The sequence below is a fragment of the Homo sapiens genome, chromosome 4 (assembly GCF_000001405.40).
Source record: "Homo sapiens chromosome 4, GRCh38.p14 Primary Assembly".
In the NCBI taxonomy this organism is placed as follows: domain Eukaryota; kingdom Metazoa; phylum Chordata; class Mammalia; order Primates; family Hominidae; genus Homo; species Homo sapiens.
This window is the reverse complement of record NC_000004.12, coordinates 127,037,770-127,614,485: the sequence shown is the minus strand read 5'-3', so window position 1 is coordinate 127,614,485 and position 576,716 is coordinate 127,037,770. Positions and strand designations below refer to the sequence as shown.

At 37.5% G+C, this 576,716-nt stretch overlaps 3 long non-coding RNA genes across 6 annotated transcripts in view, besides 12 other annotated features; all 3 read left to right on the top strand.

Annotated features, from left to right (window-relative positions):
* LOC105377412 (uncharacterized) overlaps positions 1-9,599 on the top strand; it is a 13,319-nt gene extending 3,720 nt beyond the window's left edge. For both annotated transcript variants that reach the window (XR_939185.3, XR_001741827.3), the window contains exons 2-3: positions 516-617; positions 9,240-9,599. This is a non-coding gene — a long non-coding RNA (uncharacterized LOC105377412). The remainder of the gene's footprint in view (positions 1-515; positions 618-9,239) is intronic.
* Positions 8,992-9,815: an enhancer, noted in NCBI's record as "OCT4-NANOG hESC enhancer chr4:128525826-128526649 (GRCh37/hg19 assembly coordinates)". NCBI's record gives its function as "activates a minimal SCP1, AML or CMV promoter by ChIP-STARR-seq in naive and primed H9 embryonic stem cells {active_cell/tissue: H9 hESC(naive and primed)}" and the evidence as "EXISTENCE:reporter gene assay evidence [ECO:0000049][PMID:30033119]".
* Positions 16,418-16,712: a silencer, noted in NCBI's record as "tiled region #5357; K562 Repressive DNase matched - State 9:DNaseU". NCBI's record gives its function as "represses a minimal TATA promoter and a strong SV40 promoter by Sharpr-MPRA in K562 cells {active_cell/tissue: K562}" and the evidence as "EXISTENCE:reporter gene assay evidence [ECO:0000049][PMID:27701403]".
* Positions 17,511-17,680: an enhancer, noted in NCBI's record as "experimental_73569 CRE fragment used in MPRA reporter constructs". NCBI's record gives its function as "activates a minimal promoter by MPRAs in K562 erythroleukemia cells, with activity observed for both the introgressed and non-introgressed 4:128518046 variant alleles {active_cell/tissue: K562}" and the evidence as "EXISTENCE:reporter gene assay evidence [ECO:0000049][PMID:34662402]".
* Positions 57,024-57,193: an enhancer, noted in NCBI's record as "experimental_73515 CRE fragment used in MPRA reporter constructs". NCBI's record gives its function as "activates a minimal promoter by MPRAs in K562 erythroleukemia cells, with activity observed for both the introgressed and non-introgressed 4:128478533 or rs72621866 variant alleles {active_cell/tissue: K562}" and the evidence as "EXISTENCE:reporter gene assay evidence [ECO:0000049][PMID:34662402]".
* Position 57,108: a transcriptional cis regulatory region, noted in NCBI's record as "Neanderthal adaptively introgressed variant 4:128478533 (GRCh37/hg19 assembly coordinates) or rs72621866 in the experimental_73515 CRE". NCBI's record gives its function as "modulates activity of the experimental_73515 enhancer by MPRAs in K562 erythroleukemia cells {active_cell/tissue: K562}" and the evidence as "EXISTENCE:reporter gene assay evidence [ECO:0000049][PMID:34662402]".
* On the top strand, positions 143,931-540,710 carry LOC102724210 (uncharacterized). Of its 3 annotated transcripts, XR_001741824.3 has the most exons (11): positions 143,931-144,051; positions 199,324-199,410; positions 203,052-203,179; positions 212,726-212,760; positions 419,993-420,107; positions 507,712-507,851; positions 517,227-518,154; positions 519,220-519,382; positions 520,010-520,075; positions 536,577-536,751; positions 540,596-540,710. It is a non-coding gene; the product is annotated as an uncharacterized LOC102724210 (long non-coding RNA). The 3 variants fall into 3 exon arrangements; XR_939184.4 differs by lacking the exons at positions 143,931-144,051; positions 199,324-199,410; positions 203,052-203,179; positions 212,726-212,760; positions 419,993-420,107 and adding an exon at positions 262,107-262,229; XR_001741825.2 differs by lacking the exons at positions 143,931-144,051; positions 199,324-199,410; positions 203,052-203,179; ... (1 more) ...; positions 536,577-536,751; positions 540,596-540,710 and adding exons at positions 262,107-262,229; positions 525,373-530,909.
* Positions 206,717-206,977: a silencer, noted in NCBI's record as "fragment chr4:128328664-128328924 (GRCh37/hg19 assembly coordinates)". NCBI's record gives its function as "represses an EF-1alpha promoter that drives an FKBP-Casp9 reporter gene in an ReSE screen in HepG2 liver carcinoma cells {active_cell/tissue: HepG2}" and the evidence as "EXISTENCE:reporter gene assay evidence [ECO:0000049][PMID:32094911]".
* Positions 261,958-262,252: a silencer, noted in NCBI's record as "tiled region #9584; K562 Repressive non-DNase unmatched - State 13:Ctcf". NCBI's record gives its function as "represses a minimal TATA promoter and a strong SV40 promoter by Sharpr-MPRA in K562 cells {active_cell/tissue: K562}" and the evidence as "EXISTENCE:reporter gene assay evidence [ECO:0000049][PMID:27701403]".
* LOC107986312 (uncharacterized) lies at positions 332,225-386,018 on the top strand. The gene is made up of 2 exons (XR_001741826.1): positions 332,225-332,503; positions 384,097-386,018. It is a non-coding gene; the product is annotated as an uncharacterized LOC107986312 (long non-coding RNA).
* Positions 377,365-377,534: an enhancer, noted in NCBI's record as "experimental_73387 CRE fragment used in MPRA reporter constructs". NCBI's record gives its function as "activates a minimal promoter by MPRAs in K562 erythroleukemia cells, with activity observed for both the introgressed and non-introgressed 4:128158192 variant alleles {active_cell/tissue: K562}" and the evidence as "EXISTENCE:reporter gene assay evidence [ECO:0000049][PMID:34662402]".
* Positions 420,555-420,724: an enhancer, noted in NCBI's record as "experimental_73373 CRE fragment used in MPRA reporter constructs". NCBI's record gives its function as "activates a minimal promoter by MPRAs in K562 erythroleukemia cells, with activity observed for both the introgressed and non-introgressed 4:128115002 variant alleles {active_cell/tissue: K562}" and the evidence as "EXISTENCE:reporter gene assay evidence [ECO:0000049][PMID:34662402]".
* Positions 431,560-431,729: an enhancer, noted in NCBI's record as "experimental_73368 CRE fragment used in MPRA reporter constructs". NCBI's record gives its function as "activates a minimal promoter by MPRAs in K562 erythroleukemia cells, with activity observed for both the introgressed and non-introgressed 4:128103997 variant alleles {active_cell/tissue: K562}" and the evidence as "EXISTENCE:reporter gene assay evidence [ECO:0000049][PMID:34662402]".
* Positions 464,823-464,992: an enhancer, noted in NCBI's record as "experimental_73347 CRE fragment used in MPRA reporter constructs". NCBI's record gives its function as "activates a minimal promoter by MPRAs in K562 erythroleukemia cells, with activity observed for both the introgressed and non-introgressed 4:128070734 variant alleles {active_cell/tissue: K562}" and the evidence as "EXISTENCE:reporter gene assay evidence [ECO:0000049][PMID:34662402]".
* Positions 546,147-546,711: an enhancer, noted in NCBI's record as "H3K27ac-H3K4me1 hESC enhancer chr4:127988930-127989494 (GRCh37/hg19 assembly coordinates)". NCBI's record gives its function as "activates a minimal SCP1, AML or CMV promoter by ChIP-STARR-seq in primed H9 embryonic stem cells {active_cell/tissue: H9 hESC(primed)}" and the evidence as "EXISTENCE:reporter gene assay evidence [ECO:0000049][PMID:30033119]".

Here is a 576,716-nt window from a genome sequence, read left to right as displayed (position 1 = left end):
TGCCTCAGCCTCCTGAGTAGCTGGGATTACAGGCATGTGCTACCACATCCAGCTAATTTTTGTATTTTTAGTAGAGATGGGATTTCGCCATGTTGGCCAGGCTGATCTCAAACTCCTGACCTCAGGTGATCTGCCCATCTCGGCCTCTCAAAGTGCTGGGATTACAGGCAGGAGCCACTGCACTCGACCTGCATGTACCTTCTTAACATGTGTGAGTGTTTTGTCTCACTGGACTCCCACAAGTAGTACAGGTGCAGCCCGGGATGCAGTGGGCTGAAATAATAACTAGTGCACAGTGAAACTGCTTTGCACATAGGAGGTCTAGATTTTTAAAATTATAGAAATATCTTAATCTAGTCATTACTCCTTTAGAAAGAGTAACTTTCTTCAGTTTTTATAGTTGGCAGAGCAGGCTTCTCTATTTCTATTTACACATCGTTATTTAGGAGGAGTCTTTTAGCTTAAAAATGGGTTAGAGCTATTATCAATTATCTATAAAGAGTTTTGTTTTTTAGTTAGGTTCAGCCTTCTGAAGAATTTGAGAATCCATCATTGCACTGGAAAATGGAACAAAAAGTCGACTTCAAAGGACCTTGCCCACAAAAGACACCAGAATGGTGGGTCATCTGGCAGGGCGAGGCTGGAATATGTGGGAGGTGAGGTAGGGGCTGAGAAGGAATACGGAAGACAGAGCTTCTGGGTACACACCAGCCTGTGTAACGTAGGCGGGAAAGAAATGTTTTTTACCTGCTGAACTCTGTGCTCATGATAGGATTCTGATAAGACTGTTCTTTTTGGTAATGTTCTATATGTGTATACTCTTCCAGACATTGAGAGGCATAACGGCAGGGTTATAACAATTTAGCATTTCTGACTTTTCCTCATGCATATTATTTATTTAACAAATATTTAATGAATATTATTAAATGCGAATCACTATATCATCCATTAAAAATGCTTTTAATGTCCTATATCACTTGGTTCTTGTTCTATCTTCCTAACCAGATGAGGCATCTTGTTAGATTTTTGGCATCCTCCAGGGTTAGGGATCCTGGCCACTTTCTCAGGAGTTAGTTTTCAGCTCTGATGTACCAAGCTCTACCCTGTCTCAGGCTGTCCCACTGCTGTCACTCTAGAACATAGCAGGAGCATTTATACCACCACCATCTGATACCCAATTGATAAACTCTTGCCATTTCCTGGACCCCTGAATGCATATTCAGGTGTTTTCATCATTGAATAATAATATGTGTGTGGAGTGACAGATAAATAGGATGATAGGCAGATATGTAGATAAACTTTTATTTGCTTGGGGCAGGGCGCGGTGGCTCATGCCTGTAATCCCAGCACTTTGGGAGGCCGAGGCAGGTGGATCACTTGAGATCAGGAATGAGACCAACCTCGTCAACATGGTGAAACCCCGTCTCTACTAAAAATACAAAAACTAGCCAGGCATGGTGGCATATACCTGTCATCCCAGCTACTCGGGAGGCTGAGGCGGGAGAATCCCTTGAACCTGGGAGGTGGAGGTTGCAGTGAGCAGAGATCGCGCCATTGCACTTCAGCCTGAGTGACAAGGCAAGACTGTGCCTCAAAAAAAAAAAGTTTTATTTGCTTGGATCCAAATGCTTTCTGTGTGCAAACCCTTACAACAAAATAGGTGGAAAGGGCTCTTTCCTTGCTCTATTCTCTCTGGGGCCTGGCATATGCCTCCCTCTTCAGGAGCTGGAAATTCGTTAAATGGCATAGAGCACCAGCGGTGAAACCTCTGACTTCTTCATTTGAAAGATACAACTCAGTCTTAGAGTACGGGAGTGTGTTTTGAACATTCAACTGGATGCTGTGTGTTTGTGTGAGCTGCTAACAGTAATGCTGTCTCATAATGCATGGTATCACCCTTCACTCTCCTTTTAATGGCATCACACGGATGAAAGGTAAGCATAAGAATGTGTAAGAACCTGTGTAGGAGGTAGGAATAGACAGTGAAATGCTACAAAGACGCGGTGCCTTTGTTAAGTGTCTTTTATTCTGTTGTGGTCCAGATATAATTAATGACACAGTGAAGTTGTAAAAATAAGGATGGTGTGTTCACATAACTGAGAATTAAGGAAGTGAGAGGAAACCTAAGAGGAGATAAGGCAGTGGTTGCACAAAAAATCAGTGTTCTGACCTTTAATGGACTAAAGGGAATTTGGTAACTTCAAGCAAATGCCTTCTGTAGGGGAAAGACAGCACAATTTATTCAAAGTTATCGTGTCTGGCTCATATATTAATTTTGGGGGCATATATGAATAAGGATGCACAGAAACAATAGACATAATTTGTTTTATCATTCAAAAAGCCTTTCACAAAATTTTCCATCAATGTTGCAATGGGAAAAGATGAAGCGGGTAGACAATTTAAAAGGTGTAAAAAGTCTTAGAGACATAAAATGAAAAGTCTCTGGGAATAGAATTGTCATCAATAGAGGCCTCCAAAAGGAAAGGTAGAACTGGATGGGTTTAACAACTTATAAATACTAGAAAGTCAGAATAGGCAGTGACATACTTGAAGATATTGCTTGTTGCTAAGCTATTTTGGGAATTTTAATGACTATGGAATAAACTGGTAACTACATGAATAGACAAAAAAGGCATATTAATTTCAGTGATTGAAAATATATGAAAAATTAATCCAAATTAGATTTATCTATGTGTTATCAGTTATGAACTAGGTGAAAGACCTGAAAATCAGTTAAGGTGTAATCTCAGTGTCGACAGCCTAGAAATTCAAGATTTTAAACAAAATGTTGATACAAAATAAAGGTTATCATCTACCCTAGGTCAAAGTCATGTGCTCTGATAGCAAAATTCCATGCATAGTTTTAATAGACTCCATAATAAGATAATAAGAAAATAGGAAAATGTTTCCAAAGAGGTAATTTAAATGATCCTAAAAATGGGTGGGCTGAACGTTTGTAAGAGATCAGGAATACAGGTTGGAAAGATGACCAGGGAATGTGATTTATTAATTTTTTCTCAACTTTTTTATTTTGAAAAATTGCCAACCCTCAAAGAAGTTGAAATGAACATCTATATGCTCTTCACCTAGAATTCATCAATGAGCATTTTTTACATTCATAATCTCCGTTTTTCCAAATTCTTTGAAAATAAGTTGCGGAGGTCACATTGTTTTTTTCCTAATACTTTAGCATCTGTTTCCAAAGAAAAAAGACATTCTGTTATGTAACCACAATATTATTATCACAATATGACTGACACATTAGTGTTATCTAATAAATGGTCCACATTTTCAGATTTCCAAATTTTTCAATAATATTTTAGTTATTTTTTTAAAAAAGCTAGAAGCCAATCAATAATTATTTGTGCATTAAGTTGTCATGTCTCTTTAATCTTTCATTTTAAACATACTACCAGTCCTTTTTTTTTCTGGTTTTGGTATTGACATCTATGAAAAGTCTAGGCCAGTTGTTTTGTAGAATAGGCCACAATTTGGATTTAAAAAATATATATATATATATACTGGGTCTCTGTCACCCAGGTTGGAGTGCAGTGACGCGATCTCGACTTGCTGCACCATTGCCTCCCAGGCTGAAGCAATCCTCTTACCTCAGCCTCCCCAGTAGCTGGGTCTACAGACATGTGCCACCACACCCAGCTAATTTATTTTGCATTTTTATTAGAGATGGGGTTTCGCCATGTTGCCAAGTCTGGTCTTGTACTGCTGGGCTCAAGCGATCTACCTTGCTTTCCACAGTGCTGGGATTACAGATGTGAGCCACCATGCCTGGCCCATGATGTGGATTTATCTTATAGTTTCCTTATGACTGTATCAGGTTAAACATGTTTTAATATGAATAATACGTAGGTGATACTGCTTTCAATGCATCCCTCCAGGTTGCATATAATGTCAACTTGCCTCATCATTGGTAATGATGAGTTTAAGCACTTGGTTAAGGTGGTGTCTGCTAGATTTCTCCACTGTAATAGTAACTTTTCCCATTTGTAATCAATAAACAATCTTTGGAGTGATGTTTGGAGTCTGTGTTCCTCAATAACTTTTTAACCAAGAGTTTTGGTGTCCATGGAAGATTCATACCTATTTTCTCATTCTCTCATTGCTTTTATATTATTAGCTGGCATTCTTTTAAGGATGAACTCCCTCTACCTTTTTAAAGGATCACTGTTGCCTTGCAGATTCTTTTTCTATTTTTAATGTGTTAAAATCCATTCCATAGTTATTCTTTTTGATGCTTAAATTGTTCTGACTCCAGTGGTCCTTTGAACATCTCCATCAATTTTTCAGAATTCTTTTGCTTTCCAGCACAATACAATATTTCAAATTCACCTTGAACTTTCCTTGCTCCAAATTTGTAATCAACTGTTTATCAAAGAAATTCATTAAAAATTATTTATGTATTTATTTAAAAGTAAGGAGTGGTATTTAGACACCAAGATCTGGGTGTTGGGAGAGAGACAATTCTGTGCAGATCTCTCACATTTCTGTGCACCTTGTGATGGAGGGAGTCCCAACTCTTTGTTCTGGACTCCTTTTTCCAGGGTGTTTGTGAAGTGAACAGCCTTGGAAGATAGAGATAATGTCTTTCTCCATAACAAAGGCCAGGTTTGTTTACTGTCCAGTGTAATCAAGATAATGTCTCTCTCTGGGGCAAATGTCAGACAGCCTTCCCATTCTACAAGATTCGGCTAAGTTCAGGGTTTTTTTCCTATAACAGAACCCATTGCGTGTGCAGACGTCACTTGGTTCTTTTCACGTTGCTCTGTGGGAATTGAGGTTGGAGAACAGGAGCAAATGCTGTACTCTGGGAACTCTATTTCCACGAATAATAAAGTCCTTTGTTGCTGACCCAGGAGTTTCTTGTGTTCTGCTGGCATTCATGAAACTGGCAGGCTAGCTTGTCAGGTTTCAAGTAGGATAAAATCTCAGACTCTGTATTCTTGACACTGGGGAATGGGTGTGTTTACTGCTACTGATGTATCATTGCTTCCATGCCTTTTCAATGGAGAAAACTAGGAATATATTTTTAAAAAATCACAAGTTGATACTAACAACTCCTATTTCAAAACAATGCCATTAAGTTCTTCCTCTCCTTCCCCTAATCCATATTTACATCTCCCTTCTCCAACAGAGAGAGCCCCAGTTCCTAAGAATATCAATATATTCACACAATTGCTCTTTCCTGCCTTTCATATAAATTGGGATTAGAATTATTATGCTAAAGTCATTATAAGTTCAGTAGTTGTTTGCAGTTTTTTTTGTCCTTACAGTATATCACACCCAAGATGCAGTCACATTACTGTACTATAAAGATACTTCAATTCTCTTTTTTTTCTGATTATGTTACCAATTTGGTATTGTTCTGACTCCAGTGTTCCTTTGAACATCTCCATCAATTTTTCAGGATTCTTTTGCTTTCCAACACAGTACAATATTTCAAATTCACCTTGAACTTTCCTTGCTCCAAATTTATAATCAACTGTTTATCAAAGAAATTCATTTTAAAAATTATTTGTGTATTTATTTAAAAGTAAGGGGTGGTATTTAGACACCAAGATCTGGGTGTTGGGAGAGAGACAGTTCTGTGCAGGTCTCTCACATTTCTGTGCACCTTGTGAGGGAGGGAGTCCCAGCTCTTTGTTCAATTTTAGACCTGCATAATACTGCATCTTGTTTATTCAACCAGGTTCCTATGCATGGGCATTTTGATCGTTCCTAATATTTTACTATTATCAGTAATGCCATATTGAATAACCTTTTGTTTTGGGTGAGGTATACCTTCAGGGTAAATTCCTAGAAGTAAAAATGCTGGAACAAAGAATAAATGCACATGCAATTTGCTAATACCCTCCTAATAGATTACATCATCTTGTAGTGCCATGTAAAAAGTTTGAGAGTGCCCTGTTCATTTCTCCTTAATGGTGTGTATGGAAAAGCTCCTGAATTTTTGCCTATCTAAAACGTGAAAAATTGTGTTAGTATTTGGCATTTCTAATTATATGTGAAATTATGCATCTTTTCATGTGGGGGGAAATCGGTGTGATTGTTATACATATGCATATGTCAAAGCTCATCAAGTTAAATATTTTAAATGTGTGCCACTTATTGTATGTCAATTATAGCTAAATAACACTTTTTTTAGTTTAAAAAATTAAGGAGTGAAAAGAGACTAAAACCCCAAAAGAAAAATGAAAAGACAGGAGCAGGCAGTTAAAAAAGAGACAGATAAATAAATACTCTTTAATGATATGCCTTAAAATTATGGCATAAATTTAAATTTTTAAAAAATTTCTTTCTGTGAAACTTAACAGGAAAATTACAGTGTATGCCGTCTCAACCCAAGATAACCAAACACTTTTCACAGATAGAAAAAAGATCATTTGAATAATATAAATATAAGTAATAAAAACAACTTGAAAGTAAATAAACAGGTCATACATAAAATGTAACATGATGAAGATTTATTATATTCTCCAAAGGAGGAAGAAATGGCTTCATAGTGGGTGGCGAAGGAGGATGTGGGGGGTTGGGGAGTCATTCTTTGAAAGGTGCATTCTTTTTTTCTGCATGATCTTCATCAATTTTTTTGACTTTAGGGAGATCACAATTATTTGCACTCAAATTACACTTAAAAATAAAGTTTATAGGCCGGGCGCGGTGGCTCACGCCTGTAATTCCAGCACTTTGGGAGGCCGAGGTGGGCGGATCACGAGGTCAGGAGATCCCAGACCATCCTGGCTAACATGGTGAAACCCCGTGCAGTTCCAGCTACTCGGGAGGCTGAGGCGGGACAATGGCGTGAACCCGCGAGGCGGAGCTTGCAGTGAGCCAAGATCGCGCCACTGCACTCCAGCCTGGGCGACGGTGCGAGACTCCGTCTCAAAATAAATAAATAAATAAATAAATAAATAAATAAATAAATAAAAAATAAAGTTTATAACAGTTAAGGCCGCCTTCAAAGAAAAATACAGGGTAGACATTACAGTGCTTTGAAACACACGGAAACAGCTAATGTGTAGCGCAAACTGCAGAGCATAGATCTGTTGGCATAGGTCCACACAGAAAAATATTTTTGGACCATCCAGACGTGGAACTCAATTCAAATTTGCTCCATTTTGAAATTTCCTGACTAGAAATGTATTGAGTAAAATGGTGACTTTTTCTAAAATTGTAATATTGAAATATCAGTTTTTACAGTAAATCTACTTAGCATGTTTTTTTGGGAAAGGTAATTATAACAAGAAAAAAAAAAACCCAGATAATGTGAAAGTCAGTATAACTTTTCAAGAGGTATGATGGTAAAAATGTCATTGAAATCAACAATCATTATATAAACTGAGCTTGTATTTCAATGCTACTATTCTAATGGATAAGAAAAGCTGAAATTATCATGTCTAAGTAAGTAGTTTACTTTGGTAGAGGTACTGATGATTCATCAAATATACTGCTCTTGTAGACACTAAACACTTCTAAATCTGGTTATCACATGCTTTCTTTCATGTTTTAACTCAGAACCTTGATTTATGCTTTCCATTGTTTTTGGATAAAATCCAAATTTCCTGATTCTGTTGAAAGAGCCTCCACAATTTGGTTCTCACAAATCTCTTCAGGTCTTCTATTTTCACCCTTCCTCTAGAGCTCTGTGTTTTAGCTATGTTGAAATGGTTTTACCTTCTAGAATTTGACCTACTTTATCTCACCCAAAGGCCTTTTAAAACCTGTTTGCTCACATTAAACACCCTACCTTTTATCCTGATTTGATGGTTACACAATATATACATGTATCTAAATATCGTGTGGTACCCTATTAACTATGTAAAATTATTATATGTCAATAAAAATAAAATAAGCATAAAAACCCCAACCCTGCCTTTTGTTCTTTGCCTCATTCTCTCCTACTGAGGAGTCTCAGCTTAAATTTCAATTCTTTGGAAGGTCTTCCGTGTCCCCAGATTAGGTTAGCCCTTAGGTTCCCTTGCTGGGTGCTTCCAGAGTACTGTGTATTTCCTTAATTACAATAGCTTTTATTATAATGCTTGCTTCATTGAATGCCTTCTGAACTTTCAAGGGCAGGTACTATGAATGTCTTATTTATTCCTGTCTCTTCAGCATATAGCAAGATCTCTGTAAGTATTTCTTGGATGGATGAATAAATAAAAATGTATACGAACTATGCCATTAAATATACACTTTTAATATACTGTTGTCAACTCTGTCAGTTAAAAATTGGGGGCTTTTAACCCTATCATTAACATTTTTATTACAAAAATATATTTATATTTATCTGTTTCTATTTCCCTGCAATGAGAAGGACAGAATTCTGAAGCATAGACACAGAATAAATAATGCCTCCTTGCTGTTACAATTTACTTGGAAAAAGCATGTCTACTTTATAAACATTGTTATTTTTATCCTATACTTTCTGATTGGCACAGGACAGATATTAAAAATATTATACTTTATAACCTGAAACGTGTTTTTTAAACTTAATTTTTTTTTGCTTTTTAAATATATATATTTTCAGAAACTCATTGCTTGCTAACTGAAACCTGTTTTAAAGCAATACATTTTCTATAGAGAAGGTATTTTGGATAAAAAGAATGATGACGTAGCAAGTTAGAGATTCGGGAGAGCATTTTAAGTAGTTCAATTTGTTTAAGTATTGAATATGAAATTTAAATCACATTTTACTCTTTCCTTTAAAAGTATACAAATGTTTAAAACAATATTATTAAAAACTTTATTTTAGATATTTAACAATATTGGAATTGGTTGCTTTATATTAACATTGCAGTTTTAGCTAGTCCATGGTATTTGGAAAAAAATCAGGTTTACAATGGTGATAAATATAATGCAAAAGTCTTAAAATGATTTAAAATGATGACTTAAGAGTTGTGAAATAATCAGCCTAAGCCTGTATTAAATTAAGAAGTTTCCTCTTTTAGTTTTGAAAAGCAAAAGGGCTCCACCTGGTGTTGAATGAAACTATAGACTTTTTAAAATGATTTGATGATTTTACATTTTCTAAAAATTGAAATTCAAAATGCTTTTCTCGATTTTCTGTTTATAGTAATGCTATTGATATTGTTCCAAAATTACAGGGACTTAGTTCTTTTATGAAGTAATTAATGTATGTCTGATAAAAAATGTTTCCTTTAACATTTTAAAAGATTTTAGAGAAACTTCTCTCATGCACCTTCCCTTCATCCTATCTTTGGCAGGCATGAAAATGCACCTCACAGACAGAGCACCCAGCTGCTGTGCTTTGAAGTCAGCCACACCTCCCATTCATTGCTGTTACCAATGGACTGACTGAATGCTGTGGCGATACTGAGGCCGTCTTAGTCCCGGAAGACAGGTGGGGCTCCTTTGTCCACCGCTTAGGCTGGAGTACTTCCCCATGGCTTTGACAAACAATCCTTAGACTGCAGAGTAGTGTAGGATTCTTCCATTCAACCTTCTCTCCCTCATCCTGGGGTCAGACTTGGATGCAGTCCGACAGCTGTCCCAGCCTTTCCTAGCTCCTTCTTTATTTCTTTTTACACAGGCATTTCCCACTATTAAAATCCTGACATATTTAATCCTGTCTTTGTATCTGTTTCTCTGAGGTCCTGGGCTAACACAATTTCCCTTCTGGAACTTTTATGAAAAATGAGCAAGTGGAGACATTGATCTTATTTTCTAATATCTGGGTGATCTACTATTTGGTTCTTATGCATTAAATTAGATTTTGAAATCTTAAACTCAGGTCCGGGTCTCTTTGAGCTTTGCTAATTAGTGCATGGTGTGGAAAAGCTCATGTGTCCTAGGGAACCACTTGACACTTTGATGCTCCATGGCATCAAAGCATGAAGAATGAAATAAAATGGTATAATTATTTTGTATTTTAACTATAAGATCTCAAAGGATGTTATAGTTAAAATTCAAAGTAATTATACTATTTACATGATATAACTATATACCATATAAGGTATAAAGGCTCTCTGTGATCCTTTAATTCTCCAGGATCTCAGAGAAACAGATGCAAAGACAGGATTAATAAATATAAATAAATTTATATAATAAAAATATTAAAGATAGGGTCAAAAGCCTCCAATTTTTAACTGATAGAGTTGACCAAAGTATATTAAAATAATATACTTAATTACTTAATTTAGTCAGCATGTTATTGTTTGCACTAGTCACAAGGGCTTTTGGACAAGAGTGATGATAAATCAATGCAAATCCAACATCGCTTCTAGAAAAATGCCTTCTCATGCCTGTAATTCCAGCACTTTGGGAAGCTGAGGTGGGTGGATAACCTGAGGTCGGGAGTTCGAGACCAGCCTGACCAACATGGAGAAACCTCATCTCTACTAAAATACAAAATTAGCCAGGTGTGGTGGTGCATGCCTGTAATCCCAGCTACTCGGGAGGCTGAGGCAGGAGAATCACTTGAACCTGGGAGGCGGAGGTTGTGGTGAGCCGAGATCGTGCCATTGCACTCCAGCCTGGGCAACAAGAGCAAAACTCCATCTCAAAAAAAAAAAAAATTTTTTTTTTACTGATGAAGAGAAGGACTTTAATGTCATTTTAACCCACACAACAAATCATATTTAGTGTTATTTTTCAATATTAAGTGCTGGTGATGATGCAAATGCATATTCAGATTTGTTGGCTCTCATTGAAATGGGATATACATTATTGGAGTATCCTAGAGAATAATCAACTATGTGAAGTGAAAGACACTTCAGTTCCTGATAGAAAGGCAATAAGCACCAGTAACTTGCGATTTCTGGAAACTGCCCAGGGATCTTGTGTCATTCCATGTGCTTGGTTTGCTTCTATCTCACTGATATTTACACTAAGAGGTTAATGCAACTCTAGGAAAATAAAACCTCAGATTACTTTGTAGTATAAGAGAATGGAAAGAAACCATAGCCTGGGAGGTAGAATATCTGCATCTGAGTCTTGGCTTCACTTACCTTGGGTAAGCCACTTACCTTCGTTAAACTTCCCTTTCCTTATCTGTAAGATGGGGCTATAACTCTCTGACTCCCATTCACATGGTCATAAGGCTTAAATGAAATAACCCACTTGAGAACACTCAGTAAACTAAAGCACATTGCATTTTTAAGGTTTATATAATCATAGTTTAATTGTATTTCTAATAAAATTATCTGCTAAAAATATAAGTAGGTATTCTGATCTTTCATAGGAATTTTGACATTTATAGTACATGTAAAGATATTTAAGTAAAAATTTTCTGAAACAACTATTTAAATAAACAAATATGTTTTAAAATAGATCTTATTTTGCTTTGCTTCTTTCATGTAAAATACATAGATTATTTACTAATAAAGACAAATATTATAACTTAGCTACCTTTTGGTAGGTTAAAAATGGAAACAAAACTAAGTGTAAATTTGAATTGCATGAAAGATCTGGAGAGACAGAGAGGTTAATTCTCTCCCTTCAATTTTTGAGGCAGTGGTGGAGGAAACACATTTTTATAGAACCTGACAATTAAAGCACAGAATGAAAGAAGACATCTTTGTTTATCTGTAGACCTGAGCAATGAATAATATTTTTGTTTTAATTTTTTTATTGTGCTCTTTTATAGGTTTTCATGAAAGTAAATTAATAATGTAACATCTCCACAAATCCTGTTTTAAAACTGTAGCTGATAATGTTCTTACATGATAAAATATTGTCCATAAATTATTCATTTGTAGTTAAAATACAAAATAATTATTCCACTTAATTTTGTTCTTCATGCTTTATGCAACCACTTAACTGTGATAAGTATAACACTGTTATTATGAAGTAGTTTAATTAGGCATCCTTATTCTGGTTAACTTAAGCAAAAAGAGGAAAAAATGAGCTACTGATATTTCACACAGACTCCAAGGAAAAGCTGAACATCTAGGCCTTGGGAAGTGCAGGAACAGGAGGCTCTGAGGTCTAGGGAGAAACTTTTCATCCCCTCTTTGCTCTGCCTAAGATACTCCTTAAGTTAAAGTCTGGGTAAGGTTGCACTCTGAGCCCATTCCTTGGTCCTGAAGAAAGTAAAATACCTTCCGTGAAATGCCAGTTTTGTGCAATACAAGAGGGGTGGTCCCCAAAAGAAAGTGAAGGGATGCTGGGCAAGAAAATAACAGATACTCACTACTTGATGTAGTCAACTCAAATATTTTCCAATGACTTTTTTCATTTGTGACAGTTATAATCACTTTCCTTAGTTTCTAAGATGACATGCACTATCTGTTAAGTCATGACAAGCTCAGATATTCACCAACATGGTTTTTGATGTTCGTTTCTTCTCTCTAAGCAAATGCTACACTAGATAGACCAGGCACTGGTGCTTATCACTGAGGTATTGGTATTTTTTTATTCTTGGGATTGTATATTCTTGAAATGATTGCTGCCGTGTAAAGTTAAGTCAAGGCACACTGGAAAATTGCAGGCTTGGCGAGTGTCCAGGTAAATGGTATTCTTTACTGCTTCCCTATGGCCATTATTAACAGGATGACTTGAGCAGAGGCAGCAGATGCCCGTGGGAATAGTGTTTTATCTTCTAGAGATAGAAGCTCTGTGTATGCATGCTCATGGACAGGGCACAGGTATGGCTTTTGGGACAAAATATGTGTATTTGCTGCTTTGAGAATGACTTCTTCTTTCAGAGGCCAATGTGGGAGGATTGCTTGATCCAGGAGTTCGACCCAGCCTGGGAAACATAGCAAGACTCTGTCTTTACAAAAAATAAAAAATGAGCTGGGCATGGTGATGTGCACCTGTAATTCCAGCTATCTGGGAAGCTGAGATGGGAGGATCCTTTGAACCCAGGAGTTCAAGCCTGCAGTGAGCCATGATCGCGCTGCTGCATTCTAGCCTGGATGACAGAGCAAGATCCTGTCTCAAAAAAAGACTTCTATAGGTACTTTAGTTTAGAGTTAGCTAGAAAATTAGTACTAGAAATGAGGCTTGATGTATGTTTCACATCTGAAAAACTCTCAGGAAATCTCTGATTTCTATCACCATTATGTATACATTACAATAATATCTGTTGTTTAGATTGGACAATATGTATTGCTACTCTTATTTTTTATTACATTTGAGACATTTTACATATTCAGATTCTGTTTTTTATAATTTACTTTTTAAATAGTTATAAAAATATCATTTAAATATATAATTTATCTTTCTGTTATTAAAACAGATATTCTAGCAAGAAACACTAGAGGGCATTCACTGCTTTGTTCAAAGACATTGGTCCACTTTATATGCAGCTGTTCATATGTGATGCAATTTGTTAATATGCTTGAGAAATTAAGTATGAAAATTTTCATTTTCTAAAATATCTCAGCATATTATTGAATACTGAAACAACAAAAACCAAAAAGTGGATAAGTAGGTCACAGGGCACAAGAATATCGAATTTTTCATATTGGAAACAAATCTTTAAATAATCTTTAATGTGACTTAATTTCCCTTAAAATAAGTCAACAAATAATACAAAATATCAAGTTTTTAGCATTTCTAGCGCACAAAAAATCTTGATATAATTTTAGACTTACCTTTATTTTAAACGCACCTGGAATTTAAAAACACAAATAAATTATGTAGAAGCATCAATGAGTTAAATCATTCATTTCCCAATTGTCATTTTATTATAAGATATCACTGAAATTATCCTGCTTCTATTTCCATTCTCAAGTTTTCTTATTACACCTACCTATCCTTTTGCTGTCTATTCAATTTAACTTATTTATGCATTCAATTCTCTTATTGGGCACATTCTCTATGCATTGCTTTGGGTTTGTAATTCTCAAAATACTGTGTATATGCTACAACAAAATATGCTCAAATAATTTGAGTAAGAACAAATCCTCATGAACTATAGAGATGACAGAAAGAAGAAGTAGTTTTTTTAGCCTCAGTTTCTTTTTTGATAGGTTTACTTTATTTTATATTTTATTTATTATTATTATTGTTTTTTTTGAGACAGGGTCTCACTCTGTTGCCCAAGCTGCAGTGCAGTGGCAGGATCTCGGCCTGCTGCAACCTCTGACTCCTGGGCTCAAGCAATCCTTCCACCTCAACCTCCTGAGTAGCTGGGGCTACAGGCATGCACCACCACACCTGGCTAATTGTATTTTTAGTAGAGACAGGGTGTTGTCATGTTATTCAGGCTGGTCTTGAACTCTTAGGCTCAAGCAATCTGCCTGCCTCGAACTGTCAAGGTGCTGGGACTACAGGAGTGAGCCACGGTGCCCTGCTGATAGGTTTATTTTAGACTGGACATCTGCCTAAATATTCTTATTGGCTTAAGTTTAGACCAAACTATGTAAAATAATCTGAACAATTTTATAGATAACTTTATAAAACCACATGGCTTAACGAAAACCTAAAAAAGCAAGTGTTTTCTTAACATTTTTACCCCTAATTTTTATATTTATATGTGGAATTTAAAAAAATGCAAGTATCACAAATATGAATCTTAGCATATCTCTCCCCTGCCTTCATGAACCCATTTTTAGATAAAATTATCTAATAAAAGTTAAGTAAATTTTGGCCCAGTGCAGTGGCTCACGCCTGTAATCCCAGCACTTTGGGAGGCTGAGGCAGGCGGATCACGAGGTCAGGAGTTTGAGACCAACCTGACCAACATGGTGAAATCCCGTCTCTACTAAAAATACAAAAATTAGCCGGGCGTGGTGGCATGCACCTATAATCCCAGCAACTTGGGAGGCTGAGGCAGGAGAATCGCTTGAACCTGGGAGGTGGAGCTTGCAGTGAGCCGAGATCACGCCACTGCACTCCAGCCTGGGCGACAGAGAGAGACTCCATCAAAAAAAAAAAAAAGTTAAGTAAATTTAAACTATATGTATGAAATCCTTTAAAAAGTATAAGTGGTGTATAAATGTAAGCAGCTGTCATTTTGGGGTTTAAATTTTGACTTTGGTATTTATCAGCTCAGTGTTTTCATCTGTAAAAATGAAAACGACAACTCATTTGATGACTTTCCTCCCTTTTTGCATCAGTACTTTCCTGAGAAATGACTATCTAGCTGATGGATCGTGTCTAGGTGCTGCAGAAGGTGGGGAACCATATGAGGAGCAAGAAAGAAAAAAGCAAGGAAAAAAACCACATGAAATTTAAAAAAATTATAGAACGATAGGAATGAATTTTTCAATTGTAATGTAACACTACCAACCTAAAAAGATGATGACAGAAAAAATTGTGAAGGACTATTTACAGGTCTTTTAAGTCACTGCCCTTACTGTATCTTGGTTCTCAAGATACTGTATGAGTTTTCTGTTTTACGGGTTTTTCCAACACATTTTGAAACTTTCACTGGCTTCTTCTAATCCGCACTGTTTGTGATCTGTCTCCTATGTTATGTCAGTGTGGGATTAGGAAATGCAATAATAAGTTACATTAAACATAATTAGAAAAGCAAATCTATTAGCATTCCAAAAAATATATGACTTTTGGAGTATTCTTTTTTTTTCTGTTTGTAGTTAGCTTCTTTAGTGTAAAGATAATTAGGAAGTTTCACTAATAAACTTGCCCTCTTTTGATTGTGCAATTAGCTCTGAGACAGCAAAGTTCAAATGGTGTATCTTTTTTTTTTTGCAAACAATGACTCTGTTTTAGAGTCAGTGCTTTTGTTCAAATATTGTAGAGGTCTTTTGGTGTGGGATAAGGGTGTATTCTGGGAGGTAGCTGGTGGTGACATCAGAATCAGTAGGAGCATATATTGTTTTAAGAAGCACATTTCAGCTTTGAACAATGAGAACACTTGGACACAGGTTGGGGAACATCACACACCAGGGCCTGTCATGGGGTGGGGGAAGGGAGGAGGGATAGCATTAGGAGATATACCTAATGTAAATGACGAGTTAATGGGTGCAACACACCAACATGGCACATGTAAACATATGTAACAAACCTGCACGTTGTGCACATGTACCCTAGAACTTAAAGTATAATAATAAAAAAAGCACATTTCATTGTATAATTACTTTGATGTGTTCTTAATCATTTTACATTGAAAGTTTGAATAACATTTAAAAAGGGCCTGAGATTTTTAGATTTATTAGAAAGAGGCAGTAGGTTTAAAAGAAGGTTGAAAGATAGAAATTATTGGGCAGCTACTTTTGGCACAAAATGATCCTTTGTTTTGCAAAAGGAAATCTTGTACTCCAAGATTCCTGGATATATAGCACATAATTTGATCTTTAAAAATTTTATTTACCCACATTTTGGAGGGACTATATTTACTTTGGAAATAGGGCACATCTAGAACTTTTTTCTTCCCCTTTAATTTTGCTAATATGCTGAGCAACTCCTAGTTCTGATAACTACCAGAGAAAGTGAGGAATTTAGGGTAACAGCATTCACTGACAGGGGAGCTTCTGTCACAGAATCCTGAGAGTCTCTGGGACCTTGAAAGAGTGAAAGAAACTTTCATGTCACCATACTCCTCGCAATCCTACAGTCCATATCTAATTGCTTCCACTGACATTTGACTGCTCCAATATTTTGTCTTCCCCTTAAGCTATTGACATTATCTGGAACCTGCCTCACCCTCAGCCTGCCTGCCTGACTCTTCACTGTCAAGAGGCCTTGCTACACACAGTTTCTTTAGCTTTCTCCTTTTTTCCCTCAAAACATTCTGTCTTGTAATCCCCTGATCAACATCTTCAGAGACCCACTTGCATATTTCAAACTGAGTATGTATCCTTCAGCCTGGTATTTAGGACCCTCTATAATTGGCTGTCTCTGTATAACCTCTCATGACTTATTTTATTCTCTACACTCAAGTCAAACTCATCAATTTGCTTTTTTTTTCTTGAAAATGTGCTACATTTTCTCAACTTTTCACATTTTCTCTTGCTGTTCTATTCACCAGGAATACTTTTTTTCATTTTCATCTGTAAAAATTCAAGCCATCTTCCAGATACATCTAGATGCCAAGTTCTTGGTTACGCCCTCCCTGTTCTCATTTGGATGTCACATCCCTTTCCCCCCCTGAATTATGCACTCAGCTTATGCCTTTACCAGGTCTTATATTAAGACCTACCTTATATTAAAGCTATTTTATATTTTTCTTGAATTCTGTTCTTGAGGACAGAAGAGTATCTTAATCCAAGTTTTGTCTTGTTTTTTTGAGACAATCTGGCTATGGTGCCCAGGCTGTACCACAACTCCTGGGCTCTAGTTATCCTCCCACCTCAGCCTCACGAGTAGCTGGGCCACAGAGGTGGTGTATAGTATTATTTTTTCATGCAATGTCTAAAACAAAGCTTGACCCACGGTAAGTGATCAACAAATATTTGTTCAGGCTGGCCTGGGCAAAGCAGTGAAACCCTGTCTCTATAAACAAACAAACAAACAAACAAACAAAAAACAAAACAAAAAAATTAGCCGGGCATGGTGGTGTACACCTGCAGTCCCAGCTACTCAAGAGATTGAGGTGGGAGAATCTCTTCAGCCTGGAAGGCAGAGGTTGCAGTGAGCCGTGATCGTGCCTCCGGCCTAGGCGACAGAGCGAGACCCTCTCTCAAAACAAAAACAAACACACACACACACAAAAAACAGAAATAAAATATTTTTTGAATTATTTTCTGATAATGTGGGGTGATTTTAAAGATTGATTTTCAACATAACACATTTCTGGAAACCATATTATAAAATAGATTGTTATAAAGTAGCTTATGTTTTGTATTGGAATGATATAATTCTCAGGGGCTTGGTATGTGCCTGATCATCAATTTTGGCATAATATTACCAACAATATGTTTTAAAAAGCGAGACTTGGCCAGGCATGGTGGCCCATGCCTGTAATCCCAGCACTTTGGGAGGCCGAGGCAGGCACATCACCTGAGCTCAGGAGTTTGAGACCAGCCTGGCCAACATGGCAAAACCCCTTCTCTACTAAAAATACAAAAATTAGCTGGGTATGGTGGCGTGCGCCTGTAATCCCAGCTACTAAGGTGGCTGAGGCAAGAGAATCGCTTGAACCTGAGAGGCGGAGGTTGCAGTGAGCCGAGATCACACCATTGCGTGATCACGCCCATCCAGTCTGGGTGACAAGAGCGAAACTCCGTCTCAAAAAAAAAAAAAAAAGGGCAAGCCTTTAAATTCAATAACTCTCAATAGTCATTTCCTCAGACTGTAAGTATAGTGTTGATTATATAGTGTTTTGAAACTGGGCAGAATCACACAGAATCACCTTTTCCAAACTTCCTCAGTTTATGAGATGACAAAGAGGTTGAATGACTGCTCAAGGTTTTACAGCAGGTTAGTGGCAGAACAGTGATTAAGACTCAAGTTTTCTGATCTCAGTTAAATAGCTTCTTCAGGACTTTATCATATCTCTTTAATAAAGTTCACAATACGAGTTTAAAGGTACTTTACCTATTTATTATACCAGGTTCTATGACAATTGCCTTCAAGTGTAAATATAGCTCATAAAATATTCCTATGGACCTATTCCTAGGGTCTCTGAATGTGTCTCCTCAGAATTCATATGTTGAAACCTAGTTACCAAAGTGCTGGTATTAGGAGGTGAAGCTTTTTAGAGGTGATTGGACGAGTGCCCTTGTAAAAGAGACCCCAGAAAGCTGCCTTGCCCCCTCCACCATATAACACAGTGAGAAATTGGAAGAGGGCACTTACCAGAACCCAGCCATGCTGGAACCATGATCTTGAACTTCCCAGCCTCCAGAACTATGAGAAATAAACCTCTGTTGTTTATGAGCCATCCAGTTGATGGTATTTGTTATAGCAGTATGAATGGACTAAGACACTTACGTTGTGTTTTTCTTATCTAAATGTTATTTTAGTTTAATATAGTTGTGTATTGCTTAACAATGGGAATGCATTCTGAGCAATGCTCTAAGTGAGTTTACCATTGCATGAACATCATGGAGTGTATGTTCACAAACCTAGATGGTATAGCCTACAACATACCTAGGCTATATGGTATAGTCTACAACATACCTAGGCTATATGGTATAGTCTATTGCTCTTTGGCTACATACCTGTATTGAATACTTTAGGCAATTACAACCACTGTGTATGTCAACATAAAAAAGGTACAGTAAAAATATGGTATAAAAGGTAAAAATGGTACACCTGTATAGGGCATTCACTATGAATGGAGCTTGTAGGACTGGGAGTTGTTCTGAGTGAGACAGTGAGAGAGTGGTGAGTGAATGTGAGGGCTGAGGACTTTATAAACACTGTACCCTTTGGCTACACTAGATGTATAAAAAATATTTTTCTTTCTTCAAAATGAATTAACCTTCACTTACTGTAACTTTTTTTTTACTTTATATGCTTTAAAATTTTTTTAAATTTATGATCTCTTTTGTAATAACACTTAGCTTAAAACACAAACGCATTGTACAGCTGTGAAAATATTTTCTTTCTTTATATTCTTGTTCCATATGTTTTTTTCTTTTTTTTTCAGCACTTTTATTTTTTTATTTATTTATTATTATTTTTTTTAAATGTTTTTTTTTTTTTATTATACTCTAAGTTTTAGGGTACATGTGCACATTGTGCAGGTTAGTTACATATGTATACATGTGCCATGCTGGTGTGCTGCACCCACTAACTCATCATCTAGCATTAGGTATATCTCCCAATGCTATCCCTCCCCACTCCCCCCACCCCACCACAGTCCCCAGAGTGTGATATTCCCCTTCCTGTGTCCATGTGATCTCATTGTTCAATTCCCACCTATGAGTGAGAATATGCAGTGTCTGGTTTTTTGTTCTTGTGATAGTTTACTGAGAATCATGATTTCCAATTTCACCCATGTCCCTACAAAGGACATGAACTCATCATTTTTTATGGCTGCATAGTATTCCATGGTGTATATGTGCCACATTTTCTTAATCCAGTCTATCATTGTTGGACATTTGGGTTGGTTCCAAGTCTTTGCTATTGTGAATAGTGCTGCAATAAACATACGTGTGCATGTGTCTTTATAGCAGCATGATTTATAGTCCTTTGGGTATATACCCAGTAATGGGAGGCTGGGTCAAATGGTATTTCTAGTTCTAGATCCCTGAGGAATCGCCACACTGACTTCCACAATGGTTGAACTAGTTTACAGTCCCACCAACAGTGTCAAAGTGTTCCTATTTCTCCACATCCTCTCCAGCACCTGTTGTTTCCTGACTTTTTAATGATTGCCATTCTAACTGGTGTGAGATGGTATCTCATTGAGGTTTTGATTTGCATTTCTCTGATGGCCAGTGATGATGAGCATTTTTTCATGTGTTTTTTGGCTGCATAAATGTCTTCTTTTGAGAAGTGTCTGTTCATGTCCTTCACCCACTTTTTGATGGGGTTGTTTGTTTTTTTCTTGTAAATTTGTTTGAGTTCATTGTAGATTCTGGATATTAGCCCTTTGTCAGATGAGTAGGTTGCGAAAATTTTCTCCCATTCTGTAGGTTGCCTGTTCACTCTGATGGTAGTTTCTTTTGCTGTGCAGAAGCTCTTTAGTTTAATTAGATCCCATTTGTCAATTTTGTCTTTTGTTGCCATTGCTTTTGGTGTTTTAGACATGAAGTCCTTGCCCACGCCTATGTGCTGAATGGTAATGCCTAGGTTTTCTTCTAGGGTTTTTATGGTTTTAGGTCTAACGTTTAAGTCTTTAATCCATCTTGAATTGATTTTTGTATAAGGTGTAAGGAAGGGATCCAGTTTCAGCTTTCTACATATGGCTAGCCAGTTTTCCCAGCACCATTTATTAAATAGGGAATCCTTTCCCCATTTCTTGTTTTTGTCAGGTTTGTCAAAGATCAGATAGTTGTAGATAGGTGGCGTTATTTCTGAGGGCTCTGTTCTGTTCCATTGATCTATATCTCTGTTTTGGTACCAGTACCATGCTGTTTTGGTTACTGTAGCCTTGTAGTATAGTTTGAAGTCAGGTAGTGTGATGCCTCCAGCTTTGTTCTTTTGGCTTAGGATTGACTTGGTGATGCGGGCTCTGTTTTGGTTCCATATGAACTTTAAAGTAGTTTTTTCCAATTCTGTGAAGAAAGTCATTGGTAGCTTGATGGGGATGGCATTGAATCTGTAAATTACCTTGGGCAGTATGGCCATTTTCACGATATTGATTCTTTCTACCCATGAGCATGGAATGTTCTTCCATCTGTTTGTATCCTCTTTTATTTCATTGAGCAGTGGTTTGTAGTTCTCCTTGAAGAGGTCCTTCACATCCCTTTTAAGTTGGATTCCTAGGTATTTTATTCTCTTTGAAGCAATTGTGAATGGGAGTTCACTCATGATTTGGCTCTCTGTCTGTCTGTTATTGGTGTATAAGAATGCTTGTGATTTTTGTACATTGATTTTGTATCCTGAGACTTCGCTGAAGTTGCTTATCAGCTTAAGGAGATTTTGTGCTGAGACAATGGGGTTTTCTAGATATACAATCATGTCGTCTGCAAACAGGGACAATTTGACTTCCTCTTTTCCTAATTGAATGCCCTTTATTTCCTTCTCCTGCCTAATTGCCCTGGCCAGAACTTCCAACACTATGTTGAATAGGAGTGGTGAGAGAGGGCATCCCTGTCTAGTGCCAGTTTTCAAAGGGAATGCTTCCAGTTTTTGCCCATTCAGTATGATATTGGCTGTGGGTTTGTCATAGATAGCTCTTATTATTTTGAGATACGTCCCATCAATACCTAATTTATTGAGAGTTTTTAGCATGAAGGGTTGTTGAATTTTGTCAAAGGCTTTTTCTGCATCTATTGAGATGATCATGTGGTTTTTGTCTTTGGCTCTGTTTATATGCTGGATTACATTTATTGATTTGCGTATATTGAACCAGCCTTGCATCCCAGGGATGAAGCCCACTTGATCATGGTGGATAAGCTTTTTGATGTGCTGCTGGATTCGGTTTGCCAGTATTTTATTGAGGATTTTTGCATCAACGTTCATCAAGGATATTGGTCTAAAATTCTCTTTTTTTGTTGTGTCTGCCTGGCTTTGGTATCAGAATGATGCTGGCCTCATAAAATGAGTCAGGGAGGATTCCCTCTTTTTCTATTGATTGGTATAGTTTCAGAAGGAATGGTACCAGTTCCTCCTTGTACCTCTGGTAGAATTCGGCTGTGAATCCATCTGGTCCTGGACTCTTTTTGGTTGGTAAGCTATTGATTATTGCCACAATTTCAGATCCTGTAATTGGTCTATTCAGAGATTCAACTTCTTCCTGGTTTAGTCTTGGGAGAGTGTAGGTGTCGAGGAATTTATCCATTTCTTCTAGATTTTCTAGTTTATTTGCATAGAGGTGTTTGTAGTATTCTCTGATGGTAGTTTGTATTTCTGTGGGATCGGTGGTGATATCCCCTTTATCATTTTTTATTGCGTCTATTTGATTCTTCTCTCTTTTTTTCTTTATTAGTCTTGCTAGTGGTCTATCAATTTTGTTGATCCTTTCAAAAAACCAGCTCCTGGATTCATTAATTTTTTGAAGGGTTTTTTGTGTCTCTATTTCCTTCAGTTCTGCTCTGATTTTAGTTATTTCTTGCCTTCTGCTAGCTTTTGAATGTGTTTGCTCTTGCTTTTCTAGTTCTTTTAATTGTGATGTTAGGGTGTCAATTTTGGATCTTTCCTGCTTTCTCTTGTGGGCATTTAGTGCTATAAATTTCCCTCTACACACTGCTTTGAATGCGTCCCAGAGATTCCAGTATGTTGTGTCTTTGTTCTCACTGGTGTCAAAGAACATCTTTATTTCTGCCTTCATTTTGTTATGTACCCAGTAGTCATTCAGGAGCAGGTTGTTCAGTTTCCATGTAGTTGAGCGGTTTTGAGTGAGATTCTTAATCCTGAGTTGTAGTTTGATTGCACTGTGGTCTGAGAGATAGTTTGTTGTAATTTCTGTTCTTTTACATTTGCTGAGGAGAGCTTTACCTCCAAGTATGTGGTCAATTTTGGAATAGGTGTGGTGTGGTGCTGAAAAAAATGTATATTCTGTTGATTTGAGTTAGCGAGTTCTGTAGATGTCTATTAGGTCCACTTGGTGCAGAGCTGAGTTCAATTCCTGGGTATCCTTGTTGACTTTCTCTCTCGTTGATCTGTCTAATGTTGACAGTGGGGTGTTAAAGTCTCCCATTATTAATGTGTGGGAGTCTAAGTCTCTTTGTAGGTCACTCAAGACTTGCTTTATGAATCTGGGTGCTCCTGTATTGGGTGCATATATATTTAGGATAGTTAGCTATTCTTGTTGAATTGATCCCTTTACCATTATGTAATGGCCTTCTTTGTCTCTTTTGATCTTTGTTGGTTTAAAGTCTGTTTTATCAGAGACTAGGATTGCAACCCCTGCCTTTTTTTTGTTTTCCATTTGCTTGGTAGATCTTCCTCCATCCTTTTATTTTGAGCCTATGTGTGTCTCTCCACGTGAGATGGGTTTCCTGAATACAGCACACTGATGGGTCTTGACTCTTTATCCAATTTGCCAGTCTGTGTCTTTTAATTGGAGCATTTAGTCCATTTACATTTAAAGTTAATATTGTTATGTGTGAATTTGATCCTGTCATTATGATGTTAGCTGGTTATTTTGCTCGTTAGTTGATGCAGTTTCTTCCTAGACTCAATGGTCTTTACATTTTGGCATGATTTTGCAGCGGCTGGTACCGGTTGTTCCTTTCCATATTTAGCGCTTCCTTCAGGAGCTCTTTTAGGGCAGGCCTGGTGGTGACAAAATCTCTCAGCATTTGCTTGTCTGTAAAGTATTTTATTTCTCCTTCGCTTATGAAGCTTAGTTTGGCTGGATATGAAATTCTGGGTTGAAAATTCTTTTCTTTAAGAATGTTGAATATTGGCCCCCACTCTCTTCTGGCTTGTAGGGTTTCTGCTGAGAGATCCGCTGTTAGTCTGATGGGCTTCCCTTTGAGGGTAACCCGACCTTTCTCTCTGGCTGCCCTTAACATTTTTTCCTTCATTTCAACTTTGGTGAATCTGACAATTATGTGTCTTGGAGTTGCTCTTCTCGAGGAGTATCTTTGTGGCGTTCTCTGTATTTCCTGAATCTGAACGTTGGCCTGCCTTGCTAGATTGGGGAAGTTCTCCTGGATAATATCCTGCAGAGTGTTTTCCAACTTGGGTCCATTCTCCCCATCACTTTCAGGTACACCAATCAGACGTAGATTTGGTCTTTTCACATAGTCCCATATTTCTTGTAGGCTTTGCTCATTTCTTTTTATTCTGTTTTCTCTAAACTTCCCTTCTTGCTTCATTTCATTCATTTCATCTTCCATTGCTGATACCCTTTCTTGCAGTTGATCGCATCGGCTCCTGAGGCTTCTGCATTCTTCACGTAGTTCTCGAGCCTTGGTTTTCAGCTCCATGAGCTCCTTTAAGCACTTCTCTGTATTGGTTATTCTAGTTATACATTCTTCTAAATTTTTTTCAAAGTTTTCAACTTCTTTTCCTTTGGTTTGAATGTCCTCCCGTAGCTCAGAGTAATTTGATCATCTGAAACCTTCTTCTCTCAGCTCGTCAAAGTCATTCTCCATCCAGCTTTGTTCCGTTGCTGGTGAGGAACTGCGTTCCTTTGGAGGAGGAGAGGCGCTCTCCTTTTTAGAGTTTCCAGTTTTTCTGTTCTGTTTTTTCTCCATCTTTGTGGTTTTATCTACTTTTGGTCTTTGATGATGGTGATGTACAGATGGGTTTTTTGTGTGGATGTCCTTTCTGTTTGTTAGTTTTCCTTCTAACAGACAGGACCCTCAGCTGCAGGTCTGTTGGAATACCCTGCCGTGTGAGGTGTCGGTGTGCCCCTGCTGGGGGGTGCCTCCCATTTAGGCTGCTCGGGGGTTCAGGGGTCAGGGACCCACTTGAGGAGGCAGTCTGCCCATTCTCAGATCTCCAGCTGCGTGCTGGGAGAACCACTGCTCTCTTCAAAGCTGTCAGACATGGACATTTAAGTCTGCAGAAGTTACTGCTGTCTTTTTGTTTGTCTATGCCCTGCCCCCAGAGGTGGAGCCTACAGAGGCAGGCAGGCCTCCTTGAGCTGTGGTGGGCTCCACCCAGTTCGAGCTTCCCGGCTGCTTTGTTTACCTAATCAAGCCTGGGCAATGGCGGGCGCCCCTCCCCCAGCCTCACTGCCACCTTGCAGTTTGATCTCAGACTGCTGTGCTAGCAATCAGCAAGACTCGGTGGGCATAGGACCCTCCGAGCCAGGTGAGGGATATAATCTTGTGGTGCGCCGTTTTTTAAGCCCGTCAGAAAAGTGCAGTATTCGGGTGGGAGTGACCCGATTTTCCAGGTGCTGTCCGTCACCCCTTTCTTTGACTTGGAAAGGGAACTCCCTGACCCCTTGCGCTTCCCAAGTGAGGCAATGCCTCGCCCTGCTTCGGCTCACGCACGGTGTGCACACCCACTGACCTGCACCCACTGTCTGGCACTCCGTAGTGAGATGAACCCGGTACCTCAGATGGAAATGCAGAAATCACCCGTCTTCTGCATCGCTCACGCTGGTAGCTGTAGACCGGAGCTGTTCCTATTCGGCCATCTTGGCTCCTCCCCCACAAGGATCTCTTGTAAGGCTGGTATAGTAGTAACAAATTTCCTTAGTTTTTCCTTCTCTAGGAAATATTTTATTTCTCCTTTGCTTAAGTAGTTTAGTTTGGTGAGATATAAAATTCTTGGTTGGAATTTCTTTTTTTTTTTTTTTTTGAGACAGAGTCTCGCTCTGTCGCCCAGGCTGGAGTGCAGTGGCGCGATCTTGGCTCACTGCAAGCTCCGCCTCCTGGGTTCACGCCATTCTGCTGCCTCCCGAGTAGCTGGAACTACAGGCGCCCGCCACCACGCCTGGCTAATTTTTTGTATTTTTAGTAGAGATGGGGTTTCACCATGTTAGCCAGGATGGTCTCGATCTCCTGACGTCGTGATCTGCCGGCCTTGGCCTCCCAAAGTGCTGAGATTACAGGCATGAGCCACTGTGCCCGGCCGGAATTTCTTTTATTATCTTATTGTTTTTTGAGACAGAGTCTCACTCTGTCGCCCAGGCTGGAGTGCAGTGGCACAATCTTGGCTCACTGCAACCTCTGCCTCCAGGGTTCAAGCAATTCTCCCACTTCAGCCTCCAGAGTAGCTGGGACTACAGGCACATGCCTCCACACCTGGCTAATTTTTGTGTTTTCGGTAGAGACGGGGTTTCACCATGTTGGCCAGGCTGGTCTCAACTCCTGACCTCAAGTGATCCGCCCCACCTCTGCCTCCTGAAGTTCTGCGATTACAGGGGTGAACCACCATGCCCAGCTGGAATATCTTTTCTTTAAGAATGCTAAAAATAGGCCCTCAATCTCTCCTGGCTTGTAAACTTTCCACTGAGAAGTTTGTTGTTAGCCTGATGGGGTTTCCTTTGTACCTGATCTGACCTTTTTTTCTAGCTGCCTGTAAGACTTTTTCTTTAGTACTGACTTTGGACAATTTGGTGAATGCATGCCTTGGTGATGTTCTTTTTGTAAAGTATCTTATGTGTATTCTCTGGATTGTTTATATCTGAACGTCTACCTCTCTAGCAAGGTTAAGGAAATTTTCTTGAATTTTTCCCCCCAAATGTGTTTTCCAGGTTGTTTCCTTTATTTCTCTCAGGAATGCCAATACTTTGTAGGTTTTGTCACTTTACATAATTCTATATTTCTTGAAGACTTTGTTCATTTTTTTTAAAGTTCTTTTTTTATTTATAGTTGTATGACTGGGTTAGTTAAAAAGACCAGTCTTCAAGCTCTGAAATTCTTTCTTCTGCTTGGTCTAGTCTATCAATAAAACTATCAATTGTATTTTGAAATTCCTTAAGTGAGTTTTGCAGCTCCAGAGCTCTGATTGATTTCTTTTGAAACTGTTTATTTCTTCCATCATTTCCTGTATTGCTTTAGAAGTTTATTTGTGTTGTTTTCAACCTTGTCTTCAATCTCATTGAGCTTCCTTACAATCCATGCTTTGAATTATTTATATGTCATTTCTGAGTTTCCATTTTGTTCAGGGACCATTGCTGGAGAGCTAGTGTGATTCTTTGGTGGTGTCACTGCATTCAGATTTTTAATGGTGCCAGAATTCTTGCATTGGTTCCTTCTCATCTGGATAAGCTGGCACTTCAAAATTTTGTAATTATTTTAGTGCAGGTAGAATTTTTTCTTCTTTCCCTATGATACTTTTTGTTCTTTCCTTTTCCCTTTCTCCTTCCTCCCTAAAGGGTGTGGCTGTAGAGAATGCAGGATAGGGTCTTTTGACCTTGCAGCCTCATGCACTTCTCTTGGCAGCTTTAATATTGGGCTGTGCAGTTCAACCTACAGGCCAGTAGATGGTGCTTATAGGTAAGAGCTGGCTGCAGCCAATGAAGCTGGGTATATACCTGGTCCTTTTTTACTGGGAGAAGCTCTCTGTTATCTCAGACAACGGGCTGGTTTGTGGAATGCACAGTAGACTAAGCTTCTTGCTCAGCCCTGGGAATGTGGGGGTCAAAGTAGTTTATTGAGATGGAATTTACTCCTGGTAAAGAGGCTGTGAACATTGTTGAAGTGCCAGCAAAGGATTTAGAATATTTCATAAACATAGTTCATAATGTGGCAACAGGGTTTAGGAGGATTGCCTACAATTTTGAAAGAAGTTCTATTGTGGGTAAAATGCTATCAAACATCATTACTGGTAATAGAAAAATCTTTCATGAAAGGCAGTGTCAATTCATACAGCAAACTTCATTGTTGTCTTTTTTTTTTAATTTAAAGGAATTTAATTTAGCAATGAATGATTCATGTATCAGGCAGCCTCTTGAGCAGAGTAGGTTCTGAGACTCCCCACTGTTGTCATTTTTTTTTCTTTTGAGACGGAGTTTCGCTTTTGTTGCCCAGGCTGGAATGCAATGGTGTGATCTTGGCTCACTGCAACCTCTGCCTCCTGGATTCAAGCGATTCTCCTGCCTCAGCCTCCCGAGTAGTTGGGATTACAGGTGCCCACCACCATGCCCAGCTAAGTTTTGTATTTTTAGTAGAGACGGCAGTTTCTACCATTTTTGGCCCGGGTGGTCTTGAACTCTTGACCACAGGCGATCCACCTGCCTCAGCCTCCCAAAGTGCTGGGATTACAGGTGTGAGCACCGCGCCCAGCCCCCATTGTTGTCTTATTTTAAGAAATTGCCACAGCCACCCCGACCTTCATCCACCACCACTTCGATCAGTCAGCAGTCCTCAACATCCAGGCAAGACCCTCCACTAGAAAGAAGATTATGATTTGCTAAAGTTCAGATGATTGTTAGCAATTTTTAGTAATAAAGTATTTTAAAATTAAGGAATGTGCATTGTTTTTCTAGACATAATTCTGTTGCTCACTTAATAGACTACAAAATAGTATAAAGGTAACTTATATGCACTAGGAAACAAAACAGTTGTGTGACTGACTTTATTGCAATATTTGCTTTATTATGGTGGTCTGGAACCAAACTGGCATATATCTTCAAGGTATGCCTATATATTTTTCTTTAGTTCTTTTTGTTTTTATCCAGAGGATTTTTATGCATAAAAAAAGATTCATTCATTCAGCACATTTACTGTTGTCTGCAGATCATGACTTTTGGCATATCAAACATTAAAACATGTCCACTTTACCTTGCGTGGACATGTTTTAAGTAATTATAGTTCTGTTGACCTCACTTTTGCATTTCAGGTCTAAATTTCTCACCCAGTTACATAGCTGTTCGTGGGCAACATGGGCATTTCCAATGTGGTGAGATACTTAGACTCCCTTAACTGTGTCTTCCTGTTGGCTACCTAAGTTGCGACTCTGGAAGAATCACATTTATAAAACATCTTGTGGCATGTCATTTAAAAATTTTTCTCATTATCTTATGTAGATGGAGAAACCTATTCATTTCATAATAATTTCGGATGCACAGAAGCATTAACCTTAGAAGAGAGAAGTCACCTTGTAATAGTTCAATTCTTTTGTTTGAGGTCAGTTTTATAGTTAGACTGTTGAAAACCTTGTCCTCAAATCTGTGGTTGTTCTTATGTAGTGTAGTAGAGATGCAGTAGCATATGTGACCTGAATATGTAGCCAATTGTGTACACTCTGTGGAAAGACAGTAAACTGATTAGGTCTTGCTCTGATGGTAGTATCCTGTTAAATTTTCTAGAATAAGAATGATACATGTGACATTTTAAATATCAGCTTACATATGCTTCATCAGTGTGCAATTGTTATTTAATTATTATAGCATTTTCTTGTCAATCTAAAGTCATTTAAATAATTCTTTATATATGAAATTAGAAAATATCTGAAGAGATTATAAAGAATAATCGATAAACCATAAGGGATCATATAAGACAAAATGAGTCTTATTTATTTAAAAGGAAGGAAGGAACATTTAAAAGGTTGTGTCTGTTGGCCGGGCGCAGTGGCTCATGCCTGTAATCCCAGCACTTTGGGAGGCCAAGGCAGGTGGATCATGAGGTCAGGAGATCAAGACCATCATGGCTAACACGGTGAAACCCCGTCTCTACTAAAAATATAAAAAATTAGCCAGGTGCAGTGGCGGGTGCCTGTAGTCCCAGCTACTCGGGAGGTTGAGGCAGGAGAATGGCATGAACCCAGGAAGCGGAGCTTGCAGTGAGCCAAGATCGCGCCACTGCACTCCAGCCTGGACGACAGAGCAAGACTCCGTCTAAAAAAAAAAAAGAAAGATTGTGTCTGTTGAGGGTGGTGTATATGTATATATGCACATAGGTGTGGGTGAAATTCTTTTCTCAAACATGTTTTATATTACATTATGAATGGAGCTGAGTCTTTTCAAAAAATCAATCCAAGAAGAGAATGGTATCATAGAAGTCTTTAGATTGCCTGGAAAATAAAGTGTTAGTTGAGACAATTTGCACAAATGCCAACACTTTTGGGGAAGGATTTGGACCAAGTCTTGGTATACTTTGTTTAGCATACAAATGGAACAAATGCCACCAATTTTGCTTCTTCTGAGTGTAATTTTTCTTAACTTAGCTGTAAAACAGGTCTTCAGTCAAACATGATTTTAGCAATTTGCTCAATTTTAGACTATGTGAAATCAGTTGGCAAGTAGGACATCATCTAAATATTTTAAACATCATGGAGAAAGTTATAACAAAAACCCAACAGTAATACTATTGTGGCCTTTTTAATAGGGTAAGCATTTTGACCTAGTGTGTATACTTCTGAAAATATAACTGTATCAGTCAGGGTTCAACCAAAGAAGCAGAACCAATGGGAGGTATGTATTAAGAGATTTACTGTAAGGAATTGGCTTATGGGTTGTGGAAACTGTCTATACGAGTCCAAAATCTGTAGGGCAGGCTGTCCACAGGTGAAATTTCCTCTCCAGGGAAGCCTCAACTCTGCCTTTTAAGGCCTTTCAACTGATTCAGTCAGGCCCACCAGATTATCTAGGATAGTTTTCCTTATCAAAGTCCATTGATTATGGACTTCACAGTCACAAATACAAAATGCTTTCCAGCAACACCTGGATTAGTGTTTGAATAACGGGACTGTAGCCTAGCCAGGTTGACATATCAAAAGACCATTACACTAACCTAAAGAAATAAGCATAAATATAGAAAAAGCTTTCTGTGCAAATCTGTTCACTTTTGCTAAAAACCTTGGAATTGTAAAATATTGAGTAATAGGCAAGTAGTTAAATTATGATACATTTATATGAGAGATATGTTATTAAAATAATGTTTTTAAATTACATAGAGGGTTTTTAAAGTTTCATAAGGTTAGCTAAAAATTCAGGAGACAAATGTGTGATTATTATTTTAAACATTTTAATAGAAAAATGAATATTCAGCAAAATGTCAGAAAAGGTATCTTTGGGTACCTTTGGTATCTTTGGAACAAAAATTACTGTTCCAAAAAGTAGTGTTTTCTACTTTTTAGAAAATTACTGTTCTAAATTCGTAGTGTTATGAATTTTCAAAATATCATGCTAAGGACATTTTAATTTCCATTAAGCCAGTTGATTTTTAAATTTTTTTTCAATAAACTTGTAAGGTTGTTATTAAAGATGTTTAAACTTCTATGCCATGTCACTATCATAAATTAGGGCAGGAATACACCACTTGCCTTGTGCCCTTTTAAGAAAGGAAGAGAAAATATAGGTCTCAAATTCATAGGAATTCTTTATTACGAGTAAAAAATTCTCTGGCTAACTTATTTGTAAAAAGGTTTTCTAGCTTTAACAAACTTTAATAAAAATAAAACTTTAATAAAAGTTCAAAGTTTGATGAATTGTTAAGTATATTCTTACTTATTAGAATTTACAAAGAACTTCTTGAAACAGATTATGTTATTGCAAAAGTGATCACATAGAAAGGTTGTGTATACTCCTTTGGGATAGTTGTGTTTCTTTTTTTTTTTTTTTTTTTTTTTTTGAGACAGGGTCTGGCTCTGTTGCTCAGGCTAGAGTGCAGTGGCATGATCGTGGCTTACTCCCAGGCTCAAGAGATCCTCCCACCTCAGCCTCCCAAGTAGCTGGGACTACAGGTGCACACCATCACACCCGGCTAATTTTTGTACTTTTTGTAGAGACAAGATTTTACCATGTTGCCCAGGCTGGTCTCAAACTCCTGAGCTCAAGCAATTCGTGCACCTTGGCCTCCCAAGCTGCTGGGATTACAGGTGTGAGCCACCATGTCCTGCCTGTGTTTCATTTTTAAGTAGAAATAGACAAAATAAAACCATATACTCTGTATTATCCCAACTATGTATCAACTGTATGTGTGTGTGTCTATGTATGTGTGTGTGTAATACAACAAATTGTTAACAGAGATTACGTATGTGTGGTGAAATTATTATTTTTTTCTGTATTTTCCAAACATTTTCTAATGTTACTGTTGTGATCATGCAAACAAACTTTAAAAGTAGTCTTTAAGTGGAATAAAGAGAGTGACTAGAGACATGTGGCATTTGCCACCACCCCCATCCCCCAGGAAAGGACCACAGCAATGAATAAACAGCTACGATTTGACAGGAGTCTGAAAGGGAGAGTGCTGGAGTGCAACAGGTAAGTGAACAGATGCCTGTGGTGATTAAAAAGCGCAGGAGGGCAGCATGGAGACACTCGATCTCTGCTGCTCCATCTTCCCAGGCTGGATTGGCCCAGAGGTAGGAGGGACTTCCCTTGTGGGAAGAAGGTAAGCAGAAGAACCTCATGAGCCCTCATTGTTGTTGCAAACACCTACAGTGCTTACTACAAGAGATCCCATAGTCTTCACAAGCACTGAGCCCAATTTAGGGAGCTGCTAGGAATTTATACAGCTACATTGCTCCAGATTAAGAGCACAAAGTGTGCACTCCCAACTCCCGCCTTCACTCTCAACCCTTGTGACCTAAGCTGCTGCAGTATGGTGCCATCTTGAGACCAGAGACACTTCTGGAGTGCACCTTGCTCTGGGAGCCAGTAGCCGCTGAACATCTCCAGCCATGAGGCTGTGTGTCTCTTCCACTAAGACCACATGGTGGTATAGAGCCACATGGGTGACTGCAACGACGTGACCCTGGCTGCATGGAGCCTGGGCCCAGGACAGGCTGTGGCTCTGGTCCTGCATGGCCAGGAAACCAACCTCTGTTGGATGTGGTGGCTTACGCTTGTAATCCCAGCACTTTGGGAGGTCGAGGTGGGCAAATTGCTTGAGCTCAGGGGTTTAAGACCAGCCTGGGCAACACGGTGAAACTCTGTCTCTACAAAAAATACAAAAATTAGCTGGGCATGGTGGTGTGCACCTGTAGTCCCAGCCAAAGAAACAGTCTGGTAGACCTGCCCATGGCAAACCCGCCCTTCAGCTGGCCAAACTGCCATGCACCCTCCCTCAAGCAGGAGTGGCCTCCAAGCTGTCTAGCAGCTAAAATGCCCCCCACTCCCGGCCAGTAGAGTGGCTATGTTTCTGTGCTCAAGACCTGAGAAACACTTCAGTTGGTCCGCCCCCAGCCGATACACTCCCAGGCCTGCATACAACCTATGCATACAATGGGTTGGCAAACTTGAGCTCTGGCTCACTGGAGTTGGGGTCACAGGGCTGTTACTCCGGCCTGTGGTTAGGGCACATGGCTGTTCAGCCAGCCTAGAGGTGTGTGTGCCAGGGATGGGCCCACAATGCTGTTTCTCAGGCTCTGGACACTGGCACATGACCACTCACTCACTTGTGGACATGGGCTGACCACTCCCTCACTGGTCAGCTGCCAGCTGACACACTCCTAGGACTGCCCAGCAGCCCTGCACCTGTGCCCAGGACCTGAGAAACATCCTGGAAGTCCATTCCTGATAGACCCACTCCCAGGCTGGCCAAGTAATCATGTGCCTGAGCCCAGAGCCTAAGAAACAGCCCAGTGGGCCTGCTACTGGTAGACAAACTGTACTACACTGCCTCCACAAATGCGCATAGTCACTGAAACACTTGCAAACATCACCAGTATGGTTTATAGCTGAAGAAACTGCACAGAGATACTATATTACTTTGCCTACCTAGAACCAAAGCCAGTGCACTCCACCCAGCTGACACATCAAGAGTCACCTATAGGAATACGTCTTTCTCCACAAAACCTGCTAAATAAAATTGGAAGAGGTGACTCCTTCACCAGATGCAAAAAAAAAAAAAAAAAAAAAAGGACATATCAAACATGAAAAAGGAAGAAACATGTCACCTTCATAGGAACACAATAATTCTGCAATAACAGACTCCAGCAATAAGAAAATATATTAAACACCAGAAAAAGAATTTGTGTTAGGTCATTCTTGCACTGCTATTAAGAACACCTAAGCCTGGGTAAGTTATAAAGAAAAGAGGTTTAACAGGCTTACAGTTCCACAGGCTGTACAGGAAGCATAGTGCCAGGATCTGCTTGGCTCCTGGAGAGGCATTAGCGAAGTTACAAGCATGGCAAAAGGCAAAGGGGAAGTTGATGTATCTATCACATGGCAAGAGTGGGAGCAAGAGAGAGAGTAGGGAGAAGTTGCCACACATTTTTAAACACAAAACTATTGCAACTGTTTTGTTTTGTTTCATTTTTGAGAAGGAGTCTTGCTCTGTTGCCCAGGCTGGAGTGCAATGGTGCAATCTCTGCTCGGTGCAATCTCTGCTCACTGCAACCTCAGCCTCCTGAGTTCAAGCGATTCTTGTGCCTCAGCCTCCCGAGTAGCTAGGATTACAGGCCTGCACCACCACACCTGGCTACTATTTTGTATTTTTAGTAGAGACGGGGTTTCGCCATGTTGGCCAGGCTGGTCTTGAACTCCTGACCTCAGGTGATCTGCCCGCCTTAGCCTCGAAGTGTTGGAATTACAGGCGTGAGCCACCGTGCCCGCTGCAACTGTTTTTATTTGCTCTTTGGGGCCTGCGGGACTCCCTTGGGCAGAGGTCTGGCCGAGAGATAGGCCACGCCCTTACAAGACCAGCCTGTGGAGGGAGGCACGCCTAGGTCCCAAACCAGCCCGCAAACCTGTGTGACTCAGCTCTCTCAGTTTTCTGAGAGTGTGGCCTCCTCCTCTCCAACTTCCAGCGCTGGGCATAGATCTCGGCTTGACACTGCCAAACCAAGGGTGGTAGACCTGGGGGAATAGGACCTACTCTTGGTCCCCTCCTTCAGACCTAGGGAGTTGAGTTCCAGGTGTGCTGGGGAATCCAAAGGGCTCCCAAGCTGCCAGAATGCACTCAGCTGGAGCAAAGCACCCATGCTGGGCAGCAGAGGCTGCACTGCGTACACACTCTTTTGGGGCAGCCAAGCAGGAGCCCTGGGAGGGGCTGGCGGGCAGGTGGGCTTGCAGGGCACACATGCCCTAGTCCAACAGGGAAGCCAGCACTGCTTTCTCCATGGTGGTTAGCTGGGGCCAGAACTTCTCAGAGGGAGACGGAGAGCCCCGGGGATGGACACTTACGGCCTGGCTCTGCTGGAGCTGTCCTGTGCACAAAGGTCCCTGGCTCCATGCCTGCTATATGTCTGTCTTCATTTAATCTCCAGGAAGATCCCCCTATACCAGCTCAAACATCTGTGAGGACTGTGGGGTCCCCTGCAGCTAGGATGCCAGAGGTCCATGGTGAGAGTAGGCATTCCCTCAGTTCCTTCACTGACTCATTTCCCAGGAGTCAAACCCAACCCTAGCATTCAGGCACTCCACATGCGGTTCCCAGCTTCCTCCTTCTTCAGCTTCAGCATCTGTATCTTTTCTTCGTCCACATTTGGCATTTTCTCTCCAAAGATCTGTTCAAATTATGTTGATTTGGTTGAAATACCGTTGTCTCTCCGTAGGAGCAGCACTTCCCGCCTGCATCTAGTCGGCCATCTTGCCCACCCTCCCGGAATTCTTGGAAAAGGAGTCTTTCTGCCAGATGCTGACCTTTCTTCATGCTAGTAGGGTATATAATAAGGTAGTTTTTCAATTTGAGAGGCATATCTGAAAAGAGTTCTCTCTCCAAATTTTCCTTGGAATTGAAATTAAATTTATAACACTTGCCTGAACTATTACAGCAATATAAACTTAATACTTCTTTGTCAACCTAAAAATTTAGGAAGAAAAGACATTTTCGTCATGTATGAAGACAAAAATGGTTGTATTCCTATGTTATGGGTTAGTCACTATCTTCATTTAGCTCAAGGTGAAGAAGACTGAGAAGAAACGTCAAAACCCATTCCCCCCCCCCCCGCCCCCCCGTTTTCCATTCAAAGGGGAGCAAGCTGTCCTTCTAAGGGAAGAAGCCAGCAGGACTCCCTCCAGGCAGGCTGAGAGGAGACAGGATTCTATTTCTTCTTAAAGACTCACAGCTCACATTTTTCTCTTTTTAGCTACATAGCTGGACACAGAATCTTTAGAGTTGAGAGTCTTTACAAAGCTGGCTGGGTAGATTTCTGGCCCAGCCTAATATCTTCTGTCCTCCTTCACTTTCCAGGATCAGTCAAACACATGCCTGAATTTAAAATGTTACCATCAGTTGAAGTAGCTAAGGCTCCTAATTAATGTGTTTATTAGACACATTTCTTAGAAAGGGATTAATAGATTTCCTTTTATTCCTTGATCCACTCTTCATGAATATTTCACTCTTTCATTCATTCATTCAAATGACAAATATTTACTGAGCTTCTACTGTGTGCCAGGCATACATCTAGACTCTGGGGATCCAGGTAGTAATAGCAACAACATCTTTCTCATCATGGAACATAATTTATAGTGAGGGCCATGGACAAGAACAGACATGCATGTAATACATGGGTGATATGATTTGGATATTTGTCCCCTCCAAATCTCAAATTGAGTTTATTTTGCTCTAATAGTTTAAGCAAGTGTTGTCATGGGGGTGGATCCCTCATGAATGACTTGGTGACCTCCCCAGGGTAATGAGTGAATTCTTGCTGTTAGCTCACATAAGTACCGGTTATTTAAAGGAGCCTGACATCCTTCTCTTGCTCCTACCATTGCCATGTGATACATCAGCTCCCCCTTTGCCTTCCACCATGATTGTAAGGTTCTTGAGTCCTCACCAGAGACTAAATGGATGCCGGTGCCATGTTTGTACAGCCTGCAGAACTGTGAGCCAAATATATCTCTTTTCTTTATAAATTACCCAGTCTCAGGTATTCCTTTATAGCAATGCAAAATGGATTAACACAATAAATATTAAAGGTATGGGGATAGAGAATGATATCATTGTGGTCAGGGAAAGCCTTTCTGATAGGAGATGTGAGTGAAGTGTCGGGGAAAGCTATGTAAATATGTATTGGAAAGGCATTCTAGGAAGAGAGAACAAGTGCAAAGACCTTGAGCTGAGATTGTGCGTGGCCTATGGAATATCAAGGACAGTATTGAGGCTGGAGAGGATTGAGGAGAGAGAGTACTGAAGAAAATGAGCTCACAGAGGTGGCGATATGAGATGAAATTTGCATGTGTATTTCTGTACCTCCCTGGGTTAAATGAAAATTGAGGGCTCAGTTTTTAGATATGGTGACATGCATTTAACTGTGATGATTGTATTGATCTGAGAATAGTTCACAAGTGAATAAAGTATATATTTTAATTTCAAGTGTTTTGATTAAATCTTTAATGTAGGTGCAAATTTTGTGCTTGCACAGTATTTTATATTTAATATACTTTAATTAGAATTGAATTAAAAGAAACTGTAGTAATCATCAAGTACCATCTTTTTATTTCATAGATGAGTCAATTGTGATCTAGAAAGGGTAAGTAATCTTATTAATAGCATAATCATAGCTATAGCATTCTGTGTCAAGCACTATGCTGAGTGCTTTACACACTTGATCCTCACAGCCGCCACATGGGGTGAGCATTATGGTCCCCATGGGGTGTGCCCTAATAAGTGGCAGAGATGTTCAAGGGCAGCTGCAACCTTCCTCTCTGCTGACAGTGTGACTGTTTTTAAGAGAGGCTCTCTGAATATTCATGGTTTATGTTTAGACATGAAAAAAATTCCAGTATCTAGGCTGCTTGAGTTTTGGGACAAAGCCTTCCGTATTTCCTTTGCTTGACTCCAAAGCCCAGGTTGTTGACTACTGTGCTGTATTGCTTCTAAGTGATAATGTTCTAAGTTGATAATTGGGATAGTTGGGTCTCAAGCCTCAAAACAAACCCTTTATATTCCCAGTTTGGTGGTGTCTTCAGGATACCTCCTCTCCCTAATTCTTTGAGCAAGCACTGGATCATACAGGGAGGTAAAGGGGTGTTAAAACCCCCCTGTTAGGTGTTCCTACTGCCATAGCCCTGTCTTCAAGTCCCCAGGTCCTCTGACCGATCCATCCCTCAGTGATTGCTTGAATTTTGGTCAAGGTCTACTTCACCGTTTTTACATGCCCTAAATTATTTTGCCATGTTGTTCTAGGAATATTTCCAAATTAAACTGCGCAGAGATTAAGGAGAATAATTCTATCAGCATTTTTTTTTTTTCTAAAGAGTTATGGACTAGGGGAGAAATGAGGAAGAAAGACAGAGCACATTTAATGGTGTAGACCATACTGTTCTGCCAGAAATTCTTCCTTGTTTTTAATTCTTTTCTTCTCTCCAGAGACAGTGTTTTAAAGAACATTCAGAAGGAAGACATAAAGGGCTAACATCTTTGGAGAAGATAAATATGTGTTATCTGAGAAGAATAACCTGAACCATCATTTGCAAATGACATAATAATCATCAAGAAATGCTGAAACCAAAGAATAGTGTGTTATTGAGTTCCACGGTTTTCTTTGAATTTTTGCCGTATCTTTGTTTTGTTTTCCTTGTGGGAGAAGACCATTATGCACATATCCCAAAGGATTCTGGAGAGTTGGCTTGTTCTGTTCTCTCTCCACACCTGGCTAAATACTCTTTGGCACTATACAGCTTGGGTAAGATGTGGATTTATTGACCAACAGCCTGGGGGTGACTGTGTCAAAGGAATACATTCAATCATTTTTCAGAAAGCTAAAGGAGCAGGAGGATTCCAAAGACTTAGGAATCTTAAAAATTTGAAAATTGACTTAGCAAAACCACATCCAAAAATTTATATCCAGGAAGTAGTGGAACAAGTAAACAAACTTGCAAATGCAAAGTTGTTCATTGAAGAGTTATTAAGAATAGTAAACATAGGAAGTACCTTAAACATATGGGGGAATTTTAAAAGTTTTAAAAATTAATTATGGGGCTGGGCATGGTGGCACATGCCTGTAATCTCAGCACTTTGGAAGGCTGAGGTGGGTGGATTGCTTGATGTCAGGAGTTTGAGACCGGCCTGGCCAACATAGCAGAATCCCGTCTCTACTAAAAATACAAAAATTAGCTGGGCATGGTGGTGCATGCCTGTTGTCCCAGTTATTTGGGAGACTGAGGCAGCAGAATCGCTTGAACCTGGGAGGTGGAGGTTGCAGTGAGCTGAGATCATGCTACTGCACTCCAGCCTGGGGGACAGTAGTGAAACCGTGTCTCAAAAAAGAGAAAATTAATACATAATTCATTTATTGAATGGAATATTATTTAACCATGAAAAACTAATGTAGATAGATATTTGCTTGGATGAAGAAATTTCATAGTATGTTGTTAAGGGACAAAGCAGATATTTTATGTATTATATATTTACAATATAATTCAATTGTGGTATTCTTTGGACAATTAGACATAATTTTTCTTTCTGATCATCTATGATTTTAACTTTTTCTACAGAAAAACTAGGACTATAAAAAGTTTAATCAACACGAAACACACATATTTAAAAGTGTCTCCCATAAGATGTTCTTATTTCCTTTCATCCAAATACGATGGCATTTGTATGTGCATGTATGTGTAGAAATGAAACGCTGTTTCTGAGAAAATTCTCTAGTATCTTAGTATTTAAATTAAGGGAGAGAACTTTAAAAATAAAAGTAGTTATGTCACTTCTCTGCTCAAAATTCCCCAAAAGCTCCACATGTTAAAGCTACAGATTTTTAAAACGACCAAGAAAGTCCCACCTGAGCTGACCCTTCATTGCTTGTCTGACTGCATCTAGTATTTTCCTTCAGCTCACTCTGCTCCAGCCACACCCCCTGCTGTCCCTAGAACTCTCTAGGCTTGTTTCTTTCCTACGGCTTTTGCACCTGTGGATCCCTTTGCCTGGAATGCTGTCCCCCCAGATTCTGCCTAACACTATCTCTTTCAAGTCTTTGCTCAAATGTCTTCTTAATGAGGCCTGAACCTTTACTGTACTTAAAATGGCAACTTGCCCATTTTTCTCAGTACTCCTGATCTTTCTTGTTCTGGCTTAGTTTTTTTCTACTGGACAATATAGTATTACTTCAGTAGGGAGTCTAATGATGATCATTGTATTAAAAACACTCCAAATTCCATGAATTGTTTGGTTGACAAGAAAGAGGTTGATTAACTTCAGATTTTGTTAATTACGTATGTTAAGTTTCTGGGAAGTCATAAGAAAATAGAAATAGATTATATATTTTTCAAGCTTTTAGAGGAGAATAAAGCAAAGAAGTGTCAAAAAATCAGTTAATCCAAAAGAAGTCAAGGAAAAAGAAATAAATGTAGAAAAAGCAGGATAAAATGAAAGCACAAAATACATAAATAAAAAATATGTTTTCAATAAATATAAATTAGTTAAATTCTCTATTTAAAAGCAAAACATTGTTATAGTGGATCACTCACACACACACACACACACACACACACACACACCACACACAGACACACACCCCTGTAACGATACCAAAAAGTTGAAAGTAAAAGGATAGGAAAAGATAGGTAAATATGTGTGAAATGAAAGCTGGTATAGCCATATTACTGTTGGACAAATAGACTTGAAGTTTAAACAGGGTGAAAGAAAACCAGTACATAGTTAACTTAAAAAGAATTAATTTATCCTTCCTAGAATAATAACATAACTTTGCATACAAAAAGCAAAAATTAATAGAACTGCAAATAAAAATTGTTATATTTACTATGTATCCACTGTTTATCAAATTGGTAAATATCACCTTGGAAAATTTTAATGGTCTTCTCAGCAATTTATAGATTAAGCCAACAAAAAAATTAGTAACAATATGGAAGACTTCAGCAACATAATTAGCATGAACTAATTACGTTAATCTAATGAACTTATATAGAAAGTAGAACCCTGCAATTGATGTAGATCCATTCTTTTCAAGTTCATGTGGATCATTTACAAAAACGGACTAAATTCCAGGCCATAGAGCAATAATTCAAATAATTAATATGCTATAGATCATATTTTTGTTTCTCTCAAGACAATTATGTTAGAGATCAATAAGATGATACAAGATAAAATAAATTCCCTATATTTGGAAATTAAAAAAACCCCAAGCCTCAAACACTTGTATTATAAAAGAAGAAATTTAAACATTATTGACTTAATTCAGTCTCTTTAGAAATTTGAACAAGCACAGTAGAATAAACATAATAAAGTAAAAAGAAGGAAATAATAAAGATAAGAAGGGGATTAATAAAATTAAAAATGAGATATAATAAAGAGAATAAAGAAGTAAAGAAGATATAATAAAGAGAATAAAGAAGTTCATTGATAAAAGAAGATATAGTAAAGAGAATAAAAATAAGATTATAATAAAGAGAATAAAAAATAAGATATAATAAAAAGAATAAAGAAGTTCATTAGTAAAAGGAGGAATCACCCTGAAAATGAGAAAGATTTGATATGGAATAAGAGAGAATTTGTGGTTAAGTATGTGAGGCGATAGATATGTTAATTAAGTTGATCTAATAATTCCACAACATATAATATATAAAACATCACACTGTACCCTACAAATATATGCAATTATTATTTGTTAATTGAAATGTTTTAAAAAAGAAAAAAAAAGAGAACCTGTGGGAAACTTATAGTCTTAAATACTTGTATTATAAAAGAAGAAATTTAAATATAATTGGCTTAATCCAGTCTTTTTAGAATTAGAATGAGCACAGTAGAAGAAACATAAATAAAGTAAAAGGAAGGAAATAATAAAGATAAGAGAGAAATAAATAAAATTAAAATAAAATACAATAAAGAAAATAAAGAAGTCAAAAGTTGACTCTTTGAAATACCAGTAAAATTACCAAATAGATGGCAAGATTTATAATAAAAAGAGAAAAGCCACAAATAAAATAAGGAATGAAAAAGAGGACATAAATACAGATGCAGCAGACATTAAAATAATGTATGCCAGTAAATTTAAAAACCAAGTGGAAAAACTCCTAGAAAAATGTTAACCCTAATTGACTTAAGAAGGATTTAAAAACCTGAATCCTATAACCACTAAAGAAATTGAATCAGTGGTTCTGTATCTTTTCACAAAGAAAACACCAGATCAGAGAGCTCTTCTGCTGAATTCTAGAAAGCATTCCAGGAAGACATAATATCAATAAGAAAATTATTTCAGATACTCTCTATTTTATGTTGTAAGAATGGTACAGTTTTAATATCAAAACCAGAGTAAGAAAAGGAAAATTGCAGATCAATCTCATTCATAAATATAGAAATAAAAATTCTAAACAGAATCAAATTCAGCAGTGCACAGAAAAGTAGATTGCATAGTTATCAAGTTGGGTTTATTCCAGGAGTGCAAAGATTATTTTGGGTTATTTTTAAGTATCTTTCACCACATCACAGATGAAAATATTAACCCAAAAATGAATGTATTGATAAATATGCTTATATTAAAATTAAGATCTGCTTATCAAAAGATACCTTAAACAAAGTAAAACACAGGATTCAACTTGAGAGAAGAAATTTGCAGCATATATAATTGACAAAGATTTTTACTTAATATGCAAATTATTTTAAAAAATCAATTAGAGGAAGTCAGGCAATCCAACAGAAAAATGGGCCAATGATATGACCAATCACTGCACAGAAAAGGACACAGAAATGAATACAAAATTGTGAAAGGACGCTCAACCCCATTTGTAATCAGGAAAATTCATATTAGAACTACAATGAGGTACTATGAGGTTTATACTTATAGTGGCAAAAATTAAAATGCATAATATCAGTGGTTGCTGAGGATGTAGATAAAGCAGAAACTCTTATACACTGATGATCAAAATATCAATTGGTACAAAACTTTGGAAAATTTGGAATTGTCTGGTATTGCTGAAGATGTGTAAATCTTACAACCTAGCAATTACACTTCTACTTTCATACTTAGGAAAAACTCTTGCTCTTGTGGATCAGAAGACACACATAAAAATATTCATGGTTGTGTTGCTTATGAGAGCCCCAATCTAGAAGCAACCCAAATGTTCAATGGCAGGAGACTAGACAAACACATTGGGGAATTCATACTGTGGAAGACCATGCTGAAGTTGAAAATGAATGAACTACAGCTACTCACATCAACATGGATGAAGCTCACAAACAAAACATGGAGTGAAAAAACAAGTCGTAAAAGAGTAGAAACAGAATGAAAAAATATAAAAAACAGGCAAAATTAAATAATATGTTTTAAGAGTAATAAAAATATGTGGTGAAGTATTAAGAAAAGCAAGGTAATGATAAACACAGTTTAGGATTGAGGGGAGAGAGGTGAGATGGGGCAGGACTACCAGAGGCACAACTCCAGGGCACTCTTAGCACTATACGATATACAAATGATGATCCTTGGAGTTAGGAAGCACAGTGGTCTTTTGGGAGGGGATCCAGGGACTTCAGCAAAAATGTCAATGTTCAGGTTTTTAAGCTGTGTGGTTGATTATAATATATGCCCTTTTGTAAGTAAAATAATAAAATAGAAATAGAAGTGTAAAAAACCTTCAGATAGTGAATGTGAGTTCTTGTTCCAGCTCCATCTCTAATATAAAAACTATGTCATCTTTGGCAAGCCAACTTAGCCTCACTGAGCCTCATTTTTCTTGTTTTAATAAGTGGTTATAACAAATCCAGCCTTACCTATTTTATAGGATTGTGTGAGGATCAAATGTACTTTAAAGCATTTTACGTGTTATTAATGAAATGACATATTCATGTGCAACACTTTTCCCACATGTGAATTCAAAGGTTTATCTCTCCAAACTTAAAGGTTCATCAAACTCCAAACTTAAAACCCACAAGATGAAAGGTGAGGGTGATTAATTTAATCGTACAGCTTTTCTTCTTCCAGTTATAGTGTTCTGTATCGTTATTAGCCAAAGACTGTCTAAAGCGGTTAGCAGCCATGATGTAGCTGGCCTTGGAAAGAGTATTGGCCTTGGAGTTAGAAAACTTAGTTTTGAATCTTGGCTTTGTCACTTACTAACTGAGACGTTGGCAGTTTGCTTCCTACCTATGCTCTTTGGTTGTTGTATCTGTAAAATGGTGGTTTTATTGCCATTGTTCTAAAGGGGGAATTGAAATATTTTCTTTTCTTTTCTTTTTTTTCTTCTCTTCTCTTTTCTTTTCTTTTTTTCTAGAGACAGGGTCTCGCTGTCACCCAGGCTAGAGTGCAGTGGCATGATCATAGCTCACTGCAGCCTTGAACTTGGGCTCAAGAGATCCTCCTGCCTCAGCCTCTCAAATAGCTAGGATTACAGATGTGTGCCACCGTGCTGGACTAATTTTCTTATATTTTGTAGAGATGGGGTCTTGCTATGTTACCCAGGCTGAAATATTTCCCTAAGAGATGGCAGGGCTCCCCTTCATTCTTTGCATCTACACAGGGTGCATGAGAAGCAGCAGCAGCCCAGTTTTCTTACCCGGGTCAGTCAGTCAAGGTAGCGGTAGGTTTTCATTACGGCGAGCACACCCAACCTGATTGTTTTCTTCTGTATTGTCTGTTCATTTGCAGACAATAACCTATTCTGCCTTTTTTTTTTTTTTTTTTTTTTTTTTTTTGAGATGGAGTCTCGCTCTGTCACCCAGGCTGGAGTGCAGTGGCACGATCTCGGCTCACTGCAAGCTCTGCCTCCCGGGTTCACGCCATTCTCCTGCCTCAGCCTCCCGAGTAGCTGGGACTACAGGCACCCGCCACCACGCCCGGCTAATTTTTTGTATTTTTAGTAGAGACGGGGTTTCACTGTGTTAGCCTGGATGGTCTCAATCTCCTGACCTCATGATCCGCCTGCCTCGGCCTCCCAAAGTGCTGGGATTACAGGCGTGAGCCACCGCGCCCGGTCACCTATTCTGCCTTTTAAGTTTTGACTTGCTTGTGGACCATTTGTGAGGCAGTGAACACATGCTTCTCTTAAGAGAAGCTGCTTCCTTCTTTTTTGTCCTTCTGCACCTCAAATTCCCTGCAAAGCAGCAAACAATACAAACACGGTGATTACTAGGGCTTTTGATTGTAACATGTATTGTCATGTTGCATAATGCAGCAACCTAGAGCCGGTAAAGTTAAAGAGGCTTGTTCCAATTTCATTAGGGCTTGTATGTGTTAAGGGCTAGTATTAGTAGATTGCATTATTTTGATGATTAAATCTAGAGGCATATAAAAACTTAAGCTTCTTATTTTGAGATAATTGTAGATGTACATGCATTTTAAGAAATAGTACCGAAAAGCCTTTGTAGCCTTTACTTAGTACAATGTCACAACCAATCCAGTCTGTCTTATGCAGATTTACTTGTACTTGTGTGTGTGTGCATATTTAGTTCTGTGCAATTTATTATCACATGTGTAGGTTTATATATTCATACCACAGTAAAGACAAAAAATAGTTCTATCTCTACAAGGATCCCTTGTGTTTCCCCGGTTTTTTTTTTTTTTTTTTTTTTTGAGATAGAGTCTCACTCTGTTGGCCAGGCTGGAGTGCAGTGGCACGATCTCGGCTCACTGCAACTTCCACCTTCCAGGTTCAAGCGATTCTTCTGCCTCAGCCTCCCAAGTAGCTGGGACTACAGGCATGCGCCAGCACGCCCGGCTAATTTTTGTATTTTTAGTAGAGATGGGGTTTCACCACATTGTCCAGTCTGCTCTCAAACTCCTGACCTCGTGATCCACCTGCCTCGGCCTCCTAAAGTGTGTTGCCCTTTTATAACACCCTTCTCCCTCATTCTAATCTTTGGCAACTACAGATCTATTTTCCATTTCTATAATTTTGTCATCTTAAGAATGTTATATAAATTGAATCATATACTTTGTAATCTTTGGAGATTGGCTTTTTTTTCTAAGCATAATTCCCTGGAGATACATCCATTGTTGGATGTAGCAATGGTTCATTCCTTTTTATTGCTGCAAAGTATTCTATGGTATGGATGTACCACTGTTGGTTTAAACATTTGTCCATTGAAAGACATCTGGGTGGCTTCCAGTTTTTGGCCATTATGAGCAAAGCATTTATAAACATGAATGTAAAAATTTTTCAGTGAACATAAGTTGTCATTTCTCTAAGATAAATGCCCAAGAGTACAATTGCTGGTTTGAATGTGGTTGCATGTTTAGTTTATGAGAAACTGCCAAACTGTCTTCCAGAATGGCTGTACCACTTTCATTCCCACCAGGAATGTAGGAGTGATCCAGTTTCTATTGTTCCTTGATAGTGTTTGGTGTTGTCACTATTTTATATTTTAGTGATTTTGGTGGGCATATAGAATTATCTTATTATAGTTTTAATTAGCATTTCACTACTAGCTAATGATGTTGAACATCTTATCATGTGCTTATTAGCCATCTGCATATCCCCTATGGTGAAATGTCTTTTACCTATTTCCTAACTGGATTTTTAAAAGTATTGAGTTTCAAGAGTTCCTTATGCATTATAGATACTAGTCTTTTCTCAGATATGTGGTTTGAGAATACTTCCTCCTAGTCTGTAATGTGTCTTTACACCTTCCTCAATGGTCTTTGGCAGAGCCAAAGTTTTTAGTTTTCGTAAAGCATCTAATTGATCAGTTTTTCCTTTCATGGATTGTGCTTTTGGTATCAAGTTAAAAACTCTTTGTCTAGTCCTAGATCACAAGGATTTTCTCTTATTTTTTATATGATTTTTCATAGTTTTAGGTCTTACATTTAAGTGTTTGATCCATTTTGAATTAACTTTTGTGTAAAGTATGAAGTTAGATCTAGGTTCACTTCCTTGCCTACACAGATGTCCTATTGTTCCAGCATCATTGAATTAATTTTGCACGTTTCTCAAAAATCTGCTGGGCATATTTGTGTTGGTCTATTTCCATTTTCTTCTATTCTGTTTCACTGATCTATGTGTCTATCTCTCTGCCAATACTGCATTGTCTTGATTACTATAGCTCTATAGTAAATCTTAATATTGGGTATTAATTTCCAATTAAATAGGTCATCTTTGATTTCTTAGAGGTATTTTTACTGATAATTCTAAGTTGATTCTAGTGCTCAGAGTACCTCACACTGATTGGAATTAGAATATAATAGTACCTCTTTTGGGCAATCCCATCACATTATGGGATAAAATGCAAGTCAAAACATCTATGACCTTATCAAGGTCTATGAAATTGATAAAAGCAGTTTGCAAACCATTTTCCATGTATGTGGCATATGGGTATATAGTAATGATTGTCAATAGCACTTATATTAGTAGAAGTATGATATAAAAGTTTTTAAAATTTAGTTTTTCATTCATTATTTTGTTGATTGATTTATATGGACCTTGGAGCCAAGAGTGAATGTCTGAAAGCATATGCTGTAGGCATCATGGCAGGAATCCTATGTTTCCTGCCCCAAGTGCTTTCCAGAGACAAAGCTCTTGTCCTGTGTTTGCCAGTTTGCTGCTATGTATTCCCAAAGAGACTAGAAACCACATCAAAGTACCAGTATATTTCCAGTCCTTGGCACATTGCTTGGCACATAAGTAGATGGTCATTACACTTTTTTAAGGTATCTAGCAAGTCACACTATTTTGAGATTCATTTTTGGTTCTTTTCCTCTTTTATATGCTGGATTAGACTTTGTTGAGTTCCCTGTGTTATTTAAAGCCATCTCTATCCCTCACTTCCTAAAATTTCATACCCTCCTGGTTTATCTTACTTTTTGACCTTTTCTTTTATTAGCCTTTTATTGTGAATATTCTTTTAACTCTATTCTTGGGCCTACTTTATTTTGCTCCCTTTCACACTGTAGGGTATATATTACATTACTTTGCCTATGAAGCACCTTTTCCTTTCAAAAATTGCCTCTCTCCCATGCCATAGGATTATGATGTGGCTCTCATTCCAAACCAGGCTGGCCAATTAAAAAAATTCCTATTTTGGGGTGGGCGCGGTGGCTCACGCCTGTAATCCCAGCACTTTGGGAGGCCGAGGTGGGTGGATCACCTGAGGTCAGGAGTTCTAGACCAGCCTGGCCAACATGGTGAAACCCCGTCTCAACTAAAAATACAAAAATTAGCTGGGCATGGTGGCAGGCACCTGTAATCCCAGCTACTCAGGGGGCCGAGGCAGGAGAATCACTTGAACCTGAGAGGCGGAGGTTGCAGTGAGCCAAGATTGTGCCATAGCACTCCAGCCTAGGGACAAGAGCAAGACTTCATCTCTAAAAAGAAAAAAAAAAGCAGAAAGAAAAATTCCTATTTTTTAACACGGTGTTCAGTCTAGGAATGGACACATTGTCAAAGCAGGGCTAATCAGAGTTCACTTGAAGTTTTTATATCAATGCTGGGGAAGACAGGGTCATCTTTTAGTCTGGGATGATAAACTGAGATTCAGCCATTCAACAAATGCTTATTGAGTGTCTGCTCTGTATCAAGCACTGTGGGGGACTCTGAATGACATGAATCAGGAGCTGTCCATGGCCATGTTTGCTGCCACAGGGAGAGGAGAGGGCCTACCTGAGAATGAAGCTAACACAGGGAAGAGTGGCTTCAAGGGATAAAAAAGCATAACAATCCTCAAGACCTTCTTTGAGCATCAGGATCCAGGTGTGCCTGAAGCATATACTGAACTTACAGTTAAGGAGAAGCCACATAATTACATTTTTTTTTGAGACGGAGTCTCGCTTTGTTGCACAGGCTGGAGTGCAATGGCGCAATCTAGCTTCACTGCAACCTCGGCCTCCCAGGTTCAAACAATTCTCCCACCTCAGCCTTTTGAGTAGCTGGGATTACAGGCATGCACCACCACACCCTGCTAATTTTTTTGGTATTTTTAGTAGAAACGGGGTTTCACCATGTTGATCAGGCTGGTCTCTAACTCCTGACCTCAAGTGATCCACCCACCTTAGCCTCCCGAAGTGCTGGGATTATAGGTGTGAACCACCACGCCCGGCCATTATTACAATTTTCACTCAGACTTTGTCATGGAGTAATACATGTGCCAAATCCTAATCATTTTAAAATCCGAATCTTCAGTTCTATTGGCTAGCACTTACTTTTTTCCTGGATATCTATTGTCCCCAGTCACTTGAATGTGCCAATAATCTCTAAAATGAAATGTACCCAGAAGTAAACTGATTATCATAATTTACCAGAATATAAGCTCCATAAGGTCAGGAACCCTGGCTTGCTCACTCTTACGTCACAGTGCCTACAACAGTGCCTGGCACATGGTAGGAGCTCAAAAATATTGGTGAACAACTAATTAAGAACTCTCAGAGGCCAGTCATGGTGGCTCACGACTATAATCCCAGCACTTTGGGAGGCTGAGGTGGTGAATTACTTGAGTCCAGGAGTTTGAGACCAGCCTTAGCAACGTGGTGGAACCCTGTCTCTACTAAAAATACAAAAAAATTATCTGAGTGTGGTGGTGTGTGCCTGTAGTCCCAGCTACTTGGGAGGCTGAGGCAGGAGGATCACTTGAGCTTGGGAGGTTGAGGTTGCAATGAACTGAGATTGCACCACTGGACTCCAGTCTGGGTGACAGGGCAAGACCCTGTCTCAAAAAAACCAAATCAAACCAAAACAAAAAAACCCTCTCAGACTATGATTACGTATTTCCAATTATCTTTAACAAGTGCTTTTCTTTATATTAGCAGTTCTCAAGAATGTTGGAATATGGTGGTTTGGGAATGAGTTTATCAGAATCACCCAAGAAACTTTGTTAGGTAAGAATGACTGCTTGTTAGAGTTATCTTAGACTTTAAAAAATATAACAAGTAAAAAAAAAAAACTTATGAAAAAACTCTCCAGTTTCACAAATCCATGTTAAATCATTTCACAAAGCAAAGGAAAAATATTATAAACCTCCTAGTTTTTCAGCTTTGTAAATATTTCAGTTCTCTTTTGCTGTAATCTTAAGCCTCCCCGAAGCTTAGTGGCTTAAAACAATGACTATTTTATTATATTTCATGACTTTTGGAATGCAGGCAGGGCCATGACTAGGTGGGTCTTCTTTTCCGCGTGGAATTAGTGTTGACCACTTGGTGGTATTTGGCTGGTGGATGAGCTGTGTATATGGTGTAAGAACAGATCACATTTTTTAACACCCTTTTCCTCTAGAAGATACAGTTATTTTCAGTAATAACATGAAATGAAATTAATAACAATAATGCCCACAGGAGAAATAGAAAAATTGAAAAATTCTTTTTTATTAAACTTTATATGCATAATCATACCTGTTTTACAAAAAGAAAAACACACTGCACTACACTGTAGCCTGGATGATAGAGTGAGACCCTGTCTGTTAGAAAAAGAAAAAGAAAAAGAAAGTAAAATAGTACAGTACCAAGAAAAGGAAAAATGCACAACTATGTATTAACTAGTTGTTCTATTTAATCTGCATAGTTTGAACTTTGATCCTTTTTGTTCCAGTCTAGTATAATAATATTTTAGATAATAATTGTACAGTAACTAGTTAGTTTTAGGAAAGCTGAAAAGTCTATAAAAGATTTAATTTAGGGGACTGTTAAATTGTACTACTCGTGTAATATTTCATTTTCTTGCTTTATTATTTAGATTTAAAATAATTAAAATAGAATACATTTTAACTTTTAAAAATATTATTTAAACTCAGCAAACTATTTAATGTATAAACTAAAATTTGCACTTACCAAACATCAATATTACACCTTGTAATTTACACCTTGTTTCACTGTTTTAGATGTTAAATACAAATTAAAACTCTAAGTGGTCAAGTAGAATGAGAGTTTTGAAGACACTCAAGGTCTGTTTCTTTGTTTTTGCAACTACTGTGCTATTATTGTTTGACTCTCACATAGCAATGCAGGAATATGTGCTTACAGGGGTAGGAGAATGAACTGTCCACAGCTGTCCACAATGTTCCCACAGAGAGCTTGAAATAAGCATGTTGCTGAGGCTGGAAGTGTTGGGGGTAAAACTAGGAGTTCTCCGAATTTACTTCCATGCAGAATATAATGTTTATTAAAGAATAGGTAACAAAAATGTGCTAATCTGAAGTGTACTTGCATATGATTAAAACTTAACAATGACCACAGCGGTTGTTTAGAAATTAGGCCAACAAAAGATTTTTTCCAGGTAATAATAGTTTACCACTGACATTGTTTAGAATTGCCAGCTCATGGTAATAACAAAAAGCAGACCAACTTTTCGTCCATTTTATTATTGTTTTAAAAGTCCCTACATACAGTGAACCCATTTATTGGCTGCTTCTGAAACAGATTGGTGCACTCTAGTTTTGGAAGATCCAAGCTTTTTGGGGCCTTTGCAGGGGTTGTTGGGAAGTTATGCCCAGTCAAGACCATCAGTTGGCACACCTGCTTGTGGCCTCTGTAGCATGGAAGGCTTCTCACATGGTAGTACAAGGTTCCCAGAGGTACCATCCTAAAAGATCTGGGCAGAAGCTGCAAGGTTTCTTTGACCTAGTCTTGGAAGTTAGACTATTACTTCCTGTGCACTCTGCTGGTGTGATGGTTAATACTGAGTGTCAACTTGATTGGATTGGGGGATGCAAAGTATTGTTCCTGAGTGTGTCTGTGAGGGTGTTGCCAAAGGAGATTAACGTTTGAGTCAGTTAAGGCAGACTCACCCTCAGTCTGAGTGTGCACAATCTAATCAACCGCCAGTGCGGCCAGAATAAAACCAGGCAGAAGAACGTGGAAAGACTAGGTTGGCTTAGCCTCCCAGCCTACATCTTTCTCCTGTGCTGGATGCTTCTTGCCCTCAAGTATCAGACTACCAGTTCTTCAGCTTTGGGACTTAGACTGGCTTCCTTGCTCCTCAGCTTGCTGATGGCCTATTGTGAGACCTCACCTTGTGATCGTGTGAGTCAATACTCCTTAATAAACTCCCCTTTATATATACATCTATCCTGTTAGTTCTGTCCCTCTAGAGAACCCTGACTAATATAACTGGTCAAACAAATCACTAAGATCAGTCCAGATTTAAATGTGAGGGAAATTACAGCCTCCACCTCTCAATAGGAGGAGTAACAAAACATTTGTAGCCATCTTTAACCTTCTAGAGGTAATGTAAATTTTTATTCAGGGATTATACCTCCTATCATCTTTGCATTTATGTTTGCTCCTCTCTCTCCTTTACCTCTTATCCAATAAGTATTCAAGTCTGCTGGTTCTTCCTCTGTCAGGCCCTTAGAATTTATGAATTGATTAGTGTGACTTCTGGATTTCTGATTTTATTCCTTTCCTGTTTTTATTTATTTATTTGTTCATGTCTCAAAGGCCCATTTGAGGCAGTAAGCAGCAGAGCTTAATATAGGTGCACAGGCTCTGGAGCCATCTGACTAGGTTCAAAAGATAGGTATTTAACCTCTCTGTACTGTGGTTCCCTCATCTGTGCACTGAGAATGATGATAGTATCTATCTTATCCACTGAGTGACATTTAAGTGGCTTAATAGGTATAAAGCTCTTACAACAATATCTGTCACATGGCATATACTTAACAAATGATAACTATTGTGATTAGTACATATCTTGATTTGAGATCATGCAGAAGCACCTTCCAAAACAAAGATTTGAGTGCAAGTAGTTTATTTGGGAGGTGATCCCAGAAAACTCTATAGGGAAGTGAGGATATAAAACAGAGAGGGGAAGGCAGCCAATAAAGGACAAGTTACCAGCATGGGAAACTAGAGCTTAATCCACCAGAAAACCTGGGAGCCAATGTAGAACACACATTTCACAGGGAGTTTGCCCAAGGGTCAGGGAAACTGGGTAATGTCACCCATCATTGGAGAAGGACTCTCTCCAGCATGTGTTAATTCCCTGATACTTCTTTTTTTGCTGTGTGAAAAAGTCTTTAGACAAGGAGATATAGAATCTAGCAGGTGGAGGTCAGGCCATGGGCACAGAAATGATAAGGCCCGAGGGCACCTAGCAAGGGCAGTGATGGATTCCACAGGCCCTATTATTTATCTTCCAGGGATTATGAACTGGGTTCTTCTTATGGGCTTGTCACTTGAAAACTGGCCAAATATAGTATAAGCTTGGAGGGAGAAAGAAGTAGCAGAGGAAGTAGAAGTAAGAAATGAGCATGTGGCAGAGCCAATGATAATTGACTCTTATGCCCAAATGGATCTTTTTTGCATTTTCAAGGCCTCTCATGACTTCAGCTTTCTATATTTATCTGCTTTCTTCCTAACATGTTCTTTTATTTTCCCTCCATTTAGCAAGGCTGAGCTACTTACCATAGCCTACATGAATTGTGATCATTTCCACTATAAATGCAGAATGACAATATCGTACATGCAGTGAGTAGAAGGAGAATTACTCCTTTACCGGCCTGGCACATATTTATGCCTACACTAATAGTCTGCAAACTGCACAAAGCACAGATTTACCTCAAACTGTATTCATAAATATTGAGGAAGTTGTTGTAATTACAAACTATAGTACTTTAAAATCTGATCTAAGTTTGCAAAAAGTCATTCAAGACTACTGATCAGTTACCCTGTGATTCGAACATGCCATTCAGTTTCTCTGGAGCCTTCTCTGAAAGCCACACAACAAAGGTAGGAAGCACACTCAGAAAAGTCTTGAGGGAAGGGCACGGCATTTGGCTTGTATTACTCTGGGTTGATCTTGGATCTGATCTGTTACTGAGGAACAGAAAAGGTTTAGCGTAGGGCTGGTTTTCATAAAAGGAGGCTTCCATCTCCTACTGGAGTTATTTGGGCTGAGCCACACTAGGAATGTTTTTGAAGTGGTATGCTCATTAAAAAATAAAAATCAGAAGAAATAATAAGAGTAAAGCATTGCAAATTACTTCTGTTTATTTAGGCAGTGTGTTACCACTGTGCTGGCAGAGGTTTTATTTTTTCAGTTTTGAACCAATCCTCTGAAACCAGAGCTAGCCTCATCAAATGTTCAGTCAGCAAGTACTTGATGAGCGTTCAAGGAATCTACCACAGAATGTGAGGAGCGTGTATGAAAAACCCAAAAACTCTGTCCTGGAGAAGTTTATAGTTTTATAGGTCAAACTAATGCATAATCAAAATAAATGTATAGTTGTAAATGCAGTAATTACTGATGTGTATTTAGGGAGAAGGATGGATAAGAACCAAGCTACTGGGTTGAAGAAACACTAGAGTGAAGTGGTGAAAACTGCAAAGACGTTTGTTCTTGACTTAACCTCTTTTACCCTGATTTTTTTCTCATTTAATTTCTAAGGAAGACTATCACTACAGGTTGATGGACAAGATATTTTGGAGGCTTTATGATTGAAAGATCCTTGGTGAAGTGCAGACCAGTGCTATTCAATGGGACTTTCTGTGATGATGGAAATGTTCTGTGTAGTCCAAAGCCATAGCTACTAGCTGTTATGGGATCACTGGGGTGTTGCTTTTCTGGCTGGAAACCTCTGTAGCCAGGGGCACCTTTGCCTGAGTTTTGCTCAGGCCTGCTGGGCTCATTTTCCATACTCGACCTGGCAGGCTGCGCTCAGCTCATGCTACTGGCCTGGATCCTACCACCTGCCAAGGGCGAGTCAGGCGTGGAGTGGTGAGCGGTGTGTGAACCAGTGTGGGATTTAGCCACTGCACAGTCATGCGGGCTGCTGCAGTGGGGTGGGCAGCTCCAGGTGCTGGCATGGGCACCGGCTTTCAGAGAGTCTGTGGCCAGACCAGGTGCACTGCAGGCAGCTTCCATGGCTGGCACTGGAGAACACAGTGGTGCCCAGAAGCTTGGAGATGCCAGAAACTGCAGGGCCCCAAAGAGGGAGTCACAGCCCTGGCTTGGGGAGCTCCCAGGTCTGGGCTTCCTAAAGGGCTGCAGCTCACCTCTTGTTCTTTTGGCCCACATGTGGCAAGCAAGGGGCGTGTTTCAGCCCTGTTTGTGTTGCAGGTTGTCTTTTAGACTTGCCATTTGGCAGGTCCTGAGTTCTTGTCTTGCAACTGGGAAGAATGAGGTATGCAGACAAGTAAAGGGTGAACAAGATGAAGAGGAGATTTATTGAGTGATATAACAGCTTAGAGGAGACTCACAGGGGGCAGCTGCTTTCTGCAGCCAGGGTGTCCTGTTGAATGTTCAACTCCCAGCTGAGAGGGTAGCTCCTCTCTGCAGGCAGGTTGTCCCAACAAGTGTTTAGCTTCCAGCAGAGAGGGTGGCTCCTCTCTGCAGCTGGTCACCCCATTGTCCGTCCAGCTCTGCCTGAGCATGGGGCTTTTATGTGCCTCAGAGGGAAAGAAATGCATGCTGATTGGTCTATGGGCTGCTATGGGTGGGCCTGAAAAAGGCATCACAAGTTCCCACTCCAGTCTGTGGGACTGGGTGCCAAGCCCCCAGCCTTCAGGCCCTCCCTGGCTTGAAGGTAGGGCTTCACTGGGACTGCCCCCTTCCACCTGGGTGCCTATCTGCCTCCTGCCACCATCCATGGTGCCCAGGCTGCTTATGCCAATGGGCACCTGCAGGCCAGCACTGAGCTGCCCTCAGTGTCTCCCCTTGGCTTTCCCCCGACCCTATGCTCATTGTTGCCCAAAGTCAGGAGTGGGCTGAGGCAGCAGGGAACTGGCAGGTTTCAAGTGTGCTGCCCTGAGTGTGTGCACACCTGGATAGGCTGTGACAGTGCCTGAACTCGGCCCCAACCCCACTTCAAAATTGGAGAGTGTGCCAGGAGCAGAGAGAGGCCAGGTGGAGGGAGCAGACACCCCCAAGCCTGCAGGGGCAGTAGGGGCCTTCCCAGGCCCCCCAGGTTGCAGAGTACAGAGATGCCCACATACTGCACCTGGGAGGGCAGGGCTCTTTCACCTGCTCTATGGAGCATGCAGGGATCCCCAGCTGCACTTCCTCACAACCTGGGGTGGGGTCTCCAGGTCCTCGCTGGGCCCCTCTCTGCCCACCCCTCTTTGCCAAACTTATGCTGCTCCCCTGCTGGCAGGCAACTCTGCCCAGCCCCATTGTGGCAGCTACCAGGGTGGTGGGCTCCAAGGAGACTCCTGCTTGTCCCTGGCTCCTGCTGGCTCCATGGAGTGCAGCACCACCCCAGGCCCAGCTCCACCTCATCCCAGCACCCTCCCCACAGTGGCTGTAGGCAAGAGTGATGAGAGTCCAGAGTGAAGGAGGCTCTGGGCCTGGGGATAGGTCCTGCCCTGCCACATGAGGGTAGGAGTGGCACAGCCAGCTGCTTTGGGCATGTGAGGCACAGGGAATCTACACCGCCATTGCTGATCCCACAACTGCTCCTGCCACCACTGCTCACACCTCCCCACTGCAGCTGGCATGATGGCAGCAGCCGATCCTGACAGCCTGCCATGCCATCATGGCCACATGTGGGTAATGAGCACTTGAAATGTGGTTAGTGCAACTGTGGAACTGAATTTTTTATTTAATTAAACTTAAATTTAAATAGCCACATGTGGCTGGTGACTAGTATCTTAGGCAGCACAAGTCAAGACAATACTTTCTGTTGATAATTACCCACTTCCCAAACAGTAAAAACTGGAGGAACAGACAAGAACAAAGCTGGCGAGAGGCCATGCAGCTCAGGTGGCAAAGGCAAACTTGAAGGCTGCTGTGGGTGTAATGAAGGTCCGTGTATCAGTCCGGGCCCAGTCAGGAGAAACCACCCAGTTACTTATTTATTTTTGTTGAGGCAAAACTGACATAATATAAAACTAATCATTCTAGAATCAATAACTCAGTGGCATTTACTATATTTACAAATGTTGTGCAACTACCACTTTTTTCTAGTTTCAAAATATTTTCATCACCCCAAAAGAAAACCCCGCACTTATTAAGCAGTTGCTCCACATTCATTCCTCTCTTTAGCCCCTGGAAGGCACCAGTCAGCATTCTGTGTCTATGGTTTTGCCTGTTCTGGATATTTCATATAAATGGAATCATACAATATGTGGCCTTTTGTGTCAGCTTCTTTCACTTTCTAGCAACACTATTTGTAATAGCCAACAGGTGGAAACAGCCCAAATATCCATTAATGGATGAATGGGAAAAAATTGGGGTACATACATATAATGGAGTATTATCCATTGAAGGATGCTTGAGGCTGGTTCTGAAAGTGTTGGAAGAACCACAAACTGGATTCAACCACTGCTGTGGGAAGGTACTGCTGCTGTTGCTGAACTAGGAAGTAGGAAGACAGCCAATAGAACTAACAGGAAGTGGACAGGAAGGATCATGTCTCTTTTCCCTACTGCAGCCTTACAGTCTGCCCCCCTGTTAGAAAAGCCTGACAGTAGTCGACTGGCAAAGCAGACTGTGGTTTGCAGAGTTCCAGCCCCAGCATCACAAATCAGAGTAAAGAGGGAGTAGTTTGGGAGCTAAGAAACAATAATTAAGAAAGGGCATAGTCCATACAAGAAAAGGACTCTGGGCTGTACTGATAGAGCTTGGGTGTGTAGGGGGGAATGCCGAGATCTCAGATACAGTTTTTTATAACTTCATGGAGTTTCATCCTTACTTTATTCTTTGTTAGATGTAAGAAAAGGATCTACCTGGCCAGTGCACATTGAAATATAATGTACTAACATATTTATATACTTGAATTTTCAGGTAATTTTTTGTTCTTTTCCAGACTGTAAAAAGAAGATGTTTACTGGAAGCTTGTAGTAAAGTTAGAGTAGCTCTGTTCCAATGTTTGACCATTCAGAGAGGAGTCATACCCTTCTTCACTTCACAAGGTATCTCTCACCTTCATTAAAAAAATTGAAATATAATCCATGTCCTGCAGAATTTACCATTTTAATATATACAATTCCGTCATTTTTTAGTTTTTTTCATAAAGTTGTGCAAATATCGCCACTATCTAATTCCAGACTATTTTAATCATCCTTCCAAAAGAGACTTAATACTCATTAAGCAGTCATTCTCTATTCCTCCATTCTCTAGCTCCTAGCAACCACCAATCTGCTTTCTGTCTCTGTGGTTCTGTATTCTGGACATTACCTATAAATGGGATCACACAATATGTGGCCTTTTGTATCTGCCTTCTTTCATGTAACATGATGTTTTCAAGGTTGCTCCGTGTTGTAGCATTTATCAGTACTTCATTCCTTTTTATTGCTAAATAGTGTTCCATTGTGTGGAATATCATATTTACTTCATTCACTCATCAGTTGATGAACATTTGATTGTTTCCACTTTTTGGCTACTATGAATAATGCTGCTATGAATATTTATGTACAAGTTTTTATGTGAACATGTTTTCATTACTCTTGGGTATATACAATGGAGTGAAATTATTGGGTTATATAGTAACTTAATGTTTATCAGATATTTTGACAGATATAGTTTTCAAAATTTTAGCTCTATTTTTCTACTATTTAGGATATCCATGTTTTTGCTGTTTTTTTCCTTTGGATGTTTTGGTAATTCTCTTCATATTTTTCTTTTTCTTTAAAGGAAATAGCACTATATATATATATATATCTTAAATTATATATGTAATTTAATTGATTAATTACAAATAGAAATGCAAAAAGTACAATGTAAACATGCCTCTTAAACTTCCTCTTTAATCTCTAGTGATAACCACTACTACAGTTTTTTGTGTTTCTTTTATCCCAGTTTTTATCTATGTATTAACACACATATATGAGTATCTATGTCTATGTATATCATTTGAATTTTTTATAGTAATAAAATCTGGTTTTATGTAATGTTCAAAAGTTTTCTCACTTAAATCTATATACCTGTTAATGCTTAGAAATCTACCTCTTTCCCGGTTTCTCTTCTACCTCTCTGACCACTCCTTCTCTGTCTTCTTTGCAACCCTTACATATGGGAGTACCTTCAGGTTCAATCCTAGTCTCCTCTCACCTCTTCTCTCTCCTCCTTTTCCTCTTTTATTCTCTGTCTCTTTTTTCTTTTCTCATGTGATATTTTCTCCTTACAAGATGTCATTCACTCTCAGAGTTTCAATTGCCCTTTTATTTTATGACTTGCAAATTTTTATTTTCAGTCCAGATCTCTCTTTTACATTTCAGGTTTGAGTATCCAACTTCTCACTTGATATTTCCATTTCAATTCCATCATGTTCTCCCCTCACAAATCTGTCCTCCGTTTGTGCTCTTGCTTCATAGAATCCAGTTACACATCCATTTAATTTTACAAACCAGACACCCATTGCTCCTGGCAATCCTTCTCTTTAACTTCCCATGTTCAATCCAGTTGATTAAATCCAAATTCTGTTTATCTCCTTACTATCTCTCAAATCTGCCAATTTCTCTCCATTTCCACAGACATGGTGCCAGTGTTTCACCTGTTCAGTTTCCTATCTGGTCTCTACACATCCACTTGGGCTTCTAACCAAATCCTTCTCCTCAATGCAGCCAGAATTATCTTTTAAAATTTAAACTAGATTGTGTTACTTTTCTACTTAAAGCCTTTCAGTGGTTTCCCATGACTCAGAGTTTTTAGTCTTGCTCTACTTACCTCCCTTTCTTCATCTCCTGGCACTTTCCCAGCTCCTGGGCTTCAGCCACACCTGTCACCTTCTGGCAATAGGGACTTGCATATGCTGCTCTTTCTGACTGGAATGTTCTTCCCTTTCTTTTACCAACTGACCCTAAATCAGTAATTACCTTCTCAGTGTAAGTCTAGATCGGGTTCCTTAGTGTTATAGGCCCTTATACAATAGTGTTTCCTTTAGACTTTTAGTTTGTTTGTAGTTATAAATTTATTAGTGTGCTGATTTGAGTCCTTCCAACTATAATTGTGTCTTCTTTCGAGCATCTTTAATCCTCAGTACCTCAAACAGTCCTGGTACGAATGACTGTTGAAGGAGCAACTGCATAATATTACATAGTATGTATATACCGTAATATATTTCATCAGTTTCTTACTGAGGGATGTGTAAGTTGTTTCTACATTTTCTCTATTAACAAATATTTTGTATAAGCCTTTAAAAGGCTAGTTCAGAACATGATATTTTTCCTCTCATTAGATGTTCATGAAGTCAAGTGTTTTGAGGAAAATGTTAGTGCAGCCTGATTGCTTTAACATTTTCTTGCACTACAGAAGAAACAAAGCAGTTATTGTATATTAATAAAAGTTAAACTATTTATTTACACATGAATAGTACCAAATGTGGTAAGAAAATCAATAACTAGTGAATGAGAATAATCAAGAGAAAGAAATAACAGAAAAATATAAACATTTTATTTTTAACCAACAAAGATATATACTTTATTTTTTTTTGATTCAAAGTTTGAGTAATCATTGCTACTAAGTTCTTGGCATGAAACCTACTTGTTATCTTTTCATGGGTTGGCCACAGCTTGCAGGCTACCCATATTTTCAATCTTGTTGGGATTATTTTGACTTAACTAGGTTAAAAGTATACACAGGACTACATCCAAAACTATGAAAACTCATAAAAGAGTAAGGCAATAGATATTAAATTAGAACATCTATTTTCTTTGATTTAGATATCCCTATTTTGGGGACTTTATCTTATATGATAGAAGCACCAGTATCAAAACACATATATACAAAGATATTAAACCAGCATTATTTGTAGTGGCCAAAATGTTGGAAAAAAACTGTATGTTCACAAATAGAGTGATTGTTGGATTATTTATAGAACAGTTATACTATGTGTTGATTATGCAGTTATTAAAAATACATTTGAGGTAAATCTGCTAATCCAGAAGGATATCTGTGATCTATTATGTTTTGGAAAATTCTCCAAAACTTAAAAATAGGGCAAAAAAGATGATCTTAATATCCTGCTATAACATTTTCTAACAAGCCACTGTAAAGGTCATCTAGCTCTCACCATGGGAAAAGAGACGGTTTCACTTAAATTTTAAAACTTGGTAAAGCTAGAGGTTAACTTGCAGAAATGTAATAAGGTGCAATTTTTTTTTTTGTATAGTAAAAATAACTCCAAATGTTATGATTTTATTCCCCTATAGGACAGTGGTCAATTTTATATTTAATCTAGCAGTTTTATTTAAGGTATTCTTTTTTTCACTGTTAATATGAATATAAATTCAAGTTTCTCATTCAAATTGAATCAATCTCATTCTGCTAGTTTCCTCATTAATGAGTCAAATAAAATTTTGACATGTGCCCATTACTATTTGTGTGGGACTTTATTATTATTATTATTTACCAATATGAGAATTAAGTTTCAACGATTATTAAATGAGAAAGGCAAATTGCAGAGTAATGTGTATAGATTGTTTATACAATTGTATTAGTCTGTACTCATGCTGCTAATAAAGATATACCTGAGACTGGGTAATTTATAAAGGGTTTAATTGACTCACAGTTCAGCATGGCTGAGGAGGCCTCAGGAAACTTACAAACATGGCAGAAGGGGAAGCAAACACATCCTTCTTCATATGATGACAGGAAGGAAAAGTGCTGTGCAAAAGGAGGAAAAGCCCCTTATAAAAACATCAGCTCTCATGAGAACTTACTCACTATCACAAGAACTGCAGCATGGGAATAACACCCCCATGATTCAATTACTTCCCACCAGGTTCCTCCCACAACAAGTGGGGATTATAGGAACTACAATTCAAGATGAGACTTGGGTGGGGACACAGCCAAACCATATCATTTGGCCCCTCCCAAATCTCATGGCCTCACATTTCAAAACCAATCATGCCTTCCCAACAGTTCCCCAAAGTCTTAGCTCATTTCAGCATTAACTCAAAAGTCCATCTGAGTTAATGCTGAAATGAGTTTCAGCATTTTCAGTTAATGCTGAAACTCATCTGAGACAAGGCAAGTCCCTTATGCCTATGAGCCTGTAAAATCAAAAGCAAGTTAGTTACTTCCTAGATAAAATGGGGGTACAGGCATTGGGTAAATATATGCATCCCAAATGGGAGAAATTGGCCAAAACAAACCAGGTGCAGGCTCCATGCAAGTCTGAAATCTAATAAGGCAGTTGTTAAACCTTAAAGTTCCAAAATGATCTCCTTTGACCCTTTGTCTCATATTCAAGTCATGCTGATACAAGAGATGGGCTCCCATGTCCTTGGGAATCTCCACTCTTGTGGCTTTGCAGAGTATAGCCCCTCTCCCAGCTGCTTTCATGGGCTGGCATTGAGTGCCTGAGGCTTTTCCAGGTACATGGTGCAAGCTGTCAGTGGATCTACCATTCTGGGGTCTGGACGATGGTGACCCTCTTCTCACAGCTCCACTAGTGGAGCTAGTGCCCCAGTGGGGACTCTGTGGGGGCTCTAGACCCCACATTTCCCTTCTGCACTGCCCTAGCAGAGGTTCTCTATGAAGGCTCCACCCCCGCGGCAAACTTCTGCTTGGACATCCAGTCATTTCCATACATTCTCTGAAATCTAGGCGGAGGTTCCCAAACCCCAATTCTTGATTTCTGTCTACCCACAGGCTCAATACCAGGTGGAAACTGCAAAGGCTTGGGGCTTGTATTCTCTGAAGCAATGACCTGAGCTGTACCTCAGTCCTTTTTAGCCATGGCTGGAGTGGCTGGGATGCAGGGCACCAAGTCCTGAAGCTGCACACAGCATGGGGGTCCTGGGCCCAGCCTAGTAAATCATTTTCCCTCCTAGGCCTCTGGGCCTCTGATCAGAGGGGCTGCTGCAAAGGTATCTGACATGCCCTGAAGACATTTTCCCCATTGTCTTCCCCTGGAGACATTTTCCCCATTGTCTTGATGATTAACATGCAGCTCCTCATTACTTATGCAAATTTCTGCAGCAAGCTTGAATTTCTCCCCAGAAAATGGGGTTTTCTTTTCTATCACATAGTCAGGATACAAATTTTTCAAACTTTTATGCTTTGCTTCCTCTTGAACACTTTGCTACTTAGAAATTTCTTCTACCAGATACATTAAATCATCTCTCTGAAGTTCAAAGTTCCACAGATCTCTAGGGCAGGGGCAAAATGCTGCCAATCTTTTTGCTAAAACATAGCAAAAGTCCTCTTTGCTCCAGTTCCCAACAAGTTCCTCATCTCTATTGGAGACCACCTTAGCCTGGACTTCATTGTCCATATCACTATCAGCATTTTGGTCAAAGGCATTTAACAAGTCTCTAGGAAGTTTCAAACTTTCCCACATTTTCCTGTCTTCTTCTGAGCCCTCCAAACTGTTCCAAACTCTGCCTGTTATCCAGTTTCAAAGTTGCTTCCACATTTTTGAGTATCTTTACAGCAGCAGTCCACTCTGTGGGTACCAATTTACTGTATTAGTTCATTCTCATGCTGTTAATAAAGACATACCCAAGACTGGGCAGTTTATGAAGGAAAGAGGTTTAATTAACTCACAGTTCAGCATGGCTGGAGAGGCCTCAGGAAACTTACAATCATGGTGGAAGGAGAAGCAAACACATCCTTTTTCACATGGCAGCAGGAAGAAAAAGTGCTGAACAAAAGGGGGAAAAGCCCCTTAAAGCCATCAGATCTCATGAGAATGAGCTCACTATCATGAGAACAGCAGCATGGGGGTAACTGCCCCCATGATTAAATTACCTCTCACTGGTTCTCTCCCACAACACGTGGGGATTATGGGAACTACAACTCAAGATGAGATTTGGGTGGGGATACTATTTCAACAACCGTACAAAAAAATCTTTATTCATACGTCTGCAAGAATGTATGTTTGTGCAAATGTACGCATGGAAAATACACACAAGAGGGTTAACATCACTCCTGTTACTTTGGGAGAGAAAATGATATTCAACGGAAATTGTTACAATTATATATATATATATTTGTTGTATTTTGAGAATTACTTCTTAATAGTTAAAAATTATAAAATTATAATAGTTAAAAATTATAAAAAAGACAATTAAATGGGGAAACCCTCTTAAAAGATTTTGTGACAATTTCTAATCCATTGTTTATTCTCATAGTGTGAACAATACACTCACATTAAAAAGATTTTATTTTCAAATGAAAAATTATTCCACAAAATTGGCATTGTATTTTACCAGCTCCATCTACTCATGCTTTTATGATTGCTAAAAATAGCCTGAAATTTATTAATATACTTTTCTCTTTCACTTTTCTGAATATATAACCTTTGGTCTATTTGGTCTATGAATTCATTTACTTGAGGTGAGGAAGGAGAAAAGGTTATGGAAGGAATATATCTCCTCAATTCAAATTTGCTCCAAGATTATATTCTTGTAAGCCTGTGTATATATAGAGAGGGTTTTCTAAAATCCTTTATTCTCCCACTTTTGCATATCAAGAAGCAAATTTGGAGCACTCAATTCCTAGAGCAGAGGAGGTGCCATTTGCATTGCCATCTAAGCCATGAGTCTTTCTTCTCTATGGCAGGGAACATATGGTATAGAAGGACCACTAGATACCACCTGTGCAGACAGTTCAAATTACTGAATTGGACTAGAGTTTAAACAAGATTTGACGTTTAGTAATCTTTTCCTCTCCCACCTAGGGGAAAACCATATAACTACAGGCAAAGTGAAGGAGATACATTCTCTCTGTAAACTTGGCCTGAGATGTGGATTAATTTGCAATGCCTTTACATTTTTGTGTTATATACCCAAAGGCTGGGGATGTGTACAGTGTGGAAAAGTTGGAGGGGCTTGGGGTTTGGAGTCAGGCTGATGCATTAAAATTATGTGTCCTTTAGTAGGTAACTTATTTAACCTGTAAGAACCTTAGTTACTTGTCTGTAAAATAATAATGTATATAACATGCCTAGTACGGTACTTGGCACAAGTGGGCTGTCAGAAATAGTGATCTTCCTGTCTATCAGGGTGAGATGTCAAACCACTTAATTCTGGAAAGAGTCTATAAAAAAGCTCCTTTGCCAGTATAGTGCATAAGTTTGGATATTGCCTATTACTGTTCCTTGGCTCAGAAAAAACCCCACTATTTAATATTTAATAAGACATTTATAATGGTTGCCACCTGCTTTATTAACAGAATGTTTTCTCTCATTAGAGTAGATGAGAAGAGCTGACTATACTCAGGGGAATGGGTGTGTCCTGCTAAAATCAACAGGAATTTGTAAGGGAAAGTCCACTGGGATAATAAATATGTGTGACTGTGGTTTTGGTGGTTTGAAAATGTGTGAGGAAGCTCTTTTATAGGAATGTCTGATAGTTATATTGACATAGACAAAGGAACGCTGAGGTTTGAAAAATGATTTAGAAAACTTGGGCAAAGTAATCTTTAATGGGTAGTTTGTATTATATAGATTGCCTGGAAGATGGACAGTGATAATTTTCTATTTCCTTTTGCCTGTGTAGCTGAAGTGCTCACATTTCTATTGCCTAAATAAAGATTCATCAGTGTGAGAGGATTATAGCTTTCTAAGGAATAGTGCTATGAAAAACTTAATTAGTGTTTTATGTAGCCACTGATTCTTTTGATAGACCCTGAGGCATATTTGGAAAAATTGGCAATGTTTAATGAAACAATGGAAATGTTTAGTAAGCCAATCAGGTTAACATATGAATAATGGTTCACTTTATAAAGGTTTTATTGATTTTTGTTAAATGACCTCCAGATGTGTTTGCATTTTTTCCATAACTTATTACAATCCATATTATAATATTTATAAATAATACAGAGAATTCTTTGGAGATGATGCTATATATAATATGTTGATCTACACCAGATGGCATTAGGTAAGAGGCAAATACTGTTAAAGTTAAAGGCCTGTGTGGTGTAGGATTTGAAGCAATTCTCAAGCAAGTTGTAAAATACTAGATACGTAAATTTAAAAATCTACATCATTTCTAAAAGGAAAACTTTTGCAAGCTTAATCAAATTCTCATCTCACATGTGTGAGACAGCTTTTGTGCTGTTTAAGTTAGGAAATGCTACTGCAATCTCAAGCCTACTATTGATTCTATAACTTGAACGGTAAGTGACAAAGTTTGCAAAGATCATTTTCCTAAGCTGCTAGACAAACATTTATAGGAAAAAAGGGCTTGTTTTTGTGATTTTTTTTACATTATTATTATGTAATAACTGAAGATGCAATGCAAAGCTTATAGTGTATAATGTATATGTATATGTATATACATCCATACACAGATCCAGACACATATATATGTATGTCTGAATATATATATTCTGTTTTCAACTTAACTTCACCAGTTGAAGTGGTGAAGTTAAGTTGAAAACGGCATAAATGTAGAAGAGAAGAATCTCACCTAAAAAGAAGGAACTAATTTAAGCTGTCTATAAACATAAAGGTACTAAAGTTTATTATGATAAGTAATTTTTTAAGATGTTGATTGATTACAGTCAAGGAGAATGAATAAGAAAAAAGAAAAAAATTCCTTTCTGCAGTAGCATAATTGACAGAAAACAAACCTAGAAAAGCTCCATTTTCTCTCTTTCCTTTTCTTTCTTTCTCTTTCTTTCTTTCTTTCTTTCTTTCCTTCTTTCTTTCTTTCTCTCTCTCTCTCTCTCTCTCTCTCTCTCTCTCCCTCTCTCTCTCTCTCTCTCTCTCTCTCTCTCTCTCTCTCTCTCTTTCTGTTTCTGTTTCTTTTTCTTTTTCATTGAGATGGAGTTTCGTTCTGTTGCCCAGGCTGGAGTACAGTGGCATGATCTCGGCTCACTGCAACCTCCACCGCCCGGGCTCATGCAATTCTTGTGCTTCAGCCTCCCAAGTAGCTGGGATTACAGGCACCCACCATCACACCCAGCTAATTTTTTTGTATTTTTAGTAGAGAGGATGTTTTGCCATGTTTGCCAGGCTGGTCTCGAACTCCTAACCTCAGGTGATTCACCCGCTTCAGCCTCCCCAAGTGCTGGGATTACAGTTGTTAGCCACCGTGCCCGGCCTCCATTTTCTCTGTAATGTTTTGTAACATTTGTAATGCTCTGCCAGTTCCTCTGCAACAAATACTGAGTGCCATTTCTGGAGATGTGGCTCACTTCATTTCGTAAGGTTCATTCATAACGAACAGTCTGACCACTTAAAAAAATTCTGTACCTGTAATCCCAGCGCTTTGGGAGGCCAAGGCCAGTGGATGGATTGCCTGAGGTCAGGAGTTCAAGACAGGCCTTACCAACATGGTGAAACCCCATGTCTACTAAAAATACAAAAATTAGCTGGACATGGTGGTGGGCACCTGTGATCCCAGCTACTCGGGAGGCTGAGGCAGGAGAATCACTTGAACCCTGGAGTTGGAGGTTGCAGTGAGCCGAGATCGCACCATTGCACTCCAGCCTGGGCGGCAGAGTGAGATTCCATCTAAAAAAAAAAAATTCTGCCACGCGTTTGTGTTTTCATTGTTACAGTTATGAGACTGATATGAAATTTGTACACGTACCAGGTAAATTCTACCTCAGTGAACATTACCATTAATGCCACTTTAAAAAAAAATAGAATACTAAACAAGTGAACGAATTCTGAATGGACAAATAAAAATAAAGGGAATTATAAAGCCCTCCTATTGTATATGTGATATTTGATTTTGATTGTCATACTTAATGCTGGGTTAAGATATTTTCAGGCTTAAACCTTATAATGAAAAGAAGTAATTGTTCTGTGTGTGGAAGAAAGGTGTGATGTCAGCTCACTTTGGCTTCTCCTCTCTGCATCCATCATGATTGTCCAAGTTGCACCCTCATCATTTGTCTGCTAAACCGTTTCTGTAATTTACTACGCGGTTTTCGTGTTGAACAGCCATTGTTCTCTGCAATTTGCTATGTACAATATATTTGAAAGGATCACCTGATTTATACCCTGAGATGGGTTCTTTAGTGAGGTGTTCACCAAGAGCCTTGGAATCAGATTACACTTTGGGGGCACAACTTCAATATTATCGCAAAATGATCAGACCGTAAGAGGCCAAGTAGGTAAGCCAGATGTCACTGTAACCTGATTGTGGTTGCATCCATTCACTTAGAGAGTCCTCGTCGGTCATGAAAGCTAGAAAAAGGATAGTGAAAGTGGGCAACTCTGTTACTGTTGAGGAGAGATGGCCTGTTGGCCATCAGGTATTCTTGTCCCATTGGCAAGATTATATCTGCTGTAGAATTGAGTGCCACAACTTTTTATGAGATACTGCAATGGCTCCACCTTGCTGATGTGATGAAGCGCAGGCTCTTTACATTTGCCTTCCCCTTTCCTTCCTTCTGACTCACTTGTACTGGTTTAGGCATCACTTCCTCCAGGAAACTCTCTCCTACTACTCTAAATGCTCTCCTCTTTGCTCTCATGACATTCTGGCACTTAGCACAGTACGCTGCAATTAGACTGTATGTGCCCAGCCCTCTCCTGCACTGTTTGCTTTTCAGAGACAGGGGAGAGGGACTGTGCATACAAGGCCAGGGAGTGTGTCTTATTTATTTTTATCATTAAAGCTCAGCACTAGGTGATGCCCCCCATTTATTGTGTTTTAACTGTTGTATTTGCTTTCCCACCAGCAGTATATGAGAATAATTATTACCCTAAGCCTTGCCAAGAGAGTGGTTGCTTTAATTTGCATTTCTTCGATCACGAATGAGGATGAAAATGTTGTCATATATTTAAGGGCTATTTTTATATCTTTTTTCTGGTGTGTGTGAATCATCCGTTCATGTCTTTTGCCCATTTTTCTGTCATGTTTTTGATATTTTATCTCTTAACCTTTAAGAGTTACTTCTATATTAAGGATATTAGTTCTTTATCTGTGACATATATGATACAGATTTTTTTTCTCAGTTTGTCAGTTGATATTTTTTTTTTGCTATGAGTAGTTGTTGATTTTTAATGTAGTCAAATGTATCAATCTTTTAAAAACTGCTTCTGTGTTTTTAGTTATGGTTGGAAATTATCCCTTACAGGTTAATGCAGAATTCAACCATGTTTTCTAGTACTTGTATGGTTTTTTTTTAATATTTAGATCTCTAATCCATTTAGAGGTGTGTGTGTGTGCGTGCGCATGTGTGTGTGTTGTCAGGTGCAAATTTAATTTTGATTTTTCTCAGATGGTTAAACAGTTGTTCTCACTCCATTTATGAAAAAGTCAATTTTTGTAGTGGTGACTTGAGATGCCATTTTTATCATATACTGAAGTTTAATATGTACTTGAGTCTATTTTTAAAACTTCTGTTTGACTAGTCTGCGTATTTATGTACAATACCACATTATTTTAATTATAGCAGTTCTATAGTGTTTCAATGCCTGGTAGGGTTAGTCATCCCTTCCTCCATCAGTTTTTATTTTTTGTGTTGTGCTGTGTATTCTATATGTTCATTTTTCTACATGAAGTTCAATATTGTATAGTCTATCAATAGTTACATAGTAAGCTTGTTGGTATTTTTATTGAGATCACATTAAATTTATAGATCAACTTAGGGACAGCTGACATTTCAAGATGTTGAGTCATCATATTTTTCTATTTATTTAGCTATATTTTATATCTTCAGAAGTGTTTTAAAGTTTTTCTAATGTAGGTTTTGCATATTTCTCAGTAAATTTCCCCAAGTATATTAACTTCTTGGTTGGTATTATAAATGAGCTTTTCTCTTTATTTTTTTGAGAGAGTCTTGCTCTGTTGCCCAGGCTGGAATGCAGTGGCATGACATTGGCTCACTGCAACCTCCGCCTCATGGGTTTAAGTGATTCTCCTGCCTCAGCCTCCTGAGTAGCTGGGATTACAGGCGTCTGCCACCACACCAGGCTAATTTTTGTATTTTTAGTAGAGATGAGGTTTCACCATGTTGGCCAGGCTGATCTCAAAATCCTGGGTTCAAGTGATCCACCCACCTCGACCTCCCAAAGTGCTGGGATTACAGGCATGAGCCACTGTGCCTGGCCACCTTTTCTCTATTCTTATATCCTCTAACTGATTACTGATTATACATATGAAAGCTATTAATTTCCATATGGTAATGAAATGGGAGAGTTCCCTGATCCCCCTTGCAGGATGTATGACAGGAGTGTGGCTCGTCCGTTCAGCTTCTGTGCTCTCAAACCCCTTACAGGATGGGGAGCAGGCAGACAGGCAGGGTCAGGAGCTGGGGCAAGTGTTTTTGGGCTCCAGCCCCACGGTAGTGTCTAGGGGTATGTGCCTGTAGCTCTTGAAGCCCCAGTAGGCATGCTACAGTGTTCTTTTAGCTTTGCTGTCTGCAGATGGCTTAAGTGTTACCAGCTCTGTGCCATCTTGTCTGGTGTCCAGGAAGAATCAATTCACATAGACAAATTGAAGAATGGTAAATGTGGGGGATTTTATTGCTGGATGGAGGTGGCCCTCAGCAGTATGGATGTGGAGCTGGAAAGGGGATGGAGTGGGAAGATGATCTTCCCCCGGAGTTCAGTTGTCCCACAGCCAATCTCCTCTCTGACCGTCCCCAGCCGAACTCTTCTTGACATTCAGACACTCCTTTTCTTCTCTCCTTCTCTGTGGTGCCACTCTTCTGTTCCTCTGCTCTTCTGCTCATATACTTATGGAGCCTGGGGTTTGGGGTTTATATGGGTGTAGGATGGGGGGTGGGGATAATGGGCCAAAAGGCAACATTTGGGCACAAAAACAGGAATGCCTGTTTCCATTTAAGGCTGCGGTTTTCCAGGCTTGAGGGTGGGGCCTTTGCTGGGGAACTGCCCTCTTCTACCCAGTATTTCCCTGTCTCCTGTCCATATCATTAATTAGTAACATTTTGAATAGAAATACTCAATAGTGTAAAAATAATATATAATTTCATTGAATACAAAGCTTGAGATATATTTTGGGGAATCTTGAAAAACTAAATTTTATCTGAAATAAGAAATACGTGAAAATATCCAGGAAATTTCTTAAAATAAATTTTAATGAAGGTATCACTTATTAAAATATGTTATGAATCTTTAACAGTTAAAATATGTAGCTATATGGGATAAAGCAGGTTTCAGATAAAGACTGAATTCTTTATATATAAAGAAATATAATTTATGATGAAGAGGTTATTAATTCTACTAAGGAAAAGATAAAACTAATGAATTATGTTAGGAAAGCTGATGATCACTTGGAAAAAAAGCCAGATTTCTTTTTTTTATCTCTGTACTTAAATGAATTTAGATGCATCAAATTATAGATTGATGCATCTATATTCAATAGTGCAAGAACAAAGTGTTACTTACAAAAATTGAAGCCTTAAGAATAGTGAAGAAAATATAGTTGGATATTTTTATGATTTGGGAACAAAGGAAACCTTTCAAAGCATCATACCCAATCCAGAAAGCATAAAGGAATACAGTCAAACATGCACTGTAAGGCAAAAACCAACCAAACAAAAAACACCATCAACAAAACCCCCAAAAGGTTAAAAGGTAAATTACAGTATAGTAAAAATATTGGCAACATATATACTAATATGGACCAGGAAATAATTTTATTTTTGAAACTTTAGTGTTTAAAAGTATAACTTTCTCTATTTAAAATTCAATATTAGCACAAATTTTAATTTTCTTCTTTGGCAATGAAACATTTAATCTAGTCATTTCCCAGTAAACTTAGTTAGATGTAGTGATTTCTCAGGGTTCAGCGTTTTCTGGGTCAACCTAAAGTGAGCAACAGAGAGACTGATCTTCCAGAGCAAAGAGTTTATTCCAGAGTAGCAGGAGATTGCAATCCAGGATATGCATGCTATGATGGATCATAGGTGCATCCAAGGGAGGTGGGGTAGGGGAAAGCTTTTAAGGACAGAAAGGTGAAGTCCACAGAAGCTGTTTTGGAACAAGACTATTGGAGCTTGTTGCAATAGTTGGCATTAACTCATTGGCAGAGACATTGTTAGGCAAGTGTCTTTGGGCACGCAGCTCATATGGAATACTGCAGTTTTAAGGAATTCCTTGCAGAGTTCCCAGCATAGATATGCATGTATGAGGACCCCTTTTTCATGGCCTCCAGCTCCCTTTTATTAGGGCTTCACATCAGTGACTCCATTTTGATACTGATAACTTTTTTGTCTAATCTATATACCTCCCTTCTTGTGCCCCCTCTCCCTAAATGGCAGTTGTATTCCAGGTGGTTAACATGGTGCCTTGGCATTGGTAGAAGGAGGAAACTGGTCCAGTTGTCATCTGCTGGGGTCTGATAATATGTACTTTGCTTTATAGCCTCTATCCTCACTGCAGCTGCTGTTCACGTTTTTGCCTCTGATATTTTTGCTTCTGCCATGACATGTGGCTTATATAATCAATATCCTATCTGGTGAAGGCACATTTCTGACCTAATATGGCATCTCGTCTGCTGAAACTCTCTCAGCTATTTCCTTTTTCTTTTTCTTTTCTTAGACGGAGTCTCACTCTGTCACCAGGCTGGAGTGCAGCGGCGCAATCTCGGCTCACTGCAACCTCCGCCTCCCAGGTTCCAGTGATTCTCCTGCCTCAGCCTCCCAAGTAGCTGGGACTACAGGTGTGTGCCACGATGCCCAGCTAATTTTTGTATTTTTAGTAGAGATGGGGTTTCACCATGTTGGCCAGGATGGTCTCGATCTCTTGACCTCGTGATCCGCCTGCCTCAGCCTCCCAAAGTGCTGGGATTACAGGCGTGAACCACCGTGCCTGGCCTCAGCTATTCCTTTAGCTATACAAAACTTGAGGGAGTGTCTTAGGCTCCTTTTATTTTCTTTTTCAACTTTTATTTTAGAATCGGGGGGTACATGCGCAGGTTTGTTACCAAGGTATATTGTGTGATGCTGAGGTTTAGGGTATGACTGAACCTGTCACAGAGGTAGTGAGCATAATACCCAACAGGTAGTTTTTCAACCCTTGTCCACCTCCCTCTCTCCCCAACAGTAGTCTGCAGTGTCTATTGGAGTCTCTTGAAAGCATACTTTCCTTTCTTTCCTGTTCTGAAGCCTTTTAAAATAAACTTCTACTCCTGCTCTGAAACTTGCCTTGGTCTCTTTTTCTGCCTTATGTCCCTCAGTTGAATCCTTTCTTCTGAGGAGGTAAGAACTGAGGTTACTGCATACCTGTAGGGATTTGCTACTAGTAATTCAGATATCTTCCACCAGTAACAATATCAAGTGCCTATTTTGGAACTCCAAGTCAGGAATTTGATTTTTGTTTCTTCTTCCTATTCACCAGTTCACTGAAAGAGTAAGTTTTAGTCTCATGGTCTAGCTTTAACAGTGGGCAGCCCTTGAGATAAAGGCAATTTCCAAAACGTAAAATAAAAACCAACAATTGTTTAAGTATGTTGCTAATTTTTAAATAGCTCTTGCAAATTGACAAGAAAAAGATAAACCCGCCAATAGAAAAATGGACCAAAAGATAAAGGTGTTATTTACAAATGGAGAAGTGCAAATGGCCAATAAATATATAAAACAGAGGTTCCACTTTGCTTGTAACCACAGAAAACACACATTTATCAAGATGTCATTTTTTTGCCCATTTTATTGAAAAAGGAGAAAAATATAATAATGTCTACGTTGGAAATCGAGTACAGGAAAAGGACTCTGTGTAGTAAAATCTGGCACTTCTTAAGAGAGCAGTTGGGAGTATGTGGCAAAATGTATAATGTGTATATCCTTTATTTTATATCTACAAATGTATTCTAAGGTTATAATCTGGTATCTTCACAAAGGCATATATTTGAGGAGCTAGTAATAGCACTGCTTATAATAATGAGAAATTGGAAATAACCTAATTACCTATTGTAAGGAGTTAGTTAGATATGTTGGTTACAGACAATGGGACATTATATAGTATGGAATACTTCACAGTGTGAAGGAGCAAAACATAATTTTCTGTCTGTCCTAAATTCCTGGCTTGGACGTCCTGTAACAAAAGACAGATTAACAAGAGAAAACAAATAGAAGTTTATTAACAATGTCCTCATGTGTATTACCTGTGCAACTCATGTTTACATGGGACATACCCAGGGAGAGAGATGACTTAGAATGCAAGCTGAACTACCATCTTTAGCTAAATACAAGAGGATCTGGAGGAGGCCCAGTTATGGGGAGGTGACCAGGAAAAGTATGGTAAAAAAGAAGTTAGCCACGGTGGCTCATACGTGTAATTCTAGCACTTTGACAGGCCAAGGTGGGAGGGTCACTTGAGCCTAGGAGTTTGAGACCAGCTTAAGTGACAGCCAGACCCTGTCTCAAAAAAAGGAAAGGTTTGTTATGCAGATTTAAATGAGGGCCCTCTCCCTTCTTAAGATTTTACTGTGATTTTACTTCCTTTACTGGTACAGAGAGGGAGACACCTCTACAAATGGAGATTTCTTTTTTAAATGTAAATTTCCCTTACGAAAGGGTAACCTCTACTCTGTTTTCAGAACTTCTCCTGTGTGTGTCTGCTATTTCTCAGAATAATCAGCTCAAAATAATCTTTATGCTAAAAAGGTATATTTTGGGGTGGCACATTCTGGTCTTCTACTGTCATATTTTGAATGGCATATTCTGGTCTCCTACAACTGCTACTAAAGAAATGATACATAGCCATATTTAGTGACAGGGAAAAATATCCATGATACAGTGGAGTTATAAAGTAACAAGTGTAGTATTAGAGATCTCTTCATACAGACTCAGAGATGCATAACCTCAGTGGGTCCCATTCACATCCTAGTGGAAGTCCTGTCATTTGTGACAACTGGGATGTGAACAGTGCTTCAAGAATTTTACAGTGTGGCAGCCCTGATAGTTTGATGCTTTTTTAAATAAAAAATTCTATGCATATGTAAAGCAAGAACTAATTCTATGCATACATAGAGAGAGAACTAATTCTACGCATATATAGTGAGAGAACTAATTGTTTCTTTAAATGATGGCCTCAGAATTCTCTGAAATGATTGTGCTAGATAGGTGTGCTTGGTTATGAAGATATGGCTCCTTTTAGCATAGTTGTGATGGGTGGGGAAGGGATAGAATTCTTCTTCATAAGAAACTAAAAGGAATTTTGGGACTAGATGCCAGCCAGAGAAGTTGGAAGGGGGTTGCCCAGCAGCAGGGAGTAAGTGGAAGATATAATACAGTGAAAATTTCCTTGGAGTAGAAAAGGCTTAGGAAATTTTTGAAGGACAGGATGTATAAGATGGAATTTTCCATAGACTGCTTTTCTCTGCTGCCCACACTGCTGTCTTAAGCATTAGCTGCTTATGCTACCAGACAACATTCATTAGGAAATACTCTTCTTCATAGTGAAGTGACAGGGCAGTGGCCAGCTGGGTCTCTATGCAGAGCTGGTGAAACGCAGAATGGAGGTGGAGAAGCAGAGCATTTAGGGTCAGAGCCAAAATATACTTGATTTTTACAGGTGCAAGGACTTTAGCTAATGTTTGGGTTAGATATTCATGAACATTGTTCAACAAAATAAAAAATAATTTTTTTTCTGGTGGCAAAATTTGGAGTAGTTTTTTGCTTCTGTTTTTAATATCCTTCTGAACTATTTACAATAATCATAATTATTTTTTAAATTAGAAAAACGTGATCTTTTCTTTAAAGTAGCACAATGATGTGAATATACTTAATGCCATTAAAATATGCTCTTAAAAATGGTTAAGATGGTAAATTCTACGTTATGGTGTATTTTATCACAACTTAGAAAAAAGGACACATTAATGTCACAAAACCATAGATATTCTCCACAAATCCTTGTAAAATAGAGAAGAAGAAAAAATAAAAATGAAAACAAATGTACTATCATTTTTCTAGGGTAATTGGATGACTCCTGAAATTTCCTGTATAGTTTGCTTCGGACTATTGATACAGTAGGAGTGAAAAAAATGCCCTGAGGAGGCATGAAAATGAACAATTAAAAAGCCAGTGTGCATTACAAGGAAGGCATCTCATGGTTTTTGCTTTACAGTTTTCACGTTTTGTTTTCGTCCTTGCCACTGCCTTCATATGTCTAAAAGTTGCCACCGGGGGGCAGGAGTGTGCCAAAGTCGGGCAATGTCAGATGCCTGAACCAGCCAGGTTTGAGGTTTCTATTCAATTTCCTCACGGAGGAATTATTGTTCCTTTGTTCTTATTATACAGAATAAGAGATGAAGGCACATTTTCCTAATAATTAATGATGTTGAGCATCTTTTCATATTTCCACTGGCCATCTGTGTGTTTTGGGAGAAATGTCTGTTCAAAAGTCCTTTGTTCATTTTTTTTTTTTTTTTTTTTGAGACGGAGTCTCACTCTGTCGCCCAGACTGGTGTGCAGTGGCACTATTTCAGCTCAGTGCAACCTCTGCCTCCTGGGTTCAAGCGATTCTCCTGCCTCAGTCTCCCGAGTAGCTGGGATTACATGCACGCACCACCACACCCAGCTATTTATTTTAATTTTTTTTAGTAGAGACGAGATTTCACCATGTTGGCCAGGCTGACTTCAGGTGATCTGCCCACCTCGGCCTCCCAAAGTGCTGGGATTACAGGTGTGAGCCACCGTGCCTGGCCCCTTTGCTCATTTTTTAATTGGGTTATTTGGTTTTTTTGCTATTGAGTTGTAGGAACTCCTTATATACTTTGGAGATTAACCCCTTAAAAGATATATGGATTGTAAATATTTTCTCCCATTCCACAGGTTGCCTTCATTCATAGGTTGGTTTCATTCTATTGATTGTGTCCTTTGCTTTGGAGAAGCTGTTTAGTTTGATGTAGTCTCACTAGTCTATTTTTGTTTTTGTTGCCTATGCTTTTGGGGTCATTTCCAAGAAATCATTGCCAAGTCCAATGTCAAGAAGCTTTCTCCCTACGTTTTCTTTTAGTAGTTTTACAGTTTCAGGCTGTGTTTAAGTCCTTAATCCACTTTGAGTTGATTTTTGTGTATGGTGTGAGATAAGAGTCCAATTTCATTCTTTTGCATGTGGATATCAAATTTTCCCAACACCATTTGTTGAAGAGTCTATTCTATCCCCACTGAATACTCTTGGAATCCTTGTGGGAGATAATTGACTGTATTAGTGTGGATTATCTCTGGGCTATTTTGTTCTATTGGTACGTATATCTGTCTTTATGCCAGTTCCATACTGTTTTAACTACTGTACATATTTGTCATACAATTTAAAATCAGGAAGTTTAATGCCTCCAGCTTTGCCCTTCTTCCCTCAGGATTGTGTTGGCTATTCTGGATCTTTTGTGATTCCATATGAATTGTAGAATTGCTTTTATCTACCTCATTAAAAAATTGGGATTTTGATGGGGACAGCATTGAATTTGTAGAATGCTTTGGGTAGTGTGGACATTTTAACAATATTAAAGATGTCATCTCATATATAATAGGATGACTATTATCCAAACAAAAAAACCTCACAAAAAACAAAACAACACTTCTACGCTGTTGGTAGGAATGTAAAATGGCACAGCAGCTATGGAAAACAGTATAAAGATTCCTCAAAAAATTAAAAATGAAAATGGCATATGATCTAGCAATCCTACTTCTGAGTACATGTCCAAAAGAATTAAAATGTGGATCTTGCAGAGATATCTGCACCTCCATGTTAATTAATTGCAGCACTATTCACAACAGTCAAGATATGGAAACAACCCAAGTGTTCACAGACAAATTAATGGATAAAGAAAATGTGGTCTATATATACAGTGGGGGGTAATTCAGCCCTAAAACAAGAAGGAAATCCTGCCATCTGTGACAACATGGATGAACCTAGAGGACATGCTAAGTGAAATAAGCCAGACACAGAAAGACAGATATGACATGATTCCACGTATATGAGGTATTTATAATAGTCAAATTCATCAAAGCAGAGAGTACAATAGTGGATGCCAGGGGCTGGGGTAGGGAAAGGGAGAGTTCAATTGATATAAAGTTTCAGTTATGTGGGAAAATAAGTTCTAGAGATCTGTTGTATAATATGGTGCCTATAGTTAACAGTATGGTATTGGGCACTTCAAAATGTATTAAGTGGGTGGATCTCACGTTAATTGTTCTTACCTCAGAAACAAAAACAACAAAAATGAAAACAAAGAGACATAAGGAAACTTTGAGAGGTGTTAGATTTGTCTATCACCTTGATTGTAGGATGACATCATAGGTATTTGCATATGTTCAAACTCATCAAATTGAACACATTTACTTCACAGGATGAAGTAAATAGTTGGCAACCTAACATTATGTGAGTAGCCAAGGTAGAATTTAAACACTAGTGTCTCAGTCTATTTTCTGTTGCTTATAACAGAATACTTGAAAATGAGTAACTTATAAACAAAAGGAATTTATTTACAGCTTTGGAGGCTAAGAAGTACAATGTTGAGGAGCTGCATCTGGTGAGGGCCTTCTTGCTGGTAGGGACTCTGAAGATTCCTGAGGCAGTGTAGGGTATCACATGGTGAGAGGGCTAAGCATGCTAGCTCAAGTCTCTCTCCTTTTTCTTATAAAGTTAATTAATCCATGAATGGATTATTCTATTCATGATGACCAAGCCCTGATGAACCAGTTACCTCTTAAAGGCCCCACCCCTCAACATTGCCACATTAGGGATTATATTTCAACATGAGGTTTGGAGGGGACAACTGTTCAAGTCATAACAACTGGTTTTGATAATCCGTTGGCTAGGCTTTTTAAGAACTATCCTGAGTTTATAGCTATGATCTATACATTATTCAATGTTTAACAATTTTTTTTATTAAAGGCAGTAAATTAAGAAAGCTTTAAAGAAACAAACACACAGAAATAAAATAGGGGTACAAATGTCTACTTAGTGTATGCCATGATAGAAGCATCTGAATTAATGTGAGAAAGTCATAAGTAGAAGATAAAACTTGAGGAGAACAAATTAGGGTTTGCTTGTTAATTTGCCTATTTTGTTTCTTTCAGAGATTTTCCTTGTGAAAACCTTGGTGGTGAAGGGCAGGAGAATATGCTACCCCCAGAATTCGACTTTGGCATAAGGATTATCTTGAGCTGAAGGGAATTGAGAAGAAGCACAAACAAGAAAAGCTGTCTGCCCTCTCCCTATTTGCCTAAAATCAGGAAATAAATATACAAAGATGTACCTCTTTACCTCTCTACCAGGAATGACAAAGTTTGATCAGTGGAGATGACTTTAGACCCTTATCAGCCTGGAGATGGCACAAGAGAAATCTATACAGCAAACTTTACCAACTGTTCTACCTACTATTGGTTTCCCATATAATTGCTTTTCCACAATATGCCACATCTAGACACTCAAAGTCCTTTTCCTTTTTCTTGTCACTTCTCTGAAATTGTATTGTACTTTGTTGAAGATGCTATATAAGCTGAAGTTCTAAGCCATCTTTTTGAGAGTTACTCTTTCCTTTAGTTCTCTCTCATGTATATATGAAATATACATGTTAGTGAACTTGTTTGTTTTTCTCTTGTTAATCTGTCTTTTGTTGCAGGAGGTCCAGCTAAGGACTCTGAAGAGTAAAGGAGAAATTGTTTTCTCCTCTCCTACAGTGGATTTTGTCTTTTTAGTGCAGAAAGTTGCATTAAAGATGGCAACAACAGTCACTCAAGATGGTTTCTATCCACAGATAATTTCATTGATTGGAGCAAAGTTTTTCCAAGGATCATTGTTATGAGCTGAACTATGTTCCCCTCAAATTTATACGTGGAAATCCTAACCCCTAGTACTTCAAAATGTGACTATATTTGGAGACAAGCTTTTCAAAGAGAGAATTAAGGCAAAGTAAGGTCATCAGAATGGACTCTAATCTCACATAACTGGTGTCCTTATAAGAAGAGGAGATTAAGACACAGATATACATAGAAGAAGACCATGTAAAGACATGGGAAGAAGATAGTCATTTACAAGCCAAGAGGAAGAGCCTTCAGAAGGAACCCTGTCAACACCTCTGTCTTAGACTTGTAGTCTCCAGAACTGTGAGGAAATAAATTTCTGTTGCTTAAGCCACCCAGTTTGTAGTACTTAGGTATGGCAGCCCTCGCTAGCAAGCTTACATCAAAATGACACATGAGGCTTGTGAAAAATGACAGATCTATGCATGATTGAAAAAAGAAAGGAAAATATTAAAGAATCTGTCTCTACTTCTAGTTTCTTCTGAGAAAAGTTAGGATACAATTTCTGTCAAAGGATGGTACTGACCTTGTGTAATTTTCATTCTTCAGGAACTATAATCACATTACCATGTCAGCAAACCACACAGATTTTTATTTTGTCTAAAAAAGCATGATTTCCACTCTTTGGAATAATACTGTTAACTATACACGAAGATAAATATAAAAGACAGCGCCACATTGACTGTGGATTCTGAAATTCCCTTTATTACATTTATTCTTGGATTCTCAGACCAAACCCTGGGACTCAGACCAAAGAAATTTTGGTTTAATATGAAGATTTCTTAAAGCTCTGACCTGACAGTCTTATAATTATATTTTCTTCTTGTGTATATCCCTAGATATACAAACAGAACATCTTAAAACTGCCTGATCCAACAAATATTATTAGTTGATTATTCAAGGCATGATGATTCCATTATTTTTGGATCTTTTTTATGGCATGCTAATGTTCTCTATATCTCTTCTTCATGGCTTCTGTTGTTTCCTCTTTTCTTTTCCCACCTCTCCTTCTGTCTCCTATTTTTTTTCTCCTTGTCCCCTTGTATATGTACAATTTCTATAATCCAACTCATAAATCCTTGTGCTAATTCCACTCTCAGTAACTATTAAGATGGAATTCCACACGTGTCACAACAAATATCCACATGTGACAAGCAATTAGTGATACTACTCTCTGAATGCTTTTTGTTTTAGAAGTGTAAATTTACATAAAAAATAAAGCAAAAAAAACCCAAAAAACAAAAAACAAATGTTTGCTTATAAAGCGTGTAGTATTTTTTGCATGATATTAATTTTACAACCACCCAGTGGGAGAAGAGGAAAGAGAGTTCACCTTAAGCGTTTTCAGAGGGTTTTGTAATGTTGTTATAAATTTCTCTAAACAAAGTTAATATTAATTCTTTCTAATATATAATAAATTTTGACTAGAATTTGTAGAACTCTAAATCCTTTAGTCCTAAATTATATACTATGGACTTAATGAAGTTGTTTTATAGCAATGTTCTATAGAGATGATCTCTAAATTTATTACTTGCTGAGAACAGTGATATGAGTGACTACATTTATCTTTATGAGAAGGAAAGAAAAAAGGAGAAAAGACATTTTGAGAAGAAATGAAAGAGGACAGGCATTGTGACCCATAGAAGTTAACCTCCTCCTCATTGAATATTGGGGACATGGAGCCTAGGGCCTGAGAGTAGATGCCAAGGCTGAATGACTATTTGAACCCAGAAGGTGCAGGGAGATAACAACTCAGCTGCTGTGAAACAGAGATTTTATTTGCTTGGTTCCATTAAGCAAATCAGAAAGCTGGCCCTGTGACAGGACTGAGCTACTGACCCCAGATGAATGAGGTCAGCACATGTATTTCAGCTCTGGGAAAGTTGGGAAATGGAAAAAGAAGCAAGTAGATGCCAACATTCTTACATGTGAGGGAGATTCCCCATTGCTGGCTTGAAGATGGAGAGAGTTGGTGTCCAGGACCCTAGAACAACTTCCAGGAGCTGAGAGTAACCCCTGGCCAGTAGCCAGCATGAAAACAGGAATCTCAATTCTACAGCTGCAAGGAACTGAATTTGGCCAATGGCCTGAATGAACTTGGAAGCACTTTCTTCCTCAGAACTTCCAGATAAGAACTTAGCTGGTCTAACAGCTTGAATGTGAGACTCAGAGCAGAGAACCCATTTGAGCAACTCCGGAACTTCTAATTTATACAACTGTGAGATAATAAATGGGTGCTGTTTTAAGCTGCTAAGTTTGTGGTAATTTCTTATGCAGCAATAGAAAATTAATATAGTAACATAACATTGAAAATGCTTTCTTTAAGATATATTGGTGTCCATAAATTAGCTTCAAACTGGTTCTTCCTTTTACCAACTGTTTGATCTTGGGTAAATTAAGGAATCCTTCTGAATCTGTCCTGTATAGACAAAGGAAATAATGACTACTGCCTTAAGTGGTTACTATATGAAGTGAATTAATGTTAATGAAAATTCCTATCATAAGAACTTACGAACACAAACAAGAAAACAGACGATGGAGTCTACTTGAGGGTGGAAGGTGGGAGGAAGGAGAGGAGCAGAAAAGATAACTATTGGGAACTGGGCTTAATTTCTGGGTGATGAAATAATCTGTACCACAAACCCTTGTGACATGAGTTTACCTATTTAACAAAACTTCACATGTACCCCTGAACCTAAAATAAAGTAAAAACCCCCCAGAATTCCGAGCTGTTTTCTTGGCATGTGGTAGACACTCATAGAAGGTTTATTCTTTCCTTCTTTCCCCTCCTCTTCCCACAGGCTATTCATGTTGTCTAAAAGTCTTCAAAGTATGCTTAGGGTTTCTCTAGGCGGGTCATTTAGACCTGTTTGAAATGCTTGTTCCCCGGTGCCTTTGAAAACTGGCACAAGACAGGGATGTTCTCTCTCACCACTTCTATACAACATAGTGTTGGAAGTTCTGGCCAGGGCAATTAGGCAGGAGAAGGAAATAAAGGGTATTCAATTAGGAAAAGAGGAAGTCAAATTGTCCCTGTCTGCAGATGACATGATTGTATATCTAGAAAACCCTATTGTCTCAGCCCAAAATCTCCTTAAGCTGATAAGCAACTTCAGCAAAGTCTCAGGATACAAAATCAATGTGCAAAAATCACAAGCATTCTTATACACCAATAACAGACAAACAGAGAGCCAAATCATGAGTGAACTCCTATTCACAATTGCTTCAAAGAGAATAAAATACCTAGGAATCCAACTTACAAGGGACGTGAAGGACCTCTTCAAGGAGAACTACAAACCACTGCTCAATGAAATAAAAGAGGATACAAACAAATGGAAGAACATTCCTTGCTCATGGGTAGGAAGAATCAATATCATGAAAATGGCCATACTGCCCAAGGTAATTTATAGATTCAATGCCATCCCCATCAAGCTACCAATGCCTTTCTTCACAGAATTGGAAAAAACTACTTTAAAGTTCATATGGAACCAAAAAAGAGCCCGCATTGCCAAGTCAATCCTAAGCCAAAAGAACAAAGCTGGAGGCATCATGCTACCTGACTTCAAACTATACTACAAGCCTACAGTAACCAAAACAGCATGGTACTGGTACCAAAACAGAGGTATAGATCACTGGAACAGAACAGAGCCCTCAGAAATAATGCCACATATCTACAACTATCTGATCTTTGACAAACCTGACAAAAACAAGAAATGGGGAAAGGATTCCCTATTTAATAAATGGTGCAGGGAAAACCGGCTAGCCATATGTAGAAAGCTGAAACTGGATCCCTTCCTTACACCTTATACAAAAATCAATTCAAGATGGATTAAAGACTTAAACGTTAGACCTAAAACCATAAAAACCCTAGAAGAAAACCTAGGCATTACCATTCAGGACATAGGCATGGGCAAGGACTTCATGTCTAAAACACCAAAAGCAATGGCAACAAAAGACAAAATTGACAAATGGGATCTAATTAAACTAAAGAGCTTCTGCACAGCAAAAGAAACTACCATCAGAGTGAACAGGCAACCTACAAAATGGGAGAAAATTTTTGCAACCTACTCATCTGACAAAGGGCTAATATCCAGAATCTACAATGAACTCAAACAAATCTACAAGAAAAAAACAAACAACCCCATCAAAAAGTGGGCAAAGGATATGAACAGACACTTCTCAAAAGAAGACATTTATGCAGCCAAAAAATACATGAAAAAATGCTCACCATCACTGGCCATCAGAGAAATGCAAATCAAAACCACAGTGAGATACCATCTCACACCAGTTAGAATGGCAATCATTAAAAAGTCAGGAAACAACAGGTGCTGGAGAGGATGTGGAGAAATAGGAACACTTTGACACTGTTGGTGGGACTGTAAACTAGTTCAACCATTGTGGAAGTCAGTGTGGCGGTTCCTCAGGAATCTAGAACTAGAAATACCATTTGACCCAGCCATCCCATTACTGGGTATATACCCAAAGGACTATAAATCATGCTGCTATAAAGACACATGCACACGTATGTTTATTGCAGCACTATTCACAATAGCAAAGACTTGGAACCAACCCAAATGTCCATCAATGATAGACAGGATTAAGAAAATGTGGCACATATACACCATGGAATACTATGCAGCCATAAAAAATGATGAGTTCATGTTCTTTGTGGGGACATGGATGAAATTGGAAATCATCATTCTCAGTAAACTATTGCAAGAACAAAAAACCAAACACCGTATATTCTCACTCATAGGTGGGAATTGAACAATGAGAACACATGGACACAGGAAGGGGAACATCACACTCTGGGGACTGTTGTGGTGTGGGGGGAGGTGGGAGGGATAGCTTTAGGAGATATACCTAATGCTAAATGACGAGTTAATGGGTGCAGCACACCAGCATGACACATGTATACATATGTAACTAACCTGCACAATGTGCACATGTACCCTAAAACTTAAAGTATAATAAAAAAAAAAAAGAAATAGCACTTGAACAAAAATTTAATATTCTCAGCAAGGCCATTTTTATACTTTCTGCAGAAAGGGTACACTTGCCAGCAGTTTTGCTGTGGGAGTACACCCAATGAAGGAGACAGGGTCATTTATAACCTGATGCATCCACCCTGCTGCTGTGTCTGGTTTCCATTGGCTGGAATGGGACCTCACATTCTGTATTTGTCCTGATTGGCTAGCAACTTAGAACTTTTTAAAAGAGGCAAAGGCAGAGGAGAACAAAGGAATGAGGAAGTACTTTGTGGAATGCTGAGAAAAGTAAAAAGACCTTCAAATAAGGAAGAGGAACTGGCTGTGACCTAATGCTTGCTTGGACCAGTATAAGCATGCCAGGGCAAATATTTAGGCTAAATTATGGGAGCTAAGAACATAAAGTACATTGATTTCTTTATTATGGCTAGCAGATATTTAAGAATGTTAGCACAGGTATTTGAATACATTTTGCTCCTAAGAGAAGTTACTATTTATTCCTAATTAGAGGGGGAGAAAAGTCTTTGAAGAGGAACCTCTACTTTACTTTTCACAGGCCCTTTCAGGGGATTCTTGAAGTCCAAACTATTTTTGGAATGATACTGAGATGATATTGGCATTTTTCAATTTTATTCTTTCACTAGTGTATAGTGGAGTTTTCCAGAGACTACGTTACTTATAAGATCATAACAGAATGCAAAAACAGACATGAGAAACTAAATGTCTTCTATTAATCCAGACATTAAAGAGATTTGTAAAAATCTGAAACAATAATAATCTTCTAACAAAATAGTCTTGTTTTGGAAAATATAGTTATTTTTAAAAGTACAAATGTTACTTTTGTTAACATGCAATACGTTTATTATATTTTTAAATGAATTAATGAAAAATTGAATTTTCTTAGTTTTAATTTCCAATATAGTAAATATTAATAGACAAAGGCTTTTTGGTGTCATCAATAAGTTTTAGGAGTACAGAGGGGTCCTGAGACCAACATATTGTGCTTTAGCAGAAGACTGATTATTTTCCTGTAAGTGTTCATCTTCCATGAGGAGATAAAAGGTGCTTAGGAAAAGAGTTCTATGGAAGACTAAATTTAGGAAGCACTGCTATGTATTCACCTCTACTCTATCCCTTAAAACATATATTAAAGGGCTGGGAAATCACAATAACCCAAATACAGTTAGAGTTTGCTTAATTCAGCATTTCTCTAATTTAAACTGCTCTTGACTATCAAGTTAAAATCTTAGCAGGAATTATTTTACCAGCAAGGGAGGTTGAGATGCAGTCTCAGATTGTGAGAGAGTAATTTCATTTTAATGGCATCAGAAAGGAAAAAAAGGACATTCATAATAAGAAAGGTAAATTCTCCTAAAGATTTTTTTCAAAAAAACAGAATGCCTATGGGGAGATCAACAACTTCTGGATTACAGTTTGCAAAGACTTAATCCAGGAGTCATCTCCACTTTATTTCACTTATCCTGTTCTGCCCCTTCTTCTATGCTTATTAACTGCTTACTTCTTTTTTGCACACATATTCCACTTCCCACTGCCTGCCTCTGCCGTTTTAAAAATAAAATTTAAGAAGATATTGGTTCTTTCTTTCATTTCTTTTTCTTTGTTTTGTTCTTCTGTTTTGAAAGAGCAATCATTCCTTCTACAAAACATTTTTCTAAGCCAAGTATGTTCTTGCAGAAGGCAAAGAATGGCTGGGGGAAGGGGAAATGTTAGTTATTACTGATTGTCTGCTAATTCCTTGTACCCAGTTGCATCCTTATGATGATCCTCTCCAGACTGCCTGGGCCTCAGATTCAGAGCTGTCATTTCTCTGAGGAAAGAGGGCCCTAAATGACCAGCCACCCCAAGCACAGGGAGCCCAGGCCGCAAGGGTGTAATGAAAGGTGTTAAATTCTTTCTCTTGTTCTATTTCTGTAACACCTCAATTCTGTGACATGAAAATCTCCCTCTCTAGCTTAAAATAGTCTGTAAAGAAAGCCACAAAGCTACAAATCATTAAATATTGCCCCCAGCTGATTGCCAAGGAGCCTAAACATAACAGAGAAGGGTACTGGGAATTTGAGGAAATTATTGCAGAGGAGAAAAAAAAGAGAATGAAAGCAGCAAGACCTCAACTGGTGATTGGGGATTAGGGAATCAAGAGGGAGATACTGCTTTTTAAATGGGGAAAGACTATTTTGAGAAAGCCTTCAAAGGAGTCATGATACTAGCAAAAGAAGTCTGGAGTGGAAAGCACTTGAGCAGTTAGCAGAGCCTTTGGCCATATTATCTTCCTTATGATGAATAACCTTTTCTTTCTTTCTGATTTCCCTGGAGTCTCACTGTTTTTCACAGTGACTGGTCAGATCATTCCCGCTCAGATTTTGATAGTCAAGAACATTTTAAAATGGGGCTGGTCCCCTTGGGCATTTATATTTCAAGGTTGGGGAAAAAGGATTGAAGTAACAGATCCATAGACCCAGAGGCCTGACAGTGTGGTTGTGTAAAATTGTCGGTGTCGGTGTCTTGGGCTCAGGAGATTCCACTGGTAACCTCTCAAATGTTGTCTCCACAGGAAGGACCTAACCAACTTAGGAGGTTTATTCTCATGGTATGTTTCTGTGACTTTTTATTGTTTGACTTAATCCACTGTTAAAATAATTAATTGAGAGGTGAAGGAAACTGGAATGTCATCCCCAAAATATGCCTCTGTGAAATAAAATTATTTTTGAGTTGAAGGCAATTAAAAAGCAGCAAATGGAGGAAAAGTTCTATCTTCTTTTTTTTCTGCCTAAAGGCAGGATATAAATTCTTCTTTACTGAAGACAACTGTGACTCCTATCGGCCCAGAGAGGGTACCAGAGGAATCTGCAAAAAAATCTTAACTCTATTAGTTTCGTCCCATATATTTATTTGCCTTCTCACAGTTTCCCACCTTTGGAAGCCTAAAACTCCTCCCTTTGTTCTCTTATTCTCCACAAATTCATTTTCCTGTTGAAAATGCTATATCAGTTGGAGTTCTAAGCCTTTACTCTGAGTAACTTTTCATTGAAGTGTCTTCTGCATGAAGTGTGCTGCACACATTAATAAACTTTTCTTTTTCTCCTATTAATCTGTTATTTGTTACAGGAATCCATTCCAACTCAGAACTTATAAGGGTTGAAGAAAAAATATTTTTCCTCCCCTACAGAGGCTAGTAGCCTGAGGTTGCTCCAGAGCCCTTGGTTCCTACATAAGCAAACCAACACCAAGTCAGTGTAAATGGTCATATTCTAGGAAAATGAACCTTAAGCTTGACCAATCAAAACCCACCAAATAACTTCTAACCCGGGTCTTTCCACTACTTGAGCTTAAGCAATTAGAAACATCAACTAACCTCAAATTAGGACTTTCCACTGGAATGATCCAAATGAGGCTAGTGTTCCACACGAACCAGTCAAATATTTTCTTTGACTGCTTCGGATTTCACCTTATAAAAGCCTTCCCCTTCCACTTTTTTGGTGGAGCTCATGAAACACTTCTGGTTTACAGCAGCTCAATTCACGAATCACTGTCTGCTCAAATAAACTCTTTAAAATCGCAATGTGCCAAAGTTTGTTTTTAAACATCACATATGCTTCCTAATAGCAGGGCTTTATATCTGCTGGGCTCATTGCTGGAGTTTTACCATTGCATGGTGCATTTGCTACTTATACCTAGGTGTGGCCCTTGCTAAGATCTCAGTGAGAATCTCAATAGATCCTTTTTCATATAATGAGAAACAAAGTATTCAAAAGCTAAAGCAGTTGTCAATATATGTAAGATTAATGATTTCCATTTTTTAATTGGTCCTTCAGAAGTTTCATTATATATGTAAAGTGCTCAGAAACAGGTATATATGAAAGACTGAAGGTATAATATTTCTAGGGTATAGTAGAAACTCTGGGAGATTGGTCCCATATCCCATACATTAAATAGCTGAATAAGGATTCTCAGATAAGAATATGTTATTTTCATCTTGACCTTTCTGATAAGAATTTTTGAATCAAAGATCAATTATCTACTGATTTCAAGTAATTTGGTAGTCAGAGTGTATCTTCTTCATATTTGTAAAGGATGTAATACCTCAGAATATGTACAAAATTCAATTGATGTTGTTTAGAAACTGATATTAACAGAAGAACTAGAGTAAAACTCATTGTACTTTAAGACCAAAATTATGAGGTCATATACTAATGTTAATGTAAATTTTAAATTCTAGGATTCAAATAAAATATGCTTAAATTGATGGTGTTCTTAAAAAGATCGATCTAGCTGCTAATGGATTTGTTTGGGATTAGTCTTAGGGAAACATGAAGGACGTTCAAATTTGTCATCTTCTGCTCTTTGATTAGTGCCTACTTTTCTTTAGGAACTAGGCTTTCCAAGTCAATTTTTCTTTTAGCCCTAGAGATTTCATTCATCTTTTTTGTATTATCCTACAGAGTTAGGAGATTAGGTACATTTATTTTATGATTCTTCTCTGAATGGATTTAAATTCCTTTACTTAGAAGCTATCCCTTCAGGGAATCAAGAGGGCTTATCTTTGCTGGCCATATGGGTTCCTGTGAACTCTCTTTTACAGGATGAAAGCAATTTACATTCCAGTAATGCTGAGCTATAGTGTGTGTTTCCAACATGGGTAATTTTGCAGTTACCTTTTCCTCTGTCTAGGATGTCCCTTCCTAGCAGTTAAACTCTTTGTTCATTCTTCAAGACCCTGTTTATGAATCAATTCTTTGTGAAGCTTTTCTTTTTTATCTTTGCCTCTCTCATTCCCTGCGCCTAATCCTAGGCCAAAGTTGATCAGTTTTTTTCTCTAGCATCTCTACTTCATGGACATATCTACATTATTACATTAATCATACCTGACTGTGGCCATGATGTTAACTCTCCTTGTTTTGTTTTGCTTTCTGGGACTAAGGTTGTTGTTCTTTCCAATTCCTGTAAGCTGAACCCCTGGGTCTCCACACATCTCTTTAATAATAAGTTATATGGAATAATAACAACAAATATTTTAAAAAGTGCTTATTACCACATTTGATCAATTCTGAGAGTCACATATGCTCCCCTGCCCCATATTTAAACATCTCTAAAAACAGGATGCATTTTAAAATTGATGAAGTCTTAGGTTTGATGAAATACAATGTATGCCAGCCACTATATTAATTTCATAATATTACATTTCATCCTTAATAATCCAGTATGGTAAAGTACTATTAATATTCTAGTTTATAGGTGAGGAAACAGAAGCTTAGAGGGATTAAATAACTGGCTTAGGGTCACATAGCTAATAAGAGGCAGAGCAAGGACTGAAACTTATGTATGTATGGCTCCATCATCCCTGTTTTTAATCGTTGTGCTTGGCAGGAGTGAAAACAATGAAAGAAAACTGACATTTTTAGGATCTTTATTATGTGCCATCCACTGTGCTAAGTCCTTTACATACTACTTTCCAATTTATTCTCACAAAAACATTGTGAGGTAATCACTGTAATCTTTATAGACAAAGAAACTGAGGCTCATTTTAGATAGATGATTTAAAGTTACATAGTTGGGGCTGGACATGGTGGCTCAGGCTTGTAATCCCAGCACTTTGAGAGGCCGAGGTGGGAGGATCGCTTGAGCCCAGGAGTTCGAGACCAGTCTGAGCAACATAGCAAAATCCAATCTCTACAAAAAATCCAAAAATATTAGCCAGGTGTGGTGGCACGTGCCTGCAGTCGCAACTACTCAGGCGACTGAGGTGGCAGGATCACTTGAGTACAGGAGTTCGAGTCTGCAGTGAGCTGTGATTGCATCACTGTACTCCAGCCTAGGTGACAGAGTGATACCCTATCTCAAAATGAATGTATGAATAAATAGATAAATTCACATAGTTGGGAAGTTCTGAAGCCAGGATTTTAACCCAGGTCAGGTGGGTTTCAAAGTTGCTTTTACCATAATTTTAGCAAACAATCCACTTTCAGTCTAAAGGTCACTACCCATTGATAGAGGCAATCTGAACAAATGATATAAAAATTAATTTCTAAGATGGCAAAATTAGACATTAATTTCTTGTATGAGAATCTTAGAGTGTCTTAGACTCTAAGCTTTCCTTAAAGATAAAAGAGGGTAAGTACCAGTGATCACTCTGCTGATAATCTGTCCTATAAACTAGTCTCAGGGGTGTTTGCGGACCTGCAGAGTGAAGATAATGTTCTTTAGCCTCCACTGCCTCACCCTGTACTTTAGCAATGGGTAACAAGGTGATAAAATAGGACTCTAATTTAGCTGTTCCCTGCCCTGTAGCTTTGTGTCAAAGTACATTGATTTGGAATCATAAACTATGTTTAACCAATATTCCATTTATTAAACTGCTTGATTTATGGCCCTATGGGCTTGATCTTATTAACCTGCTGATTTAGCCTGGGATACACTATTAACCCATTGGACATTCCATTATGTGTGATGCTTATCATTTGCATTTATTTTGTCTTTCATGAAGAAATATCCTGTTTTAGTCTGTTTTGTGTTGCTGTAACATAATACCTGGGACTGGGTAATTCATAAAGAAAAAAAGGTTTATTTGGCTTATGATTCTGGTGGCTGGAAAGTTCAAGATTGGACATCTGGTACAGGCCTCTGGCTGCTTCCACTCATGGCAGAGGCAAAGGGGAGGTGGTGTGTGCAGTGGTCACATGCTGAGAGAATAAGTAAGAGAGGCGAGGGGAGATAACAGGCTCTTTTAAACAACCAGCTTTCATGGGAACTAATAGAGTGAGAACTCACTCATTCCAAAGGAGGACATTTATCTATTCTTGAGAAATCTCCTCCCCTATGACCCAAGCACCTCCTGCTATTCTCCATCTCCAACACTGGGGAGATCAAATTTCAATGTGAGCTTTGGAGGAGACAAACATCCAAACCATAGCATACCCTTTCCCCCTTTTTAAGGAAAAAGCAAAACTAGTCATGAACTAGTGAGTTGAGTTCATTGCAAGAATTCAAGTACATAGTGTTTATGTATATTCAGCCCTTTCAAAGAGTATAGCATGTGAATATAGCAACGGTTTTAATTTTTACCTGTGTGAATTTTGATATGTAACCAGAGTTAATGAATTTAAGTATAGTATTCTAAGGTAGTGGCTCACAAAATGTGGTCTATAAAGTATTAGCCCTAAGAATTGACTTTTCCAAAATGGGTTCTATGGTCAAATTTAGGAAATAGAGCAAAGCTATTCCTCCATTATAGAGCTTAAGATCAGTTTGTTAAAGCTCTGATAAGTCTGGCTATAAAGAACTCCATTAAATTTTATTTAACCCAGTGATCCCCAAGCTTACATGAACATGGAATTTGTTTCTTGCTAAGCCTGTTTGCTGACTTCTCACAGAACTAATGTTCCCTTAATGCACTTCAGGGTATACTGTCTGTGACAGAGACTGCAGTCATTCTCCTTTTCCTTTTAGTAAGATAACCCTTGAATTTTAGCTAGGCACACAGCTTTACAGTTGTAGACCATGTTTTCCAGCTTCTTTGCAACTAACGTGGCTATGTGAATAAGTTTTTGCCAACAGAATGTGGGCAAAAATGATGTAGGCAACTTCTGGGTCACTTCTGTAAGAAGAAGTACTTGCCACTCTGCTTTCTATCTTTCCCCATTCTTGCCAGCTAGAGCACAGATATATGCTGGTGACTCAACTTTGACTATATGGCCAGGTCAACACTTCAGAGGATGTGGAGTAAGAACATAAAATGACTTTCGGTCCTGGATAATGTTATGGACTAGCCATGCATCTCTAAATTGTTTCATGGAAGAGAAATAAAATTCCAGTTTGAACCATTGTGGTTTGGATGTCTTTGTTACAGCAGCTTAACTAACCTGTCACTACTCACTGCCCTAGAATTCTCTAGGAATTTTATGCTTGGGTTAACATAAACTTCCTGAATTTTATTGGCTTTTCTTAATAAATGTTTTTAACGAGTGATAGAGAAATTCCATGTGCTTTGGAGGAAGCTAAAAATTTAGGTTAAAAAGAAATTTAGAGTGAAGCAAAGTTGTAGACTTAGCATTAAAATATTAAGAACACTCAAATCATGAAATATTTGCCTAGAAGGAGCCAGGTTAAAGACTAGACTTTCTAATGAAAGAAGATGAGGATTTAAATGACTCATGTTATGTATAGCATCATTAATTCTTCTAAGTGTGTTTATACATAAATGTCTCAAGCTACTGAAATAAATGAATGATTATTAGCTTTAAAAAGAAAACCTTTGGGGTTTTCTGTGTCTGCTCAGTATTTTATTTCAAGGCTTATCCAAGACTTCTAATAGCAGACACACTGGCAACAATGTCAATTCTGACCTCAGTCAAACATAATAAGGGAGAGCAAATTGTGTTTTCTTCAGAAAAGAAAACCACAGCATATTTTCCTCCTGGAATAATTCGATTTCCTTTTGCTATAGAAAGTCCAGAAAAAATGGCTGCAAATCTACCATAAGCTCCACAAGTTGAAGCTGAATGTCTGTGATTTTACTTCCCATGATGACTTTCCTACACTAATGCTCGACTTTCTACTTCAGGGCCCCTGATTACTAGATGTGCTGCAAGATCTTAATGTAACTAAGCATGCTTGGCTTGGCTCTGCTTTGGGGCAATGGCATCTTGCCTGCTTCTGTGATGAATGTGTCTAGAGCTTTAGCCCTGAAAACTCCAATCTCCAAGGAATAGTCAATTTTGTCTTTGACATTTATGAAGGACACCTGTGTAATGTCTGACCATGGCCTGGATCCTTGTATCTCCACATTTATCATGGTACCTGTGTTTAGCTGCAAGCCTAGCAATGAAAAGGGGCAGTTTACTAATTGGGAATCATAACAAGCTTTGACTTTTTCATTGCAACATCTGCGAAGCAGTATGATATTTGATTAGTGTCTAAAACCTTCATTTCATTTACTACCAGAAGCAGATCAAATTTCAGATTTTTTTTGCTGGCATTAGAGTCAAGATAAATCTTTTATAAGAGTATACAGGAATTCCAAAGAAAAAGTAAAACCAATGATTTCTTAGATTTTCCTTGTTTTATGTTGAGTTTCCTAAAAATGAAAAGGAATTGTTTCTTGGGAGAAAGTTAAAAACCACTTGTGCAGAATGAAAAACAGAAAAGGAGGCGCGATACTTCATATTTCTAGACTTCTGAGGGCTAATTTGATTCATTTTCTGTTCCTTATTATCTAAAGATTACAATATAGTTTTTTTGCAGATTATCTTGTCTCTAGAATATTCTTATTCATCTGTCAATGAAATCCAAAGGCACCTATGGGAGATTATTCTTTAAAGGATTCACACATAGTCACTATTTACAAAACAAAAAAGCACTTGTCATCTACCTTATAACCTTATAACATCTCTTTTTTTTTTTTTTTTTTTTTTTAAGATGGAGTCTTGCTCTGTCACCCAGGCTGGAGTACATTGGTGAGAGCTTGGATCATTGCAACCTCCACCTCCCGGGTTCAAGTGATTCTCCTGCCTCAGCCTCCCAAGTAGCTGGGATTACAGGCATGTGCCACCATGCCTGGCTAATTTTTGTGTTTTTAGTAGAGACAGGGTTTTGCCATGTTGGTCAGGTTGGTTTAGAACTCCTGACCTCAACTGATCCACCCCCCTCGGCCTCCCGAAGTGCTGGGACCACAGGCATGAGCCACTGTGCCCAGCCTATACCATCTTTTAAGAAGAAATTTATGAGTCTTTGGGGTGCATGTGCTATAAAAATGCAAAATCATGGTAATAGATGATGTAAAGACAAAAAGGTTTCTACGGAGTCCCTTTGTAAAAGAAAACAAAAGCATGGGTTCCACTCAATATTGATGACAGGATACACCTGCCTCTGTCCCAGACTGCTAATTCTTCCTTTTTCTTTTTTTTTTTTTAAATAAGCAAAAAATTCCAATTCCACCATTCCATTCCTGAAATTAGCTCTTAGCCCAATTCAGATTGCAGAATTCCAAAGAACATGGGTCACAGTTGCGTAGCTTTCTTGGTGAAGAGTCTTAGTGCAGCATCACCTGTGAGTAAATGCTTAATAAACAGGTTTTGGATCATGATGTCTTTTTGATTTTAGAAAAAAAACTATTCTTTCAATGGAATAACTTTCAGTTGCAACTTGTTAAATAAACTGGCCAGCTGCCTGAAATCCTTTCTGAAAAGAGGTACAATTTATTCAATAAATAAAATGAGAGATCCACTCATCAATGCAACTCCTTTGCATTCTTTAACATGACTTCAGCAGAACACCATGTTAGGCTTGTGTCGTCATTTGTGTAACGCTCAAATTTTACTGACTGTGTGAGGCTTCGCCTCCTGAAAACTCCCTGCTAAGTATATTTTAGGGTATGTTTAGGGGATCTCTCCTATGCACTCAGAAATAGCCTTTCTGCTCAATGATGTCCCTATCTGAGAAAGACATCTGGGAGTGGTTGCTGCCTGTTGTCATTATACTCCTGGACCTCTAAAGCTGCAACCTGGAGGGACCAAGGAGAGTTGCATATCCTGCAATCAACATTGGCCCAGAAAGAAGCTGTGTTCCACACAGAAAATGTTTTGCCAGCTGGGCACACAGAGGTCTGCTTAGACTGTGTCTCCTATGTTCCTTTGGGAAATAGTTTTTTCTGTTTTTGTCTGTAGCACCTGTCTCCTTAGAGCTCAAACAAGAGTCTGTGAGGTCTGAGCAGGACAGCCACCATCCTGTTCCCCTCAAATCTCAGATATCTCCTGCAGAGTGCCTTGAAAAGTTCTACTCCATGCAGCCACCTTCTCCCTAGGCAAATCGGTTTGTACAGAAAACTCTAGGTTACCACTACCTCATTAGACATGCCCAGACTCTCTGAATCCCAGCAGAGGAAACGACTTAGGCTGAGACCAAAGCCCAAAGCCCCTGTACATGCTTAACAAAAATGCACACAAAATACTGTGAAATATAAGGTCTTTCCATGAAAAATGTCTCATATTAACTAGGTTTGTACATGCACGCTTCATTTATACTCCAAATAAATTCCTAGGCTCCATATGGCCCAATCTTGGCTTAATGCCACATTAAAGAAACTCACTCTAGCAACCAGAAGTGATTAAAAAGTAATTTCCATATTTATTGGGGCATCCTTAACTACATTAAGAGACACAAGTTCGTAACCCTTAGTAACATTTCTAGAAGCTCCTTTTCTTCTTCTCCTCTGTTCTCTCACATCCTTCAGCACTCCTGATGCCTCTGTTTATGCTAAGCCCCCAATATCCTCTCTCCCAAACTTGCCTCCATGTCTTTTACTTTTTCTTCCTCTTCTCTTCATTTCTCACCTTTCCAGTTTGTTCTTCTTTATCTTAAAACCTGGCAATTTCTGGCAAAACTGAACTCATCTTAATGAGTCCGAATTAATGGGCCAAAATGTCAGGGAAGTTAAGCAGAACAAGATAAGATCCTTTTTAGTGAGCAGAAAATGTGGGGATAAATCAATAATTTTTGTTCCTATTATACATTCATCAAACATCGATTTAGTCCCTATTATATATAGCAGGCCTTATGGAGACTGAGAACAGAAGTAAATAAGACATTGTGTCTAACTTCAGGATACTCAACTTTAGTAGAGGATAGAGGCATATAGACAAATGATTATAATGAGTGAGGTGGGCAGAAAACCTGGGTTAGATATTAGACTGTGAGTGTGATGGGCTTCAGGATATGCTACCCCAAAATATGGCACCTTGGCACATTGAATATTTTCAGAAGGAATTGGAGAAGCAGCACGTGCAGGAAGGTCTCTCTGACCTTGCCCCACTCTTTTCCTCTGAAACAGTTCATAAAACCCTCGTGTGAGAAGTGCCTTCCTAGACCCAGAGGAAAGGAACATCTTTATCTCCAAAGACAGAGACACAGAGAAGAATCTGAACAAGCAGGACTTGCTAAGTTTCTCCCAGTTCACTACCATTAGATTGTACCCTTTTTGGCCTATCATATTTCTACACAACTCTCCATTCTTCATCAAACCTCATGGAAACATGAAGGACACTCAAAGTTTACATCTTTTGCTCTTCTGTTAGTGCACACTTTAGCATAAAAATACTCATGTGTCATCAGGTCTTCATTTCCTTATGAAGACTCCTGTGTCATGTAAAACTTACATTAAGGACATTTGTATGCTTTTCATTTGTTAATTTGTCTTTTGTTATAGGGACCTTAGCCATAAAGCTGGCTAGAATGTGGGTAGAAAAAAACTATATTTTTTCTCCTTTATAGGTGACACCAACCTTGGGTGGGCCTCAGTCATAAACCTTGAGGTTTAGGGCCTCAGCCATAAACCTTGCTAGAATGGAGGTAGAAAAAAAACTATATTTTTTTCTCCCTTATAGGTGACACCAAGCTTGGGTGGGCCAATAAAGGTGTTGGGAAGAAAAACTTTTCCCCCACCTACTTAAATTCAGTGACTGTGGGTCTGTGAATTCAGCTGACAAAAGACAGATTAACAGGAGAAAAGGAATACAGATTTATTAATATTTTAAATGTGTATGGGAATCATAGAAAAGAAATAAAATTCAAAAAGTGGCTAACATATATATAAGAAAGGTATATAACTTACATACCCTTCTTAACAAATGAAAGAGGGTTTGGGCTTCAAAGGACAATAGACGGTGGGAAAATGACTAGGAAATGTATCTGCCCTGCCCTTATTTGCCTATTCTAAATTGCCTCAAATAATCCTTATGCCAAAATGGTATATTTTGGGATGGTGTATCCTGATCTCCTTCAAAGCCTTCACAGAGAAGACCTTGACCACTAAGAATAAGTTGTAGTTTTTCAAGTGAGTAGGCAAAGTTTCCTTAAGCCAGGTACCCAAGAATTATCCCAGAGTCTTCCCACTCCTTTATCCTCCACAAATGCTTCTAGCACTCATGGCCTAGTAAGCCTATCTGTTTAATATCTCTTTTATCCATCTCTTTGTGCCCATCCACGTTGCTATTGTTTACGTTAGTGTATCTATCACTTTGAAAGTCTACAACTGACTTCTTGCCTAAATTTGGTACTTTTTGAAAATATTTATCATATTACCTTTAGTCTAAATCATTAGTTTTCAAATTTTTTGGTCTCAAGACATTTTTACACTCTTAAAAATTATTAAGGACCTCAACAAACTTTTGTTTGAATGCGATAGAAATATTTATAAGAAGTTAACACTGAGAAATTTAAAAATTAAATAAAAAATTTAAAAATTAAATCTCATTTTTACATATCAACTGTCAGGCCTCTGAGCCCAATCTAAGCCATCATATCCCCTGTGACCTGCATGTACACATCCAGATGGTCAATTCCTGCCTTAACTGATGACATTATCTTGTGAAATTCCTTCTCCTGGCTCAAAAGCTCCCCTACTGAGCACCTTGTGACCCCCACTCCTGCCCGCCAGAGAACAATCCCCCTTTGACTGTAATTTTCCTTTACCTACCAAAATCTTATAAAACGGCCCCACCCTTATCTCCCTTCGCTGACTCTCTTTTTGGACTCAGCCCACCTGCACCCAGGTGATTAAAAGCTCTACTGCTCACACAAAGCCTGTTTGGTGGTCTCTTCACACAGACATGCATGAAATTTGGTGCCGTGACTCCGATCGGGGGACCTCCCTTGGGAGATCAATCCCCTGTCCTCCTGCTCTTTGCTCTATGAAAAAGATCCACTTACAACCTCGGGTCCTCAGACCCACCAGCCCAAGGAATATCTCACCAATTTTAAATCGGGTAAGCGGCCTCTTCTTACTCTCTTTTCCAACCTCTCTCACTATCCCTCAACCACTTTCTCCTTTCAATCTTGGTACCACCCTTCAATCTCTCCCTTCTCTTAATTTCAATTCCTTTCATTTTCTGGTAGAGACAAAGGAGACACATATTATCCATAGACTCAAAACTCTGGCGCCAGTCACAGACTCTGGAAGACAGTCTTCCCTTGGTGTTTAATCACACAGGGACGCCTGCCTGATTATTCACCCACGTTTCAGAGGTGTCTGACCATGCGGGGATGCCTGCCTTGGTGCTTCATCCTTAGCGGCAAGTACCGCTTTTCTGGGGGGCAAGAACCCCCCAACTCCTTCTCTCCATGTCTCTACCCCTTGTCTGCTTTTCTGGGGGGCAAGAACCCCCAACCCCTTCTCCTTCACCCTTAGGAGCAAGTACCACTTTTCTAGGGGGCAAGAACCCCCCGATCCCTTATTTCTGCACCCTGACCTCTTATCTCTGTGCCCCAATCCCTTATTTCCATGCCCCGATCTCTTATCTCTGTGCCCCAACTCCTTATTTCCATGCCCTGACCCCTTTCCCACTTTTCTGGAGGGTAAGAACCCCCAAACCCCTTCCCTCTCTGTCTCTACTCTCTCTTTTCTCTGGGCTTGCCTCCTTCACTATGGGCAAACTTCCACCCTCCATTCCTCCTTCTTCTCCCTTAGCCTATGTTCTCAAGAACTTAAAACCTCTTCAACTCACACCTGACCTAAAACCTAAATGCTTTATTTTCTTCTGCAATGCCGCTTGACCCCAATACAAACTCGACAGTGGTTCCAAATAGCCAGAAAATGGCACTTTTGATTTTTCCATCCTACAAGATCTAAATAATTCTTGTCGTAAATGGGCAAACGGTCTGAGGTGCCTGATGTCCAGGCATTATTTTACACATCGGTCTCTCCCTATTCTCTGTTCCCAATGCAACTCATCCGAAATCTTCCTTCCCTCCTGCCTATCCCCTCAGTCCCAACCCCAAGCATCGCTGAGTCTTTCTAATCTTCCTTTTCTACAGACTCATCTGACCTCTCTCCTCCTAGCCAGGCCGAGCTAGGTCCCAATTCTTCCTCAGCCTCCGCTCCTCCACCCTATAATCCTTTTATCACCTCCGCTCCTCACACCCGGTCTGGCTTACAGTTTCTTTCCGTGACTAGCCCTCCCCCACCTGCCCAGCAATTTCCTCTTAAAAAGTGGCTGGAGCTAAAGACATAGTCAAGGTTAATGCTCCTTTTTCTTTATCTGACCTCTCCCAAAATCAGTTAGTGTTTAGGCTCTTTTTCATCAAATATAAAAACCCAGCCCAGTTCATGGCTTGTTTGGCAGCAACCCTGAGAAGCTTTACAGCCCTAGACCCTGAAAGGTCAGAAGGCCGTCTTATTCTCAATATGCATTTTATTTTATTACCCAATCTGCTCCTGACATAAAATAAATCTCCAAAAATTAAATTCTGGCCCTCAAACCCCACAGCAGGACTTAATTAACCTCACCTTCAAGGTGTACAATAATAGAGTAGAGGCAGCCAAGTAGCAACATATTTCTGAGTTGCAATTCCTTGCCTCCACTATGAGACAAACCTCAGCCAATCTCCTGCACACAAGAACTCCAAACACCTGAACCGCAGCTGCCAGGGGTTCCGCCAGAACCTCCTCCCCCAGGAGCTTGTTACAAGTGCCAGAAATCTGGCCACTGGGCCAAGGAATGCCCACAGCCCGGGATTCCTCCTAAGTCATATCCCATCTGTGTGGGACCCCACTGAAAATTGGACTGTTCAACTCACCTGGCAGCCACTCCCAGAACCCCTGGAACTCTGGCCCAAGGCTCTCTGACTGACTCCTTCCCAGATCTTCTCGGCTTAGCAGCTGAAGACTGACGCTGCCCAATCGCCTCGGAAGCCTACAGGATCATCACAGACGCTCTGGGTAACTCTCACAGTGGAGGGTAAGTCCATCTCCTTCTTAGTCTATACGGAGTCTCCCCACTCCACATTACCTTCTTTTCAAGAGCCTGTTTCCCTTGCCTCCATAACTGTTGTGGGTATTGACGGCCAGGCTTCTAAACCTCTTAAAACTCCCCAACTCTGGTGCCAACTTAGACAATACTCTTTTAAGCACTCCTTTTTAGTTATCCCCACCTGCCCAGTTCCCTTATTAGGCCGAGACACTTTAACTAAATTATCTGCTTCCCTGACTATTCCTGGGCTAGAGCCACACCTCATTGCCACCTTTTCCCTCAGTTCAAAGCCTCCTTCACATCCTCCCCTTGTATCTCCCCACCTTAACCCACAAGTATAAAACACCTCTACTCCCTCCTTAGTGACCGATCATACACCCCTTACCATCCCATTAAAACTGAATCACCCTTACCTCGCTCAATGCCAATATCCCATCCCACAGCATGCTTTAAAAGGATTAAAGTCTGTTATCACTCGCCTGTTATAGCATGGCCTTTTAAAGCCTATAAACTCTCCTTACAATTCCCCCATTGTACCTGTCCTAAAACCAGACAAGACTTACAGGTTAGTTCAGGATCTGCACCTTATCAACCAAATTGTTTTGCCTATCCACCCCGTGGTGCCAAACCCATATACTCTCCTATCCTCAATACCTGCCTCTACAACCCATTATTCTGTTGTAGATCTCAAACATGCTTTCTTTACTATTCTTTTGCACCCTTCATCCCAGCCTCTCTTCGCTTTTAGGCTCAGCAAATTACCTCGGCTGTACTGCCACAAGCCTTCACAGACAGCCCCCATTACTTCAATCAAGCCCAAATTTCATCCTCATCTGTTACCTATCTTGGCATAATTCTCATAAAAACACACGTGCTCTCCCTGCTGATCATGTCCGACTAATCTCCCAAACCTCAATCCCTTCTACAAAACAACAACTCCTTTCCTTCCTAGGCATGGTTAATGCGGTCAGAATTCATACACAAGAGCCAGGACTGCACCCTGTAGCCTTTCTGCCCAAACAACTTGACCTTTCTGTTTTAGCCTAGCCCTCATGTCTGTGTGCAGCAGCTGCCACTGCTTTAATACTTTTAGAGGCCCTCAAAATCACAAACTATGCTCAACTCACTCTCTACATTTCTCATAACTTCCAAAATCTATTTTCTTCCTCATACCTGACGCATATACTTTCTGCTCCCCGGCTCCTTCAGCTATACTCACTCTTTGTTGAGTCTCCCACAATTACCATTGTTCCTGGCATGGACTTCAATCTGGCCTCCCACATTATTCTGGATACTACACCTGACCCTCATGACTGTATCTCTCTGATCCACCTGGCATTCAACTCATTTCCCCATATTTCCTTCTTTCCTGTTCCTCACCCTGATCACATTTAGTTTATTGATGGCAGTTCCGCCAGGCCTAATCGCCACTCGCCAGCAAAGCCAGGCTATGCTATCATATCTTCCACATCTATCGTTGAGGCTACCACTCTGCCCCCCTCTACTACCTCTCAGCAAGTCAAATTAGTTGCCTTAACTCAAGCCCTCACTCTTGCAAAAGGACTACGTATCAATATTTATACTGACTCTAAATATGCCTTTCATGTTCTGCACCACCATGCTGTTATATAAGCTGCATTAATGCCTCTTTAATAAAAACTCTGCTCAAGGCCGCTTTACTTCCAAAGGAAGGTGGAGTCATTCACTGCAAAGACCATCAAAAGGTGTCAGATCCCATTGCTGTAGGCAAGGCTTATGCTGATAAGGTGGCTAGACAAGCAGCTAGCTTTCCAACTTCTGTCCCTCACGGCCAGTTTTTCTCCTTCATATCAGTCACTCCCATCTACTCCCCTGCTGAAACTTCCACCTATCAATCTCTTCCCACACAAGGCAAATGTTTCTTAGACCAAGGAAAATATCTCCTTCCAGCCTCACAGGCCCATTCTATTCTGTCGTCATTTCATAACCTCGTCCATGTAGGTTACAAGCCACTAGCCCATCTCTTAGAAACTCTCATTTCCTTTCCATCCTGGAAATCTATCCTCAAAGAAATCACTTCTCAGTGTTCTATTTGCTATTCTACTACCGCTCGGGGATTGTTCAGGCTTCCTTCCTTTCTTACACATCAAGCTCGAGGATTTGCCCCTGCCCAGGACTGGCAAATTGACTTTACTCACATGCCCTGAGTCGGATAACTAAAACACCTCTTAGTCTAGGAAGACATTTTCACTGGATGGGTAGAGGCCTTTCCTACAGGGTCTGAGAAGGCCACTGCGGTTATTTCTTCCCTTCTGTTAGACATAATTCCTCGGTTTGGCCTTCCCACCTCTATACAGTCCGATAGCAGACCGGTCTTTATTAGTCAAATCAGCCAAGCATTTTTTCAGGCTCTTGGTATTCAGTGAAACCTTTATATCCCTTACAGTCCTCAGTCTTCAGGAAAAGTAGAACACACTAATGGTCTTTTAAAAACACACCTCACCAAGCTCAGCCACCAACTTAAAAAGGACTGGACAATACTTTTACCACTTTTCCTTCTCAGAATTCAGGCCTGTCCTCAGAATGCTACAGGGTACAGCCCATTTGAGCTCCTGTATGTATGCTCCTTTTTATTAAGCCCCAGTCTCATTCCAGACACCAGACCAACTTGGACTGTGCCCCAAAAACTTGTCATCCCTACTATCTTCTGTCTAGTCATACTCCTATTCACCGTTCTCAACTACTCATACATGCCCTGCTCTTGTTTACACTGCCGGTTTACACTGTTTCTCCAAGCCATCACTGCTGATATCTCCTGGTGCTATCCCCAAACTGCCACTCTTAACTCTTGAAGTAAATAAATAATCTTTGCTGGCAGGACTATGCTGAACCTCCTTAGGCACTCTCTAATTAGATGTCCTGGGTCCTCCCAATTCTTAGACCTTTAATACCTGTTTTTCTCCTTCTCTTATTCCATTTAGTTTTTCAATTCATACAAAACTGTATCCAGGCCATCACCAATAATTCTAAATGACAAATGTTTCTTCTAACAGTCCCACAATATCACTCCTTACCACAAAACCTTCCTTCAGCTTAATCTCTCCCACTCTAGGTTCCCACGCTGCCCCTAATCCTGCTCGAAGCAGCCCTGAGAAACATCGCCCATGTCTCTCCATACAATCCCCCAAAATTTTCGCTGCCCCAACACTTTACCACTATTTCATTTTATTTTTCTTATTAATAAAAGAAGACAGGAATGTCAGGCCTCTGAGCCCAAGCTAAGCCATCATATCCCCTGTGACCTGCACGTGCACATCCAGATGGCCAGTTCCTGCCTTAACTGATGACATTATCTTGTGAAATTCCTTCTCCTGGCTCAAAAGCTCCCCTACTGAGCACCTTGTGACCCCCACTCTTGCCCGCCAGAGAACAACCCCCCTTTGACTGTAATTTTCCTTTACCTACCAAAATCTTATAAAATGGCCCCACCCTTATCTACCTTCACTGACTCTCTTTTCGGAGTCAGCCCACCTGCACCCAGGTGATTAAAAGCTTTATTGCTCACACAAAGCCTGTCTGGTGGTCTCTTCACACGGACGCGCATGAAATCAACTAATAACATTTTTATGAAAATATATTTTATAAAATAAAATTTAGTGAGAAGTGTGGCATTGTTTTTTTCAAATCTTTGTTATGTGTGTTTTAATAGAAGACAGATGAATTATTTTTACATTCAATCTATTGTGATATCACATGTCATGTAGCCTCTCTAAGCCTCCGTGGTACACTCATAAGAAAATGAATGTGAACAGTATTACTGTGAAATAGTTTTGACCTTGCAAACATTCTAAAATGGTCTTGGGGACCCCAGGGCTTCTTGGACTACACTCTGAGAACTGCTGCTATACCTCTTTCTCAAGTACTAACCTGATTATGTTTTCCATCTGCTTAAAAGCTTTCAGAAACTCCCCTTTGCCTACAAAATAAAGCAAATGAAAAAGTGGGAAGATTCTAAGGTCACTCCTAGGTTTTGAGCTTAAGTAATTGAATAATCAAAATAGAGAATTAGAAAGAAAAAGCATGCTTTTCACAGTAATGAAGTTGATAAATTCAGTTTTTTAAAGGCATGTTTTTGAGGTAAGTATAGTATACAACAAACCATTCAGAACACTTAATGGCTTAATATGACATTTGTTTATTATTTCTTGTAAGACTGTGGGTTGGCTGGACCAAGGTATGCTGATCTTGACCAGCTTGCTCATGTTTTTGATGTCAATTGGTGGATTGGCTAGGACCTGGCTGGAGCCTGATTAGTATGCCTTCCTATAATGTATTTGAACATTATTTTTTGAATTCTATTTTTAATTTATTATTTGTATTTTGGAGTACCTTACTTTACTTTGTATTGTTTTCTTAGTGGTTTTTCTAGGCATTACTCTCTCTCTCTCTCTCTGTGTATATATATATGTAACAAATATATATAAAGGAAGCACAGCCTGCAGGTGTTGTGTTACCATCTTAGGAAAAGTGCTGAAACTTTATTTCCATTTAAGTCCCTTTACCTTGCTCACTTTTAAAACACAATTGTCAAGTATTCCCTCTACACACATTGAACATCACATCAGATGGTGTCATATATTTTTAACCCTCTAATATGATATAATAAATTCATGAAGAGAAGAATAGTAAATGAAAATTCATGATATAAGAAATTCATGAAGAGAAGAATAGTAAATAGAATATTTACCCATATTTTTGTCCTTCTAATTTTTTCTTTCTGAAGTTTCAAGTCTTCTTCTCTAATCATATCTTATCAGTTTGGAGGGCTTTTTTAGCCATTCTTTAAGGGTTGGTCTGCTTATCACTACTAATTTTTTTAGTTTTCTTTCTCCTAATAATGTTTTTATTTTCTCTTAATTCCTGAAAGATGGTTTCCCAGATATGGAACTTGAGGTTGATAGTTTTATTTCAGCACTTGAAAAATGTTGTGCCACCCTGTCCTGGCTTCCGTGCTTTCAGATGAGAAATCTTCTGCATTAGAATTGGTGTTCCCTTATGGGGATGTGGTAATGTGTTGTTTCTCTCTTGTTGCTTCTAAGAATTTTTTTCTTTGTCTTTACACTGTGTTCATTTTTTTATTTGTGTATTCAGAAGTCGATGATATGTCTTGGGATAAATGTGCTTGAGCTTATCCTATTTGGGGCTGGCTCAGCCTCTTGAATCTGTATGTTTATGTCTTCTGCCAAATTTGGAAGGTTTTCAGGCATTTTTTTCTTAGAGTATTTTTTGTTAGCCCCACATCTTTCCTCCTTTCCTTCTTAAAACTTCAGTAATACAAATGTTGTATATTTTGTCAATGACTCACAGGTCCCTAAGGCTCTGTTCATTTTTAGTCTATTTTTTTTCTGTTGTTTAGATTGAGTATATTCTATTTAGATCTGTCCTCAAAATCACTGATTTTATTCTCTGTCATCTCCACTCTGCTATAGAGCCTATCCAGTGAAGGATTTTTGGTTATTATTTTTTTCAGCTCTAGAATTCCCATTTGGTTCTTTAAAAAAAAACAAAAAACTTCTATCTCTTTGCTGAGATTTTTCTATTTTTCATTTATTTTGAGAGATTTCATAATCGCTTGTTGAAGCATTTAAAAAAAAATGATGGTGGCTTTAAAATCCATCTCAGATAATTACGATTTCTGAATTATCTCAGTTTCGGTGTCAGTTGATTGTCTTTTGTTATTCAAGTTGTGATTTTCTTGGTTTGCAATGATGAATGATTTTTCATTGTATACTAGACATTCTGGCTATTATGTTAAGAGATTCCTGATCTGATTTAAATCTTCTCTTTTAGCAGGTAGTTACCCTGTTTAGGTTTAGCATGTAGCTTCTGGTTTACTTTTGTGGATTGTTGTTCAAATGCAATTAGTTTTCAGAGGACTTTTAATACTATTTTGTTTTGCTTTGCTCTTCCTGTTCTATTTGGGTTCCTATTTGGGGCCTGCCAGTGGCACCTATGAGGTAGAAGTTGCTTCCCTGGGCCTCCCCCAGTGTCATCAGGTGGGCAGTGGGGGGATGCTGGACCTGCAGTATGGTGAACATTCCACCTGGCCTCCTCTTCATTCACAGTGCTAGTAAACTTCCTGTGCTCAATCTCTGCTGGTTCTTTTGTAGGAGGAAAATGCCTACTGAGGCTGCTTTCTGCAACTGGTGGAGGGTCAGGTGATATCACATCTAGGTCACTCTTTTCTACTGGCTGGAGGGCCAGAAGACACTGGCAGTCTCCTGCTGTGGTGTGGAGAGCTGGGAGACCCTGGGCCTGGGTTGTCCTCCACCACTGGGTGGAGGGCTGGGAGGTATCCTGTTTGCTTTTAATGTTCCTCCTCTGTGTTCTTACAATGCCCTGCATTGGTATTTATTACATTACATATTAAACATTGAACTTTTTACAGGCATGGACTACATCTCCAATATTTAAACACAATGCCTAACATGTCGCAGGCTTTCAATAACCGTTTGAGGAATGAATGTATGGTGGAGCTTGACACTACAAAAAGGAGGCTGACAACAAGAAGCCATTACAGACTTTTGAACTCAGTTGTGACATGATGAAAGTTGTGATCTAGGAAGATTATACTATTATTATGGATGTAGTAAAAAATAAGGTGGGCTGACTCATCTACCAGGTTGATAACTACTTTTTTCCCTCCTTCCCAATACCTGGTGTTTGTCACATAGTTAAACACAATTTTATAGTTTGGAGAGTAAAACCCATAGACATATGAATCAGTAAAGTTACTAAATTAATGAAAAAAATGAACTATCATTCAAATATTCTCAATGAAAGACTTAATATGCAAATGGACAATGACAAGACTACATATGACAATACAACTCTGAACCACATGCCCAGGAAGCAAAACCACAACCTTTGCAGCAATTGGACCAGAGTGGTCAGGGCTTAGCCATTGATGTCCAAGCTTCCAGATAAAGCAACAGAATGCTTCCAAATAAGGATCAATCAGAGAAAGTCAAATGTGCTCTCCAAATCAATGATATAATTTGCTTTACTTCTAGGTAGCCCAACGCCAGCTTCCCCATGACAACAACCTACAATCAGGGGGTACCTGAACCTTTTGGTTCACTATAAAGCTTTCCCACTTTGTGGCTTGTCTTTAAGTCTTTGCCAAATGCAAGTGATGATGACTGAGTCCCTTGATTGGCAAACTCTGAATAAAGAGCCTTTGTTTATTGCCATTTGGGGGTAGATGAAATGATCTATGAAGGTCTAAACTAGAGTAGCTATTATGGAATATAACAAGCACCATCCTGAACAATGGGCTCTCTAGACACCTTGGGAAGCTGCTTTATTGAAGTTGCTTTATATAATCTAGAGAAGTTGATGGTGAAGAGCTATAGTGCATAAATCTGACCTCAGTTGTCATGGCTCAAAATCATTTATAGTTGAATAAATCATTGAAGCATTGTTTTTATTAACTTGCTATCCAATATTTCACTCCCCAGAAGCTCTGCCCTTTGGTCTGGCATTAAGTTCTGTTGATTTGTAAATTAGTATGTCTTTCAGATTTTGCTTTATGCTCTGTCACATTGCCACTATCCTTGCCCATGTTTTCGTGATCTCATAAACAGCAATCCTCTATGGATCCCTTTGAACCTCTTTCTGTTCTGAATCACTGTGTATGCTATGCTAATCTTCTCCTAACTCCCATCTTAGTAGCTTCCTCAAGAATGTACCTATTTGTATACTTTAATTGGTATTTGTGTCTTGCATAATATGGCTCCTCTAAAGCCAATCTAGCAATCTTGTGTCCTCCTGCTCTCCTACATATTCTGATTTCCTATCCACATAATATTTATTTCCACTTTTGTGCCTTTGCTCATTCTGTTGCTTCATCTGCAATGCCTTCTTTATTCCTTTTTATATATCCTTGTTTAACCCATTTTATAACTCTCATTTTGTCCCCCAGCAGTCTCAGTCCTTGTACCTTCTACTATGAGCTTACACTGTGAACTGTGTTTCACTGTATATTTCCAGACTAGAGTTGGCCAGAAGTGAGGCTGGAGGAGATTTGGAAAGCAGAAGTGAAAGCAGCAGCCATTATACTTGGAAAGTTATCATTGGTTAGAAGCAGTGAAGACAGATGCCAAGTGCCATGAGATTCCAGTTCATCTCCATGCTTCCCCACTCCACTTCCAGCTGTCCTTCCCAGCTGCTGGCCCTCATGACCAACAGCAGCTCCTGGCCCACCACCAACTCTGTGAGTTGCCGTAAACTTACAGAGGTGGTAGCTGCAGGGTCAACAACCTTTTGGAGAGTTCTACAGCAGCCCCCTTCACAGTACAACTCAGCAATGGGATGAACTTGTCTCCTAGATTCAAATATGATTGAGGAGTAGAGTAGTGGGTGTTTTTTAATGTACCAACTGGCATCTAACACCTGGTAACATATTCTGTGATCTTTTTCTTCCTCACTTCTCAAGGACTTCTTATTTTGGGGGCCAAAAATTTTATTTCATGTTATCAAATATGCTCCCTTACTCCTTATTTCTGGTGTGTATGCCAGACTCTGAATTTTTTTTTTTTTTTGAGACGTAATTTCGTTCATGTCGCCCAGGCTAGGGTGCAATGGCAGTGATCTTTGCTCACTGCAGTCTCCACCTCCTGGGTTTAAGGGATTCTCCTGCCTCAGCCTCCTGAGTAGGTGGAATTACAGGCACCCACCACCACACCCGGCTAATTTTTGTATTTTTAGTAAAGACGGGGTTTTTTATGTTGGCCAGTCTAATCTCGAACTCCTGACCTCAGGTGATCTGCCTGCTCCACTTCCCAAAGTGCTGGGATTGCAGGTGTGAGCCACCACACCTGGCCTGAATTTTGGTATTTTAAAGAAATTCTTTTTCTTTTTTTTTTTTTAATTTAAAACATCCTTTCACTTCATGTACCTTACTAGCAATTGACAGCAAGGACTATGCTACAGATTTATAGAAGTTAACTTGTGAACTCAAAAGCTTAAGATTTTGCCTTTTTTTCTTTCTGTATCTGCTCTAACCCAAGGGTAGTTCATATAGAAAGCTGTTGGTGCTGCCTTAGTGTTGAAGGGAGAGTACTGGAAAACAACAGATACCTTGGCTTAATGTCTCCCAATATTATCTTGACACACAGGAATAAAATTGAAAGCTTTTCAAGGAATGAGTGGATTCTACGTCCTTTCAGTAATGCTATTTTTTTTTTGCAAGTAGGCTTTTGATAAAAGTTGGTCAGTAGCCAATCTGAGGCTGCATTTTCTGGCAAGGAGCCTAAGTTCCTGTGTTCTGTGTTTCTGATTAAGAGCAGATCTGTACACTTAGAAATCAACCAAGCAAAGCCATATGAGCAGAAGATAGGTTTGACATTCTCTTACAAATATTGGAAAATTAGCTTCTTTGCCTGAACAGATGATCACCAAATCTTTGTCTTCTAACAAAAAGCATTTTTTTGAGAAAAAGAAATATTCCACTTTCTGCATTTTTTTCTTTATGATTTTCTTTCCGTAGAGAAAGGATTACTGGAGATAACTGTTCTGACTTCTAACTCATATAGGTTTTAGATCTCCCAGTACCCCAAAGTCTTGAAATTATTTTTTTAAAAGCAGTATCATACAAGAGTCTTAATTGAAATTACTTTTTAATTAAAACTGGGAGTCACATTTGGTATGTTTGGAAAGCATGATGTTTCACACTCTCCAAACATGTAGTTAGGTAAGTCAATAACAGAGAGAGCAGAGATTTGAGAGCCTCGAACAATGAAGAAAAAACATTAAAATACAGTGCTAATTTCTGTAGCACTGTTTTCTAAGAAACATCTCGGCTTTTCTGTGTTCCTCTGTGCAAAGAGGGCCCATCAAATAGACAGTTGGGACGGTTGCACAACATTGTATATGTAATTAATGCCACTAATTTTTTACTTAAGAATGGTTAAAATGACAAATTTTTTGTTATACGTATTTTACTGTAATAAAAACAACTCAAACAATAAAGAGGGCACATCTACCCATAGAAGAGTCTTGAATAAACTTGAGAAGGCCAATGGATTGGTGATTTATATGATGATAGAAGGAATAAGCAGGACACTATTCACAAGAAAAGAAGGATTTCTATATACTACTGTTTTATGAGCAAGGACTGATTTTTAGGTTACTAATTTGGAGAGCTAGGCTGATTTTCCTTTTCTTCATTTCTTGTTTGAAGGTCCTGATGTTTATAGACTTAGAATTCATTCACTTATTTATTGATTGTTTTCTGTCCTCAGAAAATACTATGTCTAAGAATACATTATCTATTCTACTTTAGGAAAGAATATAATAACTTAAAAATAATGTACCTAAAAACACTATGATATGAAAATTACATGAAGTCAATAATCTTCATGGTTTTGAATATGTTGAACTGTCATAATCTGAGATTTCTAAAGGAAAGACTATCTTTTTAAACATTCATAGTGTTCATTTCTTTACATTTGTATTTTTATTTAGTAATTTCTTATAATCTGGAGACAAACTTTACTTATATCACACAGGTAACTTTATAATGAATGAAAAGTCACAAATATGACACAAAGCTTTAAAGTATACCATTTTATTTCTGCAGACATAAACTTTACCTTAAATCAATATCCCTATTGCTCCATGATACCTGGATACAAAATGTTCTAATTTTATATAATTAAAAATGCATCACCATTTTGATTATCTGGAGATGCAACTACTATATCTTTTAGAAAGGAGTCTATCTTTGTTTATAGCAATAAAAATAATAAAATACTACTTGTATTTTTTAGTTGGATTTAATGTGAAGTTTTGAGACTCAGTGGCTGATGTCTTTTGAAAATCTTGATCTGCCAATTCCATAATATTGAGCTGTGTTAAAACAGATAAAAGAAGGTGGAAGGTTAGAAAATTATCTGTAAATGAGAACTGAGTGTTCAAACTATTTGAGTTAATAAAATTCAAATATTAGAACAATCACCTTTTTTTCCTTCCTGAATAAGTAGCAGGTTTTATTATTATTCCTCTTGCTCAAATTATCTAGGCTATTTTTATCTTCCACTTCAATCTTCTAGGGTAGACATCATTATGCAGAAGGTACACATACACACCACCAATGGTATATTCAGACTTTATTCTATTGTCAAGATGTGGTTTGTAACAAACTTGTTGATACGATTTTATATTTTCTTCAGACATCACTCTGTGGTAAACCAGGTTTTTTTGGCCACAGCAGTATCCCCTGCTAAGAGTTAAATAAGCCATAGTATTGAGAAGTCTGCCTGGAATTTGGCTGTTTAATTGTTTTCATGTGTTTGCATTAGAATGGGTATGAACCCCTAACTAGTCAGCTGTACAAAGGTCAGGGTTGGAATCCAGGTCCTGTTCTCATAGAGCTAAAACAGTCCCTTAGCAGCCTGATTCCGAGGAGTCTTTGTTTCTTGGGGAAATAAACTATTGCTTTGAAGGCAAACAAAGTTATTTCAAGAAAAAACCCTCTCTCCACCTCATTTATACTTACACTTTCTCTTTTTTCTTGCCATTTCTTTAGAGCCCTGCAAGAATCCAAGTAAATAAAGCTAAACCTTCACTACTGAAAACCAGCTTCTAGGTAACTCATGTATCATACACCTTATATCCTTGCATGGATTCCCCAAATCTAGTCTCTGAGGTAGGTATATTATACCATATACTATTATACAAGCAAGGAAAGGGGCTCAGAGAGAAGTAATTTTCTAAAGATCCCAGGGAAAATATGTGATCTGGTAGGAATGTGAACACTGGTGTTTCTGACTCCAAAATCTATGGTCTTCCTACTTTGAGGTTGCTGAGTTAAATGTTCACCTGGACCTATGGTTGTGTGTTGTCATAGGACTTGCTGGAGATGTTAGCATGGAAGACCTGTAGTATGGGAATTATTTTCCCCAATGCAAATTAAGACATATAAACATACTTATGAGACACAATGATTAGAATTGAACTGTTCCAAGAAATTCAGAGTATGTTCCATTCCAGAAAAGATCACTTTATTCAGAGGCAGAGACGAGATATTTGTATTATGTGATCATGTCTGTTCGGCAGTGGTAAATGCAAATGTGGTTTTGTTTGGATAGTGGAAGTAGGTTATGAAGGCCTGCTTCCCCAAACTGCCACAGAATCATGAATTACACTTTGTACGATGGATGGGTCCCTCTTTCTAGGGAGTACTGTATTGTTTTATTCACACTTCTTTAGTGCAGGAGTGAATTATGTGTGGATGTATGGCACTCGATGTATCAAAGTGTTCATTAAATTTTATTTCCATATAGTTATCTTTCTCTTAATTATGTGTTATGGCAATATTTATTGACATTTGAAGTGTTAGAATCACTGAAAATATAATCTTCAAAATTGTAATCATGTTAACATATGATACAGAGAGATAAGGTTAAATTGAAAAGAGTATGGATTCCATTCCAATAATACAAGTAATAGTTTTCACTAGATTTAGTCAATGTAAAAAAAGTTTAGGAAAAGATAAAAATGATTTTTAACCCCATCAACCAGATATGACTAATGATGTTATTTGGCATGTTGATAAATTTATTTAAAAGACAGCTTTATATGTGTATGACAAATAAGGGAAGAAATAAATGTTTGATATTTAATACCATTCATTGTAGAGGAACTAAGGTATATAACAGCACTATATTCTAGCATTTCTTGGCAGAATAACAAAATAATTATATTTATAAATATACATTTTCAAGAAAAGAAAGCATGGTTTCCATTTAAAGTATACACTGAAAGCCTGATTTCATTTAGCAATCAGGATTATGAATCCATAATCTTGAAGTCATGGTAAAAACATGGCCCCTTCCCCCAGCCCCAACGGAGATCCTGTTCCAATGACTAATGGTGTATTTTACTTCTTGCCTAGAAACAGCTAGAAAATGAAACCATACAGAACAAAGTTGAAAAGTATAATTATGTAGCAGATTATATTTTCAAAAAATGGTTGCAAAATAAATCCTGTCCTGCTTCCCCATTAAAAGGTGGAGTTTAATTCTTTCCCTCATCTTGAATTTGGGTGGGATTACAACTGCTCCTACAAATAGAATGCAGTTGAGGTGACTTTGCATGAATTCTGATACTAACTCAGAACAAGCCATAAGATTCTATCTGGCTCTCCTAGGATGCTTCCTCCAGAGGAAGTCAGACTATGTATGCTGATCAGCTGCCCTGGCACTGCTGTGCTGTGAGGAAGTCCAAATTAGTCCACATAGAGAGACCACATAGAGAAGCATAGAATCTGCATGGACAGAGAAACATTAGCTGTCATTAGCCCAGCTGATTCAGCTGTCCATTGTTCCAGCTCCACCTACTGTGGACTGCAAATGAGCAACTCTCAGTCAGAACCATAAGTGGACCCCTTTCTGAATTTCTGACCTACAGAAATAATGAAAGATAACAATGATAGTTGTTGTTTTAAGTGACTACCTTTTGGTGTGATTCATCATGTAGCAGTAGACTAATGGAGCAGATTTGATGCAGAAATGGAGTGCTAACATAACAAAACCTATGGGCTTGTCCACTGGGCAGTGGACAGAATCCTTTAGAAGAGACTTAGTGAAATCCCAAAGTACCTCGGGAGGGTGTCAGTGAGAGCTCGAAGGATCTTGAGGAGAGTGTTAGCAGAAGCCTAACGGATCTTGAAGGCTGTCTGTGAGGGCTTAATGCAAAGTGAAGAAAATGTAACAGGAAGTTAGAAAAAAGAGAACCCTTGTTATGTAGTGACAGAAAATTTAGCAAAATTCTTGCCTGTATGAATGTAGAACGTAGAACATGTGCCTAATGAACTCAGTGGTTCTCCAGCTTATGAGATTTCCAGGTGGAATGTTGAAGGATCAATCTGGCTTCTTACTGCCCATGACAAAATGAAAGGAGGGTGATGAACAAAAGAACAAATTATTCTGTTTTGAGTGGAATTTATAGAAAATGGAAAAGGTTCAGAGCGGTCATTTCAGACAACAAACTGTTTTCAAAAACGGGCTTTAGGACAAAGATTTAAGGGCTAGATAGGACTAAAATATTCTTTGTAAAACTCAGAAAGTTCTAAGTCCTTGTATAATACATGCAATACAGGAGAGGCCCTAAGCCAGAACCACCCAGATGAGCCTACTCTAAATTCTTGGCCCAAGGAAACTATAAAAGATAATAAAATGATTGTTGTTGTTTTAAACCACTTTAATTTGGAGTGGTTTTTAAATAGAAGTAGATGACTGGAACATATTCAAAAGACAAGAATACTGTGTAAAGTCATAACTACTCATTTCTAATTTTAAAAATGATTTTGCCCCCAGGGAGTAGGGCAAACATTTTTTTCAGGTATGTGAATATTAAATCAATGCAATATGTCTTATTTTAGTTCCAAAGAAAAAAATTTAAAAAATATGAAAAACTTCTGCTTAAAGGTTAAGCCACATTTTATTTAAATGCTGAATAATATATATGTTCCTTTCTTTATTAAACCATCATTAAAGCAGGATGGAAATATTTTTAGACTGGAGAATTAGCCTTTTTCATTGTAAGTGTTGCAATATATGACAACCCTTTTCAGAAAGGTGAGTGTTACAGAGGGCCAATAAAAATCATTTTAATTAAGCATTTAATTTTCACCCAGAAGTGAAAGTTCCCACAAGTAAAGTTTCTCACCATGTGAGCTTTTACAATGACATGTTGAGAAAAATGAACATAATTTTCCTTTACATAAAATAAAAATAAATGGGGCTGACACTTTGCCTTTAATCAATGATAGATACATATCAATTTATAGCAATTTAAATAAAGACCACCAGTGAAATTTACATGGTGTGCACAGTTTAAATACTTTGAAAAGGGATCATATTGTAGGACACTGTTATATTCAGAAGCTTCTATGGGCTTTTTCTCTACCATCTTTTCCTCTCTTTCTCCTTCACTTCTTTTTTCTCCTCTTCCTGTTTTCCTTTTCTTCATCTTTCTCCTCCTCCTCCGTTCTTCATTTGTGATTTTAAAAGATCGTTTTCTTTACGGTTGGTCAATATTATTTCCCTTTTCTTTGGCTTATCTCTTTATCATTTGTATTTATATATAGTGCTTACTCTAGTTGCTAGCTATATTCAGAAGAAAACTATTGTGTTAAAAATGGGTGACATGGGTAATTATTCCTGACTTTAGGGAGTTCACATTTTACTGTGGGAAATAGTCATGTATTGAGCTCATCATAGTATTCTCCCATACACAGAAGTCAAACGAATAATGTGCTTGAGACCACAGAAAAGGGAGTGATTAAAATTTTGGGGGTGATGATAGAGTTTAAACAGTGGTGTGCTGAAGCTGGCTTGTACTTGTTTGTGAGAGCTGGATTTGCATATCGTTTTTTTAAGATTAAATGATAGTTTATTTAAAAAGAATTAAAACAGAAACTCTAAATACCAGTGTGTACATCGTACCCATTTAAATGATTTACAAGAATGACTTTTTCTCAAAAAAAAAAAAAAGAAAAAAGAATGACTTTTTCATATATGTTAAGACCATACTACCTAGTTTATCAAAAGTTGTTCAAGGAGAAATCTACTCCAAATTGCATACAGTTTTGTCATTTTAAAGAGACGACATTCCAAACATGCAACAGTGCCACTGGTAATGAAATTTTGAAATGAGTGTTCATTCTATTATTTGACTATAAACAGGAGAGAAAGCAAGATAAGTTGGGAATTTGTTCTAAAGTAGAATGGATGTTGTCATCATCTACACCCCGCTTCAGTCCTTTGCTGCCATTTTTAGCAAGTACTCCTTGTCGGTTTTGAAGGGTCTCCAGCTGTCTTCCCTGGGCACCTCTTCTTTTGTAGAGGTTAACAGATGGTTCATTTCATTCTGCTACTAAGAAGTGCATGGTGCTACAGTGATACTTCATTGTGACCTGGCTTAAATTCTTCAGAATTTCTGATTTATGCCAAAGCCTTTTTCATTACTCATCCAAAGAAGTACAATAGCTTGCCAATTCAAGGGTCATAGGTACAACAGTACATGGTGAAACCAACAGTAATTCTTTCTTTCCAGAGTCCAGTGTTTCTTGGGCATCTCTGCAACCACACAGTGGTGGAAGGGATGCTCTCTGAAACCACTCTCTAGCAGATCTTTTTCAGTTAATATTACTTGGTCTCCCACATATTCATATTTAGCCAGTTCCCTGATCAGCCACAGATACCACTGGAGTCAGCAGTGATGGCAGGATGGATCACAAATGTAGCCATTTTCTTCTTTTATTTTTCTTCCCTTTATGTAATAGGCCCCTATGCTTGAATGGCAGGAGGAGGTGGTTCCTCATTCATGACCCAATGAGCCTCAGTGAGTGATAGACGTGCTTCAGTGGAGCTGTGCCGAGAGCTGTGCCCGAGTGCCCTTTATCATGGAAGAGACGGCTTTTGAACTCAGCTTTACAGGATAAGTAGATTGGTGCAAAAGTAATTGTGTTTTTTGCCATTACTTTTTTAAAAAATTAAAAATTAAAAAAAGGGCAAAAACTGCAATTACTCTTGCAACAAAATAATAGAAGGGTTTTTGCCAGGATGAAAGGGAGAGTGGACCGGGGAAAGGTGGTGATATTGTTTGGACAGTTGTTCCTTCCAAATCTCATGTAGAAATGTGATTCCCAAGGAACCTGGTGGGAGGCGACTGGATCATGGGGATTGATCCCACATGAATGGTTTGGTTGTTTAAGAGTCTAGGACCCCCCCACCCTTGCATTCTTGCTTGCTCCCACTCTCGCCATGTGACGTGCCTGCTCCCCCTTTGCCTTCTGCCATGATTGAAAACTTCCTGAGGCCTCACTAGAAACCTAGCAGATGCATGCTCCATGCTTCCTGTACAGCCTGCAGAACTATGAGCCAATTAAGCCTCCTTTCTTTATAAATTACCCAGCCTCAGGTATTCCTTTATAGCACTGCAAGAACAAACTAATACAGGCAGTCTAGGTAATAATAACGGTATCATTTACTGGGTGCCTACTGTGCTTTAGATACTGTGCTAAGGAAGCACTTCCATGCACTATTGAGAGGTGAAGCCAGCTGGACTTCCTGGGTCCAGTGGGGACTTGGAGAACTTTTCTGTCTAGCTAAAGGATTGTAAGTGCACCAATCAGCACTCTGTGTCTAGCTAAAGGATTGTAAATGCAGCAATCAGCACTCTGTAAAAATGCACCAATCAGCACTCTGTGTCTAGCTAAAGTGTATATCCACCAATCAGCACTCTGTAAAATGGACAAATCAGCACTCTGTAAAATGGACCAATCAGCAGGACATGGGTGGGGCCAAATAAGGGAATAAAAGTGACCACCCAAGCCAGCACGGTAACCTGCTCAGGTGCCTTTTGGTGATGTGGAAGCTTTGTTCTTTCACTCTTCACAATAAATCTTGCTGCTGCTCACTCTGTGAGACAACACTACCTTTATAAGCTGTAACACTCAACGCGAGAGTCTGCGGCTTCACTACTGAGGTCAGTGAAACCACGAACCCACTGGGAGGAACAAACAACTCCAGACATGCCACCTTTAAGAGCTGTAACACGCATTGCAAAGGTCTGTGGCTTCACTCCTGAAGTCAGCAAGACCGTGAACCCACCAGAAGGAAGAAACTCTAGACACATCTGAACATATGAAGGAACAAACTCCAGACACACCATTTTTAAGAGCTGTAACACTCACCGCGAAGGTCCGTGGCTTCATTCTTGATGTCAGTGAGACCAAGAACCCACTGGAAGGAATAAATTCCAGACACACTATCATACTTAAGCATGGAAACAGTCTTGTGAGGTAGGTATTTACCAACCTCATTTTTACCTAGAAAATGAAGACTCTGGGATTTGAAATAATGTCTATCAGACTCCAAAGGTTTACCACTGTACTTTACTGCCTCATAAGCAAATAAGTGGATGTGGGGAAATTTGGGAGGGTGGACCAAGTTTAACAACACATTATTTTCTTTATCTCCAATTTGACATAGCTTGCAGTTTTCTAAAGCCAGGTATAAATTTCTCTGGCTGGGGCAGTTATTCTTCAGGAAAACTCTTTAATGAGACATCTATCTTATAGACTCATATGACCTTTGAGGATATTTTTTAGTTTATTCAGGATATTATATTTAAAGACAGTACTGAGGGATAAAGACAATTGACACTATGACCTGCCTAGTGTTTTGGACAGGGAAGGTTAGGTGGCCTTCAAAGAAAGGCAAGGAGTTAGAAAATGTTAACTGTCAGGGATAGCCTGAGCGAAGATAGGGCAGCATATATAATTAAAAAGGGATTAATATCTAGAATATACAAGGAACTCCTGCCAATCAGCAGGGATAACACAGGCAAAGTGCATGAACAAACAATTCGCAGAAGGGAAAAAATATCCAAATGACCAATGAATATATGAAGAGATGCAAAACCTTACTAGAAATCAGAAAAATGCAAATGAAACAACCCAGCCTCTGGTCTCCCCACCAAAAATATGTCACAATTTTCATTAAACTAATAGCCAGTGGTTATATTATTATGACTATATAAATATTATTCAAATCTATGATTATTTTTATTTGATTCATAGCTTTCAAAAACCGCTTTATTGAGATATAATATATAACACAATACTTTGCAAACTTAAAGTGGAAAACTTGATAAAATTTGATATATGTTTACGCCCATGAAACTATTATCAGAATGAAGACATTGAATATACTAATCCCTCAACGTTTCCTTGTTTCCTTTTCTAATCCCTCTTTACTGCCTATCACCCTTTAGGAAACCACTGATATGCTTTTTGTTGTATAGATTAGTTTGCATTTTCAAGAATTTTGCATAATGAAATCACAGAGTATGTAGTCCCCATGTTGCTGCACTTCACAGTAATTTTATTTTTTTAATTGCTGAATTGTATTACATTGTATGGATGTACTACAATTTGTTTATCCCTTCATTCACCTATTGGACATTTGGGTTGTTTCCTGTTTTTGGCCATTACAAATAAAACTGTTATGAACATCCATGCACACATCTTTGTATGGGCGTATGTTTTCATTTCTCTTGGGTAAGTACCTAGGGGTGAAATGGTTGTATCATATGGTAGGTAGATGTTTAACTTTTTAAGAAACTACCAAACTGTTTTCCAAAGTGGTTGTATTATTTTGTATTCTTATCAGCAGTGTAGGAGAGCTCCGATTCTTCCACATCCTCACCAACACTTCATATTGGCAGTCTTCTGTCTTTTTAATTTTAGACATTCTAATCAGTGTGTATTTGCATCTCATTGCAATTTAAATTTGTGTTGCTCTAATGAGTAATGATATAATACAATATATAATTTGCAATATATATTATCTTATGTATTACAAATATTTGCAAATATATATTACTATATATTTACAAATACATATTTCCAAATATATTGTTTATAAATAATTATATATTTGTAATATATAATATATTACATAATTTGTATTGCCCTAATGACTAATGATAACATCTTTTCATGTTATTTGCCATCTATGTATCTTTTTTAGTAAAGTGTATGTTGAAATTGCTCATTTAAAAAATTGGATATTAAAAATTTCCTTACGGTTGAGATTTAAGTTCTTGATATATTCTGAAACAAGTCATTTATCAGATCTATGATTTAGAAATATTTTAGCCCTGTTTGTGGCTTGTCTTCATTCTCTTAACTTCAGAAAACTTTTGAAAAGCAAAAGTTAAAAATTTTGATAAAGTCCATTTTATTACTTTTTTCTTTTATAGATTGTGTTTATGGTGGTGTATCTAAGAAATCTTTGCCTAACTAAAGATCACAAAGATTTTTTTCCTATGTTTTCTTGTAGAAGTTTTATAGCTTTGTATTTACACTTAGGCTTAAGATTCATTTTGGATTAATTTCCGTATGGTATGAGATATAAATCAAAGCTCTTTTTCTGCGTATGGATAATGATGGGCTATAGGACAGGCTACCCCAAAATATGGCACTATGCCATTTGACGAAACAGCAGAACCAGGCCACAGAAACTAGAAAGAATTACCCTCACTCCTTATCCCCTGAAGCAGGCCAAAAACTTAGCTGGCTTTCCCTGAAAATATGTTATAATATCTGATTCCAGAGGGGTTCTCCCTATACCCAGAAAAGAAGAATGTCCTTATCTTTGAAGATACAGAGACATCAATAAGAATCTAACAAACAGGACTTGCTAAGTTTCCCCCAGTTTATTACATTAGACCATATCCTTCTGTCCTTCAATCATCTGCATGACTGTCCATAAAATGCACAGGTTTCATAAAAATACACAGGTTTCCCCATTTCTTTGGGACTGCATTTCTGAAGGATCCTGCATCACATAGAACTTATAAAAATTTTTATGCTTTTCTCTTGTTAATCTGTCTGTTGTTATAGAGGTTTCAGCTGTGAGCCTAGCGATGGGTGAAGAAAGGTATTACTTTTCTCCCCTACCATAGCCAGTTGTTCCAACATTATTTGTTGAAAAGACTTTCTATTCCACTGAATTTCCTTTCCATTTTTTAAATAAAAAATCAGTTTCTGTATAAATGTGGGTCTACTTCTAGCTATCTATTCTATTCCATTCATCTATTTATGTATCTTCACACCAATATCATATTGTCTTTACTGTGTTTTTTTTTTTTTTTTTGCCTGTCACAACAAAGTTTATTATGAAAATAAGCTGGTGTGGGGACAAGAAAACAGACAAATACATTTTGGTTGGGTGACTCAGGAGAAGTAGTACAGCTTCTTCATATTGATGCCATACTTCCTAAGGGCAGGAGTCAAGATTTCCATGGTTTGGGTGTACGTGTGGTCTTTGCTCTTGTTTCATGAGCTGCTAGGGGCTTTGCCCTTCATTTTTTAGTGCTATAAGGCATAGTTGGCAATACCTGAGATGAATTTATGGGCAGCTAAGGAGCTAAACTGACTTATTTGTGAGTCTGAGGCCTCAAAGCCAGGATGGCTTAGGTAGTAACCAGTTACTGCCTGTGGATTGGTAGATGTGTAATCTTCCAGCTGCATCAGGAAGTCCATCAGAGGCCTGACAGACATCTCACTCCCCTAACTCCAGCCTCCTTGCTGTCCCCACAGGGTTGACCTGGATTCTCTGTGGCTGTGGGAAGCATAGCAGGCAATAGAAGGCTGCACTCTCAGCCAAGCATTTTACTGTAGCCTTATGATGAGTTTTGAAGTCAGGAATTGTTAGCCTATCAACTTCGTTTTTTTTTCCAAATTGTTGTTGCTATCCTAGGTCCTCTGCATTTACAGTGAATTTTAGAATCAGCTTGTAAATTTCTTGAAAAATTCGTGGTCAGATTTTTCATTGAATTTCATTAATCTATAGACCAATTTGGGAGAATTGATACAAGATACATTTCTTTAATTTCTCTCAAGAATATTTTGAAGTCTTTAGTGTACAAGTCTTTCACATATTTGATCAGATTTATTCCTAGTTAATCCTCTTCTGCTTCTTTCAGTTAGTAATATGCATTTATGTTTCCTTCGTGTCTTTTTGGGACTTGACAGTTCATTTCATTTTACTGCTGAATTGTATTCCAGTTGTCTGGATGTACCAGTTTATTTATCCATTAACCTGCTGAAGGACATCTTGGTTGCTTTAATTTTGGCAATTATGAATCAAGCAGCTGTAAACTTTTTCACGCAAATTTTTGTGCAGACATATGTTTTCAACTAATTTGGATAAATACCAAGGATCATGATTGCTGGATTGTATGGTAAAAATATATTTAGTTTTGTGGAAAACTGAAAAACTGTCTTCCAAAGTGGTTGTACCATTTTGCATTCCCACCAGCAGTGAATGAGAGTTTCTGTTGCTTCATATCCTCATCAGCATTTGGTGGTATTGATGTTTTGGATTTCAGCCATTCTAGTAGGTATATAGTGGTATCTCATTGCTGTTTTAGTTGCAATTCCTGAATGTTGTATGATGTTGAACATCTTTTCATATGCTTATTTGCCATCAAGACTTTTTTTATGGCCCATAATATGGTGTGTTTTTTGTGCACTTGAAAAGAATATGTATTATGCTTTATGCTTTTGTTGGAGGGAGTGTTCTCCCAGAGAATGCTGTGTTTTGCCATCTAATGTCCAGTGTCTTGAAAACCATTGTTTCATATAATTTGCCTTTTTTTGTTTGTTTCAGGTGGTAGAGTAAGAGGCCTAGTCTCTGTCAATCCATCTTGGCTGGAAGCTGAAGGTCTCTTTTGTAAACTTTTTCTTTCTCTTCACTAAATATTTACTGATTTCCTTAGTTTTCTTTGTACTTATCACTAATTTATCCTCAAATTTAATGTTAGAAATGTGAATTTCCTCTCCATATATTCAGACACATCATGTAATCTATCAGTTTAATATTTTCCTTAGGGCCAACCTTTCTGAAGCTTTCCTTCCTCCTCTTTCAATGTAGGCAAGCAGCTGTCTTTCTCTCTCCTACACGGTTTTGTCTCGGGACTTCTGTTAACTAATATTCTACACATTTACTTCTTCACTCTCTGGTGTTTTCTGGGCCTCTTATATTCCTTTACTTGCTTTACTCTCCAGTTGTGGTGGAATACATCTTCTAGTAGCTTCCTAGAATAGATGCATGAGAGGTACATGTTTTGAGAACTTATAGGACTGAAAATACCTTTATTTTACATTCCTATTTGCTTTCAAACTTGGATGTTTGTAGAATTCTAGGTTGGAAGTTAATTTCCCTCAGAATTTTAAGATACTATGCCATTTTTTTGCTAGAGTTAAGTATTGCTTAACTGAGAAGTATTGCTTAATTGAGAAGTCTGATGACATTGTAATTTCCTTTTTTTTTTGTTTGCATCTGTTTTACTCTTTGGAGGCTTTTAGGATCTTTTCTTTATTCTTAGTATCATCAAATTTTTCATTGATCCCCAGTACTAAATTATTTTTAATCTAAAAATTCATATTTAATTTCTGCAATCATAATTTTAATTTTTCAGAAGTTTTTTCTCTTTTAATGTTTCTTTTTTATTATATTCTATTCTTGTTTCATGAGTTTAATATCTTCTCTTATCTCTGAGGATATTAATTTCATTGTTTAAAAGTTTAATTTTTTTCTTTGTATGGACTATTTCCTCTGAGCTCCATTTTTATTAATTTTTTTATAATCATCCATATCAAATATATGTATATTTTCAAATATCTGGTAAATTTTCCTGTTCTTAGTTAAGAATGAGGGCTTAAAGAGATGAATGAAAGCTGCGTGTATGCATGTGTGCATGTGTGTATGTGTGTGTGTTTGTGTGTGCCTGAAGGGTCTGCCAATTGAGGGTCTTCTCTTTAGGCTGTTTTGGTGGGCAGCACGCTGCCTTGCTGTTCATACTTAACTTTGTGTGGTTCTTTTCTTTATACATGGTCAGTTTTCTCAGATGGAAATTGTTTACTTTCCTGTCTAGAGGTTATAAGGCTCACTGCCAGCACACAAGGAGTCAAGTCAGGGAGGGCTCAAGTAGTCCAGAATTTTACGAAGTATGGCTTCACTGGCCTCGACTGTGCTGGACAACTCCTAGTCCAGAGTTCCTATGGTTCAATCTCTATAGTCTTTTGCTGTGGTGATAGAGGGCATCTAAGAACTTAGCTGTTTTTTATACAGACTGATAACCAATTCTTCCATTTTTAGTCCCACTAGCACCCCAACTTTAGGCGTATCTGATAGACCCAACTTTGGAGCCTTTTCCTGGTTCTTTAAGGCTTGCATCTTGTCTTTTTCCTGCAGGCATATAGTTTTCTCTTGTCTTCTAAGTCAGTCATTATAAGTTTATGTGATTTCCACCTTCCAAAATTTAATTGACATTTCTCTTTTTTTCTGTTTTATCCTCCCCTATTCTCTTTGTTCTTTTGTTTCTAACTTTAAAAAATCCTTTCAATGTAATTTTAAGGTGTTTACAGCAGGGAGAAGAAATGAGTGATGTTCTTTTTTTGTTTAATTTTTTTTACTGTGAAATATAACAAATACATCGAAGAGTGCAACAAAAAATTCACTGATTTTCACAAAATAACCATCCACATTAAGAAACAGAGCATTGCCAATCCACCAGAATCCTCCCTCATGCTTGAAAACACTCTTGCTATAAGAATCTTCATCTCATCACAATAAGTGTAATTTCAATGCACCTCAAATATTCTGAACCTTATTCTTTGGTCTCCTGCATGTGTCACTTAATAAACAATCCAAATTAATCCACTTCCTCTATGTTTTCTGCTGTCCATATTTATGGAAAAATATTAAATATTGATGTGGAGCAACATATACTAGAACTCACTAGTAAGCTTTACCTTAGCTAGCAAGTATAATGTTTTGTTAAGAGATATTTGTGTGCAGGTACAACCTGGTTTTATCTAAAAGAAACTTTATCTAACTTAGAAAATTGTTCCTCCCTTGAGATAGTCATTCTGTAAGATGAATATGATTTCTTTTTTAAGATTTTAGAAGGTACTGGGGAGCATCGAAGTTAGACTGTGGCATAGAGCTAGTATAAAATAAGTTGAAAAGTAATATTTCTTGGTAATATCATTTATTCTCCACTTACTAAAAGCCCAACACCCTTCCTGTACAAAGGTCATAGTTTTCTGTGAACCAGAAAAACTATAAATTTTACCAGCTGGTTTTAACTGAGAAGAAATATCAAGAAATTCCTCCTGTGGGCTCTATAAATGCTGAGATAGTAGACTGACACATGAAATATAATAAGTGTAGTTATTCATGCTTTTTTCCCCTCTCAAAAATGTCCTAATGATTTGTTATTCTACTCCATCTATAAGTACCCATGAAGCAGAGTCTCACTAAGGGAGAGGCCTGCTGTTTTTTCTTATGTAAAGTGTCAAGTAAGTTGAATATTTTTGGGCATGTTAATCTTTGTTTGGCATTTAAGCAGAAAATGCATTAATGATTTAGCATATGAAAGGTATATTGGTTATCAAATTTTGTCTACACATAGTTTCTTTTTTTCTCCTTCAGGAAATATATTGAAATTGATATTCTTTTTAGAATTTTACTTTCTATCTGTAATCTGTAATTTTACTCTCTATCTGTAATCTGTAAAAAATAAACAACAGTCAATCTTCCTTTTCATGTGTAACAATGGGAAATTTGGGCAACCCGTGAGGCATTCTTCTGCATGAGAGACAGGATGCTGGATGAAGTCTCCAAAACCTTCTAGCTCCAGTACTTGCTGTGTCTTATTCAACCTCCAGCAGTTCTGTGTTGCTTTTTTCTTATTTAAGAGTCTTAGTTGCACCCGTTAACTCATCATTACATTAGGCACACCAACGTGGCACATGTATACATATGTAACAAACCTGCACGTTGAGCACATGTACCCTAGAACTTAAAGTATATTACTAATAATTAAAAAAAGAGTCTTAGTTATGGAACTGGAACACCCAAAACCTAATTTCAGGGAAAACAATTTGTATACACATTATACTGGAGATTTTTAAACCTGGCTGACCATTAGAATCTCCTGGGGGAGTTTGTTGAATAGATTCCTAGGTTCTGCTCCCAGAAAGCCTGATTTTTCCAGGCATTTTGGATAAAGCATTTGGTTTCTGCTTCTGTAATAGTGTGGAGAAAGGGAATTTTCACTGTATCTTCCCAAATTCTGAAATTCGAATATCATTTTCATCACATTGCTTCTCTGTTTCAAAGAGTAGTGATTTTTAAGCACTAGCATTCTTTCAAGGAAGGAACAGGTATAGATACTTTGGGAGTGTGAGGCTCAATGAGAGAGAAGTGCAGGCTGGAGAGTGGAGGCCATTGGACTCTTTGGATATCAGATCTCTTAGCAGCCACTGGGCAGTTAAGATAATTGGAAAAGAAATTCAGAAAGAGGGCAAAGGGCATCTAAGAGGAAGCTGTTACACCTTTCTAACTCTTTCCTTAGTAATATGTGTATTCACTCATCCCTCACCACAGCCAGCTGCTTGAGAGGTTCGGCCCAAACAGCTGGAGGCAACTCCAACCATCCGTCAGTGTGGCAGCTCAGTATTCTCCCCAGGCCTGCTCTGTGGGACTTAGGTTAACTTGAAGTCAGTGGATTAATTCATGGGTTAATTCATGACCAATGAAACATTTGAAAATAGGGGGCTGAGGAAAGCACACCTGGAATGAGCATCAGGAGACAAAAGTTGTAGCTTTAGTTCTGCCATTTATTAGCAAAGTGACTTCCTTAATGTCTCTGGACATTAGGGTTTTTTTGTTTACCCAAGGAAGGCTGCACTAGGTAATTTCTTGGATCCCATTTAGTTTTAGTCTGAGAGGGCTGAGGCTGAGGCAAGGAGGTGGTTTCTGATTTAGTTCTATTACCCGCTACTGTCAAGTATCTATAGACCAACCCCCACCCCTCCTTTTTTTTTTGAGACAGAGTCTTGCTCTGTCGCCAGGCTGGAGTGCAGTGGCACGATCTCGGCTCACTGCAACCTCTGCCTTCCAGGTTCAAGCAATTCCCCTGCCTCAGCCTCCCAACCAGACCCCTTTGATGAGGTTATTTCTCTTTGGAAGAAATCGATATTTTTGATGAGGTTGGCAACATTGCTTATACTAAGTATTCACACACCTTCTTTTTTTACGCACTATAGATTAGTCCTTTTTATGTTGCAAAGCCTAAAACTAAGAGATTATGATTTGGAAATGGGATGTGAGTTGCAAACTAATCACTGAATTCCTACCTGTTTGCATAAGGGTTGAAAATTCTCTTGAACGATTGAGCAATTTCCTGATAGAATCTCAAGATATTTGTTTTAGTCTGTTTTCTTTTAATATTATAGTTATTAATACTATTAGTATTCTGAGGGATAGATTCATAATATGTTACATTTATATTCAGGAATAACTAATAGCGCAAACTTAATCTGTTGTAAATAAACTGATCTTCCACTCAAAATGTGTCCAATTTTCCATGTTCCCTACCATTTAAAAAGGCATATATTTGTAGTCACCTATACTTTTTCTTTTTCTTGCATCCTCCACATTCTAATAGATGGTCAGTTTTACTTGTTTCTACCTCTGAAATGTTGTTCATCAAACTACTGCCACTGACTCATTACTTCTTGCTTACCTTTGCAATAGCCTTCTCCCTATTTTCAATCCTTATTGGCACCAATGTGTCCTTTACTGTCACTAGAAGAGGCTTTTCAACATACCATTCTGATTATGTCCCTCCCTTGCTTAAAAAGCATTAATGACTTGGCATCGTTTATAGAATGAAGCCCAATTTTTCCAGTGGTACTTAAATTTTTCTTGTTTTGACATGCCAGATATTCATATATTTTATCTGATTCCTCTGTTTTGTCATTCCTGCAACCTTGAGTGTTGTCTCTTCATTTCCACTTCTGTCTGGCAAAGTTCTACTCATCCTTCAAGGTCAGGCCAAAAGTGTCTTCTGTCATGAATTCTTATCTAATTATTTTATATCCACATGAATGCTCCTTCATCTGAACTCTTATCACCAATCTTATTACTTTAATGGGGAGAAGGCTATTATACAACTCTGTATTTTCTTCATTTCTATATTTCCTTCAACATTAAGGGTTCTAATAAGCTTTAGATAATCTTCAACCACTGAAATCGATGCAAATTTTACATGTATTTGTGCATTTCTGGTAAGAGTAGCTGTATCATTTATCAAATTTTCAAAATATTTGATAACCACAAATGGCTGATAACAATACTGTATACTATATTATAAACTCTGAAAAAAAGTATTTTGTCAATGGAAATTTTAGTATAATGTCTTTAACACAGGTAATAAATAATTCCTCAATAAATAATCAACTGAATAAAAAATTTGAATATTACATTTAAAAACAGTTTAATTGGAGAATTGTCTAAGTTCATGTTCAGAATCATGTATTGGATTATTGTTAAAACTTTTTAATGTTTCTAAATATATAGGATAAGAAGGTTTGATATATTTTATGAGAACTTTTTATTTGGCTAAGATACTGTGGGATTGGAACTTTAATTGGGATTTATCTGGTATATTGGGATATAATTAGAAACCTCTTCAGGTCTCTTGAATTATTCTTATGGTGCCTGAATTAAGAGATAGCCTGTGTTACACTTCAAGTAGAGACCTGAGCTCTGAAGCAGATTCAAATATGTTCCAGTGTCTGTGATATGGTTTGGCCTGAAACTAGTCTTGGCCCTCTACCTTCCCCTTGCATTCATTGAATCATATCCTGTTAATTTACATTTCAACACACTATTTGTTTCTCATAGACAAACACTTGAGGACGCATCCTCACTAGATTCAAGTGCCCTCACCAAGCACCCTCACCCTCTGCAGCAACTTTTCCTATACTTCTCCCCATCTCACTTCTTAGTGGAGTTTAGGGGATAACCAGGCCTGATGAAGGAAGACATGGCTGGTAGTTTACCTGTTGATTGGTTTGCTTTTTCTTGTCTTTGAAATTAGGGGGTGGGAATTATTTGCAGATTTAGGGAGGATTTCCAAGGACAACAGAGCATGATTACAGATGAGGGTGAAAGTGCTGGCAGCCTGAGAGAGGGGTTCCACATACTCTCACTTGTAGTTTCTATAAATAGAGAAGGCTGTCTCTGGTATTTGATGAGCATAATTGATTACAGAGACAATAACTCTGTTAAAAAATGCTTTCTCTACTTTGTAGAATATTGCTTAATTTGCAATATTTACCTATATTGTGATATTTACTAGAGTAAATCTAAGGGTTTATAGTATGTTTAGAAATAAAATGCATATACTTGAGAGGAGGATTTTGAGATTTGTAGTTGTATACATATATACACACAAACACACATAGAATCTCATTTAATCTTGACAATAATTGTATGAGGTAGGTAGGGACAATACTATTAATCCCATGTTTTTTTTAAAAGAAAACTGAAGCTCAGCAGAACAAAATAACTCAACCAAGAAATCAGAACTAAAATTGAAATCCCTAGTCCAGTGCCCTTTCAATTACATTATACAATAGTAATAACAGTTTTCAACTCAGTTATAGTAGCTTGTAACCTGTTGGTAATTTTCGGGGGAGAAAAATCTCTTCTACAAAATGAATAGCACAGGCATTTTACACTCTGGGATCAGAAATGCTTGCATGTCCTTTGACAATATGCATACTGTTACTTTGATAATATGCATAAATATTATTACCATAAAGCATTTCAATTTAGCAAAAATAAAGAAATAAAATGCATGTACCTCTACACTAAATGTTATTATTTTGAGTGATACAGGGAAGCATCAAGAACTTACTGGCTAGAGGTTTTTTGTATAGAAGGTTTGGGGGTATTTTTCAAATCTTCTCAGGTAATTCTACAGTGCAGCTAGTGCTAAGAACCAGTGGTAGGAAAGGCAAGGTTGGAAGCAACCAGGGCAGGATGCCAAGGGCCTGGACCATGGTAGTGGCAGAGGAAATGGAGAGGCATTTATAATAAATATTTAAAAAGGAATGGTGATTGAGTTTAAGGAAAAAAGCAGAGGGAGAAGTTGATGTTAACTCTGTCTTTCCAATCTGCCAACAGAAGTGGTTAATCTTGTCAGTAAGCTGGTTTGATTGAACGGGAGCAGGAATAGAAAGACATGAATAGACCTGATTTTGGACCCAAGATAGTAGTAGAGAGAGAGTTAGCAATGTAAGAATAGGGTTTTCCCTGTCTGAGTGATTTGTTCTAAGCCTTTTTTTGTTAGAACTACAGTTATGATAATAACATTTTTTAAAATTAATAATTGATGGATATTTTCTTGTAAATATTCACTTAGATCTATCAAATACTCTAAATTGGGTAAGTTAGCAAATACTATCCTATTACTCCTCCCTATGATGGATTTAAACTCAGTAGAGCTGAGGGGAATGGAGGCAACTAGAGTGGTTTCTTGCCTAGCACAGGGCACCTGTTCATTTTGCCACCCTTAAGCATGGTCAGATTCTTGGACCATAATCATACTGGCTTTCTTGTGTAGGTAGCGTGGAGACTATTTTTAGGTATAATGGCCTCATAATGGGACTTTTTATTATTTCTGTTTTTTATGGGGGCCCAGAGTTAAATTCAGGCTGGGTGGGACCCTATGTGTATATTTTGTGGCTACAGACAAAACAGTATAAGGCGTTTCCTTTTGTTCAGTTTCCAGGGTATTTCTGGGAAGTCAGACCATGAAGTTTGCCCCAGGAAATTGTTTGTTTGTGGCCAAGACCAGTGTTTACACATTCTCATTGAGGGAATCTTTAATAAGCCATTCCATTTGCACACACATTGCCCAAAGAAGGTATTTTTACCCTCCTTTTATAAAACCTTGGCATTATAAGAATGTATTAAAACAGCAGCTCCATTGTGAGAGGTTATCCAGAGCTGAAGGTTTGAGGCTCTTTTTTAAGAATGCTGCACATGTAAGCATCTAAGATGACTTAATCCTGTAGATTTCATGTCTTTCCCTCATTGGAAGGATGGTCCCTTTTTATCTTTGGAGGAAAAAAGTAACACAATGTTTTAAAACTTCTTAGTGTTTTTGTTGGATCTCAAAATAATTTATGAAGAAAGTATAGGAAGATAATTTTGCTTAATTTTACCAATGAGGAAGCCATATCCTTGACCTGGAAAGGTTAAAAAAAAAAAAAAACATTCTCAAGGCTCCATATGAGGTTAGCCCCTCCCAGCTAAAAGTAGGATCTTGGAGAAGGAACTCTGGTTACTTTAACTTTTTTATGTAAGGAATTGTAAAATATTAGAAGAGGTTTAACACAGTTTTGAAAAGGTCTAATGACAGTTCAACAGATTTGGAATGGCTGTGAGAGATAAGGCAGAAAACATTTAGCTCCCTCTTTGTGTTTGAATCAGGAATATGACATTATTTACTCAAGGGAGAGGCTTGAATGGCCTGGCTTCAGTGACTTTCTTTCTTTTTTTCTTTTTTGCCTCTACTGATTGTTTTACAATTCAGCTTTTTTTTTTTCATATTTTTCTTCTCTATACTATTTTATGGCCCACTGTAATATTTACTTCACTTGCTAGCTTCCAAATATATCGTTATTTACCATAGGATGATAGGAGGCGGGTCAAGATGAGATAGACACTCCAAACTTTTTTGATTGGATGTTGTTGGATGGCAGGAGAGTGTAGCCTTGGAAGAAGAGTGGAGAAGATACTATGATATTAGGCCAATATTTGTCAATATAATGTTAGGAAAATTTCCTCTTCTAAGTCAGGCTTGGACTGGGACATTTACTCTCCTCCCTGGTGGGGTGGGAATTACATGGTCCATAAAATCTTCTAATTCTCTTCCTCTTTGAAGTACTTCAGACTCTAAAATATCTACTGGGGAGAATGGGTCCTATATGAATAACGCAAATGATTATATATTTATCATCATAATTAATGATATTTCTGCTTTCTCCTCGTTCTATTCTCTGTTGTTGTTGTCAAACAGATTTGTAAGAATTCAATGATGACTCTGACTTATGGTCTGTGTAATATTCTTCCTGTTCACTGGCTTCTGCAATGAGAAAGGCAGGAGAATGTGAATTATATGTTAAGTTGTTTATCTGGGACCTGAGGTCTGGCTATGTGATTTACATCCCCAATTCATATTTCTGGATTTCCTGATAGATATTTACTTTTTTTCAATATGCATCTTCTTCACTATACAGTAAAATTAAAGATTAACAAGTTCCCTTCCCCCTAGTTTGATGTAATCAGACATCACACTAGTATGTTGGAGAAAAATGGAGATTTCCATTCTTCTAATTACCTATTACTAAAAATTCTCTTCCTGTGCTGTTCTGTGCTGTGAGAATACACGGTCCACCAACTGTCTCTTGATTTTGATTCATTCTCAGATCTCTGTCCTTTCTACATTCTTTCTTGTCTTCCTTAATTATTAATTGAGCACATACTGTGGCATAGCAATCTAAGATGTTTTGAGCACACAACCAGAAACATATATTTTGTTTGCATTATAGACAAATAGAGGTTAAAAAGGAAAAGATATAACTAAATAGAAATAGAAGTTTCAGTAACTTCTTTTATATATAAACAACTCAAAGCACAAGAGTAATGCAGTGCAAGGAATAGTCTTTTGTCTCACTCAGTTTCAAAAACAGCCTGGGTTATGTTGCATACTATAACTAATGAAAATATTACCCATGGTAGGTCCTGCAACTTACTGATATAATTTCCATCAAGGCTCATGGCAGTTTTATGTATGCATTTATAAGGGGAGACTCTTAAATACTACTACTGTTCTATATCTAAGGGGCTAAAGTACTTTCAGGAAAGACTTTTTAATGTTCTTGTGTTTGAAAAACATAAAATGAGGTGATGACTGGCAAATGAGAGCAAGCCTGTTTAATATTAAGATTATGACGTAAATTGACAAAAGCCCAAGCATTCCAAGTCCTAGTTGCTAGGCACCTTCTCCTTGCTCCCATCTGAGTATAATGATGCATTGTCAGCCTTAGTTGAGGTACAAAAGGGTTATTAGACTTTTGAGTCCATCTGCTACCCATGCAAAGGAAATAATCGAACTAACACTGCCTGCTCTTTTCCTTGGTTTCTTGCCACCTTAATTATAGTTCATCTGGGCTATGTGTGTACTTGCTGCCTTGGGTAGAACATTTTCCAGGACTGTAAGAAAGCAGAGTGAAAGCTCAGGTAAGGGAATTGAAGCAGAATTTGCAGTTACAGCTTGGGGGAAGGGGTCATCTGGTGACTTACCCAAGCAATCAAACCAACAGCACGGGCTACCCACAGTTCATGTGGCTTCAATGGCAATTATTGCCAAACTATTTTTCATGGAGCTTTTCAATTCAAACTTGGTCCTAGTTTTTGTTTTTAAATATTTGTGGGTGTGTATATATGCTTTTTGTTGAGATTGCTACATCAGGGTGTATTTCTTTTTGAATGATAGAAATTGCCTTTCATTTTTATTTACCTGTCCTGTTTTAGATCAGTGGCTAGCCCTGTTTTCTACTGGGATAAACCTTGTGGAAGATCTCTTCATGCACAAAGTGACACGGGTGTATCATTCATCTAGGTCTGTGCCCTAGAAAAGATAGACTCTGAGTGTTGTGCAGCTCCCTGTGAGTTAGGTAACTTCATCTCTTCCTTTACAGTCAATTTGAGACTCACGAAGGTTACTATACCACAAAAATTGCTGCTATAAAAATATGCCAAGTGGCTTCAGAAAAGGTAACAAAATTTTAATTCCGAAGCTCCAAGGAAGACTTTCCTTCTCCAACTCCTTATAAATGCTTTCGCTATGTGTCCAGAGTGGCTTTTTCTTACGCTTACTCTGTGCAACCAGGACTATTTACACAACCTTTGGTTTAAAACACAACTTTCTTGTTGCATTAACTGATACACCCCCCCACCCTATACAGTATCAAATATATTCTTTCCTTTTGGGTCTGATTTTGTGTTTTGCAAATCTGTGAGCACAAAGGAACACATTTTGGTTTCTTTAAATAGCATGTAGTTAAGAAATGTGAACAAGCCATTTGCAATGAATGTAAGTGAGAATACATTCTGCTTAGTGTTGGTGGGTCTGACTTGCATTATTTCTACAGCTAAAAAATTTTTATTAGTATATTTCTTACTCATTTTAAGAAGAATTTTTTCTGAAAAAATTAAAAAATTGAATTTGAAATACAAAATACAAATTGTCCATATCAATTGGATTTCTTATAACAGTCAACAGTAGATCATGGCCCTGGTCTGCATTTGGTTTCCAGGAGTGCTGGTTTATGTGCTAGCAAGGATTAAAATGGTGCATCGGGGATACATTAGTAGTTCCCCAAACTGACAAATCATAAGAGTTACCAAGGCCTCATTCTCTAGAGATCCAGATTGGGGAAGGGGTAAAGCTGTGAATTTATACTTTGATTTACTCAGTTGATTTCCGAGGAGCAGGCCAATTTGGGAACTACTAAAGAGACCATAAGATTTTGTTCCGGCTCTGTAGTTCTAAAATCTCATGACTATTCTCGATCACATTTCTAGAAATTTAGAGCTAGAAAGTCTCTTAGATCACATTTAAACTAAACCCCTCGTTAAAAATAAAACATTTTTAGAATTATAGAAAGTGCTAAAAATGAAAAATGGATATAAAAAAGAAAAAAGAAGAAAAAAATCTTTACTTCCTATTTTCACCACCTACACATAACTATGCTTATGCTTTGGTAATTTTCCTTCCTTACTCTTAAAAATATATATCTTAAAAAATGACAGCACACCGTACATATATGTAAATATATATATGTATGTTTATAAACTATATTCACTTAATATATTGAGAACATTTTCCATATCATTAGAAATTCCGTAAGGTTACGGAGTCAATGATTCAGCTTTAACACAATTATCGTAATGATTTTCTTACGGTTGGTAACTTAGGTTATTTTCCTTTTAGTTCCTCCTACAAGTGATGCTGAATTAATAGCCTGATTGAAAATTATTTGTGTACATCCTTGGTTATTTCCTTCCTTTCTCAGAAGTTTAATTTCTGGAAATACAGCATGATGGCTGCGAGCATGGACTCTGAGCCATACAGCTTGAATTTGTATGTAGGTTTTACCAATTATTAGTTGTGTGAACTTAGGCAAGGTTTAGTGCCTTGGTTTCCTTATGTGTAAAATTGGGTTAAATATTGTACCTATGTCATAGGATTGTTGTGAAGATTAAATAAGCCAATATACAAAAAGCACTTAGAAATATGTATGGGGCAGAGTAGGAGTTAAATGTTGGCTATTATTATTCCGGCACTAAAGCAGTGTACATTTGAGGCTTTTTGAGAGTTACTGTGAATTTTCCCTCCAGAAAGGCTGTAGCATTAATGTTCCCACCAGAAAGTTTAGAGTCCACTTTCTTACATCCTTACCAACACTGCCAACTTTTTTTCATTTCTAGATGAAGAAAATGAAGTACAACAAAATCAAGTTCTTTGGCACAGGCCTCCAGGCACCAAGAGATTTGGGACTAGAATACAGATACACCACTCCACAAACTTACCCTTATCACAGTTACATATTAAGAATTTTATATTTGTACATTTTAATGCACCTTGTTTTGTAGGGCTGATTGCAAAGACTTTTTTTGCCCTCTGGCAACATTGTAACTGTGAGAGCAATGGACCAATAAAGGAGTCATTATTCTCCAGTGTGCTACATAGTTGTTTGTAACTTACACATTTTCACTTTCAGAAACAGAAATTGGCATTTATAAATATTTATAGGAAAAAACTCCCTGAAAATGCATAATATTCACCTAAACTTTTATTGTTCTCTGAAAGTGAAATAAAAATGGTTCTTATCAATGGGTCACTAGAGGGCACTGTGACTCTTCAAGTTCTCAGGTTGCACTGTGAAAAATTCTTCAAAAGGTATTTTTTATTTCAGTGAGATTTTCTCTGGCATCCAGAAAAGTATAGTCAAATATGAAGAGTTTGAGGGGTGCATGGAACCTGATTGTGTATGAGCTGATCAGGAGGTTACACTTTTTGGTTACAGGAAAATTCAAGTCATAGGAGTTGTTAAATTGTGAAAATGGTATGTTTTGATCTACCTTTTCAGCTCCAGACAGTATTCTGAGCTAGCAACTTCTCATTGCTTTTCCACTTTGGAATATTTTATTTTACAGTTGTATCTCTAAGCATGACTTAAGTCAACACATGACATTAATATGTATGAAATATGCATTCACATTATAGTGACTATATATATTTTTATTTTTTTATTATACTTTAAGTTTTAGGGTACATGTGCACATTGTGCAGGTTTGCTACATATATATATACACATGTGCCATGTTGGTGTGCTGCACCCATTAACTCGTCATTTAACATTAGGTATATCTCCTAATGCTATCCCTCGCCCCTCCCCCACCCCACAACAGTCTCCAATGTGTGATGTTCCCTTTCATGTGTCCATGTGTTCTCATTGTTCAATTCCCACCTATGAGTGAGAACACGCAGTGTTTGTTTTTCTGTCCTTGCGATAGTTTCCTGAGAATGATGGTTTCCAGCTTCATCCATGTCCCTACAAAGGACATGATCTCATCCTTTTTTATGGCTGCATAGTATTCCATGGTGTATATGTGCCACATTTTCTGAATCCAGTCTATCACTGTTGGACATTTGGGTTGGTTCCAAGTCTTTGCTGTTGTGAATAGTGCCACAATAAACACACATGTGCATGTGTCTTTATAGCAGCGTGATTTATAATCCTTTGGGTATATACCCAGTAATGGGATGGCTGGGTCAAATGGTATTTCTAGTTCTAGATCCCTGAGGAATTGCCCCACTGACTTCCACAATGGTTGAACTAGTTTACAGTCCCACCAACAGTGTTAAAGTGTTCCTATTTCTCCACATCCTCTCCAGCACCTGTTGTTTCCTGACTTTTTAATGATCGCCATTCTAACTGGTGTGAGATGGTATCTCATTGTGGTTTTGATTTGCATTTCTCTGATGGCCAGTGATGATGAGCATCTTTTCGTGTGTCTTTTGGCTGCATAAATGTCTTCTTTTGAGAAGTGTCTGTTCATGTCCTTCGCCCACTTTTGATGGGGTTGTTTGTTTTTTTCTTGTAAATTTGTTGGAGTTCATTGTAGATTCTGGATATTAGCCCTTTGTCAGATGAGTAGATTGCAACAATTTTCTCCCATTCTGTAGGTTGCCTGTATACTCTGATGGTAGTTTCTTTTGCTGTGCAGAAGTTCTTTAGTTTAATTAGATCCCATTTGTCAATTTTGGCTTTTGTTGCCATTGCTTTTGGTGTTTTAGACATGAAGTCCTTGCCCATGCCTATGTCCTGAATGGTACTGCCTAGGTTTTCTTCTAGGATTTTTATGGTTTTAGGTCTAACATTTAAGTCTTTAATCCGTCTTGAATTAATTTTTGTATAAGGTGTAAGGAAGGGATCCAGTTTCAGCTTTCTACATATGGCTAGCCAGTTTTCCCAGCACCATTTATTAAATAGGGAATCCTTTCCCCATTTCTTGTTTTTCTCAGGTTTGTCAAAGATCAGATAGTTGTAGATATGTGGCATTATTTCTGAGGGCTCTGTTCTGTTCCATTGATCTATATCTCTGTTTTGGTACCAGTACCATGCTGTTTTGGTTACTGTAGCCTTGTAGTATAGTTTGAAGTCAGGTAGTGTGATGCCTCCAGTTTTGTTCTTTTGGCTTAGGATTGACTTGGCAATGCGGGCTCTTTTTTGGTTCCATATGAACTTTAAAGTAGTTTTTTCCAATTCTGTGAAGAAAGTCATTGGTAGCTTGATGGGGATGGCATTGAATCTATAAATTACTTTGGGCAGTATGGCCATTTTCACGATATTGATTCTTCCTACCCATGAGCATGGCATGTTCTTCCTTTGTTTGTATCCTCTTTTATTTCATTGAGCAGTGGTTTGTAGTTCTCCTTGAAGAGGTCCTTTGTATCCCTTGTAAATTGGATTGCTAGGTATTTTATTCTCTTTGAAGCAATTGTGAATGGGAGTTCATTCATGATTTGGCTCTCTGTTTATCTGTTATTGGTGTATAAGAATGCTTGTGATTTTTGCAGATTGATTTTGTATCCTGAGACTTTGCTGAAGTTGCTTCTCAGCTTGAGGAGATTTTGGGCTGAGACAATGGGGTTTTCTAGATATACAATCATGTCATCTGCAAACAGGGACAATTTGACTTCCTCTTTTCCTAATTGAATACCCTTTATTTCCTTCTCCTGCCTAATTGCCCTGGCCAGAACTTCCAACACTATGTTGAATAGGAGTGGTGAGAGAGGGCATCCCTGTCTTGTGCCAGTTTTCAAAGGGAATGCTTCCAGTTTTTGCCCATTCAGTATGATATTGGCTGTGGTTTTGTCTTAAGTAGCTGTTATTATTTTGAGCTACGTCCCATCAATACCTAATTTATTGAGAGTTTTGAGCATGAAGGGCTGTCGAATTTTGTCATGGCCTTTTCTGCATCTCTGGAGATAATCATGTGGTTTTTGTCTTTGGTTTTGTTTATATGCTGGATTACATTTATTGATTTGCATATGTTGAACCAGCTTTGCATCCCAGGGATGAAGCCCACTTGATCATGGTGGATAAGCTTTTTGATGTGCTGCTGGATTCGGTTTGCCAGTATTTTATTGAGGATTTTTGCATCGATGTTCATCAGGGGTATTGGTCTAAAATTCTCTTTTTTTATTGTGTTTTGCCAGGCTTTGGTATCAGGATGATGCTGGCCTCATAAAATGAGTTAGGGAGGATTCCCTCTTTTTCTATTGATTGGATTAGTTTCAGAAGGAATGCTACCAGCTCCTCCTTGTACACCTGGTAGAATTTGACTGTGAATCCATCTGGTCCTGGACTTTTTTTGGTTGATAAGCTATTAATTATTGCCTCAATTTCAGAGCCTATTATTGGTCTATTCAGAGATTCCACTTCTTCCTGGTTTAGTCTTGGGAGGGTGTATGTGTCCAGGAATGTATCCATTTCTTCTAGACTTTCTAGTTTCTTTGCATAGAGGTGTTTATACTATTCTCTGATGGTAGTTTGCATTTCTGTGGGATCAGTGGTGATATCCCCTCTATGATTTTTTTATTGTGTCTATTTGATTCTTCTCTCTTTTCTTCTTTATTAGTCTTGCTAGTGGTCTATCAATTTTGTTGATCTTTTCAAAAAACCAGCTCCTGGATTCATTGATTTTTTGAAGGGTTTTTTGTGTCTCTATTTCCTTCAATTCTGCTCTGATCTTAGTTATTTCTTGCCTTCTGCTAGCTTTTGAATGTGTTTGCTCTTGCTTCTCTATTTCTTTTAATTGTGATGTTAGGGTGTCAATTTTCGATCTTTCCTGCTTTCTCCTGTGGGTGTTTAGTGCTATAAATTTCCCTCTACACACTGCTTTGAATGTGTCCCAGAGATTCTGGTATGTTGTGTTTTTGTTCTCATTGGTTTCAAAGAACATCTTTATTTCTGCCTTCATTTCGTTATGTACCCAGTAGTCATTCAGGAGCAGGTTGTTCAGTTTCCATGTAGTTGAGCGGTTTTGAGTGAGTTTCTTAATCCTGAGCTCTAGTTTGCACTGTGGTCTGAGAGACAGTTTGTTATAATTTCTGTTCTTTTACATTTGCTGGGGAGTGCTTTACTTCCAACTATGTGGTCAATTTTGGAATAGGTGTGGTGTGGTGCTGAAAAGAATGTATATTCTGTTGATTTGGGGTGAAGAGTTCTGTAGATGTCTATTAGGTCTGCTTGGTGCAGAGCTGAGTTCAATTCCTGGATATCCTTGTTAACTTTCTGTCTCATTGATCTGTCTAATGTTGACAGTGGGTGTTAAAGTCTGCCATTATTATTGTGTGGGAGTCTAAGTCTCTTTGTAGGTCTCTAAGGACTTGCTTTATGAATCTGGGTGCTCCTATATTGGGTACATATATATTTAGGATAGTTAGCTCTTCTTGTTGAATTGATCCCTTTACCATTACGTAATGGCCTTCTTTGTCTCTTTTGATCTTTGTTGGTTTAAAGTCTGTTTTATCAGAGACTAGGATTGCAACCCCTGTCTTTTTTTGTTTTCCATTTGCTTGGTAGATCTTCCTCCATCCTTTTATTTTGAGCCTATGTGTGTCTCTGCAAACGAGATGGGTTTCCTGAATACAGCACACTGATGGGTCTTGACTCTTTATCCAATTTGCCAGTCTGTGTCTTTTAATTGGAGCATTTAGCCCATTTACATTTAAGGTTAATATTGTTATGTGTGAATTTGATCCTGTCATTATGATGTTAGCTGGTTATTTTGCTCATTAGTTGATGCAGTTTCTTCCTAGACTCAATAGTCTTTACAATTTGGCATGTTTTTGCAGTGGCTGGTACTGGTCGTTCCTTTCTATGTTTAGTGCTTCCTTCAGGAGCTCTTTTAGGGCAGGCCTGGTGGTGATAAAATCTCTCAGCATTTGCTCGTCTGTAAAGTATTTTATTTCTCCTTTACTTATGAAGCTTAGTTTGGCTGGATATGAAATTCTGGGTTGAAAATTCTTTTCTTTAAGAATGTTGAATACTGGCTCCCACTCTCTTCTGGCTTGTAGAGTTTCTGCTGAGAGATCAGCTGTTAGTCTGATGGGCTTCCCTTTGAGGGTAACCCGACCTTTCTCTCTGGCTGCCCTTAACATTTTTTCCTTCATTTCAACTTTGGTGAATCTGACAATTATGTGTCTTGGAGTTGCTCTTCTCGAGGAGTATCTTTGTGGCATTCTCTGTATTTCCTGAATTTGAATATTGGCCTGCCTTGCTAGATTGGGGAAGTTCTCCTGGATAATATCCTGCAGAGTGTTTTCCAACTTGGTTCCATTCTCCCCGTCACTTTCAGGTACACCAATCAGATGTAGACTTGGTCTTTTCACATAGTCCCATATTTCTTGGAGGCTTTGTTCTTTTCTTTTTATTATTTTTTCTCTAAACCTCTCTTCTCGCTTCAATTCATTTATTTGATCTTCCATCACTGATACCCTTTCTTCCAGTTGATCAAATTGGCTACTGAGGTTTGTACATTCGTCACGTAGTTCTCGTGCCATGGTTTTGAGCTCCATCAGGTCCTTTAAGGACTTCTCTGCATTGGTTATGTTAGTTAGCCATTCGTCTAATCTTTATGCAAGGTTTTTAACTTGTTTGCCATGGGTTCAAACTTCCTCCTTTAGCTCGGAGTAGTTTGATCGTCTGAAGCCTTCTCCTCTCAACTTGTCAAAGTCATTCTCCGTCCAGCTTTGTTCTGTTGCTGGTGAGGAGCTGCGTTCCTTTGGAGGAGGAGAGGCACTCTGAATTTTAGAATTTTCAGTTTTTCTGCTCTGTTTTTACCCCAACTTTGTGGTTTAATCTACCTTTGGTCTTTGATGATGGAGACATGCAGATGGGGTTTTGGTGTGGATGTCCTGTTTGTTAGTATTCCTTCTAACAGTCAGGACCCTCAGCTGCAGGTCTGTTGGAGTTTGCCGGAGGTCCACTTCAGACCCTGTTTGCCTGGGTATCAGAAGTAGTGGCTGCAGAACAGTGGATATTTGTGAACAGCCAATGTTGCTGCCTGATCATTCCTCTGGAAGTTTTGTCTCAGAGGAGTACCCGGCCATGTGAGGTGTCAGTCTGCCCTTACTGGGGGGTGCCTCCCAGTTAGGCTACTTGGGGGTCAGGGACCCACTTGAGGAGGCAGTCTGTCCATTCTCAGATCTCAAGCTGCATGCTGGGAGAACCACTACTCTCTTCAAAGCTGTCAGACAGGGACATTTAAGTCTGCAGAGGTTTCTGCTGCCTTTTGTTTGGCTATGCCCTGCCCCCAGAGGTGGAGCCTACAGAGGCAGGCAGGCCTCCTTGAGCTGTGGTGGGCTCCACCCAGTTCAACCTTCCCATCTGCTTTGTTTACCTATTCAAGCCTCGGCAATGGTGGGTGCCCCTCCCCAAGCCTCACTGCCGCCTTGCAGTTTGATCTCAGATTGCTGTCCTAGCAATGAGCAAAGCTCCGTGGGCGTAGGACCCTCCGAGCCATGTGCGGGATATAATCTCCTGGTGTGCCATTTGCTAAGACTGTTGGAAAAGCACGGTATTAGTGTGGGAGTGTCCCAATTTTCCAGGTGCCATCTGTCACCCCTTTCCTTGGCTAGGAAATGGAATTCCCTGACCCCTTGCGCTTCCCGGGTGAGGCGATGCCTCGCCCTGCTTCAGCTCATGCTGGGTGTGCTGCACCCACTGTCCTGCACCCACTCTCTGACAATCCCCAGTGAAATGCACCCGGTACCTCAGTTGGAAATGCAGATATCATTTGTCTTCTGTGTCGCTCACGCTGGGAGCTGTAGACTGGAGCTGTTTCTATTCGGCCATTTTGGCTCCACATTATAGTGATTTTAAAGCACTGTTAACCATTATATAATAGATTCTTCCCCCACAAAGTGACCTGGGCCTTTAGCATGTACTTTAGAATGTACCTGAAATAGCTTCAATAACATACTTATTTTTACTCTGTTAAATATTGTGCTAAAAAGAAAACTCTTCTTGAGCCCATGATGATATTTTCCACTTGACTGCTAAGCCTGGGTTCAAGTTAGGAAAACTGGTTAACAGAATTGTTTTACCTTTCAAAATAACTTCCTGAAGGACTCACATACTGAGTAGTGTATCAAGTAGCATCTTTAACAATAATTTAAACTATGATTTCCATTTACACAACATAAAAACCCAAGAACATTTGAAGGTGGTAGTTGCTGGTTTTAATTTGTTAAACTGGCAAATGATTTACCAAATTTTCTCTTTTATATATTTGGTATTTGTAGTAGATCGTTGAGGAAAGATATCTGCGAATCATTAAGTTTGAGTTTGCTCTAGCCTTATTAAGTGGAGTTGGTTTAATTGAGGAGGGGTCTTATAAAGTTTTTAACAACCCAATGCTGGGTTCTTCCCTTAAAAAAAAAAAGGTAAGATAAAAAGACTCTTAATTTCTCCTCCTCCTCCTCTCTGGAAGCCAATCTATAAAAAATCACTGTAGTCCTGGTTACATGGGAGGCTGAGGCAGGAGTGTTGGGAGGACCTTGAACCCAGAAATTTGAGTCTAGATTGGCCAACATAGGGAGAACCCCTCCCTTAAAAAAATCAGCAAATCAGTCATCCAGATGGATTGATTTTTTTACTTACTAACCAAATTCATCTTCCACAACGGTTCACCTGCTCTGTTCCCTCATTCCCGGAATTCAGAGTTTATGTTGGCTAGATTATTTAATTCCTCCCTTCCTTCTTTCTCTCAATAATTAATCTAACAGGCTGTAGGGCTCTATGTCTCCAACTGTGTGTACATTTACTATCTTTTTTTCTAGAGTGACATTTTCTAAAAATATCCAAACCTTGCAATATACCATCTTACTGTACATATGTTGGGTTCAAGTCATGTTTCTGTATCTGAAAGGTTCATTCCTTTCACTGTAAGGTAGAAGATTTTTAACAGTGGTGGCAAGTCATCCCCTCTATATCAGTATTACAGTATGACTGATGGAAAGTGAAATAAGGGCGAGGATGGCTGTGCTCTTTGTCTCCTAGACTGAGTTAGCACTGAAATTGCCTCTGGTATTAGTGGCCTGTTTACCTCTTAATGGTCCCATGCAGATATGGGGCTCACTACTTTAAATATCAATTCTTTTCCTACTTTGGCAATCAGATAAAACCTGCTTCTGCCCCCTTTCTGCAACATGGTAATAATAGCTAACATTATTATCAATATGTATGCAGGCTAAGCACTTCCTATACATTATTGGGTACACAGAGGTCTTCGTCATACTCTATTGGCCTAAGCAGGACTAGCAAAGTGTTCTTTGAAAATCCAAAATGGAACATATTTCCAGGAAAGTTATCTTGCAGGCAGTAACTGAGAATAACTTGGATGTCAGTGACTTTCAGAATGACTCCAGGTTTTCCTTCATTACACTTAAAAAATAATATTTTGGGGATGGGATTATGGAAGTAGAATATATGTGATGGGGGTCTCTTAAAATATTAAACACCTGTTTTTTCAAACCCCCAAACTAGTTTCCTTGCAGCCAGTCCACCATTATGATTGCTGAGAAGGAAACACTACCTGGGGAGGAGGAAAATGGTTGTAAGGAAGCCTAGGTAAGACCACGTAAGCAAAGCGAATGGTCAGACAAGCTTGTCCAGGCTTCTCCCAAAGGGGCAAACCTCGGCAGGTGGCATAGGTGATAAAAAGTGGAGGGATTTTGGACCACATTACAGGGGAAAGCCTGACGTCGAGGAGGGGAACCAAGAAGCCTCATTAATGGACTTGGAAGGAATTTACACCCCGGCAGGATTTGCGTGAGGCGGCTCAGGCACTGGAAAGACCGTGCTGCGCAGGCTCACTGATCACGTGGGGCACCTCCCAGAGGAGCGGACCTCGGTGCTGCCAAGGCACATTGCAGAGCCCATGCTGCGCAGAGCTGACACTGCGCAGGTCCGAGGTAGGGGATTAGCTGAGGGCTCGCGGGGTGCGGGGGAGCCTGGGAATGGTGGGGTTCAGTTTGGGACTGGCAATCCAGTGCATAAAGGACACCCTAGAAGTCTCGTGTTGCACCTCGGGGGACCCTGCTGGGGCCCAAAAGCCAGGTGAGCCCAGCACGACAGTGGTGGATTCCTGAGCACAGAGATCAAGGCCGGAGATGGCGGCCGAGTGCTGTCTAGGAGGCCCAAGAGAGGGGTATGTCACCTGCTGATTCTCTCGAAGACTCGGCCAGTACCCCAAGGTGCCCACGATTACCCAGAAGTTACTCTAACCTAGGAGTGTGTGTGTTACATCAGGAAAAACAGGAGTGACCTTAACTGACAGGTTTACTTTTCTTCCTAACTCCACTGAGCGTGGGCATTGAAAGCCACGTTGTATCAGTTATAGCTACGAAAGGAGCCGCATTTTCACGAAACACTTCAGTGTGGTATGTACTTTTCAGTTTCACAAAGCACAGTGTATTTTTAAAAACACAGAAGAGTAGAATGAAAAAGTTAAGCTTAATCTGGGGCAGGGAACCGCAAGTCCTATTAATATTTGATGTATTTTCTTCCACAAAGTACACAATTGTATTGCAAAATTGGGGTCATACGGTATGTGCAATTTTTGGTCCCAATTATACTTTATGCTTTGTTTTGAAAAATTTCCCAATGCTTCACATATTCGGTGGCTAAAACTTGACTGCACTCTTCACCTTCCTCCTTTCTTTTCTCAAATGTTTCTTCTGGCCTCTTTACTGCCACAACTGTCTCCTTTATACCTCTCCTGGGTACATCAGGCTTCCTCTTTTTCAGTCATGCTTGCATTTTGGGAAGATTTTTTAGTAATGCAGCCACCATTAAGTACTCAGAGACTCTGTTGCCTTGTATGTATTCTGCTCCATCTGTGAATCAGTGCCTCATTCATAAATTGAATTGGGATTAGGAAGCAATAGGCAGAGTGGCTTGTAATTCTATATATTGAGAATATTTTTGAGAACTAATTAATATGAGCAGTCTTACTGGAAAAAATTTCCAGAACCATGACAAACCGTGTTCTGTAATCTTGCAGCCAAGTCATAAATAAATGTTCTTGGTAAAAAGAAGAGGGAGGGTGGTTTTGTTGGGGTTCACATATCATGACCATGAGAAATGTCCACAGCTGTAAGAACACGCTCTGCTAAGAATCTGTCTTTCCCCACCTATGTAGAGAAGGCAGCTCATTTTACTAGTGAAAAGTTTATTCTTACTATGTTTTCGAAACATTTCTGTTTATTTTTATACTATGTCTTCAATGTAAGATGCACTTTACTCTCTATGACTGGTGTCTCTGTCTATAGTCAGCATTTTAAAATCTTGAGGTGAGTTTTACTAACGTAGTTGTATTTTTGACCTTGACTTTAATCTAGATGAGGAAATGAGTCTAGAATGAATAAATGGCTAGTTTTAGTGGTAATTATTTAAGAAGAGTTCCAGTTAATTTCTATATTTTAGGTTTGATTTGATTATTTAAATAAGAATCTATAAGAATATTTTGAAATTACTTCTAAAGAATGAAGCAGGCACTAAAAAGGGAAACATATTCCTCCCCTTCCCCCATCTCAAAGTATACCCTTCCTATAACAAATCCAGCACAATTCAAATTTGTCAATTTGCCTGATATTGAAGGGAAATGATTTTGGGTTTGAAATCTTAGACAATGATATTTCCTGGGAATATGTGAAGAAGTAAGGATAAATAACTAGGAGGAAAGGTTTATTTTAGAAATATTATTTTAACCTCTGCCTATCTTTGCCTTTTTACTTTCCTGACAAAGGAGAAATGCTATTGTGAATTCTATTAGGTTCAGTTATAGTATGTAAAATCATTCTCAGACTGGGCCCTTACATAGCAAATTACATTCTGGAGGTCATCTTTGAGAGCCATATTCCAGACGTAGCTAAGGGAAATACAATTATTTTATGGCAATTAAGAATTTAGAGCCATGGTACCCAGGCTGAGAGCACTGAATAAAAAGAACTTGGAAGAGAATTAATTTAGCTTAGGCTGAGAAGACTCTTAGTATAAATAGCATCTGGCTATGCTCAATTTAAGTTTTATATATTAGGGGAAAAGCACATGTATTTTGCCTGAATTCAGTACTACACATGATTGCTTAAAGAGTAGATATACTGCCATATCTATGAAATGAAATAGAAGTCAGCTTGGTCTGTGGGCTCTCCCATGCAAAGATAGGACCTTTATAATGGTAGCTAGGTTATGAGAAGAAATTGGAAAAAAAGGAGAGGCTGCTTTATATGTATATAATATCACAGGTTGAAGTGGAAAAAATAATTATGCAATATATTGTAAATGTAAAGAACCATGTGTTAAAAAAAAAAAACCCTAAGAATTATAATAATGTGAGAAGGAAAGTTAAGATTAATGGTAACTTTCATCTTTAGAAAAACACATTTTTCTTCTATATCATTTGATATCTGTACATGCATTTAAAAAGAGGTGTTTGGAGGCCAGGTGCTGTGGGTCACACCTGTAATCCTAGCACTTTGGGAGGCTGAGGTGGGCGGATTGCCTGAGCTCAGGAGTTCGAGACCAGCCTGGGTAACTTGGTGAAACCCCATATCTACTAAAATACAAAAATTAGCCCACCATGGTGGTGTGTGCCTGTAATCCCAGCTACTCAGGAGGCTGAGACAGGAGGATCACTTGAACTCAGAGGCAGAGGTTGCAGCGAGCCAAGACCTCGCCACTGTACTCCAGCCTGGGTGACAGAGCGAGACTCCATCTCCAAAAAAAAAAAACAAAAGAAGAGGTATTTGGATCTAGGTTACACAATCCACTGTTTTTCCTCCAGAACAGTGTACAGCATCTTTGGAGATTTCCTGTCAGCTCCTAAGTGAAGAGAATTGTTCTTAAAAACTTTGTGGCCTGTGAGTGCGGTGGCTTATGCCTGTAATCCCATCATTTTGGGAGGCTGAGGCTGGCGGATCACCTGAAGTCGGGAGTTTGAGACCAGCCTGACCAACACGGAGAAACTCCGTCTCTATTAAAAATACAAAATTTGCTGGGTGTGGAGTGGTGCATGCCTGTAATCCCAGCTACCCGGGAGGTGGAGGGAGGAGAATCGCTTGAACCTGGGAGGCAGAGGTTGTGGTGAGTCGAGATTGCGCCATTGCACTGCAGCCTGGGCAGCAAGAGTGAAACTCCGTTTCAAAAAAAAAAACAAAAAAAACCTTGTGGCCTGGAGCTAGGCTTTAACTAGTATAATTTTTCCACATTATCCTTGCAAGTTTAATGCAAATTGAGAAGAAAAGGAAATAATAATGAGGCTTATTAAGTATTGTATAAATTTTGCCAGAGGAAAGATAATGCAAATTATTATTATTATTATTATTAAATTATTTTGAGTCTCGTTTTCTCCCTTTCTCTCTCTCTGTGGTGGACATTTACCCCGTGTGTGGACTGAAAGTCTTTGTTTTACAGACCAAGGGGTACTCAATATACAGCCATTTCTCTTTTATTATTCATTGGTATGACTGAAAAAATCACGTTTGAAAGGAGTCATATTTATGGAATATTGTGTTTGAAGAGCATATGGCTATTAGAGATTAATAAATTAGCCATGAAAATAGGAAATGTCCTGAAGCCCTTGAAACATATTTGGTATTCAGCATTTGCATTAGCCAGTATCTCCCTTTCCAATTTTTAATAGGAGAAATACTACCCTCCTTTCCCCCTTATCTATCATATGTGTCTGTTATATTTAACCAAGTATCTGGGATATATACTCTCAGAACTTAAAAAAGAAGTGTTTTCATAAAAATTCCAGTAAAGGGAAGGGAAAAGGGAGGCTTCCTTTTGTCTTACAGGTTTTATTGTCTTTTTTCCCCTTTATAATCTTGGCACATACTATTACATGAAGGTTATGACAATGTTCAAAAAAGTCTTGTGCTATTTGATATAAATATCACAAGTTACAAATAAGTTTCCTTTGCTAAACGATAAATATGGCAAATGGTAAATAACTATCAGAATGCTTTTTTGACTCCCCTCTGTCTTGTCTTAAAAATGTTGCTTTCTTTTTCTTCCCTTGTTCTTCATCTGTCCTCATGCTTTACTTGATTGAAGTCAGTCATATAGTTTCAAAGAATATCTGAACACTAGTGACTCCAAGATTTACAGTTGTAGTCCAGGGCCACCTCCTGAATTTCTGATACATGTGAGCAGAGATCTTCTTTCAGTTGTCCCGTAGACATGGCATGCATTAATTTATTCATTCACTCAATGGATTTTTATTGAGGACCTAATATGTACCAGGTACTTAACATGTCCAGAACTTGCCATTCTACTCAATTTCTATTTTATCTCCATAAACACTTATCTCCAGATAACAAAAACAGAAACCCGGGACCAGTTTTCTCCTCATTTCCTTGATGTTAATGATGATAAAAATATTGGTCTGACACTGTGATAGGCATTTAACATATTAGTATATTGCATTAACTCATCTGTTCCATGGTGAACAGATCTGTTCTATGCAAACCTACCAGCAAAAGGCCAAAGAAGCTAAGCCAAAGAAAGAGACTGACAAATCCAGGTTCTCAGAAAGAAATAATTAATAGGGACTTACAAACAGAAGCTGTGTCTTGGGCAGTTGGGAGAGGAGATGGTGGATCCCTTCCCCATTTATTTCCCAAACCCAGGGCTTATATAGCATAGGGAATTTGCCTAAGTGCAGGCTTTATGGCAAGTATGTGATTTATAATGCTAAATTAAGTTTAACGTAAAACAGTCTTCTTATGTATATTAAGTTGAACCTCAAGTTCTCTTCCTACACGGTGAACTGTAGCCTAACTGGATGTGTTAACAGGCTATAACCTATTCCTGTGCCAATCACTGAGTTTTGGTCCATCAAAGGCGACCAGCTGTTCAAATAAGGCAAATGCTGAACTGTAACCAATCTGGCTGTTTCTGTACTTCACTTCTGTTTTCTGTATGTCACTTTCCATTTTCTGTCCATATATCTTTGACCAGGCAGCTACACCAGAGCTTCTCTGAAACTATTCTAGTTCAGGAGGTGCCTGATTTGCAAATCGTGCTTTGCTTAATTAAACTGTTAAGTTTAATTAGTCTAAAGTTTTTCTTTTAACAACAATAATATGATTGTTTTGAACTAAGGGCAAAATTTATGGTAAATACATGAAAGTAGAAACCTTAGAAGCAATCACCATACTGGGGTTAATCAGAAGTCAATATGACAGATTAACATCTAAGATGGAGTTGCTTTAGAGTCTGTAATATCAAATCCTTATAACAACTCTATGAATTAGAAACTATTACTATTTTTATTTTACAGTCAGGGAAACTTTCCAGTTGAGAGTTATGTATATTATTTAAGGTCATGCAGTTGGTAGGTGGGAAAGCCATGTCTGAACCAAGGTCATACATAGTAACAGGACCAAGTGATCCTCCTTTGTGAAGATCACTGATAAGTCCCCCTCTTCTCCATCCCCTCTACGCTGGGTGTATAGTTCAGCCCATCAACACTTGGCCTGGACTCTTTTAACCATTTTATCTTATATTGTATTGCTTCAGTGACTCCTCAGTACCACTACCAGATAAATCTTTCTAAGATGTGATCATGTTTATTGTCGCCTTTCAATGGCTTCTAATTATGTGATATGGTAAACACTTATCATTGTGGTCCTCCATGAGCTGCATCTTCCCTCTCTCATATCATCTCATGCTTTACCTTCTTTGTATTCTATGGTGTAGTCACACGGAACTACTTGAGGATCTTGAAAGTAGCATGTTATGTCGTACCTCTTTGCTTTTATTCAGTTTCTTTGCTTGGAATGTCATTTTCCCTTGGTGCATATGTTGAACACCTATTTTCCATTTAGGACTTAACGTCCTTTTTTTTTTTTTTTTTTTTTTTTTTTTGCTGGCAAGATGGCTGAATAGGAACAGCTCCAATCTGCAGCTCCCAGCGAGATCGATGCAGAAGGCAGGTGATTTCTGCATTTCCAACTGAGGTACCTGGTTCATCTCACTGGGACTGGTTGGACAGTGAGTGCAGCCCCTGGAGGGCTAGCCAAAGCAGGGTAGGGTGTCGTTTTACCCGGGAAGTGCAAGGGGTCAGGGGATTTCCCTTCCCCAGCCAAGGGAAGCCATGAGAGACTGTACTGGGAGGAATGGTGCACTCCGGCTCAGATACTGCACTTTTCCCATGGTCTTCGCAACTGGCAGACCAGGAGATTCCCTCTGGTGCCTATGCCACCAGGGCCCTGGATTTCAAGCACAAAACTGGGTAGCTGTTTGGGCAGACACGGAGCTAGCAGCAGGATTTTTTTTTTTTCATACCCCAGTGACACCTGGAACGCCAGAGAGACAGAACCATTCACTCCTGTGGAAAGGGGGCTGAAGCCAGGGAGTCAAGTGGTCTGGCTCAGCGGGTCCCACCCCCCATGGAGCCCAGCAAGCTAAGATCCACTGGCTTGAAATTCTTGCTGTTAGCACAGCAGTCTGAGGTCGACCTCGGACACTCAAGCTTGGTTGGGGGAGGGGCGTCTGCCATTGCTGAGGCTTGAGTAGGTGGTTTTTACCCTCACAGTGTAAACAAAGTCACTGGGAAGTTTGAACTGGCTGGAGCCCACTGCAGCTCAGCAAGGCCACTGTGGCCAGACTACGTCTCTAGATTCCTCCTCTCTGGGCAGGGCATCTCTGAAAAAAAGGCGGCAGCCCCAGTCAGGGACTTATAAATAAAACTCCCATCTCCCTGGGACAGAGCACCTGGGGGAAGGGGTGGCTGTGGGTGCAGCTTCAGCAGACTTAAACATTCCTACCTGACAGCTCTGAAGAGAGCAGCGGGTCTCCCAGCACAGCGTCTGAGGTCTGATAAGGGACAGATTGTCCCCTCAAGTGGGTCACTGACCCCCATGTATCCTGACTGGGAGACACCTCCCAGTAGGGGTTGACAGACACCTCCTACAGGAGAGCTCTGGCTGGCATCTGCCAGGTGCCCCTCTGGGATGAAGCTTCCAGAGGAAGGATCAGGCAGCAATCTTTGCTGTTCTGCAGCCTCCACTGGTGATACCCAGGCAAACAGGGTCTGCAGTGGACCTCCAGCAAACTCCAGCAGACCTACAGCAGAGTGGCCTGACTGTTAGAAGGAAAACTAACAAACAGAAAGGAATAGTATCAACATTAACAAAAAGGACATCCAGTCAGAGACCCCATCTGAAGGTCACCAACATCAAAGACCAAAGGTAGATAAATCCATGAAGATGGGGAGAAACTAGCACAAAAAAGCTGAAAATTCCAAAAACCAGAATGTGTCTTCTCCTCCAAAGGATCACAACTCCTCACCAGCAAGGGAACAAAACTGGATGGAGAATGAGTTTGATGAATTGACAGAAGTAGGTTTCAGAAGGTGGGTAATAAAAAACTCCTCCGAGCTAAAGGAGCATGTTCTAACCCAATGCAAGGAAGCTAAGAACCTTGAAAAAAGGTTAGACAAATTGCTAACTAGAATAACCAATTTAGAGAAGAACATAAATGACCTGATGGAGCTGAAAAACACAGCACGAGAACTTCATGAAGCATACACAAGTATCAATAGCTGAACAGATCAAGCGGAAGAAAGGATATTAGAGACTGAAGATCAATTCAATGAAATAAAGCAAGAAGATAAGATTAGAGAAAAAAGAGTGAAAAGAAACGAGCAAAGCCTCCAAGAAATATGGGACTATGTGAAAAGACCAAATTGACATTTGATTGGTGTACCTGAAAGTGACAGGGAGAATGGAACCAAGTTGGAAAATACTCTTCAGAATATTATCCAGGAAAACTTCCCCAACCTAGCAAGGCAGGCCAACATTCAAATTCAGGAAATACAGAGAGCACCACAAAGATACTCCTCGAGAAGAGCAATGCCAAGACACATAATCCTCAGATTCACCAAAGTTGAAATGAAGGAAAAAATGTTAAGGGCAGCCAGAGAGATAGGTTGGGTTACTCACCAAGGGAAGCCCATCAGACTAATAGTGGATCTCTTGGCAGAAACCTTACAAGCCAGAAGAGAGTGGGAGCCAATATTCAACATTCTTAAAGAAAATAATTTTCAACCCAGAATTTCATATCCAGCCAAATTAAGCTTCATAAGCGAAGGAGAAAGGATTTTGCTTGCCTGTAAAGGATTTTTACAGACAAGCAAATGCTGAGAGATTTTGTCACTACCAGGCCTGCCTTACAAGAGCTCCTGAAGAAAGCAATAAACATGGAAAGGAACAACTGGTACCAGCCACTGCAAAAACATGCCAAACAGTAAAGACCATCGTTGCTATGAAGAAACTGAATCAACTAATGGGCGAAATAACCAGCTAGCATCATAATGACAGGATCAAATTCACACATAACAATATTAACCTTAAATGTAGAGGGGCTAAATGCCCAATTAAAAGACACTGACTGGCAAATTGGATAAAGAATCAAGACCCATTGGTGTGCTATATTCAGAAGACCCATTTCACATGCGAAGACATACATAGGCTCAAAATAAAGGAATGGAAGAATATTTATCAAGCAAATGGAAAGCAAAAAAAAGCAAGGGTCACAATCCTAGTCTCTGATAAAACAGACTTTAAACAAACAAAATCATAAGAGACAAAGAAGAGCATTACATAATGGTAAAGGGATCAATGCAACAAGAAGAGCTAACTATCCTAAATATATATGCACTCAATACAGGAGCACCCAGATTCATAAAGCAAGTTCTTAGAGACCTACAAAGAGACCTAGACTCCCACACAATAATAGTGGCAGACTTTAGCACCCAACTGTCAATACTAGACAGATCAACGAGACAGAAAATTAACAAGGATATCCAGGACTTGAACTCACCTCTGGACCAAGCAGACCAAATAGACATCTATAGAACTCTCCACCCCAAATCTACAGAATATACATTCTTCTCAGCAGCACATTGCACTTAATCTAAAATTGACCACATAATTGGAAGTAAAACACTCCTCAGCAAATGCAAAAGAACAGAAATCACAACAAACAGTCTCTCAGACCACAGTGCAATCAAACTAGAGCTCAGTATTAAGAAACTCTCTCAAAACCACACAACTACATGGAAACTGAGCAACCTGCTCCTGAATGACTACTGGGTAAATAACGAAATAAAGGCAGAAAGAAAGATGTTCTTTGAAACCAATGAGAACAAAGACGCAATGTACCAGAATCTCTGGGACACATTTAAAGCAGCGTGTAGAGGGAAATTTATAGCACTGAATGCCCAAAAGAGAAAGCAAGAAAGATCTAAAATTGACACCCTAACATCACAATTAAAAGAACTATAGAAGCAAGAGCAAACAAATTCAAAAGTTAGCAGAAGACAAGAAATAACTAAGATCAGAGCAAAACTGAAGGAGACAGAGACACAAAAGAACCTGTCAAAAAAAAGCAATGAATTCAGGAGCTGGGTTTTTTGAAAAGATCAACAAAATGGACTGCTAGCCAGACTAATAAAGAAGAAAAGAGAGAAGAATCAAATGGATGCAATAAAAAATGATAAAGTGGATATCACCACCGATCCCAGAGAAGTAGAAACTACCATCAGAGAATACTATAAACACCTCTAAGCAAGTAAACTAGAAAATCTAGAAGAAATGGATAAATTCCTGGACACATACACACTCAAGACTAAACCAGGAAGAAGTTGAATCCCTGAATAGACCAATAACAAGTTCTGAAATTGAGGCAATAATTAATAGCCTACCAACCAAAAAAAGTTTTTGATTGGTAGGACCAGACGGATTCACAGCCGGATTCTACCTGAGGTACAAAGAGGAGCTGGTACCATTCCTTCTGAAACTATTCCAATCAATAGAAAAAGAGGGAATCCTCTCTAACTCATTTTATGAGGCCAGCATCATCCTGATACCAAAACCGGGCAAAAACACAACAAAAAAAGAAAATTTCAGGCGATTATCCCTGATGAACATCAATGCAAAAATCCTCAATAAAATATTGGCAAATGGAATCCAGCAGCACATCAAAAAGCTTATCCACCACTATCAAGTGGGCTTCATCCCTGAGATGCAAGCCTGGTTCAACATACACAAATCAATAAACGTAATCCATCACATAAACAGAACCAATGACAAAAACCACATGATTATCTCAATAGATGCAGAAAAGGCTTCCGACAAAATTCAATAGCCCTTCATGCTAAAAACTCTCAATAAACTAGGTATTGATGGAATGTATCTCAAAATAATAAGAGCTATTTATGACAAACCCACAGCCAATATCATACCAAATGGGCAAAAACTGGAAGTATTCCCTTTGAAAACTGGCAAAAGACAAGGATGTCCTTTCTCACCACTCCTGTTCAACATAGTAGTGGAAGTTCTGGCCAGGGCAATCAGGCAAGAGGAAGAAATAAGGGATATTCAATTAGGAAAAGAGGAAGTCAAATTGTCTCTGTTTGCAGATGACATGATTGTATATTTAGAAAACCCCATCATCTCAGCCCAAAACCTCCTTAAGCTGATAAGCAACTTCAGCAAAGTCTCAGGATACAAAATCAATGTGCAAAAATCGTGAGCATTCCTATATACCAATAACAGACAACTAGAGAGCCAAATCATGAGTGAACTCCCATTCACAATTGCTACACAGAGAATACAATACCTAGGAATCCAACTTACAAGGAATGCGAAGGACCTCTTCAAGGAGAACTACAAACCACTGCTCAAGGAAATAAAAGAGGACACAAACAAATGGAAAAACATTTCAAGCTCACGGACAGGAAGAATCAATATCGTGAAAATGGCCATACTGCCCAAAGTAATTTATAGATTCAATGCTATCCCCATCAAGCTACCATTGACTTTCTTCACAGAATTGGAAAAAACTACTTTAAATTTCATATGGAAGCAAAAAAGAGCCTGCATAGCCAAGACAATCCTAAGCAAAAAGAACAAAGCTGGAGGCATCACACTACCTGAGTTGAAACTATACTACAAGGCTACAGTAACCAAAACAGCATGGTACTCTTACCAAAACACATATATAGACCAATGGAACAGAACAGAGGCCTCAGAAATAACACCACACATCTACAACCATCTGATCTTTGACAAACCTGACAAAAGAAGCAATGGGGAAAGAATTTCCTATTTCATAAACGATGTTGGGAAAACTTGCTAGCCATATGCAGAAAGCTGAAACTGGATCCCTTCCTTACCCCTTATGTAAAAATTAACTAAGGATGGATTAAAGACTTAAAAGTAAGACCTAAAACCATAAAAGCCCTAGAAGAAAACCTAGGCAATACCGTTCAGGACATAGGCATGGGCAAAGACTTCATGACTAAAATACCAAAAGCAATGGCAACAAGAGCCAAAATTGATAAATGGGATCTAATTATACGAAAGCACTTCTGTGCAGCAAAAGAAACTATCATCAGAGTGAACAGACAACCTACGGAATGGCAGAAAAGTTTTGCAATCTATCCATCTGACAAAGAGCTAATATCCAGAATCTCAAACAAATTTACAGGAAAAAAACAACCCCAACCAAAAGTGCATGAAGTATATGAACAGACATTTCTCAAAAGAAGACATTTATGCATCCAACAAACATATGAAAAAACACTCATCATCACTGGTCATTAGAGAAATGCAAATCAAAACCACATTAAGATACCATCTCTTGCCAGTTAGAATTGTGATCATTAAAATGTCAGGAAACAACAGATGCTGGAGAGGATGTGCAGAAATAGGAATGCTTTTACACTGTTAGTGGGAGTGTAAATTAGTTCAACCATTGTGGAAGACAGTGTGGTGATTCCTCAAAGTTCTAAAACTAGAAATACCATTTAACCCAGCAATCCCATTGCTGGATATATACACCCAAAGGATTATAAATCATTGTACTATAAAGACACATGCACACATATGTTTATTGTGGCACTATTCACAATAGCAAAGACTTGGAACCAATCCAAATGCTCATCAATGATAGACTGGATAAAGAAAATGTGGCACATACACACCATGGAATACTATGCAGCCATAAAAAGGATGAGTTTATGTCCTTTGCAGGGACATGGATGAAGCTGGAAACCATCATTCTCAGCAAACTATCACAAGGACAGAAAATCAAACACCGCATGTTCTCACTCATAAGTGGGAATTGGACGAGGAGAACACATGGACATGGTGGGGGGCATCACACACCGGGGCCTGTTGGGTGGTAGGGGGCTGGCGGAGGGATAGCATTAAGAGAAATATCTGATGTAGATGATGGGTTGATGGGTGCAGCAAACCACCATGGCACATGTATACCTATGTAACAAACCTGCACATTCTGCACATGTACCCCAGAACTTGAAGTGTAATTAAAAAAAAGACTTATTTCCTTTAAGAAGCTCTGTTTTGGTTTCTGAATATGCTTGACTATTTTTATACTTCTATTATTTCAACTATAAAAGTTTTTTTACTTAATTGTTTACATGTTGGTCTCCCCTAGAGTCTGAATTCCTTGAGGCCAGAGACCATCTTTACTTAATTTTTGTATCTAGAACACTACATTAGGTACTGTGAATGATGGCTAAGTGACCCTGTCTGTATAACTCAGATAAACTACAGAATTTGCAAGAGGTTGCTCAGTCACAGATTATTTTATAATTTTGGATTATTGTTACAATTTTATGATTTCAAGATTAAGAATGTGTAAGAAGTTCATGATTGGCCTAGAATTAATATTATTTGACTGGGTAATGGTATTAGCTCACTTCCCCCACTAAAATTTCAGAAAATATGAGGTTTTCTAAATTTATTTTTTTAAGAGATATGATCATCCTCTGTTTCCCAGGCTGAACTCTCGAACTTCTGGGCTCAAGCGATTCTCTTGCCTCAGCCTCCTGAGTAGCTGAAGCTACAGGTGTAAGTTACTGTGTTTGGCTTAACCTTCATTTTTTACTTGGTTCTCAGTTACTTTAACCATATTTCTTCATAATTCCATTTGTATGTATTATTTAATTCATGATTTCCCAATGTTTCTTTCTTTCATTTAAAAACAAAATAGTGCAAATGTGTGGATGAAACTATTGGTAAATAGTTATCAGTATTTTGTTTTGGGACCAACCTACATATCGACTGCTGAAAAAGCAAAATAAAACAGCACTAAAACAACCATACTGAAAGAGTTTGATTTGTTTTGGTGTATCTCTGAGTATTTTCTCAGGACTGATGGTGGTTATTTAAGAGGCCAGTTTCTACAGTTGATTATTATTTTAGGAATGCACATTCATTATAAATCAATAGCTTTTCTTTAAGAAGCTATTATTTAATAACATTAAGGTACTCCTTTCTGCAATGCAGTAGAGAAATTTTAAAATTTTAAAATGTGGATTACGGTTTTTCTTGTTCTATTAATGGAACAATACTGTCTTTGAAGATATACCTTTTCACATACTATAAATTACATGTTTATAATGTTCCAATTTTTGGTAAGTATTTTAAAGTATGTATACAGTTGACCCTTGAACAATGCAGAGATTAGAGGCACTGATCCCTTTGCACAGTCAAAAATCCACATGTAACTGACCCTCCCAAAACTTAACTACTAATAGCCTAACATTGATTGGAAGCCTTACCAATAACATAAACAGTCAATCAGCACATATTGTGTATATTATATGTATTATATATTGTATTTTTATGATAAAGTAAGCTAGGGAAAAGAAAATATCATTAAGAAAATCATCAGAAAGAGAAGAATGTATTTACTTCATTAAGTAGAAGTGAATCATCATAAAAGTCATCATCTTCATCATCTTCATGTTGAGTAGGCTGAGGAAGAGGAAGAAGAGGAGGGGTTGTTTTTACTGCCTCAGGGTAGCAGAGGCAAAATAAAATTCACATATGAGGACTCATGCAGTTCAAACGTATGTTGTTCAAGGATGAACTGTATTTGCATAGGAAAAAAATCAATGAAATGCTTGTATGGTTCATTATTGGACATAGTATTTTAGGAGATTTTATTTCCTTTAAGTTTTACTCATACATGTTTGCATGATATAAATAATAGAGGAAAAATGAGATACATTAAAAAAAGAGAAATCCTTGAATACGTGTAAATATAATTTTAATGTAATGAAATTTTTCTGGGAAGACTATTTTAAAGTAGGACTCAGCGTTACAAGGCTTCCCCAAAACATATTCAGTTCTCTACCTGGGTTAATGAAAAAGGGAAATTTTACTGAAGATTTCAAAGGGTGAGAGGAATAATTTACATTACATATTACATATAAAACTTACTAAAAATCCCCTTTTAAATTTCTTACAATTGTTTTCCTGGTATAATCCATATCACATTTTCCTCCAACTTCTTCCCAAATAGTTTCTTCAGCCATACTGGCTTCTTTTCCCTCTTAGATTTTTCTCTTCCCTTCTTTTGTTTTTTTAGAAGAGTCAATCATAGCTCTGTTGGATTTTTTTGGTTTTTCATTCTTTCACTCAATAGCCTAATCAACTGACAAAGGAAATGAAAAATAAAAATGAAAATTATTACAAACACCTGAAGGCTCAGAGGAGCTGCTGTAGACACTGTCAGTTCTACCGAATATCCACATTTTTGTTAACAGAACACAGATTTTGTTTGGAATAGCAATGTGGCCCCTCCAGTGATGGGCCATAAATGGTCTAAGCCAGTGTGCCTCAGTGGAATCACTATGACATTTTGGGCAGTACAAGTCTTCATTGTAAAATATTGTTCTTAACAGTTCAGTGCTTTTGGCATCACTGGCTTCTACGCACTAAATGCCAGTAGCACTATGGGTATCCACACCATCATTATGATAATCAAAATATTCTCATGAATATTATGACATTCTGTGGGGATGGGGAGAGTGATGTTTCTACTGGTTGAGAATCACTGGTGTAAGCTAATCATGACATTCCTGCATTCTGCTTCCCAGACTTCACATAGCTAATTGTAGCCCTGTGATCCACTTAGGGGCACTGAGACCTAAGGCAAGTCAGCTATAAGGGCTTCAGAAAAAGCATTCTTAATTGAAAGGATAGATGTAGCTGTTACTGCTCTTTGCTTTCTTCTTCCTGCCCTGCATGAAGAACTAGAGCAAAGATGTAGAAGCCATTTTGTAATCATGAGGCAACAAACTAGTCCAAGAATGGTGGAGTAAGTAGATAGAAGTATCCTGGATCCTAAAGTATTTGCTCCAACACTAGCCTCTTTATCTCTTCTTATGTGGGAAAAATAAACCCCTTTTGTCCTATTGATCGTTAGTCAGATCTTCTACTACTTGCAGCTAAAATCACTTCTAACTGAGAATATGATGAATGGGTTCAATGGATTCTTGGATCAATGTCAATATGAGACAAGAATTAAACAACCTTAGTCAAACCCCCTTTTACAATGTGCTTCATTGTGCTTGGTGAAAAAATATTATTCTATGAAAATAAGAATGCTATTTAGAAATTTTTTAAACAGTGACAACTGAAAATAATATTTTCACATATATTTAGGAAAAACCCCACAAATACCTAAATCCACTGGAGAAATAGCCATAATAATCTGTTTCCCCAAGTATCTAGATGTTTCTTAAGCCAAATTCAAGAAGTTTTAAATAGACTTTTGAGAGGAAGAATTGATTTATTTCACTTGAATTACAGACTTAAATAGGGTTGGTATCTAATGCAGTCTGTGTTCATCTAGAACGAAGAGAGACATTGAATATAATTCTTGCTTGAGCATGGCATTTGAGGCTGTTAAGACTCAACAATCCTTATTCATTGTGTCCTTTCTTCTTTCAGTTGTGACATCATCTTAGGTGTCTACAGTGTTCATGTCTACAGCTCTTTAACATCTCTCATCTTCTTTGTTGTTTCCAGACAACTTTTCTTCCTTTCTACTTATTCACCCCTTTCCATGACCACAACCTGGACTTTGTCATAACCTAACAGTTCTTCCTAAGAAATAATGAGCCACTCTATAACTTCCTATCCTTCAGAGTCTCTCATTCCATTACTTCAACCACACAGGTTTGTTTGTTTGTTTGTTTTTCCCCTCAGATGGACCTCCAGTTTTTTTTTTTTTTTTTTTTACCCGTCTGCATTCTGCCTATTGGTCACTTCCTGTATTTATTTTATTTATTTATTTATTTGAGATGGAGCCTTGCTCTGTCACCTAGGCTGGAGTGCAGTGGTGCAATCTGGGCTCACTGCAACCTCTGCCTCCCAAGTTCAAGTAAATCTCCTGCCTCAGCCTCTGGAGTAGCTGGGACTACAGGTGTGCGCCACTACACCCGGCTAATTTTTGTATTTTTAGTAGAGACAGGGTTTCGCCATGTTGTCCAGGCTAGTCTCAAACTCCTGACCTCAGATGATCCACTGCCTCTGCCTCCCAAAGTGGGATTATACACATGAGCCACCTGTTCCATCTTTATTTTTATATTACCCAGTTTAATTTCTGTGGTTCATCATTTCAACTATTCTTTAAGCAATTTCCTAAACTTCCTTACATTTTACATGGCCTGGTCATCTTTTTAGCTTATTTCTTTAGTTCTACATAGAAGCTCAATGTTTCTATTCTCTTGAACTCCCACCATGTACATCCTCCTTTGCCAACCACTCTTCTCTTAACAGAATCACATGTATTTTACTTTACAAAGAAAATCTACACTATGTCCATCTTTTATTCATTCCATCCTATTATAATTATAATTTTTGTTTAAGTATAATCTCTCTACCTGAGCTCTGGATCTCATCTCTTATCATTTTCTTAGCAATCTGGCTCAATGAATTATTCCTTCTCTCCTTCTGACACATTCGATTAGAATTTAAAAATGTCTCCCATTTTGTAAACAAGCCATATTTAAATCTCTCATCCCTTTCTGAGTACTCTTGATTTCTCTCCACTCCCTTGTGATCAACCATTTTGAGAGAGTTGTTTACACTTACTGCCTCCTCTTTTACCTCCTATTCGCTTTTAAGCTCACTGAGATATGACATCTACCTCCACCACTCTGTGTTAGTTCCTTGGCTTGGCTGACACTCCTCTCTTTGAAGTCACTAGTGATCTTGCTAAAGCCAAGAGACATGCCTCAGTCATTATGTTATTTGATCTGTTTCTAGTATTTGACACTATGGATCTTGACACACTTTTTTTTCCTTTGACATCCATGACATATGAGGTTTCCTTTTACCTTTTTGGGTGTTCTTTCTTATTCATCTTTGCAGGCTTCTCTCCCTTAGGGGCCTTTCTTATAGCCTTCTCTTTTCATTCTTCAGTTCTTGTAATAGGTCATCTATTTCTGTGACTTGAAGTATCAACCATATGCTGATGATTCCCAAGTGAAAGATTCCTTCACAACAATCACATTCGAACTCAAAATCAATATATTCAACTGCCCATTAGATGTTTTCACTTGGCTATCTTATTGGTATTTTGAAATAACGTATCATCTCTTTCCTCTAGTTTTCTTATCCTCCATTGTTTCCAATCTCATTAAATAACATCATCCAGTTATTTCAGGGAGAAACTTGGAAATCATCTTTGACTTCTCTCTCTCCCTTTTGTTCCATATCTAAAGATAACTACATTCTATTTGTTCCACCTTCTAAATATTTCTCTGATCTGCAAACTTCTCTCTATTCCTATTACTATTTTCCTGGTTTGAGTTGACATCTACTTGTTATCTGGATTAATGCAAAAGTCTTCTATTTCATGTCCATGCCTTAATCTTTCCCTCTTTTAATCTACTCAAATGCATATGTTATTATATTATTTCCTGTTTAAAATCCCTGACTTCTAGTGAGTCTTATAATGTACATTCTTAAATATGGCTTATAAGACCCTTTCTACTTCTTTACATGCATCACTCACCACTTAACCGTTTTTATTCTAAGCACTAGACATCCTAAAGTTCTTTCAGTGCATTTTCGATATTCTGTTCTCCTGCTTTCACAGTTTTGCACATGTTCTTTTCTTCCCACTCTTACTTCTCTAACTCTTACTCATTATCTATATTTCACCTTCCTGTTCATGTGTGTTATTCATTAGATTAAAAACTCTGGAAGGACAGTGACTAGGTCAGCATGGTACCTTAATGTCTGGCACACTGCATGGTACTAAATAGACACTGAATACCGGACCGAATGAATAAGTGAATGAATGAAATGATTTCTAATCAATTAAATGTATAGAGTAAGTGAAAATTTGGGACAAAAACCTCTCCCAGTGTATGGGTCTGAGCTCCTGATTGGCTGATGTTTCCATTCACTGGGAAAGTGATCAGGAAGTGGAGCCATTTTGGGAATGAGGTGTCTAAAATATCCATTTGGTGATGTCTTGTACATAGTTGAGAATATAGGACTGGTCTCAGGAGAGGGAGATATGCTGAAAACTTTGATTGGGAGTTGTCAGCTGAAGTGTTCTGAGAGAGCTCAGGCAGAGGCTGCAGCATGAGAGGAGAAGAGAGCAACTAAACGGATTACTGAGGAACACTGACATTTGTAGGCCTGGGTAGAAAAACAAGGAACCACAAAAGCATTTCAGTAAAAGCCAACAGACAGGTAACAGGGGAAAGCACCCTGTTTTGGTGTCATATAAGCAAATGGAAGAGACTTTTAAGGAGGGATGATTGATATTGTAGGAGTAATTCTTTTTTTTGCCATTCAACAAATTGAATTTTGATAGAGAATATAGTGTCAGATGTCATTTGTGTACCTTGCTTCACTACAAGTTTCTCTCATGCAGGGATACTGTCTTGTTTGCACTTTTAATCTCAGACTTAGTTCAACATCTGACACATAGTGGGGTTTAATAAACAGGTGAACATAAATACATTTGCTCTGATTAAGTGATGGACTCAAAATCTATGGCAGCATAGCTAATTTCATTCTATAAGAAATGTCTTCTAAATCATGCTTAGATTCAAAGACATTGGGAAAAGTGGAATATAGTTAGGTACTTCTCACTGGATAATTTAAAAATAGGCCAACCATAATAAACATTTTCAACTTTAAGATCCCTCACCTTTCTGTGTTTTTCACCACCCTCTCCTTTTGCTCTGTTAATCTTGCAGACATAGTCAATTCTGACTTTCTCATTCTGAGGAATATAAAGGAGATCTGGTAAAACTAGATAATTCATATCAAGGAGTATTAACTTAAAATGTTAAAAACTCCCAGGGATACTTTCATCGTAAAGTAAGAGTCAGTAGAATTTAATGCCTACTTCTCAGTAAGAACTTATTTTTTTAGGATGGCAGTGGTAAGAGTGGAAATGGTAGGAATTTTGAGGGAGATGGGAGAAAGATCTGTTTCTGTGTTTGTAAGTACATTACCCACCATTTACCCATAAAGAACTTGTCCTAAAAGGCATGTTTGGAGAGAGCATTGGTTCTTGACAAACACCTGGTTTGAGTCCTTACTCTTCACTTACTAGCTGGGTGCCTTTGAGTATGTACCTAACTTTCTGAGCTTTAATTTTCTCATCTGTAAAAGGAAGATCATAGTAACTTCCCTCTTGGGTTGTCCAGAGGAACAAGTGAGATTGCATATATGCAGCTAGTTTGCACATGTAAGTCTACTGTTACTATTCTCTGCAGGCACTGCATGGAAGTGTCTAATATTGTTGTGCTGTGTTTCCAGTCTTGTTTCCATTATTTGGTTTGCTGTTTGAATATTACAGGGCTGCAAAAAAGTTTATTACATTATTGTATAATATAATTATTTGGAGGTAGAAATATTACAGATATGTAAATGCTTTAAGCCTTCTTCTCACTTTTTTCCCTTTAAGTATAAACCAAAAGCCTAGGACACAAACATTGTCTTCCTAGTTTAGTCTTCCTGGAGACATGCAAACTCTAGAGAGGTGATTGGTGTCCATACTTCCCACGCAGCTGCAGTTGAACCTGTATAATTACCTCCAGAGTATTGTCTTGGCTCCAGTCTGTTGGATAATTGCCTATTTGAACAACTTTGCCTTGGATAATTTCCCTTTATCTAACCATGGGACTCATAAATCTATGCACAGGGGGACAGATTTCTGAAAATGATATTTGGCCACAGATAGTTGCAATTTCAAGACTTTTTCAAAGGGTGATAATGACATATTTTTACTGGACAATGTAAGTTTTCAAACTTTGAAGATACATTTTGGGATGCAGATTATTTATGCATCAGTGTAGAAAATGCATTGCTTATCCATCAAACTGTTCTAAAATGTTAAGGTCATGAATAAGAATGTTCCACACCCCATAAAATACTTCTCCTGGAGTACAGCTTAACAGTGAGGGAATATTATTAAATATGTAGGAGTTCTACTTTGGTATTCAACAGAGATACACTTTTTGGTACTATAAAATTAGAGAGAAAAAGACCCATTTCCTTCATAGTATGTTTTCCTTGTAATTTTAAATGTTTAGAAAGGAATATGCAGAGAAAGATTTATTGTTTTTTTGATTCCTTCTTCATCTGTGAATTTTATGTTTTGGTTTCATCATAAAAATCTGGTCAAGTGGCCTGAATGGTTATTTCATTTGTAAAATCTGTAGGACATAATTATATTCTCCAGAAAATACTATATGCTAAACATGGGTCAAGAACACTCAGAAAGCAGGATAAAGCTGTATACTATTCCCAGAAAAAAAGAAATAATATCAGGAGTCATCAGAGAGACTTAGAGGTGTTTTCTGCAGGATTTCCAGATTTCAACAAAATTGTTTTACTCTGAATAATGGTAGGTTTAGTCTTAGCCAAAATGCAACTGGGCAATCTGTTACTTCCCATATGGAAAGCAACTGTTCAAGTAAATTATATGATTGTACATTACAACTTTGCTTCTGTCATACATTATAAATTCAATTCTGTCCAACACTGAGACCATTGCATGACTGAGCCAAGTTTAGTGTTGCTGGAACCAGCCTTTCTTGTTGTTGTAGTTACATCCAGCAAAAAAGTGAATTCTCTTATATATTTGTTCTCCTTCATTTCTTGGAAATAGAAAGTTTGTCTGGACCTGTTAGTAGATGTCACTTTTATCCTGATTTGGAGGATAAGTCAAGCAGGTGTTCTAGAGTCCATGTAGCCTGTTTTGAAATGAAGAGCATAATATAAAAGGATAAGTTTTTTGTATTAATTTTTATTCTAAATGAGAAGAAAATTTAATCACTAAAATTCACAGGGAACCTGCAAAACTCAAGAATGACTACATGGATCTCTTTATTTTCTCACAATGATATTCTGCTTTGAGAGTTGAGCTCATGGTCTCTGGACTGGTGCTTATGAGGCAGTGCAAAGTGTTCCCTGTTTTGTCATGTTGGCAGAGGAAATTACCCCAGTGCCATGATTGTCAGAATGATGCAGCACCTCTGAGGAAAGGGATTACTGCCTTATTGTAGATAGGTTAGTGTTAGCTATGCCAAATGTTGAGTGGGATTTGTTGAATACCATACAAACACAATAAAAAAAGTCTAGGCATTTCAACTGTGAGAAAATAAAAGTGTTTATAAGAAACGAAAAAAATGCAAAAGGGAAAATAGTCATTATTTTCTCAGTTCTTTCTAGAAGCAAAAAGGTGAAACCTAAAAGAAACTGAAAACCCTTAAAAAATCATAGAAGTCATTGTCAGGAAAATTTTATTAATTTAAGTGAGGCACTTTTTATTTATGCCATTAAGGAGTATGATTTACTTATTTATAATTTCATTTTTACTTGTAATTAACAATTACAAATAAAATGATAATTATACATAATTATGGAATACAATATGATGTTTCAATGCATATATACATAGTATAGTGATCAAATTGGGGTAATTATCGTATTCATAACTTTAAACATTGGTAATACTGCTCATGCTCTGTAGTAAGTAGAAAAGCTGAGACATGACACTTCCTATGATCTGTCTGGTTCTTTACCAGTGCTTTTGTTTTCCTTTACTCAGTTTTCCAGGAGGTGGTATGAATGTACAATTATATTCACCTCCTCTAAATTTCCAATGTTTAAAATATTCTAGAACTTTTCAGATTAAAAGGAATACCTTTCAAAATATGGGCCATGATATTAAAATGTAAGCATTAAACATTTATTATTCATTGCATGAGTAATGTCTAAAGTAGTTTAAACCATTTTTTAATGTGGCTTTTTTTTTTTTAACAATATACAATGACCCTTGTTTGGAATTGCCAAACCATTCATCTTGTTGCAGATTCACAAAGTAGACTTATTTATGTAGTCTGTCTACCTTTAGTAGGCAGTGTCTCATGTAAAAGATGAAAAAGCTTATAGTTTCTTTACTGAGCAAAGTATTATTTTTCTACAAATGTCAGCATTGAACTATGCAAAGAGCTTGATAAGTACTTGAGGAACCCAAAAAAGTTATACTTTTTACTATTATTAATCAGTAATCATCTCCTTATATCTGTCATTTGTATTATAAGTTTATTTTGTGTCATTTATATTATAGAATCATAGATAAGGAAATGAAGGGTAGCAGCACTGGATCAATTTAAAAGCACACATTGCAGCAGTAAATAAGCGTAACTTTTGACTGTTTAAAAATGTAAGAATAATAAATTATAAAACTTTTACAGTTAAGCTACTGTAGAATTTTCAGTTTGACAAGTTTATACATCTTTTGTATTTGGTTCTACCACTGACTGTAATTAAGACATCATTGTAAATAACTGCAAACTGTCCAGTGAATAACTGACATATCAATTATTGTTTGATAAATAATGTGAAAAACTAGATGTATTCTTGAATGCCTCCTACTTATTTCACCAAAACCCAGTATCCTGTAAACTGGTGATATGCCCCTACTGATATGTCCCTAAGTCAAGCTGTATCTTCAGTCTGTACCTGTGGACTTCCTTCTCTGTCTGTTACTATTTTAACTTCTCTTTCAATTGTCTGCATGTTAAGATACAAACAAGAAAATATTTTTGTTATCTTTGAAAACTGTTGCTTTCATTTCTCAAATCTTCAGAATATGTAGAAATATATTTTCTTATTGTTTTGGAGAAGCTAGGAAAATGTGAGTTTTATATATTTCTAACTCAATAAAGTCAGTAATAAATAAATTAATAAAGTTCACGCCTCCTGTTAGGAAGACCCAGAAACCTGTACAGAAAATTAAGCTCTAATTTGTATTTTAACCAATAAGCAATGCAGAAAACTTTCCAGAATCTTTTTCTTTTTTTCTCCCTCCGTGTTATATGACAGTTTGGTACTTCATTTTATATTTGGAAGTACTTTTCCTAACTTATGATGCAGCATCAGAAGTGCACAGAAATCTACCATTAATAGCAATGGTACTTTTGTGGAGGATAGAGAGTTTTTTCTAATGGATAGCAGGAAGTAAAATGAGCTCAACTAATGGTGTTACTCAATTTACCTCTAATTGAATGGATTTTCTTAGTTTTAAAAGAAGATGAAAAACCATAAACATTAAAAAAGGAGTTAACGCATTGTATTATATTATGAATTAAAATTTATTTGAAAGCATTTCCCGCCTTCAACAGTGTAGAGGAGAAATCACACAAGATTAGCACAAACATAAGACAAAGCCATAAATTCAAATTTTCAGAAGCTCTGACTGACTACTGAATGCAGGATTTATTTTGAAGACCTTCTGGTAACCTCGGTTATAATGTTTGCTTCCACAGAAGGCTCAGTGAGTTGGGGAAGTAGTCCACATGGTCCCTTTATGTCATAACCGGCATGTAAAACTGATTTCCAACTTGGGGCTGACACTTTTGTTCCAAACCTGAAACTTTTGGCATCAGAGCTCATGCTCTTATGGCCAATTTGGATTTTTAAGCAAAGAAGCTAATTTTTAAAGTCTCTTGGACAACAAATGACTTAAAAAAATAAATTTTAATGATTTAAATGGAAACAAACCAGAAGTAGCTGGATTAGGTTTCTCTTAAAATGTACATGCTTAGCGATTAGGAGGAAAAAGTGGCTGAAAAAAATGCTGTCTATTTTTTTCCTTCCAAACCCCAAATAGTTGAACAATTGAGTAGCTCTAAAGACTCGAGTTGGGACATCTTTGTGGAAAATATTTCTGGCAATAAAAGTACTGCTAATACAAGAATGAGAGATAATAAACTTCTCTTTAACAATGAGTTTTATGGTTTCTAAACATTAGCCTTAGTGATGAAATTATTTTACTGAAGTTTCTTTCGAAATAGATTGATGTGTTCAGAAATTTTAGGGACAGAGGGAAAAATAGGCAGATATTTGAGGAAAAATATTTGGGAATTAAGGTTTTGCTAGATGGCATTTACTATCATTGTGTTTCCCAATGCTTTTAATACCAAACTATTTTTAGGTGTCTGCATTTTCCTAGCCATTACCGACTGTATGTAAATGGGAGTGGGTGAGGAGAACAGGCCTCTGAAAAATGTGGGCTTGCTTTAGATGCTGAAAAGTTTTGTTAAAGAAGGATGTGTGTGACGGGGAAAGAAATCTAGGAGATCTAGCAGGAGATTTAAGTTAGTAGATAGGCGGAATCATGGTAGTTGTTTGGATTCGAGGAGGTTCAGTAAATAATGTCCCTCTCTTAATGTTTTTGGATTAACTGAGAAATGAAGTAGGACAGATGGGAGATGTTCGTAAAGCTGATGTTGGAGATTGCGGTGTTAACTGTAGGTAAAAATAATGAGCTTCCTCTAAACGGACTCCAGAGCTAAGCAGCCTTCCCCACCATGTCTCAGATAGCACAGGACAAGGCAGGCACTCCTCTGCAGGGTTAGAACTGCCCCGTACTACTTTTTGCAGCACTGAATGTTTATTTTCTGCCAGCAGCTTGCTTCCAAGAGACAGAAAATGGGGAAACCAGCCAACTGTGCCATTTTATTTTTCTTAAAATTTTCAATCAGTAAGTCTGTATGTCTCTCTTGGGGAGGAGGGAGTAAAGTTTTGGCAGGAGCCCATGAATGTTACTTTAATGGGGTCCCCTTTACATGGAAGTAAACATCAAGAGGCGGAAAGAAGTGTTTTTTGAAATTTTTATTGTTTTAACCCAGTGGTTATAAACCAGGATTGTTATCTTCCTCTAGGAAAGTTTTTGGTTGTAGCAGTGATTGCAGCATACTGATGATGTTTAGTGGGTTGGGGCTAAGGATGCTAAAGATCTTACAATGCACAGAAAAGTTTTATTAAAGAAGGTTGTGTGTGACAGGGAAAGAAATCTAGATTAGCAGGAGATTTAAGTTAGTAGATAGGCAGGATCATGGAGGTTCAGTAAATAATGTTCCTCTGTTAATGTTTTTGGATTAACTGAGAAATGTAAGAAAGAATTGTCCCAATAACATTGTCTCCCTTATAAAGGAAGAATTGTCCCGGTTAACCCCCTAGAGACACCCTGAGCCTAGCCCATTGGGTTTTGTCTGCTTCATGGGCTGGGAAAGAGATCAACACTCAGCTAAGAACAATCCTGCTTTGCCTTCCTGAGTCCACTGTCTCAATGCAAACCATCGCTTCTTTGTGGATCCTCTGATCTATTGATGACAACATAGATTTTGTTCCAGTAGGCTCTGAAATGGGTCAGAATAGCCATTAATTAAATAAATTCCAAAGTAATTTCCAGGACAGAAATTTCATCCCATAGTCCAGTTCCCATAAGAAACCATGACCTGCCAAATTGTCCAGTGTAACTTAGAAGTTACAAAATGAAATGAAACAACTACATTAAGATGTTCCAAAACTAAAAAAGATGCCCTAAATTTGAATATAGAAACTGTATTAGGGTTCTCCAGTAAAACAGAACCATAGGACATATCTATATGTATATCTATATCTATATTTGTATCTGTATCTATATAGATACATAAGAGGAGATTCATTATGGGAATTGGCATATATGATTATGGAGGTTGAAATGTCCCATGATAATTCTGTTTGTAAGCTGGAGAAGAACCAGGAAAGCCAGTGGTGTAATTCAGTCTGAGTCCTAAGACCTGAGAACCTGGGAGGCCGCTGGTGTGATTCCCAGAGTCTAAAGGTCTGAGACCCAGGAGCACTGATGTCTCAGGGAAGGACTAGATGGATATCCCAGCTATAGAAGGGAGAATGAATTCGTCCTTCCATCGCCTTTTTGTTCTATTCAGGCCCTCAGTGGATTGGATGATGCCTGGCCTGCCCACACTGGGGAGAGTGGATCTTCTTTACTCAGTCTGCTGATTCAAATGCTAATGTCTTTTGGAAACACCCTCACAGACATACCCAGAAATAATGTTTACCAGCTATCTGGGCTTCCCTTAGCACAGTCAAATTGATACATAATGTTAACCATCACAAACACTCTCCCATTATAAATTTCTTGGGGAAAAATATTCAAAGATCTTACCCCTTTTCAAGTTAAGAGTCTGGAAGAATTCAAGTTAATCTAAAGTCCAAAGAATTAAAGTCCAAATTCTTTTGGATTTGTGAGTTAAAAATTCCCCAGAATTGAAGTTTTGTTCTAACTCCAAATTCTTATGCTTAGTCTCAGATAGAGTTTCTTGATGTCTGACTAGAATTGCTTTTCTTGCGGCAGTTGTATCCGGTGCTATTTCTCACTGGAATTAGTAAAATTTCTTCAAGCTTCCAGAAGTTGTATTGATTCTGAACCAAATCTTTGATAAACCTTATTTTTAAAAAAGATTCTAAAAGGTCAACAAGCCATCTAAAATGACCACAGCACTGGTTTTTCACTCACGTAATCTTAGTCCCCAGAACAGTTATCCCAGGCAAAATTATTTCCCCCACACCTTGTCCTTAGTATTTCCAAAGATGCATGCAGGAAGATTGGTGGTATATTTATTGAGCTAAGGGCCTTGAGGTAGGTGGCATATTACATTTCTACTTGGGATAATTTGAGGAAAACATAGTAAGGGTGTAGGCAGAATATAAAGAAGCCACAGGGAGTAGTGTAAACTCCTGGGGTTGGTAATGGGGAGGCTGTTACTACGGCTGGGCCTGAAGAAGGAAGGGAGAGAACAAGTGGAATCCTAACGAGGAGATGACTATGAGAGGCCTCCTGATAAGGGCAGGCAGGAGCCTAGGGAGGAAATAGTTCAACTCACTCTGTCCCTCCTTGGACTCTTCTGAACCAGCTGGAAGCACAGGAGCCCATTAATGAGGTACAAAGTGAAGAAAGCTATCAGACATAGTAACTGAGGAGACAAAAGGATAAAACGAAGAAAGAAAAAAATCTCGATTCAATCTTACTAGGATGCGAGTGAAGCCAGACATCTAGAATCCATGACCAGTGAGTTTAAGCTTAATTGGGAGAAATCCCTTATCAAGAAGTTATTTTGTCACCATTGATTTACTATAATCTGGAGAAGGAAAACATTTATGTATGCTTCTTCAGTCCTCAGAAAGTGGCTGTTTTTATCTTCCAGCTAAGTTTAAAAATTTCAGTGCTGGCAGCCCTACTCACCAAGTCTTACGTGAGGTGTTTTTCCTCCTGAGGTGTTTTTTACCGCACCTCAGTGAAAATCTGTCAATGCACTATCGAAACCTATCCCTATCAAAATGTATCCCTTTGAGCCTCATATTGGCCAGTAGCCAATTGTATGCTGTTATATGCTACTGTCTTAGTCCATTCCTGCTGTCTTATACTTTAGACTGGGTGATTTATAAAGAGCAGAAATTTATTTCTCAGAGTTCTGGAGGCTGACAAGTCCAAAATTATGGCACTGGCCGACTCAGCCTCTGGTGAGAGCTGTGTTCTGCTTCAAAGATGGAGCCTTCTTGCTGCCTCCTTAAGTGGCAGAGGGAAGAGAAGCAGACAGCTTCTCACACCTCTTAGACCACTAATCTTTTATACCATCACATTGGTGATTCAGTTTCAGCATGTGAATTTTGTGGGGACATATTTAGACCATAGCATGTACCAAGCTCAAAATGCTCTGCCACTTACTAAAAAGCCCTGGTCCCACCTAAAGTCTGTCAACCGTTATTGATTTTGATGTTTTAAATTAATAGACTTTATTTATTTAGAACAGGTTAAGATATATAGAAAACTTGAGCAAAATGTACAGTTCCCAGAGAGCCTCTCACCTTTCTCCTCCGTACCTGCCCGGTTCTCCCTATTCTTAACATCGTGCATTAGCGTGATACATTGTTACAGTTGATGAACCCAATATTGATACATTGTGATGAACTAAATTCCGTAGTTTACACTAAGGTTGACTCTGTGTTGTACATTCTATGGGTTATGACAAATGTATAATGACATGTATTCATCATTAAAGCATCATAGAGAATAGTTTCACTGTCCTAAAAAATCATCTGTGCTCTGCCTGTTCATCCTTTCCTCCCACCAATCCCCTGGCAACCACTGATCCTTTTACTGTCTCCATAGTTTTGCCTTTTCCTGAATGTCATATAGTTGGAATCGCACACTATGTAGCCTTTTTCAGATTAACTTCTCCAACTGTTATTTTGCTCTGCAAATTTCACCTCCTGGTTGTTTCTCAAGCATACTACTCTTAACAAAGAAGATATCTTAGTTTTGTGGTATAGAACTAATTTTACATTTTAAACAAAATTTCAGAATGAATCAATTTACTGTTAGAGAAACTAACAACCCAAGAAGAGCTGATAATTCACTTTGAGTCCAAAGGAAAGAAAAAAAAATGATGTCCCAGCTCAAAGCAGTCAGGCAGGAGGAATTCTTTCTTACTTAGCATTTTCTTTTCTATTAACCTAATTGGATGAGGCCCCATCATGTTAGAGAGAGCCATCTGTTTTGCTCAGTCTGCTGATTCAAATGTTAATTTTATTCAGAATCACCCTCACAGACATACCCAGAATAATATTTGACCAAATATCTGGGCACTTTGTGACCCAATTAAATTATCAAATTGACACATAAGCTTAACCATCACAGAAACTGCAAGGAGCAAACTACTGTGTGTGTGTATGTGTGTGTGTGTGTGTGTGTGCAAGAGAGAGAGAGAGAGGGAGGGAGAGAGAGACTAGTGAGATCTTTTTCTCTTTCCAGAGACACGAATACTATCTAATATATTCACTCAGTTGTGGGTTGCCTAAGAGTGGGCTCATCTTAATCATCTTTCCATTATTGTGCCACACAGAATATCTGCTGCAGAGCACATACAGGGTAAATCTTGGATAAATCAACAAATGGTTAAATAAGTAAAAGTAGCTCTTGCAGTGCAACATACAAAGGGAGTAGGGTCCTTTTCGAAAGAGTTTACTTGATGGCCCAGAATTTGGCTGTTTGATTTTGTACTGGTGTTTTGGTTTTGGAAATCTGTAGTGTTTTTTTTTTTTAACTTTTATTTTAGGCTTAGGGATACATGTGAAGGTTTGTTACATAGGTAAACTCATGTCATGGGGGTTTGTTGTACAGATTATTTCATCACCCATTTATTAAGCCCATATCCAATAGTTATCTTTTCTGCTCCTCTTCCTTTTCCCACCCTCCCCTCGCAAGTAGACCCTAGTGTCTCTTGTTTCCTTCTCTGCGTCCATGTGTTCTCATCATTTAGCTCCCACTTATAAGTGAGAACATGCAGTATTCGGTTTTCTGTTCCTGCATTACTTTGCTAAGGATAATAGCCTCTAGCTCCATCCATGTGCCTGAAAAAGACATGATCTTATTCTTTTTTATGGCTTCAGAGTATTCCATAGTGTATATGTACCACATTTTCTGTGTCCAGTGTGTCATTAATGGGGACTTAGGTTGATTCCACGTCTTTGCTATTGTGAATAGTGCTGCAATAAACATTCGTGTGCATGTGCCTTGTGGTAGAATGCTTTATATTCCTCTGGCTATATACCCAGGAAAAAGATTGCTGGGTAAAATGGTAGTTCTGCTTTTAGCTGTTTGAGGAATCACCATACTGCTTTCCACAATGGTTGAACTTATTTACATTCCCATCAACAGTGTATAAGTGTTTCCTTTTCTCCGCAACGTCACTAGTATCTGTTATTTTTTGACTTTCTAATAATAGCCATTCTGACTGGTGTGAGACGGTATCTCATGGTGGTTTTGATTTGCATTTCTCTAATGATCAGTGATGTAGGGAAAAGAAAGAGATATCAGACTGTTACTGTGTCTATGTAGAAAGGGAAGACATAAGAGACTCCATTTTGAAAAAGACCTGTACTTTAAACAATTGCTTTGCTGAGATGTTGTTAATTTGTAGCTTTGCCCCAGCCACTTTGACCCAACCTGGAGCTCACAAAAACATGTGTTGTATGAAATCAAGGTTTAAGGGATCTAGGGCTGTGCCTTGTTAACAAAATGTTTACAAGCAGTATAGTTGGTAAAAGTCATCGCCATTCTCTAGTCTCAATAAACCAGGGGCACAATGCACTGCGGAAAGCCGCAGGGACCTCTGCCCTTGAAAGCGGGGTATTGTCCAAGGTTTCTCTCCATGTGATAGTCTGAAATATGGCCTCGTGGGATGAGAAAGACCTGACCATCCCCCAGCCCGACACCCGTAAAGGGTCTGTGCTGAGGTGGATTAGTAAAAGAGGAAAGCCTCTTGAAGTTGAGATAGAGGAAGGCCACTGTCTCCTGCCTGCCCCTGGGAACTGAATGTCTCGGTATAAAACCCGATTGTACATTTGTTCAATTCTGAGATAGGAGAAAAACCGCCCTATAGTGGGAGGTGAGACATGTTTGCAGCAATGCTGCCTTGTTATTCTTTACTCCACTGAGATGTTTGGGTGGAGAGAAACATAAATCTGGCCTACGTGCACATCCAGTCATAGTACCTTCCCTTGAACTTAATTATGACATAGATTCTATTGCTCACGTGTTTGTTGCTGACCTTCTCCTTATTATCACCTTGCCCTCCTACTACATTCCTTTTTGCTGAAATAATGAAAATAATAATCAATAAAAATTGGGGTAACTCAGAGACCGGTGCTGGTGCAGGTCCTTGCTGTGCTGAGCGCTGGTCCCCTGGGCCCACTGTTGTTTTTCTATACTTTGTGTCTTATTTCTTTTCTCAGTCTCTCATCCCACCCAACTTGAAATACCCACAGGTGTGGAGGGGCAGGCCACCCCTTCACAGTGATGTTGAGCTTTTCTTCCAATGCTTATTGGTCACATGTATGTTTTCTTTTGAAAATTGCCTTTTCATATTCTTTGCCCATTTTTTAATGGGATTGTTTGTCTCTTGTAAATTTGTTTAAGTTGCTTATAGATGCTGGCTGTTAGATCTTTGACAGATATTTCTTCCATTCTGTAGGTTGTCTATTTACTCTGTTGATAGTAACTTTTGCTGTGCAGAAGCCCTTAAGTTTAATTAGATCCCATTTGTCAATTTTTGTTTCTGTTGCGATTGCTTTTGGTGTCTTTTTCATGGAACCTTTACTCGTTCCCATGCCCAGGATGGTATTGCATAGGTTGTCTTCCAGGGTTTTTATAGTTTTGGATTTTACATTTAAGTTTTTAGTTCACCTTCAGTTGATTTCATTATATGATGTAAGGAAGGGGTCCAGCTTCAATCATTTGCATATGGCTAGCCAGTTATCCCAGCACCATTTATTGACTAGGGAGTCTTTTCCCCTTTGGTTGTTTTTGTCAGCTTTGTCAAAGTTCAGATGGTCATAGGTGTGCAGCCTTATTACTGGGCTCTGTGTTCTGTTCTATTGGTCTATGTGCCTGTATTTGTACCAGTACCGTGCTGTTTTGGTTACTGTAGCCCTGTATTATAGTTTGAAGTTGGGTAAAGTGATGCCATCAGTGTTGTTCTTTTTGCTTAGAATTGCCTTGGCTATTCAGGCTCTTTTTTCGGTTTCATATGAAATTTTAAACAGTTTTTTCTAGTTCTGTGAATAATGTCATTGGTGGTTTGATAGGAATAGTACTGAATCTGTAAATTGCTTTGGGCAGTATGGCCATTTTAATGATAGTGATTCTTCCTATTCATAAGCATGGGATGTTTTTCCATTTGTTGGTGTCTTCTCTGACTTTTTTGTGCAAGGTTTTGTGATTCTCATTGTAGAGATTTCTCACCTTCCTGGTTATCTGTATTCTTAGGTATTTTATTCTTTTTGTGGCAATTATGAATGGGATTGTCTTTCTGATTTGGCTCTTGGTGTGACTGTTGTTGGTGTAGTGATATTTGTACATTGGGGAATTCACAGTCTTAAGAGACTTAAAGAACCCATGAGTTCTATATTTTTAATGCACTGAAGCTCTTAAAAATTAACCAAAGTGGCAGTTTGTCCTTAGTGCATACAATTAGAAAATTATTTGGAGGTTGTGCTAGAGTGGCAATAACAGTACAGTGGAGGCTAAAGTAATAATGATTTACAGAACTCAAAGCATCCCAGATTCCAAAAATATGTGACTTGAAGCTAGACAGAGCATGCCCTTTGATATGATTAGGCTTTGGGTCCCCACTCAAATCTCATTTTGAATTGCAATCTCCCTAAGCCCCGTAATCCCCATGTGTCAAGGGAGAGAAGAGGTAGAGGTAATTGAATCATGGGGGCAGTTTCCCCCATGCTGTTCTTGTGAGAGTGAGTGACTTCTCACTAGATCTGATGGTTTTATAAGGGGTTCTTCCCGCTTTATTCGGCACTACTCATTCCTGCCGCCTTGTAAAGAAGGTACCTTGCTTCCCCTTCACCTTCCACCATGTTTGTAAGTTTCCGGAGGCCTTCCCAACCATGCTGAACTGAGTCAATTAAACTTATTTCCTTTATCAATTACCCAGTCTCAGGCAGTTCTATATAGCAATGTGAAAATGGACTAATACACCCATTTAATTGTTTCCAAATTTAGCTGTCAGATAAGTCTTTGCCCCTTCTCTGAAATTGTTTACTCATTTGTAAAACAGTACAATAATGCCTTATGCATAGGGTTGTTTTAAGAATTGAATGAGATAATTTACTTTAAGTGCCTGAGTATAGAATACGTGGACACCAGGGTAGTGTGGGTCTCATCTGGGTCTAACTGGGCTCTAGACATGCATGGGGAGCTGATTCGAAAGAGTGAACAGAAATTTTATTTACAGAGATACCAAGGAGCCTCCCTGGAAACAACTTTTTGATCATTTGAGTAATGTGTATATCCTAATATTTGAATGATATCTTGTACTTGGATTTTTCTTCTGGCCCAACATTTCATGTTTGCATATTTAAGACTGTGAGAGAAGAGGCTTAACAAGGATGTAAAAAGAGGAAGAGCAGTTTCATAGAAATCTCAGTAAACTATTACGGATATCAGCAGGACTTAGATCCCATTTTTCTTATAAATGAAGAGAGGAGAAATATTTTTTCCCACTTTACCACAGACCTTTATGTATCATTGACACCCTAAAGCAGTTCCTCTCAACATTTTTTAATATCACGTGAACATAAAAACTATAATATTTGTATGTCACCATGGGGTTACTGGAATAGATCCAGGGTCATCACCATGGTGCTTGATGAAAAAATAAGATGAGGTCAAGGGTAAGGTTAGTACATGTAGCTTGTGCTGGGAGGTACTGTTCTACCAGAGATGGAACTAAATTTTTACTTTAAGTTGTATGATAAACCCAAAAATAAACCCAACCCAAAATAAAAAACAGGATCAGTTACAAAGTTCACAGTATTCATGATGTAAAAATAATTCCAGAGTTTTTGTTATTCTTTTCGATAGTGAGATCAGAGAAAAACATCTCCCATGAGACTTCACTATGAAGACATTATGAAATATGGTAAAAACAAATGTCTTCATAATCATATTTATGATAAATATAGTGGTGAGTTTCATAGGGATTTAAATAAAATCATCCAGTGTAGCCTGACATTGATTCAAATCACTATTGAAGAAAATGAATTTTGTGATGTGTGTGTGGTAGAGAGTATAATGTAATGAATTCTGGATACTCAATTTTATGATGCTCTGGCTTAATCTAAGTATAACTTTTAGAATAAAGTATTTCTAAACCCTGCCTACACATTAGAATCACTTTTGGTACTTTTGAAAGACACGTATGCCTGGGCCCATCCCCACAAATTCTGATCCTTTTATCTTGGGTGGGATCTAGGCATAGGCTAAAGATTATAGATGTGTGACATTTTCTTCAGATAATCCTTCATAAATATTATTTCTCTCCACTGAGTTTGCTGTGAATGTGACACAATATATATTTGTCAGGAAGAGAATGTAGTTCCTGACAAAGGCTTGATTCATATATATTTTATATTTTTAATCAAGTGCAGAGCCTTAACAGTCAGCTGACTTGTAGATGGGATTGGCAGTATAGTGTAAAATCAAGCAGCCTGACAAGAACACATGCCTAAGAAAGTTGTGAACAGTACCAAGATTCCCTTCAAGAGTTCTGGGCAACTTTTCACCCACATTTGAATGGGTGAAGGAAGCTTCAAAATTCTTGGCCATTGATTATAACCACAGTAACCTGGAATAGTTTTAAAGCAGCTGTAACCGAACACCCTCCTTGAGCCATAACAAAATTATCAATAAAACTCCATTAGAATGTCTTTGAGCAATGTGACTTCTAGTATTACTCTCCAAGAAAAATGGGTTTCAAAAATATGCCACAAAAGTGAATGATGTGAATCCTTACATGGATATGTTAACTATAAACATATAGAAATAAACCAGTTCACATTTAGGGGATGATATCAAAAATATTTATTGGTTTTACATATGTTGATTTGTTGCCTTCCTTGTGGGAAGCATTTAGCTAAAAGATCCACTTGTCTATTAAGAGTATTTGTAATTCACTGTAATGAAAGCATGTCATCTGCACACAACAAATGATCCTTAAAATATATATATAACAGTTTTATTAAGAAATAATTCACATATCCTACAATTCGCTCGCTTAACTTGTACAATTCAATGATTTTTTAGCATATTCACAGAATTGTATGATCACCACTACAATCCATTTTAGAACATTTTCATCACCCCAGAAAGAACCTCCAGACCCATTAGTAGTCACTCCCCATTTCCTCCCAACCTCTGCTTCCCCAGCCCTTGGGAACCACTAATCTACTCTTTGTTTCTATAGATTGTCCTATTTGGAACATTTCATGTGAATAGAATGATACAATATATCATCTTTATGATTGCCTTCTTTCACTTCATAGTATTTCCAAGGTAATCCATGTTATAGCATGTGTCACTACTTTGTTTCTTTTAATTCCATTACATGGCTATGTCACATTTTACTTATCCATTTATCAATAGATGGCCAGTGAGGCCAGTTTCAACTTTTTGGCTATTAAGTATTATGCTGCTACAAACATTTGTGTGAAAACTTTTGTGTAGACATATGTTGTCATTTCTCTTGGGTATATATCTCAGAGTGGAATTGCTGGATTGTGTAGTAACTCTATGATTAACCTCTAGAGGAACTTCCAGACCTTTTCCAAAGTGGCTGTACCATTTCACATTGCCACTGGCCTTGTATGAGGTTTCTGATTTCTCCACATCTTCTCCAATGCTTATTATTGTCTGTGTTTTTTTTTTTTTTGATTTGAGTCATGCTAGCAGCTGTGAAGTGGTATCTCAAAACTACTAAAAGAACTGTTCTTATTTGCATTTTTTCCCTGATGGCTGATAATGACTAGTGATGAGTATTTCTACATCTTCTTTGGAGAAATAACTATTCAGACCCTTTGCCTATTTTTGTGTATTTTATTCATTTAATTTTAATAATTTCAACTTTTTAGATTCAAGGGTACATATGCAGGTTTGTTACAAGGGTATATTGCATGATGCTGAGGTTTGGAATATGATTGAACCCATCACCACCCAGGAAGTGAACATAGTAGACAATAGTTAGTTTTTTTTTTAACCTTTTCTCCCCCTTTTAGTAGTCTTGAGTGTCCACCGTTGCCATCTTTATGTCCATGAGTATCCAATGTTTAGCTCCCATTTATAAGTGAAAACATGCAGTATTTGGCTTTCCACTCTTGAGTTAATTTGCTTAGGATAATGGCCTCCAGCTACATTCATGTTACTGCAAAGGACATGATTTCATTCTCTTTTTATGGCTGCATAGTATTCCATGGTGTATATGTACCACATTTTCTTATCCAGCCCACTGTTGATGGGCACATAGGTGGATTCCATGTCTTTGTTATTGTGAATATTACTATGGATGAGCTTATAAGTTCATGTGTTTTTTTGGTATAATGGTCTATTTTTCTTTGGGTATATACCCAGTAATGGGATTGCTTGGTTGAATGGTAGTTCTGTTTTAAATTCTTTGATAAATCCTCAAACTGCTTTCCACAGGGCCTGAACTAATTTACATTCCCACCAACAGTGTATAAGCCTTCCCTTTTCTCTGGGTATTTCCCTTTTCTTTGGATATTAGACCTTTGTCAGATGCGTAGTTTGTGACTATTTTTTCCCATTCTGTAGGTTGTCTGTTTATTCTGTTGATAGATTTTTTTTTTTTTAGCTGTGCAGAAGCTCTTTAATTAGATCCCATTTGTCAATTTTTATTTTTGTTGCAACTGCTTTTGAGGCCTTAGTCATAAATTATTTCCCAAGGCCCATGTCTGGAATAGTGTTTCCTAAGTTTTCTTCTAGAATTCTTATAGTTTGAGGTATTACATTTAAATCTTTAATCCATCTTGAGTTAATTTTTATATGTGGTGAAAGGTCGGGGTCCAGTTTTCTTCTTCTACATGTGGCTAGCCAGTTTCTAGCACCATTTATTGAATAAAGAGTTCTTTCCCTATTGCTTATTTTTTCCAATTTTGTCAAAGATAAGATGATTGTAAGTGTATGGCTTTATTTTTGAATTCACTATTCTGTTCCATTGGACTATGTCTGTTTTTGTACCAGCACCATGCTGTTTTGATTACTGTAGCCTTATAGTATAGTTTGAAGCTGGGTAATGTGATGCCTCTGTCTTTCTTCATTTGGCTTAGGATTGCTTTAGCCATTCAAGTTCTTTTTTGTTTCCATATGAATTTTGGAATTTTTTTTCTAATTCTGCGAACAATGACGTTGGTTGTTTGATAGGGATAGCATTGAATCTGTAGATTGCATTGGTCTCTAAGACCATTTTAATGATGTTGATTCTTCCAATCCATAAGCATGGAATGTTTTTCCATTTATTTGTGTCATTTTTTATTTCTTTCAGCAGTGTTTTGTACTTTTCCTTTTGTACTTCTCCTGTAGAGATCTTTCACATCCTGGGTTAGCTGTTTTCCTAGGTATTTTATTTTATTTTATTTATTTTTTGTGGCTATTGTAAATGGGATTGCATTCTTGATTTGTCTCTCAGCTTGAATGTTATTGGTCTATAGAAATGCTCCTGATTTTTGTACATTGATCTTGTTTTGTGAAACTTTACTGAAGTCATTTATCAGTTCCAGGAGCCTTTTGGCTGAGTCTTTAGGGTTTTCTAGGTATAGACTCATATTGTCAGTGAATAGAGATAGTTTGACTTCTTCTTTTCCTATTTGGATGCCTTTTATTTCTTTCTCTTGCCTGATTCCTCTGGCTAGGACTTCCGGTACTATGTTGAATAGAAGTGGTGAAAGTGGGCATTTTAGTTCTCAAGCTTTTGCCCATTCTTAAATTGTGTTATTTTATTCTTTTTGTGTTATAAGAGTACTGTATATATTCTACATAGAAGTCTCTTGTCAGACATGATTTTCAAATATTTTCTCCCATTCTGTGAATTGTCTTTTCACTTTTCGGATGGTATTCTTTCTAGTGTAAAAGGTTTACATTTTGATGAAGTCCAATTTATTTTTTATTTTGATGTTTATGCTCTTGGTTATCATATCTAAGAAACCATTATTAAATCCAAGGTCCAGAAACTTTTAGCTCTTACTTTTAGGTCTGTGATCCATTTTGAGTTATTTTTTGATGTCTGTGAAATGAATAAAGGATCTAAATTTATTCATTTATTTATTTTTGTATGTAGATATCCAGTTGTCCCCTCCTCATTTGTGGAAAAGACCATTCTTTTCCCATTGAATTATCCTGGTACACTTTTTTTTAAAATTTTTATTTTATTTTATTTTATTTTATTTTTATTATTATACTTTAAGTTTTAGGGTACATGTGCACAACGTGCAGGTTAGTTACATATGTATACATGTGCCATGTTGGTGTGCTGCACCCAGTAACTCGTCATTTAACATTAGGTATATCTCCAAATGCTATCCTTCCCCCCTCCCCCGTCTCCCCACCCCACAACAGGCCCCCGTGTGTGATAAAGGGCTAATATCCAGAATCTACAATGAACTCAAACAAATTTACAAGAAAAAAACAACCCCATCAACAAGTGGGCAAAGGATATGAACAGACACTTCTCAAAAGAAGACATTTATGCAGCCAAAAGACACATGAAAAAATGCTCATCACTGGCCATCAGAGAAATGCAAATCAAAACCACAATGAGATACCATCTCACACCAGTTAGAATGGCGATCATTAAAAAGTCAGGAAACAACAGGTGCTGGAGAGGATGTGGAGAAATAGGAACACTTTGACACTGTTGGTGGGACTGTAAACTAGTTCAACCATTGTGGAAGTCAGTGTGGTGATTCCTCAGGGATCTAGAACTAGAAATACCATTTGACCCAGCAATCCCATTACTGGGTATATACCCAAAGGATTATAAATCACGCTGCTATAAAGACACATGCACATGTATGTTTATTGTGGCACTATTCACAATAGCAAAGACCGGAACCAACCCAAATGCCCAACAGTGATAGACTGGATTAAGAAAATGTGGCACATATACACCAAGGAATACTTGGTACACTTTTAAAAAGTTAATCAAACACACACACACACACGTGCGCACACACACACATTTATATAACTGCTTATTTCTGGACTTTCAGTTCTATTTCATTGATCTATATGTTTATCCTCATGCTAGCACCACACTGTCTTGATTGATGAAATTGGAAAATGTGAGTCCTCTTACTGGTTCTTCTTTCCAAGATTGCTTTGGCTGTTTTGAGTCCTTTGAAATTGCATATAAACTTTAGAATCAGCTTGTCAATTTCTCCCAAAAAGCCATTTGGGATTTTGATAGGGATTGTGTTGAATCTGTAGATCAACATGGGGAGTATAACCATCTTAACAATATTAGGTCTTCTGATCCATGAACATTTACTTAGGTCTTTCCACTTTAGATTTTCTTAAATTCTTTCAATAGTATTTTGTAGTTTTCAGAGTTTGTTTTGCACTTGTTTTGTTAAATTTGTTCCTATGTATTTTATTCATTTTAATGCTATGTAAATAGGATATTCTTAATTTCATTTTTGGATTGGTCATTGCTGGTGTATAGAAATACAATTGATTTTTGTATATTGGTCTTATACCCTGCAACATCACTTCACTTGCTTCTTAATTCCAATAGGCTTATTAGTGGATTCCTTGGTATATTCTTGGTATATTCGTTGGTATATAGAAGGACATGTCATATGCAAATAGAGATAGTTTTACTCTTTTCTTTCCTTTCTGGATGTGTTTTATTTCATCTTCTTGCCTAATTGCCATGTATGGAACCTCCAATACAGTTTTATTTATTTTTATTTTAATTTTTTTTATTATTTTATTTTATTTTTCCGTAAGTTATTGGGGTACAGGTGGTATTTGGTTACATGAATAAGTTCTTTAGTGGTGATTTGTGAGATCCTGGTGCACCCATCACCCGAGCAGTATACACTGCACCCTATTTGTTGTCTTTTATCCCTTGTCCCCCTCCCACTCTTCCCAAGTCCCCAAAGTCCATTGTATCCTTCTTATGTCTTTGCATCCTCATAGCTTACCTCCCATAGATCAGTAAGAACATACGATGTTTGGTTTTCCATTCCTGAGTTATTTCACTTAGAATAATACTATATATATATATATATATAGTATTCCATCATATATATGTGTGTGGAGATACATATATATATATATATATATATATATCACAGTTTCTTTATCCACTCATTGATTGATGGGGGCATTTGGGTTGGTTCCACAATTTGCAATTGTGAATTGTGCTGCTATGAACATGCCTGTGCAAGTATCTTTTTCGAATAATGACTTCTTTTCCTCTGGGTAGATACTCAGTAGTGGGATTGCTGGTTTAAATGGTAGTTCTACTTTTAGTTCTTTAAGGAATCTCCACACTGTTTTCCATAGCGACTGTATTAGTTTACATTCCCATCAGCAGTGTAGAAGTCCCTGATTGCTGCATCCATGCCAACATCTACTGGTTTTTGATTTTTTGATTATGGCCATTCTTGCAGTAGTAAGGTGGTATCACGTTATGGTTTTGCTTTGCATTTCCCTGAACATTAGTGATGTTGAGCATTTTTTTCATATGTTTGTTGGCCATTTGTATATCTTCTTTTGAGAATTGTCTATTCATGTACTTAGCCCACTTTTTGATGGAATTATTTGTTTTTTTTTCTTACTGATTTGTTTGAGTTCATTGTAGATTCCCAATATTAGTCCTTTGTCAGATGTATAGATTGTGAAGATTTTTTCCTACTCTGTGGGCTGTCTGTTTACTCTGCTGACTGTTCCTTTTGCTGTGCAAAAGCTCTTTAGTTTAATTAGGTCCCAGCTATGTATTTTTGTTTTTATTGCATTCGCTTTTGGGTTTTTGGTCATGAAATCCTTGCCTAAGCCAATGTCTAGAAGGGTTTTTCCAATGTTAACTCCTAAAATTTTTATAGTTTCAGGTCTTAGGTTTAATTCCTTAATCCATCTTGAGTTGATTTTTGTAGAACCTGAGAATGAGGATCCAGTTTCATTCTCCTGTGGCTAGCCAATTATCCCAGCACCATTTGTTGAAAAGGGTGTGCTTTCTCCACTTTATGTTTTTGTTTGCTTTGTTGAAGATCAGTTGGCTGTAAGTATTTGGGTTTATTTCTGGATTCTCTATTCTGTTCCATTGGTTTATGTGCCTATTTTTATACTAGTACCACACTGTTTTGGTGACTATGGCCTTATTGTATAGTTTGAAATCAGGTAGTGTGATGCCTCCAAATTTGTTCTTTTTGCTTAGTGTTGCTTTGGCTATGTGGGCTCTTTTTTGTTCCATATGTATTTTAGGATTGTTTTTTTCTAACTCTGTGAAGAATGATGGTGGTATTTTGTTGGGGATTGCGTTGAATTTGTAGATTACTTTTGGCAGTATGGTCATTTTCACAATATTGATTCTACCCATCCATGAGCATGGGATGTGTTTCCATTTGTTGGTGTCATCTATGATTTCTTTCAGCAGTGTTTTGTAGTTTTCCTTGTAGAGGTTTTTTGACTTTTTTGTTAGGTCTATTCCTAAGTATTTTATTTTTTTGCAGCTATTATAAAAGGGGTTGAGTCTTTGATTCAATTCTCTGCTTGGTCGCTGTTGGTGTATAGAAGAGCTACTGATTTGTGCACATTAATCTTGTATCCGGAAACTTTGCTGAATTCTTTTATCAGTTCTAGGAGCTTTCTGGAGGACTCCTTAGGTTTTTCAAGGTAAATGATCATATCGCCAGCAAACAGGGACAGCTTGACTTCCTCTTTACTGATTTGGATGCCCTTTATTTCTTTCTTTTGTCTGATTGCTCTGGCTAGGACTTCCAGTACCATGTTGAAGAGGAGTGGTGAGAATGGGCATCCTTGTCTTGTTCCTGTTCTCAGAGGGAATGGTTTCAACTTTTCCCCTTCAGTATTATGTTGGCTGTGGGTTTGCCATAGATGGCTTTTATTACAATAAGGTATGTCCCTTGTATGCTGATTTTGCTGAGAGTTTTAATCATAACAGGATGCTGGATTTTGTCTAATGCTTTTCTTGCATCTATTGAGATGATCATATGACTTTTGTTTTTAATTCTGTTTATGTGGTGTATCACATTTATTGACTTATGTATGTTAAATCATCCCTGCATCCCTGGTATGAAACCCACTTGATCATGGTGGATTATCTTTTTGGTATGTTGTTGGATTCAGTTAGCTAGTATTTTGTTAACGATTTTAGCATCTGTGTTCATCAAGGATATCTGTCTGTAATTTTCTTTTTTGGTTGTGTCCTTTCCTGGTTTTGGTATTAGGGTGATGCTGGCTTCATAGAATGAATTAGGGAGGGTTCCTTCTTTATCTTGTGGAATAGTGTCAAAAGGATTGGTACCAATTCTTCTTTGAATGTCTGGTAGAATTCTGCTGTGGATCCGTTTGGTCCTGGACTTTTTTTTTTGTTGGTAATTTTAAAATTATTATTTCAATCTCACTGCCTGTAATTGGTCTGTTCGGGGTATGTAATTCTTCCTGATTTAAGCTAGGAGGGTAGTATTTTTCCAGGAATTTATCCATCTCTTCTAGGTTTCCTAGCTTATATGTGTAAAGGTGTTCATAGTAGCCTTGAATAATCTTTTGTATTTCAGTGGTGTCAGTTGTAATATCCCCTGTTTTGTTTCTCAGTGAGGTTATTTGGATTTTCTCTCTTCTTTTCTTGGTTAATCTTGCTAATGGTCTATCAATTTTATTTATCTTTTCAAAAAACTACCTTTTTGTTTCATTTACCTTTTGAATTTTTTTGTTTGTTTGTTTCAGTTTCATTTAGTTCTGCTCTGATCTTGGTTATTTCCTTTCTTCTGCTGGGTTTGGGTTTGGTTTGTTCTTGTTTCCTTAGTTCCTTGAGGTGTGACCTTAGATTGTGTGTTTGTGCACTTTCAAACTTTTTGATGTAGGCATTTGGGGCTATGAACTTTCCTCTTAGCACCACCTTAGCTGTATCCCAGAGGTTTTGATAGGTTGTGTTATTATCGTCACTCAATTTGAATAATTTTTAAATTTCCATCTTCATTTCATTTTTGACCCAATGCTCACTCAGGAGCAAGTTATTTAATTTCCATGTATTTGCGTGGTTTTGAAGGTTCCTTTTGGAGTTGATTTACAGTTTTACTCCACTGCGGTCTGAGAGAGTGCCTGATATAATTTCAATTTTCTTAGACTTATGAGGCCCGTTTTATGGCCTATCATATGTTTTATCTTGGAGAAGGTTCCATGTGCTGTTGAACGGAATGTGTATTTTGCGGTTGTTGGATGAAATGTTCTGTATATATCTGTTAAGTCCATTTGTTCCAAGGTATAGTTTAAATCCATTGTGTCTTTGTTGACTTTCTGTCTTGGTGAGCTGTCTAGTGCTGTCGGTGGAGTATTGAAGTCCCCCACTATTATTGTGTTGTTGTCTATCTCATTTCTTTGGTCTATTAGTAATTGAGTGATCATTTTATACATTTGGGAGCTCCAGTGTTAGGTGCATATGTGTTTAGAATTGTGATATTTTCTTGTTGGACAAGGCCTTTTACCATTATATAATGTCCCTGTCTCTTTTAACTACTGTTGCTTTGAAGTTTGTTTTGTCCGATATAAGAATAGCTACCCCTGCTCACTTTTGGTGTCCATTTGCATGAAATGCCTTTTCCCACCCCTTTAAGTTATATGAGTCCTTATGTGTTAGGTGGGTTTCTGGAGCATTTTGCATTTCTAAAAGTGTGTCCACAGTTTCTTGATTTCTTTTTTAAAGCTATTTATTTTCTTGAATATTTCTCCCTTCACTTCTTGTATCATTTTCTGGATTTCCTTGCATCAAGCTTCACCTGTCTCTGGTCCCTCCCTGACTAGCTTAATAACTAACCTCTCGAATTCTTTTTCATTTAAATCAGGGATTTTTTTTTTCTTGGTTTGGATCCATTGCTGGTGAACTAGTGTGATTTTTGGGGGATGTTGACAAGCCTCATTTTGTCGTATTACCAGGGTTGGTTTTCTGGTTCCTTCTCATTTGGGTAGGCTCTGTCAGAGGGAATGTCTAGGGCTGAAGGCTGTTGTTCAGATTTTTTGTCCCATGGGTGTTCCCTTGATGTAGTATTCTCCCCCTTTTCCTGTGGATGTGACTTCCTCTGAGCCGAGCTGCAGTGATTGTTGTCTCTCTTCTTAGTCTAGACACCCAGTGAGTCTTTCTGCCTCCAGGCTGGTACTGGGGGTTGTCTGCACAGAGTCCTGTGATTGTGAACCATCTATGGGTCTCTCAGCCATGGATACCAGCAACTGTTCTGGTGGAGGTGGCAGACAGTGCAGTAGACTCTGTGGGGGTCCTTAGCTTTGGTGGTTTAATGCTCTATTTTTTGTGCTGGTTGGCCTCCTGCCAGGAGGTGGCACTTTCCAGAAAGCATCAGCTGTAGTAGTATGGAGAGTGACCAGCGGTGAGTGGGGCCCTAGAACTCCCAAGATTATATGTCCTTTGTCTTCTGCTACCAGGATGGGTAGGGAAGGACTATCAGGTGGGGGCAGGGCTAGGTGTGTCTGAGCTCAGACTCTCCTTGGCAGGGGTCTTGCTGTGACTGCTGTGGGGGATGGGGTGAGATTCCCAGGTCACTGGAGTTGTGTACCTAGGAGAATTATGGATGCCTCTGCTGAATCATGCTGGTTGTCAGGGAAGTGGGGGAAAGCCAGCAGTTACAGGCCTCACCCAGCTCCCACGCAAACTGAAGGGCTGGTTTCACTCCCACTGTGCCCCCACCCAGCGGCCCTGAGTCTGTTTCCAGGTGGAGGGCGAGTCAGGCTTGAAAATTTGCCTGAGGCTTTCTGCCTCCCAGCTGTGAAAGAAAAGGGCTTTAATTCTTCCCCCACCTGTGAAGTCTGCAAGCCGGATTTGCGCCCTCCCCTGAGTTCTGGCTAGGAGGTTTCTCTCCCTGTTCAAATTATTACAAAATTCAGCTATCGAAGTCCTTCTCCTTGTGGAGTTTTACCCCCTGCTCCTCTGGCCTCCCTCCTGGTGGATCCCTGTGGTGCCAGGCAGGAATGGGCTGCTTGGGGATCCAGCGAGCTCCCAGGGCCTTTCTGCTGCTTATCTACCCCTGTATTTCACTCAGCTCAGCTCTCTAACTTGATTCACCTCCAGGTGAAGTCGAGAACTTCTCTTGCAAACAGGCCTTCAGCTTCTCCAGTAGGGGTGTGTGTTCAGGAGAGAAGGGTCTCCCTTTCCCACTTCTGCAGTTTGGGGCACTCGCAGTATTTGGGGTGTCTCCTGGGTCCTGCAGGAGCAGCCCGCGTCCTTCAGAGAGTCTGTGGGTCCTCTCAGGATTGCTGATTTGTCCTTGCAGTCGATCTGGAGCTAAAATTCACAGTACAAGCCTCCGCGTGCTGCTCTATCTGGAGCTGCAATCTAGTCCTGCCTCCCGTCTGCCATGGTCCCTTAATCCCCGCCTCCAATACAGTTTTAAATGGAAGTGCTGTGAGTAGCCATTCTTGTCTTGTTCCTGATTTTAGGGGAAAAGCATTCAATCTTTCATTATTAAGTATGTGGGTGATATGGTTTGGCTGTGACTCCACCCAAATCTCCTCTTGAATTTTAGCCCCCATAATTCCCATGGGTGTGGGAGGGACCCAGTGGGAGATACTTGAATCGTGGGGATGGTTTCCCCCATACTGTTCTCATGGTAGTGAATAAGTCTCACAAGATCTGATCATTTTATAAGAGGTTTCCACTTTGGCTTGGCTCTCGTTCTCTCTTGTCTGCTGGCATGTAAGATGTGCCTTTCACCTTCTGCCATGATTGTGAGGCCTCTCCAGCCGTGTCGAATTGTGAGTCCATTAAACTCCTTTTTCTTTATAAATTACCCAGTCTTGGGTATGTCTTTATCAGCAGCATGAAAACAGACTAATACGGGGTTTTTCCCCAGATGTCCTTCCTTTATCAGGCTTAGCACGTTCCCAGTTCCTACTTTCTTCAGTGTTTTTATTATGAATGGGTATTGAATTTTGTCAAATACTTTTTTCTGCATTTATCGAGATAATCATGTGTTTTTTGTCCATTATCCTATTGACACAGTTATTTCATAAATTGGTCATGGTATATAATGCCTTTTGTATGTTAATGGTCCAGTTTGCTAGTATTGTATTTTGTTGAGAAATTTTGCATCTATATTCATAAGAGATATCAGCCTATAGCTTTTTTTCTTGTTTTTTTTTTTTTTATTGTATTGGTTTTGCTGTCATAGTAATGCTGGCCTCATAGAAAGAATTGGGAACTGCTTTCTCCTCATTATTTTTTGAAAGAGTGTTTAAAAAATTTGTATTCATTTTTAAAATAAAGTTTGCTGGAAACTTTATAACTGTCATCAGTGAAGCCAACTGGCCCTGGACTTCTCTTTATGGGAAGGTTTAAAACTATTAATTCAATCTCCTTACTAGTTATCAGTTTATCCATTTTTAATTTTTTCTTCATTCAGTTTTAGTAGTTTTTGTCTTTTTAGGGATTTGTTCATTTCATGTAAATTATTAATTTGTTGGCATACAGTTGCTCATAGTATTCTCTTACAATTCTTTTTTTACTTCTGCAAGGTCAGTAGTAAATCCTCCTGAGAAAGCTTGGTTTAGAAGAGGGAGGCAGCTAGTAAAAACTTAAATAAGAAAACATCAAGTAGTTATCAGTGTTATAATAAAGCTAAAGTAGGGTGATATGAGGAAAGTGGTCAGGTGGCAATTTTAGATTGGGTGGTAGGAAGTGACCTTGCTGAGAAATAACATTTTAATCAAGACCTGCGTGATATTAATAATAATGAGCCAGTGATGCAAATATTCATAGCATTCCAGCCAGAGGGAAACCACTAGTGCAAAAGTATAAGGGGAAACACATTGGTATATTTGAGGAATAGAAAGAAGGCCATGTGACTGAAGCATACTATGTAAGAAGCAAATTAGATGAGGCCAGAGAAACGGACAGGTCCGGATTATATAGAACCTCGTAGGTAGCCATGGTAAATAATTTGGATTTTATTCCAAATAGAAACCATTGGAAGGCTTTAAACAGGAGATTGACATGATCTATTTTACGCTTTAAAAGATCACTCTGGCTCCTTTGTGGAAAACAAACTGTAGGAAGTCAAGAGGGAAAGGCCATGTATGCGAGGCCAATTGTGTTTCGTGGGAGCTATTCAGGTGAGAGTAGCTAGTATCTGAATCTGAGTAATAGTGGAAATGAAGAGAAATAGGTGTGTTCAGGTTACGTTTGGTAGTAGAATCAACTTGCCAATGGCCTAGATGTCAGTGAAGAAAAGAGGGAAATCAAAAGAGGAATTCAAGGTTTGTGAGTTGAACAACTCGGTGGATAGCATAAGAGTAGATGATACACGTCATTATTTCTTTGCATGGGTGTCTCTACCACCAGGCTATAAACTTGTCAATGGCATATTGTCTTATTCATTCTTGTATCTCAAGCACCTAGCAAGTGCTAGGTCAGTGTGAGCAACAAAAAAACAATCAGTGATAATAATGCCATGAAATACATACAAGGACAGGACATGGAAAGACATCTAACTTAGCAGGGCAATCAGAAAATGCTTTTAAGAAAGAATTCTTAAACTGATTCAGGGAGGAAAGCAGGGGTTAGGGCATATTTGTAATTTAACATAAAATACTCTGATATAATTTCTAAGCTAGCCTTATGAGCAGACATAAGCTTCTTTTCCTCATAAAATCAAGTCCCTCTTAAATGGCCACTCTAATTTCTTGGAAGAAAAGGTGACACTGGTTAAACTTTCTATATCCCTGTGAGCCTGAGTGACATGGTCCAAGGTACATAGAACCTTAAAATATGGAATGAGCTTTACCAAATCTGTACAGCTTTTCCTTCTGTGGTCAGAAAAGTGGTGATCATTAGAACTTATGCTTACTTTATTGTTCAAGTTTGTATAGGTGTTCTTTTTTTCTATTTAAGTGCTCTTTATGTTTGTTGGCAGTGTTGGCCTTCGATTGTATGTTCTTGGAAGACTGTGACTATTTTTGATATTGTTATAACATCTGATACAGTGTATCATATGTATTTAGATGTTAAGTAAATTTGTTTTTGTGGTGATGTTTTGCTACCTAGTTCTGCTTTGGCTCTCTGTAGAGATTCTAATTTCTAATAATGTCCAATTGAGATATCTTGACCACCCTCCTAGCTTTTTGTTTATAAAAATTTAAAATATACTGAAAAGTTGAAATAATAGTGCAGTGAATGCTTATATACACTGTATCTAGATTTCCTATTTTTTAATTCTTTGAAACATTTGCTTTATCTCTATGTGTGTACCCATACGCACATACATGGACATTCACACTTAAAACACACTTAATAAAAACACACTTAATAAAAACATTGGAAAATTAGTTACAAACATCATGACATTTCACCCTTAAATACTTCAGCATGAATGTTTAAGGGACAAGAACATTCCACCTAAATCTGAAAACATTATTATACCCAAGAAACTCAGTTTTAAATCAATAATATTAATTTAATATAGATTCTGTATTCAGATTTCATCAATTATAACAAAACTGTTTTTTGTAGCCTTTTATTTATTATTTTTCTGGACCCATGGGCCAATTGAGGACCATACATTGCATTTAGTTGAAAAGTATCTCTTGATATACATATTTTGTGTTAAATCTATTGTATATCTTTTCTGCTTTTATAGATTCATTTTCAGTGTTTAAGGGTAACATAATTTGACTCTTTTAAGAAGAGTGGATGACATTTATTAACTACATAATAAAATAAGCTGCTTTCCCAGCTGGTGGATAGCCCTGAAGGTTAACTCGGAAAATGACTTTTCCAGTAACCAAGTGAATTGAACTGTTGCTTTAAAAATTCTTTTTAGTGCTTCTTTCCCAGCCTTTGAATTTTTCACTAAACATTAGTAATTTTAATAAAAATACATTTTGTTTGTAGACCTTAGTAGCATTTTATCTTCATGAAAATATGGAAAACTTCACCAGGTTCAACCAATTGTAGCTCTTGAAAATTATTTTTGAAATGAAACACTAAACTACTCTTCCTCAGCCCTCCCAAGTTAATAAATTACATAATTACTAAATGCCCTGACAGGCTTTGGAGTTTCATAATTTTAAAAACTGATGTCAGAGAAGAAATGTTGAAATACTATTAAAAACATCTGAAAAGCACCTCCTGCCCAATTATGCTACTCTAAATGCCATAGCAACATTAACCAAACATTTTCTCTATCAATGTAGAGAATTTGGAGATCTTTATTCTTTTGAGTGGCTCATTTATTGCTGCATTTTTTTGTGGATGAAGCAGTATTATCCAATGTTACCTCCCAAAAGGGTACTTTTAATTTTATTATTTCATAGGCTCCAGATCTGTAGTTTATTGTTTACGTTTGCAACATGAGTGGGAGAAGGGAGGATTAGGTCACTAGTGGCTACAAAGTATATATATCTTGATGGTATTGATCATTCTAATAAAAGTTCTTGACATCATTTCTTGAGCCACGTTGAATATGGTTGTTTGTTCTTTTGTGTTTTCCTCATCTCCAATTCCCCAAGTTTTCCAATGCTCTTTGAAGTTGTAATTTTTTAAACATTTTTCCCACTTCCCCACTACGAATATATTTTTTATGAGTCATATACTTAGCTTTTACAATTTAAAATTTTTCTTCTTTTTGAGCTCATCTCCAATCCATTTTATTGTTTATATTCATGAGAATTCTATCCCACCTTAGGTCTCTTGAGGCATGTCAACCTCCTTTAAACTTTCCTTTTCCTTCAGAATAACTATCTGTGCAAATATCATTGAAGTGTATCCCAAGCTCTATTGTGTTGGTTTAAATTGCTCATATGCTGAAAAAACTTTAATGAAAATGATCTTTTTCCAGTCCTCCAACTTAATGGTCCTGGCTCTCTTTGAGATCTCTGACTCCTATCTCCACCCCATCTTAGCTCTGATCCACTTCAATTATACTCTAGACCTCCTCATTCATCGCCAGGAAACTTCCACCTCTGAAGTCTCCAAAATTTGTGGAATTGATGTCTTGTTTATTGCCTGTTCCACCAAGCTTGCACTGTATTTTCAGTGAAACACTCACTCAGCCCCTCCAAATCCTCGTTCTTCAATTTGTCTGTGCTTAGTGTCCAAAGCTAAGCCTGTGGAGAGTGTTGCCTGAACTTTTTTTGAAAGCCATATTTCTGTGTATCTCCAAGCATCTCTACTAGGTAATTCTGGAAGTAACTCAAATTCAGTGTGTCTGAAAGAGAACTCATCATTAATTGCCCCAGATGAGAACAACTGTGTTTCTTTTGTTTACTGCTATATTCTCCATAATTGGAATATATTGGGCACTAAGGTCATTTTTGTTGGATGAATGAACATATGAAAAGAATTTCCTCAACTAAATTTATTCTCCTTCCCAACTTACTATCTGATTCCCAATAACGCCCCTTACACACTGGCAAGGAGGACATGAGATAGACAGAAATATTCTAATCCTGGAAAAATATGGATTATTTTGGGGAGTTTCTTCAAGGTTGAGGAAGGGGACAGTATTTTGGGAGGTGTTTTTCATGCGACCGAAATATGTGTCCACTACTATGCTGAGACCCCAAGAAAGGACAGGCTGTCTGATGGGGTGGTAGAGGGGTGTGTGTGTGTGTGTGTGTGTGTGTGTGTGTGTGTGTGTGTGTCTGTATGTTTAAACATTAGGAGTCCTGATCTTAGCTTGTTTCTTTCCAACCTCTTGATGCTGAAGCAGTCAATTACCACAAATATGGCACAAACATATTTCTGATGATGGCATATATGTAATTGTATATTCTGGCTTCACCATGTAGCATTAGATAAACATAATTTCCATGTTGTTACAGTTTTTGTGATGAAAATTCATGATAATCATTGAAGGGGTGTTTTATAACTTTGAACACTTCCTCTACTAATACACATTTAGGCTATTTCCACTTTTTCCCATCTTAAAATAAAACTGTAATGAATGCCTTAATACATAAGGTTTTTCTTCTCATGGATTATATTTTCAATATTCATATAATCATTTTCCTCTAAAGCTTTGTTTTATGTCTGAATCAAGTTTTAAGTCGTTTCTCTGAGGATTTTCTGTTTGTTTCACTGTACAAATGCCCAGAAAGCTTAATGTTTTGTCTTCCAAGTCTTTTATAGTTTGAAATGCTTGTTTTTTAGCCACTGATTGTGGATCCAATAGTTTTAATTTCTTAGGTATTTATTTCAGGTCACATACCACTGAGGATTTACTGATGCTGAATAAAAAGTCAGATGTTTAAACCAACCCCAACACAGCAGCATCAGCTTTTTTGTTTGTTTGTTTTGGATAACTATTTCATTTTTTTTTTTCTCCAGGAATCCTGATTTTTTTTTGTCAACTATAAAACTTAAACAAATAATTGTCATGTCTAATCTGACAATTAAGTATGAAATCCATGTGTGTGAGGTAGATGACCCAAGATAAGTCCACCTTATTCTTGTGTTGGCTATGTGGATTCTAGTTATCATTATTTAAAATTTTTAATTTAGTATATATTTTTATTTTCTGAAAAAGCAATACATACACATGATGAAAAATTCAAATGCTAACAAAGAATATGTGGTAACAAACATCCTCTAGACTTTTCCTTTGTCAACTGCTAGCATCAGTTTCTTTGTTTCCTTTTAGTTATTCTACATATACTGTAGCTTTTCTCTATCAAATTTATCTAAAACTGTAATGTTTCTGAAAAGAGAAACATTTTGATATGTCATATGTTTATTGTCATTTTAATAATGTTTTTGTTTGCTTTATTATTTAGATTGGCACATATAGTTCTTAGTGATATTTGGGTTTTCTTTTACCTATAAATACAAATTGAGTAAAGATTGGTTCAAATAGTCAATTTTTTTTTGCGAACTAAAATTAGGAAAATAGAAAGTCGAGAAAATGAATAAGAATGGATGCGAGGTATTGTAAAAGTAGGAGCCAAGACTATTGAGTATAGTGTTTAAGAAACATGTTCTAGTGTATCTATACATATTTTTATCCTCTCTAAAGTTAGCATGTATGTATATTTCTATTATCTATATTGTCGGATAATACATTATTAAATGCTGTCTAAGTGATTCCCAAACAATGCTCTGGGAATATTAGTATTTGACAAAATTTCAGTAGGTATGTGATGAAACAAAAATTCCATGGTACAAAATGTTTGAGAAAAGTGCTGTAGCATTGATAGTAAACATTTTTAGTAAATTCATAAATTGTTTTTTAGGTATAAGATGCTAAATTCATCTATCTGAGCTGCTAAGGTCATTTACAATGTACTTGGAATGAAAAGGAAATTTATTATAGCGCTCTATCATTCTCTTAACTCTTTGGCTGATAGATATCTTTGTATTTGGCAGCAGTGTCATTGTTCTTCTTTTTTAGTGTTTGCAGAATGCAATTTTGGCAGTTTCTGAGGGGAATAGAATTTACTGAGGCAGTTTATATTCTTAAAATGCAATAACTTGTTATGTCAGAATCTGCTTTGAAATGCCAGAAGAAAATATTTCCTCTTGCTCTGCCTTTCTTCCTTCATAATTGCTATAAACAATGCAAGTTGTCTACATAAACCATACAATTATTTATCGTTAATGTTTGATGGAATGTCTTTAAAAGTCAGACATAGTGCCAGATAGTGAAATGTTTGTTTATTTATTTTTCTGAATCTGGGGAATGTGGGAGGACAGCCCTGCCCAGGTCGTGTAGGAGCCTGGTCTGGGGAAGGCAGGAAAAGCAGCAGCCCAATTAATCCTGTTTCACCACCTCTCACTAGCAGTCCTTTATAGTTTAGAAAGGAATTCTGCCTCAAATGCTTTCATGAAATTAGTTGACTGGGAAGTAAATTAATACAAGATAAACCAAGAGGAACTGTGCATTGAGAGCTTTCTCATACTCATACATTCCTTGTGAGTTAGGTACGTTTTGCAACTGATGAGCTCCTGTTTTCCAAGCCTTGAGACTACATTATGCCATGATAATTATTTCTGTATTTGGGAATAAATGCTGTCATTGTTTTACCTCCATTGAAACACTTTGTCTCTTCAGGTTTAGTCTCTAGTTAGTTCAGATTAGTTATACTGACCCGTGAAATCCATAATAATAGGTTGGCATTTTAGTCAATATTTTGGAATGAAACTTTTACTTATAATCCCCTTATCTTCCTCTTGAAAATGAGAGAGTTGTTTGTAAACTGTGAGGACACCTCAAGGTTGTGGAACTGTTGAAGTTTTCATTTGAACCAATAGCAGAGCCAGACTTCATTAGATGTGATTCTGTAATTGTCATGACATTCCCTGTTCATAACATAAACAAACAAAAAAAGAAAATAAGGAGTGGAAGAAATTTCAGTATAGGACTTGAGAGACTCTCACAGGTCTTTTTTGGGGTAAGAGCATATATATATACGTATATATATGTATATATATATACGTATATATATATGTATATATATATACGTATATATATGTATATATATATACGTATATATATATGTATATATATATACGTATATATATACATATATATGTACATATATATGTGTATATATATATATACACACACACACATATTTGTATTTGTATTTGTATTTTAATTAGTATTTTAGGAAACATTCATATTTATATATAAAATACATTTTATATAAATATGTTATTTGAAGTATTTGTGTTACATATATTTATGTTAATATATTTTATATAAAATATCTACTTTCCCAAAACATGTATATATTATATAATTTTTTATACTTATACATAAATTTATAAATATAAATAATATATAAAATTCAAAATATAAATAATATGTAGCTATATACATAAATATACATTTAAAAATATTTGAGGTTATATATTTATATATAACAATATATAATATATAACAATATATAAATATATAATATAGAAATATTTTATATGTGTATGTTATATACACTTATATTTTGGAGGCTTTTATATGATAGCCTAGCAATTTCTTTAAAAGAAAAACCCAAAGCAAATACATTCTTGGCTGATAGGGTGTTTTGTGTAAATGTGCCTGGAAACTTGAGTAGGTAATAATGCTTTATTAATTTTTTTAGAAGTATTTAAACCAATTTTTGAGAATGTGAGTGTGCTAGTGAACAAATTTCATCTCAGTAAGAGATCATGCCCCCTTGCTCTGCTGGGCCCAGTCTAGTTACATACGTATTTTCTACAAACAGGGCACTAGGGGTGGGTGCCTGGCAATGGGCTTAATTGTTTGATGACAGAAGGCATTAAAAAACGGAGGGAAGTCCCTTGGCACTGCAGAGGGGAGGAGAGAAGAGAGAATAAGAAGTCTGTGATCCAGACTGTTTATTAACCTTGCCTTTCTGTGGAAAAGATCATTCACCCTGTCACTGGGCATGGAACTGGCAGCTGGGGTGTTGTCTCTGGCCCCTGAAACCAGATGAGCAAGGCTGTTGAAGGATGAGTTCGGCTGCGCTCCAGCTACCTCATGCTCTGAATAAAAGTCACAAAGAAACTCAGATGCAGCATATGCAAGACTGCGCTGAGGGGCTAGAAGCTTTTAGCTGCTAATTTGTTCTGTTTCCAAAGGACTAGCTGTTAAGAAGCAGCAAGGGCCATGGTGATGGAAAATATTACTATGTAAAGGTTGCCAATGAGACTGCTTGAAAAGGTGTTGGTAGGAATTTTCTTTTGGAGGTGAAGATGCTCCTCCACTTATAATGGGGTTATGTCTGAATACACCCTTCCTAGGTTGAAAATATAGCAAGACAAAAATTCATTTAATATACCTAACCCAGTGAACTTCATAACTTGGCCTAGCCTACCTTAAATGTGCTCAGAACACTAAGCCTACAGTTGGGCAAAGTCATCTGGCAGCACAGAACCCCATAGAGGTTGTTTACCCTTGTGATGGCATGGCTGACTGGGAGCTGTGACTTGCTGCCACTGCCCAGCAGTGCGAGAGAGTATGGCACCACTTTCTACTGAAGGCATATGGCTTTTACTCCATAGTAAAGTAGAAACATTGTAAGTTGGGGCCCATCTGTATAGTCAGTGACAGGCTAGTATTAAAACTCATGGATATCAAGGATTTGCTTTCTCCTGATAGCTCTGTGGCTATGGGCTTCTTGGACTATAGCTCCATCCCTTGGGTACCAATAAAGCTGAAAGTTCTGTAGTACAGTTGCAGTGCCTGGTGTGTGGGGACAGAGATGACAGTCTAGGGTACCTGACTAGATATTCCTCTGTGGTTCCAGAGTAGAGTTGGGTGAATAATTGCTGAGATATGTCCAGGCATTGTTCCATCTCCTTGTATTTGAACCATGGCCTCTGGACAGAGGACAAAGAATTATGTCAGAATTTACTTAGTGGTAGTGAAACAGCCCAATTTAGTTGTCTTCTAAAACTTTGTTTCAGCTGACATGGACCTCTAGGGTAAAAAAAAAAAAAAAAGGAAATGGTTTAGAACATGAAAGTGATAGAAGGAAACACCTTATTTATCTTTCCCACTCCTTCCTAAGACGTAAACTATTTGGAAGTTAAATGTCTGTGTGCATTATGTTTTGCAGGGCTTGGATCTTCCTCTGATAGTTCTACTTCATTCTGTCAAAGATCCAATTCCCGAAAGAGTTTTTTTCATCATCTTCAAACATCCAGTGAGTGTTTCTCTATGATGTTGCTTTCCTGATGCCTCTACCAGGCTGTCTGAGACATCTGGTAGTTCACAGTTCTTTTAAAATTTTGGGGATGATTTAATATTTAAAGAGTAACTTTTTGTTGGAACTTCACATCAGTTTTTCCAATTCAAGTTATCAGTATTAACTAAGCTTATGGTGTGCCCTGCATGAGATTTGGACCTCAAAGAACATAGGAGATCACATAGACTTCATACATCTTAAACAATTAGAGAACATTACCAGAAAATATAAATTTAAGAGTTCATTTATGTGGAGCAAGCTCTTAAGTGCAGGATAGATTAGGATAACTGAGAGTGAACCCTGGCTCTGCCACCCTGCATAAATCATAGTCTCTCTAATCCTCATGTGTCTAATAGGGATACTATTAACTGTCTCTAGGATTGCTGAAAGGATTAAATAACACCCAAAATGTGCCAAGTGCATCATAGGCACTCAGTGCATGTCAGTTAATGCAATGTAGTATGGGGAAGACATAAAAAGAGGGAGGAAAATGTGAATGAGATGATGAAGGATGGGGAAGACATGATTAGCAGAGAGGAGTGATGAGGACATTTGCAAGGAGATTGGAGGGAGAAAGTGAGTTAAGATAGGGAGCTGGGAATGACTTAGGTGTGGCCGTGGGCCCAATTGGGGTGGAGGGTGACATGGTAAAGCAATAAGATAAAAAAGAGGACTTGCATGACCAGCTAAGAAGTCTGATGAGATCCAATAAGCAGTTGAATATTATATGAACACAAGTGACATTTTGGAAAGATTTTTACAGTATGTAAAACTAATGCAGCAGCCCTATGAGGAAAGTATTGTTATTATCCTCATTTTCCAGGTGAAAAATAGCATTTGGAAGAGGTTTCAAAGAAACTTCACATAGGTATTTACTATGTGAATATAGTAATAACATTAATGACAATCAAAATGAAAGAAAACATTAATTCATAATTTAGCCATTCAAATAGACTGTTTTCATTTTCCCATATTCTCAGTTGGTTTTGCTTTTTTTATTCCAAGGGAAGGAAAAATTGTTATGAATATTATTTGAGTTAATTTCTGTCAGTGCTTTAAACAGTGCCTGGCACAGAGTAAGCACTCACTACCTGTTACTTATTATTTTTGCTTTAATACAAACTAAGATGTCATAGAGTAGAAGAGATAGTCTGTGATGACACAGAGCCTAAGTAAGGGCACCGGGGCAGGCAAGTTTTGTGGCCTTCCTAGTTTTCCTCACGTCATAACATTCCATGTGCAAACTAAACACAAAGAGAATTCCCAGTCTTTTCCAGAATGGAATGGGGTATGGCTGATACGCAAAGTTATTTGCTAGCTAAATTCTTTGGTGGCCTGTCAGAGGTTTGCTGTCACTAACCTGAAAATGGTGGGAAAGAAAGAACAAATAATAAGTTTATTACAAAAATTTATGTTCTATTCAATGGATAATCTGTAGCTTGGATTTGTTGTTGGCTTAAAATATAGGTATAATTCTTATACTGTTCTTAGAAAAGAGATGAATTTTTTAAAAACTTGTTACATTCTTGACAGTTTTATAGGGTAAATACTTGAGATTTTAGTGTGTTCTAAGAGTGAGCAAGGCAGTTTATGTCAAAAGTCCTCATTTTAAACCTTTTCTGGTAGGCTATGGGGGAGTTAGCAAATGAGTATGTTATATCAGTTACTTAGTTTGCAGTAATTTATCTCTGGACTAGTAAAACTGTGAACTCTTCTCTAACTGCTAACCCTGAGTTAGTTTTCTAAAGACTTTCTTTTCATGTTTCTAAAACCTTAGCTGTTGATACCACTTGGATAGACTCATTATTTTTCAAGTGCTGAGGTCTAAGTTGTTGAATAAGCAAGACTAACCTTTGACATGAAAGAAAATTTAGAGGAAAGAAGGATTTCATTAGCTTTTCATTTTCAAGGCCATGTCTTATAATATGAATTTATCAAGAACATGAGTCATATTTTTCACACCTCTGTGTACTTTGGGATATAAACATTTAGGGAGATCCAAAGGTACAAAGACTGCTCTGTGCTGGGGAATATAATAAAAAATTAAGAAACTGGAATTGAAAATAAAACTCCTTTGTGCATTCTTTATATGACTGAATAAGCTTTGTGGGCTTTTGGGTCTTCTCAAATCTCCTTGAAGGGATTTGTGGAACAATTATAGTGGCTGGACTTGCCATTACACCCTTTCTGGGAAGCCTAGGAGGAAAGAAGGCTCATTTACAGTGTAGTCTGGTAAATGGGTTACAACTCTGCTGAGAGGAGTGTATCTTTTGCACTTATAAGCAGTACCACAGAACATCAGTTGGTAAATGGATCTAGGTTTTATAACTTAGCTGAATCTCCTCATGAAGATATGGAGACATTGATAATAATCATTAATACTTTCAAGTTCAAGGGCTTTAGGTTGCTTTATGCTTTTTTTCTTCCTCTTCTCCCTCTATGCTTGCCTTTCTTTCTTTCTCCCTCCTCCCTCCTTCCCCACCTCCCTCTGTTCCTCTCTCCCTTGGTCTCTCTCTTTTTTATTTCATTCAATCATTGTAAAAGCAGCATTTAATAAGATTTCATAAATAGATGATTTTATTCTTCATAGAGAATCTTCAAGTTTTTCTGGAGAAGAGATTCAAGCTATGAGGATAGGTAAAAGTAAGAAACCTTTTGTATTTGCTCCTAATTTACTGGTGATATACTGAAGAGAGGTTTTTAAAGCATTACTTATTTGAACAATCTGTCACTATCATTAGCTTTCATTTCACTCATAACCTGTTGAGGAAATGATTTTACCATAGAGTTATTATATACAACACAGATCATTTTTGTTGCTCTCCCCCAACCCTTTATTTATTTCCCTCTCCCTCCCTTCCTCCCTCCTTCCCTCCTTTCCTCCTTCCTTCTTTTCCTCTCTTTTAATCACTTCAGTATCCACAACTCAGCCAAAGTATTAACTAGAGTACAAGCCTTTTTGACAGTTGGACTATTGTGATATGGTACCTGGGAGCACTTGCTACTGCCTTGCCTCATTCCATTTTGGTATATGCTGTTGGAAAGATGGATTTTGGAGGATTGGATAGCAGAGCAGTAGTCACTCTTACCACAGTCACATATGCAAGAAAAATACAGCATTTTGGCCTTTTTCTTTCCTTATTGCTGACAGTCTCACTGGGTAGCTAAGAAAAAATAAACTTTATGTTTTGCAGTTTATAATCTTTTACATTCGTTTTTGGCTTAGTTGCTTTTTGATGGCTCAGTGTCTTTTAGATTCAATTCATGGCCCTTCAGATTTCTATTTCCTTTCTGTGCTTTTCTTCCAGATGGAATCTGAGGGTGATTTCATGGTGATGAGTGAAGCTGGGAACTTTTGTCTATGTAGCATCCTCTGGATCTTTGCTGTGGTCTAGAGTGGTGCGTCTGGTTTGTACCCTGGACTGGTCCTTTTCCTGGACATTCTGCTGATGTTTGTTATAAAGTCTCTGATTGTTAAACATGTGATTATTTTCTCTCCTCTTGCCTTAATGTATTAGTTAGGATTCTCTAGAGAAACAGCACTAATAGGAGATCTGTCTATCTGTCTCTCTGTCTGTCTGTCTGTCTGTCAATTATAGGAATTGGCTCACACAATTACAGAGGCTGAGAGGCCATACTATCTGTCATGTGCATGCAGGAGAACCAGGAATGCTGGTGGTGTAATTCAGTACAAGTCAGAAGACCTGGGAACCAGGGAGCTGATGGTGTAAGTCCCAATCTGAGTCTGAAGACCCAATAACCAGATATACTGATTTCTGAGGGCAGAAGATGAGAAGATGGACCTCCCAGATCAAACAGAGACAGGAAATTTGCCCTTCCTCTACCTATTTGTTCTATTCTGGCCCTCCATGGATTGAATGAGGCCCACTCACTTTGGGAAGGACGGATCTTCTTTTCTCAGTCTACTGATTGAAATGTTAATCTCTTCTGGAAACACCCCATAGACACACCCAGAAATAATGTTTTACTAGATATCTGGATATCCCTTAGCCCAGTGAAGTTGATGCATAAAATTAACCATCACAGTTAACAAGCACTTAAAGGCTATGTCAGACAGTTGGTTGCTCAGGTCATTTCTTAGGATAGTGCAAAAACAGCCATGGAGAAGTTGGCCACGTCACTCTGAAAGCAAGTATTCATAGTCTATTTAACTTGAGAAGCTATTCTTTCCGGTCTGCTTTCTACACTCTGTGGCCCTGGTCTCAATACCCCAAATACAGAAATTCAACTGGTTCAAGTTACATCATGGGGAGTTTTTCCATTAATCATTGTTTTCCTTTTTACTAATTCCTTTTTTTTTTTTCAAATGGCCTTTACCCTCATTGCAGGCAGCCTGAGCTCACTATTTTAGAGAAAAAGGATCAGACAGAACAATTAAAAACAAAACAGTTGATGCCAGCTTCTGAGTTTAAAACTCCTGGTAGAGATAGCAGTTGAAAGAAAGGTTTGGAAGATCAGCAAGAATGGATGATAATGTAAGCGATTGTTTTCCTTTCCTTGACTTGATAAAGATTCCTCATGATGTGGAAACAAAGTTGGAAAGAATGGTGTCAGATGCTGGCAAGGCTCGCTGTGCTTTTCCCAGCATCTGTCTTAGTGACAGTCTCAGCCCTGGGGCCAAGTGATCTCAGAGGAGAGGGCCCATGTGCCTCAATTCCTGCCTGGCTGTCCAGATGCTACAGTCCTTATTCATGGAACAGCGGAGTAGTTGGAGACAGCACAGGGTTACCAGGAGAAGGGCCTCCTAGAGAATCTCCATGTGCTTACATGGGGGGTGAGGAGGAGCCAAATCTTTTCCAGTACAGCCAAGAGTGGTGTAGATGTGGCACCAAAGGCAGGCAGCTGTGGAGAGAGACGCTGGGGCCAACACTGGAAAGCAGCCCAGATAGGTAGTGTCCTTTTCAGCAGATGCCACAACGGAGGTGTGACGCCTTCCATGAGTCAGGTGGAATGAGGTACATTTCAGCAGAAACCAGTGTGGACTGAGGGGCAGGTGCATCTTCCTGATGCCATGACTAGGCCAACTGGAACTTAGATGTGGGAAGGGAGGAGAGAACCCCATATTGAGTTTACTCTGATTTGACAGAGATAGTATTAAGTTAACTGAGTTTAACCTAAATTAATGAGTTTAAGTTTCCTGCTATCAAGTGGAGTAAGGAGTAAGTTGAGTTTAAAAAAAAGGCATGCCTCTTATATTGAACCCATTACATAGATTTTCTAGCACTATAAACAACAATATGAAAGCTAGCAAAGAAATGGAGCATGTTAAGAAGCCTTCCAAATATGATCCACTTCGTCTTAGATGACTTGTGTTAAATTGGAGCTAACGTGTTCCAGAAAAACATTGAGGTGTTGCTCCATTATTTAGCAGGAGTGATTCCTACCTCTTGCTAGGAGTGTGGGGCACACAGTGGCATGTTCAATGACAAGAAATCCAGCAGTCGTCTTCTACCAATATGGTCTAAAACCTTCTTAAGGGTTTCTATCACTTCTTCAGCTAGATAATTTGCTTAAGGGTGATGAGATTTGTTGGTAGAAGCTTCGGGAGGCATTCTGATGTAGAAGAAAGCATGCAGACATGGGGTTAAAAACACATGTGATTTAAAATTCCGTATCTGCCCCATACAAGCTGTGTGCCCTCAGTTTTCTTTTCTGTGTAAAAGAGCTAGTCATAGCTGTTGCAGTCTTTTCTTTTTGTTTGACCTTTCCCCCTTATTCCCATAATGGCACCACACCTCCCCCACTGTAAATACATGTGATTCAACAGGTGCCAGCCCTACCCTTCATTCTGTGTGGTCCAGGCCTGGCTAATGAGGGCTCTTGACACCCTGGTCACAGTGATTGGTTCAGGATAGACACAGGACCTAAATCAAAAGAAGCAGAGTAAATCCCAGGATTTTTATTTGAAGAATTGAGAAGCAGCAGCTCACTTTCCCTACTACTTGCTAAGCTTGAGGAGTGATAAGCCTGGAACCAGCAGGCACTGTCACATTGAAGAAAGACAACCTAAGAGTGAAGTCATGCACAGAAGAGTGGAATGGAGAGATGGACAATCTGATTTCTTCTGGCAGGATCTGAGCTCCTGAATTCTGTCATGCCTGTGGCCCAGTACTCCTGTATTTTTTAGAGGATGATGAATGGCTTTCATTTTCCCCGCTTCATGTTTGGAACCAATTGAATGATACCAATAAGAGTTAGACAGATGGAGATCAAAGTATTAGCTGTAATGCTAATAAAAGCTGAATTAGTAAACATAGTTTAGATGTGCAGGCACAGTGGATTTCCTAGTGCTTTCCCCTGAATTGGGGTTATAGAGCCAAATCCTGCATGGGAAGCTTAGCATGTGGTAGAAAGCAAAGCAGAACACTGTCTGTAGTGAGGTAGGGAGGCAGATCCCTAAGTCAGGGAGCAGAAGAGACTGAGCTCAGCGGTACCCACTTCTGAATACATCAGTTGTTTAAGTCCATCTTCCTTCCACAGGATGAGTGAGGAGGAAGTGTTACTTAGGCAGAAGAAATAACACATGAATTCAGAGCACCAGAAGTTTTCCTTATTCTTTTTGGGTACCTGAGCTGATAAATTTTCTTTTGTGCTTTAATTTTTTATCACTTGCCAATGAGAGTCTTGACTAAATTTCATTCATTCGCTCTACCAATTATGGACAGGTATTATGCTTTATTATGTTGGAGTGACAACACTGAACAAGTCCTTGTACTCAAAGACTTCACAGTTTGGCGGGGATATGGATGGCATGTAGGCAATTGCTCCCCTGTGTGATAAGTTCCAGGATAGGAGTAAGAAGTGGATGCTATGGGAGTGAATGCCCTACACTCAGGCCACAATGGAAGATTTTCTAGGTTTCTGTGAGGATGAATATCAGGGGAACCAGCCCCCAATATTTCAAACATAGGTTCTTTTCTATTTTCCCTAAGTGTCAGCCAGTCTAAGAAATAAAGGGAAAGAGTACAAAAGACAGAAATTTAAAGCTGGGTGTCTGGGAGACATCTCATGTCGGCAGGTTCCGTAATGCCCCCTGAGCTGCAAAACCAGAAAGTTTTTATTAGCGATTTTCAAAGGGGAGGAGGTGTACGAACAGGGTGTGGGTCACAGAGATCACATGCTTCAAAGGCAATAAAATATCACAAGGCAAATGGGCAGGGCAAGGTCATGAGGCCAGGGCAAAACTGGAATTGCTGATGAAGTTTCATGTCCCGCTGTGCACGCATTGTCATTGATAAACATCTTAACAGGAAACAGCGTTCAAGAGCAGAGAACCGGTCTGACTAGAATTCGCCAGGCTGGAATTTCCTCATCCTAGCAAGCCTGGGGGTGCTGCAGGAGACCAGGGCGTGTTTCATCCCTATCTACAACTGCACAAGGCAGCCACTCCAAGAGCGGCCATTTTAGAGGTCTCCCCCTGGGAGTGTATTCTTTTCCCAGGGCTGTTAATTATTAATATTCTTTACTAGGGAAGGAATTCAGTGATATTTCTCTTACCCGTTTTCAGTAATAAGAGAAATATGACTCTGTCCTGCCCGGCTCCCAGGCAATCAGACCTAATGGTTATCTCCCTTGTTCCCTGAACATCGCTGTTATCCTGTTCTTTTTTCAAGGTGCCCAGATTTCATATTGTTCAAACACACATGCTTTATGAACAATTTGTGCAGTTAATGCAATCATCACAGGGTCCTGAGGCGACATACATCCTCAGCTTATGAAGATAATGAGATGAAGAGATTAAATTAAAGACAGGTATAGGAAATTATAAGAGTATTGATTGGGGAAGTGATAAATGTCCATGAAATCTTCACAGTTTATGTTTTTCTGCCATGGCTTCAGCTGGTCCCTCTGTTTGGGGTCCCTGACTTCCCGCAACAGATGGCATGAAGTAATGTAGGTAAAGTTCTTGCTATACTATGATCCGTTAATAAATGCTAGTTTCTTTTTTTTCCTTACTTGAGATAGTGCCTGGCACATGATGAGTAGTAAAAAATGACTTACAGAGTGATTAAGGAACTACTGAATAATTTCTGAAATTCATCAGATTACAAGTGGAACCACTTTCAGAGGTTATGTATCTGAAAATTTATAATTTTCAAAAACTGAATCTGTGAATATTGCAGTAGACATTAGAGCCAAGAAAACTTCTTTGTGAATATAGCACCAATTCATTTCAGCTACCACCAGATTGTCACCAAAATGCAGCTCTAATTATTACCACCATCATCACCATAACAATATGCCATGGTTTACAAAATATCTTTTGTATATTACCTTATTTTATTTTTGATGAAATTATTTTTTAGAACAGGTTTATAATTACAGAAAAATTGTGAAGATAGTACAGAGAGTTCCTACATATTATATACTCACTTTCCCCCTTATTGACATCTTATAGTTGCACTATAAGATGCACTATTCATGCACTGTTGTTAACTAATGTCCATACTTTATGGATATTTTTATTCCATACTTTATTCACACTTTCATATTTCTCACCTGCTGTCTTTTTTCAGTTCCAGGATTCCATCCAGGATACTGCATTATATTTAGTTGCCATGCTTTCTTAGACTTCTCTTGGCTGTGACAGTTTCTCAGACTTTCCTTGTTTTGATGACCTTGACATTTTGAAAAGTGGTGGTCAGCTGTTTTGTAGAATGTCTCTCATTTGTGATTTGCCGGATTTTCTCATGATTAGATTGGGGTTATGAATTTTTGGGAGGAGGACCACAGAGGCAAAGTGCCATTTTCACCATATCAAGAGTACAGACTATAAACATGCCTTATCCTCTTACTGATGGCCTTGATCATCTGGCTGAAGTAGGTTTTGTCAGATTTCTCCACTGTAAAGTTATTCATTTTGCCCCCATCTATAGTGTACTTTTTCCTTCATTTAATTTTCAAATTTACAAAGGCCTCATAAGCAATGGTGGTGTCATAAATAGAAATAAGCAAGTTCCGTGAATCATAGATGTGTTACGGAGATCAAATAGGCAATGCTTCCAAATGTGCTTTGAGATGTGTCAAATATATGCATTTATGCTGATATTTTTAATTGATAATTGATGATATTTCAAAGAAGTAAATCTTCAAGAAATTTGAGGTCTTGGTATAGGATAATGGGAGAAATGCTCTGGATGACAGAGTCTTTTGATCAGTCTTAAAACTTGTATCTTTTTGAGTGACCACCTGCTCTCTTTCAGTACAAAGCCAAAATTATATACCTTTCTGGTGGACACTTGTCAAATGCAAATTTATGATGCAGAAATTTTGAGCAAAAGCAGGAGCAGGGGATCCATAATACAACATTTTCTCAGATATTTAGAGCAAAATTGGAGCAAAAATGGTTTACTTTTACCATCATTCTCTTTTCATGCTCCTTAACTGAGATCTGAAATATAAGAGAGGAAAAATATGAAGCAAAAAAAGGAGAGAGGACCGGAAGATTTAGCCTGGGAGTGGTAGCTCCTGAGTGATTTATTATGGGCCAGGGAAAGCTTAGTCTTTCTTCCATATTTTCCAGGAAGGATGTGATGAGTTGCAACAACAATCTGGTGACTATTGCAGGCTTGTTTGAATAAGTCCTTCTTTATGCCTGGCTCCTTTTAAACTTGTGTTCTGTGCCTACCTCAGGTTAAATGGCTAATCAGTTTTCTCCTGCCTCCAAGAAGTAAGTCTCTGAGGAGCTTTACAATTTTACTAGTTCAAGAACATCAACATTTCTCCACATTCAGCATGAACCAGAGGTGAAGCAATGGCCGTAGTTGCTCTTTGTGAAAATACTTCTCTCTTTGGGCTTTAAATCATGTCTTTTTCCTCTCCACCACTGGTTTCCTCCTTTGCAATGGAGTGTTTTCTGATTATTTTCCCACTACTCTTCCAAAAATTCCGGAATCTATGAGAATTAAAGGCACAATCAAATTTTAAATAAATACCTAATTTTCTTTATTTGTATGTAGAGGAGTGTCCATACCATTGCCGTGTTCATTAAAAAAGTTATTTAGGGAGATCTTGAAGCAGCGAATTTGATTTTACTTTGTTGATTTCTTATTCAGAGATGCTGCTGAAGAATAGCCATTTTGCGGAGTGAGGGTTTTTAGGTTTAGGATAGGCTGTGGGACATAATGTTTAAGGCTATGAAGTTTGGAGTCAGATTACCAAGGTTATAACTGTATTCTACTACTTACTACCTATGAGACTTAGGGCAAATTACTTAACCTCTCTGTGTCTCAGTTTCCTTTTCTGCATTGAGCATAATAGTCCTAACTCATAATCATCCTCCTCATTGTGAGGATTAAATGATTTAATGTATGTAAAACACTTAGACCAGTGTCTGGCATAGTAAATTCTTTACGTGCGCTATTTGTTATTTGTAATAACTATAAAAATTCATTGGCATGGATGCCAGTACTCTGCATTTGTTCTCCCTCCCTCTCTCATCTTGTGTCCGGGAAGTTGGCTGCTGACTGCGAACAGCATTACCTCAGCCCCCTTTTCAGGTGACCTGCAGATGGATTCAGCCCTAGGAGGACTGGAAAGTCATGGTGGATGGAAGGCAAAATAGGTGTGGTTCTTTTTTCCTTGCTTCTTCCCTGCTTCTGTGTAGCGGTTTCTCTTGCAATAGATGTGGTCCTCTGTGATTGAGCTCCTGGTGGGCAGCCCCTTCTGCAGCTCCAACTCTCACTGGGCTTCTTAAATACTCTTTCCTCCCTGTCCCTTTCAGCCCTAGGAGTGGTAATGCTTTCCATGGGTGGCCTCTGGGTGTCTTAGCATCTCTCATTTTTAGCTCAATCCCTCCTACACCCTGTCCTAGGTCCCTTTATAGGCCTTTCTTCACTTGAACTATCTGGGGGAGAGTTTTTTTTTCATGAAACTGCAACCCATACAAGCTTCTATAACTTTACATTAAGATGTGGCAATTTTGGAATGCCCCAACTCTAAATCTGTTCTTGTTAATAAGCCAGAAAAGCTTCATTTAAAAATTGTATTTATTATTTGTAAATATCATGCCTCTTAATTCTCACATTAAATTTCCTGAGGACAGAAATTTGTATGTGTGTGTATGTGTGTATTCCTTGTAGCTTTTAGCACAGTGCCAGATATATAGCAGGTGGTAAAAAAAATAACCCTCTACATTCCTTTTCAGAACAGTGGACATGATGGTTTACTCCAGCGACACATTAAAAGCTTTGCAACTATAGCTGCTTTAGTTTAAATCTCTCAACAATTACTTGTTAAGTTTTAAAGGATTTATTGCTTGTGAAAGGTGCCAAAATAATAGCACTGTGGAAGAAAATCCTGTTGTCTCACAACAGACTGTGACTGTCCAAGCTCTGCTTCCTGCCAGAGAGCCCAGTGGAGCTGATTGAAACATTGGCTCATTTTTAACTGGAGTTTTGATGTTCTGGGAGACTGGGTGGTTTACCTCCCCCTTCGGAAATTCCAGGAGAGAACTAGGTTAAGTGTTTTCTCTTTCCAAGGAGTCTTTCATACAGTCCTCCTGCTACATCCTTGAGTAGACTCAACTCCTTAAAGAGGGAGTAGTTAATTAATTTCATGTCTATGTACTTTTGTCTGCAGAGGAAGATGTCTGTAATGTGGGAGACATGGCCCACAGAAATGGTTTGGTGACCTAAATAATCGTAAACAAGATCCTAGATATAACTTGGCTCTTAGCATAGAAAGCACTTAAGTGCAATTATAGGCATAAATATTTAATCTTCCTGAGGAGAGAAATGTAAGTGGCTGTGTGAGTTACTTGACTAGTGGGTCTTAGAGCTCCATTCTTTTAACCTCTAAAGCAAGGGGTAACAACAGCTATCTTGTACGTTTATTGTGAGAATTAGAGATGTTTACAGAGTACCTAGAATGTAGCAAGTGCTCAACAAATGTTAGCAAGGAATACTGAGAAAAGCTAGATTGGAATGTGTCTCTGTGTGTTTGTGTGTGTGAACTGAAAATGAATAGAAATGATCACTATGTTTACTTGGTCAACAGTTTTAAAAGGTTATTTACTGCTTATTTGCAAATAGGCCAAGAGGGAGTCTAAGAAACAAAAGAGAACCTCTTAGGGGCTTTACCAAGTTAGTGTTAGGGTAGAATGACTAATTTTTCAATATCTCAGGAAGATTTTTCAGGCTATTGTTAGAGCTTTGGGTATTTTATTTTATACATCATTTTACATGATTTGGGAATATTTTAATAAGAAACTGAAAAATTTAGTATTCCAGTATTACTAGATTATTTGGGGTATTTTCATCAGCTGAGATAATTAAATGCGGCACACTATTTTATGCACAATAGGATCATACTCTGTTCTTGTCACTCACGTAGCACATCATCACAGAAGACATTCATTGCTCCTAGTACTATTATTCCACTTTCATACAAAAATACCGGAGCTTACATTGTTCACAGAAAAATAACAATAAGAGTGGTTTAAACACTGGAAAGAAGAAATATAAGAAATCCAACAAGAGAGGCGATGGAGAAGAGCCATCATGATATAGTGGGATAGGTACTGGAACTGAAGCCAGAAAGCTGCAATTATGCCAGCAGATAGCTGTGGTACTGTATGAGAGTTCTCTAAAGAGGCAGAACCAATATGATCAATCAGTCTATCTATCTCCATCCATCCATCCATCCATCCATCCATCCATCCATCCATCCATCCATCCATCCAGTTAAAGATACAGTTGTCCCTTGATATCCTGGGGAGTTTGATTCCAGGACCCCCCACAGATACCAAAATTCATGAATGCTCAAGTCCCTTATATAAAATAGCAAAGTATTTGCCATTTACCACCTATGCACATCCTCCCATGTACTTTAAATTATCCCTAGATTACTTATAATACCTAATACAATGCAAATGCTATGTGAATAGTTGTTATACTGTATTGTTTGTAAGTTTGTATATTTTATTGTTGTATTTTAAAAAGTACTTTTGGTCTGTGATTGGTTGAATCCATGGATGCAGAACCTGCAGGTACAGGTGCAGGCTGACTGTATTTATTATAAGGTTTTGGCTCATACAGTTATCAAGCTTGATAAATCCCATAATTTGCTGTCTGAAAGCTGAAGATCTCAGAAAGCTGGTGATGTAGCCTGAAGGTCTGAGAGCCTGGGAGTCAGTGGGGTAGATTCCAGTATGGGTTCAAAGGCCTGAGGACCAGGAGCATAGGGGGCAGGAGAAGATGGATGTTCCAGCTCAAGTAGTTTAATGTTCCTCTGCCTTTTTGTTCTATTTCAGGCCCTCAGTGTATTGGATGATACCTGCCAATACTGGTAAGAGCTGATCTGCTTTACTCAGTCTACTGATTTAAATGCTAATCTCTTTCAGAAACACCCATACAGACGCATCCAGAAATATAATGTTTAATCAGCTATCTGGGCATCCTGTGGCCCAATCAAGTTGACACATAAAATTTACTATCACAGTTACCTTAGACAAGTCAGTTAAATTCTCTGAGCCTTGGCTTCCTCATCTGTAATAAATGGGTATTGCACCTTACCATCTTGAAAATTGCTTCCTATGATTCACTCTGCTTAGCTAGTGTATAAAAAAGATTAGCATTTATTTATCTAATTTCAAAAGTACTTGCTCAATACAGAAAATCTGAAAAACCAAGAAAAACACCATGCCATGCCCCTCCCTTCACTTTCATCTATATTCTTCAGAGGTAATCACTGTAATATTTTGGTTCTGCCCAGTTATTCTAAGCATAACTACACTTTTACATTTAAATGCCTTTTCAGTTAGTAATTAAGTAAAAAAAACCTATAAATTTGAGAAAATCATAGAAATTATTCTCCTGTCCTTCCTGGGTATTAGGTGTATTTAAAATAGCAATCTATGGGAAACAATGCTTCCATCTTTGACAGCTAACTTTCCAATAAATGAATCTAATGTTGGAGTTTCTTAACAGGTGGAAGCTTGTTGGTTGGCATTTGCCATAGGAAGGAATACTTTTGGGAATGAAGTTCTTGGAGAAGGCCACTTAGCCCAATCACAAGTGGGGACTCTCTTGCTAAGGTTTCATGATATGCTCACCAAAGGATAGGCAATCTCCACTAGGTGGTAGTGTTGCCACGTGGCCCAAGAAGATAAGCTGCAAGAAACTGGCTAAAGATTATGTGAATATTAAAGACAGAAGTTTGGACATGAACAGCAAACCTGCTGAGGGCCAAGCAATATGATTTTTGACTTGTTCTAAGTGAGAGCCAGCTGAAGACTTGTCTGGAGGACAGTCACATGTATTATGTATATGCTTTAAGGTGTATTTATAAAACACACACACACATGCGCACACACACACACACACACACACACATAAAATAGATATAGGGAATTATGTCATCTGGGAACCAAACTAGGAGAGCAAATTTCCCTCAAAGAGGTAAAAAGTATAATATGTAATATGATAATTACATAGTGCACACAAGATGTATTTTGAACTTTTCGGAAATAAACCTTTCAGGCGCAAGTTCTGTTGCCAAATAATAATAATAGCCAGAAGAGAACTATGTCTGTGGTTTTCGTATAATCTCTTCCAGTTCCTCACACACACCAAATTATGCTCAGTAAAGTGGGGATAACACATACTTTTCAGGGCAAGTTCGGTAAATTGAACTCTTTCGACCAAAACACTAGCAAAACAACATTGAAAGATCACAATATTTAGCTTCTCTTTCAGAGTACACATAAACATCAGGAAAGAATGAAGATACCCTCATTTAAAAATCATTAAAAATTTTTGGATTTGAAATGACAATTTAAGCTTGGTTTTCTCAGACTTGGTAGATTTTACTTACAGACAAGTCTTTTTTAGGGGTCATTCAATGTTTTAGTGTCTTCTTTACTCTTACATATAAAAAATTGTTTTCCTTTTTGTATCTCATTATTTTTTTCTCCATAATGATATTTATATCCCCCCTTTTACTGGAAATAAGATAGATGGAAAGGGATAAACCTTTTATGATTCCATTTTACCATATTTCTCCATGGTAAGAAGATACAGTGGAATTCATTCAGCACAGAGTTAAAAATAGAATTAAAACATGCAATGTACATCAAACTGACATTGTACCTTGACACCTAGAAACTGTACAAGTAGGTGGTTTTAATATTAGAGTAAAAATAAGAACCTTTAATTTTCTTCTACCAACCTCTTCCTTTTTCTCTTTTCATGGAATGTGCCTCTGAGGTGGATGCTCCATTGAATTTTTCCTAATATTTGTGATTTCTTGCAAGCTATTAATATGTGTGAGCAGCAGAGTTTGACGGCCATGGGCCTTGGATGACTGCTTTGGCCTGGGGATATTCCTAGGTCAAAGGATGCCCTGAAATTCAGGTGGGTGGCAGGACTGACTCCAGAAATCTAGGTCTACTTTGAGGAAAAATCCAGGAATACTGATCTGACAAAAACTCTGAGGTCATTTTGGAAGCGGCCAAGATGCTCAATAGTCTCTTACAGATTAAGGCCAGCACAGGCGTAAACTGGCCAACCATGCCTGTGTGCAGTTGGTTTTGGATGACAGGGATGAAGCTTTCTAAGAGTAAGCTACAGTGGCCTCAGCTCTCGGTCAAGTGTATGTATATGTATGCGTGAGGAGACTTAATTAAGAAGGTGGGATTGTTGTAGTAATTTCCTTTGAGTCCTCATTTAAAATTGACTTTAAATGCTATTAGCTCTTGAGGTGAGGGGAGAAGGAAAGGGAGTAGAAGGTTAATTGCTAAGAGTAAACACATCCAGTGGTGGTTCTGCCATAGGCCACTTGAGAGTCAAATTTAGATCCAGATGAGATTTGAGGTATCTTCTGGGCCATAATCCTTCTTGTACCAGGAACCTTTGTCAGTTGTAGTCTGAATCTAATTTTTGTAGAAGTTTGAAAAATTCCTAACTCTGCTAAACCTCGCTAAGGAGTTGAAGTCTACTTGAGATACCATAAAATTTTATGTGCTTATTACTGTAGACTTTTGGAACAAAACCAAATATAAATAAATATACAAACAAAAGTATAAAATATTTCTGGTCATGTTTAACTTACTTGATTCTTTGGGTAAGGAGATTTTTTAAGCTTGGCAAAAATATTTTACTCTACCATAATTTAAGAAGAGTAACTGCAGTATGCTGTCCACTCTTTTGTCTGTGAATTTTTATATTTTCAAGAGAACAAGAGCACATAATATTTTTGCAATCATGGTGGTCTCTTTTTCTTTAAATTCTGAAGGATACCATCGCTGCCAATGGATAAAATTTCTTCTGGGAGTACAGATAGACTTCCATACAGGATTACTTTGCAGTAAAGTCAGAAATCTGAAGCACATGATTTAAATGGTTAAGCAGTGCTTGCAAGCTGTGATATCAGAGGAAATAACTGCTATTAAATGAAAGCTGAATAGCAGTGTACAGGGGGAAAAATTCTCATTTTCATCAACTAATAATCAAAACAGTTTGACACTGGCCAGAGAGAGCCAAAAAATATGGAAACGATTATTGAGTTGAATGAAATATCACAAAATTATATGTTATTTTGCATTTTGAGTTTTTAAGGTAAAAACATTTCACGAAGTTTCTATTATGTATTGACCAAATAAAAGAAAAATGGTTAGGAGTGGGTTTAAAGGCAAAAGTAAGAAATGTGATATCTTAAGATACCAGTGGAAAAATGTTTGGATTATTCTGACTTCCACATGCATAGCTCTACTTTAAATCCCACAGCTCACTGCCTATATTATTAGGTTGGAATAACCAATTCTATAATGGAGTAAAAATGATTTCACTGACAAGAAAAAGATGCCTTATAAGTCTAGTTGGGGTTTTGATCAAATGCGTAGAGTTCACTTTGTCTTAAACAAGAAAGTGATGGTGATTGTCATTAAAGCTCATGCTCTGTTTTTACTTTTGTGGGACCATTATACCCCCTAACTGCATAACACTACAATAACAAAATCACGTTTCCTGCTATTTCAAGAAATCTGAAATGGTGATGAAAGACATTTCCTACCAATGATGTCAGTGGTTATTTAATTGCCATTAAGATGGTAATGAAACTCTTTCTTGTCACTTACACCTGATGAAGTGTTCTTGATCAGATTGTGTGAAAAAATGACTGCCATTATATTATTGCTCTTTCTAAAAACTAGATTTTCATTGCTTTAATAATGTTAGCAAAGCAAGCTGAATTATGTTTGGCATTAGTTCTTGAATTATTGCCTCTAAATAGTATTATAAAAATTAAACTACCTTAGTTTTCCGTACTAAGGATAACTTACCTTTTTTTTTGCAATATTGAGAAAAACCTCATTTTTCCATTACTTGAGATAAAAATAAATCACCCATTCTAGATCTCAAATTGCCTCTGTCTTATTAATTTTAACTACCACTATCATTTTTTTTTCCTGAAGTCTAGAGCTATGCTTAAGTCACATCCATGGGACATAAAGCAAATTAAAAATTTCTGGATATTTTTTCTTGGCTTGAGATATTAAGGAATACGTAATAGTCCTCTCTTCTCTCACATTAATCTTGATATTTTCTGTTACCTGATTAACTGCTTTCTTTACTTGGCCACCTTCTAGGAAAGGCTGGAAAAGAAAGAAAATAAACAAAGACTATAAAACAGGAAGAGAGCTTATAGCATCAGTTCAGAAGTAGAGAAGCAACATTATCACTGGCATAAGAAAATTTCCCTATATCTCAAACCCTAAACAAGGCTATCGATCTTTAACTGAAAGTTGATGATAGTATGGTTAGTTGGAAAAAATATCAATGATGGATTCTATTTCTTAAACATTATTTTATTTCCAATTTTTGGGGTACATAGTAGGTATATATATTTATGAGGTACATTAGATGTTTTGATATGGGCATGCAATGTGAAATAATCACATCATGGAGAATGGGATATTCATTGCCTCAAGAATTTATCATTTGTCTTACAGACAATCCAATTGCACTCTTTAAGTTATTTTAAAATATACAATTAAGTTATTATTGACTATAGTCACCCTGTTGTACTATCAAATAGTAGGTCTTATTCTAACTATTTTTTTTGTGCCCGTTAACCATCCCCCAATGACAGAGTCAATTTTCTTTACCCTTGCAACTGAATTTGACAATGTGACTTACTTTGGTTAATTGGACACTGGCAGATGCTAGTGTGATGAACACTTACATGTCGGAGCTTACCCTATCTTGCTATTCTTTGGAACCCTGAGACTTCTGTGTAAAGAAACTCTGAAAGTCCCACTAGAGCAAGCTTGTCCAACCCACGGCCTGTAGGCCACATGCAGCCCAGGACAGCTTTGAATGCAGCCCAACACAAATTTGTAAACTTTCTGAATACATTATGAGATTCTTTTGCGGTTTTAAAAAACTCACCAGCTATCGTTAGTGTATTTTATGTGTGTGGCCCAATACAATTCTTCTTCCAGTGTGGCTCTGGGAAGCCCAAAGATTGGACACTGCTGTACTAGAGGATGAGAGAACACATGGAACACATATGACCTGTCCTCGCTCAGGTCTCTCTAAACCAACATGCCTGCCAACCCTCAGACATGTGAGTGGGACCATACTAGATTATTCAGTCCCAGCCAAGTTGGTGAGGACCAGAAGATCTGCTCAGTCAATTCACAGACTTATAGGAGATAAACATGATTGTTATTTTAAGTCATTAAGTTTTGGGACTATTTGGTATACAAGTAAAAGCTAATTGAAACAAATATAAAACTGGAACATTTGTTTTGGATGAAAAACACTGTCTCACCAAATTTCTGTTTTAAGTGCTTTTATTTCTATTATTGAAAAGGTACTTCAGCGGAAAAGTTGGTTTTAGTTTCATGAAGTCAGTGTAGCATGGGTAGCCTGGTCTGTAAAGATTCAATGACTTGAGTCATTTTAGTTGAAAACTATACTTTTCTCTTGAATTCCTGGGTGCCTCCATAAACTTTGTAAGATCTGGTTGCAATAATCTGTCAAGATACCATCACTTTTTAAATTATTAGGCTTTTCATTTCAATTTTGCTTATATGTTTTTAAACCATTACTTTTTATGTGAACATTTGGGAACCAAACGCATTAGCTATTGCGAATTTAATGTGACACATCATAGATGTAAGTAACATTAGCGGTAACACATTTTTTTACATTCCCATTGGAACTGGCAGCAAATTCTCAAAACTATCTGAGAAAGACTTTGCTGTATTTACTGTCAATAAGAATTATATCACAGATGCATGTATAGAACACATCTTCGTTCTGTCTATTGAAGAATATCTGGACGACAAAAATCCATTTATATTTGAATATATGCTCTCTCTCTCTTTTTTTTTTTTTTTTTGAGACAAAGTTTTCCTCCTGTTGCCCAGGCTGGAATGCAATGGTGCGATCTCGGCTCACTGCAAGCTTCGCCTCCCAGGTTCAAGTGATTCTCCTGCCTCAGCCTCCCAAGTTGCTGGGATTACAGGCACCGGCCACCACGCCCAACTTATTTTTTGTATTTTTAGTAGAGATGGGGTTTCGCCATGTTGGCCAGGCTGGTCTTGAACTCCTGACCTTAGATGATCCACCCGTCTCGGCCTTCCAAAGTGCTGGGATTACAGATGTGAGCCACTGCACCTGGTCTGCTCTCTATTTTTTTTTTTTTTTTTTGTTGAGACGGAGTCTTGCTCTGTCACCCAGGCTAGAGTGTAGTGGCATGATCTCGGCTCACTGCAAGCTCTGCCTCCTGGGTTCATGCCATTCTCCTGCCTCAGCCTCCCGAGTAGCTGGGATTACAGGTGCATGCCACCACGCCCAGCTAATTTTTTGTATTTTTAGTAGAGATGGGGTTTCACCATGTTAGCCAGGATGGTCTCGATTTCCTGACCTCGTGATCTGCCCACCTCAGCCTCCCAAAGTGCTGGGATTACAGGCGTGAGCCACGGCGCCCGGCCTGCTCTCTATTTTTAAAAAATTGATTGATATAGGTTGTTGACTGAGTGTGAAACTGTTGGTGAATTCAAGAAATTGCAGGGCTTAGAAATTGTGAGCATTCATCTTATTCTAGGGTTGTCTTGCCTTTTGTTATAATTTTGTCTTGACATTTTGATTGATACATGTACTGAATTCCTTTTGGATAGGTTGATTTGAAAGCTCAAATCCCAGGGATGGACAGAATAGTTTTTCATTTTATTTTTTGTCCAAGATGTTCAGAGTTGCAATCTATTCTTTTAAATACATGTTTTACCAGATGATCCAGCTCTTTGGAACCAGCTGGCTCTATATTACTCTGTTAGAAAATAAGTTTTAAAAACTGCAATCTAAAATCTGGAAGAGTTACCCATCTGGATTAGTGACAACTTTGCGTTTTCAAAGAGGAAATATAATTCATGCTACAAGTTATTATTTTGGAGAAAATTATATGTAATGAGTGAAATTTCATGTCTAATACCTTGCTCCAAGTTTTATTGATAGCAATTTAAAATTAAATCGTTTAGCTTTATGTCAAGGCAGCTATCAAGCTAGCTGTATATCAAACTGAGAGGACCAGACAGCCCTACTTATGAGTATCAATGAACTCAAGTATAGCAACTTTCTCAGTATGAAAGGAAACAAGTCTACTTAGATCTGATTTCAAGTAAAGAATTTATTTTTCTACTTTAACATGTTCCTGTCAATTTTGTTTGAGATGGTATTTGCTATGCAGTAGGTTTAAACTAATCCTGTTGCTTTTTTTTCCTAAAAGAAAAAAATATTTGTTTACTTCTGGTGGAGAGGTTAGATTGTATGTGGTCATTCTTTTAATAAGAATGGATAAGAACAAATATCTGACCTATGAGTACAGCATACAGTTCCTCTAGCACTGACATATCAAGTCTCAGAGTATTATGCTTTAAAAAAATGGTAGAATTTAGAGTTAGGTAATTTGGGCCTAATCTGCTGATTTGTTGGGTAGTCTTCAGTAACTCACTTAACCTCAGTTATAAAATGCTTTGAAATCCTTAGATGAAAGTTCCTGTGTTTGAGACAGAGTATCAGACTTGATTCTTATTTTATACAATCCTCAGGGGAAATTTTGAGAGCATTACATAGAACTAGAATTTGGCACAATAAAATTATAATGGATTTGGGGATTAAGTGAGCATGTTCAGTTTTTATGATTATTAACCATTGCAACAGCTCTGAATGATGGCAAAACATTCGTTTTTGTAGAGACTAGGTGCTGCAGAGAGAAATGAATGAGGCTCCTCAGTGGCCTGGCAATTAAAGCCAAAAAGAATCTTTGATTGTTCAAAATGGCTTAAAACAATGATGAGCATGTGGTGATTTTTCAGCTTTTATCCCCAATGAAAGATTAAAAGATACTTAAATAAAATGCAATTATCATTTAAAATATCTCCCTTCAGGGACATCCTGCTTTACACGTATCTGATTCTGGGAGAAGGACTGGGGAAGGCCCTGAGGTGGCACTGGGCTTCACAGTGTCAGACATGTCAGGCCTGGATGCCTAGAATCAGACACTGAAGTGCTATCTCTAACCCTTTCTTTACTGGTCTGAGGATTGCATGTAGCCCTTTGGAAATAGGGTCACTTTTAAGAGGTGTAAAATCTGCTTTTGCCTATTGGAAATCAGAGATCTCTTAGATTCCCAAACCAAGGTATGATTATAGAAGGGGTAATATTAGGTTGTCATTAGAATGAATATTCAGACAGGACTGTGATCAGAATGTGTCAACGACAATCCTGTGGTCCAGGTCTGATACTGCCCTACTCATGGAATTAACCTAGTGATTGTTCTGGAAGCCTGGATATAGTTTCATTCCAATCACATGGAAAAAGCTTAGTGAAGGAAACTGAAAACATTTTCAGATTCTTTGAGTCCTACTACAAAACCTGACTCTGCACCTACCCTGCATCAGTGCTATACTTGGTTTTGGGGATATGGTGGTTCAATAGACAGACACTATTGGTATGCCTGCTACAGTAAGCAGCCACCCTTCTGAGTGATTGTTGTTTTTAATAAACTTATTATTTCATGTGAATAATAGCCATTTTATATATTGTTCTTCATTTTAGAATGCTATGCTTCAACAGTGACTGCAATCTGAGGTGGTTCCCCCAAAACCATCTAAGATCAGCTTATTTCATTTGTCCAGTAAGCGTTCATTAAAGTAACCTTTATTTTGAGCCTATTTTTTAAGTGCTAGGCACTTTCCCTTGGATTGGAACCAAATTTGTCCTTGGATTAGTATCTGTAATTGATCTCTGGAAAGGCTACTGCTGTTGTGAGACTGCTCCTGAAACTTGTAACCAGCTTGAAGTGTTTGGTTTTACTTGGTCTCACTGGTTTGTCAATATTTATGTCTTCCTTGACACTTAATAGCTAATGTGCTACCATGTGTTGTTCACTACCTTTACATACTCAGCCCCACAAAACTAGCATGTTGTAGATCATAAATACTTTCACCAAACATTTATTGTACCCCTGAAATGCTCTGAGGAAACACAGTGCTTACCTTCAAAGTGCCTTTAATCTAGAGGGGCCATATAAGGAAACATTTACAATAAAGGATGATAAGTGACAAAACAGACATAAGCCTGGGATATTGGTGAAACACAGAAGAGGATTACCTAACTCAGACTCTAGGATGTCAAAATGAAAAGGATAGAACCCCCTTGTACTAGTGATCTATTACTATGTCACAAATTATTATAAAATAAAATGGCTTAAGACGATAATAAGCATTTTTCCCCTTTTCTCACCATTTCTCCGCTTCAGGAATTTGGGAATGTTTAGCTGGGTATTTATAGCTCAGATGTCTCTCATGAGGTAGCAGTTGAGATGCCAGCCCAGGCTGCTGCCATTTGAAGATTTGACTGGAGCCCAAGAATCTGCTATCGAGGTGGTTCACTCACACAGCTTTTAAGTATGTTTTGTTTGTTGGTGGGAGACCTCAATTCCTTCCCACCAAGGTCTTGTCATAGGACTGCTTGAGTGTTTCCATGACATGGACACTGGCTTCTCGCAGAGTTAGTGTTCTAAAAGAGGCCAAAGCAGAAACCCTAATATCTTTTATGACCTGGATTTGGAAGTATTACACCTGCACTTCTGTAGGTATTCTATTGGTTACTTAGGCTAGCCATGATTAAATGTGGTAGGGACTACACACTGGTGTGACTACCAGGAGGTTAGTACACTGGAGGCATCTTGGGGGCTGGCGCTCACACCAATCTTCAGGGCTGTTTAGTATCTGTGATTCAGTGCTAGTCCCAAAAACTTTAACTCACGTGGGCCTTGGCAACTACCACTGATGATGCGGGCCTTTGAATTTCATATATTATAAAGTTTCATATATTACTATTGCTCTTCCTTGAGTCATATGGAATAACAAGATGTTAGGGAAACACTGGATACAATTGTTTCTTAACACAGTGCTACTGAGAAATTAATCCTGGTGGTGTCATTGGCAGTTAATAGGTTTCAGACAACATCACAGAAAAACAGTGTTTGCTGTTAAACATGGGGATTACAAAATAAAGTATTATTTCTAATAGTGTTGCTTAGACATTATCATGGGGCTCCAAGTGGGAACTTCTTTCCTTAGAGGCTTGATAATTAGCCACTTGTGTAGATCGGCCCATATTGTTTGTAGCTTTAATGTGAGTTTCAAGCATTGAGGCAATGAACCATTTAATACTCAATAATGTAAGCATCCTCCACATCCCATCTCAGCATAGTGATGTAGCCAATAAGTATTTGGGGCTTGAGGCTTGAAATCTTTGTTTTATTCAGAAGGGAAAGTGAATGTTGATGATTAAAAGTTAAAAATTATTACATATATTGGATAACAGTATTCTGCTAATACTAGTTTTAGTTTTGTGGTTGTATCAAATGGTGCTAGGAAAAGGGCTTTAATTCTTCTGAATTCTATTAGCCCTTGCCCAACAAGCCAACTCATATAAACATATCATCTAAGTACAGAGTATTTGTTATATACACTCCACTTCAATATTCTGGATTATTTTAAGCCCATTGTATATAAAAATCTTAGGGCTGTCACTGTTCCAGTCCAATCACTTTCCTCTTCATATTAACATAGCTCTAAATTACTATAGTTAAGACTTTTCAGCCTGTTGGGTTTTGGCATGTGTGGTGCACCTGCATTTATCTGCATAAGATCTGGCCCCTTTTTCCTAATATGTCATTATTGGAGAGTGTCAAATTGATTGTGGTTACAGAACCTTTTCTGCCTATATCTTGTTTGCAACCTAAATTGGTTATTAATCTTCCCATTTAAAGCAAGTTTTTCTGCTTTATAACCACTCTGATACTTTGGAAGAGTGCACAATTTTAGTACCAAGCTTGATAGAGTCTAATGCACTTGTGATAGTATTTGATATAGTTTGTAATTTGGTGAAAGTAGAGCTGTATTTAAGCACAAAGTTTCAAGCTGCAGAGATTGGTGAGTATATATTTTAATCTTCCCCACATAATTGATCTTCCTTTGATCTATGTAGGTACCCCATTACTAGCAACCCTTTTGCATATAGCTGTTATGGTCTCTTCTTTATTCTATATTTAACCTAGGCTCTGGGGCACATGTATATCTATTTAAATTTGTTGTGTAATGTGGATACACATTCAGTTATATCTTCTCATAGGCCTGTCAACATCTTTCATTCTGTCTTGTCAAAGACTAACCATACTCCCTACTCCCAGCAATGCTCCTATTGTCTATTTTGTTTCTGTTGAGTTCTGTCTTATCCTTTGGACTTCTGTCTTAAGCAATTTTGAGAAAAGCAACTGGGCATGGAGGGGAAAACTGGGATACCCTTTAAATATTAGGGATCTGAAGATCCCCAGAGGCCAGGTACTCTGAAAGAGTGGGAATATGGTATTAAGAAAATCAACAAAGCTCTTAGGAAAGTTTAGAAACTTTGATATAGAACCACACTCATAAACTTCTTCAGTTTTTCATGACCTTATGGTCTGTATTCTCTCCTTCCCAATTTGCCTGAATTGCCCACTCTGATTTTTTCCAGCATTTCTTCTTCCTTTTACCCCTCCTTTTTTAAAAAATTATTTTTGAATTTTTATTTTTTTGACATTCAATTTGGAATTTTATTTATAAACAGAAAGTCACTATTGAAGCAAACCAGACACTGGGGAAAGTTGCCTGTAGGAGAATCCTAGAATGAAAGACTATGAGTCTTCCCTTAAAGCTCATATATGCTACTTGAAATACTAGCAAATATCATGTTCATTTCTGCTGAATATATATACATACAATATATATGTATGTATTTGAGACAGAGTCTCACTGTGTCACCCAGGCCAGAGTACAGTGGTATGATCTTGGCTCACTGCAACCTCTGCCTCTCGGGTTCAAGTGATTCTCATGCCTCAGCCTCCCAAGTAGCTGGGACTATAGGTGCGCGCCACCTGGCTAATTTTTGTATTTTTAGTAGAGATGGGGTTTCGCCATGTTGGCCAGGCTGGTCTCAAACTCCTGGACTCAAGTGATCCACCTGCCTTGGCCTCCCAAAGTGCTGGGATAACAGGCATGAGCCCTACCCCTTCCTTTTACTCATTTATTTTTCCTCTAGGTATATCCCAAGATCCCTCAACCTTGAAGGAGTCTCACCCTCTTAGCTGCTTCCCTCAGCCTGGCAAAATGGTCAGGAGGCCACTTTCTAATGGGTCAGTTACTCAGCTCTCCTGGCAATATGGAAGTTCCTTCTTCTGCTGGTTAAAAGAGGGAAACCACTGGGAGTATCTCACACTAATTACCTTCTGTTCCTCATTTAGCTCTTCAGTCTCCAGTAGCTGTGCATTACCAGCCATGCCTCTGACTTACTTATTGAATGTTGCTCAAATAATATTTCATACCTAGGTCACCAGCTCTTCCTTTGTCTACAGCAACCTCCCTTCAAGCATTATCTCTCTGTCTCCAACAGATGATTTATTTTCAAATTTTATTGAGGTATTTTGGTACATGATATTTCACCTTTTTAGCCCCCACATCTGAGTTTCTGAATACTAGGGGAAAACATTTTGAAATGATGAGGTTTAGAGTCAATACAAATTCCCCATTTCTCTTAGCCACATTCTAAACTGCTTTGTCCTTTGGTCTGAACTCGGAAAACTAGAGGCACTATTCCAGCTTTCATGAGTCCCCATTCCACCACTACTCCAACCCCTTTTAGTAGGTTTCTCAGAGAACATTGTGATTATCAGAGGTTCACAGTGCCAATGTCACCACTCCTTCCTAAAAATCACATGTTCATGTACATCTGTCTTGATACTTTTCTTCTGTTTTAGAGGAAGGGGTAATGCAGTGTAGACCATGTGTTTTGACATCATGCAGACAGAATTTGAATCATGGCCCTGGTACTTACTAGTTGAAGGTCATGGTCATTGAATTATTATAGTGTAAGTGTCCTCATGTGAAAAGTGAGCATACTACCAATCTTATGGGGATGATTACATAAGATAATACATTTAGGTACAAAGCAGAGTGCTCAGAACCCAGCCAAAAATCAACAAATATCAGTTATATTTCTTTCTCCTTACTTCTTTCCAGTGGAGGCTCCTGGCTCTTTTGTGGTCTTGTTCCATAAACCTTAGAGCTTAGGGTCCCACACCTTTACTATACACTCACTATTTTATATTATAAACTTCTCTCTAAAACCTGTTTTCCATTTTGCTATTGCCTCTTTTTAATATTCTAGCTTATTGAGAAGGTAATCTAAACTTATTGTCTCATTTACTATTACATGGATCAGTGATTGGCTTTCACCTTTATCTGACCATTGAAATTGCTCACATCAAGGTTTCTAGTATCTTCTGAATTTTCAAATAGCATAGATACTTTTCAATCCTTACCTTTATTGATCTATCAATAGCGTACTACTACACCGATTATTCTTTAAAATTCTTATATTATTCCTATGTCTCTGACTGCTCCTTGTAAACTCCATCCTCCTGTCTACCTCTTTAAAGTTAGAATTTCAGTCTCTTCTCTTCCTTCTCTCCCCATCCCTTTTCTCTCCCCTTTTCTCTTAATTCATTTCTCCCGAGGTGTTTTCTTTACACTCAACAACTGCAGAATACTAAGTACATGGGGAATGTCAACTAGGATAGACAAAAAGAACAAACTATGGATGCAACTACAGGGATGAGGCTTAAAAACATTGTTTTGAAGCAAAGAAGTCAAACACAAAAGATTTAGTACTGTATGATCCCAGTTACATGAAGATTATGAACAGGGAGAACTAACTAACATACGGTATTAGAAATCAGAACAATGGTTGCCTGTGGGAGTATGGGGATTGACTGGAATGGTTCCTTGGGAACTTTCTTGGGCTGATTTTGAGCATTTCACTGTATCTAATATTTACCTAAAAATAAAACATCATTGAAAGTCTTAGAGATGGTGGTAAAAAGCAAATGTTACCCTTTCTCCTCTACCTTCTCCTCCACTTTCCATGGGATCTTCAAAGTATTCTGTATTAAACAAGGTGGGTCTGCTTTATCTCAGGCTGCTTTTGACCATGGCATGGATTTTGTAGTTCAGAAGTTTGACCGTCAGGGTGTGACCACCAGAACTGAGGAAGTAGGAAGGAAAGACACCACCATATGCTAGTCACTGGGGCTGACACTGACAAGGTCAGATATTTGGTTGCATGATGAGAAAAGTGTTGGCCAGCTTTATATATGGTACAAACACTGAATTAATGTAACTGTGTGCAAACAGTACTTGGTTTTGATCTTTTCAGCATGCTAGGAGCAGAAGAGGGATGGAAAGCAAATATACCAAACTGACAAATTCTATAAACACAACTATTTGAGGAAATTCTGGTAAAAATGTACAAGCAGTATAAGTACCACTTACTAACATTTGTAACTATGATACTAATACACTCTGATCTAATTCAGGCAAAGTAAACAAGTGTGAAAAATTCACTTGCCTCTTTGAGCAATAAAATGTAATTTCCAAAACTCACAGGTATCTTAAAATGTATTTATTGATTCAGCATATTGAACTGAAATCTGAAGTAATGAAGTCAAAGCATCTTGACTGACTCTGATAGATTCTCTGCCTGTAAGGCTGCATAGACATGCAGATTGTCAAATCACTTGTCATACCATCCAGGGTCTACTGTATTTTTGCTGAAGAGGAGAGCCCTTGATCTGTAACTCTTTCCTTTACACTGAAAAGTAACAAGAAGTTAAATATAATAACTTGTGTCTTTCCAAAGAGATACAACTGTACATATGCAATTGTGAAAAATTTAGCATATTCATGTTTCCTTATAAAAATGTTTCCTTTTACTTTGCACTTTATAGAGTAGCTTCATTCCTTTATGTTTCCTGGAGCCACACTTATTTATTTCATTAGTTCATAGAAATTGGAACCAGTTTATTCTGTCAAGGTACCATAAAGATAGTTTCAGGAAAACAAAGAAGTATTGTTCCACATATGAGAAACAATTTGCTGGTTCAATCTCTTTTTTTCGTTTATTCTATTTGTCTTACTGAAAGAATTGTATCCAGGTTGAATTTTCTTCCTTGCCATTCTGCTTTTACCTCAACATAATTCAACCCTCTATTTAAGGCAATATATTCTATTGGCTTAGAAATGAATTTAAAGTCACAGATTTGACATACTGACTCCATCTCTTTACTAAGCAGAAGTATATGTGCTGGGAAGTTAAGACTCTAAGCCTCTGTTTAGACATGAACCCACATGGTAATCTCTAAAATTAGGAAGGCTAATTGGATTGTTGTAGATGCCTCAAATAGACTTTTTATTTCTTTCCTTTATTCTATTTGTCAGAAGTTTTTTTACTGATACATAATAATATATATTTATGGGGTACATGTGATATTTTGATACATGCATGCAATGTATAATGATCAAATTAGGATATTTAGGATATCATCTCAGACATTTATCGGTTCTTTGTGTTGGGAGCATTTCAACTCTTCTAGTTATTTTGAAATATACAATAAATTATTGTTAACTATAGTATTCTACTGTGCTGTTGAACACTAGAACATATTCCTTCTATTTAACTGTATGTTTATACCTATTAACCAACCACTTTTCATAGCTCCCTCACCCGCACCCCATCATATCCCTCCCAGCCCGTAGTAGCTATCATTCTATACAGTATCTCTATGAGATCAATATTTTTAGTTACCATATATGAGAACTGTAACATTTGTGTCTTTGTGTGGCTGACTTAGTTCACTTAACCTAATAACCTCAAAAGACAAAATTTTATTCTTTTTATTTTTTATTTTTTATTTTGACGGAGTCTTGCTTTGTCGCCCAGGCTGGAGTGCAGTAGCGTGATCTCAGCTCACTGCAAGCTCCACCTCCCGGGTTCACACCATTCTCTTGCCTCAGCCTCCTGAGTAGCTGGGACTACAGGCGCCCACCACCACACCCAGCTATTTTTTTTGTATTTTTAATAGAGATGGGGTTTCACTGTGTTAGCCAGGATGGTCTTGATCTCCTGACCTTGTGATCCACCCGCCTCGGCCTCCCAAAGTGCTGGGATTACAGGTGTGAGCCACCACGCTGGGCCTTATTCTTTTTAATGGCCAAATAACATTCTATTGTGTATATATACAACAAATTATTTTGTTCATCTGTTGTTGGATGCTTAGGTTGATTTCATACCTTGGCTATTGTAAATAGTGCTGTAATAAATATGCAGGTGCAGCTATCCCTTTCATATACTGATTTAATTTTCTTTGGGTATATTCCTGGTAGTGGAATTCCTGAGTCATATAGTGGTTCTCTTTATTTTTTTTGAGAAATTGTCATACTGTTTTCCATAATGGATGTATTAATTTACATTCCCACCAACAGTGTTTAAGTGTTCTCTTTTCTCTGCATCTTTGCCAGCATTTGCTAGTTTTTTTTTTTTTGTCATTTTGATAATAGCCATTCTAGCTGGTGTGAGACCATATCTCATTGTGGTTTTGATTTGCATTTATTTGATGATTAGTGATGTTGGTCATTTGCATGTCACTTTTGTGAAATATCTATTCAGATCCTTTGCTCACTTTTTAATGGGATTATTTTTATTTATTTATTTATTTGCTATTGAGTTGAGTTCCTTGAATATTCCGGATATTGGTCCTTGTTGAATGAATAATTTTCAAATATTTTTTTCCCATTCTACAGGTTGGCTCTTCACTCTGTTGATGTTTTCCTTTGCTGTGCAGAAGGTTTTAGTTTAATTTAGTCCCATTTGTTTATTTTTGTTTTTGTTGCCTGTGCTTTTGAGGTCTTAGCCATAAAATATTTGCCTAGACCACTAGTTTTCTCCATGATAAACCATTATAATATCCAAGGTTTCTTTTATAATTACTATTACCAAATAAATCAATTAAGCAATGTTAGGACTTTCACTTGTTATTAATTAGATTTATAAGGTCATCTTTATTCCACAATGTGCCATCTAGCATACTTAGTGATGGCCTTCAGACATATAGTGTGTGTCTCACTATCTCTCCTTGGCCATAACAGACATGTGTATGTGAAAATGGATATTTCATGTACAATTGTTGGGTATGCCTGTTTCGTGCATTTTCTCTCTCTCTCCTTCTCTTCCTCTCTCTAGATACACACACACACATAAACAAACACACAATATGTGTATGTATATGTATATAGGGATATTCTGAAAAAATAGATTGATTACATGACATACCCAGTATCTTATTGCCTCTTCTCCCTTTCTTTTTTCCACCCTTAAGAAGAAATTTAGTGAGTAAATATGAGGAATTGATGTGATTATCACCACCATTTGGCCTAGTAAGCTTTTGGCTTTGTCCTTCCACACTGCTGTTTTACACCTCTACAGAGCTGGTGCTGTGCATACAGATAGGCACTCAGCCTGCAGAAACAGTTTGTATACTTTATTTCACATATCAGGATACGCATTGCACCCAGAGACATGGCTCCCAAGTTCCTGTCACAGGAAATGTCATACAATATATTGATCATAAACATCCTGAAAATTGGATCTGGTCTCTTTAATATCATATTTGCTGTTGCAATGGAAATGTTTCCTAATAAAAGTATCCAGACCTGCCAAACCAGTGTAGTGATCTCCAGTGTAATGTACTGCTTTCCAAGTACTCTACAATTTTATGATACTAATGCCATGTCACCAAACTTGGCCACCAAGCTTGCTGCAGAAAGTTGAATTCTTAGCAAAAATGCTTTTATAATGACTCCCATTCTCTTGCTCAGACTAACTCTCAAATCATGAAAATGTCCAAATTCATTATTAATTTTTTTTATTATTCCTCATTGAGTTCTCTGGTATAGAACTAACCATTTGAAAACTACTCATCTTTTTAGTCTACTTTATTTTGATTGAGGGCCTTTTGTTGATTCTTTCCATGCAAATTATTTTAAGGCGAGAGGAAGGACAAAATGAGAATTCATATTTTCAGTCTTCCTTCTTACCAGTGTTTGTGTTTTCTTAGGTTAGTGAGTCAGTGTTTATGAGGATGGCTTGTTTTGTTTTGCTCAGTGGATTTTTTTGGTTATGCATGTGTAAGATGTTGATTTGTGGCTCTGATGCCCATTTATTCCTTCTTTGTTTTTAATGATCTGAACCCTAATTTAAATATAGTTTTTTCCAGCTTGTTATAAATATTGTTGTTAGTTAAAGCAATGAGAAGCACAAACAATCCCTGGAGGAAAATGCTGGTGATGTCCTTTTTTATAAAGAGAAATATTGGGTTTGCTCCTGTGTTCTTTTCTGGGACTAAAACTTTTACCTTAAAGTGTGCCATCCTTTAAAATCGTTTTGACTTGGCTTCTTATTCTTATAGGTTTCAGAGTATCTCAGTATCATTTGAAATCATAGCAATTCCTTTGTGTACACTCTTTTGGGTTCATTTATAACATAAGACTAATTCCAGGATTTATTCTTGCAGAGCCTGTTTATACTTTCTACTCTGTATTTATCCCAAGCATAAAAAGTAACCCTTGGTCTTCCTGTTACTTGTCTCTAATTTAGTTCCCTATCCATGACAATCAGTCCTCACCATCCTTTACTCAAAATTAATATAAATGTATCTTTTGGTATAGAACTTTGTCAAAGGAATTTTGAAAATCAGCATTCTATATAGTACACATTACTTTTATCATAACTTTACTGTTAGATACAATTGCCTATGGGAGGAATAATTATCTAATAGTGAAGTTATGATAAAATGAATATTACTTAATCCTGACTGGAGAGATATAGGCAGAGTTCTCAAGCTAAGGGGTCCTTTTCATTAGAGCGAGAGATTGAATAATGCCAAATAAGGCAAAGTTCTGTACTGATTATCTATAAAACTTGGCCAATCAAGGCAACTATATTCCATGCTTGTCATTGGGGTAGAAAATAGAAGAGAGGAATGGTGAAAAGGAATAAAAATATGAGCTAAGAAAGGTAGAAAGCTCTTCAAAACAGGTGGAGAAGTGATACATACATGAGTATTATACACATATACATAAGTATGGGACTGAAGAAAGTAAAAGAGAAGCAAAATGTTTGAATACACAGGATTTGTCTGTCTTAAAAATAATATTTATCTTTATTCCTGTTTGTTATTTAGCCTATTAATTTTGAGGACTGTAACAGTGTGTCAGTTTTTGAATGGAATTAGAATGACGGTTGAAAATTCTAGTCATAATGTGAACAGATTTTAAATGAAAACAGTGGGCATCTGGAGAAAAGTATAGTCTTTTTAATAAATGGTGTTAGAACAAACAAATGGACATCTGTGTGAAAAAAAAAGAATCTCAACACAGACCTTATATCCTTTACAAAAATTAACTCAAAATGGATCATAGATGTAAATAGAAAATGCAAACCTATAAAACTGCTGGAAGATAACATAGGAGGAAATCCAGATGATCTTGGGTTTGATGTTGACTTTTTAGATATGACAACAAAGGCACAGTCCATAAAAGAAAGAACTGATAAACTGGATTTCATCAAAATTAAATATTTCTGCTGTGTGAAAGAGAATGAAAAGACAAACTACAGACTGGGAAAAATATTTGCATAAGACATATCTGACAAAGTACTGTTATCCAAATTATGTAAAGAACTCTAAAAACGCAACAAAAAGCAACACGATTAAAAAGTGGGCCAAAGATTTTGAAAACTCACCGAAGAAGATACACAGATGGCAAATAAGCAAGCATATGAAAAGATGCTGTACGTAATATGTCATCAGGGAAATGCAAATTAGAACAACCATGAGATACTGCCACAAACCTATTAGAATGGCCAAAATTCAGAAAACTGACAACAAAAAATGCTGGCAAGGATGTGGAGCAACAGGAACTATCATTCATTGCTGGTGGTACTGTGTCCGGAATTGGTGGGTTCTTGGTCTCACTGACTTCAAGAATGAAGCCGCGGACCCTCGCAGTGAGTGTTACAGCTCTTAAGGTGGTGCGTCTGGAGTCTGTCCCTTCTGATGTTCAGATGTGTTCGGAGTTTCTTCCTTCTGGTGGGTTCGTGGTCTCGCTGGCTTAGGAGTGAAGCTGCAGACCTTCGCGGTGAGTGTTACAGCTCTTAAGGTAGCGCGTCTGGAGTTGTTCGTTCCTCCCGGTGGGCTCGTGGTCTTGCTGGGCTCAGGAGTGAAGCTGCAGATCTTCGCGGTGAGTGTTACAGCTCATAAAAGCAGTGTGGACCCAAAGAGTGAGCAGTAGCAAGATTTATTGCAAAGAGTGAAAGAACAAAGCTTCCACAGTGTGGAAGGGGACCCGAGCGGGTTGCCAGTGCTGGCTCGGGCAGCCTGCTTTTATTCTCTTATCTGGCCCCACCCACATCCTGCTGATTGGTAGAGCCGAGTGGTCTGTTTTGTCAGGGCGCTGATTGGTGCGTTTACAATCCCTGAGCTAGATACAAAGGTTCTCCACATCCCCATCAGATTAGTTAGATACAGAGTTTCCACACACAGGTTCTCCAAGGCCCCACCAGAACAGCTAGATACAGAGTGTCGATTGGTGCATTCACAAACCTTGAGCTAAACACAGGGTGCTGATTGGTGTGTTTACAAACCTTGAGCTAGACACAGAGTGCCGATTGGTGTATTTACAATCCCTGAGCTAGACATAAAGGTTCTCCAAGGCCCCACCAGAGCAGCTAGATACAGAGTGTCGATTGGTGCACTCACAAACCTTGAGCTAAACACAGGGTGCTGATTGGTGTGTTTACAAACCTTGAGCTAGATACAGAGTGCCGATTGGTGTATTTACAATCCCTGAGCTAGACATAAAGACTCTCCACGTCCTCACCAGAGCAGCTAGATACAGAGTGTCGATTGGTGCACTCACAAACCTTGAGCTAAACACAGGGTGCTGACTGGTGTGTTTACAAACCTTGAGCTAGATACAGAGGGCCGATTGGTGTATTTACAATCCTTGAGCTAGACATAAAGGTTCTCCACGTCCTCACCAGAGCAGCTAGATACAGAGTGTCGATTGGTGCACTCACAAACCTTGAGCTAAACACAGGGTGCTGATTGGTGTATTTACAATCCCTGAGCTAGATATAAAGACTCTCCACGTCCCCACCAGACTCAGGAGCCCAGATGGCTTCACCTAGTGGATCCCGCACCAGGGCTGCAGGTGGAGCTGCCTGCCAGTCCTGTGCTGTGCGCTCTCATTCCTCAGCCCTTGGGTGGTCGATGGGACTGGGACCCCCTGCAGTGGAGCAGGGGGTGGCACTTGTCGGGGAGGCTCGGGCCGCACAGGAGCCCATGGAGTGGGTGGGAGGCTCAGGCATGGTGGGCTGCAGGTCCCGAGCCCTGCCCCGTGGGAAGGCAGCCAAGGCTCGGCGAGAAATCCAGCACAGCGCCGGTGGGCCAGCACTGCTGGGGGACTCAGTACACTCTCCGCAGCCACTGGCCTGGGTGCTAAGTCCCCCATTGCCCGGGGCCAGCAGGGCTGGCTGGCTGCTCCGAGTGCAGGGCCCACCAAGCCCACGCCCACCCGGAACTCCAGCTGGCCCGCAAGTGCCACACACAGCACCGGTTCCTGCTCGTGCCTCTCCCTCCACACCTCCCTGCAAGCTGAGGGAGTGGGCTCCGGCCTTGGCCAGCCCAGAAAGGAGCTCCCACAGTGCAGTGGGGGACTGAAGGGCTCCTCAAATGCCACCGAAGTGGGAGCCTAGGCAGGGGAGGTGCCGAGAGCAAGCGAGGACTCTGAGGACTGCCAGCACGCTGTCACCTCTCAGTACTGCAAAATGGTACAGCCACTTTGGAAGACAGTCTGGCAGTGTCTTACAAAACTAAACATACTCTTATGATATAATCCAGCTATCATTCTTGGTATTTACCCAAATGAATTGAAAACTTATGTCTACATAAAACGTCAACACAGACGTTTGTAGCAGCATTGTTTATAATTGCCAAAACTTGAAAGCGACCAGGATGTTCTCCAGTAGGTGAATGGATAAATAAATATTGTACATCTAGACAATGGAGTATTATTCAGTGTTAAAAAAAGAGCTAGAAAGTTCTGAAAATACATGAAGGAAACTTAAATGCATATTACTAAGTGAAAGAAGCCAATCTGAAAAGGCTGCATATTATATAATTCCAATTATATGACATTCTGGAAAAAGCAAAACTATGGTGACATTAAGAAAGATCAGTGGTTGCCAGCATTTAGGGGAAGTGAGGGACATGAAACCAATCCAATAATCCCATAGATAGTTTTTTTTTTTTTTTTTTTCGAGACAGAGTTTTGCTCTTGTCTCCCAGGCTAGAGTTCAGTGGTGCAATCTTGGCTCACTGCAACCTCTGCCTCCCAGGTTCAAGCGATTCTCCAGCCTCAGCCTCCTGAGTAGCTGGGATTACAGACGTCTGCCGTCACGCCCAGCTAAGTTTTGTATTTTTAGTAGAGACAGGGTTTTGCCATGTTGGCCAGGGTGGTCTCAAACTCCTGACCTCAGATGACCCACCTGCCTCGGCCTCCCAAAGTTCTGGAATTACAGGAGTAAGCCACTGCGCCCGGTGCATTTTTTTTTTTTTTAAACATAGAAATGGACCCTTCTGGGCTTAAAGCTTGAAACTTACATCTGTTTTATCTGAGTTCCTTCTTCAAGAAAGAACCCCCAGGACCCTCTAAAAAGATTACAGAACTCAAACTCACCAGATCATCACATCCAGACAATGAGATAGATGCTGGACCCCTCATTCATCTTGATTGTTTCATTGGCCCTCCCTAGTTCCTGTTTTCTTACACATTGTTACATTTCTTCTCTGCCATATAAACTCCTTGTTTAGTTGGTCAGGGAGATAGATTTGATACTCATTTCCCATCTCCTCTGCCACAGCAACTGACTAATGTCTTCTTCCTTTGCAATAATTATTGTCTCAGTCATTGGCCTTCTGTTTGGTAAGCAGCAGGACCTAGATCAATCCCCTGGTGTTTCAGTAATAGATAAATAAGTGGAGTACAGAGGATTTTTAGAGTAACAAAAATACTCTGTATGATAATGTAATGGTGGATGGCATGCCATTATACATTTTTCCCATAGAATCTACACCACCAAGAGTGGGCCCAATGTAAACCATAAACTTTGTATAAGAATGATGTGTCAATGTAGGTCCACTGATTGTAACAAATGTACCACTCTGGTGGGGGATGTTGATAATGGGGGCAGCATGTGTGAGGGTGGGAGTATATGGGATATCTCTGTACCTTCCTCTCAATTTTGCTGTGAACTTAAAAGTACTCTAAAAAATAAAGATTTTAATAGTAGTAAAAAAAAAAGAATGGGACAAAACTCCAAACACTTGGCAACCTCTTTACTGTAAAGTCAGTAAGAAAATGAGGATTAGATAGGAGGACTGAACAGTAGTGAGGAGGGTACTGCCAAACTTGCTGAGAAAAGCAGTCTGTAATTGTTACCTCTACTCACTTACCCCATATTCATCCTACAGAATTGGTGGCTGTGTCCTCACCACTCTTTTAAAAGTGCTCTTGCTGTAGTTAACAAATCCTTTTTTTTGAGTGTATATGTTAAATAAGGTTTATTGTTAGCTTTATTGCCTATAGTCTATAAGATGTAACTTTATTGTGTCTTTGCAAACAAGATACATTTTTTGAAAAAAAATGGATCAAAACTTTTCCCTCATGTAGTTCTATATGATAGATTACAGTGCAGCACTATTCTTGTAACATTATTATAGAAATACTGTAGAACCCAACAGCACAAGGTAAGCAACAGAAATACCTGAGCCATCTGAACAAGATGATTTAATGAATCCTTTTAGTGCAAGTTTAGAAAACACTGAGAAGGAAAAAATACATGCATACTGCAGTCATGAGCAAAATACATTAAACACCCATTTCTTCCTAGGTGCGGGAGGGGGCAATGGTGAAATTTCTGAATCTAAAGTGTCTCTTCTCATTCTCATCCTACTTGCCCTCTCTGTATGCTGTGTGGATCCAGTGCAGTTTGGCTTAAGAGTGATGTGACGGTTAAAATAATGTTAGAGTGACAGTCTCAAATTAGTAGTTCCACCCACTATTAAGGAATCCAACAACATCTATAATTCCATCACAATCATTCTGGGAGAAGTGCTTCCAGTGTGCTCCATTGACCAATTCTTGGCTACCTGTGGTTTCTGCCATTTTCCTCCTTTCCTGCTACATCGCAGAAACAGGAATTTGTGTCACAGGTACTGGAGGAAGATATAACCACTCTTGCTGCTTACCAAAGAGGCCTGTCCTTCAGTCTGCTGATGTTCCCTAGTGTTGGACATCAGTGGCATTGGGGTAACTGTTGATGCTGGTAACTGTTGCTGTTAGCAGCTTGTTTTTGTTCCCCATGTAAATTACTAACATTGGTGTTTCTTAATTATTTAAGCTTTCAAATATTTATAAAAATTATGAAACTGGGAATGCATCATTGGAGCTGAATCTGGGAAAGATCCTAAATCATTATTTGTTTTTTAAAATAACAGTTTATCGAGATATAATTCAGATACCATACATTTCACCTATTTAAAACATACCATTCAGTGACTTTTTATATATTCACAGAGTTATTCATTCATCACCACAATAAAGTTGAGAACATTTCAGCATCCCCAAATGAAAGCCTGTACTCATTAGCTATCACGTTCCATTTTTCCTCAACTCCTAGCCTTAGGCAACCACTAATCTGTTTTTTTTGTCTCTGTGGATTTTCCTGTTTTGGGCATTTCATATAAATGGAATCATACAGTATGTGTTCTTTGTGATTGGGTTTTTTCACTTAGAATAATGTTTTCAAGTTTCATCTATATTGCAGCAGGTATCAGTATGTCATTCCTTTTTATTGTTGAGTAACATTCCGTTGTGTGTATATGCCATGTTTCACTTATCCATTCACAGTTTAATGAACGTTTTAGTTGTTTTTACTTTTTGGTTATTATGAAAAATGTTGCTATAAACACTTGTGTACAAGTTTTTGTGTGTATGCATTTAAAAAGAATTCAGATTTTATTTTAAGTTCAAGGGTACACGTGCAGGATGTGTAGATTTGGTCCATAGGTAAACATGTGCCATGGTGGTTTGCTGCACAGATCATCTTATCACCCAGGTATTAAGCCCAGCATCCATTAGCTATTCTTCCTGATCCGGTACCTCCTCTCACCCTCTACCCTCCGACAGGACCCAGTGTGTGTTTTCCCTGATGTGTCCATGTGTTCTCATCATTTAGCTACCACTTATAAATGATAACAGTTTTTAAATTTCTTTGGGTATTTACCTAGGAGTAGAATTGCTGGGTCAACTCTAGGTATAACATTATGAAGAACTGCCAGATTGTTTTACAAAGTGGCTGCATGATTTTACATTTCCACTAGCAATGTATAAGGATTTCACTTTCTACGCATCCTCACCTCATCAGCGCTTGTTATTGTCTGTCATTTTTATCATAGCCATCTGAGTGGGTGTGAAGTGGTATCTCATTGTGGTTTTGATGTGCGTTTCCCTGATGGCTAATGATGTTGAGCATCTTTTCATGTGTTTGTTGGTCATTTCTATATCTCCTTTGGAGAAATGTGTATTCAGAATCTGCTTAATTCTCAGATTCTCAGATGGAATATATCTTTTTATTATTGACTTGTAAGAGTTCTTTATATAATCTAGATATAAATCTCCTATCAGATATAAGATTTGCAAATATTTTCTCTCATCTGTGTGTTGCCTTTCCACTTTCTTGATAGAATCCTTTAAGCACAAAAAATTTTAAATTTTTAATGAAGTCCAACAGATCTACTTTGTCTTTTGTTGCTTGTGCTTTTGATGTTATAACAGAAGGCTCTGCCTAACGTGGAGTCATAAAGACTATTAGTTTAGCTCTTACATTTAGGTCTATGACACGTTTTGAGTTAATTTTTGTGTATGGTGGAAGGGAGGGATTCAACTTAATTATTTTGCATGTATATATCCAGTTGCCCATGTAAGATTTGTTGAAAAGACTGCTCTTTCCTCACTGAATTGTCTTGGCACCCCTGTTGAAAATTACCAATTCATTATTCTTAAATCAAACTCTGTGACTCTGGTCTCTTTTAATGATGTGGTATTCCTATCCCTCTGGAGGCCCCTCAACTTCTCCCATAAGTGTATTTCTTGTCAACCTACCCTATAAATTCTCCATTCAGACTTCCAGATTACCCTGCAGCAGAGAATTCCTTTTTGAAACTTTATTGTTCCTTGCCCCGAGTACACTGCTCATTTTTTTCTCATGGTTTTCTAGCCTGCCTTTCTCAATTTTCCATGGCTTCTTTCTCACCCTGCACACAATTTCATTCACTTCCTGATTTCTGTGCTGGCTCCCAAATCTGGACTGTAATTACAGTCAATACATTTATTCTGAGCTCCAGACCCTTATTTTTTGGATGCCCAGAGTTGACATCAAAGCCAACATAAGTAAAACTGAACCCACTGTTATCTCTTCTCCCCTAAACCAGCTCCATTTCTTGAATTCCCCATTAATGTCACCATCATTAATATAGTCCTTAAGTTGAAATTCCCGGAGTTATTGTAGAGTCCTCTCTGCCTCACCCCCACATCACCAAATTCTGTTGATTCTACCTTGGGATTCTCTCTAATGTCTGGTTCCTAGTGTTTTTCTTATGCCTTAGTTATATTTTTATCATTTTTGTCTACAGTGGCTTATCTGACCTTCCTGTTTCTAACCTTACTCCTTCCAACCCACTGTTCATGCTAATTTCAGAGTATTTTTCTGTAATATAAATCTCATAATGTTATCCCTCCCTCCGAATTCCCCAAATTTTCATGGGTTTTTATTGCTCAGAGGATAAAATTTAAATTTCTTTGTGGTGTGCAAATCCCTAAGCTCAACCCTTAACCCTGCTTCTTATCTTTCTAGCATTTTTCTGCCACTCCTCTCCCTCATTCCTAGCCTTTAGCCATACTGAGTTACTATTATTTGTTGAGTAGATTCCTCTCTGTTGCACTTCAATTTTTTGGCACATATGATTTCTGCTGTCTGAGTGGCTTCAAATTCTTCAAGATGAAATATTATTTCCATTAGAGCTTTCCCATTTCTGGGTGGTTAGTTGTTCTTTTTGTGCATTTTCCCTGAGTACTTACTCACATTTTGAAATTTTTGGCAAATGCCAAGATCATAAGATCATGTTACTCTATTGAATAATAATTGATCATTCATAAGGGATAAAGCACAAATTAGGTTTGAATCAATATTTATTGCCTAACGTATACTGATGTATTTAACTATTGAGTAAATAGATGAATGGACTATTTGATAGGGCTTGGCTCTGTGTACCCACTCAAATCTCATGTTGAATTGTAATCCTCAGTGCTGGAGGAAAGGCCTGATGGGAGGTGATTGGATCATGTGGGTGACTTCCCCTTTGTTATTCTGATAGTGAGTTTGGCTGTTTAAAAGTGTGTGGTACTTCCCCCTTCACTCTTTCTCGCCTGCTCCACCATGTGAAGATGTGCCTGCTTCCACTTTGCCTTCCACCATGATTGTAAGTTTCCTGAGGCCTCTCAGCCATGCTTCCTTACAGCCCATAGAACCGTGAGTCAATTAAACCTCTTTTCTTCATAAATTACCTAGTCTTGGGTAGTTCCCTGTAGCAATGTGAGGATGAACTAGTACACTGTCAGATTTTCCTGCTATTTAGCTTATGAAAGAACTATTCTTATCTCACACATTTTATGGAAACTTACTGCAAAATACAAATTCAAAGGAATGCTTATTTATAATAGATATATTTTTAACACAAAAAGCACTGTTCTGGAAGAATTTTCTGTCCCTTAACAATGTGGGATTTGGACTTTTTCCTTTCTTTTTTTATTGTAATGAGATCTATAGAGTTTAATAGAAGACACACACTGACCAAAGACAATCCTTGTAGATCTATATACAAATTTACAAAAGTCTTCAGAAGTCCACCATAGGTTGAAATTCTGTCTCAGATATTTTATGTGGGTAGCTTCAAGACTTTTCCCTTGTTCTGGTTAAATGTCATATAAAGTAGTTCTTTACTTTCATTTCTTGACTCAGCATTGCTTATGATTTCTGAATGAGTCCCTATGGTCTGACGTGTTTGAAGCTGAATGTGGCTTGTGGGTCCATGGATTCTTGAGCTGTCTTCCTTACATTTGGCATTAGAATGGAAGTAGATTATAAAGATGTGGCATGGTGCTGACACTAATAACTGTAATTTACCTCTTTACAGCAAGACATAATGAAAAGTATTCAACTTTCACTAAATATACCTAGATATTATTCTAAAATGCTAATTTCCATACCTGTATTAGTCTGCTCTCATGCTGCTATAAAGAACTGCCCAAGACTGGGTAATTTATAAAGGAAAGAGGTTTAATTGACTTATAGTTCTGCATGGCTTGGGAGGCCTCAGGAAACTTACAATCATGGCAGAAGGAAAAGCAAACACATCCTTCTTCAGATGACGGCAGGAAGGAGAAGTGTCGAGCAAAGAGGGAAAAGCCCCTTATAAAATCATCAGATCTCAGGAGAACTCACTAACTATCACAAGAACAGCAGTATGGGGGTAACCACCCCCACGATTAAATTACCTCCCACCAGGTCCCTCCTACCACATGTGGGGATTATGGGAAACACAATTCAAGATGAGATTTAAGTGGGGACACAGCCAAAGCATATCAATACTTTTTCGAGTGTTTGGGTTGAGGGGATTTTGTGCCTGTGGGAGAAATAATACTATGATAATTTTATTGCATATTTTATGACATTTTTGACAAATGCCAAGATCATAAGGAGTAATAAAGTTTCATTGAAGAAGGATAAAATTATTTAGCATTTTGATTGTAATTATTTAGCATTTTGATTGTAATTATTTAGCATTTTGAGTGGCTTGAGGGTAGTTTTATTGGATTAATTTCCTCTCACATGTTGCATACATTTTTCTGTCAATTCTGAGTATAATAGAAATTTCACATGTATAATATAATCTCACTTGTATTAATCATACATTTTAATTTATTGATTCATTCATTCTACAAGCATTTACTATGCATCTGACATGTGTCAGACATTGTGGTGAGAGTAAGAAAGGAAGCATTACCTTAAAGAATTCATACATCAGAGAGTAAGAAGGGAGCAGTAAGTAAATGAATTATACCATATAACCTGGTGAATGCTATACAAGTATTGGGGAAAAGAGTTTCTAGAAAAATATATAGAACCTAGGGTTAAGGAAGCCTTTATTGAGGAGCTTTTACAGTCCTTTGAGCTGAATCTTAAAGGATGAGTAGGAGTTTAAGAGGGCAAAAAATGTAGAAAGATTATTCCATGTAGAGGGAACAGCATGCTCAAAAAGCTTAGATTTGTTAAAGGGTGATATTTTCATGAAATCAATTGCGGTAGAAGAGGCTGCAAAATTTTAAATCACTACAGAAACTCCCTGTTTGTCGGAGCAAATTTGAATACTTCAGTAAGGCATTCTAGAATATTCTATTTAATGTTCCAGCAAATGTATATCCATTATGGATTCTGCCTGCTTCCCACTGCAGTCCCATAGCTTTAATGACACAATCTCCTTAATGTAGTATACATGCACTTGAAGACTTCCTTGACACATCCGACAATCTTCTGTACCTTCTCTTTCTTTGGCTCACTCTTCCCCATCATAGTTCTGTAATTGTTTAAGGTATGTGTACTTTACGGTATGAACTTCTGTGGAGCAGAGACTATATAATCATTCATGGTGCCTAGCCAAGAGCAATTAACCATAGGAAATACATAAATTCTTGGGGACTGTTATTGTAGATCTAAATAAACTTTTATAGATTTTACCTTTATATTTTTATTTTGTTTGTTTTTTGAAAAGCATTTGTGTGTTGTGAAAACACACTTAGAGGAGAGTCATGATACCTAAATTAGAGACCCATCTCTGTGGCTCATTTATTGTTTGATATATATTTTTAAATATCATGGAATGGACCAAATGATCGATTGATCGATCGATCTGTCTGTCTGTCTGTCTGTCTGTCTGTCTATCTATCTATCTATCTCTATCTAAAATCTTTTGTAGTTCAAATATTCTTCTGGTATAGAGCAAGAAAAACTCTGGATGACTTTGTGTGAGGAGATAAATTCACTGCCCCATAACTCCCCTGGCTCCTAGATATGATGATTCCTGTATTCATTTTGTGATTAATTCTTCAATATCTATAATGATCTCAGAGTGCTATAAAATGTTCAAATCAAAGTTATAACAAATTCATTTATATCTTTTGAAAATATGCCTTATAGTATACTCTGTATCAGTAAAGTCCAGGAAAAGAGGTCCAATAGACAAAGATACAAGACTTGCAAAATCAGTGGTCTAAGTAGCAGAGAGCAATAGATGATTAAGGAGAGGAAATTTCTAAGTAAGATGCATGTGGGCCAGTGCCAGTTTTAGTTTTGATTCTGGTTATCTGTTGTTGCATAATAACCTATCCCAAAACTTAGTTGCTTAAAAAACAACTATTATTTAGCCCTTAATCCTGCAGTGGGAAAGGCTCATGTTTTCTCCAGAGTGTCGGCTGGGTGGCTTGACAAGGGACTGGAGGGGCAATTCCAAGATGACTCACTCCATGGCGCCGTGCTGGCTTTGGTTGTTGGCAAGGAGCTCAGCTGGGGCCAAAGGCCAAGTACCTTAGTTCCTTTCCATATGGGCCTCTTTGTAGAGCACTTCAACTTCCTTATAGAATTGGTGGCTGAGTTCCGAGAAAGTGTCCCAACAGTCAGGAAGTGGAAGCTGCCAATTTTGTTAAAGCCTGGGTGTGGAAACTGGCACCCCATTACTTCTGATGTATTCTACTGGTCAATGAGCCACAGAGTCCGCATTTGAGGCGAGGGGACATCAAACACACCTTTGAAGGGGAGGATTATCAAGAAATTTGGAGGAATGTTTTAAAACTGCCATGTGTTTCTTTAATGAAAATGGTCTTATTGTATTTATTATAATGTTTATTTTCATTGTAAAAAAATTCAAACAATAAAGAAAATTTCCAGGGCTCATTTGATAGGAAATTTGGAAAAACTCTTGGTCTGCTTTCATAACACTGTCTTTTGTTATCTGTCTAGTTATGTCTACTTTAACGCATCCTTGAGTTAGCCAACCACACAGTTGTGTTTTATAAATACAACATTTACATTTGAGATTTGGTATGTTAATTCTTTATGCTTTCATTCAAAGCTTTTGTTAATTCCAGTTTAGACTTGGAAGTGATTTTTTGGTTTTTTGGTTTCTCTCTCTTTGTTTGTGCTGATCTCTATAAAACATCTTCACCCTTTTATCTTTCAATTTTCTGTGACTTCTGACTCTAAGTCCTATTTTCTACTGTACTTATAACAGATTCTCTAACGGAATAATGAGGATCCCTTTTTAGGAAGATGGTGAAACCTCTGAGAGTATAGCATTTCTATTTTAGAATTCAGAATCTTAATATTTAAAAAGTACTGTGAAACTCATACAGCTCAGGTATCCATCAACTGTTCCTTGAATTCCTGCTGTAACATCTCTGGCAAGTAATTATCTAGCTTACACAAATAGTTCCGGCGAAAGTGGTTTAATAGTCTCAGTGGTAGACAGTGTAATTTTTAAACATCTTTGAATTTTAAAATGTTTTTCTCTTATTGGGATAATTTTGTATTCCTGTAGCTTCTTAACGTACTAAAAACTCTAAACCTTCTTACTCATGAAAAGCCTCCAGCATTGAAAACACTTATCATGACTCCTCCCTGTTCTGCTGATTCTTCTTACTCCAAACTAAAGTCTTACTTCCTTCAACTGTTCCTCTTGACATAGCTTCACATGACTTTCCACCTGACCACTTACCTGCGAATATATTCCTATTTGTTGATGTCCTTAAATGCTGAACAACATTTAAGAATTGAACACTGGGGGCTGGGCGCAGTGGTTCACGCCTGTAATCCCAGCACTTTGGGAGGCTGAGGTAGGCGGATCACGAGGTCAGGAGATCGAGACCATCTTGGCTAACACAGTGAAACCCTGTCTCTACTAAAAATACAAAAAAAAAAAAAAAAAATTAGCCAGGCGTGGTGGCAGGCACCTGTAGTCCCAGCTACTCGGGAGACTGAGGCGGGAGACTGGTGTGAACCCGGGAGGCGGAGTTTGCAGTGAGCCGAGATCGCATCACTGCACTCCAGCCTGGGCGACAGAGTGAGACTCTGTCTCAAAAAAAAAAAAAAAAAAAAAAAAAAGAACGCTGAACATGGCATGCCAGAGGCAGTCTGACAGAGAATGCGCCCTGTTTATTTTTGGTTTAGGACAGGTTGCAGGGTGCCTGCTTGGATTTCTAATAGTCTTAGCAAGGTCTGCTCAATTTCTTCCTTACGTTCTTTCTCTGTCAAGACTATTTGGGCTGTGAGTTTTAAATCTGGAAGAAGAGAATAAGTCTATGTCATTTATTTACAATGCAATAGAGAATTCCTTTTTTCTTCCTGTTTTCTTCTGTGTATTCAGAATTTGTTAATCTTGAAGGGTAATGAATAACTCGGTAGGCTAAATTACTAACTTTGTCATCTGATTCTTCGTCAAGTTATTTGAAAATAATTGTTTTAAAGGCATATGGACATTATAACAATAGACATATTTTTAAAAACTTAAGGATAAGTTAGTTAGTGAAGGATTTCTTACTAAACATACATCTTGTATATTTTCAAGTGAGCAGGTAACTTAAGTAAGCAGTCCACATAAAGGCAAATGATTGACATCTGTATGTTGGTCTCTATGTTTAATTTTATAAATAATAGTTAAATTACTGGTTGGTATCATACTGCTGGAACACTGAAAATTGATTCTGCATTGCCTTGATATAAGTTAGGATGACATGGCATTCTTTGGTTACCTTCATCGCCCCATGTCAATTAATTTCTAATTATTTAAGTTAATGAGTTAAATTCCCTAAATCATTTGTGGATATGACACTTCATGGAGGCAACATGGACACAAATTTTTCTGGCATATTTGTAATGGGTTTAGTTCAATTTATTCCTTTGTAAAGTTTGACAATCCGTGCATAATAAGACATGTATTTGATACGTGTAGGTATTATATCAAGGGTATTTTCTTAATGGTGAGTCAATTTTGAGAGTATTTTTAGTTATAAAAATGTGAAAATTGCAAGCAGATATGCCGATGTGCTTCCTCGAGGTGTCCACCTGGGTCCATGAAATGGGAGGGTGTGGGGGTACTGCAGCAGTACAGGCATGGGCTGAGTACAGACATGTTCCTTTTGTACCCTCTCAGGCACAAAATGCCAATAAAGACTGTTCTGTTTGTCAGTAAGAGAGACAGAGACTACCCATGGCTATGAGGCAGCTTCCTGCTGGGAAGGCTCTGAACACAGCTGGCAAGTGAGACTGATGCTGGTAGCCCTGGGGGAGAACAACTTGAGTCTTGACAGGAATAGGCACTGATTCTGGACTGGGCTTTGCTTACTTGGTGGAAGATGAAAATGCCAAACGCCATAAAAAGCAAACAAACAAACAAACAAAAAAACGAGAACAGAAGATATTGCATGAACTTAGATGGATGACCATCCTTTCCTCAGAGCAGGGAACACACTGTACAGCCCATAATGTCCAACAAGGGGCACAGAGAGGTCCTCCTTAGAGTAGTAGTTTGATAGAGAAACAGAACAGGAAATTGAAACACTGGTCACCTAAACGAGGGGGCGATGAAAGCATGAAGGTCTGGCTTACACCTTCGCAAGTGTGTGCTCACCCTCAACATCAGTAGGGCTAGTGTCCCACTAGATTTTTCTGATTTTCTGGTTGATCTGGGGAGGAGGGAGTGGGGAGGTTGCTAGTATGACTATGGAATTCTTACCAAGGGAGTAGTGCACTGGTATAAAAACTATACATTTTTTTCTTTCTTCTCCCCATTTTTTCCCCCTTTCTCCTCTACCTGATACAGTAGTCCTAGGACCAGGGCTGCAATTTTAAGTGCTGGCAGCAGGGAAAATTTCTAAGCAATAAACTGTAACTGTTTTAAACCTTATGTTGGAATTCCTAAGGGCCTGATGGGGATGGGTTGTGTCTTTACCCCATCTAGCAGAACTGGGGCTAACAGTGAATACAGCTATGTTGTCTGGTGGTAAAAAGAGCTCACTATGTAACCTTTCCCTATCTGAATTGGGTGGACTGAGGAGGAGCCACTTGCTAGACTGGTATTGCTGCCTGCAATATAGACCCGCACAGTGGTGATTCTAATGTCCCTTCCAAAGGTAAAAAAGTTTGGTTATTAATGGGAAGAAGAAGAAACAGTAGCTGAGAGTAAAGAAATGAATAAGTGGGTTATGAATTGAGGGAACTTCAATATTACATTAACAACTCAAAAGAGTCTTGGAGCAAAAGCTCAATTATTCTTGCTGCCTGAAAGGGTGAAGCTGTATGTTTGTTGAGATTATGCCTGCTTTCGGAACCTGGTAACATTGAAAGAAAGCCTGCAAGCCTGAGTAGTCTCGCCCTGGGAGACATTCATACAATATGATGGACTGGACTAATTGTTAATAATTGTGCATATTCTTATGCTGTAAGGGATCCATGGTTGGAAAGAAGGGGCTGTCCTATGGTGTTCTGATAATGTATTGGTTTTCATCCACAGTTCCTGACTTATAACTCCCATAGTCTTTGTTACAGTCTTCTGTTATTGTGTCAGGTGTGTTAGGCCTCAGGGCCAGGCCTGAGGAAACAGCATCTCTCTCTTGCCTTCCTTTCACCTGCCCCAAGGCAAGACTCTAATCAGTGGGGCTTAAGACCTGGTGAGAGGGTCCCACCTGTCACTCTGGAGGAAGGAATGCTTCCGTAAGAACCCAAGAGGACTGGGTTCGAGGGATTCCAGATAGCTGAACACATTGAGGTTCCTGGAGGGTGGTGTGCCCAGGGAGGGCAGGTAAACTCCATGCACCTCCCCACATACCTCACTGTATGCATCTCTTCATCTGTATCCTTTGTCAAATCCTTTATAATAAATGGGTGTTAAAAAAAGTCAAAATTGGTGGAAAGAGGCAAGGAGTGAGAATAATTAGGACTGAAAAATACCATTAATTCTGGCTGTTTGCTGCTGCCAATCCATCTCCTTTGCTGTAGTTTTGTGCTCTATAGAGTTAGCATCAATGCTATGCATAGATCACATCCAGGGCCTTTGGAGGCATGGTTAGAAAAATACTACAATACCGTAACAAATTAAACTGCTGTTATAAAACAATTTTTTAAACTGTTCTTTTACTGCCCATGAAATGCAGAAAATCATATTATTACTTTATCAACCACTGCATAAATCATCGCTTACCACCCTTCCTAAATACTGTAAATGAAGAACCAAAATCTTCCATAATGGACATGATGGTAGAAAAATTTGGTTCAGATTAATAAGAAAACTTCAGCCAATAAACTGTTCCTGTTTCTTTGAGATGAGGCCATTTGGATTTGCCAACTCAAAGTATAAGTAAGTGCATCTGCTATGGTTTGTCCTAGATGACTTTTTTTTTTCCTGTTCAAAAATGGCAGTTTATTTTGTAAATCATACGTGAAAAATAAATTATATTTAACATGCAAGGCATGAATCCAAGCAGTACAGTTCTAGAAAGGAAATCAAAAGCTAAAGTATACAACATTTGGGGGTAATTTTCAGGAGGAGTTCCTTTGTTGCTTTTTATATGTGATTATCCTGCATGAAATATATTTTAGTTTTAATAGCTATTAGATAGCATTATTTTGTGAATGTGAAACAGAGCAACTGAAATTTTAGTTTGAGGCACATAGAAATAGCTGAATTCTCTAGCTTTCCTTACAAATGTCTCTTATGCCTCTTAAATGTTTCCAGGGATAGAAAACTTTTTGCCTTGCTCTGTGGCTAGTTCTCTTTTAAGAAAATTGTAGTTGAAAAGCATTTCTCACACTGAACTAAATATGGCATCTTATAATATTTACCTTTTACTCAAAGTTTTGACCCTTCTAGCTGATAACATTTTACATATTTGAAGATAACCCATTATGGATTCTTAAATTTTCTTTTGCTTAAAACAATCAAACATATAAACAAACAGATTTCTTCAGCTTTTTCACATGATAGTTGTGATTCCTGTTTGACTTCTTCTGGTCACTGCTCCTCTTAAAATATTTTATTAATGTTACTGTTGGACATTTGGGATATAACCATGAAGAGTCAGTGATTTTTCTAATGAACTAATTCTCAATCCAATTAAAATGAAAAAAATTCTAATTAACTTCATGTAGTTCAGTGTCCATCTTGTTAGGGTCATAGGCTAGAAAAAATTAACACCAAGGAGAATTCAGGCTATGAGCAAGGGAGTTAATTTTTAACTGGAAATGAAATACATGATTCATGCTTGTTCTTTCTCCAAAATTTGAAGTTAAGACAGCCTGCTGCAAAGATGGTACAGGCACTTGCCAACATGGAGTTGAAGTGGTATTGTTGTCTGGGGTAAATACCCAGGGTTCATCATCTCACACCAAGGGCATCAAGGACACAGACACAAGAAGTGGATTTAGGAACACAGATTTAACAGGCAAAAGAAAGAGAAAGGAGAACAGCTTTCTGTCTTGAGAGAGAGGGGAGGCACCAGAATGGGACTTCTGGCCCATGGTGGAGTGCATTGGATTTTATAGACAGGCTTGAAGAGGTGGTGTCTGATTTACATAGGGCCCCAGATTGGTTGGATGAGTTGTGATGTTTACATAGCACTGGAGGAAGCTGGTTGCCCCAACCTAATCTTATTATGCAATGGGGTCTTTGCCTGGCTAGTGCCGTGTTGTCTTTTCCTTGCAGTACACGTGGTTTGGCAAAGAGAAGGGAATATGGAGCTGCCATTTTGCACATGACTTTTTGTATTGGCACAGGTGCCAGCATTGATCCGTGCAGGCTTCTAGCTTGCTTATCTATGTTTGCAGCTCAATTTTACAGGCTGCTCTTTGTTAAAAAAGAAAATGGTTTTGGAGCTGCTTTTCATTAAAAGGAAACTCTTACTGAGGACTTCCTTACCCTCACTATCTGCCTAAATAATTTTTTCTTAACTGCTATATTAGAGTGATTTTAGGCAACTAGTAAGGACTATTCTGCATCCAAATTTCCTTCTTTTATAAGTTTAGCTTCTTTAGTTGCAATAAGAACAGTCTCTGGCAAATAGTAAAAAGTGAAATTTATTGGCCAACTGCGGACTCAGAACTGAAGGACATTAAAAAGCATAGGAACCAGAGAAGGCCTGTAGATCTAAGGTAAGAAGAAAAGCACATCAATTTTAGGGTGCTTCTCCCATGGTTGGGATGGAAACCAAACATTGTCAGACTTTGAGACACTCTGCCGAAGACACCAAATCGAGGGAGCCAAAGTGACTGTGTTAGACAGGCCCTCCATGCCTGCATTGAAGATCGAGATAAGCAACACATAATCACTCACTTTATTCCTCTCACTTACTTCTGGATATTCCTAATACCTTTAGTAGGAAGAAAGCTCTTACTTTTAAATGGAGGTGTGTTTTATTTGAAGAAAAAAATATAAGAAAGGTAACAGTGACACTTTTAGTCTAAGTTTTAAATAAGAGTCAATAAATCCTCTCCTGTGAATGTTTGTATTAAGATGGAAGCAGCTGGGCGCAGTGGCTCACGCCTGTAATCCCAGCACCTTGGGAGGCCAAGGTGGGTGGGTCACGAGGTCAGGAGTGCAAGACCAGCCTGGCCAAAACGGTGAAACCCAGCCTCTACTCAAAATACAAAACTTAGCCGGGTGTGGTGGCATGCACCTGTAATCCCAGCTACTAGGGAGGCTGAGGCAGGAGAATGGCTTGAACCCGGGAGGCGGAGGTTGTGGTGAGCAGAGGTCATGCCACTGCACTCCAGCCTGGGCAACAGAGCAAGACTCTGTCTCAAAAAAAAAAAAAAAAAAAAAAAAGGAAGGGAAAACATATGTGTTGACTGCTTCACATAAGTGATACGGCTTTTCTGCAAGGGCTACACAAGGGGGATTTGGGTGCTCAAACAGACAAACACACCCAACTCCTCCTTTCAAACCAGTTATTCTTATTTTGCCTTTGATAGCCTCTCCCAAAGCAAATCTTTACTGCGATATTTGTATTAATTTAAATGACGGACATTTAAAACTACCCCTGCAGGAATTTATCAGGGTCATTGTCTTGATGGGAGCTCTAGATTCTACTTCTGACGGCCAATTTGTCTTCTTAGGGGTCTGTCAGTTTACCCTGAGGTGAGAATTATGACTGATTTGGGACAGAGAGAAGATTACCAGACAAGTGATGGGCCTTCTTGCTGGGGAATAGCCATAGGAAGTAGATCTAAGGGACTGTGGAGATCATAAAGCTTGGCTGGGAGAATATCACCAGTGGCTTCTGATTAAAATGATTATTAGATATGGATGACTATGTTGTACAGAAGCTGCCATGCAGAAAGATTACAATTTATCCTAGTTTGGAAAGGACTATTCTTTTTTTTCTTTTTTTTTTTTTTAGATGGGGTTTCATTCTGTCACCCAAGCTGGAGTGCAGTCATGCAATTATGACTCACTGCAGCCTTATCCTCCTGGGTTCAAGCAATACTCACACCTCAGCATTCCCAAGTAGCTGGGACTATAGGTGTGTTCTACAACACCCAGCTATTTTTAAAATTGTTTTGTAGCAACTTGGTCCCACTGTGTCACCCAGGCTGGTCTAGAACTCCTGGATTCAAGCAATCCTCCCATTTTGGCCTCCTAAAGTGCTGGAATTACAGGCATAAGCCACTGTGACCGACTGCCTGTTCTCTTTAAGACAGGAAAAAAATGAAAGGATAATGCAGTGTTTCAAGTAGATTGAAACTAAAAAGTAATTTTAACATTTAGTTTTGAAGCATAGGTTAAGTAAAATAACGAAAAAATGCTGAGGAATGAATCATTGAAAGTAATTACCATATACCTCCTGAATTCCAGGTAAAATTTTACAGGAGAATATATAATTCAATTATGTGAATTAAAAGTATTAAGAGAACTGGAAAGTAGCCACAGAGGAAGGTTATAGCAAAACCTCACAAAGATACAAAAGATAAATGTTCTTTTAGTAATGATAGGGAACTGGAAAAGTGATACTGATTTTGTACTTGCCTAGTAGCAAGTAACTGCATGGGAACAAATCTGCTACGTTTTGCGTGTACTGGTGCCTTTTTCTCTACTGCATTGGACCCTAGTGGGACATATTGTTTGAGAATATTCTTTGTTCTGGGGAAGACATCAGCTTCATTTTGAAGGACTATGTATCATAGGGTTTCTCGCTCTGTTTTCTTGAAATAAAAAGGGAAAAACTTACTCATAAAAACTTCTGACATCCAGCATTCAGTTGCTATAAGTCACTATTAGTTGTCACTCCTATACTTTGCCAACACCTTGATAGTTGATGGTCACAGTGATGACTGGAGCCAATACAACATCTCCAAATGGCTTCATAATAATGAACAATGATTGAATTGTTATGAGAGGGGTATGAGAAGTATGTCACTTTATTATGTTCTAATTCCTTGAATATTGTTATATCATGTGAAAGATATGTGGCAAGTGTCTATTAAAAAGAGTAACTTTAAATATGGGAATAATAGTCACTGTGAACTACTACAGTGGCGAGAAACAGAGAGAGGTATGGGTTGAAAACTACCTATTGGGGCTGGGCACGTTGGCTCATGCCTGTAATCCCAGCACTTTGGGAGGCCAAGGTGGGTGGATCACCTGAGGTCAGGAGTTTGAAACCAGCCTGGCCAACATGGTGAAACCCTGTCTCTACTAAAAATACAAAAATTAGCCGAGTGTGGTGGCGGGTGCCTATAATCCTAGCTACTCGGGAGGCTGAGGCATGAGAATCACTTGAACCTGGGAGGTAAAGGTTGCAGTGAGCTGAAATCGTGCCACTGCACTCCAGCCTGGGCAACCAGAGTGAGACTTTTCTCAAAAAAAAAAAAAAAAAAAAAAAAAAAGTAAACTACCTATTGGGTACGAGGCTCATGCCTGGGTGGTGGGATTTATACCTCTCAGCATCACACAATATTCTCATGTAACAAACCTGCCCATGTACTTGCTGTATCTAAAATGTAAGTTGAAATTTAAGGCTGGGAGTGGTGTGATCTCGGGGAGTGGGATTACTGAAAATATAAAAATTAGCTGGGTGTGGTGGTACGCACTTGTAATCCCAGCTACTTGGGAGGCTGAGACAGGAGAATTGCTTGAACCCAGGAGGTGGAGGTTGCAGTGAGCCAGTATCATGCCTGTGCACTCCAGCCTGGGCAACAGAGTGAGACTCCATCTCAAAACAAAAACAAAAACAAAATCCTTATCAAATTGTACACATTAGATATTCACTGTGTATTACATGTCAATTATACCTCAATAAAGCTATTTTTTTTCTTTATTCCTTCCAAATAAATGTTTCTTAAACAGAATACACGTGCTGGGCGACAGAGTGAGACTCTGCTCCAAAAAAAAGAAATTTAAAAAAGAATTAAAAAATTAATTCTGTTCATTTTTGGTAAGGGAACTTATTGAATATACAAGAAACTTAACTGAGCAAGTAGCAAGTTCCTGGAAACTGGATTTATCAGAGGTTGTACATAAATCCTTCTGATACAGGTGTACATGTGCTCTCCCATGATATTTAGTTCCTATATGATAGTATAGGGCCTTCATTTTGAGAGAAAAAGATACCTTTATTTGTTATTATAAGGAGAGGTAAAATTTCAGTCTTCTTCAAAGCAAAGCCAGCTGCCATCCTCTAAAAATCCTGAGTCAAGATGATTAGTGAGCTGGGTTTGGTGGCATATACCTCTAATCCCAGCTACTCAAAAGGTTGAGTGAAAACTTAAAATTTTAACTCCTGGGATAAAGCAAAGCAAGGATGGCTTGATTCCAGGAGTTTGAGACCAGTCTGGGCAACATATAGTAAGACTTTCTCAAAAAAATGAAAAATAAAAAAAGTTGATTAAAAAGCAGTTTGAGACCAGTCTGGGCAATATATAGTAAGACTTTCTCAAAAAAATAAAAAATAAAAAAAGATGATTAAAGAAACAAACTATAGTTTTTGCTAGTGAAGCTTGTCTCAAGGACACAATTAATAGTTTTCATTTTTCTCCTCTACTATTCAGTTTAGATTTCCCTTATATTTGTCCCAGACTGTAGCTGATCAGGCTTGTTTTCTTGATGGGTGATCTAAGTCCTCATCCTAAAGTCATCTAAACCCTTGATTACTTTGTTGTTCTTGAGTTATGATTACTACAACTGTTCCTTGGCAATTGCCACTGAAGAGATGTATTAAAAGATTCAGCATATACCTGACAAAAGTGTATGATACACATTAATTAAAGTAGATAGTGGAAAAATAATTTGGTTACACAATTATGTAGCACGATTCAATGTAGCAGCAATGTAAGCATTTATTTGAATTGCTTTTATATATCCCTTAATTTCAGATTTATTTCGTAGAATTGTTTCAGAAAAATGACTATTCCAAAATTCAAGTATGATAAGAAAGAAATATCCTAGTAGAAGTCAAAAAAGCACACTGAAAGAAAGAAACTCAGAAGCTTCAAAATATCAAAACTAAATATAGTGATGGTTGAATCATAACAATAAGGAAGTAATGAGTTAAAAATATAGATAATAAAAATTTATCAGAAGATAAACTAAAGATTTTGAGAATCAGGATACTTTGAAAGAGGAAATAACACAGCATTGGGAAGAAGAAAAGAATAGTGAAGAACACAATTTGTATGGTCAACAGAGCATACCCAAAGATCAGCATCAGCGTCATATTGATGAATTCATTTTAATAGGTCTTGCAATTTTTCACCTTTTCTTGGTATATTAAGCAATAATTTCATGCAATACTATTTAATAAAAGACAGCTTGCTTTTTCAAAATTGTGATCCCTAAAGAATTTTCAGTGAATCAAGCAAAACATACAAGGGACAAAAGACAAGTTGCTCAACTGGACATTTTGAAAAGAAAAGTAAAGTCAAATTTTGAATAGATCTTAGCTCACTTATTCCAAAACTAAGGATGCATATGTTTTGTTTGTAAGCTATTTTCAACAAGATAGATATCACTTAGGTCACTTGGGTTTCAAATTGGGTAACTACATTGAGAAATCTGAAAAGTCATGAAATTCTACTCATAAGAATACAAGAAGGTTATATTTACTTGAATTTTACAAAAACTAGATAAAAATGCACTAGAACAATGTCTGAAGATGTAGACAAGAACAAACACTCATTATTTTGAGGAACTAAAATGAGTAGTTATGATTATTAAAAATTAAATGGAAAGAGGTTTCTCCTTCAGCAGATATGATGAAAAGTGGCATTCTTTAAATCAAGGAAAGGTTATGGATATCATCAAACTAATTATTCAGTGTGACTTTTTTCCCTTGACAACTTGGAAAAATTTCAAAAGAAAAAAAGTGGCATGTATCCAAAACATTTTTGAAGAATTAATTGATAAATGAGAGAAAATCTATATAAAATAAAGGAAGCAAAATAGATAAAGCAGACATCAAATACCATACCATTAACATAGTTTCTATACCAGATTATAACACAAATTTCTAGAAACCAAACTGAATAACTTTTTTCACCAATTGAAAACTACCTGTTACTTTATCCGACAAAATGGAGCAAGTTCTGGACAGTCGTAACCAGTCATGACACCCATCCAATGACAATAGAGCTGTAATGAACAGCAAGGACGAAAGCAGAAGTGCAGAAGCACACTTTAAAAACATCATGCATTGATGGGCTGTGTGTTGTGTGCAACACATTTTCTTAATCCTATTGAAGAAAAGGCTGGCCCATAGCTCCTGAATTGTTTTTTTAAGGTTTACTATTCTGATATCTTGCAATAGCTCCATGTTTTCTGGTGTGTCCCATAGATTACATAGCTTCAACTTGAGCTGAGTTAGATTTCTAGGTATAACAATATGCTGTTCCCAGCCTTTCAAGCTGGGTATAATGGAATTTAAAAACATGTTCAGAGACTTTCAAAAGAAACCATAGGGCAAAATAGTTGTAAAAGTCGTTGAAAAAGTTCATAAAGCTCAAATTTTAGCTGTATTTTGGAAAAAGAATGTTTCAATGAAATAGGTGAAAATTTATAGGCTCTTGGTTAGGACATTTGTAAAGTGGACCCTCTTTTGTCATGTTTAAGTTTACTTCTTAAAGAAGAGAATGTGAAGACAAAAATTAATAGACTATGAAAAAAAGTGATAAAGGTGGGCATTGAAACTAAGAAAAATTATTTTAAGATTGAGAAGTGAATTCTAACAAAAAAGTGTTCAGATCATAACAAATACAATAGTTTATCAATGTGAAGAGATAAATTTTGAATGCAAGTAATAAATGCACTCCCTTGGGTTAGTTGATAATCTAATTAATGAAGAGATAATGCTTCATACAAACATATTCCAGTAAGATTTAAAAGTATTGCTGACTTGACACAATATACTGTCACCAAAGAAGAGGATATAGAACAAAGAAGAGGATGTAGAACTCATGGTATCACAACAGGCATCAACAATGAACAGATTAAAATGTGTAGTCAGTTTAAAGATGATTTGAAATTATTTCTTGTAGAAGAAAATTTGAATTTCCCTGATATTTAATTGCTCATATATGAAAGAAACTTGATAGAGTCTTTCTCAAATTTGATGATCTTAAAATTTACATGACTTTCGTATTAAGAATTATAAAATGGAAAGAAATTTTCCCAACTATCAATGGTAAACAAATATTGACCAAAAATGCTATAGGATGACAGATTTAGCTTTATAAGTATTCTCTCTATGGAAAACAAGATTATAAAAATCATTGTCATAAGATATGGTCAAATGTTATGCAGTCAAAAAATTGGTAAGATAATATTATAGAGGTGGGTCAGGCAGTTATAAAATATTGTATTCTTTTGGAATGTTTGATATTGTCAGTTTTTTAAAATTTATAAATTACTGTGATTTCCTTTCTAAATTAAATATTCGTTTACAACTTAATACTGTTTTCATAGTTTTATATTCTTTTAACCATGCCACCCCATGCAGCTCCACAAAATCTGGACCTATACTGGTTATTAGAAAGGGAAACTAGAGTGCAGATTTCTTTTTCACAATATTTGGTAATCGACAATAGAGAGAGAATGACTTGAGAAAGACCAGTTTTGTGGCAAGATTTCACAGAATAAGGGTAAACCATAAGTGTCTTTGTAGACAGAGGGAAAAACAGTCAGAAGGCAAGAACATCCAAAAGAGAGGAAAGCAAGTTCCCAGAATACAGGTAGGAACAAATGTGGGGGAGAAGAATTGTCTTAGCAAGGAGGAGGGTTTCTGCTTCTCCAGGATTATGATATGGAGAAAAAAATAAGTAAAGGGGACATCATGGTGATCTCCTTATTATTTATGCTACCATGTTGCAGCCATGCAGGTTGGTGGAATTGACCCCACCTTTGGTTGGAGTTTGGTTCCCATCTCCCTTGCTCCATTGATAGGTTCAGACTCAATCCAGTCAACCCATGGCATTTCTTGGTGATTGTCTCAGTGGTGGTTCAGCTAGAGTGGTGTTCAGGATTTTCTATGATGCTATAAAAGGGACACGCTTTCACTCCCAGGATGTGAGCATGTTGCTGGCAGCTAGCTTTCAATCAAGGGAAGCTAGCTTGAGGACGGCACTTACACAGAGAAAAGGGCAGAATGGAGAAAATAAAAAGAACTGGAACTTTTGCCATGTGCCCAAAGCCTGACTGCCTCTAGAATTTTCAATGATATAAGCCAATAAATTTCCATTATTATATCAGCCAGCTTGGGTTGGGTTTGCTTTTACTTGCAACTGACAGCATTCTTCTTGCTACAATGAGTGAAGATACAGAGATGTTTTGAGATGTAGAGGAGTCAAGAGAATAAATGATGACTTGCCCCTTCTGTCTCTATCTGTAAAACTGAAGGAAATGTAATCTACAGAGATGTAAGGAACTGCATGTAGGATTGCAGGGATGATGGAAGAGAACAGGATGGGAAGAACCCCCAAAGGGAATATTTCACGGAGCAAATATAGATGAATCCCAGCTTTACTTTCCTTCATAATGCTTATTACTTGACATGTTATATATTTTTGTCTTCTTCATAAATTGTAAGCTTCATCATGGCAGGGATTTGCTTCATTCATTTATTCATCACATTTCTAGTGCCTAGAGTTATGCTTGGCACATGGTAGACGCTGAGCAAATATTGATAGGTATGAATGAAAGAATTAACTTCCAAACAAACTTAAGAGCCCAACTTACACTGTACAGTGTGCATCTGTGGTGGAAACCATTCACACACTTTCTTAACTCTTAGAGAATGCTCTTTAGTCTGGGTACATGAGGGAAGAAAAGAGATTATGGAGTTTGTCCATTATTGTGGAATGGCACCTTGCCCAGTGCTTGGCACTTAATGAATAGTAACATTAATGCTGCATGACGTCACAGAGTGATTATGGCAGGGGAGAGGTGGTAAGGAAATCCAGCATGCCAGCCAGGGCAGGGCTGACAGGGCCAACCACTTGGTCCAAGATGGGTAGACAAACAGTTGAGTAAAGTGATTTGAAGGTCAAAATTAAAACTATACCAAACTAATGTCATGCTGAAGCCTTAGTTTTGGAGTTCGTAGCAGTCTAATTTAACTGCAGAAAATGTAAGTACCTCTAGACAAACTGCTTAAATATAGCTTCCTTCAGGTAAAGAAAGTAATGACAGGGCAAGATAAAGTCAAAAAGAGATAATCAGACAACAAAAAGTGGGCCAAAGACCTTTAGAAACATAGCTGGGCATGTGTAAGCATCGTGGGTGATGTAGGGTCTGAGGAAATCTGTTATTAGGACTTATTTGGAAGGTGGAGAAAAGGAACAGAGAAAGTTCCAATTTCAACCTGCATTAAAAAACAGAAATAAAAAAGCAGTGGAAAAAATTTATAAAACTGGCTGTCATGTTTAAATTTAGTAAGTAGACTAAAGAAGGTTCCAAACAATGGGCTACACTGTTGTAGCTGCTTATTTTTACTTGGTTTATTGGCAAAGGTTTCTCATTTCTTCACATATACTTTTCAAAGACCCTAGAGTCTCAGGTTTCATTTAGCAGAGTGACAGCGTTCAAATAATAATCTGGTGTCTGTCTTGGCCTCTGGTTCTCCTGTTCCCTTTGTACCCTTGCCCTCTTATTTTTCTTAGTTTCCTCTCCTACCTACCCACTCCCCCGACCCCTGAAGCACACATTTTTTTTTCTCCTGGTGAGTTTCTCTCCAGATTGCAGAAAATGTCAATTAGCTATAAAAATCATCTCACACACATGAAACATGTTTGATGACAAAGTCTGGATGTGTCACTAGGGATCCTATTCCAGGGTGGCCGCCATGACCCTACTATAGTTCATTGGTTTTAAGGGTTGGGATCAACCTGAAGGGATTGAATGAAATGAGTCTCTTGGAACTGCTGGAAGGTAGGAGCTACTCTGTATCATTCCAGACAGTGTTGTAATAGAAAGAAGTCTTTGTGATTAGACAGACCTTGTTCAAATTCCAGTCTTATTTTTTATTAGCTTCTTATGATGTTGGATAAGTAGCTTCAACTTTATGAGTCTCAGTCTCCTCATCTGTAACATGAGAATAATAATATATACCTCAAAGTATTTTGTGAAGAATAAATGAGTAAAGACTGTAAAGTGGTTGTGACAGTACCTTATGCATGACAAGCATTTTCTAAGTGGTGGCTACTATCTTTGTCATCTTGGATTGACTCTAGTTTCACCCATTTTCCTACTGATGCCCAGCTTAGGCCACATACGTGGCACTGTTCTTCCAGAATCTGAAGCAAGACTGCAATACTCAAGGGGTGTGTCACTGGGGTAGGGGGATACATTTTTCTGTTAGAGTGGGTTTTGGTGTCTGAACGAGTGCCCTTAAAGTGAGTTGCAGGTAGGCTTACTATTCAGATTGCTCCTGTTCACATCTTAATTCATTTTTGCTCAGAGCCTGATCTGTTCATTCTTGCATTAATTTATTTCCTCAGTACAAAATTTATGAGCACTCGCTTGATGTCAGGACTGGGTGCACAGTGATACATAAGACCTAGTTCCTACTCTCACATGATACAAAATTCCCTCTTTAGATAATACAGAGTTTATATATGGCTTCATTCTGTGACTTGCATCATAGATGCACCTGCACAGCAACATGGTGACCTTTTTAACCCTGCAATTTTTTATCAATTTCATAAGCATTATGCTGGAGTCTCCACTTTATCTTAGTTTCTCTTTATCACTCAGTTTTTCGTTATCAGATTAAACTCTGTATAAATTCAAAGGGCTTAATTAATCTTGTACAGTTTATACTTGCAGTTAGTGCATCTTCTTATAGAGCCAATATCCTGTTACAGAATATACAGCTGTATATGTTGTTACACTATTACATGCAAAGACTCATACTGTTATTCAATTACGGGAAAATGTAAGGCCTATGAGCTTCTTTATTCTATTTTAGTGCACAGGCTGCCAACATAGTATTGAAAAGCCATTCTAGTAGGTTGAGATGCATTTTCCCAGTTCTAGATTTCCCAAGAAATCAGGGCTCAAGTTGGAAGATGCAGAATGCAGGGCATAATTGCATTTTGAATTAATGTCAACAAGACACAATGATGTTTTTTTTTCCGTACTTTTCTTGGAGTACATTTTAGATAAAACAGGAATAAGATTATTGGTGAGGTGCTCTGTTTCAACCTTGCTGTTATCTAAACCAATCTTGCTTTGTTCTGTTTTTCAGTAGGAGAGTTCTTGTGATGTCTGCAGCCATGTCTGGAGTTTTGTATGAGGTTCGGTTAACTTCCCTAGTCCCTATATTTCAGATGTCAATATTCCTTGGGGTGAGGGGCAAAGCAAAGTCTTGTTATTTTTATAGATGCAAATGCTGTTCTGGTTAGCATTAAATTGCAGGAGCACTTCAGAATCTTGAAATAATTGGCAATTTATTTGTTTTCTTACTCAGAGTTTATTTTTGAAATGGAGTTTGACCTTCTGAGTAAAGTTTTTTGGTTTTAAAATTTCATGATAAATGAGAAGTGTAATAGTTTGTTTGGCTTCCAAAACTCACATTTTTCTAAATCTGCTATTATCCTACCCCCTTTCAGTTTTAGTCTTAGCTCTAATTTACATTATAGGTTCAATCCTTGTATAAGTCAGAGGAACCTAATTATAACTATAAAAACAACTCATTGGCTTAGGTTTGAGTAAATGTCCTCTGTTTTTGGCACTCCAGTGTCTAAATGATTTAGTTTTCTTTTTAAAATCTCACCTGAAACTATTTGGCTCCTGTTGTGTATTCTGTACTCTCCAGGGAATGGGTTCCTGATTAACACTGTAGTTCTATGGTGTGGAAGTTCTTACCTTATGCTTAAGTGGGTTATTACCTTGAACTTAAGTTTCGCAGTGACTTAGTTCCTGACATCTGTTTTGGCCATCAACAATGCCAACTGCCTTTCCTGTTTCGGTGTCTGCTTTCTGTCACCTTTTGTGTGAGCTCTTACTGCTTGATCTAGCATGGCTTGGATAGTAATGTAAGTATTTTGCTTAGTTAGTTGTGCTTATACCCTGTATGTTCTTTCTCCTCTTTGAATTGCTGCCCGCGGATTTGGCTTGCCACGTGAGCCTGGCTTGGTCTTCTCCCATATGAATTCAAAATATTCCTCCTAAGGTCAGGCTCAGCACTTTGTTGCATCTCCAAAAATTTCTATCTAAACAAATCAACAAATTCAATAAGGAACATTTTCCTCAAAGCCAAATCCAAAAGTATTATAGAGTGCTGCAGCATTTACTGAAATTCTCATGAGGTGACAGAAGAGCATAGCACAGTACAAAACCTGTTAAAATATTCTCTAATCATCTGTCTTATCTTCTGCTAGTCTCTCCTATCGCCTCTTTCTTTCTCTACAAAGTATAGCCCCACTCCCACCACAGGGTGGTGTCCCTCTGTGACTTGAGCACTGTAGTCCTTCCCCTCAGCTGCAGTGCTTCACTCCGCAAAACAAGAAACAACAACATGGGACTTTTCTAGTACATTCCTTGGGAAACTTGGTATGTCCTGCTTGAAAGAAAAGCCCAAATAAGACTGCCAAGATCATCCAGAGGTGGGTGACTTTTGCAAATGTGTATGCTATTCAGTCTTTATAGGTGTGTGTCTACTTGTTTGGGTATGAATGTAAATGTATATATGTGTGTTTTATAAAATTGAGATGATACTACATATACTAATTTATAATCTACCTTTTTATTTAATAAAATGTCATGGACAACTTCTAATTCTCCAATAGTCTTCACTTACATATTTTTGGTGGTTTCAAGAATTGTACTGTATGGAAGTTTCATTATTAATATGTTATCTTGTTAGCTGTTTAGGCTACATACAATTTTTTCCTCTCATAAATTGTCTGTAATGATTTTGCACCTTATTATTTCCTCATGATAAAGATAACAGAAACAGGATTTCTAGGTGGAAATGTATGAGCATCTAAAAAGTTTTGATGCACAATATGTAATTGACTCCCAGAGTGATTATGCCAATGCCCTGCCCCCTCACCTGGAATATATATACTTAGTTTTTCATCATTGTATTAGACGAGGAGGAATAGAAGGCATTTTTCTTTACATGTTCAATGATTTGATTACTACTTAGGTTAAATATATTATAAGATTTGTCAAGCAATGCAGTCCCATATAACTACCTTATGTATTTCTTTGCTTGCTTGCCTGGGCTTATCCACTGCTAGGTCTTTATTAGTGTTGCTTCTTTCTTTCTCTTACAGGTGACTTGTGATCTGATTTTAGTCTATATCAGTTCCTACGTTTGCTTTGCTTACTTTGTTCATAGGCCGTTTTTATACTCAGGCTATTCCTTATCCTATACCGCTTTCCAGCCTCGCTACTTGACTATGTTGCTAAGAACTTAAAGATGACCTTAAAGATAATCTGAGAAAAATAGATTCATTTTTGTATAGATTCACACCAAATTCACATTAAAACTACCCATTTGAGATACTGAGTCAGGGGGTGGACTAAGAATAAGTGGGCTTTGTGGGAAAGCTGGAAGCAGGGATATTTATCAAGGATCCTTGGGTAATAGCTCTGTTTTCTCCCATACATGAGGAAGTCCTTTAGATGAGGATGCTGTTTAGTGCAAGAACCTAAATTCTATTATTTGCTTCTGGGGAAACAAATGGGAGCAAAGAGATAGTGTAAATTATTTTGGAGTGGTAAATGGTGATGGCGTAGCAAGCACCCAGTTTCTCAGAATCAGTAAGACCTACCTTGTGCACATACTGTTGCTGACAGCTACTGCTCTGCTGTTTCTCAACCCCACTCCAAGGGAAGGTAAACTTTGAACTCTGCTATGCTGCATTCCATCCTGCTCTCTGCCACCATCTTGTTTTCTACAAGATCTTCTTATGTGCTTGGCTTATTAATCATGAATGTAATCTAATCTTATATTGTGATTGCATGTTGCTTTTTTTCTTTTTTTTTTAACTTTTACGTTTGGGAGGACATGTGAAGGTTTGTTGCATAGGTTAACTCATGTCATGGGGGTGTGTTGTACAGGTTATTTCGTCACCCAGGTATTAAGCCCAGTACCCAATAGTTATCTTTTCTGCTCCTCTCCCTCCTCCCACCCTCCCCTCGCAAGTAGACCCCAGTGTCTGTTGTTTCCTTCTTTGTGTTTGTAAGTTTTCATCACTTAGCTCACATTTAGAAGTGAGAACATATGGCATTTGGTTTTCTATTCCTGCATTATTTTGCTAAGGATGATAGCCTCCTATTAGTTAGATTTGAGTTGCTGATAAAATGGAGATATTTCTGTATAGTGTATTACAAGGTAATATGCTTATTACCTTGTTTTCCATTTTATAGATGGAGTCATATTTGTTTCATATGAGAGTTGGCTTGCACTTTTACATCCATCCATGTTCCCACAAAAGACACAGTCTCATTCTTTTTAATGGCTGCATAGTATTCCATCATGTATATGTCCCACATTTTCTTTATCCAGTCTGTCATTGACGGGCATTTAGGTTGGTTCAGTGCCTTTGTTATTGGGAATAGTGCTGCAATGAACATAATGTGTGCATGTGTCTTTATGGTAGAATGCTTTGTATTCCTCTGGGTATATTCTCAGTAATGGAATTTCTGGGTTGAATGGTACTTCTGTGTTTAGCTCTTTGAAGAATCACCATACTGCTTTCCATAATGGTTGAACTAATTTACACTCCCATCAACAGTGTATAAGTGTTTCCTTTTCTCCACAACCTCACCAGCATTTGTTATTTTTTGACTTTTTAATAATAGTCATTCTGACTGGTGTGAAATAGTATCTAATTGTGGTTTTGATTTGCCTTTCTCTAATTATCAGTGATATTGAGCTTTTTTCATATGCTTATTGCCACATGTATGTTTCTTTTGAGTTTGTCTGTTCATGTCCTTTGCCCAGTTTTTAATGGGATTGTTTGTTTTTCTCTTGTAAATTTGTTTAGGTTGCTTTTAGATGGTGGCTATTAAACCTTTGTCTGATACACAGTTTGCAAAAATTTTCTCCCATTCTGTAGGTTGTCTGTTTACTCTGTTGATAGTTTCTTTTGCTGTGCATTAGCTCTTTAGTTTAATTAAATACCACTTGTCAATTTTTGCTTTTGGTGTCTTTGTCATGAAATCTTTGCCCAATCCTATATCCAGGATAGTATTGCCTAGGTTGTCTTCCAGGGTTTTTATAGTTTCGGGTTTTTCATCTTGAGTTTATTTTTGTATACGGTATAAGAAAGAGATCCAGCTTCAATCTTTTGCATATGTCTAGCCAGTTATCCCAGCACCATTTATTGGCTTGGGAATCTTTTCCCTATTGCTTGTTTTTGTCAGCTTTGTCGAAGATTAGATGGTTGTTGGTATGTGGCCTAATTTCTGGGCCCTCTATTTTGTTCCGTTGGTCTGTGTGCCTGTATTTGTACTGCCTGTATTTGTACCAGTACCATGCTGTTTTGGTTACTGTAGCCCTGTAGTATAGTTTGAAGTTGGGTAACATGATGACTCCAGCCTTGTTCTTTTGCTTAGGATTGTCTTGGTTATTCAGGCTCTTTTTTGGTTCCATATGAATTTTAAGATAGATTTTTTTCTAGTTCTGTGTAGAATGTCATTGTCAGTTTGATAGGAATGGCATGTTGCTTTTTTCTACCAATCCATAGCTTCTGAGGGTTAATCATTGCATAGTCGAAAACCCATTTTAATGAAGATTTGGGTAACATAAAATGGAGATATTTCTGTATAGTATATTACAAGGTAATATGCTTATTACTTTGTTTTCCATTTTATAGATGGACTCATATTTGATTCATTTGAGAGTTGGCTTGCACTTTTACATCTTAATTTTAATTTATAATCTACTTACCCCTAATCTTTATGTCTTTCATTCTGTATTAGTAAGACTAGCTGATGCTGAATTAACAAAGCACCCCCAAATCACCTGGCTTAACACAATGCAAAATATTTCTCACTTATGCTACCTGTCCTTTTTTAGGGAAATTAAATATTATAGATAAAGCCCAAAACTCACTATCCTCCCTTTTCTGCTCCATCTGTCTCTAGAGGTGATCAGATGTAACTAAAGTTAGTGAAATTTATGACAAACTTCAAATTTCTATAAGAAGTTGGGATTTTGATTGGAATTTCATTGATTCATATGTTAATTAAGGGATAATTGCTGCCTTTACAATATTGATTTTTTCTATTTCTAAATAGATCACTCCATATATTTGTCTTCTTTTATGTCTTTCAATAAATTGTTATTATTTTCTCCATTAAGTTCTTGCACATCTTTTATTAAATTTATTGCTAGGTACCTTACATCTTTTTGTGGGTTTTTAAGAAGTGTCTGTCGCAGACTTTATGTAGTAGCAATTTTCAATCTCCTCTGCAGCTAGAGGTGGCCATATGACTTAGTTCTGGCCAATGATGTTTAAGAAGTTCTTATAAGGTGATTATTCAGATTTTTTTTTTCCTGGTAAAAGAGACAGGTATGGTACTGTGCTGTTCTTTTCTCTTTCTTCCTGCTTGTAATAGAGGTGTGAAAACATATTTCTTAGAGCTACTTCAACTATTCTGTCAATATGAAATGACAAAACTGTGAGTATAAAAAACATGGCAGTTAGGTGGAAAAAAAAGCCTTTAGATACTTGGCTGAGATCGTAGAGCAGCTGAAGTACGTAACTGTTTTTTTTTCCAGGTTTCCTGCCAAGTGAGAAAAATAAGCCTTTATTTGTTTGTCACAGTTATTTGTGTTTCTATTACTTTCACCCAAACCAGTTCTGACATAGTGGCTATTGTGATATTAAATGTTTTAATTGTTTGTTGTGTTTAGGATAAAATTAATTATTATTTTATAATCTTGTATTCAGTGATGTTCTTAAAATTTATTATTAGTTCTAATAGGTTTCTATCAATTCTATTGAATTTTTTTCTCTACCCAATCATATGTTGTGAAGTATGGTAGTGTTTATAAGAATAGTCAGGACAGGAAACTAGGAAGTAGGTACTGAAGATGAACTATTTCTTTGTTTTGACCACCTTAAAGCTGTATGACTTTTGTTTAACTGTAATCAACTTCATGCAAGATTATAAATGTTTTTGAGTTTCTCATTACTCCCATATAAAAATATAACATAGCAAGACTCTATCTCTACAAAAAAAATTAAAAATTAGCCAAGTGTAGTGGCACACGCCTTTAGTCCCAGCTACTTGGGAGGCTGAGGTGGGAGAATCACTTGAGCCCAGGAATTCAAGGTTGCAGTGAGCTATGGTTATGTCACTGCACTCTAGGCTGGGGGAACAGAGCAAGATCTTGTATCTAAAAAAAAACAAAAACAAAAACAAAAAAACAAATCCAAACATTTGCCTTAAAAAAAAATCAGGACACTAGTCTAGTTAACTCAATTACTGTACATGAGGTTTAAAAGGAACTTTCCAAAACTTCTGTAGAGATGATTTAGGGACACTGTTTTTAAACTTCTTGAAATCGAGATATGCTGGGAGTATGGGTTTGACAATAGCAAAGGGCAGATGGTTGAAGAAAACTGTATGAAGTGTGGGATTGTGGTACCACTTACCAAATAACTCACTTTACTCCCTATTACTGAACATGCTTGACTTAATGGACCAGAGAGAGGTCTGAACAGAGGTATAGAAGTAGATGTATTTGGAATACATTCACAAATGGTTAAAGAACAAATGTGAATTCTACTTTTTGTATACACAATTACATATTTGATTTTTAAAATTTAGAGACTATCTGTAGTTATGTTTTAATTGTATCTTTATTTTTTATGTCTGTAAAATTTGTGGAAACCGAAGCAAAGATTAGTCAGAAGGTTTTTTAAATGATGTAGCATTTATTTGGGGTGAACTAATTTTTAATTAATTTTAATTAAAATAATATACTACCTAGGGAAACTCAAGGGAATTAAATTATGACAAATAATATGAGAGTTCAGCAATATATGTATTTATAGTATTAATATTTGAAAAGTAATAAAAATAGTACAAGTTTAATAACAGTATAGAGTTAAAAGTTTTGTTTATTGTACTTAGTGACAATGTTTTAACGGTAGATTTGTTTTGTGGAAATGTGAATGTTAAAGCACTCTGATTTAAAACATTTCTTTTATGGTATTTTACTGTAACCCCTTTTCCTATTTTAGATGTTCTACTTGTAGTAAAATATCTGCATACTTGAAACTCTGTATCTAGGCAGAAATTATTATTTTCTAATTGGTTGGCAGAGAATGGCGGAGCTCTATGCCTTTTATCTAATTGTAATCAATTTCACACAAGATTATAAACTTTTTTTGAGCTTCTCATTACTCTCATATAAGCACATAACATAGGGATACTTTATCTGTACAAAAAAAATTAAAAATTAGCTTGGTGTGGCGGCACCCGCCTGTAGTTCCAGCTACTCAGGAGGCTGTGGGAGGATCGCTTGAAACCTTCAAGTAAATTTATTTCAGTGTGACACTATTGCTACTGCTTCCTGTTTGATAATTAAACATTTCCACTTTTATTTTGACTCTGCCTACCTTGAGTATCATGAAGAGGAAATGTTCTCATTTTTATTTTTTTTTCAATTTCTGAAGTTCTAACATTGAAACTCCAGTTTCCATCCCTTAATCACTCTTCCACTGGCTTTTATAACCATGTTATTCTATATTCTCTTTTATCTTTTGAAATATTCTTTCATTTTAATTGCTTTCGATCCTGTCTTTCTCTACACATCAACTAGAATGCTTAACAATATGGTTATACTTATCATATAACCTAGAAATTCTCCTCTTAGATATTCACTCCAGAGAAATGACAATCTATACCAATGCAAAAGCTCTTATGTAAACATTTTTAGCAGGTTTATTTATAGTAGCTTTAAAGTTGTAATAACCCAAATGTCAATCAATCGGTGAACAGACACACAAATTTTGGTATATTCATACAGTAGAATACTCAACAACAAAATGAAACAAACCATTGATACACACAACATAAACTTCAAAACATTTATTCTATGTGAAATAAGCCAGGTACAAAAGACCAGATAATGTAAATTTATGTATATGATATTTTAAAAAGGCAGAACTACCGTGACAGAGAATTGGGGATTGCCAGGTGATGAGCCTATGGGAAGTGGATCTGACTGTAAAGAGGCATGAGGAAATGCTTTTGGGTGATGAAAATGTTCTATATCTTGATTTTGGTGGCTATTATATGAGAGTAAACGTTTGTCAAAACTCATGGAATTTAACTGGTGAATTTTATTATATATAAATTATAATTCAATAAAGTGGATTAAAAATACTGAAAAGAAGGAATTCCTTGAGACATCATTTTTGGAAACATGTCAAGGAGTATTAAAATGCCTCTTTGTGTAAAGGCTTGAATCCTGTCATCCTAATCTAAGAAGTATGTTTGATTGTCTTAAGGTAGTGGTATGGTTTCTATAAAAACCATATTACATTCTAATTAATGAGATTAAAAATATCTAGGCAGTGCAAGACCTAGGCCAGAGGAAAATCAAAGAGAATAGTGACTAAAATGAATACATTCTATGAATTAATCCAAATGAGAGGCAGGCAATAGGTCACTATTTAGATATGACTACCAGAAGAAAATCTTACATTAATGATCAGAAACACATTTTTGAAATATCTGTATCAAATCTCATGAAATTAGGAGAGGCAAGCTTGAAGAGGGTCACTGAGTCTCCACAAGATATGAAACTCCAGGATGACTAGGATATCTAGTCTTAGGAGGAAATTCTGGAGATGGATTGACAAGAAAATCTGACAGCAAGGTTTAGTTTACACTGTTGGCCAGGAGCTGGAAAGAAGGCTGTCATGGCAAAGGGAACCATCATTTTTCTTTATTTCACACTACCACCTGCATCCAAGTTTCCAGCCACACTGTCTTGGGCTAAAACAATTGCTGGAAACTTCATTTCTCTTTGCTGAAGTATAATCACTTACAGGTTATTTGTGTGGATATATTTTTTTCTTCCTGTTGGCAATTTTGAATTTTAGATGATTAAATTCTATCCTTCAATGTGAACTGCTTTGTGGTTTATTCGTTTATTAGAGGGAAGTGTGGCCACTGCCTCTGGAAGATGCCATAGTGGTGTATCTAAACGGGGATGAAGTTTTTGCTGAGGAGAGATGGTATGTTAGCTTTGGCCTTGAGTTCTTGAAGGACCATGATTGAAAGTTGTTCCAGGAGACATATTAATCTTTTTTAGTTGCCAACTTTGTGGTTTTCCTGTGGAGTTGGTCTAGTTTTCATCAACAGCTGTGGTTAATTTTTGGGAGCCAGGAGTAGCCATTTTGGAGGTGATTCTCCCTTTTTCTTTGAATGACGATACAATTTTTTGACTCTGGTTGCTGTGGTATTATGCTTTTATATTTCCTTAATTTATAACTGATTAAAAGCGATGGGCTAGAATTTTACATAAGCTAAGCAGAGGTCTAAGGGTTGTTTACTGACAGCTCATGCAACCCATGCAGATTCTCACATCGTTGGTTTGGAAGAGGCCATTTGGGTTGGGAGAGGCAAGAGATGAGAACAAATATGAATTGGCTGATGTTCAGGCTCTGTCCATAGCTGCCACTTAACATAGATCTGGATGTGGGTTTTAGAGTGTGCATGACATGATTGCTTATATATGGAGAGTAAAGTAACTGATTAGATTTTTTTCATTTCTCTAAAGTACAGTTTACATACAGTATAATTTATCCTTTTAAGCATATGGTTCTGTAAGTTTTGACAAACAAAAAGTCACATAAGCATTTCTATAATCAAGATATAGATGTAGTTTTTAAACAAGTTTTAGGCCGGGTGCAGTGGCTCACACCTGTAATCCCAGCACTTTGGGGTCAAGGGATCGAGACCATCCTGGCCAACATGGTGAAACCCCGTCTCTACTGAAAATACAAAAATTAGCTGGGTGTGGTGGTGCGTACCTGTAATCCCAGCTACTCAGGAGGCTGGGGCAGGAGAATGGCTTGAACCTGGGAGGCGGAGGTTGCAGTGAGCTGAGATCACATCACTGCACTCCAGCCTGGCAACAGAGTGAGACTGTGTCTCAAAAAAAAAAATTATTTCAATAGGTTTTTTTAGGGGAACAGGTGGTGGTTAGTTACATGAATAAGTTATTTAGTGGTGATTTTTGAGATTTCAGTAAACCCATCACCAAGCAGTGTACATTGTACCCAGTGTGTAGTCTTTTATCCCTCGCCACCCCCCACTCTTTCCCCCAGGTCCCCAAACTCTAACGTATCATTCTTATACCTTTGGTCCCCATAACTTAGTTCCCACATATGAGTGAGAACATGTGATGTTTGGTTTTCCATTCCTGAGTTATTTTACTTAGAATAATAGTCTCCAACTCCATCCAAGTTGCTCTCTGCTGCTCAGAGAGAGAGTGCTCAGAGAGAGAGAGCGGGGGGCTATGTGTGTGTGTATGTGTATATACACGTGTATATATGTGTGTGTATGTGTATATACACGTGTATATATGTGTGTATACATATGTGTATAACATGTGTGTATACATATGTGTATAACATGTGTGTATACATATGTGTATAACATGTGTGTATACACACACACACACATTTTCTTTATCCACTCATTGATGGGCATTTGGGCTGGTTCCATATTTCTGCAATTGCAAATTCTGCTGTACACATGCGTGTGCAGGTATCTTTTGATCTAATGACTTCTTTTCTCCTGGGTAGGTAGTTAGTAGTGGGATTGCTGGGTCAAACGGTAGATCTACTTTTAGTTATTTAAGGAATCTCCACACTGTTTTCCATAGTGGTTGTACTAGTTTACATTCCCATCAACTGTGTAAAAATATTCTGTTTTCACCACATCCCCGCCAATATCTATTATTTTTTGATTTTTTGATTATGGCCATTGTTGCAGGAGTGAGGCGGTTTTGCATTGTGGTTTTTATTTGCATTTCCCTGATAGCAATATCGAGCATTTTCCCATATGCTTGTTGGCCATTTGTATATCTTCTTTTGAGAATTGTCTATTCATGTCCTTAGACCACTTTTTGATGAGATTATTTGCTTTTTTTTCTTGCTGATGTGTTAGAATTCTTTGTAGATTCTGGACATTAGTCCTTTGTCAGATGCATAGATTGTGAAGATTTTCTCCCACTCCGTTGGTTGTCTGTTAACTCTGCTGATTATTTCTTTTGCTGTGCAGAAGAAGCCTTTTAGTTTCATTAAGTCCCATGTATTTATCTTTGTTTTTGTTGCATTTGCTTTTGGGTTCTTGGTTTTGAAGTTTTTGCCTAAGCCAATATCGAGAAGGGTTTTTCTGATGTTATTTTCTAGGATCTTTATGGTTTCAGGTCTTAGATTTAAGTCTTTGATCCATCTTTTGTATAAGGTGAGAGATGAGGATCCAGTTTCATTCCTCTACACTTGGCTTGCCAATTATCCCAGCACCATTTGTTGAATAGGGTGCCCTTTCCCCATTTTATGTTTTTGTTTGCTTTGTGGAAGATCAGTTGGCTGTAAGTATTTAGGATTATCTCTGGGTTCTCTATTCTGTTCCCTTGGCCTATGTGCCTATTATTATACCAGTACCATCCTGTTTTGGTGACTATAGCCTTATAGTTTGAAGTCCAGTAGTGTGATGCCTCCAGATTTGTTCTTTTTGCTTAGTCTTGCTTTGGCTATGTGGGCTTTTTTCTTTTTTCTTATTTTTTTTGGTTCCATAATTATTTTAGGATTGTTCTTGCTAGTTCTGTGAAGAATGATGGTGGTATTTCGATGGGAATTGCATTGAATTTGTAGATTGCTTTTGGCAGTATAGTCATTTTCACAATATTGATTCTACCCATCCATGAGCATGGGATGTGTTTCCATTTGTTTGTATCGTCTACGATTTGTTTCATCAGTTTTTTTGTGTGTTTTTTTTAGAGGTCTTTCATTTCCTCAATTAGGTATATTCCTAAGTATTTTATTTTAATTTTTTTGCAGCTATTGTGAAAGGGGTTGAGTTCTTGATTTGATTCTCAGCATGGTCACTGTTAGTATATAGCAGAGCTGCTGGTTTGTGTACATTAATTTTGTATCCTGAAACTTTGCTGAATTCATTTACCAGTTTTAGGAGCTTTTTGGATGAGTCTTTAGGGTTTTCTAGATATACGATCATATCATCAGCAAATAGCGACAGTTTGACTTTCTCTTTACTGATTTGGATGCCCAAGATACAGATATAGTTTTATCATCCCCCCAGATCCCCTGTTTCCATTTGTAGTTAACTCTTCCTCTGATTATCTGTTTTCTGTCCCTATAGTTTTCCCTTTTTCAGAGTGTCATATAAATTCAGTCACGTAGTATATGTATTTTTGAGTTGGCTTCTTCCACTTAGTGATGCATTTGAGATTCATTCATGTTGGATGTATCAGTATTTAATCTATTTATATTCATGAGTGGTATTCCATTATATAGATGTACCACAGTTTATTTTTTTTATTCACCAGTGTAAGCATGTATGGGTTGTTTCCAGATTTTGAAGGTTATAAATAAAGATTATTTTTAAATTAACACCTACATGTAAGTTTTTCTGTGAACATAAGTTTTCATTTTATTTGGGTGAGTATTTAATAGCATTGTTGAGTCATCTGGTTGGTAATGCATGTTTAAATTTATAAGGAACTGCAGGACTATTCTCATAAGTGACTACACTATTTTGCATTTCTTCCAACAATGTATGAGAGTTCATATCACTCTGCATCGTTGCACACAATTGGTATTCTCAATATTTCATTTAAAAATTATAATCATTCTAAACTAGGGCATGGTACTATGTCATTGTGTTTTGGGTAAGGATAGGTTTAATTTGCAGATGGTCTGGGAGAACACTAACTTTATTTCCAGGATTATTTTGATAACCTGGTACTGATCCATGGTCAAGATAAGAATGACATCAATAAGAGTAATTTATAATTTGGTGTTTTAGACCTAATACTCCCCTGGAGGCACTTGTGGTTTTAAAGTCTTTTTGTAAATTTCCTTCAAACAGTGGAGCTTAATTTTCTATGCTGTCCTCCCCACCCCAAGAGTGCTGGCTTTGGTGGTTCATTTTTAATGAGCAGCAAATGATGCAAGTGATAGCGTGTAACATTCAAGACTAAAAGGCATGTGGCTTTCTCCTTGCTTCCTCTTCTCTGGAATCACTCCCCCTGGTGAAAGCCAGCCGACAGCCATGTCATGAAGACACCCAAGCAGCCCTATGGGGAGGCCCACAGAGAGGACCTGAAGCCTCTTGCTAAGGGTCGTGTGAGTGAGCTGTCTTGGAAGTGGATCCACCAGCCCTAGTCAAGCCTTCAGTTTACTGTATCCCTAAGTCAACATCTTGAGTGCAACCAGGTGAAAGACACTGAGCCAGATCCACCAAGCTAAGCTTCTCGTGAATTACTGACCCATAGAGACTGTGAGAAGATAAATGTTTGCTAGGGTGATTTGTTATGCAGTAATTGATGCAGATTGGTGCAGATTTTGGTACTGGATGTGGGGTGCTGTTGTAACAAATACCTACAAATCTGGGAAAGCCTTTGGAATCAGGCAGTGAGCAGAAGATGGAAGGACTTTCTGGGAGAGTCTTGAAGTTCTTTCCCTGATTTTTGCTCTTGTGTTTTAGCTTTGGTGTAAATATTAGGCTTTACCTGATTTTAGGCTTTTTCTTTTAAATGCATTTTATGATAGCTGACTCAAAATTATATACAGAGGACCATTTGTTTTAGGATTTTAAAAATGTCACACAGTTACCAAGTAAAATCATAAATCATGAAACACCCTTATTCAATTTCTTAAATATCTCCTTTTTTAGTGATTACTGTAACAGTAGGAAGTCCTTGTCTCAATTTTTGTTCTAAATTTTAATCTCAGTATGAGGTTTTAATGTAAAAAGTTGGATGAGAATAACTGATTATCTGGTTCCAAAAGACATTTCTAGAAGAGATCTCTTGGGCATAATCCACGCACCCAAGTTCTCACAGAGTAGGAGATTTACTACTTAAGAAGTTTAGTATCATTGGTGGATATTTTACATGTACATTTTTTAAGCTTCAAATTTAATTTCTTTGGCAATCCAAGCTATTCTCTGTATGAGAAACAAGAGAAGAAGCCAGATTCTCATTCAATCTGGAGGCCCTATGCTATACTAATGTATCATACCTGCCTTCCATCAATTCCATAGTGTTACATAAATTGTTGAGTTCTGCTTTTCGGCTTTTTCCTGGCCAAGGTGTGAAGGGGCCCAGGAGAGAGAGAAAAGTAAATCAGAATGTGTATACTGTCTTTTCCTCTCAGTAACCATGTCTGACTTAATCCTTGGCAGAGTCTAAGCACCCTTTTTCCCATGGTTGGGTCTTATTCCGTTCTCTTCTGGGGGTCGTGATGCAAATATTTAAACTTATATTGAATCATTGATATTCAGAATTGACAAAGAAAGGGGAAAAGTACTTTGGAGCACCTACCAAATGCCATTTATGTAACACAGTGTTTTAAATGTGTATCAGATTGGCTGGCACAGTTTGGCCAAACTCGTGGTGTTAAATATTGATCAGGATCTCATCTTGTTCAACTAAAACTACCAGCATTTTTTCTACTCAATTTGAAAGAAATGGTTGCAGATCATTCTCATGGAGTATATGAAACTGATCTTTTGTACTTGGATAGAAAATTTGGCTGGTTTCCTGAAAATCATCTGGCAGGACATGGTATATACAATATTCCACATAGTTTGGATATTAGCACTAGACCCCAGGCAATCCATTGAGATAGGCATCCAAGGCATATTTTCTAGACTCAAACTCTGCTTTTGTGGGAAGTCAGTTATGTTTTTCCTTTATTGTCATGGACTCACTGTCACGGTATTGCCTTTTTCCAGTGATGGGTTCAGTAAGTGGTGAATGCCTGACACAAATTAAGCCAATATATACATGTGTGGAATATTCTGTTTGTTAGTTATGCCATTATTTGGTGTATCTGTTTGGTTTTCCTGGAAGTATACTCTAAAATGGAGTTAGGAGTGCAAAAGGTTTGGGTCTAACGCCTGTGAAAGAAACGGGACGAGAGCAGGATTGTATAGGATGAGTCATCAGACTAGGATATAGACCTATTAAAGTTTCTGCCTGCCTGTTGGGCAGCTCTGTCATAAAAATCATCATAATGTGGAGCTTAAATGCCTAGACTTTTGTATCACCACCTCATTCAGTCATTAGCTAGGGGCCACCTTGAGAAGAATGTGACCTTGGCTCTAAAGCTGAGGCAGACCCTAAATAACTAACTTCTAGTGTTTGTTTAGCCAACAATAGTCCTTGTTTCTGGGCACAGAGTTATTTCTTGAAGAGGGAACTGATTAACACATCTTCCTGTATGTTACATGTTGCTAAAGGCCAATCATTTTTTGACTGTTTCCTGTGCCATCTTTACCTCAATTAGTTCCCATAGATATATCTATAAATATATAGATGTAGATATAAATGTGTAGATATAATGATATAAATGTGTAGATATAAAACTATGGAAAAGCCTTCTTTTCTGAAGTAGTTTCTTAAAAAAACCAAAGTGGAAAATGATAAAATGTTTAATGCGTATATATTTTAAATATTTTATTTTAACTCATTTTTATTGCAGATCTTTTATGTAGGGACAAAACCTTTTCTTTGAGTATAAAAGCCTTCTGAATAGAGTTCCATTTTATTTTCCACGCATAAGAAATATCAATAAAACATGATCTTGAAATTATAGTTTTGTGTTGTTAAGGTAGGGTATACACTATGAAACAATCTGATACAGGATTCCTTAGATTTTTATTATTTTTCAGCAATATTTTATGTTTTTTTTTACCAGTTTAACTCAATAGTGTTTGAAAATTATTCATCTTTAGACTCTTTAAGTCATTCAACCCATTTTTTTTTTTGTAGAGATGGGGTCTTGCTATGTTGGTCTGGGCTATGTTGCCCAGGCTGGTCTTGAACTCCTGGCCTCAAGTGATACTTCTACCTCTACCCTCCCAGTCAACCCAATTTTTATTAAAACAACTCCCTTTCCATTTTCACTCATTTTAAAGTTTAGATTATATTTATTAAAATTCATTGCACAAAAGTATAGGTTAGAGAACAAACAGATCAAACTTTTGTATGTATATGACTTAGGAGGTGAGAAAAGAAGTGTTCAGGCTTCCTAGAGGAAGGCATAGTATCCCTAAGACCTCATTTAGTTGTGAGCATTGGTCACTATCTTTTGTAGAGGGAAAGGAGAATGCCAATTGATCAGGCAAATAAGCAGAAAAAATTACTCATATACCCACAGCAATATCTCCAATGACATCTGTAACTGTATTTATATCTGCTGCATAAAGTTCATTTCAGATGATTACCAAACAGAACAATAAACAGATGATTACCAAAGAGGGATATGGCCAAATCACTGCTTGGTGAAATGGACTGTGCCATTGAATACACCTCAAGATGCCTTCTGACCTATTAGCTTAAAGCTTGGACTAGGGTAGCCATAAGCAGACTACTAGGTTTCTCTCCCCTCCTAGGCTGTGTTCTGTTTCTGGTTGGTCACACAAGGACATCCTTCTAAGTGGGAGTCTTCCCTAGACATGATTCACAATACAAGCTGCCTGAGATAGAGTGAGCCAAGCGAGAACTTCAGAAAAGAGGTAAGAGAAGGGTTTGGGGAGAAGAAAATCTTTCTCCCAGATCAGTTCTATTTATAATTGGTTTCCTCCTCTACCTAAAATCTCCACCCTTTACTTCACATCCTTGAAATACTCTTCTTTTTCTTCAACTTTGGGGATTGAAGAGAGGAATACTTGTGAGCCCCTAAAGGTTAGCATATGCCATGAATATAATCTTTCTATGTATTTTTAAGTTAATGAAAATGGACTATTCTTCCATCAGTTTTTGTGGGTGGCTTAAATCTGGGATGCTTGAATATTTGCAAGCATCTGACTGGAACATCCCACCAACCTGAGATATCCTTACCTACTATCCCAGTTTTCTTATTTACAAGGAAGAACTATGGAGAGGAAGTAGCTGATCATATGCTTCATAGGTACTTCCTCTGTTGAGGATCCTTGAATGATGGTTAGTTAAGCTGAGAACCCTGATAAGAGTCTACAAAGTCTTGAGTAAGTTAAAGGCACAATAGAAATATGCTACAATGGTCTAATGAAGTGATTCATTCTCAGTGCCAGGATATTTTATGGTTGTCATTGTTTTTTTTCTCACTTTGTGGGCATTGCAATGTATATTTTCCTTTTAATTTACAAGTAGGTGAGTACATCAATAGGGTGCTAGTATCTATCAAATAGAATGCTGTAGCACAAAAGGGAGAATAGTGGATGCTTTTAAAAAGAAATGGGAAAATTTCTCACCAACTTATTTATTCTTAACCTTTGGCATGATATTTAAATAAAATATGGTGATTGTTATGTTTAGGTGGAAATAGTTTAGGTTAATATTGTTACATTAGTCAAAATGATCACCTGTTGTTCATAGCTCTTATATTAAAGTTTAGCTGTGAGGATTTAAAGACATTTAAGTAAAAAAGAACTATGTAGTCAGAGAAATTTCTAAGTTCTACATGTGTGTGCCTGATGTACCTATAGCAGGTGTTCTCTGGGTAGGGAAACGAAGAATGGAGAGTTGCAGTTTTTAACAGGGTCCCTTTTGTATTGCTATCATGATTGTTGCTGTTGTTTCTCTTGGAAAAAGTTTAGGAAACCATCAGCAGTTTAAACTAGTCCATGGCATGGGGTTATTCAGTAAGATTCACTCCTTAGAGAGGGGCAATGCTTTTTCCCTATGCACGGAAATAAGAAGTGAGTGTTCCTTAAAGTACAGTTAGTCAGCAGTTTTGTTTTGTCAGAGATAAAGAACTGTTTTTTAACAAAAAGAGTAAAAGCTTGTGTTTGGAAGAATGTGATATGAACCATGATCTGTTACTGTGAAACTCTATGTTTAAGTGTTAGCCTGAATAAAAGCCACAGTCTTTTTGGATATTCAACTCCCATCAAATGACTGTGAAAGGTCTTTTAGTCCTTACTGGGGTCCCAGGGCCAGACATCACTTTTAGTGGACTTCTTTTTTCTTAATATAATAATATTTTAATTTTCTGGATCCTTTTATTTTTAGTAAATATCTAATTTTTACTTTGGGTTGCAGTATGAATTATTTACATATACCTACTTAGGGATAGGTACATAACAAAGGTTTACAGACTAAATGTAGTTTAAGTGAAATAATCTTTATGCCTTATGAAAATATACAAGTGAGTCATTCTTTATTGGAACTGAAGACTCGAGTTAAAAATTCTTTCCTGTAATCTTTTAAACATATGTTCTGCAGAGGAAAAAAATCTATTTTGCCTGGAGTCTTCTACTAAGTTAATAAAATGTTAATATTTTCCCATGTTATGAGTTCAGACATTTCTAAGGTCCTAAAATTACAGTGGCTAGAACTCTAAATGGGACAACACTAATAGTGGAACTGTGGAGTGAGGAGTGTGGAATAAGGAGAGATACTCAGAGCTTCCTTTATCTCTGCTGGTCTTACTTTCTCATATTGGCCTGGGCTAGGCAGTTCCAATTGCACAATTAGAGTCTACTCTCCAAAATGTCTGTTTTATTCATTACATAGAAGAAGATTAGACAAATTGGTGTGTGGGATGGTGAAATTGTGTGTGTGTGTGTGTGTGTGTGTGTGTGTTTAATGTACAAAAGGATCTTACAGACTTTTGAGTAAGAGCAGATTGACTCTATTTTTTAGGAGTACGTGAGAACCCAGTAATGCCCTCAGATATAAAATCATCTACTTAAGTTTTATGAGAAGTAAAAATTTGGAATTTAAAAGAGACACGGTAACATGTCATTTTCGTATGTTTTCTTTCTTTCTTTGGTGGATAGCAAGGTTTTTTTTAATGCAAGACTTTTTTTATCCTGGTGTTGGAACCTTTTTCCTCTCTTTGAATGAGAGAGCTTTTGGCACTTATTGATTGCTGAGGACATCCATCTTTCATCCCAAATAGGCAGGATTGACACCTTTGAGGTCCCAGGCACATGTATACCCAACAATCCACACAAGTAGCTTTTGGGGCCACTCTGTCATCGGGGCACCTAATTTCAAGAGAAATGGATGAGGTAATGTCTGTAAAGAACTTTGAGAAGGCTAAGCAGCAAAATAAAATATTTTTAGAACAAGTTATTACATTGGACAAGCAAGACCTAAATGTGTAATGTAAAGCAAAGTGAGAAGAACACAGAATTGTTGTGCCAGTCAAAAGCAGCCCTGTGATCATGGTATGAGTGCAGGGACCTGAAGTATAAAAGATTGCACAGCAGGCACAGAAAGAGACAGAGCAAAGGAGAATCAAGGACTGGATTAAATGACCAAATAGAGACCAAAAAGCTTGGGAAGGTAGAAGGTCACAGTGGATAACAAAGTAGGGTAAAGGAAATAGGGTTTGGGCTTCTCTATTTCTCAACTTTTTAAATCAAGTGATTCTTCATTTTAGATGTTTTTTTCTCTTTTCCTTTTGTTTTCTCATGTTCTTCAATTCCTCCTATTTAGTTTCTTATTGACACTCTGAACAAAGCAGTGGAATAATCCTCAAACATGGTTTTTATCACATTGTTTTCCTCATCAAGAGTGTACAATGAAAGTCTTCGTCTGTTACAGGAGTTTTTCCATTGTTTTAAAATGTATCTTTCAAATGAAAGATTACTTAGAAGAGCAATTGTAAAACAGTTGAAATTATTTTTGTTCCAGTGCAAACAGAGGAAGGGAGGCTAGAATATTGCCTGCTTATTCTCCCCCTTCTCAGCGTCTGGGAGAATTCCTTGTAACTCTCTGATCATTGGATGAAATCTAAACCCCTCAGTTGATATCCAAAGACCTTCATGCGATGGCCACTCATTCCTGTAATACCTGGCCAGACTCAACCTTTATTTTTGAGCATGCCTCTGCTTTTCCACTCGGGGTCTCTCCGTACTGTTTTAACATCCATTTGTATATTTTACATGCTCTTCTTGCCTAGAATGTTCCTTAGTTGAACTATGTACCATCCCTTTGGACTTGACCAGTGAGACTCTGTTGCTTTTGACTTATGCCACCCTTTTCTGCTTTTCCTTTTACTTCATGCTCTTTTGCTGTCACTCACACTTTTATTATTTGTGCTCAACAACAGCATCTGAAGACCTTCAGCTTAAAATTCAATACAACTAAAAGCCTGAAGCAATCTGGACCAGAATACAACAACACTGTGATAAGATCTTTCATCTCTAATAGTTAGAACCTAGAATTACTCCTGATGCCTAAAGCTAGGTATTTTATCTAAAGAGGGTGATCTGTGGGTACCAGATAGGTACCTGGTTGGCATACTTGTTCTTTTGTCTCTGTGTGGTATTTGCTCTTCAGTTTATACTCTAGTATGAATCTGCCTAGCTTTTGATGTTCCCCTTCTGGGGACTGGATCTTGTCTCTGGCAAGACAGATTCTGATTGAAAGCATGTTTGATCAGGAACAATGGTGTTTCTCTGAATCAGCTTCAGGAGTCTTCTCCATGAAGTTTCTTTGTATAGGCTGCTTTGGGCTTCCCCACAGCAGCAGCTTCAGGATAGTTGGACTGCCAACATAGTGGCTCAGGTCTCAGGGCTTCCATCTAGGAAGCAAGATGGAAGTTGCAATGCTTTTATGCACCTCATCTCGGAAATCATGCAGCATCACTTTCACCACATTTTGTTGGTTGCAAGTAACTCATAAATTCTCCAAGATTCAAAGGCAGGAAAATTAGATTCTGTGTTTTGATGCGGAGTGGCAAGGTTTTAGAAAAGCATTTGGGACAGGAGATACTGTTGCAGCCATCTCTGGGAAAGACAGTCTGCCACAGACTACGTATACAGCTGTCAGCATTTATGAACATACCACCGATGAAAATAAACTTGGCTTCTTGCTTGGAGAATAGTATAGCATTTTGGACTATGTTCATATTGTCAATTCTAATACTTTAGATATTTAAAATTGATTGATAATTGATAATTTCTTTACTGTCTGTAAATAAGAGGCCAAATGTATCGGAAGATGACTAATATGTGTTAATTGGATATTAGGTTTTGGAATTTGTAGTAGGGGCCAATATTTATTCTATTGCTTTAGCAAAGTCCCAGGAATAGACCATAGGGTCTAGCTTGTTGCTAAGTAGAGCTGTCCTGGAGAGCAGTTCAGCACTGTAATAAAGGAGGGGGCTTCCATTGTGGGCTGAGGGTAAGATGCTAGTTAATGTCAGGGTGACAAGGAAGAGTAACGGTGCTGACTGATTAATTTGTTGGGAAATACTAGAGAGGAGGCAAACAAAAAAAGGGACATCATAGGTGTTGAAGTAGGTATTTGGTTAACAGTCACACCAGGAACTAGTCTCACAAACGTGGTCCACGTGTTAGTTTGCAAGTGAGTTCTTAAAGCAGCAAAATGGCATTGGACACAAGCCTCATTCAAGTTGGTGTAAAGATTAATGTCAATAAATTAGCCTTTATAAGATAATATAAAAAACTGCATTTGACTAATAAGTTTTCTGAGAGTTGATTTGTCTACAGACACTTGTGTGAGGTTTTCTACCATTTCATGTTGATAATTATGGCAAATTACTTGGAGATATCTTCATATCTCTGTCTTCATCTCCATCTCCATCTTCACCTCCATATCCAAATGAATGTGTGTTTCCTCCAAAATTCATATTAAAACTTAATCTTCATTATGGTGGCATTAATAGGTGATTGAGTCATGAGGGTTCCCCCCTCATGAATGGGATTAGGTGCCTTTTTAAAGGGGTTGACAAAGGGAGTTCACCCCTTTTTTGCCCTTGTATGTTTGGCCATGTGAGGACACAGTATCTGCACCCTCTGGAGGATGCAGCAACGAGGCACCATCTTGGAAGCAGAGAGACTGGCCCCTCACAAGCAGGTGCTTCAATGTTAAACTTCCCAGCCACCAAACTGTAACAAAGAAATTTCTATTGTTTATAAATTACCCAGTGTGTGGTATTTTGTTATAGCGGCTCAAACAAAGATACCATATCTATCTATATCTATATCTATCTATATTTATATCTAAATTTATGTCTGTATCTCTTTAAGATGTCAGCTGGAGACTAGCTTCTTCTAAAGAACTAGATATGATTGGCTTAAATCTCTATTTACCTTCCATTTCCCTTTTCCCAAGATTTCTGTAATTCTTGTAGGGACAGAGAGAGGGTTATGATCTCATGATAATCTCTGACCTCCCACTTCTACCAAAGCAGTTTAATTTGTGGATTTTTCCCCAGACTTACAGATACTCAAGTTATTTTCCTCAACAAAGACAACTTCTTTCTTTATGATTAGTTTTTTGCTGCATAACAAATCACCCCAAAATTGAATGGCTTAAAACAAAAAAATCTTTTAATTTCATTAATTATTCCCTGGGTTATGTGGATTTTTCTAAGTCTGGGCTGGCCTGGCTGAGCTCTGCTGTGCTCTTTCATGAGTCTGCGGTCAATGGGGGTTAGCATGTAGTTGAATGAACTGGTCTGGTATAGTCTTACTCGAGAGTCAAGAATAGGCAGAATTGTTGGTTTTGTGGGGAAAGAGGTGCTCAACTAGACTGCCTGAATATGCTCTATGCAGTGTCTCATCCTACAGGTGGCTAGCCTGAGCTTCTTCACGTGGTAATCTCAGAGTATTAAACAGCCACAATTTGTAGTGATTTTTCAAGCTTCTGCTTGTGTCACATTTGCTAATGTCTCATTGGCTCAAACTATTCACATGGCCATGGCCAAAGCTAGTGTGGGAGGCAACAACCCAAGTGCATAGGGCAGGGAGGGAAATTATTGTGGTCATTTTTGTAAACACGTTACCACACCTTCCTAAGATAAATTTTGATGTCAGCTGTTAAATTTACATATTTTGGGCCCTGATTTGACCCTTACTTTCCCAATTTTTGACCAGTTCAAGGAAGTATTTCCTACTTCCTTTGTTTCTCTTTTGAAACAACAATCAGAACAAACAAAAAATAAAAAGCAAAAATCAAATGGGGTTGGGCACTGGGAAAGGTAAAAATATATGTGGCTTTTTTTGTTGTTGATAATACAATGACTGGGAGCTCAACCAGCAATTGGTGGGCAGGGACCAAGAGTGCCTAACATTCTTCTGGAAGGGAACAATTTGACAAAGCAAATGAGGCTTATCTTGCCTCTGTTGAGAAACACTGAGCTATATGTACCAAAGCAATGCTTTCTCTTTTGAGTGAATTTTCTTCCTCCTTCATTGCACAGGGAGGTAATTTTATGGTGGAGGAAAAGGAACACTAAGTGAGAGGAAACTGAGTTTCTGATCTTGCCTATGCCCTACTCTGACCGCATGACCTTGAGCCCATCACTAAAGTATTCTAGAGCTCAGCTTCCCAACGTAGAGTAATAGGGATGGATGAGATGATATTTACTTATTTGTGCATGCATTTCCCCCATAATTTCAAATAGAATTTGAGATGGCCTGCAGAATGCATAAAACACAAATAAATATTTGAGGAAATCTATACAAAGGGAAACCAAGAATGGAAGAGTAGTACATAAGGAAAATTGGTTCATAGAAAACACACTTTGAGAGTCTGTGTAATTACTGGAAATAGATATCAAGTTTGGCTCTAAGCTTCCTGATAACCTAAGTACAAAGAGTAACGTGATCTTTATGGGAGTCACAGTCAGTGTGAAAATGAAAATAGAAGATTAGGTGAAGCAAACAATTTTGTCACTGAGATATGAAAGAATGTTATCCTTTAAGATATCATGGTGATGTGTAGAGGATTATAGTCTTGAAAGTGTGCCATAAATATGTTAACCAATTTTCATTCAGTGATTTCCTACAATATCCCCCAGTTCAAATTGATGTCATAACTCTATAGGAACCCAAACAATGATGTCTAAATGTGCATCTCTGTTGATTTGACTTGTTTCAAGGACAATATTTAGATAACATTTGTTCTTAATGGTAGTCCTTCCGGAGGCCCTAAGTGAGTATTTATCACTAGGTCTCATTGATTTCAAAGTCTTTTCAACCTCTATCATTATAACATGTTTTGGAAGAAAAAAATATTTCTGGTTTGTATTAGTCTGCTAGGACTACCATAAGAAAATGCCATAGACTGGGTGACTTAAACAATAGCAATTCATTTTCTCACAGTTCTGGAAGCCTGGAAGTTCAAGATCAGGGTGCTATCAGATTTGGTTACAAGGTGCCATCAGAGTTGGTTTCTGGTGGGCCTTTCTTCCTGGCTTGCAGATGGCCACCTGCTTGCTGTTTCCTTACATGAGTTTTCCTTTATGTGTGTGTAGGGAGAGAGAGAATGATCTCTGGTCTCTCTTCCTCCTCATATAAGGACACCAAATCTATCAGAGTAGGACCCCATCCTTTGCACCTTATTTAACCTTAATTACCTCCTTACAAGCCCTCTCTCCAAATATATTTACATTGGAGGTTAGGGCTTCAATATGTGAATTTCGAGGGGACACAATTCATTCAGTAACATGCTTCTTTAAATATTAATTGATTGACTTATTGAGGGCAAGGATACATTTAACTTAGATTTTTATTTCTTTTCTTACATTTTTGGAATTCTGGAACTTTTTATAATTTCCAGTTTGAAGCTAGCCGAACCATTTCATTTTTCTTTCAACTCTGGGCATTTTCTATGGCAGTCCTGCTCTACTTTGTGTGTATATATAAGAGAATTCCAGAGATTTGACATCTACATTTAAAATAATAAAGGAAAATTATTGTAATCTGATGTATCTCACCTCTCAGAATGTCAGTTTGGATCATTCTGTTAATTACAGGTGAAAGAGGCCCTTTGGCCTGTCTTGAGAGGGTTTATTGGCATTATGACTTTTAGGATACGTGAGAGAGATTTGTATCTTGAGAAGCATGTGTATGTGCATGTGTGTGCATATACATGCTTGGACACTGATGCTAAAAATTAAAGTGAAATAAATGCACATAAGTAATTTATTGTTTGTTGACGAGTGATTTACATCTTTTGCAATATCGCTTGGCAAAGGGCAGAATCTAGTCAATGGTGTCAATCTTATTTAATAACAGAAAATATAGGGCAGCTAACATACTTTCTAATTTATCCCAGTGGCAGTACTTGTCTTTATTCTCCAGCAACAGCTGTATCAAATGAAAGCTGAGTAAAGAAGATGGGAAAGGGGAAGAGTTGGAGAGGGTGATGTTTGAGGCGAAGTAGCAGTAAAAAGAGAGAAAGCAGAGTTGCAAAAAAAAATTGGCAGGATGTTATTTTACTGAATCTTTTTGTACTTATGTTAGGATATGTTTTATTGGCTCATAAAATTTAGTCACACGAATAGATTCAAAACTAAAGCAATGAGCCTCCATCTATTTGTTACCATTTTAACAGTGTGAAAACCATTTTCATCACAGGTGTTTCAAAGGCCCAAAGAGGTTATAGGACTTAAATATTAACATATTATTCTAATAACATGAAGCTGCTACCCTTTGACCCAGAAGCTTTTGACTTTAATAATTTCCAGGTTATCCCGTAGCCAAAATAGGTTTCCCCTTCAATTTTCACACTGGTGCACTTTCTCTAATATAAAGTACTGATATAATAAATAAATCATATCCAGATGAAAGCCTGTCATCTGATACCTCATCCCAGCACAATGCCTGCAAATGCTAAGGCAAACACTTCCCAACAATGTGCTGCCTCTGTCAGGGACAGGGACCCCAGAATATGGACAGGGTGCTGTTTGATAAGATGAAGAGTGAGACAAATGGTGTATGTCTAGGAAAGATTGCCCTGGACATAGGTGTTAGGGGTTAGTACTTGCTTTTTAAATTCTCCATAAGGTGGAGGAGGGGATTGGGATGAAGAGACAAAAACAGAGTTGGTTACAGATTGAAAAGCTTTGTGTGAAAAAAACCCTCCAGAGTGAAGTCTTCTTCATTATGAAGTGCACCACACACAAAAGAATGACTGCATGGATTCAGGAGCCATCTGGGAGTGATTGGTAGTCGTACTATTTAGCTTCCTGCACATTAGATGGCTGTGATCAGTCAGGCTTTCTGTTCTGTTAGCCACAGAACCAGTGATTTCTTAAAGCTGTTACTCCTCCTGAGTGAATTCATCTGCTTTATTTTCTGGTAGGACGTGCCTAAAAGCACAGTGCATATCTAACAAGTTGCTAATCCCTCAGGTTCAGTAATCTCCCAGTCAGTGACTGCTAAGAAAGAATGGTGGGATTCCTTTGAACATTATGTAGTACTCTTTAAGGATATTCAGTTCATATCTGCTGGGTATTATGCACATTCTTTTCTCTAATGAGATAGCCAAATTCTCTTTTCTCTTCTCTCACTCTTTCTTCCCCCTTTCCTTCTTTTCTTCCTTTTTACTTTGTGTCTACTTTCCCCAGTCCCCATGTTTTGTCAGATAGCAAGAATGGGAAGTAAGGTAAAAAGAGAAAGGTTATTTATGGTTGGTGAAGAAAGTTGTAGAAGGAAATACAGATGGTCCTCTGGTGGTAATGACTTTTGAGTGCATTAGGCTTTCTACTTGCATGTGCATGCACATCCCCCCTCCCCCCTCCCCACACACAATCTGTGATACTGCTATGGAATATGCAAGGTCAAGGAGAGAGAGGGAAAGTAAGGGGTTAATATTTATTGAACTTCTGTGGACCAGGTTCTGTTAGACTACTTAATTTAATCCTTATAACAACACTAGGAACATTAATGAGAAAAGCAAATCTCAGAAAAACTATCTCTGATATGTCATGTCAGTATCTATGAGTTATCAGCATTTGGATAGTGCTCAAGCTGTCTAAAAAATACATGTTATTTTCACTAATTTCTCCTTAGCATTATATCACAAACATAAGTATAATGATACTGGAAATTCATTGTTGACTCATTTATTCAGAAAGTGTTTATGGATTGCTTACACTCTCTAGGAATGTTTCAGACACTGGAAATACTATGAGGAAGATGGTAGTAAAGATTCTTGCATTAACTATTTATTTAATTGCATGTGCTTGTGTGCATGCATGTGTTCATCTGGTTTATGAAAACTACTATGATACTACAGTGTGGAATTATGTAATGATAACAATACCTGTCATTACTTGGGCATTTTCTGTATATGAGGGGCTCTAGTCTGCTGAATGGGGACTGCATATTAGATTCCTTATAAGTGAGAATTTCTGTGTAATTTAAAAATTTTAATTAATTATATGCTACCTTATTTCAAAGGCAACTTAAAGAGAGTCAAATAATATTATTCAAATAATATGGCAAAACAAATAATTAAAACTAAGTGGGAAATATGAAGTAATGGAAAAACAAGATGAAGAAAATAGATAAGGTGAAGAAAGTAGTAGATAGAGAGTGATGTTGGGAAACAAATTATAGGGCACAAACACCCATGCACTTTTCACCAGAGATGGGGGAAGTGTGGTAAGATTCAGGGCTCTGTTGGTCCATTTTGCACTGCTATTAAAAAATAACTTTGGCTGGGTAATTTGTAGAGAAAAGAGTTTTATTTTGGCTCATGGTTCTGCAGGCTGTATAGGAAGCATCTGCTTCTGGTGAGGGCCTCAAGAAGCTTCTACTCATGGTGGAAGGTGAAAGAGTAGCAGTTGTGTCACATGGTGAGAAAGAAAGTAAATGTTGGGGAGAGTGCCATATTCTTAACAACCAGATCTCACATAAGCTCAGAGGGAGAACTCACTCATTATTGTGAAGAGGGTACCAAGCCATTCATGAGGGATCTGCCCCATGACCCAAACACTTCCCATTGGACCTCACCTCCAACATTGGGGATCACATTTCAACATGAGATTTTGAGGAGACACAAATCCAAATCATATAATTCTGACCCTGGCCCCCCAAATAGCATGCCATTCTCATGTTGCAAAATACAATCATCCCTTCCCAATGGTCCCTCAAAGTCTTAACTTGTTCCAGCATTAACTCAACAGTCCAAAGTCTTATATGAGACCCAAGGCAATTTCCTTCCACCTATGAGCCTGTAAAATAAAAAACAAACTATTTACTTCTAAGATACAATGGTGGTACAGATATTAGGTAAGCATTCTCATTCCAAAATGCAGAAATGAGCCGAAAGAATGGGGCAATAGGCCCCACACAAGTCTGAAACCTAGCAGAGCAGACATTAAGCTTTAAAGCTCCAACATAATCCTTGACTCTTTGTCCCACATCCCTGGTACACCGACTGGTGCAAGGGGGGTGGACTCCCAAGGCCTTGGGCAGCTCCACCCCTGTGGCTTTGTGGGGTGCAGTCCCCATGGCTGCCCTCGTAGGTTAGAGTTGAGTGCCTGTGGCTTTTCTAGGCTCAGTGAAAGCTGCTGCTGGCTCTGCCATTCTCAGGACTACAGGGTGGTCCCTTTCCCATAGCTCTACTGGCAGTGTGCCCTGGTGGGTACTCTGTGTGGGCTCTAATCTAACATTTTTCCTTGGCACTGCCCTACTAGAGTCTCTCTGTGGGACCACCACCCCTTCAGTAGGCTTCTGCCTGGCAACCCAGGCTTCCCCATTTAGGTGGAAGCTGCCACCTCCTTCACTCTTGCATTCCATGTGCCTGCAGGCTTAAGATCACATCAAAACAGCCAGAGCTTATATCTTGCACCCTCTGGAGTGGTGGCCCTAGGTCTACTTGGGCTCCTTTGAGCCAAGGCTGGAGATACAGCAGCCAGGATATGGGGAGTAGTGTCCTGAGGTTGAGCAGGGCAGCAGTGCTCTGGGGCTGGCCCCCCTAAACAACTTTTTCCTCCTAGGCCTCTGAGCCTGTAATGAAAGGGGCCGCCTTAGAAATTTTTGCAATGCCTTCAAGGCCTTTTTCCCACTGTCTTGGCTATTAGCATCTGGTTCTCTTTTAGTCATGCTAATCTCTCTAGCAAGTGATTTCTCCACAGATTACTTGCATTCCTCTACTGAAAATGCTCTTTCCTTTTCTAGCACACAGTCAGGCTGCAAATTTTCCAAATTTTTATGCTCTGCTTCCCTTTTAAATACAAGTCTCAGCTTTGAGTCATTTCTATGCTTCCGTATCTGACTGTAGGCTGGTAGAAGCAGCCAGGCCACATCTTGAATGCTTTTCTGCTTAGAAATTTCATTTTGCCAATACCCTCAGTCATCATTTGTAAGTTGAAAATTCCACAGATCCATAGGGCATGAACATAATGCAGAAAGCTCTTTCTTAGGGAGTAATTTGGATGACTTTTACTCCAGTTCCCAGGAACTTTCTTGTTTCCATCTGAGGCCCCCTCAACCTGGCCTTCACTGTTCATATTTCTATCAGTATTTTGGTGACAACCACTTAATGCGTCTTTAAGAAAGTCCAAACTTTTGCTCATCATCCTGTTTTTTTCTGAGCCTGTCAAACTCTTCTAATCTCTGCTGTTACTCAATTCCAAAGCCACTTTCACATTTCCAGGTATCTTTACAGCCATGCTGTATGCTCAGTACTGATTTTCTGTGTTAATTCATTTGCACTGCTATAAAGGAATACTAGGGACTGAATAATTTATAAAGAAAAGAGGTTTATTTTGGCTCACAGTTCTGCAGGCTCTACAGGAAGCATGGCACCAGAATTTGGCTCTGACGAGGGCCTCAGGAAGCTTCCACTCATGGAGGAAGGCAAAGGGGGAGCAGATATGTCACACGGTGAGAGAGAAAGTAAGAGGGAAGGTGGGGGAATTGCCATGGTCTTTTAAACAACCAGATCTCATGTGAACTTAGAGCAAGAACTCACTCATTACTGTGAGGAGTGTACCAAGCCATTCCTGAGGCATCTGCCCCCATGACTCAAACAACTTCTACTATCCCCCACCTCCAACATTAGGGATCCCATTTTTACATGAAATTTTGATAGGATACACATCCAGACCATACCAGGGGCCCACAAGATTTTAAAAAAACACAAACAAACTAGTTGTTTGGGAAAAACATAATATCTGATACTGAGAAAGGAGACCAAGCTCTTTATTTGGCCCTCAAGCACAGTGCCATGTGAACATTATACTTGGTGGAAGCAAACAGTCCATTTTTCATTATAGATTGATGGCTTCAGTACATTTAATTCAAAAGAAGTTCAGTTAATACAATTCTAATGAGCAGAGGGAGGGGTTGTATGTAGGAGTAGATAGAGTTAGAAGGGTGGACCATGTAATGCTGTCCACTTATGAAATTTTCTAATTTGTCTTAATCGAGAGAAAGATGACATCAGAGGAATCTGTAGTCTGCCTTCAGTCATAAAAATGATTTATTTCAACCAAGCAGTTAAAAGGCATTGATTCACAGTGAGTTCAAGATTAATTTCAGTGTCAAATATTTGGAGTGTAGATATTCTGGATTAGCTCAACTTTATGCTTTAACCATCCATCAAACTAAGGCGAGAACTGACATCTTCAAATAAGGCATTATTTATGAATTCAAAAAGGTCCTCACTATAATGTCCTAATTCCTGTGACAATACTCTTATCAAGTTGCTTATGAACTTTTACAACTGCATTTGTGTTTTATTGTGTGAGCCCTTCTTCTCTTCCCTTAAAGAGATCTGTCCTTCGTTTTAATGATACTAGTCACGAATCTGGAATAATATATCAAGCTTATTACCAGTATATATTTTTCTGTTAATAAATCAATGCATATACATTCAGAAGACAAGGAATAATTGGCTCACTGTCATGCGAAGTGAAGATTTAGATAATCATCTTTCCATATATATACTATTTTGTGTTTCGTACTTTCATTTAGTTTATCCAGCCTTTTTCCTGTGGTACAGCGTGGTGTTTGCAACACTATCTTTTAAGGTTGTATGCTATGTATGTATACTATTCTGATGAGTTGATGTATTATAGTTGACTTAGTAATAAAGCTTACTTAACCACTTACAGATATTGTGGCGTTAGGAGCAGAAAAGACAGAAAAGAAAGGAGAGGAGGAAGGGCCACAATGTGTTATTGCAGAGTTATCCAATAAATGCACTTAAACTTCTCTGCCTTTAAAGATATCAGAAACTTAGAATGTCAAAAAATCTTTGTGCAATTAATAAACACAGTTAAGTACAAAATGTAAAATGTTTCTTCCCCAGTCTCTATCTCTTATCTCTTGCAATTTACCTGTACATGCAATAGAATATTTTAAATAAAAAATAGGGAGTGAACACAAGAGAGGTGAGAGAAAGCTGAGCTAATTGAGTGATATAATACAATCTGTAGTAAGATCCTAAGTGCGGGATCTAATATAATCCAAATAGTAAGGTCTGGATTTAAGTGTAGCTGGAAGTTTTCACAAAATTCCTAAGTGGACCTTTATTTAAAATAATTAAATGAATTAGTGTTTGCAAAGAGCCATTGTTTTGAGGGATACCTGTTGGATGTTGTTATTACTAATAATAGAACTAAATTTATAAGTTAGTTGAAGAGATTTTACTGAAATGTGAATCCATAGCCTTGGAGAAGAGATGCCTGGCCAGCCACATTTCTTTTGTGACTTCTCTCGTCTAGTGGATTTATAGTAAGCCAAAATAACTATTAGATCTGAAATATTACGTAATTTCAGAACAGTTTTCTCTAGGCTGCTGTGGACCCTTGAAGGTCTGAGATGGAATAACATGTTCTAGACTCTGGGCAGAAAGCTCAGCATGGAAACTTTAAAGGACATCTCCTGGAAAGCAAAGCCTGGGCTGTAGCTATAACTCACCCATGGAGTGCTTCCTCTGAAGTGTCACCCATGAGCTTAGGGAGCTCTTTTATTGCTAATATCACATTTTATACTTCTAAGCATTGTCTTCAGTTACTAGATTTATTTCCATCATTAAAGAATGACATCGCTTTACATATGGTTTCTTGGAGCACAGTATGGTGGGGGTGGAATATTCTTTAATATTTCAAAGTAGATGGCTATAATCAGATCCCCATCCAGGTTCTGTCTGTAGGTTTATTTAATAACAGAGTTTAGTTTGTTTTCCTTCATGTTGTCTAACACCGTGTTTATTTCCAATGTTATAATTTATAGTCTGAGATTCGTTTGGTGATCTGGTTTTGGTCCCTCTGAACAAATGAAACTGTCTTGGGAGTGTAATTTTTTTTTCCTTAGGCACCATGCTGGATATTTTGTGAAAGAGAAGCAGTGTTTTCTCCCCCGTTGAGAGTATAAATTTATATAGGCTTCTGTTTCACTACATACAAAGGGTTTTGGAGATGGCAATGAGTGGCTGCTGCAGTATGATCTAGTGGAAAGATCAGATCTTGGCTGGAAATTAAGACCTGGTCCTAAGCTTGATTTTATATAGACCTTTAAAAATATATATAAAAGAAAAAGGAATAATAAAAAATGAATTTCTCTCTGTGTGCATAGGGGTGTGTGTGTGTGTGTGTGTGTGTGTGTGTGTGTGTGTATCTCTTATGTTCCACAATTATCAACATATGGTCAATTCTGTCTCATTTATATCCAGACCCTCTAGAACCCCATCCTTTTACTTAGAAAAATTTCGAAGCAAATCTCAGGTATCATATCTGTAAATATTTAATTATGTATCTATGAAAGCTAAAGATCCTTTATAAAAAACACAATCACAATTTTTACACCTAAAAATAAGAAATATCTTTGATACCATCAAACATCCAGTCTGTATTCACGTTTTCTCAATTTTCTTATATATTTTTAATGCTTTGTTTGCTTGAAGAGAATCAACATAAGGTTATATATTGTTATTGTTTAATCATGTTACTTAAATCCTTTTAGTCCATAGGATCTGCTTTATTTTTCTTCCTTTTTTCTCATTGCAGTTTTTCTGTTGAAGCAACTGATGGTTTGTGCTAAAGTCCCCATAATTAAGACTTGGATGATTGCATCCCCATGTTGCCGTTTAACACATCTTCTCTCTTTTTATTTCTACTAAATCTATAATCCCCACTTATCTAAGCTTTGGATTTCCTCAGTTTCAATTACTTGTGGTCAGTTGCAGAGAGAATGTAGGTCAGTAGAGTATAATAAGGTATTTTGAGAGAGGGAAAGAAATAAAGAACACATTCACATAACTTATTATGGTATATTGTTATAATTGTTCTATTATTATTAGTTATTTTTAATCTCTTACTATGCCTAATTTATAAATTAAACATCATCATAGATATGTATGTATGGAAAAAGACAGCATATATAGGGTTTGGTACAATTATGGTTTCAGGCATTCACTGGAGGTCTTGAAACATATTCCCTGTGGAAAAGGGGGGACTACTGTAAATCTAAATTCAGATACAGAGAGATTTTTGGCAAGATTACTTTCTACATGGTGTTTTGTACTTCCTAGGAGGTACATGATGTCTTGGCATGTTTTTCTATGATTTATCAACCTTTGATATTCATTGTCTAGGTCCATTAATTCATTATGGGTGGCAAAATGGTGATATTCTAGTTCTATCATTTCTTCTTGTCATTATTAGCTGCAGAATTTCTCTAAAGAACTTTCCCTCATCACCTATCATCCTTCTGAGATAGGAGCCATATAAAAAAGGCAACAAAAATTTTTATTTTTTTCTCTTTATATACCAGTTTTCAAAATAATGGTGGATCCCTAGATTCTTGCAAAGGTGACCATTTTTGGAGGGGCAGTGAGGTGGTGGGCTATGGAGGCATCATTATGAACACATGGAGTGAAATATAGTTTATGTATTTTAATGTCTTGTTCAGGTATTTAGTTGAGTTTATGCATGTTGGTTTCTGGGAATTTTTGACGTAATCCCAGTACTCTTTGATAGATTCCTAGCTTCTGAAATGAAAAGATGCTCCATATTCATCTTGTGCATTTCCTGTGCCAGATCTGTAATCAATCATTTTTTCAAAAATCCCTGACTTAACTTTAGTGGGATATGGTGGTAGGAGACCATAGTCTAAATGCAAGGATGTGGGAGTTCACTCAGGCTGGTAGGAAAAATTTTAATGACAGTTATAAGAAATAGTAGCAAACCTTCTTGAAAGGCCAGAGGGGTTTGCATAAGCTTCAGTAATAGATCTGGCTGAAGGCAGCCTAATCCTTACCTTGAGTAAATAACTTAGAGTAGACACATAGGAATGTAGAGGAGTTTAAATAGCTTGTTTACTCATGTGGTCCTAAGACCAAGCTTTAATCAACTACAGGTGCATAATTGCTCTCTTCTCGGGTTGGCAACGAAGTCAATTACCCTCTAGTGGTGTTTACTCAAAGCCTTTGTCGTTTAATGTGTGCTGAATAAATGCTGGCAGGGCCAGCGAGTCAGGGCTGTGGCTACAACTCTTTACAGCACTCTCCTTGGAGTCTGTAAATGGCCCAGACCCTCAGCCGGACTGACAAGCATAATATCTGTGTCAGTGTATGTTATTCATCTGTCGTTGGGTCAGGGTCTGCAGGACAGACCCCTGCACAAGGAGTGTTCACTGTTACTGAGTTGGTCATTATTTCTAGTCTTTTTACTAGATAGAGCTTTAAAATAGATACCTATTTTTAAAAGATAAAATAAACCATAAATTCTTATTCATACTTAAAATCAGGATTAAGGTGTTTTAACTTATCTTACATTTAATCTGCTTTCAGCCTTTCTGAAAATCTTGGTTCTTGGCAGCGGTAAGATAAGTACTCATTTGCTTTACCTCATAGTGTATACACAATAATCTGAGATAATTGATGCCAACCTACAATATGATTACTGAAAAGGACTTAAAATGTATCATCAAATTACTATATTTTATAGTTACTTGTAATAAGGAGTCTCTGGGTGGTTATGCTATTATGTACTTAGGTTCATCTTACTTGCAATTTTTAGGAATTGCTTTTATAAGTTAAATTCATTTTATAATTATATGAAATAATTATATGATTTCAAAGGCAAATCTACAAAATAAGCTATTTATAAAAATGTCTGGGCCGGGCGCAGTGGCTCACGCCTGTAATCCCAGCACTTTGGGAGGCCAAGGCGGGTGGATCACGAGGTCAGGAGATCAAGACCACCCTGGCTAACACGGTGAAACCCCGTCTCTACTAAAAATACAAAAAATTAGCCCTGCGTAGTGGCGGGCACTTGTAGTCCCAGCTACTCCGGAGGCTGAGGCAGGAGAATGGCGTGAACCCGGGAGGCGGAGCTTGCAGTGAGCCGAGATTGCGCCACTGCACTCCAGCCTGGGCGACAGAGCCAGACTCCGTCTCAAAAAAAAAAAAAAAAAAAAAAAGTCTGGCTTCTTCCTGGCTCCTCTACCCTCTTCACTCTCACCCTTTACAGGTAATTGTTTAAAATTTTTATGGCTTATGTTTCAATTTTTAGAACCTGCAAGTCTATATAAATACTATATATTTGTATTGCCTCTCTTTCTTGGATCAGTGATAGGCTACTATATACTATTTTCTCTTATCTTGTTATTTTCACTTAATTTATCTATGGATATAACTTCACAGTACTATATAGAAATATTTCTCCTGCTTCTTAAAATGACACAGGAGTCCATACCATAGATGTACCCTAGTTTTTCAATTAACCACTTGGTGATGAACATTTGAGTTGTGTCCGGTCTTTTGTTAATTCAAGTAGCAGTACAGCAAATAGACTTGTGCATATGGCTGTTATCAGTGTATTTTTGGGATAGAGTCCTAGCAGTAGAATGGTTAGGTCAAAAGATAAATGTATATATAATTTTGCAAGATATTGCCAAATTTCCTTTTATAGGGATTGTACAGTTTGCATTCTCATCAGCAACATATGAGAATACTTGTTTCCTCACAGTCTTAACAAAAAAGAGTATAAAGTTGACCTTTAAACAAGATGGGTTGGAACAGTGAGGGTTCATTTGTACATGGATCTTTTTCAATAAATATAGTTGGAGGTATCCACGGGTTCCATATCCACAAGGAAACATAGGTAAAAGAAACAGAATTCGTGGGATGTGAAACTCATGGATACAGAGGGCCAACTTTTCATATAGGAAGGTTCCACAGGACATACTTCAGGGCTTGAGTATGCCCAGATTTTGATGTCTGTGGGCAGTCTTGGAACCAATCTTTTGTAGATACTGAGGGATAACTGTATTGTGAGACTTCTGCCAGTCTGATAGGAAGATGAATTGAATTAACTTGCATTTCTCTTATAAAGACTGAGATCAATGATATTTTAAAATGCTTAAAACTCATTTTCATTTATTTGGCAGTAAACTATTTCTATATACCTAGCTTGTTTTGGTTGTTGGGCTTTATTTCTCCATTTTAAACACTCTTTAAATATCAAGAATATTAATTCTTTCCCTTTGATGTATGTTCCAAATAATTTTCTCTGCTTGTAATTTATTATTATTTTTTGTTTATTTTTGTTGCTGTTGATTTTATTTTATTGTGGTAAATGTGAGATCTACCTGCCTCAAAATTTAAGTGACTATACAATATAGTTAACTGTAGGCACAAAAGTGACTGTGTAATAGAGTTAACTATAGGCAAAAATTGTATAGCAGAAATCTAGAACTTATTCAGCTCACTTAACTGAAACTTTACACCCATAGACCAGTAACTATCCATTTCCCCTCCACCTGTCTCCTGGGCACCCACCATTCTATTCCCTTTATGCATGAGTTAGACTATTTTAGGTATTTCATGTAAGTAGAATCATGCATGCCCTTCTGTGATTGGTTTATTTTATTCAATAGAATGTCCTCCAGGTTCAGCCATGTTGTCTCATATGGCAGATTTTTTTTATTTTTAAAGACTGAGTAATATTCCATTGTACAGATATATCACATTTTCTTTATATATTCATTTGTCAATGGATACTTAGGTTGTTTTCATATTTTGGCTATTGTGAGTAATGCTACAATAAACATGTGGGTGCAGATATCTCCTCTACATACTGATTTCATTTCACTTGGATATATACCCAGTAGTGGGATTGCTGGATTGTATGGTAATTCTACTTTCAATCTTTTTTGAGGAACCTCTGTACTATTTCCCATAGTAGCTGCATCATTTTGTATTCCCACCAAAAGTGTGCAGGAGTTCTAATTTCTCCGCATCTCTGCCAACACTTGTTATCTTTTGTATTTTTGATAATAGCCATTGTAACAGGTGTAAGGTGATATCTCATTGAGGTTTGGATTTACTTTCCCTGATGATTAGTGATATTGAAAATCTTTTCATATACCTGTTAACCATTTGTATGTCTTCTTTGAAGGAATGTCTCTTCAAGTCCTTTGCCCATTTATCAATTGGGTTATTTATTTATTTTCATTAGTGAGTTGTAGGAGTTCTTTATGTATTTGGATATTATCCCCATATCAGGTATATGATTTGCAAATATTTTCTTCCTTTCCATAGAATGTTATTTTGCTTTGTTGATTGTTTGCTTTGCAGAAGCTTTTTAGTTTGATGTAGTCCCACTTGTCTATTTTTGTTTTTGTTGTTGTGCTCTCTCTTTCTGTAGAATGTTATTTTGCCTTGTTGATTGTTTGCTTTGCAGAAACTTTTTAGATTGATGTAGTCCCACTTGTCTATTTTTGTTTTCGTTGCTTGTGCTCTTGGTGTTATATTCAAGAAATAATTGCCAAGGAAAATGTTATGAAGCTTTTCTCTTTTGTCTCCTGTGTTTTTGTCTATGAATTTTACAGTTTCTGGTCTTACATTTAAATCTTTAATTCATTTTGAGGTTTTTTTTTGTGTTTCTGAAATAAAGGGTACAATTTCATTATCTTGCATGTGTGTATCTATTTTTCCCAACACTATTTGTTGAGACTATGCATTTCTTATTGTGCATTCTCAGTACTATGGTATAAGAATAGTTGACTGTTTATTCTTTGGTTTATTTTTGTGTTCTCTATTCTGTTCTGTTGATCTATATGTGTGTCTTTATGTCAGTGAGATACTGTTTTGATTACTGTAGATTTGTAATATATTTTGAAATCAGGAAGTGTGATGTCTCCAGCTTTGTTCTTCTTTCTCAAGATTGTTTTGGCTATTTAGAGTCTTTCATAATTTCCTATACATTTTAAGATTGTGTTTTCTATTTCTGTAAAAAAATGTGATTGGGATTTTGATTGAAATTTTATTGTAGGCCACTTTGGGTGGCATGGACATTTTAATAATACTGTTTCCTAATTCATGAACACAGGATATCTTTCCATCTATTTGTGTTTTCTTTAATTTCTTTCATCAATATTTGTAATTTTCAATGTTCAAGTATTTCACCTCCTTGGTTAAGTTTATTCCTGAGTGTTTTATTTTTTGGGTACTATTGTAAATAGGGTTGTTACCTTAATTTCCTATTTAGCTAGTTGACTGTTAGTATATAGAAATGCAACTGACTTTTCTATGTTGATTTTGTGTACTGCAACGTTACTACATTTGTTTATTAGTTCTAACAGTTTTTTTATGGCACATTTAGGGTTTCCTATATATAAGATTATGTCATCTGCAAACATAATTTACTTATGCTTTTCTGATTTGGATGCCTTTTACTTCTTTTTCTTGCTGAATTGCTCTTGGTATGATTCCTAATACTACATTGAATAGAAGTGGCAAGAATTAGCATCCTTACCTTTTATTCCTGAGCTTAGTGGAAAAGTTTTCCATTTTTACCATGTTAGCTGTGGGCTTATCATGTAGGCCTTTATTATGTTGAGATGAATTCCTTCCATACCTGATTTTCTTTCTCTTTAATTTATTTTGTGTATCTTCTATATGTATTTGTAGTTATCATAAGGCCTATACAAAATATAATAGTCTCTTTTAAATCAAAAACTACTTAACTTCAATCCCATACAAAAACTCTATATTTTTACTTCTCTGTTCACAATTTATGTTATTGATGTCATTATTTATATCTTTTAATATTGTGTATTCATTAACATATATTTTTACTTATGTTATTCTTAATACTTTTATCTTTTAACTTTACACTAGTATTAAAAGTAATGAACACACCATGATTAGAGTATTACAGTATTTTGTACTTATCTATATAATTACCCTCACCAGTGATTTTTATGCTTTTATATGCTTTCATACTGCTGTTTATATCCTTTCTTTTTTTATCTTTTCTTTTTTTTCCCAGATGAGGAATCATTTTTAATAAGTTACCAAACTGTATAGTACTATGGCTTTTTTCCTTTTTCTTTTCTTAACTTTTATTTTAGGTTTGGGGGTATATATTTGTTATATATGTAAATTCATGTCACAGGGATTAGTTTTACAAATTATTTCATCACTCAGGTACTAAGCCTAGTACCCAATAGTTATTTTTTCTACTCCTCTCCCTCTTCTCAGCCTCCACCCTCAATAGGTCCCAGTGTCTGTTGTTACTATCTTTGTGTTCATGAGTTCTCACCATTTAGCTCCTACTTATTAGTGAGAATATGTGGTATTTGGTTTTCTGTTCCTGTGTTAGTCTGCTAAGGATAATAGCCTGCAGCTTCATCCATATTCCTGCAAAAGACATGATCTTGTTCTTTTTTATGGCTGCATATTATTCCATGGTGTATATGTGCCATATTTTCTTCATCCAATCTGTCATTGATGGGCATTCTCTTTAGCATTTCTTGTAAGGCAGATATGATGGTGATAAACTCCCTTAATTTTCAGTTGTCTGTAAAAATTGTAACTCTTCCCTCCTTTTGGAGGACAGTTTTTCCATGTATTGTATTCTTGGTTGGCAGTTCTTTTTTCTTTCAGTATTTTAAATGTATCATCCCACTCCCATCTGGTTTGTAAGGTTTCTGCCAAAAAGTCTTCTGATAGTCTTATGAGGCTTCCCTTGTATGTGATGAGTTACTTTTCTCTTGTTTCTTTTACATTGTTTGTCTTGACTTTTGAGGATTTGATTGTAATGTGTTTCAGCAAAGATTTTTTAAAAATATATTTAATCTACGTGAAAGTCTTTGGGCATCATGGTTGTGGGTATTCATTTCTCTTTCCAGATTTGGCAAGTTTTTGGCCATTCTGTTTTCTCCTTCTTGGATTCCCATAATGCATATATTGGTTTTCTTAAGGGTGTCCCATGACTCCTCAGTCTTTATTCACTTTCTTTCATTCTTTTTTTCTTTTTGCTTATCTTGTCTGATTAGATAATTTGAAATCATTTGTCTTTATATTTGCTGATTCTTTCTTCTGTTTGATCTGATCAAGTCTGCTCTTGAACCCATATAGTGAAATTTTCAATTCCATTATGGTATTTTTCAGCTCCAGAATTTCTGTTTGGTTGTTTTTTGTAATTCCTATCTTTTTGTTGACTTTTGTTGATTTTCTCATTTTGTTCATGTATCATTTTTCTGATTTTACTTAGTGAGTTGTCTTGTAATTTACTTAGCTTCTTTAAGATGAAATTATTTTGAATTATTTGTCAGACAATTCATAGATCCCATTTCTTTGGTGTTGACTACTGGAGTTTTATTTTGTTCCTTTGACTGTATCATATTTTCCTGATTCTTCATGTTCCTTGTAGATTTTCACTTGTGTCTGCACATTTGAACAAACAGCTGCCTCTCCCAGTCTTTACAAACTTTCTCAATGATGTTTTCCCAACATCATTTATTAAATAGGGAATCCATTCCCCATTGCTTGCTGTGTCAGGTTTGTCAAACATCAGATTGGTGTAGATGTGTGGTGTTATTCTGAGGCCTCTGTTCTGTTCCATTGGTCTATGTATCTGTTTTGGTACCAGTACCACACTCTTTTGGTTACTGTAGCCTTGCAGTATAGTTTGAAGTCAGGTAGCGTGATGCCTTCAGCTTTGTTCTTTTTGCTTATGATTGTCTTGGCTATATGGGCTTTTTTTTGGGCTCATAATCACTGGTCGTTAGAGAAATGCAAATCAAAACCACAATGAGATACCATTTCACACCAGTTAGAATGGTGATCATTGAAAAGTCAGGAAACAACAGATGCTGGAGAGGATGTGGAGAAATAGGAACACTTTTACACTGTTGGTGGGAGTGTAAATTAGTTCAACCATTTTGGAAGATAGTGTGGCAATTCCTCAAGGATCTAGAACCAGAAATACCATTTGACCCAGCAATCCCATTACTGGGTATATACCCAAAGACATATACTGGGTATATACCTGCTCTAAAGACACATGCACACATGTTTATTGCAGCACTATTCACAATAGCAAAGACTTGTAACCAACGCAAATGCCCATCAATGGTAGACTAAATAAAGAAAATGTGGCACATATACACCATGGAATACTAGGCAGCCATAAAAAAGGGTGAGTTCATGTCCATTGCAGGGACATGGATGAAGCTGGAAACCATCATTCTCAGCAAACTAACATAGGAACAGAAAACCAAATACCACATGTTCTCACTCGTAACTGGGAGTTGAACAATGAGAACACATAGACACAGGGAGGGGAACATTACACACCAGGGCCTGTCAGGGGATGTGGGGCTAGGGGAGGGATAACATTAGGAGAAATACATAATGTAGTTGACAGGTTGATGGATGCAGCAAACCACCATGGCACATGTATACCTATGTAACAAACCTGCACGTTCTGCCCATGTATCCCAGAAGTTAAAGTATAATTAAAAAAAAAATACAGATCACACACACACACACGCGCATGCGCGCGCGCGCACACACAATTTGGATTGCATTCAATTTGTAAATTTGCTTAGGGAGCACATCTTTATCTTATTGAGTCATTTTGTCCAAAATCAATGTCTAACTTTCTATTTGTTACAGGGTAGTTTTGAGTTCTTCTGAAGCATTTTATAGTTTTCCTCATATAAGTATTAGACTTTTAGATATTTTCTATTCTTTATTGTTGTTCATCTTTCTCCTGGTTAGTTTTTGTTTGTAGATATAAAGCCTGTTGGTTTTATGCCTAGCTAATTACTCAATTTTCTTATTGTTTATAATTTTTTTTCACTAAGTTACCTCTTCGTTTCCCATTCTAATTCCTTTAATTGCTTTCTCTTTTCTAGCATGGATATAATATCTCCACCCCAATGTTAAGTACTTGTATATATACTATCTTTGTGTTAGTTTCAAATTTAGTGGAAAAGCCTCTATTTTTTTTCACTAATTAAGTCACTGGGTTTTGTATTTAGGTAGTGTAATTAATTCCTGTTTCATTGAGTTAAAAATATGAATGGGCTCTGGATTTTGTCAATGTCTTTCCTATCTTTATGGGGACTGATCGCAGGATGTTTCTTCTTACCTCTATTAATAGGACTGATTATACTAATGGCTTCTGAATATTGAATTATCTTTGCATTCCTAGAATAAACCTCACTGGGTCATCTATTATGTTTGTTAATATTTTACTTAAGTGGATTTTTACATCTATATTCCTGAGATTATTCTGTAGTTTTCTTTTTGATGTGATCGTTGTCAAGCTTAGAGAAAAATATTATACTTCCTTCACAAAGTAAAGTTAAAAATTTTCCTTCTTTTTATGCTCTAGTATAGTTTAAGTAGCTTTGGAATTATCTAATTTAATTTTTATTTTGTTATTTTATTTTTATTATTTTCAATTTCCCACTTGCCAGTGCTGATCTAGAATTGTCTAATTTTAAAAGATTTGGTAAAATTTTATTGTGAAACCAATTGGGTCTGATGCTTTTTTGTGAGGGAATCTTTGACCTACTTTGTATATTTCTTTCTTGGCTTCAGATGAAATTAACTTTTCTGTCTCTAAGGGGTAAATTTTGCTCAGTTATATTTTTGTAAAAAATTATCCAGTTCATTTAGGCTTTCAAATTTATTTTCATAGAGTCATGCAAAATGATCACTTATAATTTTAAATTTTTCTCTTTTGGGTAGTTACTACTTCTAGTTTCTTCTAGTTTTGTATACTTATACTTTCTCTCATTTTTCTTAATTAGGATGTGTAACATTTTGTCTATTTCATTGATTTTTTAAAAATAACCGGATTTTAGATTTACTGTAGTCTTTCTTAGTGTTTTTTTAGCTCATCAGTTTCTAACTTTATTATTATTAATTCCGTCTTTCTACTGTATTTTGGTTTACTGTGTTTTTGGTTTTAATCTTGATTTTCTTGTTGGATATTTAATGAATATGTATATTTTTCCTTTTTATTGCATTATGTATACAATGCTGTAATTTTTTCTCTGATAACTGCATAAGTTCCATCCCACAGATTCTGACACGTGATCAAGTTTAAAATTTGGGTTAGAGTTAGGTTTAGAGGGATCAAATGATCTGGTTGTGTTTTAGGATGACATTTTTGCTTCAGTGGTAAGTCAAAGCCTTGACATAAGCAGGAAACTACTTGTGATAGTTCAAATAGGAGATGATGAGGACCTTTATCAAGGTGCTGGAAGAAGTAAAGGAATAGAAGAAATAGTGTGACTATTTTAGGGGTAGACTTGATAGGATGCAGTTACTAATTAGATGAGAGAGGGACAGGGAGGAATAAAAAAATAATTCCTGTAATTTTGGGATTGATATCTGTTATCCAAATTGAAGAATACTGGGGAAGAAACAAGTTTGAGGACCAAGAAGTAATGGGTGGGAATAAGTTTGGTTTTGAGTATATTGAATTTGAAATGCCCGCAGAATATCCAAGTGGAGACATCTAGCTAGAAATCTTATTCTAGAGCCCAGGAGACAAATGTGAATTGGATGTGTGGTTTCAGGCGTAATAACTGAAGCTGTGCATGATCATGAAGCCACTCAAGTCTGTGGATGGTGAGAAGCAGGGTATGGTTGGAAACAAGGCTCCCAGCCTTACTACTAGTTTTTCTGTAAAATGTGACACCCATCAGGATCACAGGCCTTGAGGACACAAAGCCAAACTTAGTCATCATCTCTGAATCTTTTGAGAGAGAACAATCTGGCCAGTGTTTGAGGCTGAGGAGCTTACTTTGAATACATGAATTAAATTAGAAAACATAAATCAGACTAATTGGAGGAACCTCAGAGGAAGCTGTATCCTAAATAAGTTTTGATTTCATGATGAATTGGCTTGGTGGGATGAAAATGGAAGAATAAATAGGATTTAGGTTCAGATTCCTCTGGGTTAGTTCTACTGAGCTGTAATGCTTATTCAGATGCGTATTAAGTTGAAGGAGTGAGTCACTAAGAGCATGTGATTTGGGGTCAGAGAACATTTGGGAGGGGTGAGCAATGGTGGTGAATGAACTTTCAATGTTTTGATGTTGTTGGACACATTTTGATTGGCCAAGACCTCTTTTGAAATATAATTCCCAATCACTGCCTGAACTGTCTCCTCTGCAGCCACGAGGTGCAAAGGAATGGGAACACAACATGGCAAGGGTGTGGCTGCAGCATGACTCTGGTGCCTCAGGACAGGGGTGGCCTGGAAGGCATACTTTTTACTATGGTACAAAATAGAGACATCTCTAAATATAAATTTTAGTTGTTGTTGTGGTTAATGTTTTCAAATTTTCCCCTCCTTCAGCATTTTTTATTCTGTCGCTCTTTTATTCTTTCATTTGGTAGCCACAGAAACTAATCTTCTCAAACTTTTTTTTTTTGACTCTTTTGCCCATGCTTAACAAACACTGGCATTAGTATGTTTACTATTCCGTTATCTATCTAACTTCATCTTTAGACTCACCCTGTGAGGAAGAATTATTAGTGTTATTTAATATATGAGGATGTCAAGTCATAGAAGATTTTAAGAATTGAATTAGTTAACATGGCTAGAGCATTGTAGAGCTGGAATATGAATGTGGATTTCCTGATTTGAAGCTAGCATGCTTTACTTGACTGCATCTACCTTTATACATAAGGGAAGTAAAGATGAAGAAGAATAAGATAGTGGAAAGAAAACACACTATTTCAAAGGAGTTTCCAAGCATAAAAAAATGTGTCTTCAACTGCTAGAAACTAGCATTAATGTTTTTAAGAACAAAAATTCTCATATGATTTCTAGAGCCTTAGAATTTAGGGAAATTACAGCACAATGTTCTGTTACAACATAAAAATCCCTAATAGCTGAAAAGAAAGGGATGCTCTTTCTTTTAAAGGTGAATTTCTTCTAACTTTTTATGTTCTATTAAAGAGCCTATAGCTACAAATGAGGTGAGGGAACCATAAATTATAGATGTTGAAACACTGAAAGCTGTGAACATAAATGTTTCAATAAATACCGAGTGGTATCAAATTTTGCTGTGAAATTCCAAAGTGAAATATAATTCTTTGGTGTGAGGAAAAAAGTCTCTGAGTGAGCAACAGTTAAAGGTGGTCAGCTTGGCTTTTTATATTTTGAAGAGAGAGCAAAACCTTAAAGCCGTTGTGTGTCAGTCCAGAAACAGCCAGGCAACGGCTGTTTCACGCCAATGGGTTGTTTGTCCTATTTTCCACTTTATGCCTTTCTTCTTGTTCCGTATATATACACTATGTACCTATTACATATACAGAGGCCTTTTTGACATCAAAGGTTCTGATTCTGCAGCTAGGATAATCTAGAGGATTATACCGACCATAACATAGCAGGCACATGCCAGACACTTGACCCCTAAAAGCGAGTCACAGGCCATGGCATATTTAAACACAGTAAGAAGTGAAGTTAACAGCCAGCATACTCTTGAACAAATGAGCATTGTTGTCACAATTGAAACCACATGCTGAGTAATATAACATAGGTGCAACCTAACTGAGAATGTGTGGACAGTTAGAACCATGAGTGTATTATTATTATTTTTTTTATTTATATTATGTCTGTGAGTCTTGGGGCCCCTTCCCTGTGTTTTCTTAGTGGAATTCAGCAGCACAAGCTCAGCTGCCTGGATTGGAGTTGGGCACTAAAGGATGGAGTCCTCTCTAGCTGCTGGGACTGTGGAAAGATATCAGCCACTGCAACAAGCTCCTGAGGACCTGATCTTCCTAAACCATGTCAAACCTGAACTTACCTAAGGGGCTACATCATAGCCTTCTGAGCCAGACATCTCTGAATGCAAAGCTATTTCAGTGGCTGTTTATTACTTTCTGGAAAATTTAGCCATAGACAGATGTATGAAGAGATATTGACCAAACTAAATGGTTTACGCTTCATTTAGTTTGAAATAACACATTTATTCTTCTGAGCTCCAATTTTTCCGCTCTAGGGCATCAATTTTTTGTTTATTGGCAGTCTAATTAAGACAGGTTAGATATGTTGAATTTTCTCTGCAGGCAGATGAGAATGATTAAACAATGATTTATTTGTGTGTTCTGTATGTATTAACAGCTACAGTGGTCTGGAAATCCCATTGGCAATTTCTTTTTGCTTCTGTTCTGTATCTTTACCTGTAACCAGTGATAGCTTCAGGGGAAAGAAGAGAGAGAACATAGGAAGTGTCTTCTGTTTGTTGGCAGTATTCTTGTCCTTTGGAAAAGGCATGGGGTCTTTGGGAAGAGTGTCAACTGCTTGGAAAAGGAACCAATGGTACCATTTGCATTTATTCAGTATACTTTTTCTCACACATTTCTGGGATTACTATTTTCTCCAGGAAAAAGCAAAGGCTAAGGTTAAATAACTAGTCTGTCTGATAGTAGAGTACCCTGACTTCATATCCACAGTTCATTTCACCATAGATAATATTTACAGTTCATTTAAAATCTTGTACCAGGGCCTTCTCATGCTTTCTAAGCATTTATTTATTTATTTGATACATTTTAAGGATCTATTTTGTATATAATAAGTGGCAGTTCTTTGGGGGGAGAATGTAAGGAATTATGACACAGTGCTTTTCTTCAGTGTCTTTTAACTTAGAAGTGAAAAAAAGCTCACACACAAACACACACACACTCATAAGGATAAATTATAAACCAAAAAATGAGTTCACAAAGCAGCATTAGATGAATGGAATTTTAAAAAATGCTATGTAAATTCAGAGACAAGGAAAAGTCAGCATTTCACCATGGACAGAAATTATTCTTGGGGAAGAAAGGACTTGTGCTGTGTCCTAGTTGCTCTGTAGGGGTTGGATGGGAAGACAAGACAGGATCCTTCCAGGATTATGGAGTGATGGCAGACAAGCTGCAGAGGCAAAAAGAGCATTGCACAGCCAGGGAAGTGTGAGTAGACTACTTTTTACCAAGGAGAATATCGACTTACTCTTTACTTTCTTTCTTTTTTTAAGAGACAGGGTCTCACTCTGTCACCCAAGCTGAGGTGCAGAGATGGGAGTGTGGCTCACCATAGCCTTCAACTGGTGGGCTCCAGTGATCCTCCTACCTCAGCTTCCTGAGTAGCTGGGACTACAGTTGTGTGCCGCCATGTCCAGCTAATGTTTTTTTCTTTTTTTTTTTCTTTCTTTTTTTTTTTTTTTAAGAATAGGGTCTCGCTCTGTTGCCCAGACCAGTCTTAAATTCTTGGCCTCAAACAATCTTTCCACCTCGGCCTCGGAGTAGCTAGGAATGTAGGCATGAGCCACTGCACCTGGTGACTTATTCTTTAATTTCAACAAAAGTTCCTGCTTCTCTGTGCCAGGTTCTTGAAATACAAAGATGACAGAGATGGACATGGTTTCTGCCATCAGAAAGCTTGGCGTTTTGTGGGTGATATAAACAATAAAAATGGGAATCCACTGGGAAATCCATTATTTCATATTCCATATGAAATAATGATAAATTGGAAAGAAGTATTAGAAAACATGCAGGGTTCTATGAGTGAAAACAGGATAAAACAATTGGAAAGCAAAAGAACTTTTTCTGTGGATTATAGCTTAGACAAAACAATATGATGTTGTGTAGGTAGTCAGTCAACAGGTTCAATTATTGGCTCTGCCATTTGTTGGCTATGGGAATTGGTAAATTATCAAACCTGTCTCAGTATAGGTTTCCTCCTTTGCTAAGTGGGAATAGTACTATCTGCCTCGTAGGATTGCCATAGAAATTGAATGAAATAACATCAATTAAAAAAAAAAACCTAATGAGCATAACTTTTGGTACCTAGTGGATACTCAATATTAAAACCTATCCTTCAATCATTCCAAAGTGCCAGAGAAATAAGAAAATGCTGCTTTTTCTCTTAGAATAAGATTATGAAATCTTCACAAACTGTCCTTTTTGTCACTAATTTTACTTGTTGGGATGGCTTTGAGCTAGCTAACAGACCAGTCTTAGTCAACAGTCTTAGAATTTGAGCACTTCTCTCATAGCGACCACACATACGCTTACACATTTGTCTTCTCTACTATTATTTTTGATGTGAGAAGTGCGTGCTTTGTTCCTCATGAGTGAATATAAGACATTTCTGCTTAATGATTGGAGGGTGGCAACTAATTTAGCAGTTGCAATTTTTGCATTGATCAAAATAATAATACTGTATAATACCCCTATCCTTCCCACAGAAATCCTTTCTTAGCTTCAGGAGTCACTGAAGCAAGTTCAGGTTATATTAGGATCCTGAAGTGTCCTCCCTTTTCTCATTAAAGTGGGGGCTCTGAAATTTGGTGGGAAAACATCATCTTGTTTAACCTGACCTGTTGTGTCCCACTAGTATACTGATGGAAACCTAGTGATGCCAGCAGGACACTCATGTTGGCAGGTAGTGAATGTTCAGAACAGGACATGGCTTCTGATGTGCTTGGAGAATAACTTATCTGTGAAGGAAAAAATTCATATTTTTCCATGTGAATATTCTTGGTGCCATTATTTTCCTTTGTTGGTATCTGACAGGAAGTTACTGAGTCCTGGCAAATATGTCTCTGTTGTTGTTGGAGATACCAAGAAATTGGAGAGGCAATTTCATAAAATAGCAGAGAATTAAGCTAAAGAGCAATTGAACTTCAAGAATCTCTGAACTCATGACACTGGGAAGAGGTATTATGGTTTCCAACTGGTCTGGACTAAAGCTCTCAAACTGGATGTCAGTAGTCAAAACACTAAATCAATCAAACATCAAATTCAAGCATTTTATTGTCAAAAGGATTACTTGTCCTTTGCACAATAAGATTTTAGTCTTTGCTGATGACTGCTGTTCTGTTTTGATTTAATTCATATATAGGCATGATACATCCTTCCAGAAAGGATTTTAGGTAGACAATGGACATAGACTTGTAAAACTGTTACCCAGGAAAAGACAACTCAGAACTTCCAACATATTTTGTGAGACTGGATTTCAAACATTAGTCATACTCTTACTTTAATTCCTCTTGCTTTTGTTTTTATAGCTTTTCTCAATGATTTCCAGCTGTTTCTTGTCCCCTGGCCACTTTTCTTGGCCTTTCCATTCCATGTGGTCACTAACCACGATCGCTGGGCTCAGTAAAAGCTTTGTTTTGAGAAAACAAGAAGTGCTCTGAAGTGGACATTGACTCCAGACCCAAATGGAAATGAGAAGGCTGCTGTTCTTGCTTAAATCAAGTGAATAAAGCAGCAAAATAAATGGTGATGTAGATGAAATATTTCACTTCTAAAAGCTGATACTTAATCTGACCAGTAATATCCATAATAGTAATACCACTGAAATCCAAACCCTAAAACAAAATACACACTAAAGTATTTAAACTATATCTGCCAAGAAATAGGCATAATTTTCTATCAGTAATGGAAAGTGTTTCACCAGGGCTGTCCTGAATTAGGCACATGTTAATTTCCACTAACTACCTGGTCTGAAGTGTGTCAGTCCAAAATGGCTGATAGAAATCTGATATAGTTTGGATGTTGTCCCCTCTAAATCTTATGTTGAAATGTAATCCCCAGTACTGAAGGTGGGGCCTGAAGGAAGGTGATTGGCTCAGGGGGACAAATTTCTTATGATGGTTTAGTGCCATCCCCTTGTGATAGTGAGTTCTTGTGAGATCTGGCTGTTTAAAAGTGTGTGGCACGTGCTCACCTCTCTTGCTCCCTGTCTCACCATTTGATATGTCTGCTTCTGCTTTGCCTTCACCATGACTAAAAACTCCCGGAGGCCTCACCAAAAGCTGAGCAGATGTTGGCACCAGACTTGTATAGCCTGCAGACCCTTGAGCCAATTAAACCTCTTTTCTTTATAAATTACCCAGTCTCAGATATTTCTTTATAGCAACACAAGGATGGCCTAACACAAAGTCTACCCATTTGAACACATCTCCCTTCCATGCAAATGTTAAAATGAGAATTAGGTAATGATAATGAAGTTAACATAATGAGAAGATTGGGAAGGAGTTTCTTGAACAAACAAAATATTTTAGCAACTATCTCAAAGGCAGAAAGAGGAAGAAGTGATGATTAGGGAAACAAAATGGAGGAAAACCATTCAGTCTAGAAGACAAACAGAGGGGCTGCAGCTTTTTTCTGTATTTCTAGATATAGTTATGCACTGAATAATAATGTTTAGGTCAATGATGGACCATGTATACAATGGTAGTCCCATAAAATTATAATACTGTATTTTTACTATTTCTATGTTTAGATATGCAAATACCTAACATTGTGTTACAGTTGCCTATAGGATTTAGTACAGTAGAAACATGCTGTGCAGATTTGTAGCCTAGGAGCAATAGGCTAAACCTTATAGCCTAGATATGTAGAAGGCTACACTATCTAGGTTTCTGAAAGTACACTCTACAATGTTTGCACAACAAAATCATCTGACAACACATGATAAGAGATGATGACATCTTGATTCCTTCTTTTTTACCTCCACACAATCAATAAATAACCCATGCTTACTGATTTTAACTCCCAAACATCAGTCTGGAATTGTCCTCAAACACCTGAATTTCTCTTTTCTTCTATCATTCTATTGCCTGCCTTAGGACACACTTTTATTGTCTCTAATTCTAACTGTTGCTGCAGCTTCTGGTTCTACTCCCTTTAGTTGTGGCTTTATACTAATTTACCTAAAATGCAGATCTTACAAACTAAGCCACCTCTTTAATTAAAACCTTGTAATAGGTTCCCATGACTTTCAGGATAAGCACCTTAGCAGAGAATGCAGTCATCATGGTCTTCATCTTTACACCATTGATGCCAGTCCCTTTCCTTACCCCTATCACTATGACACTATTTATGTTCCAGAAGTGCTGAGGTTGTTCTTCTCTAAGATACTGTACAGCTACACATCTCAGTGATTTTGTTCATGTCACTCATTTTGATTGAAATTTCATTTTCTAGACTGTTCCCCTATCTGCATGCCTTCTTTTCCAAGCAAATTTTAGTTTATCTTTCAAAATGCTACTTAGCAGTCACCTTCTCTGTGAAATCTTGACTCCTTGCACTTCTATTATAATAAATATCAAATTTTAATTTTTTTGTATTATATTTTCATTTCAATAGTTTTTTGGGAAACAGGTGTTGTTTGGTTACATGTATAAGTTCTTAAGTGTACTCATCACTTGAGCAGTGTACATTGTACCCAGTGTGTGGTCTTTTATCCCTCACCCCCTCCCACCTTTCCCCCCGAGTTCTCAAAGTCCATTGTGTCATTCTTATGCCTTTCCATCCTCATAGCTTAGTTCTCACTTATGAGTGAGAACATGCGATGTTTGGTTTTCCATTCCTGAGTTACTTTACTTAGAATAATGAGTTACTTTACTTAGATGGAGTCTCCAACTCCATCCAGGTTGCTGTGAATGCCATTATTTTGTTCTTTTTTATGGCTGAATAGTATTCTATGGTATATATACACCACGTTTTCTTTATTCACTCATTGATTGATGGGCATTTGGACTTGTTCTGTATTTTTGCGTTTGTGAATTGTGCTGCTATCAATATGCCTGTGGATGTATCTTTTTCATGTAATGACTTTTTTTCCTTTGGGTGGAGATACCCAGGACTTGAATTGCTGGATCAAATGGTAATTCTACTTTTAGTTCCTTAAGGAATCTCCACACTGTTTTCCATAGTGGTTGTACTAGTTTATATTACCACCAGCAGTGTAAAAGTGTTCCCTTTGTCCCACATCTCCACCAACATCTATTATTTTTTGATTATGGTCATTTTTGCAGGAGTAAGGTGGTATTACATTGTGGTTTTGATGTGCATTTCCCAAATAATTAGTGGTTTTGAGCATTTTTTCATATGTTTGTTGGCCATTTGTATATCTTCGTTTGAGAATTGTCTATTCATGACCTTATCCCACTTTTGATGGGATTGTTTGTTTTTTTCTTGCTGATTTGTTTGAGTTCCTTGTAGATTCTGGATATTAGTCCTTTGTCAGATATACGGTTTGTGAAGATTTTCTTCCACTCTGTGGGTTGTCTGTTTACTCTGCTGATTATTTCTTTTGCTGTTAGGAAGCTTTTTAGTTTAATTAGGTCCCATCTATTTATCTTTGTTTTTGTTGCATTTGCTTTTGGGTTCATGGTCATGAAGTCTTTGCTTAAGCTAGGGTCTAGAAGGGTCTTATTGATGTTATCTTCCAGAATTTTTATGGTTTTAGGTCTTAGATTTAAATCTTTGATACATCTTGAGTTGATTTTTATGTAAGGTGAGAGATGAGATTCCAGTTTTTCCTTCTACATGTGGCTTGCCAATTATCCCAGAACCATTTGTTGAATAGGGTGTCCTTTCCCCATTTTATGTTTTTGTTTGCTTTGTCGAAGATCAGTTGGTTATAAAGTATTTGGCTTTATTTCTGGGTTCTCTATTCTATTCTATTGGTCAATGTGCCCATTTTTATACCAGTACCATGCTGTTTTGGTGACTATAGCCTTATAGTATAGTTTGAAGTCCAGTAATGTGATGCCTCCAGGTTTGTTCTTTTTGCTTAGCCTTGCTTTGGCTATGTGGGCTTTATTTTGGTTCCATATCAATTTTAGGATTTTTTTTTGTATTTCTGGGGAGAATGATGTTGGTATTTTGATGGGAATTGCATTGAATTTGTAGATTGCTTTTGGCACTATGGTCATTTTCACAATATTTATTCTACCTATCCATAAGCATGGGATGTGTTTCCATTTGTGTAGTCTATGATTTCTTTCATTAGTATTTTGTTTGTAGATGTCTTGTTTCATTTATAGTTTTTCTTGTAGATGTCTTTTATCTCCTTGGTTAGGTATATTCCTAAGGTTTTTTTGTTTTCAGATATTGTAAAATGGGTTGGGTTATTGATTTGATTCTCAGCTTGGTCACTGTTGGTGTACAGCAGTGCTACTGATTTGTGTACATTAATTTTGTATCCTGAAACTTTACTGAATTAATTTATCAGTTCTAGCAGCTTTTTGCATGAGTCTTTAGGGTTTTATAGGTATACACTCATATCACAGGTAAACAGTGACAGCTTGACTTCCTCTTTACCAATTTGGATGCCCTTTATGTATTTCTACTTTCTGATTGCTCTGGCTAGGACTTCCAGTACTATGTTGAATAGAAGTGGTGAAAGTGGACAACCTTGTCTTGTTCCAGCTCTCAGGGGGAATGCTTCCAACTTTTCCCCATTCAGTATAATGTTGGCTGTGGGTTTGTTATAGATGGCTTTTATTACCTTAAGGTATGTCCCTTCTATGCTGATTTTGCTGACTGTTTTAATCATAAAATGATGCTGGATTTTGTCAAATGTTTTTTCTGCATCTATTCATATGATCATGTGTCTTTTGTTTTTAATTGTTTATGTGGTGTATCACACTTATTGACTTATGTGTGTTAAACCATCCCTGCATTCTTGGTATGAAACCCAGTTGATCAGGGTGGATTATCTGTTTGATATGCTGTTGGGTATGGTTAGCTAGAATTTTGTTGAGGATTTTTGCATCTATGTTCATCTGGGATGTTGGTCTGTAGTTTTCCTTTTTGTTATGTCCTTTCCTGGTTTTGGTATTAGGGTGATACTGGCTTCATAGAATAATTTAAGGAGGATTCCCTCTTTCCCTATCTTTTGGAATAGTGTCAATAGAATTGGTACCAAATTTTCTTTGAACGTCTGGTAGAATTCAGCTGTGAATCCATCTGGCCTGGACTTTTTTTGTTGGCAATTTTTAAATTACCATTTACTTTGTTGACAGTTTCTATTTCTTTTTGGTTTGATCTAGGAAGGTGGTATATTTCCAGGAATTTATCCACCTCCTCTAGGTTTTCTAGTTTGTGTGCGTAAAGGTAAAGTCTTGCATGCTTTATTATATTTCTCTGGTATCGGATGTAATATCTCCTATTTTATTTCTAATTGAGCTTATTTGGATCTTCTCTCTTCTTTTATTGATTAATATTGTTAACGGTCTATCAATTTTATTTATCATTTCAAGGAACCAGCGTTTTGTTTCATTTATCTCTTGTATTTTTTTTTTCTTTTTCAATTTCATTTAGTTCTGCTCTGATCTTTATTATTTCTTTACTTTTGCTGAGTTTGGGTTTGGTTTGTTCTTGTTTCTCCATTTCCTTGAGGTGTGACCTTAGATTGTCTTTTTATCTTGTTTTTTGGACTTTCTGAGGTATGCATTCAAAGCCTCTTGGCACCACTTTTGCTGCATTCCAGAGGTTTTGACAGGTTGTGTCACTATTATTGTTCAGTTCAAAGAATTTTTAAATTCCTATCTTGATTTCTTTGTTGACCCAAAGATCATTCAGGAGCATATTATTTAATTTCCATGTATTTACATGGTTTTGAGGGTTCCTTCTGGAGTTAATTTCCAGTTCTTTTCCACTGTGGTCTGAGAGAGTACTTGATATAATTTCAGTTCTTAAAAACTTACTGAGACTTGTTTTGTGGCCTATCATATGGTTTGTCTTGGAGAATGTTCCATATGCTGATGAATAAAATGTATATTCTGCAGTTGTTGGGGAGAATGTTTTGTACATATCTGTTAAGTCCATTTGTTCTAGGGTATAGTTTAAGTCCATTGTTTCTTTGTTGACTTACTGTCTTGATTACCTGTCTAATGCTGTCATTGGGGTATTGAAGTTCCCCACTATTATTGTGTTGCCGTTTATCTCATTTCTTAGGTCTAGTAGTAATTGTTTTATAAATTTGGGACCTCTGGTGTTAGAGGTGTGTGTGTGTGTGTGTGTGTGTGTGTGTGTGAGATATATATATATATATGTGATTGTGATTTTTCCTGTTGGACTAGTCCTTTTATCTTTATATAATGTCCTTCTTTGTGTTTTTAAACTGTTGTTGCTTTAAAGTCTGTTTTGTCTGATATAAGAATAGCTACTCCTGCTTACTTTTGGTGTCCATTTGCATGGAATATCTTTTTCTATCCCTTTACCTTAAGTTTATGTGAGTCTCTTGAAGACAGCAGACACTTGGTTGGTGAATTCTTATTCATTGTGCCATTCTGTATCTTTTAAGTGGAGCATTTAGGCCATTTACATTCAATTAGTATTGAGATATGAGGTATTGTTCTATTCATTGTGCTAGTTGTTGCCTGAATACCTTTTTTTTCCATTGTGTTATTGTTTTATAGGTTCTGTGAGATTTATGCTTTAAGAAGCTTCTATTTTTGGATTTTTTTCAAGATTTAGAGCTCCTTTTAGCAGTTATTGTAGTGCTGGCTTGGTAGGGGCAAATTCTCTTAGCATTTGTTTGTCTGAAAAAGACTATCTTTTTTTTTGTTTGTTTATGAAGCTTAGTTTCACTGGATAAAAATTCTTGGCTGATAATTGTTTTGTTTCTAGCTTGTAAAGTTTCTGCTGACAAATCTGTTAATCTGATAGGTTTTTCTTTGTAGGTTACCTGATGCTTTTGCCTCACAGCTCTTAAAATTCTTTCCTTCATCTTGACTTTAGATAACCTGACGACTATGTGCCTAGGTGATGATGTTTTTGCAATAAATTTCCCAGGTGTTCTTTGAGCTTCTTGTATTTGAATGTCTACATCTCTGGCCATGCCAGGGAAGTTTTCCTCAATTATTCTGTCTAATATGTTTTTCAAACTTTTATATTTCTCCTCTTCCTTAGAACACTAACTATTCTTTGGTTTGGTTATTTAACATAATCCCAAACCTCTTGGAGGCTTTGTTCATTTTTTTAATGCTTTTTCTTCTTTGTCTTTGTTGGATTGGGTTAATTCAAAAGCCTTGTCTTTGAGTTCTGAAGTTCTTTCTTCTTCTTGTTTCTTTTATTGAATCAAAACCCCCTTTCTAGTGTGTTTTGCATTTATCTAAGTGTGTCCTTCATTTGCAGAAGTTGTGATTATTTTTATTTATGCTATCTATTTCTCTGGAGATTTTTTCTGTCCATATCCTATAACATTCTTTTCATTTCTTTAACTTCGTGTGCATCTTTCTCTGGTACCTCCTTGTTTAGCTTAAAAAATCAACGTTCTGAATTCTTTTTCTGGCAATTCAGAGATTTTTTTCTTGGTTTGGATCTATTGCTCATGAGCTAGTGTGATCTTTTATGGGTGTTAAATAACCTTGTTTTGTCATATTACCAGAATTGTTTTTCTGGTTCCTTGTCATTTGGGTAGACTATGTCAGAGGGAAGATCTGAGGTTCAAGGGCTGCTGTTCAGATTCTTTTGTCCCACATGGTACTGTCTTGATGTGGCTTCCTGAGAGTAGAGCTTCAGTGATTGTACTTTCTCTTCTGGTTCTACCCCCCAGGGGAGCTACTACACTCCAGGCTGGTACTTGGGAGTGTCTGCAAGGAGTCCTGTGATGTGATCCATCTTTAGATCTTTCAGCCTTGAATACCAGCACCTGCCCTGTGGTAGGTAGCAGGGGAAAGAAGTGGACTCTGATATATGGTTTGGCTGTGTCCCCATCCAAATCTCATCTTGAATTATAGTTCCCATAGTCCCCATGTGTCATGGGAGGGACCCAGTGGGAGGTAATTGAATCGTGAGGGCAGTTACTCCCCATGCTGTTCTGTTGTTCTTGTGAATTCTCATGAGATCAGATGGCTTTATAAGGGGCTTTCCACCCTTTTGCTTGGCACTTCTTGCTGCCACCATGTGAAGAAGGATGTGTTTGCTTTCCCTTCCACCATGGTTGTAAATTTCCTGAGGCCTTCTTAGCCATGCTGAACTGTGAGTCAATTAAACCTATTTCCTTTATAAATTACCTGGTCATGGGTATTTCTTCATAGCAGTATGAAAATGGACTAATACAGTAAATTAGTACTGGGTAGTGGGATGCTGCTATAAAGATACTCAAAAATGTGGAAATGACTTCGGAACTGGGTAGCTGGCAGAGGTTGGAACTACTTGTAGGGCTCAGAAAAAGGCAGGAAATTGTAGGAAAGTTTGGAACTTCCTAGAGATATGGAGGGCTCAGAAGACAGGAAGATTTGGGAAAGTTTGGAACTTCCTAGAGACTTGTTGAATGGCTTTGACTAAAATGCTGATAGTGATATGGACAATAAAGTCCAGGCTGAATTAGTCTCAGATGGGGATGAGGAACTTTTTGGGAACAGGAACAAAGGTGACTCTTGTTATACTTTAGCAAAAAGACTGGCAGCATTTCGCCCCAGCCCTAGAGATCTGTGGAAATTTGAACTTGAGAGAGATGATTTAGGATATCTGGTAGAAAGAATGTCAAAGCAGCAAAGCATTCAAGAACAAGCCAAACATAAAAGTTTGGAAAATTTGCAGCCTGATGATGCAATAGAAAAGAAAAACCCATTTTCTGGGGAGAAATTCAAGCCAGCTGCAGAAATTTGCCTAAGTAACAAGGAGCTGAATGTTAATCACCAAGACAATGGGGAAAATGTCTCCAGGCCATGTCAGAGGTCTTCACAGCAGCCCCTCCCATCACAGGCTCAGAGGCCTAGGAGGGAAAAAGGGTTTCCTGGGCTGCATCCAGGGCCCCCTACTGTGTGCAGCCGGGACTTGTTTCCCTACATTCCAGCCACTCCAGCCTTGGCTAAAAGGGGCCAAGGTTCAGCTTGGGCTGTGGCTTCAGAGGGTACAAGCCCCAAGCCTTGGCAGCTTCTATGTGTTGTTGAGCCTGTGGGTGCACAGAAGTCAAGAACTGAGGTTTGGGAACCTTCTCCTAGATTTGAAAGGACATATGGAAATGCCTGGATATCCAGGCAGAAGTTTGTTGTAGGGGTGGAGCCCACATGGAAAACCTCTGCTAGGGCAGTGCAGAAGGGAAATGGGATGTGTGGTTGGGGCCCTCACACAGAGTCCCCACAGGGGCACTGCCTAGTGGATTTGTGAGAAGAGGGCCACTGTTTCCCAGACCCCAGAATGGTAGATCCACTGACAGCTTGCACTGTACACTTGGAAAATCTGCAGAAACTCAACACCAGCCCATGAAAGCAGCCAGGAGGGGCCCTGTACCCTGCAAAACCACAGGAGTGGAACTGCCCAAGTCCATGGGTGCCCACCTCTTCCATCAGCATGACCTGGATGTGAGACATAAAGTCAAAGGAGATCATCGTGGAACTTTAAGGCTTAATGACTACCCTATTGGATTTAAAGCTTGCATGGGGCCTGTAGCCCCCCTTTTTTTGGCCAATTTCTCCCGTTTGGAATGGGTATATTCCTGAAGTGGCTGGGATAGAATGATATGGTTTGGCTGTGTCCCCACCCAAATCTCATCTTGAATTGTAGTTTGCATAATTCCCACATGTCATGGGAGGGTCCCAGTGGGGCATAATTGAATTATGGAGGCAGATACCCTCATGCTGCTGTTCTTATGATAGTGAGTGAGTTCTTACAAGAGCTGATGGTTTTATGAGGGGCTTTTCCCCTTTTTGCTTGGCAATTCTCCTTGCTGCCACCATGTGAAGAAAGATGTGTTTGCTTCCTCTTCCACTATAATTGCAAATTTCCTGGGGCCTCTCCAGCCATGCTGAACTGTGAGTTAATTAAGCCTCTTTCCTTTAGAAAGTACCTGGTCTCAGGTATTTCTTCCAAGCAGTGTGAAAATGGACTAATACATTCTGTGAGGATCCTTGGTTGTCGTTTTGTTTAGCATGCTGTTTCTGTGTTGGTTAGCCTCCAGCCAGGAGGTGGTGCTTTCAAGAGAGCATCAACTGCATTAGTATGGGGAGTTACAACCTTGCCCAAGGGGTGCCTGGATAGTTATTCTGATTTCTCAGGTGGTGGGAAGCAACATAGAGCTCCCAAGAGATTATATCCTTTTGTTTTCAGCTACCAGGTTGGGTAGTGAAAGACCATCAGTTGGGGGAAGGGTTAGGCATATTTGAGCTCAGACTCTTTTTGGGTGGGGCTTGCTACAGCTGCTTTGGGGAGTGGGGGTGTGACTCTCAGGCTGATGCATTTGTGTTCCCAGGGGGATGTTGGCTGCCTCTGCTGCATCATACAGGTTGCCTGGGAAGTGGGGGAAAGCAAGCAGTGGCAGGCCTCACCCACCTCCTATCCAGCTCAACAGGCCAGTCTCAGTCCAACCATGCCTCCCCAACAGCAGCCAGTGAGTGGGGCTGAGAACTTGTCCCGGGATACCAGCCTCCTTGCTGAGAAGGCAAGCAGGGCTTTCAGGTTTTGCACCTCCCTGCCTGCTGCAGCTTATGTGCTTTTTGCACACCCTGTTCACTCCCTCCTCCAGTTACTGTGAGCAAGCTTCACATTTGGGTGAAATTGTTACAGAGTTCAGCTGGAAGTTTCCTTCTTCCTGTGGTCTTTCCCCAATTCCACTGGCAGCTCTCCCCAAGGACTCCTGTGAAACAAAGTCAGGAATGGAATGGCTTCCCTGGGGGCTGAAAGTGCTCACAGGGCTTTTCCCACTGCTTCCTCTACCCTTGTATTTTGCTCAGCAATCTGAATTTGTCTCTGCTCTAAGTATGGTCAGATCTTTCTCTTGTGATCTGAACCTTCAGGTTCCCCAGTGAGAATGTGTGTTTGGGGGCACGTGTTTCCCCTTCACACCTAGGGCACTTACAGTTTTTCAGCTGTCTCATGGACCCTGCAGTGGCAAACTGAGTCTTTCAAAGGGTCTGTGGATTATCTTAGCTTTCCTGGTATGTTCCTGCAGTAGTTCTTGGAGCAAAAGTTCATGATGTTAGTCTCCACATGCTTCTCTGTCTGAGTGTGAGCTGCAAGTGAATCCTGACTCCTATCTGCCATTTTCCTGAGCCAGCTTGCTTATTTGTTGTGAATGTCTGTTTCTCTTAGACTGTGAGCTTTTAGGGCAGGATGGTATATTTGCAGCTTCAAGGCCCAAGATTTTTTTTTTCCATCCAATTTAGAAAAATTTCAACCATTGTTTCTTTAAATATTTTTTTTCTGTCCCCTCTCTTTACAGAGACTCTAGTGACACTTCCTTTATGCTCCTTGAAGTTGTCCTGCAGTTTACTGATGTTGTGCTTTATTTATTTGATTCATTTTTTCCTGTTTCATTTTGGATCGTTTCTATAGCAATGGTTTGAAGTTCAGTCATTTTTTTTTTGCAAAATTTAATATTTAATTAATCCCTTTCAACTCTGCAGCCATAAAAAAGAATGAGTTCACGTCCTTTGCAGGGACATGGATGAAGCTGGAAGCCATCATTCTCAGCAAACTAACACAGGAACAGAAAACCAAACACCGCATGTTCTCACTCATAAGTGGGAGTTGAACAATGAGAACACTTGGACACAGGGAGGGGAACATCATACACTGGGGCCTGTCAGGGGGTGTGAGGCAAGGGGAGGGAGAACATTAGGCCAAATAACTAATACATGCAGGACTTAAAACCTAGATGACTGGTTGATAGATGCAGCAAACCACCATGGCACATGTATACCTATGTAACAAACCTGCACATTCTGCACATGTATCCCAGAACTTAAAGTAAAACAACAACAAAAAAAAAAAAAGAAAAAAAATCCATTCAGTGTACTTTTCATCTCAGACATTGTTGTTGACATCTCTAGAAATTGAATTTCTATCTTTTAAAAAACATCTTCCATGTCTCCACTTAACTTTTTGCACAAATGAAATGCAGTTATAACTTTTTAAGTATTTTTTTCTGCTAATTAATATCACTGTCAGTATTGGTTCCAAATTGTTTTTTTCTCCTATCATGGCATATACTATCCTACATCCTTACATGCCTGTTAATTTTTTATTGCATGTCAAATGTTGTGAATTTTTACTGTATTTTGTATTGGATATTTTTCCATTTCTATAAATATTCTTGAACTTTGTTCTGGGACACAGTTAAGCTCTTAGAACTGTTTGATACTTTTGAGTCTTGCTTTTAAGATTTCTTAGGTGAAACTAGAGTAGCATTTAGTCTAGGGACAATTTTGTTCCATGACTCAGTCAAGACTCTTCTGCACATTCTGCCAGTTTCTATGATTATGAGGTTTCTAATCTGTCTGGTGGAAACAGGCACTATTACTGGGCCTGGGTGAGTACTGGGTACTTGTCTTGGTTTTGGTAGCTATAACAAAATACACTAGGCTGGGTGACTTATGAACAACAGAAACTTATTTTTCACAGAAGTTATTCTGACAATTTTGGAGACTGGAAGACCAAGATGATGGTGCCAGCATGGTTGTGTTCAGCTTAGAGCTGTCTTCTGGGTTGCAGACTGACAGATTCTTCTTGTGTCCTCTCATGGTAGATAGAGAGTGAGCTAGCTCTTAGGCCTCTTCTTATAATGGCACTAATCTCATTCATGAGCACCCCACCTTCATGACCTAATTACCTTCCAAAAGCCCCACCTCCAAATACCATTACACTGGGGATTAGATTTTAACATATGAATTTTGGAGAAGGACACAAACATTCAGTCCATAACAGTCATGTTCTTTCTAATCGTTTTGGGTAGTTCTTTCCTTGGCCATGAATAGTTTCCTCACACACATGTGCTGATCAGTATTCACAGGTTGATTTAAGGAGAACCTCTCTAAAGATACCTGAAATTTTTTCCATGTGCAGGCCTCTCTCATCCATTACTTTGTTTTGTGATCTCTAACTAACTTGGTCTCCCCAGTATCCCAGTTTCATCACCTCTGCTCAGGGAATCTTGTTGATTAGGCAGAAAACCCAAGAAGATTGGCTGTGTCTCCACCCAAATCTTATTTTGAATTGCAGTTGCAATAATCTCTACGTGTTGTGGGAGGGACCTGGTGGGAGATAATTGAATCATGGGGGTGGGTTTTTCCCATACTTTCCTCATGGTAGTGAATAAGTTTCATGAGGTCTGATGGTTTTATAAATGGGAATTCCCTTACACAAGCCCTCTTGCCTAGTGCCATGTAAGATGTGCCTTTGCTCCTCCTTCATCTTCCACCATGTTTGTAAGGCCTTCTCAGCCATGTGGAACTGTGAGTCTATCAAACCTCTTTTTCTTCATAAATTACCCAGTCTTGGGTATTTCTTCACAGCAGTAAGAAAATGGACTAATATGCTTGGGTACCCTGTCCTTTTGCTATTGGTTGGAAACTCAAGGCAGTAAGTTCTGGCAATTGTGGGATTCCCCTCATTTTGTTTTTCATCTGGTAGTGATCATTGTCCTTTGTTGCCTAATCTCAAATGTCTTAAAAACCATTGTTTGACGTATTCTGTTCAACTTTTTTTTGTTGTTTCAGATGGGAAAGTAAATCCAGGTCTTGTTATTTGTTACAATATCTTGGCTGGAAGCAGAAGTCCTTTGATGTTTTTAATTAAAAGCTTATGAAAAGAAATCACCACTATATTCTCTAGTTTCAAAAATTCAAGATTATCAGAAATGAAAAGTACCAGGCCCAGATCGGTTTGCTGGTGACTTCTACCAACATTTAAGGAAGAAATTATATGAATTCTCAATCTCTTTCATAAGATAGAATTCGAGTGGTTGTTTCCTAGCTCAGTTTATAATACCAACATTCAATTTACTCTGTTGCCAAATTCTTTCATCACAAAATTCCTAAAATTTCTGAAAAGTAAATAAGTATCATGGTTTGTAACCAGAATAACACAAGAAAATAATTTATGTATTGCTTTTTAGAATTGTTAAAATTTTGTGTTGCTGATTATCACCTACTCTACAAGGTATTGGTTGGCAGGGATGTAACCAGAATTTTTTATGGACTAATATAATTAGGGCCCTGAATGATAAAGCTTTGTTTATTTTATACTTAAATTTATGCTATTAAAAATCATTTGATGGTCTATATTGTTCTGATGCAAATGAATCAAACTTCTTTTAGTAATAAGCTTTTGTAGACCAAACATATATATAGTTATATATGTAGCATGAATACCAGAATATTTCTAGCAATTTTAACTATGGAATATAATATCTAGAGGATATTAATTCAGAACTTTAGAAATATATCTGACTCTAAAGAGAATTATATTACACATTTTGACAAGGAAGAAAGAATATGAAAGCTAACAGGAGTATTATAAGACAGTGTTTTAGAAAGTGAAGCTCACAAACCACCTACATCAGAATTATTATGATTATGGCAAAAACTGCAATTACTTTTGCACCAATCTAATAAGTTGGGAATGATTGAAGCCACACTGGGGAATGAAATGACACAAATTAAAATTAATTTAAGCAGAGAAGCTCTGGCTTTAAATTCCAATTTTTTTCTCCTCCAGAATTAATAAAAATCTCAGCAAGATGTATTCAGTTTCTTTGGTCCTATTCTTCCATTCTATTCTCTATTAAAATAGTCATCGTTTTTTGTGTGTAAACTGTTGATTATTAATAGTGACTTAACACAAATTTAAGATAATTAAAAATAATGCCGTGTATTTCCTTTCTTTGATACATTGTATTTGGAATGAGGATCTTTGTAACTGCTCAGGGTTCATATGAAATGAAGAATATTTGTCAAAGAGTTATCTATTCCATGCATCTTGTATCCTCCACTATGTCATTGTTATTAAACATTTTATTAATATATCTTAATTTTTTGTTCTCATATATATGGACAGTTAATGTTGTTTTCAGAAATCATTGATTATATTTTTGGGATACTATGCAATTAAAATAATGATCATTTATAATTAAATAATTATAAAATTCAGAGCCTGTAATGGGTAATCTAATTTTAGAAAACTTATTTCCAATTTTATAGCTATTTTATTGTTAGATATGTCTTCTTCAATTCATATTCAAAGGCCTTAAGTTAATATATCTCTCCACTCAGATACCAGTTCAAGAGGTAGTCAGGCTTGGATCTGAGCACTTAAACAACTCTGTGTAAAGCCAATTGCACTACCCGTGCAAACTATGAGTCTTTGAGAAAACAGATTTTGATGTATTTTAGAAAATGTAATATAATAAACAAAGGCTGGGACTGGTGATTTAGATAACCAATTATATTGGACAGTTTATTTTGAATTATCTGGCACTTGAGAAGAAAAACAGGAAAGTCATATTGACTTTTAATGAGGAAAGATGGATGGTTACTTGCTTTGGGTTTGACAAGCTACTGGAAAATATCTCTTACAGCAGTAGTTCTCAAATGCCTAAGACTCAGCTGAGAGTTTTTAAAAATGCTAATTCTCAGGCCCTAACTCAGAGAATCTTTTGTGATATGTTTTAGGTAACCCCTATTATTGTTATATATCTATTGTTTTCAGAAACACTTTGAATAAATCTGATGTAGTTGGTTTGTGAGCTTCGATTTTTGAAACACTGTCTTAAAATACTCCTGTTAGCTTTCATATGTTTTCTTCCTTGTCAAGATGTGTAACAAAAAATATTTTATTTGATTAGAATCTCTGTAACTTTCCATTAATTATTGATAAAGGGCTGGGCACAGTGGCACATATCTGTAATCCTAGCACTTTGGGAGGCTCAGGTGGGAGGATCACTTGAGCCCAGGAGTTTGAGGCTGCAGTGAGTTATGATTGTCCCACTGCACTCCAGCCTGGGAGGGCGAGACCATGTCTCACTAAAAAAAAATTGATATAGTAAATATGAAATTTTAAAATTACATATCTGATGTGTCAAACTGGAGAGACTCATTATGGCAAAAAGAAAGAATAAACAGAGGCTAACAACTTGACACTGTTTTCTTTAGGCTTTCACATAATTTAATATTAATTATTTTAAGTTAGTACTTATCAAATTTTTAGTTTTCTCTCCCATGACCTATACTCAACAAAATCTATCAACCAACAGCTGAGTGTAACAGAGCTTCTCCATTAAGATAGTGTTATAGTAATAGCTCTCCTTTATTTTATCATTTCAGATATTATTAGAACTTTCTGATACCACGTGTGCTGTTTTCATTTTGTAGTATCCTTCAACACATGTGACTAATTTTTATTATACATAAGGACTTTGAGACACTCAGAACAGAAACTTGGGTGACAACGTGAGTGTGTGTGTGTGTGTGTGTGTGTGTGTGTGTGTGTGTGATGAGCACTCCCTCCTAGAAAGGGAAGGTTTAGATATGTGGCTGACCCAAGGGGGAAGTAGAAGGAAATGATGATGGATAGGGCAAAAGAAATGGGAGATAAGCAGGATGGTAAGAAATTAGAAACAAAATAAACAGAGATGGAAAAGAAAGGAATGGTTAGCTTTGGTTAATACCAAGGTTTATAACAACTGACTTTTTCTTTAAGTTATATGTGATGGCTCAGCTGTATAGAGTCTTCATAAAGGGATGTCTGAGAGTGAGCGATATGGCAGGGTTTTCCTCAGGACTGACACAGCCAAGTAATCTGAAGAGTGATTCTTAAGGGCCATTTTCTATTTGCTATAAAAGCATCCTGATGATTTGGGAGGGAAAATGCCAGATGCTCCCATCAAAGGCTAGCACTTTTATTCATTCTTTGGCACTTGTGGTGGTGGTGGTTGTGTGTGTGTTTGTGTGTGTGTGTGTGTGTGTGTGTGTGTGTGTGTCTGTGGTCAGGGGATAGGAAAAAAGTAGCCTGAAAGTATGTGGCAGGGCAACTGGCCGTTCAGGGATCAATCAGTCTTATGGGTGCTATGGTATGTTTGTTGTATCCCTTCAGATGCAGAGTCTGGCATCCAGATTTTTTAGGCCCAAATCTCAAGACCGATGTCAATTGATGTTTGCTGATTGTAAATCAGACTACTAATTTATTTTAGAGTGCATCAGTCCCCAGTGTCTAAAACTGGGAAAGGCTTGGAATGCCAGGATAAATATTGTGTGCCTTATGTGACTGGGAACTAACAAATACTTTCCTGCAAGTTAGTGGAGTAATGAGAATATCTTGTTATGTCTTTTTTTTCAAAATCAAGTATAACCATTAGTCCAATAAATTTCTGGCTGTTAGGTTATGCAGAGTAATTGCTTATTTTACTCAGAATAACAATGTGATTTTTAGACATGAGGTTAACTGAAATCCTTTTTAAACATCCAGTCTCCACCAGGTGTTATTTTGGTAGGGTTTCATGAAGAGTGCATGTAAATTAATTTCTTTGTAGTCCTAGATATTTTTGACAATGTTTTGTCAAGCCGGTATGTGTTAATCTGTTTTGTGTTGCTATAATGTACCCGAGGCTGGGTTATTTATAAAGAAAAGAGGTTTATTTGGCTCAAGGTTCTGTGGTCTGTATAAGAAGCATAGTGCTGGCTGGCATCTACTTTTGATTAGGGCCTCAGAAGCTTATAATCACAATGGAAGATGAAGGGGGAGCAGGCGCGTCACATGGTGAGAGGGCGCAAGAGAATGAGGGAGGAAGTACCAGGCTCTTTTGAAGAACCAGAGCTTGTGTGAGCTTGTGTGAACTCATAGAGTGAGAGCTCACTCATTACCATGAGGACAGGACATTCATGAGGGTCCCTACTCATGACCCAAACACTTCCCAGTAGGCCCACCTCCAACATTGGCGGTCACATTTCAACATGAGATTTGGAAGGGACAAAACATCTAAATCATATCCCAGTGTATTTATATTTGGGGTATTAATACAGAGTTAGTAATAACTTTATGTCCCATTACACAGAGGAATCAGAATGACTCCCTAAAGACTCTATGCATTAAGCTCAAGCTAATGTCAAAGGAGAATTTTACTTCCAATAGCTTCTACCTTTCCCTATTTCTGTGGATAAGTATTCTTTCATTTGAAAACTGAGCATTCACTTCCTTTATCAGTAACAAATTACTAAGAAATGCATTACTGACATTTTGGCTCAGAGGTTTGGGACCTCATAATTTAACTCCAAGCTGGAATTTATGTGCTTATTTTGAGATACACTTAAGAATATTAAAAACATTTAACTTTCTCTTCTGTGCATCCTAAGGTCGAGACTATATTAATAAACAAACAAATGGAAGGTGTGGGAGGAGGAAGTGCTGGTTGGGATAAGTAATAAGCAAAACTGAGACAGGGATCTTAGAGAGTACAGCATACAGACTCTATTGACGGAGGAATGGGACTACAATTGTGCTATAAAATGGTGCTTTCAGATTCCCTTGCCTTTAAAAATTTGTATTTCTATTTCTTTTTTTTTTTTCTTTTCTTTTTTTTTTTTAATTATACTTTAAGTTTTAGGGTACATGTGCACATTGTGCAGGTTAGTTACATATGTATACATGTGCCATGCTGGTGCGCTGCACCCACTAACTCGTCATCTAGCATTAGGTATATCTCCCAATGCTATTTCTGTTTCTAAGAATAGCCCGTGTTCATTGCAAACAACTGGAAAAATATAGAAAGAATAAGATTGAGGAATATCATCTATACCTCTATTACCCAGAGATAACCACTGCTAATATTTTTATATATGTTGTTTTCTATTTATCATTTTTATAAACATATATGGTAAAATTGCATCACATTGTATGATTATTTGATACCTGGGTTTTAAAATGTATTGTAGTATTGTGATTCTTTATTGCCTTGTCACTAAAAATTATTCTAAAAACATAATTTTTAATGGCTGCATAATATTTTATCATATGACTCTTCCATAATTATTTTCTTTTTGATGGTCATTTAAATTTCTTCTTCTCCTTCTCCTCTTTCTCCTCTACCTCCTCTTCCTCCTCCTCCTCCTCTTCCTCATTCTTCTTCTTTGCCATTATACATTGTGAGGAACACTTTTGTAGATAAATATTTGTAAGTTTCTTGGATTATTTCTTTAGTAATATATGCCTTGAAGTCAATTTCCACATCAATTTAATTCTAGATAAATTGGTAGTCTGATTTATAATCAGTTATGGCCTTTTCAAAAGCATTTCAAGAAAAAGTTTTGATATAGACTCTGACAAGCAAAGAAAGGGCATCTCATTTTACTCTTCTCAGTACTTTTGAAAATTTGAATTTGCGTATCTTCAAATTCAAGGCAAAAATTTATTATTTTATTACATGTATTTGATTACCTTTGTGGGTATTTTTGTTAATAATCTTCAGTTGTGTGAGTTTGAAAATTATTTGAAGATCACTGTTAATCAAATGAAATCTGTTGCTTGTTTAACCTAGCAAATATTTTTTATGCAGAAATAAGAGATATTAAAGAGCTTCAGGTAATATTATAATTTATTTCTGGATCTAGTAATTAGTTCTATCTAGATAATAGTCCTGGTTTTACAAGTATAACTAAGTCTATAATATTAAGCAAATTATTTATCTTCTTTAGACTTTCTTTCCTTTTTCATCTATAACATGAGGTATGTGACTAGAACATTTAAAGATATATTTTATCTTTATAATTTTATGGCTGCAAGATTTTTAAGAGGTGACTTCAAAGTAATAATATTTGAATTTCTATTGACTATGAAGGTCATTCTACATGAGTTACAAAACTCATTTAAGTTATATTTTTGAAATAAGTTTATGACCTACCAAGATTATCCTTATATGAAACATTAGGAGACAAAAATGTTTATTTGAATATGTGTTGATGTGTTTATAAAAAATTAATCTTATTATGATACTGAGAACCTCCAACACCCAAGGTTGGGCAAATTCAAGTTCATACAATGAATAGTTGCTTGGTGAATACCTAATTTTTAATAAACTCTGGCTTCTGTTGGATATTTTGAAGAGGATTCCACCTTTTATAATGTCTTTGTTGTTAATGGGCCTGTTTGAATTTTCTGTTCTCCATTAGTAGTGGATTATAGCAGGAATATATTTCACTTTATATTTATATCTATAGATGATATATTAACTTCTTTTCTGTTCTTACCAATGTTCATAAGTTTGGACTAAACTGTAACCATATCATATTTAATGTTTCAAAGTTTAGTAATAACTTCAGTATATGCAAATTTAATAATGAGAATTTCATGCGCTTTGCTTTGGGCTGAAGTAATTTGGCACAAATTATAAAGCAACAGATGACAGTATGTCAGGATTTAAATAGCAACTGATGTTAGACTCTTTCCACTTAGAATAACTCAGTTTATACCTAGTGATCTTAAATTGGAAAAAGAAAAATTATAAAAATTGGTTCTAAATTGGCTGTGCTGTGCATAGTTATTACCACATTACTGAAATCAAATAAGCCAGACCCTTAAAAATGGCAATGAAGATTGATACAAACCTTAAGTTTAAGATTTAAATTGAGCATTTTCTCATGGAATGTTAGTGAACCACATTTTGGGGAAATAAGTAATGAGAGATTAGGAAATTTGCTAGTAGCTGTCATGAAGCCAAAAATCTGTCCCTTACTTTGTGTGTATGTGTGGTGAAATCCTGGATAATACTGGATGTGTTTTATTTACCCCATTTAGGCTGAATCACATAGAAAATGTATTTTAGGAAAATCTTTAAAAATTTTTTTTGACAAGGCATGGTGGCTCACACCTGTAATACCAGCACTTTGGGAGGCTGAGGCCAGCAGATCACTTGAGGTCAGGCATTTCAGACCAGCCTGGCCAACATGGTGAAACCCCTGTCTCTACTAAAAATACAATAATTAACTGGGCATGGTAGCACACACCTGTAATCCCAGCTACTTGGTAGGCTGAGGCATGAGAATCACTTGAACCTGGGAGGCAGAGGTTGCAGTGAGCCAAGATGGCACATGTTTATATATAAAATGTAGGCTGTGATAGCTCAATGGACTGATTGAGGCTTGGAAAAAGCCATATATGTGTGTATAGACAGCTTACTCAACATATAATTTATATTTTTTTGGCTATTTGCTAAAAATAAGCCTATCTCTGTAAGAACTGAAGTAACTATTAGTCATCCTAGTTATCTAAAAATCATGTAAAATAACAAGATCTCTTCAAACTGGAAATGGAGGAGCCAGCAGAAGGAGTGAGAGTTTAGACTCACTCAGGATGAAGGAGAAGATCGACGAATAAATAGCTTTAAGTCATTTAGCAATGACCAAGAACCACACAGTAAGAAGACCAGGGGTCAAAGCTGAATTGGGGGAAACTAAAGGGGAGTAGAGCTCTGAGCACCAAGCAGATAGGGGAGTGCAGTTTGGGATCACTAAGGCTGCTTCTCAAGCTCACACCTGTAGACTTGATTTGGTTGTTTGACAGGAGAGATGGAGACGTCTAAGTAACAATGTGGACTTCTGACTGTGGTGGAGAATATGGAATATTTCTAATTTATATTAAATTTAAAAAGTCACATGACACCCCTAAGAAATCTGAACACATAAGCTAATAATAATAAGCAAAGGGTAAATCTATGGATTAATGTAAAAGTTAAAATGACAATAAAATGTTAAAACAAAATGAGTGTTATTTAAATTTAAATATGAACCCCATTCATATAAAAATTTAAATATGAACCCCATTCATATAAAAAAAGATAAAGTGTTTTTATGAATATTTTTGTTTCGACCATACATGACAGGAAGAGGAAAGACTTAAGATTTTGATTCTAGAGTAGAGCTCAGTGGAGTGGTTAACAGGACTTTCAAAACTGAACAGGCCATGTTTTTTTCAAGCAGTCATTGTTTCTGGTTCATTGACTAAAGAGATGTTGTTTTCAGGCAACTGAAAATTTCCTTTATTTATTCAAGCGCATCTGTGAAATCACTTTTCTTTTAAAAGATATGAAGACTTTCCAGGATAATGTATAGAAGACAGTTCTTTTGAATGTATGCTTGCTGCTTATTAAATGTTAAAAAAGGAATTTTATCTCTTGCTGATTTTCGAAGATAAGTGGCAGAGCTACAGATGAAGCCATAGTAGAGTCCAGGGCTTGGATCTAGTTATTTGCAACATGGTAGAGAGCAAGTACTCTTAGCTTCATTAACTTAAGAATTCCACCTGAAATGAGGTCACAGGGCTGCCTGGAATTTGCCTGGTATTATAAGTTCATAATGCCTTCATAACTTCAACATTTCTGGGGGGTGTAGATTGAACATGAAATTTAATTCAGTCTGAATATTGCAGATGTAAATTACTTTCAATTTTAGTTGGAGCTCTAGAAATTCATGAATGAGATAGAAGGCAAGGGGTGAGCTCTTTGGCTTAGATCTCTCTGGCTTTCTGGGAACATTTGGGGAGCAATTTAAAAGCAGGTGCTTATAGTTCTTATTTTCAGAGTGACAACATGAACAAGAAGGCTATTTAAGGCCTCTTTATTATATTAAGTTCAAATATCAAAAATCCAGTAGGCTAAAAAAAAAAAACTTTCTACTTTGAACTCAATAATTTTGACAAATTGGCTGAGCCTTGTTTTCCACGGAAATGATACATTTATCCATGATCCAAAAGGAAATCTGTTCCTTTTGTTTGTCAACGTGTGGTACAAATGTGTTTAGAGTGTGTGTTATGTATTTATTTTTGGGAGTGCTTATTACTGCGCCAATGAGTATGCCTTGTATCAAAGATGGGTGTTTCAACAGCAGATGTTTAAATTATATTTCCACTTTGTAGCAAGTAAAATTATTTTTGAGTTGTCAGAATAAATAAATATAGCAGTTTGAGTGATCTCTCCCAACTAGAATCTAACCTGAAGAAATTTAACCTAAGACAAAAGAAAACATATTTTTTGGCACGTATAATAGGAAAGAATTACCTAATACACATAAAATACGGCCTTACTCAGCCAGTTTAAGTAGGATGAATACGTGTGATACGAAGGGCATTTGGTGAGTGAGAATCTGAAGTTGTGGGGAAGTATCTTGAGAAGAGTGAGAGTAGGTAAGTGAAGATAGGTTTTTTTTTTAATCATTGAAAGCATTTTTGTGAAATGGTCGCTTGTAGCTGCACTCAACGTGTATGTTCTCCTTTGCTGGTGAGTTTTATGTACAAATATTATTAAACTAGAGAAATAAGTAGTTGCTACATTATTATCAGTATAACTAATTATCTGTCGTTCATCTGTGGATTATCTACTTAGGTATAATCTGTGGCCATTTTTCACTTCTGGATGTAGTTGGTCCCAGTGTCCAGTATGCCCCCTCGCCACACTCATCTACTCAGGATATGTTGTAAACTACACTGGATCAACTATTTTTAAAATGAGTTCTTTATTCTGTGTTCCTTTCTAGACGATGCAAGTAGAAGATTATACCAACATGAAGGCTTTTTAGTGGGCTTAGTAATACTCACATTTAGGACTATCAGAAAATTGGTTTTCTCAGCAAATTCTTCTAATTTAATTCATTTATGGTGGCCATAATTAAGGTAGGTTTGAGTTCAGTTATTAAAAACAAATACCACAGAAATCACACTGAACTCTGCCTCCATCTTGGCATTTACAAGAGGAAATTGGAGTGAGGGTTAGCCTTAGAGAGTGTTAGGATATGTGTAGATGTGTGTGTGGAGGACAGATGTATGTGTGTTGTGTGGAGGTGGTAAGATTCAGGGCCTAATTCTATTTCTCCAGCAAAAAAATCCCGTTTCTTTTTGATCATTGGTTGTTGCCAATGCTTTGTAAGACAACAATATGATGAACACAAATTTACAGGAAATTAATACTACTTTTCAAATTTAATGTAGAAGTAGTGGGATTCTTTTATCTTTTGACTCAGACACCATACATCAGAAGCATGCAAACAAAGGAAATTGCTATAAATAATTTTTAAATGAAAATCTATAATAATAGTTGAAGTATAATTTGGAGTGTGTGCTGATGACATTATCTCAGTGACCTTATGATGAACTGTTATTGTGTATATATGTTTGTGTGTGTGTATATGTGAGTGTGTGTGTATTTGCTCATTACTTCATTTAATGGAATCTAAATTAAGAGAATGCATCTGGAAGATGCTGGAGAAGGGTCATATTTTTTAAATTGTTGATATCTTTTGAAGTTAGTATCTAAATTCTGGGTATCTGATAATTTTAAGTAGGTTAAGTCCTGGAAATTCTGGGTAAATGAGCTTGCAAAAACCACAAGTACTTTTGCACCAACCTAATAGTATTTGAATCTAGAGTATCAAATAGACAGTATCCAGTTGGTAATCTGTGATGTATTCTCAGATCCAGATCCCCTCTCTGAATAGCATGAAGTCTCTTTTGGTGTTCAGTATGTGAATAGTTCCTTCATATTCCTCAGTTTCTGCATGTTTTGTCTTTCAGGGAGTTTGCCTGTGTAAATGGCTCTTAATTATCCATCCCAAGCACTTGCTTCCGATTTTGAATTATGGAATTAATTAATTTTCTTAATACTTCCTTTTATGACTTACTGTAAAATTACCCCAATAAGAAGGACTTTGTCCCTTAAATATTTGGAAAAATTTTTTGAGGCTAGATAAATGTAGAGGCAGTACAATATATTCTGTTCTTTACCTATAGTTACCATAATTTTGTTCTGGGAAGTTGGTCTTATGAGTGTGATCATTCAATATTAGTGATTAGTACCTATGTACCACTGGCTGACCGCTACTTGGGAGGACATATGGTTAAACTTTATTCCATTCTGCAGGGGAGTAGGTTACACCCCTGCCTGCGTTCAGCTAGCCATCTTCTAGTGTCTTATGTTCATAATGAGAGACCATGAGATAAAGTGCAGAGACTTCAGGGCAAACTGTAGTTACAGCTATAAAAACAACAATTTAGTGGAGTGGAAAGAAGACTGGATAAAGACAGTCTGAAGACATGTCTGGTTGACAGTTTTGTCTTTAATTGACTTTGGCCAGGTAAGTCACTTAACTTTTATAATTTTTTTCCTTATGTTTACAATGAAGGGGTTCAATTTAGATAACCTGTAAGAGGTTTCAAGAGGTTCTAGGTTTTTCTAGTCCTAATATTCTATCATCCTATATTACTACTAACTACCAAATTATCAGCTTTTTGACAGTTATTGAAATACTCAAAAGTTTTATGCAAGTAAAATGATAGCCCAGGATATTGGCTGATTGGTTACTTGAGTAGTCAGTTATGGAATTGTGCAGGATTCCGTTTTGGGACTTGTATTAGGGTTCTTAGGAGAAACAGTGCCAATAGGATACACACACAAACACACACACACACACACACACACACACAATATTCACACATATAAATTAAGCAATTGGATCAACTGGTTATGGAGAGGTCTAGACTCAGGAGAACTAATGATATAGTTTCAGTTTGAGTCCAAAGGCCTGAGAACAGGAGAGTCAGTATAAGTTCCAGTTTGAATCTAAGTCTGAAGACCAATGTCCCAGCTCAGAGACAGTCAGACAGAGGGAAAGAATTCTTGCTTTTTTAGCCTTTTATTTTATTCAGGCCTTCAACGGATTGGATAAGGCACACCCACACTGGGGACAGCAATCTGCTTTACTCAGTTTACTGATTCAGATGTTAATTTCATTCAGAAACACCTTCACAGACACACCCAGAAATAATATTTAATCAGTTATCTGGGGACCCTGTGGCCCAGTCAAACTGACACATAAAACTAATCATCATAGGATTGGAAGGCTCAACTATAAGAAGAACTTAGAAAAGACGTCTTCGAAATTATCTTCTTCACTAGATGACTAAAATTGATGAGCTCTTTTACTTTTTTTGGTGAGTTATTGGAAATCATAGTATTGCCAAACATACTGAAATAGACCCCTTAGGATGGTCTCAGATAACAGTATGGCTTATGAGAAAAGCAACAGCTAATGAGAATACAAATATTTATGGAAATAAGATGATTAAATAAAAATTAGAGACAGATATGAGTGAGATGAAAATTTTGGTAAAAATAAATGTTAAGTCGAAAAAATTATGTATTGATTAAAATAATCTTTCTCAAGCTAAGAGTTTTGGAAAATTACCAAATTCATTGGTCTTTTCAGTCGTGCTTGTTCAGATAGATGGCAATCCTTCTTTACTACTGTTTTCTTCAACTCAGGAAGAAAAATGCAAATTCATCTATTGTTACAGCTTGGTAGTGTGCAAAGAATTCTGGGAGAGAAGTCAAAACACTCAAGTCAAAGACTGGTATTTCCACTTAAATAGGCATGTCACTTAATCTCTCTGTTCCTTAATACTTAAGGATATTTTTCTACCTTAATATCTTAATTCTGAAGATATTTTGTTTATAATCTCTTTGTACCTCATCTATAAAGTGGCAATAAACCAATAACTGTCCACCTAAGAAGCCATACAAACCTAAGATTTTGTTGTTTCTTTCCTTTATTATAGCCATTTCCCTCATTTGTTTACTTAAACTTTTTATAGCAAGAACAAGAATCAGTGGAGCGACATTTACAGGATCCTCACTGCTTTTATTCTAAGTTAACATGATACTTTAATTGGAAACATTATGAAATTTAAAATAAATTTAATTTTGTTTCATTTAAAGCTGAATGAAGAAAGGAAATAAGGCTGCTTTTATGCATTTTCCTTCGGAAATATCTAACTTTGAAAAAAGTGACTCTTTTTGAGCTACTTTCAGTATTAACTGCCCTCTCAGGAATCTCTTTATAATTTTTAGAAACCAAAATCTTCATGCTGAAAGATACTGCAATTCTACTTTAGAAAGAAATGATACGCCAATAGAAAGCTTAAAACCAAAAAGGGAGAGTGAAGATGGACTAGGAGAACACAATGGAAGTACAATGGAAGAAGTGGGTGCAGAAACTAGGGTGCAGGTCCATCTTTCCCACTCCTTGAAGCTGGGCATGGTCATTGTAACTTGCTTTGTCCAACAAAATTCGGTAAAGTGACTTCATGCCAGTTACAAACCTGGGCTTCAAAAGGCCTCATGCATTACTGTTTTTCCATAGCCCAAATCCAGAAGAATAAATGAGTGCTCTTTTAATCCACTGAATTTTAAGGTGTTTATGCATCAAGAACTCACTGTAAGTTTCTTTTGAATAAGGAGCATGTCTTACTCATATTTAGGTTGTCAGGGTATGGTGACCAGGTACTCAAGTGGCATATTTTGTGAAAAATGTAATCGATACAGAAAGTTACAAAGAACAAAATAATATCATCTGGAACCAACAAAGATAAATTGTTTTCATTTTTTCTTTCAATTTTATTATTAAAAGAATGCTCTTTTGTTTTCTTCCCCAGAGTCAGTCACTATCATGAATTTAGGATGTATCTTTATGATTCATGTTTTGATACTTTAACTATCTTAATGCATTTATAAATAGTATAATTGTGCTTTGTGCATATTAGAAATATTTGTATGTATATGCATTTGGTTCACATATTATTCTACAATCTGCTTTTTAATTCAGTATTGTTTTGTGATCTATATATGATGATATTCATAGTTTTAGTGTTGGGAACAGGCCCCCAAATCTGGCGATAAACTGGCCCCAAAACTGGCCATAAACAAAATTTCTGCAGCACTGTGACATGTTTGTGCTGGCTATGACACCCACGCTGAAGGTTGTGGGTTTACTGGAATGAGGGCAAGGAACACCTGGCCCACCCAGGGTGGAAAACTGCTTAAGGCATTCCTAAGCCACCAACAATAGCATGAGCCATCTGTGCCTTAAGGACATGTTCCTGCTGCAGATAACTAGCTGGAGCCCATCCCTTTGTTTCGGCCCATCCCTTTGTTTCCCATTTTAGTTAACCTATAATCTGTAGAAACAATGATTATCACTGGCTTGCTGTCAGTAAACGTGGGTAAAACTGTTCATGGCTCTCAGTTCTGAAGGCTGTCAGCTGCCTGATTTCCCACTCTACACTCCATATTTCTATGTGTGTGTCTTTAATTCCTGTAGCGCCACTGGGTTAGGGTCTCCATGACTGAGCTGGCCTTGGCAAGTGATGCCCATATGTGGGGCTCAAACCCAGGTCAAAGGGTCACCGGAGTGATGGTTGGAGAATGTGGAACTATGCTGGGGGACACCCAAGTACTCTTAAGCAATCCCTGTGGTGAGTAAGAAGCAGAGCTCAGAAGCATCAGGGTAACAATGGGACAAGCGTGGGCTCTGGTTCGTTCTACCTTGGAACCTTTTCACACTAATGATGAGGAGGAAGGAGAGTATAATGAGGTAATATAAGAGGTGACAGAGCAGGTTTGTTTGCCAGCTAAAGCTAAAGTGGCAAAGGAGGGAGAGGTTTGTCCCAACCCTTCTGCACCCTCTCATTATTTTGAAGAAAAAAGAGTAGCTTGACCCTCCAGATCTTTCTTTTCTGGAGGACACTGGGTGAAAAGTAGTTGCCCCAGTGACTGTTCGGGCAGTGCCTCAAGCGACTGCTCTCAGTTCTTTTCAGGCAGGAATCCAGCAAGCTAGAAGAGAGGGTGATACAGAGGCTTGGCAGTTCCCTGTTAGAATACACCCCCTAGATCAATAGGGAAATATTATAGCTACATTTGAGCCTTTTCCTTTTAAACTACTCCAAGAATTTAAACAAGCTATTAATCAATATGGACCAGGTTTTCTTTTTGTAATGGGACTGTTAAAGAATGTTGCTGTCTCCAGTCAGATGATGCCAGTGGGGACAGCAGGATTACTTCTAGGTAGATCTAGTTTAAATTTAAAAGGAGTGCAAGTACATACAGGAGTCATTGATTCAGATTACAATGGGGAAATTCAAACTGTTATATCTACTTCTGTTCCCTGGAAAGCAGAGCTAGGAGAGCGTATAGCACAGCTCCTGATTATGCTGTATGTGGAAATGGGGGAAAAGTGAAATTAAACGAACAGCGATTTGGAAGCACAAATAAACAAGGCAAAGCAGCTTATTGGGTAAATCAAAGTACTGATAAACGTCCTACCTGTGAAATAACTATTCAGGGAAAGAAATTTAAAGGTTTGGTAGATACAGGAGTGGACATTTCAATCATTTCTCTACAGCACTGGCCATCCGCATGGCCAATTCAACCCGCTCAATTTAACATAGTTGGAGTTGGTAAAGCCCCTGAAGTATATCCAAGTAGTTATATTTTATCAGAGTAGTTGTATTTTGCATTGTGAAGGACCTGATGGACAGCCTGGGACTATTCAACCAATTATAACTCTGTACCTATAAATTTATGGGGAAGATATTTATTGCAACAACGGGGAGCACAAGTTCTTATTCCAGAGCAATTATACAGCCCTCAAAGTCAACATATGATGCATGAAATGGGGTATGTCCCTGGTATGGGACTAGGAAACAATTTGTGAGGTTTGAAGGAACCACTTCAAGCGGAAAGACAAAGTTCCTGCCAGGGTTTAGGGTATCATTTTTGATGGCGGCCATTGTTAAGCCTCCAGAACCTATACCTTTAAAATGGTTAAAGGGTAAGCCGATTTGGATAGAACAATGGCCACTGAGTAAAAGAGAAACTGGAGGCTTTAGAGGACTTAGTTACTGAACAATTAGAAAAAGGACACATAGCTCCAACATTTTTCCCCCTAGAATTTTCCAGTCTTTGTTATTAAGAAAAAATCAGGTAAATGGAGAATGTTAACTGACTTAAGAGGCATTAATTCAGTTATACACCCTATGGGGGCATTACAGCCAGGACTGCCTTCTCTTGCTATGATTCCAAAAAATTGGTCTTTAATAGTCATAGATTTAAAAGACTGTTTCTTTACTATCCCCTTAGCTGAGCAAGACTGTGAATGGTTTGCATTTACAATTCCTGCAGTAAACAACCTGCAGCCTGCTAAGTGTTTTCATTGGAAAGTGTTGCCACAAGGCATGTTAAATGGTCCAACAATTTGCCAGACTTATGTAGGGCAAGCAATTGAACCTGCTGATAAAAAATTTTCACAATGTTACATTATTCATTATATGGACCATATACTTTGTGCTGCCCCACTCGAGAAATATTACTCCAATGTTATGATCACTCGCAAAACTTGGTTTCTCATGCTGGTTTAATTATAGCTCCTGACAAAATTCAGACTACTACTCCTTACTCCTACTTGGGGACCTTAGTAAGTGACACTACAATAGTGCCACAGAAAGTAACCGTACATAGGGATCAATTAAAAACATTAAATGACTTTCAGAAATTACTAGGGAACATCAACTGGATACGATCTGCTCTAGGCATTCCTACCTATGCCATGAGTAATCTATTTTCTGTCCTTAGAGGAGATCCTAGTCTCACTAGCTCTCAACAATTAACAAAGGAGGCTGAGGCAGAGTTACAGCTAATGGAGAAACAAGTGCATAAGACTCAAATAAATAGAATAGGTCAAGAAAAGACTCTAGATTTGCTAATTTTTTCAACTCAGCATTCACCTACTGTTGTTATTGTCCAAGAGCAGGACTTAGTAGCATGGCTTTTTCTTCCACTTACCAATTCACGGACTCTTAACTCCTTATTTGGATCAAATCGCTACTGTGATAGGAACTGGGAGAACTCAGATTGTTAAATTACATGGATATGATCCTGGAAAAATTATTGTCCCTCTCACAAAGGCACAAATACATCAAGCTTTTGTAAATAGTCTTACTTGGCCAACCCATTTAGCTGACTGTGTGGGTATTCTCGATAACCATTTTCCTAAAACAAAGTTGTTTCAATTTTTGAAATTAATTGGATTCTCCCTAAAATAACTAAATTTAAACCAATTGAAGGTGCTGAAAATGCCTTCACAGATGGGTCTAGTAATGGTAAAGCTACTTATTCTGCCTCGAAAGGTAAAGTTTTTCCAACGCCCTATACTTCAGCTCAAAAAGCGGAGCTTGTAGCTGTAATTGAGGTATTGACTGTTTTTGATATGCCTATTAATGTGATTTCTGATTCTTCATACATGGTTCATTCTACACAGTTAGTTGAAAATGCTCAGTTACAATTTCATACAGATGAATAACTGATGTTTTTATTTATCCAATTGCAAGCAACAGTTAGGAGTAGAGTGCACCCTTTTTACATTACTCATATTAGGGCTCATACACCTCTCCCAGGACCTTTGAGTGCAGGGAATCAAATGGCTGATGGCCTAGTTGCTACTGCAATGTCTAATGCCAGACACTTTCACAATTTAACCCATGTTAATGCCTCTGGTCTCAAAAGCAGATACAGCATTACCTAGAAGGAAGCTAAAGCTATTATCTAGCGATGCCCAACTTGCCAAATGGTGCATTCCTCATCTTTTACAGGAGGAGTTAATCCTCAAGGATTGGAACCTAATTCTCTCTGGCAAATGGATGTCACACATGTTCCCTCATCTGGGAGATTAGCTTATGTACATGTATGTGTAGATACATTTTCCCACTTTGTCTGGGCTACATGCCATCAGGAGAGTCTTGTGTCCGTGTTAAACGTCACCTTTTGCAGTGTTTTCCAGTGATGCGCATTCCAGCTTCTACTAAAACGGACAATGCCCCAGGCTATACTAGCCAAGCTGTAGCTACATTTTTCTCTATATGGAATATTAAACACATTACTGGTATCCCATGTAATTCTCAAGGACAAGCCATAGTGGAAAGAATGAATCTCTCCCTGAAACAGCAGTTGCAAAAGCAAAAAGGGGGAAATAGGGACTATGGGACAACCCATATGCAATTGAATCTAGCATTATCGACTTTAAATTTTTTGAGCCTGCCTACAGGCCAGATGCTATCAGCAGCTGAACAGCATCTACAGAAACCAGCTGCAAAGACAGAAGCAGAACAACTGGTTAGGTGGAGAGATCCGATAACAGAAAGTTGGGAAGTAGGTAAAATAATAACTTGGGGTAGAGGTTATGCTTGTGTTTCTCCAGGCCAGAACCAGTAGCTGATTTGGATACCATCAAGACACCTGAAACCTTATCATGAGCCAGATGCCGAGGAAGAGATTCCAGGAGGATCCTGAGGACCCCCCAGTTGCAGCCATGTTGAGACTAATGCTGAGGAAGACCCCAACTGTCACAAGCAACACCTGTCAAACACAGCCACCTACCTGGGGACAGATCAAGAAGCTGTCACAGATGGCAGAAGAAAATCTAAGGAAAGTGGGACAACCAGTCACAATGAGTAATTTAATGATAGCTATGATAGTGGTGATCACCATTGCCATGAGTGTTCCTTCAACAAGGACTGGCACAGAGAACAATTATACTTATTGGGCATATTTATCAATCTTGGCTGGCAATAATGCCTGGATGTTATCACTCTGTGAAACAGTTATACATGCTTTCTGATCTCAGTATTTACCATAATAAATCTGCTCCTATAATTGAGGCATACCACCCTCAAAAACCTATTTGTAAACAGAAGTGGACGTGGCCGGAAATAATGAATGTACTTGTTTAGGAAGATTGCATTGCAGAACAGGCAGAGGTGCTGTGCAATGATTCCTATGGAATCATTATTGATTGGTCCCCTAAGGGGATGTTAGCTTAAATTGCACCTCTCAGTCTGCGTGCCATGGCCACACTATGTTCAGCTGGTCTAAACAAAATGGTCAGATGGTAGAAATGATAAGAAGTACGACAAGAGTTCCTATTATCTGGAAACATGGCGGTATAGTGGCACCTCAACCACAAATGGTATGGCCTGCTGTAGGAGCTAAGCATAAGGATTTGTGGAAACTATTAATGGCTCTTAATAATATCAAAATTTGGGAAAGAATAAAAAAGCATCTAGAAGGACACTCTGCAAACTTGCCTTTGGATATTGCACAATTAAAAGAACAAATATATAAAGCCTCCTGGGCACACCTGACTTTAATGCCAGGAACTGGAGTGCTTGAAGGAGCTGCAGACAGATTAGCAGCTAGTAACCCATTAAAATAGATAAAAACACTTGGAGGCTCTGTGATTTCAATGATGATTGTGCTTTTAATCTGTGTTGTTTGCCTTTGTATAGTCTGCAGATGCAGATCCCAACTCCTGTGAGTTGCTTTTATCATCTTGCAAAAACAAAAAGGGAACATGTTGGGAACAGGCCCCCAAATCTGGCCATAAACTGGCCCCAAAACTGGCCATAAACAAAATCTCTGCAGCACTGTGACATGTTTGTGATGGCCATAATGCCCACACTGAAGGTTGTGGGTTACCAGAATGAGGGCAAGGAACACCTGGCTCACTGAGGGCAGAAAACCACTTAAGGTGTTCCTAAGCCAGAAACAATAGCGTGAGTGATCTGTGCTTCAAGGACATGTTCCTGCTACAGATAACTAGTCAGAGCCCCAGCCTTTGTTTCAGCCCATCTCTTTGTTTCCCATTTTAGTTTATCTATAATCTATACAAACAATGCTGATCACTGGCTTGCTATCAATAAACATGTAGGTAAAACTCTGTTTGTTGCTCTGAGTTCTGAAGGCTGTCAGCCCCCTGATTTCCCACTCCACACTCTGTATTTCTATGTGTGTGTCTTTAATTCCTCTAGCACCGCTGGGTTAGGGTCTCCATGACCGAGCTGGCCTCAGCATTTAGTTTATTTGTTGTATTGGATATATGGTATTCATTTTTATGAATTGCTTATTCATCTGTTCCCTTACTGATGAATATTTAGAATGTTTCCAGAATTTTGTACAAACAAATAAGGCTGCAGGGAACATTATTTACTTGTTTGGAAAAGACTCTTGTCTGGGACACATGTATAGGAGTTTCTCCAAGGTATGTATCAATGATTAGAACTGCTGAGCCATAGAGTATTTCCATTGTCAACTTTATTAGAAATTGCCAGATTGTTCTCCAAAATGATTTTACTGATTTACATTTCTATTTGAAGGATATGAGACTCTTTATGTCCTCACATCCTTGCCAAGTATTGGTAGGCTTGTTAGTTTTTGCTAATAGAATGGGTATGAAATAATTTGTGTGGTTTATTTTTATTTCACATTATTTCTGATTATAAGTGAGATCAGGCAACTTTCCAGATAGATATTTACCAGACATATATTTGGGCTGTTCTGTTAATTTGCTTATTTTTATCTGAATTATTTGCCTTTTTCTTTTTGCTTTCTTGGAATTCTTTATGTATTCTGGATACATTCTTTGTTTATCACATGTGTTGCAAGTATTTTCCCCTTGTTAGTGTCTCCTCTTTTAATTTTTAAGGGTGTCTTTGGTAGTCAGCCTTTGAGAGGGCTCCCAGTGATCCCTACCTTTTGGTATTGATTACCTTGTGTAATCTCTTCTTCCTTGAATGTGGGCTATACTAAATAATTCACTTCTAAACAAATAGACCATAACAAAAGTGATGGCATGTCACTTCTGAGAGTAGGTTATGAAACAACTGTGGATTCCATCTTGGGTTCTCTCTTTCTCAATCTTATGCATGCACATTTTACTTGCTCTGGTGGAAGCTATGTAATAAGTAGCTTTATTCAGAGACCCATATTGTGAGAAACTGAAGTCTTTTGCCAAACAGCCACATGAATGAACATGGAAGCAGATCATTCAGCCCCAGCTAAGTCTTCAGCAACTGTAGCCTGGCCAACACTTTGACTGCAAACTTACAGGAAACCCTAAGCCAGAATCTGGAGCTACACCTTTTCAGATTCCTGACTCTCAGAAACAGTGAGAGATAATAAATGTTTGTGTTTTAAGCAGGAAAATTTTGGGGATGATGTGTTAAGCAGCAATAGATAACTAATACAGTATGTTTTATCATATTCCTGCTAAGGATGTGATCTTGTTCTTTTTTATGGCTGCATAGTGTTCCATGGTGTATATGGGCCATGTGTATATGGACCACATTTTCTTCGGTCTTCCACTGAGGGGCATTTAGGTTGATTCCATGTCTTTGCTATTGTGAGTCTTCGGAAGCTTTTTCTCATGTATTCCTTTGTTTTGTTGCACTTTCAAATTGATTATGGTATAACAAGGTTTTATATTTTTGTCAGATAATCTTGTTGAAATATCAACAACAATGTTGAATTTACTTATTTATTTTAATATCTTATTGACTTCTTGGAGTTCTTATGTAAACAAATGTCATCAGCAAATAATGACCATTTCATGTCTGCCATTCTGATATGTTTTTAAAATCTGCTTTATTGGGATATGATTTATGTTCAAAAAATTAATCAGTTTTAAAGTTTTAATGGATTTTGATGTATATGTATTGTGTGTTATTACCACTACAATCATGATATGAATGTTTCCACCACCCCCCCAAATCCTTCATCCCCTTTTGTACTCAATTCCTTCCCCATGCTGTTGGCCCCAGGCAACCACCAATCTACTTTTTAACACTATTATAACACTATAACTTTTTGTTTTCTTCTTCTTTTTAAAAATTTTTATTTTCTTGTGGTAAGAATGAACACTAAGCATGAGATCTTCCCTCAATTTTTTTTAAGTGTATAATGCAGTATTGTTCACTATAGGTACAATGATGTACAGCAGAGCTTTTTCATCTGGTTTAATGGAAATGTTATGCCCGTTGATTAGTAACTTCCCATTTCCCTATCTATTCAGCCCCTGGCAACCACCATTTCACTCTTTGAATCTATGGATTTGATTATTTTAGATACCTTATATAAGTGGAATCATTCAGTGTTTGTGTGACTGGTTTATTTTACTTAGCATAATGTCCCCAAGGTTCATCCATGTTGTCATGTGTTACAGAGTTTTCTTCTTTTGTAAGGCTGAATAGTATTCCATTGCATATATATTCCACACATTCTATATTCATTTATTTCCCAATAGGCATTGAGGTTGTTCCTACATCTTGGCTATTACATAAATGTAATAATGTTGCAATGAACATAGTAGTGCTAATAGCTCTTCAAGTTTCTGATTTTTGTTCTTTTGTGGAAATACTCAGAAGTGGGATTCTGGATCATACAGTAATTTTATTTTAATTTTTTTGAGAAACCTCCACATTGTTTTTCATAGCAGCTGAAGCATTTCACATTCCCGCTGAGAGTATGCAAGGGTTCCAATTTCTCCATATCCTCACCAGCACTACTTGTCTTTTGTTTTTTTGATGATAGCCATTCTGAGTTTTTTGATGATAGCCATCCTGATTGTTTTTTTTGATGATAGCCATCCTATGGTATCAAGATACCATAAAATTGTATCTTGTTGCAGTTTTGATCTGCATTTTCCTGATAATTAGTGATACTGAGCATTTTTTCATATACTCATGGCCATTTGTATGTCTTTTACCCATATATTAATGAGGTTGTTTGATTTTGTTTTGCTATAAATTATAGGACTTCTCTATATATTTCCTGCACTATATATTTTAGACATTATCACCCCCACCTTATCAGATATATGGTTTGCAAATATTTTCTTGCATTCCATAGTTTTCCTTTTCACTTCACTGATTGTTTTTATTGCTGTGTAAACACTTTTTAGTTTGATGTAGTCCCACTGAGTTATTTTTGATTTTGTCTCTGCTTTTGATGTCATATCCATTAAATCATTACCAAGGCCAATGTCGTAAAGCTTTTCCCCTATGTTTTCTTCTAAAAGTTTTACAGTCTCAGTTTTTATATTTATTTGTTTAATTCATTTTAAGTTGATTTTTGTGTATGTTGTAAGACAGTGTTCCATTTTCATTGTTTTGCATGTGTATATCCAGTTTTCCCAACACCGTTTGTTGAGACTATTCTTTCCTTATTGTGTATTCTTGTCACCTTGTGGAAGATCAGTTCACCATGTATTCTGCAGTTTATTTCTGGGTTCTATATTCTGTTCTATTTGTCTGTATGTCTGTCTTTAAGATAGTAACATACTGTTTTGATTAGTAGCTTTTTGATATATTTTAAAATCAGGGAATGCTATGCCTCCAACTTTATTCTTCTTTCTCAAGATTACTTTGGCTACTTGGGGTCTTTTGTGGTTTCATATATATTTTAGGATTGTTTTTTCTATTTCTTTTGTGGTTTCATATACATTTAGGATGGTTTTTTCTATTTCTATTCTTTCTATTTCTGTAAAAAATGCCATGGGGACTTTTGTAGGGATTTCATTGTAGGGAAATTGTAGGGATTTAATTGAATCTCTAGATCATTGTGAGTGGTATAGACATTGTAACAATATTGACTTCCAATCCATAAACAGGGATGACTTTTTTAATGCTATAGTTTGAACTCTAAAAATATTTCATGTAAATATATATATTTATATAAAAGATGTATATATAAACATATATAATATATATTAAACATATATAATATAAGATATAAACGTATCTTATTTATCTATAGTGTAATGTGAGACTATAACTTTATTTTCTCTAAATGTATATCTAATTGTTGATTGTTACTTACTGATGATTACTTTTTCCCTCTGATTTGAAATATCACCCAAAACAAACATATATATATATATATATCACACATACACACTTCACACAATATACACACACTCACATAAAGTACATGTATTTCTGTTTTTATATGTATAAACTATATACATAGTTTATATATAATATATAGTTATATATGCTATATAATTTTAAATATATATATAAAATTTTAAACTATATATAATATATATTATAATATATAAATTGTGTATTGATATATTATATATTAATATATAGTATATTATAATATATAATGTGTAGAGTTTTTGTTATAATATATAAATTATATATAATTATATATATGTATATAAAATGTGTAGTCTTTTTGTCTGACTTATTTGACTTAGCCTAGTGTTTTGAGATTCCTGACTTACTAAGTATTTCAGTAGATGGTTCTCTTTATTGCTGATTAATATTCCATTATATGGACATACTACAATCTGTTTATCCATAGAAGATTGATATTTGAATTGTTTTCAGATGGTGATTGATAAAAATAATGCCCCCATGATGATTTAAATTCAAGTCTTTGCATGGACATATATTTTCATGTTTCTTGAGTCAAATGGTAATACATGTTTTGCTTTATAAAACACTGCCAAACTTTTCCCCAAATGGTTGTACCACTTTGTATTCCCACCAACAGTTTATTTTAGTTGCAGGTGTTCCAACATCCTTGCCAAACTTTGGTTTTATCAGTTTGAATTTTATCAACTCTAATGGATATGTAGGGTTGTCTCATTGTGGTTTTATTTGCATTTCCCTAATGACCAATAATGTTGAGTTTTTTTCTTGGCTAATTTGCCATACATTTTTTTTTTTGTTGGCACAGTATCTACTTAAAACTATTGCCATTTAAAAATTGAGTTGCATATGTTCTTATTATTTAGTTGCAAGAGGTTCTTACATTTTATTTTTACAAGTCTTTCATCAAATATATGCTTTGCAAATATTTCTCCCAGCCTGTGGCTTAATTTTTTATTTTATTAACAGTGTTTTAATAGTATCTTTTAAAGAGCAAAACATTTAATTTTGATATCATGTATTTATGACTCTTTTGTAATTGTGCTATTTGTATCCTATGTAAGAAATCTTTGACTAATTCAAGCTTGCTAAGATTTCTCATGTGTCTTATTCTGGAACTTTTATAATTTTGGTTACCTTTAGGTCTGTATTCCATTTCAAGTGAATTTTTGTATATGGTGTGAGGTACAGCTCAAAGAGCTATTTTTTTGCATTTGGATACTTGTGCAAGCGCCATTTGTTGAAAAGACTTACTTCTCCTTTGAATTGCATTAATATTTATCAAAAATGAATTACCATAGAGGTGTGGGTCAATTTTTGGACTTTCTATTCTGCTTCATTGGTATGAGATAATTTACCATTTTTTTTTTTTTTTTTTGGAGATGGAGTCTCGCTCTGTCACCCAGGCTGGAGTGCAGTGGTGTGATCTCTGCTCACTGCAAGCCCTGCCTCCCAGGTTCATGCCATTCTCCTGCCTCAGCCTCCTGAGTAGCTGGGACTACAGGCGCCCATGACCATGCCCAGCTAATTTTTTGTATTTTTAGTAGTGATGGGGTTTCACTGTGTTAGCCAGGATAGTCTCAATCTCCTGACCTCATGATCCATCCACCTTGGTCTCCCAAAGTGCTGGGATTACAGGCATGAGCCACCGTGCCTGGCCAACAAATTACTTTTTTTTTTTTTTTAATTATACTTTAAGTTCTAGGGTACATGTGCACAACGTGCAGGTTTGTTACATATGTATACATGTGCCATGTTGGTGTGCTGCACCCATTAACTCATCATTTACATTAGGTATATCTCCTAATGCTATCCCTCCCCCCTCCCGCCACCCCATGACAGGCCCTGGTGTGTAATGTTCCCCTTCCTGTGCCATGTGTTCTCATTGTTCAATTCCCACCTATGAGTGAGAACATGCAGTTTGGTTTTTTGTCCATGTGATAGTTTGCTGAGAATGATGGTTTCCAGTTTCATCCATGTCCCTACAAAGGACATGATCTCATCCTTTTTTATGACTGCATAGTATTCCATGGTGTATATGTGCCACATTTTCTGAATCCAGTCTATCACTGATGGACATTTGGGTTGGTTCCAAGTCTTTGCTATTGTGAATAGTGCCACAATAAACATATGTGTGCATGTGTCTTTATAGCAGCATGATTTATAATCTTTGGGTATGTACCCAGTAATGGGATGGCTGGGTCAAATGGTATTTGTAGTTATAGATCCTTGAGGAATTGCCACACTGTCTTCCACAATGGTTGAACTAGTTTACAGTCCCACCAACAGTGTAAAAGTGTTCCTGTTTCTCTACATCCTCTCCAGCACCTGTTGTTTCCCAAGGAACAACCGGTACCAGCCACTGCAAAAACTTGCCAAATTGTAAAGACCATCAATGCTAGGAAGAAACTGCATCAACTAACGAGCAAAATAACCAGCTAACATCATAATGACAGGATCAAATTCACACATAACAATATTAACCTTAAATGTAAATGGGCTAAATGCTCCAATTAAAAGACACAGACTGGCAAATTGGATAGAGTCAAGACCTATCAGTGTGCTGTATTCAGGAGACCCATCTCACGTTCAGAGACATACATAGACTCAAAATAAAGGGATGGAGGAAGAACTAACAAGCAAATGGAAAACAAAAAAAGGCAGGGGTTGCAATCCTAGTCTCTGATAAAACAGACTTTAAACCAACAAAGATCAAAAGAGACAAAGAAGACCTTTACATAATGGTAAAGGGATCAATTCAACAAGAAGAGCTAACTATCTTAAATATATATGCACCCAATACAGGAGCACCCAGATTCATAAAGCAAGTCCTGAGTGACCTACAAAGAGACTTAGACTCCCACACAATAATAATGGGAGACTTGAACATCCCACTGTCAACATTAGACAGATCAACGAGACAGAAAGTTAACAAGGATATCCAGGAATTGAACTCAGCTCTGCACCAAGTGGACCTAATAGACATCTACAGAACTCTCCACCCCAAATCAACAGAATATACATTCTTCCCAGCACCGCATCACACTTATTCCAAAATTGACCACATAGTTGGAAGTAAAGCACTCCTCAGCAAATGTAAAAGAACAGAAATTATAACAAACTGTCTCTTAGACCACAGTGCAATCAAATTAGAACTCAGGATTAAGAAACTCACTCAAAACCACTCAACTACATGGAAACTGAACAACCTGCTCCTGAATGACTACTGGGTACATAACGAAATGAAGGCAGAAATAAAGATGTTCTTTGAAACCAATGAGAACAAAGACGCAACATACCAGAATCTCTGGGACACATTTAAAACAGTGTGTAGAGGGAAATTTATAGCACTAAATGTCCACAAGAGAAAGCAGGAAAGATCTAAAATTGACACCCTAACATCACAATTAAAAGAACTAGAGAAGCAAGAGTAAACACATTCAAAAGCTAGCAGAAGGCAAGAAATAACTAAGATCAGAGCAGAACTGAAGGAGATAGAGACACAAAAAACCCTTCAAAAAATCAGTGAATCCAGGAGACGGTTTTTTTGAAAAGATCAACAAAATTGATAGACCACTAGCAAGAGTAATAAAGAAGAAAAGAAAGAAGACTCAAATAGTCACAATAAGAAATGATAAAGGGGTATCACCACTGATCCCACAGAAATACAAACTATCATCAGAGAATACTATAAACACCTCTATGCAAATAAACTAGAAAATCTAGAAGAAATGGATAAATTCCTTGACACATACACCCTCCCAAGACTAAACCAGGAAGAAGTTGAATCTCTGAATAGACCAATAACAGGCTCTGAAATTGAGGCAATAATTAATAGCTTACCAACCAAAAAAAGTCCAGGACCAGATGGATTCACAGCCAAATTCAACCAGAGGTACAAGGAGGAGCTGGTACCATTCCTTCTGAAACTATTCCAACCAATAGAAAAGGAGGGAATCCTCCCTAACTCATTTTATGAGACCAGCATCATCCTGATACCAAAGCCTGGCAGAGACACAACCAAAAAAGAGAATTTTAGACCAATATCCCTGATGAACATCAATGCAAAAATCCTCAATAAAATACTGGCAAACCGAATCCAGCAGCACATCAAAAAGCTTATCCACCATGATCAAGTAGGCTTCATCCCTGGGATGCAAGGCTGGTTCAACATACACAAATCAATGAACATAATCCAGCATATAAACAGAACCAAAGACAAAACCACTTGATTATCTCAATAGATGCAGAAAAGGCCGCTGACAAAATTCAGCAGTCCTTCATGCTAAAAACTCTCAATAAATTAGGTATTGATGGGATGTATCTCAAAATAATAAGAGCTGTCTATGACAAACCCACGGCCAATATCATACTGAATGGGCAAAAACTGGAAGCATTCCCTTTGAAAACTGGCACAAGACAGGGATGCCCTCTCTCACCACTCCTATTCAACATAGTGTTGGAAGTTCTGGCCAGGGTAATCAGGCAGGAGAAAGAAATAAAGGGTATTCAATTAGGAAAGGAGGAAGTCAAATCGTCCCTGTTTGCAGATGACATGATTGAATATTTAGAAAACTCCATCGTCTCAGCCAAAAATCTCTTTAAGCTGATAGGCAACTTCAGCAAAGTCTCAGGATACAAAATCAATGTGCAAAAATCACAAGCATTCTTGTACACCAATAGCAGACAAACAGAGAGCCGAATCATGAGTGAACTCCCATTCACAATTGCTTCAAAGAGAATAAAATACCTAGGAATCCAACTTACAAGGGATGTGAAGGACCTCTTCAAGGAGAACTGCAAACCACTGCTCAATGAGATAATAGAGGACACAAACAAATGGAAGAACATTCCATGTTATGGATAGGAAGAATCAATATTGTGAAAATGGCCATACTGCCCAAGGTAATTTATAGATTCAGTGCCATCCCCATGAAGCTACCGATGACTTTCTTCACAGAATTGGAAAAAACTACTTTAAAGTTCATATGTAATGAAAAAAGAGCCCGCGTTGCCAAGACAATCCTAAGCCAAAAGAACAAAGCTGGAGGCATCACGTTACCTGACTTCAAACTATGTTACAAGGCTACAGTAACCAAAACACCATGGTACTGGTATCAAACAGAGGTATAGACTAATGGAACAGAACAGAGCTCTCAGAAATAATGCCACACATCTACAACCATCTGATCTTTGACAAAGCTGACAAAAACAAGAAATGGGGAAAGGATTCCCTATTTAGCAAATTACCTTTTTAACTGTCAAAGTATAAGAAGAAAATTAGAGAGTTTACTTTCATAGCTTAAAAATGTTTATCTCTTTAATCTTTCTGGAAATCTTATTTATCTATAGTGTAATATGAGACTGTAACTCTGTTTTCTCTAAATGTATATCGAATTGTTGATTGCCACTAATTGAAGATTACTTTTCCTCTCTGATTTGAAATATCACCCTAAACAAACATATATATATATATATATCACACACACCTCACACAATATACAGACACTCACATAAAGTACATGTATTTCTGTTTTTAGGCTGTCAATTTTGTCCTGTTGCTCTGCTTTTCTAGTGTTTTCTAGTGCTGAACCAATTTCCTGCACTAATATGCTGGTTCCATGTACATTACTCTGGCTCTGATTTATGGTAGAGAAAATCCTTAAATATTCCTCTTTTTCAAAAATTTTTTGGCTATCATTTCACATTTACTCTTCCAACTGATCTTTCTGCATCTTGAAAAAATATATTGCTCCATGATGTTGTTCCTCAGTAGAAAACTGCTGATACTTTCCTTTCGAGAAAGAGTATGATTGATTTTTTTCATCTTATGCACATAGAGAGAAAAGGACTCCACAGGCTATAAAGGAATCAGGCAGAACAGGTTTGGGCATGCCTTCACAGTGTAAACAAATCTGTCTACAGATGTGGTTCTGAAATAATGTGTTTAATAATAATACACTGTAATTGATGTGGTGCCCTGTGGCCTCTAGGCATCCAAAGAACTATAACTCAAAGTGTGTTTTCCAAAGCAAAGAACAGAAGGGTTTAATAAGGACCAGAACTGTAGAACAGCTTGACTTCCTACATCTCCTACCATATGATTTAGAAATATGGTATAAAGTATGTGAAACTAGAAGATGCATCAGATCTAATTAGAATTTCCTGATGATCTTGTGAGTGTAGGATCTTCTGCATTAATAGCTGCAAACTGCTTTTCACTAGTCCTTTTTTCATCAAGTCAAGTCTTAACACCAAAAGGGAATTTTGATCGGTGCACTGAATCTAAATTTTTTTGGCTTCTATTAAACCTTCAGCATTATCTATAAGTAATCTTTTGGGACATGTTTCCCTTAAATGCTAAGCTACCAGTAATAGAAGTTATTTCCCTGGCTTGAGATTCCACGATGTAAATACAGATGTACATCTTTCATCAGGTTGTATATCTACCATCATACATTAATAATAACCATGATATCATTGTCTTTTAGAGAGGGAGACATATATGCTGTCCGTCTGGTAGGCTATAATGCTATTGGGACCTATTGCAATAGGAGTTAGGGTTTGGGGAGGAGTGCCAGTGAGTGGGCCCACAAGGTCATGGGGTCAGAGGTAGAAACAAGATCGTTTACAAACTCCAAATACAGTCTGTGTCCAGGGAGAGATTTTTTTCACTTTACATTATTATATGCATATGCATATTTCAAATATAGAATATTTTATATACATACCATAATATAGTAAGTACATACCATCTCCCTATTTGACTTTCTAATATTTTTCTCTTTTCAAAAATCTGATAAGTACATTAAAACATATTAAATTGTTTACCAAAAGTGTTTTACAATTTTCCGTTCTGCTAGCAGACAACATATAAAACTATCAGATATGATACACCATGATAAACAACAGCTTTTAAATACATGTTTTAATTTAATTAATAAAATTTGTTTTATTTTACATTTTTATTACTAGGAAGTTTATGCATATTTATTTTTGCTTATCACTTATATTTCTTCTTTTGTGCAGATAGTTGCTGCGTAGGTATTATTTACGAGTTAGTGGGTGCAGTGCACCAGCATGGCACATGTATACATATGTAACTAACCTGCACAATGTGCACATGTACCCTAAAACTTAATGTATAATAATAATAAAAAAAATAGATATAGAAGAGTGGTTTAGAATTTACAAGATGAATAAGGGAGAAAGGACATTCTTGGCAGAGAGTGAATCCCTTAGAAAGTCCATAGATGTGCATAAAACGTAAGGAACAGTGGTGCGGAATATAATATCTTAGATAATATCTTGGTCTTTGTGTGTTTTCTTTTAAAAACATTTATTTTTATTCTTAAAATTTAATTTTATAATTGACAAGTAATAATTATATATATTCATGTGGTACATAGTGATGTTTTGATACATATAATGTATAGTTATCAGATCTGTGTGATCAGCGTATCTATCATCTCAAATATTTATCATTTCTTTATGTTAGGAACATTCAATACCCTCCTTCTAGCTACTTGAAACTATGTATTCTTGTTAATTATAGTAATTCTACAATGGTATGAAACACTAGAACTTATTCTTTCTACATAGCTATGATTTTGTATTCTTTAACAAATCTCACCCTTTCCCTGTCTTCTCCCTACCCTTCCCAACTTCTAGTACCCTCTGTTCTACTTTTTCAGTCTGAGACCAACTTTTTTTAAGCTTCCACCTATGAATGAGAACATGTGTTTAACTTTCTCCCATTTCCATTCACATTGCATTGAATGACAGTATTTCGTTCTTTTTTATTGCTGAATAGTATTCCATTGTGTATATATACCATATTTTCTTTATCTATTAATCTGTTGTTTGACATCTAGGTTGATTTTTTATCTTGGTTATTGTGAATAGTGCTTCAGTAAACATAGAGGTAAAGATATCTTTTCAATATAATGATTTCTTTCCCTTTGTATAAATGCCCAATAGTGGGATTTCTGGATTGTATGGTCTTTCTATCAGTAGATTTTAAGGAACCTCCATATTGTTTTTTATATATAAGCAGGTGTACTAGTTTACATTTCTACCAACAGCATATAAGAGTTTCCTTTTCTCTGCATCCTCACCAGCATTTGTTATATTTTATCTTTTTGATAAAAGCTGTTGTAATGGATAAGATGATGTCATTGTCATTTTGATTTGCATTTCCCTGATATTTAGTGATGTTGAACTTTTTTATATCTTTTTTGGTCATTTGTGTGTCTTATTGATTTGTAGAAACTCTTTATGTAACAAATATGTTAATACTTTAATCTTAGCTACTGCACAATCTTCCAGTGTATTCTTTTATTTTTCACAAATGATTTATGGGCCCAACAAAATATCATGAGAAAGAGAAGTCATTTTATGTATTTATTATGTAATACTTTTCGAAGATGTATTATTTCTGGACAATATTCTTGTCTGTGAGGATATAGGAATACACAAACCAAACAAAATTTCTCACTTTGAAGTGCTTACATTCTAGTTGAGAGAGAGAGGAAGAGCGCAAGAACAAAAAAACAAAAATAAATACATAATATGTCATGTGGTGATAAATATCATAAAGAAAAATGTAATCAGAATATGGGGTTATGTGGCTGGAGCAGTGAGTAAGGGGATAATGGAAGGTGATGAGTTCAAAGAGGAAGCAGGAGGGCAAACTAAACGAGTTAGAGCCTTATAGGCAAGAATTGATTATACTTAAGAGCAGAAGCCACCAGAGGGTTCTGAGCAGAGGAATCATGTAATTTTTCTTGCATGACAAAAGGATCATTTTGGCTTAGACTTCAGGGGAGTCAAAGGTAGGAGCAAGGAGACCAATAGGAGGCTATTTCAATAGTCCAGAAGAAGAGATGTTACCTTGGTCCAGGGTAGTAGCCATGGAGGTAATAAGTGTTCAAGCTGGGCATGGCAGTGTGAACCAATAGCCCTAGCTACTTGGGAGGCTGAGGCAGAAGGATTGCTTTAGTCCAGGATTTGAGGCCGTGGTGTGTTATGATTGTGCCTGTGAATAACCACTGCACTGGGCAGCATAGCAAAACCGTCATCTCTAAAGAAAAAAAAAAAGTGTCAGATTTTGTATATTTCAAAGGCAGAGCTGAAGGGATTTGTTCATGGTTTGGATGTGGGTATGAGAGAAAAAAAGGTGTCAGGAATAATTCCACCATTTTGGGGAAAGTGTTAACTAATTCAAAGAATGGATTTGCCATTTATTGGAATGAGGAAATCATCCAAAATGGCATGTTTGTGGTGTTGGGGAAGGAAAGTAAGTGTTTGGTCTTGAACATGCACATTATACTTTGAATGTTTATTAGATATCATAGGAGATGTTAATTAGAAAATGAAATGAGTTGAAGTTTGGGGAGAGGTCTGGACTGGAGAACATTCACATGCAGATGGTATTTAAAGGCATGGGTCTGGATGAGATCACCTGAAGACTTAGAAGTCCAAGAACATTCTCTCTCTCTCTCTCTCTTTCTCTCTCTCTGTGTGTGTGTCTTTATCAACTAAACAATTGGCAAAAATCATATGCTATGAAACACAATTGGCTCCTTATCAAAAATTAATATTCCTCCCATTATCTCCATTTAAGATGAACATTAAAGTTTAGCTATATTAAGCAATTTTAGAATTATGGAATTTTAGAGTGACTTTGGAGGTAATTGTTTTATAGTTAAGGAAATTAAATCCCAGGAAGATCTTTCTCAAGGCCACAGTGTAGAAGGCTTTGCTAATAGTGTGATTTCTTCTTTATGCTTTTAATCCCTCTTGGAGTTTTTAACACTTGAGGGAATATATGAGTTTTATGTAACAAAGATAAGAATGATTTGAAAGCAAAATATGCTGTTGAAATATTTCAGATCCATGTTATAATGGCATCAATATAACATGGATCTGAAAATTAGCCATTTGGAAATATCACCCCAAATTAATATTTGTTACTAGGTCCTTCAGCTGGGTTCCTAACCAAGCTCTTCATTTCTTTGTGCTTTATTACCTCCTATATATATCAGTAACCAGGTCTCTTTTTCATTTTGAAAATAACTGCATGGCTATGATAGAAAAGGTGTTTTGTTCACTAAGAGAGAGAAACTATATGTAATGGATATCAGCGTTCAGCTATATTTCCCATTGGATAAAAGCTGCCATGTTACTTCACAAACATTTATACGTGGTAGAGAATGGAGTTTTGGGCAACAAAATGTACTGCAAAGAATTAAGTCTGGATTGATGTCAAAATTTTCCACCAGGTTACTGGAGAAAATTAAAATATTTTCTTACTGTTCATTGTGCTTTTCTATACAGGAGAGAAAATATTTTTCTCTCCTCATATTTCTCTATAGCGATTTGCATTCCACTCGCAAGGGGGAAGTAGTATTGGTGTAATCCTTCCAGCTTCCATCTGCAGTCATTTCTCTAGGGGAAAGCCCACTGCTATGGTCCTCCCTTTGGCTGTGGTTATGGTGCTTATAAGATGCAAGCATTGTTTCTCTATCTCTCCAGGTGGCAAACAAATGACTCCAAGGCAATGATTTGGGGGAACATAGTGGAAGAACTAAGCATACCAGAAATCATGTATTTGGATGAGTAATCTTTTATCCCCATTCACACTCTATGTCTATCTCACATGTTGGATGGAACCCCTAGGGTAAGACCTGTGATTACTTATACTTACAAACTTCTAACATCTCACATTATCCACTTAATGTGATAAATATCATCCTTTTATTAGAAACTCGGTAAGTGTGATAGTCTTGTTTAGTTGCTAGGCCAAAAGACCACCAGGCAAATCATCCCGCTTGTGAGTTCTGGAGGAATGGACGAAGTCTTATGGAGCAACCTGAATGTGCAAAATCCTAGGGTTGTTTCTTACGCAATAGAAAATGAACAGTGGATTGCAGAGAAAATTATGTCCTAAAGAAACTTTCTTAATGAAAATAATAGATTTTCTAAGTGCATTCTTTATGCTAACATTGACTTTCTTGGCTTCTGAGTAAAACATAAAAAACCCTGATGGTAAGAAGTTGGAACAAATTTTACAAAGGAGTGGTAGGGACAAGAGAGCAGAAGGGACAAATATTTGATAATATTCATAGCAAGTCTGTAAGAAAAACAACAAAAAAAGAGAAATATTTCCTACTGTGCTTACTTAGACACAGCTCCCCTTCTCTTTCCCTCCCTCCCTCTTTCTTTCTTTCTTCTTTTTTTCTTTTTTTGACAGAGTCTCACTTCATCACCCTAACTAGAGTACAGTGGCTCTATCACGGTCCACAGCAACATTGGCCTCACCGACTTCCTGGGCTCAAGGGATCCTCCCACCTTAGCCTTCCAAGTAGCTGGGACTACAGGCACATGCTACCATGCTGTCTAATCATTGTATGTTTTGTGGAGGTGGGGTTTTGCCATGTTGCCCAGGCTGGTCTCCAATTCCTGAGCTCAAGCAATCTGCCTGCCCTGCCCTCCCAAAGTGCTGAAATTACAGGCATCAGCCAACATGCCCAGCTACTCCAGACATAATTTCAATCCACCTCTGTGTGGAAAAAAAATTACTCAAGTTGGGCTTGATATTGGTTGATTTTGCCAAGAATGCTTTTTATGCCTCTAGTGGTTTTGAATTATGACTACACAAAAAAGAGGTTTTGGATATTTTCTTGAGTTAGAGAATTATCTTTACCCTTTCTGCATTATTATTACTTGAAAATGTGAAATATAAGTTGTAGGCTATATGGTTTTGTAGTACCATGAGGGCATGAGCAGTTTGCCTAGGAAAGAGTAAGTTGTTATTTTACTTTATGGTTCTCTACATCAAAATATAAAGGACACTCCTACATAGCATGCAGACTTTGAGTTTGGGAACTTTAAGAGATTTTTGAGTTTACTCTCTTTGTGCCTTTGCTGAATTCAATGGGCTGTGCCTTGGAAGTGCTGAGTGGGTAATTTATACCCAGTGGAAAAATGCTCCTCCACTAGGCAAAGCCCTTGGAATGCTAATATATTGTTATGTCTCTAATGGAGTTCTGTTCTCTTTTGTGGGACCACTTTACAGCTCTTGCTCTGAAATGACAGTTCTTTAATACACTGTGGATTGTGTTGCATAGCAAATTCTTGTTAGAAGTCCTAGATTAAGAGATTAAGAGTACACGTGCAAACAAACTTCTTGTGGAAATTCAAACATCTTTAATTTGCTTGAGCTAGTACTTTTTTTTTCCTCTGAAAGAAATCAGCATTCAGGAAAGGATTTGCCTTGTGTGAGGACTTAACACTATGCAAAACGATCTAAAAATGTAACATTATATATTATTGTTTTGGAATAATTTTCTTATTATTTGAGTTATTGGCTAATAGGCAATGTAATGGATAGTTTCAATGGCATTCAAGGAGGTGCAAGGCATCCAAAAGGAAAAAAAGATGAGGGTGTAGGAAGGTTATGGCCAGCAAATGAAGAACAAATGAAAACTAAACAGAGTTCTTTTCTGGTTTGGATAATGGTAGGAAAAATAAGACATGAATCCAGATTTTAAAAATAATATTATAACAGTGATTACTTATGGCTTATGGGTGGTTTATATTGCTTACACATAAAGTAATTATTACTTTGAATTGGATAAATGGAAACTGAGTTTTGGACATTTATAATAAGTATTTGCCTTGACAAATGGGATCTAATTAAAGAGCTTCTGCACAGCAAAAGAAACTATCATCAAAGTGAACAGTCAACCTACAGAATGGGAGAAAATTTTTGCAATCTATCCATCTGACAAAGGGCTAATATCCAGAATCTACAAGGAACTGAAATTTATAAGAAAAAAACAAACAACTCCATCAAAAAGTGGGCAAAAGATATGAACAGACATTTCTCAAAAGAAGACATTTATGCAGCCAACAAACATGAAAAAAGCTCATCATCACTGGTCATTAGAGAGATACAAATCAAAACTACAATGAGATACCATCTCATGCCGGTTAGAATGGCGATCATTAAAAAGTCAGGAAATAACAGATGCTGGAGAGGATGTGGAAAAATAGGAATGCTTTTACACTGTTGGTGGGAGTGTAAATCAGTTCAGCCATTGTGGAAGACAATATGGCGATTCCTCAAGGATCAAGAACCAGAAATACCACTTGACCCAGCAATCCCATTACTGGGTATATACCCAAAGAATTATAAGTCATTCTACTCTAAAGACACATGCACATGTATGTTCATTGCAGCACTATTCACAATAGCAAAGACTTGGAACCAACCCAAATGCCCATCAATGATAGACTAAATAAAGAAAACATGGCACATATACACCGTGGAATACTATGCAGACATTAAAAGGGTGAGTTCATGTCCTTTACAGGGACATGGATGAAGCTGGAAACCATCATTCTCAGCAAACTAACACAGAAACAGAAAACCAAACACCGCATGTTCTCACTCATAAGTGGGAATAGAACAATGAGAACACATGCACACAAGGAGGGGAACATCACACACCAGGGCCTGTCTCAGGGTGGAGGGCTAGGGGAGGGATAGCATTAGGAGAAATACCTAATGTAGATGATGGGTTGATGGGTGCAGCAAACCACCATGGTACGTATGTAACGAACCTGCATGTTGTGCACATGTATCCCAGAACTTAAAGTATAATAAAAATAAATATTTGCTTTTGTTATTTTTAAGTTTCATATGACAAACTTTGATAGGATTTGGTGAAAATAAGTTCTGTGAATGAATGTTGTTTTGAAATCTCCTTGCATTCCTTGGAAGAAAACTGCATTATGAAGACAGGAATGTAGAAGCTGTTACCTGAATACTCATTTAGTTATAATTTTAAAATTATGACTTATAATTGATGCACACCCCTACTTTAGTAATTCCGCAAGAATTATGGAAAAATTTGAAACAATGTTTACTTCGTTTTGATTTATGTAAATGTAGAAAGATTACATGTTTTCCATTTTAAAAACAATTAAATGTATATATTTGTTCTTTTCCTTGTTTGTACAAAGTACCCAAAAGGAACTCAATTTTAGAATTTAGAATTTTCCAGGAGCTGGTTCATCATCAAGAGAAACTTTTTTCCCTGGGATGTTATAAAAAAAAATGATCTTAGTTTTTATGAAACAAATAATTTCACATGACTAGATTTATACAACTTTTAATGACTATGGAGTTCAAAAACACAGTGTTATTTGATATTTATTTGTGTTTTTTGCTGTATATCCTCACAAAAGTGGATAATGCAATACTTTTTTGAGAGATCATTTTTTCTCTCATTTTTGATTAAGAAAATACTACCTTTATAAATTAGGTGGAGCAAATGCTATCACTGCTCTGAAAAAGTGATATATATATTGTCACCTGAAAGCCATGGAACACTAAAATTAAAGCGTTTGCTGAGTAGAATACATTTTCACAAAATCTGTGTAACTTAAATAATTATTGTAATATAGTTTTTAAACTGAAAATGTCAGACATTCTGTAGAACCAATTTTAAAATGTACTCACTAACAGAGTAGACTGTATCATTAAGCATGATTAATTAAGGCCAGGCGTGGTGGCTTATGCCTGTAATCCCAGCACTCTGGGAGGCTGAGGCGGACGGGTGACGAGGTCAGGAGTTGGAGACCATCCTGGCCAACATGGTGAAACCTTGTCTCTACTAAAAATACGAAAAATTAGCTGGGTGTGATGGTGCGCGCCTGTAGTCCCAGCTACTTGGGAGGCTCAGGCAGGGAAATAGCTTGAACCCGGGAGTCGGAGGGTGCGAGGTTGTGCCAGTGCACTCCAGCCTGGCAATGGAGCCAGACTCCATCTCAAAAAAAAAAAACAAACCCAAAAAGATTAATTAGCATCTAATTAATTGATTGATTTTTATTCATTCAGCAACTACATATTGAACATCAACCACATAATCAGTACTCTACTAAGTATATAGTGATAAATAAAATATATTCCCTGTCCTCATGTGATTTAGAGTTGGAAGAGTTTCAGACAGATATATTCTTTCCACCTTCATTCTCCCAAATGCTCATATTTACTGTTCAAAGTAGTTTGTTTAACACAGTCGTTTGGATGGCAGTGGGAAATAGTTTCAAAGAGAAATGACTTCAGAATCAGCACATCTGGGTTTGAGGACTAGCTGTATCATTTACTGTCTTTCCAATATGAGTAAATTAGTAAATTTGATTCTCCATCCTCATTGGTAAGGTGGGGATCATAGCATCTGTTATCTTAGTGCCCAATGTCAGCCCCAGAGTTTCTAAGTAGGAGGAGGCTAGGTATCAAAATTTGTTTGGAGGAGGGGCCCCTCGGGCTTATGTTGGAGCTGTACTGACAGAGCAAGCACTCTTATTTTTACTTAAGTTGTTATGTTTGTTTGAGATGGACTAACTGAGATCAAAGGAGTGCCTAATTTCTCCTAAATGATCCCTGGACGGCCCCACTATCAGGACCTAGCCCAGCATACAGAAATACACACACAGACATATATATATATACACACACACACACACACATACATACATATATATAGAAATACATATACACAGAAATACATATATATAGAGTAATATATATATTTCTATAATATATGTATATATTCTCTTATTAATATTACATTATTAATAGTATATTACAAATTAATATAGTAATATATTCTACATATTTCATTATTATATATTACATAGTATATATACATATATATGTATCCTGTTGATACTTTTTTGGAAATCATTATCTAGAAGGGAAATTCAGCTGAGAACTTGGGTGAAGACTCTCTTTCTAAACCTAAACACTATACTTTTCAGGATTCAGATTTGTAGACCTAAAAGCCTCTATTGGTTTCTGCTCAAATGAGGAGTTGCATGACTTCCAGAGACCTGCTCTGACCACATCATATACAGCTTCTAACTACTCTCAGAAGAGGAGAGATTTGTGAGGCATTTCACACAGGCTGTTCATTCTATGAATGAGTCATTCAGGAAATCATTTTTGCAGATACAATCTTACATTTTTCATTAAATCCCCTTTCTCCTCTTATGGGACCTTTTGGGAATTGCTAAAGTGCATTCTTAACACTTTCTTTTTTATACTCTTCATAAGTACTGTGTATTAAACTGTGAAATAATATAATTCTTAGATTATATCTGGATGTTAAGAGCATTTAGAGCTCATAAAGAGTGTGATATATTAAGCATAAAGTTACAGAAAATGTTAACTATTTGGTTAATTTTAGACTGCTTATAGAGTATCCAAAAGATTTATTTAGGTATATAATTCATCTTGTATGTGCATTGATTAAACACAAATACAGCATCATCAAAGACTTTCCAGACATTTTATAAGATATATCAGGGAGAGAGATATTACAAACCCAAGTTTGGACTTGCGTAGAGTAATGCTGAAAATCATATTGATTACCTCTAGTGCAAATGTTTGCTCTTTGAGTGTTAATCAGAGTTTTTAAGCATAAGATATGCAGAGATGCTGCTGAGTTATTTTTGTAAATTGGGGTTTATTGTAAGGATATGCATAGATGTAAGAAAATTGTCAGCAATTGAACCTTCAGGCACATGGAGAATTACAATGAAACCAATGATATATCAGAACCTTGGGCAGTCTGCCCCTCTTTAACTCAGCTCCCTATCATTTTGTTCTCCCTACCTGCTTCCAGAGGTTTACTCTACATCCGGTTGCTTTTCTTACTCTACTGTTTATTCCGTTTGACTCTTGACTTCTGCTTTCATATGGCTTGCACTTCCTTGTGGTTTTTCATACTGCCATCTCTCCGTGTCATGCTATCACTATCATACTAGTGGTGTCATACTACCACCATCACGCTCCTGTGTCTCCTTTTTTGTGTCTTTAAAAGAGAATGTGCAATACTTAATTAGTTACTACCTCTGGTGTGACAGTTAGAAAACCTATGACTTAGATGTGCAGAAATATATCTACGTTTATGCAGCTGAGCCCAGAGCACTCTATGATGAAGGTGGAAAGTGCTTAATCTTGCCACTTTCTGTTACTCACAATGTAGAACAAATTGTAGCACAATCACATGGCAGGTTGGGTCCCTAAGCTCTTCCAGGATAGAGACTATTCCTTAGGTCTGTGTCTCCAGCACCTAGGAAATTATCTGAGAAAAGGAAGATTTTAAATAAATATTTATTAATAACACAGAAATATCCCTTCAATTTTAAGTTTTTAAGGATAGCCAGTGAGACATATTAACTTACCATTAGAAAAATTTGCTGGGGACAGCAGGCAAATCCTTCTGCCTAAGTTTTTTTTTTTTTTAATATAATGGCCACTGTTTTGTTTATTGTCCCCATTTCCTTTTGTATTTAACTTTTATTTTTAATTATTATGAGTACATAATTGGTGTACATATTTATGGGGTACATATGATGTTTTAATACAGACATACAATGTGTAATAATCACATCAGCACAACGAGGTGACTATAGTGAACAATACTTTATTGTATATTTTAAAATAATTTCTGCCTGAGATTTAAATGTTACTGTCCCTCAGGCCTGGTTTCTTGGCCTTCTTTCTTTCTCGTTTTAATACCTTTTTCCTAAGTAATCTTCTCTATTCTTCTTCTTTATTACCTTGCATATGCCACCAACGCCCAAATGAGTAAGTCCAAGCCACATCCTCTTTTGAGTTGCAGACTCATCTATTCAGTGCTTATAATTCTTTTATTAATACTTGAATGATACAGAGATCTCAAATTCCCTATGTTCAAAATTGAATTAATAATATTAGCCTCTCTAATTGTGCTGCTTCTCCATTATTTCCCAGGTCAGTAAAAGAATAGCATCTCAATCCATTTGCAGCCTATTCATATCAGTTGTGTGTCTGCAATCTGTAAGGAACTGTGCTGGAATGCAGTGATGAATAGGAAAGTCATGGTAACTTCTTCCACTGATTTTTCACATCTTTTTGTTCTTCTTTACCTCTCATATCTAATCTCTTACTTAGTCCTATCATTCTACGGGAAAACTTATTTCCAGTCATCCCCCTTCCCTCCATGGCTACCACCATGATCCAAGTCCAAGCTAGCATTATTTGTCAGCTGAACTTCCATAACATCCTCTTAAAGTGATTCTGTTGTTCCCATTGTTAACCTCTATTCTATCAATTCCTCCTACTGTAATCATGATGAAAATGCTTTAAATGCAGTCCTTATAACATAATTCTCTGGTTAAACATGATGAAAGGGCTTCTGGTTAGAAGATAGCATAAAAATCCTTAACATGACTCATCATGCCATGCGTGACTTAGCCACTGCTTCCCTCTCTACTTTTATCTTCTACTACTCTGCCTTCCCTCTCTACGATACAACCACATGGGTGTTCTTTTTGCTCCTTGAGGGCACCCTGCTGGGTGTCATTTCTTCTGCTTGGGAAGCTAACTGCTCACTGGTCCTTGCTTCTAGCAGAGTAACTCTCACTTATCCTCAGGGAAGAATCCTAATACTGTTCATTCAGTGTCTTTCCTCTGAAATACTGTAATCTCCATGACAGCAGTATTCTTGACTATTTTACTTACCACCGTATATCCAGCACTAGTATAGCTCCTGGCACACAGCAACTGTGTGATAGGTATCTGCTGAATGAATAAATAAATTAGCGTTAAATATTCAGATTTCTGTTTCTTAGCAAGTGATTCCTGTTTTTGTTTTGTTTTATTTTTGAGACAAAGTGTCACTCTGTTGCCCAGGGTGGAGTGCAGTGTTGTGATCTCACTGCAACCTCCACCTCCCAGGTTCAAGTCATTCTCGTGCCTCAGCCTCCCAAGTAGCTGGGATTACAGGCACCCCCCACCAGACCCAGCTAATTTTTGTATTTTTAGTAGAGATGAGGTTTCACCATGTTGGCCAGGCTGGTCTCTAATTCCTGACCTCAGGTGATTCACCCGCCTTGGCCTCCCAAAGTGCTGGGATTACAGGCTTGAGCCACCGTGCCCAGCCTGATTCCTGTTTAAGTCCCAGAATTCACTAAATCTACTCAGTGATATTGTATCAAGAAAAAGATTTCTCATAGTTCTAATGCTTTTCAAACAACTCAAGAAAAAGGAGATGATGGGAAAAGCCTAACAAATTAACATTTACAGCAGTTCATTCTATTTTTTAAAATTTTCATTTTTATGCCAGCCAAAGCACATGAGGTGGCTTTATGTGAGATCTTTGCCTGACAAAAGTGTTCTCCATTCACTAAGGTGATTGTGTGAATTATTTTTCATTTCTGCTCTTTACTGCTTCTGCTGTCCTTTGAGATTGAGACATCCAGTGCTTCAGTGCTTCAAAGGAAACACCCAGACAAGAACAAAGGAGTAAATTTTCAGATTTTGGCATCCAAAATAGGATTTTGAGGCCAATTCCCTTGGAAAAAAACATTTTTCCAGTGGAATTCCAGTGGAAAAAAACATTGAGAAACCCAAATATTTAATTTGGAAAAGTCAAAATGTGTTGAGAGAAAAGAAACTAAAGCTGCAGAGGTAGGATGGAAGTATTAGAAACTGATAGTGAGGAAAGCACAGGAGGTGATATGAGGGCACTTCTCTATTACCCAGGAATGAGGACAGCCCTTCCTAAACAGTGGGAAGAAAGAATCCTGGAGAGAGGAGGCTAGAACAAGAGAGATGGGGTGCCTGCTTCCTGACCCAGGCTTCACCTGGACTTGCACACTTCTCCTTTTGTTGTTATAACTCAAGGGGCTGGATAGGGATCAGCAAGCATATCTTGGAGTCCCAAAGCAGAGGAAGTTGTGACAACTTCCTGTATAAACTCTGGGATGAGGACCTCATACCAAGATAGAGTGGCCATAGTAGAGCAGGGATGGTGGAACTGAGATACACCCCAAGCCTTCTGTGGTCAAGAATGGCAAATAGGAGGCCCAGAAGTTCACCTATGTCCTAGTGGAAGTTAAGGAAGCTTAACCTGATGGACTGGAAGAGACCAAGGTTAAGTTTGGAGGGCACAGCGTGTGGTAGACATCATAGTCCGAAGCCTGGGCAAGGATTACAACATCAGATGCTAGCACTTGTCCTAAGGAAACGGGTAACTCGGTTATACTGTTATCAAGCAAAGGGGGCTCACTACCTGATGCAATAGAAGCCAATACTATGACACCAGGATTTGGAGAAAAGAAAAGTTTTATGTTGAAAGTAGACTCACAAGGAAACAGGAGTCAAGCTCAAATCTGTCTCCTGTGTTGGCTTCAAGGCAGTATTTTTATTAGAAAAGGTTCTGGGGTGGCTTCTGAGATTATTAGGTAATTGGTGGAAGAAAATGGAAGGCCTGGAAAGTCCTTGGGCATGCATGGTTATGTTTTCATGCTTCCTCATGGTTTGCATATGCAAATTCACAGGCAGTGGTCTGAAACACACACTGGAAATTCAGGTTGTGATGTCAGCAACTTGTTCTGTGCAAACTCCAGTTGGCCATCTTTGTTCCAAGCGGTTTCAGCCAGTTGTTGTTGTTGTTTTTTTAAATCTCATAAGCAGGGGGAGTTTTAGCATTTTGGCAAGTTGTTTCTTTTCTTATCCGTTATCCTGCAAACTCAAGAATTTAGTCATTGGTTTCTTTAAGTCTTTGAGGCACAGTTACGATACCAGCAGAACAACAGAGCGATCAGAAGCCAACACCCAAAGACGAAGTAGTATGAGACGACACAGCTGAAGCCAGCACAGATGCAGAGAAGAACCCCTTTCTTTATTGCTTGGATGCTATTTGGTGTTCTCTTTTTACCTTGATACTATCCCAGAAAAGAAGAGCAGGGAGGAGAGAACCCACAGCAGGGAAATATAGCCCTCATTGGAAGTTTAAACTTTGAAGTGGTTGAGTTTTTGTCCTGAATTAACTGGCACACCAAACCAAAAGTGAAGGGACTGCCTTGTATAGCATAATGATTAAGATATTGGTTCTGGAGCCAGTTTGACTGGGCTCAAGTCCCACGTCTGTCCTTACTAGCTGTGCAATTTTGCAGAAGACTATTTCTCTGTGCCTCAATTTTCTCACTTGATTTGAGGATTAAATACATTATTGTCATGAAATTTTCAGAACAGTGCCTGGCACATGGTAAATACTCATTGTCAGGTTACCCCAAAGACATTTTGGAAAATGTTTTGTAGAAGGATGGCGAAAGTCTCAGTCACAACAAATTTTCTGAACCAAGAAAAAAATTGATTAGTCCAATTTCCACTCACCAAGGGCTAAACATTCTTTCCAGAGGTCAGTGCTCTTCCTGTGTGAAGTAAATGTGATAGAGGTAACTGTGGATGCAACTGGCCAGATTTCTAGTTAATCTTCTCCTACTGATTTATGCCTATCTGGAAAAACAAAACCTAGATGCAGAATTGGAAATCCAAGAACAACAGAATTTCTTAAAGTTTTACCATGAACTCTTGTTAGAAGATGTCTATTAAACATGTGTTTGATGATCTGCTTTTATTTCTCACATCCACCATGATATTCAGTGCTATTGTGTCTTGTCCTAAAGTCATCATCTTCTGGCTAAGTGAAAAGACATGGAGGGAGATTGTTCAGTTTAATGAGCACCACTGAGCACCTACTAGTTTGTCAGGCATTGTGTTTAATTCTAATGTAGGCTCTGGATGTATTAAAAGGAAAAGGGCATGGTGTCCTCTGAGAAGCTCACTTGCTTATGACACACTTCGGGGCAGTGCCAAAAGTTTTATAACATAGTTTTATGTTAACATGGGATGGAATGTGTGTGTGTATGTGGCTTCACAGAAGTGGGTATTTCCCTCTATTTTAGCTTACTGTGTGTAATTATTTATGTTTTATCCATATTCTCTCATTTTTTTCTGTTTTTGAGTAAAACTTTCCAAAGTTTTCCTATGAAACGCTGATAGAAATGGCTATATAAAGAAGTTCAATTCTCTTTTAATTTTTTTTTTACTTTGAAAAACTGATCTATAATAGTTGTAAATATTTTGGGGGTACATGTGATATTTTGATACATACATACAATATGTAGTGATCACATCAGGGTAATTGGAATATCTATTACATCAAACAGTTTTTCATGTTTGGAACATTACAATTCTTCTAGCTATTTTGAAATATACAATAACTTATTAACTATAATATTCCTACTGTCATATCGAATACTAGGACTTATTTCTTATATTTAACTGTATTGTGCCCCTTGGCTAACTTCTCTTTATCCCCCCTTCCCTCTTCCTTTCCCAGACTCTGATAACCACCAATCTACTCTCTACCTCCAAGGGATCCACTTTTATTTAGCTCTCCTTTCACACATAAGTGAGAACATGTGATATTTATCTTTCTCTGCCTGGCTTGTTCTACTTAGTATAATAACCTCCAGTTCCATGCATGTTGCTGCAAATAACAGAATTTTATTTTTAATGACTGAATAATATTCCATTGTGGGTATGTGTGTGTGTGTGTGTATATATATATATATATATATATATATATATATATATATATACAATATTTTCTTTATTAATTTATCCATTCATGTACACATAGGTTGATTCCATATCTTGGCTATGGTGAATAGGGCTGCAATAAACCTGGAAGTGTAGATATTTCTTGAATATAATGATTTCCTTTGGATATTTATCCAGTAATGGGATTGCTGGATCATATGAGAGTTCTATTTTCAGCTTTTTGAGGAAACTCTATACTGTTTTCTATAACGGCTGGACTAATTTATATTCCCACCAATAGTGTACACGTATTCCTCTTTCTGTGCTTGCTCGCTAGCATTTGTTATCTTTTGTCTTTCTGATAAAAGCCGTCATAACTGGTTACAATGGCTTTTATCAAAAAGACAAAAAAATCTCATTGTGGTTTTAATGGGCATTTCCCTGATGACTGTTAATGCTGAGCATTTTAAAAAACATACCTCTTGTCCATTTGTTTATCTTCTATGGAGAAATGTCTATTCAAATATTTTACCCATTTTAAAATTAGTTTTTTTAACTATTGAGTTATTTGAGTTCCTTATGTATTCTGGTTATTCGTCTCTTGTCATATGGATAGTTTTGTAAATATTTTCTCCCACTTTGTGGCTTGTCTCTTCATTTTGTTGATTGTTTCCTTTGCTGTGCAGAAGCTTTTAGCTTGAAATAATCTCATTTGTCTATTCTTGCTTTTGTTGCTTGTGCTTTAAAGGCCTTACCCAAAAAAACTTTGCCCAGACCAATGTCTTGTTACATTTACCTAGTGTTTTCTTTTAGTATCTTTATAATTTCAGGACTTACATTGAAATCTTTAGTCCATCTTGAATTTGTTTTTGTATATGGTAAAGGATGGGGATCTAGTTTTTTTCTTTGGCATGTGGATATCCAGTTTTCCTAGCACCGTTTATTAAAAAGGCTGTCCTTTCCTCAATGTATGTACTTGGTGCCTTTGTAAAAAATGAGTTGTCTATAAATATGTAAATTTATTTCTGGGCTCTCTGTTCTGTTCCATTGGCCTATTTTGTCTGTTTTTATGCCCGTACCATGTTGTTTTGGTTACTATCGATTTGTGCTATAATTTGAAATCAGTTAGTTTAACACCTTCAGCTTTATTTCTTTTGCTCAGGATTGCTTTAGCTATTAGGATCTTTTCTGGTTCCATGTGAATTTTAGTATTTTTTTTCTATTTCTGTGAAGAATATCATTGGTATTTTGATACGAATTGTACTGAATTTGTAGCTCATTTTGGGAATGAGGAATATGGTTATTTTAACAATATTAATTCTTCCAAACCATGAAGAAGCGATATTCTTATTTACTAACCTGGAGATACCACTTTAATCCTCTTTTTGTTTCACTTCTCACCATTTCACCCAAATCCTGAGAATTCTTAAAGTGCTGAGGGTCAATATTTTCAGGAAATCTTGAAATAGTCTTTAATGTAACAGAAACCTAGGACACTATGATGTCCCCTAATAAAATGTCCCACGTTTTCTTTTCTTTAGCTGACCCTGGCGTTCTTTAGAAGAGATGGATTAGGCACACAATTTTCAAAACCTTCACTATGCAAACATGAGTTTGTTGTCCCAGGAGGACTTGGGACTGATTCCTTGATATCCAAGAATGGGCACTGATTTCATTTGTGCACATGCTTAAGCATACCCCTCTGCTTTTGGTGAGGGCCTATGCTACATAAAATGGATTTGCACTGACCAGTGGCTGGGAAGCCTCTCTCCTTTCATGCCACCAGGATTTACCTAAGTGCTTGCAGGGCTATAGCTACATTGGGTTCCAATTGTTTTTTTCAAACTTTTATAAAATGGATGACTTCTGCTAGATGCAAAGGAAGCAACCTAGATCCTCTGTGTAATCTCCCAGGTTGGTCAATTCCTAATCAACAGAAGGTGATTCTTACCTACCTACCTTCCAAACAAGTAATCGGATACTCACTAAGACTTTATTTTCAGGACATTGTCTTGACTGAGCATAAGTAAACAATAGTTTCATTCAGTTTTATTTGAATCTATCTAATTTTTTTTAATGGTAAACTAGAAAAAAGATTTTTCTCTCAAGTTTTATTTTTTCATGCCACTAACGTTGAGAATTTTTAGGGTCATTACCACAAGGAAAAATTATTTCAAAATCTATTTTGGTGACTATGAGGGCCCAGATGAAAGGAGAAAAAAAATCAGTTTCTGTATGCTATTTGATGGAATGCATACAATTCTATTAAGAAGCACTTCAATAAATCTATTCAATTAAAGGATACAGTTGTGGCTGGGGGCAGTGGCTCATGCCTGTGATCCCAGCACTTTGGGAGGCCAAGGTGGGAGGATTGCTGGAGCACAGGAGTTTGAGACCAGCCTGAGCAACAGACAGAGACCCCATCTCTATAAAAAGTAAACAAAAATTAGCCAGGTGTGGTGGCAACTGCCTGTAGTCCCAGCTGCTTGAGAGGTAGAGGTGGGAGGATCATTTGAGCCTGGGATGTCAAGGCTGCAGTGAGCCGTGATTGCCCCACTGCACTCCAGCCTGAGTGATAGAGACCTTGTCTCAAAACAAAACAAACAAACAAACAGGAATTCAGTTGTGTAATGTTGTACCTCTGTCTTATGCAGCAGTGATGTTTGGACAGATAGAATCTGAATGTTATGGAGATGGGTCAAATTAAATTCAAGTGTAAGATGGTTTAAGATCTGCCCAATAATTTTACTGGGAATGTAGGAATTGAGAGTAAATTTAGATTTCTCTGCTCACAGCTTGTTATTATTTCAGTTGCCTATTGCTTAATGTAACATTGCATACCTATAAAATGTGGGAGATTAGAAAATCTTTGGATTCAGGTTTAAGGTGCTGCTATAATTCCATGATTCTCTAACTTGTGAAGTAATTAGAGAAATGAAACAACTGTGATGGAAATCACAGCATTTTCACTTTACACTCATAGAATGACAGAGCTTGAAGTGGTTTTTATATCTGATATCTCCTTTTTGGCCCAGAGTGTGTTGATATCTACACAACCTTGGACTCTTGGGTTATATCCTATACGGAAAATTGTGTTTCAGTGGGGGCTTTTTAGCTCTTCCTGGCAACATGCCCCATTCTTCATCAATCCTAAGGTCAGGAAGTCTTGCTTATGCCCAAGGTTAAGTGCCTTTGAACACATTGCTATTAGCTATACTTTAAAAAAGTCTCAAAGCTCTTTCAAAAAATATAGTAAATGCTCCTTTTGTTGGTTATTCTTGTCATGCTCTATTAAGATATATAGTTCACCTTACAGTATTAAAATATATTGTTGAAGTTCTGATTCTTTATATTTTATATTAATTTAATAAATGACAATTCAGCTTCTATTTTGTTTTTCAAAATTTCAGTTTTCCTTTTTGTCTGTTTTTGAACTCCTATGTCCCTGGCTAAATGTGAAGTAAACTGTCAGTTCAGAATCAATGCAGCTTTTAAGAATGGATGAGTTAATAAAGGTTATAAGAATACATTCATTAGCATTTACAATCAAAAGTCTGTAGTGTTCTTCTGTTGGTTCCTATAACATACTGGCAAGAATTATAGATAATGGCTTTACTTGTAAAATTAAGACAATGATGCCTTTAATTTTTTTGTTTTTAATTAACACAATAACTACATATTTATGAGGTGCAGTGTGATGTTTCAATTCATGTATACATTGTGTGATGATCAAATCAGGACAATGACACTTTGGACTTTTTAGGTGACACCTTGAAAAGTCATAAACATGCACTGAACTGTGATAGGCAGCATTCGCTGTAAAATACCCATTTCCAGGACATTGTCCATTACTTCTTCCCCCTTCCTTTCTGGACCACAGGGTTGCTCCTTATATCATTTTCTTGTTCTCTTTCTGGCACAATGAATAACATATGGCAAGTTATCAGCCTCCCTCAGGTTCCATTGTTCAGTGAAGCTGAGATTCTCTTGCCAGATTATCTTGTCTGTATCCCTTTTAGACACTTTTATATTCTTCTTGCTTCACAACTTGTAAAGATACACCAATGGATACCAGCATTGGTGCCCATAGATCAGCACTGGGGGGATGACCCGCGTGGTGTTTAGTTTTCACTTTTCTTTCTCCTGATTCAGTGCAGGCAAGGAAATTGAGCAAGAGCCAGGACATGTGGCAGCCCTTAAGTTTCTTCCAAATTTTATGAGCTCAGGATCTTATGTGGAGTCCACCCTTCTCTCTATCACTGGCCTTGACATCATAGAATTTACACTACAACTCTACCCTTGAAACTTGGAAATTGCTTATTATTGAGGTCACTGGAGGAGTTTGCTTATTGATTCTGAAGCTATTTGGTAACAATTCAGAGTGTAATGTAGAAACCTTATCTCCTAAATCCTGTCTTGTGTGCTCTCTCTTACACACCAGGGTGTAGTTTCTCTTGTGGTATATGCCAGCACCTTTTCTCAGCATGCCCTCATCTAGGCATGCGTCTCCTTGTGCCAGACACTAGTATACTCTATGAATTTAATATTCTTCAGTCTATAGTTATGTGGCTGTGCCAGTTACGCCTATTTTTTTCTGTTCATCTAAAACGTAGCTTTATATTATTATAAATAGAATGCACGTTTAGATGAAAATACAATGTTCATTAGGTATACCATTACAAATCACTGGCCTCTGGCCATGCTTCTCTAGTGGTGTAATTTCCATACCCCCAGGGATATGGTTATGTATCCTGTCTTTATTTTGAAGGTTATAATTGGAAGCACATGTCTTTGACTGGATACCATATATCAATAGCCTTCCTCCACTCTGCCAGGAGAGATGCACCATGCAATACAATATCAAAGGAAGCTCAATGAAATGTTGTTCTCTTATTTGAGATATATTTGGTCTGTGCTGATACTAGCTTGTTGCTAGATTTGAAAATCAAACCTTAGGCTAAGGCTGAGAGGTTTTAGGAGGGCAACCTTAGTACTAAATAGATGAGATAAAAATTATGGAGTAAAAACGGCTCACTTCAGTCATCTGCATGGCAAAACCAGTCGCCAAATATGACATACATAAACCAGAGTCTCTTATCAGTCACATGCATTTAGTTTATTTACATTTTAATTTTGCAGATACGTCTGAACTAATTTGTGAATTTTCAGTGAAAAACTTGCACTTGTTTCTCTATTTACCTTCATTTAGAGGCCATTATTTGTGAACATGTGGTCTGGTTATGTTCAAGAAAAGTTTGTTACAAACAAACACCAAATTCTGTAGTGGTTACTTGGCTTGGAGCATGAGTTTTTAAAGTTTATTGATGATCATTTACTATGGTTATTGTTAGTTTTCCTTCATGTACAAATGTACTGCTAAGCAATACCCAATGAAATTATTTTAAGTGAAAAAACATCTACTAATAATGAGTAGTAAAAACTGAAATATATGTTTTGCATTTATATAAAAGTGATTCTGCTTTCTCTTTTTTGAATTATAAATTCTTAGATTGGTGAGACTGTGTAAAAAAATTCACATTTAAGCATTTTTATTTATTTCACTTTTTGTTTGAATTCTATAGTTCTCACTACAGAAGTTAAAAACTTCTGCTTTTGGAGCTGTATTTGTTTTTATGGAAGGCTCATGTAGAATTCCAGCAAGTCTGCGATGCCTTGTGGAAGCCCTGTCTCTAACATTGGTGCTCTGTGCTGTAGGGAGGCACAGTGGGGACCTTTCTAATAGTAATATAGATGATCGAGTTTACTGGCATGCTGGAAATTATGTGGAAGACAATGGGTGTGGTTCCTTCACGATCAGTGCCAGGATCACAAATGTCATGTGCCTTTGCTCAGAGGACATATTTGTGCCAGCTGACCAAACCACCTTATGCAAAGGAGTCCTTATTCCCTGCCCTCTCACTCTCCATTCCGGGGCTAGACAGCACGAGCCAGAAAAAGTCTCTTCTAACCAAGCAGAAGGCTTTTTGCTTTTTAAATATAGAAAATGACTTCAGAATTGTTGGCATTCAATAACTAAAATACTATATTTTTCCAAATGCTTGATGATGCATTGTTTTAACCTATATGAAATTAGGCTAAATGACAAAAGCTTCCTTAAAGATTAACTCACACTGTGGCTAAAAAAGAGGATGTGCATATAATTTAGTTATAATAGAGAATAAATATAATTTATAAATGTAAGTGTTTCTTAGGAAAATTTGGGGGAATTCACAAGATGACTAAATTTGTGGAACTGATGTGTCCAGCAAAAATTTACAAGTCCTTGGATCAGTGTTTCCTTACATATTTCATGTCATGGATCAAACATAAAATGACAGAATGATGCAAAATCAGTTAATGGGTACAATGTACATTATTCAGGTGAGGGGTACCCTAAGAACCCTGGCTTAACTTCTTTGTGATCTATGAATATAACAATATTGCAAATGTTATCCATAAATTTGTACAAATAGAAAGGAAAAAAACAATTGTCATATTTCTCTGCTACACTAGAATAAACAGACAAGGCAACTGAGATCAAAAGCTGGGGTGTTTGGCTGCCCCTATCCTAAGAGTTGAGGGGACTGATAATCTGTGTATGCTTTTAGGCTGTGGATTTCTTTCTTTCCTTCCCTCCTTTCTTCCCTTATCATAATTTATTTCAGAAGATCAGTAGGAAAAAAAAGATATACCTTTTATTCTTGGATTTTCCTTTGATTTCCAGGAGTATAAATTTAGGTTTTTTTTTTTTTTTTTTTTTTTTTTTAATTTGAGATGGAGTTTCAGTCTTCTGGCCCAGGCTGGAGTGCAATGGCCCAATCTTGGCTCATGGCAACCTCTGCCTCTCAGGTTCAAGCAATTCTCCTGCCTCAGCTTCCTGAGTAGCTGGGATTACAGGCGCCTGCCACCACGCCCGGCTAATTTTCATATTTTTAGTAGAGACGGGGTTTCGCCATGTTGGCCAGGCTGGTCTCAAACTCCTGACCTCAGGTGATTCACCTGCCTCGGCCTCCCAAAGTGCTGGGATTACAGGCGTGAGCCACTGCGCCCAGTCAGGCTAAATATTCTTAATTTCAGACCTTGTGTTTCTATCAACAGGTCTTTTGTTGGATAAAATTTAAATTTAAAGAAGAACAGGCCTTCTTTAAAACCAGATCTAAATATGCTTTGGTGAGCCCAGCATGCCTAGCAGAATACCATTGGCCTGATCAGTATTCACATGATAGTAACTGATGTTGAAAACAACACTAATAACCCCAAAGTTGGAAATGACAGTAATGTGCTGAAAAGTCTACAGTGAACTTCAGCTACACTTGCCCAAATTTCAACGGATGTTGTATTTTTTTGCTATTTTGAATCATAAGCATAAACAATTCATTCTCAGCCAAGGTTCAAAGCTGGGTGACCTTAAACTTTGTATTTTATTATATATATTAGTTCCTATGTGTTAGCTCTTATAGATATTTGAAATCCTTTCTTTTCTTTCCTTTTTTATTTCTTTTTTATCTTCTCCTTTCCTCCCCAATTCCTTCCCTCCTCTTCTTCCTTCCTCCCTCCTTTTCTTTCTTTTTCCAGAGTTTCTGAATTTTTAAGGCAGCCCTAAAAGATGAGAGAAATGGAAAGGCCAAGTGTTTGAGATGTGGTATGTGCAGGGAAATAATTATAAGTGTGGCGTTTTTTATGTTTCTCTTCATGTTTCTTCCTTTTTGTCTTTTTATTTCAGAAAGTTAAAAATATTGAGTTCATTAAGAATGACTTTCATGTGGTTACCTTCTGTTGTAATAAAAAATTCATAAAGATGGAAAGTTATCCAGAAATGGAGTTTTATTTAGATTATGAATCAGGTTAATGTTTTCAGTCTATGTTTTAATTAGCAAGGGTAACCCTTGGCCACGGTTTGGATTCATCTGGTTTCTGTTCTTCAAACATTTTACATTTGGTAACCTCTAGAAGTTATTATTCATTTATTTGATTTATAAAATGTACTCGTCACCCTGGCCTCTGGGTGTATTTACAACAGTGATGCAAATTCTTAATTAATACAACATTGCTTGGTTTTCCCCAGCAAGTGGATTTCCTCACCCCCCTCCTGCAGCCACCATGAATCAGGATAAGGGCCAGCTTGAACAGATGGACCATGCAACTGGGCTTTAAAGGAGAAATGTAAATTGTTGATGTACTGGGAGGGGAAGTGAGTCTGTACAAAATACCTTTCTCTTGCTGGTGAAATGGAGAATGGATGGAAGCTCCAACAAGGACATGTTATTTGACCTACCTAGTTGTGAGGTAGTGTGAAGAAAAATATGAAAACATTGCTCAAGTTATGCCTTACTCTTCCTCCCTCAAAAGATCCAGGACAACAAAAATTAAAGACTGCTTTTTGTTTGTGTCAGACCTCAAGTTATAGTGATTGGAGGGTAATAGTCTGGTTAGATGCACACATATGAAGTCATCTGTGCTTGATTTACATCCAGATTTTTCAAAGATTTCTCATATGTAAAATGGAAATAAAATAGTACCTAATTCACTGGATTGTTGTGTGGGTTTAATGAGACAGTGTGTACAAGGTGTCTCTCAAGAAGTGGCACGTAGAAAGAGCTCAATAAATATTGGTTGTAGGTTTTCGTGGTATTTATAATTAGAAAGTTAACTGGCTTGGAGGATGCCTAAGTGACTAGTTTTTGGACCCTATAACTCACATTAAAATAGAAGTAACATGCTTCCACTGTTGAAACGTTTTGCCTGACTAATGAATGTTGATGAACGTTTCTGGAGAAACTCATTGTGGTACTACCAACATACAATGAGCTAATGGACATGAGGATTTTCTCAGTGTTGATTATGGTGTTGCCAAAACAGAAGCACAAAATCTCTGGACCACACAGCATGGGTGAGCTGTGCTTATCACCCTTCTCAGCCATTTGCATCATCCCTGTCTATCCCAGAAGAGATAGATATTTTATATATAAGAGAAAGTATTCCATTAATTGCTCAACAATAGGAGTCAGTTTCATAAAATGATAATTTGGGGCTATGGGGAATATGGTAATGAGTGAGAAACTTTGGAAGACCTTCATTTTATACTGTGAGACATTTATTGTATTCGGAGGCAGAAGCCACTTCTAGTCCCAGTGTTTCCCCTATAGCTCCATTTTGTCTCTGCAGGGGATACACGTCTGTTTCAGCCATCTCAGCTCTAGAGGACTTCATGGAAATTGAGCCAGTCCTAAGACAAAGTCTACAGTCTGTGGTTGATCTGGTAGTGTCAGTGGGAAGATGAAAGGAGTGTGTATCATCACAGCATTCATGCCATTGTTACTTATCTTTTGGTTTTTCTAGTAACCTGGTTATAAGATTCTATTTCAACATGACACATTAAAAAGGAAAAAATTAATTGGATAATTGTGTCTTTATTTACTTAACTCCAAAATATTCATTTAAAAAGAGAAAATAGTGCTTATCTGGTTGTTCACTTATTAAGTGAACATATTTTTGTTTGTATAGCAGTAGTTCTATTTTCTTCCACATCATTAAAATACGTAGTCTACTTACATCAGTAATATCTCCTGAAAATTCTATGATTTCCTACCAGGTGGCATTAGGATTTTACTGGGGTATGAAGTTAACTTGTTCTTTCTTCCCCTATACAAAGTTGGGTGGAATTGACTTAGATAGATTTTGTCAGCCCTTTGAACCCCCAAGGGAGCTTCGGGCCCTTTTCTGTTCTCACCCAAAGGATTACTCAATCACCAACACACCACATTCCCCACTCAGGAGGAGAGAGTGCTGCTCTGGATTGACCAAAATGGCAGCCCACATAGAAAAAGAAGGCTCTTTCTTTTCTTGGGAGTGTAGATAAAGTAGGTCTGGAAGCAGCTTCTTTTAAATCTCTCCCCTTCCCTCACTCCAGAGATAGCTCTAGGGTGTGTAGTATGGGAATGCATGCTCTAGATGTTAAGGATGAGATTCTATGACACTTCCTCCTCTTGACTCATTTCACCTCTTGGCCCTTACCCTAGATGAACAGATTTCAGATTTGGTATGTGGTTCTGGGCATTGCATTGAAGTTAACTTCCTTAGATCCACCTGGGAAATTGTGTTCCACTGTGGGTGTAGGCCATCTCACTGGAATTCTATAATGGAATTTGAATGCTTTTTAGTAGTAAAGATTTCACTGGCCCTGGTCATAGTCCTTTAAGAATCTTTCATTAAGATGTGGCTGGTGATGAGCAGAATTGGGATATTCCACGGCCCATAGCCAAATACCATCTCTTAATCTAACCCACATATCCTCGTCTATTGCTATTTCAATAATGAACTTCAACTCCTACTTGAGTAGGGTCGATCAGGTTTTTTTCAATGCCACTGTTTGGGAACATAAGACTAAAATTCACTGGTAATTATTATTTTCTCTTGCTCAATATTATGCCAAAAGTGGGTGGTCATATCATTTGATTTCTATAATCTCTATCTGCATAGACCATGGGGCTTATTACTTATGCAAAGAACATTGTGTATTTGAACCCACAAAGAAACAAACCAGTCAGGAGGATTTTTATTAAAATGGAAATGTCTGCAACAACTAGCCATGGAAATGTGCATTGCCTCTCTTGGGGAGTGTCTGGAGTGCCTGCCACGTGCTTATTCTCAGAAGGAGCAGCATTGAATTGCATGTGAAAGAAATTGTGGAAAACTTTCCTTTTGGAATTTAAAATTTTGTGACACTCCTAAATCCCATGGAAGACAAGAAAGAGCATATAAATTTATGAAACAAAGTATGTTTGAATTTATCTATCCCATGTCTAACAACATAAATATTAGGTAAAAGAAAACATCCGTATGTCCCCTGAAATGCATTTCTGTAACAAACACTAGTTGGGAGAGAATGTGACCCTTCTAGGATTCTAGTCCAGACACTTATTGTAAAATAGGGTAATCAGATGTATTGCAAATTCTCAAATTCTTTGGGGTACAGTTGAGTTGTGGTTTTTACTTTAAATGTCCAGGGGAATGCTGAGGTGAATCCTATCCTGTATCTTTCTGTCAGCAAGAGGTTTCCCACCATGTGTATTGGAACTAGGCCTGTTATTCTTATTAATTCTTTTGCTAGTACAGTAGTGCTATGTTAATTCTGACAGGCTGGTCAGGGTCATATTTGTTTCTAGCCAACTGAATTCTTTGATTCTCAGGCAGTAGACAAATGGGCAACTGGAGAAGAGCGGTGAGATAGCTGCCTTTCATTTAATTTTTATTATTGTTAGGTATTTACATCCATTAGCATGTGTGGTCCCCAGAATATGTAATTGGACATTGGATGCTGTGCTATTCTTTTATGGTCTACAGGAGAACACATAGTTATGGAAAATATGATATAATTCTTTGTGCCCTAGTGGTGGGAACAGTTTTTCAAGTGAAACTTACATAGAAGCTTAACATATAAAAAAAGGTAAAAGTGAAGCTGTGCTATTAGATCCAAGGATATAGAGGGGCCTGCTATGTCTACTTGACTTTCTTTCCTTGTGTTGTCCTAAGAAAAATTTTTTCCTAAGTAAATCACAGTGTCTTGAAAGGAAGTGAAATTGCTGAGGTTAATGTTAACAATATTACTTGTTTACTTATGATTAAGTAGAAAACATTACTTATGTTTACAATATTATTTAATCATTTAACAAGTATATATTGAAAGCCCACTATGTGCCAGACTCATTCTGAAGATGATGATAGCATAGTAATAAATAATCATTGAAAATTTATTGCATTTATCAGGGGTGAATAATCTCAATTCTCTTAATCCTATTATAGAAGCACTATTAGCATCTTAATTTTACAGACGAAATAACTAAGGCTTAGAGGAGTTAAGTACTGTGTTCGAGGTCCCATGAGTAGTAAATCAGAGAGCTGGAGATTTTTACTCTAGTAGTTTGATTCTAATCCCAAACTCTTAGACATTATGCTCCCTATAATATCAAACACTGATTAAAGGCTTACTATGCTCCAGGAATAGTATATATTATATACATATTATATACATAGTATATATTATATACATATTATATACATAGTATATATTATATACATAATATATACACTCTTATATATATTCTTTTAATTCTCTCAGTATTCTTTTGTGCTGACATTATTGTCATTACCCCCAATTTTATGTTTAAGGAAACTGAAGCAAACAAAAAATAATCTCGCTAAGTTCACACTTCAGGTAGTGGCAGAGTTAAGATATAAACCCCAAAAGCATATATATGCTCTTAAATATGATTCTTTAACAAATAAGAATAGTCCATGTTCTCAGGAAGCTTATGGTAGGTCTAGTTTAGATATAGAGATGCAAATTAAAATTTCATCGTAGAAAGACAATATCCTCAATGGAAGTGTAGGCAAAAATTTTAGAAAATGTTAATCTTAGCTTAGTGCCCTAATGGCTCTCTCCTTATCTTTAACCCATGAAAAACTTTTACAGATACCCTTTAACCAGCTCTAGGATTCCTCTGTGTTCTGTCTCCCACACTTCACTTAAAGCTTTGGCCAGCTTTTGGCTTGGTTTGTCTGGTTCTCATATTGGTTTGTACCCAAATTTCACTCTTTGCCTGTGTCTCAGAAATACACGTACTTTAACAATCTGCCTGCTCTTAGGAGCCTGCTGCAACTTTTCTCTCCCTCTCTGGCCTCTCCCCAGATGCTCTGTAGCCTTCCCCTGTGCTATACCCCCTCCTTGGATGAAACACTCCACCCTGGGACAGCAATTTGAGTAAGCTTTCTGACTGGGCTGTTGCTTCTCAGAGTAATGGACCAACATCATAGTTATCCTCTGGGAGCTTGTAAGAAATGCAGAATCTTTGGCCTCACCTTAGACCTACTAATGAGTCTGAATCTCAGTAAGATCCCAGGAGATTTGTATCCTTGAGAGGCACTGGGCTAGGAGGTGAGATCTTACTGGAGATTAGAGGTAGTTCATGTTCACTTGGCGCTGTCAGTGAAGCTCTCACAGTGGAAGTAGTATTTCAATGATTCTAGAGGAATGAATAGGGGTTTTCCAAGGAGATGAAGGAGAAATTTTATGCTGGGAAAATAGTACGTGCAAAGGCATAATTGGGGAACTATTAGTTCCATTTTTTTTGTCTGTAGCATAACATGTGAAAGAGAGAAGTGCGCATAGTGATTTTAAAACATGCTTGCAAATTCTTTGACACTCCTCTAATCAAGGGCCCCATGAATCTGGATGGGCTTGTGACTGCCTTGTCCAATAGAATGTGGTAGAAGTGATATTACTTCCAAAGCTAAACTGTAAAAGGCCATGCAGTTTTCACTTGCTGATAGAACCCTGTGCTGCCACGTCAGATGTTTAAATAAACTGAGACTGTTATGATCATATGCATTAGAATTCACTGAAGCATTTAAATAGGGAAATAGGATATTTGCAAGACAATTGGCAAAGTAAATTAGTTAAAAAGCTATTTCAGTATGTTAGAGAGAAATTAATTATAAGCCTTTGAACTAAGGAAGTGTTCGTTTGAATGAAGAGAGTAAATGTGAAAATTGACTTAGGAAGTAAAATTTGCAGGACTTGAGGTTAAGGCAAAATATTATTTTATTTGGATGTATGGATCATGGGTATTTTTTATTTATTTATTTACTTATTTATTTATTTATTTATTTATTTATTTTTGGGACAGAGTCTCACTCTGTCACCCAGGCTGGAGTGCAGTAGTGTGATCTTGGCTCACTGCAATCTCAGTCTCCCAGGTTCAAGTGATTCTCATGCCTCAGCCTCTGGAGTAGCTGGGATTACAGGCATGTGTCACCACACCCAGCTAATTTTTGTATTTTTAGTAAAGACTGGGTTTCACTGTGTTGGCCAGGCTGGTCTCGAACTCCTGACCTCAAGGGATCTGCCCGCCTCGGCCCCCAAAGTGTTGGAATTACAGGCATGAGCCGCTGCGCCCGGCCAGTATTGTCATTTATCAAAATAGGGAACATAGGAAGAGAGGGAGATGCTTCGTGGGAAGAAAATGAGTATGTTTCAGAACACATTCAGTTAGATATATAGACAACAGTTGGGTTTTGATTGGGACTACTTAATGCATAGGTCACAATATGAAATGTATTCTCTCGTTGATGCCAATTCTGAACAATTGCTGGTGGCTGTCTGGAAGGTTGAGCTGAGGATTCTCAGGGTGGTCTTGGCTTGATGGGAGGAAGAGGAATTATCAGTGACTGATGTTTGTCTGGAGCCAGGCCAAGTAATGTGATCATTTGTCTAATGTGCATTTTCCCACTTTGATGTTATGGTATGAGGTGTTAAGAACTGATTCTATTTTGAAGTAATGATAATCAAGTGGAGGTACCATGGGGAACACCAACTTTTATTTCTTATGAAACGTTCCAGTACTTTGTTAAGTATGATTAAGTCTGCAAATAGGTTTATCTAACCCATCACCATTCATGGAATGATGTTGTATGGGGACCAACCCACTATGGTCCTGGAGAATTTCAAGAGTTGGCAATGATGATGGAGTAGGCTTCCTTGCTTGTGAAAGCAATAGGAAGAAGTAGAATCACGAATTATAAAATTGGAAAGAAATGCGTTTTGTCATTCCAGCCCTCTCATTTTACTGAGAAGGAGATTGAAGCTTGAGATATGCCTTGCTTGAGATCACTTAGCTATATAAGCTTTGCAATCACTTTCAAATCTATATAATTCGATGTACATTTTTCTTATTAGGGACAGCCAGAACAGGAAGCCAGTCTAACTGCACTCTGATGACACTGGCTTATGATGAACTGGATTGATTGCACAGCAGATAGAAACTACTATGTAACTGCCCAGGGTGAAGCAAGGATTCATCTCACATTGAGGAAATCTATTTCCACCCATGGCTCTCAGAAGCTGGTCTTCTGCTTGCTGTTGAGCCCAGAAGATACCTTCAAATTTTCAGGAAAGAAGAGATGACTGGGAAAGTTTCCAGAATGGTGGTTTTTGTAACATCTGTAGCCTCAGAACTTAAGAAGAGCAAGCATAAAATGTGTTTTTGCAAATGTTTTTCATGGATTTAAGACCTAAGCTGTTTAACAGATTGTCTTGCTTAAGAAATATGACTTGTTTTAGCTGACAAGATGGATTTTATGAACTGATTGATCCCAGCTGCCAATTGTCAAAGCCAGAGGATGTTCCAAATTGGCAGTCCCCAAAGACCTGGAGTGGATTGATTTAAGGTGGGGAAAGGAAGATTTGGAGGTGGAGAAAATAGAGTTTTATAAAACTAATATGATTCTGAAAGTATTTGAAACACAAATATCCATTAGAACACACAAAAAGTTAAAATAGTTCAAGCTTCATTCTACTTTGTGAGCTGTTCTAATACCTTCTAAGGCTGTAGGTGCCCTCTTCACCTTTTGTTTGCTTCTCATTGGACTTTTAATAGTAAATAGCACAAAGGATAGAGATATATATCCAAGATTTTATGTATGTATAAAATCTTCACAGCTTCAAAGTTTGAATTATGTACTTTCTGAAGAAGGAACTGTTTCGAGTTCATGAAATTATTCTCTGTATTTTGACAAATTACAAGCATCTACATTTTAAGAAAGACATGGTGAGGCCTTTTGCTTGGATAGATTCTTGAGATGGTAAATGAGGCAGCTGTTTGAAATTCAATTTTTAAATTTTATTCTGATATCTAAGTCCATCTTTGAGCACATTATTGATATTAACAATGCTAATAATGCTGTTAATAATACCACCTATTGGCTATGCAACTTTAGCTCTTTGTGCCTTACATCCCATGTTGGTACTTACCTCATGGACTTGTAAAGATAAAATGAGTTAACCCAGGCAAAGTGCTTAGAATAATGCTTGTTTCATAATTAATGCTTTAAAAGTGTTATTACAATGACAAATCATAACAGTGTGGGGGTAATGCTATAAATATTGCTGATCAAGTACCTAATAAGCTTCTCCATTAGCTGCTAAGGTGTAGGTTAGCCAAAAACATCATTTGCTGTTGTTCAGAGGTTCACATGCCTAGTCTTTTAAACAATGTTTAGGAGAGATCATCTATGATGGGTCAAATTGTATGATGAGATTACAAATGTATAGTTTATGCGTATTGATATTTCCACTTGCAAGTGGGTTTTGTAGTTGAAGTTGCCATGATACTGGGTTTCATTCAGGCACTGAATTTATGAGATGAAACTCTCATGATAGCATAAGCTTCCAAAGCACCAATTAGGCAACTAATTATTTGGATTGGTGATATCTTTTTTATTTGCCTTCTTATTGCTTAAAGGTAGTGACCATCTCTCTTAATTAATTTACATGGCCTCATTGGAAGAAGAGTCAAGTAAAAACTTTTGACAATGAACTAGGTTAACAATGAGGGGCATTGTCAGCACTGCTAAGCTAGATACTGTAAGTTCTAAAGGGAAAATACAAAATGACAGCTGACTCTCCGTCTTCTTTCACTTTCCTCAAAGAAAAGTTTCAGTGAAGGGAAAATCTTATGAAATATATTGGACAATAAATATTTTAAGGAACCAAGGCATCTGGAGACCCACTTCCCAGAAGAAAGAAAGTATCTTGTATTAAGTGAGATGTATCATTATGTGAGTCAATTAATAAAATAAATTAATTATGGACTATTAAAAGTTTATAATCTGAATTTTATCATTCAAAATATAACTAATAAAAATGAAAACGTGATGTAATTGTTAGGAGTATCATGACATAATCAGACAGGCGTTGGTTCAAATTGTGTTTAGTCAGTTTTTATACTTGTGTCTCTGGGCTTATTACAAATGTCTTTGTACCTCATCATGTAGATAATATATATTTGGTAGGGATTACTGTATTATTTGGAGTGAAGCAAAGTCAAATTCTGAGAATATGACTAAGTGCATTTTATTATTTAAATACAATGTCTGGGCTCAGCTTAAGTTTACTCGAGCAGAAAAACCATAATATTTGGAGCAGTCAAGGCGGCATTTTTGTTTTATTATACTTTAAGTTTTAGGGTACATGTGCACAATGTGCAGGTTAGTTACATATGTATACATGTGCCATGTTGGTGTGCTGCACCCATTAACTCGTCATTTAACATTAGGTATATCTCCTAATGCTATCCCTTCCCCCTCCCCCCGCCCCACAACAGGCCCCTGTGTGTGATGTTCCCCTTCCTGTGTCCATGCGTTCTCATTGTTCAATTCCCACCTGTGAGTGAGAACATGCGGTGTTTGGTTTTTTGTCCTTGCGATAGTTTGCTGAGAATGATGGTTTCCAGCTTCATCCATGTCCCTACAAAGGACATGAACTCATCCTTTTTATGGCTGCATAGTATTCCATGGTGTATATGTACCACATTTTCTTAATCTAGTCTATCATTGTGGGACATTTGGGTTGGTTCCAAGTCTTTGCTATTGTGAATAGTGCCGCAATAAACATATGTGTGCATGTGTCTGGGACGTCTCTCAAAATAAGCTATCTATGACAAACCCACAGCCAATATCATACTGAATGGGCAAAAACTGGAAGCATTCCCTTTGAAAACTGGCACAAGACAGGGATGCCCTCTCTCACCACTCCTATTCAACATAGTGTTGGAAGTTCTGGCCAGGGCAATCAGGCAGGAGAAGGAAATAAAGGGTATTCAATTAGGAAAAGAGGAAGTCAAATTGTCCCTGTTTGCAGATGACATGATTGTATATCTAGAAAACCCCATCGTCTCAGCCCAAAATCTCCTTAAGCTGATAAGCAACTTCAGCAAAGTCTCAGGATACAAAATCAATGTGCAAAAATCACAAGCATTCTTATACACCAATAACAGACAGACAGAGAGCCAAATCATGAGTGAACTCCCATTCACAATTGCTTCAAAGAGAATAAAATACCTAGGAATCCAACTTACAAGGGATGTGAAGGACCTCTTCAAGGAGAACTACAAACAACTGCTCAATGAAATAAAAGAGGATACAAACAAATGGAAGAACATAACATTCCATGCTCACGGATAGGAAGAATCAATATCGTGAAAATGGCCCAGTGCCATCCCCATCAAGCTACCAATGCCTTTCTTCACAGAATTGGAAAAAACTACTTTAAAGTTCATATGGAACCAAAAAAGAGCCCGCATTGCCAAGACAATCCTAAGCAAAAAGAACAAAGCTGGAGGCATCATGCTACGTGACTTCAAACTATACTACAAGGCTACAGTAACCAAAACAGCATGGTACTGGTACTAAAACAGAGATATAGACCAATGGAACAGAACAGAGCCCTCAGAAATAATGCCACATATCTACAACTATCTGATCTTTGACAAACCTGAGAAAAACAAGCAATGGGGAAAGGATTCCCTATTTAATAAATGGTGCTGGGAAAACTGGCTAGCCATATGTAGAAAGCTGAAACTGGATCCCTTCCTTAGACCTTATACAAAAATTAATTCAAGATGGATTAAAGACTTAAATGTTAGACCTAAAACCATAAAAACCCTGGAAGAAAACCTAGGCAATACCATTCAGGACATAGGCATGGGCAAGGACTTCATGTCTAAAACACCAAAAACAATGTCCACAAAAGCCAAAATTGACAAATGGGATCTAATTAAACTAAAGAGCTTCTGCACAGCAAAAGAAACTACCATCAGAGTGAACAGGCAACCTACAGAATGGGAGAAAATTGTTGCAATCTACTCATCTGACAAAGGGCTAATATCCAGAATCTACAAAGAACTCAAACAAATTTACAAGAAAAAAACAAACATCCCCATCAACAAGTGGGCAAAGGATATGAACAGACACTTCTCAAAAGAAGACATTTATGCAGCCAAAAGACACATGAAAAAATGCTCATCATCACTGGCCATCAGAGAAATGCAAATCAAAACCACAATGAGATACCATCTCACACCAGTTAAAATGGCAATCATTAAAAAGTCAGGAAACAACAGGTGCTGGAGAGGATGTGGAGAAATAGGAACACTTTTACACTGTTGGTGGGACTGTAAAGTAGTTCAACCATTGTGGAAGTCAGTGTGGCGATCCCTCAGGGATCTAGAACTAGAAATACCATTTGACCCAGCCATCCCATTACTGGGTATATACCCAAAGGATTATAAATCATGCTGCTATAAAGGCAGCATTTTAAATCCAAAACTTTCTAGTCTCCTCTTTCTTCCAGGAAAGGGTATTGTCAGGAATAGGAAAATCAAGCCAATGAAGGGTTGTCTATGCCTATTGTTAAAGGGCTTAGATGGAATTATTTCTGATAGGCACCATCAAGAAGACCAGATGATTCTACTACCCCTTCCAAAATATTTCATATAAGAAACATCACAAGAAAACATATAGTAAATCTACAAAAATAAAGATTGGTTTTTTTTACTATGCACTAGCTGTTATACCAAGTAATTTACATTTAGTGACTTTATTGAATGGATACTACTATTAGCAATGTATAATAGATGAAGAAACAAAGTCTCAGAGTAATTAAATTTCTAGGCTTACGGAGCTAGTAAACTACAGAATTAGGATTCAAACCTAGGTTTGACTCTGCTATATTTAGGTATGCCAAATGATGGTTATTGTGTACTCAAATTTTAGGTATTCAAAGAAAAGAAATCTACAGGTTGAAGTGATTTGGTAAGTCTCAATGGAGGAGGCATGAAGTTATCTGTGTTCTGAAAAGCAAGTAGGAGGGTATTTCAAGTGGGAGGATGGCAGCAGGATAAATACAGATGTGTGAAGCTTCACAATACATTCTTGCATTAATTAGTTGACCAGTTTGACTCAAAGAGATTATTCTCTAAGGTGATCATTCAAAGATAAGATTTTCTTTTAAATAGCTTTATTACTGGGGGTGGGGCAAAGATGTCCAACTAGAAGCATTGGCGTTTACTAGAAGCAGCGGTGTTCGGAGGCTACCATTTTAAAAAGAAACATAATAAGCATGTGAATCCTTCACCAGCAACCAAGGCATCCAGGTTCTTTCATCAAAATTGACTAGAAGGCTGGCATGACCCACGGAGAGAAGGAACAGTGTGGTGCAGCAGCCCACCTGAGAGCCACAGGGGTAGGGGAACTCCCTCCTCCCAGCCAAGGGAGGTGGTGAGCGTGCTACCCAGCTGGGGAAACTGTGCTTTTTCCATGGACTGTGCAACCGATGGATTGGAAGGTCCCACTCATGAACCCACACCACACCGGTGCAGAGTCCCAACCCTGGAATGTGCAGATTCTTACAGCTTCTCAGCTGGCATCTGCTTAAGCCTACCGAACTCCCAGGGGAAGGGGTGAACAGTGCTGGCTGCCACTGCCAACTGTCTAAGCCTTTTGAGCTCCTGTAGGGAGGGGCAGGAGCCAGCACAGGGACTGGAAACTGTGGAACACACTAAGCTCCCTGGGCAGGCGGAAGGGCGGCACCCATTTCTATAGCTCTAGGCTGTACTTTTTCCCCTGCTGGAGCCAGGGAGGCTGAATGGCCTGGTCCCAACACTTGTCCCTGTAGCCCAACACAGCTGTTGTGGCAGTCGTGGGCAGAGTGCCTCTGAAGGCTTAAACCTGACCCATATTTCCTCATTGGGTGGCCTTCCCTGCAGGATCTCCAGTAACTCCAGCCAGAGGCTGGATGAATTTGGATATCCCTGGGCCTGAGCCCCTGGATGATAACAATTAAAAGAGCTAGAGAGGCAACAGCAAACTAATCCAAAAGCTAGCAGAAGATAAGAAATAATTAAGATCAGAGAAGAATTGAAGAAATAAGATCAGAGAAGAATTAACTAAGATCAGAGAAGAAATAACTAAGATCAGAGAAGAAGGAGATAGAGACACAAAAAACCCTCCAAAAAATCAGTGAATCCAGGAGCCAGTGTTTTGAAAAAACTAACAAAATAGATAGAACACTAGCTAGACTAATAAGAAGAGAGAGAAGAATCAAATAGACACAATACAAAATGATGAAGGGGATATCACCACTGATTTCACAGAAATACAAACTACCATCAGGGAATACTATAAACACCTCTACGCAAATAAACTAGAACATCTAGAAGAAATGAATAAATTCCTAGACAGACAGACTCTACAAAGACTAAGCCAAGAAGAAGTTGAAACCCTGAATAAATCAATAACAAGCTCTGAAATTGGAGCAGTAATTAATAGCCTACCAGCCAAAAAAGGCCCAGGACCAGATGAATTCACAGCTGAATTCTACCAGAAATACAAAGAGGAGCTGGTACTCTTTGTTCTGAAATTATTCCAAACAATTGAAAAGGAGGGACTCCTGCTAATTCATTTTATGAAGCCAGCATCATCCTGATATCAAAACCGGGAAGAGACACAACAAAAAAAGAAAACTTCGGACAATATTTCTGATGAACATCGATGCGAAAATCCTCAATAAAATACTGGCAATCCTAATCCAGCAGCACATCAAAAAGTTTATCCACCACTATCAAGCTGGCTTCATCCCCCTGGGAAGCAAGACTGGTTCAACATATGCAAATCAATAAACATAATCCATCACATGAACAGAACCAAACACAAAAAAAAAAAAAACCACACGATTACCTCAATGGATGCAGAAAAGGCGTTTGATAAAATTCAACATCGCTTCATGTTAAAAACTCTCAATAAACTAGATATTGATGGAATATATCTCAAAATAATAAGAGCTACTTATGACACACTCAAAGCCAATATCATAGTGAATGGGCAAAAGCTGGAAGCATTCTCTTTGAAAACTGGTACAAGACGAGGATGCCCTCTTTCACTACTGCTATTTAACATAATATTGGAAGTTCTGGCCAGGGCAGTCAGGCAAGAGAAAGAAAGCGTATTCAAATAGGAATAGAGGAAATCAAGTTGACTCTGTTTGCAGACAACATGATTTTATATTTAGAAAACCCCATCATCTCAGCTCCAAAACTCCTTGAACTGATAAGCAACTTAAGCAAATTTTCAGGATACAAAATCAATGTGCAAAAATCACAAGCATTCCTATACACCAGTAATAGGCAAGCAGAGAGCCAAATCATGAATGAATACCAATCACAAGTGCTACAAAGAGAATAAAATACCTAGGAATACAGCTAACAAGGGATGTGAAGGACCTCTTCAAGGAGAACTACAAACCACTGCTCAAGGAAATAAGAGGACACAAACAAGTGGAAAAACATTCCACCCTCATGGATAGGAAGAATCGATACCATGAAAATGGCCTTACTGCCCAATGTAATTTATAGATTCAGTGCTATTCCTATCAAACTATCATTGACATTCTTCACAGAATTAGAAAAAACTATTTTAAATTTCATATGGAATCAAAGAAGACCCTGTATAGCCAAGACAATCCTAGGCAAAAAAGAACAAAGCTGCAGGCATCATGATACCTGACTTCAAACTATACTGCAAGATTATAGTAACCAAAACAGCATGGTACTGGTACCAAAACAGACATATAGACCAGTGGAGCAGAACAGAGACCTCAGAAATAGTACCACACATCTACAACCATCTGATTTTCAACAAACCTGACAAAAACAAGCAATGAGGGAAAGGATCTCCTATTCAGTAAATGGTGCTGGGAAAACTGGCTAGCCATATGCAGAAAACAGAAAGTGGATCCCTTTCTTACTTACACCTTATAAAAAAATTAACTCAAGGTGCATTGAAGACTTAAATGTAAAACCCCAAACCATAAAAACCCTAGGAAAAAACCTAGGCAATGCCATTCAGGACATAGGCATGGACAAAGACTTCATGACCAAAATGCCAAAAGCAATTACAGCAAAAGTCAAAATTGACAAATGGGATGTAATTAAATTACAGAGCTTCTGCACAGCAAAAGATGCTAGCATCAGAGTGAACAGGCAACCTACAGAATGGGAGAAAATGTTTGCAATCTACGCATCTGACAAAGGTCTAATATCCAGAATTTACAAGGAACTTAAACATATTTACAAGAAATAAACAACCCCATCAAAAGGTGGGCAAAGGATATGAACAGACACTTCTCAAAAGAAGACATTTATGCGGCCAATAAACATATGAAAAAAAGCTCAACATCACTGATCGTCAGAGAAATGCAAATCAAAACCACAATGAGATACCATCTCACACCAGTCAGAATGGTGATTGTTAAAAAGTCAGGAAGCAATAGATGCTGGTGAGGCTGTGGAGAAATAGGAATGCTTTTACACTGATGGTGGGGATGTAAATTAGTTCAACCATTGTGGAAGACAGTATGGCGATTCCTCAAGGATCTAGAACCAAAAACACCTTTTAATCCAGGAATCCCATTACTAGGTATATACCCAAAGGAATATAAATCATTCTGTTATAAAGACACATGCACATGTATGTTTACTGCAGCACTATTTACTATAGCAAAGACATGAAACCAACCCAAATGCCCATCAGTGATAGACTGGATAAAGAAAATGTTGTATGTATACACCATGGAATACTATGCAGCCATAAAAAGGAATGAGATCATGTCCTTTGCAGGGACATGGATGAAGCTGAAATCCGTCATCCTCAGCAAACTAACACAGGAACAGAAAACCAAACACCACATGTCCTCACTTATAGTGGGAGTTGAACATTCAGAACACATGGACACAGGGAGGGGAAAAAACACACACCAGGGCCTGTTGGGGGCTGGGGAGTGAAGGAAAGGACCTTAGAGGACGGGTCAATAGATGCAGCAAACCACTATTGCACAGGTACATCTATGTAACAAACCTGAACATTCTGCACATGTATCCCGTTTTTTATTTTTTAGAAGAAATTTTAAAAAAGCTTTATTGAGGTATGGTTGACATGTAATACACATTGAATATCTAATGTGTACAATTTGATAAGGCTTTTTTTGTTTGTTTGTTTTTGAGATGGAGTCTTGCTCTGTTGCCCAGGCTGGAGTACAGTTGCACGATCTTGGCTCACTGAAACCTCTGCCTCCTAGGTTCAAGCAATTCTCCTTCCTTAGCCTCATGAATAGCTTGGAATACAGGTGTGCACCACCATGCCTGGCTAATTTTTGTGCTTTTTTAGTAGAGACAGGGTTTCACCATGTTGGCTAGGCTGGTCTCAAACTCCTGACCGCAAGTGATCTGCCTGCCTTGGCATTCCAAGGTGCTGGGATTACAGGTGTGAGCCACTGCACCCAGCAGATAAGTTTTGATATATGTGCATAACTGTGAAATTATCACCACTATCAAGATAATAAACACATCCATCATTGTCAAAAGTTTCTTTGACAAAATATTTGCAAACTATTCATCTGACAAGTTACTAATATCCGTAATGTACAAGAAACTCAAATAACTCAATAATGAAACCAAATAATCTCATTAAAAAGTGGGCTCTGGCTAGGCACAGTGGCTCACGCCATATGATCCAATAATCCCACTACTGTGCGTTTATCCAAAGGCTAAGAAATCGATATGTCAAAGGAATACTTGAACCAGCATGTTTATCACAGCACTATTTACAATAGCAAAGATATGGAATTAACTTAAGTGCTTATTGATGGACAAATGGATATAGGAAATGTGATATATATATATGTGTATATATATATGTGTGTGTGTGTGTGTATATATATATATATATATATACAATGAAATACTATTCTACAATAAAAAAGAATAAAATCATGCCATTTGCAGCAACATGGATGGAACTGGAGTCATTAAGTTAAGTGAAATAAGCCAGTCACACAAAGACAGATGTATTAGTTTTTGCATCACTATAAAAAAATCCCTGAGACTCAGTAATTTATAAAGAAAAGAGATTTGATTGGTTTATGGTTCTGCAGGCTGTATGGGAAGCATAGTGCTGGCATCTGCTTCTGGTGAGGGCCTCGGGAAACTTCCAATCATGGCGAAGGTGAAGGGTGAACTGGCACATCACATGGTGCGAGAGGAAGCAAGAGTGGTGCGGGGGTGGGGTGGGGGGAATGCGTCACACTCTTTTAAACAACCAGATCTCACATGAACTCAGAGCGAGAACTCACTGATTACCAAGAAGATGGCACTAAGCCATTCGTGAGGGATCTGCCCCCGTGATCAAAACACCTTCCACCAGGCCCCACCTTCAACATTGGGGATTACATTTCAACATGAGATTTGGAGGGAACAAGCATCCAAACTGTATCATCCATAATAAATGCAATATTTTGTATCAATAAAAAAAGTTTGAGTGTCTTTGTAATTCTTCTTTTCCAGCCCTTCTACTTTTTTACTTTCTGGTTCCCAGGCAACCATTAGTATGCTTTATTTCTTTTTAATAAATTAACAGCATTGTAAGTATTTACTTCTGTCACTATATATTAGTATGTATTTTCTAGAACTTTATACATATGTTGTCTGGCTTCTTTGACTCAGGATAATTATTCTGAGGTTCATCTATGTTGCAGTATGCATTTATAGTTCATTCTTTCATTCTTTTTGTTGCTAAGTGGTATTCCAGTCCATTCACCTGTTGATGGACATTTAGGTAGCTTCCAGTTTTTGGCCATTAGAAATAAAGCTACTATAAGTGTTCAGATACAAATCTTTGTATGGACCTACTCTTTCACTTCTCTTGAGTAAACACCTAGGAATAGAATGGCTAAATCATATGGTATGAGAATGTCTGATTTTTTTTAAATGCCAAACTGTTTTTCTAAGTGGTTGCATAATTCTACATTTCTAGCAGCAGTGTGTGAGTTCCATTTCCACTTGGCATGGTCATAGATTGAAAGGGAGGTAGAAAGCAGATAGAGACACATATGCCTACCAAAGGGATTTGAAATGTAATTTGAAAGCAACAGAGATCCATTAAAGATTTCAAATGAGGGAGGGACAAGGCATATGAAGTGATTTAGGAAGCTAGCTTAGATGGCACTGAAATAGTCCAGACATGAGAAGGTAAATGTCTGAACTGGTGGAATGTGAGTGAAAATGGAAAAGAAGGGAAGATGCAAAAAAAGAGTGTAAAGAAATAGTTAATGAGACTTGTTTTATTTTGGTTTTCCCCTATAGGACTGAAAGGAGAAATTCAGTTGTACTTTTTTAGCTTGAGAGGCTAGATATGTGGTATGATTAATATTAACAGAAAAGTCAGGAGGTACATTTTGGGGAGAGAAAATGAGAATGAGAATGAGTGGGATTTAGACATGTTGAAATTTAAGTGCATTCACCTGTCTTTCTGGAATATTTTGTGTCTAGGTAAATGTTTGCACCTTGATTCAATTTCCCATGAATTTTAGATGGCCATATGAACACATAAAAGGGGAACATTGGAAAGAAGTTAGAGGTAAAAGTTTCCAGTGAAATATGGACGGGTAAGAAGAGTAGGGTGTAGAACTGGGGTGGGGGATTTATGGTGGGCTGCAGAGGAGTGGTGGAGGCATGTATTTGGGAGACTTTCCCCCACATAAATTATAGTTCAAGCTGAGAGATATGGATGACCATTTCAGGGGCCATTCATGGTATTTTTAAAGATAATTCAGGGGTAGAATGATTGAGAATCCTGTTCTTGTTGTGATAGTCATCATTTTCCAAGTTGGTAGATGAACTAGAGCAGTGGTCCCCAACATTTTTGGCACCAGGGACCATTTCATGAAAGACAATTTTTCATGGATGGAGGGGTGGGTGTGGTTTCTGGATGAAACTGTTTCACCTCAGATCGTCGGCATTAGATTCTCATAGGAGCATGCAACCTGGATCCCTCGAATGTGCAGTTCACAATAAGATTTGCACTCCTATGAGAATGTAATGCCACTGCTGATCTGACAAGAGGCAGAGCTTAGGTGGTAATGCTTGATTGCCCACCACTCACCTCCTGCTGTGTGGCCCAGTTCCTAACAGGCCACGGACTGGTACTGGTCTGTGGTCTGGGATTTGGGGACCCCTGAACTAGAGTCAATCTCTGCCTAGTTCTTTATTCCAGCTAAGTTTTTCTCACTTCCCACCATTGCTGGGAAAAACTCTGTCCATTTATTTATCTTGATTTAGCCTAGGGATATACAGCCAGGAATTTGAGTCTACTGTTGAATCTTTAAAGGGTATTTCCAGGACTCAAACAACAGTGTTGCATGCAATGTTACCGAGCCTTAGGGAAATGTAGTTTAAAATTTAGCTCAGGGAAATTATGCTCTAGGCATTTCTTAGCTTCAGGGAAATTATGCTTCAGACAGTTAGAATTCATATTTAAACAACTTATGCCAAATATTTTAAAAAGTCTCTTAGAGTTTATGGACTAGAGTAATGCTTTATGGACTGCTGGCAGGTTATGTGTTTGGCAGTGAGCGAGCCAAAATATGGCACCCACCATGTTGTAATAGAACTAGTTTTTGTGAGAAATGCTTTGGATGGTCATGATGGTGTATATTTGGAGAAGGACTTCCCACTCCAATCCCACCCACAACTAACCACACACATGCTGAGACCTCTTACTTCATCATGAAATAGTAACAGTGATACTTCTTAACAGTTTGTAAGAGAGAAAGTGTTTAAGTGTGATTTTTCTAAAAAAGGAAAACACTCTGTAATGATGCCTCAGGAGACATAATGAGTTATGTTGAATTTCTGCCAGTATTTTCATTCTAAAGTGGTTGATTTAAATATAGTGCTTTTTGAGGATTGAGATAAAAATTAAATATTTTTTTCCTGATTCTTTTTCCATTCTCTTTGTTTTAGTTAGGATAACATTCTATGTGTCAATATTGGCATTTCTTGAACGCTCGATATTTGTTACATTGTGTAACATCCTGGTTAAGTCCTTTGATTTTCATGAAAGATGGCTGTATCAGTTATCTATTGCTGTATAACAGGTCTCTACAAACTTTAGTGATTTAAAACAATACAAATGATTTTTAAAAATCTCAGGTGGCTTCTTTGGTCAAGAATTCAGGAAAGGCTGAACCAGCCAGTTTTGACTTGGGTCTCTCATGTCTTGAAATAAGCTTGTTTCAAGACCCAAGGACCTCACTAAAACTTCTTCACTTACAGATTAGGTTGTGAGGGCTAAGGACTCCAACAGCTTGGGGCTGGAATATCGGAGCCTCCCTACATATTTCTCTATCTATGTGGTTGCTTCATGCTATTTTTCCAGTATGGGAGCTTCATGACAGGGGGACTTGGTAGATGTTGGCTCTGAGATCTCAAGGTGTGTGTCATAGGAGACAGAAAGAAAATGGAAACCATATCATCCTTCATGACCATGCCTGGTAAATCAGTGTCCCTTTCAACATAATCTATTGGTTGATGCCATTATGAAGGTCTGGCAGGTTCAAAGTGAGGGAGTACAGACCACACTTCTTGATGGAGAAGTGGTGATATCACACTATAAAAGAGAAGGTGGAGTGGGATATGCATTGGTGCCTCCCGGTACTTAGATGGTTGTCTAACATTGATGACTGACTTTTAAGAGGCTAGTTAAATAATACGGCCTCGAATTTTCTGCTGCTCTTTGCTCATTGAAACCTCAGTTGTGAGAAATAGTATTCAGAGAGGATGTTTTAAGTATTCTAGTTTTGTCCCTAGATCAAATCAGATCATCAGACAGCTTTTTGGATCCTTGTAGAAATACTTGACCTGACTTGACCTTTGTCATGCATTGGGAGAAGCTATGTGAAGTGGCCATGTAAAAGTCACTAATGCACCAAATACAGAGATGTTTAATTCATACCACTCCCTCTTGCACCAATATTTCTCTTCTCAGCCAGTAGCATGTTGTCCACTCACTTCCCTAGTTAGAAACCTGTGTGTTTTCCTTAAGTTCACCCTTTACTTCATATCCAATTCATCACCTATTCTTACTATTTCAAATCTATACCGTTCTTTACACATATACCTGGAGATGGTTGTGCACTGCAAGAGATGAAAGCCAATTTGATTTTAATTGCTCATTTTTGGATTAAAATCAATGAGAGAAATCATGAAAAGAGAGCAGTTTTCCAACAAACTCCTTAGGGTCCTGAACCACAGACAGACATAGTAATTATTGGACTGATATAATTGCATTTCATATTGAACTAATTAACCATTATTTTTCTTATTGTGCCTGGAGTTTTTAACTTTGTCAGATTCACACATAAGCTTTGTTGATTGTTATAATTTTTTGGACCGGGGTACAGAAGGTTGATATAATCATATTTCTTAGCTCATGGATAGTGCCGTCATGGATTTATGTAAGGTTTATTTTCTAAAAATTTATTCTCTTTATCTGCATTCTCCACTTATACTTGTCCCACCTACTCCCATAGGTAGCTATTCTAATGTGTTCACTGTATAGTTTTCTGCTTTGATTATACTCTTATTAAATGCTTATTACTGCTTTGTTTCTATGTATTTGTCTTTTACATTTACATAAATGATATTCATCTATAGATCTTATTCTGTTTCTTACAGAAGTTCTCTTAGAACTATGTTTTAAAAATACATTCAGATATCTAGTCCAATGCTTCAATTTTATAAAGTAGTTTTAAAAAGTTTCTTTTGACTTAGCCTCAACTATTCTTTTTTTCACAAATTAAAAGTATAGGTGTATTGTTTCTCAAATCTAGTTTTACTTATATTTTAATTATAAATTTGATTGCAGTTTACCATAGCTTGAAAGAGTATCAATCTCCTTCTCTTTTCAAAGGTGCTCATTTTGTACTCATCTTTTAATTCCATTCCTGTCATTGAAGGATAGTTATTCTTTATTTCTAAGAAATCTACTGCTTAAGACTCTTCATTTAACCATTTCTGACTAAGCAAATGTTTGAAAAGGATCAACAGCAGTGGCACACTGAACTCAGGAATCCCACTATTCATATCTGAATCTGATTTTAGGGCATATTTGGACGGTATTTAACAAATACGCTGTAAATTTCTGTCTGGCATTTAACTGTATATTTTTCTAATCATGGGATTAAAGCATCAGCAACTATGTGTTTATTCATTCTGACTATTTACCACCCTCTTGACATACTGACGTGGGTATAGGGAGGTCATTTCCGCCTTTGGCTTGTCTTGGTGAGTACTTGCTGGCTTTGATTAGCAGCACCATGGAGCAATCTGAAATACATTAGTATCAATGGAATGGAAATCTTAGTGGTTTAAGTATCACTATTAGTATACACAGAATGTCTGAAACTCTACATTTCTGTCTTGGCTGCATCTCCTCCTTCCTTGACTTTCCAAGGTTCTGTCAATAAAGTCCTAAGTAGCTGACTACTTGGATAAGATCTAGAAATCAAAAAGACTTTCAACTTTTAGACAGAGGGATCACTTTATTGACCTGCTGAAAGTTTAGGTCCTTGTGGGTACACATCGAAATTAATTAGAGCATTAGGTCAAAAATTAAATTTACTTATTATTAATCTTACTCTTAAGTAGAAGAGCATTACTTGCACATAATGTTTATATCAGACAAATAAGCAGGTATTACTTAAAGACTTTGTGGATGGCATATGGACAGAATCAAATGGCAACAATTTCTTTTTGGCCTTGTACTTGGCGAAACTCTAATACAAAATAGGTAGGAAAGGCTGGGAAAGGAGCATAGGTTTAGAATAGTTGACATGAATCAATTGTTTGATTGTGCATGACAGGCTTCTCCTTGCTTGGTGCCCTTTTTCTCCTTCCCTTTCTTCCCTTGCAGTTTTCCATGCCCCTCCTTTTTTCCCTAACCCTCCTGCCTGGCACAGAATTCTAGACAATCATCAGGGAGGAATACGTCAAGTTGGAATTGCTGACAGTGAGGATATTTGTTAGCAAACATGAGAAGCCATAAACATTAGCTTGCTGGCAAATATGGAGCTGACGGAAAGGAGGGGGGCCCTGTGAGTTCAGTAGGGCTCTTCTCACTCAGGAAGCATACAGCCATTGACAACTTAGGAAATGCACCTCCTCTCCTCCTCTTTTGCCAGGAAAAACACAACCTTTGGAGAATAGGGGCATAAGAAACTGCTGGTGTAAGGCCTTTCTGTGCCTGCTGGCACTTGAAGTCACTATTGCTGTGGTTAGTTTTGCTCATTCTTGGTCTCACTGTGCATGACTTGGGCCTGATTTATCTTTAATTACCCAAGGGCTGTGCAGTTCTGGAGGATTTCAGTAAAAAAACTTAATCTTGAGATTACTAAAATGGTCTTTTCCTCTTGAACTGAAGCTGAAAGTACGTTTGATGTCCTTTGCATTTAAGTGGTACTCCCACTGTGTAAGAGCAGCCTTCTTTTTACCAAAACAACAACAAAAACAGCAGCAACAACAGTGACAAGAACATTAGGTCAGGAGACATAAGTTTAGATTGGTTTCTATTCAATTTTTGTTGTGTCCCTTTACTTTTTTTTTTTTTTCTTTTTTTTTTGAGACGGAGTCTTGCTCTGTTGCCAGGCTGGAATGCAATGGAACAATTTCGGCTCACTGCAACCTCTGCCTCCCGGGTTCAAGCGATTCTCCTGCCTCAGCTTCCCAAGTAGCTGGGATGACAGGCATGTGCCACCATGCCCAGCTAATTTTTGTATTTTTAGTAGAGAAGGGGTTTCACCATGTTGGCCAGGATGGTCTTGATCTCTTGACTTCGTGATCCACCTGCCTTGGCCTCCCAAAGTGCTGGGATTACAGGTGTGAATGACTGTGTCCCATAGTCCCTTTACATTTTAATGGGTTTTGTGATAGTTATGGAACTATGTGAACCATGAAGCCAATTAGAAATAGGCTCTTTTTTAGCTCAAGATGAAAAGTCTCCTCCCTCACAGCAAAAGCTACAGAGAACTAGAGTAATCATGCAAATTCTCAAACAATCAGAATCACCCATTAATCAGAATTCTTTTAACCTTTGAATTTTATAAGAAATAGATAAACAATAGGACAATAAATGTCAGTGATGAATTTATACTAAACTCTTATAGATTATAACCTAACATCAGTGCAGCTCTGCCTCTATTTCTTAACCTCTGACTTCATGGTTATGGGATCAAAGTAACTGATCTCCAAAAGTATGACCTTAGGGACCTTAGATATCTGAACCATCAAATAGAAATTAAATTATATTCTCCATGCTGTACTGAATAAATCCGAAAAATAGACTAATATATTTATAAACATTTTAGGTCCTGAAGATTGAAATAGGAAGGATTTTTTCTCTTCTTCACTTCTGAGTTGACCAGAAAATTCAATGACCTAGAGCATCTCCTTCTCTGAGTTCCAATCAATTGTGGTTTTGGAGTGTTTACTTAGGGTTCATGTTGCTCGAGCTATGTGGAATCATATTGAACTGGTCATACCCTCATACATCAGGGAACTTAAGTCACTAAGGCACTAGCTTAGTTTTCCAAAGGTGAGTGAGATTAAACTCCTGCCTTTAGAATCAGACCCGTATGTGTCTTAGCACACCCAGGATTCCATTCTCCCTTCCCCCACCAGCCGGCATGAGGGCAATACCAAATCCAGCCCACCTTTAGTCTCCTTTGCCCTCTTTTTACCAAGACCCTGGGTATTTCTCTCACCAGATTAACTACTTTCTATAGAGATACCCCAGAGGAAGGCTGTATTAGAAACCCATTACAGGATAATGTTCCAAGAAAATTATTCTTTTGAAGCTTTGATTTGAAACTCATGCTTCTCATTAATACAGGCAACTGGAAGCTGGGAGACTTGTCTCTGAAAAGAGCTTGTTATGAACTGGGGAAGCAGCTTGAATCCTCAGCATGGATGTACAGAGTTAAAAGCAAAGCCAGGCAAGAAATGAGATCAAGTCTGGAGTTATGTATCTGTTAGTAATTTCAGATCCACGTGACTAGAGAGCAACAAAATACTTGTTCTCTAGCAGTTCTTTTGAAAGACAGGTCAGCAAAAAGTTGAAGCAGAATTTTAACTTTGATTTTTATTCTAATTTGAAAGTTTTTCTTCTTAAATTTAGGCCATGCAGACATCCCTGTTATCCCTGTTAAGTGCTTGAGTCAGAGCACAACCAGCTATCACATATCATCCGATTCTGTCCTTGACATGAAAAAATAGCAGAGAAGGAAAGAATTCCTTTGGGGACACAGCATGCTTTGTATCTTTTTAATTTTTTTTTTTTTAAGGAGAGAATTATCCAGGCAAAACTTGGTTGTCAGTAAAGATGTTTGTTTTGATTGGCAATCAGCATGTTTAGTCTGAGAAGCAGGGACTTTGGGCTCAGAGGTAAGGCCTGAAGATGAATCCAAACTGAAGGAGAGCAGAGAAAATGGTGGAGCAGTGAAGTGGTGGCTTCAGCTCTATTTCACAGAATCAACCTGATTTTTACTTACTCAACTGGAACTTTTTACGAGTGTGAAATGTGTACATGTTTTTCTACCTATGCACTTGTGTCTAGGCCTAGGTTTACAAGGAGTATTTGAGGTCAGAGTGGCAAGAGGGAATAATATCGAAGTTCTTCTTTTGGAAGCTGTCATAGAATTTTCCAAAGTGGAGAATGGAATGGATCCAAACCACTCAAGAGAATTCCTCCAGCTTTTTTTCTTCTCATTTTCTCTTTCTTGTTCTTTCCACATTTCACTTCATTCAACAAATATTTATTTAATATTTCCTATGAGACTCAGCACAGTGGTTAAGAGCAAGTATTCCCATTAGATCCAAATGTAAATTTCTTAAGCTTCAGTTTTCTCATCACTAAAACAAGGACAAAAATAGTATTTATAGCAATGATTATAGTCAAGATTGAATGACATGATCTCTGTTAAGCACTTAGTACAGTATGTCATTCATTTCTCTAATTAAAAAATTTCTCCATGATGAAATCCAGACACTTAGCAGTAAATCACATAGTTAATTAAAATTATATTACTAGTCTTCAGGATGATTTCCCCTAGAAGTGATTTTTAAATTGCGGGGGAGAGAAAGGGAGGGGTAAAAATTAATGTGATAATTATTTTGACTGAAGTTCTCTCTAAAAATATGTGTATCTTCTCTCTGTCTCCCTCTTTTTGGTCATAAATCTCCCTGATTAAAAGGAAAATGAGAGATGGGAATTTCCTGTTTTGGGAAATGCACAAGGTCAGGGAAAGGAGATCTCTGGAAGGAGAGCAGCTTATTGGACCTGAGCCTGGGTACGTTTGGCTGGCTGAGGACACTCAAGAGCAGACTAGTAGGAAACCAGCTATGATATTCAGAGGAGAGCTTGCTTGAAGTCAGGTTAGAGTTGACTCAATGCTGGTGCTAAAATTGTTAATGAAAAGACTAGCCAGGAGCCCAGCAGGGTAGGATCTGATTTTCTGGCTTCAATGAGTAGGCAGAATATGTCAGCAGTGGGTGTCTGAGGTTAAGATGTTTTTAGATACCTAAAGCACTGAAAATATTTGTGCTTCCCACACCCAAGTTATTTAAAAATAAAACAGCAGTGTATAATAAACAATTTACGGCAGCATATAGCACAGAATTTACATGATTACTGAAAATAAAAGAGATTTTCTTTACATTTTTTTTCTGATAAAATTATTGAGGATGAACTTTGTTTTTGTGTGTCCCTACCTTGCCATGTCCTAAGCATGTGTGTGGTCTGCCTATTCAGCACTATGTCCAGTCCCGAAGGCAGTGTTGGGTTAGCAGAGAAAATAAGGCCCAGACCATCTAGACTCATCTATAGTCATCGCACAAAGATGAGTGTCTTAGTTTATATCCCCAAATGGTCATTTTAGGATCATCTCTCACATTAATTACATACATTCAAATCCTTATCTCAGGGTTGACCCTGGAAGAATCTAAATTAGACAGTTTGTACTAGAAATGGAGTACTAGGAAGCAGACCCCGGATTAGATCACTAACCTAGCAACTAGAGGCAAAGAAATTCATTTCTGAGGATGTGAGCTGGTAAGACCTCTTGAAAAGTTGTAATATCACAAATACTAACACTGTTCCCTCTGGTGGATTGGGGTGAGATGCAAGTGGAAAGGATATGTAGTGGTTCATGCAATAACTCTATACTTGAAATATGTAGGACCAATTCTATTCATAAAAACTGTCTAGTTGGATGGCTATCATTAATGGTCATAGAAGTCCTGGAGGAGGAAGAAAATAACAGGTTCTTGTCAGCCAAATAGTGCCTTCAGAGGTGGTGTGAGAGCCAGAAGTTCTTCAGACAGTCTTTAGGAACCACTTCTCCAGGAGCCAGACAACAGACTGTGCTAAGAACCAGGCCCAACACTTGATGATAAGGATGGAGAAGTTACAAAGGAAGTTGAACTCATAGCTCTGGAAACTCTCCTATAAGGAATAGAATCTTGAGATCTGAGATAAGCACATTTGCATGGCCAAGGACTTGAGAATTTGATGACTTAGATTCTTTTATGCCTCTGGGCTAGAGGAAATTATGCTCTCTCCCCCATGTTAGAAGATAATAGCCTTTCATTGCCTAGAAACCACTTACAGAGGACATAATGTAGATATTTTGCAGGATGCTTGTTGTCATTCACAAGAGGCCCCCTGCCTCTCCTCATTGCTTAGATTAATAATAAGAGTCAAGATTCAACATGGGCGGAGTAGGGAAGTATTACTCTGCTATGAGATAAAAAGAATTACTCAAGAAAAAAACTGCTCTATCTAGCTAATACGCATCCACAGGAACTAGGGGAAAATACTCGAAACTGAATCCAACAGCACATCAGAAAGCTTACCCACCACAATCAAGTCAGCTTAATCCCTGGGATGCAAGGCTGGTTCAACATATGCAAATCAATAGGTGTAATCCATCACATAAAGACAACTAATGACATAAACCACATGATTATTTCAATAGATGCAGAAAATGCCTTCAATAAAATTCATCATCTCTTCATGTTAAAAACTCTCAATAAACTAGGTCTTGATGGACCATATCTCAAAATAACAAGAGCTATTTAAGACAAACCCATAGCCAGTATCACACTGAATGGGCAAAAGCTGGAAGCATTCCCTTTGAAAACCGGCAAGGGACCAGGATGCCTTCTCTCACCACTGATGTTCAACATAGTATTGGAAGTTCTGGCCAGGGCAATCAGGCAAGAGAAATAAATAAAATGTATTCAAATAAGAAAAGAAGAAGTCAAATTGTCTCTGTTTGCAGATGACATGATAGTATATTTAGAAAACCCCATCTTCTCAGCCCCAAATCTCTTTAAGCTGATAAGCAAATTCAGCAGTCTCAGAATACAAAATCAATGTGCAAAAATCACAAGCATTCCTATACACCAACAATAGACAAGCAACCAAATCATGAATGAACTCCCATTCACAATTGCTACAAAGAAAATAAAATACCTAGGAATAAAACTTATAAGGGACGTGAAGGACCTCTTCAAGGAGAACTACAAACCACTGCTCAAGGAAATAAGAGAGGACACAAACAAATGGAAAAACATTCCATCCTCATGGATAGGAAGAATCAATATCATGAAAATAGCCATACTACCCAAAGTAATTTATAGATTCAATGCTATTCTCATCAAGCTACCATTGACAGTCTTCATAGAAATAGAAAAAACTACTTTAAATTTCATATGGAACCAAAAGAGAGCCCATATAGCCAAGACAATCCTAAGCAAATAGAACAAAGCTGGAGGCATCACGCTACCTGACTTCAAACTATACTACAAGGCTACAGTAACCAAAGCAGCATGGTACTGGTACCAAAACAGATATATAGACCAATGGAACAGAACAGAGACCTCAGAAATAACACTACACATCTATAACCATCTGATCTTTGACAAAGTTGACAAAAACAAGCAATGGGGACAGGATTCCCTATTGAATAAATGGTGCTGTGAAAACTGGGTAGCTATATGCAGAAAACAGAAACTGGACCCCTTCCTTACATCTTATACAAAGATTCACTCAAGATAGATTAAAGACCTAAATGTATAACCCCAAACCATAAAAACCCTAGAAGAAAACCTAGGCAATACCATTCAGGACATAAGCATGGGCAAGGACTTCATGACTAAAACACCAAAAGCAATTGCAGCAATAGCCAAAATTGACAAATAGGATCTAATTAAACTACAGAGCTTCTGCATGGCAAAAGAAACTATCATCAGAGTGAACAGGCAACCTAGAGAATGGGAGAAAATTTTTGCAATCTACCCATCTGACAAAGGTCTAATGTCTGGAATCTACAAGGAATTTAAACAAATTTACAAGAAAAAAAAACAAAGAACCCCATCAAAAAGTGGGCAAAGGATATAAACAGGCATTTCTCAAAAGAAGACGTTTGTGCGGCCAACACACATATGAAAAAAAGGCTTGTCAGCACTGGTCATTACAGAAATGCAAATCAAAACCACAATGAGATACCATCTCAAGCCAGTCAGAATGGCAATTATTGAAAAGTCAGGAAACAATAGATGCTTTTGATGCTGTGGAGAAATAGAAACACTTTTACACTGTTGGTGGGAATGTAAATCAGTTCAACCATTGTGGAAGACAGTGTGGTGATTCCTCAAGGATCTAAAACCAGAAATGCCATTTGACCCAGAAATCCCATTACTGGGTATATACCCGAATATTATAAATGATTCTACTATAAAGACACATGCACACGTATGTTTATTGTGGCACTATTCACAATAGCAAAGACATGGAACCTTCCCAAATGTCCATCAATGTTAGACTGGATAAAGAAAATGTGGCACATATACACCATGGAATACTATGCAGCCATAAAAATGAATGAGATCATGTCCTTTGCAGGAACATGGATGAAGCTGGAAGCCATCATCCCCATCAAACTAACGCAGGAGCAGAAAACCAAACACCACATGTTCCACTCATAAGTTGGAGTTGAACATTGAGAACAGATGGACACAGGGAGGGGAACAACACACACTGAGGCCTATCAAGGGGTGGGGGCAAGGGGAGGGAGAACATTAGGACAAATACATAATGATTTTGGGGCTTAAACCTAGATAATGGTTTGATAGGTTCAGCAAACTAGCATGACACATATATACCTATTTAAAAAACCTGTATGTTCTGCACATGTACCCTGGAACTTAAAATTTAAAAAAATAAGTAAAATTAATTTTTAAAATATGTTTTATTTAACTGAATATATAAAAATATCATTTTAATGTGTAATAAATGAAAATTTATTGAGATCTTTTGTATTTTTATACTAAATATTTAAAAACCATGTGTATTTTATACTTAAAGCATATTTCAGTTTGAAATAGCCTAATTTCAATTGCTTGATAAGCACAGGTGGGCAGGGGCTACCATTTTCATCAGCCTGTATTTACTGCCTTCCCACATGGTGTTTCATAGCCAATAGTAAAAATATGTGCTATTTAGTAAAAGTGTACTCTACATAAATATTGTTAAGTTCTTAAACTAATAAATATTTTATTTTGAAATTGTAAACATGTGGGTCAGCAGGGAATAAAGATGCTCCAAATCTTGCCAAGAATGGGAGAACCGTGATATCTTTAGAAGACACAACAGTGTCTTCATAGGTTCTGTTGTGACTGTATCTTCCTGATTTAATTTTTCCACAATGTCTTAATTTCTGCACGGGAGGAAAATCTTTCTTTTTCTTCTATCCATCGTAGGCTCATTTACTGACAAAAAATGGATTAACAAAACAGATACAAGTTTATTAACAAGGGCATTTTGCATGCACGTGGGAGTATTCAGTGATGAGTAACTCAAAGGAGTGTTTAGAACATGGATTTGTAGAACATCTTAACAATGAACAGTAAATTCATAAAGAAATGACAAGGCAAAGGAAAAGGACTTTGAGCATCCAGGGGTGGATTGTGGGAAGGCAAATATATGTGGAAACTAATGGTGGGTAAGGGCTGGTTGGTAAAATTTGTTATGTGGATTTCTCTCGTGCCTTCTCTGGGCTGATAAGGGGATAGGGTTTTTCTTATGGTTAACGTCTGTCTTTCCTTATAGAGAGTGAGGAAGGACACTTTTATATCCCCTTTTTAGGCAAATGAGGGAGGGCAGAGAGATTTCCTTTTATCTGCTTCTTCTTAATGGCCTTCCCTTATGCCAAAGAGGTATATTTTGGAGTGGCATGTTCTGCCACTTTTCAGTTCCTCCTATCCTGTAAATTCTCCAATCGGAGTTTTTAGAACCATAACCACTTTGATTTGAGAGGGAGTACTTTAGTTAAGGAATTTAATTTGTATAGGTAAATGCTCAGTAAAACATTATTGAAAGGAATTGAATGAACTTAAAGTTAATCATCTTGGAAGTCAGCTGTTTACCCTGGTTATAGTGAAGACTTGAGGATTTTAAAAGAAATTCATTTTTTAATAAGACTCTTTAGTGGTTAAGTTGTAATGGGTATAAAACAGATAAAAAGTAGATTTTATTTCATCAAGAGTTGCCACCAGTAATTTTAGAAGGAATAATTGAAATCTCTTGGGAGAGTTTTGATGATCTCTAGTTGTCATCTTCTAACTCAAAAATTGTATGTATATATGGTATGTATTTCCATGTTACCTACATCTCATTTTAAAAATTATTTCTCTGGAGCTCTTTGCAAGCAGGGAGAGCATTCTTCTTTAGTTCTAGTGTTTAGATTTAAAATTGATAGCTGTTGAATGAATGATAAATAATAATTATACTCTTTGTTTTAATTCTTAGGTGTTTTTTCTTTTTAGTCAGTGTTATAAGGATGAAACAGATGTTGCTGGCCAGGTTGCATCTGACTTGCTAACCTTATAGTGTCAGTTCATTACTAGTTACTCTTAGCAACTATAGTAGATTTTTAGATCCATGTCTTTCATGTTCATAGAAACATATTTTCTTTCCCTTTTCTTTTTTTCCTCAGTTGAACTTTTGCTCTCTTTATATACCACTCTAAATTCCTCTCAAATCTCTTTTATTCTCCTTAATTAAAAAATCATGATGAAGCATAATGGTCTAATATATGTATATATCAAACTCCAGCCTGGCCTACAGATAAGGTTTCAGTTTCGTCTCACTTACTTTGAATTCCTCATGTTTAAAATTAAAATTAAAACCCAATATTTCTCATATATAACAAAGACGAAAAATAATCCAACTTAATAGTCTCAAAACAGCCACATCAAAATCAGAGTGGTTATAGTCTATTAAATTTTAAATATCTGACAAGTTTACATTTTTTCTCTCTTCCTCAGACTCTATAACTCAATGTGTTCTATGTGAAGAAAGTAAATGACACATAGAAGCCACCCTAAATATAGACTCAAGGATTTTATTTATTTGTTTATTTACCAACAGCACAAGTGTAGAATGGATTGGTATCTAGTATTTTGTTGCTACTTCAGTGGCTGAGGGAGATGACTACTACCTTTGAAATATTTTCAGGAAGGATCCAGACTTGATGATCATAAAATCTGGGATTTAGGAAATAGTATTATAGTCTAAAGGAGTGGAAAGAGTAGAAATAAACCTAAACAACAAATTAACAGATTGTTGTGGCATAAGTGTCTGGTAGTGTGGCCAGCTCTCAATTATCCATGGTATTGGAAGCCAGAGATACATGAATAATTGACATCTACTCCTAGTCCAAAAGCCTCAGTTTAATGAACGGTTTCCACATCCTCTTCGTGAACTACCAACAAGGAGCAGAATCGGCTGATTTCTGTTCCAGCAGACTATTTCTCCTGCTCAGCTTTGGGTGGGGTTGCTAATGAGCAATATGCTGTCCAAAAGGCCATGAGCCAGAGAGAAAATGAGGGGAAATCAGTTGCTGGTAGAGTCCACAATTGGATAATCAGCCTCAGAATAATACAGAGTTGACTATATGTCAATTAAAAAGAAGGAGACAAATATTATCCCTTGTGAATATTTGATTGTTAAAAAAAAACTGCCCTCTTCCCACAATCTTTTCATTAGAAACATGTATTCTATGTATCCCAGTGAGTTGATAACTAGTAATAGATCTGTAGTGCTATGCTTAATTGGAATAGCAACTTACTTTTAGAAGTTCACTGCACTGGGATTCTGCACCTTCCTGTGTCAGCAGCCCACATCATGGCTGGTTTGGTATGGTTTCGATACCCCAACATCACCACAATAAGAATAAATGATGCAATTTACTGTGTAGGGATTCCCTCCTGGGAAATGCCTGGCGCCTGAAAGCCTTTCCCGTGCATGTATATTGGCAGTTAAACATTGTTTTTGCATTAAAACAGGGTGAAATTCCAAAATACCACAGAGAGCAAGAAAGAGATGTTTTGCATTTGAGGACAAGGACATGACTGCATAATCTATGTACATTAAAATAAGCATTTTTCCCATTTGAACAACTGCTCCATAATTAAATGTAAATGCCCCATTCCCACATAATATATCCATGCTTGAACATACAGATAATATCCCCATGGAACACCCTGACATGCCCTCCTTTTCTCTCTGTCTTAAACTGGATGAGTAACTATGAAAACATTCCTGAAACAGTCATGCAGTTTTCTCAGGTCTTTGGCCTACAGCTTGATAGAAGCTAGACCATGTCTGAATGAACTCAGAATTCAAGCATGTAAGAGACATAGACATTTTTGACATGGAAAAGTAAAGTCTGAATCTTGAAACTGCTCACAGCCATTCAGTGTATAATCAGTACATTGGTGACTTGAGTGGAAGGATCACAAAACCTTGAAGAAAGGGCTAATTTTTTTAGGTTTATAAGTAAACATGTGTACACATATTCACATACATATACTCCTATATATGCCCATTAAAGGCTGACTTTCTTGTTAAAAATTGAACCATGAGAAAAATGCTCTGGTTATAAAACATGTTTTATTTTTGTGAATTGTAATAGAATACAAACTATCTTCAAAAAATGCCTGATTAATGCATATGTTTCTATTCCATCAACGTTTCTTTGAAAATATAATAATTTCATGTGTAACCGGAATAATAGAGAGTATATTTATAAACGACCAAATTAAAGATGGAAGTAATATTTTTTCTTGCAAGGCTTCCTTGCCAAAACATTATATATATAACAGAAGTCTATAAAAAGGTCATGTTTCACATTACAGATGGGTCTTGACAAAGTAAAGCTGAAGTAAACAGTTTTTAAATGAACGCATTTTACTTTATTGATTACTCTATGACCTATTACATTGCAGACACTAGAAATTTATGTGAGTGGATTGACTATATAGGATGGAAAGTAGAAAAAGAAATTACAATCTGTTCTTTAAACAAATTTATAACATTTTTTGAGGATGAAATATCCAGAGTTTTTTTTTTAAGTTGGAATAAATTTGCTCCTTTTTAACAAAAAAATTAAGGGACATGGCTGGCACCAAAGGATAGATTGATGACAGTGGAAATGAAGGCTATTGTGTATTGAGGACTAGCTGAGGAAATTTGGTAGAAAATGAGAATCAAGGCAAAGGAGGAATAAAACAAGGACGGATAAATGATCCTGAGAAAGTCAAAATGAAGAATACAAGGAACTGGGATCTCAGTAAAGTTCAAGTGAATTTAGTAGGAGTGAAACAACAGAAAGAATGACAGATTTTGTTATGAGTAGAATATCGACATATAAGATTTCACAGGAGGAACTGGGTGATGACAAGGACCAGTCTACAGCCAAGACAGTGTGTTGCGTCCATTCACATTCTCTCACATACATATGGACAAGATCAGGAAGGAGAAGATTTACATTACCTGCTTCCTTAAAGGCATCCTGATACAGCACACTGGAGAAGGACTGGAGAGACTTGCATGGTCTCTGGGCTTTTGTGACACAATTTGGTCTTTTCTTGATAAAGTGAGCGTGAAAATATCTGTTACATTTCTATTTCAGGTATGCTATGAAGAATAAATTATGTATGTGCAAGTCCTTTGAAAGCTGAAAAGTACTATACACAAGTTGAGTATAGCTAAAGAATAATTTTTTAAAAGATCTTGGGATATTTCTTCTCATTAATACAGTGTTGAAAATTTTATGAATGGGAGTTCACTCATGATTTGGCTCTCTGTTGGTCTGTTATTGGTGTATAAGAATGCTTGTGATTTTTGCACATTGATTTTGTATCCTGAGACTTTGCTGAAGTTGCTTATCAGCTTAAGATTTTGGGCTGAGACGATGGGGTTTTCTAGATATACAATCATGTCGTCTGCAAACACGGACAATTTGACTTCCTCTTTTCCTAATTGAATACCCTTTATTTCCTTCTCCTGCCTGATTGCCTTGGCCAGAACTTCCAACACCATGTTGAATAGGAGTGGTGAGAGAGGGCATCCCTGTCTTGTGCCAGTTTTCAAAGGGAATGCTTCCAGTTTCTGCCCATTCAGTATGATATTGGCTGTGGGTTTGTCATAAATAGCTCTTATTATTTTGAGATACGTCCCATCAATACCTAATTAATTGAGAGTTTTTAGCATGAAGGGCTGCTGAATTTTGTCAAAGGCCTTTTCTGCATCTATTGAGATAATCATGTGGTTTTTGTCTTTGGTTCTATTTATATGCTGGATTATGTTCATTGATTTGTGTATGTTGAACCAGCCTTGCATCCCAGGGATGAAGCCTACTTGATCATTGTGGATAAGCTTTTTGATATGCTGCTGGATTCAGTTTGCCAGTATTTTATTGAGGATTTTTGCATCGATGTTCATCAGGGGTATTGGTCTAAAATTCTCTTTTTTTGTTGTGTCTCTGCCCGGCTTTGGTATGAGGATGATGCTGGCCTCATAAAATGAGTTAGGGAGGATTCCCTCTTTTTCTATTGATTGGAATAGTTTCAGAAGGAATGGTACCAGCTCCTCCTTGTACCTCTGGTAGAATCTGGCTGTGAATCCGTCTGGTCCTGGACTTTTTTTGGTTGGTAAGCTATTAATTATTGCCTCAACTTCAGAGCCTGTTATTGGTCTATTCAGAGATTCAACTTCTTCTTGGTCTAGTCTTGGGAGGGTGTATGTGTCGAGGAATTTATCCATTTCTTCTAGATTTTCTAGTTTATTTGCATAGACGTGTTTATAGTATTCTCTGATGATAGTTTGTATTTCTGTGGGATCGGTGGTGATATCCCCTTTATTATTTTTTATTGCATCTATTTGATTCTTCTCTTTTTTCTTCTTTATTAGTCTTGCTAGCAGTCTATCAATTTTGTTGATCTTTTCAAAAAACCAGCTCCTGAATTCATTGATTTTTTGAAGGGTTTTTTGTGTCTCTATCTCCTTCAGTTCTGCTCTTAGTTATTTCTTGCCTTCTGCTAGCTTTTGAATGTGTTTGCTCTTGCTTCTCTATTTCCTTTAATTGTGATGTTAGGGTGTCAATTTTAGATCTTTCCTGCTTTCTCCTGTGGATGTTTAGTGCTATAAATTTCCCTCTACACACTGCTTTGAATGTGTCCCAGAGATTCTGGTTTATTGTGTTTTTGTTCTCGTTGGTTTCAAAGAACATCTTTATTTCTGCCTTCATTTCGTTATGTACCCAGTAGTCATTCAGGAGCAGGTTGTTCAGTTTCCATGTAGTTGAGCAGTTTTGAGTGAGTTTCTTAATCCTGAGTTCTAGTTTGATTGCACTGTGATCTGAGAGACAGTTTGTTATAATTTCTGTTCTTTTACATTTGCTGGGGAGTGCTTTACTTCCAACTATGTGGTCAATTTTGGAATAGGTGTGGTGTGGTGCTGAAAAGAATGTATATTCTGTTGATTTGGGGTGAAGAGTTTTCTTTATCCAGTCAACCTTTGAGGGACACTCCGGTGGCATCCATGACTTGCTGTTGTTAATAGTGCTGCAGTAAACATACTAGTGCAGCTATCTTTATTTAATATAATAATTTCTTTTGCTTTGGGTAGATGCCCAGTAGTGGTGTAGCAGGGTCAAGTGGTAGTTCTATTTTAAGTTCTTTGAGAAATCTCCATACTCTTTTCCATAGATGTCATAACAATTTACATTTCCTCCAACGTTTTATAATTATTTCCTTTTCTCCACATACACTCTAACACATGTTGTTTTTTGACCTTTTAATAATACCCCTTCTGAGGTTTAAGATGATACCTCAAGGTGAATTTCATTTGCATTTCTCTGATGATTAGTGATGTTGCACATTTTTGTTTGTTGGTTGCTTGTAAGTCTTCTTCTGAGAAATGTCTATTCCTGTCTTTTGCCCATTTTGTAATGGTTTTATTTTATTTTTGTCTTGTTGAGCTGTTTGAGTTCCTTGTAGATTCTGGATATTAATCCTTTGCCTGACATATAATTTCCAAACATTTTCTCCCATTCTGTAGGTTGTCTGTTTACTCTGTTGAATATTAGTTTTGCTGTGCAGAAAATTTTTAGTTTAATAAGTATCATTTATGTATTGTTGTTTTGTTGCATTTGCATTTGGGGTCTTAGTCATAAATTCTTTACCTAGGCCAATATCCAGAAGAGTTTCTCCTGGGCTTTTCTTTAAGACTTCAGTCATTTCAGGTCTTATATTTAGGTCTTTAATTCACCTTGAGTTAATTGTTTAGATGGTGAGAGATAAAAGCCCGTTTCATTTTACAGCATATGGCTAGCCAATCTTCCCAGCACCACTTATTGAATAGGGTGTTCTTTCGCCATTGTTTATTTTTGACAACTTTGCCAAAGATCAGCTGGTTGTACAGGTGTGGCTTTATTTCTAGGTTCTCTATTCTATTCCATTAATCTATGTGTCTCTTTTTATGCCAGTACCATGCTGTTTTAGTTACTATAGCCTTGTGGTATAATTTGAAGTCAGGTAATTTCTTCCAACTGAAAAAAAAAAAAAACCTCTGGATATTTTATCCTCAAAAAATGTTATAAATTTTTTTAAAGAACAGATTATAATTTCTTTTTCTACTTCGCCCCTTTCCATCCTATATAGTCAATGCACTCACATAAATTTCTATCTTTTTCATTTAGGCATTTAATGCTAAAAAAATTCAGGTAGTGTTGTGCCTCTGGTTTTGTTCTTTGTGTTAAGGATTGCTTTGGCTATTCAGCAGTTCTGTGGTTCCATACAAATTCTAGGATTGCTTTTTATAATTCAGTGAAGAATGACATTGGTACTTTTTGATAGGAATTGCACTGAATTTATAGATTGCTTTTGGCGGTAAGTTCATTTTAATGGCATTGATTCTTCCAATTCATGAGCATGAAATGTTTTCCCATTTGTTTGTGTCAGGTATGATTTCTTTCATCAATGTTTTGTAGTTCTCCTTGTGGAGATTTTTCACTGCTTGACTAAATGTATTTCTAGATTTTTTTTTGTGTGTGTGGTTATTGTAAATGATATTAAGTTCTTGGTTTGGTTCTCAGCTTTAACATTGTTGGTGTATAGAAATGCTACTTTTTATAAATTGATTTTGTATCCTGAAACTTCACCGAAGTTGTTTATCAGGTCTAGGAGTCTTTTGGAGGAATCTTTAGGGTTTTTTATGTGTAAGATCATGTTATCAGTAAAAAGAGATAATTTGACTTCCGCTTTTTCCATTTGGATTTTGTATTTCTTTCTCTTGTCTGATTACTCTGGCTAGAAATTCCAGGACCACAATGAATAAGAGTGGTAAGAGTGGGCATTCTTGTCTTGTTTCAGTTCTCGAGGAGAATGCTTCCAGTTATTGCCCATTCAGTATGATGTTAGCTGTGGGTTTGTCATAAATGGTTCTTATTATTTTGAGGTGTTACTTCAATGCTCAGTTTGTGGAGGGTTTTTATCGTGAAACCATGTTGGGTCTCATCAAATGCTTTTTCTAGGTCTATTGAAATGATCATATGGTTTTTGTTTTTAACTCTGTTCATGTGGGGAATTGCATTTATTGATTTGCAAATGTTGAATCATCTTTGCATTCCTGGGATAAAAGCCACTTGAATATGACAAATTATTTTGTTGATGTGCTGTTGGATACAGTTTGATAGAATTTTGTTGAGGATTTTTGCATCTATGTTCATCAGCAATATTGACTTGTAGTTTTCCATTTTTGTTGTTTCCTTGCCTGATTTTGGTATCAAGGTGATGCTGGCTTCATTGAATGGGTTAAGGAGGAGTCCCTCCTCCTAGGTTTGTGGAATATTTTCAGTAAGATGGGTATCAGCTCTTCTTTGTACATATGGTAAAATTTGGCTGTGAATCTATCTGGTCCCAGGCATTTTGCTTTGAAAATTTTTTATTTCTAATTTAGTTTTATTACTCATCCTTGGTCTGTTCAGGATTTCTGTTTCCTCCTCGTTCAATCTTGGGACATTGTATGTTCCAGGAATTTATCCGTTTCCTCTAGGTTTTCTAGTTTGTGCACATGGAGACGTTCACAGTAATCTCTCCTTATCTTTTGTATTTCTGTGGTATCATTTATAATGTCATCTTTATCATTTATGATTGTGCTTGTTTGAATCTTCTCTTTTTTCCTGGTTATACTGGCTAGCAGTCTATCAATTTTGTTTATCCTTTCAAAGAACCAATTTTTGTTGATCCTTTGTATCATTTTATTGGTCTCAAACTTATTTAGTTCTGCTCTGATTTTTTTATTTCTTTTCTTCTGCTATCCTTGGGTTTGGTTTATTCTTGCTTTCCTAGTCCTCTGAGGTATGACATTAAGTTTCTATCTTTTTAATTTATATTATAAATTTCTATATTTTTTATTTAGGCATTTAATGCTATAAACTTTCCTCGTAGCAGTGCTTTTGCTGTATCCCAGAGGTTAGGATATGTTATGTCTTTATTTTCATTTGTTTCAAAAAATATTTGATTTCTACCTTAATTTCATTGTCTACCCAAAAGTCATTCAAGTGTAAGAGGGATGGATGGGACAAAGCTGGGTGGTGCTGAGTCAGTCCAGTCCTTAATCAGGCTCTGGAGGGGGAGTGTATGCATTGACCTTCATGAGGGTCTGGGGTCCCAGTTCTCAGGCTTTTGGGACAAGCCTTCAGGGCAGGGTGGAGGTGCCTCTTCTTTGCCAGAATCTGCTCAGGGGAAGGATCTGCCTGGGGTTTTCAGCAAAGCAGGCAGCTGTGGGTCCTGCTCAGCTCCGGCTCTGGGGAAGTGGGACAGGCCAGCAGATATTTCCCCTGACCCCTTGAGGTCAAGCACCAGCTGTGATGGAGCCAGAGTTGGGGGTGAACTGCTCTCAATCCACCAACAAATCGCTCAGGTCAGGGCAATGGAGATTATGCTGTGGACCTCCTGTGGAATGATCAGACAGGCAGTCTTGGGAGGGAATGGCAGGCATGGGGGTTTGTGGCTCAGATGCACTTTGTTCCTGTGACAATGGCAGTGCGGTCTGTCTTAGAGGCATGAACATGTCTGGGGCAGCTCTATCGTGCCAGACAGAGAACAGGAACACTTAGGGAAGGACACAGAGCCTTTGCTGGGATGGGTGCCCAGAGTCGCATTTTCAGGCAGCTGCCCAGTGCACTGAAGCCTTTTGGGCTCCATTAGAGTTCAAGCAGTGCCCGTGTGTTCTCCCAGCAGCTGCCCCTGCCAGTCCAAAGATCTGAGGGGATCGTGGGGACTCCTGTAGCTAAGATCTCAGAGGTCCACAGTGGTAATGTGGTGCCTGGGGGTTCCTTTACTCACCCCTGACTTGGGTCTAGTCTGGGTTTAGGAGTTATTCCCAGCACTGGCAACATGAAGCAGGCAGCCCCACTTCTTCCCTCTTCAATCACCATGTTTTCTGTCACCTCTGTATTAAATTTTGGTGTTTTTTCTCAAAAGATTTGTTTGAAGTGTGGAGATTTACTTGATATTTTGGATCCTCTCAGTGAAAGAGGTGCATCCCAGCTGCATCTAGTCAGCCATCTTAAATCCTTCTCCAAGAACAAATTTTTAAATGTCAAAGTGACCTCACTGTGAACTGAAAAGTTAGGAAATTTTTTTAGCAAATAAAATAAGCATCTTAATTGGTGAAATAAAGGCCTTAATTGTTAAGATTGAAACCTTACCTTGAAAGTTCTTTGCCTCAGACCTGATTCCCAACTCCCCATGTCCCCCTGGTGATGGAAGCTTGTTGTTTCTTTTTGGAAACTGAGAGGATAACTTGGAATTAAAATACCACTACCCATTCACCTAACCCAGAGTTTTGCCGCTGTTGGAAATTCTTGTTTTCACAACCCAATTGCAAGACTAGATCTTCATAATAAAGACTAGATCCTAATGAATAAAGATGTTGACTTAGATTGACCCAATTTGCTATGATACACTGATCACTTTTATTTGGACTTCTGGCTGTCTTTCCTGAGGTTAGCCCCACAGCCCGGTTTCCAAAATTCTTGTCCCACCATCTTCAATCTTTCATGTATTTCCATTTTATCTGATGTAGAGGTTTCAGCAAGCCTTGTTGTGATCCTTCATGGCTATAGCATTTGAAAATGATTTAGAAGGTAAAAAACAAACCAAACAAAAAAAATGCATCAGTTTTCTTTAGCAGGAGAGTAATAATTGAAGTTACGATCTTTTTTGAGTCTTCTTCAAAGTATACATTTCAAAACTCTTATGTGTAATTCGTCTTATCTGGTGTTTAGGTTGACAGAAGTATTGCTTGATCTAGCAATAATTTGCAATGGATGGAATATTGCAACATCAATTGTCTTAAGATGTATTTTCCAAGGTAGCAAAATAAAATAAAAAAATACCTCGTTATGAGAACAAATTTGGGATGAAGTCATAAAGAGTTTTAGCTTGCTTTAGATGCCAATGAAAAAAGAACCATAAAATTGCCTTCTCTGACCTATTCTGTCTTGTAGGCAATTTTACATTCATTTGCAAATGTTACTGCATAGTAAAACAATTACATTTGGGGAAAAACATATGGAGGTTGAGGTCCTGATACTACATTCCTCTCCTTTAAGCCCCTGCTTTTTCCCTCCCTAACTTGCATACAGAGAAACCATCAATAGTTTCCAGCTGGCTATCTGTACTAAAATTTTTCAGAAAAAGAAAATCCCGACTTGAAAACCTTTCTGATGATCTCTTTGAAAAACTATGGAATTTTAAGTTTCTTGCAGGATGCTGAAATAATAATAATAATAAATAAAAAGAAAAAAGAAAAAAGGCTCACTTGAGTTTTATGCTGATGAAAAGAAGTTTAGATATCTCTTGGACCTGCATCTAACAAGAATACCACAATTATCAATAGCAAGACCTGTGGAGCTAAATTTTACCCCACTGTCAGCAAAGAATGAGTTTGCTGCAATGTATTAAGCTTATCTTTGACAAGTTTAAGACACCATAATGAAGTGGTTGCATGGGACAGACAGATAAAGTAATTCATCAGATAAATCAGTTCTTTATCCTATTCATGCTTATGTTTAAAAACTAAGTCCGTGAGAGGAATGGGGTGGAGAGATATTCCTTTGTTATAGTGTTTTCCACAGCTTTCTCTTTTATATGGTCCAAGTTTTTGTATACATTATACAAAGTATGGTAAGACCCAGGAAAAAGTTTTGTAAACTATGAAGTGCTTCGCAAATATATGTTAGGAGTGAAAAACAATAAGGCAGATTCCTTGATACTAATATTCAACTCTGCTATGGAATGAGTTGTGGCACCCTCACCCCTATTCGTATATTTTATGCTGAAGCCCTAACCCCCAATGAGATTGCATTTGAAGAAGAGGCCTGTTGGGAGATGGTAAAAATTAAATGAGGTCCTAAGGGTAGGGCATAATCTGATAGGGCTGGTGCCCTTATAAGAAGAAAAGAGACACCAGAGCTTTCTCTTTCTATGCATACTTAGGAAAGGCCATGTGACCACACACCAAGAAGCTAGCTGTCTGCCAGCCAGGAAGAGAGCCCTGACCAGTAATCAAATTGGCTGAAGACTTGATCTTGGACTCCTTGTCTCCAGAAATGTGAGAAAATAAAAATTTCTGTTAAGTCACTTGATCTATGGTATTTTGTTATGGCAGCCTGAACTAATTATTATAAGTTCATTTAATAAATATTTGCTTAGAATCTACAGTGTTCTAGGAACTGTTTAGGACAGTGGTCAGCAAACTAGAGCTCATGAGCCAAATTTGGCCCGCTTCCTGTTCCTTGTAAATAAAATTTTCATTTTATTTACTCATTTATTTATTTTTTAGAGATGAGGTCTTGCTATGTTGTTCAGAGTGAAGTGCAGTGGCTATTCACAGGCACGATCATAGCAGACTATATCCTCCAACTCCTGGCCTTAAGTGATCCTTCTGCCTTAGCTTTCTAAGCAGTTGGAACTACAGGAACATACCACCGTGCTAGGCTTATAAACAAAATGTTATTGGAACACTGCTACACCTAATTTTTTACATATTGTCCATGACTGCTTTCATGATACAATGGCACAGTTGAGTACAACAGAGATTGTGTGGACCATAAAGCCCAAAATATTTGCCATCTAGCTCTTTATAGAAAACGAAATATTGTCTAGCCTTGGTCTGGAATTTTGGAATATGGCAGTCATAACCATACTCCACAACATTTCAGATTCAACAATTATCTTTTTTTTTCTTGCAGTTACTTGGGAGAAATTATAGAAGTGATTTTCTTCCTTTGGATTTAAAGCACTGATTGGTTGTTGTACCATCAGCTAATCTCAGCTAGATATGCTGTTTCCTTTCATTGCCTCATAGGGACAGATTGATAACCAATTTGGCAAGATTAGGAAAGGCTTCCCATAATTAAAAAAAAAACCTGAATGTTTTGTCTTTGAGTTTGAAAAATTCAGGCCCATATGGTCCATTAATTTCTAACCTCTAAAGCAAGGCACGTAAAGAGACTCTGTGATGTACATGTTTAACAATAGACTTCCTAGGGGAAAAAAAAAGGCCTTGATATGTAGCATTTGCCTATTTCCATAGCACAAATACTCCCATAGCATGAATGATTTCAAGTTACCCACATGTCACTGAACACAGATTTGGGGATTTGGGAAAAGATGTGTAGTGGCTAACCATTTCACCATATTGATAAAATAGGGGCATAGAAAATTGCAAACTCCAAAATAATAACAAAGTGACAAACTTTGAGTTTCATTTTTTTAATATAGTCTGTTTAATGGTAAGTATATAATTTAATTTTTAATATTAGTTGTATTTAATAACAGGCATGCAAAATTCTTGAAAATTTAATGATCTGCTTTCATGAGCTGGTGCAAGCAGGCCCAGCGTACCACTGGACTTGAAGTTTAAACTCTTTTTGCAATTTTTCCTTATTCCAAGTATTTTGTATTCAAAGATAAATAAATGTAGAAATATGGATTGATAAAAATATAAGGTCAGAGACAGAGTAATTCCTATTTTTTATTCTTTTAAAAATTAACATGAGATAATTAACTGTGGGTTGCACTTGGAAATGAATTCATCTTTCTTAGAGTCATAAGATCTTTGAGTTGGGGAACAGACTTAGAAAATACTTTCTTCATTCGTTTCCTTGATCAATAAGGAAATTGAGACCCCAACTGGGTCAGAGATTTGCCCCAGATCACTTCATAAGGGAGTGTGGAGCCAAGAAGAACAAGTTCAGTGATCTTTTCATTGCATCAGGCTGCCTTTGAGGATTTCGTTGATCCTCAGAAGGGTGTCTAATTCTCATACTAGTGGTAAAAAACGTCATTTGATATAAAAGAGTGCTACAGATTTAAAGTAGCACCAAAAAGAGGAAGGTTGAGTTTTTAAACTCCCAGAATCTAGAAAAATTAATTTCAATTTTACATTGCTGGAATTTAAGTTTTAATGTTAGTTATGTTTTTCATTTCCTCAAGTTCGTGCATATTAAATAGGTAATACTGTTGTAGAATGAGTTTTAGTGGTGATAGCTAAGAGGGTGTGAATACCTGTTTGTTGAATTATTAAAAAGAAATGAATCATTTCATTTAATCCTTGCAATGCAAGGATTAAAAATTTTGAGTGGATTAGTTCATCTGTCTGTCACTAACAGATACACTGAAGCAGAATTCATTTACTGATGCCCTCATTAAGTATTCACTGAGCGTCTCTTTTGTATTGGGCACTGTTCTAGACACTAGGGATACAGAGGTGAATGCAGCACTGTTTCTACCTTCATGGAATTTACATCCTATTGGGGAAAGCAAAGTAGAGCAGCAAAGAAAACAGTGACAGACTGGGAGAGCTGTTGTATGTAGGGTGTTCAGGGAAGTCCTCTCTGAAAAAAGGTGACATTAAAACAGAAACCTGAAAAAGATAAGAAAAGAGTCATGTGAATAACTGAAAAGAACAAATGCAAAGTCCCTGAGGCTGAAGAACGACTGGTGTGTTCAAGAAAATGGAGGCCAGTGCTGATGGATGCTGAGAGGGAGAGAGGGGAACATGGTCACTGGAGTCAGATCATATAATGCCTGTAGGCCATGGTCAGCAGTTATATTTTACTCTGTGAAGGGATGCCATTGGACTATTATGTAAATTTCAAAAAAAAAAAAAAATATATATATATATATATATCATTCTGGCTACATTGCAGAGTAGACTGTAGGGTTAGGGAGAGAGAAGATCCAAGCAGTGAAACTAGGTAGTAGAATATTATAATGCTATAGGTTAGAGAGATGGTGGCTTTGTTTCAAGTCAGTGCTTTGCAACGTTGGCTCCTCTTAAAGAACTTCTAAAAATTACGAATTTCAAACCCAGAGCAAGTAAATAAAACTATATGGCCCAGAATTTCGAGGTTGCAGTGCGGTATGATCGCACCACTGCACTCCAGCATGGGCAACAGAGTGAGACCCTATCTCTAAATATGTATATCTCTCATAGATAGAAATACCTATATATCTACATAAAGATACATATAGGCAGGACCCAGCATCGATAATTTTAAATCTCCCCAAGTGATTTTCAATGAGCAAGCAAGGTTGAGAACAAGTGTAATAATTGAGGTAATGACCATGGATGCGAATAGAAAGTGATTGGATTCTAGCTATATCAAATCATGTGTTCAACAGGATTTTCTTATTGGTTAGATGTGTGACATGAGCAAACAAAACCAGCAAAGGATTATTCAAAAATTTTTGGCCTGGGCAACTGGCAAATAGTTAGATGAGAAAACTTAAAAAAAAATCCGAAACAAATCTCTCGTTTTCACATAGTTGTCAAATTTACTCAAAATTGTGATGGATGGCACCATCTTCTATAACATGTACTTTCATATACACTTTGGAAAGAAAATGTATTTGATTCTTATTATATACATATATACATATATTATGTATGATATATAAATAATATTCTAATGTATCAAGATCAGAAAACAGAACCAGGGTAATTATTTTAGCAGAGTGATCGAAATATATGCAATTGTTCAACAGGAGTTGGGAGAACATTCTAAGGCAGAAAGAAGACACTAAGGGAACATAAAAGTCATAACCACAAAAAGTGGCCTCCATGCTTCTTGATGGGGGAACCAAGGGAAGAAGTGAGTGTTATCAGATGCTAGAATCTCAGAACCCAGGAACCCAGAACCAGAAACTAAACATCGAGAAGAGAAGGGTGCCCAGCTGCTGCTGCTACTGCAGGAGAACAAAGGAAGGGCCTTGTGGAACTGGGACGCAGACTGCTAATGGAAAGGTGCTGCCAGCTGATGCTGGTACATTTAGGATGGTGTGATAAGGCAGATTCTGGGAGAATCACAATGGCTAGAGCCAACTCTTTCTGGAACCAAGTTCTACTGCCAGGACTGAAGGGCAGTTCCTGGAGTGATAACATCAGAAAGAGCAAGCAAAGAGAAAGGAGCATGTCAGTTCTTTCCCTCTCTGGTCTTCCGGTCTTGATCTAGTGTCTCTACTAGTAGAAGTTAATATAGAGGCAGCTGGCAAAGGAGAAATGCGGTTTGCTGAGTCCCAGCCCCAGCATTACAAACCAGAGTGTGTAAGTGCAGAGCTTAACAACTGGCTGTAGTTCACCCATTGACTACTTACCATCCATACACATCTGCATATTTGAACTTCCATAAACAACAATAATCATCCTAAGTCCTAGCTTAACAAGGTGCAAATAACCTTCATAAAAAGGAAGATTCATTCTCTCTCTCTCTCTCTCTCCATCTCTCTTGCTCTGTCTCCAAATAGAAGGCTCAATGTCCCAAAGGTTACAGCATCCATCTCAGGGAAGCCACGCTATCCATCCCTACATGATGTTAATTACTCCTTAAGTTTAGTCATTGTTCCATTTCAATATCTGTAATAAAAAACTAACTTGAAAGTTAACCAGCCACAACAATTCTTATATAAAAGAATAAAAGGAAAGGGGAAGAAAGGAAAAATAATAGTACAATTCTAATTTCTGTAGGTGGTCACAAGGCCATAGTTGGTATTCATGATGTCCTTCTTCCACTACCCATATATCCTTCTTTAGCTTCGACATACTGTTCAATATTCTTTACCTTGTGGAGTGACCCCAATCTTCATTTCTGAAGTGTCTGAATTTTCAGTGGCCCAGCCTTTGCTGTTGTTGCTACTGTAGTTTTACATTAACTTTTACTATTGGATGTGGAACTTCTAACAGGTGTTCCAGAGAATCCTCTGGGTTCTGAAAATTGTCTTTCCTCTTCCCATTTTTGTAGCAACAATCTACTATTCTCTTGATATCAGAATCTATCATCCTAGCCAGTAGAGCAATCCACATCTTTGCCTGTCGGTTTAGTGGCAGGAGGAGCCCAAAATGACTGATAGAAATCTCAACTTTCAAGTGAGTCTTTTAGTGTAATAGTAGGAGTCACTCTCACGACTTCCCCTTGAATCTCAGACCCATGTATTCTAACTATGGGAGAAAAAAATGACTCAAATATATACTGCATTCTGTAAGACAGAACCCAGTTGTTTCTGGGCTTTGTCTGGCAACTGGTGCTATAACTCAGGCTTCAGTTTGCTAGTCCGCCATTCTGTCAGGCAAGATGCTTCCAGTTAATTAGGTAACTATTAAGACCTGTGAATTCCTGAGTATAAACCCATTTTCATGCTTCCTTTGGTGTTAAAATTAGTTCACAGTAAATAGCAATGATGTGTAGAGTACCATGATGATCAATAAGCATTCCATATATCTAATGACATTAGTGCTGGCAGAAGTATTATAGACTATGGAGGCAAAGCCACATACAGAATCTGTGTCTACTTGTGAGGACAAACCATACTCTTCCTGATAGAAAGGGTCTAATGTATAAACCTCACATCCAGTAGCTGACTGGTTTCCTTAGGGAATAGTGCCATCTTGGGGTCTCAACACTGTTTCTGTTGTTGGCAAGGTAGATACAGAAAGTCAGTAGCCTTCTGAGCAAGTACTTGAATGGTTGAGTAGAGATGCTGAATGACATATGTAGAACATATTATCTGTGTATCTAATTAGTGAGAGCTTCCTCTGCATTTAATGCTCTTTGGTAAGCATTCACGTGTGGCAAAGATATTCTCTACAAAGTAGAGTTAGCTACTGACCACAAGTCACTTTATATATTTTTTTTAATTTTTAATTGTTGTGGGTCTATAATAGGTATATATATTTATAGAGTATGTGAGGATACAGACATGTAATGCATAATAACCACATCAGGGTAAATGGGGTAACCATCCACTCAAGCATTTATCATTTGTGTTACAAACAATCCAATTATACTTTTAGTTATTTTAAAATATACAATCAAATTATTATTGACTGTAGTCACCCTGTTCTGCTATACTAGGGCTTGCTGTTTTTTTCTAACTATTTTTTTTGTGCCCATTAACCATCCCCACTTTTTCTTCAGCCCCCCAGTTACCCTTTCCAGCCTCTGGTAATCATTCTTCTAGTCTTTATCTCCTTGAGTTTGACTGTTTTAATTTTTAGCTCCTACAAATCAGTGAGGACACATCAAATTTGTCTTTCTGTGCCTGGCTTATTTCACTTAACATAATGACCTCCAGTTTCATCCATGTTGTTGCAGATGATGGGATCTCATTCTTTTTTAATGGCTGAATAGCACTCCATTGTGTATATGTATCACATTGTCTTTATCCATTCATCTATTGATGGATGCTTAGGTTGCTTCCAAATCATGGGTCTTATGAACAGTGCTATAACAAACATGGGAGTGCAAATGTCTTTTCAATATTCTGATTTCCTTTCTTTTGGGTATATACCCAGGAGTGGAGTTGCTGGATCATATAATGTCTCTATTTTTCATTTTTTGGGGAACTTCCAAACTGTTCTCTTTCTTTTGGGTATATACCCAGGAGTGGGGTTGTTGGATCACATAATAGCTCTATTTTTCAATTTTTGGGGAATTTCCAAACTGTTATCCACAGTGGTTATACTAGTTTTGATTCCCACCAACACTGTACAAGGGTTCCCTTTTTGCTACATCCTCTTCAGCATTTGTTGTTGCCTGTCTTTTGGATAAAGACCATTTTAACTGGGGTTAGATGATATTTCAATGTAGTTTTGATTTGCATTTCTCTAGTGATCAGTGATATTGAGCACTTTTTCTTATGCCTGTTTGCCATTTGCATGTCTTCTTTTGAGAAATGTGTATTCAGATCTTTTGCCCATTTTTAAATTAAATTATTAGAATTTTCCCTATAGAGTTGTTTGAGCTCCTTATATATTCTGGTTATTAATCCTTTGTCAGAAAGGTAGTTTGCAAATACTTTCTTCCATTTTGTGAGTTGTCACTTCACTTTTTCTATTGTTTCTGTTGCTGTGAAGAAGCTTTTAACTTTATGTGATCCCATTTGTCCATTTTTTCTTTGGTTGCCTATGCTTGTAAGGTTTTACTCAAGACGTCTTTGCCCAGACTGATGTCCTAGAGAGTTTCCCTGATGTAGTAGTTTCATAGTTTGAATTATTAGATTTAAGTCTTTAATCTGTTTTGATTTTATTTTAGTAAATGGCAAGAGAAAGGGGGTTTAGATTCATTCTTCTTCCTATAGATATCCACTTTTCCCAGCATCATTTATTGGAGAGACTGTCTTTTCCCCAATATATGCTCTTGGCACCTTTGTCAAAAATGAGTTCACTGTAGATGTATGGATTTGTTTCTGAGTTCTCTGTTTTTCCCCATTTTTCTGTGTATCTGTTTTTATGCTAGTACCATTCTTTTTTGATTACTATAGCTCTTTAATATAATTTGAAGTCAGGTAATGTGATTACTCCAGTTTTGTTCTTTTTGCTCAGGATGGCTTTGGCTATTCTGGGTCTTTTGTGATTCCATATACATTTTAGGATTGATTTTTCTATTTCTGTGAAGAATGTCATTTTAATTTTGATAGGGATTGCATTGAATCCATAGATTGCTTCAGGTAGTATTGATATTTTAACAATATAAATTCTTCCAATCCATGAACGTGGAATATCTTTCCCTTTTTTTGGTCCTCTTCAATTTATTTCATCAATGCTTTGTATGTTTATATGTCATATATGTTTTCATTGTAGATATTTTTCATTTCTTTGGTTAATTCCTAGGTATATATGTTGCTACTATAATGGGATTACTTTTTTATTTCTTTTTCAGATTGTTCACTGTTGGCAAATAGAAATCATATAGAAATGCTACCACTTTTTGTATGTTGACTTTGTATCCTGCAACTTTACTGAATTTGTTTTTCAGTTTTCATAGTATTTTGGTGGAGTCGTTAGGTTTTTCCAAATATAAGATTGTATCATCTCAAAACAAAAATAATTTCACCTTTTCCTTTCCAGTTTGGATGCCCTTTATTTATTTCACTTGTCTGATTGCTCTAGCTGGGACTTCCAGTAGTATGCTGAATAACAGTGGTGAAGGTGGGCAGCCTTTTCTTATTCAAGAACTTAGGGGAAAGGCTTTCAGTTTTTCCTCATTCAGTATGATACAACTGTGGGGCTGTTATTACGTTGAGATACATTCCTTCTCTGCCCAGTTTTTTTGAGGGTTTTTATCATGATCTATTGTTGAAATTTATCAAATGCTTTTTCAACATCAATATAAATGATTATATAGTTTTTATCCTTCACTCTGTTGATATGATACATCACATTGATGATTTGCGTATGTTGAACCATCCTTGCATCCCAAGGATAAATCCCATTTGGTCATGATAAATGATCTTTTCAAGGTATTGCTGCATTCAGTTTGCTAGTATATTTTTAGTATTTTTGCATCCATATTAGGGATATTGGCCTGTAGTTTTCTTTTCTTGACATGTCTTTCCCTGGTTTTGGTATCAGGGTGACACTGGCCTTGTAGAAATGAGTTCAGAAGTATTCTTTTCTTTTTAGGGGGATAGCTTGAGTAGCATTGATATTAGTTCTTCTTTAAATGGTTGGTAGAATTCAGCAGTGAAACCATCAGCTCCTGGGATTTTCTTTGCTGGAAGACTTTTTACTACAGCTTCAATCCCATTACTTGTTGTTAGTCTGTTCAGGTTTTGGATTTCTTCATGGTTAAATCTTGTTAGGTTTTATGCATCTAGCAATTTATCTATTTCCTCCAGATTTTCTAATTTATTGGTATACAGTTGCTCATAGTAGTGTATTAGTCCATTTTCATGCTGCTGATAAAGACGTACCCGACACTGGACGATTTACAAAAGAAAGAGGTTTATTGGGCTTACAGTTCCACGTGGCTGGAAGACCTCACAATCATGGCAGAAGGTGAAAGGCACATCTTACATGGTGGCAGACAAGAGAAGAACACTTGTGCAGGGATACTCCCCTTTTTAAAACCATCAGCTCTTGTGAGACTTATTCACTGTCAAGAGAACAGCATGGGAAAGACCTGCCCCCATGATTCAGTTACTTCCCACTGGGTACCTCCCACAGCACATCGAAATTCAATATGAGATTTGGGTGGGGACATAGCTAAACCATATTATTCTATCCCTGGCCCCTCCCAAATCTAATGTCCTCACATTTCAAAACCAATCATGCCTTCCCAACGGTCCCCCAAAGTCTTAACTCATGTCAGCATTAACTCAAAAGTCCACAGTCCAAAGTGTCACCTGAGACAAGGCAAATCCCTTCCGCTTATGAACCTGTAAAATCAAAAACCAGTTAGTTACTTCATAGATACAATGGGGATACAGGCATTGTGTAAATACAGCCATGCCAAATGGGAGAAAATGGCCAAAATAGAGGGCCTACAGGCCCCTTGCAAGTCCAAAATCCAGTGGGGCAGTCAAATCTTAAAGCTCCAAAATGATCTCCTTTGACTCTATGTCTCACATCCAGGTCACACTGATGGAAGAGGTATGTTTTCATGGTCTTGAGCAGCTCCGCCCCTGTGGCTTTGCAGGGTACTTCCTCTCTCCTGGCTGCTTTCACAGGCTGGTGTTGAGTGTCTGTGGCTTTTTCAGGCTCATGGTGCAAGCTGTTGGTGGATCTACCATTCTGGGATCTGCAGGATGGTTGGCCCTCTTCTCACAGCTGCACTAGACAGTGCCCCAGTGGTGACCCTGTGTGGGGCTCTAACCCCACATTTCCCTTCCGCACTGCCCTAGCAGAGGTTCTCCATGAGAGACTTACCCCTGTAGCAAACTGCTGCCTGACATCCAAGTGTTTCCATACATCCTCTGAAATCTAGGCAGAGGTTCCCAAACCTCAATTCTTGACTTCTCTGTGCCCACAGGCTCAACACTATGTGGAAGCTGCCAAGGCTTTGGGCTTGCACTTTTTGAAGCCACAGCCCAAGCTGTACCATGGCCCCTTTTAGTCATGGCTGGAGCAGCTGAGATGTAGGGCACCAAGTCCATAGACTGCAGATAGCACAGGGACCCTGGGCCTGGCCCATGAAGCCATTTTTCCTCCTAGGCCTCTGGGCCTGTGATGGGAAGGGCTGCCATAAAGACCTCTGACATGCCCTGGAGACATTTTCACCATTGTCTTGGGGATTAACATTTGGCTCCTTGTTACTTATGCAAATTTCTGCAGCAGGCTTGAATTTCTCCTCAGAAAATGGAGTTTTTTCTTTTCTATCATACTGTCAGGCTGCAAATTTTCCACACTTTCATGCTCTCCTTCCCTTATAACACTGAATGCCTTTAGCAGCACCTAAGTCACCTCTTGAATGCTTTGCTGCTTAGAAATTTCTTCTGCCAGATACCCTAAATTATCTCTCTCAAGTTCAAAGTTCCACAAATCTCCAGGGCAGGGGCAAAATGCCACCAGTTTCTTTGCTAAAACATAACAAGAATCACCTTTGCTCCAGTTCCCAACATCTGTGACCACCTCAGCCTGGACCTTACTGTTCATATCACTATCAGCATTTTTGTCAAAGCCATTCAACAAGTCTCTAGGAAGTTCCAAACGTTCTTACATTATACTTTCTTCTCCTGAGCTCTCCAAACTGTTCCAACTTCTGCCTGTTACCCAGTTCCAAAGTCGCTTCCACATTTTCAGATATCTTTTCAGCATTAACCCACTCTACTGGTACCAATTTACTGTATTAGTCCATTTTCACGCTGCTGATAAAGTCATACCTGAGACTGGACAATTTACAAAAGAAAGAGGTTTATTGGACTTATAGTTCCATGTGGCTGGGAAGGCCTCACAGTCATGGTAGAAGGTGAAAGTCATGTCTCACATGGCGGCTGGCAAGACAAGAGAGCCTGTGCAGGGAAACTCCCCTTATTAAAACCATCAGATCTTGTGAGACTTATCCACTATCATGAGAACTGCATGGGGAAGACCCACCCTCATGATTCAGTTACCTCCCACCAGGTCCCTCCCACAACATGTGGAAATTAAAGATGAGATTTGGGTGGGGACACAGCCAAACCATATCAAGTAGCCACTAATGATCCTTTGAATTTCTGCAGTTTCAGTTGTAGTGTCTTCTTTTTCAGCTCTCATTTTAGTGATTTGGGTCTCATCTCTTTTATTCTTAGTTGCTCTGGCTAAAGATTTCTTAATTTTCTTTATCTTTTCAAAACACCAACTTTCCATTTCATTGATTTTTTGTACTGTTTTCTTCATTTCAATTTCATTGATGTCTGCTCTGACTTTTATTTGTTTTCTTCTACTAATTTTGGGTTTTGTTTGTGCTTGCTTTTAGTTTTTTAATATTCCTTGTTAGTTTACTTATCTGGAGTTCTTTTTCTTTTGGGATGTGGGCACTTACTGCTAGAAATTTTCCTCTCAGTACTGTTTTCACTGTATCATAATTTTTGGTATATTGTGTTTCCATTATTATTTGTTTCAAGAAAATTTTCAATTTCCCTCTTAATTTCTTTATTTACCCATTGGTCATTCAGGAGCATATTGTTTAATTTCCATGTGCTTGTATAGTTTCCAAAATTCCTCTTATTATTGACTTCTCGTTTTATTCCATTGTGATCAGAGAAGAAGCTTGATATTATTCCAATTTTTAAATGTTTTAAGACTTGTTTTGTGACCTAACATATGGTCTATGCTTCAGAATGATTCATGCACTGAGGAAAAGAATGTGTATTCTGGAGCCATTGGATGAAATGTTCTGTAAATATCTATTAGGTCCATCACCACAAGTTACTTTAGGTCTGTACTTCTGAATTTCTCAGCATAGACAAAGTAGAAAACCAGGTAAACTGTATGAAGTGCTACCCACTGGGAGGATTCCTTCACCACATTTTTTTTCCAGTGGCATTTCATAGTTGGCTTTGCTCAGTGGGTGTGTAATTGCAGGCTCCTTTTAGGTTGTAAAAACATTATGCTAAACCATCTATAAACTAAGACTTTTTCTTCCTTGCTCAAATTATCAAAGGTAATTATCCATGAAGTCCTGAGTGTGGATTAGGGGAGAGGGGACAATAAAGCAGGAGTAGGTGGCATAGGAGTGTGACCACCTGCTCATGTAACTTATTTCTGCCATCCACGTCTCTACAAGCCTAGTCACATATATACTATTTTCACTTGATGATGATTTGCTTCCATCAGCCAACATTGTAGTTTGTAAGTATCATGTAACATCATCTCAAAATGGATATCTCAGGTCATATGGTTCCTTAATGTCTCATACTCAGAGGGTACAGTCTCCATTAGGACCCACTGATAAGCTAGAAGCTATTTTTCAAAAGGAAAATAGTTACCCACAAGTTATCTACAGAAGAAGGCACATTTATTTTTCTAAAATTTGGTGATTCTGTTCTCCTTTAGGATCTTGCCAAAGTCTTCATCCAGCACCTGTGTTTGCCACAGACACTTTGACTATCATTGAATCTGCCGGATCCTAAATCTGAAGTGACTACCTGTATTTCAGCTTAGTCCTGCTGCAGAGCTTTCCATTGCTCTAGGCCCTGCCTAAAACTGGCAGCCTTTGGGGTTATTCAATAAATGGGTCTGAGCAGTGTATTCAAATATGATGTATGTTACCTCCTAATTCCAAGAAGACCTACCAAGCATTGTACCTCTTTTTTAATGATAGGTGAGTTCATGGCTTAACAACTTATCTTGAACTTTGGAAGGAAGGTACCACTACCATGCTTCAGATCACTGGACCCTCTGAAATGACTTCAAGATAATAGGCCTCTAAATTTTCACTCACAAATGGAAAATTTGCTCTGCTGTTCAAATTATTTAAGCCATGTAGCTTCTCTTTAAAGTTGTGATATTTCAAGGCTCACTAAAGTCCTTGGGCACTCAGTAAATAGACTTTAAGGATTTAACTTTTCTTTTATCTCTGTTTTTCTTTTTTTGGATGAAATGGTTAACTGACCATAGGTGGGAGTTGCACCATCATGGAAATACCCAGGGCAGATGGCAATTACATAGCATGCCTATACACCCTGTCCCTCTCTCATCCTTTGCTCATTGAAGATGTCACTCATTGTCCCTCTCCTATCCTTTGCTCATTGAAGATGTCACTCATTGATCATAGCCCTCTTTCTGAGCCTGAATATTGTCTCAGTATTCTTAATACAGGCCTTAAACAAGCCAATCAATTGATAAGAGTTGAAATCTGTTTGCTATTACATGAAACTTCTGCATGAGAATCACTGATGTGTTTGTTAAAAATGCAAATTTCCTGGGCTCACAACAGAGCCTATTGAATAAGAATGGTTGGGCTCAGGACTTTATTTAACAGGTATTTAAAAAGACAGCTTTAATTTTCCCATCAGCTTTGTTAAACTTTATAGATAGGTTTCTTTATGACCCAAGGCCCTGACCTACCTTTTCTTATGGTATTTAACTTTAGAAAACTTTCTATTATAACTTCTTTCTCTTCCCCTTTGAGATGTAAATACTCCCAGCCTCTTGCCAGTTTTAAAACCCAAGAATATCTTTCTCAAAGAAAACATAAAAATGGCCAGGAGGTTTATGAAAATATGCTCAACATCACTAATCAGCAGGGGAATGCAAATAAAAACTACTGTGAAATGCCACTTCATACCCATTAGGATTGCCATTATCAAAAATACAAGAAATAACAAGTGTTGTACCATTTGCCACAATATGGATGAAGCCGGAGAACATTATGCTAAGTGAAGTAAGCCAGATACAAAAAGAAAAATATCACATGATCTCATTTATTTGTAGAATCTTAAAAAATCAAATGGGAGGAAATGGGAGACGTAGGTCAAAGGATACAAAATAGCAGATACATAGGATGAACAAGTCTAGAGGTCTAATATGCAGCATGAGAAGGTAATAGTAGTGTTTTATATTTGGGATTTTTGCTAAATGAGTAGATTGTACATGTTCTTGCCACATTTAAAAAAATGGGTAACTATGTGAATTGTTGGATATGTTAATTGGCTTCACTATAGTAACCATTTTACTATCTATGTATCTCATAACATCACGTTGTATACTTTAAATATACACAATACAATTCATTAAAAAGAAAAAGAAAGGACCTGAGTGTCATTACTTTGAAATGTAGTCATCAAGAGAGTGCCTCTATTGCTCACCCTCTGAGGAGGGTAAGAGTGTAACTTCAATAAGTACCAACTAGAAAACACAGATGGTCTAATCACATTGACCAGCCTCCCCTTGACATCCTCCAGTGCTTTTCTACTAGGCCTTGCTAGCACTTAAAAACTCCCCTGCCTTTTGTTTCATCACATTGCATTAAATCTCTCTCCCATCTTGGAATAGTCTTGAATAAAGTCTTCCTGTCCTGTTTAAGCTGTTTGTTGCAACTTTACTTTGATAGTTTCACAGGTGACTTTCATTAATATTCAAATATAAGACACATCTCTCTAGATACTGAAGGGTAACCTCTAGGGAAATCAGCAGTCATTAACAAACAAACTCCACAAGCACACATTGCTGTTTCTCAGTCATTATCAGTAGGATTTAGTCTTTGAAATGACTTTTTCAATAGGAGAGTTTTAACTAAGCAAAACCTCTTATTTAGTAAATCTGATAACAAATTGCATGTATTTGTCCCATGACTGAAAAGGGCAAGCAGTGCAGTCTGTAGTAATGACTCAGAATGATGCTAAGCAAACATATAAATAAGATCTTAGTGTAGGGGTAGAATTGGTTTAGAGAAAAACTGGGGTAAATTACCAGCATCCAAACTTTGCATTTTTATCTCATAAAGGCTCTCAGTTCTTCTCATAAAGCACTCATAAAGCTCAGAGGCATCAGTGGCAGATAGCAGAATAACACTGTTAAATGGATATTCTGAACTATGTTAGGTTGCCTTTCATTTTAAACTGAAGCCAACAAGAAGGGTGATCTTCTGTAGACTGTTCAGTCTCTCTGGGTTTCGGTTTCTTTACCTGTAAGATAAAGAAGGCTTAACTCACTTTGTAAATATTTTTATGTGTTTTGGCTTCTCTACTTTTCCCTCTTTCTGGTCTCTTCCCGCTAGGAAAGTTAAAGGTTCAATGATTCTAAGAGTCTGTGAACAAGACTGATTTTTTTAAATGTGTTTTCAATATTTATGTAACCTAGGAAACCAAAAACTTGAGTTGGATAAGAATTCTTGTGTGAGATGAACATTTCCACTGAATATTTTACCCACTTTTATTGCTTATATGCTGGTCATATTATTTTCAGGTGATTAGATAAGTGTACCATTTGGATTGCATTCAGGACTATTAAAATTATGATAGATATTGAACAACTTGAGGACAGAAGAAAAATATGTGGTTATTTTTGTTTTATTATAAGTAGAAATGTCATGCTGCTATTTGGTTTTGGTATAACAAATTACTTGACATTCTATTTACTTCTTTTCTGGATTCATGAAGATTTTTGCAATAAATATCACTGTTCATGGTTATCAGTGTTTTATGGACATAAGTATAAATAAAACTAACCAAAATTTCAGGGGCATTTTTCTTCCTTTCAACTATTTATCCATTTATGACATAAATATTGACCGAATACCTACTATGTGGCATTGCAGAGGCTACGTACTGGTGACGCAAAAATTGAAAAGGTTCAGCAAAGAACTACAATATAGAGAGGTAAGTGTTAATGGAGCTAAGTACCAAGTATTAAAGGAGCACAGGGATGGTGTTATGACCTCATGTGGAGAGGTGAGATTTTCTCAGGGAAAGCTTCAGAGATGATTTGACCTGAGTCTTGTACAAAGAGCAGGAATTTGCTAAGTTGGGAAAAGAAGAGAGCAGAGGATAACAAAGTTTAGAGGAAGGAATTTGGGAGAAATCATTTTCTAATCAAAGATACAGAGGACTTTTGTGCCAATTTCCTTATTTGCATTTCCAATAGGAAGTCACTAACCTTGGTTTTACAGTGAAATTTGGTGTGATGTTGATGAAATGATAACTGGGCCATTACTAAGATTCATGAACATTTTCCCGTGGAAAAATCCTCATAAAGTCTGCTGTTTCTCACAGATTCGTGACCCTGTAAAGCAAAAGGCCTATAAAGAAAAACATTTGTTCTCATGAATCTAAAATCTCATACCCTCTGCTGTGATTATAGCAGGTTGACTTGAACCTCTATATAACAAGGGAGTGTAAATAATATCAATGCAGCCCTTCCTTTTTTGGTTAGGGAGTTATGCCTATTTGGTATTTTCTTATTCACTCCAGGTGATATTAAACACACAGTTAATTAATTTGGGAGGATTATGTCCCTTTAATTTGCAGAATAAGAGAAAAATCAATTTGACCAACTAAAACTTGAAAAGAAATCTTTAAGTGTGGGTATATTTTTCAGTTGTCTCTGGGCTCTTCAAGATTAAATTATAACTTTGATGTTCCCCTTTCAACATGATTTTATACCTTATTAGTCAATATTATCAATTCAATGTTCTTTGAAGAAAATCAAAATCAAAATATTTAAAAAGGTGATTGGGATATAATACATTGTTTATTAACAGTTATCAAAACTTTCTTAAGAATGTGTACCACATGCTCTCTGATGACATGGGAAAATTAAACCAAATGATACTGTTTAGATCACTGCACCATCTCTAGTAAGTTGAATATGTTTTAGGTCTTAAATTAATCTTTGTTGAGATTAATAATAATTAGAGACACTTTGCCTCTATCATCATAAAGTTAGGACATTGGGAAAGTATTTTTTTTAAAATGGTGTTTTCTTTAATTTAAATAGCAATGAGAAAATGTTAGGAAGCTCAGTGGTATCTTCCAGGAGATTTACATTTCTCACTCAATTTCTTGATTTTAGATTTCTTTCCAATAGAAAAGCTTAAATTTTGGCACACTTTAAAGCCTAAAAAGATATTCAATGGTCACTGTAGGGAGAAACCCTATTTACAAAGATGTTTAGAGCCCACAGCTTCTTCAGGGATTAAGGATCTTATTTCACCCCTTCTTATTGGAAAAAGAGGAATTAAGTGATGCATGTACAACCTAGATCCCAGAGTTTTGTGCCTAAGGAATACGTAAAATTTTATGAACTGAGTTATGCACTTTCCAAGTTGGATTTGTTTTACGTACAGGTATCAGTTTCTTAGTTTTCTTAGTGTTTTTAGGAGCTTTAATACAGGATATTCTTTTCATAATTTGATTGACTTGTGTTGCTCAAAATTTTCTGAAAAAATGATTTAATGTTTTGCAAGTGAAAATGATGCATGTTCTTGTTGGTTTTATTTAGTTATAACAGGAAGAAAAGAACTATCATATAACATCTAGGACATTGAAAATTAAACTTTAGTTTGGTTTCTTCCATCACAGCAAGGAAAGTACAAACAGACCCTGATTTAATGATGGTTCAACTTACAATTTTTTGACTTTATGATGGTGCAAAAGCCATACACAACTAGTAGAAACCATATTTCAAGTATCCATACAGCAATTCTATTTTTTACTTTTAGTACAGTATTCTATACATTATATGACATATTCAACATTTTATCTTAAAATAGGCTTTATATTGGATGATTTTTCTCATCTTTAGGCTAATGTAAGTGCTCTGAGCAAGGGTAAGGTAGGTTAAGCTAAGTTACAATGACTGGTAGGTTAGATGTGTTAAAAGCATTATTAACGTAATGATATTTTCAAGTCACAATGAGTTTATGAGGACATAATCCCATCGTACGTCAAGGAACATCTGTAGACTACTGCTGAGAGACAAGGTATACTACATCTGAGTAGTTCCTTTGTGTATTGAGAGTAAAAATCTTGGTAGTTCTCACATAATTTTTATAAGAAAACACATTTTTCCTGATGAAATGAAAATGGGGCTCTTTTTAAGGTAAGGACTAACTAATTGATACTACAAGGAAATATTGCATTCATCTGAAGGTGAGACATTAATCAACTGTTAAGTTAGAAAGTACAGTTCACAAGACTACTCTCACTTCTGACCCCAGTTGCAAGTTTCGGGGTTCTCAAGACTGCCTTCAGGTTTGATAATTTGCTATGAAGACTCACAGAACTCACTGGAAACTGTTATATTCAAGAGTTATGGTTTATTATAGTGAAGAATACCAATTAAAATCTGCCAAGGGAAGAAGTGCATAGGGAGGAGCCCAGAAAAGTACCAAATGTGGAGTTTCCATTATTCTCTCCCTGTGGAGTCATGGCCAACATTACCTTACCAGCAAGGATGTGTGACAACTGTGACAGCATGTACACAGTATTGCCAACCAGAGAAGCTCATCTGAGCGTTGATGTCCAGAGTTTTACTGGGGCTCCATGGTTGACTGCCTGAATGGCTGCCCCTTAGCCTTCATCTCCCTAAGCATAGATGCCACATGTCTCAGAGCCCCCGTCATAAATCACATTGTTTGACTGTTTGGTGGCCAAGGCCCCAAGTAAACAAAGACACTCTTCCTGGAGATCACCTCCCAGGTAATGAGGGCAAAAGTCAGGCCTTTCTTTGGGTAAGATTAACTCTTTAATACACAAAAACCAGTGTGGATAACTGGAGGAAAGAGCTGGATATTTTGAAAGTGAAGTCTCCTTTTCAGAATGTGAATTTTTATTTTTTAATTTTTTAATTCTTTATTTTTTATTTTTTTTGCTGCAGAAGCTACATAAGTAGTCAAAAGTGATCAATTAGGAATCAGATCTCAGTTTATGTTCTCTGGTTTGTATGTCTGCTAGGCATGTAATCCAAAAAGCTGTTTTATTTTCTTAGCTTCACTTTCAAGGATGATGAAACTAGAATAATCAACTTTGCCTATTTCTCTAGATTGTAGTGAAACCTAAATAATAAAAGGTAAAATTGCCTCACAAAGTACCATACAAATGTACTTTATAATATTTAATATCTCTGAAGAAGAGCTTGCAGTTACAAGTTATCAAACTATTTGAGTTATTAATTTTTGAATTGAAATTTTGAAGAATATTGTCAGCAAGGGACATGACTGTTTTAAGTAAAATTTAGGGCTGCAATATAAAGAATAAATGTTTAAATATTTTACTTCAGATATGTAATTACCAGCATAGAGAAGAGGGCATTTTTATAGATAAAGCTTTTTTACTCTGCTAAAGTAAAAAAGCGTGAGCTTTAAAGAGAAATAATCCCAGAAACATGATATCACTAGGGGACAAATTATTCATATAATGCATTGACCTACACATCTTATAGGGCTCGTGTTATTATTAACAGTGAAATATTTAACCATGGCAGGGATATATTATGCTAATACATTTTATATTGTAAATAATAATGTCAAATATAATTCATAGTTAACTAGTAGAAAGCTGCCTTTGGATAAGACCCTGTACGCCTTGGGTATATAGGCATTAGTTTAATTTGTTTAGCAAAATGGAGGTCCAGAAAAATAATACTTGTACTTTTTCAAAATTGTTATCATTTGAGAAGCTGAATAACCAGCAGTTATATTCCAGTTACATGCAGAACATTTCATTTACAGAATACTTGTAGGAAGAAAATATATCTATGCACACCCATGGACTTTTGCTAGCGGTTATAAACTTGATATATTGTCCTGGTTTGTTCTTTTGTTGGAAAAAGAATAGAGAGAAATTATCCATCTGGCTCCTGTCCTGAAGTTGAGCCCAAGAGGGAGGTGATGTAGGGTAAAGACTTAGAATCTCTGCACGAAATGAATGTCTTGCTGACATTGTGAAGCTGTGTGTACTTATGAAATGCCAAGGTTCTCTGCATGGTCCCTGTTACCCACCTCTAATTCTTTCACACACAAGGTCTTCCAGATGTTCCTAAGGAGAATGTGTCTCTTTAAAATAAAAGTTATATCAGCCATCATTTTCCACATATTCCTATGGCACCCATTTACAAGACTTTGTAATAAATTCCCAAACATCTGCAGATAGTATCTCCATAATTACTTTTGAAATTACTAGCCACCTGTCAGCGCAGAGATTACTACTATGAAGAATGTCAAAGGGGAATTAAAGTTTTTTTTTATTAGGTCACCAGCATTCTACCATAGACATATTGTGGGCAGATAGGACCATTTCAGCACACAATTTTATTAGGTACAATAAATTTGAAGTTTACATGTTCCACAGTTACTGCATATGCATATTTACTGTGTGCATATGTATTCAGCAGTAACTGAAAACTGCTTAGGATGGCAGTAGTACCTTGGGGTTTGAGTTTCAGATGAAAAAGAGATGTTCAGCTTTTTTGTTTCTTGTACAAAAATACATTTGCTTAAAAAGCAACTGGAGCTACTTAGGACACATTATGCTGCTTTGCCTCATGGAAATGCTGTGAAATTTAATTTTGCAAATGCATAACTGTATGGGAAAGGATAACTCCTAAGATTTATCCTAGGGAGGAGAGAATAAAAGAGTTAGAAAGCCGAAGCACTAGTTTGATGTAAGTGGGGAAACAACTATGAAATATCTCATGGTGCCCATGTGAGAAATAAGGGCAAGGGAGATTGATTTGCCCTTGACCTCTGCTACCCTTCCAGGCCTAATAGCCAGCTAATATTTGAATGCTTGTGTTGTGACAGGCCTTATGTTGAGCATTTTATGTGTCATCTCATTTAATATGCAAAACTACCCACAGAATTAGGAATTATTATTATTATTGTTATTATGACTTCCAGACTACAGTTTTAAGAGATAAAAAATCAAAGATTGCCCATGATGACATAGCTAGTCAGTGGTGAAACAGGGACTTCCATCATCACTATTGAGTATGCAAAGTCACCAATTCTCAATGTTGCTAAACCTAGTGGCCATTTCTCAGTCCTCTTCTTGTTTGACCATTAGTAGAATTTGAATAATAGAATATACACTCGAAGTATTTTTTTCTCTCTTGGCTCCAGGGATAGCATAAACTCACTATTTTATTCATTCTGGATACTCCTTCAATCTTAGATGGTGCTTCCTCATCTCCTCAGGGCTCAGTTTTGATCTTTCTTTCCCATTCATGCACAGACGGGATGATTTCATCTGGTAGTTTCAAAACATGCAATACCAGCTCTAGGCAAATGACTCCTCAGGTACATCTCTAGTATGGTCTCCTCCAGACTCAGGGTCTCCTCTAGAGTTAGCTATTTTCTGTCTCTCCCTCTTTAGTTGGCTACAGAGAATAAGACCTGAAGTTCCAGTGTGGACTTAGAGGCCCCTTAGGTCTTTAGTGTAATACACAGCAAATTTCAGCTTCCTAGAGGAGGCTTCACTTGAGTTTAGGGCTCCAAACCCAGCTAAAAATAAAGTTAGTTTTTTGACCCTCTTCCAGTATTCCCTGTGTTCTGCTTCCCTTAGGAGCCATATGGCAAGGGACAGCTATGGTCTGGGGCAGAATTCATGCATTAAATCTAAATTCCATCTCAACTTTTAACTGTTCAACTTGCCCATTATTACACTTTTTGAGGGTAACTGTAGTTGTATTGAATCTCGAGTGTGTATAGTGGTGTTTTTAGATGATGGCTTTTTGGTGGAATTTGAATTACTCCTATATGATATGACATACTAAGATATGATATGATATATATTATACACTTTGTAGGAAGTATAGGCATACCTCAGAGATACTGTGGGTTTGGTTCCAGACCACCATAGTAAGGTGAACTATCACAAAAAGCAAGTCACATGATTTTTTTAGTTTCTTAGTGTATATAAAAGTTATTTTTACATTATACTGAGGTCTATTAAGTGTGCAATAGCATTATGTCTAAAAATGTATATACCTTAGTTAAAAATAATTTATTGCTAAAAAGTGCTATCATCTGAGCCTTCAGCAAGCCGTATTTTTTTTTTTTTGCTGGTGGAGGGTCTTTCCTCAATGTCAATGACTGCTAACTATCAGGGTGATGGTTGCTAAAGGTTTGGTTGGCTGTGGCAGCTTCTTGAAGTAAACCAACAGGTTTGAAGTCTTGAAGTTGTATGCCAACAATAATGTTTGGCATATCAATTGACTCTTTTTTTTCACAAAAGATTTCTCTGTAGCATGTGATGCTGTTTGATAGTATTTTACCCACAATAGAATATTTTCCAAAATTGGAGTCAATCCTCTCAAACCCTGCTGCTGCTTTATTAACTAAATTTATGTCATATTCTAAATCATTTTTGTCATTTCAACAATATCCACAGCATCTTCACCACAAATAGATTCCATCTCAAGAAACCACTTTTCTTTTGCTTATCCATAAGAAGCAACTCCTCATTCATTCAAGTTTTATCATGAGATTTCAGTAATTCAGTCACATCTTTAGGCTTCACTTCTAATTCTAATTATCTTTCTATTTCCACCATACAAGCAGTTACTTTCTCCTCTTGTCTTGAACCCCTCCAAGTCATCCATGAGGGTTGGAATCAACTTCTTTTAAATTCCTGTTAATGTTGATATTTTAACCTTCTCTCATGAATCACGAATGTTCTTAATGGAATCTAGAATGGTGAATTCTTTCCAGAAGGTTTTCAATTTACTTCACCCAGATTCATCAGATAAATCACTATCCATGACACTTATAGCCTTACAAAATATATTTCTTAAATAGTAAGATTTTAAAGTCAAAATTACTCCTTGACCGATGGACTGCAGAATGGGTGTGTGTTAGCAGGTATGAAAACAACATTTATCTCCTTGTACATCTCTATTAGAGCTCTTGAGTGACCAAGTGCATTGTCAAGGAGCAATAATATTTTGAAAAGATATTTATTATGAGCATTAGTTCTCAACATTGGGCTTAAAATATTGAGAAAACATGCTGTAAACAGTTGTACTGTTATCCAGTCTTTGTTGTTCCATTTAAAGAGCACAGGCAGAGTAGATTTAATATAATTCTTAAGGCCCCTGGGATTTTCAGAATAATAAATAAGCATTGGCTTTAACTTATTTACCAGCTGAATTAGCCCCTAACAAGAGAGTAGGCTTGTCTTTTGGAGATTTGAAGCAAGGCATTGACTTCTCCTCCTTAGCTCTGAATGTCCTAGAAAGTATCTTTTTCCCAATAAGGCTTTTTTTTGTCTACATTAAGAATGTTTAATGATTTGAAAATCTACAATGGTGGCTGTGTAGCCACCCTCATCAGTTATCTTAGCTAGAACTTCTGCATAATTTGCTGAAGCTTTTCTGTCAGCATTTGCTGTTTCATCTTGGACTTTTATTTTATGGAAATGATTTCTTTCCTTCAACCTCATGAACCAACCTCTGTTAGCTTTCAACTTTTCTTCTGCAGCTTTCTCACTTCTCTCAGCCTTCATGGAATTGGAGAGAGTTAGGGGGTGCTCTGAATTAAGCTTTGGCTGAAGGGAATATTATGGCTGGTTTGATCTTCTATTTGGACTACCGAAACTTTCTCCATATGAGCAATAAGGCTGTTTGTTTCACTTTCTTATACTTCATGGAATAGCACTTTTAATTTTCTTCAAGAACTTTTTCTGTGTATCTACAACTTAGCTAATTATTTGATACAAGAGGCCTAACTTTCAGCCTTTCTCAGCTTTCAATATGCCTTCTTCACTAAGCTTAATTATTTCTAGCTTTTGACTTAAAGTGGGAAACATGCGACACTTTCTGTCAATTGAAGACTTAGAGGTCATTGTAGGGTTATTTATTGGCCTAAATTTAATATTATTGTGTCTCAGGGAACAAGAAGGCCTGAGGAGAGGGAGAGAAATGAGGGAACGATTGGTCAGTGAGCAGTCAGAACACATACATTTACTAAGTTTGTCATCTTATGTGGACACAATTCATGGTGCCCCAAAACAGTTATGATGGTACCATCAAAGATCCCTGATCACAGATTAACATAACCGATATAATAATTAAAAAGTTTGAAATATTTCAAGAATTACCAAAATGTGACAGAGACATGAAGTGAGCCCACATTGTTGGAAAAGTGGTGTCAATAGGCTTGCTTGACACCAGGTTGTCACAAACCTTCAATTTGTAAAAAATACAATAACTGGGAAGCATTGTAAAATAAGCTGTGACTGTAATAAAATACTAATTGTCTTGATGCTTTTGAATACTGGGCAAGAGTTTCACAAATAGAAGAAATGACATATTCACAGCTATGTTGATGAGCACAAGCAAGCACATCTGGGAAGTGACAAATAGCGTGGCAGGTGCACAGGATACACAGAGACAGTGATAGAGATGATGCCAAAGGTGAGCAGAATAAGAAACATTAAGTGTCTTGGACTTTGAGGGGGCCTGTAAATGACATGATACAATGGAGTCAGCAAAACTAAATATCCGCTTTCTTGACAACAAGGCTCACATGATAGAAAATAGCATAGATATGTGGCAATGGTGGGCTTCCTTGGACTGAAGCCCAGAATTAGGTAGATTTATTCACTTTGTCAAAGGCAGCACCAAACAGCCACATACCACCACATATGGAGTATTGTAAAGAGGAGCAGGACAGAATATCTGCCTCTAAGAGTTCCACTGAGAAAGAAGAGAAAGGAATTAGTCTTTCTCAAACTTCTCCATCAGAAAATGAATGCTACTTCAATGAAGAGGATTAAGAAGTAGGTTAAAAGACCTAGTGTTCAGAAGACAAGAGGAGTGGAGAAGAAACATTGCACCTACATCTTCCCCAGGATTGAATTCTTTAGGCATTGGAAAATGACTGAAGAACTTTAAGCAGGAACTCGAGGCATATCCGTTTGATGGTTGTATGTGTGGCTTGGTAGGTAGATGTACAGCACGTGGGGCCTTGAATGTTAAGCCAAAGGTTTTAAATGAATTTACTTTAGTACCATCAAGTAAAGTTACTAGGAGCAGAGAGGCATCCATGTTACTGATCAAAAAGTGATTCATTTAGAAGTGATATGTAGGGTTAAAGGGATTTGAGATAAACTTCAAGAGGGGATCCTGAATAGGAAGCAATGGCCATAGTGACAGGCAGTAAGTGAAACTATGGAGATGTTTTAGAAATGCAAAGAAAGAACAGATGTGAGTGATATTAGTGAAGAATGGATGAATAGAACTTGATTAGTGGTTGGAGAGGGAAAGAGGGCTAATGAAACATCAGCCTTGGATTACTTTACCCAGGTGATCAGGAGAAAACAAATGAAAAGGAATGGAGAAGAAGGTATTGGCTGGAGGAAAGAAATTCAGGGCAAGTATATACTAGAAACACATTAGATAATTGTCAAAAAAATGTGGTTACTGATTGATAAAGACAATATATTAAGTAAAACTCTTCCTCTTTGACAATTATATTGAACTTAATGTGAAGACTAATGTTTATCGAAGAGGCTGGCTGAGATGAAGGAGAAGAATTGGAAAAGTGTACCAGTAAAAATGGAGGACGTTGACAATTTACTCAGAACAGAGATACTCTTGAGGTCAGTGAAGGACCTAGTAGAGAAGTAGGGTGGAGAGAGGGAGTCAATTAGAAAGGAATGGGAGCTTGGAAAAAGATATCCATAAAAGGGTTTGTGCCAAAGTTACCAAGTATATTAGGGTTCCCTAGAGGGACAGATGTCTATAGGATAGATGTCCATATATCTTATATATAGGATACATGTCCATATATCTTATATATAGGATACAAGTCCATATATCCTATATATAGGATAGATGTCTATATGAAGGGGAGTTTATTAAGGAGAATTGACTCAGATGATCACAAGGTGGAGTCCCACAATAGACCATGTGCAAAGTGAGGAGCAATGAAGCTAGCCCAAGTCCCTCAAAAGTAGGGAAGCCGAAAGTGTAACCTTCAGTCTGTGGCGAAGGCTGGAGAGCCCTTGGCAAACATTGATGTAAGTCCAAGAGTCCAAAAGCTAAAGAACTTGTAGTCTGATGTTCAAGGGCAGGAAGCATCCAGCACGGGAGAATGATGAAAGCCGGAAGACTCAGCAAGTCAGCTTCTTCCACCTTCTGCCTTTTTCTAGCTACCCTGGCAGCAGATTGGATGGTGTCTACCCACATTGTGGGTGGTCTTCCTGAGAATGAGTCTTCCTCTCCAAGTCCTCTGACTCAAATGTTAATCTCTTCTGGCAACACCCAGAAACACTGGGATACACCCAGAAACAATACTTTGTATCCTTCAGTCAAGTTGGCAGTTAATATTAACCATCACACCAAGTATGAATGATAGTGTTAGAGGTTAGAGATTATTTTTTTCTTTAGTACCATCAAGTAAAGTTACTAGGAGCTTGATAAACTTGGATAATTCAAAAGAAGGTACATTTTAGGAGTCTATGTGTGAGACCCTGAGAGTCAACTCACACAGTGGACATATCTCCTGCCACTTGGATAGACTGAATGTAAGAGAATTTTGAACCACTGATTCATTTCTCTTTTGCTTCACTTTGCTTACGTTCATATATAAAACCTACAGAACAAAACAATGTGTGCAGAATTAATGATTAGAAACCATAGTTCTTCCAAATGACCATAACTGGACCCTTGAGTCTGGAAGTCTTTGAAGAAAAGCAGGTGTATCACATTTCTAAGTATTTCCAGTGTCTAAGCATTCAATATCCAGAAAGTCAGTGCTTCAAAAATATTTCTTTTAGCAAGTTTTAAAAGAAAATTTTAATCCACAATATGGTTAAGTCTTGTGATTCTTCCCATGGTGTGTTGAGTTTCTCTGCCAAGTGAGACTCACTTTTACCATATGCATCAGAACTTAGTTATATATTAGGTGGCTTAGGGGGGATATTCCGGGAAACATCTTTCTACTTGTCATTTGGTCTAGACGAATTTATAGGAATACTTATTTGCCTGCCAATTAGCAAACAAGCCTTCTAATATGTCACTTGCTATTTTGCAGTCACAAAATCCTCATTCAATATCTCATTTTTTTAAAAAAACCAAAACACCAGTGTTACAGGCTAGAATAGAATAAACTCCCTCTTTTGTAGTTCAGAGGAATTGTTTTTCTCTTGAAATTAAAACATTGATGAGACCTTAGATTATTACGTAGAATAGACCAACCTTCTACTCAGTGCAAGGATCCCTTTTATAGAATCCATGATAGTTGATATCCAGCCTCTGCTTGAATAATTCTTTAGAGCAGCTCTTTTTTTTTGTATTGAATCAAAACGTACATTTTAATTTAATCAGTTGTATCAATTGATAGGTCTACTTTTTGATACTTTGATCTATCTCTTATCTCAAATATCTTTAAGTCTTTGAAGGCAGCCATTCTGTCATGGTGCCTCAGATGTTTGTCTGCTCTTTGTTGGGTGTAAAGTGTTATCTCTACTACTGTTCACGTAGAATGGCTTCCAGTTCTTTCGGCATCCAGGATGTACTCTTCTAGATAAATTATTTTATTAAAGTCCCTGTTATTGAAGAAGTAGCTATTACTTCGTTACAATATCATTTAGCCAGCATCATTTAATTTTTCCCCCATATTTCAATCAAAATAATTTTGAAAATGCCTTAATATAAAAAATTAACCAATTTTATTTTAGACTATAGACGAGGTCTTGACTTGCTAAAAGTGAATGAGGCCTGAATCAAAACAGGAATTTCAGATATAAAAAGCGTAACTTTCTATTTCTTCTACTGTTCAGAGATACAAACTTATCTACTATTCAGAGATACAAACTTATCTACTGTTCAGAGATACAAACTTCCATCAAGTAGAAAGCCAGTAGCAAATGTTTCGTTGTATAAGAATTGTTTTATAAGTTGAACAAGGCCAACTGACTTCTTTCCAGACCATCCTTGCAATATTATCTTTCTATATTTATTCAGGGACTATAATTTCTAGTATATGAAGCATGGCCTCTGGTGAAGGGGACAGGCAGTGGGGCATGGGGTTCTGGAAGGTATAATCCATTCTAAGAATGGATAGTGTGAGGAGCAGCCTCTGGTGCTCTGCATTTTTTGAGTTGCAGAAAGTTCCTGGGTGGCTGGGAAAGCTATCAGCCTCCATTCATGAAATGGGACACATCACTGGCAATCTCTCTTTCCAGGCAATGCAAACAATCATATCTGCTTGAAATCATGTTTATAGAGAAGATGCAACTTCCTGATTTTCTTTCATGGTCTCTTCAGAGTGAGCTGTAGGATTGTAGTTGTCTATTTTGGGTATTACAAGCATATCATGTAGAACCATCTCTAAACCTAGCCAATTTTTTTCTTCCTTAGTCAGCTGGTCACAGGCACTTCCCATGAGAACACAGATGCAGGTTGCAGGAGAGGAGAGGAGAGGAGAGGAGATAATGTAGCAAGAATAGGGTCCATGGATATCTGAGTCACTTGCTCATGCAGCTTACTTGTAGGTTCAGGACCTCTCAAGCCTGATTTTGTATATTCTACTTCTATTTGATGATGAAACTACAGCACAGGCCCAAATTTATGGTGTGATGATTCAGACAACACTCAATCCATGATAGGAATCTCAGGTCACATGGTAACTTCATGGTTGATGATCAAGTATTCACGTCTACTAAGGCCTTATGGTATGACAAAAGGAGAATCATGATCTCCAGAGGAAGGCAGAGCATTGCTTAAGATCTAACAGGTCTGTGCTGTGATTTACCTGTAAGGGCCTGATAAAAGCTCTGTACAGCATTCCTATCTGCCAAAGAGACTTGAAGCACCAGTGCTTTAACTGGATCATATAACTCAAGTCTCAGAGCAGCTTGCAGGTCATCCTTGAAAAGATGCAGTGCTGTATCTTGTTCTGAGTGCCACTCAAAACTGACGGCTTTTTGGGTTACTTGGAAAAAGGTCAGAGTCGCATGCCCGGAAAAGGTACATGTTATCTCTACAATCTAAACAGGGCCATTAGAGACTATTTCTTTCTGAGTGGTAGAGGGAGTCAGACAGCAGTATGACCTTCACCTTGGAAGGAATATGAACTTAGAATGATTTTACAGATTTGTATGTCAAAAAATGGCATCAAAAATAATAAAAAATTTAAATTTATGTCAAATAATATTTTATTGAAACACAGCCATTCTCATTTGATTACATAATCTATTTCTGTACATAACAGCAGAGTTGATTAGTCGGACAGAGATGATATAGATCATAAAACCTGAAATACTTGCCATTTGCCCCTCTATAGAAAAAAATTATTGCGTCCTGCAAAATACAATTCTAGGCTAATAAATCTATAGAATCAAAATTAAATGGGAAAAATCCTGGGATAATATGAAACACCAAAAGTTAAATAATAAGTTAGAGACTTGAAAAAAAATTCAACAAATGGTGAACAAATTTAGAAGTGCTGTTAAGGAATTTTTTCTTGAGATTGTGGATATATGTTGTTTTTATAGGTGACTCCATGTAACATTTGCAAATAAAAAATATTAAAATTATCCCAACTGGATTCACAAAGTCAGTATAATTTTGCATCCCAAATGAAAAATTGAAAACAAATAATGTTAAATGATATTAAAAATAATGTTAAAAATCCTCTAAAAAATTAGAGGATTGGGGCTGGGCACGGTGGCTCACACCTATAATCCCAGCACTTTGGGAGGCCAAGGCGGGTGGATTACCTGAGGTCGGGAGTTCAAGACCAGCTTGACCAACATGGAGAAACCCCATCTCTACTAAAAATATAAAAATTAGCCAGGTGTGGTGGCACATGCCTGTAATCCCAGCTACTGGGGAGGCTGAGGCAGGAGAATCACTTGAACCCAGGAGGCAGAGGTTGTGATGAGTGGAGACTGTACCATTGCACTCCAGCCTGGTCAACAAGAGTGAAACTGTCTCAAAAAAAAAAAAAAAAAAAAGAAGATTAGAGGATTGGGTAATAACATTTTGGTGTATTAACTAGTTGGAAAATTATTATATAACCATTAAGACATATAAATATGAATATAATATTATAGTATATAAGTTTCAAGTGATATAATGTTAAGTGAAAAAAGTCGTATATAAAATTGTATCTACCCTACATTGCTTCCCTGCATAAAACATATAGAGGAAACCAAAGACTTATATGTAAACCTACCAATGCTGACCCTGATCTTCTTAGGGTGTTGAAATTATATAAGGTTATTTTTCTTGGTTTAAAAAATCTATTTGAATAGATATTTCATAATGTGATTATAGTCGCTTTATAATAAAAAAAATTTTTAATTAAAAAATTTTTAAATGAATTACTGATAATTCACTTTCTGATAGATTTTGTGGGAAATTTATTTTCTGGACTATACACAATATTTTCCTTCCCCTGCTAAATTTTATTATGTGAACTTTGGCTTTCCTTATAGTACATTAAATATTTTTTTCAATGTTTAGTCATTTGACATTAATGTTTATTTCCTTATGACATCTATAGATTTGATGAATATATCTTTTACTTTGCCTTTATCTACATTGCATATATAATAAAAATATTTACCACTAAATGAAACCAGTCTTGAAGTTCTTGATGTACCTTCTAAATGTCAAATGCGGAAGACTATCTCAGTTCTCATTTTTCTGTCTTATAGAGTATTTGACCTCTGCCCCTTCAAATTTTCTTTCTACTGGACTACAGCCCTGTCCCAGTTTTCTACCATTATTTCTACCATCTCAGTGGAAACGTTCACTAAGGTTATATATCTTGTTTTTCATTATTTTCCTTGGGTATCTTTCCCATTTCTTATCTTCACATATCACCTCTGTGAAGATTACTCCCAAATATCTATTTCAGGCCTTCCCTCTGAGCTCTGAGTAAGTATGTCTAGATGTTTGCTTGAGAGTTCAACCTGGTAGTTGTGCTGGAACTTAAACTCAGCATTTCCCAAACACTCTTCATTTCCTCTGGTGACAGCATTCTTCTTGTCCTCTAACTTTGGAGTCATACTTACTCCTCCTCCATTTTCCTGTATCTATTAATAGTTGCCATTAGGTGCAATACACCTAAGTGGCATTTCTTGCTCTTTCTACCCATACTGAGAGGCAATGTGCAGAGTGGTTAAGGGTGTGGCCTCTGGAGACAAACTGCTTAAGTTTGCTATGATCTAGCTCTGTGACTTTGGGCAATGTTTTTAAGCTTCTGATCCTTGGTTCCCTCATTTGTAAATTGGGGAAGGTAATATTATTAGCATATGATCTCACAGAATCATTCTGATGATTAAAACATAATGTATGTTATGACCTCGGATGACTGCCCAGCATAGAAAGTTTAGCTCAATAAAGCTTGTCTACTATTATTATTTTCATTCTAAGTGCTACCACCTTCACTCAAATTCTTTTAATGTCTCGGCTGTTGTTGCATTGTGTCATATGATGGATTCCCTGATTTCTGAAGAATAAGTCTATATTCTTTTATTTGAGATATACTTTTAAAGTTTATATGAAACCCACTTAATTCTGCCAAGATTTATGCCTCATGTGACATCTGATGGACCAAATAGGAAACATGCAAAGTAGAGACATTGTATTCCCTTCCTGTAGTGGGGCATTTAGTGTGAGACCAGTGCGTTAAAAGGAGGCCTCAAAAAAAAAAAAAAATCCAAAGACAGATGTATAGTTTGGAATGCAAAAATAAAACAAAACAAAGTGCTCACGTCATGTCAACACAGGCAAAATTAGCTTGGGGAGAATTTACGGATCAGAAGATCCCAGGGCAGGAAAATGGGAAGCTGTGGTGTAGCCTTGGGACATCTCTGTGAGGGTTATTTGGTTATGCAATAACATCAAGTAATTCCTCTCTGTAGAGTCATATGCACCCTGGATTACCACATATAACAAGAGACACAGTTCTCTTTTCTGTTTTTCTTTCACTCACAGCCAACCACTTGTAACCTCACTCAAGCCATTAGCTTAGAATGAAAACCTCATTTATATACTTGCTTTACGTGCTTATTTTGCTAACTTGTAGTATTTCCCTGAAAGACATTTACGATATTTCCCCATTCTCATTTTATATTTCATACTACTAATTTTAAATGGTTCTATTTTGACTTTCTGACCAAATGTGCATTTTAAAAGGGTGATTTTAAAAGTATAGAAAGAATTCTCACAGCTTAGAGTTTCCTTGCATCACACTTTCTCTTAAAATGGCACCTGGGAAATATTGACCATTTTATTGTAGTCTATTTCCTTTTGTCTTGTGGCTTATTTCTATCTGTTTCTGTCAGCTATGAAAGATTTATCCATATGCCAAAGAACTGTGAAATATTTTATGAACTTTTCGGAAAGAATGATTGAATATTATGTAAGAGCTTAACTCTGTAAATTTATAATAGGCCTGTGACAATAGAATTCAGTTTCTGCTAGAGCTCCCTGGTTTTGAGCATCATGAAAAGACACCAACCTTGGTGCACTGACACATTCAATATTTCCTACATCCGGAAATGTTGGGTTGGATCTTTTATTGTGCTGTCCATTGAGGGGAGCAGAAGGTGCATTTAAGCTGGTCTAAGATCAGGAACAGAGAGGTAAGTAAGATGTAACTATCTATCTGTCTGTCTGTCTGTTTACCTACCGTCTATCCCTGCAGCCCCTCTCTCCATCATGCTGATGATCAGTGTCCCACTCCTACATCATCCCTTGTAATTGCCTTTATCTCCTCCCAACAGAATGCAGTATTGAATAGTGTCAAGAGCAGAGATTATGGAGTTAGACAGACCTGAGTTTTAATCGAGCGCTACTGTTTATTTGCTGTGTGATCATGCATAAATTGGTCAGTAAGTGCTTCTGCAGGTTGTAATGAGGGTTAAGTAGAGAAATGTGTATAAAAACTTGACCCACAAAGATGTAAAGGGTGAACAGTCTGATTTTTTTTTTTTGAGCCAGTCCTTCAACCTGCACTTTCCAGAGCTCTCTGTAAATCTAACTGACTGACTCTGGGGTTTTATTTTTGTTCTGGGTGAACCACTTCTCCCCTTTTTCCAAGGCTAAGGTTTCAAATCTCAATCTTTAGAATTTTCACTTTCTTTATCCTCTTGCTCTTGGCTTGGGGCTTCTGGAAGATTTGTTTAATTGCCAAATCTTATAAGAAATCTCTGGTCAGAGGGACATATATATGGGAGACAGAGGAGGAGGCAGGAGAAAAACAGGGAAAATTTTTCTTTAAATTTTGGGTCTAGCATTGCAGAGGAGGGTTATGCTGACACCTGTTAAGTCCTGAAGATCAGAAGCAAGTTATATAGCCTCATGCACAGGTAATAACTTGCTTCAGTCCTAGGACAAAACGATGTCATGTTTCATCAACTAGGGACAAACACCACAAATGTAGGTGCCACTCCATCATTTTTCTCACCATAATTACATTTATTTCTCTATCTGTATTAATGTTAAAACTTTACATTCTTGTTTAATTTTAATCTAGCTATTTAAAATATCTGCCTTTGTCCTAGCTGAGTAAGCACTGTCTGTCATGGTATAAATGGTTCTATGGGGTAGAGAGATTGCTAAATTTCAAAAATGATTATCATATACAAAAATGTTCTTGGCTTTCTTTGATGAGAAGGAACTGTATAAGTCAAGGTCTGGTGAGGAGATAAAAACCACACTAGTAATTCTAACAGAAGATTAATATAAAAAGTGTTAAATAGGTATTAGAGCACTGAAAAGGCAAAAAAGGAAAACTGAGGTATCACAGAGTTGTTAATTGCAAGAAGCAGCTACTATTCCCAGAACTTGGGGAATCAAGGGAAGAAGCTATGGAGCTGGGACTCAAACCTCTGGCTGTCAGCTGCTGGCATTTCTGAGCGGGCTGCTGTGGGAAATGTGGGAAAAGCTAGAAGTGTAATTGACTGATGCCTCTGGAATGAACTGCTACTGCCAGAGTGAACAGTCATTGCCAGGGTTAAGCTGGCAGGAACAACACACAAACAGGAAGAAACAGTTTCTTCTCTCTTCTTAAAAATTTTATTTTGAATTGACAAATAATAATTGTATATATTTATGGAGTACAATGTGATGTTTTGCTATAGCTCCAACCTTGAATCCTCCATCTAATGCTCCCGTTAACAAAGCCTAACTGAGAATTAGCCAGCAAAGTTGAAATGTGGTTTGCAGACACATATCCCAGCAGCACAAAGCAGAGTATAGAACAGTGAGTTGAAATGGAAAAATATTAACTAAATTACCGTCTCAAGAATTTATGTGATACACTGTGGTGTTTCATTGCATGTTTACATTGTATAGCAATTAAAACAGTGATTAACATATATAAATTTTTAAAATTAATAAAAAAAGAATTTAAAGGACATAGGTTATTCTTTTTTTTGTTTGTTTTTGTTTTTGTTTTTGTTTTTTTTTGAGATGGAGTCTTGCTCTGTCGCCAGGCTGGAGTGCAGTGGCACGATCTCGGCTCACCGTAACCTCTGACTCCCTGGTTCAAGTGATTCTCCTGCCTCAGCCTCCTGAGTAGCTGGGATTACAGGCACACACTATCACGCCCAGCTAATTTTTGTATTTTTAGTAGAGACAGCGTTTCACCATTTTGGCCAGGATGGTCTCAATCCCCTGACTTTGTGATCCGCCCACCTCAGCCTCTGAAAGTGCTGGGATTACAGGCATGAGTCACTGCTCCTGGCCAGGTTATTCTAATTTTGAATGTGTATTAGGGCCCACAGGAAAGCTACCTTTAGGGATTCTAGCAACAATAGCTTTTGGAGTTAAAAAATGTGAGTAGGTTATACTTACAGTGATAGCCCAATGTCAGATTCCCAAATCTGTCAGATTCAAACACAAATTGGGGCAGAGATAGAAATAGGGGGAAGAATGGGAAAGTTTTCTTTAATGAAGGACATTTCAAAGAGGAGCAAGATTATTCGCTGAAGTTTTATTGACTATATGTTTCTCTTATTCTAGTCTTAATTTAATAGCTAATGTTATGCTTGCTTCTCAATTTAAGAAATTTTAATTTTTTTTCTGAGTTCTTAAAGAACATCTCCCACTCTTAGCTATTCTCTTCTCCTTCCTCTCTTTCCTTCCCCTTTTTCTCCTTTATCCCTTTTCCTAGAACTTCTTTACCTATTCCCTCTTCTATTTCCTTCCTCCATCTCCTTTCCCCCTGTCCCTTTCCTCTGAATTATCACTGTTATTTGGCAGCTCTTGACTAGAGGTGAGATTTCAGACAGGTTACATATTCACATTTGTCTTTCCTGTGACTACTAATAGTTAGAAACAAAGCACTCTCGATTAAATTAAATGTTGAATATTAACTCTAAAATGACAAGAAGTTTCATTCATCTTCTATAAATTTTTTGAAGGTAAGAGGGTATGTTTAATCCAATCAGAAAATAAGCTTAAAAAGAATCTTCCCTCCCATTCTTTCCTTGGTACTTTCTTCCTCTTCCCACAACTGCATCCTAACAGCTGGTGTGATGTTTTGACAGATATGCCAAACTTTATTCTGATAGGACTGGAAAAGACAGAAACACTTACCTGTTTGGGAATTGTCAGTTTGAGTTAAAGGCCTTCTAGTATCTGCTTTTCTTTGCAGCCCATGTGCTTTGGAAGTCATTGTTTTTCGTGATGGCTGTGATGTATGCAGGCTTCTAGACAGAGTGACTGTGTATGTACCAGTTAGGTTAAGCCTCGCTCTAAAGACAGTCTGATGCCCTAATCAGGAAGGCTCTGTTTGGGGATTATTTTCTATATTTTAAGTGAGAATTCTATTACCCAGCGGTGGGTATTTTAAGTGCTTCAGTAATTTGTATGAATATCTGACTTTGACTTTGCTAATGAGCATATTAAATATCAGAAATGGGGTTTTCCTTGTACATAGTGGCTTGATAACAACAAGATGAATCTTAGAAGTAGATTGTCAGTGATAACATTAAAGGTAATTAGTATATATGGATTGGCTAAAATGTTTTAGAAATATTTCTCATACTTGTCCTAATAGGATATAATAATCTAGTGATACTGGAAGTTTTTACAGTGAGGGATGGAACCTCAGGCTGGATTTCAGTTCTTTCTCCAGTCACTGATTTAGGCAAGTTGTTGTTGCCTGACTCTGATTCTGACTATAAGGGAACAGAATCTGGCCTTTGTATTCTCATGTCTCTGCTGAGAGGAGGGCTGGCTTCATATGCCCATATGAACCAAGGTGTCTTTGGTTTAAAGGGATCCTTTTTAATCAAGGGATCTGTGCTTGGTTTAATGCTTTGTTGTTGCATTCTTGAAATTCTTAATAATTTGAAACAAGGAGCCCCATGTTTTTGTTTTGCACTGGGCCATGTAAATCAGCCAGAATTGGCTGCATTAACTTTTCATGCAAGGACATTGGAAAGGACAGAGCTGAGACTTCACTGAGTTTGTGAAGGAACTCTTGTGCCTGTTTATTAAACCAATGCCCATATATCGGGTAAAATCGGGTTTGAAACTTGTTTCAGTTAGAACCAATTAAGTTGTGGGGAATAGCTAACCATCAGTGCCTTTGCTGACTTCCAGTTTTTACAACAAAGAGTTGTACAAAACCAAATTGGCTTGGATCAGTTCACAGCAGTGCCATCTAGGTTTTAAGGACTACATAGTTTATCACGGCACAGAGAAATAAAACTCAGGATATGGAACTTTTTAAAATTTTGGTACAGAAAGTTGTGTTAGATGGTTAAAATACAGGCAGTTACTTGTGCTATCAGGAAACTGAAACCAGATGATAAAAATTAATTATTGTTTTACTTATTTTGCTAAAAACTAGAATTTGTCATTCTGTCCCTTTACTCCAGTGCACATTATCTCTGTATACAGTGAAATTGGAAATGGTAGTAGGAGTTTGGATTGTGTTTTTAAATAGAGCATGTGGTCTTTGAATGCATCAGTTCATGGAATAGGCAGTACTCTGAAAACTCATTCTTAGAGCAAGATTTTATTTAAAACTGTGTGCATTGAGGCTGATTATTGCCCAGTAACATTGATTGGTCTGACAGGGTCCTGGGAGATGAGGCATTGCTTTTAATTTTTTAAAAATTTTAAGTAAGACACATATCCCCCCTCTCTGTTATGACTATGCCTTTTCTTTTGATTTGCAGTTAGAAAGTTGACATATTTTCCAAATGAATGAAAACTCAGTTTGTAATGGATGGCAAGGGCTCCTTCATGAAATACAGCCTAGGTACTCACAGAGGCCTGCTTCAGGCTAGACTGGAAATAAAAAAGATTGTGCTTGCTGGCCTTTGAGCAACATTCTGTTGACTGAAAGGTTTTAATCTTATTGTGGAAATGTATAATTCCTCTTTCTACAAACTCACTAGGGATTGTTCTGCCTGTTGGTCTGATTGTTGATGCCTTCTCAAGTACACGTTGCCTTTCAAATTTTTTTTTACTCTTGTGGACTGAAGAGCAAAGGAAGGTAAGTGACATAGCCTCACTTATTCATAGGTTTACTTAGGGAACAAAAGCAAAATTAGAATATATGTTGAAATAATTTCCCCCAAAACTACCCAATGTCTATCTTGTTCTTTAAAAGGCACATCACGGCCTTTGTAGAGGTGACAATGTGGTGGTTGTGGGGGGACGATGGCCTGCTGCAGGTCTGACTGGCATTGGAAAATGCTCAGTGTGATCTGCAACTCCCTCTCTCTCTCTAAGATTGTACACACCATTTGCCTGACAGTCTGTGACTGAGTATAAAGGAGGGCATCTACAAGCATAGCTCATCTCTTTCTACATTGTGAACATTGATATTTTATATTTATTGCCTATCGTGTGAGAAGTTTCACACTTGAATGGATCTGGTAAACTAAACAACAACAAAGGAAAATGCAAAACAACAAAAGTTAAAAAACAACTTAACTTTCTCAATTTCTTCTATTTTTTGTCATTTATTGTACCAGTTGTGGGTATGTCCAGTAATTCAGAATAAAGCAACACTTTGAATTTTATAGCTAGACCAATATTTGTTCCTCTTTAATTAGTTTCTGTGGATTTAAAATCACATTGCAACCTTCTGTCTCTATGTTCATTTTAGAAGAAATCAGTACTGAGGTTTCCTTCTCAACATGTATCCACAACTGAAAAGTCTATAAAGTTTATTAGACCTCTTTCACAAAGGTCATGGAAAGAGAAAATAAGAGTGCTTTATTTTAGATAAAGGCTATGTATTATAAGAAGACCATGTCACCTATTGCAGTCAGCATTTTTAACAGCAATAATAAATATGATGGTAAGTCAACATGGAACACATAATTTAATACTAGTAATTATATACCCACAAACCTCATACAAACTAGGCTCATACTTTTAGTTCAAGTATACACATATCTATCACTAAATGACTGTGGGTTTTGAAATATTTCACCAGAAAAGTATTTTTTATTCCAGTGCTCTATGGTGTCAGGTCAAAATACTTTCTTCAGAGTACATTTTATTCAAGGAAAACCTTACTAAATAGATTTTATGAGAGAGTCACAAGGCCGTATGTATTTACAACTCTGAACTGTGACCAAGCTAAAGAGACTGTAATGATCACATAAATGAAAAAACATGATTGTACAATCTTCATGGCTTTCATAAAAATGATTTTTTTTTGCCTAACATTGCAATGTTTAACCCATTTAAAATTTGAAAAACTATAGGAAAATATAAAGGAAGAATACAGTAATGAATACTTCTAACTGGTCATTTATATTTCTGTGGAATTCGAGACATTAAAAAAAAGGAAGAGAGGGGGAATATAATACTGTTGCCTTATAAACCTTTTATTTTGAAATACTTTCAAACTTACAGAAAAGTTGCAAGGACAGTACACAGAAATCTTGTTCAACCTTCATCCTAATTCTGCAACTATTAACATATTTAGCACATTTGCTTTTTCTTTTTACCTATTTACCATGTATCTTCCATTTCTAATGTTTATTGTTAATTTCCATTTGCAAATACGTTGCATGTGTGATGCCCTGTTACTCCTAAATAAAGCAGTGTGTACTTCCTATTCATCCATAATGTATGTATCTCAAAATCAGAAAATTAACATTGATACAATATTAACATATAACTCACAAACCCCATGAAAATTTCAGTATTTGTTCCAATAATGTCCTTTGTAGAAACAGACAAAAAGGAGAAGAAGAAGGAGAAAAAAAAACATACAGGGAAAAAACAAAAACAAAACTTTTATTTTCCTCTCTTTCCCTTTTGGTCCAGAAACCAGGATCAAGAGTTTCATTCGATAGCCATGTATCTTCATTGTCCTTCAATCTGTAGTGACTCTTCAGCCTTTCTTTGCTTCTTCATGTAGATATTTTAAAACTGTACAAGTCAATTATTTTGTAAAATGCCCTTCAGTTTGGCTTTGTCTAATGTTTCCTCATGCTATGATTCAGAATATAAATTTTTGGCAGATATATTACAGAAGGGATGCTGTTTTCTTCACAGTGTGTTGTACTAGGAAACGCATTATTTCCATTTGTGTCATTGCTAGTCATGTTAACTTAGTGTCAACTTGGTTTTTCTACTCTATAGTTCATTAACCAATTTTTTTGTACTTATTAAAAATAATTAATATGAGTTTTGTGGGTGATACTTTGAGCCTGATTAAATATTTTGTTTCTTATAAAACTTTCACCCAGTAGTAGTCTTTTAGATCAGCGGTCCCCAACATTTTTGGCACCAGGGACTGGTTTTGTGGAAGACAATTTTTCCATGGATGTAGAGAGGGGATGGTTTCAGGATGAAACTGTTCCACCTTGGATCATGAGGCATTAGTTAGATTCTCATAAGGAGCATGCAATCTAGATCCCTCGCATGCGCAGTTCACAATAGAGTTTGAGCTCCTATGAGAATCTAATATCATCGCTGATCTGACAGGAGGCAGAGCTCAGGTGGTAGTACTCACTCACCTTCTGCTCACCTCCTGTGCAGCCTGGTTCCTAACAGAATGGGGACACTGTGTTGGGGTCCCTGTTTTATGTGATATATTTTAGTGACTAAAGTTTTCACATGTTTTAGATGTTGATTTTAGTCTGAATTAGTTATTATAAGATGGTTGCCAAATGGTGATTTTTTTAAATTCTACCATTCCTTCTATAATTATTAGATGGAATTTGATAGAAAGTAGAGCATTCTCTCTTTTTTTCCCACTTTCTTCTCCTTTCTTCGGTATGAGCTTTAGATTCCTATTATAATCAATGGGCTATGATCTAATTAATTGCAATACTCAGAATGTTCCAGATTTGACCAATGGAAACCTCTTGAAGCTGGCTTCTGAGTCCTTCTGATGGATCTTTGTAATTGATTGATACTTCCTTTCTGGCATAAGAAGATGTTCTGGTCTAACCATGAGTCATGTAGCCACTACCACCATCAAGACATAGAATATTTCAATCACTCCTGAAAATTCTCTCAAGCTCATTTGTAGTCACCCCTTCTCACCCCTACCTTGTGTTTTGGCATCTACTGATTTGTTTTCAGTTGCGATGGTTTTGCCTTTTTCAGAATGTCATAGGAATGGAATCATATAGTATGTGTCCTTTTGAGTCAGTTTTCTTTGACTCTGCATGTTGCATTTGAGATTTATCCATGTTGTTGCATGTATCAGTAGTTTGTTCTATTTATTAGCGAGTAGTATTTCATTACATGAACATACTACAGTTTATTCACCAGTTGATGGTTATTTGGGTTGTTTCCAGCAAAATTGTTTTAGCAATTATAAACAAAATATTATTTGTATACACATTTTTTATTGACTTCAAGGACATATGTCTGCACTTCCCTTGGGTAAGTGCTTAGGAGTGGTATTTCTGGTCACATGGTATGTGTGTGTTTAATTTTATAAGAAATTATCAAACTGCTTTTCAAAGTGGTTGTATCATTTTTGCATTCATACCAGCAAAGTATAAGAGTCCCAATTTCTCTTCATTCTTGACGGTACCTGCTACTTTTTTTTTTTAAATTAGCCATGATAATAGTTGTATATTGGTGTCCTATTGTGATTGTAATTTGCAATTTTAAAATTATTAGTATGTGGATTGCCTACGTGCTTATCTTATACCTCTGTATCTTCTTTGTTGAAGTATCTGTTAAAATATTCTTTACTGAATTATAAGTTTTCTTACTACTGAGTCGTGAGAGTTAAAAAAATATTCTGGATACCTGTCCTTCTCAGAAATGTGTTTTGCAAATATTTTTGCAGTCTGTGGTTTGTTTCTTAATTTTCTTATAGTTATATTTAGAATAGTAGAAGCTTTCAAATTTGAAGAAGTCCAATTTATTAATTTTCTTCTATAATTTGTATTTTCAGTCTTCTAAAAAAATTTTGTGAAACACAAGATTGCAAAGATTTTCTCCAATGTTTTCTTCTAGGGTTTACATTTAGGTCCAGCACAACTTTTCAATAAGGTTACCATCTTTCCACTGAATTTCTTGGGACATTACAAAAAATCGGCTGACATTTGGGTGGGCCTGTTTCTGGACCCTCTGTTCTAATTAATTGATCTATGTGTCTATTTATTTGCAAAGACCACATTGTTACTATTATTGTAGCTTTATAATAAATCTTAAAATCAGGTAGTATGCATAAGTCTTTCAATTTTGCCCTTTCATTAAACTTTTATAGTTTTTAGCTTACAAATTTTGTATGTTATATTTATATCTAAGTATTTTATATTTTATATTGCTATTGTAAATGGAACTTTTAAAATTATAATTTCAAATGGTTCATTGCTAGCATGTAGATACATAGTTTTTATTTTTATATTGATCTTGTATCCTACAGTCTTGCTAAATAGACTTCTTACATCTAGTAGCTTTTTTGGGTAAACTTTGTGAAATTCTACATAGATAATCATGTTTTCTAAGAATGGAGAAAATTTTATTTATTTTTATAATATATTCCTTTTATTCTTTTGTTTGGTCTATTATTCTAGCTAGGACCTATAGTATGATATTGGTTACGGATGGGAGGAGAGGACATTTTTGCCTTGTTTTTAATCTTAAGGAGAAAGATTTAACTTTTCCCATTAAGTCTGACTTCAGCTCAGGTTTTATGCAGATGCCCTTTATCAAGTTCAAAACGTACTCTTTTATGCCTAATTTTCGTAGAGTTTTAATCACGAATAAATGCTGTATTTTGTAAAAATAATTTTTCTGCCTCTGTTGAGATCATTTTTTAGTCTGTTCATGTGATAATGACATTGATATATTTTCAAAATATTGAACCAACCTTGCTTTCCCCATTTAAACTCCATGATGTTTATATGGGTCATTACGTCTTATTACTCCAGTCATGATGGATTATTATTTTTATATGTTGCTGAATTTGATTTGCTAATATTTTGTTGAGTTCTTTTTGTATGTTTGTTCATGATTACAATGCATAGTGGTCAGTAGTTTTCTTGTAATTTCTTTGTCTTTGCCTGATTTTGGTCAGGGTGATGTTGCCTCTTCAAATTACTTGGAATGTCCTACATTTTTCTTTATTTTCTGTCTGTCCTTGACAACATGCAGAATTGGTATTATTTCTTCCTTAAGTGTTTGATAGATTTTACTAGTGAAACCATCTGGGCCTACAGCATATGATGTCCATTTGTCATGAACCACATGACAAATAGCAAAGCTCAAAGGAATTCAGAGAACCTCTCTTCTTCTGCTTTCTAACTCATTACTTAGAGGTTTATTGCTTGTTTACCCCTGTGCTTCCATCTTCTGGATTCTGGGTTACTATATCTGCCACAATTTCTTAAATTATCTTGTAACTATTTTCATTGATTCCACTTGTCAGCTAGATTCAATCAAGCTATTGTTTTTTTTTTTAATACTGCTGAATTTCAGGGTTCTCTACCAATTTATAAGATTATTTGAATTGCTCACAGTGACAAAATTAATTACTATGGAGATAGTTTATAAATGCTGAACTTGCAGCTCATTCCATTATGTTATGCCATCTTCCAATCTACAGGCTACCTAATATGAGTTAAGCATTTGCTTGTTTTTGCTTATATTAAATAATGTCTAGATTTTTGAAGATGTTTAAGTGTTTGATTTTTAAAAAGCTGCATTTTTTAACTAGACTTACACCTGCTGCGTTTTTAAGTGAACTTTGCTGTGTGTGTATTACCTCATATAACCTATTTTCCAAAGAAGTTCAACTCTCAGAATAAATAATCAGGAGTACTGTGCTCACTTGGATAAAGTTGAAGTCCTTGATTTTTAAATGATTTAAAAGACTCTTTATAATGATTCCATACTTTGTTCTGGAGACCCATGATTCAATGGCAGGAACGGTAAATGTATGATTTGCTAAAATCAGAACTCAGTGTCACTGGATGAATACAAATATTTACTTCCTTCCTCATACTGTTAGAATCAACTAAAAAGTTGAGCTTATTTAGTCCGCATCTGGGATTTGGCTTTGAACAACTTTCTAGCTTAGTGATGGCATGCGTGGCACTGTTCTTTCCGTCACTCTTGGTAGTTTTTCTTCAGTGTTAGAGCAGAAGAAAGGATGATCCTGTCTTTATTTTATGGCATGCTCTGAATATGTTAATTTTTTTCTGTTCTCTTTTAGCTAACAGTGAAGTAGGTGATGCTTGGGTGAATATATAACAATGATGTGCTAACTATATCAAGTCAGAATTGCCATGCAGTAATTCTTGATTCAGAAACCCAGCAAAGTCCTTGATTTGAAAACTGTGAATGCATGTCTTTTATCAGCATGAATTTTCACATAGTCCTTGAATAACATAGGTTGATTGACAATAAATAAACTTGGGATAAACAAATAAATAGAAATAATTGGTTCTAATGAAACAAATAATTAAGGTGTGATTTTGAGATCTCTGTCCTTGTTTTTGTTTAATCACGTGTCAACTAAATAGAAATAGTTGGTTTTAATGAAACAAGGACAAGATTTGGGGTCTCTGTCCTCATCTTACTTTAATACCATGATCATGCTTTTCTCAAGTTCCCAACTATGTATTAAATGATAATAAAGAGTGTGACTTTCAATTTAATAAATTTATTTAACAAACGGTTTTTACAAATGAAAAGTATTATTATGAAAATCAAGTCTTCATATAAATAAGTCTACAACTATGTGTATAAAGGAAGAAAATGGTAATATGGATAACTCTAAATAGTTTTTAGTGGAACTCTTACTGCTTTGTTTCATTTGTGTAGTGAAAGAACTGGAAAATTGGAAGAGATTGTGGATTTCAGTGGTATTTCTTAGTGGTGAAGGATGAGAAACATTTTACATCTCTTATACATCAACCTGGATTCCTAGTCTCATCCTAATAGAAAGATGAGAAGACTCACTTCTTGTATCACTGCCTTAGAATTCTAGCCAGATAGGGTGGAGCCAAGTGGGAGAAATATTTGTGTCTTCCCTCAAGGTTCCTTAAGGCTCCTTAATGTTTGGCTTTGTAATGCTTTGATGTCAGTTACCAGATTTGCCTTATAAAAGTGCTTGCTTTAACCACATCTGGAGCAAAAAACAAACTACCAAATTATAGTAAGGGGAGGGTACTCTAGCGAACAAAATTTTGAAAAAAAAACAAAAAGAGTACTCTTCTATGATAGCAACAAATTATTTAAGAATATGATAGCACTTCTGAGAATCAGTGAATAAATAAATAAAATAAAATGGTGCTGATGAAGGTATTTCCACCTGTGTGGACTTGGGTAAGTCTCTTAAGCTTTTTGTCTCAATTTCCTCATGTGCATTCTGAAGTGTTTGAATTTCCTGATTAGTATAGTCCCCTCTGATCTGAACATGCTGTAATTCTGGGCTGTAGAGCACAGAGAGCTTTAAGAGACCTTGAGGATTTGAGACCAGAGACATCAGTGTGTGACTTGGTGCGAGGAACAAGACTGAATACCAAAAGGGAAATGTGCTGTGCATGAAAGACCTGGATTTGTGGCAATTTTTCCTGGTCAGTAAGGGAGAAACGTCTTAAAGGGTAAGAATTTTCTGTATTCAAACCACAGTATGAATGTCTGAAAAATGCAATCATGTTTGGAAGATTTATATTTTGGTGAAGACATAAGATCAGTTAAGTACATGTGTATGACCCTAAATAAAATGTGAAAGAAAAAATTTATTCAAAGTCAAGTCATCTTCCCCATATATTATCAGAAGAATAGACTGGGAGGGGATTCCAATTGTATATTATGAAGAAAAAAACATAAAGCCACATTCCTAGACTCAGTGTGTATAAATATAATATAGAAAGATAGTTTTTTTTTGGTACCTTTGACAGTGTTATGGAGTTCTAGCTGAAGCTCATTCTTAGTCGTAGCTAATTTAGACGTATCTGAGCCTCACTGGGAATCTGGTGGAATTTGCTTTCCAGGTGCTTGTTTGTAAGATAAATTTAGGATTCTTTTTGGAACTAGCACATCCTAAGGGAAGAAAAAGTCAGCCAGATGAGGTAACCCAACAACGGCCTCAGTCATCAGAGGGATGGGGTTCTTTTATGTTTGTCTTGATACTTGTTTCAGAGATATGTTCCTGGATGCAGAATAAAAAAGGAAAGAGCTGTTTTCACTAAAAACTGTTTATGATATAAATGTCCAATGAAGGATGGAGTGGGTTGCATCAGATGAGTTGTTTCAGTAAAGGGGAGGAGACACATTCTCCCAAAGTAGCTTCAAATAGAATGTGACTCTTGCCTCTCCGTGGCTTCAGTAGGTGAGGTGCAGGAGCTAGAGACACTGCAGCATGGTGGAGGTGACGAGCACATGCAGAGGTACCTGTGGGAGTGAGAAGTCCAGTAGGGGCAGTGAACGTCAGTTCAGGTGACTGACAAGCAGGGCTGCAGTGTCCAGACGACATTGGCTGTCCTAAGGACACTGGGGGAAGTGAATCCAATGCTTCAAACATAAGAGTCAACAAAGATATCCAACTGCCAAAAAAGAGGAACAAATTATGAACAGAGATAATAACAAAGGTTAAAAACCCAAATATTTATTAACAAATGATAAAAGCACATAAAGTTAGAACTAAGGGTATGTGAGAAAGATCGTTAAGCACTAATAAAACATTCTATAGTAACATTTTATAGTGTGTCAGTAGGGAATGATGATGGGGATAAGAATAAAGATAGACAGTTGAAAGTGCACAAAAAGACAGAGATTATAGTTTCTATAAATGTTTTTAAGAAAGAGCACTGGAGTGAAATACAGGAAAAGGTAGCAGTTGACAAGAAACTCCTAAGCAGCAGGCACTGTGTTAGAAGCTTGAAATATATGATTTCATGAAATCCTCTCATCAAACTATTTGCACTAAGCAGAGCTACTAAATATCAAAGCTGGATTTGAATCCAAGTTGTTCTGACTCCAAAGCCAATGTTTCCCTCTCCCTCCCTTGGAGAAAGAATGCTGACTTATGCTGAAATTTCAGTCAAAGGCTAAGGATAAAAGTGAATTAAGAGCAGGCATTTTAGCTCAAGAAATGAGGAGCACAATCATGTTGTTGAAGAGGGGAAATGATTCTGGCTCTGAGGTTCTTATTTCTGAGTTCAGAAAGACTTTTGAGGTTTGTCTAAACAATCTTTTGGCAGCTGTTTCATTGACATGGGGAAAAGGTGAAATAACCTGCAAAATGAAGCCAGGAGTTTAACCAAAAATGTTTATTAAAGGGAAAGAAGGGGAGAGGATTAGATGCTAGAGGACGATATCATCATCAAACACCTATTGCCTTACTTCTCTACAAATCTGGTTTTAGAAACAAATGGGGGTCTGGGCGCGGTGGCTCACACCTGTAATCCCAGCACTTTGGGAGGCTGAGATGGGTGGATCTTAAGGTCAGGTGATGAAGACCATCCTGGCCAACGTGGTGAAACCCTGTCTCTACTAAAAATACAAAAATTAGCTGGGTGTGGTAGCGCATGCCTGTAATCCCAGCTACTTGGGAGGCTGAGGCAGGAGAATTGCTTGAACCAGGGAGTCGGATTTTGCAGTGAGCCGAGATCGTCCCACAGCACTCCAGCCTGATGACAGAATGAGACTTTGTCTCAAAAAAAAAAAAAAAGAAAAAAGGAAACAAATGGGAAGATTAGGGCCCAAGAAACATCAGGGAGGGACTTGTGAACAGGTGCTCTGTGAGCGATGAACACAGAGAAAGAAGCTGAATGGATACTTGGTTGTATATAAGAAAAAGTTTTGGTTGAGACATGCCATGAATAAATGCTGTGCGTGATTATCTGCTGAAGAACATAAAACATTATGAATCAATGTTATTAGTTCTGCCAGAATTGGGTAAACGTTGACAGTTTGATTCCAGAATTCATGTGAAAATGCAAAAAGTTAAAAGAGTTTATTCCAGAAAGGGAAGAATATTGTAATATTAAAAACATAAAGTAGAGGTTAGAATAGTAAGAATATTTGGTGTATTCATTCAGGAAAGAGTGTTAAGAACATTAACCTAAGGCTAATTCTTTTATGGTGCAATGTGAGCCTAACCATTAGAATAGGTGATTCTGTCTTCGGGCATCTTTCTGGCCCCTGCTAATAGTGATTCAAATTTATAAGACTGTTAGCCCCGTTTGTATCCCTGAACTTGCCATTTCCCTCAGAACACTGATCCTTGTAAGCTGTTTGGATCTGCCCTCTCTTATGCTCCTCTCTCCTCTCTTCCCACGAATATGCTCAGTCCATTTTGGGGTCCATTGGTTGCTACTGGCTATTTTGCAATTTTGAGAACTGTCAAATTGTATAAATCTCATCTCAACAGGAGTTGTTCCTTTAGGGAATCTCTCTACAGTAGTAATTTTGAATTCTACTGGTCTACTTTTCCAAACTAGTGGGAGGGAAATGATCCATTAAAGTGAAAAGGGCTGCAAAAACAAAACAAAACAAAATCCATCAATGAGAAGAATGAAATGAAGAGGATGAAGCAGCAAAGGTTGTATTTAAAGGTCTAATGCTGGAAAGCAGGAGTGTACAGCCAGAAAAATGTCAACAGAGGGTGGCAATTTATACAATAAGAACAACTATTAGCATAAGGCTAAAGACATTAAGTGAAAGTTTTAGAAGCCTGGAAAAATTAAATAATGGTTTAAAGCAGAGCTGTGGTATGAGATGTCCTGTTATAACAGATTGCTCTTTTGAATGATCATAAAATTATGAATCAGGAAAGAATATTCCCTCAGCAGAAGATGTAGGGAAGATCAGACACAGTAAAATTCTGTCTCTAAATGTGCCAAAGCAAGTGATTAGGGAGGAAGATATATAATTTTTTATTACAAAGAAACTATTTCTTTAAAGGTAGAAAAAGGAAGAATAACAAAACCATGATTTCTGGGTAGTAAAAATACTGAAAAAGTTAAAACTGATAAAGAGAAAACAATAATAAAGAGAAATGCTCTATGTATATATGACGCACAGAGACCATATCCCATTTTCACTTTTAACACTCTGTGGGGTTCTAGGCTCACAACCCCTCACCCCAGAAGGCTGGCTTTATAAGCATTTCCATCTCTGAAAGAAATTAAGGGACATAAAGACATGTTGCTATTGTTTGGTAGCCTGAACTGCCTGACATTAAGTAATAATCCTGCTGCATCCTAGCCTCGTTACCTTAGGCGACATATTTAGCCTCTCTGTGTCTCAGTCTCCTCAACTGTAAACTGGAGATAATAATATAATTTACCTCAGAGTTTTGTGAGGATTAAATGTTATTTAATTATTAACAGCTCAGTCCATGTTAGCTGTTATTATCCAAAGCTATATTGCTTGTTAGTGGCACAGCTTAGACTCAAATCAAATTTTTCTGCCTCTAAATTTGGTGCCCTTTTCTGGACACTTTTTTTTTTACCTGTTCCCTAGGGGGAGTTAGAGTTTGGGTCTCCGGTCCAAATTTGAGGCCTTGAGAGTTGGGGCCAAAATGTGAGAGGTCAGTTTAAAAAGAACTGGTGCAAAGATGAAGTGTGATCCAACTTCCAAGTCAGTTGATCTAGGTTAGCAAGAAACAGTCCAAAAACATGAGGCTTAGAGAGCCAGAGGGCAGAGAATATGAAGCAGCTCTGAGATGTATGCTCCATAATGGAGATCAGGTAGGATAACAATAGTAGGTTTGTGAAGTGAGACTAGTAGAAATCCCCAAGGCAATGGTGTAGATATTTTATTATTGTTAATTTTTGGCAATGGAAAGCCAATTGTAAATGTTTGTGGAATAATGATCTACTTGGCTTCTACCACTGGCAGCTGGGACCACTTAACACCTGCCTGTCCAATCTTATCTCCCATTTCTGTGCCAATTATGGCCTTTGACAGGGAGATCCTAGGAGTCCAGTAATTAGTCATCGAGTATCAAATCATCTTTCTAGGTGGACACAATCTGATGCTGCGCCTTGTTTACTAAACAAAGTCCTTCAGTGTGTTAGTTACTTGAGATTTCATAAATTTTCTTAAAAGAGGTCAGAGTGGATGCTAAACCTGAACTCTGCTTACTGAAGCTGCATGTCTAGCGCCTAAAGCTGCACGACTCTGAAGTGGAACTCTGCACCTGCTCTGTCCTGGAGCTCTGCCTGCTGCCTGCTGTCCAACCCACTCCACCGACAGGACTGCCCCTGTTGTTTACTCATTAGAACTGTATGGTTTAGCTGGTCTAATCCTTTTGTTCTACTTGGTCCCTTGGGCCTGGCCCTGTAAATGAGACCTGCCCTACTGCAGATGAAACATTTCTTTAGGTATAACACATATGATGTTTTAATCTTTTAAAAAAGTTACCACGTACTAAACATTTCTATATATCAGTGCCAGTGCTTTGTGCCCATTTTCTTATTTTATTTTTTCCAAATAAACTATGACGTAGATACTATATTGTTAGGCTCAGTTTTCTGATGAAATTAAGAAAATTTCTCAAAGTCACACAGCTGGTAACTGGGATTCAAAGCTGGTAACTCCAAAAGCTGAGATATTAAATATTATGCTATATGTTGGTGATAAAAGAAATAATGTAAGAGAGAACATGTAGAATAATTTGAGACACAGTTGCTTTGTAAAGGCAAACTATTCTTATTTGCATTAAAACTCATCATTTCCGTCAGAAACATTACTGAGATGCTCCTTTTTTTTGACATTATACTGTGTCTGAAAGGAAGATGGATACAATAAAAAGGGAGAACATGAGAAAAAGATTCTTTTTAGAAAAGTATTTTGTAGTCAGTTTGATGACTGCTAAATGAATGAGAATTCTGGGCAGCTGTGGAATGACCCCCTCTAATAAAATACTGAGATGTAGTCACTGCAAAAGATACAAATAATCACATCCAACATTGATTAAGAGTGGAGATGGGATATTATGAACTATACTCTGTTGAGGGTCATTTATAAGTGAAAGAGAAAGTCACTGGTGACTAGGTGGATGGCAATGTTGAAACATCTTAAGTATCTCATATGGCCTTGTTAAACTTATTAAAGGGAGACCCTTAAAGCAGAAAAACTAGAACAAATAAAAAGATTTCATTGTGTCAGAACCCAAAACAGTTGTTGTTTCTTTTTAAGAAGAAATTCACGAGTCCCTTTGCAAAACTGATAAATCTTAAAATCTATATACATTCTTTGCAAGATATAAAATCCATGTCCCCACACTATTTATTATATAAATTTATGTACTTCCCTGGAGCCTATTCATGGACCCCAGGCCATGAATCAAGAATCCTTGAGTTTGAAGAAGTCTTTTTGAGTTGGGGAGAATTCCAATGTTATGATTAAATCCTAGTGAGTACCTCTTGCCAAATACTCTAAATATCTGTGGTATTAGGGACTTGATTATTTGCACTTCCTTGTAAATAGAATGGCTGCTGCTGCCTCACAATCTGAGGTTTTTCATAATGAGAGATGAATATAAGTCTCATATTTATTTATTCTATTCTTGTTGATATTTTTACATAGGTAACCTTTTTCCCAAATTCCACTGAGAGATTCTGAGATTGGCGAGAGATCTTTGAAAATCTGTCACGGTGGCTTTCTTTTGGATTGGAATATTTTTTTTTCCCTTAAGCCACAGAATTACTCTAGGTTGTGCCATGGAGACATTTTCATACATCAGGCAGCTTTCGAGCCCTAATTCTGGTAGTTATCAAGCCCACTGACAGGCGTGACAGGACCTAGAAACATAATACAGACTTATATAATCAGCCATTCGTCTCTGCCATTTTTATGTTGAATTAATGCTCTGGGCACCTCTTCAAAGTCATACTGTGGAATATTTTTTGAACATTTATTTTTGTAATATTCTTATATAACTTTCTTAAATAAGAATAGTTCATTCTATCCATTTCCCCCTTCCATTCTAAATCAGAAAATAAAGGCACAGTCTTATGGCACCCAAATACAGATTGAGGCTTTTATTATTATTATTTTTTGAGACACAGTGTCACTCTGTCGCCCAGTCTGGAGTGCAATGGTGTAATCTTGGCTCACTGCAACCTCTGCCTCCCAGCCTCAAGCGATTCTCCTGCCTCAGGCTCCTCAGTAGCTGGGATTACAGGTGCCCACCACCATGCCTGGCTAATTTTTTGTAGTTGTAATAGAGATGGGGTTTCACTGTGTTGGCCGGGCTGGTCTCAAACTCCTGACCTCAGGCGATCCACCTGCTTTGGCCTCCCAAAGTACTGGGATTACAAGCGTGAGCCACTGCGCCTGGCCCAGATTGAGGCTTTTTTTAGTCCTTTCTCAATCTTAGGTCAATTGATTGATTATTGAGTCATTGTTGATTATATCCCTTTTAGCCACACCAAAGTCATATATAAGTAAAGTTTTATTTATACAAAGAAACCTGAAAGGATGGCTTTGAAACATGTCTGCATTGTGGTGAGCTAGATGAGAAAGCCTATTTTTTTTCCAGAATAACACCAATATTTTCCCTCATTTATGGATTTACATGTGATATAATGATAAAGATGAGACTCATTTGTTAGGTGAGAGGAATATTTGAATCACTAAAAGGTAAAACTAACTTTGTTTAAGCCTGCTTGGTGTTAAGCTGCCACGAGGGCAGGGAGATATAGGTAGATCCAATGGCGCTTTTCTCAGTATATGTAATAGCTGTTAGCTCTTAGAATAAGTTGGAGAGGGCTGGGTGCGATAATGAGAAACACAAAATTCAGTGATTTATGTTAACAAAGATCCATCTCTTTATCTGAAAATACAATTTTTACGTATAACAAAACCAAAACATCCCTAGTAAATTAAAAGAGGAAAACAGAACACACACTTTTGTTTTTGGAAAGTTAGAGAATAATAATTAACTGATTTGAACCACCATCTGTGTAGGTGCTATGTAAGATTTTCTGTCTGTCCCTGCCAGTGTACCTGGGCTGTGACATCAGTACCTCTGTTCCCCCGCTCCCAGTTCTCTCTTGAGAAGGCACTGCCAAAGAGCTGGTCATTAGAAAAGAGAAGACACTGCCAAAGAGCTGGTCATTAGAAAAGAGTACACACACACACACACACACACACACACACACACACACACACACACACACACGAGGTTTATCATCTATGTATCAGGCAACTTACTAATAACACCTTAGGAAGAAAATGAAAAAGAAAATGCAGTGAAGAGGAGACTGTATTGACATTCTGGTGTCCTGGAACAGATGAATCAGTGCTTGGCTGGAGACACCAAACATACTTTCCAGTATGGCCCAACCCAAGATGTATTTCTAAATCTGCAGACATGAAAGGTCAGTGTGGTCACCCCCTGGGACAAACATAGATCCTCTGCACATGCAATTTTAATTAGTCAGGGTTTCAGAGCAGGGCACCAGCCATTTTTACTTTATGGTGATAGTTTTATTGATTCCCTGACAATTCAGTGATTCCACAGATACTAAGTGAAGAAGGCCTCTACAGGATTAACAGAGGAGAGCCACTCCGTTTTAGAAAAACATATAGCCTATCTTTTTAGAAATTATTACAAGTGGAGTTTGCACAGCTTTGAATGTTTTAATTGTCTTTTTCTGGCCATTTTATAATTGCTACGTTGAACAGTGATTTACTACATATAGTTTCCTAAATTGGCATTAGTTCAATTTGTCTTCTCCCAACCCAACTGTACCTCAGCAAATGGACAGGTACCTTCCAGTGAGAAGCCTCTGTGCCAGCAGGACAGGTATCGCAGGCATGAGTGTCTCTGAACAGGCTATGCTCATTCTCATCTATGGCAAACATTTTTGAGTTAATTTATTTCTTTTCCAAACAATTTGAGCACTGCTTTAGGTGACGGAACTGGGATTTGAACCTAGGCCATTCTGACTTTAGCAGACTAAATAAATAACATCTACAAGTCAGATAGATTTGGGCTGAGACCCTGTCCTATCTCTAGCCAATTGTATCAGATTGGTCAAGTTATTTAACCCATCTGAAGCTATTTTTATTTCTTTACACTTATTTACGATAATAGCCCAAAAGTTTGCTGCCGGGATAAAAAGACCAGATATTAATACATAAAACATTCAGTATAGTGCCTGGAACAAAATAGTTACTGGACAATTGGTAGCTAATATTGCCACTTACAAAGGATTATGTAAATATGCTTAGTAACTCTGAAGGTCTTTATTTTTTATTTATTTGATTTTTGTTTGTTTGTTTTGAGACACAGTCTTACTCCATTGCCCAGGCTGGAATGCAGTGGTGTGATTGTAGCTCACTATAACCTCGAACTGCTGGATTCAAGTGATCCTCCCCACTCAGTCTCCCAAAGCACTGGGATTACAGGCCCGAGCGCCATGCCTAGCCTGAAGGACTTTTATTTTTGCTTACCTACCCTTACCATAAATAATAAAATATTTAAACTCAGTGACTAATATTTTCTGTTACATAAAACTTAATAGTTTTTAGTGAGTTTCAGTGGCCAGTACTGATAAGCCATGAAAAATAGGCATTATAGAGATAGGAAAAAGGAGGAGGAATGAACAAGGAATAAACCATTGAGAAAAGTCTGTCCTTTTATTTCCAAATTTTATATTGAATGAAACTTAAGATTTTGGAAGAAATTGGTAAATAATGAAAATTAAGTTTTGAGAGATGTTGAATGTGACACGGAAAAACGTTTTCAGAATCTGCTGTGTTGATGTCTTATACTGTTTGCTTAGATTTGTTTCCAGTCTGAAACTTCACAGGGGACATTTAATAACATATCCTGTGATACAGGCCCTGACGCTGGTCACTCTTTCTGAATGGATAAAGGGCCTATGTAATTGGATCAGGTTTATTTGTTTAGGTAGTGGGGATTCTTAGGTGACTCATTGTTTTCTTCAGTGTAGTCTACCAGATGTTGGAGTCATATTGGCCTGTGTTTGGTTATTAATTCTGCTGGGTACCAGTAGTAGGAATTTGAACAAGTTAACTAACCTCCCTTAAACTGTGCTGTTTTTCTTCCAGTTGTAAACTGAAAATAACAATACTTCTCCTTATTGCTGTGAAGATTAAGTGAAATTGAAGTGGGTATGAGAAGAAAAAAGTAGAGAAATATGTAGATCATTAAATAATAAGAAGGAAAGGTAGTTCTTATTCCTCTAGCACAGAGGTCTCCAACACCTTGGTCACAGAGCCATGGCAGTCTGTGGCCTTAGGAACTAGGCTGCAAACGTGAGTGGCCAGTGAACGAGTGAAGCTTCATCTGTATTTACAGCCCCTCCCCATCATTTGCATTACTGCTTGAGCTCTGCCCCCTGTCAGGGCAGCAGCAGCATCAGATTCTCACAGGAGCACGAACCCTATTGTCAACTGCGCATGTGAGGGATCTAGGTTGCACACTCCTTGTGAGAATCTAATGCCTGATGGTCTGACACTATCTCCCATCACCCCGAGATGGGACCATCTAGTTGCAGGAAAACGAGCTTAGGGCTCCCATAATTCTACATTATGGTGAGCTGTTTAATTATTTCATTGTATATTACAATGTAATAATAATAGAAATAAAGTGCACAATAAATGTAATGCTCTTGAATCATCCCAAAACCACCCCCCAGACCCCTGTCCTTGGAAAAATTGTCTTCCATGAAACTGGTTTCTGGCACCAAAAAGGTTGGGGACCGCTGCTCTAGAAATACAACCAAAATATAAAGTATCAAATGCAGCTATCATCAGTTGCCTGTTAATATAAATTTGAATTCTTCTCAATGTATGGTTTACTTATTTTAATTTAATTTAATTAATTTATTTTTCTGAGACAGAGTCTGACTGTTGCTCAGGCTGGACTACAGTGGCACAATCTCTGCTCACTGCAACCTCCACCTCCCGGGTTCAAGCAATTCTCCTGCCTCAGCCTTCCCAGTAGCTGGGTTTACAGGCACCTGCCACTATGCCTGGCTAATTTTTGTATTTTTAGTAGAGATGGGATTTCACCATGTTGGCCAGGCTGGTCTCAAACTCCTGACCTTAGATGATCTGCCTGCCTCAGCCCCCAAAGTACTGGGATTACAGGTCAAGGTACAGTTTATAAGACAGTATTTTAGAAATGGAGATACTTAAACTTTTTACATGTAAGAGCTAAGTGAGGATATTAACTTTTTGAAAATTGTTAGGATGATTGTGTAGAATTAAAGGAGGCTGTGTGTCCTAATAATAGTTAAGGAGTCTATTATGGTCTTCTGCTTTTCTGAGCTATTTAATTTTTATGCTTAAATTAGTTTAAACTGAAAAAAAATTGATTCACCACAGATGATAGACTAAGCCAAAATGATTCACTTTTGCCCTCTGGTTGATGCATTATTTAAATTCACAGTCTTTAATTTCTCTGGAATCCAAATGTTACGAATTGAGGATAAATATATTTTAAATGCTTGGAAGACAACTTTATACACATGGTCTTTTTTTTTTTTTTTTGTCTTTCATACGTGCAGTTGGGACTTTACAGTCCTTACTTCCAACACTTGTTTTCGACATTTCTGTGGTTTTGTGTTGCACTCTAGCAGACCTGTGGACCGAGAAGAATTAGAAATAGTGACTATGGTAGAAGAGCCAAAAGTAGAATATTCAACTCAGGGAATTTGTGAAATGTCCTTTATCTGAACATGTGCCTTAGGCTGGCACATAACAAACTGTCAGAAATTGATGTTGATGCATGATTTTTTTTTTTTTTTTGGTGCTATGCTCTGTAAAGCAAGATATTGCAAAAGAAGTAAAAACAGACTTTGTTTTTCTATTTGTTTTGAGACAGGCGAGACTATAGTGTGTTTTCTCTGGGCAGGCTTAAATATGGTAGGCAGAGCTGGGTTTTAGGTTTGGTAGTAACAGCAGGACATCTCAAACACTGAAAGAAAAAGAGCCAAAGGGTCTTAGTTTTTTTTAGATTAATGACAATCATTCTCCATAAAGCAAAGTGCCATCCAGTGAAATAATTACTTTGGTATTCTAATATCCTATTGGTCTCCAGTGTTTTGGCATGACCTGATAAAAGTTTTGATTTGTTTGATTTAACATTTGATTCCAAGTCATCCAAACAGATTTGGGATTCACTTGAGGCAAGGAGAAGTGAAGAGACACTTATTGAATATTACCCAGAGGGCTGATGACAATTCTCCTATTGTACAAATGAGAAAACTGAAATCTGAAAAGATTGAGATAATTGCTAAAAAAATTCTGAGCTAGTTAATGACAGAAAATCATACTTTAATAAGAAAAATACACCATGAATCCAATTCATAGTGTTCATTGAAATATTGTGGTGAAGAACGAAGATTTATACTTGTTATGTCTATGCTATCTTGAAAATCACGTATACTTTTTACTACTTTCTTATCTCTTTTATTGCTTTTTGTCATTATTATCATTGTCATTAGAGTCCTACTTTGGATAAGCATTCAAAATTCCCTCAAACACAGAGGAGAGGAATCTATCCAAGGAGGAAAATGCTTGGGACAGGAATGAATGAGTGTCATTGACAAAAATTACTTTCCAGTGATGTTTTGTTGCTCATCAAGCTGTGTGTGCTGATAATTCCTTTTACTTGTGAAGAAGTTAGATCACATTCTTATATATCTAAAGACAAAAAAATTTCCTCAATGATTTGTATAAATATTTTAAAATTTTTGATGCTATTTTCAGCAGCAAGTTTAGGATTTCAAAATGGAACTTTATGGTTTTCTTTAATTCATCTGTAGATTAGAGGATTCTATTTACATAGGAGGTATTTTTTCTTCTTAATGATCTGTAATTGTTAGGAAAAACTTTGAGAACACAGCTTTAGCAAGAATAAATGTTTTGCTTGAGTCATTGTCTCTATAACAGTGCTGTGCTGAAATAGAGTATAAATCTGATAAAGAATGAATGACCATATGTTCAATAAGATTATCATTGATGGTTACTGCTAAGTTACAGGTGAAGCATATTATTTTTTTCTCCCTCTATCCCAACTTCCAAATCCCTACTCCAGGAACTCAGAAGACCAAAAACAGCACTACCGAATTGCTCCCTCTCCTCCCCTGCATCTTATGTAGCCTGACTTCTCACCTCTGAAGCCCCAAACATACTGTAGCCAACAGACGTTTAACCTGTACAGGAAGCTCGTATTTTTCTCTGAGAGTGGGTATGGAACTATCAGGTGAACTCTACTTTGGAAAGTGTGGTGGCCAGAGAAGAATTATTGCTTCCTTTACTTTGTGGCCTTGGTAAGAGCTTACGAGTGGAACCTCAAAAGTAAGTGCCAGATGGCTGTAGAAGAGATGTACTTGGGGTCTACTGTTGTCCAGAAATTCTAGAAGAAATGCCTTTGAAATCAATCCTTTGCAAGCTGGACCTTGGATAGCCCGGGTCACCACTGCATGGTGGGAGGAAACCTATTTTTCCACAGTTGTCATTGGACTAATCCTTGTAGTACAAATAAGCTTGACTCAGTGGAGGCAGAATAAAGCCCAGAAAACATGCTTTTTTACATCACATGCCCTCGATTACCTCTGGGTGCAGGACTTAATCCATTAGTTAAGTGAAAAACTCTGGAGGACAGGAGAGACATGCCGAGGCTAAGGGACCAGTCCTCGTCTGTGAAGGCTGGAGCAAACCTGGCAGGGCCCTGTATCTGAAGACTGACACTAGTCCCGAAGAGCAGGACTATTGGGATTGCAAGTAGCATAAGCTGTAATTGAAAGCAAATTGATTGAAATGAAATAAATTGATATAAAGATTAGGTTAAACTAATGTACATGTACATTTTGTTTTTAAGATAAGCTATTATCACTATATTCATGGGTATTAGTAATTTATGGGGAGAGAAAATAATTAAGAGCCCAGGCTCTGGTATTAGATTGCTTGGGTCCAAGACCCAGCTACACCATGTATGTATAAACTGTCAACTTGACCTTGAGTCTCTGGGTGTGAATTCCAGCTCTGTCATTTACTAAATGTGGAAATTGAGTAAATTCCTAAGTTTCTCTGAACTTCAATTTTTTGTCATCTGTATGTGTAAAACACACCATGTAAAGCACTTAGTATTGTACCTGTCCACAGGAAGCACTCATAGTTCACATAATGTACTGAGAATGGTACACTTTTGGCCCAGTTATTATTCTAACTATACTATATATATTATCAATAAGTATAAACTATTATTATTATTGCCATTTTTATTGTTTTGGTCCCTGTGATTTTATTTTGCAACTATTTTATTACCTTTAAGCACTTCTGTGTTTTCCTACTCTTTCTTCCTTTTTATTTCTAGTTTATTTTAGCCTATTACTTCTGCTGTGGATTATTTATAACAGTAAAAGAGTTGAAATAACTTAAGTGTCCACACATTACACATTAATGTTGGGGTTTAGTCCTTCAGAAGTAGCATAGTTTGGGTGTCAATAAGAGCTATTACTATATACCAACTTATTGGTATTACTGTATACCAAGCGCTATGATGACAGTAATTTTATCACTCCTATTTTACAAATGAGGTGATTAAAATCTTTAGAGAGGCTAAAGAAAATGTGTAGCAGGTGACATAGCTATAACTACTGGTGTAGCTAACATTTGAAGCCAGAAGACTGATTCCAGAGAGCATGTTTGTGTATGGTTCTAGAACACATGGCTGAAAGGAAAAACTGCATCATTGAGGATGAAAAGATCAGTGAGATGTGAAGGTAGAGATTGATGAGCTGTCCACATGGATGTGGATGTCACTCAGACTAACAGTGGGTCTCTGGCTGTAGAGCTAGGAAAAGAGAGGGAGCCCTCAAGTCAGGAAATAAAGCTTTGACAAGCACATGGCACGCACCAAAAGGCTGGTGAGTGACAGTAACAAGAAGTGAAGGGTGATACTACTGCTACCACTGTTAAAATAATGGCAAGTGAATATTTATGAAATCCATATTAATATTTATGGTACTTTTGAAAAGCATTATCTCAAGGAATTCTCACAATAATCCTTTGAAAAAGACACTATTATTTTTCCCATGTTATGAATGAGTTAACTGAGTTTTAGAAAAATTGAATAAATTGCCTAAGTCCACACAACTATTTCAAGTCACCAATATAGCTATGTGAAATGGTTTTCAAAGAATTCACCCATCCTTCATCCATCTATCTATCTGTCCCTTCATCCATTCATTCATCCATTTGCTTAACAACCTTGAGTGTCTTCTAGGTATTAAGCTCTGAGGATTAAAAAAAGTGCCTAAAATCCTAGTACCTGCCCTTGAGTCTGATGAGAAGGAAATTTAAGAGAACAACTGATAAAAGCTATAGTAGAGGTGTAATTTTGTTATTTGTAAAATGAGAGTGCTGTGTTGCCTAATCTTTAATATTTCTTTCAATTCCGCCACTGTGATTCTAGAAACAGCAAGAAGTAATCAACGAAAAACGAAACTGTACACAGCCTGGTGGTATAAAACTTGAACCTAGTTAACTGTTGTTAGTGTAAGACCCATTCATTTTCTCAATGCTATGCAGACTAGCAAATTTGGCAGCCAAGGAACTCAGTGTGAGGCAGCTGGGCATGATTTTGGATGGGGGACTCAAATTCAATGTTGGTGAAGTGTTTACAGTTTGCATGTGCTTTGCAGGTGTGTGACATCACTTCCCATAACTGATGTGAATGCTGGAAACAGTGGCAGCCGACTGATAGCCTGCCTTTAACCCTTTCCAAACAAACCATCTTGTGGGCAGATGTTGACCACACCTTCTTGCACATCTCTCTAAATGAGGCTGGAGATGAGCCAATTTTTTTCTGATCTAGGCCTTGACGTGTGAATGTACAGCCACTGAACTTCTCCAGGAAATGACATCAAGACTAATTCAAGGGGCTAAGAAACCGAGGGCCTTTCTTTAATGTCCTAGTTAATGGCAATTGTGGGAAAAACAGCATTATTCTCTTGTTTAGGCTGCAAACTTGTTGATATTTTATAGTTAAAAAACTTGGGGGACATAGGAATGAAAATAGGCTTTTTTGTAGAGGACGCCCTGTTAAAGTAAGAGTTTTCAAAACTAGTAGTGTAAACAAAATTTCAGAGAAGAATATTAAGACTACTTAAGGGAGCAAAATCTTTTTGTGTTTCATGTTTTTCGTTGCCAAAATTTCTATAGTGCCTCTTTCCATTTATATTAAAGGAAAGAAACTTACATAGTATAAAAAGTTATGGTAATGTAAAGTCACTTTGAAGCAGTTATTAAGACAGATTATGCTTTTAGTTTACCCATATCCTTCAGTGTTGAATCAGGCATTTGATACAATGCCTCAGTAATGTAGAATGATTGCAAAAAAGTTGCTAGGAATTGGCTAAGGATTTTTCACACTGCCCATATTATATGTTTTCCTGGAACATATGTGTACATGCACATATACATGTAAGCTAAAATGTAAATGTAAGTTTTATATGAATAAAAGTATTAATACTGAATTTATTTTAAAGTAGATTGCATATTAGATTTCCAGTAATTTATGTAAATTTTCCCTCCAGTTAGTTAACATTATAAAAATGTTACTAGACTGATACTTTTTTATCTTAGACATTTATAATGCTTCAAGCATTGCTGCAGTTTTTATTCTTACATGTAACTTCAGGGTGGGTGGGTAAGAAACTTGTTACTTGTAGGTTATCAATGGAGAAGGCAGAGCCAATGATTCATGAGCTTCTGGGGACTCAAAATACTATTCTTTATCATTATTTCTGGAGTCACAAGGGCTACTTTGAACAATTGAAGAAAAATAGTAAGTCTTTGAAAGTAGACTCCACTGCAGAAAACAAATAGCTATATTCTAGCCTCATTTTTCTTTTTTCCCATATTAGAGTTGGTCCTCTGCATAGGTGTCTGTTTGGGTCACATTATCTATGAACCGTACTTGAATAAATTGCTAGCTCTCTTGCAGCTGCAAGTGCTGGCTATTTTGTTTGAATTTGTAGCTCTTTGATGTTTTCTGGCATGCACGATTTTAAAATTTAGATACAGCCTGCAATTTTTTTGAAGTCCTAGACAATTCTGATTGAGTAAGTCTTATTAACTCAGTTTAGAAGTTTGAATCTAAACCTTCACAACCCTCCTTTTGAAAGGTGTCGAGATGTGTGGTAGGGGGGATTATTTTTAATGAAACTAAGCTTGCATATTTTTCAGGTTTGAAGATGCAATGGGTTGTATCTATTAATTTACAGAACTTTAGAGACTTTAGAGACAGGATAGCAATTGACTAGGATATTGAATTTTTAAAGCAATTTCATTTCACAGTATTAAATTGGAATCTAACTGTAATGCCAGAAAGTTTAGATGACAACTTCATTTCTGTAGTACAATTCATCTATTTTCCCTATTCATATGTTGCAGGCCACAATAATTAGTTTTAGAAAAAGGCAAGAGGAAACGTAAAAGGAAATTTCTCTTTTGATACCTTATGAAGACATCCACCCCTAAGGATAGTTTTCTGTGACTGCATTTGTGAGAGGCAGAGTCAATGACATTAATGTAGGCTCTCCTTCCTTCATGGCTGTGATCTGGCATGTCTGAATATACAACTGAAATAAAAATGACCGGTGAGTCTACCTTGGAAAACTCAGAAGCCAACTGGAGATCCTGTTGCAGCCACACTCAAGCACATAATCGAAACCAGGTTACCACTTCTAAGTCAGAAAATTAAAAATGACATATACTGGCTTTGCTGAGGGGGTCGGGCTCCCCTTGCAGGCAGTGGCAATTCATAATCATGGATGAGGAAGGGGCAGCACAAAGGTCACTGTTGTTCACTATATTACACGTTTTCATTGTCTTCTAGATATTTCAGGGATAACTTTCTTTAGGTGGTAAAATTAAAAACACCCCAAAATGTGTGATTTGCTAACGATTTTTATAAATGTTTTATTTTTAGATAATTTTAGATTTGCATGCGGTTGTAAGAATTAACACAGAAAGATTCATATACCTTTCACTCAGTTTTCCCCAGTGGTAACATCTTGCATAACTATAATACCACACCCAGCGTACTGGGTGAATCCATCGGTAATGAATATGTGGCAATCCATCAGCCTTATTTATAATCATCAGTTTACATGGACTTATTTGTGTGTGTGTGTGTGTGTGTGTGTGTTTAGTATTTAGTTTTATTCAGTTTTCTTATAAGTGCAGATTTGTGTGACCACAACCAAAGTTAAGATACAAAACAGTTACATCACAAAGATTGCTTATGCTAAACTATTAATGAAGGATATGCTCAAAAGATTTATTTACCAATTTGAATAGATTTTCTGAGGTTATTTGTATCTAAAATGGTTTGAAAAGACACCAAGTGACTAAGAAGACAGAAGATAAACTCCTCACTAATTTCAAGACATAGGCTGAAGTTGGGTGAGCTGATCTCTCTGTGGAGTTCTCTGGGAATACAATGAATGACCATGCTTCTTTATAAGAAAGAAATTGCTGAGCAGAAAGTAGAGAAAGATTTTAATGATATCTGCAGCAAAGAATAAAGTCAGGGCTTTAAGGTAGAGGTTAGTAGGCCTTTTGCACAGTTTTAACAAAAGGAAGGTAAAAATTACAGACTCAGATTCTTTTATATTTTAAAAAAAGAAAAAATGCAATGTCAGCAAGAATATACATATAAAGCGTTACTGGTCTGTGGTCTGTAAAAAGAGCCTTCTCCCTCTGGGAAAACAATAAAAAATTATTTGCCCCTGTATCAAATTTAGGACCACTTATGAAAATGGCTAGCTTGGCAGAGGCGGCTGCTTAGCTGGGAGCTCAATTGTACAATTCACTTGTAGCTCAGCATGAACTTTCCTCATAGACAATAGACATTTGTGTTCACACATTTGAAAAATGAACTTACACAAACAACTGCAATTTATACTGTTCCTTGAAACCATAAAACGTTAACACTTTTAAACTAATGGGTTTTGGGCTACCCTCAAAATAAAGCTTTGTGTTTTCTGCTGCTACCCTTTATTTCTAGGGTAATGAAGACCATCTATAAAGGGAAATTGTTAATAGCAGAGAAATTGTGAGAAGTCAATCATAAAAGCTGCATGTTGGATTTTTTCCCCTTCTTTTGTCCCTGTTGAATTAAAAAGATTTTTTTTTGTTTGAATGAGAATGTTGGTTTAGTTATTACATAATTAAAAATTCTCCTCTTTTCACTATTAGGCAGAAAGGACTGCCTGAGATACTGTTGATTAAACCTATTTTAGTATTATCATCTCACCGATCAACTGGACTAAGGTTTATTTTTGAAGACCTGAAATTTACTGCTAGATCTAGATGGTAAAGGTCTAGGAGGATGTATGAACTAGAAATATACCAAGGAGGATGTTATTTCCTTAGAAAATGCTAAGAGGACTAAAGCACAAGAACTTAAGCCTTGAGGTCTTGAAATTTTCGCTTCCGTTGTGCTAGCTCTACCTCATTTCCTAAACTTGCCTCACCCACTCATCCACCACAGGTCCTCATCGCCTCCACCTGCAGGCTCGGCCATTCACATTGCCTCCTGCAGGACATTTATCAATGATTTTAGCTGCCTTCTTCCAGTCCAGAGTGGATTAGAATGTATAAACCCTCATGGACATGAAGTGTGGAGTAGATGTTTAGCTATAGAGCTCCTGAGACTTGGGACCTGGTTCCCTTGGTTGAATCCTGGGTTCTGTGCTACTCAGCTGTAATTTGTCCCTTCACTTCCCCATATTGGCCCAGTTATAGGGACTGGGCTTCCGCCCTGTTTCCTACTTCTGAGAATGTTGTTCAGACACTTAATGTAGACATTTCAGGAGTTCCATCTCCCAATTTTTTATTTTATTTTATTTTATTTTATTTTTTTAATTATACTTTAAGTTTTAGGGTACATGTGCATATTGTGCAGGTTAGTTACATATGTATACATGTGCCATGCTGGTCCACTGCACCCACTAACTCGTCATCTAGCATTAGGTATATCTCCCAATGCTATCCCTCCCCCCCTCCCCCCACCCCACAACAGTCCCCAGAGTGTGATATTTCCCTTCCTGTGTCCATGTGATCTCATTGTTCAGTTCCCACCTATGAGTGAGAATATGCGGTGTTTGGTTTTTTGTTCTTGCGATAGTTTACTGAGAATGATGTTTTCCAATTTCATCCATGTCCCTACAAAGGACATGAACTCATCATTTTTTATGGCTGCATAGTATTCCATGGTGTATATGTGCCACATTTTCTGAATCCAGTCTATCATTGTTGGACATTTGGGTTGGTTCCAAGTCTTTGCTATTGTGAATAGTGCCACAATAAACATACATGTGCATGTGTCTTTATAGCAGCATGATTTATAGTCCTTTGGGTATATACCCAGTAATGGGATGGCTGGGTCAAATGGTATTTCCAGTTCTAGATCCCTGAGGAATCGCCACACTGACTTCCACACTGGTTGAACTAGTTTACAGTCCCACCAACGTGTAAAAGTGTTCCTATTTCTCCACATCCTCTCCAGCACCTGTTGTTTCCTGACTTTTTAATGATTGCCATTCTAACTGGTGTGAGATGGTATCTCATTGTGGTTTTGATTTGCATTTCTCTGATGGCCAGTGTCCATCTCCCAATTTTGCCTTTTTTGTTCCTTCACCTGGGATTGGAGCCTTACTCTGCATCTCATAAGGAGAATTTTTTTTTTTTTTTGCATTCCAATACATCTTTATTTATAAAACAGACAACAAGCTGGATTTGGCCTAAGGATACAGTTTGTCAATGCTTGATCTATCGTATCCTGGCCATATATCTCCAAAGTCTTGTTCTTTGCTATAAAAGCTTATTCAAATGACATTTTTTTGGTGAAACTTAAGAAACATCCTTATTAAGGTTGTGAACAAAGCAAGGAAGTCCACTATCACTTTAAGAATTTGATGTTTTCTGTTCCAGAGTACAAACTGATGCAATTGAAAAAGAAAAAAAAAATCCAAAAAGTTCAAATGAAAAATTTTGGTAAAAATAACAGAATTTAGAAAGAGGTCTGAGTATAAAATTAGTATAATGAAATTAATAGTGTTTATTCGAATAATAATCCTTTAGAAAATATAATGAGAAAAATTACAATTTGTAACAAAACCAAAAAATAAGTTGTTCAGTAATAAATGTAATAAGAAATGTTTAAGGTCGATGCCAAGAAGGATTTGAAAACCTAGTGATAAATATGAAAGAAAACTTGAATAGAATGGAAAAGACTACCTTATTTGTTTATATAAAAACTCATTAGAGTAAAATAACAATTTTCTTTTAAATTCTATAGGTTGTATTCATACCAATAAAAATAAAGCATATTTAAATGTAATCTTCGTTGGTAATAAATTTGCTTTGTTCAGAAAAATTTTAATATCAAAAATTAACAATAAAATATTCCTCCTACCCTATACTTAATTCATATAATCATCTCCCACCAATATAACACCTATTATTGTTATTTTTCCCTTAAATCATGTAGCTGTAATACCACTTCCTAGTTCGCTACTTTTTTTCTTAAACATTTTTTATAAGGAATTTTTTTCAGAAGCTAATGTAAGCTCTGGATTCTCTTCAAAGAATAATTACAGAGAGAAAGAGACAGAGACACACAGAGAGAGAGACAGAGAGAGAGAAAGAAGGACAGAGAATGAACTTTGGTAAGCAATAGTACATATATCTATAGAGTTTTAATTCAGATTTCGAAAGGTGCGTAGCACTCTGATAGCCCTCTGAGTTCCATGGATAGATCTCACAGAAGTCTTTGAAACTCAAGTCAAGAATTATGTGATGTATTCTCTTAATCTTCAGATGAAAATTGGGGGCCCTCAAGTGGTCAGGAGTGGGCCTTTCTTGGTGGCTTGTCTAGATTTACATAATTAGGCTTTTGCTCAGAAGGCTGGATGATAGCTCAGTTGACTGTTAAAGGAAGAAAAATACTACAACCTTCTTTGTAAGTACTAATTCCCTTCACTTACTTGATTGTCCTTTTTCTCTTGCAGCTTTGGTTTTTGATTTTGACTGTTCCCTATAACTATCTTGATTGCATTGCTGGATTGATATTCATGTGATTTCTTTAGTCTCTCCATCATTCTTGTTTGCAGGAAAACATTCCTCTTTACCAAAATGATTGTGGATTAAAGTAGATCCCAGATAGGGACAGGAGTTTATCTGATAATAATTTTAAAAATAGGTCTTAATTTTTTTTTTTTGAAACAGAGTCTTGCTTGTTGCCCAGGCTATAGTGCAGTGGCACAATCTCACCTCACTGCAACCTCTGCCTCCTAGGTTCAGGTGATCCTCTTGCCTCAGCCTCCCAAGTAGCTGGGATTACAGGTGCCTGCCACCATGCCTGGCTAATTTTTGTAATTTTAGTAGAGATGGGGTTTCACCATGTTGGCTAGGCTGTACTTGAACTCCTGACCTCAGGTGATCCACCCACGTCGGCCTCCCAAAGTGCTGGGATTACAGGCATGAGCCACCGCGCCTGGCCACAGGTCTTAATTTTTAAAAATATATGCATCGGTGGATAATGTGACTTCCTACAACCAGACAGTGGGTGTATTTAATACATTAAATCACATTGTGCATCTGATCAGTCTGCTTAGGCTGCTGCAACAAAATACTGTGGCTCAAAGAACAGAAATTTACTTTTTCATAGTTCTGGAGGCTGGATGTCTGAGATCAGGGTGACAGCATGGTTGGGTTCTGAAGAAGCCTCTTTTCCTGGCTTACAGACAGCCGCCTTCTTTTGTGTCCTCACACAACAGGGAAAGAAGGACAGTATACTTTCTGGTGTTTCTTATTAAATGGTCACTAATCCCATCATGAGAGTTGCTACCCCATGACCTCATCTAAACCTAATTTTCTCCCAAAGGCATTATCTCCAAATACCATCACATTGGGGGTATACATTTTGAATATGAATTTTGTGGGGACGTAATTCAGTCCATAGCAGCATCTCTGTATGAAGAATACAGTGAAAGGCTTATGGTGACCAACACTTCAAGAAGTATGAGTTCTTCAGCTGTGGTTTATGTGCTGAGGAAGTAGGGAAAGGAGGGGCAGGTCAAAATCACAGATAGAAGGAGAGTAACAAGGAAAGGAAACGAAATTTCTAGGGGTAGAAGTTTATTGGATACTTACATTGGTCTTAAGAATAATCTTTATCAGAATTCAAAGTGGACATATTGGGGACCCAAACAGAACAAGACTTTGTTCCTCCAAAGATAAAAAAATATATATTTTATTTTAGCAAAATAACTTGGTTTTGGATTTAGAGTAAAAAGTAGAACAATTCCAAACATTGGTCTTGAGTGCTATTGAACTAACGGAGTAGTGAAGACAAGTGATGCCTGAAAAGGTTTGTTTATAGTTTAAATCTGAGTCAATCTACCAAAATGGAATTTGCTTGTAATTTCCTTTAACAGGGTATACTTAGTGCTTGGAATTACATTCTGAGTAGCTTTGTTTATTGAGTTTCCTTGAACTCAACCCTGTGTGGGTCTTGGACTTCACTGGATAGCTGGGAGAGTTTGTGCTGCTAAAAAGCTGAGATGTTTTTTGAGCTGGGATGTTGTTATTTTGACAATATTTTTTGCTTATTATTAAGAGGGTGTTGACAAAAAATGATCTCAAGATAATGGCAGACTAGAAAGAACAGTGGGCTGACCAAAGTGAGATGTTCATTTGCATCTTGAAAGAATGGTCTTAAATTCTGATAGAATTCAAGCATTTCTCTTCTGTGAATATATTTCTTTATAAAATTGTGGATGCACCAGCCTAAGAAATGCAAATCAGGGGTTTTGACTTTCTAACAGTGTCCCCATTACTGGGGAGAGAGTGGTGCAGAGCGTGAACCTTAGTGTCAGACAGGAATGAATTGGGCTGTGCCATTTATGACTGAGTGTGACCTTGGGCAAGTTATATTAACTTATCAAATTAGGCCTTAGTTTCCTAGCTTGGTGCTTATAAGGACTGGATGAGATAATGTTTAGAAAGAGCTGTGCTTACTTGGTACATTTTAAAGCTCTAAGAATGATAGCTCTTATCAGACTGGTAATTCATCATTGCAGTGACTGACTGTTCATGCTTGGAAAGAGTTTAAACATCACTAGCAAGCCCAGTTTTATTCCACAAACTGCATCACTGAATTGTGATACCTAACTTTCTCTTTCCTCCTACTAATAATTATTCATGACTTTGACTACTGTCTCAGAACAACAGGGAACAACAGTAGATATGTGTAGATTTTCTATCTTTTCCAGTAATAATAAAATACAAAAAGAGCCTGAAGTGAAATGCAAATGAGAAGCAGCAGTAGACATTCACCTTTTTGGGGGAAACAATTAATTAATTTTGGCTAAGTATGTTTTAATTAGACCTAAACATACAGAATAAACCTTACTTATGTGTGTAATCTTAAACTGAGTCAAGATGAAGTAAATTCACTAAGTTTTATGTATTCATCCTATTTAATTTTTATTTGAATAAGGATATATTATCTAATATATTAAATTCTATAATATATTAGATTTTAATCATTCAAGTTGTTTCTCAAATCAGGCATTTCAGGCATAAATTGAGAGTCAAATATTTCCATATATTGATATATTGGGTAATTTATGTCTGGTAGAACAGTATTTCAGAGAAAAAATTAAAATCCAAGATCTTGCAGGAAAAGATTTCTGCCTGGCTTCATGCAAAGATCCTATGTTCTTAATGGAAGGTTTGGATTTAGAAAATAAAAAGTAGAATTTCACCCTGAGAGAGTGAAGTAGCCAAGGCAGCCACTTCTAATAGTAGGTATTATGACCCAATCTGGTACAGTAGCCAGACCACAAGAGAGGCAAAAATGTTTCACCATGAATAAGGAAGGATAGTTCTATTTCACTCTATCCTTTTCCTATTACTTTGTCCCATCCAGCTGTGCGGCCTCAGATCAAAATTCTACTTCTATTATACTGTAGATGAACCTAATGAGACTCAATAGCTCCATTATGCGTTATTTTCTCAACATCTGTTAGCCACAGTTCCTGAACTTAACTTTAAAGCTTTCTTCTTTGCTATTAAAGTCCTATTCATTTGCAGTTTTTCATAACCCAATAAAACCACCCTTTTTCAGCCCAAGTTTAAGTTACTTGCTTGCTTGCCTGAGGCCGAATGTGCAGACAAGCTGAATGGTCAGGTAAAGTGTTAACAGGTTATTCTACACTCTGGATTCATAGTAATCACCTAAAAACACTAGATGGCACAGGAGAGGTATGAATGCAACAAGAAGATCCCAGCCTTCAAAGCTGAAATATTTTTAAAAAATGTTTAAGGTTTAAAAGAGCAATAATTTAGGATATTCTTGTATGTTCTTTCCTATTTACTTCCTATTGTTGTCTTGAGCTTTATCCTTGAGATTTTTCAGAAATGGTTGACGTAAGTTAAAATTCTCATATCTCACTTGAAAGCAAACACTTAAGACAATTCTTAATTGAGTAGTGCCTTTATTTATTCTTTTTAATTAATTACAGAAAACACCCACACTCACAAATACACACACATCTGCATACTTATATAGTAATACATACTCTCTCTCTCTCTCTATATATATATATATGGTTGGTTATATATGTGCATGTTATATTTATGATAAATGAAACACTCTGTATCAGGGCACTTAGAGATAATGCACACAATGGTATGTGTAAATGTGCACATTGTTGTGGGAAGTCAGGGACCCCGAACGGAGGGACTGGCTGAAGCCATGGCAGAAGAAAGTGGATTGTGAAGATTTCATGGACATTTATTAGTTCCCCAAATTAATACTTTTATAATTTCTTATGCTTGTCTTTACTGTAATCTCTAAACACAAATTGTAAAGATTTCATGGACACTTATCACTTCCCCAATCAATACCCTTATGATTTCCTATGCCTGTCTTTACTTTAATCTCTTAATCCTGTCAGCTGAGGAGGATGTATGTCACCTCAGGACACTGTGATGATTGCGTTAACTGCACAAATTGTAGAGCATGTGTGTTTGAACAATGTGAAATCTGGGCTCCTTGAAAAAAGAACAAGATAACAGCAATGTTCAGGGAATAAGAGAGATAACCTTAAACTCTGACCGCTGGTGAGCCGGGTGGAACAGAGCCATATTTCTCTTCTTTCAAAAGCAAATGGGAGAAATATCGCTGAATTATTTTTCTCAGCAAGGAACATCCCTGAGAAAGAGAATATGCCCCTGAGGGTGGGTCTCTAAAATGGCCCCCTTGGGTGTGGCCATCTTCTATGGTCGAAAATGTAGGGATGAAATAAACCCCAGTCTCCCATAGCGCTCCCAGGCTTATTAGGAAGAGGAAATTCCTGCCTAATAAATTTTTGTCAGACCGGTTGCTCTCAAACCCTGTCCCCTGATAAGATGTTATCAATGACAATGTTGCCTGAAACTTCATTAGCAATTTTAATTTCGCCCCAGTCCTGTGGTCTTGTGATCTCACCCTGCCTCCATTTGCCTTGTGATATTCTATTATCTTGTGAAGTACGTGATCTTTGTGACCCACACCCTATTCGTACACTCCCTCCCCTTTGAAAATCCCTAATAAAAACTTACTGGTTTTGCAGCTTGGGGGACATCACAGAACCTACTGACATGTGATGTCTCCCCCGGATGCCCAGCTTTAAAATTTCTGTCTTTTGTACTCTGTCCCTTTATTTCTCAAACAGGCCGATGCTTAGGGAAAATAGAAAAGAACCTACGTGACTATCGGGGGCAGGTTCCCCAGTAGCACATGATTCTATTTATTTTTCTAATTATGCAACTAACTAGAGTTAAATACTGAGAAATACTTTTCTAAGAAAAAGCATCTAAACATAGAAGGCAATGTTATGTAATTTCTAGTTTTTCTCAGCTTATAATGAGTACATGTATTCCAGGAAGTTTCATATATATTGTGTTTATTAAACATGAGTTTATTTTATTATTTTCTTTAATGGAAAAATTATAAGCTATGAACAGGAAAGTATATTAAGCAAATAGTGAATGTTGGGACTCAAAAGTGGTACTGATTACAGCAAGAGTACTGTTAACCTTAATTACAGAAATTGTACTCATTTATAGGGCACATTGTACACATAACGTCACAGGGTAATCAGTGGTTTGCCATTGAATAATCTCTGAAATTTAGTCGAACTAAAACTGCAAATCGGAAGCTTACAGTTGTTCATGATAAAAAAAAAAATCCTTGCACAGGCATGACTATCAAAGAATGATAGATTCTCATTTTTAAAAAATAGATCTGTATTATTTGAGTTTTTGTTTTGAAACTTCTTGGACAATTAGTGATACAGTAAGATCTAGAGAAGTAGTTTTAATATTTTGCTCCCCAATATTTTCAATAGACTAATAAAGTTCACTGGAACAAAAATTGTTTTATTATTTGTGATCTGGGAGAAATAATACCTTAAGTAATTGTTTTGAGAATTAAAGATAATGCAAGTAAATGTATATATATTTAAATAACCTTAATCTGAGTAGATTAACAAATTTATTGCTGAATTAGGTAAATGAGAAATAAATAAAACTAACTAGAAATACAGAACCACAATATCATCTCCAAACAAAGTTTAAAAGAAAATAATAGAGGCCACATATTTATGATAGTCATCTGTAAAGAACTGATCTGACTCAGTGGCTTACTCCTATAATCCAAGCTACTCCAGAGGCTGAGATGGGAGGATAGCTTGAGGCCAGGAGTTCCAGACCAGCCTGGGCATTGTGAGACTCCACCTTTAAAAAACTTAAAAAAAAATTAGCTGGGCATGATAGTACATGCCTGTAGTCCCAGCTACCCAGGAGGCTGAGGCAAGAGGATTGCTTGAGTCCAGGAGTTTGAGGTTGCAGTGAACTGTGATGATGCCACTGCACTCCAGCCTGGGTAACAGGGTGAGACCCCATCTCAAAAAACCAAAAAAAACAGACCTTTAATTACTTTATATTACTTTCAACTTTTCTATATTTTATTTTGGAGGGTATAATTCTACAATACATAATAAAATCATATACAATTTAGGTATCTGTATAGCTAAAAAATTATAGTTATAAAATATTTGGGTAGAGACATCATGCCATATTGGAAAGTACATGAATTTAAAGGTTCCATGCCCTTAGGCATTAGACATGGGTTTAAATTCTGGTCTCACCACTGATTAACTAGGTGATCTTGGGTACTGAGTTCTGCAGGTCTTATTTTCTTGTTTGTAACATGGGGTAAATACTATTTCATGATACAAGGTTGCTATGGGTTAAACAGGATTTTTCGAATTCAGCACTGGTGACACTTGGGCCAAATAATTCAGAAGCTATTGTGGGGGCTGTTCTATGCCCTGTAAGATATTTAGCAACATCCCTGACCTTTACCTACTGAATGCCAGTAGTACCTCTTCCACAGTTGTGACAACCAAAAGTGTCTCCAGACATTGACTAATATACCCTAAAGGGCAAAATTGATCCCAGTTGAGAACTACTGGGTCAGAGGTAAAATATATAATATACTTGCATGAAAATGACTTGAACTGAGGACAAAGAATGGGTGACATGAATATTTAAGGTGAATTAAAAAAAAACAGAGCTCCAAAAGTAGACTGAGAAGGATAACCATAGAAGAGACAGTAGATATTCATGAAAGAGTGGAGTCAGAGAAACCAAAAAAACGAAAAGTTGCAAGAGAAGATAAGAGGAAGACTCCCCATTGAACTGACTTCATTCACGCTTATAAGGACACTTTGAATGAGAGATCATAGTTGGCTTACAGGTGATGGGGTTTTGGGAACAAAATATGAGTAGTGTTTTTCAATAATTTTAATTTTCAGTACTTTTAGTTGGGGCTACTCTTTCTCTAGCTTCTGTATGCTCCATCACTTCCTATGCTTTAGGAGAAGGTAGAAAAAGGTGTCAGAGACTATAGGTCTAAATGAGTATTTTAAATTACATACTATAAAACATATTATTCTTTCATTCCTTAGAAATTTTTCAAAACTGACATCTTATGAGTTTACTTAAGAGTTTCAGTTTATATGGGCACAGATCTTCAAATTCCCGACTTCTAGTCAGGCAATATCCCTGTGCCTAATACTAATTTTAGTCAAGGTTCAAAAAATAATTCTATCATATTTTAGTATCAAAGTCTATTGGATATTGTGGTATTACCAAAATGTATGATCTGTTCTTCCTTCTCTGTCTTTTAATGGCAGTGCATGTAATTTAAAATACTTCAGCCTAGGCAGGGTCGTGCGTGTATGTGTGCGCTCAGTTTTAATTTGTGGAGTGGGGGTGGGGTGTGGTTACTTAAAACTCACAATAACCAAATATGGAATGCACATGCTGGAGGGGAGGGGTGGTTGGCTAGCACTTGAAAGACGCTAATCAAAATCCTACACTTTGGAGGTGTCTAATCCAAGCAAGCGTTCAGTTCTCTTCATCTCAGATCAACGCCAGATGGCATGGTAATTAGCGCATTGGATGTAGAAATGTTTCTTGCATTGGCAAAATTAGTTATGTTCAAGGTGTGGATCTGGGATTGGCTAGATATATTGATCTGGGGCTCCTGCATGCACAGGATTTCAGAATTTAGTGAACTTGATAGCCTGCATTTCTTGAGACTAATTCCTCGGTTTAGGATTCCAGACCCATCTGGTATGAGTGTGTTTATCTTAGGGCTTTTTTTTTCCCTGACTCCTACTGGGATAGCTGAATTCTGCCCCTACAGTTTGCTTCTTCTGTCTTCTATTAACCTTTTATGCAGGATGCTGTTGAATACCTAAAATATAGAGAGCTAGTAGTTCATCGAGCTTATAGAACTGTTTGTATTAGTATTTTTGTGGCATTTTAACTGTTAAACGTTTATGTGTGTGGCCGGATGTGGTTTGAACATTTACTTACAGCATTATTCTACTCAACAGCAAGGTTGCAGTTAAGAATACCTGCCAAAGCTAACAATATGTACTCAGAATAACCCAATAATTGTAAACTACCAAATTGGGTCAGTTTGCTACCATCTGACACTCATTCCTCTGAACTGGAGAAAATAAAAATGCTTATTTCTTTATAGATACCTGAGAAATTTTTGTAACTTAATGATTAAGCTTTAATTCTTTTGTATAATAGTTCAAAAATAATATTCACCTCATGTGTAATAATAGTTAATATTTTCTGAACCCTACACTGAGAATTTACATGTATACCTTATAATTTAACATTTAATAATCACATCTTACAAAGTAGTTTATTGTTATTATTATTCCCATTACTATTATTCCAATTTTTCAGATGAGAAAACTGAGGCATAGTGAGGATAAATAGCTTGTGTGTTCAAGGTCATACAATGAGCAATTAAGAGGCCTGAGATGATGAAATCAGGCCATCTGGTTCTTGATATCATGCTTTTAAACACAGCCTTTCAATAGCATTTAGGTTAAATAAGATAATTTATTTGAGAAATACCTATTAAGATATATATATATATATTCAAAAATTGGCTGGATATAAATAAGACCAAATATTGGTCTAATATGAAAAATCCTAGGATGATTCAATCTTCATATATATTTAGGTATATTTACTCCTTTTGTAAGAATGGACCTGCAATTATATTTTAAATTAATTCTGGCATTCATCTACCATGCATATGACTGGTTCTAGGAAATCATACAAAGAAATTTATCAAAGAAAGGATGCTTATAATGAAGCGAGTCCTTCCTTGTTATGCTACTGTGTGTATCCTTATCATGAATATGTTGCATCCATGTTTTACTTTGGTTTTATTATTTTTAATAGATCCAGTAAAACTTTATTTTTGAACACAGTATTTCCACAGTTGAAAAATTCTTCAAGAATTTTAGTAAAATGTCCTCACCCGGCAATGATTTTTGCTCCAAAAATTTTTCAGATCTATTAAAAATTTAACTTACCTTTTAGTTAAAAGTTCCTATAAAGAAATTCTGACTTTTCCACTAATTGTCGATCAGACCTTGAAAAGTATAATTGGAAACAAGGTTATTTTTTTTCTGTACACTACCTTCACACACTAATTTTTACTGACTGGAGTATTTTCTTGGCTTGGTTTCATAGGAACTAGGCAGGAGATTAAAGAGCTTGCTTTTGTTTTGCATGAAGAGAAAATACAATGGGTTTTTTTTCCTGGGTATGCATCAGCTTTAGATAAGCCTTCCAAGATCAAGAATGCTACAAAAGAAGTTAAAATATTTCTTAACCAGCTTTAGAGTTTCCACAAATGTGCTCAATTCACCTAACAGCATCTCAATGGGATGGCCACGGGAAAATGGAGGAAAAATGAGATTTCGTTCTGAGTTTTAAAGGCAGGAGGAGGGAATGTTTGTCCCATGTGTTCACTCTTTGGAAAGCAGAGGATGGTCTGTTTGTCATTAATATTAACATGAATTAGTGTTGCTTACCTCCCACTGGAGCACTTGTGATATAAAGACAGGGCAGGCCAAACTTAGTCCCAGGAAAGATGGGTAAATACTCCAGAGGACCTATAGACCTATTGTTTGAAAAATGTAAACAAGAATCAAACACCAAAGCCTAACAGAATGAGGGAGATTTTTTTTTACCACTGCCAATGTGTAGTTTGGTTGTCGTAGTTTCTATGCTGAGAAACACAGGGAGGGAAAATTCTTTATGAACAGAGTGTGCGGTTTCCTGTGTAAATTGAAATGATTAGCTGTTTTCTTTTTTTAATGGTGTTTGAAAAATGGTGTATCATGTTTGTCTCAATTTATAAAATAGGAGTTAAAATTTTTTCTTCCTTATGTAGGAATTTGTTGTGTTAAGTTATATAAACTAATAAGGAGAACAGATCTTCAACAAACCATCATTTAAATATGGGAAAGACACAAAATCCAGGTAGTTTATAATGGTAGAAATGAAAATAGAACTTTAACAGTCTATACTGTCATAATGATAGCTAATATTTATGATCATAGTTACCATAGATTTGGTATTGTTTGTAACTTTACATAAGTTTTTTATTCAATGAAAGCAACTCTATAAATATCCTTTCACTTTACATTTGCAGAAACTAAAGACAGTAGTGATTAACTTTCTCAAGACCTCGTATCTAACTGGTGGAGTTGAGACGTAACCAAACACTCATGATATTACTTTCCATTTAGATAATATCCTTTTCTGAACAAGGACTGGACAAGTTTTTGTAAATTTTTAAATGTTCTTCTGGAGGACGTGACATTAACAGATGACTCCATGTTAGCAGTTACAATATGTGAGAAAGACTGAATGCTCTGCATTTGTATTAGAAGGTGATCACTTAATTTCTATGGTCTTTGTAATGTATTAAGTAGGGCCTTGACTTGTCAAATGTATTTAGTAGAGAAATGATGTTGGAAGATTATGATAAAATTCTTAAACCTCATCATTTCAAAATTGAGGCAGATCATATAACTCTATTGGGCACCTAAACTGTCAGTAAACTCTGAGTGTGAAATATATGAGTAATGATTTGTGCTTTTGAAAAGTGTTCCTTCAAAAAGTTCCAGAGTTAAGATGGCCTACTGGATGGAAAGAGTGGGTATGAGTGTTCATTGAATATCCTCTCAGGCTTTTTGACTGTTAAGAGGCATAGCTCCCTTCTGTTCAGAGCCCTTTGTTTTGATTACTTCAAACAGAGAGAAAGCCTCTCTTTGGACTGACACCAATCTCTTCAATTTGTTTGGAAATTAAAAAAACAAACATGTTTATAAATAAGACAATAAAGAACATTGACAATGTTTGGTATTATCTAATTTTCAAAGTTAATATTGGGGTGCTTACTCTTTATCAGAAGCCCTGCTAGACATTTTATATCACACAACAAATTCCTGCATAAAGAGGAAAAAATTACCTCCTATTTTATATCAATGAAATTTTGTTAATATGTACAGCAAATCAGGAAATGGTACTATTTTAAGTTCTTATTTTATAGAAGATAAAACTAAAGTACATTACTTTCTCAAGATCATAAACAAGAAGGATGATCAGAGATCGTTTGCATTCATGGACAACAGCATATATTTCCAAGCTTTCCCCAGGGCCATGTTAACTCTCCCAATCTTTGTTGTAATATAGTCCAAAGATCTGTATTGTCTGGATATTTCAGAGAACACCTTATTCATCTACTATATCCATGATATAATTGTATCAAATTAATAAGAAGTGGCAGTTTTTTTTGAAGACTTGGTGAGATAGAAGAAAACAGAGGAGCACTGTGAAGATTCAAGTACATACAACATCAGTGACGTTTTTGGGAATATTACACACTGGGGCATGCTGCGACATTCACTCCAAAATAAAGGCCAAATCATTGTGTCTTTTCTACCCATAAAGAAAACTGCAATGCTTAGTAGACCCTTTGATTACTCCAGGGTTCTTGTGGTAAGGCAGCAGTAGGCAAGAATGGAGTCAGCAAGTTGGCAGGGGTAAATATTTGACCCTGATCATTAGCAAGAGGTAGGGCTACTGCTAGACAACTTGGGAAGGGAAGAATATGTTTTGTATCTAGGTGATACATTTGGACATCTCTTGTCAATCCCATGCTCCTCAGCCAAAACTGGAGAAAAGCATGGTAGTTAGAGATTCAGACCAATAGATTGAAGGTCTAGGTCATGCTACCAGACAATCTGTCTAGCTTATTCTCCTAATATCTCAATGGAAATCGCAAGGGGAATAAGGAGGAGAAATGTGATTTTAAGTTTCAGAAGCTGGAAGATAAAATGTTTGTTTCATGCTTGTATTCTTTGGAAAGCAGAGGATTGTGTGTTTGCCATTAGAATTAGGATGAGTTAAATGTCATAGACAAGGATGAAGGCAATTTGAATTGGCAGTGGAAAGGAGGATGCTAAGGAACAGTTATGGCCTAAAGAACAACTGCAGCAGCGGAGGCTATAGTTCATTCCACTAATATTTCTCTTGTAAGTTTCTCCAGAAAACAAGACCAATCAGAATATGGTGGAAACTCTTTTCAGATAGGGTGACTTACCATGAAAAGGAGTCAATCTGAGTTCAAGGTCTAGACTGCAGTGAATTCTCCACCCAGATTCCCAAGCTGATGTTTCACAACTCTGTCCCTCACTGGAAACATCGTTTGGCCCCAGAGAACTTCCTAGTTCAAGCAATTGTTCAGAAGATTCGGTTTGTTTCTAGTTTACAGTGTTTGTGGCCTCAGCTGGGAAGACTTGAAGACAGAGGATATTTTTATGGCTAGAATCTTGGGACATCTGGAGGTATCTACTCTTACATGTCTGAGAGTTGATGCTGGCTGTTGGCTGACACCTTAGTTGGGCTGTCAGCTGGAAGACCTACATGTACAGTGGCCTTTTCAAGTGAGCTCTCAGACTGCATTTCACAGCATGGTAATTAGATTTCTAGAGCTACCTTCCCAACACAGCAAGATAGAAGTACTTAGCATTTTATGATCTAGTTTTGGAAGTCAGGTACTATCAATTCTGTTGTACTCTATCACACTATGCAGTCACAAAAATCCACTCTGCTTCAAGGGTAAGGGGATAGACCCCACCAATTGATGGGAGGAATGTCAATGTCACATTGTAGAAACACGGTGTGGAGTGGGGGATATTGTTGTAGTCATCTTTGGAAAATGTAATCTGCCACATCAAGGAGGAGGAGACTAACTGCTTTTCTCTTGCTTGTGCATCATACATTTTTCAGTACATCACTGATTCCTTAATGTTTTGAAGTACTTTGAAGAAAACATTTCTTTGTCAAAAATAAAAGCAGAAAACAAAGGAGATAAAAAATATCGAAGTCTTCTAGCTGCATGTAAGATAAAGTTTAAATTCTTAAATTAGCATTCAGACATAATTGCCTTTTACCCTCAACTTGATATTACTTCCAGTCATATACTGTGTTAGTTCATTCCCATTGCTATAAAGAAATACCTGACACTGAGTAATTTATTTTAAAAAAAGAGGTTTAATTAGCTCATGGTTCTGCAGGCAATACAGGAAGCATAGTGGCTTCTGGGGAGGCTTCAGAAACTTATAATCATGGTGGAAGGTGAAGGGGAAGTGAGGATTTCACATGGCCAGAGCAGAAGGAAGAGAGTGGGGAGGTACCATACACTTTTAAACAACCAGATCTTGTGAGCACTCCCTCACTATTATGAGAGCAGAACTGGGAGGGAAATCCACCCTTGATATCCAGTCACCTCCCACCAGATCCCACCTCTAACATTGGGGATTACAATTCAACATGAGATTTGGGCAGAGGCACAGATCCAAATTGTATCATTCAGCCTCTAGTCCCTCAAAAATCTCATGTCCTTCTCATTTTGCAATATACAATCATGCTTTCCCAACAGTACACCAAAGTCTTAACTTATCCCAGTGTTAACTAAAAAGTCAAAAGTCCAAAGTTTCATCTGAGACAAGGCAAGTCCCCTCCACCTATGACCATGTAAAATCAGAAACAAGTTAGTTACTTACAAGACACAATAGAAGTATAGGCATTGAGTAAATATTCCCGTTCCAAAAGAGAGAAATTGGCCAAAAGAAAGGGGCTACAGGCCCCATGAAAGTCTGAAACCCAGCAGGGTAGCCATTAAATCCTAAAGCCCAAAAATAATCTCCTTTGACTCCTTGTCTCACATCCAGGGCACACTGATGCAAGGGGTGGGCCTCCAACCCTGTGCAGCTTGTGCAGCTCCTTGTGCAGCTCCAACCCTGTGACTTTGCAGGATTCAGCCCCCACAGCTACTCTCCTGGGGTGACATTGAGTGCCTGCAGCTCTTCCAGGCTAAGAGTTCCAGCTACCAGTGGATCTACCATTCTGGGGTATGGAGGATGGTGGCCCTCTTCTCACAGCTCCACTAGGCAGTGCCCCAGTGGGAACTCTGTGTGGGAATTCCGAACCAATGTTTTCCCTCTGCACTGCCCTAGTAGAGGTTCTCTGTGAGGGCTCTGCCCCTGCAGCAGGCTTCTGCCTTTACATCTAGGATTTTCCATACATCCTCAGAAATCTAGGTAGAGGCTCCCAAGCCCCAAATCTTGCACTCTGTGCACCTGAAGGCTTAACACCATGTGGAAACCACCAAGGCTTAGGACTGGCACCCTCTGAAGCAGTGGCTTGAGCTGTACCTGCACCCCTATGAGCCATGGGTGGAGCTGGAGTGGCTAGGATGTAGGGAACAATGTCTCAAGACTGGGCAGGGCAGCAGGATCCTGAGTCTGGCCCAGGAAATATTCTTCCCTCTGAGGCCTCTGGGCCTGTGATGGGAGGGGTGACCTCAAAGGTCTCTGAAATGCCTTGGAGGCCATTTTTCATTGTATTGGCTGTCAGCTCTTGGCACCTCTTTACTTATGCAAATTTCTACATCCTGCTTGAAGTCCTCCCCAGAAAGTGGGCTTTTCTTTTCTACTGCAAGGCCAGGCTGTAAATTTTCCAAACTTTTACATTCTGCTTCCTTTTAAATATAAGTTCTAGTTTCAGGTCATTTATTTGTTCACACATATGAGCATAGGTTGTTAGAAGCATCCCAGGCCACCTCGTGAATACTTTATTGCTTAGAAATTCCTTCCACCAGATAACCTAAATCATCTCTCAAGTTCAAATTCTACAGATCCTTGGAACAGGGGCACAATACTGCTAGTCTCTGCTAAAGCATAGCAAAAGTGACCTTTACTCCAGTTCCCAATAAGTTCCTCATTTCCATCTGAGACCTCATCAGCCTGGACTTCACTGTTCATATCACTCTCAGCATTTTGGTCACAATTATTTAACAAGTATCTAAGAAGTTCCGAACTTTCCCTCATCTTGCTTTGTTCTTTTGAGCCCTCCAAATTGTTCTAACCTCTGCTTGTTACCCAGATCCAAAGCTGCTTCCCCATTTTCAGGTTTCCTTATAGCAATGCCCCGCTCTTTGGTACCAGTTTTCTGTATTAGTCCCTTCTTGCATTGCTACCAAGAAATACTTGAGACTGGTTAATTTATAAAGAAAAGAGGTTTCATGGGCTTATGGTTCTGCAAGCTGTGCAGAAAGCATAGTGGCTTCCGGGGAGACCTTGGGAAACCTACAGTCATGGTGGAAGGTGAAGGGGAAGCCAGGACATCACAGGGTTTGAGCAGAAGGCCTCATCTCCAGCGTTGGGGATTGCAGTTTGACATGAGATTTGGGTGGGCACACAGATTCAAACCATATCATATACTGTAACTTATTGTTTATTTATATAATATATCTATGCCAGGATGTGTCCTCAAGCTTTTTGCCTTCATATGTATTTTTTCCTAATCTCAGAATTCCACCATAGAGTGCTTCCACTGTTTGCCTAATAAAGTCCTTAAGGCTTTTCCTTCATGCCCAACCAGGTAGTGATCCCTCCTTTCTGCTTTCAAGCCTACTACAGCACCAATTAAGTACCAATCATGTCGTTTATCACAGTGTTCTGAACTACACGTTATTTTAGGAAGAGGCAATGCTTTATCATAATTTGTTTGTTAGTAAATACTATTTTCAATGCAGAGGATATCTTCCCACAGCAAATTTTAGAGGAGAGATCTTAACTTTTTCTAACCTTATTGCTTGTGTGAAGTAGTTATTCTTCATGGTATGACTCTATCTAACAAACCTGATTGTGGTGTGTTCTAGTTGTTCCAGATTTCAAAATGTTCAGAGGGTTAACTCACTTTTTATTGGGTTCCCAGGGTATGCAAACTGTTAATATGAAAGCATACAAGCTATTTGATAATGTTAATGATCCACTGAGTGACTGTTATAAAGTAAATTCAGTTGGAATAGTGACACAAATTAATTTCCAGGGAAAGCTTTTAAAATGCATTGTATATATTATCCATTCAAATGTATTATATATAAAAATATAAATAAATAAATATATATATATAACTATCTGTGCACACATGTGTATGTGTGTGTGTGTGTGAGTAGTTTTTTGAAAATTTATTAAATTTGTTGTGGAACATGAATTTAAACAGTTAATCTTAGGATTTTGATTGCTTTAATTTTGCCAGTATGCTTTGTTCCTCTCTAAGAAAGGCTTATAGTAAAGCAGCATTTTCTATGTTTGCATAGTAGTCTCTAAGTTTGTCGGATTACTTCTTGCTTGCAGAGGGCAGCCATGTTACAGTGTGACCCTGCTTCTGCTACTTTGCCTGAGAAAGAACTTGACCCAGAAGAGCCAATGAGTCTTTTCTCCAAGATTTTTGAATTTGAAACTGAAAGAAAATTGGGCCAATCTTGCTTGGGTGCCTGGTTTTTGGGTGAATTATAACATGCAAGAACTGTTAATAGCCTTTCTTGCCATATAGGAGTGAAAGGAGGCTGTTTTTTTTTTAACCAAGAAAAAGAAGAATAAAGTGGGAAGGAGAGAGAGAGAGAAAAAGTCCTTAGAACATTTTTCTCCTTGGGTCTTGCCATCTCAAATCCAATCATATTCCTGAATTTAGGTTCTGTAAGACATTCTATATTCCCCCCTTTTTTTAAAAATTATTTTAGGTTCAGAGGTACAAGTGTAGGTTTGTTACATAGGTAAACTTGTGTCATGGGAGTTTGTTGTATACATAATTTTATCACTCAGGTATTAAGCCTAGTACCCATTATTTATTTTTCCTGACCCTTTTCCTCCTCTCACCCTCCACCCTCTGAAAGGCCACAGAGTGTGTTGTTCCCCTCTATGTGTCCATGTGTTCTCATTATTTAGCTCCCACTTCTAAGTGAGACATGCAGTACTTGGTTTTCTGTTCCTGTGTTAATTTGCTAGGGATAATGGCCTCCACTCCATCCATGTGCCTACACAGGACATGATCTTGTTCTTTTTTATGGCTACATAGTATTCCATGGTGTATATATATTAATACCACATTTTCTGTAAGCAGTTAACCAATGATAATTGATGGGCATTTAGGTTGATTTCATGTCTTCACTATTGTGAATAATACTGCAATGAATGTATATGTGCATCATGTGTCTTTGTAGTAGGTGGGTATATACCCAGTCATGGGATTCCTGGATCAAATGGTATTTCTGTCTTTAGGTGTTTGAGGAATTGCCACACTATCTTCCACAATGGGTAAACTAACTTATACTCCCACCAACAGTGTATAAGCATCTCATTTTCTCTACAACCTTGCCAGTATCTTATTTTCTAACTTTTTAATAACAGGCATTCTGACTGATGTGAGATGATATCTCATTGTGGTTTTTATTTGCATTTTTCTAATGATCACTGATGTGAGCTTTTAAAAATATGATTGTTGGCCACATGTATGTCTTATTTTGAAAAGCGTGTGTTCATGCCATTTGCTTATTTTTATGTTTTTTTCTTATAATTTATTTAAGTTCCTTATAGATGCTGGATGTTAGACCTTTGTCAGATGCATATTTTGCTGCAAAAATGGATTCTCATTCTGTAGGTTGTCTGTTTACTCTGATAATAGTTTATTTTGCTGTGCAGAAGCTCTTTTGTTTAATTAAATCCTGCTTGTCAACTTTTGCTTTTGTTGCAGTTGCTGTTGGCATCTTCGTCATAAAATCTTTGCCTGTGCCTATATCCTGAATCATATTGCCTAGATTGTCTTATAGTTTTGGGTTTTACATTTAAGTCTTTAATCCACCTTGAGTTGATTTTTGTATATGGTGTAAGGAAGGGACCCAGTTTCAATCTTCTGCATATGGCTAGTCAGTTATCCCTGCATCATTTATTGAATGGAGAATCCCTTCCCCATTTCTTGTTTTCATCAGATTTGTCAAAGATCAGATAGTTGTAGGTGTGTGGTCTTATTTTTGGGTTCTCTATTCTGTTCCGTTGGTCTGTATGTCTGTTTTTGTGCCCATACCATGCTGTTTTGGTTACTGCAGCCCTTTAGTATAGTTTAAAGTCAGATAGCATGATGCCTCCAGATTTGTTCCTTTTACTTAGGATTGCCTTGCTATTTGGACTCCTCTTTGATTTCAAATGAATTTTAAAATAATAGTTTTTTCTAGTTCTGTGAAGAATGTCAATGGTAGTTTAATGGGAATAGCATTGAATCTATAAATTGCTTTGGCAGTATGGTCATTGTAATAATATTGATTCTTCCTATCCATGAGCATGGAATGTTTTTCCATTGGTGTCCTCTGACTTCTTTGAACAGTAGTTTGTAATTTTCCTTATAGAGACCTTTTGCCTCCATAGTTAGCTGTATTCCTAGGTATTTTATTCTTTTTGTGGCAATTGTGAATGGGAGTTTGTTCCTGATTTGGCTCTTGGCTTGACTGTTGTTGGTTTATAGGAATGCTAGTGATATTTGCACATTGATTTTGTATCCTGAGACTTCACTGAAGTTGTTTATCAGCTTCAGAAGCTTTGGGGCTGAGACTAATCAGTTTTCTAGATATAGGATCATGTCTTCAACAAACAGGGATAGTTTGACTTCTTCTCTTCTTCTTTGGATGCCCTTTATTTCTTTATCTCGCCTGATTACCCTGGCCAGAACTACCAATACTATGTTGAATAGGAGTGGTGAGAGAGGGTATCCTTGTTCTGTGCCAGTTTGCAAGGAATGCCTCTAGCTTTTGCCCATTCAGTGTAATGTTGGCTGTTGGTTTGTCATATAAGGCTTTTACTATTTTGTGGTATGTTTTTTCAATACCTAGCTTATTGAGAGTTTGCAACATGAAGGGATGTTGAATTTTATTGAAAACCTTTTCTACATTGATTGAGATAATCACGTGGTTTTTGTCTTTAGTTCTGTTTTTGTGATGAATCACATCTCTTGATTTGTGTATGTTGAACCAACCTTGCATCCTGGGAATGAAGCCTCCCTAATTGTGGTGGATAAGCTGTTTGATGTGCTGCTGAATTCGGTCTGTCAGTATTTTGTTGAAGATTTTTGCATCAATGTTTATAAAGGATTTTGGCCTGAAGTTTTCTTTTATTTTTGCTGTATCCCTGCCAGGTTTGGGTATCAGAATGATGCTGGCCTAGTAGAATGAGCTGGGGAGGATTCCCCACTTTTCAATGTTTTGGAATAGTTTTAGTAGGAATGGTAACAGCTCTTCTTTGTACCTCTGGTGGAATTCAGCTGTGAATCCATCTGGTCCTGGGGTGTTTCTGATTGGCTATTTATTACTGTCTCAAATTCAGAACTCATTATTGGTCAGTTCAGGCATTCAATTTCTTCCTGGCTCAGTGTTGCGAGGGTGTATGTGTCCAGGAATTTATCTATTTTTCTAGATTTTCTAGTTTATGTGCACAGAGGTGTTCAAAATATTCTCTGATGATTGTTCATATTTCTGTGGGGTCAATGGTAATATCCACTTGTCATTTCTGATTTGATTTATTTGAATCTTCTCTCTTTTCTTCTTTATTAGTCTAGCTAGTGTTCTATCTTATTAATATTTTCAAAAAATCAGCTCCTGGATTCATTGATCCTATGAATGGTTGTTCATGGTTCTGATTTTGGTTATTTCTTGTCTCCTGCTATCTTTGGGGTTTGTTTGCTCTTGGTTGTCTGGTTCTTTTAGTTGTGATGTTAGGCTGGTATGTTGTATCTTTGTTCTCATTAGTTTTGAGGAACTTGATTTCTGCCTTAATTTCATTATTTACCCAAAATTCATTCAGGAGTGGGTTATTCAATTTTCATGTAATTGTATGGTTTTGAGTGAATCTCTTAGTCTTTATTTCAAATTTGATTGTGCTGTGGTCTGAGAGACTGTTATGATTTCAGTTCTTTTGCATTTGCTGAAGAGTGTTTTACTTCCAATTATGTGATTGGTTTTAGAGTAAGTGCCATGTGGTGATGAGAAGAATGTATAATCTGTTGTTTTTGAGTGGAGAGTTCTGTAGATATCTATCAGGTCAATTTGATCTAGTGCTGAGTTCAGTTGCTGAATATCTTTATTAGTTTTGTGTCTCAATGATCTGTCTAATATTGTCAGTGGGGTGTTAAAGTTTCCCATTATTATTGTGTAGGAGTCAAAGTCTCTTTGAAGGTCTCTAAGAACTTGCTTTATGAATTTGGATGCTCCTTTATTGGGTGCATGTTTATTTAGGATAGTTAGATATTCTTGTTGAATTAAAGCCTTTATCATTATATAATGCCCTTCTTTGTCTTTTATAATCTTTGTTGGTTTAAAATCTGTTTTGTCAGGAACTTAGATTGCAACCCCTGCTTTTTTCTGTTTTCCATTTGCTTGGTAGATTTTCCTCCATCCCTTTATTGTGAGCCTATATGTGTCTTTGCATATGAGATGAGTCTCTTGAAGACAGCATACTGATGGTTCTTGGTTCTTTAGCCAGGTTGCCACTCTGTGTCTTTTAATTTGGGGGATTTATCTTATTTACATTTAAAATTGTATTATTATATGTGGATTTGATCCTGTCACCATGATGTTAGTTGGTTATTTTGCAGACTTGTTTATGTGGTTGCTTTATAGTTTCACTGGTTTGTATACTTCAGTGTGTTTTTGTAGCAGCTGATAATGGTCTTTCCTTTCTATATTTTGTGCTTCCTTCAGGAGTTCTTGTAAGTCAGGTCTGTTGGTAACAAATTCCCTTAGCATTTGCTTGTCTGAAAATGATCTTATTTCTCTTTCACTTATAATACTTAATCTAGCCGGATATGTAATTCTGGGTTGGAATTTCTTTGCTTTAAGAATGTTGAGTATTGGCCCCCCAATCTGCTCTGGCTTGTAGGAATTAAGCTGAGAGGCTTACTGTTAATCTCATGGGCTTCCCTTTGTAGGTGACCTGGCCTTTCTCTTTAGCTGCGTTTAATATTTTTTTCTTTCCCTTTCACCTTGGAGAATGTGATGACTGTGTGTGTTGGGGATAATCTTCTCATGAAGTATCTCTTTGGCATTCTCCACATTTCCTGAATTTGAATGTTGGCCCTGCTAGCTAGGTTGGGGAATTTTTCATGGATGATATCCTGAAATATGTTTTCCAAATTGGTTCCATCCTCCTTATCTCTTTCAGGTACACTAATCTGTCATAGATTCAGTCTCTTTATATAATCCCATATTTCCTGGAGGTTTTATTCATTCAATTTTATTCTCTTTTTCTCTATTCTTGTCTGCCTGTCTTATTTCAAAAAGATAGTCTTCAAGCTCTGAGATTCTTTCCTCTGCTTAGTCTATTCTGCTATCAATACTTGTGATTGCATTATGAAATTCTTGTATTGTGTTTTTCAGCTCTATCTGTTTGGTTACAGTCTTCTCTATACTGACTATGTTGTCCGTCAGCTTCTGCAATGTTTTATCATGACTTTTAGCTTCCTTGCATTGGGTTACAATGTACTCTTTTAGCTCAGTAAATTTTGTTCCTATCCATATTCTGAATTCTATGTCTGTCATTTCAGCCATCTCAGCCTCATCCCAGTCTGGAACCCTTGCTGGAGAGGTGATGTGGTCATTTGAAGGAAAGAAGGCACTCTGGCTTTTTGTGTTTTCAGCGTTCTTGTGCTGATTCTTTCTCATCTTTGTGGGCTTATCTACCTTCAATCTTTGATGTTGCTGACCTTTGGATGGATTTTTTTTTCTTTTAACAGTCTGACTCCTTTTCCATAGGGCTGCTGTAGTATCCTAGGGGTCTACTCCAGTCCCTGGTTACCTCGAATTTTCCAGTCCCTGGATGTCTCACCAGTGAAGGTTGTGAAACAGCAAAAATGGCAGCCTGCACCCTCCTCTGGGAGCTCCATCCCAAGAAGGTATGGAAGTTTTGCCAACCTGAGTGGACCTGTAGGAGGTGGCTGGAGACCCTAGATGGGAAGTCTTACCCAGTCAGGAGGAATGGGATCAGCGACCTGCTTTAAAAAAGTAGTTTGGCCACGTTTTCTTAGAGCAGCTGTACTGTTCTGGGGGTCCACTTCAGCCCCCACCCCCCTCCCCTGCCCGTCACCTTGGACACTCTGAAACCCAAGGCTGGAACAGCTAAGTTACTGAAACAGCAAAGATGAAGGCCCACCCCTTCTGCTGTGAGCTCCTTCCTGGGGATACCTGAAACCTCTGTCAGCTGAACACCAGTGGGGGTGACCAGAGACATTTGTTGGGAGAGTCTACCCAGTGATGAGGAACAGGGTTGGGGACCCACTTAAAGAAGTAGTCTGGTCACATTTTCATGGAGGTGCTGTGCCATGCTGGGGTACCACCTCCATTTCCTGTCAGCTTGAGCTCTCCAAGCCCAAAGGCTGGAATTGCTAAGTTGCCCAAACAGCAAATATGGAGGCCCACCCCTCCCTCTGGGAGTTTCATCCCAGGGAGTTTTCAAATTTCTATAGGATGGAGAACACTGGTGGGGGTGGCTGGAGACCCCAGTTGGGAGGTTCTGCCCAGTGAGGAGGAATGGGATTGGGGACCTGATTAAAAAAAGCAGTGTGGCCACACTTTTACAGAGTAGCTGTGCTGTGCTGGGGTACTGCTTCCAAAACCCACAGGCTGGAATGGCTAAGTTGCCCAAACAGCATAAATGGTGGCCTGACGTTCTATATTCCTTATAGACATTATCCCTTTTTTTAATCTAGTTCTTTATTTTTCATTTTTAACCAAAAGTATTTCAATTAAAATATCATAGAACTGCCTTTGTTTTTCTCTGAGAATTTTATGGAATTAATGTTATATGAAACTCATTTTGGATAATGTTGGCTATTAAATGGTAAAAATCAAACAAAAGGGACAGCTTCTCCCAATCTCATTCTGTGACAAACTGGACAAAATTCTGGTTCTTCTGAATTCCTAATCTATAGCACATTATCAGTTTTATTTTATATGCACATGTTTCTAAACATAATCATGAAATTTAGAGCTTTAGGACACCTTGGAAATGATGTCATTGAACTTTTAAATTTTACTTCAAAAGAAATGGAAATCCAGAGGAGGTCAGTGTTTTACTCATGATTACACAGATAAATGGCAATTATCTCAACCATGCATTTTCCATACATTGCAATCCATAGCATCCCTATTAATAAGGAGTCTCTTTGTGCAAAAATGCCTTAGTGAATCTCTCCAGATCCTGCTTGTTTGCAGGAAGTGATGTTTGTTAACTTTCTAGGTACTTCTTAGAGGCCTACTGCTTTCCCAGTACTTTCTATTTCCCACTTCATCCTGTCTGGATCATGGTGACAACTGCAGCAGTCACTTTAGATACAGAAGTGGAAACCACAGTTGAGATAGAGCTGCCTCCACCACAGAGTCCCTGGACAACCTCAGGAATCAGGGTCCATTATAAAAGACAAATTAACCTTTGCCTTGTCTGAGCCATTGCGCTTTGGCTGTCTCATTACTGCTACCTTTCTTATACCCTAATTAATATGCCCTAAAAATAAATCCTCATGAAGTTTTTGTATGATTAAATTATATATTTACAGCACTTAGAAAAGGCAGGTAAACAGAGTCAGTGTCGAATAAAAAATAGCTGTTATTTTTCAAATTATTATTTAATTCAGAGATAAATTAGCTCAAATTGAAGACTAAAAGATTGTGGAAGTGTAACTGCTGTTTAATTAGTGTTAATCTTTCAAGTTGTTATGGCATATATTATAAGACAAGAAGGAGTAAAATTTCCCATTTACTACCTTACCAGAGATGGTGTAATATGGGGAAGTTTCAGATAGGAAGATGAAAGAGTAATCTGCTTGGTTAATTCTCCAATAACCACCAAGAAGGATAGCAATTAGTGTCCAAATGAGCAATGACTTTATATCTGGGATGGTGCCCAGAAGGTGATGGCCCAAGATGATCAACTCATTCAAGCTTCTGAACTATCACTAGGGTTTTGCTTTTTACTAATGCCATTTTCAAAATAGGCAGATAGTCTATCCCTGCCAACAAATTCAATTTCAAAAAGAAAAGAACGGTGAAGATTAAAAACAAAACAATACAAAGCAAAGAGTGGGGAGGGGAAAGTGTATATCCTCTATGGAAGTTAGGTTGTATTTTATTTTTTAATTTGAAGTGTGATCCAAAGTGCCTTTGTACTGACATGTGAAATAATCTGCTCTTTTGTGATTGACTAATGAATATCACACAGTGGTAATGGACAGGAAGACAAAGACAACCTCAGAAATAGGTCCTGTGAACCTCACTCGATGCAGAGGCTGCTGGTTTTGCTAGAAAACTCAGTGGTTACAGAACGATTACTGGGGAAATGCCTCCCAATTCTTGAGCCAATGCAGATCTGGACAGGGATATATAAAGACATTATTAATTTGGATGAAAGTTTTGTTTTTGCCAATATATCTTTTATTTGGCTCCAGATAAGACGGTTGTTCTGAGGTTTTTGAAAGACCTTAAGTATGCTATTTATTAGAGAAACATTCATTTAATCAAATAACACTCACTTTATAGAGGAAGAAATATTCCTCTGCTTTGAGGGCCATAGGTCATACATTGGCGTATGGCTTTGGTCACTGACAGTGCTGACGTGATGGGGAATTTTTTTCTTCTTCCCTTATGAGGATTCTATTCTGTAATCTCTGGCTGCATTAGAAACTTCACTGCTTAACAGAAACAATTGTTCTTTGTTCTCATGGCCAAATGAAAGCTCTTGTTTCCAGTCCAGCTCTGCTGGCAGGTTAGATGCAATCAGGGGTGTCATCAAGGAAAGAAGAGAATATGCAGAATACAACCACTTGTTGTTTTTAGAGGCAAAAGGCCCACTTTTTTGGCAAAGTCAAAGCTAAGCTCATGTGAGAGAAAAAAAGGCTAAATTATGGATCTTTCAATGTGATGGTTAATGCTTTGTACAAATTCAAAGTAAGAGTTGAGAGCTTCAACACTTCTGACCACTTTCATAAGATAGACACCTTCACAGGCAGGCTTAGACGTTTTTACATGTTTCAGAAACTCGAGCTTAAAATGTGATGCATCAAACACATCCATAATGCCAACACCTTCGAGTTCATATATTTATTCAAGAATCTTTCATTTGATGTCTGTAGTAGAAAGCCTATCATAAAATGATTTGTGGAATATCCTTCTGAAAAAAAATGGCTAGAAGAATGTAGAGGAATCTCTTTTGTTGCAAGTTTGAGGATTTTTAACTAGATTACTATCACACTAAGCTAGGTCTTTCCCTCTTCACAAACACTCCATTTTTCATAATATTGATTAGCCTGCTGCTGAAATAGCTCTCTGGTTCTTTGGTCATTGTTTGTGAATTACCTCCATGAAGTGAGGTAGCACCTACCTTTGTGAGGTAGATTAGGGTTAGGGAATAAGTATAATTCATTTTTGTATTTGTGATTCCTAATTGCACGTAAGAGCTGAAGAAATTAAGAGGGAAGCTAAAATCTAATTCAGAAAAATGCCTCCATGGCTGATAGGTATTGCTAGAAGCTGTGTCACTAGTGTTTTCAAAGATATGTGTATGGTGCAAGTGCAGAGAGAGATGACAGGGGCTGAATCAGTTGGAGTTCTAGAATGTAAGCTGGCCAGGGAGCCATTAGAGAGAAGGGCGGGTCATTGAGGAAACCAATGGAAGAGGAAATTTGAAGGAAAAGGAAATGGACATCCTCTTTAGTTGGAACAGTGTTTGAGGGCTGAGAAAAAAACTGTTAAAGAGTACTGAAGGAGAGAAGAGTCTCAGGGGAATTGTGAGGCAAAAAGATTATCTTCAAACAGAAAAATTTCAAAAGCATACATTTAACCATCTGGAGTTTTTTAAAAAAGGAACATTTATTCTGTCTTTTGAAAGGAAAGATTTGACATTTAATTGCATTTTTATCCCCCAGAAAGAACACATCTTCAGCTTAATTATTCTCCACAAGAAAAATCTGTGTCTGTCTGTGTGTGTTGCGTGTGTTCCATATGCTTAGTATGCACTAAACACACATTTTAGCAAAGTTCTATTGGCATGACAAACTAGACACACACACACACACACACACACACACACACACAAGTAGATGATGTATGTGTACTTCCAGAATTTTTTTTAAAGCTTAGTTCATGGTTGTGATGAACAATGCTGATTTGGAACAAACCAAAATTCTGGTGGGGTGCTTTGCTGAAAACATTGATTCTTAACATATAACATGGATTCAATATTGACACATCTATTAGTGCTGGCAAGTAAAGTATCATGCTTCTGTTAGAAAAGGTAATAGCCTCAAGGATTAGCTATAAGTAGCCATCATGACATTTTTATCTAAGTTGGTCCAGTGATACTTGTGTTGTAGTCTTAGGAGGATTAGTTGAGTCAATGCATGTGAAAGTGCTCTTAGAAGTATGACATTTCTATGCAAATGCATGGCACATATATGAGTTGTGTATAAAGATATTATGATATGTCAAAGTCTCTGAGAGAGCATATATATGATATTGATACTAAACTTCAAGGCAGGAATTGGGAAAATGTGTCCCAGGCTCTGGGAGATGTTCTCAGATCAAATGAATTTTTTAGTAAAAATTTATGTAAAATGGTCAGCTGATTCAGGATTAAACATGAAAACACAGTATAATGGGTTTATGTTTTGGTTTAAAAGGACCATCTATCCAATTTTGTAGGTTAGTTTATTCATATGTTTGAGATCTGGCAGTGGATGTAATGGGGGTTCCGGAAGAGGCTACCATACATATATTGGATTCCATTAGAATTTAAGAAATTTAACAATAAAAACACAAATAAATGATTATACATACACTACATATAATAAATAAATATATAGCTATTATATGTAAACTACATATAATAAATAAATATAATACATTTAAAGCATTATAACCTTCTTATAATACATATAAAGCATTATAAGAAAAAATAAATAGTAGAAACAAAAGGATAAAAATAGAATGAATATAGATGGACAATAAGGGCTTACAGGGTTATGACTAAATCACAAATTTATGTAATTTTTCAACTTACAAAGTAAATACAATAAATGTTGTTTATAGAAAATGTTGAAAACACAGAAATCTATAAAAAGAGAAAAGAAAATCTATAATTTCTCTAGCTAGAAGTAACTATAAACATTTTGATACTTATTGTTCTAACCATTTTGTTATCTATGAATACAAAACTTTATATACAAAAGTGAGCCGTTAGTCACGTATTTCTTTTCACATTGCAATATATGTGACTGTTTTCCATGACCTTAAAAACTATTTGAGAAATAATTTTAAATGGTTGCATATTCTTGTATGTGTAACCATAATTTACTCAAACAATATCTAATATTAGACATATGTTGTCTCCAAGATTTTGCTGTTATCAGGGTTACTGCTCTTATCATATTTGTGTATGAATACCTAATTATTTACTTGGAAAATTTTTCTAGAAAATGACAGAAATTTTGACTGAGTCAAAAGTCACAAAGAGTTTGAAAGCTCTGGGGTTCAACTCTGTGAATGTGAATATTGGCTCTCCCACTTCATGTCTCTGTGATTTTGAACAAGTTAATATCTCTGAGCTTCAGTTGATCTGAAATTAGAGATTACAATGATAACTTCTTCATGGGTTTGCTGTGAGCGTTACTTTGATATTAAACAGGTGTAGTAAGCACTCTTCTTGGCATCCAATGAATGTTAGAAGTTACTATTAATTAAACTATTACTTTAATAGTAATCAGTAATAGTAATCAGTGTTTTCAGCAAAGCACTTAGGGGACCACCAGAATTTGGGTTTGTTCCAAATCGGAATTGCTCATTATAACCATAAACTAAGATTTGAAAAAAATTCTGGAAGCACACGTACATCATCTACTCGTGTGTATGTGTGTGTCTAGTTTGTGATGCCAATAGAACTTAGCTAAAATGTGTATTTAGTGCATACTAAGCATATGGAACAGACAGACAGACAGACACACACACACAGTAATGTTATTACTTTTAATGGTGAAAACTGTAATTACTTTTGTACCAAACCTAATATAATCATTATGTCTCAACATTGCCCTTTGGAAATGTTGTGTCACTTAAAACTATTATCATTTCTATCTCAGAACACATCTTGAAAATTCTTCATACAGCAAAGATGCAAACTCATTGTCATATATGGTATAAATATTATTCTAGTATCTCACTTGCATTCTAATTTTTTAGACTTTTTATTTGTGTGAGTCAAGTCCATTTATATTCACACAGCCAGAGACAGACAAATGCTTGGCTACAAATACTTGAATCCAACACACATGTGGTGATGTTGACATTCCTCTGTGAAAATTAAGGCCCCAGACAAGGCTCCACATATATTTATTTGTTTGTGAGATGGAGAAACTGCACCAAGACTTGTGAGCATAGTAAGGATTTTGCTCAAGAAATATTTCTGAATGTGTTTCAGAATTTGAATGAAGGTTTGCTCAAATCTCCGAAGTTCCACTTGTAAAATTAGGGCTAAGATGATTTTGGTCTGAAAATATTTCAAAGACATGATAAACCATTTCACACCTTCACTAGAAATAAAAAGCTCCATTTCCTCATATTAAAGATTGTTTTGCATCACATGGCTTCTTAGTACAGGTTCTCAGAAGAATTCATTGCAAAATATATCTTCTGGGGCTAAGTATAACATATTGACCTATCTATTTCATATGAAGAGATTAACTTGGATAATTATGCTAAAAGATTGATATTAGTTAATTTAATTCTTGAGAATAAGTTTTTTTCTTATAATATTTCAAGACTAAGGTCAATTTTCTTTTGATGCCATTCCTAATTTATGGACAATTACATCATATTGTTAGAATTTTCAAAAATATCTATTTTATTTTCTATGGTATGAACCAAGTATCTACATCATTCCAAAGCTACTAAGAAATATGTGCCTCTATAAATTGTTTCTGATTCCTCAGGAAAATTTGTGACCTGCTTTTCCTCTGGCAGTGGTATTAAATAGCAGGTTGGTTTGAACATCAGTAACCAAAAACCTTTATTGACTTCATGCAGAATATCCTACAAATAGGCTGGGGGTGGTGGCTCACACCTGTAATTCCAGCACTTTGGGAGGCCAAGGCAGACAGATCACTTGAGCTCAGAAGTTTGAGACCAGCTTGGGCAAAATGGCACAAGCCCGTCTGTACAAAAAATACAAAAATCAGCTAGGCATGGTGGTGTGAGCCTGTAGTCCCAGCTACTCCAGAGGCTGTTTTGTGAGGATTGCTTGAGCCCAGGAAGTCGAGGCTACAGTGAGCAGTGATTGCGGCACTGCACTCCAGCCTGGGCAACAGAGCCAGACTACCCCCTGTCCCAAAAGGATAACCTACAAATAATCCAGTTCACTGAGTCCAAAGTTGAGGAGAAAGCAATAAAACTGTCAAATTCTCTTATATAATTTTGAATCAATTGTGAGACATGACAGTAAGTGTAATACAATTAAGATTGGAGTAGCTATGTTTGAAGTTTCCTTCCTCTCCTTGTAAAGATTGGTCTTTAAACCCAGATATACTCTGAAAATGTTAAGGGAGAAACTGATATGAGGTTTACACATGGGGCTCAGTAAACAGATTCATTCTTTTGTGGCAGTGAGGGTTATTACACAGATATGAACTTAGATTGCACTTACGGTTAGTTTCATTCCGTTTAGGACTTAATTATTCTAGATGTCTTGATTTACATATGCCAGTTTTCTTCCTGAGAAGCGTTACCACATCTTAGTCTTCCTTTGTATTCCTGACATTTTTTAACAGTTTAGGACCCCTTTTAAGTTGTTAATAGACCTGTTGACTAATCAAAATTATTTTGCTGGTGTTTGCTATCATTTTAAGTAGAAGAGTTATCAGGTGACACTGGCTTCAGTTTCCACAATAACATCTTGACTATCAATGCAAGAAGCAATGCATAAGGCTAGACCAGATAGCCTGCTCTCATGTGCTGACATTGGCCACACCTTGGGAAAAAAGTAGGTATTTTTCTGGTGACATTTGGACTTCTCTGTATTTTAGGCCTTTTGCTGGAAAGAATGAGAGGAACAGTTTCTTAGAATTGAAAACCTAGACTTTTTTAGCTTTAATCAGCCTTAGGGTCTCTTCTCTTGGTATTTACTCAATCCCTTTTATACACAAACTTCTTTTATCAACATAAAAATCTGAAATTATTAATATTTTAAGAAAATATCTTTTTAAATACTGAAACTTGAAAACCACACAAACTATTTGAAAAGAATAATGTATGCTAGGTTAAATTTCTCCCTCTTCTGGCTGATTGAAAGAAGGAAAGAAGAAAATTATAGTGCTGGCATAGTAGAAAGATCAAAATTCTAACTTAAGGTTTTCTAGAAACTGAAGTTAAGAGTTGTAGGCTTTAAATAAGAGAGAGAGAGAGAGAAAGAGAGGAGTGAATGTGTGTGTATCAGGTGGGAATGTGGTTGGGAGATATTTTGGATTATACTACTAATGTATGATTCAGTGTTGAAATTTGAATTTTAGGATACCCATTTCATATTGTAATGAGTTTATTCAAGGCTTTATATGGAATTAAATGTATGAATTTATTATTTACAAGTCCTATATAGCCTGACTCAAACCATTTAGCCACTTGGAGATTGTTTCCTCAATTTTAAAATGGAGAGATTGTTTGGCCAATCCGTCTCACAGGATTGTTGGAAACAGGGAAGATCACATGTGTGAAATTTTAAAAAACGATAAAGATCCAAATAATTATGTGTTCCTTACAATTATTGTCTTTGCACTTACAGTACACACACACACACACACACACACACACGTGCACGCATTTATATGAACTTAAAGTAGTGGCACCATACATTGAGACCAGGTCTACACACAGTGACCTGGGTTATAGGGGACTGTGCCTGGAGTTTATACAAGCTGACAACATTTTAGTGTGTGCTCACTTGTAAGCATTTACCCTGAGTAAACCTGTGACCCACCACCTAGTAGATGTTTCTGAATAGAATGTTGAGCTACTATGAGCTGGAGTTGCTGACAATCACTGGGAGTTTCTGACCCCGTTAATTATGTGTTCAGCAATACAGTATTTGGCACATTAAAAACTACTAATTATGCCCATATTTTAATCTTAATTTTCCAGTTTATTATGATTTCTTCATCATGCCCAAACTGTCTGAGTAAGCAGCTTATCTCCCAATATCTCCACTTGCCTAACAGATGTTCTCTCTCTCTCAACAGATGTTGGCACTTCTTAGGAAGGAGCCATCCATGTCTGAAGAGAAGAAATGATAATTAACTTCATCATGTGGAAAGCTTTAGAAGGAAGTATCTTGTCCTTCTGTCCAAACCCGCCTCCTCCTTACCACCCCCAATAAAAATAAAAGCCAAACAAATAAAACATTAGCAGTAGCTCTGAGTTTCTTCCTTTCACTTTTTCTCTCTCTTCATGCCTTTTCTCCTCCATTCCTTCCTTCTTTCAAATCATTTTTACTAGTTTAAGAGAATAATTCAATCTATATTTAGAAATCAGACTTAAAACTTCAAAAATTATACTGAAATAGCTTCCCCTTAAAGGGTGAAACAGTCATGATAAAAATAACAACCGATAGAATAAAATAATATAAAATTAGCTGAGTTTATAGTTTCTTTTACACCTCCATAATTTATGTGGATTTGGAAATACAGACAGTATACTGAAAACTAAGAAGTTTTCTATGAATTATGAGAATTTGCAATCCACATAGGCTTAAGTCTAATGTTAGAAGATAAAACAAATTGACCTTAAATAACTTTCTGACATAACCTCCCCATTTCATGGATGAAAAACCCTAAAGCTCTCATAAGTAAAGTGATTTACTTCAGGACACAAACTAGTTGATTTAGTTTGGATGTTTGTCCCCTCCAAATCTCATGTTGAAATGGAATCCCCAGTGTTGGAGGTGGGGCCTGGTGGGAGGTGTTTGTGTCATGGGGCAGATCCATTATCCTTATGAGCTGCTTGGTGCTATCCTTGTGATAGTGAGTGAGTTCTCATGAAATCTGGTTGTTTAAAAATTTGTGGCACCTCCCCACCAGCCTTGCTCCTGCTCTTGCGGTGTGATATGCCTGCTGCCTCTTCACCTTACACCGTGATTATAAGCTTCCTGAGGCCTCACCAGAAGCAGTTGTGAGTACCATGCTTCCTGCAAAGCCTGCAGAACTGTTAGCCAATTAAACTTCTTTTCTTTCTAAATTTCCCATCCTCAGTTATTCCTTTATAGTAACTCAAAAATGGGCTAATAAACTAGTTGTGGGCATATCTATACTGAAAACATACTTTTATTTCCGAATTATTTAAACTTTTTATTTAGAAATTGGCAAGTTAAAAGATGTATTATTTAACGTTATACTGTTATTTTCCCAGTCCCTAGAGAGGCATTCAAGACATGGTATGTATTCATGAAGTATTTGTTTTTAAACAAGTGTGTTCATGTATAATTAACAGCTTTCTCATTGAAGGACAATATTGAATTGAAGTTATAGGTGGTGATTCAGGAGCCATAACTGTTTAGGTTCAAATTCTGACTCCTCTATTTAACAGCACTGTGATCTTGGGCAAATGGCCTAACTTCTCTGTGTTTCCATTCCCTAATCTCTAAAACAAAGATAATAAAATCTGCCTCATAGCTTTTTGTGAAGGTTAAATTAAAGTACTTGGAACAATGCTTGTCTAACGCATAAACATTCAAAAATGTGAACTATTATTCTTGCCTTATGAACCATTAAAACACATTTTGTAAGATTGCAAGTGTAAGTTTCCTTTAACATAATGTGATATAGAAAACTCTAAACATAAACCAATAAGGGAGGTTATGGGAATAGGTTGGAGTGAGGGTAAGTTGCTCATTTAATTTACAAATAAATATTTATTGGCAATACCATGAAACTCAGGTTTCATTCAATTGAACACTTTTGGTGAGCATCTTTGGGTGCATTGTTTATATTCTTAGTAACATAATACAAGATTTGGAAGCGCCCTTACAATTCCCATTATCTTCTTTCATCCCCCAGAAATGTTAGATATGTCCCACTCTACAGAAAAGCTACTATAATAAACTAGTGAATCAAAGAGTAAGTATGGATAAAGAAAACACAGTGTGAGAAACAATGTAACTTTGGATTGGGTACACCTTATTTCTGAAAAATTAGAAGGAAGAGAGTTTTTGTAAAGACATCCTTTTCTCTCTTGCAGCTTCTATCAGGATTTTAAGAGGGCAGGCAGAACTTTAAAGCAAAGGAAATTGCTTGTTTTTGTGAAATTAACCAGTCTGTTATCAAGGCGGAGGACAAGATACGAATGCTAATCATTGTGAAGAAACTCATTACGGAATTTTCTCCAATACATAGGCAAAAGAGTTAAGTATTTTGCTCTAAGGTGAAAATCCCAAATTGTGGAAGAATGGGGGGAAGTTAAGATTTAATAATTAATTGTTCTTTGCTCTTTGGATTTTTCAGACTTTTATATATCTAAAGCTTTGTTGAAGTATAAATTACATATTATAAAACTTACCCCTATTAACTGTACAATTTGATAAGTTCTGACAAATGTACACCATCATGTTGTTACCATTTCAGTCAAGTTTACAGACCATTCCTATCATCCTCCAAATATCCCTTCTGATCTTTGTAGATAATCCCACCTCTCCTTGTCATTCCCAGGAAACTACTAATCTGATGTCTGTTCCTAATGTTTTGCTTTTCATGAATATTATATAATTGGACTCATACAACCATGTAGGATTTTTCCTTTTTATTGCCTAGTAGTATTCCATTATCTGGATATGCCATAGTTTGTGTACCCCTTTACCAGATATGGACCAGTGGGTTGTAACCAATTTTTTATGATTCTGAGAAATCACATATGGGTATTTGTGTGGACATATATTTATATTTACTTTGGGTAAATACCTAATAGCAGGATTGCTGGGTCATAAGGTAAGTATATGTTGCAATTAATAAGAAACTGTCAAATTGTTTTACAGAGTGGCTGTTATCATTTTGCACTATAACCAGACATATAATGCTGTTGCTCCACATCCACGTCAGAGGTTGGTATTGTCAGATTTTTAAAAAAGATATTGTAGTAGAAAGGCAGTGATCTCATTGTGGTTTCAATTAGCATTTCTCTAAAGACTATGTTGAGTGTCTTTTTTTCACTTTCTTTTTTTAAATTTAAGTTTAGGGGTGCATGTGCAGGATGTGCAGGTTTGTTACATAGGTAAACGTGTGCCATGGTAGTTTGCTGCACAGATCATCACATCACCTATGTATTAAGCTCAGCATCCATGAGCTGTTCTTCCTGATGCTCTCGCTTGTCCCCCTCTGACCCTCTAACAGGCCCCAGTGTGTGTGGTTCCCCTCATGTGTTTACGTGTTCTCATTATTCAGCTCTCACTTATAAATACTTGGTTTTCTGTTCCTATATTAGTTTGCTGAAGATAATGGCCTCTATCTCCATCTATGTCCCTGCAAAGGACATGATCTCATTCCTTTTTATGGCTGCATAGTATTCCATGGTGTATATGTAGCACATTTCCTTTACCAAGTCTATCATCAATGGATGTTTAGATTGATTCAATGTCTTTGCTATTGTGAATAGTGCTGCAATGAGCATACGTGTGCATGTATCTTTATAATAAAATGATTTATATTCCTTTGTGTATATACCCAGTAACAGGATTGCTGGGTCAAATGGTATTTCTGCCTATGGGTTTTTGAGGAATTGCCACACTATCTTCCACAATGGGTGAATTAACTTACACTACCACCAACAGTGTAAAAGCATTCCTTTTTCTCTATAACCTCACCAGCATCTGTTGTGTTTTGACTTTTTAATGATAGCTATTCTGACAGGTGTGAGATGGTATCTCATTGTGGTTTTGATTTGCATTTCTCTAATGATCAGTGATGCTGAGGTTTTTTTCATGTGTATTGGCTGCATGTCTTCTTTTGAGAAGTATCTATTCATGTCCTTTGCCCATTTTTAAATGGATTGTTTGTTTTTTCTTGTAAATTTGTTTGAGTTCCTTATAGAGGCTGGACATTAGATCTTTTTCAGATGGATAAATTGCAAACATTGATTCCTATTCAGTAGGTTGTTTGTTCACTGTGATGATAGTTTATTTTGCTGTGCAGAAGCTCTTTAGTTTAATTAAATCTCATTTGTCAATTTTTGCTTTTGTTGAAATTGCTTTTGGTGTGTTTGTCATGAAATCTTTGCCCATGCCTATGTCCTGAATGGTATTGCCTACATTTTCTTCTAGGGTTTTTATTGTTCTGGGTTTTACATTTAAGTCTTTAGTCCATTTTGAGTAGATTTTTGTATAAGGTGTAAGGAAGGGGTCCAGTTTCAATTTTCTGCATATAGCTAACCAGTTATCCCATCACCATTTATTGAATGGGTAATCCTTTCCCCATTTCTTGTTTTTGTCAGGTTTGTCAAAAATCAGATGTTTGTATGTATACAGTCTTATTTTTGGGTACTCTATTCTGTTCCATTCGTCTATGTGTCTGTTCTGGTACCAGTACTATGCTGTTTTGGTTACTGTAGCCCTGTAGTATAGTTTGGAGTCAGGTAGCGTGATGCCTCCAGATTTGTTCTTTTTGCTTAGGGTTGTCTTGGCTCTTTGGGCTCATTTTTGGTTCCATATGAATTTTAAAATAGTTTTTTCTAATTCTGTGAAGAATGTCAATGGTAGTTTAATGGGAATAGCATCGAATCTGTAAATTACTTTGAGCAATGTGTAGCCATTTTCACGATATTAATTCAATGAGCATGAAATATTTCCCCATTTGTTTGTGTCTTCTCTGATTTCTTTGAGCAGTGGTTTGTAGTTCTCCTTGTAGAGATCTTTCACTTCCCCTGTGAGCTGTATTCCTAGGTATTTTATTCTTTTTGTGGCAATTTTGAGTGGGACCTCATTCATGATTTGGCACTTGGCTTAACTGTTGTTTATGTATAGGAATGCTAGTGATTTTTGCACATTGATTTTGTGTCCTAAGACTTTGCTAAAGTTGCTTACCAACTTAAGAAGCTTTTGGGGTGAGATGATAGTGTTTTCTAGATATAGGATCATGTCTTCTGCAAACAAAGGTAGTTTGACTTCCTCCTTTCCTATTTGAATATGCTGTATTTCTTTCTCTTTCCTGATTGCCCTGTCGAGAACTTCCAATACTATGTTGAATATGAGTGGTGAGAGAGGGCATCCTTGTCTCATACCAGTTTTCAAAGAGAATGTTTCTAACTTTTGCCCATTCAGTATAATAATGGCTGTGGGTTTGTCCCATGTGGTTCTTATTATTTTGAGGTATGTTCCTTCGATATCTAGTTTATTGAGAGTTTTTAACATGAAGGGAAGCATCTATTGAGATAATCATGTGGTTTTTGTCTTTAGATCTGTTTATGTTATGAATCACATTTATTGTTTTGCATATGTTAAACAAACCTTGCATCCCAGGGATGAAGTCCACTTGATTGTGGTGGATAAGCTATATGATGTGCTGCTAGATTCAGCTTGCCAGCATTTTGTTGAGGATTTTTGCATCAATGTTCATCAAGGATATTGGCCTGAAGTTTTCTTTTTTGTGGTATCTCTGCTAGGTTCTGGTATCAGGATGATGTTGGCCTCATAGAATGAGTTAGGGAGGACTCCCTCCTTTTCGATTTTTTGGAATAGTTTCAGTAGGAATGGTATCAGCTTTTCTTTGTACTTCTGGTAGAGTTCAGCTGTGAATCAGTCTGGTCCTGGGCTTTTTTTGGTTGGTAGGCTATTCATTACTGCCTCAATTTCAGAACTTGTTATTGGTCTATTCAGGGATTCAGTTTCTTCCCAGATTAGTCTTGGGAGGGTGTGTGTGTCCAGGAATTTATCCATTTCTTCTAGATTTTCTAGTTTATGTACATAGAGGTGTTTATAGTATTTTCTGACAGTTGCTTGCTTTTCTGTGGGATCAGTGGTGATATCCTCCTATCAGTTTTTATTGTGTTTCTTTGAATCTTCTCTCTTTTCTTCTTGTTAGTCTAACCAGTAGTCTATTTTATTATTATTATTTTCAAACAACCAGCTCTTGGATTCGTTGGTTTTTTTTGAATCAACGGGCTTTTTGGTTCTCTAAATCCTTTAGTTCTGCTCTACTCTTGGTTATTTCTTGCCTTCTTCTAGCTTTGGGATTTGTTTGCTGTTGGTTCTCTATTTTAGTTGTGATGTTAGCTTGTTAACTTGAGATCTTTCTTTTTGATGTGGGCATTTAGTGCTATAAATGTCCTTCTTAACATGACCTTAGCTGTTTCCCGGAGGTTCTGGTACATCATGTCTTTGTTCTCATTAGTTTCAAATAACTTCTTGATTTCTGCCTTAATTTCATTATTTACCCAAGAGCCACTCAGGAGCAGGTTGTTCAGCTTCCATGTAGTTGTATGGTTTTGAGTACATTTCTTAATCTTGAGTTCTAATTTGATTGTTTTGTGGTCTGAGACTGTTTGTTATGAGTTCATTTCTTTTGCATTTGCTGAAGAGTGTTTTACTTCTGATTATGCTACCAATTTTAGAGTAAGTGCCATGTGGTGAAGAGAAGAATGTATATTCTGTTGTTTTGGGTGGAGAGTTCGTAGACATCTATCAGGTCCACTTGATCCAGAGCTGAGTTCAAGTCCTGAATGTCTTTGTTGATTTTCTGTCTTGATGATCTGTCTAATGTTGTCAGTGAAGGGTTAAACTCTCCCATTATTGTGTGGGAGTCAAGATCTCTTTGAAGATGTCTAAGAACTTTCTTTATGAATCTGGGTGCTCCTGTATTGGGTGTATATATATTTAGGATAGTTAGCTCTTCTTGTTGAATTGATCCCTTTACCCTTATATAATCATCTTGTCTTTTTTGATCTTTGTTGGTTTAAAGTCTGTTTTCTCAGAAACTAGGATTGCAACTCTTGCTTTTTTCTGTTTTCCATTTGCTTAGTAGATTTTCCTCCATTCCTTTATTTTGAGCCTATGTGTGTCTTTGGATGTGAGATGGGTTTCTTAAAAACAGCATACTAATGTGTCTTTTAATTGAGGGCATTTATCCCATTTACATTTAAGGTTAGTATTGTTATGTGTGGATGTGATCCTGTCATCATGATGCTAGCTGATTATTGTGCGGACTTGTTTATGTGATTCCTTCATAGTGTCACTGGTCTGTGTGTTTTTTGGGTATACACTGTGTTTTTGTAGTGGCTGTTTTTTTAGTATATTTTGTAGTGGCTAGTAATAATCTTGCCTTTCCACGTTTAGTACTTCCTTCAGAAGCTCTTGCAAGGCAGTCTCATGGTAGCAAATTTCCTCAGCATTTGCTTGTTTGAAAAGCATCTTATTTATCCTTCACTTATGAAGCTTAGTTTGACTGGATATGCAATTTTGGGTTGGAAATTCTTCTCTTTAAGAATGGTGAATATTGGCCCCTAATCTCTTCTAGCTTGTAGAGTTTCCACTGAGAGATCCACTGTTAGTCTGATGGGCTTCCCTTTGTAGGTGACCTGGCCTTTCTCTCTGGTTGCTCTTAACATTTTTATTTTTTACATTTTGATTTTGGAGAATCTGATAATTATGTGTCTTTGGGTTGATCTTCTCATTGGAGTATCTTACAGGGGTTCTCTGGATTTCCTAAATTTAAATATTGGCCTGTCTTGCTAGGTTGGGGAAGTTCCCCAGGTTGATATACTGAAGTGTTTTCCAACTTGTTTTCATACTGTCCCTTTCAGGTATCCTAATCAGCAATAGATTTGGTCTCTTTGCATAATCTCATATTTCTCAGAGGTTTTGTTCCTTCCCTTTCATTCTTTTTTCTCTATTCTTGTCTGCCTGTCTTATTTCAGAAAGATAGTCTTCAAGCTCTGATTCTTTCCTCTGCTTAACTTATTCTGCTATTAATTCTTATGATTGCATTGTGAAATTCTTGTGTGTTTTTCAGCTCTCAGAGGTTGGTTGTGTTCCTCTCTGAACTGGCTGTTTTGGCCATCAGCTCCTATATTGTTTTATCATAATTCTTAACTTCTTTGAATTGGTTTACAACATGCTCTGTGAATTTTGTTATTATCCACCTTCTTGAGCCTACTTCTGTCATTTCATCCATCTTAGCCTCAGCCCACTTCTGAGCCCTTGCTGGAGAGATGTTGCAGTCATTTGGAAGAAAAGGGGCACACTGGATTTTTGAGTTTTCAGCATTTTTTGTGTTAATTCTTATCTTTGTGGGCTTATCTACCTTTGATCTTCTAGGTTTCTGACATTTGGATGGGGTTTTTGTGGTTTGTTGTTGTTATGATTTTCTGTTGGTTTGTTTTTCTTTTAATAGTCTGGCCACTCTTTCATAGGGCTGCTGCGATTTGCTGAGGGTCTGCTCCAGACCCTAGTTGCCTCAGGTTTCCTGTACCTGGAGGTATCACCAGTGAAGCTGCAAAAAAGTGAGAATGACAGCCTGCCCCTTTCTCTGGAAGCTCCACCTCAGGGGATTACTGACCTATTGCCGGCCTGAACATGACTGTTGGAGGTGGCTGGAGACCTTGGTTGGGAGGTCTTACCCAGTCAAGAGGAATGGGGTCAGGGACCTGCTTAAAGAAGCAGTCCAGCTGCTTTTTGATAGAGCAGCTGTGCTGTGTTGAAGATCTCTTCAGTCTCCAATCGGTTTGGATTCTCCAAGGCCCACAGTCTGGATTGGCTGAGAAGCCTGAACAACCAACATGGTGGCCTGCTCCACCCCTCAGGCACTCTGTCCCAGGGAGAACATGGGCAGGGGTGGCCAGAGGCCCCAGCTGGGAGGACCTGGCTGGGAGGACTTGCCCTACGAGGAGTGGATCAGGGTCCTGCTTAAAGAAGCAGTGTGCATCTTTTCTTATGTGTTTCCTTTCCCTCTATATATCTACTTTTGTGAAATGTTGGTTCAAATCATTTGCTTATTCATTTTTTTTGTAGTAGTAAGAGGGTTTTTATACATTCTACATTCAATTTTTTATCAGATATATGAATTGCAATTTTTTTCTTCTCTATATCTCAATTTTTAACTGCCTTTGGAGCAAACATATATAACATGTGTGAGGTCTGATTTAGCACTTTTCTTCCTTTTTCAGTTTACTTAAAACTGACTTTAGCTCTTGCCTGTAGGTCTATGAGTTCATTTCAAGTCAAATTTTGTATAAAGTGGGAAGTAAGTGTCATGGTTTTTTTTTTTTTTTTTTTTTTTTTACCTCTTTGGCATATAAATGTCCAATTACTCCAGCACTATTTGTAGAAAGAGTATTCCTTCCTTATTGGATTATCTTGGCATCATTTGTCTAAAATGAAATTGTCATGTCTGTGTGTGTCTATATCTAGATTCCTCATTTTTTTTTGAGACAGGGTCTTACTCTGTTTTCCAGGCTTGGGTGCAGTGGCATCATCATGCCTCACTGCAGCTTCAACCTCCTCAGCTCAGGTGATCCTGCCACCTCAGTCTTCTAGGTAGCTGGGACTAAAGATGTGCACCAGCATGCTCAGCCAATTTTTTTGTATTTTTTCATAGAGACGGGGTTTACCATGTTGCCCAGATTGGTGTTGAACTCCTGGACTCAAGCAATCGGCCTGCTATGGCCTCCTAAAGTGTGGAGATTATAGGCATAAGCCACCATGCCTGGTTGCTTCATTCCATTTTGTTGATCTATATGTCTAATTTTTATGACAAATATACATACTACTTTTGTATTAGTCTGTTCTCATGCTGCTATAAAGAACTGCCCATGACTGGGCAATTTATAAAGAAAATAAGTTTAATTGACTCACACTTCAGCATGGCTTTGGAGGCCTCAGGAAACTTACCATTATGGCAGAAGTAGAAGCAAACATGTACTTCTTCACACTAGGGCAAGAAGTATGAGTGAAGTGAGGGAAACCCCTTATAAAATTATCATGTCTCATGAGAACTCACTTACTGTCATGAGAACAGAATGAGGGTAACCCCCCCCCCCCCATGATTCAATTACCTTCCACTGTGTCCCTCCCACAATATGTGAGAATTATGGGAACTGCAAGTGAAGATGAGATTTGGGAGGGGACACAGCCAAATCATATCATTCTGACCCTGCACCCTCCCAAATCTCATATCCTCACATTTCATAACACAATCATGCCCTTTCATCAGTCCCCCAATTTGTTAACTCATTAATACAAAAGTCCAAGTCCAAAGTCTCATCTAACAAGAGGCAAGTCCCTTCTGCCTATGAGCCTGTAAAATCAGAAGCAAGTTGGTTATTTTGTATTTACAATGGAGGTACAGGCATTGGGTAAATAATGCCTTTAAAAAACCTTTCCAAATGGGAGAAATTGGCCAAAACAAAGGGGCTATAGGCCCCATGAAAGTCTGAAATTCAATAGGGTAGTCATTAAACGTTAAAGTTCCAAAATAATCTTCTCTAACTCCATGTGTCACATCCAGGTCATGCTGATGCAGAAGGTGGGCTCCCACAGACTTGGGAAGCTCCACCCCTATGGCTTTGTAGGGTACAGCCCTCCTCCCAGCTGCTTTCATGGGCTGGCGTTGGGTGTCTGTGGCTTTTCTAGGCATATGGTGCTAGCTCTTGGTGGATCTACCATTCTGGGATCTGGAGGAAGGTGGCCTTCTTCTCACAGCTCCTCTAGGCAGTACCCCAGTGGGGACTCTGTGTGGGGGCTCCAATCTCACATTTCTCTTCTGCCCTTCCCTAGCAGAGGTTCTCAATGAGGGCTCCACTCCTCCAACAGACTTCTGCCTGGACATCCAGGTGTTTCCATACATCCTCTGAATCTAGGTGGAGATTCTCAAACCTCAATCCTTGACTTCTGTGCACCCGCAGTCCCACCACCTTGTGTAAGACACCAAGGATTGGGGCTTGCACCATCTAAAGCAATGGCCTGAGCTGTATCTTGGCCCCTTTTAGCCATGGCTGGAGCTGTAGCAGCTGGGACTAAGGGCACCATGTCCCGAGGCTGCATAGAGTTGGGGGATCCTGGGCCTGGCCCTCAAAGCTATTTTTCCCTCCTAGGCCTCAGGGCCTATGATGGGAGGGGCTGCTGTAAAGGTCTCTGACATGCCCTGGAGACATGTTCCCCATTGTCTTGGTGATTAACATTGGATTCCTCATTAATTATGCAAATTTCTGCAGCAGACTTGAATTTGTCCCCAGAAAAATTAGAATTTTTTTTTTTTGCTATCACATCATGAGGCTGCAAATTTTCCAAACTTTTATGATTTGTTTTCTCTTGAACACTTTACTGCTTAGAAATTTCTTCCACCAGATACCCTAATTCATCTCTCTCAAGTTCAAAGTTCCACAGATCTCTAGGGTGGGGCAAAATGCCACTAGTCTCTTTTCTAAAGCATAGCAAGAATCACTTGTATTCCAGTTCCCAACAAGTTCCTCATCTCCATCTGAGACCACCTCAACCTGGACTTCATTGTTCATATCACTATCAGTATTTTGGTCAAAGTCATTCAACAAGTCTCTAGGAAGTTCCAAACTTCCCCACATTTTCCTGTTTTCTTCTGAGCCCTCTAAACTGTTCTAACCTCTGCCTGTTATCCAGTTCCAAAATCACTTCCACATTTTCAGGTATCTTTACAGTAGCACCCCACTGGCTGTGGTACCAATTTACTGTATTAGTCCATTCTCATGCTGCTATAAAGCACTGCCTGAGACTGGGTAATTTATAAAGGAAAGAGATTTAATTGACTCCCAGTTCAGCATGGCTGGGGAGGCCTCAGGAAACTTACAATTATGGCAGAAGGGGAAGCACACATTTCCTTCTTCACATGGTGGCAGCAAGGAGAAATATGTGCAAAGGGAGGAGAAAGCCCCTTATAAGACTGTCAGTTCTCACAAGAACTCACTCACTATCATGAGAACAGCATGAAGGTAACTACCCCATTTAATTACCTCCCACTGGGTCCCTCCTACAACGTGTGGGGATTATGGAAACTACAATTCAAGATGAGATTTTTATGGGGACACAGCCAAACCATACCAACTTTGATTTCTGTAGCTTTATATACATATTAAAATCAGGTAGTATAGGTCATCCAACTTTGATATTCCTTTTAAAAATAGTTTTGGCTATACTAATTACTTTACTGTTCTATAAAAGTTTTGGAATCAGCTCATAAATTTCCACAAAATAAATGTTGCAATTTTGGGGGGAATGTGGTAAATCTATAGAAAAAGTGAATAGGATTGACCTGTTAACAATATTGACTCTTCAATGAATGAGCACAGCAAGTCTTTCCATTTATTTAGGCTTTTAAAATGTATCTTAGGAATGTTTTATAGTATTATGTATATGAATCTTGAAAGTATTTTATTAGATTCATGTCTAACTATTTAGTATAAACTGTTTCATGTAATGCCTGAGGATTTTAGTGTGTGGTAGGCATTTGGGATGCTCACCAATATGCTAATTCTCTTTTTATTGTGCATCTGGCAACTCTGCCCTTCTCTACCTCCTTGAAAATCAGCATGTCCATATGTTTGTCTTTTGCCAATAGAACATTTCTGAACAAAAATCTTTAAGACTTGGTGGATGATTCATCCTGTTCCCTTGCCCCACTACTGTGGAAAAATCATAGGAAAAAATGATACATGCTCATGATATATGTACATTCCAAGGTGATTGGAATGTTGGGTACAACAAAAGCAAGGAAGCCGGGGCATAGCCTTGTTCCAGTATATTGGAAAAATAGTGGTCCAGATTATGGAGACTTTCAGTGACAAGCAAAAGTGATTGAACTTTGGCTGGACACATTGGCTCATGCCCATAATCTGAGCACTTTGGGAGGCCAGGGTGGACAGATCACTTGAGGTCAGGAGTTCAGGACCAACCTGGCCAACATGGTGAAACCCTGTCTCTCTAAAAATACAAACATTAGCCAGGAGTGGTGGTACATGCCTGTAGTCCCAGCTACTTGGGAGGCTAAGGCAGGAGAATTGCTTGAACCCGGGAGGTGGAGGTTGCAGTGAGCTGAGATGGCACCACTGTACTCCAACCTGGCCAATAGAGTGAGACTGCATCTCAAAAAAAAAAAAAGTGATTGAATTTTATTTTGAAAGCAGTGGGGTAACTTTGGAAGGTTTGTGAGCAGAGGAATGAAGTGACCAGAACTGGGCCATAGAATGTAAATCCAGCAATGGAATAGGGAGGACTAGACTGAAGAGGAGGAGGTACCAATAATGGAAAGAATGGTTAGGAAGATTTCCCACTAGTCTGTTGAGATCAGGGAAGTCATCTAAGTTTGTAATAGAGCAAATAGAAAGGAAAAAACAAAAATGGGATAATTGTAGAGATGAATTTGATGTGTGGTTGGGCATAATCAACAGAGAAGACAGAATCTTTTAGGAGAAACCTTCCCTGGCAGTTTTGTAGGTGAATCCCCTTTTGGGGCATCTGGAAAATATGCATGTTTCTATATTAATATAGAGGTAGCTATCATGGGACAGTCACTTTGTCAGGATTTCCATTTTTTACTGAGATGTGCAATAGGGTTCATACTTTCTCCATGGCAGAGTATGAGGGGAAGGAGAGAGAGTTCTAGAGAGATACTTTCCTGCATTTCGAGACTCAAGAAATAGCCTCCTGATTTACTAAATAAAAACAGGAAAGGAGTTTTGTGTGGTCTGCTCTTTCTCCTGGAACTTGAAAGACTTAGTAGTCATGAGGTGGCTATCCCTGGTGTTTTCCTAATTTTGAATCTAGGACCTATTATGAGATTGAGTTTTATTTTTACTACTTTGCTAATCAGAGCTCAAGGGTAAGTTTTTCAAAATCTTCATCAGCTGGCAAACACAGAGGCAAAGTGTGGACATAGTTGTGTTTATATTCATTGAAAAATAAAAATTTGGTGCTTTTCCAAGCTTGCTTTCTTGTGTGAGAGACAAACATATTTTCAACAGTTTAAGTGTCCTCTCTCTCCTCTGTTCTGTCCATACCCTATAGAGTTTAAAGCTAGACTGCAGTGAGAATGACCATGACCTGCTTCTTGTTTCCTGAGCATGGGTTTTGCTGTCTAATTGATGAAATTTCCTTTTTAGATCTTGGAATTAATGAACACCTAGTAATGTTCTGGGGCATAGCCTTGTTTCAGTTTATTTTTCTGGCCACTTGGGTCCCTGTGCTTTGAGATGTATTCATGCACAGTGAAGAAGTTTGCAAATCTTTTGCTTTATATTTATCTTAGCTGGAAAACATGTGCATCTGACAAAGGCACCCTCATAGCCAGCTTTATAATTGCTAGCTCTGTCAGCATTGTATGCCCCGAGGACTGATCTGATCCCCACTACTATGCTGCTATGTTTTGTCTTGGGAAGTGATGTTAGTGTTTTACATTTTTAAAATGAAGTCATGTAGTATGTAATGGGCAGGAAAAATGTGATTAATCAATAATTTAAACATATCTTTTAGATAAGAATACATAGATACCATAGCATAAGGTAGACATGGAGCCAAATCTAGCTGCTTCTTTTCACTGTGAATAATGTATAAAGAATGACTTTGGAAGCATCATATCTAGAAGCCAGTAATTTCAAATAATCAGTAGAATATATATCATAAGAATAAAAGTCAGGCTCTTTTTCTTGCATTTGCTGATAGAATTTAGTACATAGTAGTAATGACAAAGTATATAGCAAAAACATTGTCCTCAACTGAGTGTTAAAATCTATTGTTAATCTGGTGTGTTTTAAAAATTGAGAAGAAAGCTGCAGCTGCCTGTTGTGTCTGCCAAGTGTTCAGACATTAGGGTGAACTTGGCCAATTTGTAGAAAAACTCACCTGTAGGCCAGGTTTTTTCATAAACTCCCTATTCTGATTTCTTTTATTCTTCTTTTTTTCTTGATCTTGGGTCTCTCATTATTCTTCTGTACATCATTTTAAAATTAGATTGATTCTTAAATTCTATTCCTCTTAACTCTAGCTGACAAAATAGTGATGACTTTACCTCCTATGATATACAGCTCTTTCAAAAAATAAGCTGTCAATGTTATTTATGCTTATGGTATTTGATATGTTTACTTGTTAATTTTTTGTATTCATTTCAATTCGATTTTTATCTTTGGGTGAATTTAGGAACACTAAAGTCCCAATTACAGGATTTGTCTTGAAACTCCTAAGCACTGGATTTCCTCCTATCTAGGAGTGATCTCGGCAGTAACAAGAGTCTTTATTAATAAAAAGCATACTGCTAAGAATGGACTATTAACTGTCTTCAGCATTGGGGAGAATACAATGAAAACTTACATATGGATTTGGCATCAGATTTTAAATCAAATATATGTATATATTGGTCAACGAATGTTATTTTCCATAGATTTTTATGTTTCTTTGATTTTAGTTGAGAATACTCTAAGACTCTGCAAAGTACAAGTTATATCAACTGTAAGCACTTGTAGGCCCAGAGGCCATGCTATTAGGTTTCAACTGTCCATGCATAGGAAGAAATACAAACTCCAAAGAAAGCTTTCACGTGAAGAAGCAATTTGAATGAACAGAAAAGTGATGGACTGGAGAAGGCTGGGTTCAAGAAGGCAAAATAATGTCCCACTACTTCATCTTCCACAAGGGAATGTTAGGAGATGTTGAATAAGAAGCAAAATTTGAAGTTAGAATTTCTGGAAACCTGAATGTTGAATACTATTTATCGATATAATTTCTCTTTCTATCCTAGTCAGTGGGTAAGCTAGATAGCTGTAGATGTTGCTTGACATTTATGAAGATATAAATACTTCTAAAGCTTGGTGTTTTTCTAGTTGATCTGGTAGACAGTGGAAAATATCTCTGTAGAACTGAACTTATAAGGTTACTTAACTTATAATGAGGGGGTAACTCAGGTGCAGGAAACTCTGGTTCACGGTTTTCTCTTGTTTCTGTAGAGACGGTGTAGTTTACCACTCAATTAGATGTGGTCCCTTTCCACTGAATTTAGCATTTAAAATAAATAGGTTTCCAATCAGAGGGGCCTCGTTCATTCACAAAAGGAAAGTCATTTCAAGTAGGAGCATGTGTCTGTGCAAACTCATACTGCTGATATGTACAAAAAAGAGATTTAGTTCACACATGTTTTCTATTGCTGCACAGGGATACAAATGAGAAAATTGGGCTATAAGACTTGATTAAAGTTTCAATATAGGAGCATTAAAAACAATAAAATGCCCATGAAACAACATGCTGAAATTTTCCCCTAGCTTTGCTATCTTGTCGGGTGGCAGCATACTCCCTCTACAGCAAACAAGCTTGATGCTATTAGTGCCACAAGATTCTTCCCATGTGGTATAGATCTGTCTCATTTCTCTAAAATGTGTTCCCTTGCCTTCCAAAATTCCTTCCTATATTTCCTCTGAAGAAATCATTTCTAATTTGGAAACCTTTGTAGAAGAAATCCATATATTGTTTTACTATTTGGTGGGGAAGCAGTTCTCTTCTTCGGATACTGGATAATAATAGATTTTGTGAGTATGACAGCAATATGGCCAGAATCTCCATGAAAAGAATTGCTTTCATGCTATTATTTGAAAGAAGAATAACAGCCTTTGTTATTGAAGAAACTGCTTCTTTTCATCAAAAATCCTGATGCATCTAATTGACTCTGAGAATATTACCTTTGTGTCCATGCTGAGATTCTGCCTCCAGCACAGATGTTGAAACCACAGATGTCCACCACACCAGATCAGAAACATTATTTTTCAAATAGTTTCTTACCTTCTTGCACCAAAACTGAAGATATGATCACAAATAGTAAGAACTCTTTTTTGTGTAATAGTCTGGGTAAGATGGTACTCTACATTTTGAGCTTTTTTTTGGCGGGGGGGATGCAAAGCAGATGTCACTGATTATTTATAATATGTTCTTAAAGAAGAATTTAATAAGCACAGTGTTCTAGAAAACACAACTTTGGAAGGGTCACATTGCTTGGCCACATGTTATATATTAAGGAGAATTAATGCGATTGCAGATAATTTGCGCTATGGTGTTACTATTGCTTATTAGTGCAAGAGCTGGAGGGTACGTGAACTAAATGTTCCTTAGTTCACAGGGTGGTGCATGATGCATTTTCTTGGCTGTCCTCACAAAGTCATAAATCGATTGAATGAGCTGAAAAATAACTCCAAAAGGATTTGCAGAGGGCAAGTACTCATTGGGGGCTATTCCTGACCAAATGGCTACTTGGCTGTGTTATCTAGAGAACATCACATAATTTCTAATTGCTTGAATTACTTCATAGGTCAAATGCAACCCAGACTGTCTACATGGCGTTATTGCAACTCTTTAAAATCAAAGCATTCCCTCTTAAAATCAGTTCAACTGATTTTGTTTTTCCCTTGAGTTGACAGGTTTGTTTGGTGTTGTATAGACAAAGCTTCATTTATCAGCAGTAAAACCTCATTCATTTAAACTACTAATTCATAATTTGTGTATTTTGACTTAGGTGGATCTAAAATTTATCTTAGTACAATCTGTTAAAGACAATGAATAAAATTAGTATACTAATAGTGTAAACTAAACAAGACTGTAGAGGAGATTGGATCAAGATGGAGAAATGAATGCAGAACCCTACTTTTCCTTCCACCCCAAACCCTTAAACAGAAAAAATATTTTTATATTTAAAAATTATAAGTTCATAATAACATTGTAAAGCAAAAAGAATGATTATAATAAAACATATGGCATCAGTTGAGGAGAAAACTACAGCTCCCAAAATGTACAATAGGAAAGTGCAAAAATATGGAAGGATCTTTAGGGGACCTGTAAACTTAGGAATATAGATACCACAACAGAAGTAATCCCCAAAGCAAAGTCTAGCAGTTAATTGGCATGCCATACTGGGACAAACAGGTGGACAGCTCCACAGTGAACTTAAAAATTCCAAGCCACTGTTTTCCCCCACCGCCTGGAATAGTGAGTGTGGGGATTTGAGTCAGAGAGGAGGGCTGGCCCTTAGTGGCTTATGCTACTCAGGTGAGACAGAAAACTGTCACTGCTGTAAAACCATTTGCTGGTACTTCCTGTTGGTACATTGTGCAATCCCTTTCCCATAGTGAAAAGATATAGTCCATAGTAAATAGAAGTAGTATTCATAAATAGGTGAATAAAGATTACAAAATACAATTATAAGCACACAACTGAGAATCATCATGCATTAGGGATAGTGAACTGATCAATATACCATCTGAAAAAAGAGAGAGATGGAGCATGAAGAGAAAGGCTAGAATATAAGTATAGATAATATTCCCAGTGGGATGAGAAACTGTATCTCATCCATGAAACAAGAAATCTTTGAGATAAAATGATATAATTGAAAAAGAAATGGAAAGTTTTTTTTTTTTCTTTTTTTTTTTTTTGAGATGGAGTTTTGCTCTTGTTGCCCAGGCTGGGGTGCAGTGGTGTGATCTCGGCTCACCACAACCTCCATCTCCTGGGCTCAAGTGATTCTCCTGCCTCAGCCTCCCGAGTAGCTGGGATTACAGGCATGTGCCACCACGCCCAGCTAAATTTTGTATTTTTAGTAGAGACGGGGTTTCTCCATGTTGGGCAGGCTGGTCTCGAACTCATGACCTCGGGTGATCTGCCTGCCTCAGCTTCCCAAAGTGCTGGGATTACAGGCATGAGCCACTGCGCCTGGCCAAGAATTGGATAGATTTAATATCAGATTGACATTACTCAAGCATAAACTAATGAGCTGCAAGCATAAGCAAAATAGCTCTAGAATATAGTACCAAAAGACAAATAGATGGAAAGCATGAAAGAAGTTAAGCGATAAACAGAAGTTTAATCATCAATGCTATAGAAGGTTCTGAGAGTGAGAAATAATGAAAGAAATGATAGAAAAACTTTCCTAAAGATGAAGATAGACATGAACTTTCAGGTGGCCTCTAAGTGACAAGGTAGGTGAATTGAACAAATATATATTATATATTTGTTTTGAATATATATGTTTCTAAAGACCCAGAAAGCAAAAAACATATTTCTTTTTAAAATTTTTTTTTATTATAGTTAAAGTTCTGGGATACATGTACAGAACCTGCAGGTTTGTTTCATAGGTATACACATGACATGGTGGTTGGCTGCACCCATCAACCCGTTATCTACATTAGGTATTTCTCCTAATGCTATCCCTCCCCTAGCTCCCAAACCCCTGACAGGCACCAGTGTGTGATGTTCCCTTCCATGTGTCCATGTGTTCTCATTGTTCAATTCCCACTTATGAGTGAGAACATGCAGTGTTTGGTTTTCTGTTCCTGTGTTAGTTTGCTGAGAATGACGGTTTCCAGCTTCATCCATGTCCCTGCAAAGGACATGAACTAACCCTTTTTATGGCTGCATAGTATTCCATGGTGTATATGTGCCACATTTTCTTTATTCAGTCTATCATTGTTGGGCATTTGGGTTGGTTCCAAGTCCTTACTAATGTGAACAGTGCTGCAATAAACATACATGTGGATGTGTCTTTATAGTAGAGTGATTTATAATCCTTTGGCTATATATCCAGTAATGGGATTGCTGGGTCAAATGGTATTTCTGGTTCTAGATCCTTGAGGAATCACCACACTGTCTTCCACAATGGGTGGTACATCCAGAAAACAGAATATTACTTAGTGCTAAAAAGAAATGTGCTATCAAGCCATGAAAATATACATGGAAAGCGCAACACGGCTGAATAGAAACAGCTCCGTTCTGCAGCTCCCAGTTGATCAATGCAGAAGGTAGGTGATTTCTGCATTTCCAACTGAGGTGCTTGGCTTATCTCATTGTGGGGGTTAGACAGTGGGTGCAGCCCATGGAGGGCAAGCTGAAGCAGGGTGGGGCCTCAGCTCACCCGGGAAGCACAAGGGGTCAGGGAACTCCCTCCCCTCTCCAGGGGAAGCCATGAGGGACTGGGCCGTGAGGAATGGTGCATTTTGGCCTAGATACTATGCTTTTCCTACAGTCTTTGCAACCCGCAGACCAGGAGATTCCCCTGGTGACTACACCACTAGGGCCCTGGGTTTCAAGCACAAAACTGGGCAGCCATTTGGGCAGACACCAAGCTAGCTGCAGGAGTTTTTTTTCATACCCCAGTGGTGTCTGGAACACCAGTGTGATGGAACCATTCACTCCCCAGGAAAGGGGGCTGGAGCCAGGGAGCCAAGTGGTCTAGCTCAGCAGATCCCACCCGCCACAGAGCCCATCAAGCTAAGATCCACTGGCTTGAAATTCTCACTGCCAACACCGAAGTCTGAAGTCGACCTGGGTTGCTCCAGCTTGGTGGGTGGGAGGGGTGTCCACCATTACTGAGGCTTGAGTAGGTGGTTTTCCCCTCACAGTGTAAACAAAGCTGCTGGGAAGTTTGGACTGGGCAGAACCCACTGCAGCTTGGCAAAGCTGCTGTAGCCAGACTGCCTCTCTAGATTTCCTCTTCTCTGGGCAGGGCATCTCTGAAAAAAAGGCAGCAGCCCCAGTCAGGGGCTTATAGATAAAACTCTCATCTCCCTGGGACAGAGCACCTGGGGGAAGGGGCGGCTGATGGGCACAGCATCAGCAGACTTAAACATTCCTGCCTGTTGGCTCTGAAGAGAGAAGCAAATCTCCCAGCACAGTGCTCGAGCTCTGCTAAGGGACAGACTGCATCCTCAAATGGGTTCCTGAGCCCCGTGCCTCCTGATGGGGAGACACCTCCCAACAGGGGTTGAAAAACACCTCATACAGGAGAGATCTGGCTGGCATCTGGCGGGTGCCCCTCTGGGATGAAGCTTCCAGAGGAAGGTACAGGCAGCAGTCTTTGCTGTTCTGCAGCCTCTGCTGGTGATACCCAGGCAAACAGGGTCTGGAGTGGACCTCCAGCAAACTCCAGCAGACCTGCAGCTGAGAGGCCTGATTGTTAGAAGGAAAACTAACAAACAGAAAGGAATAGCATCAACATCAACAAACAGGACATCGACACAAAAAGCCCATCTGAAGGTCACCAGCATCAAAGAACAAAGGTAGAGAAATCCATGAAGATGAGGAAAAACCAGCGCAAAAAGCCTGAAAATTCCAGAACCAGAAGGCCTCTTCTCCTCCAACGGATCACAACTACTTACAAGCAAAGGAACAAAACTAGACAGAGAATGAGTTTGACGAATTGACAGAAGTAGGCTTCAGAAGGTGGGTAATAACAAACTCCTCCAAGCTAAAGGAACGGGTTCTAACCCAATGCAAGGAAGCTAAGAACATTGAAAAAAGGTTAGTGGAATTGCTAACTAGAATAACCAGTTTAGAAAACAACATAAATGGCCTGATGGAGCTGAGAAACACAGCATCAGAACTTTGTGAAGCATACACAAGTATCAACAGCCTAATCGATCAACCAGAAGAAAGGATATCAGAGATTGAAGATCAACTTAATGAAATAAAGCATGAAGACAAGATTAGAGAAAAAAGAATGAAAAAGAATGAACAAAGCCTCCAAGAAATATGGGACTATGTGAAAAGGCCACACCTACGTTTGATTGGTGTACCTGAAAGTGACGGGGAGAATGAAACCAAGTTGGAAAACACTCTTCAGGATATTAACCAGGAGAACTTCCCCAACCTAGCAAGACAGGCCAACATTCAAATTCAGGAAATACAGAGAACACCACGAAGATACTCCTCAAGAAAACCAACCCCAAGACACATAATAGTCAGATTCACCAAGTTTGAAATGAAGGAAAAAATGTTAAGGGCAGCCAGAGAGAAAGGTCGGGTTACCCACAAAGGAAAGCCCATCAGACTAACAGAGGATCTCTCGGCAGAAACCCTACAAGCCAGAAGAGTGTGGGGGCCAATATTTAACATTCTTAAAGAAAAGAATTTTCAACCCAGAATTTCATATCCAGCCAAACTAAGCTTCATCAGCGAAGGAGAAATAAAATCTTTACAGACAAGCACATGCTGAGAGATTTTGTCACCACCAGGCCTGCCTTACAAGAACTCCTGAAGGAAGCACTAAACGTGGAAAGGAAAAACTGGTACCAGCCACAGGAAAAACATGCCAAATTGTAAAGATCATTTACACTATGAAGAAACTGCATCAACTAACGGGCAAAATAACTAGCTAGCACTATAATGACAGGATCAAATTCACACATAATAATATTAACTTTAACTGTAAACAGGCTAAATGCCCCAATTAAAAGACACAGACGGGCAAATTGCAGAAAACATATTTCTTGTGAGAGTAGAAATCAGATTAAAATTAGACTTCTCGATGGCAACATTGGTGACTAGAAGAAAGTAGAGAAATATCTTTAGAGTTTATGGGAGGAATAATTTCACATTTGTAATTTTATATACTCCTAAGTTTGCTTACAATTTGTAGAATAGGGTTTTAAAATTTTATATATTTTTCACATTTGCAAAAGCTCAGGATATTTACTCACCACAGATACATTCTACTACAATATTGTTTAAATAAAATTAAAGAAAAAAACAAAGGCAAAGAAAAGAAGTGAGTATAACAAATGATAATAATAAATACTAATAAATTACTTACATAATGTTAAAATTGTAGTCTTAATTACATAGACACATATTTATTTAGCAGTGCTATTTTTCAGGCACTGCTTTGGGAACTATACATTGACAGAAAGTTTAAACATTCATGTTGCAAATGTAAGGAGAAACATTGAAAGACTAAACATGTATGTCTAGCTCCCAAACCACCAAATGAAAAGAATGAAATGAAAGAATTTGATCAATACAACAAAAGCAAGAAAAAGACATGGGAAGTAATCAGAGACATGGCTTATTAAAAAACTAAAACAGACGGAGCAGACAAGCCAAATATATTAAAATATATAGTCATAATCATAAGTAAAAGGATTAAATTCTTTCAGGAAAAGGCAAGGAATCCAGATTAAGTTAAAAAATCAGATCAGATTATTTGATGTATCTGACTCAAGTCTTGTAAGCTTCCTCAGAGTGCCTCAGTTGTTTCCTTTCCTCTGAATATACCACTTAACTCTTTATGAAATCGCTGACACTGCCAATGTGGAGTCAAGAGAGACATGTCTCACAAAGAATTGTATGGCATTTGCCAGATGTAGTTGAGTGCAATCTGATACATGAAAGACAAAATATTTCTGAGAGGGCTACAAAGTACCATAAGCATATATTTAAAAAAGTCAGTGGTAATTCAATACCCAAAAGGATGTTTTAATAGACCAACTTTCTACAGCCAGGAAGCAGGCTGAGAGGAAGCTGCTCATCAACCACTGATGGCATTTTCTCCAATGCCCTCTTAAGATATGGCTGGGGAGGCTAATGGAAAAGACATAGATAATGGAGCCAGTAGCCAAGGAGAACTATGGACTAGGATGTTTCTGCTAGGAAATGAGAGTCGGGTCTAATCAAGAGATGCTTTTGATTACAGCATAGAGGGATCTGTACAGAGTGATTAGAATAGCTATAGACCAGACTGCTGTTTGCCTCCTGTTCTTTTGTTTTTAAAAGAGTCTTGCTTATTGCAGTTATCCTTTCCCTATCCCACCATTTATGTCGGGCATACTAAACCAAAGGGAGTTGGGGGTAGATAACTTGTCTTTTTAGTTCGTAGGTCTTGAGATCAAGAGCAACCCCATGTGGATCCATGGTAGATCACAAGATCTGGAAGTTTGTGCCTAATGTTGTTATCAGATGAGCCTTTTGGGGATGTCCTGAAGGGGTAAGTTCTTCCTGTGTGAGAGGGTGAATATTTGTGGCCAAGGGAGTGGCATGTGGTAGATTGTGTAATTATTCTCAATTTTAACTCCATCTCCGTACCATGCTATCTTGCATTACCTCTCAGTGAAGTAATCATTAGCTTTGGGCTTGGTGATGGAGCATACCTTATTGTAGTGTGCTGCAAGAAGAAGATTTAAATTTGCTTGTTTTGATGGCTTCTTATGTTTCTACCATCTACCACGAGAAGAAAATGTCTCGGGTAGATAGTGGTCTTGAAGAAAACACACAGAATAGAATGATGTTTGATTTCAAGCCATAATCTCTTGCATCCAGAATATCCCAGCCAAGAGCAGAGAGCCTTAGATGACCTTCGGACTCATAAGTGACAAATGAGAGCTTGTTGTAAGGTACTGTTTTGGGGCTTGATTACTATGTGACACTTTACAACAGAAAACAAACACAATGGGAGTTATCTAGGAAGGGTGATTTACAGACCTATCATTCAGAATGGGCTGGGTTATGCTAGGACAACAATCACAACATCTCAGTGGCTTATAATCACAAAGGTTTGTATTTTACCCATGCCACATGTCTGTTGAAGATCAAATGTGGCTTTGCTTCACAGTGTATTTACATCAGCAGCCAGGCTGATGAAGCAGCTTAAGTCAAGAATACTGGTAGTTCCATAGATAAGGAGGAAATCAGGATGACAAAGCGCATGCTAGTTCTTGCAGTTTCCAGCCAAAAGTAGCCAATGACAATTCTATTCAATTTCATTGCTGTTAATAAGTCACATAGTTACTCCTAACGTCAAGAGGATGGAAATGTATAATCCTCCATAACAGATTAATAACAAATTTTTTTAAAAACTGGATTGCTATGCTAAAAGCATTTTATTTGCCTTTGCATATACTCTGTCAGTTGATGTAAAAATATGTTAGTTATTATTGTGATTAAAAGAGAAAATATTTTCTTACAGTGAAACAACTTCAACATTCAGTGTCCTTCATGTAATTGCAATATATATATTTTGTGGCATGTTCTACATTATGTTGGACTTTTGCCCTGATAGCAAGACCCCCAAGAATACCCACTTGGCCTTTAAAAGCTTTCTGAATTCTCAGAAGCTATTAATTGCTTGCTTTTTATGGTAGAAAGAACACTGGTTTTTGAGTATTCAAATTCTCACTGCTTTTTTTCCTGTCTTTTTATTTGGCCTCCTTGAACCTGTTTTTTTTGCTTTTTTGTTTGTTTGTTTGTTTGTTTTTGAGATGGAGCTTTGCTCTTGTTGCCCAGGCTGGAGTGCAATGGTGCAATCTCTGCTTACCACAACCTCCGCTTCCTGGGTTCAAGTGATTCTGCTGCCTCGGCCTGCCAAGTAGCTGGGATTACAGGCATAAACCACCTCGCCCGGTTAATTTTGCAATTTTAGTAGAGATGGGGTTTCTCCATGTTGGTCAGGCTGGTCTCGAACTCCCAACCTCAGGTGATCCCCCCGCCTCGGCCTCCCAAAGTGCTGGGATTACAGGCGTGAGCCACTGTGCCCAGCCAAACTTTTTTTAAAAAAAAAAAAAAAAAACAGTAAAATGAGAATATTTTCTATACTTTAATCCATTAGGATTAAAAAATCATTTGTTTAAAATGTCTACATAGAGGATTGCTGAATAAGCAGAAACTGCTGCTCCTGTTGCTTTTCTTCTTGTTGTTCCTGTATGGAAAATTTCTTGACAAATAGCTGTTTTAAGATCAATATTTGGTTAGTTATGGAATGCATACTATTCAAATAGGCAACAGAAACATGAGTCTTCTTTAGCATGGTAGAACGAAAGTCCCATATAATGACAGTCTGAGACTTGAAGTCTTGAACTGTCAATCCAGTTATTGTTAGGGAAATAAAAGAAATTCAAAATGCTTCTCAACTAGAATAATTCTTACAAGAGGCAATTGTTTGGAAACTACATTATCATTGTTGATGAGAATTAGAGGCATCTGAGTTTACATTTTTAAACATTTATAGAACAGAGCCCTCTGATATATTTGGACCAGTCATGAGATTATGTTCTTAGAATTATGCAGCATTATTCCTAGGCATGCACTCAGATGTGTGTCCCTTAGAAAGCAGCATGTACTGTTTTTACAGCTGGCCTGAGTAAAATTTTGTCAGATACCTTAACAGTGTTTTTTCTCCTTTTTCTATTATTTGAGCTTTAGGCAAGATATACTATGAAACTAAAAATCCAAAATGTTTTTGCTCAAAAGAAACTTCTGGACGCCCAGCATGCTGGATGTGTTCTCCTTTGAACTCAGGGGGAGGTTCACATGGACAACTCAGTGTAAAAAGAAACATCTATTTTTCAGGAAGGCAGATTTGCCTGAGATCTATGAGGCTTCACTCCTTGGGTTGAGAAATGATAGGAACTTGGTCATCTCTGGGAAGGTTTCTCATGAAACCAGCCAATCATGTACTACTCAGCATTGTACTAGGAATCATCAGGTTTACAAATGATAAGACTTCATGGATTTCACCTTTAAGTAGCTTCCAATTGAGATGAGAAGTTAAGATAGATAATAAATATGAAAAACTATGACATGATACTATATCAAATTGAGCAAATGTGCTATAAAAATTCATCAAAATTTATAGCGAAGGCTTGGAAGGGAAGTAAAGTATCATCTTAGTCCTGAACAATCCATAATATTCCAAGTTATGAGAAGATCATAGGCAAGAACAAGGAAATAGGGAAGAACCTGCTTTGTGAAAAGGCAATCAGATTGGGGTAGCCAGAACAGAGGGCTGGGATTCTAGGGGAATTCATCAGATAATATGTCTTGAAAGTCAAGTTTAAAGAATTGATTTCTCGAAACTGAGGGAGGAGAGAGGTGCAACGGTGTTGAAGGCAGGGAACCTAGGATCAAATTTTTGTTTTGCCTCCAAGTAGCATAATGAATAAGACATATAGGATCTTTATTGTTATGAATCCTAGTGGATTGTTATGTTATGATCCTAGTGGCAAACACAAATATTAAAATAATACATTCTCAAATAAATACATATTTAAAATTATGATGAAGTTTGTAGCACTAAAAGAAGTTATATTTGAGGCACAGTGAGCAGAGAAGGGCAGCATGTGGCTGAGGAGGTAAGCCTTGGCCAGATTCATGTTACTGATAGTGGATTTCATACTTAGAGCCATGGAAAAGAACGTTTCTTAAGCTAGCAATGGGTGATCTGTTTGGGTGTGCATTCTTTAAACAGTGTTATGGTTGCAATGTGAAGAAATGCTTGCAAGAAGATAAAATCAGATTCAGGAAGAGTGGTTGGAATGCCACTATAGGTATGTGTCTGTGTGTCAGGGGGGTGGTTACACCAAAAGGCAGAGTGCAGTGCCTACTTGATCCTACTTTCCTGGGACCTAGAGCGGTATGAATTAATCTGCAGGACACTAAGAAAATGACCAATTGCCCTATTGAGTAGTCCAATACAAAAGGCATCTTGACAATATTTGGAGTCCCTATTCTCCTCTCCAGAAGCTTCACCAAATCATCAGAAAACTCTTCTAACTCAGTCTTTTCACACCCTCTCTCTCTCTCTTTATTTATTACCTCAGAATAATGTCATGTTTCTAAAATATACCAGGAATTAAAATAAACATGCTGGCTAGAATAAAAAAGCAGACTTCTAAAGTAGAATTAGGAGTCAAATAGTAAATCTCACATTTTAAAAATAGAGATTCATTATCTTCAGGCACATTCTTCCTCACTCACATGTGGGACCAGGCAATGCTGTGCTGGGTTGTCCCATCATATGTGTTCCAGCCCTTGTGGACACACACCAGATACACAGGACTTCTGAATCATGGAGTAATCCGAGAGGCCCATTAGGTCTTCTTGAGTATCCTGCTGCCAGGGTTGCATTGCTCCATACTAAAGAGCTATAAACTCATTGTCTCATTGAGATTTAAACAGCTCATGCTAAATAGCTCTCTTCTTTTTGTTCAGACTCACTCTTCAACTTACTTGAGGTCTGTGAATTCTTTTTTTTTTCCTATTCTTCACTGTTGAGATTTTTCTTTCTCACTTTTCATTTTTCTGCTCCTTATGTAGAATTTAATCTCATCCTTATATATTCTGGCACAGCTGAGGTTTAGGCAAAAACAGCTATTGATATTTTCAGTAAAGCAGGTCAGGGAGTTAGCCTTTGAAATGTTCCATTTTCTAGGTGGTTGGTGTCTTACCCTAGGTAGTCCTTCAATGCCATTTGGAAACCTTGGGTGTCCCTGCTGTTCACCTGCACACCTAGATCAGAATTGCACAGTCACATTTCTCCCTCTGCAAATGTGTCCCCTGGAACTACTCTTTGGAAAGCTGTTCTAGCCAAAATAAAGCTATTTATAAAAGTAGGGTCTAGTTCTCTATTTTTATGTAAGTCTAAAACACTGCACTTCACCTCACACTTCAAAATCTACAGTTTCATCCTGCCCTATTTGATGTGCTTGGACAATTTTTATATTCGATTCAAATGAGATATGTCTCTTGGAATAAAATCTGCCAGGACGTGTGTGCTAAAGGAATAGTGGTGTGATGTTTACTGGTTTGTAAATCTGCCAGAAAGTAAAGAATGAGGTACTGCTTTCATATTGACCACCCTTTCTGTCATTAACAGAAAGGAAAATTTTAGTTCTACCCACCAGTGCCTATAACAACAGGCAATTCTATATTTAATTTGAATTAATTATATAGGACTATATTTTGGTATGAGTCTTTTGTATATCAATATCATCCGTTTATTAAAAGAACACAAACTTCCTATTCTTACGTATTTCTGAAATGTATCTTTTGATCAACCACAGACTCTCTGAAAATATTCTCTTAGATGCTCAAGTCACATCTGCAGTACAGTAGTCCCCCCTTATCTGCTGTTTTGCTTTCTGCAGTTCTAGTTACCCATGGTCAACTGTACTCTGAAATAATAAGTGAAAAATTCCGATCTAGTCTTCATTCACAGAGAACTGACCCCCAACTGCTCCTCTGTACTCTGCTCCTACAGGCCCAGCTGCTGTGGCTGTGCGACCTGCAGGGACTGGCAGACCCGTAGCTAAGACGCCAGGATTTCCTGGAAGCAGAGAAATGAAATTGAAGTATTAAAATATCTTATTATAATTACATTGCTCTAGGGGGAGGAGCCAAGATGGCCGAATGGGAACAGCTCCTGTCTATAGCTCCCAGCCTGAGCGACGCAGAAGACGGGTGATTTCTGCATTTCCATCTGAGGTACCGGGTTCATCTCACTAGGGAGTGCCAGACAGTGGGCGCAGGTCAGTGGGTGCGCGCACCGTGCGCGAGCCGAAGCAGGGCGAGGCATTGCCTCACTCGGGAAGTGCAAGGGGTCAGGGAGTTCCCTTTCCTAATCAAAGAAAGGGGTGACGGACGGCACCTGGAAAATCGGATCACTCTCACCCAAATACTGTACTTTTCTGACGGGCTTAAAAAACAGCGCACCACGAGATTATATCCCGCACCTGGCTCGGAGGGTCCTACGCCCACGGAGTCTCGCTGATTGCTAGCACAGCAGTCTGAGATCAAACTGCAAGGTGGCAGCCAGGCTGGGGGAGGGGCGCCCGCCATTGCCCAGGCTTGCTTAGGTAAACAAAGCAGCCAGAAGCTCAAACTGGGTGGAGCACACCACAGCTCAAGGAGGCCTGCCTGCCTCTGTAGGCTCCACCTCTGGGGGCAGGGCACAGACAAACAAAAAGACAGCAGTAACCTCTGCAGACTTAAATGTCCCTGTCTGACAGCTTTGAAGAGAGCAGTGGTTCTCCCAGTATGCAGCTGGAGATCTGAAAATGGGCAGACTGCCTCCTCAAGTGGGTCCCTGACCCCTGACCCCCGAGCAGCCTAACTGGGAGGCACCCTCCAGCAGGGGCACACTGACACTCACACGGCAGGGTATTCCAACAGACCTGCAGCTGAGGGTCCTGTCTGTTAGAAGGAAAACTAACAAACAGAAAGGACATCCACACCAAAAACCCATCTCTACGTCACCGTCATCAAAGACCAAAAGTGGATAAAACCACAAAGATGGGGAAAAAACAGAACAGAAAAACTGGAAACTCTAAAAAGCAGAGTGCCTCTCCTCCTCCAAAGGAACACAGTTCCTCACCAGCAACGGAACAAAGCTGGATGGAGAATGACTTTGACGAGCTGAGAGAAGAAGGCTTCAGACGATCAAATTACTCTGAGCTACGGGAGGACATTCAAACCAAAGGCAAAGAAGTTGAAAACTTTGAAAAAAATTTAGAAGAATATATAACTAGAATAACCAATACAGAGAAGTGCTTAAAGGAGCTGATGGAGCTGAAAGCCAAGGCTCGAGAACTACGTGAAGAATGCAGAAGCCTCAGGAGCCGATGCGATCAACTGGAAGAAAGGGCATCAGCAATGGAAGATGAAATGAATGAAATGAAGCAAGAAGGAAAGTTTAGAGAAAAAAGAATAAAAAGAAATGAGCAAAGCCTCCAAGAAATATGGGACTATGTGAAAAGACCAAATCTACGTCTAATTGATGTACCTGAAAGTGATGGGGAGAATGGAACCAAGTTGGAAAACACTCTGCAGGATATTATCCAGGAGAACTTCCCCAATGTACCAAGGCAGGCCAACATTCGGATTCAGGAAATACAGAGAACGCCACAAAGATACTCCTCGAGAAGAGCAACTCCAAGACACATAATTGTCAGATTCACCAAAGTTGAAATGAAGGAAAAAATGTTAAGGGCAGCCAGAGAGAAAGGTCGGGTTACCCTCAAAGGGAAGCCCATCAGACTAACAGTGGATCTCTCGGCAGAAACCCTACAAGCCAGATGAGAGTGGGGGCCAATATTCAACATTCTTAAAGAAAAGAGTTTTCAACCCAGAATTTCATATCCAGCCAAACTAAGCTTCATAAGTGAAGGAGAAATAAAATACTTCACAGACAAGCAAATGCTGAGAGATTTTGTCACCACCAGGCCTGCCCTAAAAGAGCTCCTGAAGGAAGCGCTCAACATGGAAAGGAACAACCGGTACCAGCCACTGCAAAATCATGCCAAAATGTAAAGACCATCGAGACTAGGAAGAAACTGCATCAACTAACGAGCAAAATAACCAGCTAACATCATAATGACAGGATCAAATTCACACATAACACTATTAACTTTAAATGTAAATGGACTGAATGCTCCAATTAAAAGACACAGACTGGCAAATTGGATAAAGAGTCAAGACCCATCAGTGTGCTGTATTCAGGAAACCCATCTAACGTGCAGAGATACACATAGGCTCAAAATAAAAGGATGGAGGAAGATCTACCAAGCAAATGGAAAACAAAAAAAGGCAGGGGTTGCAATCCTAGTCTCTGATAAAACAGACTTTAAACCAACAAAGATCGAAAGAGACAAAGAAGGCCATTACATAATGGTAAAGGGATCAATTCAACAAGAAGCGCTAACTATCTTAAATATATATGCACCCAATATAGGAGCACCCAGATTCATAAAGCAAGTCCTGAGTGACCTACAAAGAGACTTAGACTCCCACACATTGATAATGGGAGACTTTAACACCCCACTGTCAACATTAGACAGATCAACGAGACAGAAAGTCAACAAGGATACCCAGGAATTGAACTCAGCTCTGCACCAAGCGGACCTAATAGACATCTACAGAACTCTCCACCCCAAATCAACAGAATATACATTTTTTTCAGCACCACACCACACCTATTCCAAAATTGACCACATACTTGGAAGTAAAGCTCTCCTCAGCAAATGTAAAAGATCAGAAATTGTAACAAACTATCTCTCAGACCACAGTGCAATCAAACTAGAACTCAGGATTAAGAATCTCACTCAAAGCCACTCAACTACATGGAAACTGAACAACCTGCTCCTGAATGACTACTGGGTACACAACGAAATGAAGGCAGAAATAAAGATGTTCTTTGAAACCAACAAGAACAAAGGCACAACATACCAGAATCTCTGGGACACATTCAAAGCAGTGTGTAGAGGGAAATTTATAGCACTAAATGCCCACAAGAGAAAGCAGGAAAGATCCAAAATTGACACCCTAACATCACAATTAAAAGAATTAGAAAAGCAAGAGCAAACACATTCAAAAGCTAGCAGAAGGCAAGAAATAACTAAAATCAGAGCAGAACTGAAGGAAATAGAGACACAAAAAACCCTTCAAAAAATTAATGAATCCAGGAGCTGGTTTTTTGAAAGGATCAACAAAATTGATAGACTGCTAGCAAGACTAATAAAGAATAAAAGAGAGAAGAATCAAATAGACACAATAAAAAATGATAAAGGGGATATCACCACCAATCCCACAGAAATGCAAACTACCATCAGAGAATACTACCTCTACGCAAATAAACTAGAAAATGTAGAAGAAATGGATAAATTACTTGACACATACACTCTCCCAAGACTAAACCAGGAAGAAGTTGAATCTCTGAATAGACCAATAACAGGATCTGAAATTGTGGCAATAATCAATAGCTTACCAACCAAAAAGAGTGCAGGACCAGATGGATTCACAACTGAATTCTACCAGAGGTACAAGGAGGAACTGGTACCATTCCTTCTGAAACTATTCCAATCAATAGAAAAAGAGGGAATCCTCCCTAACTCATTTTATGAGGCCAGCATCATTCTGATACCAAAGCCAGGCAAAGACACAACCGAAAAGGAGAATTTTAGACCAATATCCTTGATGAACATTGATGCAAAAATCCTCAATAAAATAATGGCAAAACGAATCCAGCAGCACATCAAAAAGCTTATCCACCATGATCAAGTGGGCTTCATCCCTGGGATGCAAGGCTGGTTCAATATACGCAAATCAATAAATGTAATCCAGCATATAAAGAGAACGAAAGACAAAAACCACATGATTATCTCAATAGATGCAGAAAAGGCCTTTGACAAAATTCAACAACCTTCATGCTAAAAACTCTCAATAAATTAGGTATTGATGGGACGTATTTCAAAATAATAAGAGCTATCTATGACAAACCCACAGCCAATATCATACTGAATGGGCAAAAACTGGAAGCATTCCCTTTGAAAACTGGCACAAGACAGGGATGCCCTCTCTCACCACTCCTATTCAACATAGTGTTGGAAGTTCTGGCCAGGGCAATCAGGCAGGAGAAGGAAATAAAGGGTATTCAATTAGGAAAAGAGGAAGTCAAATTGTCCCTGTTTGCAGATGACATGATTGTATATCTAGAAAACCCCATTGTCTCAGCCCAAAATCTCCTTAAGCTGATAAGCGACTTCAGCAAAGTCTCAGGATACAAAATCAATGTGCAAAAATCACAAGCATTCCTATACACCAACAACAGACAAACAGAGAGCCAAATCATGAGTGAACTCCCATTCACAATTGCTTCAAAGAGAATAAAATACCTAGGAATCCAACTTACAAGGGATGTGAAGGACCTCTTCAAGGAGAACTACAAACTGCCGCTCAATGAAATAAAAGAGGATACAAACAAATGGAAGAACATTCCATGCTCATGGGTAGGAAGAATCAATATCGTGAAAATGGCCATACTGCCCAAGGTAATTTACAGATTCAATGCCATCCCCATCAAGCTACCAATGCCTTTCTTCACAGAATTGGAAAAAACTACTTTAAAGTTCATATGGAACCAAAAAAGAGCCCGCATCGCCAAGTCAATCCTAAGCCAAAAGAACAAAGCTGGAGGCATCACACTACCTGACTTCAAACTATATTACAAGGCTACAGTAACCAAAACAGCATGGTACTGGTACCAAAACAGAGATATACATCAATGGAACAGAACAGAGCTCTCAGAAATAACGCCGCATATCTTCAACTATCTGATCTTTGACAAACCTGAGAAAAACAAGAAATGGGGAAAGGATTCCCTATTTAATAAATGGTGCTGGGAAAACTGGCTAGCCATATGTAGAAAGCTGAAACTGGATCCCTTCCTTACACCTTATACAAAAATCAATTCAGGATGGATTAAAGCCTTAAACCTTAGACCTAAAACCATAAAAACCCTAGAAGAAAACCTAGGCATTACCATTCAGGACATAGGCGTGGGCAATGTCTAAAACACCAAAAGCACGTGGGCGTGTCTAAAACACCAAAAGCAATGGCAACAAAAGACAAAATTGACAAATGGGATCTAAATAAACTAAAGAGCTTCTGCACAGCAAAAGAAACTACCATCAGAGTGAACAGGCAACCTACAAAATTGGAGAAAATTTTCGCAACCTACTCATCTGACAAAGGGCTAATATCCAGAATCTACAATGAACTCAAACAAATTTACAAGAAAAAAACAAACAACCCCTTCAAAAAGTGGGCGAAGGACATGAACAGACACTTCTCAAAAGAAGACATTTATGCAGCCAAAAAACACATGAAAAAATGCTCATCATCACTGGCCATCAGAGAAATGCAAATCAAAACCACAATGAGATACCATCTCACCCCAGTTAGAATGGCAATCATTAAAAAGTCAGGAAACAACAGGTGCTGGAGAGGATGTGGAGAAATAGGAACACTTTGACACTGTTGGTGGGACTGTAAACTAGTTCAACCATTGTGGAAGTCAGTGTGGCGATTCCTTAGGGATCTAGAACTAGAAATACCATTTGACCCAGCCATCCCATTACTGGGTATATACCCAAAGGACTATAAATCATGCTGCTATAAAGACACATGCACACGTATGTTTATTGCGGCATTATTCACAATAGGAAAGACTTGGAACCAACCCAAATGTCCAACAATGATAGACTGGATTAAGAAAATGTGGCACATATACACCATGGAATATTATGCAGCCATAAAAAAGGATGAGTTCATGTCCTTTGTAGGGACATGGATGAAATTGGAAATCATCATTCTCAGTAAACTATCGCAAGAACAAAAAACCAAACACCACATATTCTCACTCATAGGTGGGAATTGAACAATGAGATCACATGGACACAGGAAGGGGAACATCACACTCTGGGGACTGTTGTGGGGTGGGGGGACGGGGGAGGGATAGCATTAGGAGATATACCTAATGCTAGATGACGAGTTAGTGGGTGCAGCACACCAGCATGGCAAATGTATACATATGTAACTAACCTGCACAATGTGCACATGTACCCTAAAACTTAAAGTATAATAATAAAAAAAAAGAAAAAAAAAGAAAAATTCCAAAAATAAACAATTCATAAGATTTAAATTGCACTCCTTTCTGAGTAGTATAACGCAATCTCCTGCAGTCCTGCTCTATCCTACCTGGTGTGTGAAATCATCCCTTTGTCTAGTACATCCACACTGTATGCGCTATTGCCCATTAGACCGTTAGTATCTGTCTCAGTTATGAGATTGACTGTCACGGTATCACAATATTTGTGTTCAAGTAGCCCTTATTTCACTTAATAATGGCCCCAAAGTGCAAAGGCAGTCATGCCGATATATTGTTATAATTATTTTATTATTATTGTTAATCTTTTTCTGTACATAATTTATAAATCAAACTTTATCATAGGTACATATATATGGGATAAAAATATAGTATATAGAGGGTTTGGTACTATTGGTTTCAGTCTTGGAACATATCCCCTGTGGATTAGTGAAAACTACTGTAGACTGTATTGAGGTTATACCTTTTAAGAAGATATGGAAACTAAAACCTTGATTGTAGACCATTAATAGGTTGTTTGGTCTCTTTTAAAACTAGGAATTCTTAACTGAGCTTGGGTGTAGTTATCTGATTCTGGGATATTAGTCTGTGAGTGTTTTTCCTCTGCATTTTCTCCCTTCATCAAATTACCTATTCCTTCTAGTAGATAGTGGTTGTATAATGCCTAACCTCAGGGAGGCCTTTTGCAGGAGAGAAAATAGAAATAGTCTGCAAGTCTTAAGGGCTTAAAAGATGGAAGTTACTGGCTATAAAGTAATTATTTCAAAGAATCATGAGATGGAAAGGATTTCCCTTGGACATATCTTTAATGTTTCCTCAGAGAGGTGGAAGGGGTGGGTCATATGGCCCCAAGAGCACACAGGACCTGGCCCTGATTATTGGCAGCATACTGACTAAATATGTTTACTAAAAAAAAAAAATCAAGCCTTTATTAAGAATTCAAGTTAGTTTTATTCAGAATTCTTACTGAGGACTACAGACCAAGGCTTGTGTCCCAGGAGCAGCCCTTTAGAGAGGTTCTATTAGACTGCTCAGGTACAGTATTTGAACCCACTGCTTATGTACAGGTAGGGGGTAATGGGTGCATCAAACTCTCTCTGAAGTTACATTAAAGCAGAACCAGATCAAGGTTCTGTCTAAGAGTACAGGTGGTTATGGATTACAGAAGCATAGTCACTAACCCCATCAGACATTATCTTATATGCAGGAAAAGGCAAAAACCGAGGTCGTTTATCTTTTAAGAAACATAGCACCTAAGGCAAGAGACACTGGGGGCTGTGTGCTCTATTTTGTCTTCAGAGCATCTTTCTGGAGAGTGGCATATTGTCATAGAGTCAGGGGCTTTATGAAATTGTGTTGGCAAGCAGAAATGAGCAAACATGGCTTCTTACATTTGCAACTTTGAGTAGTGGCTTCACGGGACATCTAGACTGGCAAAACTAAAAAGCAACCTTGTAAAAGTGTTTTATGCATGGCAGAAATCATTAGACGGCTTCTGGACCTGGAGAGGTTAGGGTAAAAGAGTTACTAGACATCTCAGTGGTAACCTGTGTGCAGACCCACTAAACACTTCCTGTTGTTTAATAGGTTCTGCAGTTGTCTTTTGGTACACATGGGGATTGGTTCCAGGACCCCTGAATATACCAAAATCCATGCATACTCAAGACCTGAAGTTGGCCTTGTGGAACCTGCATATTCAAAGAGCCCACCATATATGTGGGTTTTACATCCGATGAATACTGTATATTTGATCTGTGTTTGGTTGAAAAAAATCCATGTATAAGTAGAACCATACAATTCAATCCAATGGTGTTCAAGAATCAACTGTACAGGTAACCAGAGCTCCCAACACCTTGGTGCTGCTAATAGTATTCCTGAACTTTGGTATGAAGTGGGGGAACTCCTTATGCCTGAGCCCAAGTTTCCTACTGGTTTATGGGGATGACAGCTTGAAATGGAAATTAAGTGACTGTATAGAAGTCTTGATTATTTCTCACGTGCTTGAATTTGTGGCCCAGAATTTATATTCTGTACATATGAATAGTGTTCTCCTAAGTCAGTACTTGCATGAGGTGAATTCAATTAAATCTATGTTGATTTTGCATCCTGCAACTTTACTAAATTTGTTTATCAGTCTTAAGAGTTTTTTGGCAGAGTCTTCAGGTTTTTCAAAGTGTAAGATAATGTCATCTGCAAACAAGGATAATTTGATTTCTTCCTTTCCAGTTTGGATGCCTTTTATTTCTTTCTCTTGCCTAATTGTTCTACCTAGGACTTCCAGAACTACGTTGAATAAAAGTGAGAGTGGATCTTTGTCTTGTTCCAGATCTTAGTGGAAAGGCTTTCAATTTTCCCCCATTCAGCATGTTAGCTGTGGGCTTTTTTATATAGTTGTAATTAAGTTGAAGTATGTTCCTTCTATACCCAATTTTTTAAGGGTTTTATATCATGAAGGATATTGAGTTTTATTGAATGTTTTTCAGCATCTAAGGAAATGATCATATGGTTTTAATCCTTTATTCTGTTGATGTGATATATCATTTACTGGTTTGTTCATGCTGAACCATCCTTGCATCCCTGGAATAAATCTCACTTACAATGGCAAATGATCTTTTTAATGTGTTGTTAAATTTGGTTTGCTAGTATTTTGTTGAGGATTTTTATATGTATTTCATCAGCGATATTGGCTTGTTGTTTTTGTTGTTGTGTTGTTTTGGTTTGGAGATCACGGTAATGTTGGCCTCATAGAAAAAGTTAACAAGCATTCCCTCTTCTTCAGTTTTTTGAAATATTTGGAGTAGAATTGTTATTAATTCCTTAAATGTTTTGTAGAATTCAGAAGTGACTAGATCAGGTCCTGGGGTTTTCTTTGATGAGAGAATTTTTCCTACTGCTTTAATCTCATTATTTGTTATTGCTTTTTATTTATTCATGATTCTATCTTGGTAGGTTGTGTGTGTCTAGGAATTTACCGATTTCTTCTAGGTTTTCTAATTTGTTAACATATCATTGTTCATAATGGTTTTAATGATCCTTTGTATTTCTGTAGTATCAGTTATAATGTTTCTTTTTCCATTTCTGATTTTATTTATTTGGGTCTTCTATCTTTTATTTGTATTTATACTAGCTAAATGTTTATTGATTTTGTTTATCCTTTCAAAAGCCAACTTTCTGTTTGTTGATCTTTTGTATTCTTCTTCTTTTTTTTGCAACAGAGCCTCACTCTGTTGCCCAGGCTGGAGTGCAGTGGCACGATCTCAGCTCACTGCAGCCTCTGCCGCCCAGGTTCAAGCAGTTCTCCTACCTCAGCCACCCAAGTAGCTGGGATTACAGGCACACGCCACCATGCCTGGCTAGTTTTGTATTTTTAGTAGAGACAGGGTTTCATCATGTTGTCCAGGCTGGTCTTGAACTTCTGATCTTAAGTGATCTGCCTGCCTTGGCCTCCCAAAGTGCTGGGATTACAGGCATTAGCCACCCCACCCAGCCTTTCATATTTTTTATAGTCACAATTTTATTTATTTATGCTCTGATCTTTATTATTTATTTATTTTACTAATTTTGGCATTAGCTTGTTCCTGCTTTTCTAGTTTCTTGTGGCACATCATTAGGTTGTTTATTTGGAGTCTTTCTATTTTTTTAATGTAGGCATTTGTGGCTATTAGCTTCTCTCTTAGTACTGCTTTTGCTGTATTACATATGTTTGGGAAATTAAGTTGCTTTATTATATTGTGCTTCCATTTTCATTTGTTCCAAAAGATTAAACTCTTTTTCCTTAGTTTATTCATTGATCCATTGGTTGTTTAGAAGCATGTTGTCTAATTTCCATGTGTTTGTACGGTTTCCAGTGTCCCTCTGGTTATTGATTTCTAGTTTTGGCCTTTATAGTCATAAAACATACTTGATATGATTTCACTGTTTTTGAATTTGTTGAGATTTGTTTTGTGTCCTAACATATGGTCTATCCTGGAGAATGTGCCATGTGCTGATGAGAAAAATGTGTATTTTTCAGCAGTTAATGAAATGTTCTGTAAATATTTGTTAGGTCCATTTGATTTAGAGTATAGTTTAACTACAATGTTTCTTTGTTAGTTTTCTGTCTGGATGGTCTGTCCATTGCTCAAAGTGCAATGTTGATATCTCCTACTATCATTGTATTACAGTCTTTCTCTCCCTTTAGATCTATTAATGTTTGCTTTATATACTTGGGTACTCCAGTGTTGGGTGCATAGATATAATTGTTATATTCTCTTGATGAATTGATTTCTTTGTTATTATATAATGACCATATTTGTCTCTTTTTACAGTTTTTATTAAAGTCTATTGTATCTGATATAAGTATAGCTACTCTTGTTCTTTTTTGGTTTTCATTGGTATGGAGTTTCTTTTTACATTTCTTTACTTTCAGGTTGTGCATGTCTTTATAGACAAAGTGAATTTCTTGTAGGTAGCATATAGTTTTTTTAATATGTTCTACCCTTCTATGTTTTTTAATTGGAGAATTTAGTTCATTTATGTTCAATTATTGATAGGCAATGCCTTACTATTGCCATTTTGTTATTTGTTTTCTAGCCATTGTGTAACCCCTCTCTTCCTTTCTTTCATCCTTTCTGGTTATGTGGTTTTTCTCTGATGGTATGCTTTAATTCATTGCTTTTTATGTTTAGTGTATCTATTATAAATTTTTGCTCTGTGGTTACCATGAGGTTTACAAAAAAATCCTACAGTTATAACAAGTATTTAAAAGTGACCAACTTATTTTAATCATAGAAATGAAAAAGAAAAAAAAACTTCCCCCAAATTCATTGCTTTTTATGTTTAGTGTACCTGTTATAAATTTTTGCTATGTGGTTACTATGACGCTTACAAAACACATCCTAACATTGTAATAAGTATTTAAAAATGACCAACTTGTTTCGATCATCGAAGTGAGAAAGAAAGAAACAAAGCCCCCAAAAGCATTAACTTCCTTCTTCTCACACATTTTGGATTTTTGATGTCACAATTTATATTTTTATATTGCCTATCTCTTAACAAATTTTCTTAGTTAACTATTATTTCTAACATTTTGTCTTTTAGTCTTCTTACTAATGATGTAAATCAATTAGACATTGTAATTACACTATAAATACAACAATCACATATGTGTTCTTTTCTTCCAGTTGGAAATACTTCCTTTAGAATTTCTTGTATAACAGGTCGATAGTGATAAACTCTCCCAGCTTTTATTTGTATGGGAAAGTGTTAATCTCTCCTTCCTTTCTGAAGGATAGCTGTTTGGGGTACAGAATTATTGGTTGACAACTTTTTTTAACCTTTAGAACTCTGAATATATCATTCCACTGCTTCCTGATTTCTAAGGTTTCTGCTGAGAAGTTTGCTGCCAGGCATTTTGGATCTCCTTTATATGTTATTTGGTTCTTTCCTCTCACTACTTACAGTATCTATCTTTTGTCTTTGACCTTTGAGAGTTTGATTATAATATAACTTAAGGTATTCTTTTATGGGTTGAATGAGTTTGGTGACCTTTGACCTTCCTATACCTGGATATTTATATCTTTCTCCAGATTTGAAAAGTTTTGTTACTGTTTCTTTGAGTAAATTTCCTACCCTTTTGTCTTTTTCACTTTCCTTTTTAACTCTAATAACCTGAATATTTGCTTTTTTGTTCTTGTCCCATAGATCCCATAAGCTTTGTTCACTCTTTTTCATTCTTTTTTGTCCTCTGATATTGTATTTTCAAATAATCTGTTTTCAAGCTCACTGATTCATTTTTCTGTTTGATCAATTCTGCTGTTGATGATGCTCATTTCATTTTTCATTTTATTCATTGTATTTTTCAGCTCCAGAATTTCTATCTGATTTTTAAATTGTCTTAATCTCTCTGTTAATTTTCTTTGATGAATTTGTAAATTGCTTCTCTGTGTTTTCCTGAAATTCATTGATCATCCTTAAAACAACTATTTTAAATTCATTGTCTGAGAGATCACACGTCTCCATCACTTTAGGGTCAGTCTCTGGTACTTTATTTTGTCTGTTTGGTGAGGGGAATATGACCTCACCAAATGATGCTTAAGGAAGTGTGACAACATCTGCTTACTGAAGGATTAGGTATTTATTTCAGTCTTCACAGTCTGGCTTTGCTTGTGCCTGTTCTTCAGAGGTCCTTCCAGGGATTCTATGCTGGCTGACTGTTGTATTCCTTGAGCTTGTGACCATTTCACCTACCTCAGCACTGGAGGAGGCTTCAAGTGTCCAAACTTCCTGCAAGTCTCACTAGGCCTCTGAGATTGATGCAGCTTTTCAGCCCAGATAGGCCTGGGGAAGACTCAAGGAAGCTACTGGAGCTGTGTGGGAACACTAGCTGGGGTCCCGAGTCCAGAAGACTATCTTGGTGTCCCTCGTGAGCATGCCTCCCAGAGCCTGGGTTCTGGAGTTGAGAGTGGGTTCCGTCTGGATCTGCTATGGATTAGAGACTGGAATGTCCATCTTATTGGCCTAGACAGGTATGCATGTCCCAGCATGTCTTTGCAAATAGGGTAATTCTTTATCTGCAGTGAGAGAGGCCAGAGCTAAGACTGTCTCCACCTGGGATCTGCTGTGGGGTGAAGCCTGGAGAGCTTATTCATCTCTTTTGCACAGACTATTACACATCTGCCAGCAGGTTTCTGCACAGATGTAATAGTGCCGAATTGCAGCAATAGGGGTCAGAGCTGAGACTGGACCCCTACAGGATCTTCTGTGGGATGAAGGTTGGTGAGCCCAAGTGGGAAGCTTAGTCTCTTGAGCTGGGAGAGATGGGGCAAATTTCCCTCTGAATCCTCGTGTGAGCAGCTCTGAGCTGAGACCACAGCAGAGAAAAGCTGGAGCATCACCACAGGGCAATTTTCAGGTCCATTGCCAAGACCAATGTCAGTGGGCAGAGAGCCTTTCTAACAATGCACTAGTGTGTGCTATTTCTTCTGGACCCCTTGGCAGCTGGTTTTGGTTGTAGGCTCATGGCCAAATGGGGCTGTAGCCAAACCCCTTGAGGGACTGAGCTGTTTCTGGGCTTGCACCCAAAAGCAAGCTCAGTGGAGCAGATCAGCCACTTGGGTGTTACCTAGGTCTTTGACTCCACTGGGGTTTCACAAATTCCTACCTGAATCCTGAGGCTTCTGCAGGAAGAGTTTTAACTGTGATTTGGTACAGAATTATTGTTGTGGTAGAGGGATGTGAATGCATGACCTTCTATTCTGCCATCTTGGTGACATAATAATTTAAATCTAAGAAATCCAAGTCCTGGAATCTTAAAGGACATCACTATCTGTGACATAGTGCAAGTGTGTCTTCTTTACACATTAGGCACTTTGGTATTTTAGTTTTCCTTAGGAGAAAAGAGAAAAGACAATCACCTTATTTTCTTTTCTCACATAACTTTCCCACAATTCTGGCTTTGGGAAATTGAACAATGGATACAGCTCTGATTACAGGAGCCATCATCTCAGAGCATCCTGGATCTACAGAGGAAAAACAGAATAATTCAGGCATTCTTTCTAGGCCATTTTGGCTTCTGGCTTTCAGGACATGTCATCAGGATGACTGATAAATACAATTTTTTGAAGAAATAATTTCCATCCAGATATTCACTAAGAGAACCAAGGGTTTACTGATTATTTTAAATGAACTTACGTTTCAATGTATACTTTCCTATATACATATTATATATGTATATACACACATACATATGTAAATATAAATATAAAAATTATATATGTATATATATGCATATAAGTATATAAAGCTGAAATGATGGGGGTGTGTGTGTGTATAACACAGCATTTTCTTTCTGGTTTTTCTCTGTTCTTTTAGCTTCAGTGCAAATGGAGAAAGCATAAGTAAAAAATAAAAATTATTGAGAGAGACAGGAATTATTGGCTTCTCTTCTTTCTTACCCTTAGTGTTGACAAAATGTATAGTTTTAGACAGGTCAAAATATTTATAACAGAGTATTTAGTTTGGGAATCTTTTATGCCAATTCAAAATCTGGGTGATTTCTATTCAGTAGATGACAATGTATGTTTGGATCTAGCTACCAATTCAGATTGTACAGTAAGCTTTGCCAAAGAAGGCCTTCTCCTTAGCTCCACCTTCTCAAGAGCTGTGGTGGCATAATTTCAATTTTTGAAATTGAAAATTTCAAAAATTGAAAATTTCCATGTCATCCAACATAAATTTTTCAAAAATTTTTCAATTTTGGCCATTTTTGAAGAATTTATGTTGGATGACATTGAAAAGTATCAGAAGATCCTCAGGGGAAGGCTGGAAGTTTTATTCTTCAGCCTTTTGTTATTGTCATTATTGACATTAAACTTTTCTGAGTACAGGTACATGCCCATATGTACTTGTGCATATACATTTGTATCAGCATAGGAACTCCTGCAAAGAAACTTGAAACAATAAGGAACATTATTAAGACTAAACTATTACTTCAGAAGGATTAAACTCTAGAGAAAATGAAATGAAAGTTTTCAAAAGGAGGGAGAGGTACAAGTTAGGAATGACAGATTTATCAAATAAAAATATAAGTTTCTCAGTTAAATTTGAATTACAGATAAATAAATAGTTAAAATATATAAAAAATATTGCATGGGATATACTTATGCTTAAAAGTTATTCATTGTATATCTGAAATTCACATTTAATGGGAAACTTGAATTTTATCTGGAAATTGTAGTACGAGTAGTCATGCTTCCTGGATCATTTTGTCTCGAGGGGCGAAGTATAACTGGCCACTCTGAGAAGTCAGATTCTGGATCCAGAAATCATGTGATAGTCTCAATTGAAGTCAAGAAAATCCTACCTCCAGCCTGTGGAGGGGTGTGGGTGAGGCCCAGTATCCTTGGGGTTTTTTAGTGTGAAGAAATTACTCTGGATTGTTTTGAGAGGCAAATAAGTCAGTAGGTTAGGAGAAGAAAAATGGAAACTGGTTCGTGGAAATGACGATTTTACAAGGGAAAGAAAAAACAAAAACAAATATCAGAGAATTTGGAGTGATAACCTGAAGTGAAAGAATGAAGCTGAAATAGTGAAAATGCCCAGGCTAGTTTTTACTCAATCTTCTTCTCTACCTTCCATCCTATTTGATCTCCAGGAGAATCAAGGGGGGAGATTGGGTAGGACTAAATTTCTTAAAACTTTGCAAGTAAGAGTGTTTGGGAGACGGTCAAGAGTTTCTTTTTTTTTAAAAAAATGTCTTGATGATTTAATTATTTTATTTTCAATCATGTATATTTCTACTTAATATCTATGCATACTCACAAAGTGATACGTGGTATAAATTTGGCTTTTAGCTTGGTGACTTAAGAAAGTAATAACTAATATTAGTGAAAAATATAATATGCATTTTAAAGGGAATGTAGGCCAATACCTTGACTATTTTTATTTTTCAGTGCATTTCCTTGTTCTCTTACTCTGGACCCTGAAAACATATAATCCTTAGCATTTAATGTAAATTTTCTTTTGATGTTGATCTTCATCAGCTCTTAGTTTAAATGCCAGGCAATTCATACACCAACAGAATCTTGTTGCAATCCCTGAGGGTAATCAGCATTTCATATTCTCCTTCATGTGGTTGCTGTTAGTAAGCCTCCAAATTCTGTTCTCAATTACCACAGATATGCTAAATGTATGCATAGCAGAAACTTGCTAATTTGTAACTTAAAAGACTGGAAAACAATGAGCTTAAATTAATTAAGTATCTGGTATTTTTAAAAATTACGAAACAACCAAACATTAACTAGGCTGAGAAAGAACAATTATTGTACTCTATATGAACAGATTATATGAAGGGATAATGGCTTACATGAGACTTCTGAGTTAGCTCACAACTATATGTGTTCATGGAGCTATGTATTTAAATGCCAGTTGCAATATGCCAAGGCCAATTTGCGGAAAATTAATTTACCTAAGAACCAATTTACTGAATGACCAGTTCACTGTGTTACAGAAGCATTTCTTAGAGTTGTAGTTTTTCCTGTGTCCCTGCTCTTGCCTTCTCCTTTACCACATTATCTGCACGTGGATCTTTTCCCTTAAATACGGTTTGCTCAATTCTCCATTTATGGGCCTTATGTTCATTCTTGCCTCTGGTAGCAAAATGGTTAAAGTGAACTTTTAGGTTAAATTATTCATTTACTGAGAAATGCCAAACAGAGAACTAGAAAAGAACATTGGACTGAGAAGGAGGCCTAGAATCTGGCTTTTTAATTAGGGAGCTGTGTGACCTTGAACAAGCAACTTATCTTCTATAGGCTTAGGTTTCCTCATCTAAACATGTTATCAAATATCTCAATTGAAATGCATCTCTGGGAAAGGAAGAAGTTAAAGTGCATGGTGCATGTAACTGAGCAGAGCTCATGGTCCCCTTTACCGATGGAGAAGTGTGTTAGACCACCTCAACTGTTACTCACGTAAATATTGCCTATTGTGTGTATCCTGATGGACAGAGGGTTAGGAAAATGGTCCTCAGGTCCCCTTCAGCCCTGATATTCTATGATTTCATAATCTTTTAACATACTAGAACGACCATTTCTGGGCTTAGGGTTTCTGTGTTTATGGTTTGAGGGAGTTTCCACTCCATAGTTCTCCAGGAGACTTACAGTACAGATTTAGATAAGGTGTTTCAGCTAAATGGGATATAAAAGTAAGATACTTAGAACACCTTTAGTAATAAACTCTTTGATGCCAAAATAAAATTATTTAACATATACGTGTGTACTCTTAATACATCCATCCATCCATTCATTCATTTATTTAGCAAATATTTATTGCATACCTACTATATACTTACATAGTAGATCTAGAGCTTGAGGGATAAAATTTTTCACAAAATGCTCACAGACTTTTAAAAAGATAGTCATGTGATCATGTAAGCAAATATAATACAGTGTGAGAATTTCTTTGTCAGTTATACACAATGAAATTTTTATCGGTTATGCCAAATCTCAGAATGCTGACACCCGATAGTCCCTTTATGGCATTTGTTAACCATAGATTACCATGCTGCTGCCCAGTGGAATTGCTCTGGCCACAGCTGGCTTGATATGCCAACACATAGCACAGCTACAAGCCAGTGTCCTGTGGGGTGTGGTGGTAGGAAAGAACACCTCAATAGAGATTCATGGTACGTCATTGCCTTGGTAAAATCTCTTCTAAACGGTTTGAATTCAACATATAGAGGAAGTCAGACAGTTGATAATTGGAACAGAAGCTGGAAGATGTTGTGGGGTAACAATGACAGGGCCTGAGAAAAGGGCTTTACATATTCTCTTTTCTGAGGAGAGTGGTGAGATAAACCACAAAAGCTGCCTGGGGTCCTGAATGCTATTCTATTTCCTGAACCATGCTCCATTTTCCTGGTGCCTGGCTGGGGGTATATTCTGATACTTGTCTGGGGCCGCTCTTCCTCACTTGTACTCCTATCCTTACAACAAACACGCACTTATCTGTAGCCTGAGTGAGTTTCTGATTTTGGCAATGTGAAGTGCTGAACACAGAGGTACTATGAGATGATTAAAGAGGGAGTCCTGACTGTGTCATAGAGAACATGGTTCACCTGAGACTTGAAGGGCACATAGCGTGGGCCACGGAGAGGACAGAGGACCAGTTGTGCAAGTGCAGGGAAGCAGGAGAGAATAAGCCAAGTTCAAAAAGAATCACTACTGCACAGAGGAGCTATGTGTAGGGGTAAGATATGAGGATGGACGGTCAAATAATGACCAGATCATGAAGATTTTGCATTTTGTACCACAGATAGGCAGGAGCAACTGTAAGAATTTTCAAACAAGTACCTTGTCAGCAATACAAAAGGTTTATTAGCTAAGATTAAATTTGGAGAGTAAAAGATAAGTGAGTGAGTCTTTTAGGGCCTTAACTAGGTGTAGGTGAGTTCTAAGGGCCTTAACTAGGGTAGAAGCCGTGTGTGTGTGGAAATTATAAAAGAGATTGTAAGGCAGTAGGATGAGCAAGATTTGGCAACTGATTGGGTGTGAGGAAAGACTCAGGGATGATTCCCAGGGTTTCTGGCGTGGGTGAAGGGGCTGATGAAGGTAACAATTCTTGAGCGAGAGAACATGGGAAAGAAACAAATTTGAAGATAGTTCCTTTGGAATTGTGGCACAAAGATGTGTGACTGCGTTTTTATTATGAGGTCTAAACTAATAATGGAAGAAACTGTATAAAGCAAGGTAATATAGAAATTATTCTAGGTTCTTTATGAATCTGACATTGCTCTACTTTTTCTTAATTACAATTCTCTAATTGTTGGGCTCTCACAGCTTAAATTTACAGTAGCTGAGAATTCCTTGACAGATGCCTCCTTAAGTTATGTTCTTTGCCTTCAAGGTTACCCTGGGAGACAACTGGTTAGGGCACACCCATTTTAAGCTATATCTCCCTAATGAACGCCATCAGGCACTGTGCAAGGATGGACAATGGTTGGGGGCTGGGGGTAAGGGAGCTCCCAAATCAAAATAACAGAATACAAAAACCTCTCTTTGTTTTTTATTTCCTCTCGTTGCTTTTTCACTGCCTCTAAAGGTAAGAATGGCCTTTGTTTTACATATTGTCTAGAGTCTATCTCAGGGGAAGTTGAGCTGGATTCTGAAGCAAAGGGTGGCTTACACAGGATAAATTTCAAGCTTCCACTCTTGTCCGCTCAGCTTCCTTTGATGCCTCAGTAGTTTCAAGGTTCCCTTAGTGTTTCTTTTACTATACAATGGTGAAGTTGTTTACCACTAGAAGAAGTTCATCGGGTGAAATTTACCCAGGGCTCCCTTAAAACTGATGCTGCATGCATGCATGAATTGCTTCCAGGGTTACTCACTCCTTTAGCTTTTGCTAAGGAATCTGTCAGTCAAATGAGTTGCTGCTGACAACAACTTTTTAAGACTCTTTTTTCTCAACCATAACACATTAAACACTTTGAAAACAGATAAGCAAACGTTTTCTCACAGTCTGTTACGTATTTTTCCTTGCTGCCCATTTCAATATAATGAAATTCATGTTTTACAAAAAGAATTCCGGTAAAATGGATCAGATTTCATTCTTTACCATTTTGTCCATATGTGTTTGGACTCCCATAAGTCAATGACGTATAGGGTTAGTGTGATAGTAAGTTTCCATTTTAAAGATTCAAAGTCCTATGATCCACAGCTCAACTTAAGTTTCCCTGGTGAAAATGTGATGTTTCTGTTTGCATCTATTCTCTTTTGTTTTGGTCATCTTCTCCATTAGCATGAGTCTAGCATTTTGAAACCAAGATAGCCATTAGTAATGTTTTCTTACGGGAGTACCCTCACTGTGATTGCAATACCCAACAAGCTATGTGGAAATGGGCTTTATGATGATGAATTACTGTTGCAAAAAGAACTCAGTGGCACTGATAAATATTAAAGAGCTACTGTTGCCCCCATGGAAATCATTTTATTTATTTGCTTCTAAAGCCTATTCTCTGTACATCTCTTCCCTTTTATTTCTGTGCTGATTTACATGACAACAAAGTCTCTGGTCCTCAGGAGCTTGTCTGCTCCTGCCGCTATTCTCTCCTTGGAGTCCTCACCCTCTCTTTGCTGAGGAGATGAGTGACAATGAAGTGAGGAGTAAATGGCTACTGGAGCAGATGAACTCTGAGAAACAAAGATCCCCTTCTCATGCAAATTTCCATAGTGATTTAACATCAAGGAAGAAAAGAAACCAGGGCACAAGGTATCAAGAGAACTGGATGGTATTTGAGGTTGATCCATGAAGCCTTGACATCTCTTTAAGAGTGCCATCTATCAAAGCATCTCCTTCCCTTTCATATACAGTGAAAACACATTTCCAATTTGAAGAGAAACATGGAGGCACATAAAATCTAACCTCAGTCCCAGGGCCTGGGTGTGCACTCACACCGCCAGTCCCTTCAATGTCTCATTTAACTGGGTCGCTCATTCCTAACCAATGAGAATGTCTCCCAGCATGCTTACTTATTGCCTAAACTATCCACTCTGCCTGGGAGGCCTCCTCCTTTTCTTTTCTGACTTAAACTTTCTCTACCTTTCAAAGATGAATTCAGGCCCATTCTATTATCCTTAGAGTCTTTCCCTCCAGATCTTTCTTCAGAATTTGCATTGTACCAGTTCTTGCCTATAAGCTGTTTTCTCCAAAATTTTTTGAGAAAAGTAATCATGTATTATACTGCATTTCTTTTTATCTACACCTCTTAATATAATAGCAGACATATAATATGTATTTGTTAGATAGACTAGCTGTAATTTAAGAATTATGAAACTAAGAAGGATAAGTTTATTTTAGATATGCATCTATCCATGATTGTTTTTCCTTTAAATTTAAAACCCGTGGCAGCTTGCCTTAAAGATAAAGCAAGCTACATGTCCTGCTTTTGATTAATTGACTCTTCAGGGATGCCATCAACCACAGAAATGTAAACTAATGCATTTCAGTTAAAATGATTTTTAACTCAGAGGCTTGATACATTTGGTGAGAATATTATTGATAATAATAATATTTTTAATAGTAAATACTTAGTGCTTACCTTGTTACCAGTCCAAACATTTTAAGCATGTGTACTCTCATTTAATCCTCACAAACAACCATATGAAGTACGTAATATTGTTATGACCATTTTATAGATAAGGAACCTGAGTGTTAAGTAACTTGCCTGCAGTTGTAGAATTTGGATCTCGGCAGTCTGGCTCTAGGGATCTGTGCTCTGAACCATGATTCTATTCTGCCTGTTACACTGCCATTGGGTTCTCGCTCTGCCTTCCTACCTTTTGTTGGGTACAGTGTTCTTCAGTTTCCAAACTTCAGCACCAGACATTCTGAGAATTTTTCTGGCAAGCCTTTTATGTGAGATCTTACTACTGATTTTGCAAAACTCAGAAGAAGATTTAATTTGGATAGGGAGGTTCACTCTAAGTGAGTATAGTAATATATTATAGTCAAAGTTAGAACTAAGATTGCTGGAACATTTTAAAACAAGTGTAAATGTGGTGCTTGTGAAAACATGAATGAAGGCCAGTAGGTCAGGTAGTTGGTTTAGAATTCCTTTTAATCACGGTTTCTTTCTATTAGTTATTTGTTAAAATTAAATTGTGAAGTGGATGAATGAAGATAAAATAATGCACGTGTTATAAAGTTAAAAGAAGGAATATATTTAAAACTGCCAGGAAAATATATAATATAAAGAAAACAATCCCTGGACTTCTTTTCTTGCTATAAGGAACAGGTTTCTCACCTGAGAGGGAAAAGACTCCTTGTCACTATGAGACTAATTTATGAAGCCAAACTTGTGTTCTGGGACTGAATTGCTATTGATATTGGTTACTCTTTAAATAACTCAAAGGGCAAGAGTGTGTGTGTGTGTGTGTGTGAGTGTGTGTGTGTGTGTGTGTGTATGTGTGTGTTTGTGTGTGTTCATGCTTCTTTGGGAAGGATATTAGGACCATTGAGACAAGAGATGTATTTTCTGAAGTAATATATGGTGAAATTAAGGTTACAAATCCCTCCCATCATCAAGATGGATGGTAAGAATTAGAAGTGAGAGCAAAATTTGATTCTGTACAAAAAAGTGATTCCAAGGGCACTCCTTGTTGGGGGATGGGGGGTGAATTTCAGAGGTTTCTGCCAGCTGTGCATCAGAGAAGTGAACCTGGTCACTCACAAATCAACCCTTGTTGGAGCAGAAATAGAAGGAGATGAAGTTTTATATATCAATAAATATCATCCTCATAAAGTAAGAAACTTGTTTACCGAAATCACAATAAGAGAAAAAGAAACAAAGAACAACCAACACAAGCCTAGAGATTATTCATCTGTCACACATCTACTGGGAATCTGTTGTCTGCCAGGTACTGTACTAATCACCAGGGATAGAAAAAGAATAAATATCACTGTCCTTCAACACCTCATAATCTGGGGGGTGGAGGGGGCAGGACTAGAGAAAAATTAAAAATTAGTATTAGAAATTACAATGCAATATAAAAAATGGTATGTCTAGGTTGCCCAAGGATTAAAGAGCAGTAGCGAAGAATGGTTTTACCACAGCAGGTAACACAAGGAAGACAGGACCTGTCTGGGTAGAAGCATGAAGAGGAACACTCCCCCAGTGGGAATGGGATGCAGAAAGGCATCACGGTACGACAGAGCAGGGTTTTGTTGGGGAACTGCAAATGGGGATACACAGAATGTGGTAAAGCTGTCCCATTTTGTTATGGCCTATATTTAGAATGTTTGGTGCTTTAGATTACTTAATCCTTAAAACTTCCCTCTGAGAATGTGTTCTCAACTGCTGTGGCTGACAGGTTGGCTTTGGTGAAAGGTAGGTGTGGGCATTTCCAGGATCCATGCCAAGTGCAGGTGTGCCTGTGGGCTGCTTGTCTATGTTGTGGATTATATAGGATGAATGAGAATGCATGTGGCTGCTCCAACAGCCATAGCCTTTTGGAGGAGCTGATGTGCTGTTCCCCAGTTGTTTATTGCTCTTTTGCCTTTCTATGCACTCAGTTCATATGCCTTCTTCCCTTTATCTACATGAGAAAGTCTTATTCTTATTTTGATGTAAAATAAACATTAAAGATTACTATGTAGAAAAGTTTCTCACCTGGTCCGTGCATAGTCCATACATACACTTTGCTTGTGCATGCTGGAGAAACACATATACAAGCTTTTTCTTTTTCCCCTTTATAGTGTAAAGTGGTTGTCTGGATTTATTTCAGTTATTTAAATTAGTCATGAGTCAAGACAACATCTGACTTGCAGAAACCACACTCATCATGGTTGGTAATGATTGCATCAGTATGAAGTGTGTGTGTGTGTGTGTGTGTGTGTGTGTGTGTGTGTTGAAGGAGAGCATAAGAGAGTGAACTTTCTGCTCACAAGTACAAAATGACCCAAAGGAAAACATTCTGAAATTTAAATCTGCAGTTTTTCTCCCCCTGAAAGCAGCTGTGTTCCCTCAAAGCATCATCCTGTACAGAATGCTCCACAGGATGCTTGGTACCCTGCTGTTAGTACAGTAACCGCAGACACATTGTCTGTAGTGTTAAGAGGCAAATAATATGGTCATAGCCACTGATTTAATCTTTCGATTGGCATCTGAATATAGGCAGTTGTTTTAAGATAGTAATTAGCTGAACCCTGGGGGAATTTCTTTTCAAAATACATGCTAGTTCTTATGTGTCTCATTATTTTGCTTAGGTAGGCTGTCTTGTTCAACTAAATAAAGATACATGGAAGTGAACTGGTTTCTTTAGGATTCCTACTTTAATTTGGTAGGAATAGAGACTGCTGGTAATGCCTACAGTCTGTACCAAAGTCAAAGTTATGATGTAACACTATAGGGATATTTATTTGGCTTCTGGGGTTTATTTTTTCATATAGAAAACTAGAGATTTTGACAGATTTTTATATTATAATGTGCTCACACCTGAGGGGCTGGACTCCAGGGATATATTTGCTTGCTGGCAAAAGCAGAAAGGACTGATATGAGGATTTTGAAGTCAGTGACTTCCAACTTTGATCCTACAGCAAAATATATATTGAACTGATTTGTTCATTGCACAGTGTCTGTCATGAGATGAGGTTTCAGCCTTAAGATTCCCCTCGCCCTCTCAGATAGACAGCCAAGATATTCTGTTGGGGTTGTGCCATCTATTCAAACAGCATGGAGATGGGGCTAGGCCTAGAACTCTGTGGAAATAGCAAAACTCAGCCGTAACTCAGGTTTCTTCTTACTAAGAAAACTTAGTACACACATAACTAATTGGATCGATCATGAAAATTATGTACATTTCTTTGTGAATACAATATATATGTCTAAGTGTCCTGAAGTTTCTCACTTTTTTGAATCATAATGGTTTTCTACCTTAATATATGCTTTATACTTTTCAATTAACTTATAAGAAGAAAAACTAAGGAAAATAAAAAGGTAAAAGATATAGTAAATTGGAAACACTCTTTGCTCACACAGTTTATGGTGAGATTCATGTCATCACAAGATAGGCTATCCTCGGGCTACTTAGGAGTTTGCCTCTCACACTGTGGACATGCCTCACTGGTGAACTAGATTACCATGTGGATGATGTTACTCATTGAATGAGAGATTCAAATTAATTGATTCCATTGTTTGGCCTTTGTATTCATGTGAAACTGCCAATCCTTAGCTTCCCTACTCCAAATAAATTGTAAACGGAAACCTTTGCCACCCAGGCTCAATTTCCTTCAGTGCTGGAGATAATATTGACCAAGTCTGGCAAGAGATCTCTTCACTGATCTCCTAACTGAACTGTCAATTAATCAGTGTTGTCTGTAAAACATATTGTTGATGGCCCAGAGAACATGCAAGCTTCCTGCAAGCCGACTCCTCTTTGATACACTTGTGCACCTTTTCTCCTGTAAATTTTTATGTTATGTACTTATTTTTAAAAAATCAGTTGTTTTATTCACAGTTAAAGTCCTTGGGGAGCAGATTCATTTATCGTTCGTATTTTGTTTGTTTGTTTGTTTGTTTCTGATCTTGGTTATTTCCTTTCTTCTGCTTGATTTGGGTTTGGTTTGTTCTTGTTTCTCCAGTTCCTTGAGGTGTGACCTTAGATTGTCTATTTGTATTCTTCATCCAAATACAAGAAGCACCAAGAACACCTGGGAAATTCACCGCAAAAACATCTTTGCATGGGCACATTGTCATCAGGTTATCCAAAGTTAAGACAGGGAAAGAATCTTAAGAGCTGTGAGACAGAAGTACCAGGTAACCTCTAAAGGAAAACCTAAGGTCAGTTTTTTTTAAGAAAAGTAACTTTATTGTGGTATAAAGACTACAAAATCAAGGTGTCAAAAATTAAATTAGATGCAAGGTATAAAAAATTGCTGTTCTGTAGGTCCAAATGAACTTTATGAAATTCCCATCTTTTAAAATCATAAATGGCTGAAATTTGTCAATTTTGTATGGAACTCACTATTATATATGGGAATATAATCAGTGACTTATACTCAGAGGAAATCCTTTGACACTGTATCAAAGATCTGGTCATGAAATGCATATTTAGACATTGCAAGTTATAATAAAATGTTGAAAACATGTCTCATATTTATGGATCACCAATTTATTTTATTTTATTTTTATTAACCAACCAATTGCGATTTATAATCTTGTTGATAAAAAGAGGGCTTCTGCAGTGCAAAGTCTCTGGTGGGGTTTAGAATTTATATTCCTGCCCTAACAATGGGATATCTTTTGCTGGGATGACTTAGGTGCCTTTATACAAGAGCATTCAGCCATCTCTCTGTGTTGAAAGACAGTCGGGGAACTAGAAAGGAATTCTAGTTCCTGAGTCACACACTCCAGCTTTCTACCATTGTAAGCATCAGTCATTGGCTAAAATCTGGTAACTCTCACTTTTTTTGTTGACTGCTTCTTTGTGGTGCTTGTGACATTTTTTTATTCCTTCCAAGTTGCTGGTTCTTGCTCAATTTATTTTTTAAAGTAATTTCACATTTTATTATAGAAATGTGCAATATACCTGAGTATATTGCACAGTGCTGAGGTTTGGGGTATGATTGATCTCATCACCTAGATACTGAGAATAGTACCCAATAGTTTTCAACTCTTTCCTCTCTCCCTTCTCTTTCCCCCAATAGTCCCCATTGTCTATTTTTGCCATCTTTATGTCTATGAGTACCCATTGTCTGCTTCCACTTATAAGTGAGAACATGTGGTATTTGGTTTTCTGTTCCTGTGTTAATTCACTTAGGATAATGGGTTCCAGCTGAATTCATGCTGCTTCAAAGAATGATTTCATTCTTTTTTAATGGCTGCATAGTATTCCATGGTGTATAGGTACAACATTTTTTTTTTTAGTCCAATCCACAATTGACGGTCACCTAGGTTGATTCCATATCCTTGCTTTAATGAATAGTGCTGTGATGAACATACAAGTGCATGTTTCTTTTTGGTAGAATAACTTATTTTCTTTTGGATATATATATAGTACTGGGATTACTGTGTTGAATGGCAGTTCTGTTTTAAGTTTTCTAGAAATCTCCCAACTGTATTCTGCAGTGATTGAACTAATTTACACTCCCACCAACTGTGTGTAAGCATTCCCTTTCCTCTGCATCCTCACCAGCATTTTTTTTTTAACTTTTCAATAATAGCCATTCTGACTAATGTGGGATACTATCACATTTTGGTTTTGATTTATGTTTCTCTGATGATTAGTGATGCTGAATATTTTTTCATATGTTTCTTGGCCACTTGTAGGTCTTTTGAGAAGACCTTGTTCATGTCTTTTGTCTATTTTTTAAATGGGTTTTTTTATTGTTCAATTATTTAAGGTCCTTATATATTCTGAATATTAGATCTTTATCAGATGCATAGTTTGGTAATATTTTCTCCTATTCCATAGGTTGTCTTTTACTCTGTTGAGAGTTTCTTTTGCTGTGCAAAAATTCTTTAGTCTAATCAGGTCCCACTTGCCAATTTTTGTTTTTGTTGCAATTGCTTTTGAGGACTTAGTCACAAACTCTTTTCCTAAGCCAATGACTGGGATGGTGTTTCCTAGGTTTTCTTCAATGAGTCTTATATTTTGAGGTCTTACATTTAAATCTTTAATTCATCTTGAGTTAATTTTTGTATATGATGAAAGATAAGGGTCCAGTTTCATTCTTCTACATATAGTTAGGTAGCTATCTTGGCACTGTTTATTAGAATAGGGAGTCCTTTCCTCATTGCTTGTTTTTGTTGACTGTGTCAAAGATCAGATGGACATAGGTGTGTGGCTTTATTTCTGAGTTCTCTATTCTGTTCCATTGGTCTATGTGTCTGTTTCTCTACCAGTACCATGCTGTTTTGGTTACTGTAGCCTTATAGTATGATTTGAAGGTGGATAATGTGATGCTTCTGGCTTTGTTGTTTTTGTTTAGGATTGCTTTGTCCATTCAGCCTCTTTTTTGGTTGCATATAAATTTTAGAATAGTTTTATTCTAGTAAAAAAATGGCATTAGTGGCTTAATAGGAATAGTGTTGAATCTATAGATTGCTTTGGACAGTATGGCCATGATTTTTCCAACCCATGAGCATGGAATATTTTTCCACTTGTTTGTGTCATTTATGATTTCTTTCAGCAGTGTTCCGTATTTCTCCTTGTAGAGATCTTTCACCTCATTGGTTAGCTGTCTTTCTAGGAATTTTATTGTGGCTATTGTAAATGGGATTGTGTTCTTGATTCGGCTCTCAGCTTGAACATTATTGGTGTATAGAACTGCTACTAATTTTTATACATCGTTTTTGTATTCTGAAACTTTACTGAAGTTGTATAATAGTTCTGTGAGCCTTTTGGTGGAATTTTTAGGGTTTCCTAAGTATAGAATCATATCACCAGTAAAGAGAGATACTTTGAATTCTTTTCCTATTCATATACATTTTATTTCTTTTTCTTGATTGAGTGCTGTGGTAAGGACTTTCAGTGTTATGTCAAATAGGAGTGTTGAGAATGAGCTTCCTTGTCTTGTTCCAGATCTCAAGGGGAATGCTTCCAGTTTTTGCCCATTCAGTATAATGTTGGGCTGTAGTTTTGTCATAAATAGATCTTATTATTTTGAGATATACTCCTTTTATGCCTAGTTTCTTGGGAGTTTTTATCATGAAGGATGTTGAATCTTATCAAAAGCTTTTTCTGCATCTGTTGAGATGATTACATGGTTTTTGTTTTAAATTCTGTTTATGTGGTGAATCACCTTTATTGATTTGCAAATGTTGAACCAACCTTGCATCCCAGGAATGAAGCCTACCTGACCATCGTGAATTAACTTTTTGATGTGCTGCTGGATTCACTTTGCTAGTATTTTGTTGAAGATTTTTGTGTCTATGTTCATCAGGGATATTGGCTGGTAGTTTTTTTAATCATCCCATCTTTGCCAGATTTTGGTATCAGAGAGATGTTGGCTTTGTGGAACGAGTTAGGGAGAAATCCCTCTTCCTTGATTTTGCTGAATAGTCTCAATAAAACTTGTACCAGCTCTTCTTTATACATCTCATATAATTTAGCTGTGACTCCATCTCGTTCATGGCTTTTTTTGGCTGGTAGATTTTTTATTTCATTTTATTTGTTTTATTTATTTATTTATTTATTTATTTATTTATTTATTTATTTATTTATTTATTTATTTTGAGACAGAGTCTAGCTCTGTAGCCCAGACTGGAGTGCAGTGGCATGATCTTGGCTCATTGGCAACCTCTGGCTCCAGGGTCCTGGTTCAAGCAATTCTCCTGCCTCAGCCTCCTGAGTAGCTGAGACTACAGGCATCCACCACCATGCCTAGCTAATTTTTTGTATTTTCAGTAGAGACAGAGTTTCATCATGTTGGCCTGGCTGGTCTTGAACTCCTGACCTTGTGATCCTTCTGCCTCGGCCTCCCAAAATGCTGGGATTTGGGGTATGATTGATCTTGCTTGGCCAGTAGAGTTTTTATTACTGATTCAATTTGGAACTTGATATTAAACTGTTTAGGACTTCAAGTTATTCCTGATTCAATGTTAGGAGATAGAGATTGTGTGTTCCAAGGAATTTATTCATTTTTCTCTAGATTTTCTAGTTTGTGTGCATAGAAGTTTTAAAAATTATCTCTGAGTATTTTTATATTTCTGTGGGATTGGTTTTAATGTCATCTTTGTCATTTCTGATTGTGCTTATTTGGATCTTCCCTTTTTTGCTTTGTGAATCTACCTAAGAGTCTATTAATCTTGTTAATTCTTTAACAAAATAAACTCTTGTTTTTTAAAGTTATTTGTATTAATTTTTGCGTTTCAGTTAACCAGTTCTCATTTAATTTTAGTTATTTTTTTTTTCTTCTGCTAGCTTTGGGATTAGTTTGCTGTTGCTTTTCTAGTTCCTGTAGGTATGATATTAGATTGTTAATTTGAAATCTTTCTGACTTTTTGAGGTATGTGTTTGGTGGCATAAACATTCCTGTTAACGCTGCTTTTGCTATGTCTTACAGATTCTAGTATGTTGTGTCTCTGTTTTATTGCTTTCAAAGAGTTTTTGATTTCTGTGTTACTTTTGTTGTTTACCCAAAACAACAAAAGTTGTTGATGAGTCATTCGGGACACAGTTGTTTAATTTCCATGTAATTGTGTGGCCTTGATAGATCTTCTTGGTATTGATTTCTATTTTTATTCCTTTGTGGTCTGAGATTATGGTTGGTATGATTTTGATTTTTTTGAAGTTACTGAGACTTGCCTGATGGCTGACTTAGTGGTCAGTCTTGGAGTATGTTCTGTGTACAGATGAGAAAAATTTATATTCTGTGATTAAGAGGTGGAGTATTCTGTGGATGTCTATTAGGTCCAATTAGTCAAGTGTTATTTTAAATCCAAAATGTCTTTCTTAGTTTTATGCCTCTGTGATCTGTCTAACGGTGTCAGTGGAGTATCGAAATCTCCCACTAGTATTATGAGGCTAAGCCTTTTCATAGGTCTAGAAGAAATTATTTTATGAATTTCAGTGCTCCACTGTTGGGTGTGTATATATTTGGGATAGTTAAATCTTCTTGTTGAATTGAACCCTTTATCATTATGTAATGTTCTCCTTTTTCCTTTTTCACTCTTGTTGGTTTAAAGTCTGTTTTATCTTTTATAAGAATAGTGACCCTTGCTCTTTTTTAGGGTTCCATTTATGTGATAAATCTTTCTCCAACCCTTTACTTTGAGCCTATGGGTGTCGTTATGTGTGAGATGAGTCTATTAAAGACAGCAGTTGAATGGATCTTGTTTTTCTAATTCAACTTGCCACTCTGTGCCTTTTAAGTGGTGTGTTTAGATAATATACATTCAAGGTTAATATTGGTAAGTGAAGTCTTAATCCTATCATGAAGTTGTTTGCTGGTTGCTTTGTAGTTCCTATTGTGTGGTTACTTTATAGGGTCCGTGGGCTAGCATATTTTGATGGTAATAAGTATTGTTCTGTTGTGTCTGTGTTTAGAATTCCTGTAAGGATCTCTTGTAAGGTGGTCTGGTGGTCTAGTGGTTACCCCAAGAGTGGTAACTATTTCCTTTAGCACTTGTTTCCCTGAAAAAGATTTTATTTCTCCTTCACTTATAGAGCTTAGTTTGGTGGAATATAAAATTCTTGGTTGGAATTTCTTACCTTTAAGAATACTGAAAATAGGCCTCCAATCTCTCCTGGATTGTAAGATTTCTGCTGAGAAGTCTTGCTGTTAGCCTGATGAGGTTCCCTTTGTATGTGATCTGACTTTTTATCTAGGTTCCTTTAAGATTTTTTTCTTTAGCATTGACCCTGAGCAGTTCTGGTGAATCTACGTCTTGGTGATGTTTGTTTTGAATAGTATTTTCCAGGTGTCCTCTACATTTCTTATATCTGGATGCCTACCTCTCTAGCAAGATAAGGAAAATGTTCTTGAATTATTCCCTCAAATATGTTCTCTAGGTTGTTTTCTTTTTCTCTTTTCTTTCAGGAATGCCAATATTTCATAATTTTGGTTGCTTTACATAATCCTATATTTCTTGAAGACTTTGGACATGTCTTAAATTTCTTTTAAAAAAATTTTTGTCTGATGGGGTTAATTCAAAAGACTGGTCTTCAAGCTCTGAAATTCTTTCTTCTGCTTGGTCCAGTCTATTGACAAAGCTTTCCTTTGTATTTTAAAATCTCTTAAGTGATTTTTTTCCATTCCAAAATCTCTGATTTCTTTTGAAGATGTTTATTTCTTCCTTCATTT